This window comes from Myxocyprinus asiaticus, chromosome 37 (assembly GCF_019703515.2).
Source record: "Myxocyprinus asiaticus isolate MX2 ecotype Aquarium Trade chromosome 37, UBuf_Myxa_2, whole genome shotgun sequence".
NCBI classification, from domain to species: Eukaryota; Metazoa; Chordata; class Actinopteri; order Cypriniformes; family Catostomidae; genus Myxocyprinus; species Myxocyprinus asiaticus.
In genome coordinates, this window is record NC_059380.1 from 15,211,197 (window position 1) to 15,778,080 (window position 566,884).

At 40.4% G+C, this 566,884-nt stretch overlaps 1 protein-coding gene across 1 annotated transcript; it reads right to left on the bottom strand.

Annotated features, from left to right (window-relative positions):
- Nucleotides 1–5,987: 5,987 nt before the first annotated feature.
- LOC127428061 (inactive N-acetylated-alpha-linked acidic dipeptidase-like protein 2) lies at nucleotides 5,988–481,748 on the bottom strand. Its single transcript, XM_051676110.1, has 14 exons — nucleotides 481,657–481,748; nucleotides 325,306–325,804; nucleotides 274,468–274,723; nucleotides 266,708–266,827; nucleotides 241,112–241,250; nucleotides 207,758–207,895; nucleotides 194,010–194,102; nucleotides 185,117–185,322; nucleotides 182,309–182,437; nucleotides 149,389–149,532; nucleotides 123,915–124,010; nucleotides 51,508–51,601; nucleotides 31,315–31,513; nucleotides 5,988–8,930 (listed from the first exon to the last, which is right to left on the bottom strand). Exons 1-14 carry the CDS (start codon nucleotides 481,697–481,699, stop codon nucleotides 8,744–8,746), a joined length of 2,343 nt encoding a protein of 780 aa, XP_051532070.1. The 5' UTR covers nucleotides 481,700–481,748; the 3' UTR covers nucleotides 5,988–8,743.
- Nucleotides 481,749–566,884: the final 85,136 nt, after the last annotated feature.

A 566,884-nucleotide genomic window follows, 5' to 3' on the forward strand; every position in this document is an offset into this window, starting at 1 on the left:
GAAGGGCCTTAGTCAGGGAGGTGACCAAGAACCAGATGCTCACTCTGACAGAGCTCCAGCATTTATCTGTGGAGAAAGGAGAACCTTCCAGAATAACAACCATCTCAGCAGCACTCCACCAATCAGGCCTGTATGGTAGAGTGGCCAGACAGAAGCCACTCCTCAGTAAAAGGCACATGACAGCCTGCCTGGAGTTTGCCAAAAGGCACCTGAAGGACTCTCAGACCATGAGAAACAAAGATTGAACTCTTTGGCCTGAATGGCAAGCGTCATGTCTGGAGGAAACCAGGCACCGCTCATTACCTGGCCAATACCATCCCTACAGTGAAGCATGGTGGTGGCAGCATCATGCGGTGGGGATATTTTTCAGCAGCAGGAACTGGGAGACTACTCAGGATCGAGGGAAAGATTAATGCAGCAATGTACAGAGACATCCTTGATGAAAACCTGATACAGAGCGCTCTGGACCTCAGACTGGGGCGAAGGTTCATCTTCCAACAGGACAACGACCCTAAGCACACAGCCAAGATAACAAAAGAGTGGCTCCGGGACAACTCTGTGAATGTCCTTGAGTGGCCCAGCCAGAGCCCAGACTTGAACCCAATTGAACATCTCTGGAGAGATCTGAAAATGGCTGTGCACCAACGCTCCCCATCCAACCTGATGGAGCTTGAGAGGTCCTGCAAAGAAGAATGGGAGAAACTGCCCAAAAATAGGTGTGCCAAGCTTGTAGCATCATACTCAAAAAGACTTGAGGCTGTAATTGGTGCCAAAGGTGCTTCAACAAAGTATTGAGCAAAGGCTGTGAATACTTATGTACATGTGATTTTTTTATGTATTTTTTTTTATTTTTTTATTTTTAATAAATTTGCAAAGATTTCAAACAAACTTCTTTCATGTTGCCATTATGGGGTATTGTTTGTAGAATTTTGAGGAAAATAATGAATTTAATCCATTTTGGAATAAGGCTGTAACATAACAAAATGTGGAAAAAGTGAAGCGCTGTGAATACTTTCCGGATGCACTGTAATGTTTGGGAGTCGAACATTTATATTTCCTATTGACAGACTAAAGCTGAAGATATAAATAACCATCTTAAGACAAATGCTTTTGTGAAACATCTTATGTGCTTAAGACTTTTGCACAGTACTGTGTGTATATATATATATATACATTCCTTCCAACATAATCGGGTGTATACGAGCCTGTGAAATTTTACACTTCCGGCCAGTACTTTTCTAAATATGTGCGAAATTCAGGGGTTACTACAAGAGTCTACTGGTCTGGATATGCAGTGTGTGTGTGTGTGTGTATACAGTATATTATATATAATATATTATAATTCAATATATATTTCAAAACCTTAGGCATCAATTTCCCCCTTTGCTGTAATAACAGCTTCCACTCTTTTGGGAAGGCTTTCCACTATACTGTATGTAGTAACATGGCTGCAGGTATTTGCTCTCATTCAGACACAAGGCTATCAGTGAGGTCAGGAACTGATGTTTGTCGATGGGGCCTGACTTAGAGTTGCTGTTCCAGTTCACCCCGAAAGTGATCAGTGGGGTTCAGGCCTGGGCTTTGTGCAGGCCAGTCAATTTCTTCCATGCCAGACACAGTAAACCATTTCTTTATGGACCTCACTTTGTTCACAGGGGCATTGTCATGCTGGAACAGAAAAGGGCTATCCCCAAACAGCTGCCACAAATTTGGAAGCACACAAAGCCCAAGCCATTACATAAAGAAACATTAAGATTTTTCTTTACTGGATTTAATGGAGTAACCAAATTTGTTAATTAGAAGGGGGTGTCCACAAACTTTTGGCCATATAGTGTGTGTGTGTATATATATATATATATATATATATATATATATATACTATATTGCCAAAAGTATTCACTCATCTGCCTTTAGACGCATATGAACTTAAGTGACATCCCATTCTTAATCCATAGGGTTTAATATGACGTCGCCCACCCTTTGTAGCTATAACAGCTTCAGCTCTTCTGGGAAGGCTTTCCACAAGGTTTAGGAGTGTGTTTATGGGAATTTTTGACCATTCTTCCAGAAGCGCATTTGTGAGGTCAGACACTGATGTTGGACGAGAAGGCCTGGCTCGCAGTCTTCGCTCTAATTTATCCCAAAGGTGCTCTATCGGGTTGAGGTCAGGACTCTGTGCAGGCCAGTCAAGTTCTTCCACACCAAACTCGCTCATTCATGTCTTTATGGACCTTGCTTTGTGCACTGGTGTGCAGTCATGTTGGAACAGGAAGGGGCCATCCCAAACTGTTCCCACAAAGTTGGGAGCATGGAATAGTCCAAAATCTCTTGGTATGCTGAAGCATTCAGAGTTCCTTTCACTGGAAATAAGGGGCCAAGTCCAGCTCCTGAAAAACAACCCCACACCATAATCCCCCCTCCACCAAACTTCACAGTTGGCACAATGCAGTCAGACAAGTACCATTCTCCTGGCAACCGCCAAACCCAGACTCCTCCATCAGATTGCCAGATGGAGAAGCGTGATTTGTCACTCCAGAGAACGCGTCTCCACTGCTCTAGAGTCCAGTGGCGGCGTGCTTTACACCACTACATCCGACGCTTTGCATTGCACTTGGTGATGTATGGCTTGGATGCAGCTGCTCGGCCATGGAAACCCATTCCATGAAGCTCTCTACGCACTGTTCTTGAGCTAATCTGAAGGCCACATGAACTTTGGAGGTCTGTAGCGATTGACTCAGCACTATGTGCCTCAGCATCCGCTGACCCCGCTCTGTCATATTACGTGGCCTACCACTTCGTGGCTGAGTTGCTGTTATTCCCTATCGCTTCCACTTTGTTATAATACCACTGACAGTTGACTGTGGAATATTTAGTAGCGAGGAAATTTCACGACTGGACTTGTTGCACAGGTGGCATCCTACCACAGTACCACGCTGGAATTCACTGAGCTCCTGAGAGCGGAAGTGATTGGAACACCTGAATCCAATTATTTGGATGGGTGAGCGAATACTTTTGGCAATATAGTGTATATATATATATATATAGAGAGAGAGAGAGAGAGAGAGAGAGAGAGATAGAGAATATATATATATATATGAAATAAAACAACAATGACATAAAAATTATTCTCCCATGCACGCATGCATATTTGCGAAGTGCATCTGAACATTAGAACATATTCAGTGGTAGCAGAGGAGAATGACGTCATGGCGTCTCTGATCTCTCGGTCTGACACTGAAGAACGCGAATCAGGAGAGAGATAAAAACATAAAGTGCTCTGCCAATCATTTAATATGGTGTTTAATGTTCAATTCAATATAGTGCGGCGTGAATATGTCAGACTTTGAAATGAAAGCGCTGTGGAATGCTTTTCACATGAACGCATTGCTATCGCAGATTGATCTTTCCCCTGCACTCTCAGCACTGCAGATAAATTAACCTCAGTTTTCAGGGTCTGTCCTGGTTTTTCCTTGCAGTTCTAAAAGATACGGATGTCTCAGTGTTTGAGACGGCATGGCTGGGCAGATCTCTGAAGTTGTCGACATCATTGTATATTTATTTGTTTCTCCTTTCCTCTTATATTCTGTCACCCGCTTGCATTCCAGGTGGAAGCTTGTGATGTCGCGCGTGTGCATTGCATTGAGAGCGTGTCCTGTCACTGCTGCTGCAGTATACTGTTCGTAAAAGGTAAACTATTAATAATTTAGCAGACGAAGCTATCATTAAACAAACATTTTAACTGAGTTGGAACTTTGCTAATGGAATATCGTGTTCACCCACTAAAGGACAAAAGAAAACACATGTTGAGTCATGTTGGTGCAGCTATCATTATGAGGACTCTCCATAGACATAATGATTTTTATACTGTACAAACTATAGATTCTATCCCCTAACCCTACCCCTAAACCTAACCCTCACAAAAAACTTTCTGCATTTTTACATTTTCAATAAAACATTGTTTAGTATGTTTTTTAAGTGATTTGAATTATGTGGACACTAGAAATGTCCTCATAAACCACATTTATAGCATAATACCCTTGTAATTACCAGTTTGTAACCTAAAAAAAAGTCCTCATCAACCACTTAAACCTGCCCCCCCATCCCCCCCCCCCACCCCACACACAACACACACAAAACTTTCTGCATTTTTACATTTTCAAAAAACATCTAGTATGATTTATAAGCTGTTTTCCTCATTAGGACCAAGTAATTGTCCCCACAACGTCAAAAATTTCAGGTTTTACTATACTTGTGGGGACATTTGGTCCCCACAATGTAGGGAATACCTGGACATACACACACACACACATTATATATATATATATATATATATATATATATATATATATATATATATATATATAACTATTATTTATTCAAATGTATATATATATATATACATTTTAATGGACTTTACTGTACATATTATGCATTATACAATGTTTAATTACTGATTTTAGAAAGTTATTGTAACGTTTTTACAGAATATTTGTGAAGACAATGTTTTTATATCCATTTTCTTTATAACAATCTTTGCCTTGATTATCATCTTCCATTTTATTAGAGCAATCAGATATTAAATCAAAGATCTCTACATGTTAGCATTAGCATTTTAATGACCTCCCCATAGAGATTTTTAGAAAAGGCGGTGACCTTTTCCCCTTTTTTTTTTTTTCTTTTTTTTTTTTTGAGTGAGTTAACTGCTATGATTAAAAATATTCATAACAGAAGAGATTAAAAAATATCTCTCCAGAATTGTCAGACAACAAGTGATTATTATATGTGCATGGGAACAAATAAATAAAATGATATGATATGAAAAAGCTGATGCTAAAATGGGGCTAAAGGCTCCCTGGGATAAAAGGCTCCTTTTATTTTATTTTCTTCCAAAACACTAATTACCAACACAAACTACCACAGGTCTTTCCAAAACACCTGTTTGTGATTATGCACTGCAAAATTTTCCTGTTCCATGAGATCATTGCATGTAATATCTAAAGTTTGATTTTGTGGCAATTTTTTTGAATATATATAATAACTGTCCAGTAAGTGAAAGAATGGTATTTGGGGTAAAATGACACCCCCCCCCCCCCCATTAAAGGCCCCTATTAAACACATTGTTTTTCTGAAGTGGGGGAATAGATTGAAGAATGTTCAAAGTGGGCTCGCACTGATCGATTCAATCACAAAGGAGATTAATTTGTTTATAGAATACATGAGATGTAATGAAATGTCAAATGTGATTGAATTGAACAAGAAAATACACAGCCTTTTCTGAAGTGGTTATTTTGAGTAAGCATTACCTAATTTTGTTACTAAAAAAAGCATCTTGGTGTCTTAAAAGTATTTGCCTAAGTTGACAAATTGTGCCTATAACTATTGCCCCAGTATCTACACTATATCAGTATAAACTCCCTGGGGGCCTTTTACCCCAAGTAAGGTGTGGGGTAAAATGCCACCTCACCACCTTTAAAAAAACAAAAAAAAAAAAAACAAATCCAAAACAACCTTCTGTTGTCATGTCTTTTCACATCAATTATGTTGCTCCATCAATATTCAATAAAAATAAATGTATTTTTTTAATCTTGATTGACTTTCTGACCAGAAAAAAAAAAAAAAAAAAAAAAAATAAAATAAATAAAAGCAGATATTCCTTAAGGTGTGCCTTTTGCCCCTTTGTACCCTATGTTTATTAAGCAATCTTGGTTCAGAGACTTCTTCTGAAACAAATTAACTTAAGGATAATGAATGAAATTACTTCAGCCTAAACACTTGTAAAGACAACATACATGTGTGAGTTCATTGAACCTGAGTTCCAGTGGATGGGGTATTGTTATTAAGTTAATACTCCATTCCCAGCTGCTATCAAAATAACTTTTGAAAAAAAAAAAAAAAAAAGAAAAAGGCAATTTACCATATTAAGGAGCTGTTTTATTTACCAGTCCAGAAATGAAAGGAGATTGATGATCAAGCAGATGTTATTCCAGCACTGGTATTTATTGCCTTAGGATTGGTTTGTCTTAAATGGCATACACATTCAACAGAAAAAAAAAAAAAAAAAAAAAAAAACATGCATTTGAATGTGCTCTTCCCTTATACCACTTAAGTGCATTTTGAATTTACATTACACTCCAACACACTGTGGATAAAACCTTCCATCAATTTAAACAGCTACAGTGTGTTCATATTGTCCAGCCATTAGCTGCTTTCTGACCCATGTGGGTCCACAAGACAACATACTAAAGATAAAGCAATTATATTTAATGCCCCACTGGGTTTAAAAGAATGTCTGGATTCAACCTCTGTAGTCCACTGAGGCAAAACAAAGTCATTTACTGAACGACGTTGGACGCACTAAAATGTCATTTAGTGCGTGTCACCAAACACACTGATATGAAGTATGCTCAGGTAGAGGTCTCGTTCTCCACACCAGGAGTTTCACAAGCTTTTGACATGCCATAGAAAAGAATGCTTTTAACATGCACTGCATTTACTATTTCAGTATAAATGGATGACAGTACCACAACAGTTCTGGGATAAACAGTATTTTTGTAATCATATATTTATTTAGAGAGATTTATGAGAATCAAATGTATGAGCAATTTCAGTTTCCAAGCAATTATTCAGACTGTAAGAGAGAATATTATTCTAACTCTAAATAAAACAACCCTCTCTACCCTAACCTAAGTACAAAACATCTCATGCAACTTGCAGCTGCAGTTTGAAGATATTTCACATTATATAAAATTCATACAAATGCTGTAAAATATGAATGTAGGACTGAGCCTGAAAATTATCTAGGGTGAAAAAAGGCAGGTTAATTATCAGTACTGACATATATAGTATTTTGGAAATAAAATATATAAATACAATAGCACTAAGCAAAACACACATACAGGATGACAGTTTAACATTTAATTTTAGTGCAATGCAAAGGAGGACTCTTTTAGGTAAGGCTTAGTGTTGTAAGCTAGCTGTTTAATATAGTTTGTCACAATAAATAAGGAAAGGCGGACTCTGTTAACTACAGCAATAATGCACAATTTTAAATGGTGCTCCAGAAATGCAACATTGTGTCTGAAGTCTTAGACAATTCTCTGGGAAAAATGTGTTAGAGGGGCTTACTAAACAGGTAAAAAACAATACAAAATAATAATTATCATAACAAAACAGATCTAAAATAACTGTCAAACAACCCTTCAACAAAAAGTTTTCAAAACTTTGCAAACCTTTCAAACAGCTCCACAAATGAAATATTAAATAAATACAACAGTACAACATGTTTTGGTAAATGTTTGGTATTTGAATCTTGGAGTGCAAATGGCTGCTCGAAAAGCACGTACAGTATGACTCACTCAAAGGCACGTACATAAATTAAAGCTTAGTCAAGCTAGACTCCCTGAATCTTGTGTTTCTAATTAAGCTGTTTTTTTTTTTTGTTTTTTTTTTTTTTCATATTTAAAGGCAGACATCTAAAAGTATAAAGTATCTAAAGTAAAAGTGAAGTTATTAATTGCAACTCTCAAGATCCTCATTTTCCCCAAAAAAGACATTACCATAGAAACAGCTAGTGGAAACGCTGAGAACAAACACACTGGCTGCCAGAATCAAATTGGAGACATTGTTTTTTGCCTGCATTGTAGCCAATGCCATGTCCCCATACAGTGCATTATGACTTCATAAACCTCCACTGTGATCTGCTTCATCTGTTTGGTCTAAAACCTTCTCCATTCTGACTTCTCATTGGTAGAATGTCACCCAGACAGAACAGCAGACCCATCAGACTCCTCTTCAAGATTTATCTTCGTTCACATTCACACTCACCTTTGATTCATGATCTATAAACTAAAAACATTACCCCGATCTATTACTATTTTATTCACATAGATATTCATACTCTACTGTTTTTCTTTTTAGCAGAACAATGATTACCCTTAAATCTTGTTTTGTTGACTGAAGCTTTCTTAGTATTGTTATTAGTTAAACTTTACCTATTTAAAGACTGAATAAAATGTACAAACATTTTTGGAACACTGAAACAAGCATTTCTTTGCATTTCTATTATTTTACAAATTTCTACAATACAAGCCCCTGAGAGATGCACAGTATCACATGCAGCCGTTGGTGCTTTCTTAAATGATCACTAATTTCCTATATCTTTCTTTTAACTCACAAACAGCTTTCAGTGATATTTGCATTAGGAAGTCAGAATCCAAGTTGATTGCAAGTCCAGGAAGACCAAGAGGCTGAACTTTTTTTGTTTTTACTACCCTCAGTATATAGCAAATCAATTATATTCTAAGGATATTTCAAACTTTTTGCAAAAGACAAGTCCCAAAATCCAATAACGCTCTGGGGTTTATATGACACCGGAAAAGTTAGTGATAAACCTGCTGGTGTTTTCCCCCTGAACAAAATGTCTTGACCCTGGAAGTTATAGAGTGTAGCTCCCTGGCTCTTTTCTCATAAATCTTTCTAGCTTTAGAAGATTTTTTAGCTTAAGTCGCCGTTATAGAAACCACAAAGGCAGAGACATTTTTGGAACACAATTGGAGGGACAAAAACAATGACTTAGCATTTGACTGAAGAAAGGACCTTCAGATACCTCAGGTTAATATTGCACTTAAGTCTAAGATGTCCTATTTTTCTAGTGTCTTCAGATTCTCAACCTCCTATGTTAGCCAGATGATCCCTGAAGATGTGCCATACTGAGACACCTTGAGGTTAGATATTTGTCAAGATGTCATTGTGGGATGTCATTGTCATTCTCAAACAGGTCAAGTCCACTTTGGACAAGTTTCTCAGCTGAACTGATTGCACTGCATATGAGTGTCAGGGACAGGCTGACACTGCTGTGTCGGGGTACCTCCTGGCCGTCCTTTAGGATAGAGAAGCGTGGAGTTTCTCTGCTCAAGCCATAGAGAATATTCCTGTGAGAAATAAAAAAATAAAAGAGAATGGGTCTGCCATAATTAGGTGAAATGTTCTGTGATTTCAGATTTGATTATTGACAATGCTAAGCAACAATGCTTTGTATGTAAATGTCAATGTCAATATATTTATAAAGCACAATTAAAAACAACAGACTGTTGATCAATGTGCTGTACAATAATCAAGTATGAACTACTATATAAAAATAAAGGAAAACAAATAAAATAGAAAGGGAAATACAGTAGGAAAACCATTAATAACACTAATTATCAAAATGATTAGTGCAAGCAACAGTAAGCAAGGTATAGGTACAGGTGCATCTCAATAAATTAGAATGTCGTGGAAAAGTTCATTTATTTCAGTAATTCAACTCAAATTGTGAAACTCGTGTATTAAATAAATTCATTGCACACAGATTGAAGTAGTTTAAGTCTTTGGTTCTTTTAATTGTGATGATTTTAGCTCACATTTAACAAAAACCCACCAATTCACTATCTCAAAAAATTAGAATATGGTGACATGCCAATCAGCTAATCAACTCAAAACACCTGCAAAGGTTTCCTGAGCCTTCAAAATGATCTCTGTTTGGTTCACTAGGCTACACAATCATGGGGAAGACTGCTGATCTGACAGTTGTCCAGAAGACAATCACTGACACCCTTCACAAGGAGGGTAAGCCACAAACATTCATTGCCAAAGAAGCTGGCTGTTCACAGAGTGCTGTATCCAAGCATGTTAACAGAAAGTTGAGTGGAGGGAAAAAGTGTGGAAGAAAAATCGATTCAAGAATTTGGGTGAACTTCACAAGGAATGGACTGAGGCTGGGGTCAAGGCATCAAGAGCCACCACACACAGACATGTCAAGGAATTTGGCTACAGTTGTCGTATTCCTCTTGTTAAGCCACTCCTGAACCACAGACAATGTCAAAGGCGTCTTACCTGGGCTAAGGAGAAGAAGAACTGGACTGCTGCCCAGTGTTCCAAAGTCCTCTTTTCAGATGAGAGCAAGTTTTGTATTTCATTTGGAAACCAAGGTCCTAGAGTCTGGAGGAAGGGTGGAGAAGCTCATAGCCCAAGTTGCTTGAAGTCCAGTGTTAAGTTTCCACAGTCTGTGATGATTTGGGGTGCAATGTCATCTGCTGGTGTAGGTCCATTGTGTTTTTTGAAAACCAAAGTCACTGCACCCGTTTACCAAGAAATTTTGGAGCACTTCATGCTTCCTTCTGCTGACCAGCTTTTTAAAGATGCTGATTTCATTTTCCAGCGGGATTTGGCATCTGCCCACACTGCCAAAAGCACCAAAAGTTGGTTAAATGACCATGGTGTTGGTGTGCTTGACTGGCCAGTAAACTCACCAGACCTGAACCCCATAGAGAATCTATGGGGTATTGTCAAGAGGAAAATGAGAAACAAGAGACCAAAAAATGCAGATGAGCTGAAGGCCACTGTCAAAGAAACCTGGGCTTCCATACCACCTCAGCAGTGCCACAAACTGATCACCTCCATGCCACGCCGAATTGAGGCATTAATTAAAGCAAAAGGAGCCCCTACCAAGTATTGAGTACATATACAGTAAATGAACATACTTTCCAGAAGGCCAACAATTCACTAAAAATGTTTTTGTCTTATGATGTATTCTAATTTTTTGAGATAGTGAATTGGTGGGTTTTTGTTAAATGTGAGCCAAAATCATCACAATTAAAAGAATCAAAGACTTAAACTACTTCAGTCTGTGTGCATTGAATTTATTTAATACACGAGTTTCACAATTTGAGTTGAATTACTGAAATAAATGAACTTTTCCACGACATCCACTCACTGTATTACAGCCTGTACAGCAGAAAACATCTCGCTTCATAACTTGCTATTTGCCCCTCTCCATGCACAATACACTGAGAAAATGGAGCTCTCATGTGTCCATATGCCCAACAACACTTATCACTTTGGCCACTGGGAGCAGTGTTTCACATTTCGGTAAGCACAGACCGATTTTTGTTAAAGAAAAGTCGACCTACTTTTTCCAATTTCACTGTGCGTTTAGTCTGGTAACACACATATTGTTTATGTCTTGTGGCAATACTTTTGAAAGAGTGAGTGTTTTAACATGTAAGGACTGCCCCATTAACTTCCATTGTAAGTACTTCACTTTAACCCAGACTATTTCTTTTTTAAAGAAAAGGTGGGACAAGTCGAAATTAATGTTTGTGGTTATCAAAATTATGCCACAAATGCTGTCAACTGAGCTTACATTTTATTGCGAATATTCCTTTAAGGGTTAATTAGGGTTAACCAGAATATTCCTTAATGGGTTAATATCATGAGGAATAAAATTTTCCTTGATCTTTTGAGATACAAGAGATCATAGTATTATAAAGACATCCTGTAGCTTTCAAAACTCAAAACATCTTCCTGGGTCCAAAAAGCTATTAAACTAAATTAGTTATTATTAAAACTAAACTCAAATGACTTGCTCTGAACTTCTGCAGTTTGCAATTTTTGAGGTCTCACAGATTAATGCATCAGCACGTTGCTGTCCACCAAGTCAGTGATGTCTATTTGATGATCAGTAACTAACCCATCCAGTGACAGTGAGGTAATAAGCAGAAACACGGATAGGCATTGTTATTATTCCTAAACACGAAAAGGACTAATTTTATACTAGTAAAATGTGTGAAAACTTCTCAAACCTTCTGATGTTCCTGGATGTATGTAGCACTTGCACTGCACATCCTTCTTAAGAATCCTAACATTAGAAATCTGAGGTTTTTTAGACTAGAACTCGTTGTCTGCCTTATTACCAAAGCCAATCTGAAATGTCTACAATATGCTTTATGGCTTTCATACATTTATGCTGAAAATAGATTCTGGATACAATACTCGATACAGCACAAGTGCACATGCTTTCAGTTGGCCTGACTTGCCCATAGGATGAGTGGTACTACACTCATTTGAAGGGGAAAATAGAAAAAGCACTTATATTCTGCAGTCTACCCATGTTCTGGATAGTGCACTTACCTGTATATGTTCTGTCATCTACCTGTGAGCACACATGTTCAGAAAGGTCATAGAAAATATATACACCCACAAGAGCACTGAAATCACAAAATCAATACTAATGTGTCTTGGAGCAACCTTGCACAACCTTGTAGCATCCTTACATGCTTTCTAACTTTAATATGCAGAGAAATCACTTGAACTCCTGAAAGACAATATCATCTTTGGGGCATTTTCTTTATGGTTCAGGTCACGCATTGATTCTTTTTTTTTGGGGTGGGGTGGGGGGAAGCACAGTGTTTTAACCAGCTTCAGACAGCTAAGCACAATAAATGAGGCAATTCTTTTTCTGTAAACACATCAGCTGAGGTTTAGAATGAAGACTTTGACCTTCAGAAAGCAGACTTTATATGAAAACCTTATAATGAACTTTCTCCTTGAAACCTTGAAAGGGTTGAGGCAGTGATTCCCAACCCTGTTCCTGGAGGCCCCCCAACACTGCACATTTTGTGTATCTCAACTTTCTGACACACCCAATTCAGGTCTTGGAGTCTCCAAAATGTGTAGTGTTGGGGGGCATCCAGGAACAGGGTTGGGAACCACTGATAACCTGAGAACAGATTGCTCACCAGAGGTGAACAAAATTAATAACCTTTAATACGAAGGAAAAATACAATTTCAGTGCTGTTAAATAGTGCAGACTGGCGTAACTGAGATTAGTTTTTTCTTATTTTGTTCAAGTGGCCTCACAGAGAGCATTTCATCAATGATTTACTTAAATTAAAAGATTTAAATGGCCACACTCTAGAGCAGGGCTCTTCAACTCCAACTTTGTAGGGCTACCATTGTACAGAGTTTAGCTCCAACCCTAATCAAACACACCTGAATAAGCTAATCAAGGCCTTAAGGATTATTTGAAAAGTACAGGCAGGTGTGTGAATTCAGGGCCCTCTAGGAGTGGAGTTGAATAGTCATTTTATGATTCTGTCTTATTTATTTATTTAAGTTTTTTAATTAAATAATTCCTTGTGTTATATTACCCTGGCAATACCACTGCTGTAATGGGGTGTCAAAAACAACTGCTAAGGGATTGTCAGAAAATATGCCATTTTCTCTTTTCTGTTTACTGTATTCTATCTGTCTTTTGAAAAGGAAATGTAATGGTGGATTTTTTCTTTTGCTATTGAAGCATATAGGAAAAAGTTATATACAGTATCAGTATCAATTGGCTCGCATGATTGGTGCTTTGACATGTAACTGGGTAGCTAACTTGGGTTAATTCACTATTAAATTATGAGATGCACCTTCAAGCCGGTTCTCGCCTCCTCCTTTCCCTTTGAACCCCTTTACACTCAGGTGTTTGCTAGGGCTTTTCTTCTTACAGTTTGCATGGTAAGGTCTGCTTTTGGCACATAAAAACGCGTGTTGAACAAGGTAAGACATAATGGGGTCACACACTGGACACATCTGGCGGACGACTTGGCACATTCTAAAATTCGAAACAACTGTTTTCAATGAAGGAACGCACACCGACACTGTCTCTCTGCGCCGCCCAGCTATGACTCAGGAGGCTGCTCAAATTTCTGCCTCACCACGGAGCACAACTCGCTTATTTTCCATTAAATTTGACCGAAATCATTATCAAAGGACATAGATTATTTACTCTACCATTGATCATTCTTGAAGAAGGGAAAACCTTGGTAGCTTTTGTGTGTACTGTCTGCCACCTGGACCACATTGACATGCCCTGTGTTTGATACCTGTGCGGTGTCCTAGCCGCGACACGCTGTGGTGCTTCTCGTCGGGTGTGTGACTGCCTTTTGCCAAATATGGCTGACACACATTGCTATCTTAGGTCATTAGATTAAATAAATCTACACATATAGTCTAAGTCAGTAGTTAAATAAGCTCTGGGCTTTCCTGGTTCAGGTACACATTATAAGTTATTCCATCAAATAAATATGATGTCTTGAAATTGCATTTATTACATTGCATGCACATATATATATATATATATATATATATATATATATATATATATATATATATATATATATACAGTTGTGCTCAAAAGTTTTTAATACCCTTGGAGAATTGGTAATATTTGTACCATTTTTTAAAGAAAACATGAGCAGGCAAAACACATTTCTTTTATTTCTTATGGGATTCATATTCAGCTGTAGGTTATAACAGAATGGCACAATCATAAAACAAAACATGGCAACAAAGAAAAAAATGAAATGACCCTTGTTCAAAAGTCTGCATACCCTTAGTTCTTAATACGGTGTATTGCCCCCTTTAGCATCAATGACAGCGTGCAGTCTTTTGTAATAGTTGTCTATGAGGCCCCAAATTCTTGCAGGTGGTATAGCTGCCCATTCGTCTTGGCAAAATGCCTCCAGGTCATGCAAAGTTTTTGGTCGTCTTGCATGAACCGCACGTTTGAGATCTCCCCAGAGTGGCTCGATGATATTAAGGTCAGGAGACTGTGATGGCCACTCCAGAACCTTCACCTTTTTCTGCTGTAACCACTGGAGGGTCAACTTGGCCTTGTGCTTAGGGTCATTGTCGAGCTGGAAAGTCCAAGGGTGTCCCATGCGCATTCATCTTGCCATCAATTTTCACAAGATTCCCCCATGCCTTTAGAGCTCACACACCCCCAAAACATCAGTGAGCCACCACCATGCTTCACAGTGGGGATGGTATTCTTTTCACTATAGGTCTTGTTGACCCCTCTCCAAACATAGCACTTATGATTGTGACTATAAAGCTCTATTTTGGTCTCGTCACTCCAAATTACAGTGTGCCAGAAGCTGTGAGGCGTGTCAAAGTGTTGTCGGGCATATTGTAACCGGGCTTTTTTGTGGCATTGGCACAGTAAAGGCTTCTTTATGGCAGCTCAACCATGCAGCTCATTTTTGTTCAAGTATCATCGTATTGTGCTCCTTGAAACAACCACACCATCTTTTTTCCAGAGCAGCCTGTATTTCTCCTGAGGTTACCTGTGGGTTTTTCTTTGTATCCCGAACAATTCTTCTGGCAGTTGTGGCTGAAATCTTTCTTGGTCTACCTGACCTTGGCTTGGTATCAAGAGATCCCCGAATTTTCCACTTCTTAATAAGTGATTGAACAGTACTGACTGGCATTTTCAAGGCTTTGGATATCTTTTTATATCCTTTTCCATCTTTATAATGTTCCATCACCTTGTTACGCAGGTCTTTTGACAGTTCTTTTCTGCTCCCCATGGCTCAGTATCTAGCCTGCTCAGTGCATCCACGTGAGAGCTAACAAACTCATTGACTATTTATACAAAGGCACTAATTGCAATTTAAAAAGCCACAGGTGTGGGAAATTAACCTTTAATTGCCATTTAAACCTGTGTGTGTCACCTTGTGTGTCTGTAACAAGGCCAAACATTCAAGGGTATGTAAACTGTTGATCAGGGTCATTTAGGTGATTTCTGTTATCATTATGATTTAAAAAGGATCCAAACAACTATGTGATGATAAATGGCTTCATATGATCACTATCCTTAAATAAAAGAAAGTGTTTTTGCATGATCAGACATATTTTCAAAATCAATGCCAAAATTTCACAATTTCTGCCAGGGTATGCAAACTTTTGAGCACAGCTATTTATATATATATATATATATATATATATATATATATATATATATATATATATATATATATATATATATATATGTTACGTGTTTGTTGTTTACATGTCTAATTTGTACTATTTACAAGTATTTACACTGATATGTCTAACAACTGCTAAAACTATACTATCTCTTTAAGACCAGCTGCAGAGACTTTGACAGTGTTTTGGTCGAATGGCTTTACACCATCCGTGCTATGTGTTATGATTAGAATTATATGTTTCTTTTGTTGTTTTTGACCAGCTACTGACTGTAAAGAACAGAAAGGATATTAAAAGAGACATTATTCTATGACAAATGGATTGCATGGATCTCATCTTTGGACACGGAAAGAGTCAAACCTTTTTTTCTCAACATGCAGAGAAAAGATCTCAGTGCTAAACTTCGCCACTACACTACTGTACACTGATGAAAACTTACCAGCCAGAGGCTAATCATAAACATTTGTTGTTGCATATAAGAGCGATTAACACACATTGTAGAGGTTTGTGCATATAATAAAAGAGCAATCATGGGGTTTTAAGAATCAACATTGGGGTCGTTCAAATGAAGATCTCAATTAAGTGGAAAAAATTATATTTTTTCCCAGCCCTCCTACCGTCTATTTGTGCAGCAGCATGTTCATACAGTACATGTTTGATGCAGCATGTCTTGCATTTTGTTTAATTGAGCAGCAGCAGCAGCAGCAGCAGCAGCAGTGTAGCAGATCTAGTCCACCAAGCCCAAATCCTATCAATATGTCATACCCACATTGACATACTAAATCTTTCGGAGAGTTTTCATGACTGAAATACTGTTTATACATTATATACAGACTAGGCAAAAGTTTTAGGCGCCTGTGAAAAATTTTGCATAGTGAGGATGTCTTCAAAAATAATGCCATAAATATTTTTCATTTATCAATTAACATAATACAAAGTCCAGTAAACATAAAAAAGCTAAATCATTATTTGGTGTGACAACCTTTGACTTCAAATCAGCACCAATTCTTCTAAGTACACCTGGACACAGTTTTTCTTAGTTGTTGGCAGATAGGACGTTCCAAGCCTCTTAGAGAACTTGCCACAGTTCTTCTATCTTTTTAGGCTGTCCCTATTACTTCTGTTTCTTCATGTAATCCCAGACTGACCCAATGATGTTGAGATCAGGGCTCTGTGTGAGACATAATTTATTCAATTCTATTTATATAGGGAATATTGAAATCTAAAATTGATATTTCCTAATGATACACTAAAAGCAGAATATATATTAAAAAAATAATTGTGAGAAATATAATGTCTAAGTCTTAAATAAATAAGTCTTTTGCACAGTACTATTTATATACGGTATATACTGTGGTCTCCTATCACCTCTATAGAAATTTACCCCATTAAAGTTCACTTCTGCGTTCCAAACACAGAAATGTGAAAAGAACCCATAGCCCACCCTGCTCTAGAGTGACCCTGTTCCTGGAGGCCTCCAACACCAAAAACTTATATTTGATGTGTCCCTTATTTAATTTCAGTTGATTTGTGCTTGAAGACTTGTGTCAGATTAGGGAGAATTGTGCTTGAAATGGCTGTGTCAGATTAGGGAGACATCCACATTGTTTGATGTTGGCAGGCCTCTAAGAACTTCAAGAGTTGGGAAACTCCAGAGAATAGTTTGTCCTCAAATAAACATCCTCAAACATCCTCTCTTACTTCCCAAAGGAAATAATTTATCCCTATTTTTTTGGGCCTGTTAATCAAGGTAAAAGTTATTTCACTTGGAAAGTGACTATATCATTCTTAATTCTACTCTATCAAACCAGCTGCCATAAAATCACACATTTGTCAAAAGCACAGCTTCCCACCTATAGACACAAAAAAAGGCCTGTTAAGCTACTAAATCTTTCCAACTCTAAGGTGTGCAGGTTGTTAAATCACATCCACTTTCCCCACAAAGTGCAAGTCTTGTCCCTTTTTATGATTTCAGTCAGATCCTGTTATTAGACTGTTGCTGGAAGTCTTTTTATAGAAAATATCTAAAAAGTCTTTGAGATATTGATCTGTGCTCCCTGGTAACACCACATACTTGTTTTTTTTTTTATTTGAGAAAGAGTTCTCTTGCACAGCAGTTACAAATTGAGTTCCCTATCTGTCACTCACTCAATGTTGTGTCGATGTAGTGACACTAGGGGTCACTTTTGGGAGCCCCAAACACCTCTGTTTTGAGGTCAATGACAATTGGCAAGTGGAATTTGCATGCCGCTCCCCCGGACATACAGGTATAAAAGGAGCTGGTATGCAACCACTCATTCAGATTTTCTCTTCAGAGCCGAGTGGTTGTATTTCAGTGCACTGAATTCAATTCTCTCCAAAGACGCACCTCAAAACTGCTGGATTTATGGCGCATTTCAGCGGCTTCCCCCCTCTGCACCCGTGGAGTGCAGAGAACGCCCTTGGGCGCTTCGGCAGAGCGAAAATAAGAGAGTATATTCTAAAAGAGTATATTTTCATTCACAAAAAGAGCAGCACACATGGAACGTCTTTTTAAAGATGCCTTTCTGTTTGTTTGTTATTCCTGGTTGCGGTCGTTATCTCTCCGCTTCTGATGGCCACGATCGCTGTCTTACGTGTCTGGGCACTGCCCACGCGGAGACATCGTTCATGGATGAGTCATGTCCTCATTGCGAGAACATGACCACGGCAATGTTGCGGTCGTGACCCCAGTGGCTCCCCGCACTGGTCCTTCTACCTACGGGTTTGAGGCCGCGTCGGTTAGCACTGGGGCGATTTGGGGACATCAATGGGACCACCTCTGCTGGGTATCCCCCCACGGACCTCCCATTCCCCGGCACGCTCACTCGCCCCGGTTGGGCTCTAGGACGAGACCACCAGCTTGTCTCAGGGCGAGTTCGACTTCTTGTTCGGAGCTCGGGAAGATGATGAGTTATCGAGCGCAGCATTGGAGAGCAGGCTCTTCCAGTCTGACGCAGAGGCTTCGGCTGGGCTTCCTCCGTTGGGAATAGTCGGCCAGTCTCAGGCCGATGCGGAAATGACGGACATGCTTTCCCGGGCAGCCATGAGCGTTGGGCTAGAGTGGAACCCTCCACTCTCCCCTGAACCCTCGCAGCTCAATGATTGGTTCCTAGGCTCAGGGTGCCACCCACGGCCACGCCCCTCCCCGGTCCCTTTCTTTCCGGAAGTGCATGAGGAGCTGACAAGATCGTGGGAGGTACCTTTTACTGCCCGGTCCCGGTCTTTCAGCTCCCCCGCTCTCACTACCCTCGATGGGGTATTCAGTGATCCCCCAGGTGGATAAGGTGCTCGCGGTGCACTTGTGTCCAACCCGTCGGGCTACGCGATTCAGTTCGCCAGGTGCCCGCCCAGGTTCAGCGGCGTCCGCTTCACCTCGGTGAAGGGCGAGAACGCCGCTACCTTGCGTGCGGAGATCGCTACTCTTCTGCGCAAGGGCGCGATAGAGCCTGTCCCTCCAGCCGAGATGAAGAAAGGGTTCTACAGCCCTTACTTCATCTTACCGAAGAAAGGCGGTGGGTTGCGACCAATCCTGGACCTGCGAGTACTGAACCAGGCTTTGCACAGACTCCCGTTCAAGATGCTGACGCAAAAACACATTCAAGTGAGCGTCCGGCATCAAGATTGGTTCGTGGCGGTCGACCTGAAGGACATGTACTTCCACGTCTCGGTCTTACCTCAACACAGACCCTTCCTGTGGTTTGCTTTCGAAGGCCAGGTGTACCAGTACAAGGTCCTCCCCTTCGGCCTGTCCTTGTCCCCTTGTGTCTTTGCGAAGGTCGCAGAGGCAGCCCTTGCCCCGCTAAGGGAAGTGGGCGCCCACATCCTCATCTATCTCGACGACTTGCTAATCCTAGCTCACTCTCAAGAGTTGCTGTGCGCACACAGGGACCTCGTGCTCCGGCACCTCAGCCGACAGGGGCTTCGGGTCAACTGGGAAAAGAGCAAGCTCTCCCTGGTTCAGAGCATCTCTTTTCTCGGTTTGGAGTTGGACTCAGTCTCGATGACAGCGCGCCTCACGAACGAATGCGCACAGGGCATTCAGACGGAGGACAGCGGTTCCACTGAAACTTTTTCAGAGGCTCCTGGCGCTAAACCTGAATGAGTGGTTGCATACCAGCTCCTTTTATACCCATATGTCCAGGGGAGTGGCATGCAAATTCCAATCGCCAATTCTCATTGGCCTTTTTAAAAAAAGTTTAGGGCTCCCAAGTGTGACCCCTAGTATCACTACATCGACACAACATCTTGTTCCTTCCATCAGAGAATGGAGGTTACGAAAGTAACCATGACGTTTAGCATACACAGTAGAGTCCCCTGCATGGCTCCAGATATCATCTGTTCCATGTCACATTGATGGATGCAAGGGGGTTTTATACACCCCAAAAGAGCTATCCTTTAGCATTCACATTCATCTCAATAGAAGTTGCTTAGCTGGCACATGCAAATCCAGGAGTACGCGTTTTGAAATCTATACATCATGGGAGCTCAATTGCAGAGATTACTTTTTTTAGCCAATCATTTGTAAATGCTACATCATTTCATATTAGAACCCTTTGCAGCAGATAGCGAAAAACTCATATTTGACATCTATTACAAGCTGTTAGGAGACCTGTTACAAGCTGTTAAGTTGAAACATGCTTTTTATCCACCTAACAGTGTAGTTAGAGCATCTACCAGCTGAGGATAACTGTCGAAGTTAACCAGCCGAACCTTGAATCCCTGAAAGATGCTGAATTCACAGGCTTGCAGAACTGACCTTATTTACAGATTTTAGATAGTGACAAACAACTCTGTTTTAAAAAGACAATTTTCATCCACAATGTAGCAATATCATTAATGAACCTTTGTGCACATTTATAGCATAAAAAGCAGAAGACTGTCTTCTATCTTCCAGCAATCTCCTGCTCTTTCTAATCCATTTTCTATTTACATGACACCAATACATTGGCTAAAACTGGTTATTAAACAGAGCAGCAAGTGTATAAAACACAGGGGGTGAAAAAGTGAAGATTAGTGAGAGGCTGTTAATTCTTATGGGCCAGAACCCAAAGAGACATAACGAGAAGGTATCCTGATGAGGCTCTCTGCACTTCATCTGTTCGCTTCCTCTTTGTTAATTTAATAAAAACCACTTCAAGACATGTTGATTGCAGCTGATTACAACTGCATGTCACTTTGATAATAATAGGGCACTCCTTCAGTCCAAATTAACAAAACCAACAGATGCCAAGAGCCCCGTAAAGAGAGGCTTTTTGTCAAAGCAGAAACATAGCACCCAGGGTGTCTTGTGGTCCTTGTGGAAAGATGGAAGATCAAACTGCCATTCACCCAAACACAAAGAGGAGAAATCATCAGTGGTAAAAGAGAGCAGCATCCATTTTAAATGGATGATGTGTTGCTAAAATGTCTGGCCACTACATTATGGATCCTGCTGGAATGCAATTTGCATCAATAACAGATGCACATGTGTAAATCCCTGCAGCTGAGAGGGTGTTTGTGAGGACACTAGCAGAAGAGCAGTGTTTATTCTGCCGAGCTGAGGAGTGAATCACAGTTGAGTGAGGGCTTTAGCCATTTTCCTTTAAAACAGATGTATTTGCGTGTAAGTGTACCTGTAACAGTATTTTAGCTCTTAATTCTGGCCAAAGTCCTATAGTTTTGAGATCAGCATTATCTCTGACTTTTGATCGCAGACTTTGGTATTTTGGCAAATCTGAGCTCAGTTTGAGAGATTTTTGAGATCTCTTCAAAAACTCGAGAGGATTACTTAAGCAAAAGCCTACATTTGCTCTCCATTTAATCTTTATTTCTATCTAGACAAAACAATTGACGAGTTATATAACTTTTATATATTTTATATATTTTTTATTTTTATTTTTTTTCCTATGGGTATTTCTGCAATATTCTCATTCGCTTCTTAATTTTCTCTTTCTCATTTTGATGCATCAGTTAAATGACTTTGAATTAATTTGTTGTTGTTAGATGCTTCGGTGTGCAAACAGACTTGACATTGTTGGCTTCACTATGTATTGACCTGCAACACCAGTGGTGCTCTTCCTCTCAGATGGCAAAAGGTGATGACATAAGCAGAATGACTAAATAATGGTTTCTTCAGTGAATCGACCCATCATGGGAGTATGGACCAATACATTTCTATAGACTCCTATTATCATCTTGTGATAATTATGGTCCTTCACTAAGAACAAAAAATAATGATCGTGCATCTCTTTTGTCCTGGAGGAAAGTTCTTTACAGAGAAAACTGTTGATGTACAGTGGACATATAAAATTAAGAGCCACAACAGGCACATTAAACAAACATTAATATAATCATAAATATTTTTAATGTATACATTGTCTCAAAGAACTTGCAAGAAACTAGTTAGTCATCATTTATTTTAATTTTTTAAATATGTATGTTAAAATGCTCAGTTTTATTTTTTATTTATTTATTTTTTTTTGCATATATAATTAATTAGACACATTTTTACAGGTATAAATTTTACATTCAAGTGTATGTATGCATGACATAAAATAAGTAGACATGCTATAGTTGAAAGCTGTACAAAATCTTCAGCCGTTTTCTAGTGGACATTTTTTTTATAAGGATCAAATTGCCAGATTCAGCGAGTCAGTCGTGTACCTCTAGTTTTATTCACAGGAAGTGGGGAAAAGCTTTAGTGAAGTTTCAGCAAGTGCATATTTTTTTTTTTTTTTTTTTTTTTTAACGTGTTAAACAGTGAACACTTAAAAACCCTTTTAAATTAAATAATATTTCCCAGTCCTAATAATTTTCATACTAAGAAATTTGTATTTTTCCACAATGTACACTATACTTACAAAGAGAGAGGAAGGAGATGATAAAAAATAAAAATAAAATAAAATGAAAAATAAAACAAAGAAACCTCCTTTTGAAAAATAAAAATTCAGGATGAAGCAGTCCTCTTGATGAAACAAAATTCGACGGAGATGTCAAATACCATTTCTCGCAGCAGTACTAAACAATCTACCCAAGTATACCTCAGTATACCATGGGGAAGTGATGCAATCACTTATTCCCAATGTGAAAATGTGTGCATTGTGTGCCACTGCCAAAGCCATAAGGCTTGTTTGAGGAACTGTTCAGCAGTAAACATCTGCCAGGTTCATTCAGGTTATATATGCTGCATGATCTTGTTGATGTTTTACTAATGTGTGGCAAAATACATTTGCTACTGTAAGGCACAATACTGGATGAATCATCATGATGCAATTCAAATGTTCAAACTGCGTATAACAAGGTACATGATGGATTTTGTTGTTGTTGTTTTGTTTTGATTTTTGGTAGGAAGTGAGTGTAAATTACAATGGAAACACATTTACAGGATAAATTAGAAGTGCATCAAAAAGGTTTTGCAACTTTGCCTCAGCAAAGCATGTTCTGAAATGCGGGAGCCAAAGTCAGTGATCTAAATGATTGGCTATTATCTCCCAAAGCTGTCGACATGTTGCCGCTTCCAGACATAAGGCGTCTGTTGCCAATTGCTAGCAAACATTAAGTTCATCTGAGTTTTATCTTTGCACTCTAAACCAGGGCGATTCTAGGATTTCGATCTTAGGGGGGCTCAGCCCCCAATGACACTATTAGATGTACACATTTAATGTATTCCACTCTTTAGCATGGATATATATATATATTTCATTTAATTTATTTTCCATTTATTGTGTTTATTGTAGATAATCAAAAATGTTACAACTTCTATATATTAAAGTTAATTCAAACACCACAAAAAAAAAAAGAAATATATATATATATATATAACTAAGAGACTTTAGCAGTGTTTAAATATCATAAGCGTTTTCCCCGCAAATGACAACAAAGCATATCATTTTGTGAACTGCTGTGCATGACCATCAAGGTATACAAAAAGAACAACATAGCCTGTAAATAATTACAGGTTTTATCACGTCCTGATGTCATTGTAATGTCATTAGTCACTTTTACTCTTAATTAATCCAGGCCCTTTCTCTCCTTGTTAAATGAGATTGCCGAACTAAATGAACGACATGCCTCCTCTCCTTCAATCAGTCAAAAGACGCTGCTGATCCTCCCTCCTTCGTGAATTTAATGAGTAAATTGGTGATTATTCACTCTTTCACAGCCCACACTCCAAAGCTATTGGCTCACACTTTAGTCAGTCTTTACAGGCAAGAAAAGCTACCAAAGCACCTCATGCTTCAAACAAGCGCAGCGTTGTGTCTGCAGCTGTTTAAAACACTTACGTGCTGATTGCAAAGTCACAGATTTTTAGGGGGCTGAGATGAATTTTAGGGGGCTGAAGCCCTCGTAAATAGGGTCTAGTTACGCCTATGCTCTAAACCACAAGTAATTTTTTATATTTAATAAAGACCCACAGTGGCTTCCACAACAACAATTCCATTTCTATTTTGTGCCAAAAGGGATGATTTTGTTCTCTTGAATACATGGGATGGAATTTCCGATATTTTATTTGCAATATTCAAATTTTGTACACAAATTAAATTAAATTCAACTGGGATGGAAACCTGACTACTGCTCAACTACTACTCGTTGCTTTTTAGAACGCTCTAAAAAGCATAACACTCTTGGCTTAGAACTTCAGACAACAACCATGACATTTTGTTCTTAAAGGTACATTCCATGTCCAAAAAAGTCCAGCTTGACTGACAGCATTTGTGGCAAAATGTAGATTACCACAATAAATAAATAAAATACAATTTGACTCATCCCTAGCCACAAAGTATAGCCACAGACATAAACATTACACAAGTAAACATGATTACAGTGTGATAAAATCAGGGATTTGCCAGCGTTACAGAGTTAACAAGATTGCAAGGTTTACTGCTATGGCGTTGTCAAGACAACAAAGTTGTAATATTAGATATAACCTAGATAAATTATATAAAACACAGATAAAGTTAGTAAGCAATTTTATCAAACTCTCTCTTTGTAAGTATAGTGTACATTGTGGAAAAATACAAATTTCTTAGTATGAAAATTGAACATTGAACACAAGATGTAAACAGTATATGTTAAAATGTTTTTAGTTTGATAAAATTGCTTACTAACTTTATCTGTGTTTTATATAATTTATCTAGGTTATATCTAATATTACAACTTTGTTGTCTTGACAACGCCATAGCAGTAAACCTTGCAATCTTGTTAACTCTGTAACGCTGGCAAATCCCTGATTTTATCACACTGTAATCATGTTTACTTGTGTAATGTTTATGTCTGTGGCTATACTTTGTGGCTAGGGATGAGTCAAATTGTATTTTATTTATTTATTGTGGTAATCTACATTTTGCCACAAATGCTGTCAGTCAAGCTGGACTTTTTTGGACATGGAATGTACCTTTAAGAACAAAATGTCATGGTTGTTGTCTGAAGTTCTAAGCCAAGAGTGTTATGCTTTTTAGAGCGTTCTAAAAAGCAACGAGTAGTAGTTGAGCAGTAGTCAGGTTTCCATCCCAGTTGAATTTAATTTAATTTGTGTACAAAATTTGAATATTGCAAATAAAATATCGGAAATTCCATCCCATGTATTCAAGAGAACAAAATCATCCCTTTTGGCACAAAATAGAAATGGAATTGTTGTTGTGGAAGCCACTGTGGGTCTTTATTAAATATAAAAAATTACTTGTGGTTTAGAGCATAGGCGTAACTAGACCCTATTTACGAGGGCTTCAGCCCCCCTAAAATTCATCTCAGCCCCCCTAAAAATCTGTGACTTTGCAATCAGCACGTAAGTGTTTTAAACAGCTGCAGACACAACGCTGCGCTTGTTTGAAGCATGAGGTGCTTTGGTAGCTTTTCTTGCCTGTAAAGACTGACTAAAGTGTGAGCCAATAGCTTTGGAGTGTGGGCTGTGAAAGAGTGAATAATCACCAATTTACTCATTAAATTCACGAAGGAGGGAGGATCAGCAGCGTCTTTTGACTGATTGAAGGAGAGGAGGCATGTCGTTCATTTAGTTCGGCAATCTCATTTAACAAGGAGAGAAAGGGCCTGGATTAATTAAGAGTAAAAGTGACTAATGACATTACAATGACATCAGGACGTGATAAAACCTGTAATTATTTACAGGCTATGTTGTTCTTTTTGTATACCTTGATGGTCATGCACAGCAGTTCACAAAATGATATGCTTTGTTGTCATTTGCGGGGAAAACGCTTATGATATTTAAACACTGCTAAAGTCTCTTAGTTATATATATATATATATATATTTCTTTTTTTGAATCATTTAGATCACTGACTTTGGCTCCCGCATTTCAGAACATGCTTTGCTGAGGCAAAGTTGCAAAACCTTTTTGATGCACTTCTAATTTATCCTGTAAATGTGTTTCCATTGTAATTTACACTCACTTCCTACCAAAAATCAAAACAAAACAACAACAACAAAATCCATCATGTACCTTGTTATACGCAGTTTGAACATTTGAATTGCATCATGATGATTCATCCAGTATTGTGCCTTACAGTAGCAAATGTATTTTGCCACACATTAGTAAAACATCAACAAGATCATGCAGCATATATAACCTGAATGAACCTGGCAGATGTTTACTGCTGAACAGTTCCTCAAACAAGCCTTATGGCTTTGGCAGTGGCACACAATGCACACATTTTCACATTGGGAATAAGTGATTGCATCACTTCCCCATGGTATACTGAGGTATACTTGGGTAGATTGTTTAGTACTGCTGCGAGAAATGGTATTTGACATCTCCGTCGAATTTTGTTTCATCAAGAGGACTGCTTCATCCTGAATTTTTATTTTTCAAAAGGAGGTTTCTTTGTTTTATTTTTCATTTTATTTTATTTTTATTTTTTATCATCTCCTTCCTCTCTCTTTGTAAGTATAGTGTACATTGTGGAAAAATACAAATTTCTTAGTATGAAAATTGAACATTGAACACAAGATGTAAACAGTATATGTTAAAATGTTTTTTGGTGGCCCTATTCTACACTCTCTACTCTGACAGTGCAAACTCTTTAAATGCTATGTGATCAAATGTCTTTATTAAACTAAAAATGGATGCAAAAAAAAAAAAAACATTCTTTGGGGAATTTAATAATTGGAACTAGGGATGTTAATGATTCATCAGTAATTGCTAAATTGTCGTTAATAATTTTATGATTAAACTTATTGATCGAAATTGGCATCTTTTTTTTTTAGACATTTCCGTTGAAGCAAAGAATTGTGGGTTGTGAGTGCCCATGAAGGATACACCTCATGCATCCTCCGAATTCCCATGAAAGGAGGTCACATTCGAAGGCTGCATTTGAAGTGTCCTACTCGCTTTTCTGAAACGAGACAGCCTCGATGACGTATGCGGCCGACAAATGCGACCTCCGGCGGACGCATCCTTCCAAACGAGACACAGCCATCCTTCACTTACTCTCATGTAAAGATGAAGTGGGCTAAATGTAATCAGTGTTACAGCGTTTCTCTATAAATGAACATAATGTTTTCTGCATACACCATGATAGTGTGTGAAAGTACAACATGACAACTAGAACTGTTGATTCGCCGTTCTCCTTGTTTCATCTCAACCTACAATTACATCAGGCACATTCAGCTGACATCTCACCATAACCAGAGAAGCTGTATGTTATGTAGGCTGCTGTGTTTATACAGCTTGTTATGCTATGACTTAATTTCAGATAATGATAATGTACAAAGTAAAGTACAAAGGTCTGAAATATGTTATAGTTTTTATGAACTTATACATTTTATGAAGTTGTATGAATTATATGAAGTTATTATTAATAATAATTCATTAACAGTAATTAAACCATTCACAAATTCGTACTAAACATAGCCTAAATATATTAAAACACACTAAACTAAGAATATTATAAGAGAAAATTGCCAATACTTGCATTTCTTATGTTTATTCATTTAAATTATATTTAAACAGTAGGCTATATGCAAATATTATTTGGAGTCCTCCACGTGTGTTTTGTGGCATTAACATTAATGATCAATCGATTAATTAATCATTAATATTCAACAACAATGGATTATAAAAATGTCTGAACATCCCTAATATGAGCATTACTTGTTCATTGTACCCATCTTCATGTAAAAGTAGTAGTAGTTCAATTTCATCCACTTTATCAGCAACAAAGAATCAAACTCAATATCTCTTTTAGCATACCGCAGATTACTGTTTCTCTATAATTGTCCAACTTAACTTCTCTTTTTTGCTTCCTCCCCTGACTGCAACCACCTACCCTGGTCTGCTTTCAAAGTGAGACACTTACAGTACGCATTTGTATGTGGCTTTTGAACGTGAAGGCAGACCGAGCTATTGTGTACTGTATTCTTAAAAAAAAAAATAAATAAATAAAAAAATGAAAAAATAAAAATCTATAAAGAGAATTCATGTAAGCACAGAAACACGTTTGAGAGAAATATGTTAGAAAATGTCTATATGTCACTCAGAGATTGTAATGTAACAAACAGCTGACTTGTTTTTTGAAAGGTACACTATGTAACTTTTGGCCCTCTAGTGGTTGATGCATAGAACTGCAAGTTACTTGCGGAGGGACATTGTTTTGGTAATTACGTGAGTTGAGCTTCGGTTCTGTGTGGAGTACCGGTATATCCATGGTTACATGTGATCAACTTATCAGAGTGAATGTCACTAACAACAAAACTCGCCACCTCCCCCCCAAAAAATAATAATAATTAAAAAAAAATAAAGGAAGAAAAATATGGATATCCAAAAAATATGTCTTATGAGACATATGAGCAGGTAAGTAGCATAACTTCCGCTGTTGTTTTGACTTATTGAAATCAATTGTTTCAAAATAAATAACGTTACAAAAGTTAGGCAACACTGACAATAGACAACGATTGCTAGTCATTTCAGATAAAGTTAAATGGTGGAAACTATTACAGGTGCATCTCAATAAATTAGAATGTCGTGGAAAAGTTCATTTATTTCAGTAATTCAACTCAAATTGTGAAGCTCGTGTATTAAATAAATTCAATGCACACAGACTGAAGTAGTTTAAGTCTTTGGTTCTTTTAATTGTGATGATTTTGGCTCACATTTAACAAAAACCCACCAATTCACTATCTCAAAAAATTAGAATATGGTGACATGCCAATCAGCTAATCAACTCAAAACACCTGCAAAGGTTTCCTGAGCCTTCAAAATGGTCTCTCAGTTTGGTTCACTAGGCTACACAATCATGGGGAAGACTGCTGATCTGACAGTTGTCCAGAAGACAATCATTGACACCCTTCACAAGGAGGGTAAGCCACAAACATTCATTGCCAAAGAAGCTGGCTGTTCACAGAGTGCTGTATCCAAGAATGTTAACAGAAAGTTGAGTGAAAGGAAAAAGTATGGAAGAAAAAGATGCACAACCAACCACAGCCTTATGAGGATTGTCAAGCAAAATCGATTCAAGAATTTGGGTGAACTTCACAAGGAATGGACTGAGGCTGGGGTCAAGGCATCAAGAGCCACCACACACACACGTGTCAAGGAATTTGGCTACAGTTGTCGTATTCCTCTTGTTAAGCCACTCCTGAACCACAGACAATGTCAGAGGCGTCTTACCTGGGCTAAGGAGAAGAAGAACTGGACTGTTGCCCAGTGGTCCAAAGTCCTCTTTTCAGATGAGAGCAAGTTTTGTATTTCATTTGGAAACCAAGGTCCTAGAGTCTGGAGGAAGGGTGGAGAAGTTCATAGCCCAAGTTGCTTGAAGTCCAGTGTTAAGTTTCCACAGTCTGTGATGATTTGGGGTGCAATGTCATCTGCTGGTGTTGGTCCATTGTGTTTTTTGAAAACCAAAGTCACTGCACCCGTTTACCAAGAAATTTTGGAGCACTTCATGCTTCCTTCTGCTGACCAGCTTTTTAAAGATGCTGATTTCATTTTCCAGCAGGATTTGGCAGCTGCCCACACTGCCAAAAGCAACAAAAGTTGGTTAAATGACCATGGTGTTGGTGTGCTTGACTGGCCAGCAAACTCACCAGACCTGAACCCCATAGAGAATCTATGGGGTATTGTCAAGAGGAAAATGAGAAACAAGAGACCAAAAAATGCAGATGAGCTGAAGGCCACTGTCAAAGAAACCTGGGCTTCCATACCACCTCGGCAGTGCCACAAACTGATCACCTAACAGTAATTTAACAGTAATTAAAGCAAAAGGAGCCCCTACCAAGTATTGAGTACATATACAGTAAATGAACATACTTTCCAGAAGGCCAACAATTCACTAAAAATGTTTTTTTTTTATTGGTCTTATGATGTATTCTAATTTTTTGAGATAGTGAATTGGTGGGTTTTTGTTAAATGTGAGTCAAAATCATCACAATTAAAAGAACCAAAGACTTAAACTACTTCAGTCTGTGTGCATTGAATTTATTTAATACACGAGTTTCACAATTTGAGTTGAATTACTGAAATAAATGAACTTTTCCACGACATTCTAATTTATTGAGATGCACCTGTATAACTTAGCTAGCAGGCAAATAGAACAAGGTAGTAAGTGGTTTAGAGATTGGTGTTGTTACCAACATAAAGTACTTTTATTTTTTTTTATATTTTTCCTCGAAAATGAAATAAAGCACTGCTGTACCACAATCCATAATAAAATGCCCCATTAGAGTGGCTAATGCTATCTAGTGAACTACCGTGCTAAGAGAGCTACCAGGCTAACTCTCAGTCCAATAAAATATCTTACCTGTCGAGCAAGAAAAAGCCATCTCTGGGTTGATTTTAAATCCTTTCAGATCTCAGAGATGTCACCAACTCTGAAAAAGCCAAGCCGTTGTTGTTTCGTGTTTTATTATTACGGGCTCTGTCGCTTTCCCTTTTTGCTTGCAGACCCTTCTCAGTTCGAGGTTTCTTTATTTTGAAAACGGCTGATTTCCCAGAGGGTTGCCTTTTTGAATGATCCATGGTCAATGTTGCTCATGTGTTGTGGCTACAAGCTGTCAGCTTCAAACTACTATCACACCTATCACCACACATACTGTATACACTGTATATAGCTGGACCTTCTTTTCTTTCTTTATGGACTTGACGTAAACACGCATGGATGAATGACGGGAGTATGCAATTTCCCGCCAAATCCATCTCGACAGCTCTAAAATATAAATAATCTTTATAGGCTTACCATAGTGAATTGTAGTGAGGCAAATACATGGTTTGGAAGACGGATTGTTGATGTACCTGCTCATTAATGACATTTTGTTAATTTCTAACAAAAAAATCTTACATAGTGTAGCTTTAAGTATTTGATTAATCTGTGGGGGAAAGTATAGCATCATTATGAAGGAACAATTCTTTGTGCAACATTTGCTGCTTTTTCGAGTTCATTAAAATATATAAAAAAAAAAAAATTATGACAGTTTCCTTAATATTTATTTTTTCTTTTTATCTGTTCTCACAAGAAGCTTTATATTCATACATCCCAGGCACTCTATAATTGATATCTCATTGTTTCTGACTACATCAAAGTTTTCTCCAAATGTTTCTCAACACTTTTTACTTTCTTTGTATTTTAAAGACTGTGCATGAATATACCATGCTTTTCATGAATTACTTCATGATACAAAAAAGGTATGTATTTATAAAACATTAGCAACAACACTTGTCGAGTTCCATGTTTGTGAGTTTTCATAGACTTTCATGTACGAAAATTCAGCCACAGGTGTGAAATAGTTAAACATTACCTGTAAAAGCCAGGTGGTGGGTTTGAGATAAGAAAGCTTTTTTCTAGGTCTCGGAGAACATCGTTGAGCATGCGTACATGGGCAGGATCTCTCTCTTTAGGGTCATTAGCAGGACGCATGAGCTCGGATTGAAAGAAGGCTGAGCTGTCCCTAAAAGACGCAGCAGTGGTTAGTAGGTCTGGTCTGCTCAACGGGTCATCTGAAAAGAACAGGACATATAAGAATGAATTTAATATACTGAATTACACTAACAAACACTATTTAAATTCACTGTATATACAAATACATTGTATATATTTAAATTAATTCATTATATTTGGGTCTTGGCGAGTGTTAATTTAGGACCCTGTAATTACAGCCAAGCATCAAATGCAAAAAAACAAAACAAAACAAAAAAACCTTATACATGGACAGTAAGGATGATGTTATGGCCCTCTGTAATGTAAGAGATGTGAGCAATTTGATGCCATGTACAAAGAAAACATTTCTTTTTAAAAAGTCAGACTTGGGGGCCTGGGTAGCTCAGTGGTAAAGACGCTGGCTACCACCCCTGGAGTTCGCTAGTTCGAATCCCAGGGCGTGCTGAGTGACTCCAGCCAGGTCTCCTAAGCAACCAAATTGGCCCGGTTGCTAGGGAGGGTAGAGTCACATGGGGTAACCTCCTCGTGATCGCTATAATATGGTTCGTTCTCGGTGGGGCGCGTGGTGAGTTGAGCGTGGATGCCACGGTGGGTGGCATGAAGCCTCCACATGCGCTATGTCTCCGTGGCAACGCGCTCAACAAGCCACGTGATAAGATGCGCGGGTTGACGATCTCAGACACTCCTCAGTCCTCCGCCACCCGGACTGAGGCAAATCACTACGTGACCACGAAGACTTAAAAGCACATTGGGAATTGGCCATTCCAAATTGGGAGAATAAAAGGGGAAAAATCCCAAAATAAAAAAATAATAAAAAAATAAAAAAGTCAGACTTGCTCATCTTCAAATTATGTATATTTTTCTCCAGAACTTCATGTGGCAAAACATATGTAAAATATTTCTGGCAATAGGTCACTAAAATGAATATATGCAGAATGTCACAAGGTGTTTGTGACAAGTGCTCTTGATGTCCATGAGAGAATGTTTGTTTAGCAACAATCAACATAATTTCTCACATGAACATGCATGCCTCTGTGAACCAGCTTGTCTCATAGCACTCATGAATGCACAACGAATGTCATGATTTTCACTGAAAAATTACTTCAATTTCAGGCTATTTCTCCCTAATTTATCGTATGTCTTTAGAAGACTTGGAATAAGACACATTTGATACTTTCCTTTTTTAAGCTTTAAATGAAGGCACAATCCACTGCCAATGTATTGAAAAGACGAACAAAGGTATTCATTAAAACATCTCCTTTTGTGGTCCGCATAACAAAGAAAGTCATACGGATTTGGAACGCCATGAAGGTGAGTATTTTTATCACTGAACCTTCATTTTGGGAAGAAATATTCCTTTAACATTATTTATACAAGTTTGTTTGGCAGGAATGTTGTTCTAGGAACAATAAAGGACGTTGATCCAGGGTGCCTTTCCCTTTTTAACCTCAACATTAATTTTTACCCAATTATTCCAGAAACATTGAAAATCATAATTCACAATATTGAAGATTTTTAAGCATTTTGGCACAAAACGGTTGGCTAAATTGAGCTTAATTGATTGTAGTCGCTATTAACCACACCTGCCTGTCACTCAAAGCAGCCTTTTATCCAATTTCACTTCATCCTCATGGACCTAATTGTCTCAGACACGCCCCTCGGCACTGCACTTCACTTCACTTGTTGTTAGTGGCAATTGTTTTGACAGCTTAAGTGCAACCTTCAAAACTCAAGCAAAGCACTGGCCCTCAAAATTAAACAGACTAGTATTTAACTCTGTGGGCTAAATAAAGACAAACTGCTAGCGTACCTCCATCTGCCAGAAACAAAAGCTAACAAATGACTCAAAGACTCAAAAGCTCTACCAAGTTTTGAAAAACGTGCTTCGACTGTGAATTAAAATGAGTATAACTTGAAATCTAACAACATCATTGCATCACTACAGTATATTGTGGGTAGATCTAATCCTCAGTTTTATGGCTTGAATTCAAAAGAACATATTTAAAAACTCCGACACATTTTTGCTCTGCCTCTCAACTTGCTTACTCAAGCAAGCCTCTGTCAGGTCTTTAGGTAGGGCTGTTAAGAACTGTACAACCACTCAAAGGAAATGTCAGGGCTGTGACAGGTGGGTGTGCATTTTAACAGTCCAGTTTGCCATGTCGCTAAGTTCAAGATTGTTTCACACAGCAGACACATTCTTTAAAATCGAAATTTTGTTGGCAGCACAAATGTGAAACACTATTTATGCAGTACAATTCTGATAACTATTAATTCTGTGAAATGACAGTAGTTTCAACATTTCAATAGCATATTCAGGGTTCCCACTCAAATCAAATCAAATCACTTTTATTGTCACACTGCCATATACACAAGTGCAATGGTGTGTGAAATTCTTGGGTGCACTTCCGATCAACAGCAGTCATGACAGTGATGAAACATATACCAATTTACAATAACATCAAATTAACACAACACAATTTAAAGTCTAATATACACATAATTACACACAACACAATATACAAATAATAACATAAACTGTACAATATACAATACACACAATATAGATACACATTATTCAATAAAAAAAAAGTATATATTGTATATATAGAATGTACAGTAGGTTGTATTGTACTGTATTGACATTCAGGCTGTCGGTTGATAGTAAGTTGTTAAGAGAGAATATAATATAATAAAAATATAATTTATGACATAAAACATGATATAAGAGTAATAAAGTGCAGTGCTGATAAATTTGATCGTGGGAGATCAAGAGTTCAAAAGTCTGATTGCTTGGGGGAAGAAGCTATCACGGAGTCAGCTGGTGCGGGTCCTGATGCTGCGATACCGCCTGCCTGATGGTAGCAGTGAGAACAGCCCATGGCTTGGGTGGCTGGAGTCTCTGATGATCCTCCGAGCTTTTTTCACACACCGCCTGGTATATATGTGCTGGAGGGAGGGAAGCTCACCTCCGATGATGTGTCTGGCAGTTCGCACCACCCTTTGCAGTGCTTTGCGGTTATGGGCGGTGCTATTGCCGTACCAGGTGGAGATGCAGCCAGTCAGGATGCTCTCTGCAGTGCAGGTGTAGAACCGTGTGAGGATGTTGCGGTTCATTCCAAACTTCCTCAGCCGTCTCGGGAAGAAGAGGCGCTGATGAGCCTTCTTCACAACGACTTCAGTGTGGATGGACCATGTGAGTTCCTCAGTGATGTGGACACCCAGGAACTTGAAGCTGCTGACTCTCTCCACTGGTGCTCCATTGATGGTGATGGGACTGTGTTCTCTGTCTTTTCTTCTGAAGTCCACCATAAGCTCCTTTGTCTTACTGATGTTGAGGGAGAGGTTGTGCTCCTGACACCAGTGTGTCAGAGTGTGCACCTCCTCTCTGCAGACCTACCACCGTCATGTCATCAGCAAACTTAATGATGTGTTGCCACACAGTCATGTGTGTACGAGGAATACAAGAGTGGGCTGAGAACACAGCCCTGTGGGGCTCCAGTGTTGAGGGTCAGTGATGAGGAGATATTGCTGCCTATTCTAACCACCTGGCGTCTGCTTGACAGGAAGTCCAGGATCCAGCTGCACAGCGAGCTGTTTAAGCCCAGAGCCCGGAGTTTCTCATCTAGCTTGGAGGGCACTATGGTGTTGAATGCTGAGCTGTAGTCTACAAACAACATTCTCATATAAGTGTTCTTTTTTCCAGGTGGGAGAGAGCAGTGTGTATTGTAGATGCAATGGCATCATCAGTGGAGCGGTTGTTGCGGTGAGCAAACTGCCGTCTGGACCCGTGGCTTTGCGGATATTCACCCGTTGGAAGGATCGGGTTACATCCGCTACAGAGACGGAGAGTGAACTAACCTCTGTAGCTTCGGCCGCGAGAGCTCTCTCCGCGAGGGTGGTGTTATTTCCCTCAAAACAAGCATAAAAAGTATTTAGCTCATCCTGGAGTGAGGCAGCGGTGTTCATGGCGGAGTTTTTATTCCCTTTAAAGTCCATGATGATGTTAATTCCCTGCCACATGCTTCTAGAGTTGGTGGTGTTAAGCTGTCCTTCAATCTTGTTCCTGTACTGGCGTTTTGCTGTTCTGATAGTTTTTCGGAGGGCATAACTGGCTTGTTTAAGCTCCTCCGCATTCCCGGAATTAAAATCGGAGGTCCGCACATTAAGTGCCGCGCGAACATCGCTATTAATCCATGGCTTCTGGTTTGGATAGATCCGTGTTGTTCTGGTCGGAACGACGTCCTCTACGCACTTTCTGATGAAACACATTACGCTATCAGCGTAAAGCTCGATGTCATCATCAGAGGCGGACCGGAACATCTCCCAGTCCGTGTGATCAAAACAGTCTTGTAGAGTAGAATCTGATTGGTCTGACCAACACTGGATCGTTCTGTAAGCGGGCAGAAGCAGAATGGAAGAGTGGTTCGATTTGCCAAATGGTGGGCGGGGCAGGGATTTGTAGCCATCCCGGAAGGGAGAGTAGCAATGGTCCAAAACCTGGTCCCCTCATGTGTTGAAACTAATGTGCTGGTGGTATTTTGGTGCGACTGATTTGAAACTGGCTTTATTAAAGTCCCCGGTCACAATGAACGCGGCCTCAGGGTGCGCGGTTTCCTGTTTGCTTATAATCCCATACAGTTCCTTGAGTGCCCAGTCTGTGTCGGCCTGTGGGGGGATGTACACAGCAGTGATAATGACCGCTGTGAATTCCCTCGGTAGCCAGAATGGTCGACACAGAAGCATGAGAAATTCCAGATCAGGAGAGCAGAAAGACTTGATAGAATGTACATTCCTCTGATCACACTCTTTTCAAGGCACAATTTTCCAGGACATTTTATGTGCCCAGCAGGTGAAGTATTTAGAGGTCATGATGTGTATTGTGGTTAGTGGAAGGTTATTGTTTTCTAAATTCCATAGTTGACAGTTAAATTAAAGTTTTATCAAAATGGTGTATAACAAAATGAATTAATTAAACATTTAATCAAATGAAATGCATTATTGCATTATTTTTATAAAATGAAGTGCTTTTATACAAAATCCTACAACGCATTCCAAAATAGCACTGTTTGTTTTTTGTTTTCAATATTTCAAGTGCTGCACAAGAAAACATCACAGATTCTTGAGATAAGGGACAAAACATGTTAAAAATCTGAGATTTTTTAGTACTAAATTAATTTGAAATGGATATATTTGTAGACATAGGTCTCAGCTAACGAACGATGTAGGGGAACAGGTTTTATAAAAACGTAATTTTTTTTTTATTTTTGTATTTTTTTTTTATTTTTTATTGACATTTATTCACTTCATAACATGCATCTTACTGTCATTTGTGTCAACTCCGTCAGACACACCAAAAAGCATGCTATTTTAATTTGATTCATCCAACAAGTGTAGGATGAACTCGCCGCGGGAGTTTTCCTCGTTTATTCTGGTGAGTGTGTATATCGTGCCAAACATGTGTGTGAACACAGTGCTGCAACAGCTGACTGATCAAATCACAGACACAGAACAATAATACCCGGACTCAGTTATTATTATTCTTGGGAATTTTAACAAAGCAAATCTCACACGTGAACTGCCAAAATACAAACAGCACATTACATGCCCCACCAAAGACAGGAACATACTGGATCATTGTTACACAACAATAAAGAATGCATATCGCTCTGTCCCTAGAGCAGCTTTGGGACTCTCTGATCACTGTCTGGTTCATCTTCTTCCAACCTACAGGCAGAAATTAAAATCAACCAAGCCAGTAGTAAGGACTGTAAAGATATGGACCGATGAAGTGGAGCGGGAACTACAAGCCTGCTTTGATTGCATGGATTGGAGTGTTTTTGAGGCTGCAGCCACAGACCTGGATGAGCTCACAGATACTGTTACATCATATATCAGTTTCTGTGAGGATACTGTATGTGCATTCCTACTAGGACTTATTTAAAGTTCAACAACGACAAACCGTGGTTTACAGCAGAGCTCAGGCAGCTTCGTCAGGCCAAAGAGGATGCTTACAGGGGTGGGGATAAAGTCTTGTACAATCAGGCCAGGAACACACTGAACAAGTAAATCAGAATGGCTAAAAGAAGATACTCTGAGAAGCTGAAAAACAAGTTTTCAGCTAACGACCCTGCATCAGTGTGGAGTGGCATGAAACAACTCACAAATTACAGGACTCCTACCCCCAACCCTATGGTGGACCAACAACTGGCTGACGACCTGAATGTGTTCTACTGCAGATTTGAAAGGCCCAATCTCACACCCCACACCCACTCTGACCTTCACTTCACACAAACACCAACACCTCCTGCAAGCCCCCTCCTACACCCTCCTGCTACTCAACCTGCACTTAAGATCTGTGAAGATGATGTGAGCCGGGTCTTTCGGAAACAAAAGACGAGGAAAGCATCAGGCCAGATGGCGTCTCACCAGCGTGTCTTCAATCCTGTGCCAACCAGCTGGCCCCCATCTTCACACAGATCTTCAATAGATCACTGGAGCAGTGTGAACCCATGCTGCTTCAAACGCTCAATCATTATTCCTGTCCCAAAGAAACCAAAAATCACAGGACTTAATGACTACAGACCTGTCGCCCTGACGTCTGTGGTCATGAAATCATTTGAGATAATGGTGTTGGCCCACCTGAAGAACATCACTGGACCCTTTCTAGATCCCCTTCAATTTGCTTATCGAGCAAACAGGTCTGTGGATGATGTAGTCAACATGGGATTGCATCATATCCTGCAACATCTGGACAGACTAGGGACAGGCAAGGATCCTTTTTGTGGACTTCAGTTCAGCTTTCAACACCATCATCCCAGCTATACTCCAGAATAAGTTACACCAACTCTCTGTTCCCATATCTATCTGTCAGTGGATTACCAGCTTTCTGACGGACAGGCAGCAGCTTGTGAGACAGGGGAAACTCACTTCAAGCACCTGTACAATCAGCACTGGTGCCCCCCCAGGGATGTGTGCTCTCCCCACTACTCTTCTCCCTCTACACCAATGACTGCATCGCCAAGGACCCCTCTGTCAAGCTCCTGAAGTTTGCAGAAGACACCACTGTCATTGGCCTCATCCGAGATGACAATGAGTCTGCATACAGAAGGGAGGTTGAACAGCTGGCTGTCTGGTGCAGTCAAAACAACCTTGAGCTGAACATGCTCAAAACGGTGGAGATGAATGTGGACTTTAGGAGGAACACCCCAACACTGACCCCCCTCACCATTCTAAACAGCACTGTGGCAGCAGTGGAGTCAATCAGGTTCCTGGGCACTACTATCTCACAGGACCTGAAGTGGGAGACCCACATTGACTCCATTGTGAAAAAGGCCCAACAGAGGTTGTACTTCCTTCGCCAGCTGAGGAAGTTCAACCTGCCACAGGCGCTGCTGATACAGTTCTACTCAGCAGTCATTGAGTCTGTCCTCTGCACTTCAATAACTGTCTGGTTTGGTTCAGCTACAAAATCAGACATCAGAAGACTACAGAGGACAGTTCGGACTGCTGAGAGGATTATTGGTTGCCCCCTGCCCCCCCTTCAAGAACTATACACTTCCAGATTGAGAAAAAAGGCTGGAAAAATCACTCTGGACCCCACTCACCCTGCCCATTACCTTTTTGAACTGTTGCCTTCTGGCCGACGCTTCAGAGCTCTGAGCACCTGAACCGTCAGGCACAGGAACAGTTTTTTCCCTCAGGCTATCCATCTCATGAACAGTTAAATTGCCCCATTGAGCAATAACTATGTGCAATACACAGTTTAGTCTTTTTATATTTATCCAACACATCCAACCTCTTCTGCCATTTCATTCCTTTAAAAAAAAATAAATAAAAAAAAAAAAAAATAAAAAAAAAACCTGTACATAACAGATAACAGATTTGTATTAGATTTGCACTATGTATGTGTATGTATGTATGTATGTATGTATGTGTGTGTCTTTGAGTGTATGTACGTATGTGTATAATTATTTTTTATTATTATCTATGTCTTGCTGCTGTTTTTGTATTGTTGTACACTGGAAGCTCATGTCACCAAGACAAATGCCTTGTATGTGTAAGCATACTTGGCAATAATGCTGATTCTGATTCAGAAGTGTAAAGTCTTTCATTATCTAATAATATTGTTCAGTAAAGGAGTTAAGTAATAAAATACATTCAGCATTTTTTTTTTTTTTTTCTGTTTTCATACTATTCTAAAAATTCTGTCAGAGTTGACAAAATGTAATATTTTTCCATCTTAACCATGTGTTGTACATTGGAGCCATTTTTTATTTTTTTCCCCTCAGTTGAAGATGCCTCTATAAACTAAACTAAAATGCCAAAATTGATCCCACAATTTTAACAAAAATTATAATAATGAGAATGATGGAGTTGACATGTTGAAGCTGTGACCGCAGAGACTTATACATTGTTTGTTTAAAATATGAAAAATATCAAACATACCAGACCACGTGTCCCACTGTTGAATCCACCATGAGCAGGAAGTGGGAAAGGGGTACTCGGAGTTAAAGCTGATCAGGACATTTTCTGATTTATTCAGGATTTAAAAAAAATCTGACAGAGTTGAGGCAAAGTGAGGACACAAATTTGATAGGCATTTTTTTTAATGGAAAATATAATTTAAAGTTTTCTTAATGTATTGTTTGATATCTTACAGATCCCTACTGTAATGTTGCTGGCTGGCAATGGCGATGACGTGAAGATGAAGAACACAAGTGCAGTTTATTTACAAACATGATAACCAGTAACCCTAACTACAAATGTGAAACATAAAATATAAACATGAACTTGACTATGACTAGACTTAAAACTTGACTTGACATAAACATAACATGGCTTGACTTGACTTGGCTAGAACAAAACACATCCACATACATTCACATTCAATACTTGACAAAGACACAATGGAAAACATGAGGCTTAAATACAAGATATGGGAGAACATAAACCAATGAACAAACAGAACGCATAACAAGCTAATTAAACAATAAACCAATGAAAACAATGGACATGGAGGGATAACAGGAATCTCATGACAAGGGAAACAGGAACTAAACATTTCAAAATAAAAGACATGAATCAACAAAATACACATGACATATCCCCCCCACTAAGGGGTGGCTCCCGACGCCCCAACACATAAACAAAACACGTAAAACATGACATAAATTCAAAGTTCTGTAGGGAGCTGGGGTGGGGGGGGGGGTCTTGAGGCGTGGGACATGGTGAGAAAGGGCGAGGAGCATGGGACCAGGGCAGAGTCCATGGGGGGTGGAGCCATGAGAGGCTCAAGGGGCGGAGCCATGGAAGGTGGAGCCGTGAGAGGCTCGAGGGGTGGAGCCATGGAACTTGGTGCCCGGAGAGTAGCCGAAGACTCGAAGGGCCAGGGTGGAGCCGATGGCACGGAGGAGCAAGGGCCAACTTTTAAAATGCCTCCTTTTCATATCCCATTTGACCAAGGAAACACAATTAAATTTTCCTTGGAGTTGCACACTGCTCACTGTTATTTCAGCATCTCACATAGCAGTGTCATATCTGTTTAGACACTGTGTCAATTTAAAAGAACTTCAACTTTTATAAACACATCTCGAGAAACCTGCATTCTGTATCACTGTCAAATTTTTTGTTTGTTTTTTTGCAATTCTGTTTGGTGATGCTAGTGAAGCTAACTTCACAGAATCTGACTCAATCATTCTGATTTTCCAGTGTTATTTCCACCAGGTATTTGTAAGTGTTTCAGATAAAAAAATAAAAATAAATCACTAGCCAGTACAGACACAGGAGGCATTAAGAGACTTTGTTTTTTAACAAATCACTTAATACAATCTGATATTATGAAAAAACATGTTACATTATGTTACACAATGATGAAATATGATTAACCTAAAGTACAGAGAAATGCAACAGTGTTTGGATTTGGAGCTTTGGGTAGATTTGGAGCATTGGGTATCTTTGGAGAATATGTGTACAGTTCAACTCTTTGGAGGATTCAGAAAACTTTAATAAAAAAAAATAAAAAAAAACTTTTCCATTCCACAAACTTCAATACAAACAAACACACACACACACACACACACACACACACACACACACACACACACACACACACACACACACACACACACTTGCTCTAATTCATCACTCTTTGTGACAGAGACAGGAGAAGGCCCAGTAAGCTGTCATGAACCCAGCAGAGGTTTAGAGTTTCACAAATAAAAAAAACATCTTGGTTACTGTTGTAACCTCCGTTCCCTGATGGAGGGAACGAGACATTGTGTCGATGTAGTGACACTAGGGGTCGTGCTTGGGAGCCCCAAACACCTCTGATATTTGAGAAAAGGCCAATGAGAATTGGAGAGTGGAATTTGCCAGACATACGGGTATAAAAGGAGCCGGCTTGAAACCACTCATTCAGGTTTGTGCTGAGGAGCTGAGACAGAGTCCTGGTCATTTCAGTGGGTAGTTCAGTGTTGTGGCAAAAGGGACACAACGTCTTGTTCCCTCCATCAGGGAACGGAGGTTACAACAGTAACCAAGATGTTCCCTATCTGTCACTCACTCAACATTGTGTTGATGTAGTGACACTAGGGGTCCCTATACAAAACACCACAACCAGCTGAACTGTGTTACGTGGATCGGCGGTGCAGGTGCAGGCAGGCCACTGCGTGCCTAGTAGCAAGTTTACTCGGCCCTTACGTAACCTTCCCAACGCCCCACGAACATCGCATGGTCCCTCGTACCCAAGTGGGGGGGCAAGACGTACTTACAATGGGAACAGGCTGTGCAGCCGCTTCGGCCTTTTCTCTTCTTTTTCTCCCACAAAAAAGAAAAATAATTCAGCTGGAGCCAGATGTATTCGCGTCAGGGAAGGTGTTTTTTTCCCATGGGGAAAAGACACCACTGAGACCACATCCTGCCTGAAGGGGAGGTTAACATGTGGAGAATATGTCACATGGACTTACCAACCAGAAGTACCACATGTGGAAAAAAGCCCCCATGGTAGGTCCTACCGGAGGGGAGGAACTCATCAAACACGGCGACTGGTAGCAGAGCAGGCTCTGCCCAAGGGAAGACAAGGGTTTGCTGTCAGGGAAACTGTACCGTGGAAAATACGTCAAATGGTGTTACCCACAGGCAACCAACACATGTGGAGCACCTATCCCAGCACAGGGCATACTAACACAAGTACTGGGCCTGGCATCAAATTTCTCCATCGTATGGAGGGCTGAGGAGGAAAGACATCCAGGGTTAACCAGTCAGGGGAACACACGTGGGGGAAAAAAGTGTACGTTTTCCCCTTGGGGAGAAGAAAGGCGCTGTGTGCAAGCAGTACACCTGGCCAGCTGCCCGCATACTTACCTGTTCGTACCTGCCAACACACAGGACGAAACTGGCTCAACCCGGAGATTATCAAATTTCGCAAAGGTACTGGGTGTCACCCAGCCCGCTGCTCTACAGATGTCTGCTAGAGAGGCGCCGTTCACCAAGGCCCAGGAGGATGCCACACTCCTAGTGGAGTGTGCTCGAACTCCCAGGGGGGACGGCGTGCCCTGGGCCTGGTATGCCAATGCGATGGCATCCACGATCCAGTGGGCAATCCAGGAACTACTCACAAATGGAAAGGCATCTTTAAAAAGACACTTTCCGTCAGTGCTTACTCTTTTAGAGGAAATACTCTTTCAGTATATACTCTTTTTGTGTAGCTGCCGAAGTGCCCAGGGGTGTTCTCTGCACTTATCCGTGCAAGGGGGGGAGAACCCGCTGCAATGCACTGTATATCCAACAGCGTACAACACATTGTTTCAGAGGTGAATGGAATGGCAGTGGATTTCATCGACGGAGGGAGGTAAGTGCTTTAGCATTTCTCTCTGCACAGCCACGGGTTCAGGACATGAGGCTCCTGGTCATGGCAGTTCCTGCCTAGGGGCGTTCTCTGCACTTATCCGTGCATGAGGGGGAGAACCCACTGCAATGCGCCGTATATCCAACAGAAAAGCATAAACAGCCTGTGAATGTTAGTCTTGCAACATCGTTCAAGCAACCTCTTGCTGCAAGATCAGACAGAGCTAAAGCGATAACAAACACCATAGGAGTATTTATTGCTGCAGATATGTGACCAAACTCAGTCATCGAGAACACAGGATTTAAGCATCTGCTTAATGTGCTTGAGCCCTGTTATAAAGTTCCTACAAGAAAGCATTTCAGCAATTCTGTAATGCCCGTTCTATATAAACAAGCACGCGCTGTAATTGTCCAGCAGGGGACATTGTCAGTGCTAACAGATCTGCCCTCTCCTCTGATTTTCCTGAAAAAAATAAAAGAAAAAATAAAAGAAACGTGAAGATTTAGTGATAAGAACAAGTGGTGAGCTGACAGGCAAATGACACATAAATCTGCACTGCTAATGTCTTAATTTTGTTACCAATATTATAATTGCATTTTCTTTTTACTTTTAATATTAATTATGTTTTAATACAATGTGCATATAAGAGGCTCTTAAGTTTTGTATTGTAATTTCGTTGAAGAAATATGCATAGTGCAGTCATGTATAAATGAGCTTCCACAATAAGAATTGTTGCCCATCAGCCACTGTGTTTTCAAAATAAATCATTTAAAGAAAGATTCTTTGTTTTCCCTGCTGTACCCAAACTGTACCGAACCGTGACCCAAAAACCGAGGTATGTACGAACCGTGAATTTTGTGTACCGTTGCAGCCCTAATAGGAAGCTGTTGCCCAAAAGCTGCAGAGACTAAAACCAATTAAAGACAAATATCTTATTACCATCTTAAAACACTGGATGACTGCATTATACTTTTGCTTTTGCACTGACACAAACTTTGTTTTGTTACAATGTAATCCTTCTTCTTCTTCACATAAAAGCTGTACTAAAATATGCTGACATATGCTTTAGTGTTTTTAGAGCTGATTGTATTTTTTTTTTTTCATCAAAAAACAATGTATTTGAGCTACATATTCCACAACACTCGCATTTGAGGAAGTGAATACGAATCAGACAGGTCCAATACTAAACCCATCACTAGATAGGCCTGATAGAATATTATGAGCAGGGTTGGGAGGGTTACTTTTGAAATGTATTCCACTACAGATTACAGAATACATGCTGTAAAATGTAATTTGTAACGTATTCCATTAGATTACTCAAGGTCAGTAACGTATTCTAAATACCTTGGATTACTTCTTCAGCACTGGTAGATTTTTTTCACTTGTTTTGACTATAAAAACTCTGCCAGTACAGTAAGACAAAATACACATGTTAAAAATATATTCTCTGAAAAACCTAAATATCTTATGCAGTGTTGTTTCTAAAACAAGATAAATCAAATTGATCTTGTTTTAAGGATTTTTAGATATTTTACAGGAAAACAATACAAAAATTATTATCAAGAATATGATTTTTGCCCTAATATCAAAGGTCTTACTAGAAAAAATAAATTATGATCTAACGTGAATTTTCTTGATAAAAAAATATGATCATGCCTGGTAACATGTGCATGTAAAATGGCTAGAAATAACATTTTAGCTTAGCATAAAGCTGACAATTTACACAAGGTTTATTTCTATTTCTTCTGCTCCAAACTTCTCTGTCTGCTCGTATGAATGTAACACATCATAAGAAAGTGTTTCACCGCTGTTCAAATGCACTTTGGATCACATCATTTATATGTATAAATGTTTTCCATCTGAAAGGACTATATATTTAATGAAACAAATGACAATAAAATGGAAAGTAATGTCTTTGTAACCAAAAATACTTTTTGAATGTAACTGTATTCTAATTACCAATGATTTAAATTGTAACTGTAGTGGACTGTAGTACAGTTACTTATATTTTGTATTTTAAATACGTAATCCCGTTACATGTATTCCGTTACTCCCCATCCCTGATTATGAGGTATATTAAATGTTAGCTAACAGATAAAACAACAGAGGAATTCACTACAAGGGATTTTTAATTTTTTTATACCCTTTACACATATTTAAAATATCTGGGGGATTTTGTCACTTTTCGAGCCCTGGTTAATTTCAATACCCTGTGCAATACACTAAACCACAGAACACTTTAGGCAGACTGTCCCTACTTGAAAGTACTTTACATTATTTTGTATAAAATCGATTACCAAATAACCTAAAATCCTCTTGATCACAGCAACAATACTAATTATTATTATTACCTGGACAGCTTCAGTCAAAAATGTATTGACAGACCACTGATCAATCCCCCTAAATATCAACACATCACAACTTGATATAGTAGATCAGTGTTTGCTACAACTGCACGAGCACTGCATTTACCTGACAAAGAGAAAGAGTAGAATGACATCTGGCAGCAAACATTTACATTTATGCATTTGGCAGATGCTTTTATCCAAAGCGTCTTACAGTGCACTTATTACAGAGACAATACCCCCAGAGCAACATGGAGTTAAGTGCCTTGCTCAAGGACACAATGGTGGTGGCTGTGGGGATCAAACCTGATTACCAGTTATGTGTTTTAGCCCACTACACAAATGTCAAATAGGTGACATTTGTGACATTTTGAGTAGACTTCATTCCTTCTGTCAAAATGGTCTCATTAATTCAAACTCCCAATTACACAGAAGAGACATCACATAGGAGGATATCTGTCAGGAAACAGCTGGCCGTGCCAATCGTCAATACATGAAAATTTGAGATCCAACATGCTTGTCAACATGTTTTCCTTTCGAAACAGTAACAGCAAAATAACTTAATGGGCTACATTCAGACAGTCAGTGTTTGGGACTGACAACCATATTTAGTAACAAGTGACTCTCAAATTGTCCTATACATGCAACAGCAGATCGAATCTCTATGAACTGGTAACCAAAGTCCCCTTCTCTAAATTGCAATAGCTTGGGATAATGCCTGCAACCAGAGTGACAGATAATGTTAGTAAATATTAAGACTTTGGATTGTCTTTAAGGATTACATTTTTATTCTAAACTATTTCATGCATCTCCTGCAGCTTCCATCCTCTCAAATATGCAGCTAAAAACTATGCTTCTGTCCAGTTCGTTCTTTTCTGGCTCCTCCAGAATTTTGTCATGTTCTTTGACAGTAATACTGCTATTTTCACCTTTTATAACTTAAGAGTTTGACAGCAGTAATGTTAGCAATTAACAGCTAGGTGTAAGGATTACCCTGGTGACCACTAGGGGTCGCTTTGTATGTTTATTGATCACTTTGTGTCTTTCGGTTGATTATGGGTTTTGTAGTCCTTTTCCTTGTCTTTGTTCATTGGTTCTTGTGCTTATTAGTTCCTGGTGTTCCTTGTTTTCTCATTAGTTCTTTATGTATTTAATCCCTGTGTTCTCCTGTGTTCTTTGTTAGTTCTTGTCCTTTGCTGGATGTATTTTGTGTGAGTTCTAGTTTTTGTCTCGTCTGAGCCTTGCTTTTTCTTTTTTTTTCACCTTTTCTTTAATAAACTGCATTTGGATCCACACCCTCAATCTCAGAGACTCCACTACATTACAAAAGAACTGACCTCCTATGGATCCAGCAGCAAAGCTCCTTTGCTTCCATCAAGGAGCTCGCCCCAATGAGGAATATGTGGCTGACTTTTTTTTTCTTTTTTTTTCCCAATTTGGAATGGCCAATTCCCAATGTGCCTTTAAGTCCTCGTGGTCACGTAGTGATTCGCCTCAGTCTGGGTGGCGGAGGACGAATCCCAGTTGCCTCCGTATCTGAGATCGTCAACCTACGCATCTTATCACGTGGCTTATTGAGCGCGTTTCCACAGAGACATAGCGCGTGTTGAGGCTTCACGCCACCCACCGCGGCATCCACGCTCAACTCACAACATTATAGTGATCACAAGGAGGTTACCCCATGTGACTCTACCCTCCCTAGCAACCGGGCCAATTTGGTTGCTTTGGAGACCTGGCTGGAGTCACTCAGCACACCCTGGGATTCTAACTAGCGAACTCCAGGGGTGGTAGCCAGCGTCTTTATCACTGAGCTACCCAGGCCCCCTGTTGTGGCTGACTTTTGTGAGCTCTCCAATCTTCTGAACTGGGACGAGGTAGCACTAAAGGACATTTTTAGGCATGGTCTGGAAAAGCCCACCAGGTCCGATATGCCAGGTGGCAGAATGGAATGGTCTCTGGCACAATTCATTGATGTTGCTATGTATTTAGAAGGATCGGATCTTACAGTGGGTGAGATGCCTGAGTCCATGCTTGTGTCCATACCTGACTTACCTCAGCCTGCGACCACCAAGAAGAGGAGGACAATAGGTAGAAAAGCTGTAATTGTCCTGGAGCTGCCAGAGGATGCTGCAGCTCCCTATTCTCCAGAAGTGGCCTTTACTCCCTCTGCGGCCACTCACCCAGAGGCGGCTGAGGTCCCAGTTGCAGCGGTGGTCTCAACCTTGGTGGTCAAAGCACCGGAGGTTCCGGTGGTCTCAACCTCAGTTGTTCCAGCTTTGGTGGTCCTGGTGGTCTCAACTTCGGTGGTCCCTACCGTAGTGGTCCAGCTGACCGCACCCTCTACATTGCCAGTTACTCTGACCATGCCTGCCATGGACCCCCGAGTCTCTGCCTCCTTCGGCCTCGACCCCGGAGTCTCCTGTGGCGCCGCCCCCTGAGTCTCCAAGTACTTTGCTCCCTGGTGCCTTGAACTTTGAATTCTTTGAAACTTCTATGTCCCTTAGTGCTTTGAGCTCTAAATACTTTGAGCCCTCTGAGTCCCCTTGTGCCTTAGCCTCTAAATCCCTTAGTGCTTTGACCACCGAGTCCCCAGCTGCCCTGACCACTGAGCCCTTTGAGTCCTCTTTTGCCCTGACTTCTGGATCCCCTGTTACTTTGACCTATGTGCCCCCAGCTGTTCTGACCTCTGAGCCCTCTGAGTCCCCTGTTATCTGGACCCTGCCTACATCTCCTGGCCGTCCGCCTGGTTCGCCCTGGTCTCCTGGCCATCCGCCTGGTTCACCCTGGTCTCCTGGCCATCCTCCCCTGTTCCCCCGTGGTCTCCAGCATTCGACCCTGGTCCCCCGTGGTCTCCAGTGTCCGCTCCTAAACCTCCATGGTCTCCATATCCATCTGGATCCCCTTCTCTGTCTAAGCCCCTTGGTGTCCAGCTGCCCTGACCACCAAGACCCCAGCTGCCCTGACCACTGAGCCCTTCGAGTCCCCTTTTGCCCTGACTTCTGGGTCTCCTGTTGCTTTGACCTCTGAGCCCTCTGAGCTGTAAGGATTTCCCTGGCAACCACTAGGCATCGCTATGTATGTTTATTGTTCACTTTGTCTTTTGTTTGATTATGGGTTTTATGGTTCTTTTCCTTGTCTTTGCTCATTGATTCTTGTGTTTATTAGTTCCAGGTGTTCCTTGTTTTCTCATTAGTTCTTTATGCATTTAATCCCTGTGTTCTCCTGTGATCTTTGTCAGTTCTTGTCCTTTGCTGGATGTATTTTGTGTGAGTTTCTGTTCTAGTTTTTGTCTTGTCTGAGCATTGATTTTTTTTATATTTCACCTTTTCTTTAATAAACTGCATTTTGATCTCAGAGACTCCACTACATTACACTAGGAATACCCAGAGAAGCGCATGCCTCATGCCAAATGTCAATGACATGATAGATAACTAGTTGTCAGCTGTGGTTCCATTCATACAGGGCAAATTCCACCGAACTCACAGAAGGGAGGCCCTTCTGTTATAGAAAGCGATTGTCACTCTTTTATAACCAAACTGTGTGAACAGAACTGTATTAGGCACTCCAAAAAGGACTGACTACAATATTGTGTTGCTGTGTGAACAGTCAGTCTTCAGTCTTTCTGCCCTGCTGCAGTTGAGACAGTAAAACAAAAGATCTTATGTGTGTTTGGTGCATGTCTGAAGAAAAAACAACACTGCACAGCATTAAGGGCTTTGCAGTCTGTCTTCATGTGGCAGGATTATGTGGGAATTACATATCTCTCCTGTCCTGTACTGGGTCTTCATTAATATTTAAACACAAAGGCACACTGCTCCAGGGGCAAGAAAGAACAGCCTCAGAGGAGGAGCCCTGACTCTCTCTGCAGAATATGAGGTGACAATCGGGTATACCTGGGAGCCACCGTATAATAATTTTATGTTATTTGAATCTCTGAAATCCAATTCTGCAAGTCTTTGAAAATGCGATGAACAGTTGGAAATGAAAGCCTGTCAAAAGCTCATTACAACACCTGGGTATCTTCACTCTGAAGTAGGACATATAAATGCTTGCCTCTTACGAGAATATTCTCCCTTATTCTTTCCCCTCTAGGGTTAGCGCTCTTTGTGAAAACTGATGGCCAATCAGTTCTGAAGTTTATAATCCCATTTGATTTGAGCACCGGCTGAGCAGAGAAATGGCTCACACCAATTTGAATTTAACAAATGCAGAAATCAAGGTCATTCTCCAGCGTCTCTGTAAGCTGTGATAGAAGGATCGATACATCCACCCAAACAGATGATCTCTCCATAAATCATTTTTACGGGAGGAGGAGGGGTTGGCACAGAACTGACCTAGGCTGTAATAGTAAATTACATCCTCAAACAAAAAATCAAAAAATCTTGGCAACATACTGCACATTTGTCATAAACTAGTGAACTTTAACCTTTTTCAGGCCAGGGAACAACTGTTGTTTAAGTTTAATATTAACCTAAATACTACATTAAAACAATGGGATGTTGCATTCAAGTGTTTCCTAATTAAGTTACCATTGCTTCAAGCTGTTTATAGTAATTATTCAGGTAAAAAGTCAATCAGAAAGCACGCGGGTACCGAATTGAGTCAGTACTCTGTACTAATGGTACTGTTAAAAGACTGTTATCTTTTTTATGTTAGTATCAATTTGGTGACATCACTTTTGACACACCTTCTTGTACATTTAATTGTAATTTTACTTAATACATTTAATGTTGGAGGAACAATGAAACACAGACTTTGGTTCCGTTTTAAATAAAAAATAATTTCGAATAAAAAAATTATTGGCAGAATCCCTGCAATACCTAAGCTGTTGAAACCCTCTGTTATAAATTGATCAAGTATACAATTTTTAAAAAGTATTATTATTATTATTTATCCATGTGTTTTTCAGTAAATGTGTTTTTCAGTAAAAAATAAATAATAAATAAATAAATAAATAAATAAATTAGTTCCAGTCCAAATATTTGAATGGCCAAGTGATATTCCAGGTGTGCTGATATTTAGAATAACAGCACTGGAACATTTCACTGTTTTTTCATTCCATTTGCCTGTGTTAGTGATATTCCAGACCAGAGAATGTGAGCGGTGCAGAGTGGAGGTGGAACGGGGTGCAGATTTGTGTGTGTGACAGGTAAAGGATGGGCAAGGAGGAGGCAGGAACAGGCTGAACAGTCAACATAAAGTTTCAATATCAAACTCAACTTAAATCCAACATAAACAAAGATGCAGCGAGGCTGCATGCATCTTTCTCTCTCCAACCGGTGCCTCCGGCCACCCCTTATCTCGCTCTCTCGCTGATTATCTGATTCAGTGCCGGCCATGCTCCATCACGGCCCGGCCACACCCTCCTCCTCGTCACAGTATGATTTTGTATTGAATGAAGTTGGAGCATCTGTATTTTCCTTCACATCAGGATTTATTTCACCAGTGAGTGTGGAATGGGAAATGGAGAACCTGGAGTGGAGCTGTAGCATGGTGAATACGGAAGGCTTTGTGCGGGGAGGGAAAATTGCTGTCGCTATATACTGTATTCCAGTCAGGGATTTGCTTAGTGACATGCAAAGCTTGATGGTTTGGCTTCTTTTGGAACTATTTTTGTTGGAGGAAAAATAAAATACAGACTAACAAAACAATGACCAAATTTGGTCTGAAATGTAAGTTACTCAATATTATGGTTTATTCTTGTTTGTAGAACTTTGTATAAAAGCAATATAACACTCGCAATCGTCTTGTTCTACTGAATATGTCTGTGATTACTTCAGCCATGCTAAAATTCAGTACACCACCATTTTTCCTGATGTGATATTGCTTACATTACTTTCAAACAGACAAATATTCTTACCTTTGAGTTTGTTCTGAACTTCTAATGCAATATCCAAAGGGTAAAATGGAAGAACAGGGTCAGTAGCGAGTCGCAGGATGGCCTCAGCTGTTATCTGAATTGACAAAGACAAAAAGCCCCATCAAAATTCTGAAACCAATTCTGAAAATGTCATAAACAAAAAACTTTAACTTCAAAAGTACAAACCCTGAAACAAGGTTACTGTCAACAGCGGGGCGTTTTGGGGAAATAATCATTATATTTTAAGAGTGCAATGAAAAAAAACTGTAGCTAGTCAAGTAAAAAGACAATTTGAAGACCAAGAAAAAGCCAAATGGTCGGCAACACACACGATAGGAAATTCCAACATAGCTGGTATCTATTAACCAACCTTTCAGCAAATCCGGTAGGAATGGACAAACATGGAAATGAGGAATATTTCTCAGTTTTCAGTTTTTTAATGTGTACTCTCCTCATGTACATGCTTTGCAACAATGTACTGTACCATTAAAATAATTGTCTTTCAATTAGCAAAGCTACGTTTTAAGTGTTGAAACTGTGCATGACTGCTCCCTTAGTGCTTCTTTCTTATACTTAGATAATAAGTGCTTTTTCAGGATACAAGGCCTTCAACGCTTCAACAATAATTGTTGGTTGTGTTCAGTCTTATTATCTTTTCAATGCCCTTTCATTGATTTTTCACTCCCTTGTCTGATACCGTTGCTTTCCTCCCCAGTCACTCTGCATTGTTGTCCGTTGAGCGACTGTAATCATGCAGGTGATAGAGATCTGTACCAAGCTATTCCTTTATCCATGCTGCCCACTGAAAAACCACAATCTGTCACATCACACCCAGAGGGACAGTTTTCACCACTTCTCATCTGTATGTTGCCCTTCTTCCTCTAGCATCGCTGATCAAACATTATTGATTTGTCTGGGGTCTCTTCAAGTTCTGCATGAGGTTAACACACAGGCTGGGGAACTGCACAGTATGAACACTTATCGACTGCGGTTCTATCATATGGTAAGTGTCTCTTCTGCCCAACCTCTCCTGACCTCTGAAAAAAAAACCACAGTTTTCTGGCTAGCTGGACAAGGGTTTTGGAGATGGCGATCCCTCTCTCTCGGGATGGGTGAAACCACAAATGGTGATAGGGCACTATTGCACATGCCTCAAAGGAGGATTCCGTGTCTGACCACTGACCCTGACTAAATGAATCAGCCCAAGGGCTGGAGTTTGCTGGCCTCTCAGGAGAGCTCAGGATCAGGGGTGAAGTCTACACTGAACACCAAGGTCAGCTCGCATTTTCTCCTTTTTTATACCACATATATATATATATATATATATATATATATATATATATATATATATACATACACTGTATATATACTGTTACCGTAGACTTTGTCAGTTCGAACCAGTCTGGCAATTCTCTGTTGACCTCTCTCATCAACAAGGCATTTCTGTCCATAGGACTGCCACTCACTGGATGTTTTTTTGGTTTTGGCACCATTCAGAGTAAATTATAGAGACTGTTATGCAGGAAAATCCCAAGAGATCAGCAGTTACAGAAATACTCAAACCAGCCTGTCTGGCACCAACAATCATCCATGTGATTATCTAATCAGCCAATTGTGTGGCAGCAGTGCAGTGCATAATATCATGCAGATATTGGCCAGGTTTTTCAGTTAATGTTCACATCAACCATCAGAATGGGGAAAAAATTTGATCTCAGTGATTTGGACCATGGCATGATTGTTGGTGCCAGATGGGCTGGTTTGAGTATTTCTGTAACTGCTGATCTCCTGGGATTTTCATGCACAACAGTCTCTAGAATTTACTCCGAATGGTGCCAAAAACAAAACAACATCCAGTGATGCCAGTTCTTTGAATGGAAACACCTTGTTGATGAGAGAGGTCAAAAGAGAATGGCCAGACTGGTTAGAACTGACAAAGTCTATGGTAACTCGGATAACCGCTCTGTACAATTGTGATAAGAATAGCATCTCTGAGATGCGGGTTGGTGCTGTTTTGGCGGCACAAGGGGGACCTACACAATATTAGGCAGGTGGTTTTAATGTCGTGGCTGATCGGTGTATATACAGTATATTCTTATTTTACTGTTGGTCTTTTAACATTTTTTTTTTTTTTTTTTTTTTTTAAGATAGTAGATATAGGAAAGGAAATGACTGTAAGAAGAAGATGGAACAGAAAATGTTGTAAGCCAGACTCAAACTCAAATCACCTACATGAGCACCACATCTAAATATGGTATAATGTGGTAATAGCTAGGCCAAAGAACAAAAATTAATATCCTTATATACAAGGAAATGCTAACTGTATGCCACAGCGAAAAAAAAAAAGAAAAAAAAAAAACCTTCTTCACAGGGAAAAGCATATGATAAGAAATAATTGGGAAGAAGAAGGGATTACAGGAAATATTGCAAGCCAGACTTGTATTCAAATAACCTGCATAAGTAAAATGGCTCAACACACATACGCACAAAAAATACAAAAATATCCATCTTTGCAAGAAAAATTCAGGACATAAAGGGCAAAAGAAGGAACTGGAAATGTTGCAGGGCAAGCCCAAACTTATGTCACCCACATGTGCACCACAGCTCAATGCCTGCATATGTGCTAACTGCTAAGCCACAGTACCAACATAAATATCCTTTTTTTGCACGAAAAGGCAAATGAATAATGCATATCAGCATTCAGAATCAGTATAAGTAGTTTGACATTTTCAATAACAATAAGGCATCAAAATCATAGAATGAGCATTTCTTTAGTTCTCATATTTTTTTTTTTCTAAATCTATTTTTTTTTTTTTTTCAGTTTCTTATAAAACAACTGTAAGTTATAGTGATGTGGAATCAATCATAGACTATAGATTCCAACACTGATTTCAGCAGAGATAGAGCATTAATCAACATGTGTATGTGTCTGAACCGAAAAGCTGAATTCTTATTTTTATCTTCATTCCTGGAGTTGCTCTTTAGTTATCTTGCTCTCTCCTTCGATCAGGTGGTAAAAACCAATACTAGACATGAAAGAGGCCACACAGATGAGAAAACTATCACAATCCTAAGAGATGAAAGATATACATATAATGCATATGACATATATATATACTGTACATACTATATTTAGATTTAGTTTTTCAGAATGTTTCGGATGCAACATATTTTACAAATTGTGCAAAGCTGATATGTGCTGGAAATATTTATCATCTACAACATCAGTTGGCTAGCAGTGACTAAAGAGGAAAAAAGAGAGAGAGTTCCACAAAAAACAAACTGAGGTCTTCAAAATGTGGTCTTAGCAAGGTTCGTCTTGGTATCCCTGTTAACGACCAGTATTGCTCCTCACCAGCATACAGTATGTTGTGTTTTAGATGTTTGTCGACAGTTGGGATCCCTCACAACCCCTCACAGGCTTCTTAACTAGCTTAACCAACAAGCTTCCATTGGTCAACCAGCTTAATTATAAAGACCATAATGGTTGGACAGCATTTTTTGGCTGGTGAACAACATGGCTATACAGGACCACCAGCTAGATCAGCACTAAACCAGCAAAAAATATCATGGTTACTTTCATAAACTCTGTTCCCTGATGGAGTGAACAAGACGTTGTGTCGATGTAGTGACACTAGGGTCATTCATGGGAGACCCAAACACCTCTGCTTTTTTGAAAAAAGGCCAATGGGAATTGGCGAGTGGAATTTGCATGCCATTCCCCCAGACATACGGGTATAAAAGGAGCTGGTATGCAACCACTCATTCAGGTTTTGTGCTGAGGAGCCGAGACCAGGTCCCGGCCATTTCAGCGGGTAGTTCAGCGTTGTGGCAAGAGGGACACAATGTCTCGTTCCCTCCATCAGGGAATGGAGGTTACGAAAGTAACCATGATGTTCCCTATCTGTCACTCACTCGATGTTGTGTCGATGTAGTGACACTAGGGGTCCCTATTCAAAACGCCACAACTATCTGAACTGTGTTACGTGAACTGGCGGTGCATGATGGGCAGACCGCTATGTGCCTCGTAGCCAGCACACATGGCCATCACGTAACCTCCCACAATGCTCTTATGAGCGTCGAATGGTCCTACCCGAAGGGGGAGGATTTTCTACAAAGCATGGCGACCGGGGGCAGAGGTTACCGTCAGGGAAATGATTTGGTGGAAAATATCACATGGGGTTGCCTTCGGGGAACCAGCACATGTGGAGCACCTACCTCAGTACAGGGTCTCATTAGTGCATGTACTGGGCTGACAGGTAATTTCTCTGCAAACTAACTGCCATAGGGCTAAGGAGGAAAGTCATCCAGGGCTCACAGTCTGTGAACATGACTGGGAGTCAAGAGCACACGTCTTCACCTCAAGGTAGGGGAAAGGCGCTATACGCAAGCGGTACACCCGGCTAGCTGTTCCAGAACTTACCTGCTCGTGCCTGCCAATACATGGGACGAGACCGGCTCAACCTGGAGATTGTAGAACCTTGCAAAGGTGTTGGGTGCTGCCCAGCCCGCTGCTCTTCAGATGTCTGCCCCCGAAGGCGAACCCATGTGATATTTTCCGCAAAATCATTTCCCTGTCAGTAACCTCTGCCCCCGGTCGCCATGCTTTGGTAGACACACTCCTGGTAGAGTGGGCTCGTAATCCCGCAGGGGGTGGCACATCCTGAGCCTGATATGCCATCGTGATGGCGTCAATGACCCAGTGGGCGATCCTCTGTTTGGAGACAGCGCTTCCTTTCCGCTGTCCACCAAATTAGACAAAGAACTGCTCGGAGCTTCTAAAGCTCTGCGTGCGATCCAAATAGATGCGTAAAGCTCGCACCGGACACAGCAATGTCAAGGCTGGGTCTGCCTCCTCCTGTGGCAGCGCTTGCAGGTTGACCACCTGATCCCTAAAAGGGGTCGTGGGAACCTTGGGCACATAGCCAGGTTGGGGTCTCAGGATCACATGAGAGTAACCCGGACTGAACTCCAGGCAAGATTCGCTGACAAAGAAAGCCTTCATGTCCCCTACCCTTTTGATGGAAGTGAGCGCAGTCAGGACAGCAGTCTTCAAAGAGAGTGCCTTAAGCTCAGCTGACTCCAAGGGCTCAAAGGGACCTCCCCATAGACCCCAAAGAGACTACAGAGAGGACCCACAAGGGGACAAGGTGCAGTCTGGAAGGATTCAACCTCCTAGCACCTCTCAGGAACCTGATGATCAAGTCATGCTTCCCCAAGTACTTACCATCTACTACATTGTGATGAGCCGAAATAGTGGCTATATACACCTTCAAGGTGGAGGGGAACAGCCACCCCTCCAGCCTCTCCTGCATGAAGGAAAGCACCGATCCAACTGCGCATCACTGGGGGTCTTCGCATCGGGAAGAACACCACTTAGCGAACAGACACCACTTCAAGGCATACAGGCACCTCATAGAGGGAGACCTAGCCTGAGTGATTGTGTCTACCACCATGGGTGGTAGGCCACTTAGGTCTTCTGCGTCCCATCCAAGGGCCAGACGTGGAGATTCCAGAGGCCTGTCGCGAGGAGCGTGAGATCCGAGAACCACGTCTGGGTGGGCCAGAAGTGTGCTACTAGGATGATCTGCTCCTCATCCTCTCTGACCTTGCACAGAGTCTGTGCAAGTAGGCTCACTGGGGGAAATGCGTATTTGTGTAGTCCAGGGAGTCAGCTGTGTGCCAGCGCATCTATACCAAGGGGTGCCTCGGTCAGAGCGTACCAAAGCAGGCAGTGGGAGGATTCCCGGGAAGCAAACAGGTCTACCTGTGCTTGACCGAATCGACTTCAAATCAGCTGGACCACCTGAGGGTGGAGTCTCCACTCTCCCCTGAGGGTAACCTGACGTGACAGCGCATCCGCTGCGGTGTTGAGGTCGCTCGGGATGTGAGTGGCTCGTAGCGACTTGAGGCGCTGCTGACTCCAGCGGAGGAGACGGCGGGCGAGTTGTGACATGCAGCGGGAGTATAGACTGCCTTGACGGTTGATGTATGCTACCATCGCTGTGTTGTCCGTCCGGACCAACACCTGCTTGCCCTGGATCAACGGCCGGAACCTCCGTAGGGCGAGCAGTACTGCCAACAACTCTAGGCAGTTGATGTGTCAAAGCAGCCGCAGGCCAGTCCAGGGGCCGGCAGCTGTGTGCCCATTGCATACGACGCCCCGGCCCATCTTGGAGGCATCTGTTGTAACCATGATGTGCCTGGAGACCTGCTCTAGGGGAACCCCTGCCCATAGAAATGCAAGGTCGGTCCAAGGACTGAAGAGGCGGTGACAGATCGGTGTGATGACCACACAATGTGTCCCGCGGCACCATGCCCATCTCGGGACTCTAGTCTGAAGCCAGTGCTGAAGCGGTCTCATATGCATCAACCTAAGCGGTGTGGCCACCGCTGAGGATGCCATATGCCCCAGGAGCCTCTGAAAAACTTTCAGTGGAACCGCTGTCCTCCATCTGAACACCTTCAGACAGTTCAGCACCAACTGTGCACGCTCGTTTGTGAGGCGCGCCATCATCGAGACTGAGTCCAACTCCAAACTGAGAAAAGAGATGCTCTGAACCGGGGAGAGCTTGCTCTTTTCCCAGTTGACCCGAAGCCCTAGTCGGCTGAGGTGCCGGAGCACAAGATCCCTGTGTGCGCACAGCAACTCTTGAGAGTGAGCTAGGATTAGCCAGTTGTCGAGATAGATGAGGATGCGGACGCCCACTTCCCTTAGCAGGGCAAGGGCTGCCTCTGCGAACGAAGATGCGAGGGGACAAGGACAGGCCGAAGGGGAGGACCTTGTACTGGTACGCCTGGCCTTCGAAGGCAAACCGCAGGAAGGGTCTGTGTCGAGGTAAGACTGAGACGTGGAAGTACGTGTCCTTCAGGTCTACCACCGCAAACCAATCTTGATGCCGGACCCTTGCTAGAATGCATTTTTGCTTCAGCATCTTGAACGGGAGTCTGTGCAAAGCCCAGTGCAGTACTCGCAGGTCCAGGATTGGTCGCAACCCACTGCCTTTCTTCGGTACGATGAAGTAAGGGCTGTAGAACCCTTTCTTCATCTCGGCTGGAGGGACAGGCTCTATCGCGCCCTTGCGCAGAAGGGTAGCGGTCTCCGCACGCAAGGTAGCTGAACCTAGGCGGGCGCATGGCGAACTGAATCGCGTAGCCGAGTCGGTCGGTCTGGGTCAGCCATCGTGATGGGTTGGAAAGCACGAGCCATGCTCCCGAACTCCGGGCAAGGGGGACCAAGGGAATAATCACGTCGGACGTACCGGCAGGTGGGGCCTCATGGCGGGGTGGAGCTCGAGGTGCCACATCGAGGGGACTCAAGCCCGTGGCCGTGCTGAGTCCAGGGACATCAAAGCACTTACCTGGCTCCTGCCGCCCACCATAAGATTGGCCGAGGAGGGGGGAGGAGGAATTTCATCCCCATAGTCCACCGGAACCAATCCCGTGTGGGCGTGTTTGCCACAGCTGGGTGCACAGGGGCAGGGGGTCCGCCGCTGGAAGCCATACCTGCAAAAATGGGATGGTAGACGGTGGTCCAGAGAAGCAGATCTCCTCGCCCCTGGGTCGCCCGTCTCAGGGGCACTTCGAAGCCTTCCTCAGGTTCTTAGCGGCCGGCCATGAGATGGTTGACGTCTGTTTCCTGCGTTGGGCTACATGCCGGGGCCGGGCCACGGGGGCGGGCTGCGGCAGAGCAGGAGGATGCCCTTGGCAATGAGCAGACGGCTTGCGGGATCTTGAGCCACGCCGGGGCAGGATGTGTTGTATGGCCTCCATCTGCTTCTTCACCGCGAGAACTGCTGGGCAAAGTCCTCAATGGTGCCACCGAACAGGCCAACCTGGGAGATGGGGGCGTCAAGGAACCGTGCCTTGTCAGCTTCTCGAATCTCAACCAAGTTGAGCCAAAGGTGGTGCTCCTGGACCACCAGGGTGGACATCACCTGCCCTAGAGACCGTGCCGTGACCTTCATCGCCCGGAGAGCGAGGTCGGTCGCCGAGCGCAGTTCCTGCATCAATCCCGGGTCAGAACTACCCTTGTGATGCTCTTTTAGTGCCTTGGCTTGTTGTACTTGCAGGAGAGCCATGGCGTGCAGGACGGAGATGGCTTGTCTAGCGGCACCGCAGGCCCTGGTCGTCAGGGACGACGTAAACCTACAGGCCCTGGACGGGAGCTTCAGACACCCGTGCCAGGTGGCGGCACTCTGCGGACACAAGTGCATGGCGAGTGCCTTATCCACCTGGGGGATCACCGAATACCCCCTGGCCGCTCCACCATCGAGGGTAGTGAGAATGGGGGAGCAGAAAGACCGGGACTGGGCAGTAAAAGGTGCCTCCCACGACCTTGTCAGCTCCTCATGCACTTCTGGAAAGAAAGGAACGGGGGTGGGGCATGGCCGTGGGTGGCGCCCCGAGCCCAGGAACCAATCCTGGAGGGTTCTACTCTAGCCTGATGCTTGCGGCCGCCCGGGAAAGCATGTCCGTCATTTCCGTGTCGGCCTGAGACTGGGCGACCATTCCCGAAGGATGAAGGCCAGTCGAAGCCTCTGCGTCCGACTGGACGAGCCCTCTCTCCGATGCTGCGCTCGATATCTCATCGTCTTCTCGGGCTCCGAACAATAGGTCGAACTCACCCTGAGACAAGCCGGCGGTCTCGTCCGAGCGCCCGTCCGGGGCAAGCGAGCATGCTGGGGAATGGGAGGTCCGTGGGGGGATACCCGGCGGAGGTGGTCCCATTGATGTCCCCAAATTAACCGCAGTGCTAACCGACGCTGCGTCAAACCCGTAGGTAGAAGGACCGGTGTGGGGAGCCGCGACCGCAATGTTGCCATGGTCATGTTCTCGCAATGAGGACATGATCCATCCACGAACGATGTCTCCACGTGGGCAGCACGCAGACACGTAAGACAGCGACTGTGGCCATCAGAAGCGGAGAGATAATGACCGCAACCACGGAAAGGCATCTTTAAAAAGACGTTCCGTGTGTGCTGCTCTTTTTGTGAGTGAAAATATACACTTTTAGAATATATTCTCATTTTTCACTCTGCCGAAGCGTCCAGGGGCGTTCTCTGCACTCCACGGGTGCAGAGGGGGAGAAGCCGCTGAAATGTGCCGTAAATCCATCAGTTTTGAGGTGCGTCTTTGGAGGGAAATTAAATTCAGTGCACTGAATACAACTGCTCAGCTCCGAAGAGAAAATCTGAATGAGTGATTGCATACCAGCTCCTTTTATACCCATATGTCCGGGGGAGTGGCATGCAAATTCCACTCGCCAATTCCCGTTGACCTTTTTTAAAAAAAGCAGAGGTGTTTGGGGCTCCCAAGAGTGACCCTAGTGTCACTACATCGACACAATGTCAAGTGAGTGACAGATAGGGAACTATTGTTAACTAATGTTAATGTTTACAACCTTATTGTAAAGTGTTTCTCCTTTCTTTATCATAATTTCTCAACCACAGACATCACAGCAATAAAGTTACTGTGTTTTTCTAAGTTTTCTGTTTAAATCTTTCTAATATTTTGTAGCTTTACCCACCTCTTTTTGTCCACTGTAAACTCTTTTGACATTTACAAATACGGTCTCAGTGTGTTTGTGTGTGTGAGCAAGTACATGTGTGCATGTTTGTGGACTGTTTTTTTTTTTTTTTTCAATCTTGGCTTGCCTTCTGCTCCAGGACATGTGGGTTCTGCAGGGCTTTGAGGGGAATATATTTGTGTATATTAGAGGCAGGTGGTACAGTGGGTTATTGACAGCAGAGGGCTCCCTATGAGCAGCTCAGCCAGACTAATCACAGACTGTGATACACAGCACTGACAGGGAGATCAGACAGGCCCGTGTCTGATCTCAACACCAGACTGAAGATATATATATATATATATATATATATATATATATATATATTAACTACTGTATAAGGTCAAGCATGTGATTGTGATTTGGAGATGCACATGTACTGTGGGATTTGACAGATTAGAGGCAGAAAAGCTGACTGACGATGAAATACACATGGCAGGACTTGTTACGGGCTCATAAATGTGTGCAAACCTGTATGTAAAGAAGATTGAAGTCTGCGACAACAGAGGAGAGGGAATGACAGAGTTAAAGGGATAAAGGGAAAATTGTGTTATTGTTTACCCAAACCTGTATGACCTGATACATTTTAAGGAAGAATGAAGGTAGTAATAAGGTAGAAACCCCAGTCACTATTCTCTTCCATTGTTTTGGAAAGAGCAGCGTCAACATTCTTCAAAATTCCACGTGTTCCACGCAAGAAAAATTTTTACATACAGGTTTGCAATGACATGAGGGTGAATAAATGACATAATTAAAGGGATAGGTAAAAAAACACACACACAAAAAAAATAAATAAAAATAAAATAAAAATAAAAAAAACATTTAAAGACAACAATGTTCTTAAAGCAATCCTTAAAGGAAAAATAAAATAAAATAAAATTCTGTCATTAGTCTTATGTAATTAATCTAATCTTAATCTTAATGTAATTATAAACCTATATGTTGTTATTTTTGTGTGGAACACAAAATTAGAAAGAATATTTGCACAGTTTTTTCCATACAACAAGAGTAGTGACCACACCTGTCAAGCTCCAAAAAGCATCATAAAATCAGTTCATACAACACATGTTTTATATGACTTGTATTTCAAGTCTTCAGAAGCCATTCAATAAGCTTTGTGTGAGGAACAGACTGAAATATTTATTATTACAAATGTATAAAGAAACTGATTAAAAAATAAATAAATAAATAAATAAATAAATAAATAAATAAATAAATGGTGGGTCTTTCAAAATGGGATTAGCTCTCGTGTGTGTGTAGTAACCAGAAGTTAAACACTATTTTTTTTTTAATTCTGAAGGTGCAGAATGTTAGCTTTGGCAGAAAGGATTAACATTTTTGGAACATAAAAAGGAATATTGGAATATAGGGCACAAATCATATGGGCTATCATATGGGGGTGGGAGAGGGGGGATGTCATTCCTTTAACATGAAAAAAAGTTATAATCTCAGTTAATAATAACCTTAATTCTCAACTCTCTTCAGATAAAATGTACTATGCCTAAAAGAGCTCAAGTGTCCATCAACAATATTTTTGGAACAATTTTAGATCTACATCTCATGAAGGAAATACCTGTGTTTGCAGGGCAGCAAAAGAAAAGTGTTAAAGTTTTAGGTAAGCTTTTTTTTTTTTTTTTTTTTTTTTGGTATTGGTTTTGAGTACATTTAATGCTGCATCAGAGCTGCTTTACTGTTGTCATGTCACATTTAGCACATGTCTTGTAACATTTTGAATGCTAAACATTTTATCAAATGGGAGACTTTCAAACTTTAATCTTGAATTTGTTAATAAATATAAACTTTACTAAAACCAATAGGCAAACAGATATCATACATATGACTGAAATTATCTACAAAACAAAACTGAGCACTCGCAATGCAGTTCAAGCACTGAGGCAAAGGTTACCTGACTCTCAGCCTTTATCACGCATACAACTCGGTATCAAATTCAAATGATCTCTGCCAACCAAAAAAATGAGACATGAGCAACATCTGAGGTCCAACAAGATTATGTATATTAAAAATGATATAAAATATATTGAAATAAAAGAATCCTGATTCTGAATAACAAAAAAGGCTTGACATAGTTGAACTATTATTAAAGAGGTCAGAGGGTCTAAGCAGCAGAGTTAATTGGACATCACTGGAGTGCTGTCTATTTGTTTAAAGACCTATATAATTTGTTAATAGCACCAGACTATACATAAAGATAGGAAATTATATTGATTAGGGATTCACAAAGTATTCCAAATAAGATGGCCCAAGGTTACGAAGTTTAAAAGTCTAAAAACTAAATTACCCTGAAACTCAATGCTGACCACATGGCATTTAATGAATCAATGCCTTAATCACCACTGTCAGTCAAATTTATTCCTGCAATATGTCTGGGAAGACAGATTTCTTGTCAAGCAGCCTTCTGCTTCTGTCATTAAGCTTCCAGATGGTGCTGTGCGTTAAGAGTTAACAGCGAACAAAAAATGACTAAACAAGAAGGTAGAAAAGGTCCCATGTGAGTGTAAGTGATCCAATGTTTAGATCGCTGTGGAATTCCTCGATTATGTTCTTGTGTTATTATTAACATATTTACTTCAGCTGTGGAGCTTATAAAGCAGAGGCTGAATTGAATGAAAGGCTTAGTGCTGCTACGAGTCTTCCTGACAGAACTTCCGCTAATGCTTCCATTTCTAAAACAGATAACTGATTTACTTATGATTTAGCAAGGTCTTTGACTACTGTATGTTTGGAAAAGCATACTACCATACCACTTATACTATTTCTGCATCATGTGTACTGTGGACAAATGCAATATGCATGAACTACCTAGATGATCTACTACTGTATATTTTCCAAAATGTGCAGTATGTGATCATTTGGTCATCTCATAACACAGTCTACTCTGCATTCAAGCTTTAAATGCTAAATGCACCATAAGTAAAAACAAACACAATTTTTAGCATCTACTTCTTGACTCATTATCTCAACTGACTGCCAATTTTATTTTATTTTTTTAATGCAAAATTTCACTTTTGTTTTAATTCTGAGAGGATAACAGGACATCAATCGCTGAATTAGGCATGCACCTTAGTCCAACAATTCAACTGTTTAAAACTGTTTAAAAGAAAGTATAGAGTTTAAGGATAAGCAAGTATTCCATTCCACCCATGGCCTCTGTTACCATTTTACTATTACAGTTTCTTTCTCTTGTGTACTGTGTCTGACTCTACACTGTTAAAGATTTTCTCATCAAAAAACAGTAAAGAACTGGCAGCAGGGTTGCCAGCATGTTACTGTAAAATGAACGGTGTCTTGTTGTTGCTGAAATTAACAGCTTTTACAGCTACAGTATACAACTGTAATTTAGCAGCATATAGCTGTCAAATTACATATTATTTACTGTTGTTGAAATTTACATCTATGTTCCCAGCATGCACTGCGGCATGAAGAATTTACTTTGATTTTTTACTGTTTACTGGTTTATTTTGAAGTTGTTTTTGTTGTAGTCTAAGTTACTTGTATTTTAATGTTCAACTTTTACTTTTTTATATAAAAGTATGTTTGTTAATTGCCAGGGTTGAGGAGTAACAAAATACATGTAACTGGAATACGCATTTAAAATACAAAATATAAGTAACTGTATTCCACTACAGTTACAATTTAAATCGTTGGTAATTAGAATACAGTTACATTCAAAAAGTATTTTGATTACTGAACAGATTACTTTGCATTTTATTGTCATTTGTTTTATTTAATATTTAGTCCTTTCAGATGGAAAACATTTATACATATAAATGATGCGATCCAAAGTGCATTTGAACAGCGGTGAAACACTTTCTTATGATATGTTACATTCATACGAGCAGACAGAGAATAAGTTTAAAGTGAGTTTGGAGCAGAAGAAATAGAAATAAACCTTGTGTAAATTGTCAGCTTTATGCTAAGCTAAAATGCTATTTCTAGCCATTTTACATGCACATGTTACCAGTCATGATCATATTTGTTTATCAAGAAAATTCACGTTGGATCATAATTTCTTTTTTTCTAGTAAGACCTTTGATATTAGGGCAAAAATCATATTCTTTATAATTCTTTTATTGTTTTCCTGTAAAAACATCTAAAAATCCTTAAAACAAGATCAATTTGATGTATCTTGTTTTAGAAACAACACTGCATAAGATATTTAGGTTTTTCAGAGAATGTATTTTTAACATGTGTATTTTGTCTTACTGTACTGGCAGAGTTTTTATAGTCAAAACAAGTGAAAAAAATCTACCAGTGCTGAAGAAGTAATCCAAAGTATTTAGAATACGTTACTGACCTTGAGTAATCCAACAGAATACGTTACAAATGACATTTTAGAGCATATATTCTGTAATCTGTAGTGGAATACATTTCAAAAGTAACCCTCCCAACCCTGATAATTGTCACCATTGTTGCGTTTTGTATGCCGAGAGTTGATTTCTGTGTGTCTTGATAACAACTCGAGTTACGCTGTAAGTTCATCAAAAACATCAAACACTCAATTTGCTGATATAATTATGCTGAAATAACCTTTACTGTTTTGCTTTTATGTTTTTATGTGTAATGCATCACTATTGCCACATATAGTGCCATTTGCAAGGTAGAATCAGATATTCAGTCTGACCTTAGGTTTTGTCTTCCAAATAGCACAGTGCTACAGATTGTGTTTTACTTAAACATAAATTGACTGGCTGGAAAAACATAATATAATAATAAAGAACATCCAAGGTGCCAGCTCAAGAGATCACTAATCACCATAATGGTGACTTCAAAACACAACTATTGATAACAAAACAACAACACTAATTAAATTAAGACTTCTATTAAGTCTGAATAAAAACTTTTGTATGTTTTATTTTTTTATTTTTTATTTTTTACAATTTTTGTAGCCCCAATGCAGCATACATTCTTATTCAAGCGCAAAGGCTTATGGGTATTTCTCCATTATAACCCACAATGCAGTGCTATACTGTTATTTTACTGTGTACAGGTTGTTGATGTTTTTTGTTTTTTCATAAAAAAAATACACTGTTCAATCCTGGCAAAATTGAACATTTCATATGTACAAAGGTTGATTTGTTTTATTTGACTTCTCATTAGACAGACAAGTGAAGGCTGATGTGAGATGATAAAGAACAGAGGTGTTGGTCAGAAACATCATGAACACTAACCATGTGCCACAAACTAAAATGTTCATGGGGTGGGGGTGGGGGTTGGGGCGGGGGGTTAAAATATAAGTTTCAGAATGCCACTATAGCTTTCACCAAGATGATATCATGATTTTAAATGTTCATTTTCCCCTAATGCCTTGCATAGAACAGCTATTTACCGTAAAACTAGTCACTTCACAGCGAGACTGCTCTTGATCTCCCAGAATGCAACATTTTTAACAGCAAAATATTGTATTTAAGGAATTTATTGGCTAAAATTTATTGGAATTTGGCTGTAAATTTAAAGCAATTTTTTACAGTGTACATGTACATGGCTTGAGCAACACATTATGTGACAACAGATTTACATTATCCTAGCTTAAAGAAGAGGCATCTTTGTGCATGACCATCAATCTGTAAACAGCAAAAGCTTTTTTTTTTTTTTTTTTTTTTTGAGCCTGCTGTACTGGCAGGTCATTCATCTGTATTGTTGTGCATGTATTCAGCTGCCAAGCCTTCAATTTGGGTAGGAACTGACAGTGAAAAATGGCAGATAATGAAAATTGTTATCTATGAATGTTTTTCATATGTAAATTGGTAATTGGAGGGCATTGAAAAGAAGCTTAAGCAATGTTTTATGCAGGCAAATACACAATGATGGTCCTTACTAAATTGTTCATGGCAGAATGTGTGACCAGTGTAAAGCAGTATAAAATAAATTATCCACTGAAAATCAGGAAAGTTGAAGCATACGTGTGTTTACTCCATGGTGTTGTGAATGGAGATTAATTCCTGACAAACATCTGCCAGATGTTGTGACCTATTAAGCTTCCTGCGTGCAGTTTCACTTAAATTTACAAGCTCACAATTTTCCCATTCCACAAGCATGTTTTTGAATATTAAACACTAATTAGAGTTGCATATGTTTAGGGGAGTGCTGTTTAAATTCACAGCATAATAATGTACTATTAATATTATTTAATTATCTGTATTTCTGACAAACAGCGCAAATCATTGTATAACTAGCAGCATCATGAGACGACCCAGTCTCCGTCTCATTGAAACTGCACCTGTCACAAAATCAGACACATTGTGGTTGTGTTCCTCCTATCTTCATTTGATGGCTTAACGAGAGGAAAATTCCAATTCCTGGGTTACCTGTTTCATGTTTCACACTTACCTCAATGAGGTAAGTACTGAGGCTTTATATGATTAGTTGTCTGTTGCTAAACAACTGTTGCTGAACAACATTCTAGCCTGCATAGTTTTACACTGCATACCTTTGGTACCGCAACACTGGGTTAACCCCGCAAATGCAGGGCTAACCCTGCTCCGGAGCAGGGTTTTATAACCCCGGGTAAAAAGCAGTGCTAATCCCATTTCAAAATTACAAGTGTGAAATGTTGCTTTACCCAGGGTTAAATGCGGGGTTTAGAATGAAGATAACCCGGGGTTAAGCACAGTGTGAAAAGCCCTATGGAGTACTAGAGTACTACAAAATAAAAAATAAATGAAAAATAGGCATGCTAATGCTAATGTTCACTGGGGTAAATGATAAAAGACATATTTGAATACAAGTTTTCCTTACAGTTTGCTTGTCTTTTATTTAAATCACACACCTCTCTTACCTCATTAAAATTAAACAATGTAATGCTGCAGTTGGAATTAAATTTAACCTCTACTTGCTAAAGACTTTTTTCTTTACATTTGTCATTAGGTGACTATTAATTTTGGACCCTGGATGTGACCGACCCAGTCTCATGACATATCGTAGTAATAGTACAAGATGCCGAAAACATAAAAAAAAAAAATCATAAGAGTTGGTTTGCACAAAAACATGCACCTTTTACTCTTATAGAGAAAAATAAAAGAACCAACAAACTATGTTATTATGATTTTCTGTGCGTTTACCTCTAAGCCTAACCATGAAGTCAATCCCCTTTCACAAAACCAAAACTTTAATCCATGATTCAATAGGAAAATAACTTTTGCGTACCATGGAAGAAAACATCCTGGTTACTTTCGTAACCTCCGTTCCCTGATGGAGGGAATGAGACGTTGTGTCGATGTAGTGACACTAGGGGTCACTCATGGGAGCCCCAAACACCTCTGCTTTTTTTAAAAAAGGCCAATAAGAATTGGAGAGTGGAATTTGCATGCCACTCCCCCAGACATATGGGTATAAAAGGAGCTGGTATGCAACCACTCATTCAGGTTTTGTGCTGAGGAGCCAAGACCAGGTCCCGGCCATTTCAGCGGGTAGTTCAGCATTGTGGCAAGAGGGACACAACATCTCGTTCCCTCCATCAGGGAACAGAGGTTATGAAAGTAACCAGGACGTTCCTTATCTGTCACTCACTCGATGTTGTGTCAATGTAGTGACACCAGGGGTCCCTATACAAAACGCCACAACTATCTGAACTGCGTTACATGAACTGGTGGTGTGTGACGGGTAGACCGCTGTGTGCCTCATAGCCAGCAAACCAGGCCATCACGTAACCTCCCCCAACACTCTTATGAGCGTCGAATGGTCCATCAGGAACAAGTCGACTGCCCAACTATAGGAACAGTCTACCCCAGCAGAGGCCTCTTTCCCTCTCTTTTCTCCCCAAAAAGAGTGGAATTTGTTAACTGACTGGGAGCCATAAGTGTCTGCGTCAGGGGGTGTCCCTCCCAAGAGGAAGACACCACAGAGACCACACCAAAAAGAGGGGGTGGGGGTATTTTGCGTGGAATATTTCACATGGTCTTACCGAGTCTTGTCGGAAGTACGTCATGTGGAGAGGTCCCATGGTAGGTCCTACCCAAAAGGGGAGGAGTTTCTACAGAGCATGGCGACCGGGGGCAGAGGGGCCTCTGCCCAAGGAAGATGCAGTTTGCCGACAGGGAAACGATTTTGCAGAAAATATCACATGGGGTCGCCTTCGGGGAACCAGCACATGTGGAGCACCTACCTCAGTACAGGGGCTCATTAACGCACATACTGGACCGGTCAGCGAGTTTCTCCGGGAACTCAACTGCCAGAGGGCTAAGGAGGAAAGTCATCCAGGGATCACAGTCTGTGAACACGACTGGGAGTCAAGAGTGCATGTCTTCACCTTAAGGGAGGGGAAAGGCGCTATGCGCAAGCGGTACACCCGGCCAGCTGTACCAAAACTTACCTGCTTGTGCCTGCCAATACACGGGACGAGACTGGCTCAACCCAGAGATTGTAGAACCTTGCAAAGGTGTTGGGTGTTGCCCGGCCCACTACTCTGCAGATGTCTGCCAAAGAGGTGCCACTGCCCAGGGCCCAGGAGGCCGCCACACTCCTGGTAGAGTGGGCTCGTAACCCCGCAGGGGGTGGCACGTCCTGTGCCTGATATGCCATCACGATGGCGTCAATGACCCAGTGGGCGATCCTCTGTTTGAAGACAGCACTTCCTTTCCGTTGTCCACCAAAGCAGACAAAGAACTGCTCGGAGCTTCTAAGGCTCTGCGTGCGATCCAAATAAATGCGTAAAGCTCGCACCGGACACAGCAACACCAAGGCTGGGTCTGCATCCTCCTGGGGCAGCACTTGCAGGTTCACCACCTGATCCCTAGAAGGGGTTGTGGGAACCTTGGGCACATAGCCTCACTGGGGGAAACACATATTTACGTAGTCCAGGGGGCCAGCTGTGTGCCAGCGCATCTGTACCGAGGGGTGCCTCGGTCAGGGCTTACCAAAGTGAGCAGTGGGAGGATTCCTGGGAAGCATACAGGTCTACCTGTGCTCGACCGAATCGACTTCAAATCAGCTGGACCACCTGAGGGTGGAGTCTCCACTCTCCCATGAGGGTAACCTGACGTGACAGCGCATCCACTGCAGTGTTGAGGTCGCCCAGGATTTGAGTGGCTCGTAGCGACTTGAGGTGCTGCTGACTCCGGAGGAGGAGACGGTGGGCGAGTTGTGACATGCAACGGGAGCATAGACTGCCTTGACGGTTGATGTACGCTACCGTCGCTGTGTTGTCCGTCCGGACCTACATGTGCTTGCCCTGGATCAACGGCCGGAACCTCCACAGGGCAAGCAGTACTACCAACAACTCTAGGCAGTTGATGTGCCAACGCAGCCATGGGCCAGTCCAGGAGCCGGCGGCTGTGTGCCCGTTGCATCCGGCACCCCAGCTCATCTTGGAGGCATCTGTTGTAACCATGACATGCCTGGAGACCTGCTCTAGGGGAACCCCTGCCAATAGAAATGCAAGGTCAGTTCAAGGGCTGAAGAGGCGGCGACAGATCGGCATGATGGTCACGCGATGTGTCCCATGGTGCCATGCCCATCTCGGGACTCAAGTCTGAAGCCAGTGCTGAAGCGGTCTCAAATGCATCAACCTGAGCGGTGTGGCCGCTGTATACTCTTGTTCGTGAGGCGTGCTGTCATCGAGACTGAGTCCAATTCCAAACCGAGAAAATAGATGCTCTGAACCGGGGAGAGCTTGCTCTTTTCCCAGTTGACCCAAAGCCCCAGTCGGCTGAGGTGCCAGAGCACGAGGTCCCTGTGTGCGCACAGCAACTCTCTAGTGAGCTAGGATTAGCCAGTCATTGAGATAGTTGAGGATGCGGATGCCCACTTCCCTTAGTGGGGCAAAGGCTACCTCTGTGACCTTTGTGAAGACATGAGGGGACAAGGACAGGCCGAAGGGGAGGACCTTGTACTGGTACGCCTGGCCTTCGAAGGCAAACCACAGGAAGGGTCTGTGTCGAGGTAAGACCAAGACGTGGCATTACACGTCCTTCAGGTCTACTGCCGCAAATCAATCTTGATGCATCTTGGACAGGAGTCTGTGCAAAGCCCGGTTCAGTACTCACAGGTCCAGGATTGGTTGCAACCCACCGCCTTTCTTCGGTAAGATGAAGTAAGGGCTGTAGAACCCTTTCTTCATCTCGGCTGGAGGGACAGGCTCTATTGCGCCCTTGCGCAGAAGGGTAGCGATTTCCGCAAGCAAGGTAGCGGCGTTCTCGCCCTTCACCGAGGTGAAGCAGATGCCGCTGAACCTGGGCTGGCACCTGGTGAACTGAATCACATAGCCAAGTCGGACGGTCCGGGTCAGCCATTGCGACGGGTTGGAAAGCGCGAGCCATTCACCCAAACTCCGGGCGAGGGGGACCAAGGGAATGATCATGTCGGACGTACCGGCGGGTGGGGCCTCGTGGCGGGGCAGAGCTCGAGGTGCCACGTCGAGGGGACATGAGCCCCATGGCCATGCTGAGTCCAGGAACATCGAAGCATTTACCTGGCTCCTGCCACCCACCATAAGATTGGCCGAGGAGGGGGAGGAGGAATCTCATCCCTGTAGTCCACTGGAACCAATCCCTTGTGGTTATGTTTGTGCCACAGCTGGGCACACAGGGGCGGGGGGCCTGCCGCTGTTGTGCCATACCTGCCAAAATGGGACAGTGGCGGTGGTCATGACGACGGCCGTGCGCACCGGTTATTTGACCCAGGAGATGAGAGAACCATTCTTTTGTCAGGCTTTTGGGTGCCGCAGCCTCCTGGGTATGCAGCGACAAAAGATTGTCCTCCCGGCCCTCCACCAAGGGATGGAGTGGTCTGTCGACCAGCCCCAGAGAAGTGGGTCTCCTCGCCCCTGGGTTGCCCATCTCGAGGGCGCTTCGAAGCCTTTCTTGGTTTATTAGCGGCCGGTCGCGAGACGGGTGGCGTCTGCTTCCTGCGGAGGGCTCCACGCCGGAGCGGGGGCTTGGTGTACTTTCAGGAGAGCCATGGCGTGCAGGGCAGAGGTGGCTTGTCCAGCGGCACCACAGGCCACAGTCGTCAGGGACGATGTAAATCTACAGGCCCAGGTGGTGGCGCTCTGCAGACACAAGTGCACCGCTAGCACCTTATCCACCTGGGGATCACCGAATACCTCCTGGCCACTCCACCATCGAGGGTAGTGAGAGCGGGGGACCTGAAAGACCGGGACCGGGCAGTAAAAGGTGCCTCCCACGATCTTGTTAGCTCCTCATGCACTTCTGGGAAGAAAGGAACGGGGGCGGGGCGTGGCCGTGGGCGGCGCCCCGAGCCCAAGAACCAATCGTTGAGCCACGAGGGTTCAGGGGAGAGTGGAGGGTTCCACTCTAGCCTGACGCTCGCGGCCACCCGGGAAAGCATGTCTGTCATTTCCATGTCGGCGTGAGACTGGGCAACTGTTCCCAAAGGAGGAAGCCCAGCCGAAGCATCAGACTGGACGAGCCCGCTCTCCGATGCTGTGCTCGATAACTCATCGTCTTCCCAAGCTCCGAATGAGAAGTCAAACTCACGCTGAGACGAGCTGGCGGTCTCCTGCGAGAGCCCGATGGGTCCGTTGGGGGATACCCGGTGGAGGTGGTCCCATTGATGTCCCCAAATCGCCCCCAGTGCTAACCGACGCGGCCTCAAACCTTCTTACGAAAGCGAGCCATGACCGCAACGTTGCCATGGTCATGTTCTCGCAATGAGGACTCATCCACGAACAATGTCTCCACGTGGGCAGTTCCCAGACACATAAGACAGCGATCGTGGCCGTCAGAAGCGTTCCGTGTGTGTGCTGCTCTTTTTGTAAATGAAAATATACTCTTTTAGAATATACTCTCTATTTTTGCTCTGCCGAAGCACCCAGGGACGTTCTCAGCACTCCACGGGTGCAGAGGGGGAGAAGCCGCTTAAATGCGCCGTAAATCCAGCAGTTTTGAGGTGCGTCTTTAGAGGGAATTGAATTCAGTGCACTGAATACAACCGCTCAGCTCCGAAGAGAAAATCTGATTGAGTGGTTGCATACCAGCTCCTTTTATACCTGTATGTCCGGGAGAGCGGCATGCAAATTCCACTCGCCAATTCTCATTGGCCTTTTATCAAAGACCAGAAGTGTCTTGGGCTCCCAAGAGTGACACAATGTCGAGTGACAGATAGGTAACAATGGGATTTGGAATGAAATGAGACATGGTATTACATGTTATTGACATACCTCAGTTATTTGTAAAGCATAAATAAATATGGATTGAATAACCAAATTTGTTCACACACATTGGATAAGAGGCTAGCTAAAATTCAATGCCTGTATTATATTGTTGATCAGTTGTTCTCAATAGGAATAAAAGTCAGTAAAACTGATTTTGTTAAAAAAAAAAAAGATTTTGTCATCTCATATGAATTATTACAAGTTTTCATGAGACTATGTTTGATGCAACATACAACCCAGAGAAATTTCTAAAGTTTTTTCTTTTCATTTTGCTAAAAATTACAATGTATTAATTAATTTAGTAGATCTATTTATTAATAAGTGATATTGATTTATTTACAAAAGACAACAATAAAATCAGTTGAAAAACTGGTTTGAAACCAAAATAATCCTATTACGCCACACACAAGCTGAACAGTCTGCCTTCAAGTTATTTGGTATAAAATTGTACATACAGTAAGTAAAGATACAACTGAAAACAATGTTAAAAGCCTTCTTAGGATTGAAACATCTTCTGAACGCTACGATGGATGCTCTTTACAGCTCAGGGAAAGGCCATTGGTTAAATGTCAGAGTTGCGATTCAACTTCTCTCGTTTGACTGTCTTCTGAAAGAAATTTTAAATGAAAAGGAAAAAATGCACTTTGAGGTTTCTGAGAAACATATGGTTCATTGCCAATCTCAAGGTGCATCTTGGAAGAGAAAGATCATAGCACAGACCTGTGAGAGAGACAACAGAGTGCTGGGTCAGAGCCATGGGCAGGGTTAATGTCTCTAAACGCTGACAGAGGTGAATGAAAGGCACAGCAGGCTTTCAAAGACAAGTCTTCTATGCTAAAGGCCACCAGTAAGATTTGGAGGGAAATGACAGTGAAAACTTACATGTAACTTTGGATGTGGCTCTCCATGTGAGTATTGCAACACTCATCGGCAAGACTAAAATGACAGAACTATTTATTAAATCTAACTAAAAATAAAAATCAATGGCTTTTGCACACTGCACATAAACCTGATTTGTTTTTCAGATCTAATCTTCAGGCTCAGTGTAACGTATGCTGGAACTGCTGACAATGATGGCAATGATGAAGACGTGAAGATGAAGAACCTAAGTGCAGTTTATTATATAAGTGAAATCCAAAAACCCTAACCATAAATGTGATCTAACAAAAACATAAACTAGACTTGACTATGACTATGACTATGACTACAAAACAACATTCATATTCAATACTTGACCACTAGACAATGAAAACATGAGGGCTTAAATACAAGACATGGGAGAACATAAACCAATGAACAAACAGAAATCATAACAAGCTAATTAAACAATAACCCAATGAAAACATGACACAAGAACATGGAGGGAAAACAGAAATCACATGACAAGGGAAACAGGAACACATGACATGAACCAGGAACTAGAATTTCAAAATAAAAGACATGAACCAACACAATACACATGACATATCCCCCCACTAAGGGGTGGCTCCCGACACCCCAACACATAAACAAAACACGTAAAACATTACATAAATTCAAAGTTCTGTAGGGAGCGGGGTTGGGGGGGGGGTCTTGAGGCGTGGGGCGTGGCGTGGTGAGAAAGGGCGAGGGGCATGGGACCAGGGCAAAGTCTGTGGGGGGTGAAGCCATGAGAGGCTCAAGGGGCGGAGCCATGGAAGGTGGAGCCGTGAGAGGCTCGAGGGGCAGAGCCATGGAACGTGGTGCCCGGAGAGTAGCCGAAGACTCGAAGGGCCAGGGTGGAGCCGATGGCAGGGAGGACCAAGGCGGTGCTGGAGGCTCGGAGGAGCAAGGCGGAGCTGAGGGATCGGAAGACTGAGGTGGAGCCGGTGGGACTGAGGACCAAGGTGGAGCCGTAGGGAAGGAGGTCCCCAGTGAAGCTGACAGATCGGAGGGATGAGGCGCAGCCAGAGGATCGGAGAGCCAAAGCGGAGCCAGGTGACCGACAGACCAAGGAGGAGCCGGAGGGACGAGGGACCCCGGCACAGCCGACAGGCTGAAGGACCGTAGTGGAGCCGAGGGACAGCCGAGCTGAGGCAATGTCGAGGGACCGACAGGCCAAGGCAAAGTCCAAGGTTCGGAGGGTCCAGGCGGGATCGGAGGGCCGAAAGTTCCCCTTGCCTGCTCAGGAGAACTAAGGGTGGGTATAAGGGTGGGAACCATCTCCAGGTCCCACTGCTCAGGTGTGGCTGTGACATGGCATGGAGCAGGCTGAGGCGTTGCGGTGATGTGGCATGGAGCAGGCTGAGGCGTTGCTCTGACGTGGCATGGAGCAGGCTGAGGCGTTGCTCTGACGTGGCATGGTGCAGGCTGAGGCGTTGCTGTGACGTGGCATGGAGCAGGCTGAGGCGTTGCTCTGACGTGGCATGGAGCAGGCTGAGGCGTTGCTCTGACGTGGCATGGAGCAGGCTGAGGCGTTGCTGTGACGTGGCATGGAGCAGGCTGAGGCGTTGCTGTGACGTGGCATGGAGCAGGCTGAGGCGTTGCTGTGATGTGGAACTCTGGCTCGGAGGCGGCTATGACGTGGAACTCTGGCTCGGCGGCGGCCATGACGTGGAACTCTGGCTCGGCGGCGGCCATGACGTGGAACTCTGGCTCGGCGGCGGCCATGACGTGGAACTCTGGCTCGGCGGCGGCCATGACGTGGAACTCTGGCTCGGCGGCGGCCATGACGTGGAACTCTGGCTCGGCGGCGGCCATGACGTGGAACTCTGGCTCGGCGGCGGCCATGACGTGGAACTCTGGCTCGGCGGCGGCCATGACGTGGAACTCTGGCTCGGCGGCGGCCATGACGTGGAACTCTGGCTCGGCGGCGGCCATGACGTGGAACTCTGGCTCGGCGGCCATGACGTGGAACTCTGGCTCGGCGGCCATGACGTGGAACTCTGGCTCGGCATCCACCTCCCCCACAGTGAACAGGGAACCAATGAACCGTAGGGCGAGGTCGATATATTGAGCCAGGCTGAGGGAACTGCGACCGCCAGGCATCAAAAAAGAAATGGACTCATTCAGTCCAAATCTAAAACAGTCTTTGAGGGCAACCTCATTAAAGTCCACCTGGCTGGCTAGACCGCAGAAGTCCTCAACATAGTCCACCAGGGGACGATTCCCCTGACGTAGGCGCAGAAGTAAAACTGCTGAGTTCATGGTTGGTCAAGTATTCTGTAACGTATGCTGGAACTGCTGACAATGATAGCAATGACGAAGACGTGAAGATGAAGAACCCAAGTGCAGTTTATTATATAAGTGAAATCCAAAAACCCTAACCATAAATGTGATCTAACAAAAACATAAACTAGACTTGACTATGACTATGACTATGACTATGACTATGACTATGACTATGACTATGACTATGACTATGACTATGACTACAAAACAACATTCACATTCAATACTTGACCACTAGACAATGAAAACATGAGGGCTTAAATACAAGACATGGGAGAACATAAACCAATGAACAAACAGAACTCATAACAAGCTAATTAAACAATAACCCAATGAAAACATGACACAAGAACATGGAGGGAAAACAGAAATCATATGACAAGGGAAACAGGAACACATGACATGAACCAGGAACTAGAATTTCAAAATAAAAGACATGAATCAACACAATACACATGACACTCAGACTTTTCAGACTGTCATTTTGCAAGTAATGAAATCAAACCAGGTAACACTTTACAACAAGGTTCCATTGGTTAACATTAGTAAATGCATTAGGTATCATGAAAATAAAACAATTATTATTATATTTTTTACAGCTTTTACAGTATTAATCTTTTTTAATGTTAGTCAATAAAAACACAATTGTTCAATGTTAGTTTATGTTAGTGCATAGTGCTTTAACTAATGTTAACAAATACATCTTTTGATTTAAAAAATGTAACAGTATGTTTGAATTAACATTAACTAAGATTAACAAATGCTGTAAAAGTATTGTTCATTGTTATTTCATGTTAACAAATGTTGTTAACTAATGTAAACAAATGGAAACTTAATTGTAAAATGTTACATCAAACCGTTCGTTCAAACAGTGTAGTTTAAATCCAGTACATGAATACAGTACATAAATAATATAGTAATAGCTATAGTAATAACTTATTAAGCAATATTGTACACTTTGTATGACATTATATCGCATCCAGAATTAAGAAAAATTACTTCATATATATATATATATATATATATATATATATATATATATATATATATATATATATATATATATACTCTATATTGCCAAAAGTATACGCTCACCCATCCAAATAATTGAATTCAGGTGTTCCAATCACTTCCATGGCCACAGGTGTATAAAATGAAGCACCTAGGCATGCAGACTGCTTCTACAAACATTTGTGAAAGAATGGGCCGCTCTCAGGAGCTCAGTGAATTCCAGCGTGGTACTGTGATAGGATGCCACCTATGCAACAAGTCCAGTCGTGAAATTTCCTTGCTACTAAATATTCCACAGTCAACTGTCAGTGGTATTATAACAAAGTGGAAGCGATTGGGAATGACAGCAACTCAGCCACGAAGTGGTAGGCCACGTAAAATGACAGAGCGGGGTCAGCGGATGCTGAGGCGCATAGTGCGCAGAGGTCGCCAACTTTCTGCAGAGTCAATCGCTACAGATCTCCAAAGTTCATGTGGCCTTCAGATTAGCTCAAGAACAGTGCATAGAGAGCTTCATGGAATGGGTTTCCATGGCCGAGCAGCTGCATCCAAGCCATACATCACCAAGTGCAATGCAAAGCGTCAGATGCAGTGGTGTAAAGCACGCCGCCACTGGATTCTAGAGCAGTGGAGACACGTTCTCTGGAGTGACGAATCACGCTTCTCCATCTGGCAATCTGATGGACGAGTCTGGGTTTGGCGGTTGCCAGGAGAACGGTACTTGTCTGACTGCATTGTGCCAACTGTGAAGTTTGGTGGAGGGGGGATTATGGTGTGGGGTTGTTTTTCAGGAGCTGGGCTTGGCCCCTTAGTTCCAGTGAAAGAAACTCTGAATGCTTCAGCATACTAAGAGATTTTGGACAATTCCATGCTCCCAACTTTGTGGGAACAGTTTGGGGATGGCCCCTTCCTGTTCCAACATGACTGCGCACCAGTGCACAAAGCAAGGTCCATAAAGACATGGATGAGTGAGTTTGGTGTGGAAGAACTTGACTGGCCTGCACAGAGTCCTGACCTCAACCCGATAGAGCACCTTTGGGATGAATTAGAGCGAAGACTGCGAGCCAGGCCTTCTCGTGCAACATCAGTGTCTAACCTCACAAATGCGCTTCTGGAAGAATGGTCAGAAATTCCCATAAACACACTCCTAAACCTTGTGGAAAGCCTTTCCAGAAGAGTTGAAGCTGTTATAGCTGCAAAGGGTGGGCCGACGTCATATTTAACCCTATGGATTAAGAATGGGATGTCACTTAAGTTCATATGCGTCTAAAGGCGGGTGAGCGAATACTTTTGGCAATATAGTGTATATATATATATATATATATATAAAACTAAACAAATTTGACTTAAGATTATATTTTTATAGTGTTTAAACAGAGACCATATGAGATATATATATATATATATATATATATATATATATATATATATATATATATATATATATATATATATATATATATATATTTTTTTTTTTTTTTTTTTTTCATTTATTAAATATAAGATTTTAATCCAATTTCAAACCACAAATGGACTTCTTTCTTTCACAGACTGTTTTTTATCAATGGATTTCACATGTTCTTTTTGCTGCACAAAAAAACTAAACAGATTTAAGTCGGATCCCCCAACAACAATGCCAGTGTTTACTTTGATTCCTAATAAAAAAATCCTGATCCTAAAAAAATTTCCTGAATGCTTCTCTATTTTTCTCTCTGTTTCCACTCTTCATGTTTTGTTGAGATGTAGAGCAATGTCTTAAAAAGTTACATCAAAATGTTGAACAAACAAAAGCAATAGCAGAGGAAATTACATGCATGCTAGTTTACCGAACCAAAGGCCTATAAACCTTGGGATTTTAAGGTGTTCACAAGGGTCAAAAATATAAGCTTCAAATGAAATGGATTTGACTAGGAACATTTATTTCTTAAAAGCAGGGCAATAGGAATAATTACAGTATATAAGTGTTGGGGGCATATTAAAGTATAGATCATTAAAAGTAAAGATAATCTTTGTGAAGAATGTTGAATTTTCTAAAAGTGAAACTTCAACACACCCGCAAGAGTTATGATTGCTATGCCCTCTCTCAAAACATTGCAATTATACTGAAAAGACACTATCCATAGTCCACAGATGGAGCCTGCTCCACAACGGGGAAAATTCTACCAAAAATCACCCAAATTAATGTTATGTTACAAATGCACAGATTAGATGGCTTGGTGTGTTATGATGTGTTAATTTTTAATTACTGAAGTTCTCAAGAATTACGCATGCCTCAGAGCTGCAAAGACAGCGAGAAACCATGTTCCCTAGGGAGTACACAGATAGTGTACACCCATGGCTGCATTTTAGATTTGCAAGTGTTTTCTAACAACTTCAAATTATGTGCCATTTTGCTTCATTATAGATGCATATCATATGCGCTTAATTGGCTTTAGTGGGACTTCAAAAACACAACTGGGTCCATCTTCGCAATGACTAACGCAGGAGTAAAAAAAAAAAAGAAAACAAAAAGGACAGCAGAAAAAAGTTAAAAGATTCTGCATGAAAGAAAAGAGAAGCGATTGCTTGCTTCAAAGGGTTTATGTGCTCAGAAATTATTTATATGGTATGAAAAACTCTATCTTTAAACCTGACAAAATATGCGATTCAATGCTATGTGTTTCCACTCGAAACAAAGCTAAAAGTTGAAGATGACTTTTGAAATAAAAGCTACTCAGTATGAAGGTCAAGTGAGTTCCCTATCTGTCACTCACTAGAAGTTGTGTCGATGTAGTGACACTAGGGGTCACTATTGGGAGCCTGATACACCTCTGGTCTTTGATAAAAGGCCAATGAAAATTGGTGAGTGGTATTTGCATACCACTCCCCGGACATACGGGTATAAAAGTAGCTGGTATGAAAGCGTAAGAAAGCAAGCCACCCCAGCGGCTCCCTGCCTCGGTCCTTCTACCTACGGGTATGAAGGACATGGGAATGAATGGGACCACCTCCGCCGGGTATCCCCCCATGGACCTCCCACTCCCCAGCATGCTCGTCTGCACCGATCGGTCTTCCGGATGAGTCCGCCGGCTTGTCTCACGGCGAGTTCGACCTCTTGTTCAGAGCCCGCGAAGCTGATGAGCTCTCGAGCGCAGAATCGGAGAGCGGGCTCATCCAGTCGGACGCAGAAGCCTCAGCTGGGCTCCCCCCCTCGGGTACGGTTGCCCAGTCACAGGCTGATGCAGAAATGACGGACATGCTTTCCTGGGCAGCCACGAGCGTCGGGCTAGAGTGGAACCCTCCACTCTCCCCTGAACCCTCGCAGCTCGATGATTGGTTCCTGGGCTCACGGCGCCACTCAAAGCAGCCACGCCCCGCTCCAGTCCCTTTCTTCCCGGAAGTGCATGAGGAGCTGACAAGATCGTGGGAGGCACTTTTACTGCACAGTCCTGATCTTTCAGCTCCCCTGCCCTCACTACCCTGATGGCGGGACGGCCAGGGGCTATTCGGCGATTCCCCCAGTGGATAAGGCACTCGCGGTGCACCTATGCCCGCAGAGTGCCACCACCTGGCGCGGGCACCCAAAGCTCCTGTCCAAGGCCTGTAGGTTTACGTCGTCCCTGATGGCCAAAGCCTACAGTGTCGCTGGACAAGCCGCCTCCGCCCTGCGTGCCATGGGTCTCCTGCAAGTCCACCAAGCCAAGGCGCTAAAGGAATTGCATGAGGGTAGTTCCGCCCCAGATTTGATGCAGGAGCTGCGCTCGGCGACCGACCTTGCTCTCCGGGCGGGCGATGTCCACCTTAGTGGTCCAGGAGCACCAGCTTTGGCTCAACCTGGTCGAGATGGGTGAGGCTGACAAGGCACGGATCCTTGCTGCCCCCATTTCCCAGGTTGGCCTATTCGGTGACATTGTGGAGGACTTTGCCCAGCAGTTCTCAACGGTGAAGCAGCAGACGGAGTCTATCTGGCACATCCTGCCCCAGCACGGTTCAAGATCCCGCACCCCAACTGCTCGTTGCCAAGGGCATCCCCCTGCGGTGACTGAACCACAGCCCGCCCCTTCAGCCCGGCCCCAGCATGGAGCCCACCACAGGAAGCAGACGCCACCCGTCAAACGGCCGGCCGCCAAGAACCCACAGAAGGCTTCGAAGCGCCCCTGAGACGGGTGACCCAGGGACGATGAAACCCACCTTGGAGCTGGTAAGCAGACCACTCCATCCCCCGGTGGAGGGCTGGGAGGAGAATCTTTTGTTGCTTTTTCATTTAATTTCGCCGCATACCCAAGTGGCTGCGGTACCCAACAGTTCAGCAAAAGAGTGGTTTCTTCATTCCCTGGGTCACATTCCCGGTGTGCAAGGCTGTCAGCACGACCACCGTCCACCTTTTCATCCTTGCAGGTTTGGTGCTCCAGCGGCGGTCTCCCCGCCCCTGCGTGCCCAGCTGTGGCACAAATCCGCCCCCGATGTGACAGTCTCCACAGGTCACGAGGACAGGCCTCTTCCTCCCCCGTCCCAGGATGTTCCGGGGGTGGTCACAGGAGCCAGGTAAGTGCTTCAATGTCCCTGAACTCAGCACGGCCACAACATGGCATGGCACCTTGGGCTCCGCCCCGCCACGAGGCCCCACTGCTGGTATGTCCGATGAGATTGTCCCCTTGGTCCCCCTCGCCCGAAGCTTAGATGCATGGTTTGCACTTTCCTATCCGTTGCGATGGCTGATCCGGACCGTCCAACTCGGCTACGTGATTCACTTTGCCAGGCATTTGTTCAGCGGCATCCACTTCACCTCGGTGAAGGGCGAGAATGCTACTACCTTGCGCGCGGAGATTGCTACCCTCCTACGGAAGGATGTGATAGAGCCTGTCCCACTGGCCGAGATGAGGAAGGGGTTTTACAGCCCCTACTTCATTGTACCGAAAAAAGGCGATGGGTGGCGGCCAATCTGCGAGTACTGAACCGGTCTTTACACAGACTCCTGTTCAAGATGCTGACGCAAAAACACATTCTGGCGAGCGTCCAGCATCAAGATTGGTTCGCGGCGGTAGACCTGAAGGATGCGTACTTCCACATCTCGATTCTACCTCGACACAGACCCTTCCTGCAGTTTGCATTCGAGGGTCGGGCGTATCAGTACAAGGTCCTCCCTTTCGGTCTGTCCTTGTCCCCTCGTGACCTTGTGCTCTAGCACCTCAGCCGGCTGGGGCTTTGGGTCAACTGGGAAAAGAGCAAGCTCCTCCCGGTTCAGAGCATCTCTTTTCTCGGTTTGGAGTTGGAATAAGTCTCATTGACAGCGCACCTCACGAATGAGCACGCACAGTCGGTGCTGACCTGTTTGAAGGCATTCAAACAGAAAACAGCGGTTCCACTGAAACTCTTTCAGAGGCTCCTGGGGCATATGGCATCCTCAGCGGTGGCCACTCCGCTCGGGTTGATGCATATGAGACAGCTTCAGCACTGGCTTCAGACTCGAGTCCCGAGATGGGCATGGTGCCGCGGGACACATCGCGTGGCCATCATGCCGATCTGTCACCACCTCTTCAGCCCTTGGACCGAACTCACGTTTCTACAGGCAGGCATTCCCCTAGAGCAGCAATTCTGCTCGCCCTGTGGAGGTTCTGGCCGTTGATCCAGGGCAAGCACGTTTTAGTCCAGAAAAGACAACATGGCAACGGTAGCATATGTCAACCGTCGAGGCGGTCTGCGCTTCTGTTGTATGTTACATCTAGCCCCCCGTCTCCTCCTCTGGAGTCAGCAGCACCTCAAGTCGCTGCGAGCCACTCACATCCCAGGTGACCTCAACACTGCGGCAGATGTGCTGTCATGGCAGGCTACCCTCAGGGGAGAGTGGAGAATCCATCCTCAGGTGATCTGGAGTCAATTCAAACAGGCACAGGTAGACCTGTTCGTCTCCCAAGAATCCTCCCACTGCCCGCTCTGGTACACCCTGACTGAGGCACCTCTCGGTATAGACGCGCTGGCACACAGCTGGCCCCCTGGACATCGCAAATATGTTTCCCCCAGTGAGCCTACTTGCACCGACCCTGTACAGGCAGGCGTTCCCCTAGAGCAGGTCTCCAGGCGCATTGTGGTTACGACAGATGCCTCCAAAACGACCTTGCACAGACCCTGTGCAAGGTCAGTGTGGACGAGGAGCAGGTTGTCCTGGTATTACCCTACTGGCCCACCCAGATGTGGTTCTCGGACCTCACACTCCTCACGACAACCCCCCCCAGAAGAACCTTCTTTCTCAGGGACGGGGCACCATCTGGCACCCGCTGGAATCTCCATGTCTGGCCCCTGGACGGGACACAGAAGACTTAAACGGTCTACCACCCATGGTGGTAGACACCATCACTCAGGCTAGGGCCCCCTCTACGAGGCGCCTGTATGCCTTGAAGTGGCGTCTGTTCGCTAAGTGGTGTTTTCCCAATGCGAAGACCCCCAGAGATGCACAATCAGGTCAGTGCTTTCCTTCCTGCAGGACAGGTTGAAAGGGCTGCTGTCCCGTTCGACCTTGAAGGTGTATATAGCTGCTATAGCGGCACACCACGACACAGTGGATGGTAAGTCCTTAGTGAAGCACGACCTGATCATCAGGTTCCTGAGGGGCCCCAGGAGGTTGAATCCCTTCAGACCACACCTCGTTCCCTCATGGGACCTCTCTGTAGTTCTTCAGGGTCTACAAAGAGCCCCCTTTGAGCCCTTGCAGTCAGCTGAGCTTAAGGAACTCTCTTTGAAGACTGCCCTCCTGACTGCGCTCACTTCCATCAAGAGGGTAGGAGACATGCAAGCGTTCTCTGTCAGCGAAACGTGTCTGGAGTACGGTCCGGGCTACTCTCACATGATCCTGAGACCCCGACCGGGCTATGTGACCAAGGTTCCCACGACCCCTTTTAGGGACCAGGTGGTGAACCTGCAAGCGCTGCCCCAGGAGGAGGCAGACCCAGCCCTGACGTTGCTGTGTCCGGTGCGCACTTTACGCATCTATTTGGATCGCACGCAGAGCTTTAGAGTCTCTGAGCTGCTCTTTGTCTGCTTTGGTGGACAGCAGAAAGGAAGCACTGTCTCCAAGCAGAGGATCGCCCACTGGCTCATTGACGCCATAACTATGGCAAATCATGCCCAGGACGTGCCGCCCCCGGTAGGGCTACGGGCCCATTCTACCAGGGGTGTAGCAGCCTCCCGGGCCTTGACCAGGGGCGCCTCTCTAACAGACATTTGCAGAGCAGCGGGCTGGGCGACACCCAACACCTTTGCGAGGTTCTACAATCTCTGGGTGGAACCGGTTTCATCCCGTGTAGTGGCATGCACAAGCAGGTAAGTCCGGGACAGCCAGCCAGGTGTATTGCTTGCGCATAGCACCTTTCACCTCTCCTGAGCTGAAGACATGCGTCGTTAACTCCCAGTAGTGTTCACAAACTGTGTTCCCTGGTTGATTTCCTCCGAGCCCTGTGGCAGACGAGTTTGAGGAGAAACTCGCTGCCAGCTCAGTACATGTGCTAACTAAGCCCTGTACTGGGGTAGGTGCTTCGTGGTGAACCCCATGCTATGTATATCTTCCACTAATTCATTTCCCTGTTGGCAAACTTTGTCTTCCTTGGGTAGAGGCCCCTCTGCCCCAGTCACCATGCTTGTAGTAACTCCTCCCCCGTAGGGTAGGGCCTACCATGGGACTTCCCCACATGGCATACTTCCGATATAGCTCGGCAAGACCATGTGACATATTTCCACTTAAATACCCCCCCTCTCTCTGGGCGGGTTGTGGTCTCCGCGGTGTCTTCCCCTTGGGAGGGACATCCCCCCGACTAGATCTGGTGGCCCCAGTCGGTTAATCCCTCTTTTTTTGGGGGGAGTGGAAAAAAAGGGGATAAGAGGCCACAACTGGGCTACCCCGTCTCTATCTTTTGGGTAGTCGACTTGTCCCCAAAGGGCCTTTCGACACTAATTACAGTGTTGGGGAAGGTTACGTGTTGGCCTGGTGCGCTGGCTACGAGGCACACAGTGGCCTGCCCGTCACACACCACCAGTTCATGTAACACAGTTCAGCCAGTTGCGGCGTTTTGTATAGGGACCCCTAGTGTCACTACATCGACACAACGTCGAGTGAGTGACAGATAGGGAACATCCTGGTTACTTGCGTAACCTCCGTTCCCTGATGGAGGGAACGAGACGTTGTGTCCCTCCTGCCACAACGCTGAACTACCCACTGAAATGGCCGGGACCTTGTCTTGGCTCCTCAGCATAAAACCTGAATGAGTGGTTGCATACCAGCTCCTTTTATACCCATATGTCCGGGGGAGTGGTATGCAAATACCACTCGCCAATTTTCATTGGCCTTTTATCAAAGACCAGAGGTGTCTCGGGCTCCCAAGAGTGACCCCTAGTGTCACTACATCGACACAACGTCTTGTTTCCTCCATCAGGGAACGGAGGTTACACAAGTAACCAGGACGTTTTCCCGAGTTTCTGCTTGTAAACAGCACTGAAACCAAACTTGCCTGTTAACAGCAATATAATTACTATGCTGACAAATGTTGAGGTCCCTCTAGCCAGAACTGTGCACTAACACTGCTGGGTATTGTGTGAATTGTTACTGTACCTTTTCCACTTATTGCATATATTCAGGGTTGGGAGGGTTACTTTTAAAAGTATTATGCTAGAGATTACAGAATACATGCTGTAAAATGTAATTTGTAACATATTCCGTTAGATTACTCAATGTCAGTGACATAATCTAAATACTTTGGATTAATTCTTCAGCACTGGCAGATTTTTTCACTTTTTTTTTTATTTTTTATTTTTTTACTATAAACAAGTAAATAAAGAAAATACACTTCACTGTAAAAACACATTATCTGAAAAACAAAAAACAAAAAACAAAAGCCTAAATATCTTATGCAGTTTTGCTACTCAAGTAAATATATCATGTTTAAGGATTTTTAGATATATTTTTACAGCCAAACAATAATTAAAATTCTCATTAAGAATAACATTTTTGCAGTACATATTTGCTCTATTATCAAAAGTCTTACTAGAGAAAAAATGTTTTGCTCCAACGTGAATTTACGTCATAGAATGCATTCTAAAATATAATCAAGTCTGGTAAGAGATGCATGTAAAAGCAAAGGTTCATATGACAATTTCCACAAGGTTAACTAGTTTTGCTGCTTCAAATTTCAAAGCCTCACAGAGTGAACACCATGACATCCTTTTTCTGATCGTATGTGGATTCTGTTCCTAGAATGTAGAAACATATTATTTGTAACTTTCTATGTGATGTTAAAGGCTACATTAGTTAGCATTTCCTGTAGAAATTCCCTAAATACATAAAAAATGTGGACAAGGCATGTACTCGTGTATTTATTGGATTTATGTTTCATCTGTCAAAGAGTTTCTAACTGTTTTTTGTTAAGCAGTAGAAACATTGTGTAGCTCCTCTATTAAACTATCAAGGGAAAGTTCCTCAGTGACTTTCACTCACAACAGTTTGAACATATATGAATGAAACAAATCATAAGAAAGTGTTTCACTGCTGTTCGTGCACCTCAGATTGCATAATGTACATGTATAATTGTTTTACAACTGAATAGTCTAAATATTAAATGAAACAAATGACAATAAAAAAAAAAAATACTTTTTGAATGTAACTGTCTTCTGACCAACAATTTAAATTGTAACTATAGTGAAATACAGTTACTCATATTTTGTATTTTAAATACGTAATCCAGTTACATGTATTCCGTTACTCCCCAACCCTGCATATATTATGAATTGTTACCTGTTCCACTCATTGCATGTATTAGTGACATTAAACAATGGATGTTCATGAATTTTCTCAAACTAAATACAAATAAACTGAAATACTGTTAATTGGAACTAATGCTCAAGTAAAAAGGCTGGACCTCTGCATCAGCATTGATGGGGTTCATGTCAAGCCCTCCCACACTGTACATTATCTTGGCATCCTATTTGACTCAACTCTTTCTTTTGATTCTCACATTTCCATTGTAGTTAAAAATGCTTTTTTTCCATCTACGGAATATTGCACACCTCCTATCTTCTCTCACCTTGGATGATGCTGAAACCCTAGAACATGCATCGATCACATCACTCCTGAATATTTGCAATGCCATACTTGTTGTCTTAACCAAAAAAAAAAAAAAAAAAAAAAAAAAAACATTGCTCGGCTACAATATGTTCAAAATGCTGTAGCAAGAGTCATCACCTTCACTAAGTGTTCTGATCACATTACACCTCTTCATGATCTCCACTGGCTGCCTGTTGCATCTTGCATTAAATACAAAATACTCCTTCTAACATTTAAGGCTTTAAATGGTCTTGCCCCAACATATTTGTCTGATTTACTTCACCCATATCTCCCACCTCAGTCTCTCAGATCCTCTGAACTTGGTCTTTTGTCAGTTACAAGATTTAAACTGGCCACAGTTGGCAGTAGGTCATTCTGTGTTGTTGCTCCTAAACTGTGGAACTCACTACCTCTTAATCTTCGCAATATCTCCTCTTTAACTGCTTTCAAGTCTCAACTAAAAACACACATTTTTTCTACTCATTTTGACTTAGCATCTCAGATGTAACAGTTACTTGATGTTCATGTCTTGATACTTTGTGTGTGTGTGTGTGTGTGAGTTTGGTTTGGTTTTGCCAACAGCATGGGAACCAAATGTTCCTACAAGGAAAGCAAAACCTGAAATCACTTACAACATAGGGATCAGCCAATGACAATGAAATGGCTTAATAAACACACTGAATGATGTTGTAATGAAAATCTCATTATGCAAAGGATTTCTGTGAGGGTTAGGTTAAGGATTAGGGGATATAAAATATCATTAACTCTGTATAAACACAAAAGAAGTAAATTGAAAGTCCCCACCGTGCCAACATGTGTGTAGTGTGATATGGTCGTCTTTTTTTTTTTTTTCTTTCTTCTTCCTCTTGGAATTAGACATGCACAAAAAGTACAGTTATCAACAGTGGATGTATTAACTTTAGTGCAAATTTCTCCTGTCATATAACCTTCCATTTTTTATCCTTTTTGTGGAATTTGCCTTTAGGTCACATTTATCTTTGCATGTCAAAATTCTGCTGTTGAAAAAGGCGTGGGTGAATGTTAAGTGCGTGTAAAATGCACAAAAATGAATTGCCAAGCAACCTCTTTTTTATGCTGAACTTTATATTTTTTATGATTAACTTTATTCTTTATAGGGTGATTTATACAGAAACTCACCGCTAAAATAATTTCCCCATCAACTGTGAATACTTATTGTAGCTTTGTATGAAGCACCACCCACATAGAGGTCACTGCAAAACCAAGTAACTTCCTACTGGTCAAAGTTCAACAAATTTGAACCCTGCGCGAAATTTGTACAGTGAAATTTGTTCACCACCAGAAGTCCATCAGATGAAATCAAGAGTAGCATCAGGTCAGGCAGACCATGTTAGTCAGCTTGCAATCAGCTGATGCTCAGCTGATCATTATGTCTACCGATACAATTCAGACTCCTATCAAAGCAGTTCTTTATTAGTCCCCCATTCATTCATTCATTTCATTGCATGGATGCAAGCTGTAACTTACTCTGAACTTTGACATTTCTGGACTATGCAGCATAGTGGCCCTCCAGGAGAAGACTGAATAGCTCTATATGCTCTACATATGGCTATTGCTCATATTCAACATAATTTAGCCCTTGGCTCCTTGCTACAAGGATGTATGTCTCCGGATCAAATTCATATTAACAGTGCTCTTTAGCATCGTGCTGTTGCCTACAACACACTGCCTGTACTTATTAATGCCTGGGTTGTATGCTTTCCCAATTAGGCCTCAAAATACTCAAGGGTCACTCTAGTTCGTCATATTCAAGGTCCCACTGCTTGCCAAAGAGGAGTTTGTTGGTCAGTAATCTTATAACCTTAGATTACGTGCATTGAGCACTACACAATTTGAAATTAAATCCTTTGGTTTAATAGCAATATGCTAATTGCTATTCATCTAGGGCTGCACCGCTAATCAGTTGAGTTACAGCTGCCATGGTTGACTTTCTTAAGAATCAATATAGTATTCTGATACAGTAGCTCTAATCTCGTTATATCACAATTTTGGTTACATGCTAGCCCATTCAATCACAGATGTCTGTTGCTTGCTTTTGCGTATAATAAATATAAGTATTGCTGCTAAAGGGCCATCTTTGTATCAGTAGCTATTGAAGACATGCTTAGTACCACAAAATAAGAATTTCTATGTATTTTCATTAATTAGAAATCAGAATCAGTTGCCATGTCATATTAAATGAATCAGAATTATCACTGGTCTTAATAGTGCAGCCATACTGGGTAATAGGACATTACACTTGCTTTTATTATTCAGGTAATAGCAACTTGCTGTTGCTAAGCTAATATATGTCTCTGCTTCTGCGTGGGGTGTATGCTTCCCCCAGTAAATTCCTCAGAATGATAATAGGAATTTGCAGCTCGTTTTCAAAATCAATCCAGGTTATGGCAACATGCTCCTTGCTTAGGCTAGTTAATGTCTCAGTTGCTGCTGCATGGGGTGTATGCTTCCATCAGAAGATTCCTCAGCAGTAGTTATAGGAATATGCTATTTATTTTATTAACCTCCAGGTTATAAGATAATGTATGTCTCTGCTGCAGCATGGAGTGTATGCTTTCCCCATTAGGTTCCTCAGTATTCATAACAGGATCATGCCACTCGTATTGATTCCTTTCCTGGTAATGGCAACATGCTGTTGCTTTAATGTAATGTATGTGTTTGTTTCTGCATGGGGTGTATGCTACCCCCAGTAGGTTCTTCAGCATTTGTAACAGGAACATGCTGCCCAATTCTCACCCATATCCAGGTATAGAAACATGCTTACTGCTTTAAGCTAGTTTATGTTCCTGCTTGCAGCGGGGGATGTATGCTTCCCCCAGTAGGTTCCTCAGCTTTCATAACAAGAACATGCCCCTCGTTTTGATTCTTTTCCAGGTAATGGCAACATACCTATGTTGCTTTAAGCTAGTTCATGTCTCTGGTTGCCATTGTATTGGGCTTATGTTTCCCCCAGTAGGTTATCCAGTATTGTAATAGGAACTTGCTGCCATTTTTCATTCACATCCAGGCATGGCAACACGCATGTTGAATTAAGCTAGTTTATGCTTCTGTTTATGGCACCATGGGGTGAATGCTTCCCCCAGTAAATTAGCATTACTCGATATCTTAACACTTCAGCAGTCGGCTTTCGTAGTTGTGTATTCGGCATGATATCACTTGGATTCAGTAAAACCAGCAACAGCATCATGTTGGTAGGGGGATTTATTCGCTGATCTCCCTGGCACCATTCAAGCATGGCTGGATGGATGGATGGGAAGTTTTCCCAGAACAGAACCATACTGAAAACACCAACAGATGCTTAAATTGTGTACAATCGACGAAATACCATTAAGATGACTGTATTATTACTGAGACTTTTGACTGTCATTAAAAAAATTAAAAAAATAAATAAATAAAAAGACTAAATTATAAATGTGAAATGCGATTATCATTATATGTTGTCAAAAATCTGACTGAAAAAACACTGGTCACCAGCACATGTTGTGTTTTGCTAGTGAAGAGGAGATCCAACAGCTGAACTAGCACAAGACCAGCACTAACTAATATAAATCAGCCCGGACCAGTCTGAAAATACACTCTGGTCTGAGTCTTTTCAGCAGGGTATGCACTCAACCAACTTATCAGATATCAGAAGACAAAGAAAAAGGGTGAAATGAGGGTAGTCAAGGCAATACCATGCTCTGAAAGAATGGGCTAATTTGTCCTCAAAAGTGCCAGGCTGGCTCTCAGATTTAAGTTTTCAACCTTTCACCCAAAAAACCCTCAAAAGTACAGAGGGCTTTTTAATCAGCAGCAGTGATGGATGAGCTATGAGTCTTCTCCACACTTGGGATGATCCAGCAAACATGAAACAGAACACTCGGACAGCCTTCATTCTGTGGACAAATTACACTCCCCCATTACAATGTGTGCCAAACGACACTCGCGTCAGCTCTCATACAATGAGACGCCAATTGTGTTAGCCAGGTGATAAAGGAGTGTCTCTGGGAAAGCAACATCCAAACACTGAGTTAAACCCAGGAGTGTCTGGGAAAATTATTCCTTGATGTCTTGTCATGGTATGTATTAGGTGGCAATAAACTCATCCTGATATTGTACCAGTTATGGCGTAGAGGAGGTGGAGAGAACACATCTGTCATATAAAATAAAAAGATATAAAATGGAAATATCTGCTGTTTGCTGATCCATCAGTGGCTTTAAAATGCCAATTTCTCAAATTGATCGAGTGGTTCTAAATTATTGCTTCATAGTAGAGGACTTCACGGTTCCACCCTAACCCGTACGGGTTCGGATCCACGTTTTATACGGTCAGCTGGGTCCGAGTCGGGTCCCATTCTATTGCTGCGGGTCCCGGGTCTGTTTAACATTATGTGTAATACCTGAGTCAATCCGAGAAGACCCTGCCGTGATCAGACAGCGTTGATGATGATGGTGCTGTGTGTGTGTATTGTAACTTGCAACATTGTAAAATTAGGATGAGAAAGTGCGGGCCGGGAAATAAGGTGAAAAATGGAGCGGAGCCACAACGAGCTGAGTGACGTCAGAGCAGAGTTAAGGCACACAATAGCAAATTAGCAATACTAACTTTAGCAGCTGTGGCAAAGAACGAGCAATCATTATTATAGTTCAAAAGGGCAAACAGTTGAAGTTATCTTATGCAAGATACAAAAAAACTGCAAAGCTGATTCTAAACAAGTCACATTTGTCATCCGTCACCGTGACAGCAAGTGGACTTTAGAAGCTGAAATAATGAGTGGATTAGCTATGCTGTTTCAATCAGCAAGAGAGGAATCACAGAAAACCTGGATGTATTTTACCAACTTTCTTGGCAAGGAGGATGGATTATATGCATCATGGCCAGGCACAGGGGAGAAGGCTACAAATGTTTGCATTAGGTAACACACAAAGTTTTGTTTTCACAACTTGTAAATTAACTTGTTAATAGCAATCTACTTTGAAATCGGTGTCGATCGGGTCTGTGTCTACCGGACGGGTCTGGGTCCCAGCTATCAAATAATAGACGGGTCCGGTTCGGGTCCGGCATTTCTCGGTTCTGCATGGATATGGGTCCAAGCTTTCAAATAATAGATGGGTCCATGCAGTACATTTCCTGGTCTTTTTGGGTTCGGGCACAAATTTCTGGACCCGTGAAGACCTCTACTTCACAGGTCTGTTCTGATAGAGTTGTGGACAGCAGAAAAAAACAAACAAAAAAACAATGTTAAATGCAAATAATTAAATGCAACTAAACATAAAGCATAATGATATATTGTTAAGAGAGCAAAACAAATAAGCAAAAACACATATACTTTGTTGTTGATGTCAATGTCCTTGTGTCCAATTGAACTCTACCAGATTTTGCTGCAAATTTTCCTGCAAATTTTGCTGCAAACATGCTACTAGCGAAATTAGACTGATTCAAGGTTGTATGAAACCCCATCATGCTCAAATACTAATACTAAATAAATAAATATGAAGACACAATGTCATTTAGCCTATGTCTTGTTAATAATTTTGCATATTGTTGGACCAATGCAGTTTGTGCTAATTTTAATAAATTTATGTAAAATATGGGTCTTGAAGAAGTAATTTTCTGTTTTAGAAACCTCAAAAGACATCTGCATTCATAACAGTGTTTTACACTTCCAACTTGTTTGCAGGTCAACAGTTTCTCAGACTGAGTGTACAGAACAGGGGTGAAGCACAGTCAAGTGTGAAATTCACCCTTTGTGTTTGCAACTATTAATAACAACCCTGACAGAGACACTGATAAGTAAAAGTGGTCCATGAGAGCAGCTCTGTTTCTTTTTAGTAGTAGAACAACATATAATGAGATACTGACACATTCCATGCTGCGTCTGTCTAGAAAACAGCATGCAAGAGACAGAGAGAATGTGAATGATGCAAATCAAGCAGTTTATGTATGTTCACTAAGATAGTCTGTCATAGTGATGAGGCGTTTTTAAACAGTCCAAAGGGAATATCAAATTAATCAATTTAAAATTTTTGTAATTCAAGAAACATAAAAGTCTAAAGGACAACCAAGAAGAAACTTTAACTGCCAAGAAGTTGCTCTTTTAAATCTTAGGGGACATAAAAGAGTTCTTAGTTATGCTTAATTTAAAGGAATAGTTCACCCAAAATTATTGGGAAAAAGGGAAGGTTTTCAGTAAATATCTCTTACATTTCAGTCTCTAGCTCTATTTTTCACTCTATACCTAATGTTTTATGTTTTAATATATATATATATATATATATATATATATATATATATATATATATATATATATATATAAAGAGCACTCTGGACATCTCTGCTATGTGTTCCCAAAATAATATAGGTTTAGAATGACAAGATGACAGAATTTAAATTTCTGGGTGAACTAACCCTTTAAGTATAAACTTTGTCTCTGACATTTCTCAAAACATAAGAAATAAGAATAGTCACAATTGAGACAATTGTTGACATATAGTAAAGGGGATCGCACACCGGACGCATCTGGCAGATGACATAGCACATTCTAAAATTCAAAATGACTGTTTTCAATGAAGGTACGCACACCGCCGCCGCTGCTCAGCATCTGTCGGAGGCGCCCAGTTACGTCTCCGAAGGCTGCTCAAATTTCTGCCATTTCTACCCAAGTCATAATCAAAGGTCATAGATTATTTACTATAGCATTGTTCATTCTTGAAGAAGTGAAAAACCTTGGAAACTTTTGTGTCTACTGTCAGCCACCTGAACCGCATTGACGTGCCCTGTGTTTAATACCTGTGCTGTGTCCAAGCCGCAACGCAGTGTGGAACTTCTCGTCCGGTGTGCGACTGCCTTAAGAGTACAGAGACACAAGATGAATGTAGATAGACTAGCTTAGATAATATTATAGAATTGCAGACTTTGTTACCTTTTTCAAATCTGAGCAGTTTGCAATTTTGTTGAGATCTCGTCTTAAACTTTAGATTAGCCCCATGTGAGTGTACTGGAGTCTTTTTCTCAGGAGAAAAAAATCTGAGAGGCAGGAGACTTAAGCAAAAATCGCCATTTGGTCACCATTTAATCTCATTGCTGCCTAGGAAAAAATATTGAGATCTCATTTATGATGTGATTTTTCTTCTCTACAGGAAATAATAAAACCCAGTTCCAAACACAAGACGATGAGAACAGATACTTTATGAAAACCTCAGTAGGCAATGGCTAATTGAGGTGTAAAGCAGTGTTGGGAATCTTTCCATTCCTCCACAGTGTGCAGCTATACAGGGACAGAACCATTGAGGCCTAAGGCAGAGGACTTGAGTTGACATGTTGTCTATTGTGAATAAATCACCTCAATGAGCTTTGACATATTCTGTGCTGGAGCAGGTCTGTAAGGTATTATCGACATGGGTTTTCCAAAAGCAATTTATCAAGATATGTTCTTCTGTTCTAAAGAAAAATCTAAATGAGGAGTATACAGGGAGTGGGAACCTGAAACAGAGTGAGATAGACATCTTTTTTTATTATATAGCATTGCTGTTTAACCTTTATACTCTGTTTGTTATGGGTGCATTTTCATAGTGTTTGGGGTCAAACATTTTTTAACCTTATTTACCTTTAAATTACTGAACTACACCATTAATATTATTTAAAATAATAAAATGTTATGTTACATTCACATGTACACTACCGTTCAAAAGTTCATTTACTCATTTTTTATTTTTTCACCTTTTAGAATAATAGTAAAGTCATCACAACTATGGAATAATAGAAATGGAAATATGGGAATTATATTGTGACTAAAAAAATCCAAAATAAATCAAAACTATGTTATATTTTAGCATCTTCAAAATGTGGCCACCCTTTGACTAGATTTTGCAGAAATGTACTCTTGGCATTTTCTCAACCAACTTCTTGAGGTATCACCCTGGGATACTTTTTAAACAGTATTGAAGGAGTTCCCATCTATATGCTGGGCACTTAGTGGATGCTTTTCTTAATTATTTGGTCCATGTCATCCATTTCAAAAACGTTTATTTATTATTTTTTTATTTATTTTTTTATAAAATTTTAGTTTTGTAATTAAATATATTAATATGTTGGCACAATTATATTTTTGTCTACAAAACTAATTTCATTTACATTACATTTAAGCAGACACCTTCAGATCAAAAGGTTTTTAAGATCATGAGAAACTTTTCAGGCAAGTGACCCCAAACTTTTGAACGGTAGTGTACATTTATCAGTTTCATTCATGGAGAAGATGTGAAAAAAGTGCCATGCATTAGGGGCAGATTGCTGCATCTGCTGTAAAAAAAAAAAAAAAAAAAGCAAACTGATGTATTTTTTAACTTATCAGTTATATAAGTTATGCATTTGGATATATATTTAGACATTATCAAAGTCATTAAAAAAATCACTATTTTTGTCAAAGTTTAGCATTTGTCCGATTTTTGTTAAGCATAAACTTTCTCACAGTGGAAAAGATAAACTGTCTCAAAGTCAGCCTGATCTCTCTCTCTCTCTCTCTCTCTCTCTCTCTGTGTGTGTGTGTGTATTCTCCATTGTGAATGTGTTATGTGTCATGGACCCCTTTGTTTCTGTGTGTGTTCTTCATTGTTACTGATTTTATTTGACAAATTCTATAAACAAATGCTCTCTGTTATAGTTTCACCTATTTATTCCTGTGTGTGATTGTGTGTGTTTGTGTGTGTGTGTGTGTGTGTGTGTGTGTGTGTGTGTGTGTGTGTGTGTGTGTGTGTGTGTGTGTGAGAGAGAGAGAGAGAGAGAGAGAGAGAGAGAGAGAGAGAGAGAGAGTGAGTGTGTGTGTTCTCCATTGTGAATGTGGTATGTGTTATGGACCCCTTAATATCTGTTTATTTTCTGTATAATGGTTCCAGGGCAAGACAGAACAATAATGGGGAAAGAGGGCAACCCTGCTGGGTGCCCCTATCCAGAGTAAAATAATCTGAAATTAGTCCATTTGTTTGTACCGCCGCTACTGGGTGTCTATAAAGTAACTTAATCCATCCAATAAACGTACTCCCGAACCCGTATATTTCCAAAACCTTAAAAAGGTAATCCCATTCTACCATATCAAATGCCTTTTCGGCATCAAGTGAGATGGCAGCAACCGGAGATTGTTCATTCGCTACTGACCACATAATATTGATGAGACGCCTAATGTTATCAGAAGAGCTGCGGCTCCGAATAAACCCCACCTGATCTATATGTATAAGACTTATACTTAATCGATTAGCCAGAATTTTTGACAAAATTTTTACATCTAACTGGATCAGGGAAATTGGACGGTAACTTTTACACACTTGGATCTTTGTCCTTTTTAATAATCAGACTGATCCGGGCTTGTGTCATGGTTGGCGGAAGCTTTCCATTCTTTAATGATTCAGTATAAACTTCTAGCAAAAGTGGAGCCAGTTCTGTTGCATAAGATTTGAAAAACTCAGCAGCAAAGCCGTCAGGCCCCGGAGACTTGCCTGTAGGCATGGCCCCAATAACCTTGCCAAGCTCCTCCAAGGTTATCTCAGAATCTAGAGTATTTTTTTGCTCAGTCGTCAGTTTAGGGAGATCTAATGGTTCCACAAAGTTTCTAATATCTTCATCAGTAGACGAAGACGTGGAACTATAGAGATCAAGATAGAATTCTTTAAAAGCATTATTAATATCAATGGCCGAGGTAAATATTTCACCACCAGCAGATTTCACTGAGGGAATGGTAGAAAAAGACTCTCTCTGCTTTATATATCTAGCCAAAAGTTTTCCTGCTTTGTCCCCCGACTCAAAGTATGACTGTCTTGCCCTGAATAACCAAAACTCCACTTTCCACGACAAAATAGTATTATATCTGTATTTCAATCGAGTCAATTCTCTGAGGCCATCGGATCACAAATGGCGCTTCAGCGCGGACTCAAGATGGCGCCGAGTATGGCTGCTGCGTTGCGAGCTCCGACACAACATAGCAATGGTTTGTTTGTTTTGTTTACAATTCTTATGTTTTTTGTCTTTGATGTTGTCTGCCTTATTGTCTACGACAGACAAACACTTTTGGACATTGGTTCAGCGATCTCACACCGTAAACCGAACTTCACATTCCTCAATGCCGACCCGCTGTTTACAAACACGCAAGCGGAGCCCTTTGTCTGGGCAGCACAGCCGCGGAAACGCAGGAGGAAAAGGGGAAACAGAGCCGGCGTTCTCATCAGAGTAAGACGCCGCGCAAATCGACCCCCGCTACCCACTATTCTACTGGCAAATGTTCAGTCTCTGGATAACAAGCTCTGCGAGCTGAAAGCGCGTATCTCTTTCCAAAGAGAGACGAGGGACTGCTGCATTATCTGCCTTACGGAAACTTGGATGTCTGCGGAGATTCCAGACTCAGCCATTGAACCCGCGGGGTTCTCCATGCTCCGAGCGGACAGAGCGAAAGACCTCTCAGGTAAAACTAGAGGAGGTGGTGTATGTTTTATGATCAACAAATCCTGGTGTGATCAGAGGAACATACATTCCATCAAGTCTTTCTGTTCTCCTGATCTGGAATTTCTTATGCTTCTGTGTCGACCATTCTGGCTACCGAGGGAATTCACAGCGGTCATTATCACTGCTGTGTACATCCCACCACAAGCCGACACAGACCGGGCACTCAAGGAACTGTATGGGAGTATAAGTGAGCAGGAAACCGTGCACCCTGAGGCCGCGTTCATTGTGACCGGGGACTTTAATAAAGCCAGTTTAAAATCAGTCGCACCAAAATATCACCAGCACATTAGTTTCAACACACGAGGGGACCGGGTTTTGGACCATTGCTACTCTCCGTTCCGGGATGGCTACAAATCCCTCCCCCGCCCACCATTTGGCAAATCGGACCACTCTTCCATTCTGCTTCTGCCCGCTTACAGGCAGAAATTGAAACAGGAAGCACCCACCCTCAGAACGATCCAGTGCTGGTCAGACCAATCAGACTCTACGCTACAAGACTGTTTTGATCGCACGGACTGGGAGATGTTCCGGTCCGCCTCTGATGACGACATCGAGCTTTACGCTGATAGCGTAATGTGTTTCATCAGAACGTGCGTAGAGGAAGTGATTCCGACCAGAACTGTGCGAATCTATCTGAGCCGTGGATCAATAGCGATGTTCGCGCGGCACTTAATGTGCGGACCTCCGCTTTTAATTCCGGGAACGCGGAGGAGCATAAACAAGCCAGTTATGCCCTCCGAAAAACTATCAAAACAGCAAAACGGCAGTACAGGAGCAAGATTGAAGGACAGTTTAACACCACCAACTCTAGAAGCATGTGGCAGGGAATTAACATCATCACGGACTTTAAAGGGAATAAAAACTCCGCCATGAACACCGCTGCCTCTCTACCGGATGAGCTAAATACTTTTTATGCTCGTTTCGAGGGAAATAACACCGCCCTCGCGGAGAGAGCTCTCACGGCCGAAGCTACAGAGGTTAGTTCACTCTCCGTCTCTGTAGTGGATGTAACCCGATCCTTCCGACAGGTGAATATCCGCAAAGCCGCGGGTCCAGACGGCATTCCGTGCCGCGTCATCAGAGCGTGCGCGAACCAGCTGGCTGGTGTTTTTACGGACATTTTCAACCTTTCCCTCTCTTTGTCTGTAGTCCCCACATGCTTTAAAACATCCACCATCGTGCCTGTTCCAAAACAATCGAAAATAACTTGTTTAAATGACTGGCGTCCTGTTGCTCTGACCCCCATCATCAGCAAATGTTTTGAGAGACTAATCAGAGATTACATCTGCTCTGTATTACCACTCAATCTTGACCCGCTGCAGTTTGCATACCGCAACAACCGTTCCACTGATGATGCCATTGCATCTACAATACACACTGCTCTCTCCCACCTGGAAAAAAAGAACACTTATGTGAGAATGTTGTTTGTAGACTACAGCTCAGCATTCAACACCATAGTGCCCTCCAAGCTTGATGAGAAACTCCGGGCTCTGGGCTTAAACAGCTCGCTGTGCAGCTGGATCCTGGACTTCCTGTCAAGCAGACGCCAGGTGGTTAGAATAGGCAGCAACATCTCCTCATCACTGACCCTCAACACTGGAGCCCCGCAGGGCTGTGTTCTCAGCCCACTACTGTATTCCCTGTACACACATGACTGTGTGGCAACACATAACTCCAATGCCATCATTAAGTTTGCTGATGACACGACAGTGGTAGGTCTGATCACTGACAATGATGAAACAGCCTACAGAGAGGAGGTGCACACTCTGACACACTGGTGTCAGGAGCACAACCTCTCCCTCAACGTCAGTAAGACAAAGGAGCTTGTGGTGGACTTCAGAAGAAAAGACAGAGAACACAGTCCAATCACCATCAATGGAGCACCAGTGGAGAGAGTCAGCAGCTTCAAGTTCCTGGGTGTCCACATCACTGAGGAACTCACATGGTCCGTCCACACTGAAGTCATTGTGAAGAAGGCTCATCAGCGCCTCTTCTTCCTGAGACGGCTGAGGAAGTTTGGAATGAACCGCCACATCCTCACACGGTTCTACACCTGCACTGTGGAGAGCATCCTGACTGGCTGTATCTCCGCCTGGTATGGTAATAGCACCGCCCACAACCGCAAAGCACTGCAAAGGGTGGTGCGAACTGCCAGACACATCATCGGAGGTGAGCTTCCCTCCCTCCAGGAAATATATACAAGGAGGTGTGTGAAAAAAGCTCGGAGGATCATCAGAGACTCCAGCCACCCGAGCTATGGGCTGTTCTCACTGCTACCATCAGGTAGGCGGTATCGCAGCATCAGGACCCGCACCAGCCGACTCCATGATAGCTTCTTCCCCCAAGCAATCAGACTTCTGAACTCTTGATCTCCCACGATCAAAATACATCAGCCCTGCACTTTATTACTCTTTTATCTCACACCGGACTGTCATAAATTATATTACTGTTATTATATTATGTCTCTCTTAACAACTGACTATCAACCGACAGCCTGAATGTCAATACAGTACAATACTGTACATTCTATATATATATATATATATATATATATATATATATATATATACAGGTGCATCTCAATAAATTAGAATGTTGTGGAAAAGTTCATTTATTTCAGTTATTCAACTCAAATTGTGAAACTTGTGTATTAAATAAATTCAATGCACACAGACTGAAGTAGTTTAAGTCTTTGGTTCTTTTAATTGTGATGATTTTGGCTCACATTTAACAAAAACCCACCAATTCACTATCTCAAAAAATTAGAATACATCATAAGACCAATATAAAAACCTTTTTAGTGAATTGTTGGCCTTCTGGAAAGTATGTTCATTTACTGTATATGTACTCAATACTTGGTAGGGGCTCCTTTTGCTTTAATTACTGCCTCAATTCGGCGTGGCATGGAGGTGATCAGTTTGTGGCACTGCTGAGGTGGTATGGAAGCCCAGGTTTCTTTGACAGTGGCCTTCAGCTCATCTGCATTTTTTGGTCTCTTGTTTCTCATTTTCCTCTTGACAATACCCCATAGATTCTCTATGGGGTTCAGGTCTGGTGAGTTTGCTGGCTAGTCAAGCACACCAACACCATGGTCATTTAACCAACTTTTGGTGCTTTTGGCAGTGTGGGCAGGTGCCAAATCCTGCTGGAAAATGAAATCAGCATCTTTCAACAGAAGGAAGCATGAAGTGCTCCAAAATTTCTTGGTAAACGAGTGCAGTGACTTTGGTTTTCAAAAAACACAATGGACCAACACCAGCAGATGACATTGCACCCCAAATCATCACAGACTGTGGAAACTTAACACTGGACTTCAAGCAACTTGGGCTATGAGCTTCTCCACCCTTCCTCCAGACTCTAGGACCTTGGTTTCCAAATGAAATACAAAACTTGCTCTCATCTGAAAAGAGGACTTTGGACCACTGGGCAACAGTCCAGTTCTTCTTCTCCTTAGCCCAGGTAAGAAGCCTCTGACGTTGTCTGTGGTTCAGGAGTAGCTTAACAAGAGGAATACAACAACTGTAGCCAAATTCCTTGACACGTCTGTGTGTGGTGGCTCTTGATGCCTTGACCCCAGCCTCAGTCCATTCCTTGTGAAGTTCACCCAAATTCTTGAATCGATTTTGCTTGACAATTCTCATAAGGCTGCGGTTCTCTCGGTTGGTTGTGCATCTTTTTCTTCCACACTTTTTCCTTCCACTCAACTTTCTGTTAACATGCTTGGATACAGCACTCTGTGAACAGCCAGCTTCTTTGGCAATGAATGTTTGTGGCTTACCCTCCTTGTGAAGGGTGTCAATGATTGTCTTCTGGACAACTGTCAGATCAGCAGTCTTCCCCATGATTGTGTAGCCTAGTGAACCAAACTGAGAGACCATTTTGAAGGCTCAGGAAACCTTTGCAGGTGTTCTGAGTTGATTAGCTGATTGGCATGTCACCATATTCTAATTTTTTGAGATAGTGAATTGGTGGGTTTTTGTTAAATGTGAGCCAAAATCATCACAATTAAAAGAACCAAAGACTTAAACTACTTCAGTCTGTGTGCACTGAATTTATTTAATACACGAGTTTCACAATTTGAGTTGAATTACTGAAATAAATTAACTTTTCCACGACATTCTAATTTATTGCGATGCACCTGTATATATATATATATACACACACACACATACTTTTTTTTATATATATTTTAATTTTTATTGAATAATGTGTATCTATATAGTATCTATATAGTAAAAAACAAAAAAACAAAAACAGCATATTGTATACTGTACAGTGTATGTTATTATTTGTATATTGTTGAGTGTAATTATGTGTATAACAGATGTTTAAATTGTGTTGTGTTAATTTGATGTTTTAAGTTGTGTAATTATGTATAACAGATGTTTAAATTGTGTTGTGTTAATTTGATGTTTTAAGTTGAGTGTAATTATGTATAACAGATGTTTAAATTGTGTTGTGTTAATTTGATGTTTTAAGTTGAGTTTAATTATGTATAACAGATGTTTAAATTGCGTTGTGTTAATTTAATGTTATTGTAAATTGGTATATGTCTCATCACTGTCACGACTGCTATGTTGATCGGAACTGCACCCAAGAATTTCACACACCATTGCACTTGTGTATATGGCTGTGTGACAATAAAGTGATTTGATTTGATTTGAGCTCTGCTTCGGCATTTTTAATATTTCCTTCCAACTCCACGAGTTCTTGTGCTTTGGATTGTTTGGTGAATGAGGCATACTGTATGATCCGACCACTAAGAACCGCCTTAAGTGCCTCCCAAGCCACGCCCACAGTGGATACTGAGGACCAAATGGTCTCCATATAATCATTGATTTCAGTCTTTAACATTTGTTGGAATTCAGGATTTTGCTAAAGGGACACATTAAGGCACCAACTATATGATTTATTTTTCTCCGTATGTGGCACCACCTCTAAACTCACCAGGGCATGATCTGAGACTAAGATATTTCCAATTGAGCAATCCACAACAGATGAAATGAGGGACTTGGATATATATATAAAAAAATCTATTCTAGAATAAATCTTATGGACTGATGAAAAAAATGTATAGTCCCAACCAGATGGGTTCAAAAGTCTCCAAATATCTGTAAGACCAAGATTTTTACACATCCTGTGAAGCGTCAATATATTATATCATGAGGGGTGCCAGCGGCTTGCAGCATCCCTTCAAGATCTATAAAAAAGCCCTTATCATCAGCGTTAGGCGCATAAATATTAGCCAAAATCAGAATACCTTTGCCCCAGAATTTCAGCTAAAACAATAATGACTCTTCCTAATTTATCTTTAATCTGTTTGAGACATTTGAATTGTAGATGTATATTTACCAATATAATGACTCCCTTGCTCTTACTTGAGCCAACACTAAAGAAAACATGCCCACCCCATATCTTCCCAAATTTTTCCGCTTCCTGCGGAGAAAGGTGTGTTTCTTGAAGAAACACTATATCATATTTCTTACGTTTAAGAAAATAAATAACCTTCCTTCTTTTTATGGGGTGCCCCAACCCATTTACATTCCATATGGAAAGAGATAGTACACTCATATTAACAACTGACATATTGATATAATAAAAAAACAAAATTATACAGACCACATCCCCATTAGTGAAACAGTCAAACCCCGAACTTCCCCCCGAACAAAACAAACAGAAAAAAGAAAAACGTGCGCATTAAACCCGCACACGAGAGCGCCAACCGGCATCAATCCCTCTAAACTCAAAAGGTCCATGAATGCCCACGAGCCCTCATGACAACTTTGTCATCGGATTGCACAATTTTGCCTCACAAATTTGTGAAGCAAAATTACATTACAGAAAATACTTTGTAAAATAACCCCCAGCCAAAAGGAAGAATGAACACAAAGAACATGTAGATTAATTCACAGAACTGTTTTAAAGGTGTGATCCTCCACAAAACAAATTCCAGCTGATATAAAACCGTTCAGTTTCACGGATAGACAAACGAATGTTCATTGAGCCAGCTGTTATGAGTTCAGCGAATGACGTAATCATTCCAGTGTCCCGTAAATGGAACAAGCTCCAGCCGCTAGGTGGAACCAATACAAAAAGAAACAAAACCGACATCCCGGTTCCCCAAATGGTCAAGTCAATTCACTCGGAGGCCGCATAAAAGTATATACCATGACTTACTCAATCCATCAACTTTATAAAAGACATCCTTTGTGTGAGCATGTAGATATTTTGCGGTCATCCATAGTGTCCATTCTCAAACTGGCCGGGAACTTCCATGCAAATGTAATCTTCCATCAGTGCAAAAGCTTCTTTAAGGAAAGTGTTATTCACAAAACAAACTCCAGCCGCTAGGCGGAGTCAACGCAAAAAGAAACCAAAATGATGCCCAGCTTCATCAAAAGCCAGAGTAAGTACAGTGAGTCGACCCACTCACATGAGAAACATCCAATGGTTTAGTCACCCATTGATTCAATAAAAGACATTGCCTGATTGGGACATGTAAATACTTTGCGACTGTCCTTCGTTTCTATTCTCAGTTTGGCCGGAAACATCAGAGCAAAAGTGCTCTTTCGCTGATGCAAGAGTTTCTTGCATTCCCTGAAACGATCGCGTTTCTCTCTTGTCGAACTCGCAAAGTCCGGGAACAAGAAAATATTATGATTCCTCCAAGAAAGCTTCCCTTTGCTCCTCGCCTGGCACAACACGAGATCTTTATTGGATGACCTCAGAAATTTGGCCAGAATCGATCGGGACCTATCTCCCTCAGCAGATCTCCAAGCAGGGACTCTGTGAGCTCACTGGATTTCCAGCTTGTGGCCTGTTATGTCAAGCAGACTCGGGAAGAGCTTGTCTAGGAATTTCACCATATCTCTGCCCTCCTCATACTCAGGAATTCCAACATTTCTGATGTTATTCCTGCGGCTTCTAGTCTCAAGATCTTCAAGCTTTTCAAGAATATGTTCCAGATCAACTTTGGTCGTGGTGGATTAGTGGATAATTCCCTCTCCGAAGACTCCAAATAATCGATTAGTTTCTCAGCATCTGACACTCTTGTAACTAGCTCAGAGAATGTTATTTCCATCGCCGTAATCGATCGACGTATTACAGCGAGATCCTCCAAGTCAGCAAGAACCTTCGTCATCATCACCAATATGTTGGACAACTGACGCTGGATCTCCTCTCCCGCCGCACCATCCAAATCGAGTCCCCGGTCTGTAGGCCTGTCGGTGCTTTCATCCTGAACACGTAAGTGTCTTTTAATGTCTCCAGAGCCTGATGATTTTGACTTCTTTGCCATGTTTTACCTCAAAGAGCAAATGTGTAACTGGGTGTATCGAATTTCACCAGATTATAACATGAGAATAATTAGAAATTTAGCAAAGTGCGCAGAGCTCGTCGCTCACCTGTCTGCTTCTTGCATGGCATCACGTGACCTCCCGGAAACCATGTTTTTAAGAGAAGCTAAGTTCAAAAGGGGTCACTTTTGACCCCACCACCACATAAGGGTTAAGACTTGCTAATTCCATTTCTTTCTTTCCCATCTTTTTCTTTGTACATCTAGTGTTTTAAAATCCCAGCTAAGTCAATTGAAGTTCACTTCAAAATCTTTTACGAGTCTAATTTCATAAGATATGTAAAAGCCAGTAATTTCTGGGAAATTATTCTTATCATTTCAGACTTTATATTAGAAAAATGGAGCGTTCTTAGGCAATTATTTATCTTCTAAATGGTGAATTCATATCAATACACATGCATAGAGCAGATGGTCCATTTAAGCAATTAAAAGGCTAAAATATTTAGAACTGAAATGTGCGTGAATTCCAACAATGGACAGCTGATGCTCCAGAGCCATCACATTAGCACTGATGAACTCAGAACAATGTGATCTGAACATCTCAGAAATGAAATACCCACTGGTTCTTCACACTCATTCATAATGGCCTTGTGCTAGTTTGTCTGAGGGTGTCCAGACGAGGATCTCTGGATACTATTTAATCAACCCAACAGATGAGATGATTCAAGGGAAAGTAATGTATAATTGAGATGCTTCTCAGGTTGACGTTCCCTGCATAGTCTGTCATCGATTCCTGGTCCCTCCAGTACCATGTAAGCAGAGCTGGCAGAATCTTCCATTCACCCTTCTTCCCCTGCCGGATAGTGTCACTCAGACTGTCAGAGTACAATGCAGAGCCTTCACTCTTCTCTGCCACCACTGTTTCCATCTGTCACATAACAATGGCTGTCCTGGGACATTCAATCACCACCACCAGCTGCCCTCAACCTCACAGCCTTCTTGCACTGGCAACTTCTGTTCTCTTAGGCCTTCCGCCTCCACCACTGTTTCTGGCTGGCTGATTCCCAGGGCAAGCGATGCATGACAGGTTAATTTTGAAAGAATCACAAAGTGGGATGCCTCCATCTCTCTTGTAGATTCAAAGAGTTGATGGCTGGCAAAAGCAGGGGTGCTATTTTTTCAAAAAACTAAAAGGATTGCGAAAGTGCTGCTCCATCGCTGCTACAAAACGTTTTTGCTGTGAAATCCATTGACCAACATCAGAGAGGCGAACCCAGTTGTGACTTCGCCAACCCATTAAGTTGTATGCCGCTTGGTTTTAAACTGACCCGGCTCTTTTTGCATCTTACATATTCCTATATCAAATGCTCCATCAGAGCTTAGCTAGTTTGTAGATGCCATATTCAGAGGCTAACTCCTTTCATACAGTACATATGCAATATATTTTTAATCTTTCCATATGTGAACACTCCATTGGTTGTTGTACTCACAAGTTACTTTTACAAAACTTCTCTTGTAGGTGACTCAATTGTTATCCAGGTGAGACGAATAGTAAACTGTCAAATAATAAGCTGTTTTCCATCATGCATCACATACATTGACCTATAAATCACAGTATGGTTTCTGCATTGTGGTCCTCTGAGAAACTAGCTTAAATTCCTCTTCATTCCTCTTCCTCAGTCAGTTTAATTTCACTGAATCATCCAATCATGACAGAGTCTCTTCCATTAAACACTGATTTAGATTCTGATGGTGTCATCTGTCACAGAGATCACAGTAAGAGTATACTCATACATCACCATAGATGTACATAACATGAAGAATTGGGGAAAAGGGGACACTGACAGAAAAACCATAGAGCTACAACTCTGCTGAAAAGAACCGCTTAGACCAGCATGAATTTCCATAGCTTTTCCATGCTTGTTAATGCTGCTTTGGTTCTGATCTAGCAGCAAGGTCTTTATAGTGAAGCTGGTTAACCAAGTGTCCTTGGTTAAGCTAATAACACACCAGCATCTACAACACATTTACTGAAGAATACTAAAAAAAGGAGCTGACATTCTGAAAGGAGGGCAAACTCTCCTGTTAAGGGAAAGAGTCACATCAGATGTAATTTTTAAAGCAGTACTCTAGGCAGGGTGCAGAGAGGCTCTGAACTCTAGAGAGTTGGTATGCTGCATGTGGGCCCAATGAAGGTGATGGAGTGTGCATATACCTGCGGCTCAAATGATCGATGCCAGGCTACCGTGCCAGGCTGAGTGGAACTGACTCAAACACACCCTATACTACTCAAGCCCTCTGTCCTCTCCATCAACCTGCCCCAGCTGTGGTCACAAAGTTGGGGTTGAAAAATGAGCAGGGAATGTGATAAGCCTCAGTGAAAGAACTCCCAAGGCTCCTCAGCCTGAAGAAAAAGAGAGCTCAACCAAGGCTCGAAGTCCTCTGGGACCTGGAGGCATAGGCAAGCGTGACACCTCCAATACAACAGTGCTGGCCTTAGAGAGGGACCTGGGGATTTCAAGTGTGCTTGTATAGCAGTTGGAAACTATCTGACAGCACTGAGACCCAACTCTCACATGCCATAAATTCACGTCTGCCTCCACCGATTTAAGCTGCCATCAGGGGGCTACTTGAGTTTAGTTTCTGTATGAAATCTGGATCACCAAGCTAACAATGTCCATAGTTGTTATTTCTGTAGAATGCCGCACTGGGATGGTGGCCTGCAGGTGACTAACATAAAAGAAAGTCTCAAGAGGCATTAACATACATTAATATTGGCTTTACAGTCACAGAGTGCACAAAGGCAGAAAATGGCAACCCTTATGGCATCATTATGGGGCCAATGTGACTAAGAACTTAAGAAAGTAGGGCATATTTATACCATGCCCTCTAGAGGATTTGGTGACTGCAGGTGTTAAGCTGAGTACTGAATGTAGGAAGAATACATAACAATCTTTACGCTCCATAACATAAATGACAGAGTTATGAATTATGTCCCATATACTCATGTGAATTATGTTTATGAATGCTCCATTACCATGAATGAAGTCATTCTCTAATAATCAGAGAAATTGTATCAACAAATCTCTGCACATGTTTGAGTTAAATTGACAAATCACATTGACTCTATCAGATAGACTTGAACCATGCTTTTTATTGATGGAGCACTATTTTAAAAACAATGAAATGTACTGAAGAAAAGACTGTCTGACTGATGTCCCCACAGCATAGCCCATTCTTTCATCATAAAGGATCTTTCAGCCCATTGTGCTGAAAAATATTATATTTTGATACTTCCAATTCTGCCCGCTGAATTCAAAACCACACTAAAGATTTGGCTCCTCGGATTCTGCAGACTGAGGGCGTATCTAAACTTCTGCATATAATGTTTTGAATTTGTAAATGGGGGAGATCAGACAGTGAAAGGACACTTAAAAAACTTTCATCTTTTGTAGCATTCACTGTTTTTCCACATGTCTTTGTGTCATTGCCAGTCTGTCTTCAAGTTGCCTGAATAATTCATTGTGCAGAACAATATCTCCTTGACTGTGATGAGGAACTTTAATGATGCTCATATTTCTTGCTGTCATAAATGCTGTGGCCATAACTAGCAGGGAAAAAATGTTTATAAAAGCTCCAGCCTGTTTCCTCTTTATTTCATAACATTTTTGTTGGGACTGTTGTTGAGTCTAAGCATGCATGCTGTTCCTCTACAGACTGCTAGGGTGAGGAACAGGCTGTTTGGAGTCAGGTTTTAGGTTAGTTATCATTGCATTGAAAGACTACTGTCTAAAAAGTGACCCAGGAGAGCCTCTACCTACTCTGCACACATACAAACTAGACACTGGTTTTAGGAATTAAAGGGCACTTACAAGCTGTGGGCGCATGCACAGGCAATCTCACAAGTTTAAATTTCATTATGGCTTTGTTCAGACTGGCAGCAAAAATCTGCTTTGCAAGTAATCTGCAAAAAAATCTGCATTGCAAGTAAATGGTGACTGAGGCTGTCATTCTGCCTATACCATGTCCTTTAGTGTTCTATGGAAGAAAGTAAATTATATGGGTTTAGAACAACATAAAGGTGAGTAAATGATGACATAGTTTCAATTTTTTGGGTAAAGTGTCCCTTTAAGTCATTACTATTTGGTCCAAAAGAATGGATTTGAAAAAATAAATAAAATAAAAAATAGGATTTGCATGAGTGACACCAAATAAATGTTATTAGTATCATGATGCTGGCCATGATGCTGACCTAAATCAAAGACACACATATACACGCAACAGTTTGTTCCAGTCCGTGTATCTGATTGGACAAGAGATGTTCCATGGTCTCACACCATCAGCACTCGGACGCTTCACTGTGTGTATCACTCCGCTTGTGTTCGTGCCATTCTAAACTTAAGTGTATGAGCAGTGCAGGTGTGTTAAGAGCCATATGTCTCTTTACATTTAATATTGTGACATTACATATGTTAGCCAGCAGGTGGAGGCAAAAGACCATTTTTGTGTGTAATATGACAAGTTGGTGACGTGAAGTGTGTCAGCGTCACTCAGTGTTTATATTCAACAGCACTCCGTGATCACTCATATTATTACTACACTACTAAAGCTAGGAAATAGCTTTAAATGGCTTTAAACCAACACATGAAATAGGGAGGAATACCCCCCACTTGGACGGCTATTTTTCCACTGAGAAAATAGGATGTATTTCACCAAAATGACATTATCTTCAGAATGCTTACTAACAAACTACAGCATCATCGCGCACACTCAATCTCTCTCTCTCTATCTCTCTCTCTCTCTCTCTCTCTCTCTCTCTCTCACACACACACACACACACACACACACACACACACATCCTTGTTTCTCCAATAAATTTTTAGAAACAGCCTAAGCTGTGATTTTAGTGAAATTTTTGAATTACTAACGAAGGCTTGGGTGCATCATTTAAACCAGCAACGGAAGATTCTGATCCATCGCGTAAGAGAGTAGTTCCATGCACAAATGCGTTTTTTTGTGACCGTACTCAGTTTTTCCTATTTTTTTTTTAACATTTACTTGTTCATTGAACTGTTTTATATAAGCAATATCACACTCGCAACCATGCTATATGGCCTTAAATCAACACTACTGTGATTTGGCCGAATCACAGCAGTGCTGATGTAGGGCCATATCACACTCTTGCTCGTGAGATATTGCTTAAAGTACACTATGTAACTTTTGGCCCTCTAGCGGCCAAATTGCATGCATCTTGCAGAAGGACATTATTTTGGAGCATCGGCTCTGCTCCTCCGCATGGATGAATGTGGTTCGAGGCACCAGTGTACACATGAATATAGTATATCTTATCAGAGCGAATGGACAAATAAATAATGAAAGAAAGGAAAAGACGGATATTCGAAAACATGTCATCTTAACAGATAAGTGTCATATCTTATGCTGTTGTTTTGACTCATTGGAAACATTGATGTTTTTAAATAAATGATGTTACAAAATTTAGGCAATGTTTGTTAACATTAGACATAATGATTGATAGTCTGATAAGGTCAAACGTTGTAAAGTTTTTATAACTGCAAGATATTCTGGCCAAATAGACAACGGCAGTAACGTCTTGGTTACTGGTGTAACCTCTGTTCCCTGATAGAGGGAACGAGGTGTTGTGTCGATGTAGTGACACTAGGGGTTCGATCTTGAGAGCCCAATCACCTTTGCTTAAAATAGAAAAGGCCAATGAAAATTGGCGAGTGGAATTTGCATGCCACACTCCGATCCAGACATACGGGTATAAAAGGAGATGGCGTGCATCACTCATTCAGATTTATGCTGAGGAGCCGATAGAGAGTCCCGGCCATGTCAGCGGCTGGTTCAGTGCCGCGGCAGGAGGGACACAACGTCTTGTTCCCTCCATCAGGGAACAGAGGTTACATCAATAACCTAGACGTTCCCTGTTTCTCACTCGATGTTGTGTTGATGTAGTGACACTAGGGGTTCCTATAGGAAATGCCGCAGGCGCTGAACCGTGTCACGAGGCACGGAAGAGAGGACATGGGCAAGCTGCTGCATGCCTCGCAGTGAGCGCTCAACCATGTCGTGACCTTCCAGTGAGTTAGGTAAGGCGTCTCCCTAGTCCCGTTAAGGGGGGAGAAGGCACTTACCCAAGTAGGCTACCGGTGGTGCCTTTCTTAATTTGCTGTAAAGCAATCTCCCACTGAGCACTTTCTAGAATAGCGCTGGGAAGTGCTCTTCCCTCTCCAGGAAGGAGAGCACTATGGAGACCACATCCTGCTGGAGGGAGGTTAACATGTGGAGCATACCTCAGATGGACTTACCAATGGGGAAGTACACATATGGAATGATACCACAGGAGGACCCTATCTACAGAGAGGGTATGCAGCACAGTGGCAAAGACAGAGAAAGCTCTGACAAGGGGAAACACAGGTTTCACCTAAGGGGAAACCGAACAGTGGAAACTCATCATACGGGATTACCAAAGGGGAATCACCATGCATGGAGCACTGAGCCCAAGCACACAGGCTCACCTGAAAAGGGGAATACCACGAGTACTGGGCCTGGTGGCATTACTCCTCCACCGAATTCATCACCGGACAGTGCTAAAGAATTAAAGAGGTGTCCAGAGTTCACCGGTATGGGGAACTGTTGTGGATAAAAAGCGCACGTTATCACTTTTGAAAAAGGGGAAAGGCGCAATGCAAGTGGTACACCCAACCGGCCGCCCGGTCTACCTGCTGTTACCGTGTAACACTCGGGTCAAAACCGGGTCTATGAGTAGGTTATAAAACCTTGCAAAGCCCAACCCGCAGCTCTGCATATGTCTGCTTGAGAGGCCCCCCTTGCCAGTGCCCAGGAGGACACAACACCTCTAGTGGAGTGCGCCCGGACTCCCAAGGGGCAAGTCCTGTGATTGGTATGCGAGAGAAATGGCATCCACAATCCAATGGACCAACCTCTGTTTGGAGACAGCTTTCTCCTTCTGCTGTCCTCCAAAATAGACGAAGAGCTGCTCTGAGCATCTAAAGCTCTGTGTGCGGTCCAGATAGCTGCGCGAGGCATGAACTGGACACAGCAACGACAAGGCCGGGTATTCCTCCTCTGAAGGGAGTGCTTGCAGGTTCACCACCTGGTCCCGAAAAGGAGTGGTGGGAACTTTGGGCATGTAACCGGGCCGGGGTCTCAAGATCACGTGAGAGTGTGCCGGCCCAAACTCCAGGCATTCGCTGGTAATGGAGAGTGCCTGCAGGTCCCCCACCTTCTTGATTGAAGTGAGTGCCACCAGGAGGGCCGTCTTCAGAGACAGAATGCTGAGCTTGGCCTGCTCCAAGGGCTCAAATGGGGCTCTCTGTAGGGCAGGTAGGACAACAGAGAGATCCCAAGAGGGGATCAGGCGCGGTCTAGGAGGATTCAATCTCCTCGCGCCTTTGAGGAACGTGTTGATCAGGTAGCGCTGTTGTGAGGGACTACCGTCCAGTGTATCATGGTGAGCTGCTATGGCAGCCACGTACACTTTCAGGTTCAGGGTAGAGCCGTCTCTCCAGCCCTTCCTGAAGAAAAGACAGCACAGACCCGACAGCACATCTCTGTGGGTCTTCCCCATGGGAAGAACACCAGTTAGCGAAAAGACGCCACTTCAAGGCATACAGCCACCTCGTAGAGGGGGCCCTGGCCTGAGTGATCATGTCTATCACCGCTGGCGGAAGACCTGCTAGGATGTGTCCCATCCAGGAGCCAGATGTGGAGATACCAGAGGTCTGGCCATGGGTGCTGGAGCATGCCTTGCCCCTGAGTGAGATGGTCCTGCCTCAGGGTAATGCGCCAGGGAGGTGCTACTGTCAGGAGCATCAGATCCGAGAACCAAGTCCGGTTGGGCCAGTACGGTGCAATGAACAGGACTTGCTTCTCATCCTCCCTGACTTTGCACAGAGTCTGTGCAATGAGGCTTACAGGAGGAAACACATACTTGCGTAGCCACCGAGGCCAGCTGTGTGACAAGGCATCCATGCTGATGGGGGCCTCGGACAGGGAGTACTACAGGGGGCAGTGAGAGGAGTCTTGGGAGGCAAACAGGTCTACCTGTGCCTCCCTGTATCTCTCCCAAATCAGCTGGACTATGTGGGGGTGGAGTCTCCACTCCCCGTGGAATGTTACCTGCCATGAGAGTGCATCCGCTGCATGGTTGAGGGTGCCCGGAAGGTGAGTGACTCACAAAGACTTCAAGGTCTGCTTACTCCAAAGGATGAGGTGGTGGGCGAGTTGCGACATGCGACGTGAGCGTACGCTGCCTTGGCGGTTTATGTACGCTATGGTCACTGTGTTTTCGGTTCGGACCAACACATGTTTACCCTGAATCAACGGCCGGAGCCTCCTCAGGGCCAGTGATACTGCCAGCAACTCTCAGCAGTTGATGTGCCATTGGAGTCGGGGCCCCATCCAGAGCCCCGACACTGCCTGCCCATTGCACATGGTGCCCCAGCCCGAGTTCGAGGCGTCCGTCGTGACCATGATGCACCTTGAGACCTGCTCTAGGGGAACACCTGCGCCTAGAAATGGCAGGTCCGACCAAGGGCTGAAAGTCTGACGGCACTGTGGCATGATGGTCACACACCGGGTGCCATGGCACCATGCCCACCTCGGGACCCGAGTCTGTAGCCAGTGCTGAAACAGTCTCATATGCATCAACCCGAGGGGGTGAACCGCCACCGAGGATGCCATATGCCCCAGGAGCCTCTGAAATTGTTTCACTGGTGCCGCTACCTTCTGCCTGAAGGTCTTCAGGCAGGTCAGCACTGACTGAGCACGTTCTGTCATAAGACGTGCCCTGAGAGTGACCGAGTCCAACTCCATACCGAGAAAACTGATGCTTTGCACAGGGGAGAGCTTGCTCTTCTCCCAGATGACCTGAAGCCTGAGTCGGTCGAGGTGCTGAAACACAAGATCCCTGTGTGCACACAATAGATCTTGCGAGTGAGTTAGGATTAGCCAGTCGTCGAGATAATTGAGTGTGTATGCCCTTCTCCCTTAACTGGGCCAGGGCAGCCTCTGCGACCTTGGTAAAGACACGAGGGGACAGGGACAATCCGAAGGGGAGGACCATGTACTGGTATGCTCGTCCCTCGAAAGCAAACCGAAGAAAGGGTCTGTGTCGAGGAAGGATCGATACGTGAAAGTACGCGTCCTTCAGGTTGATGGCCGCGAACCAATCCTGATGTCGTACTGATGCCAGGATGCGCTTCTGCATTAACATCCTGAACGGAAGCCAGTGTAAGGCCTCGTTCAGGGCACGCAGGTCCAAGATTGGGCGCGATCCTCCCCCTCTTTTGGGCACGATAAAATAAGGGCTGTAGAAGCCCTTGCGCAACTCAGCTACGGGGATGGGCTCTATTGCTCCCTTTGCCAGAAGGGTGGCAACTTCCACCCGAAGGACGGGGGCACCCTCGCCCTGCACCGTAGTGGAGAGGAAGCCACTGAACCGGGACGGGTGTCGGCAAACTGGATCATGTAGTCGAGGGGAATCATCCTGATGAGCCACCGTGAGGGGCTGAAGAGCTCTAACCAGGCCTCCAGCCTCCGTGACAGTGGCACCAGGGGGACGAATGGACTTACCGTGCCCGGGCAGGGTGGTTCGCGGCAAGGCAGACCAGGCGCCCCACCTGGAAGACAGCCGAGGGGGGACCTGCTGCTTTGCAAGCCCGCAAAGTTGGCCGGTGACTGGGGCGGGCGAGCGGCCCCAGAGACCAGCACACTTACCTGTTCGCCGGCTGTCTCTCGATGGAGAACGAGGGAATGGGAAGTACTCGCGTTCACCTGATTGACCGGAAAGACTTCCAGCACCTGGCCGTTGCGAGTGCGCTGGCCCAGGGAATGAAGAAACTGAGAGGGCACTCGGCAATGGCATACACACCACACGCTGGCCCAGGGGAGATGGTGGGGCTGGAGAGATGTCCTGGGCCAAACCGGTCAGAAGCGGTACCCTCATCCCTGGGCGGGCCATGTCAGGACTGCCTCGAAGCCCATCTGGGGTTCTTGGGGGCCGACTGACGGGCAGGTGGAGCCGAATTCCCGTGGGAGGATCTTTTTCTCTGAGGCCAGCTTGCGGGTTCCGATGGCCAGCATTGCAGGGGAACAGCTCTGGAGAGAAGCAGATGGGGTGCGGGACCTCGGTGGCCTGAAGGCGGCCAGGTCGTGCCGTGGCAGGATGTGTTTAATCGCCTCGGCCTGCTTTCTCACCGTCGAGAACTGATGGGCGAAATCTTCGATGGTGCCCCCTTGGGAGATGGGCGCATCAAGAAAGCGGACTTTCTCAGCATCACGCATCTCCGCAAGGTTGAGCCACAGGTGCAGCTCTTGGACCACAAGAGTGGACATCATCCACCCCAGGGTGCGTGCCGTGACCTTCGTCGCACGTAAGGCGAGGTCAGTCGCAGTGCGTAGTTCCTGCATCAGTCCTGGGTCAGTCCCTCGTGCAGGTCTTTTAGTGCCTTGGCCTGGTGGACCTGCAGGATGGCCATGGTGTGCAGGGCGGAAGCGGCCTGACCCGTGGCTTTGTAAGCCTTCATCATTAAAGAGGAAGAGAACTTACAGGCCTTGGAAGGGAGCCTTGGTCGGTCATGCCAGGTGGCTGCGTCCTGCGGGCATAAATGCACTGCTACGGCACGCTCTACCTGGGGAAGCTCAACATATCCCTTAGCCGCTCTGCCGTCGAGGGTAGTCAGAGTGGACGAGCCCACGAAGCGTGTATGGGCAGTAAAAGGTGACTTCCACGACTTCGTTAGCTCCTCGTGCACTTCCGGGATGAAAGGCACCGGGGCGGGCACAGCCTTGAGTCACGCTCTGAGCCCAGAAACCAATCATCCAGCCGCAAACGCTCAGGGCGGGGTGGGGGGTTCCACTTCAGCCCGATGTTCGCAGCCGCCCGGGCAAGCACAGCTGCCATCTCAGCGTCTGACTCATGCTGTGGAATTTTCATTGACCTTTTCTATTTTAAGCAAAGGTGATTGGGGCTCTCGAGATCGAACCCCTAGTGTCACTACATCGACACAATGTTGAGTGAGTGACAGACAGGGAACTAATTTATAGATTGTCATTGTTAACAACCAGTGGTCAACATCGTTTCAAGACTCGCATGTCCTTGGCAAGCCTAGGACTAAAGGATTTATTTAAATAAATCATTGCCGATATAAAGAAAAATACACACGTGTGCTAGCAAGTGAAATGTCCTGCACCGATTACAGTATAATTATTGTATTTCACTACACACACAGAGACCTGATTACACAATTATACATAAACCATATCTATAAAATATCTTACCTGTTGAGTAAGAAAAAGCCATCTCTGGGTCGCTTTTAAATCCCTTCAGATCTCGGAGTTGTCGCCACCTCTGAAAAGCCAAGCCGATGTTGATTTGGGTTTTATTATTAACTCTGTGGCTTCCCCTTTTTGCTTGTAGACTCTGCTCTGTTCGGGGTTTCTTTGCTTTTACAAAGTGATTCCCTGGAGGTTTGCCATTTTGAATGATCCATGGTCAATTTTTCTCATTCGTTGTGACAACAAACATTCAGCTTCAGCTATTCCCACACGTGTGCTACAGAAGCCGGATGTTATTTTCTCTGTGTATGTGTATGACACGCAAGGGAATGATGTATGTATGCAATTTCCCGCGAAATCCGTCCCGACAGCTCAAAAATATTTATAATATAATATCATTATTATAGGTTTATCAAAGTGCATTTCGTTAATGTAAATACATGGTTTTGAAGATAGATTTTTGCTGCACTCTCTCATTAATAACATTTTGTTATTTTTTTAACCAAAAAAAAGTTACATAGTGTAGCTTTATATATATATATATATATATATATATATATATACACACACACACATATGTTGGGCCTCATGTATTCAGATAGAAGACAAAGGCAGGCCTAACACAGTCGTAAAAACCTAACTCAAGCCCCACATTCCAAGTCGTAAATCTTACTGATAAAAATCGTGCCAAAATCAAACAAAGGGAGTCCAAAAAAGACTACAAATCCCATGAAGCCTTGCTCACTAAAGGATCGAACTCTCAACTCCTATTGGATGAGGCACACAACAGAATGTCCCTGTAAGGCTGGCACCGGAATGTCTACAACCAAAAGGCACCATTTCTGGTAAAATTCAAAGAACTCTGCAAGAATCAACGTCCTAGAACTCTCTCACAAAAGCTGAAATCTACACCTGAATATCACCACGTGTGATAAATTGCAAATCGCCTTTTGCTGAAATCTACACCTGAATATCACCACAGTGTGATAAATTGCAAATCACCTTGCTGCCCCCCCTTCTCTCTCCCCCTTCGACAGCTCTGGACCAACACAAAGACATAAGATTTGTATGTAAAAATATAACAAATACCATGAAAACAAAGAATGCAACTGTATGTGTTTGATATCATTTAAGAGGTCTCTGTGCGACTGGTATAGTGGTCTCTTTCCCATGTTGATAAAACTAATGGTAACAAAGTTATAAGGTCTTTGCCAAATACTGCATAATTCTGGAGGTGTCTCCCCCTCCTTGACCTACAATTGAAATTATCTCCTGTATATTAACAAGGTTAAACCCCAGGAAGTCAAGAACCCATTCACCCCCAAATCCTCATTGTTCAAAGGATAATACCATTTGGTACACAATGTTTATTCTGTCTAGATATTTAAGGAAAGTTGGCATGAAGCTCTGGGGATCTGTAAGCAGATCTCCCATGCTGTACCGCTGCATGTAGTTTTGCAGGTATGTTTCTTTGACTTTGTCTTTTATTTTTAGTAATGCTTGTTTATTCTGATCATGTGAAATTGGCTTTGATTTGAATTTCTGCAACAATGATTTATATCCTACCTGTCAAATAAATTGTTATTATTTGATTTATTCTGAATTCCTCTGAAATCATTACTGGAGCTTTAATATAGGAGGAAGCCATTTAAAGACTCTCAGTTTGAATTTAAACCACTCAGGACAACCAGGTAGGACAACCACCTAGGACAGCCGGGTAGGATTTGAATTTCAATAGACCAGGGTAGACCACACTGGAGCTTTAATATAGGAGAAACCACTCAGGACAACCGGGTAGGAGAAAGCCATTTAAAGGCTCTGTCACTGCTCACCGCCCGTCTTAGCAAGTTGTATGTACGTGACTAAGCGGCAATATCATCTGGTTATGAGAAAAGCCAAACCAGACGATATTAGTTAACCCTACAACCGCTGACTAAGAACAGAACTGGCTATCCATTTGTGGGAGGTTTACGTAATTTAATAACGGCCGGCGTAAGTCTCCAAAGATCAAAAGGACAATGAATAGAAGAGGATTTAGAGTAATCAATAACCTAAAAATGTTAAATTAAAAGAATGATCAGAAATTAATTAGAGCTTAAATACAAATTAGAGTGTATTTGGAGTCAGATAAAATGAATAACGGAATTAAATGTGTGAATTAACAATAATTGATTTACTTCAGCGCTCAGAAAAGACAGAACAACGCAGAGACCTTCAAGGGCAATTTATTGAAGTTCCACTCCGGAACGGATAGAAAATTATCCTCCTCTTTTTTACATCCCTCAAACATGACATCATCAGGAGTTGAAATACCTCTGAAATGCTTTCGAGATTTGCTTCCAGCAACTTTGTTTGCAGCGTGTGGACGCAGCTCTTCGCTGCTCTCCGGTGCAACCTCGTGGCACAAGGAAGTAACGTCCAACTTGAAACTGTAGCCATACAATCTCCATCTCGCTGGACGAGTTGAGATTACTCTGTGTTCAACCGAACACTCTAACGGATCCAAAGGATACCGCCGCAATTCGCATCTTCATCCGTTTGCCTACAGAAGTGAAGAGATTAAAGATTTCACTTCCATCTTCAATCAAGTCGACATTTCTGAGTTCTCCGCCAGCCCGCCGAGAATCAACAGCCGTACCACCCGCCGACAGAGCGAGGAAACGACCTCCCGTCATCACCCGAGCCTCAAGGAACCGGGTCAGAGTTAAAGGACGGAGGAAAACACATTCTACCTGTGTCCTCATGCGATTCAAGTAAGAGGTTTACGTCTGGGCAGAGATAGAATATTATAGTGTGTTATTCTTGTGTTTCAAGGTTTTTTGCTTGTACAGTTTACGGACCGCCATGTCCGCTCATTATTAATACTCACGGTATTAATTATCACATTTGTTTTGCTGTATTGTGGTCCAACCAAATTGGATTGTTGTGCAATTTCACCAGCAACTGAGTTCATCCATTAAAGAGTCAAATAATGTGGGACTTTTACGAGCCGTCCACCGCGTCTCTGAGTGATAACTGACAGTTTCCCGATCCCACTATCGCGAAATCGGCTTTAGGGCTGTCACTTAATCATCTCTCTCTCTCTCTCTCGTACTAACCACACACCCACACACACAAACACACACACACCTTATGTGTTATAGGATTATATTTATTTCCATATCTAATCATTTCACTGTTTAGTTTGTAGTTATAAGTCGGACGTTTCTTGACTGCATTGTATTAATTATTAATTGATATTACTGCATGAATAAACTTTGTTTATATTACAAAGAGAAGTGTTTTGGTTTGTTTTGCATATGCCTGTGTCATGCTGAAGGGATGTCAGTGCTCGGATTCAAACCTTCATTCATTGTTTTTTTTCCTGAAAATCGATATTCTTCGGATGTCGATTTTCCTAAGAAAACAATCTAATATTGAGACTGTTTTACTATTTGGTTATTAGTCCCTGATTCCAGGGTGGTGCCCCGTCAATGTTAATCCTTATTAATATTCTATTGATTTTTGATAATTGATAATTATCTTTGATGGTTGTTGAATTTGAATGATCAATAAGCTAGTGTTAATTTTAATTAATGTTTCATCGATGTTAACAATTAATGATTATCTTTGATAATTGTTGATTTTAAAGGATTAAAAAAGCTAACATTGATTCTCATCAATGTTCTATTGATTTTAATAATTAGTAATTATCTTTGATAATTATTAATTATTGCTAATAACCAAACTTGCTCCTAAACGTAGCACACTACATTTACTGGAGCCCCATATGAGGTTTTAATGAGTTAGATTCAATTGATTAATTTAAATATTAATTAATAACTAAAGAAAAATTATTGATTATTTCTGATAGTAACACTGATCTAAACAACCAGTAAAGCCCTACATATATATATATATGTATTCTCATGGCCATTGAAAATAATATCACAAATATGTTGACATTTTGTTAGAGTACGGAGCGCAGATCATTAATCTCGCAGATCACGAGATTATTTATCAAAATATACTACAGTCAAATTATCTTTGATTTCAAACAAGACTTTATTGCTAATCTACAACATCAAACTAACTAACACACAGAGACAAACATAAAACAGGTTGGTGAGTGAGCTGTAAGAGAAGGTGAATGGAAATTATCTGTAACAGAGAAAATGTAACTTTATGTGGTCTATAGACCATGCCCTGACCTATCAATACTTAATTTAGTATACCACGATTTGCAATCGTGATACCTGAAGTATTGAAATAATACTTTTTCTTTGCTTTTTCTAGCAAAAGTCTGGTGGTGTACTTGCATTCTTCACTTTGTTTCTTTGGCTGGGTCCCTAGAAAGTTCTGGTTGTTTTCCATCAATGTTTTAGATCTCTGTTAAGATTGTGGATGCTGGATAGTTCGGTGTTTGAAAGGTCAAGCAGGGTGTTAAAGCGAGGCCTCCCACCAGGGAGTCTCGCGACTCCCCATCACGTGTGTAAGTCGCAGCGCATAGAAGAGCACCTCGGAACTTTGCTTTCTGAGCTTTCCTGAACTCTACATTGTGTGAAACCTGGGCAGAGGGGTGCCGAAGCAAAGCCAGACAAAGGAGGGCTAAGAAAATAGCAAGAGCCATGAGAGAAGAGTTCATCCTAAGCAGGGAGGTTTTCTTGAGTTGAGGTTGGCCGCACCCTGAAGGTGTCTTGAGTCAACCAGAAGTCTCTTTTGCTGGGTCACATGGTCATTTCTGCCCTCCCCTCAAGATCATTAATTTATGGCCCATTGTTCTTTTTCCCACTCAAAAAGTGCACATTTCAATCATAAATTTCATAAGAAGACCATAGCTGCAAATAACCCGAATATACTTCACAGCACTTTTCTGGAATTTAAGAGACAATCAATTACATACCAAACACTTGTACTTTCTTATTAAATTACAGTTATAATTCAGTTATAATGCATGACAAAACTTCCTACTAATTAGGTTGTTAGATAATACATTACACGTTATGAAAAACATAATTGTCAGGGTTATCATCTGCATAGGATGCATTTGTCCATATTTTTAGTATAATCCTACACATGGCTGTGTATCTGGATTGTAGTGAATTAAGAAAAGTCCAAAGTCAATGTCAAATGTTCATGAATTAAGCTTCATGTGAGCTGGTGAGCCGGAAACATGCCTCATGATTAGTGTAATCATTTTAAGTATAGAGAGTTGGTTATATTGAAGAACAATGGAATGTCTTTATTCTGCAATTTCATGGGTTTCCATGGCGACCATTGCAACGGTTATTTATCTATCACTTGGAAAGTGTGTGACAGTTGTGGGGGGTTTCCTAGGAGTGTGTTTGGACAAATCTGCCCTTTGTATTTAAGACAGTTAAGATTTGCCAGATGCCAGAAATTCAGACTGGCCGGCACCAGTCCGAATATTTTTATTGCGCAGGAGAATGTCAATGTAGATTCTGTATTTAAGTCATTCTGCATAGAAATTGTTAATTATTCTACCCATAACATACTACATAAGAGCCCATAGTTACAGAATCACCTTGAAAATGACCATCACCACAACACAGACAAGCTCACATTATCACTATCACCAAAACTTGCCACAGCAAGTTTTCTTAAGTTGTCATTGCTTCTAATCTTGAAATATCTGCTTGTCTTGGTGTAAAATGAAGGCATTGCGTGAAGAAAGTGTTTATTTTGAGCGCTTGCTGCTGCTTCTACAGCCATGAACGTGACTCGAGTGACAGAGCGCAACTGAAAAGTTCCGCTGTCATAAAAGTCCCATTAAAAAATCTCTCAATAAATTACACATTTATTAAAACTTATTTAATTAAAACCAGTAATGTAACGAAAGGAACGTCGCCCATTGTAACGAAGTAAAATAAAAATATAAATCAATAGAAATGTACTTGAGTAAAAGTAAAAAGTACCCACTATTAAACCTAATCTAAAAAAAGTAAATTTTCTCAAAAAGTAAATGTAATGGAGTAAATGTAGTGTGTTACTACCCACCTCTGCTAATAATGACAATAATATTAACGTCTTCTTTATATAGTGCTTCCAGACAATGCTCAAACATAAAAGTGCAAATAAACAAAGCAAGCAAACCAAACCATATAACAACAAACACAATAAACTTACTACAAACAACAACAGAGGCCAAGTCAACAGTATAGTCCAGAGTAATGGTATGGTATTGATAAAGTGGAATGTCAACCACCAGACAGTCCGAACAGAATGAGTGGAATTAGAAAGATAAAATGTCAGAAAAAGAGGCCCCTTCTGGAGTCATGAAACAAACTGCTACTACCTGCAGCTCTCACAGCACAGATCACGGGTAAACGGCATGACATCAAACAGAAAGCGCGAGCACAAGACGGAGTTCAGCTGTCGAAGAGCATACGAGTCACGACTGTCCAGTCACAGAAAATTTGTTTGGTTTGATTCCAAGAAGGTCCATAATATGGATGTGTGTAGTATGAGACAGAGAAAAAAACACAGACTAAAAGTAACAAAACAGAAGATAAACAAACATCTTTGGTGTGAAGCAGCAACACTTAGTAAACAAACTTCCAGTATCAAGGGTGATAGGTATAGAATTCAAAATAACAAGTACTACTGGTACCAATGGGATGAGTAAGAGCCAGCTAAAATCCTACTGAGTTCACCTTTAAAGCAGAGATTAAAGGTGCACACAGTATTTTTTTCCCCCATTTAAAAATGTATTTGCTTCTAAAGAAATGAATTTTAATTTTGAAACATATGCATAAAATCAAGACCACACACATGAGATGAGGACTCCAGTCATATCAGTAACCTTACAAAAGCTGTTTTATTCTACATGGGGCAGGGGCACCCTCATGGGGGCTGCCATTTTAAAATCACATGACCATCTGAATACTACTCGCTTAATCTCAGTAACCATCTTGTTATTGGACACTTTCACTCTTGGATTAAATTAATCATTTCTGATTGTGATTAGTGAATATCTAACTGAGTGAACCTTTAAGCTGTCTTTGTTTTTCCACATAAACTTGAAAAAGACAAAATATTCCACAATAAAACAAACAAATTAAAGTTATGTCCTTTCTTTACATACAGCATTTTCCTCTTGAGGAATGCTTTGTGTAGCTGTGCAATTAGTTGTCAAAGTTGATTAAAAAGTACATTTTTCACTTAATATTTTTATTTTTTATAAATCCTGATGACAATTATAGCCATAAAAGATTGCACCACCTGGACAAACCAGCCAACAACAACAAAGAAACAAACATACAAACAAACAAACATAATCACTTTTAATGGACTTTTATTGAGAAAAGAGGAGGATACTCTTACCTTGGCAATAGTCTCATGGAGTTTGAAGGCTGGATCCAAGGTTGCTCTTAATGAAGACGCAGGAGGGAAAAAGGCCTCTGAGAGGAAATACGCTCTCTAGGTTTAACAAAAAAAGATATAAAACATGAACAATCAAAAATGTAAACATTGCTAGCTAGATTTCAACAGTACCAGGTTCTTTCATTTAATGTGCTATTTCAGTGACTTTTTGCTAATGACAATGTTCGAGAGATGGGGAAGTATATTAGTATACAACAGAGCAAAAGGCCGGTACTAGGATACAATCATTGGTGGGGCACATGTATATTTATGGTGGCAACATTGATCATTTCTCCATCTGTCCAGGGGAAGGAAGTGCCCCTTCATCCTTTTGCCATCAGTCAGTTGGGGGCATCAGAGGTTTCTGGGGGGACTCGAGGCAAATCTAGATGGGCAATGCCCCCTTAGGCCCCCTTAGACCCGGCTATGCCCAGGGTAAAATGCACTTTTGATTGTGTTTTCTCACAAAACACTAAATAGCAACAAAAACTACTACAGCACTTTCCTAAACACACATTTGTCCTGCTCACTGCAAAATATTCCTGATCCATGAGACCATTGCGTACAATGTCTAAAATTTTATTTCGAGGTATTTTGATCTAATATTTAATCATTTGTTATATGTTTAAGTTTATGTAGCTAATGACAATCCCTGAAATTATCATATTTATTTTGAGACAGAATACTTATTTGTTATTTTCAGTTTATTATAATTTATATATATATATATATATATATATATATATATATATATATATATATATATATATATATATATATATATATTATTTTTAATAACTTTCCAATAAATGAAAGGATAATATTTGAGGTAAAAAAGCCCCCCTGTTGCAGGGGCTAAAGGCAACCATAAAACACATTGGTTTTCTTAAATGGTGCGATAGATTTGAAATATAAAATGTTCAAAGTGGGCTCACATCGACTGATTCAAACAGAATGGAGATTAATTTGTTTATAGAATACTTGACATGCTATGAAATACCGACTGTGATTAAAATTAACAGAACATGGTTAACCCTTTTCTGAAGTGGTTATTTTGAATAAGCATTATCTTAATTTGTATTATAAAAAAAGCATCTTGCTGTCTCAAAAGTATGAGTTGACAAATTTTTGCATTATAACTATTGTCCCTATATTTACATAATATCACTATATTCCCCTTGGACCTTTTACCCCAAATGTGGGGGGCTTTTACCCCAAGTGTGAGGTAAAATGCTCCCTCTGCCCTTTTTTTTCTTTTTAATTTTTTTTTTTTTTTTTTTTATCAAAACAACCTTCCGTTATTATTTATTTTCACACAAGTAAAATTATGTTTCTTCATAGCCCTGTTGTACCCTAAGCATGGTGTACAAAAACATCTAAGTTGCTGTAGGGCTCTCTCAGATAATTAAATCTACTTTTTTTTTTTTTTTAAATGTTATTCAAGGTCAAAAAAAAAACAAACAAACAAAAAAAAAAAAATACTGTTCAAACATATTCATGTTAGCTGATTCTGACAGTCACTGTGTTCTCGTTACTGGTTTAATTTTTTCTAAACACTTCACTTTAACAAATCTGTATGTCTTTAACTTTTATGATCTTCAAAAAAAAAAAAATAATAATAAAAAAATAATAATAATAATAATAATAATAATCAATCTCTTACCATCCATATAAACACTTTACATGTAATTAAATTAGGCAGCAACTTAAATTATGTGTTGGATTATATTTCCAGCCCAAATCGAATCTTTTCTAAATTTCATCATCATTCACCTTACTGAATCATTGGAAATAACAAACATCTGGAGGTTACAATATCCTTTTGACAAGGAGTATTCTGTCTTTTTGATGTGTCAGATTGTGGCAGTCTTGCAAAGCAAAAATGTTTGTCTGTCTGTCATATATACCTGTATATATATATATATATATATATATATATATATATATATATATATATATATATATATATATATATATATATATATATATATGGGACAAACCAGCTTAATTATTAGCTCATCAACTAAAAGGCTCATATGCCAACAGATTAATTCATAACAGAGAACGAGGAAGGGTCAAGTATAATAAATTCCAAGGATATTAGTGTCTGTCATACAGAATTTTATGAAGGCCTGTATGAATCCAAGGTTTGTATTCACCATGAAGTCATTTCTGACTTCCTTCAATCATTCCCCCTTCCAAAACTGAGCAAAGCTGGACAGGAAGCACTGAATTCTGAAACAACTATTCAGGAGATATCTGATGGCCTGATGACTTTGGAAGTGAATTAAAAATTAAATAAAATACTGTATACATATACAGTATATTCTTGAATTGAGACATTACAGTCGGGTTTCAGAGCAATTTGTAGTATAGAGTCTGCTTTGTTAAAAGTTTGAAATTATATTTTATTAACCGTTGACTCTGGTGATAATGCAATCCTTGTTCTTTTAGATCTCAGTGCAGCATTGCACGTATGTCCGGGGGAGTGGCATGCAAATACCACTCCCCTGGTGGCCTGGTGGCGGCGCTCTGCGAATTTATCCACCGGGGGGATTGCCGAATAGCCCTTGGCCGCCCCACCATCGAGGGTAGTGAGGGCAGAGAAGCTGAAAGATTGGTACCGGGCAGTAAAAAGTGCCTCCCACGACCTTGTCAGCTCTTCATGCACTTCCGGGAAGAAAGGAACAGGTGCGGGGCATGGCTTTGAGCGGCTGCCTGGGAAAGCATGTCGTCATCTCCATGTCAGCCTGTGACTGAGTGACCGCACCCGAAAGGAGGAGCCCAGCTGAGGCTTCCGCGTCCGACTGGACGAGCCCGCTCTCCAATGCTGCGCTCAAGAGCTCATCACCTTCACGGGCTCCGAATAAGAGGTCGAACTCGCCGTGAGACGAGCCGGCGGACTCATCCAGAAGCCTGATCGGGGCAGACGAGCATGCTGGGAAATGGGAGGTCCGTGGGGGGATACCCGGCAGAGGTGGTCCCATTGGGGTCCCCAAATCGCCCCCATTGCTAGCCGCGCTAGCCTCATACCCGTGTGTAGAAGGACCAAGGCGGGGATCCTCTGGGGTGGCTTGCTTTCTTACGAAGGTAAGCCGCGACCGCATCGTTGCCATGGACATGTTCTCGCAATGAGTACATGACCCATCCACGAACGCTGTCTCCGCGTGAGCAGTGCCCAGACACAAAAGACAGTGATCGTGACTGTCAGAAGGCAAGCGATAATGAGCACAACCAGGGATAACACACAAAGGAAAGGCATCTTTAAAAAGACGCGTCTTTAAAAAGACGTTCCGTGTGTGCCGCTCTTTAGAGAAATATACTCTTTTATTTCTGCCGAAGCGCCCAGGGGCATTCTCTGCAGTACACCATTGCAGAGGGGGGAGAAGCCGCTGAAATGCGCCATCAGATCCAGCAGAGGTGAATGAACAGTCGTGCGAATTCAGCTCAGTGAGCATGACCGTTCAGCTCCAAAGAGAAAATCTGAATGAGTGGTTGCATACCAGCTCCTTTTATACCCGTATGTCCGGGGGAGTGGCATGCAAATACCACTCGCCAATTTTCATTGGCCTTTTATCAAAGACCAGAGGTGTCTTGGGCTCCCAAGAGTGACACCTAGTGTCACTACATCGACACAACGTCGAGTGAGTGACAGATAGGGAACGTGTTTTTGCCATAGCCGGACCAAAGCTTTGGAACAGCTTGCCAATACACACAAAATCTGCTCCGACATTGTCGGTTTTTAACTCTTTGCTAAAAACATATTTTTTTTCCTCTGTGGCTTTTAATGTTGTCTAATGTGTGTTTTGTCTTACTGTTTATTTATTTATTTATTTATTTTTAGTCTTATTCTACTGTAGAATTGTGTTTTATAGATTTTGATGTAAAGCACATTGGTCAACATCTGTTGTATAAATTGTGCTCTATAAATACATTTTGACATTAACATTGATATTGAGCATTTATTTGCAGAAAATGATAACTGGTCAAAATAACCAAAAAGATGCAGTGTTTTCAGACCTCAAATAATGCAGAGGTAGAGAGCATGCCATGACGCATGAAAGTTTTGATTGAAAATCAGGGTTATTCCACCAAATATTAATTTCTGAACTCTTCCTAAGTTAAAACATGAGTATTGTGTTGTTTAAAAATGAATATGAATTTGTTTTCTTTGCATTATTTGAGGTCTGAAAACATGGCATCTTCTTTGTTATTTTGACCAGTTGTCATTTTCTGCAAATAAATGCTCTAAATGACAATATATTTATTTGGAATTTGGGAGAAATGTTGTCATACTTTATAGAATAAAACACACCTATAAATAATAAATCCAGAGAAATTGATAATTTTGCAGTGGTCTCTTAATTTTTTCCAGAGCTATATATATATAATGAGTCAACATGCTGCACTCCCAACCAAGTCCATTCAGTACTAATACATGAAGATAATTTCAACATTTTTGCGATAGACTTCAACCTGCACACATGCTATTATTCACCAACATACACGCTGCTGAAGTCTTTGATTACTCTCAATGTGGCTGAAGAACAGAGCCTTAAATGCCATCGGGAAAAAAAAAAAAGTAAAACATTCAGCAGCTGTTGAAAGGCAAACATGTCGTAAGGCATCTTCAAGTTGATGGCCGCTGTTTGCATCTTTCTCTTTGTAGTGGCCACGGAGAGATGCACACAAAAAGTGATCCGCATCGAAGATTAGAGGCATTAGACCCAGCGTCTGTCTTCACACTGGGCTTTTCATCTCACTTGAGAGCCTTGATGTTTTGAAGCATGATAATCTCAACAGGGGTTATTACTACAGTGATTGTGTAGCGACTTGTCTTTAATAAGTTTGTTCAGATAATCTCCCACAAGCAAAAAGCAAACGTGGAACATTTTCATTTGTATCTCACCACTCTTCTCCAGCCTGATAAGCAGTCATTTATGCACAAAGTGGGTCTTCTAATATGGGTTTTTGGTTGCAAGAGGAGGACCTGGGCTCTTCACGGGATCATTTAAATGATACCTGGTGATGCTCTCCAAAGATCTGATGGAGGACGAGTGCTCATCAGATAGACAAACATGAACAAAAATATCCTAACTTCCAGACACTGGCTACATGTGAGTGGTGCTGTGCTGGGGTTACTCTGGAATGATTTCATGGGCTGGTGAATTGGCTTCTCTTGACTGCACAGAAGGAAACCATAAAGCTCACCTCAGGAAGAAGTTACAACAGTCAAATCCTTACTGGCTAAAGCCATGCCAGGGAAACAGTTCCTGTTTATTCTACACATCCAGAACTACCTCGTTATGACTGGAGTGGCCAGTCCACAGGCAATTCTGCAATAAGCAATTAAAATTCAAGCCGCATATTACTGTTTAGAGACCCAATAAAATGAAATTTGCAATACAAAATGCTTCTCTCACAAATAAGACAATAAAACGTCCTGGATATCTTTATTCAGCCATTAAACCTAAGCAGCAATATATACACTACCTGTCAAAAGTTTAGAAACACTTACTCTTTCTTTATTATATTTTTTTTTCACATTTTAGAATAATAGTAAAGTCATTTAAACTATGGAATAACATAAATGGAACTATGGGAATTATGTTGTGACTAAACAAAATCCAAAATAAATCAAAACTTTGTTATATTTTAGCATCTTCAAAGTACTCACCCTTTGTCTAGAATTTTCAGAAATGTACTCTTGACATTTTTTCAACCAACTTCTTGAGGAATCACCCTGGGATACTTTTTAAACAGTATTGAAGGAGTTTCCATCTATATTCTGGGCAATTATTGGCTGCTTTTCTTTATTATTTGGCCCAAGTCATCAATTTCAGATTTATAATGAAATAAATTAATATGGTGGCACAATTATATTTTTGTCTACAAAATTAATTTCAAACATTTAAGCATACGCCTTCAGATCAAAAGATTTTTAAGATCATGAGAAACATTTCGGTCAAGTGTTTCAAAACTTTTTACTGGTAGTGTGTGTGTATATATATATATATATATATATATATATATATATATATATATATATATATATATATATATATATATTAAATACTCAGAGAAATAATGCAACTTGAAGAGTCATTTATTTACTTATTTCCATCCGTCCATCCACTTTTTGCTACTGGTTTAATTTACAGTAACTAGTTTACAAGTTTGCAAGCCCACACCATCCATCCATCCACTTTTTTGCTACTGTTTTAATTTACAGTAGCTAATTTACAAGCTTGCAAGCCCACATCAAGGCAAAAGGATGTAACACACACACACACACACACTGTCTCACTGTCATGGCCAGTGGGACACACACTGTTTATGTAAGCTGGAAAATGAGGCTTTGAATGCTGTAATCGGTGTGTGGCTGATATCTGCCTGCTCATAAAAAATCTGTCTCCGATGTGTGGGAAACTCTCACCGACAGCATTCAGAGCAGAACTAATGGTCTATTGTTGGCAGACAGCAATATGAGTATTCACTGACAATGAAAGAGTGACAGTAAGACACAGTAAAATCCAGTAACAGGCAGAGGCCTAGAGAGGAGGATCTCAGCTGTGTTTTCATGCATCTATCACTGGCTTAATCAGCCGTATACCTCTGAGGAAAAGGTGAGTGAGTGAGCTCAGGCGATGTAAGGGTTTTATTGCAGAAGGACACACTACAAAAGCCAGTTCATTTACAGGAAAGAGTAGAAGAAAACAATGTTTAAAGGAATAGTTCGCCAAAAAATTAAATTATTTTCTCAACATCATGCTCTTCCAAACTTTTAAACCCGTATTCTTTTATTTTTCCATAGAAAACAAAAGGAGACTTTTTAAGAATCTTCAAGCAGCTCTTTTCCTAATTCATAGTGACCTATTTTAAGCTCCAAAAAATGAGCTTGAGGAAAAATAAAAGTAGTCCACATGACTCATGTGTTATAGCCGAAGTCTTCTGAAGCCATACAATAACTCTGTGCAAAGAACAGACTCAAATTAATTCACCGATGATCTTCCCCTTCCAATCATATTTGCATATTCAGAATGAAAAATGGCATATTCACATACTGAGGCAGGTTTGATGTCATTGAAAGCAAATGTCTTTGTTTCTTCTGTGTCTTAACTGAACAAGAATGCACACAATCGAATGTGCCAAATAAAGGTTGAGGCTTGAGAGCTGTAGCAGGGAAGATTTTTAGTGAAAAAACAATTTATATTTTGGTTTGTTTCATACAAAGCTATAATTTGGCTTAAGAAGACTTGCACTGGCTACATAATCATTATTTTTGGAGCTTGCCACACATACACACACTCACTGGCCACTTTATTAGGTACACCTGAACATCTACTTATTCATGCGATTATCTAATCAGCCAATCGTGTGGCAGCAGTGTAATGTATAAAATCATGCAGATATGGGTCAAGAGCTTCAGTTAATGTTCACATCAACCATCAGAATGGGGAAAAAAAAAAATTGATCTCAGTAATTTAGACCGTGGCATGATTGTTGGTGCCAGACGGGCTGGTTTGAGTATTTCTTTAACTGCTGATCTCCTGGGATATTCACACACAACAGTTTCACGCACAATGTAATTATTTTAAATCTAAATAAGTTTTCTATCACAGGATATCTGTTTCTTTGCTTATTACAAGAGCAATTAGTACTATATTCATACAAATAAATACTACATCACGTTGATTTTCTGTGCATCAATGGTGAATTATCATTAATCCATATGCATGTACACATGCGTGTGGCTATGTTCCACTTCACTGCTGTTTATAATGTTGGGGCTGCCTGTTTGAGAAGTTCTTCCTCCATAGCGATTTAAACTAGAAAATTCTCATTAGGATTCATATGGGCATTGATGCCCACGCCAGAGATACAGTAGAAGAAACGCAATATTATCATTAAATTGGCTTCAGAAGTCCTAAATATCACTTGGGTGGCTGGTGAAAATGTTTCAACGGGGTAACCATGGCATGTTCTTTCTCTGCTGTCATGACCCACCAGTTGAGAAACATATGTGTAGCTTAATGTGTGTTTGACATCCAGTTGCATCTCATGAAATTTCAGTGTGAATGTAATGAATCATGTTCTAACTTTGTCCTAATTTGTTGCATCATCTTTTTGATATATGAAAAATAAAACATCCAAATAAATCAGACTATATTGGTTTCTACAATTTTCTAATTGTCTTGAAAATGCTTTGGAAATGTAACACTATTTGGTCATTTTGTAGATCCATTTGTGAAAGATATACATGTCATGTCTATAAAGACCCGAACATGTAAGAGTTTTTGGTGAAAATCTCATGCATTTGAGGATTAAGCCCAAAGTAAACTTCGGTCAGACACAAACGCTGACGTCCGCGTCCAGGGCACATGACGCAAATGTCATCATTAGCAGAGTGCTTGAGCATTGAACGCGCACAGCCCGATTTTTCTAACAAGTAGCATGTGCGTCTTTGAACATGCAGAATGCACATGCGCCTGGAATTATTTGCACAAATTAATGGATCCACAAGGTAGCAATACTCACATTTGAGCCGTTGCTGTCAAAAAGAAACATTAGATGATCTTGTAAATAACAAGAGACAAAAGGTAAAAGCAACAACAGTAGATATGAACATCAAGACTGCATGTGTGAGAAGTCCAGGAGATGTGTCTGTATAACTCGTAAAGACATATTTATGGGTCTAAACTCCTGAAGAGAAGGAGTTGGTGTGTTAGAAGTCGTAGCACGTATTTGCCAACTGCCTGTGTATTCTTCAAATGGAGTATACTTTGACAGACTCACATTCGACTGTACGCAGACGCTGAGCGTTCGCGTCAAAATCGAAGTATACTCTGGGCTTTAACATCACAGCTGCACTACCTCAAATAGAAAAACCTAGCAAAACTGTCTCACAAAACACAGCTTACTCTCACAAGTTCCCCAGTTTACTCAGACAGAAATGATTTTAGCTTCAAACACACTACAAAAGACAAAGAAATAAAAATGAACCAAAGCAATGTGTGAATGAAAGAACCAATCTGTTGTGGCCAAAAATTCAACTACAACCCCAACCAAAACAAATCAAACCATTGCAGGCAAACAGAGCCTTTTGCGGCAGCCAAACGCATCTGATTGTGTGTGCTTTTTACAGCTATACAGGATAAATGGAGGACCTGGCAATGTCGTAAGGTACTCAGAAGGCTAGATGATGAAACTCCCTTATTTGATGTGGAAAAGAGTAAGATCAAACCAACACACTTGTTTTGCTTGTTGCACTGAGATTAGGCTACAGGCTTAGGATATTGAAACTTACAGCAGGATAAATCTGTATGAAATATTTAATAATTTGAAATTATCAAATAAAATAAAAATATAACTTGAAAAATTATTCTCTTAAGAACTTCAAAGCTCGGAACACCACTTAATAGCTTAAAAAACAGCCAATTTTAAAAGCTGATTTATAATACTCTTCAGCTATGTTTAAACTTTCAATAATGTTGTTCAGTCTTTTCATCTAAACACTGCTGCAATCATATAAGCCTCTCATAAATACTAATTAATTTTAATGAATTAAATGCTTGTACACTACACACTATTTTATTTGAACAAGCTGCAACATTGGATAACCTTGCTGAAAGTTGCTGCATCTTCCAGGCTAGTCAGACTTATCTGAACAGGGCACTTGTCAGCTGGTCAGGCTGGGAGACTATCTTAACCCAGCTAAGACCAGCCATTATAAACCATTATAGGCTGGTTTCAGCTGTTTATTTCAGCATGCATATGAGGTGAGAGAGAGAGTGGTGTTAACCATAGATACAGTCGGCAACGCGTCATACCCGGGAGCGTGGTTTAGCGTGGGGGAAATTGAAGCATTTTTACCATAGTTATTCATACATTCCTATGAGGAAAAAGGGGAGAACATCCGACAAATTTGGCTATTTTAACAACGAAAAATATGACGAAAAGCTGTTGTTTTTCGCATTCCAAACAATGCCAAAAAACCCAAAACTGATTTTTTTATTGCCCGCCAAATGACAGAAACAGAAGCCTAAAGAAGAGCACTGTGGCTGCAGTCAACCATATGCTGGATTCATGCTTTAATGTATTTGGAGAAAATCAGAGCAGATTCAAGACTAAATCAATTATCATATCATCACAACAGCGGCTCCAGCAGAGACATAATGCTAAGTTAATGCTAGTTAAGACCAGAATACAAGACAAGAAACATGAGAAAACTTGTCATGATCGGAGTGGAGCACTGCTTATAGTTTTTCATGCTTTAATCAATCAAACTGAGGGGGCATGTATTTCTCGGTAAGTTCAGTTTGACGAAGTGTTTAGTAAATGGGATTTCTGAAGAGATGAGTCACTACGCCACCACAAGCACTTAGAGCGCATTGGGAACTGGGTATTCGAAATTGAGGAGAAAAAGAGAGAAAAAATAAATAAATACAAAAAATACAAAAAAGGTATAAATAGAAATGTTTTAAGATACCAATCAAATGAGAAAATATTAATGAGACAGTCATAAACATAAACTTCTGTCTTGGGGTGGCCTGGCACTGCTAAGAAGCTACTTTATGGCTCAACAGATTGCAGCTGCAGTGCTCTTCTTTGGGCTTATATTTCTGTCAGTTAGCGGGCAATAAAAAAATCGGGGTTTTTGGCATTGTTTGAAGTGCAAAAAACAACACGACAGCTTTACGTCATGATTTTGGTCGTTAAAATAGACAAATGTATTGGATATTTCTCTCCCTTTTCCTCATAGGAATGTATGAGTAACTATGGTAACAGCGCTTTGTTTTCCCCCACGAGTTGGCGGGACTTCCTTGCCGACTGTAACTATTGGGAGATGCACAACCCAGTGAGAGTTCCACTTGGGACACACTGCTGTGGGTCACCCTGCTCCAATAGTATGCCCAGGGGCGGATTGGGAAGAGAAATCAGCCCTGGATTTGAAATATGGATTTGAGAACGGATTTATTGCCAGCACACCAACAGGCTTAAATGTCTTCATATTTAATCTCGTTGCCAATTTTAGATTTGAAGCACTGCTGTTTTAGTTAAGGAGAAATTCAGGTTTAACCCTCATGGTCTGTTTGGGGTCTGATCAGGTCAGGATAAGTTTTCCTAATCTTATCAGACCTGATTAGATAAAAATTTTAAACTTTAAATTTTAAACGTGCGTAAAATACCATCCATGATAAATATTACACAACTTATGTTTATGGTCCAAAAGATATGAGGTATGAAACATGAATAAATAGTGAATTTACATTGTAAACTCTGATTAATGGACACACGGTAGCAGTTCACTACTGTCAATCTTAATCTAAACCAGGGCCATAATCACAATATACACTGAGGAGGACAAATCCCCCCCAGTAATCAGATATGGTCAGATTGTCCCCCCCAATAATTGATATCCTTGTTGCTGTTCTGCTGCAGTTCATTATGCATGTCTGTTTAATTGTCATTAAGTTGTTACAGGAATAATTTAATGGTTTTAAAAAAGTAAAATTTTTAGCGTGCACAGTAGTCTAACACCGCTCGTCAATGTCATTTGAGATCAAATCAAATCGATAAGGCGGGACTCAAATTTAAGAAGCTGAGCGGAACCTCGTGGATTATTCCAGCACCACGCAGCACACACGCATCAGTGTCAGCAGTTCAGGTTAATAGTGTTAGTGTCATGTAAGATGTCAGTATATAACTAAACATGTAATATTTGCCAACTATTTTATGATGGAAATGTTGTACTGAACGACAGTAATTTCCAAGGGTGCAAACTATTCACTATTTGGCAAAATTTGCTATTTTTTATTAAAAATATGTCACGTTCAGTATGTGATTCGTATTTTATTCATAATTTTGAATGTGAAAACACGAATGGAGCCATTTTCAGCATATCAGGCTTAAGACAAAGAGCAAATGTGTGTATATTGTAAAGGAATTGAATGAATGTGGTTATCTGGTAAGTTTCTGAAGTACCTTTTTAGAAAAATCACTTGATATTGTCTTAGAAAATGATCTATAACACAAAGTAGAGCGTTCAAACCTAGAACATGGTAAGACCAGTGACTTGTGGCTTCAATTGAGTTTTTAGGTTGTAGCAAGGACAGTGTCATATATTTTTAATGCAAATATTATTAGGTAATCATTTAAAATCAATTTAAGATTTTCTAAATGATTTCTTTATGTCTTTAAATAATTCAGAATTTTGTACAGCATCTCCTGAGTCTTTGTTTAAAAGAAACCATTTTATTTTGAGGATGAGCCACCGGTTAAAGGAGTAGTTTACCTGAGAATAGAAAATTTACTTTTACTCACTCATTTACTCTCCCTTATGTAGTTCAAAACCCAAATGCTGTTGCTTTTTCTTGGAACATAAATATAGATATTTTAAGCAGCTCTATTCCATAGAATAACAGTTTATAGTGAGCAGGAGTTGTCAAGCTCAACAAATAATATAAAGCACTATAAAAGGTTCAGTATAAAGACATCATAACAGCAGTTCATATGACTCATGCATTATATTTCAAGCTTTCTGGGGCCACACAACAGCTTTGTGTTGTATGGACTACTTTTATGGTATATTAATAATATTTTTTTTTTCCTTTGGACCTTGGCAGTAGTGGTCAATATGAACTGTTTTGTATGGAAAAGAGCAGCGTTTGGGATCTTGAAGAAAATATTGTGTTAAGATTCTACTGGGAGGAAAAAACAATGAGGGACAATTTGAAGGCAGTAAATAATTTTGTGTATTTTCGTTTTGCTAGCCAGCTGACACAGACATGTCATTTTACAGATACATCAGTGATGAAAAGAAATTCAAATTGTACTTGTCTTTTCTTTGATACAGCACAAAAAAGAAAGAAAAGATTACTAAAACAGGCAAATTGTGTTTATGCCATGGTAAAATTTACACCAAACAGAAGCAACATTACTAATACTGGATGAATCACATTTCTGAAAAGTGCATGTCTACATAGTGATACAACTGATACTAAAAGCATTAATAATATGTGTTTTGAGTACATAAAAAAAAATATGAAATTGTGTAATTTTGAAACAAAAAATAACAAAGAACTATTATTTTTACATGTAGATCACTGGGGTCTCTGTGGCCCTCAACATAAAGTGTGTTAAATTCATCTCAGCAGAACATAAGGATTGAAAGGGTTATTCAATCCAGTTGATAGTGTTTAGCTTATACTTTTTTTATTATTATTTAGTTTTCAAGTATCATATCTGACAGAAGATGGTAGAGAACTTTAAGCATTCAATGTGACTTATTACATTGAAATGTATCATTTTTAACTATTATTGTCATAGAGATAGACTTCATTTTGTCTATAATAACAGAATGCAACTAAAGTGCTTTGCCCATCAAACTTCAGTTAAATATGTTGAATTTACCATTAAAGAGTGTACAGTGTCCCCTTTGCATTCATTTGCAGATAGTCCCATCTGTTTACTGCCATCATTTCAGCAAAATAGTCTCAAAATTAATAATAATAATTATAATAATAATAATAATAATAATAATAATAATAATTATTATTATTATTATTATTAGATAAGAATATTCCAGTATTGACGGTACTCTTTCAAACAGACAGGACCTTGGAGGAAAATGAGGACAAGCACTACAAAAGTTTCTCTGTATTTCAGTTTTCATTTCAGACAAGCACACACTACAGTATTTTTATTTCTTTTGTTCACACCAAGAGAACTATATTCATGGTTAAGTTGCAAATTAAGCTAATTGTGACCCTATGTCATGGACCATAAGACTGTTGTAATTCAGCCTTTTGTAATTACAGACAATGGGAAAATTATTTTATATAGTGCCCTTCTTATCTCTTAATTTACAAAAACATATTTATTTTTAGTTCTTAAATTGATTTGCTTCTTTTCCAAAGAAGGCTTTACCACTGTATAAATGATGAACAGAATATTATTCAAAATATTATTAAGTATTTTTCCAAGTATCATCAATCTCCTTGGCAACTGCAATCTCTACAAACCTTGAGACTACCCCCACAAAACAAATGTTTTTCATAGCAACATTCATACATTTAAGGATAACCTTAATATCTTATATTTTATATATATATATATATATATATATATATATATATATATATATATATATATATATATATATATGCATAGTAGGGTGTATACAGGTAAGGAGGGACACTATCTGAAAATGTGTCATTAGCATTATTTTAAAATCTGATGCCGAATGGCTTAGCCCCTCACAGAATAACATTTGGAATGGCTAAAGATCTCAACTACACTATACACGGGAAAACAGAAGAATTATTAAACACAAAACAAAGTGTCCAACATAACCTGTATTCACCCTAAAGTAATTTCAATGAACTTGCATTACACCTTACTCTAGTAAATACGCATACTACACCCAAGACAAAACAGTCACCATCATCCAAATGGTGGCTGTTGCAAGTTAAGACAAGCCTAGCATAGATGTCAGCAGTGAGCTAGCTAGCAAAAGGGAACTGCCATATGATTTTGAAGCGTAGAGACCCCATGGATCCACCACATACATCTGCTGCTGCTTCACACTGCTAATTAGATTAGTTGTGCATATACTAATACAGCACTTCGGGCAAAAAAAACTTGAACATGCTGTCAGTTCACAGCCAATAAACCTCTGACTTTCCAGGACAAGAACCGGGTGGCAACTCTGGGAGGGCTCAGTGAACAACTTGTGACAGATTTTTGCATGGTCAGGCAGATTTCTGTGTTGGCAATCAGTTTTGATCCTCAGCCGCAGGGCTGGAGATGAGAACTGAAATGAAGGCCATCTGGAGAGGGAGTTACATTAGCATGGGTGAAGATAGACTCCCTAGTCTGTCACTCTGTATTAAACTACAGTCTTTAGTGCAACAAACTTGAGGATGTTAATCAAATAGCATTAAATTAAAGTAGTAAAAAAAAGTGTGATATCTGCTTGTGGCTTCAGCTAGAGCAAATTTATTACTTTAAGAAACAAGGTTGGCTTCTATTAAAGACATAACTTTTGAAAGACTAGCCTGGACCAGCTTGGATTTCCAGCATAGTTTAACCAGGTTTATGCTGTCAAGTGTTAATTTTGGTGCTGGTAGTTGGTGAACCAGCAAAGCTATGATGTTTATCTGCAAAAACTATTGGACTTGTTGCTACCAAATGTTTCTGTTTACTCACATTGACCTCTTTTGCCGAGGTCAATTTCGCATCAGTTCGCATCAAATGTGTTTACTTTTTTTTTCTGTGGCGTGTTGCGCAAGCAGTCTCATAGATACGCGTTCTGGTCCAGTGAAAACCAGTAAGAAACTCGAGCTCACATGTGCCCATACATTCAACACTTGGGGCAGTTGTTCGAATTTGGGGAAACACAGACTGATTACAGTTGAAGAACTTTTGACCTACTATTGGACAACCAGAATGCACCAATGCTGGTCTATTTAACAGGGTTGTTCAAGTCCAATGCAATGCATTGTTGCTTCAGGCAAGCCACACATACTTACACACACCCCCATCCAACTACTTCTAACTACCACACGTCCTACGAGAAATAAAGTACATACATGTTAGTACTGTAGCGTATCAAGGCTTGGAGCAAGGGTGTCTGTGACGAGGAGGAGGGCGTGGTCGGGCCGTGATGGTGCACGCCTGGCGCTGAGTTGCCCCAATCAGCGGGAGAGAGAGATAAGGAGGAGCTGGGGATGCCAGAGAGAGAGAGAGAGAGAGAGAGAGAGAGAGAGAGAGAGAGAGAGAGAGAGAGAGAGAGAAAGAGAGGGACGCACGCAGCAGTGTGAGTGCGTGTCAGTGTGTCAGTGTGAAGCAGTGTCTTATTCTGTGTCACTGAAGAGTGCAGCAATAAATGTGTATTATTTAATCCAGTCCCAGCTTCCTCCCTTCCACAAAACAACGAACATTGGTGCCGAAACTCGGGAAGGAGGAAGCTGGGACCGGGTTGAACAATACACGTAGAAATTTATTTACTGCTGCGTGCGTCTCTCTCTCTCTCTCTCTGGCATCCCCGGCTCCACCTTATCTCTCTCTCCCGCTGATTGGGGCAACTCAGCACCAGGTGTGCACCCTCACGGCCCAGCCACGCCCTCCTCCTCATCACAGTGTCATTTTGATTTTGCTAGCTGGGAGAGGGATGGCTCCTGAGGCTAAGGCACACAGCAGAGAGCAGAGGCAGGGAGACTGGGAGCTGGATGTCACTGAACAGACAGTGCTGTTTCCAAACACACCAGCCACCCCCAGTGCTAATACAGCCTGATGGTTTGAATGCCAGGAAAAGGTTACTCTCACAGTTTAAGGCACACCAGTTTTGCACTGTGAATGCTTAGCCAGGAATTTGTGCTGGATGAGACAGATGTACAAACCAGCATCTAGAAAGTGTCAACCACAACAGAGAGAGGGAAAGATAGGAATGCTGAAAAGAGTGACTTGTTTGAGAATTTTTTTTAAACTCCGACAGTCCTTTGCCCTACACACTATTGTGCTACTTTTTTGTACTACAAACAGTTGTGTCACTTTAAGACATCTTATTTGTGAACCACCTACAACCCAGCTTAACCAGATGCTAAATGTGCTGGTTTAGCACTGCTGCAGGAACATTTTAATGAAATCATTGTCATTCTTTTCATTGTAAGCATGCCTCCTTCTTATTCAAATGAGGCTTACTAAAGAATTTGTATTATTCACAAAAGACAGCACTATTTGCCTGCCTCAATTAAGGTTGCGCAAACAGAAGGTAGGCAAACAGATTTTTTTTTTTTTTTTTTTTTTTAAAGATATGTATATGTACATTCTATTAATCATGGCAGCATTACTTCATCAAATGATGATCAAATGATCGTTATAACATTATAACCAGGCATATGTCCAGACATGCCATGCAGTCAAGAACACATTTAAAGTTTTTAAAGAGCTAAATCAGATCACAACCTAAACTTCAGAACCTTTCTGCAAGATAAAGAATATTTAGGGCGTGTTTGCTGCATTACCTGATTTGCGTAATTCCTTTAGTAAATCGGGGTCTTAACAAATAAATGATGCTATCAGCAGGTACAATTCGATTTAGTTATTCCTCAATTCCTACAGTTTTTTTAAAGTCTACAGTATTTTTTCTTTATAAACCAACATGTTCAACATACTGACACCATCCGTAGGCATGCGGTTGATGGTATGTGCTGTAAGACAGCAAAAAAGAGCAACACAAAAAAGATTGTTTATCTAACCAACTCCATTGTGGCAAGGAAGAGCACAGCCTGTGATATAAAGGTACTATATGGGCAAAGCTTTCAGATGAAGTTCGGGAGCGATATAAATGAGAGAAAATATGCTTGCAATTTATGTAGCAAGCTTTCTGGATTAATTTTAAAGAACGTGAGACCTCCCTAATGGTTAGAGTAGAGATGGAGGCAGCTTGGCTCATTGCTCCAGGGATACGCTCACGTGTGTCATCTGAAAGGACACCAAAGATAAAGCACTGTCATCTGGGCTATGACAGATGGAACACAGTGTTGATGCCGCTTGTAAAGGAGTCCTGGGGTTTGACCATGCTGCGTTGTGACTGGGGACTCAGTGCTATATAGATGAATATTTTACTATACAGAAAGCAGTTTCTCATGTTCTTCATGTATCGTAATGAGGCAAAGAGCAGGGGAAGGATGTGACAGTCTGTACTGAGCCAGAGAATTTTTCACAAGGATGTGTATGAATGTGTTTTCCATAGGCAAACATTTGGCTGTTGAGTGGGGCCATGATATGCCAATATATTAAGCATTGACCATTCACCAAAGGGTTAATAATGGACAAGTGAAATTACTAAACAGAGGCTGGATTCATGAAACATTCTTAAGAATAAAATTCTTCTTAACTTCTATTTTCTTATTTTCTTAATTAGGAAAATAGTTACTAAAATGTTGAATTCCTGAAGAAACTTCTTGAATGTTCTTCTTGAATTGCACTCCTTAAAAACTTCTTATAATTTATCCTAAGAACTTTCTTATGTTTTTCATAAGTGAATCCAGCCCCAGACCATAAATGAAATCAATAACGGATTCACTCAAATATTGCCACTGTATAACAGCATGGGAATAAACTGCATGAATATTACCATATGGCCATCAGCTTTGTATATTACAAACACTGTATACATTACAACATGCACACATTACAAACAAATATCAACATTAATTTACCTTTTATTCATACATTCTTTTTTTTTTTTTAAATAAAATACATTCATAATTCAAAGCACTCACTCCAACTCATACAACTCACTATATTAGAACATGACCAGACTTCTCTAATGTAAATGAAACTAAGAATGAGTTTGACACTACAGTATATTCACAAACCAGTCACCTTTGGTTTGGTATTCAAAGTTAGCTAAAACATATACCTCACTTTTTTTCCTCACTGTAGTTTAAAATACCCATCGGGTAAAAATATTAAATAAAAAAAAATAAAAAAAAATCACAAATGAGTTCTTAAATATCTAATTTGTTTTAATTTTAATTTGCATGGCACTTTTCACAACACAAATTGTTTCAAAGCAGCTTTACAGGAAATCATGCTTTAACAGAAAATGAAACTGTAATATCTATAAAGTCTTCGAGTCATCATTGTGAGTTTTGATTAAAACATGATTGCAAATTGTGTATAAAGATAAATAAGTAAATAATAATTGTATTTTGAAATTAAACAGCAATGACAATAAACTAAGAGCAAATGGGGACTTTTGTTTACATCTCTTGGAGATCTCAACAATGTTTTATTTTAGGAGAAAATAAAAAAGATCCTTAAATGAAACATAACTGAGAACTCAATTATGTCTCCTGAGCAATGAAAAAGCAACTAATAATAGTAATTATGTTTCCCTATCTGCCACTCACTCGACGTTGTGTCGAAGTAGTGACACTGGGGTCACTCTTGGGAGCCCCAAACACGTCTGCTTTTTTGAAAAAAGACCAATGAGAATTGGCGAGTGGAATTTGCATGCCACGGGTATAAAAGGAGCTAGTAAGCAACCACTCATTCAGATTTTCACTTCGGAGCCGAGCGGTTCTATTCATTGAAGCTGAATTCATCCGCGAAGTTCACGTGGAGACATCGTTCGTGGATGGGTCTTGTCCTCATTGCGAGAACATGACCATGGCAACGTTGCGGTTGCAGCTTGCATTCGTAAGAAAGCAAGCCACCCCAGCGGCTCCCCGCCGCGGTCCTTCTACCTATGGGTATGAGGCCGTGCCGGTTAGCACTGGGGCTATTTGGGGACCTCAATGGGACCACCTCCGCTGGGTATCCCCCCACGGACCTCCCATTCCCCAGCACGCTCGCTTGCCCCGGTCAGGTGCTCGGACGAGATCGCTGGCTCGTGTCAGGGCGAGTTTGACCTCTCATTCGGAGCCCAGGAAGAAGACGAGTTATCGAGCGCAGCATCGGAGAGCGGGCTCGTCCAGTTGGATGCAGAGGCTTCGACTGGGCTTCCTCCTTCGGGAATGGTCACCCAGTCCCAGGCCGATGCGGAAATGACAGACATGCTTTCCCGGGCGGCCACGAGTGTCGGGCTAGAGTGGAACCCTCCACTCTCCCCTGAACCCTCGCGGCTCGACGATTGGTTCCTGGGCTCAGGGCGCCGCCCACAGCCACGCCCCATCCCCGATCCTTTCTTCCCGGAAGTGCATGAGGAGCTGACAGGATCGTGGGAGGCACCTTTTACTGCCCGGTCCCAGACGAAGGTCACGGCGCGGTCTTTCGGGCAGGCAATGTCCACTCTGGTGGTCCAGGAGCGCCACCTTTGGTTCAACTTGGTTGAGATGTGAGAGGCTGACAAGGCACTTTCCTTGACGCCCCCATCTCCCAGGTTGGCCTATTCGGCCACACCGTCGAGGACTTTGCCAAGCATTTCTCGGCGGTGAAGCAGCAGACGGAGGCCATACAACACATCCTGCCCCAGCGTGGCTCAAGACCACACACCCCTTGCTCGTCGCCAAGGGCATCCTCCTGCTACAACAACATCGGCTCCGCCGCAGCCTGCCCCCGTGGCTTGGCCCCGGCGTGGAGCCGAACGCAGGAAGCAGATGCCACTTATCTCATGGCCGGCTGCTAAGAACCTGAGGAAGTCTTTGAAGAGCCCCTGAGAAGGGCAACCCAGGGGCAAGGAGACCCGCTTCTCTGGAGCTGGTGAGCAAACCACTCCATTCCCAGGTGGAGGGCCGGGAGGAGAATCTTTTGTTTCATTTTCATTTAATTTTGCCGCATGTCCAAGAGGCTGCGGTACCCAAAAATTCAACAAAATAGCGGTTTTCTTGTTCCCTGGGTCACATGTCCGGTGCGCACGGCCATCGTCACGACCACCATCCACCGTCCCATCTTTGCATGTATGGTGCTCCAGCGGCGGTCCCCCCGCCCTTGTGCACCCAGCTGTGGCACAAACATGCCCACATGGGATTGGGTCCCGGATTGGGACGAGAATATTATGGTGGGCGGCAGGAGCCAGGTAAGTGCTTCGATGTCCCTGGACTCAGCACGGTCACAGGGCTCGAACCCCCTTGACGTGGCACCTCAAGCTCTGCCCCACTGTGAGGCCCCACCCGCTGGTACGTCTGACTTGATCATTCCCTTGGTCCCCCTCGCCCGGAGTTTGGCGCATGGCTCATGCTTTCCAAACCATCGCGATGGCTGACACGGACCGTCTGACACGGCTACATGATTCAGTTCACCAGGCGCCCGCCCAGGTTCAGCAGCATCCGCTTCACCTCGGTGAATAGCGAGAATGCCACTACCTTGCATGTGGAGATCGCTACCCTTCTGCGCAAGGGCGCGATAGAGCATGTCCCTCCAGCCGAGATGAAGAAAGGGTTCTACAGCCCTTACTTCATCGTACCGAAGAAAGGCGGTGGGTTGCGACCAATCCTGGAACTGCGAGTGCTGAACCGGGCTTTGCACAGTCTCCCGTTCAAGATGCTGATGCAAAAATGCATTCTAGCGTGCATCCTGCATCAAGATTGGTTCACAGCGGTAGACCCGAAGGACGCGTACTTCCATGTCTTGGCCTTACCTCAACACAGACACTTCCTGCGGTTTGCCTTCGAAGGCAAGGCATACCAGTACAAGGTCCTCCCCTTCGGCCTGTCCTTGTCCCCTTGCGTCTTCATGAAGGTCTCAGAGGCGGTCCTTGCCCCGCTAAGGGAAGTGGGCATCTGCATCCTCAACTATCTCGATGACTGGCTAATCCTAGCTCACTCGAGAGTTGCTGTATGCACACAGGGACCTCGTGCTCCGGCACCTCAGCCAACTGGGGCTTCGGGTCAACTGGGAAAAGAGCAAGCTCTCCCCGGTTCAGAGCATCTCTTTTATCGGTTTGGAGTTGGACTCAGTCTCGATGACAGTGTGCCTCATGAACGAGCATGAACAGTCGGTGCTGAACTGTCTAAATGCGTTCAGATGGAGGACAGCGGTTCTACTGAAACTTTTTCAGAGGCTCCTGGGGCATATGGCATTCTCAGCGGTGGCCACACTGCACGGGTTAATGCATATGAGACCGCTTCAGCACTGGCTTCAGACTCAAGTCCCGAGTTGGGCATGGTGCTGCAGGACACATCGCTTGACCATCACGCCGATCTGTCGCCGCCTCTTCAGCCCTTGGACCAACCTTGCATTTCTATGGGCAGGGGTTCCCCTAGAGCAGGTCTCCAGGTGCGTTGTGGTTACAACAGATGCCTCTAAGACGGGCTGGGGTGCCGTATGCAATGGGTACACAGCCGTCGGCTCCTGGACTGGCCCGCAGTTGCATTGGCACATAAACTGCCTAGAGTTGTTGGCAGTACTGCTCACCCTTCGGAGGTTTTGGCCATTGATCCAGGGCAAGCACGTGTTGGTCCAGATGGACAACACAGTGATGGTAGCATATATCAACCACCAAGGCGGTCTACGCTCCCACTGCATGTCACAACTCGCCCGCCGTCTCCTCCTCTGGAGTCAGCAGCGCCTCAAGTTGCTACAAGCCACTCACATCCCGGGCAACCTCAACACCGCAGCGGATGCGCTGTCACGTCAGGTTACCCTCAGGGGAGAGTGGAGACTCCACCCAGAGGTGGTCCAGCTGATTTGGAGTCAATTCAGTCGAGCACAGGTAGACCTGTTTGCTTCCAGGGAATCCTCCCACTGCCCGCTTTGATACGCCCTAACCGAGGCACCCCTTGGTATAGATGTGCTGGCACACAGCTGACCCCCTGGACTACGCAAATATGCATTTCCCCCAGTGAGCCTACTTGAGGAGCAATGGAATCTCCACGTCTGGCCCCTGGACGGGACGTGGAAGATCTAAGTGGCCTACCACCCGCGGTGGTTGACACAATCACTCAGGCTAGGGCTCCCTCTACGAGGCACCTGTATGCCTTGAAGTGCCATCTGTTCGCTAAGTGGTGTTCTTCCCGATGTGAAAACCCCCAGAGATGCGCAGTCGGATCGGTGCTTTCCTTCCTGCAGGAGAGGCTGGAGGGGCGGCTGTCCCCCTCCACCCCGAAGGTGTATGTAGCCACTATTTTGGCTCATCACAATGCAGTAGATGGTAAGTACTTGGGGAAGCACGACTTGATCACCAGGTTCCTTAGAGGCACTAGGAGGTTGAATCCCCCCAGACCATGCCTCATCCCTTCGTGGGACCTCTCTGTAGTCCTTCACCCCAAAGGACCCTACAGGGAGCTCCCTTTGAGCCCTTGGAGTCAGCTGAGCTTAAGGCACTCTCTTTGAAGACTGCCCTCCTGACTGCGCTCAGTTCCATCAAAAGGGTAGGGTCCTGCAGGCATTCTCTGTCAGCGAATCGTGCCTGGAGTTCGGTCTGGGTTACTCTCATGTTATCCTGAGATCCCGACTGGGCTATGTGCCCAAGGTTCCCACGACCCCTTTTAGGGATCAGGTGGTGAACCTGCAAGCGCTGCCCCAGGAGGAGACAGACCCAGCCTTGGCTTTGCTGTGTCCGGTGCAAGCTTTACGCATCTATTTGGATCACACACAGAGCCTTAGAAGCTCAGAGCAGCTCTTTGTCTGCTTTGGTGGACAGCGGAAAGGAAGTGCTGTCACCAAACAGAGGATCGCCCACTGGGTTATTGACGCCATCGCGATGGCATATCAGGCTCAGGGCGTACCACCCCATGCGGTGTAATGAGCCTACTCCACCAGGAGTGTGGCGACCTCCTGGGCCCTGGCCAGTGGCACCTCTTTGACAGACATCTGCAGAGCAGCGGGCTGGGCAACACCAAATACCTTTGCGAGGTTCTACAATCTCCGGGTTGAGCCGGTCTCGTCCCGTGTATTGGCAGGCACGAGCAGGTAAGTTCCAGGACAACTGGCCGGGTGTATGGCTTGCTCATAGCGCCTTTCCCCTACCTTGAGGTGAAGATGTGCGCTCTTGACTCCCAGTCGTGTTCACAGACTGTGATCCCTGGATGAATTTCCTCCTCTGGCAGTTGAGTTTGCGGAGAAACTCGCTGACTGGCCCAGTACATGCGCTAATGAGCCCCTGTACTGAGGCTCCAGATATCTTCTGCAAAATCATTTCCCTGTCGGCAAACTGCATCTACCTTGGGCAGAGGCCCACTTTTTACTTTTAACATGGAGCTAGCAACACCAAAGGCAAAGGGTTTGATTTCCATGGAAAACACATGCTGATAAATGACATGTGAATGGTGAATGACATACCAACCCTATATTGCCATCAAAATGGATCTCTGACTTTTAACTATTGCAATCTAACCTCTTGCTAATCAGCTTATAATTGTGTGTGTGTGTGTGTGTGTGTGTGTGTGTGTGTGTGTGTGTGTGTAACATGATTATATGGGAAATCAACAGGCTGCTTATGAATGTTCATGTACTCTGAAATCGACCCCCTACATGCCAAAATACTTATAAGCATTATCAGGGACTAAAAACGGCTCAAGGAAAGAAAACTGAAAACAAACTTTTTTTCAGATATTTTGCAGAACTTATCCAAAACAAAGTCATTTTTCAATTGTTCCGGAGTGAAAAGGTTATTTTAAAATGCCAGTAACCAGTTATAACCGGTTAATTTTGTTCCGATAACTTTTTCATGAAACCAAAGGCCAAAGGGTTTAGCACAGTACATTTTTGGAACTGCAATTCACATGTTACCTGAATAAAATGAAGCATGTGCTTTTATCCTTAAGGAAACCGCTGCATCACACATTTCTTTGCCTATAATTTCCTGTTATGGATGTCACATTCTGTGAATGAAGACCTTTTTAACAACTATGTATAATTACTACATATTCATGCACGGCTAATTCAGATACGGGGAAAACATTATTAGAGGTAAAAAGTACATTTCTCGGTTGTTTTCAAGTCTTGTGAATTATTGTTGGATATGATGCATTAATACAGATTTGATGCTGCCAGGTTTTGACTGAGAAGCAGATCTGTAATTATATGTACACAAACTTCTATAACTTATATAAACTGTTAATTAACTGTATGCTTGTTATGATTTCTATGCTGATAAATCCACTACACAGGAAAAAATGTAATTGCTTATTTTCGCTTACTTTGTTGAGGCAAGCGGCTTATTTTGGGCTTGTTTTCCCAGACCAGGTTGCTTGTTTCTCTTGCAAGATCTGGCAACACTACAACTGGTATTTCACCAACTCCTTAGTGCAGAGTACTGTTATTTTAAAAAAGAACATTATTTACCATTCTTTTATTTTGTTCTAACCAGTGACCATTTGGAAAGGAGGCTGCTGCACTTCTGAACTGCAATGAAAAAATACTGTTTTTGCTCAGAATTAACCAAAATGAAAAACATTTTGTTTTTAGGTATGTGTGTGTCATTATATGTTGGAGCGGCGGTATTTTTCGTGGGCAATGCGCTCGCGCGATCTCTGGATGTCGTAGCTCTATCAGGGGTGTTGATCCATCTCTCTTGGGCCCCCCTCAGTGGCTGGGCCCCTGAAAGCTGTCCTCTATCCCCCTGCTGGGATCGCTCAATCTCCGCAATGTGAGTTGTGGTCCCATGGGAACCAGGAAGTAATTTTGTTTACAAACAATGGTAAGCGTAATTCTGAGGTTTCAGTTTGCTCTAAAATGTTATTTGACTCCACTTATGGTTAGGTTTAGAGTTGGGGTTTAGTTTAGGGAGTAGGGTTAATAAAGTATGTGTTCCTGTTGACTTTATTACATTATTTACAAAAAACAAAACAAAAACAAAACAAAAAAAACAACTTGCTTTTTGCACTACCCAGTTGAAATTTCACCTCAACAACACTTCCAGCTTCGGCCACTGGGAACAGTGATTTAAATTCCGGTAAGCATAGACCGATTTCAGCAGCAGAACTTTTGACCTTCTGTCACCAAATTTACAGTGTGAACAAACTGGTGTGTGTGTATGTACCTCTGTCTTAGGAAATTCTGTGTATGTGAACTCCACAACTGGAACAGCAAGCTGGTTGGAGAAGAAGTCAGCATCTCCAGGCATCTGCAGTGAGTTCACATGTGAGCCAGGACAACCACCACCTCTACTGCAACTCAAGTGTCTCTGAAATATAAACATGCACACAGAGATATATGATGACTATTTGACATTTTAAGTTGTATGTGTGTAAACATAGATGTTTGACAAATTCTACAACTGAATATAAAAATGCTCTGGACAATACAAAACCAAAACACAAATGAAAACAAAAGGATATGGGATTAATACTGAATTGGGAAATGCTTAGGGTTGTAACAGGGACTGTAAAAGTGGCCTGGATAATGTTTAGTGGAAAGAGTTCTTCTGGGAATATTCAGAAATTGGAAAACATGTGCCTCATTTCTACAATGTGTTTCTATAGGTCGGCTGATAGAACATGGAGATAGCAACACCAAAGGCACAGGGTTTGACTTCCATGGAAACATATGCTGATAAAATATATAGCTTGAATTCACTGTAAGATGGATAAAGTGCTTCGGATAAACACCTTTGCCAAATGTCACCTCCATAACTAAACAAAAGTTGTTTGCAAATGTTTGTAGTGGTTTAATTTAACTATGTTGTGGCTTATTTCAATTTCACTGTGGCTTTTCAGTTTTGTTGTGATGTGTTTTATTTCCATTGTATTTTCAGCTTTTGTTACACATACATACAGCTTACAAAATTGACAGGCAAACATGCTGTTTAGTATCAAACTTTACGTTTCTAGGTCACACTTGCATCAGATTTATTAGATCTTCAATCTGTGCAGTAGCAACCAAAGATCTTTACCATTCCCTCTCTGAATCACATGTTTAATATAAGAACACTGTCTGTCCTTGAGCATCCAGTGGTGAAATGATTCAGAGTCAGCTATGAAAGGGAAAAATATGTGGGTCAGCCATGCCTGGATTCGAACCTGGAACCTTTGGATTTGCAACCCTTATCCATTTTGATTCAACGTGTGATCTCAATAAGTGATAAATATGTCTAAGGCCCTGTGTCCACCTTTTATTAAGATCTGTCTTGGGAGAACTGATTACAAATGATCAGCAACAGCAGATTAATGTTTATACCTAGTATTAACATGCATCTCAAATGAATCTCCTGTGAACAATTATGATCAGATTTCACTTATTTCACAACTATATGTATTACTTACTGCATCAGGGCCTTACAGAGTTATTCTAGTCAAGAGTCAACTATACCTCTCTGTTGAAAAGAGTGACTCCACTAGACATTTTATGATGTCATGGATAGCTGAGAATCTTCACAGAGATAAATATGGTATTGAAGTATCTAAAAAGGTATGTAAAGGTCTTAGTGTGTGGAATGCATTTAAAGAGCACTTCTTATGGTTTTTCAAATATTACCTTTCATGTAGTGCGTTATATAGCTGTTTGTGAATATAAAAAAGTCTGCAAAGTTTCAAAAAACAAAGTACACGACAAATGGAGTTATTGACTCCCAAAAGAAAGAACCGATTCTGAACACCTGAAACGAGTCGTTAGTAATTCCAGACTTACTTCCTGTACTAACCTATGTAATTTGGTAACAAAAAATCCGCCTCTGGTCTTCATTGGCTGCTCGTGAACAGCTTTGACCCGCCCTCAAACACTACACTAAGCAGTAGACCAATCCCAACAGACTGGGACATCTGACCAATTTCTGAAATGAGGAGTTTAGAATTAATCCTTTAGAACAGATCATTGAACTTTGGTTTTTGACACTGAAAAAAAAGAGAAAAAAAAAAGGTAATGCTGCAATTTAAATTATGAGCAAATTAAAGTGTTTTTTTACCTTGGACGCATGTAAATCTATTGTATGAGACCTTTAAAACAAAATTAGGCACGTTTAAAAACCATAATAGGTGCTCTTTAAGTGAAGAGCTTTCATTGAAATTCTCTCAGATTAAGATGAATGATGGAATATTTTGTGTGGATGATATATGTGGTTTAAAAAAAAAAATTCACTGTGGTATGTGAGGTGAGAGTGTTGAAGTATGCTTAGTGTGTAGTATGTGTGTATTCAAGGGTTTTCAATGCATGAGAAGTGTGTATTTACATGTACTCAGTGTGTGTGTGTGTGTGTGTGTGTGTGTGTGTGTGTGTGTGTGTGTGTGTGTTTGTTATAGTTTTCTTTGGATAGCTCAGCGAGGGACTCTGAGTGATGATGTGTTTGAGAATCCAATTATACTTTCCGTGTTATTATTGCTTACCTTACAGTTTATAACATTTTAAAAACATATTATTTCAACTCTTTTTTTATTTATTTTTTATTCTGTTTTTTAAATAATTTTGCATAATGACATGAAAAACTGTACAAAATGTGAGGGTTTATTTCGCCACAATGATCAGACAACTGATGAAGGTTCAAAAGGGCTAAAGGTGCGCCTGATTTTTTTCTGGTCACAAAATGTATAAAGATTTTTTTTTTTTTTTTGATTTTAAATAAATATGTTGCTCTATCAATTTTCAATAAATATAAATATCATTTGTCTGTAAATAGATTATAAAAAACTGTTGTTTTGATTAAAATTCAGTAAAAAAAATAAAATAAAATAAAGTGGCCTTTTACCCCACTTTAGAGGGGGAAAAGGCCCACACACTTGGGGTAAAAGGCCCAGAGAGGGTCAAAGTGATATAATGTAAATATAGGGGAATTAGTTAGAAAGATGCTTTTTGGGTAACAAATTAAGATAATGCTCATACAAAATAACAACCTTTCCTGTTAATTTCAATCACATGTGGCAATTTATAACATCTGCAGTGTTCTATAAACAAATTAATCTCTATTGAGATTGGATCAGTCAATGTGAGTCCTCTTTAAAAATATAAAATAAAGTGGACTCACCCCAACTTAAGAAAAACAATGTGTTTTATGAATCAATGCTTTTTATGGGGGTCTTTAATCCTTACAACAGGGGGGCTTTTTAACTCAAATTAAATATTTTTACTTTTTGAAGTTATTGAAAAAAAAAAAGAAAAGAAAAATAATAATAATAATCACCTTGAACAAAACTAAAAATAACAAACATGTATTTTGTCTCATTATAAATGTGATGATTTCAGGGATTTTCATTAGCTACATCAATTTTCAACATTTTAAATATTAAATATTTTTAATATATTGCCTCAAAATTAACCTTTACACATTACACACAATGATTTAATGGACCAGGAATATTTTGCAGTGCATAGTAACAAACAGGTGTTTAGGAAAGTGATGTGGTAGTTTTTGTTGCTATTTAGTGTTTTGGGAGAAATTTAAATAAAATGTGCCTTTACCCAAAGTGGTCTTTAGCCCTTTATTTGTTTAGTGAACAGTTTAGGATTATTCTGCGTTTGGGAAAACTGGCCCCTCATTTGTTTAATTAACTGCTGTTTTAACACAATTGACTATAAATCTGCTGCAAAATTAACAGATTCCGTTATGCTGTACAGCTCAACTGACATGGCCTATACTATATATTACACTTAATACATGCAGCTACATAAACCTCAAAGTGTCAATGATACTCAAGGAGATAGAATCAAGATCTACACAAACACTGTTTAAAATCCTAACCAAAGCAAAAATAAATAAATAAATAAATAAATAATAAACGGAAGGACTGAAGAACTACAATCAGCTGTGACCCACAACAGTAATCAGTAGAATTTATATCAGTCTGGCCTTGCAAACAACAAACAATAACAAACTAGAAGCTGCAAATGGACTTACAGTACTGATTTTTTTCCCCACATTTTTGAAAACATATTATATTACACACACACACACACACACACACACACACACACACACACACACAAATAGTTAAAGCTTAAACATGTGTAGATTCATTTATTTAAACATTCCAACGGTAGGTTACTGTGCAATGCACAGGATTTACCAAGCCTCAAATAATATTTATGCATAAGTATCATGCAATTATGCAGGAGTCTGATTGATATTATTCTGATGAAGAGCTTTTCTCATCAGGTTAGCAGGTCTCATTAAAAGTCAACCAACCAAAAACAAACAAACAAACAAACAAACAAACTAAAATATACTAAAAACAAACAAAGGGAATGAAAACACTAAAGAAGTCGAGTAATGTAGCTCTATTGTTCTAGAGAAAAATATTTAAATACCTCTTTGTATTTGAACAAAAGCGATAATATAGTCTATTAAAACCATGTTTTAACACAATGTTTAAAAAATAGATATGGCATTAGTAAAAAATTTGGGCTCCCTTCCATAGAGGATTTTCATAAACCTTTTTTGACTGATTTTACAGTAGTACAACTTCCTATGAAGTCTTTAATGCAGGTGTAAATATTGTCTTATAGTACACCTTATAATCAGTTTTAAGTTCTCGTAAATAATTGTAACCACAGTTATCATATCTAATAATAATTCCTATACAAAGAGAATAAAGCATTAAAATACCTGATCAACACCAAATGTCATAATGCATTATAGTCTTTTAAGGTGTAACCATGAATGGGTATTATAACTTATTATAAATCAGATAAATTGTCTAAATTTGAAGCCATTGTAAAATGACTATAAAAGTACACCTCTGATCACACATTATGTATAATGTAAGTGGAAGGTTGTTGGTTCAATCCCCACAGCCACCACCATTGTGTCCTTGAGCAAGGCACTTAACTCCAGGTTGCTCCAGGGGAATTGTCCCTGTAATAAGGGCACTGTAAGTCACTTTGGATAAAAGCGTCAGCCAAATGCATAAATGTAAAATGTAAATGTAAATGTATTAATGCGACAAATTGCTATGTTGCTTGGCAACCATTAACAGCTTATCGTTAAGTTAATGAACTATATTACCAGGTGGAAGAATTATTTATTAAAAACAGTAAACCACTAAGGGGCAAAATGACTCCACTTCATATTGTGCCTGAGAACACCCTTTACCCATGGTTAAAACTGCCTGTCAGTACTTATTTCTTTATTATTAAAGTGGTTACAGTTATTATAAAAGAATACGTTGCCAAGCAACATGCAGTATTATTCATGTATTTAGAATAGCTCTGAAATGCATCACAAACACCAACAGTATGCATTATATATACAGGCTTCTTAGAAGGTGATTTCATCATGGGTACTAGTAATGTCATAAAATGTTAATACATCAATTATTAATCGACACATTATTTTCTCTATACATTTTTGAGACATCAATATATTAAGATTAGCCAACTTTAGGGGGCCTGGGTAGCTCAGCAAGTATTGACGCTGACTACCACTCTTGGAGTCACGAGTTTGAATCCAGGGTGTGCTGAGTGACTCCAGCCAGGTCTCCTAAGCAACCAAATTGGCCCGGTTGCTAGGGAGGGTAGAGTCACATGGGGTAACCTCCTCGTGGTCGCGATTAGTGGTTCTCGCTCTCAATGGGGCTCGTGGTAAGTTGTGCATGGATTGCGGAGAGTAGCATGAGCCTCCACATGCTGGGAGTCTCTGCGGTGTCATGCACAGCGAGCCACGTGATAAGATGCGCGGATTAACGTCTCAGAAGCAGAGGCAACTGAGACTTGTCCTCCACCACCCGGATTGAGGTGAGTAACCACACCACCACAAGGACCTACTAAGTAGTGGGAATTGGGCATTCCAAATTGGGGAGAAAAAGGGATTAAAAAAAAAAAAAAAAAAAAAATGTAGAAAATTAGAAGCCTAATATGTGTGCTTTCTGATTCACAGTCAGTTAGCCTTCTGTTTAATGTTGTCTGGGGTAACAGCTTTAGGAGACTACAAGGGGGTGATATAACATTTACTGTACTTAATACTGAAGGACAAGTCAATGCAGGTGCAGGTGGCAGTCTGAAGCTGTTAATCTAGTCACTGTATGCAAAAAAGTTACAAAGGTTTTTGTACTTCTTCAAGAGTGAACAAAGTGACGTTGATGAGTTTGCAGGTTAGTGCATAAAAACTGGTGTAACAGCACAAACTGAACGATTACAAATGGCGACGTTTATTATGCAATTTCTCTGTATGTAGCCTGGAATAGGTTTTATTCAAGTTGTCAAACCACAAAAAGATATGCTTGTCACTGAAAATAAATTGTGCAGGCTATATGAAAGATATATATACACAATTTATCATCCAGTGATGGCTAGAGTAAATAATCTATGTCCTTTGATAATGATGTGAGTCAAATTTAATAGAAAATTATGCAAGTTGCGCTCTGTGATGCTGCAGAATTTTGAGCAGTCTCCAGAGTAATAAGGCACCTCCGACAGATGCCGAGCAGCGGCGGTATGCGCATTATTTTATACCTTTATAAAATAATGGTTTCTAAGTTTAGAACGTGCCATGTCATCCGCCAGATGCGACTGGTGTGTGACCCCCTTTAAGTTACCCAGCCGCTCACACTTTAAGTTGTGTTGAGAAATATATATGAAGAGACAAAAAAAAAAAAAAAATTGTAACGATTAGCCTGTAATGATGCAGATATAGATTGATAATTAGAACAATTTTCTGATTATAGATGTGTGAAAAATGTATCAATCCTAAGTAATTAACAATTAATTAAGAACAGAATCAGAGAGCCTGTTAATGCAAAATGTAGATTACCTCATCCTCAATGTGGTTAGTTTGCCTGCTTGAACAAAACATATTTGATCTCCAGTTCAGACACACAAATTCCTTATACCATCAATTTGTCTAAATTTGCCATTGCCAGTCCATCATTTCCTGGTCAATTTGCATTCATAAATGACACAGGATATGACAAATAACCTCCCTTGTTTGTCTGTTTTTTTGTACTGTGCATGCATTTTTATGACATTCTGTGCATCTTTATTCTGAAAATAAAACAGTGGACTATTGCATCTTCATAGACAGCAAAAGCCATTTAAGTCTAAATTAGCCACAAATTCCCAAAGTAAAATGTGACAGCAGAACCAGCTTGGGAGCGGAGAGAACGAGGAAGAAAGGGTAATTTCTGCCCAGCAATTCCTTTTCCCATGAGGAGAATCAATATTTAATTTCTCTGTCTGCAATGATAACGAGATGGCAAAATCATTGTTTATATATTTGAGCTTGAATAGGCCTGTGTGTAGTAAGGGGGCACTGGCAGACAGCCAGACCAAATTAAGCTGGTTATCCGCTCAGCTGATGTGATACAAACAACGTTTTCCTGCTGAAGACCATTAGCAGATGAGCAGGCTTTTCCCATGCCATTGAGATCACCTTGATTCTATGACTGACAACTTCTACATCCTATCAAATATCCCCCAGAGGCTCAGAGGCAGCATATTCGAGAAACTAGATATACCCAGGTCAGAGGCACAAAAATGGCAAGATTCTTTCCTATATGTTTCCTGCTGTACACTGCAAACAGGTATTTCAGTTAGAAGCTTTATGTGTTAAATACATTTGCAAATTAATGTAAAAAAAAAAAAAATAAAAAAAAATAAAAAGACTACATACAGTATGGGGTACCTGAGACAATTTATCAATTCAGAGTTGCAAAATGACTATTTGTGTTTGATGAAAAATGCCAACAAACAGAAAGTACAAAGAGAAAAGGACAGCAGATAGAGAGTGTGTGTGTGTGTGTGTGTGTGTGTGTGTGTGTGTGTGTGTGTGTGTGTGTGTGTGTGTGTGTGAGAGAGAGAGAGAGAGAGAGAGAGAGAGAGATTGTCAAATCGCTGAACAAAATTGTTATCTCGTTCTGAATGCGGTGGAGATGGAAAATGACCTTGTATTGTGGAGATAATTTATTCTCAGAGAAGGTGACCTTTGGAAATTACATTTGCAGAGAAGTGGAATTGGAACTGCTGATACATTTATAAAAAGAAGAGACAAAATGTATGAATAAGGCTGAGATTATTAAAAAAAAAAGAAAAAAAAAAAGAACAACAACAAGAGGGCACTGTGCATAATGCGAGTGGTTTGTTATTGCACAGGTGGTGGCGCACTAGAGCCTTATAAAAAGAGAGGATCAACGGATGGATGAGCTACTTTTGTGCTTAATGCAACCATTTGAATTGAAAGAATAACACTGACATCTTTGGCAGGTGATTTAGTACATTTTTTCATTACAAATTATATCAGCATAACAATTTGAGATGCTGAACTGAAAAATGTGAATTAGAAAATGACTTTTTTGCTTCAATGGCAGCATGCACTTGAGCTGACATGGACTCCACAAGTTTGAGCAAAACCTGATAATCTAGGTTTTCCCAGGATGATTTGAAAACGTTCCATAGAGCATGTGCTTACAATGGAAGCAAGGAAATCTGACCTTTTGTAAAAAAAAAAAAGAGTTAGCATTGTCAATATCAAAAATTTGCTTCCATTTGATTAGTGACCAAGAAATAGCACAGAATCTTAAATATGTAATTATTTCATTTCATATAAATGTTTCAAAATCCTAAAGCTTCCTGTTTATTTCCAGGCTTAAATACGATTAGGAATCCCAGATGTGGTCTCAGACTTTTGGACCTCACTGTATAGAAGTTTTGATGTAAAAAAATAAATAAATAAAAAAATTAAAAAAATCCTGGTGCTACAATGTTCAGTTATTATTATTATTATTATTATTATTATTATTATTATTATTATTAATTGACAAATCAATTATTAGATTTTAGTCTCTGCTCTTTATTTGACATAAAGCATGTTCTCTGACCAGTATCATCATGCCATTCGTCTCTCTAAGTAACCCTCTTTTGAAACAAAGAAGCAATACATTCAAAGGGGCATCTATAGTACAGAAATGGCTCAAATGCTTTCTCGTGAATGTTTTTTTTTTATTATTATTATTATTTTTATTTTTATTTTTTTTATTAAATACTTGGTTACAAATGGCTAAACTTCTATCTTTAAGTGCCAGCAGAGCAGGTTAGATTGCCTAGGCAAAAAATAAATAAATAAATAAATACCAGGATAAACAAGTGTAGTGCAGGCAGAGAGAGGCTGCTAATTTGTTGCCTGTTGGCCAGTTAGAGGCTATTGATTGGGAACTAATTGATTGCCAGCTGAGGTGATAAACCATGTGCTTGTGCAGACAGCATCACTAATACAGGGAGGGAGAGCCTAAAATCTCATTGTGGCCTCCAGTGAGGGAGCACAGCTTGGTTGTTCCACACATGCTATGGTGATGAATGATCTCATCGTCTGTGATCAGTTTCTGCAAGACCCTTTGCTTTGCTCTTTATTCAGTCGATGAGATCTGTGTGTGGTTAAGCACAAGTCTAGGATGAAACTTTAATACGAAGAAATTATTTAATCTAGTGAAAGGCACTGCAGTCTTTTAATGCACTACATTTGGCTGTAAAATGGTCATTGGGTTGCATTCAAATGCAGTACAAAACAGAAACTGAAAATTTATATATATATATACAGGTGCATCTCAATAAATTAGAATGTTGTGGAAAAGTTCATTTATTTCAGTAATTCAACTCAAATTGTGAAACTCGTATATTAAATAAATTCAGTGCACACAGACTGAAGTAGTTTAAGTCTTTGGTTCTTTTAATTGTGATGATTTTGGCTCACATTTAACAAAAACCCACCAATTCACCATCTCAAAAAATTAGAATACATCATAAGACCAATAAAAAAACATTTTTAGTGAATTGTTGGCCTCCTGGAAAGTATGTTCATTTACTGTATATGTACTCAATACTTGGTAGGGGCTCCTTTTGCTTTAATTACTGCCTCAATTCGGCGTGGCATGGAGGTGATCAGTTTGTGGCACTGCTGAGGTGGTATGGAAGCCCAGGTTTCTTTGACAGTGGCCTTCAGCTCATCTGCATTTTTTGGTCTCTTGTTTCTCATTTTCCTCTTGACAATACCCCACAGATTCTCTATGGGGTTCAGGTCTGGTGAGTTTGCTGGCCAGTCAAGCACACCAACACCATGGTCATTTAATCAACTTTTGGTGCTTTTGGCAGTGTGGGCAGGTGCCAAATCCTGCTGGAAAATGAAATCAGCATCTTTAAAAAGCTGGTCAGCAGAAGGAAGCATGAAGTGCTCCAAAATTTCTTGGTAAACGGGTGCAGTGATTTGGTTTTCAAAAAACACAATGGACCAACACCAGCAGATGACATTGCACCCCAAATCATCACAGACTGTGGAAATTTAACACTGGACTTCAAGCAACTTCTTCCTCCAGACTCTAGGACCTTGGTTTCCAAATGAAATACAAAACTTGCTCTCATCTGAAAAGAGGACTTTGGACCACTGGGCAACAGTCCAGTTCTTCTTCTCCTTAGCCCAGGTAAGACGCCTCTGATGTTGTCTGTGATTCAGGAGTGGCATAACAAGAGGAATACGACAACTGTAGCCAAATTTCTTGACATGTCTGTGTGTGGTGGCTCTTGATGCCTTGACCCCAGCCTCAGTCCATTCCTTGTGAAGTTCACCCAAATTCTTGAATCCATTTTGCTTGACAATCCTCATAAGGCTGCGGTTCTCTCAGTTGGTTGTGCATCTTTTTCTTCCACACTTTTTCCTTCCACTCAACTTTCTGTTAACATGCTTGGATACAGCACTCTGTGAACAGCCAGCTTCTTTGGCAATGAATGTTTGTGGCTTACCCTCCTTGTGAAGGGTGTCAATGATTGTCTTCCGGACAACTGTCAGATCAGCAGTCTTCCCCATGATTGTGTAGCCTAGTGAACCAAACTGAGAGACCATTTTGAAGGCTCAGGAAACCTTTGCAGGTGTTTTGAGTTGATTAGCTGATTGGCATGTCACCATATTCTAATTTTTTGAGATGGTGAATTGGTGGGTTTTTGTTAAATGTGAGCCAAAATCATCACAATTAAAAGAACCAAAGACTTAAACTACTTCAGTCTGTGTGCATTGAATTTATTTAATACATGAGTTTCACAATTTGAGTTGAATTACTGAAATAAATGAACTTTTCCATGACATTCTAATTTATTGAGATGCACCTGTATATATATATATATATATATATATATATATATATATATATATATATATATATATATATATTTTAAAAAGATAACGTCAAATCTCAATGAATGCTTGATTGATATAACACAATAGTTATAGCAACATGATTCTATGAGACTATTTCAGTGTTCTATGTAAAAATACATAGGGGTGATAAAAAAATAAAAGATAAATTCAGATGGGAGAAAAACACATAAGGAACTTATTCATCTTTACTTTTGAGATATATATAAGTTAATGTGATTGTGTATAGGCAAAGTTTCTATTTAGGAAGACACAAAATGGCTTCTAAAACTGGAAATTACATTTAACATGATGCCCTGCAGTAATCGGAAGGGTAATCTATGTTCCCTTCATTCAAAATCAAATACAGGAAAGGACAATTGTGGGTAACAGAAAGCCCCATTTGTGTTGAATAGACCTGGGTGACAATGAACTCGCTGTCACAGAAATCTTAGGTTTTATGCATAAGACGCCTTCCAAAAAGTCTGACAAATGCTTTCACTAATGGCTTGCAATTAGTGTGCCACAGCACACACAAAACATGCATTATCTTGATGAAATCCCAGTGAAAAGGGTCTAATCTAGAGAATGACAGATGATATTATCGTGCCGCGGACCCGACCAGGCTTTTATGATGTGTTGAGTGACAGGACCGTGACGCCACAGAATGAAAAGTTATGCCCAACAGACGGCTGGGGGTAGCTGGGCCTTCAGTCCTGCCACATGATGTCCATGGAAGAGTAGAGGACTTGCCTTCTTTTCAAGTGTGTGTGTGTGTGTGTGTGTGTGTGAGATCAGGTAATTAATTCAAGTGTGAACAGCGGCTCTTGGAGCACACTGACAAATTCTGCTAAGGTAACAGATGTGTGACAAAGGAGTGCTGGGTTGCATTATCAGATGTAGGGCTTATTAGATGTGGGTGGAGCTAGCACCTGCCTGAAACATAATCTTTGTCTCTTTCAGTTCATTTTTACAGTATTGATCAATACTCTTCTAAGGTCAGTAATCTATCATTCACAGGGCTTCAAAGAATGTCAGTGACTGCATTTTTTCTTCTTTTGCAGCTACTCATATTTTGTTGTAGTCTATCACTGAGATGTTTTGATCAATACTTAGGAGTCTCTGGAAACGTTGAGCATTTCAGACCTTTTCAAATACTTCAAGCTCACCGTAAATGCACAAAATGTTTTAATCTTGGGATAGTATTTCATCAGTCTTGAAAAGTCATCAAAAGAAAGCAAACAGTGTAAGCCAGTCTGAAATTATAGAATGATATGCATAGGTGGTTTGAATTTCAATTCTGCTGGAGTAAAATGCTTAGATAAACCACTGGTGTAAGAGGCCGTTCACACAGAAAGCATTTTTTTCATCCATCTGCACTTTTTATGAATCACACCTTTGACAGTTGCTCCAAATCTCACTGTCTTTTCAGTGCCTGATGCAGAAATGCCACGTTTTAATACAGGGTACTCAAGATGGCGCTGAATATGGCTGCTGCGTTGCGAGCTCCGACACAACATAACAATGGTTTGTTTGTTTTGTTTACAATTCTTATGTTTTTTGTCTTGGATGTTGTCTGCCTTATTGTCTACGACAGACAAACACTTTTGGACATTGGTTCAGCGATCTCACACCGTAAACCGGACTTCACATTCCTCAATGCCTACCCGCTGTTTACAAACACGCAAGCGGAGCCCTTTGTCTGGGCAGCACGGCCGCGGAAACGCAGGAGGAAAAGGGGAAACAGAGCCGGCGTTCTCATCAGAGTAAGACGCCGCGCAAATCGACCCCCGCTACCCACTATTCTACTGGCAAATGTTCAGTCTCTGGATAACAAGCTCTGCGAGCTGAAAGCGCGTATCTCTTTCCAAAGAGAGACGAGGGACTGCTGCATTATCTGCCTTACGGAAACTTGGATGTCTGCGGAGATTCCAGACTCAGCCATTGAACCCGCGGGGTTCTCCATGCTCCGAGCGGACAGAGCGAAAGACCTCTCAGGTAAAACTAGAGGAGGTGGTGTATGTTTTATGATCAACAAATCCTGGTGTGATCAGAGGAACATACATTCCATCAAGTCTTTCTGTTCTCCTGATCTGGAATTTCTTATGCTTCTGTGTCGACCATTCTGGCTACCGAGGGAATTCACAGCGGTCATTATCACTGCTGTGTACATCCCACCACAAGCCGACACAGACCGGGCACTCAAGGAACTGTATGGGAGTATAAGTGAGCAGGAAACCGCGCACCCTGAGGCTGCGTTCATTGTGACCGGGGACTTTAATAAAGCCAGTTTAAAATCAGTCGCACCAAAATATCACCAGCACATTAGTTTCAACACACGAGGGGACCGGGTTTTGGACCATTGCTACTCTCCGTTCCGGGATGGCTACAAATCCCTCCCCCGCCCACCCTTTGGCAAATCGGACCACTCTTCCATTCTGCTTCTGCCCGCTTACAGGCAGAAATTGAAACAGGAAGCACCCACCCTCAGAACGATCCAGTGCTGGTCGGACCAATCAGACTCTACGCTACAAGACTGTTTTGATCGCACGGACTGGGAGATGTTCCGGTCCGCCTCTGATGACGACATCGAGCTTTACGCTGATAGCGTAATGTGTTTCATCAGAACGTGCGTAGAGGAAGTGATTCCGACCAGAACTGTGCGAATCTATCCGAATCAGAAGCCGTGGATCAATAGCGATGTTCGCGCGGCACTTAATGTGCGGACCTCTGCTTTTAATTCCGGGAACGCGGAGGAGCATAAACAAGCCAGTTATGCCCTCCGAACAAAACAGCAAAACGCCAGTACAGGAGCAAGATTGAAGGACAGTTTAACACCACCAACTCTAGAAGCATGTGGCAGGGAATTAACATCATCACGGACTTTAAAGGGAACAAAAACTCCGCCATGAACACCGCTGCCTCTCTACCGGATGAGCTAAATACTTTTTATGCTCGTTTCGAGGGAAATAACACCGCCCTCGCGGAGAGAGCTCTCACGGCCGAAGCTACAGAGGTTAGTTCACTCTCCGTCTCTGTAGCGGATGTAACCCGATCCTTCCGACGGGTGAATATCCGCAAAGCCGCGGGTCCAGACGGCATTCCGGGCCGCGTCATCAGAGCGTGCGCGAACCAGCTGGCTGGTGTTTTTACGGACATTTTCAACCTTTCCCTCTCTTTGTCTGTAGTCCCCACATGCTTTAAAACATCCACCATTGTGCCTGTTCCAAAACAATCGAAAATAACTTGTTTAAATGACTGGCGTCCTGTTGCTCTGACCCCCATCATATGCAAATGTTTTGAGAGACTAATCAGAGATTACATCTGCTCTGTATTACCACTCAATCTTGACCCGCTGCAGTTTGCATACCGCAACAACCGTTCCACTGATGATGCCATTGCATCTACAATACACACTGCTCTCTCCCACCTGGAAAAAAAGAACACTTATGTGAGAATGTTGTCTGTAGACTACAGCTCAGCATTCAACACCATAGTGCCCTCCAAGCTTGATGAGAAACTCCGGGCTCTGGGCTTAAACAGCTCGCTGTGCAGCTGGATCCTGGACTTCCTGTCAAGCAGACGCCAGGTGGTTAGAATAGGCAGCAACATCTCCTCATCACTGACCCTCAACACTGGAGCCCTGCAGGGCTGTGTTCTCAGCCCACTACTGTATTCCCTGTACACACATGACTGTGTGGCAACACATAACTCCAATGCCATCATTAAGTTTGCTGATGACATGACGGTGGTAGGTCTGATCACTGACAATGATGAAACAGCCTACAGAGAGGAGGTGCACACTCTGACACACTGGTGTCAGGAGCACAACCTCTCCCTCAACGTCAGTAAGACAAAGGAGCTTGTGGTGGACTTCAGAAGAAAAGACAGAGAACACAGTCCAATCACCATCAATGGAGCACCAGTGGAGAGAGTCAGCAGCTTCAAGTTCCTGGGTGTCCACATCACTGAGGAACTCACATGGTCCGTCCACACTGAAGTCGTTGTGAAGAAGGCTCATCAGCGCCTCTTCTTCCTGAGACGGCTGAGGAAGTTTGGAATGAACCGCCACATCCTCACACGGTTCTACACCTGCACTGTGGAGAGCATCCTGACTGGCTGTATCTCCGCCTGGTACGGCAATAGCACCGCCCACTACCGCAAAGCACTGCAAAGGGTGGTGCGAACTGCCAGACACATCATCGGAGGTGAGCTTCCCTCCCTCCAGGAAATATATACAAGGCGATGTGTGAAAAAAGCTCGGAGGATCATCAGAGACTCCAGCCACCCGAGCTATGGGCTGTTCTCACTGCTACCATCAGGTAGGCAGTATCGCAGCATCAGGACCCGCACCAGCCGACTCCATGATAGCTTCTTCCCCCAAGCAATCAGACTTCTGAACTCTTGATCTCCCACGATCAAAATACATCAGCCCTGCACTTTATTACTCTTTTATCTCACACCGGACTGTCATAAATTATATTACTGTTATTATATTATGTATCTCTTAACAACTGACTATCAACCGACAGCCTGAATGTCAATACAGTACAATACTGTACATTCTATATATATATATATATATATATATATATATATATATATATATATATATATATATACACTATATTGCCAAAAGTATTCGCTCACCCATCCAAATAACTGAATTCAGGTGTTCCAATCACTTCCATGGCCACAGGTGTATAAAATGAAGCACCTAGGCATGCAGACTGCTTCTACAAACATTTGTGAAAGAATGGGCCGCTCTCAGGAGCTCAGTGAATTCCAGCGTGGTACTGTGATAGGATGCCACCTGTGCAACAAGTCCAGTCATGAAATTTCCTCGCTACTAAATATTCCACAGTCAACTGTCAGTGGTATTATAACAAAGTGGAAGTGACTGGGAATGACAGCAACTCAGCCACGAAGTGGTAGGCCACATAAAATGACAGAGCGGGGTCAGAGGATGCTGAGGCGCATAGTGCGCAGAGGTCGTCAACTTTCTGCAGAGTCAATCGCTACAGTCATGTGGCCTTCAGATTAGCTCAAGAACAGTGCGTAGAGAGCTTCATGGAATGGGTTTCCATGGCCGAGCAGCTGCATCCAAGCCATACATCACCAAGTGCAATGCAAAGCGTCGGATGCAGTGGTGTAAAGCACGCCGCCACTGGACTCTAGAGCAGTGGAGACGTGTTCTCTGGAGTGACGAATCACGCTTCTCCATCTGGCAATCTGATGGACGAGTCTGGGTTTGGCGGTTGCCAGGAGAACGGTACTTGTCTGACTGCATTGTGCAAACTGTGAAGTTTGGTGGAAGGGGGATTATGGTGTGGGGTTGTTTTTCAGGAGCTGGGCTTGGCCCCTTAGTTCCAGTGAAAGGAACTCTGAATGCTTCAGCATACCAAGAGATTTTGGACAATTCCATGCTCCCAACTTTGTGGGAACAGTTTGGGGATGGCCCCTTCCTGTTCCAACATGACTGCGCACCAGTGCACAAAGCAAGGTCCATAAAGACATGGATGAGCGAGTTTGGTGTGGAAGAACTTGACTGGCCTGCACAGAGTCCTGACCTCAACCCGATAGAGCACCTTTGGGATGAATTAGAGTGAAGACTGCGAGCCAGGCCTTCGCGTCCAACATCAGTGTCTGACCTCACAAATGTGCTTCTGAAAGAATGGTCAAAAATTCCCATAAACACACTCCTTAACCTTGTGGAAAGCCTTCCCAGAAGAGTTGAAGCTGTTATAGCTGCAAAGGGTGGGCCGACGTTATATTAAACCCTATGGATTAAGAATGGGATGTCACTTAAGTTCATATGCGTCTAAAGGCAGATGAGCGAATACTTTTGGCAATATAGTGTATATATATATATATATATATACACATACACATACTTTTTTTTATATATATTTTAATTTTTATTGAATAATGTGTATCTATATAGTATCTATATAGTAAAAAACAAAAAAACAAAAACAGCATATTGTATACTGTACAGTGTATGTTATTATTTGTATATTGTTGAGTGTAATTATGTGTATAACAGATGTTTAAATTGTGTTGTGTTAATTTGATGTTTTAAGTTGTGTAATTATGTATAACAGATGTTTAAATTGTGTTGTGTTAATTTGATTTTTTAAGTTGAGTGTAATTATGTATAACAGATGTTTAAATTGTGTTGTGTTAATTTGATGTTTTAAGTTGAGTGTAATTATGTATAACAGATGTTTAAATTGCGTTGTGTTAATTTGATGTTATTGTAAATTGGTATATGTCTCATCACTGTCACGACTGCTATGTTGATCGGAACTGCACCCAAGAATTTCACACACCATTGCACTTGTGTATATGGCTGTGTGACAATAAAGTTATTTGATTTGATTTGATTGATTAAAAGAACATCAGCTTTAAAAACTGTGTCTTAAAGACACATGCATTCTGTTCCATTCATTGCTCTACGATTTTTTTTTTTTGCTCTGCGATTGTTTATTTTTTTTTTTTACGCAAGAATGTGTTCAGTTTAAAAGCCCCCAATAAGTGCATAGATAATTCTTGAATACAGCAGAAAAGTGAGGCACTCCAATTTACACACATTTGGCTAGATTATGTTTTTATAGTGCCAAAGTCTAAAAAACAAATGAACTTGGTGAACGTATCCACCTACAGATGAGACAATTCTGACAGAGGAATGCATGAGATCCATTTTCAGGGTATGGAAAAAGTGCAACAGTGCCCGTCCACTTTTCCAGTCGTCTTGGTTCTTGAAGTATTTTTCACATTCATTTTTTGTCACGGTGAATAGCGTGAACATCCACATGTGCTGAGTCTCCGCGGTTGTGCACTGATGTGCGGGCTGACTGTCTCAGAAGCAGAGGCAACTGAGATTCATCCTCCGCCATCCAGATTGAGGCGAGTAACTGTGCCACCACAAGGAATTAGACAGCATTTGGGAATTGAGCACGTGAAATTAGGGAGAAAAGGGGATAAAGTAAATAAATAAAAATAAACTTTGAGATCAAAGTAGGTCTGCTTTTAAAGGTTTATAAGTTATCGTTAAAAATAAATTCACCTAGGGAAAAAATGAAGTAGATTGTTACTTCAACAACCCGATTGTTGCGCACTAGGGGTGTGACAATACACTTAGTTCATGAGACGAGACGACACACGATACTGGGTTCACGATAACGAGACGATATTTTAACACTATATACACTACCGGTCAAAAGTTTTGAAACACTTACTCATTCTTTATTGTTATATATATATATATATATATATATATATATATATATATATATATATATATATATATATACATATATTTTTTTTTTTTTTTTTTTTTTTTTTCAAATTTTAGAATAATAGTAAAGTCATCAAAGCTATGGAATAACATAAATGGAACTATGGGAATTATGTTGTGACAATAAAATCCAAAATAAATCAAAACTGTGTTATATTTTAGCATCTTTAAAGTAGTCACCCTTTGCCTAGATTCTGCAGAAATGTACTCTTGACATTTTCTCAGATTCTTGAGGTATCACCCTGGGATGCTTTTTAAACAGGATTGAAGGAGTTCCCATCTATGTTGGGCACTTATTGGCTGCTTTTCTTTATTATTTGGTCCAAGTCATCAATTTCAAAAACTTTTTTTTTTTTTTTTAAATAAATTTTAGTTTTGTAATGAAATAAATTAATATGGTGGCACAATTATATTTTTGTCTACAAAACTAATTTCAAACATTTAAGCATACACCTTCAGATCAAAAGATTTTTAAGACCATGAGAAACATTTCAGGCAAGTGTTTAAAAACTTTTGACCGGTAGTGTATATGACTGGAAAAATAGTATTTTATTCGACTGAAAGTCACAAAATACAAAACAATGCAGGTGCATTTTGAAATGTTTTAACTAATCATCTTGTAATGAATGTCACTTCAGTTCTACTTTCTGAGTATGAATTATCATATGCAGTAAAAGACAGAACAATATGCAAGCACTGTAAAAGGTTTTGCCACAAACTCAACTGACTGGCTTCTCTCCTGTATGATTTCACATGAGTCTCTTCAGACCTGGTTGATTTTAGTTGAGAGCTGTGGTGGATCTGTAAGTGTCTTTGCATACTGCTTGTGTTAGCCGCGGTGTACGACACTTTTTTCTTACAGTGCTTACATATTGGCTGTGTCTCGTTCGGAAGGCGCATTTGTCGGCCGCATACGTCATCGAGGCTGTCTCGAAAAAAAAAAAAAAAATTAAACGAGACAGCCTCAATGACGTATGTGGCCGACAAATGCGACCTCCGGAGGACGCAGCCTTCCAAACGATACACAGCCTTGGTTCGTGTCTTGTCTGTCACTCTGTCGGCGTTTGTTGTTTCCACCGGGTACCTAAAAAGCTGCCACACAAACGATTTAAAATTGGCGGGGGCATCTTCTATGCTAATTTCCCCCTCACACTCCGTCGTGCTGATATCGTGAGACAGCTTTTCACCTCAACGAGAAATATCGTCACGTTTTAATATCGCGAGATCTCGTGGACGAGATTTCCTCACACCACTATTGCGCACTATACAGACGTTTGGATTTCCGAAAGCACAACTACACCCACCTCCCTGAAGTTCTCGTTGGGCAGCGGATGTCTACATCAGATTTGCGTGGCAGCAAAAGTAAAATAAATTCCCAACTTTAGTTGCATGGCTTTTACACACCCTTGCGTTTTTCCTCTATGTCCTTGCCGCACACCATCCCCATTGAAATCAATCGAGCCGTGTTCTCTGTACTCTGGTGTGTACGCAGTAGGCACCCTGACCGCCTAACTGCAAGAATAGTTCCCAAATCAAACGTCAATATCTAAGCTTGGCTTTATAAACATATTCTGATGTCTTGTGTACCACTCTGCATTTCTCTTTAATCAAAATAGACTTTTTCTGAGAGGATTACATGTTATACTGATTTCCTACTGATGCATTTTACATCTGAACACAATCATGCTGTCAGGTTTTATATAAGTCAGATTTACATGGAACAATATGAGGTATAGCATGGGAGGGAATACAAGGTGGGGCAAAGCAAACACCAAGGTTATTACTAAGAGCATTAGATGCAATGTTCTTTATCTGACAGAGATAACTGTGTTGTTGATAAATGATTCTTAGGACACTGATAAATCATGAATAGGGTACATTGCTCATTGTCGTTTAGTGTGGCTTACCTTTAAGATCTAGGTGGAATTTGATTTAATCAGGAAATAATAACATTTGAACATGTGGCCAAAATTGTGAAAAAGTGGATGTGACCTATATTAAAAGCTGTTCAAATTCCTGTGCTGTCTGAATAAATTATTATATGAAAGAGTATTTTGCCTTATATTTAGGTGCAAGAGACATGGATTAGGGAGGATTACCAAAAACTTAACAGGTTTTAAAACACCTAATCTAGAATAAAAAGCTTACATAAGGGAGACAGCTGGTCATGAGAGACCGTTATGTCAGGTTTGGCTGTTCAGGAGACAGATTAAATAAACAATATTGAGATTCTTATTATGTGATAGGGCCATAATGAGAATGATAAACTAAAAATTAGAACATTCAATGAAATTTAGTACTGAACAAAGAAACACAGTTCCCTTTAAAATCAAATTATACCAATCCATGTCATATGACAAAACTCTTAGTGTTTTACACCATAAAATGGACTTCTATTGTATTTTATGTACAGTACAAGTAATTTCAGTTTACAATAGACCAAGACATGTTGCAACAACAATACCCGATTAAACAATGAAAAGTCTCTCAATTTACTTCGCATAGTATAGTTCGTATAGTTCCCTCTGCAATCCCAAAAGCAGTACTGGCTTTATTATAATTGGTTCCAAAGCACCCATTCAAAGCATCACCACAATGCCATCTCTATTCCAAAGACAGCTGCAAAGCAAGATAAGTGGAAAGTTTTACCTGAATAGGTCCAACTTGATTTACAGTGCTGTTAAAATGTCTCAAAATATTGAAAGTGTTGAGGGTAACGTCTTGGTTACTTTTGTAACCTCCGTTCCCTGATGGAGGGAACGAGACTTTGTGTCGATGTAGTGACACTAGGGGTTGCCCTTGGGAGCCCCAAACACCTCTGATCTTTGAGAAAAGGCCAATGGGAATTGGCGAGTGGAATTTGCATGCCACTCCCCCGGACATACGGGTATAAAAGGAGCTGGCTCGCAACCACTCATTCAGGTTTTGTACTGAGGAGCCAAGACAGGGTCCCGGCCATTTCAGCGGGTAGTTCAGAGTTGTGGCAGGAGGGACACAACGTCTCGTTCCCTCCATCAGGGAACGGAGGTTACGAAAGTAACCAGGACGTTCCCTATCTGTCACTCACTTGGGCAAACCATTGCGTGCTTCATAGCCAGCGCACCTGGCCGTCACATAACCTCCCCCAACACTCCTATGAGCGTCATACGGTCCCCCGCACCTCGGGGACAACTCGACGGCCCAAAATGGTGACAGGCCGCCCCAGCCATGGCCTCTTCTCTTCTTTTTTTCTCACCAAAAAAGAATGGAAATCATTCAGCTGGGGGCCATGAATGTCCACGTCAGGGGGGTGTCCATTCCCAAGGGGAAGACACCACGGAGACCACATCCTGCCCAAAGGGGAGGCAATTGTGTGGAAATACATCACATGGTCTTACCGAGTCTTGTCGGCAGTGTCGCCTGTGAAGAAGTCCCCGTGGTAGGTCCTACCCAGAGGGGAGGGAGCTATACAAACACGGCGACCGATGGCAGAGGGAAACTCTGCCCAAGGAAGACGCGGGTTTACCAACAGGGAAACCGTCTCGCGGAGGATACATCACACAGGGTTAAAACAGGCAACCAGTGCATGTGGAGCACCTACCCCAGTACAGGGCCTAATAGCACATGTACTGGGCTGGCATCGAACTTGCCTGCCACAGGGCTAAGGAGGAAGGACATCCAGGGTCCACGACCTCGTGAACATGACTGGGAGGTAACAAGCGCACATCTCCCCCTCCAGGAGGGGAAAGGCACTATATGCAAGTGGTACACCCGGCCAGTTGTCCCGCCAACTTACCTGTTCATACCTGACAACATACGGGACAAACCGGCTCAACCCGGAGATTGAGGAACCTCGCGAAGGTATTGGGTGTTGCCCAGCCCACAGCTCTACCGATCTCTGCCAAAGAGGTGCCATTGGTCGGGGCCCAGGAGGCTGCCACACTCCTGGTGGAGTGTGCCCGAAGCCCCTAGGGGGGTGGCACATCCTGGGTGTGGTATGCCAAAGTGACGGCGTCAACGACCCAGTGGGCGATCCTCTGTTTGGAGGCAGCGCTCCCATTCTGCTGTCCTCCGAAGCAGACAAAGAGCTGCTCAGGGCCTCTAAAGCTCTGCGTGTGATCCAAGTAGATGCGCATAGCACGTACCAGACACAGCAACGAAAAGGCTGGGTCTGCTTCCTCCTGGGGCAGCTTTGCTTGCAGGTTCACCACCTGATCCCTAAACGCGGTCGTGGGAACCTTGGGCATATAGCTCGGTTGGGGCCTCAGGACCACGTAAGAGTATTCCGGACCGAACTCCAGGTACATGTTGTTAACAGAGAACGCCTGCAGGTCCCCTACCCTCTTGATGGATGTGAACTCAGTCAGGAGGGCAGTCTTCAAGAGACTGCCTTTAGCTCAACTGACTCCAGGGCTCAAACAGGGCTCCCCGCAGGACCACGGAGAGATCCCATGAGGGAATGAGGTGCGGTCTGGGAGGATTCAACCTCCTCATGCCTCTAAGGAACCTGATGATCAGGTCTTGCTTCCCTAAATACTTACCATCAATTGCATTGTGGTGCGCCGCCATAGCAGCCATGTACACCCTCAAGGTGGGGCGTACAGCCACCCCACCAGCCTCTCCTGCAGGAAGGAAAGCACCGACCCGACTGCGCATCTCTGGGTGTCTTCGCGTCGGGAAGAACACCACTTAGCGAACAGACGCCACTGCAAGGCATACAGGTGCCTCGTAGAGGGAGCCCTACCCTGATTGATTGTGTCTACCACCGTGAGTTGACCTGAAGCACCAATTGGCTGAGGTGCCTGAGCACCAGGTCCCTGTGCGCACACAACAAGTCTTGAGAGTGAGCTAGATCCAGCCAGTCATCGAGACAGTTGAGGATGTGGATGCCCGCTTCCCTTAGTGGGGCAAGGGCAGCCTCTGCGACTTCTGTGAAGACACAAGGCGACAGGGACCGACCGAAGGAGAGGACCTTGTACTGGTGCGCCCTGCCCTAGAAGGCGAACCGAAGAAAGGGCCTGTGCCGAGGAGAAAACGAGACGTTGAAGTCCGCAAACCAATCCTGATGCCGGACGCTCGCTAAAATGTGTTTCTGCATAGCATCTTGAACGGGAGTCTGTGCAAGGCCTGGTTCGGATTGGCCGCAACCCACCGTCTTTCCTTGGTACGATGAAGTAGGGGCTGTATAACCCCTTCTTCATCTCGGCTGGAGGGACAGGCTCTACCGCGTCCTTCCGCAGAAGGGACGCAATCTCCACAGGGAGGGCAGCACCATTCTTGCCCTGCACTTGAGGTAAAACGGACGCCGCTGAACCCAGGTGGGTGCCTGGCGAACTGAATCGCATAGCCAAGTCAGAGGCGCCACTTTGAGGGGGCTCAGACCCCGAACTCGTGGCCGTGCTGAGTCTGGGGACATCAAAGCACTTACCTGACTCTGGGTACCCACCATAGGAACAGTCAGCGATGGGAGGAGGGAACCGTCCTCGTAATCCGTCACAACCTCCTGGGCGTGTGTGTTGTGCCGCAGCTGGGCGCGCAGGGTCGGGGGGGCCCACCTCCGCAGCGTCGTGCCTGCCATAAATGTGCGGTGTCTGGCGATCACAATAATGATGGCCATAAACAACGGGTGTGTGACCCGAATGAGGAAACCGCTCCTTTTCTGAATGTGTGGATACCGCAGCCTTTCGGGCATGCGGCGAAATCAAAGAAAAGGCAACAAAGGATTCTCCTCCCGGCCCTTCACCGGGGGATGGAGTTGTCTGCTTACCATCTCTAGGCCTGCAGCAGGTCTCCACGTGCCTGGTTCGCCCATCTCAGGGGCAGCTAGAAGCCATCCTTGGGTTCTTGGTGGCGGGCCATGAGACAGGGGTGTCTGCTTCCTGCGGGTGGCTCTACGCCAGGGCTGGGCTGCTGGCCCAGGCTGCAGCGGAGCCAGTGTCGTCGCCGCAGGGGGATGCCCCTGGCGATGAGTAGAAGGGGTGCGGGATCTTGATCCGCGCCGGGGCAGGATATGCTGAATAGCCTCCGTCTGCTTCTTAACCGCCGTGAAATGCTGGGCAAAGTCTTCGAAGGTTTCGCCGAATAGGCTGACCTAGGAGACGGGGGAGTCAAGGAACCGTACCTTGTCAGCCTCCCACATCTCGACCAAGTTGAGCCATAGGTGGTGCTCCTGGACCACCAGGGTGGACATCGCTTGCCCGAGAGTCTGCACCATGACCTTCGTCTCCTGAAGGGTGAGATCGGTCACCGAGCACAGCTCTTGCATCAATCCCAGGTCAGAACAACCCTCGTGCAGTTCTCTTAGCACCTTGGCTTGGTGCACCTGCAGGAGAGCCATGGCATGCAGGGTGGAGGCGGCCTGTCCAGCGGCACTGTAGGCCTTAGTCGCCAGAGACGAGGTAAACCTACAGGAGCTGGACGGGAGTCTCGGTGGTTCCGCCAGGTGACGGTGATTTGTGGGCATAAGTGCACCACAACCGCCTTATCCACTTGGGGAATCGCTGAGTACCCCCTGGCAGCCCCACTGTTGAGGGTAGTGAGAGTGGTGGATCTCAGAGACCAGGTCCGGGCAGTGAAAGGTGCCCGCCACGACCTCGTGAGCTCCTCGTGCACCTCCGGGAAGAAAGGGACCACCAGCTCCGCGTCGGCCTGTGACTGGGCGACCGCACCCGAAGGTCGAGTCCTCAGCGTCAGACTCGACCAGCCTGCTCTCTGATGCTGCAATCGAGAGCTCATCCACTTCGCGAGCGCCGAATGAGATCGCGAACTCACCCTGAGATGAGCCGGCGGTCTCATCCCAGAACTCGACTGGGGCAAACAAGCATACTGGGGAATGAGAGGTCCGTGGGGAATTACCTGACAGAGCGGCTCCCATTGGGGTCCCCAAATCGACCCCAGTGCTAACCGGTGCGGCCTCAAACCCATAGGTAGAAGGACCGATGCGGGGAGCCGCTGGGGTGGCTTTCCCTCTAATGAAGGAAAGCCGTGACTGCAACGTTGCCATGGTCATGTTCTCACAGTGAGAACATGACCCGTCCATGAACGCTGTCTCCACGTGGGCAGCGCCCAAGCATGTAAGACAGCAATCGTGGCCATCGGAAGCTGAGAGGTAACGACCGCAACCAGGAAATAAACACAGACGGAAAGTCATCTTTAAAAAGACGCTCTCCGTCAGTGCCACTCTTTTATTAGGGAAAATATACTCTTTTAGACTGTCGAAGCGCACGGGGCATTCTCTGCACTCCACTAGTGCACACGGGGGAGAAGCCGCTGTAATGTGCCGTAAATCCAACAGTTTTTTAGAGGTGAATGGAACGGCAGAGGATTCAGCTCCCTGAACACAACCGCTCGACTCCGAAGAAAAAATCTGAATGAGTGGTTGCGAGCCAGCTCCTTTTATACCCGTATGTCCGGGGGGGTGGCATGCAAATTCCACTCGCCAATTCCCATTGGCCTTTTCTCAAAGATCAGAGGTGTTTGGGGCTCCCAAGGGCGACCCCTAGTGTCACTACATCGACACAACATCGAGTGAGTGACAGATAGGGAACTGGTGGCTCCCAGAGAGAATATTCAAAAGATAAACTGCACAATTGTGGCAATCCAAAATGACTGCAAAAACTGCATGTGCAATTAGAGACAAGAGGTCGCACATGAAATTAAGTGCAGACGAGATTTTATGGCACATAGGACAAACATTCATGACTGGAATTAAATAATCCCACAAATGCATTTGGTGCCATGTTTGAGCTGTTAATAATATAGCATTGACACACTAGGATAAAAGCCTGTGATATTAATTTAGGTAGAAAAAAAGCAAGTCTTAATTATAACTGTTTAATCGGTCAAAGTTTGACAAAACAGCAAAAAAAAAAAAAAAAAAAAAAAAAAAAGAATCACTTTATAAAAATTTACATTTCTTTCTATTTACTGCACCTGACAATTTGAAGTCATTCATCCAATTCAGCCACAAACACACCCTGTGCATCTTTGATTGGATGGTATTCCATTTAATTAGCATGCTAATGAGGGCATCTTGTGTCTCATTGCATCGAAGTTACTGACAGGACAACAGCAGCTAGTATAAGCCATTATCAATTAACTGAGCGACAGAAAATGATTGGTGGAAGAGAGATGTAGCGGCACAGAGCTGAACATTCAGTCAATGCAAGTGATAGTGCAGACTAGAAGTGGTGACGTTGAAAAGTTTTCTTCATTATTGAACAGGATGGCAGGGTAGAATTAGCAAATATAATATAGTGCATTTTAATTTAAAGTGCTCTGAATATAGTCTAGATTTATCTGTCTAAATTAGAGTCCCACAGTTGGTCACACCATACTGTTTCTACGTGTTGTTTATGGGTGCATTGTTTATGAGACTGTACTGCCCTATTAAGGCAAATGAGAAAATGGCTTCAAAAAGTGTTATTGTCCAGTTAAATATGGATTATGAAATAGTCACACACATTTTTTTTTTAAATAATTGCATTATTAAAACTCATTGCAATTCACTGAAGAATCTTTACAGACATAATTAGAAAACTGTTGTCTAACAACCCATGACTCAGAATGTATGCTAATGAAAAGAAAAAAACAGAAGATTTGAAGGAAGATTCCAGGTTCAATACAAGTTTAGATCAATAAACAGCATTTGTGGCATAATGGTGATTATCACAAAATAATTAATCTAGACTCATCCTTCCATTTCTTAAAAAATAAATAAATAAATAAATAAATAAAATAAAAGCATGAATCTGGGTTACAGCGAACCACTCACAACGGAAGTGAATGTGGCCAATCCGTCAACTTTAAAATACTCACTGTTTCAAAAGTTCAGCCACAAGACTCAAACAATATGCATGTTAACATGATTTTAGTATGATAACATGATTTTAGAGCGATTAAATCACTTACAAACCTCTTCTGTGTAAAGTTGTATCCAATTCTACAACTTCTTTGCCAAGATGACCTTAAAACCCTATTACGACCATAAAAACAACCATTTAAAAAACTTTTATGCTCTAATAATACACACGTTTTAACAGTAGAATTATTTTTATAAAACTATAAGCTTCTCATTTCTGCCTTTAAACTCCCCATTCACTTCTAAGTTCCATTGTAACTGCCTCACTGTAACCTCAAGTTTCGATTTTTTTTTTTTTTTTAAATTTGAAAATTAATTTTTGCCACAAATGCTGTTAATTGAGCTAAACATATATTAAACACAGAATATTAATTTAATATTAAGAAACATTAACAGGAATGGCTGGGGTTACACAATTAAAGGACTCAACCCCTGATCTGTCCTCGGCTAAGAAAAATCTGTTAGACATTAACCTCAAAAAAAGGAAAAGGTATTAACCATTTTAAAATAGCCAAGAAAAATGTCTATTTGTTGGGACTGGTGGGAATTACCTAACATGCACCACCTCTTCTTTTGTTATGCACATTTAAATGTATGATTAAGTATATAAACCTAAAGCCTCATCTCTTCATTGAACACATAAATTCCATTTTAGCTGCTCATTGAGATGTTTTAATAATATTCAAACAGGAACTTAATGTTATGCAGAGCATACCAAAGCCATTTACCAAAACTTTCCTGAGTCTTCTCTGTCTATTCACATCAAATCACATGCTCATCAATTCCCCCCCCCCACCCCCGTGAACTACTTTTCAAACATTATGATCAGAGTGAAGATGATAAGGGAAGTAATTATTCCAGTGAACTTAATTTCTTTCTCAGAAGTTGAGATTTTGCAGGAGAGATTTACATAGTGCCTGTGGTGCAGGTTAGAGCTTATTTTATTAGGCTGAAATGTCACAGGTGGACTGGCATTTAGGTTAATGAATAAAATGATTGTCTGGTTAAAAATAATAGGGCACACTGTCATAAGATCAGGGCCTCTGACCTATAGTGCACTATGCAAAGCTTGTCCCAGTCTGACATTGACAGCAAAACAATACATTGAATTTATGAATGAGTTAACCTTTTCTGTTGCTCCATTCTCATCTGGTAAAATTACCTGATGGTGAAGAGGCTGTCAGTTTGAGTTAAAACCCAAAGAAAGTTGCCCTAAAGTTACACAGAGTTAATAAGCAAGACTCAATGTTTTCAACAGTTTAGGAATGATTTCAGACAAACTTCAATGTATTCACGTAAATCAGAAATGAACCTGTCAGAATGAGTAAAAGATTACGTATATCCAGAAACTATGAGCAATACAAAAAAGCTAAATTAGGGTAAAATAAGTAAGATGAGTTATATCTCATATTATTGAAAATGCCATTTGAACGAATAACTCAGACTCACAGCGGATCTCATTCTCATTTATTTAGAACCAACTCAAACAACACATATGCAAAAATCGCAGATTGCTTGTGGCCTCAGATACATGGAAGGTGTTAAGCTGAAATGTTGTTTTATATTAGGGATGTGTGAGACTAGTCGACTAAATGGTTCTGATGCTGCTAGTTGACACTGGAATTATAAGTCGGTTAATATTTGTCTCCATTAAACTGTTCAACTGTTACACATTTACGAGGCTGCACTTAAATTACTGTCATATTAATGATAAACATTTTAAATATAATTAATAATACAAATATTATTTAAAAAAAAGAGGATATCTGGAGCAGATACAAAGTTTCATTTCACCTCAGGCTGTGCATGCTTCTTCCCTCTCTCACTCACGGCGCGTGCAGGAAAATCATCTCGCTAGACAAGCAAACTCAGTGAATTAGCTATGAAATCACTTCAATGGTGGTGCGGGAAGGGGATTTCCTAAACGTTGGCTTGAAAGTCGCTATAGATCTTTTCACATTTGAGACTTCTTTAAATCTCTGCGTGCCTTGTAAGTTATTTTCCCACGGAGCAGGCTTTTTCAAGAGCAGGATAGCCACCTCAGGAGAGTCAAGTCCCATCATTCACCGGATCATGTCGAGGCGTTAATTTTGCTCATCAAAAAAATATGCTTTTGTGTACGTAGTCTAGAAAAAAATACTGTTTTCGACAAGGAATGACATTTTTTTAATCTGCTAATTAAGAAGGCTATTTTCAAAGAGGTACCGACTGCTTAGCGGGTTAAACTATCTTTTATTCTGTGCACGTCATGTTTAGAATACATTAGGTTTATTGTAGGCTACATCACAGGCCTATTTTTTCTATTCTATAGCCATTTTTTTTTTTTTTTTTTACATCGTAACTGTTATTGGTTAACATTCTTTAACAAACAGCTGTCATAGATCAATGGCTAATGCACGACTGCAAGTTGTGAAATACGCGCAACTTTTCAGCATTTTTTTTTTTTTTTTTTACTCTCGTAGATTTGGCTTAGCCTACCTGTTAATTATTTTAACATGTTTTAATATGTTAAGTAAATTTTGCTTGGTGAATTCAGTTTAGAACAGGCCATTAGAGTTGCGCTATTGGTCCTGCACTTTATTGTTTTCAATAAATAATAGTGAAAGCGTGTCATGTTTTATATTTAATGTACACGTCATAGATAAATGCCCCCTTTTCAGCAGAATTTAGCGTCGGATTTGGAATATATTAAGTATTTTAAATGGGTCGCATCAACACATTTTTTTTGGACTGTTTTCTGAAGATTGTTTTCCTTTTAGACAAGTGGACTCCAAAATATTTTTTAAATGTCAGTGAAACTAGGTCTGACGTTTAAACGAAAATTTTGGAGTCGACTAGTCTATATATATATAAACACACACACTGGCAGCAAAAAGTTTGGAATAATGTACAGATTTTGCTCTTATGGACAGAAATTGGTACTTTTATTCACCAAAGTGGCATTCAACTGATCACAATGTATAGTCAGGACATTAATAACGTGAAAAATTACTATTACAATTTGAAAAAAGTTCTTCAGAACTTCTTAAACTACTTCAAAGAGTTCTCATCAAAAAATCCTCCACATGTAGCAATGACAGCTTTGCAGATCCTTGGCATTCTAGCTGTCAGTTTGTCCAGATACTCAGGTGACATTTCACCCCAAGCTTCCTGTAGCACTTGCCATAGATGTGGCTGTCTTGTCAGGCACTTCTCACGCATCTTACAGTCTAGCTGATCCCACAAAAGCTCAATGGGGTTATGATCCATAACACTCTTTTCCAATTATCTGTTGTCCAATGTCTGTGTTTCTTTGCCCACTCTAACCTTTTCTTTTTGTTTTTCTGTTTCAAAAGTGGCTTCCCATAAGGCCTGCACCCCCGAGTCTTCTCTTTACTGTTATACATGAAACTAGTGTTGATTCAATTAAGTTGTCAGCTGAGAACATGTGAGGCATCTATTTCTCAAACTAGAGACTCTGATGTACTTATCCTCTTGTTTAGTTGTACATCTGGCCTTCCACATCTCTTTCTGTCCTTGTTAGAGCCAGTTGTCCTTTGTCTTTGAAGACTGTAGTGTACACCTTTGTATGAAATGTTCAGTTTTTTGGCAATTACAAGCATTGTATAGCCTTCATTCCTCAAAACAATGATTGACTGACAAGTTTCTAGAGAAAGCTGTTTCTTTTTTGCCATTTTTGACCTAATATTGACCTTAAGACATGCCAGTCTATTGCATACTGTGGCAACTCAAAACAAACACAAAGACAATGTTAAGCTTCATTTAATGAACCAAAACAGCTTTCAACTGTGTTTGATATAATGGCAAGTGAATTTCTAGTACCAAATTAGCAATTTAGCATGATTACTCAAGGATAAGCTGTTGGAGTGATGGCTGCTGGAAATGGGGCCTGTCTAGATTTTATAAAAAATGACTTTTTTGAAATAGTGGTTTTGCTGTTTTTTACATCAGTAATGTCCTGACTATACTTTGTGATCAGTTGAATGCCACTATGGTGAATTAAAGTACCAATTTCCTTCTGAAACAACAAAATCTGTACATTATTCCAAACTTTTGACTGCCAGTGTATATATTATCATTACTGGAAATTAAATGAATGAATGAATGTTGCATTTATATAGTGCTTTTTCGGACATTACACTCAAAGCGCTTTACACAGTGAACAGGGGACTCTCTTCAACCTCCAGTAACTAATAACTAATAATAATTAATAACTAACTAACCCAAAAAAACTTTTTTTTTAGTTTTTTTTTTTTTTTTTTTTAGAAAAACAAAAGTGAAGTGCATTATAGCTTGATCTGAGGTTGGTTCTGAATATAAATGCAGCTATGCAGCTGATCATATATAGTATATGCCTATATAAACAGTGTTAATTGTGTTTCAAGGGGTTTTGAGATTGGCTTTACTCCTGCTGCACATGCTCTTAAGGCGAGAGAACATCTTAAGAGACCATAAGAATACATTCAAATGGTTGTATAGAAGAGGCTGTGTGGAAAGCCTTTATAATGATACGGTTTGGGCGTGTATTATGCTAATTGCTAACTGTGGGCACACACTCCTGGATTCGTCAACATTAGATGGAGGGTAGAAAAACATTTGCGTGAATGGAACCTCAGACATTTTGCGTGAGAACCTTTTCAGTGCACATAGATACACCACATTGTGGCATGGTGGAGGGCGGGGCCTGGTCGTGATTCCGCACACCCGGCCCCTAATAAGGCTGATTAAGCCTGAGAGGGATAAGGCCGACCGGAGACGGCAGTGCGACAGATAGAGAGATTTACGGACAGCTGTCCGACACCTGTGTGTGGTTGTGTCTTTTTGGTTATTAAAATATTATTTATATTGTTAAGCCAGTTCTCACCTCCTCCTTTCCCTTTTACCCCATTACACTGGTGCCAACACCCGGGAAGGAGGAGGGATGCACCGTAGTAGAGTTCTCGCCACTACCATCCACACCAACGGAGCAGCCACGGCCATCTGCTGGGGGCCGGAGGAGCCTTGCCGCCTGAGAGCGGAGGAATGGCCGCCGACCGCGAGGGGAGGAGGGGCTCTTGGCCGACTGCCTAGAGCGGGAGAACTGCAGCCAGGGGCGGGGGAGACCCCTTCCATCCACCGAAAATGTGGCGGGGCGTTCCGTCCGCCAGGGGCCAGAGGACTGCCTCCGATCTGCCCAGGGAGGCACGGCTGTCCTCCACTAGAGGGTGGAGGAGTGGCCGAGGACCAGGCTATGGCATATCGGAGAACCTGCGAGTACGTTTTTTTATTTGTTCTCTCTCTCTCCGGCTGCCACTCTGCGTTGGCCTTTCCCTCTCTTTTTAAATCTTTAGTATTGTTTTAGTTGGGTATAATCACCATTATGGTGTAAGTACCGTGTTTTTTTGTTATTGTTGTTTCCCTCCCCCTGTCCCCTCCCAGATCCAGGAAGGTGGGGATGACCTGCCGGCAGACGGGGCCAGAAGGGCACGCCCCCCCCGGGAAAGGGGCTCCCCGACCTGAAAGAACAAGGGAGGAATGTGGCAGGGCAGAGGGCGAGGCCCCTAATAAGGCTGATTAAGCCCGAGAGGGATAAGGCCGACCGGAGACAGCAGTGCGACAGAGAGAGAGAATTACGGACAGCTGTCCGACACCTGTGTGTGGTTGTGTCTTTTTGGTTATTAAAATATAATTTATATTGCTAAGCTGGTTCTCGCCTCCTCCTTTCCCGTTTACCCCGTTACACACATGTACTCATTTATTAGTGAATGAGACCCAGCATGCGCAATAGGCAAAAAGCTGGTTTGTACCTTTTGGATGTCAGAGGCCAGTTGCAGAAGTGAAGGTGACGCTGTGGACTGCAGGGACCCAGAGGATCTGACTGGACTATGGAGGCTGACATAAGCCACTGCACTGCTTTGAAGTACCACTGCATGCTCCTGTACAAATACACAAAGCACAGACATCTGCTGACACTTGGAGAAGTGAAGAAATGTCAGAGCTTGGTTAGCTATTTTGGCATAAAAGCATGAGTAATGCCCTAGGCAGATACTAAAATTTGTGGAATGAACAATGTGAATAATATGAAACATTATTGTCTTCTTCATCCTCAAAAACATACATTTTATTGTGACATTGTTTGGGGCTTAAGATTAATGATGACGTTTGTATTGCACTTATTGGAATAAACTCTAGTGCCAGGCAGAAAAAAAATCATTAACACTCTACTATCTTCCATAGTTACTATCTTCCATATGTCTGACTGAATCTTCATGGCTTGCTGATTATGTTAGCAAAACGTGTGCACCATTGCTGAGGGGTAGTCTTTACTATGTTTGTTTTATTTTCCCTTTACTTTAGTTATTAAACTGAGAAAACAAAGTAAGAGAGGAAGTACTTTCGACCTCCCATTCCACCTTCTAATGTTCTTTTTTTCAATATTATAATGTCAACACTACAATAAGACTCTATTTGTTAACCTTTATGTATTTATTTATTTATGTATTTTTTATATAATATAATAATATTGGTTAATGTTAATTTATAAATATATTATCCATTGTTCATGTTATTTACTAATGCATTAACTAATGTTAATGTGTTCATTTTTAATGTTAAAAATGTATTAGTACAGTATATGTCAAAATCAAGATAAATACATTGATAAATATGTACATGCATTAAAAGTTTTGTTAATTTTCGTTCATCTTAATCACAGTGTTAACATATGTCAACTTAAACAACCATATTGTAAAGTGTTACCATTTTCAAGACAATACAAAAATACTTTAAGGGCCTTATTTTTAGAGCGCTATGCCTTAAGCGCAGCACTAAGCAATAAGTCAGTGGACATGCCTATGAAGTTTTGATATTTTAATTTAGGTGCAAATGGGTTGATTAAATCGTGCACACATAGTGCTAATGGGCTGGGTTAAGTGCAATTTAATTCTGAGTTTTTCTCGGGTTATTGCACCATCTGCATCCTATTACATGTCCCATTCCCGCCAAGCAACGTCAATATAAATGAAGACAGCCTATTCATAAGAATTTGTTTGTATAAATGGGCTGTATGTAATGCATTAGAAGAATACAAATGTCTCAGGTTCTTTTACGCAACAACTCTCTCACGTTTTGTCTGTCATCATTCCAGTGCTGTGCTTCCGGAGCGTGATATATGCGTTCTCTATCGGTCTGCCACACCTGCGATCTTGACGGTGTTACGGGACGCTTGAAACATGCTTTGCTGCTCTCCCACTGTTCATTGTTTTGTAATATATATTTGTCATATGTTTCTCTGTTTAATGTTATATGTTTCATTTCTGTACAGCATCCCTGAGTTTGAAAATGTGCTATACAAAATAAACGTATTATTACAATTATTGTTATTATTATTACTATTCATAATATTGATCTACTGACACACAAATCATGTTTTTAAAGTTATTAAAAGCTTTTAACTGCAAATGCAAGAACCGAGTTTAGACTTTGTGCAGAGAATAGACATGACTTTAAGACGACTTAGCACAATTAACTATTTCTCAGAAAAATAACAAATTCATTAACATGCATACACCCACCTATAGTGCAAGCACTCCCATGCATGCCCACTTAAGCTGTGTGCTGGCATGAAAATTGTGCTTAGAAATAGCGCTCATACAAAAATTTTATAAGATGTAGCACATAGTCATTCCTTGAAATTAAAAACACTGTGTCTCTGTAGATGGGTTTCCATCCAAGTATTTTTATGCACATTTTGGGATATTGCATAAAAACTGCTGTATGGATTGGCATTAAGATGCAAATAAAATGTGCATAAAAAATAAATACACTTGCCTGAGGTGGATACTTTTTTTATTCGATAAGAAGAAATGAGCATAAAATATGATGGAAACACTTTTACTGAATAAACTCCTATTGAATTTATTAGGAATACAAGATGTGCATCAAAAAAAGTCATGTGACTGCATAATTAATTAATTAATTCATTAATGGACTAACTAGATACAAGTTCTTTAAAGTGTTTTGTCTGTGTGCTCTATATCGCAAGTATTTTGTGGCGGTATAAAAATGACTTGAGTGACCCGTCCAGCCCAACACAACAGCATTAACTCTTGGCTTGACTTTCTGATAGTTTGATAAATGATTTGGAAATGTTTTCAGAAAGCTGTTTGAAAACAATGTTTATTTTTGCAATTCCACTCAGTGGCACAGAAATTACATACTTCAGATTTAAACTTGCTGTTAATTTTGTGTAATTTGAATGTTCTGTTAGTAAAGCCAAGGCAAGCCAATTAGTCATGGATTATTTCATTCTTTCTTTCCAATTAAGTAGCATAGTCTTCTTTGCAATTGTGAAATAAACTAATAAAAATGGTTTGAGGTTGCTGACTTCTGTGATTCTGATTTGTCTCCAAGGACAAGGAAACCTTCTAATGTTAGTTCACACACGAGAACTCACTCCACAATTTGCTACATGAGGAACATATAGGGCATTTACTTGTCTTGTTCATGTTCTTGCATGATTTACTGAGGCGATGCATATGTTAACAGGCTAATGTCCATGTTGATATTTGTTTGAGGACATTCAAGTACCTCAGGGATGAATAGTTTAATATTACCTTCCCCCATTCAATGGAGCCTATGTTGCCCAGTGACGTTCCCCCCCATGAGCAGAAGATGATTGTTCGGTCGGGCTGCCAGCCTGCACGGGTCTGAGCCGTCATGGAGGCGATGATCTGAGTCATGACTGCAGAGCCGTTCCCCCAGTCCGCCAACGCACCTTTGTACCAGCTGCCATGACGACTGCCAACCAGTACATATCGATCTGCAAGGGGATACAGAGCAAGAGCACTTACACACAAAACAAGAAACAAACAAATACAACACACATGCTCACACTTACACCAAAGCGAAGTCAGTCACACACATACACACCACCCCTGACTCTCAGTCAAGGAAAAGAAACAATTGCTCATATAATTAGCCGCAGGCAATAAGCTTCACTTACAGTGAATGTTGAACCGAGCATGGCACTGGGCCACCTTTGACTGACACCTTGTGTGGGTAGAAACAGACAGAGCTGACGAGAGCAAAGAACTGAGGATTATTTGAACCCGCCTGCGCTTAGGTGTGCTGGAGCAGTCTTAGGGGAAGTTATTAAAATTACATCTAATCATACATAAACAAGACCATGAGCTGCCAGATAATATTAAGGTAAACACTTAATAATTAAAGGGATAGTTCACCAAAAAATAAAAATTCTGTCATTATTTGCTAACCCACATTTTGTTTCAAACCTGTATGAATTTCTTTCTGCCCTGGAACACAAAATGAGATGTTAAGTTGAATGTTAGGCACTGACAGCCCCAGTCACCATTCACTTTCACTGTATGAAAAAAAAGCATAATCATTCTTCAAATTTTCTCCTCTTCCATTACAAGTCATACAGGTTTCAAGTGGTTTGGTCAGAAAATTATAGAATTTTCATTTTTGGGTGAACTATCCCTTTAAGCAATATCACAGGAGCAAGAGTGCCATTGCACTGAATATCAACATGGCTTTGATCTGGCCACAAAAAAATCACATAAATCACAAAAATCACAAAATAGCAAAGAAATTAGCTTAACTACATTTCTGAGTAGCTATGTGGTAGCTTTGCAAGTTTTTAAATCAAGTAGCTTAACAGTAGCAAAGCTATTTTTTTTATTATTTTATATTTTTTATTTTTTATTACATCATCATCGTGTTTACTATCGCCAGTTTTAAATCAGAACTAAATATATATGATTCGCAAATCATACACTGAATCGGTTTGCAGTTCAATTTTGATGACTCAGAAAGCTCACTGTCGTGCTGCCGAATCATTTGGTGCACACCTTCACTTGACAACATGCTCACGGGATATTTTAAAACAAGGAAAATAAAGATAATGCTGGTTCCAGTGGATCTACAATCAATGGAAACCAAACCTGCAAATGCATTCTACCGTTTGCCAGTGATGAAGAAGATCTTTATTAAGATCAACACATGTGTAGCTTGTGAACGACTACTGAAGCTAAAGACATTTTACCATCAAAAGAGTGTCAAAACACTTAGTAGCCTACACTAAAACACATAAAATAAGTACAATGGTGTAACAGGTAAAGGACGGGCAATGAGGAGGCAGGAACCGGCTGAACAGTCAACGTAAAGTTCAATGATATAAATGAACTTAAAACAACATAAAGACACACAGACACACTTAACGCGGCCGCGTGCATCTCTCTCTCTCCAACCGCCGTCTCCGGCTGTCCCTTATCTCGCTCTCACTCTGATGAGCTGATTCAGTGCCGGCCGTGCTCCCTCCTCCTCGTCACACTCCTCCCCCGCCCGATTCCGGCCCGGGGTGACACCGGTCTGACTAACCCCCCCCATCTCTGGAGGGGAGACGCAGCCCTTCTGGCCATTCTGTCAGCCAGAGGTCCATCCCACCTCCTGCGAACCTGGGGGAGAGACGAGGGGAGGTGTGGGGAGAGGGAAAGGGCGAGCGGAGACACAGAAAGAGAGAGAGAGAAGAACTTGCATGCTGGCTCCCAGACACGCTGTTGCCCGGTCCTCAACCACTCCTCCACTTTCTGGCGGACACCAGCTCACTCCTCCCCCAGCAGACGGCAGCAAGTCCTCTGGCCCCTGGTGGACAGAACCGCTCCTCCCCTTTTTGGCAGACAGCCATGGTTCCTCCGGCTCTCATCGGCCAGCAGCGACCCCTCCATCCCCAGGCAGATGGCCGCGGCTGCTCCCCTGGCGGATGGCAGTGGCGAGGACTCCGCGGCAGCGCATCCCTCCTCCCTCCCGGGTTTCGGCACCACTGTAACAGGTAAAGGATGGGCAAGGAGGAGGCAGGAACCGGCTGAATAGTCAACATAAAGTTTAATGATATAAATGAACTTAAAACAACATAAAACATAAAGACACACAGACACACACAACGTGGCCGCGTGCATCTCTCTCTCTCTCCAACCGGCATCTCCGGCTGCCCCTTATCTCGCTCTCCTGCTGATCAGCTGATTCAGCGCCAGCCGTGCTCCAACAAGGCCTGGCCACACCTTCCTCCTCGTTACTCATGGGATTACCATGTTTTTTGTATATGTACCATTACCTGGGAGCTCAATGTTAATACAATAGTATATGAATACCATCTAAATACAGAATGGTACATAAATATGGTAAATGTATATCAAAGTACCATGGTATTACCATCTGATACCGTCAGATATCACATGGTTATTGCCCAGATGTGCTCTCACACACAAAGTATCTGGAGCCTGATCAGGTGCTTCCAGTAGGGGAGAGTGGGGTAAGATGAGACAATTTTAACATTTGCTGTCTCCTATAATAGGAAAAATTAGACAGAGGTAAAATTAATAGAGCTATCTTTATTTCAAAGTGTATGCTATCACTTGATATTATAAAAATGAGCCTGTGACAGAAAGCTACAAACATATGGCCTTTAAAAAAGGTGATCCATTGGATCACCTTGCCCCATGTTAGGTAGGGTAAGGTTAGTGGGTAAGATGAGCCATCTGGGGGTAAATTGACCAATTGAATTTTTCCAGTGATACACTAAATAAAATTCCACACATTATTTTGTATCTATAATTTCTAATCTACAATCTCTTTATTTATTAATTATATTCTCCTACTTTACTCTTGTTTCCTTTAACACTAACACTAATAATTGTTACTGCATGTAAATGATGGAACAATTTAGATCAAAGCATAACCTAGTAAATACCTAAAAGTCTTTGCCAGAAAAATAAAACAAAATCTCACTCCTTTTGGTCCTCTTTTAATTGCAAACATTATAAACCGAACATTAAAATAGTAGTTTGTTTTAGTAAAAAACAGTGGTTCCACTTTCCCCAGACACCATAGTGACGCTTTTTGAAAAGAATCACCTGGCTTAGTGCTTCAGGGTTTATATTGTGCTAATTAAATCATGGGTAAATTAATACACTGGATATACACCAAATTTGTACCTAAATATATTTGCTTTTGCACAACAATCAGATAACGTTTTCTATAGATAAAAGCACACTTCTTTTTCCATGTGTTTCTCCTCTTCACAGCCAGATAGAAATAATGGATACTTCCTGATTACAAGGTCACATGACTAAAAATATGTACAGTTGCCTAGATACACGGGGTGGGTCAACTTACCACAGGCTCATCTTAACCCACTCTCCCCTACACACAGAAATACAACAGCTAGACACAGAATTACAGGATAAGATGAATAGTTTACTGTATGTACACAGAGTTTTTATACAGGAATATGCAAAGGTAATTGTGTTCAAATGGTTATGGGTTTGTAGAGGTAGTAGCATAAATCTGAAAGATAAAATGTAAAAATAGTGATTTTTCATATTAAACACGTGGGTTTTTATAGGTGGCATGCATAAATATGCAATTACATGTTTTTACATGAACATACATTTTATATTGCACATATGGTACACTTGTAAACTGTATTGCACTATACTGTATACTGTACCATGGCTTAGATATGCATCATGCGATTAAGTATTTTAGATGCTTTGCCTATGACAGTAAGCTCTGTGCATCTGGTTGAAAAAAAAAATAAAAATAAAAAATAAGTAGCTTAAATGTAGCAAGCTACTTTTAATGTGAAGCTTGTAGTGTAACTTTTTACTTTCTCTGAAGTGTAGCTTTAGCATAGCTTAACTATTATTTCTGTTGATAGTTGATAGTTGGTAGCTTAGCTAGTAAAATTGTTTGAGTAGCTTGCCCTACACTGACATAGAGTAACACTCAATGATCATGCACTACACAGATGGATTTAGCCGTTGCGCACCCTCTCTGTGTTTACATCAGCGTCTTTTCCGAGAACATCGACAGGAAAATACAGTGGCTGAAACTGTCAAAACAGTCATGTTAGAGGGTATTACATTTTGCTGGACAATCAAACCCAAACTGTGTCTTCCCACAACCTTTTCACCCCATGCCTAGCATTTCTACTGAATATACTTTATAATTTATGTTATTACATAAGAACAGCTTTACAAATTATTTACACAAAAATTTATTCTGCATGAATGAGGCCCAAAGAGAAGAACATCTTATGATTTATGCTGTGTAATTAGTGATTGGGCAACCAATTATGACAAGAAAAAAAGAAAAGAAAAAAAAAAGAAAAAAACACTGTAAATCAGGGAGGTAATTCATGGATGGCTAAAATTCATAGACTCTGACTTTTACAGTCTTAGAGGCGGGGGTGAAAGATAAATGCTTTCATTATATCAGATGTACAGTTGGATTAAATCACCCTGAAGGTGAAAATAGTGGTCAGTAATTAAAAGCCTATTTTCAGCAGCCAAGTGACCTGTATTTGGACAGTGGCAGACATTGTTTAAAGAGATTAGTTTGTCATAAAGCAGGCAGTAAAAAAGGGCTGTTTCAGCACCTAGGCTTAGATTTGGCTTTCTTCACTTCCACACTTTCATTATTTTAGGGGATGAAGGAGAGAATGCTTAGATTACACTCCTTTTCCAGAGGACAATCACTTTACTATTACCAATGCAATATAATAAAGCACTGTGACAAAACACTTGTGTCTTTGTTATGTCAGACCACTGCGGTTTAAATGAGGACCACACCTGGGAAATGTTGGCGATGCTAACTGCAGTGTCACGTCTAGATGTGTTTTGTTCATGTTTTGTGTTCATGTCTTTTATTTTAAAGTTTAGTTCCTGTTCCTGTTCAGGTCATGTGGTTTCATGTCATGTTATTTCCTGTTTCCATGCCATGTTTGTTCCTGTTTCCTTGGTCATGTGATTTCATGTTTCCCTCCATGTTCATCTGTCTTGTTTTCATTGGTTTATTGTCTTGTCACCTTGTTATCAGTTCTATCTTGTCATTGGTTATCATTGTCATGTTTCTCCCTTGTCCATGTATTTAAGCCTCATGTTTGCAATCGTCCTTGGTCAAGTATTGTGTTTATGTAACTTTGTTTGGAATTCAAGTCAAGTCAAGTTCATGTTTATGTTTTGTAGTCAAGTTTTTGGTTTTCATGCTTCATGTAAATAAACTGCATCTGGGTTCTTCACTTCATCGTCATCGTCTGCCTGTCATTGCCAACATAGTTACAGAATACCTGACCGCAAAATGAACCCAGCAGTTCAGCTTCTTCATTATGTCAGGGGAATCGTCCCCTGGAGGAATATGTAGAGGACGTTTGTGCTCTGGCCAGCAGGGTTGATTTTAATGAGATTGCCCTCAAGGACTGTTTTCGCTTTGGGCTGAATGAGCCAATCTTCTCCTTGATGCCAGGCGGCCGGAGTACCTACAGCCCTCAATTTATCGACCTTGCCCTACTGATATGTGGTTCATCATTCACTGTAGGGGAGGTGGACGCCAAGCCAGAGTCCCACGTCATGGCCGCTGAGCCAGCATCCCACGTCATGGTCGCCGAGCCGGTGTCCCAAGCCATGGTCGCCGAGCCAGTGTCCCACGTCATGGTCAATGAGCCAGCGTCCCACATCATGGTCGACGAACCAGGATCTCATGTCATGGTCAATGAGCCAGGGTCCCACTTCATGGTCGATGAGCCAGGGTCCCACGTCATGGTCAACGAGCCAGGGTCCCACGTCATGGTCAATGAGCCAGGGTCCCACGTCATGGTTGACGAGACAGGGTCCCATGTCATGGTCGCAGAGCTTGCGCCACTTTCTGCCCCTGATCCTGAGTCAGCTCCATGCCATGTCACAGCCACGCCAGAGTCTGCTCTATGCCATGTCACAGCCACGCCAGAGTCTGCTCCATGCCATGTCACAGCCACACCAGAGTCAGCTCCATGCCATGTCACAGCCACGCCAGAGTCTGCTCCATGCCATGTCACAGCCACGCCAGAGTCTGCTCCATGCCATGTCACAGCCACTCCTGAGTCTGCTCCATGCCATGTCACAGCCACGCCAGAGTCTGCTCCATGCCATGTCACAGCCACACCTCAGCCTGCTCCATGCCATGTCACAGCCAGGACTCAGCCTGCTCCATGCCATGTCACAGCCACGACTCAGCCTGCTCCATGCCATGTCACAGCAATGCCTCAGCCTGCTCCATGCCATGTCACAGCAACGCCTCAGCCTGCTCCATGCCATGTCACAGCAACGCCTCAGCCTGCTCCATGCCATGTCATAGCAATGCCTCAGCCTGCTCCATGCCATGTTACAGCAGTGCCTCAGTCTGCTTCACGCCATATCACAGCAGAACCTCAGTCTACTCCATGCTGTAGGTGCTACTGGCTGTTTAAATCAGTTTTACTATCAGAAATAATCAATAATTAATTGTTATTAATTATGGAATAATTAAATAACAATTAAATAATAATTAAATGGAATTTAACTCATTAAATTCTATTCTCGGGGCACCACTCTTTGAAAAGAGAAAAATGATAGCAAGTTACTGATTGAGTCTCACAAAAACAAAATCTACCCTGTAGGTTGAGTATCTTAATTGTTAATCAAAATAATCAAAAAGGGGAAAAACTAGTTAAATCATTGCTATAAAAATCTAATAGTAATCTAGTTACAGTTAGTTTCTAACACCAATAAAATAACAGTACTCTGAGGTAACTTGGGAGTTCTTGACGTGGCAGAGGTTGGCTTCAATGCAATATTCAAACAAAAACAAACAGGAGTACTTATTATAATATAACAAGATTTATTATAATCAAGCAGTAGTGAACACAGCCAATACTATCTGAATATAATCCAAAAAAACAAAAAATATATAATAATAAGGAAATCCTAACTAACAGTGGAGCTATATGCTAGTGTGTGTGTGTGTGTGTGTGTATGAGTGTGTGTGTGTGTGTGTGTGTGTGTGTGTGTCCAGATGCGGTAACAAAGGAATCAAAATGGAGGATCAGGTTCAAAATGGAGGGTTAGATCCAAAATGGAGCTGATACCACGTGAGGGTGGAAATGAGCGGACACGCAAAGGAACTGACGAAACAGGCGGGAGAATTTGGTTAACCAGCCTGAGTCGAACATAAACCGTGGCACCACTCACTCACTGAATATCAGTGAGAGAGAGAGAGAATGAGAGCAAGAGAGAGAGAGATAAAGTGCATGCAATTTAATTGAGGGTAACCGCTCGTAACAGCGGGACTGAATTACTAGTTCAGATCACTCAACAAAACAAACATAAACCCAAAAGAAAATTAAATTCAAATCTCCCAACTCGAAACAGCAAACAGCGAGCAGAGTTTAACATACAAATATACTTAAAACATCAGCATTTAGAATCAAAAATACAATTTAGTTTCACAAGAAAAATCACAGTTTCTAAACTAAATCTGCCCAGATATCAAGCCTTACTTGGGAAATCCTGTGTGATTTCAGTAGGGTTGTCCATTGGAATTCCTGTTGCATTGAGTGGCAGGAGAAACGGTCTGAATGGTCCCTTGTCTTACGCTCGTCAGCGAAAAGACACGTCTCTGCTTTATTCTTCGGATCCAGCGATGGAGAAGAATGCACAAGGTAGTCAACGTTGAATGAAAAAGAGGGAGAAGGGAAACTGGTCGCCTTTCCGTTTTTCAAAATAAATTCACTGTTGCTTTACAGTGAAACTGAACCGGTTGTTATAAGTAAACTATAAGACTTGAACAAAGCTAAGTTAATCAGTCCAAATTAACGGAGGGAAAACTCCTTCAGTACGTGCACAGTACAGATGTCCCTTAACAGCCAGCTAGAGCTTAGCACAGAGAGGCCGAACAACATCTGTCCGCTGGTTTTATTGACAAGATGATGTCATCAGTCGTAGGCCGCTTTCGACCAATGGCGTTTGAGACTTGGTCCATGGGCGGGACTTCGCATCCAGTTGTGAATTTGTGAAGGATCCTGGGAAACTGAGTTCAATGTCTCTCCTTTGATTATAGAACAAAGGGCCATGCGGTCTCTGCTGCCATTTTGAGTGGGCCAAGGCCCTACAATGCCATGTCACAGCCAAGCTTCAGTCTGCTCCATGCCATGTCTCAGCCAAGCCCCAGACTGCTCCATGCCATGTCACAAGCAAGCCTTTGCTCCACGGTCCAGGCCCACCTCCGCTTTACGAGCCAGCACTCACGCCTGCCACGGCCAATGAGTCAGCATCCGCAAGTCAGGATAATGCCATACCATGTTACCACGTCATGCTATGTAGCCACGTCAAGTCGCCACAAGTATTGTGTTTATTTAACGTTGTTTTCAAGTCAAGTCAAGTCTAGTTAATGTTTATGTTTTATAAACTGCACCTGGGTTCTTCACTTCATTGTCATTGTCTGCCTGTCATTGCCAGCATCGTTACATGCAGCTATAATCAGAGTACTTTGTGTTAATTTAAATAATTCTGTTCAATTATTACACAGATTGAATTATGCATATGCTGAATTCTCAGAAATGTTCAAAAAAGCCCTTTGGGTTTGCAGTGGAACAAAATGAAAATGTTGACAGATATTTGATCCATGAAGACCTACCTGGATTGGTCTTGCCTTTCAGATATCCGATAACGTTGTGCACTGTCTTGAAGATTGCCTGGTTTTCAATTGTGAGATTTATGATTTTTCTTGCTGAGGAACAAGCAGAAATTCCAAAAAGAATTAGTCAGTAACATGTTTGGAGACAATATTTATGTTCTAAAACCAGCTCTAAGAAGATGGCACAAAGTGTTTGTTTAGTCATGTTTGCCAACTAAAAAGTTGAGATTTTTAGCATGCAATTCACATATGACCAACACATACCAAGACATTTGTTTTGCACACTGAGGGGAAAATTTACTAAACGTGCCACTTTTTCATGCTATATATGTAGTCCAGAGCAAAAACCTGCCTCTTATTCACTAACCACCAGCAATCCAGATTAACCAGGCACTACCTGCCCTGATATAATTCTACACTACAAGTATTTTGTCATTGTTAATCTTTTCACACATCTCTTTTTTATAGAAATTGATATAGATTGCGTCTTGTCTACAAAACTCAGCACTATTTGCCTGCCACAATTGATGGTATTACGTCCTAGGAATAGTCGAGCGCACTTTCAGCATTCAGGAGCCTGCATCGCAGAGGTGGATCAGGGCAGTCTCGTGATGAAGACGTCACCATAGCAACTTTTTACCTGCATCATGAAAATGTCCTTGTCATTCTGTTCTCACCTCAGTTTGGACAATTCCGTCATAGACTCTGCAACCTTCTGATTTATTGCATGCTTAATCGCAATGTTTCATTATACTTATAAAGACATATCAATTTTGTTACATTATACTATCATATCAATATTTTAGATCACCTAAACCATCCCCACCCCTTCACTTAACCACTTATAAACAATATAAATAAATGAAACAGGCAGGTAAATGTAGTAACAAAAATTGTATTTACTTTATACTATAATATACTGCAGATATTTTTAACACCTAACCTGACCCCACGCCTAAACCTAACCAATAATATAACAACAATAAACCCAAAAATATATAAAAGACGTAACAAGCAGATACCAATATGGTCACAATTATTAACTTATTTTATTTTTTTACAAAGCACTATAATAGTTTTCCAAAAAAACTCATGCTGCATTCAAAGTCGTTCGAAGCCATACAATAGCTCAGTGTCAGGAACAGAGCGAAAATAAAGGTTTTAATCACTGAAAATCTTCATCTCCAGGAAGGCAGTCACATCTTATAAAAAAAAAGCATCCAAACATCCAAGCAATTGGTCACAAGACATGCAAGAGCCTCTGAAAACTCCCTTTGTGTCCCACGGCAAACAAAACAATTAGCAAATAAGCAATACATATATAAAGCAATGAGTAAATTATGACAGAATTTTCAATTCATTTCATTTTAAAATGTAGCCTTGGGTAAAGTATTGAAATCCTCCTAAATGAGTTGAATTAGGCATCACAGTGACATTTAAAAATATTGACAAAGGGTGATGTTTCAGTGATGTAGGGCATGGACCAAGGGAAACATGTTGGTAGCGCAGGCAAAAAGTCGCATTAGGGACATGTCATTATGACTGTCTGTTAGGTAGAGCAATGCTATACAGTCCCAGCAAAGCATGCCAAAGTTAGGTAGTCTGCTGCACCCTCATAACCATCCTGCAAGATTGGGATTTGTACATTGTAAATTGCATTCAGTAGAATTATTTGGGCTTGTATGCACAATTATCTGATTTTCATAATTCCTTTAGCAAATAAGGCGCTAAAACTACACTAACAGCATATACAAATAAGCGCCGCCATAAGTGGGTGCAGTTTATTCTGAGTGAATTCCCCCCTGAGAAGGACATTTGTTTGCCTTCCTGTAATATCGGCCTCAATGTGATCTCTAATCTGCAGTCAATCAAGAAGAGGCTCTCCATTGATTCGGGGCCCTGAGATAATCCCCTTTCTCCCAATGGCTCTCAGAATGGTGTGTTATTGCAAATTAGAGCATGTTCATAGCACACTTTCCCTTGTTAAAGCTACTACTTTTACAACATACAGTAACTGTAGAATGGAGTCAGTCAGCCCTCATTCTCAGTGACCATTTGTGTGCTACAAAGGAACAGCAGAAAAAGAAAATGTACACTATCAGAGCTCCAGAGTTGCAGCATAAGAAGGTGTCGCCTCTGCTCGCTCATAGTCTTACCAATTACATATAAAGGCTCAGTGTGTTGTAGTGAATATCAATGAAGCTGATATCCCAGCAGATAAAAGAGACACCTGGTCCTGGTAGACATCCCAAGTCAATCTCCCACTCTCTCTTACAATGACATTGCAATGTGAAGATGTAAAAATCCCACAGTGTTCTCTCTCCTGGTTTAAGACGGAGGCGGAATTGAAAATACATTTTCAATATAGCCCCTGGATCGCAGGCACATGTGCTGGCTTTGGGGCATGGTGCAAAGAGTAAGAGTTTTTTTAGTTTCTATTTTTTTTATTAGTTCCTGAAGATGTGATTTTCAGAGGGAAATAAAGATGAAGTTTGAAACTGTAGATGCTCTAAGAAGCAAACACCACTGATGGCAGGGCTATGTGTACACAACTCTCTCTTTTTTTACACTTTGAGAGTAATCAAATTCACTCTAAAAATGCAGTGGGCTTCACACAGCACCCAAATGCCATTTATCACCTCTGACAACAGCACAAATGACTTTGGGTAAGGAGCACAAGATATATGCAGTTCTAAGGGAGTGTTTAAAAGTGCTGGCATGCACACAGGTCATGGTGTGACACATTTGCCCATTAATCATCAATAGGTATGAGAAGTTACTGGGTATCTATCTATCTATCTATCTATATCTATATCTATCTATATCTATATCTATATCTATCTATCTATCTATATATATATATATATATATATAAACTATATACACCGATCAGCCACAACATTAAAACCACCTGCCTAATATTGTGTAGATCCCCCTTGTGCTGCCAAAACAGCGCCATTCCGAGATGCTATTCTTCTCACCACAATTGTACAGAGTGGTTATCTGAGTTACTGTCTGGTCATTCTCCGTTGACCTCTCTCATCAACAAGGCATTTCCGTCCACAGAACTGCTGCTCACTGGATGTTTTTTGTTATTTGGCACCATTCTGAGTAAACTCTAGAGACTGTTGTGTGTGAAAATCCCAGGAGATCAGCAGTTACAGAAATACTCAAACCAGCCAATCAGTCACCAACAATCATGCGACGGTCCAGATCAATTTTTTTCCCTATTTTGATGGTTGATGTGAATATTAACTGAAGCTCCTGACCCATATCTGCATGATTTTATGCACTGCACTGCTGCCACACAATTGGCTGATTAGATAATCGCATGGATGATTGTTGGTGCCAGACAGGCTGGTTTGAGTATTTCTGTAACTGCTGATCTCCTGGGATTTTCACACACAACTGTCTCTAGAATTTACTCAGAATGGTGCCAAAAACAAACAAACAAAAAACATCCAGTGAGGGGCAGTTCTGCAGATGGAAATGCCTTGTTGATGAGAAAGGTTAACAGAGAATGGCCAGACTGGTTTAAACTGACAAAGTCTACGGTAACTAAGATAATCGCTCTGCACAATTGTGGTGAGAAAAATAGGGTTGGCGCTGTTTTGGCGGCACAAGGGGGACCTTCACAATATTAGGCAGGTGGTTTTAATGTTGTGGCTGATCAGTGCATATATATATATATATATATATATATATAATTAACTGCTGAATATTCGGCAGAGCATACCTGATAATTTTTTGCCGGTGTTTGATTATTCAGACATTTTATTAGACATCTTATTTGGAGGCACAGTAGTGTTCTACAAGTTCTCCAAGAGATGCAAGTGAGGGAAGCTTCATCAGCGCGGCTTTAGGTCTCTGCTGCCGAGTATTCATCTAGATTTTAATAAAGTTAACCTCACCTGTGAACTGGCAAAATACAAACAACATATCACATGCCCCACCAGAGAAAGAAATATACTGGACCACTGCTACACCACTGTAAAGATGCATATCGCTCTGTCCCACGTGCAGCTTTAGGACTCTCTGATCACTGTCTGGTTCATTTTCTCCCGACCTACAAGCAGAAACTAAAATCAGCTAAGCCTTTAGTAAGGACTGTAAAGAGATGGACTAATGAATTAGAGCTGGAACTACAAAACTGCTTTGACTGCACTAATTGTAGTGTTTTTGAAGCTGCAGCCACAGACCTGGACAAACTCACAGATACAGTGACATCATATATCAGTGTCTTTGAGGATATGTGCATCCCTACTAGGACATTTTTATCATTCAATAATGATAAACCATGGTTTACAGGAAAACTCAGACAGCTTCGTCTTGCCAAAGAGTATGCTTACAGAAGTGGGGATAAAGTCTTGTACAACCAGGCCAGAAACACACTGACTAAGGAAAACAGAGTGGCTAAAAGAAGCTACTCTGAAAAGCTGAAAAAAATGTTTTTAGCCAACAATCCTGCATCTGTGTGGAAAGGCTTGAAAAGCATTTCCAAGTAAAAGACACTTCTCCCTCACTCTGTAGAGAATCAACAAATGGCTGATTAACTGAATGTGTTTTACTGCAAGTTTGAAAAGCACAGTCTCACGCCCCTCCCCGCTCTGATCTTCACTTCACTCACACACACACCAACAACGCCTGGAACCCCCCTCCCCCCTCCCCCCTCCTGCTACTCAACTTGCACTTATGGTCTGTGAGGAGGATGTGTGCCGGTGTTCTGGAAACAAAAGACTAGGAAAGCTTCAGTCTCACCTGCCTGTCTGACCTGACCAACTGGCCGCCAGAACTTGATGACTACAGACCTGTCACCCTCATGGTCATGAAGCCATTTAAGAGACTGGTTTTGGCCTACATGAAGGACATCACTGGACCCCTGCTAGACCCCCTTCAGTTTGCTCACTGAGCAAACAGATCTGTGGATGATGCTGTCTAAATGGGACTGCATTATATCATGCAACATCTCAACAGACCTGGGACTTATGCAAGATCCTATTTGTGGACTTCAGTTCAGCCTTCAGTACCATCATGCCTGATCTTCTCTCAACTTAACTGACCCAAATCTCTGTGCCAACCACAATCTGTCAGTGGATCAACAGCTTTCTGACAGATAGGCAGCAGCTAGTGAGACTGGGGAAAATCACATCCGGGACCCTTACTATTAACACTGGTGCTCCTCAGGGATGCATTCTCTCTCCACTTCTCTTCTCCCTGTACACAAATGACTGCACTGCAAAGGACCCCTCTGTCAAATCCTGAAGTTTGCAGACAACAGCATGTTCATTGGCCTCATCCGCGACGGTGATGAGTCTGCATACACACGGGAGGTTGAACAGCTGGCTGTCTGGTGCGGTTACAACAACCTTGAGCTGAACATGCTCAAAACAGTGGAGATGATAGTGGATTCAGGAGAAATCCCACCACACATCTAGAGTAGGCAGAGGAGGAGAAAAGAAGCCCAGCACTACAGAGCATAGACGTTCATAGAAAGTCATGTGTTTGGGCCTCTTTCGCTCTCTCAATTAGTTTCTTTGTGGTGAATACATGGATTATGAATATGGCCATCTATACCACTGGCACAACACACACACACACACACACACACACACACACACAGAATTGACTCATTAGGGGGTGCACGGCTTTCAGATGTCACAGAAATGCAAAGACATGTATGTATAAATATTTTTTAAATGTATTCCACATAAATGTAAGTGTAGTTCTAGCAGAAAGATGTCAGGATTCATTCTATCAGGCATTTCATCCAATCACAATATAGCCTCAGCTTTATAAGTCTGCTAGCTGCCTCTCATGATTCGCATGTGAAACACACAACTATGACACATGCTATGCCTTGCTTTTACAAGCAACAGTTGCTCCATGTTGGATTATATTATAATGTTCAAGCTCCTCAGCATATGGTCTCCATCAGGAAAATACAGTAAGTTCCAACGTATTCTTCTTTTGGGGGAACAATTGTCAGTGCATATAGCTGGTGGTTGATGGGGTTCAAGGCTTCCTGCTATCAATGTCTCAATGATCTATTCATCATATCCCTTATACTGCATCAATATCTCTTTTCAGGTGGCAATTTTTCAGTTTATTAGAGCACTTGGGTCTCACCGATCATGTTAGGTGATTGTGCGTCCCACAGCATGGCAGCCATGCACACAAGTATCCAAGCTTAGGTTCACAAATGTTGATCTGTTCACTCAGAGCTTGCATGCCTAAGTGTTCCCTTCATCAGGGAATCAAGATCCAATATTCATGCATGTCATCAGGTATAGTACTCAGCATTCGGGGTCTGATTATATCCATTAAGTTAAGATCATGATCTCGCGTTTCGTTGGTCATTCCGATCACACGTTAAATCACAAAGCATTTTGTTGACTTCATATGTTTACATCTGCATTCTCCTTAAAAGGGAAGCATCATCTGTCACTACATGTCCTCTGACACCTAGCGGCAGGCATTGCTCATTACATTGTTGTATTTCATTAACAGCACAATGCAAATTGTGCTTTAATATAAGAAATTATCAAATCAAACCAAGGTACTAATTCCTATATCCAGCTATGTTACGTTTCATTTTATGAGAGTCATTCTGGCATCATAACAGTGTAGAGATTTGTATTACTATGGGATACTGAAAAAATTAATTATTTTATTATTGATATGACCATGAAGATTTCTAAACAATGGGGCCTTTCTACATGGGGCTTTATCATGTATAATCATATCCAACCTCCTCACTAGGGCCATCCACAATCCCAAGCATGGTTTTACTTTGCATAGGTATTGCAGACCTAGCTCACCCTTATCGAAAGGGCTCATGTGCAAACATTGTTTATCTTTCAGCAAAAGGAATTGGACAACAACTTTGCCCTTATCGTGGGGCCAAAATACAATGTTGTTCATCTTTTGACAAAGATATTGCACAAATAAAGTCCGCCCCCTTCGGTGGGCTCAACAACAACGTTGCAATTATCATAGGACCCTCATGATGCATTGTTATCTGTTGGCAAGGATATTGCACAAATAACGTTTGCCCTTATCGAAGGGCCCTCACAATATGTTGTTATCCTTTCGGAAGGAAATTGCACAAATAATATTTGCCCTTATCGTAGGGTATTGTACAGCAATGTCGCCCTTATAGTAGGGCCCATATGCTACATTGTTAATCCTCTGGCAAAGATATTGCACAATTAATGGCCGCCCTTGTCGGAGGGTTCATTTCAAATGTTAATCATTTTCAGCAAGGGTATTGCACAAAAATGTCGCTCTTATCCTAGGGCTCAAATGCAACGTTGTTCATCCTTTGGCAAATATATTACACAATTAATGTTCATATGCAAGCATGGTTATCCTCCAGCAAGGATATCACATGAACCATGACCCCTTTATCATAAGGGTTCATCAGTAAACACAAACACGGCTTATCCTATTGCAAAGGTACTGCACAAACCATGCCAGGGATCTCGCATAATTCATGCATGATTAACAAATTAAAAGACAATTCCCATAAGAAGCCTACAATTCTGCAGGGTATGGCATAATAGTAGCATGTTGTACAGTCATATACAGGCATATGTTTGCATCATTAATTTATATATTCAGATTTGTCCCTCACCATATGAAGACCTGGTTGTTGTCCTGAGTCTATTATATGGGTTTGCATTTTCTTTTGGGGGCATAGGTTAAATTTAGGGTAAGCTCCACTCCCCTGCCATCATCGCCTCCGGCAGGATCTGACAGTTCAAGCAAGCATCTGCATGCTGAACCATAGGACTGTGCTTGTGCCAAATGATAAGTCCTTTTCGTTCACATTAATTCCAATAATCTCGAGTCTTTCTGATAGAAAGAAAATACCCAATTAACACAAATGTAACAATGAAAGTCAGTAACTTTAATCTGATTGCAAGAGTTTAAAATGTTAATAATTTAATTTTATAATTTTTATTTTTTTATTTTTTAACGTAATTCGATTATAGTAACTAATTACTTTGTTATTGCATTTCACTCAAAACTGGAAATGTGTATGTTGGAAAGTTTGTCTACAAATTTGATAAGCTTGCATACATTTGCGGCTAATGTCTCTTTTCCTTCACAGTGAGATGCTAATGCATTTAGAGCATATTGGAGCGATACAGTGAGCCTTAATTGAAAGGAAATAGAATGAAAGAGGAGAGACAGATGGAAACAAACGATTTGAAACCTCTGGCGTGGTCAAAGCTCGGCCCAATCAATAGAGCACAGATTACTAGCTCCGAAGCATTTGTTCCGGTTAATGGAAGGGAGGTGCAGGCTAGGGACCAGAGTGGGTCACGGCTGGGAGGTTTAAGAGCGTGAAGAGAAAGGGAGGGTGGGAGTGTGTGGAGGGAGGCAGCCCTCCCTCTCTGTGGGATCGATGGCACTCGTGTTGCCATGGCAGGTTTTTGGCGGACATTGATTGCTGGACATTGGGCTGGTGACAGGAGACAGTTTGTAGTAGCCCATGGTCCACTCAGTGGTTTAAAGTTAAAGAGACAGACTTACAGAGTCCAAAAGTCTGAGACCACTAGTGCAAAGTTTTCTCATTTGTTGTATTAGAATTTATATGATCAGCACAGCAACTTAAGTGAAATGTTGAACTGAAAAAATGTTATACATTTTATGTTATTTACATATATATATATATATGTCCCTTTTTTGACAACATGCACCCGAGCTGGCATGGACTCAATACGTTTGTGCTAAACCTTATGATCCATGTTATCCCAATAGAAAATGAATACACAAAAAGTCTGCACACAATTATTGTGAAAAATGTTTAAATACACCACTATATGTGGGCTAGCAAACGTTTCAGTCACAGGTGACCTTCTTCGATGCTTGATTGCAATACCAAACCTAGGAACCATATTAAGCCATGCAAGTCACATGGAACAATAGAATGGCTTAATATGGTTCCTTGGTTTGATATTGTAATGAAACACTGTGGAAGGTCGCCTGTGACCGAAACATTTGCTATCCTGCAGTAAAACTTAAAGGTCATGCTTTTTTATTTCTTGAGGTTAACTTATAATGTCTGCTAAGTTAGTTTTTTTCTTCTCTCAGCTTAAATAAGGAAAAATATGGTATGTTTTTTTTTTTTTTGACCTCTTATATGTAAAAATATCAAGGACAATTGACCCCTATAAACATATCTTACATATAGTAGTTTATGTCATCTTTTTAAGCAATAATATTGTGCAGGCTTTTTGTGTATACATTTTATATTTGGATTGTTGTTGCATTCGCAACTATAAAAAAATGTTTTTGGACTTCTTAAAAGGCACAGTAAGTTCCTTACAACTTTCCATGTTATCCCATCATGATTTGAGAATGTTCTAAAGAGCATCTTGTGTGCTTCAATGAAAGCAAGGAAATCTGTATGGTCAATATAATATATTTGCTTATTGATTAGTGACCTATAGTTCAGAATCTTAACTATTTTGTATTTGTTATACTTGAGAACTTTTCTTTGTTTTCAGTTTTTCAAATTCTAAAACTTGAATATGGTCTCAGACTTTTTGACCTCATTGTTCAAAGAAACTCACGTTTTCACAGAAAGGCAGGCCATAAGCTCTTCTAATAATTTCAGAAAGAGAGTGGTTATTAAATGTATATACTGTTGTGAGGCAGTGACAGAAGTTGGCTTACAAAAGCACTTAAATCTGTTTGTCAGACAAAATCGTACTTTATTGGGTGGTTATCACCTTTGTGCATCCCTTTAGCCATTACCATTACCAGACAGAGTATGAGCATTATAACACAACATACAGACACACAGCTTCCTTGATCTGTGATCTGAAGATTTGCTTTTAAGCCCATTTCCTTTAGTTTTGTCACTGGCACTGTAAATCTTTACTGCCAAGACAACGTCTCTGCCATGGCAATATGGTCTCCAGGGCAACCATGCAAAGATAAGAAGTGATTTTCACTCAATAGCAGGAATTAGAGACTAATAACCCCTCCAAATCTGCAGCTAACATCTCCTTAAACACAAAAATTGTCGAGAGGGAGAGACTGTGAGCTGACTCAGAGCTCAGCGTGTTTATGTGTGTACATGTGTGGGCAGATGTCTGCGTGACTGTGACTAATGTGTGTGCATGCACGTGTGTTTGTATGCATATTCATGCTCCATATGAACAGAATGGCATGTTCTGACTACCATTAGCATGCAATGAAGCTTCTACACATGTGCATGTAGATGAACACAAACATCAGGAATCACACATACATGCTGGCTTAGTGACACTAATTGTCCTGCTAGTATCTTTTTGGCAGTGGTGAGAAACTTTTTTTCTAGACTGCACAGAAAAGAGCAACATCCCCCTTTTTGCATAGAATGGCTTAATATGGTTCCTTGGTTTGGAATTGTAATGAAATACTGTGGAAGGTCGCCTGTGACCGAAACGTTTGCTATCCTGCAGTAAAACTTACTGTGCGATTTTCATAACTGAAACAGCAGAAATTGATGGTGTGTCATTTTCTTTTTCAATTTGTCTTGGGTGACTATTCATCAGGGCTCCAGACTGCAACTAAAATGCGACAATAATTTAAAATCTAGCTGCCATTGGCGACAGTCGGGTTGTGTTTGTTCATATGCGGTTTTGTCAGATATTATCTTGTGAGTCATTGAATACATCTTTATAGCGTCAGTGTGTCTCGTGCCGTTTTTTACCCGTTCTGTTGTGACGAGCTCGCTGCACCGCACGCAACAACAAACCAAGCATGAGTCGTGACCAAATGACTCTTTTGAACCAGATCTTTTTCATGAATCACCCAAAAAGAATTGAGGGTTTGAATTTAGGAGCTCAGGTTAACAGTTTGAATCAGATTCACTTTCTCAGTGAATCAGCCGTCAGTGAGCTCACAACTGGGAGCGCAGACATTTCAAAATAAGAGTCCTTTGTGTATTTCAGGCTTCTTTATAATGAAAAGTCTCGTATTGTGTACCACTTTATTTTCTTCTGGTAATTACTGATTGGGATTGGAGTAACACAAAAAAACTGCAACTGGGATTTCATTCAGTTTGCACTCTTGTAGTCTCTGTGTCTGGGCCATCCGATAACAGTAAAGAAAGACTAAAGGCAATATTTAAAATAATTCAATTTATATAAATTATCAAGCTTTTGACACTTAGGACAATAGACCTATTTAACAGATTGTGATGAAGCATTTTCGCCTTATTTAGCAGCGTAAATCTAGTAAACTTTTTTATGTGATCAATTTGTTTTTAATAATTTTTTTTTCAAATATTGAGTGTAGGTTTATAACATTATGCTGTATGTTATATTACCCTGGAATTAGTAAAAAAAAAAAAAAAAAATCCCACAGCTGCGAGGGGGTTTTGATTACAGCTGCTGAGAGAGTGACAGTAAATTTGGCATCTTCTCCCATCTGCCTGTCTTAATCCACCGCTCTCCACTTTTTTTTTTTTTGCTTCTGGAAAGTCATTTAAATGAAAATGAAAGTCATTTTCTTTTGCTCTTGGAGCAAATTGGTACGTGAAAATAAGATTTGCTGTGGTCTCCCATTCACCGCTGTTGAAGTTTACCCTGCGATCATTTGCTTCCGCGTTCCAAAACATGGAGTGTCAAAAAGGTCTATTGAGGGACTTCTACACAACTATTAAACAAGGTGCAAACATTCACTGATGCTCAAGAAGACAGCACACTACTGTATGCATACTATACTTTATGTAAATATCTGTAATGTAGATTCTGAACAGCAATACTAAATACAAATAATAATAATAATAATAATCTTTTATCTGTTATGAAAGCTAAATTATGAAAGGGGTGTGAACATTTATGAGACAAAATGGAATGTAAACTTATCTTCTCAACTATATATACTGTTTATTAAACCTCTGATTAATGGGTTATCAGCTGTCTTCCTTTTCTTCTGCTTTCTATCTTGTTTTTGAACAGCAACCTATATCGAGCAATTCTGTGATTTGGTGACTAAAAACAGCAATTTGGTGTTTTAATGTTTCAGTTTAGGAGCCAATGGCTCCTAAGTCATTTTTTTAGCCTGGAGCCTTGTTCATTTAGTACATGATCCTAACCAAAAGTGCTTCTGTATAAAGGGGCAATCCATAACTGATTTGCCTGGTAGAATATAGAGACATAATGTGACACATCGGGCTCTATTTTCGTGAGTGCACAAAGCGCAGCACTAGGCACAATGACCATGGCTATGTCTTATACAATTTACATGAGCACGTTAATTCTAAGTGCAATTTTCATGCCAGTGCAAAGCGCAAAATTTGTGTAAGTAAATTTATGTAATTAAACATTTTTTTTTTCTGTGATTAATCGCACTTAAATTATGGTACATGATACATTAAAATAAATGGTACATGATACATTGAAAAAATCATCATAAATATATTTACTTTTCCTTTCTCAAAGAACTTGCAAGAAATTGGTTAGTCATAATTTATTTTAAATATTTAAATATCTTTATGTTAAAATTGATTTGGAGCCTGTAAGGCTGAATAGCCTGCCAGGAACAACTTGGGACACCTTTCTCCTATCATGTGAAGGTTCAAACAAAGGGCGTTAAACAACAAATATTAATCGCCGAAATTAACGTGTTCAATTTCCCAGCCATAATTAAAAAGTGTTGTATTAAAAATCTCTGGTCATCTTCACAACATTAAAATGCACAGCATGCCAAAGACTTTCTATGGAGTACTTTAACTATTAGATGAAGGTTATTGGAAAAAACTACATCTTTAAATTCTCTGCTGGTCTATGAAAAACAATGCCCCACTTGAATGACCTTTTCCTGTAGGTCTGCTTACTTAAATTCAATTATGCATGTCAACTCCTCCATCTGTCATCTTTATTTTGCAACACATCTGTCGTGGCTGCCCTGACCACTTTCAGCATTACATTTGACCTCACTGAAAGTCCTACATAAGAGAGTGCTGTAAGGTGGCTAAACAGCCTTCCTCTCATGGTTTCAATTAGGTCCCATGGACACCCACTGACTGATGTCTGTAATGGCCTTGGATATGGGTAGCCATAACACGGGTGACTTAAAAATGATGTGTAAAGCCTGTGTAATTCACCAGTGTTACGGCACACTAAAGAGCTATGCTACCACAATGCAGCATAAATCAGCGAGCCTGGCTTTCTGAGCACTTGACCCCTCTCATCTGGAATACAGAGGTGTCATACCATCTGCAGCCAGCAGATGAATCACTGATGTAAGAAGCTCAGAGAGCCACTTTTGGTGGTTAAATCCCCAGCAGAAGCATGAGACTGAGATGACTAATGAAGATATCCACATAAAAGATTGAGTTTTAGAGCTTAGTGGAGACATAAGGATTAACACACATAAAAAAGAAAAGGAGGATATCAAAAAACATGTGCACCAGTAACGGAACTGCAGTATAAACGTTTTCTGAAATAATGAAAAAAAGATATTCATTTTTGTTTTAGTTAGTTCACGTCCTTTGGAAAATTCTACAGATAATTTGGTAACAATTTACAATAAGATTCCAAAATTATTAGTATATGTTTTTTTTTACATTTTTTTATTTTATTATTATTATTATTATTATTATTATTATTATAAATAAATAATAAAGTCTTCTCTTTTCATTCAAGGTTAGCAGGATGCAGGTTCATCTGAAATCTGTGATCCGCATTAATGTGTAGCGGCAGACAGTTAAGTGCAGCAGGCATAGTTTCTGGCCTAGGGCTTACCTGAGACATAGGGCATGGCCATAGGGACACAGGGTTTACCCTGCCCCATGGTAGGGGCAGACAGCAGTACTTTCGCTAAGGAGGCAGAGATGGGCTGAACCAGCAATGATGTCAGGTCGTGGCGAATGTCTCTCCCAGCTGTGGAGGAGGGAATAGAAACAAAGAACAAACTATTTATTTTAAAGGATAAAGAATGCAAATATGTGTCCGATTCAGTGTTTCCCAACCTTGTTCCTGGAGCCCCCCTAAAAGGACATATTTTGGATTTCTCCCTTATTTGACACACCCATTTCAGGTCTTGCTGTACTGTACTGAGGAGATGATGAGTTGAATCAGGGAAGCTGAATTGGGTGTTTGATTAGGGAGAAATCCAAAATATGTACTATTGGGGGAACAGGGTAGGGAAACTTGAAGGGCATTTTCAGACATGTAGTTCATTTAATTTGTTCCAAAACAGGGACTAAATTTGTTACAATGTTGCAATTGATCCTTGGTTCAGTTAGTTTTCACAAGGGAACATTTCAGAACTGTCCAAATTTGTTTAATAAAAATCAAACGTAAGCCAACTGTCCAGTAGGTCCAAATGTTTGTGCTCTGTTCTGGGGTTTAGCTCATAGTGGCATGGGGTTGGCGATATACTGGTTAAAACAACATACCACCAGAAATGTATAAAAAAAACGCCACATGGAATGCATTTTTCAATTAGAAGTTGCACTACAAATAAATATTATCAATCGCTTGGACGGATGTGAGTTGTACATTCCCTATCTGTCACTCACTCGACGTTGTGTCGATGTAGACCTCGATTCTACCTCGACACAGACCCTTCCAGCGGTTTGCATTCGAAGGTCGGACGTATCAGTACAAGGTCCTCCCTTTCGGCCTGTCCTTGTTCCCTCGCGTCTTCACGAAGGTCGCAGAGGCAGCCCTTGCCCCGTTAAGGGAAGTGGGCATTCGCATCCTCAACTATCTCGACGATTGGCTAATCCTAGCTCACTCTCGGGATGTGTTGTGTGCACACAGGGAACTGGTGCTCTCGCACCTCAGCCGACTAGCCCTGTGGCAGTCAAGTTTTCAGAGAGACTCGCTGCTGGCCCAGTACATGTGCTAACTAAGAGCCCTGTTCTGAGGTAGGTGCTCCGCATGTGGCTGTTCACTGTAAGGTAACCCCATGCGATGTATATCTTCTGCTAATTCGTTTCCCTGTTGGCAAACTGCATCTTCCTTGGGCAGAGCCCCTCTGCTACAGTCTCCATGTTTGTAGTAACTCCTCCCCCATTGGGTAGGATCTACCATGAGACTTCTCCACATGGTCGGCAAGACCATGTGACGTATTTTCCACTTAAATATCCCCCGTGAGGTGTGGTCTCTGCGGTCTTCTCCCCTTGGGAGGGACACCCCCCGACTAGACCTGGTCGGCCCAGTCAGATAATCCCCCTTTTTTTTAGGGAGTGAAAAAAAGGGGAAAAGAGGCCACGACTGGGCTAGCCTCTCTCTATCTTTTGGGTAGTCGACTTGTCCCCAAAGGGCCATTCGACACTCATAACTATGTTGGGGGAGGTTACGTGTCGGCCTGGTGCGCTGGCTATGAGGCACACAGTTGTCTGCCCTTCACACACCGCCAGTTCACGTAACACAGTTCAGCCAGTTGTGGCGTTTTGTATAGGGACCCCTAGTGTCACTACATCAACACAACGCCATGGTTACTTGCGTAACCTCTGTTCCTGATGGAGGGAACGTGACATTGTGTCCCTCCTGCCACAACGTTGAACTACCCGCTGAAATGTCCGGACCTTGTCTCGGCTCCTCAGCATAAAACCTGAATGAGTGGTTGCATACCAGCTCCTTTTATACCCATATGTCTGGGGGAGTGGCATGCAAATACCACTCGCCAATTTTCATTGGCATTTTATTAAAGACCAGAGGTGTCTTGGGCTCCCAAGAGTGACCCCTAGTGTCACTACATTGACACAACGTCTCGTTCCTTCCATCAGGGAACGGAGGTTACGCAAGTAACCATGACGTTTTACCATCAATACAAAAAACACAAGTGACAACACTCATCTTCAGAATTTCACCCACAGCTGTCATTTGGATTGATCATGATTTTCAGTAAGCATTTAGAGAATGTCAGGGGGCTCTTAACACCACGCATGAGGAAACCAATTATCCAATTAAAGAATTTTCCTATTGGCTAACATCTCTATGGAGTTTTCTCACACATCTCCATCTATGAGGGCAAATAAACGTCATTAGTCCGTTACGTGCTGCATAAATATAGTTGCAGTGGGGCCAGGCAGAGATGTGTTTAGTGATGTGTGGTTAAGCGCGAAGGGGAAGGCGAGGTGGGTGATAATGCACTGTAAATCAAACAGAGAAGAGAAAGGAGGATGCAGAGAGAGACATCCGCACAGCCAGGCAGGGATGTCTGGGCTCGTATCAAAGCCGTTCCTGAGCGCCGATTGTAGCTCACAGGCGGTAGACTAATAGGGCCAGAGATTTTAAGTTTGAAGAAATGGTTTCTAGCAAGCCAATGGGGATTTATATGGAAGAAAATGTCCATTGATTCAGCCTCATTAAAACAGAGAAATGGTGAGCCTATGCCTGCTTTAGGAGCAAATTTATTTAGGAGCTTCAATTTTCCAGCATCGCTCTGGCACCAGTGGGATGGGATACAGTCATCCACGAATAACAATCAGTAGACCTTTCTGTGACACACCACTCTATTACCTTCAATAGATAAATGTATTCACAAGCCACAATTATTTTACAGAAAGTATTCAGAAATGAACGCAAAAAGAGGTCCCCTTGAAATTAGCTTAAAATGTTTCTAGGTCACAGGGGACATAGAAGATATGATTATCGGGTTTCGAGTGGGTCTTTTGAAGAAACACTGTACATGCAATTATCTCCTCAGAAAGGTCACAGGGGTGAAAGTTTGGTTTTGAGAGAGGTGATTATCTACACATTATCTTTAACCTTCTAAATGTTCTTTTCCATTTATGTTAGTGTGTGTGACTCAACTAATGCACAGTGACAAACACACCAAATTGCTTCAAATAAGTGTGTTGTGGGCTATTAACATTGAATTTTAGTCAAAGCAATTGATACTGCAATTTAATACTTCCCTTCAAGGGGTCAAGGTTTAGCTGGTTAGCATGACACATTAGCCTCTGTGGGTAGATGTAGTAACTACACCATCACTAGTATCTTTATATTTTGATGAAATCAGTTTTTTTGTAAGCAACATGTACAGTACATTGCTAATCATTTATTATATAATAGTAGATGTTTTGCCAGTGCTCGATTTTTCAGTGTCTGCTGCCTGTAAAGAATTTAGTTCAAGAAGGGAATTATAATTAATTCTGGGAATATTAAAAGATAAATTATTGTTTATGTCTGATCAAACCCTTCGGCCAGCGAAGAGTTGATGTGAACATACTTGTTAATACTTTAGCAATACTACTCTCATGCCATTGAAAATACTTGTAAGGGGGTTCGAGGGAAAGGAAGAGGCGAGAACCGGCATGAGAACTTAAATAAAAATTTAATGAACAACTTAAACAAAAACACACAACCATAAACACACACAGTACAGCTGCCTGTAATTCTCTCTCTCACGAACTGTCGTCCCCGGCTGCCTTTATCCCTCGCGCACCCCATCAGGCTGATTGGGGACCGGACATGCGTCATTCCAGCCCGGTCCCGCCCTCCTCGGCTCTACATACTTTAATATCACAAATGTATTGAAATGCTGTTTATAAGCACAGGTAACAAGATTTGCAGGTTCTCATTGTTTAATGGTTAGAAATTATACCACAATCAACTTCTCTTTGAATACACCTGAGACTTTATTGACTAATCTACAACATAAAGCTAAACTAATACACATAGACAAACATAAACACAGGTTAGTGAATGAGCTTAACAGAAAATTTATGAAAATGATCTGTAACAGAGGAAAACAAACTTATATGGAGTCTAAAGCAGACAAACTGGTTAATCCAAATGTCTGCTAGCTGCCTTGAGACATCACACAAGTCACATAAACCACAACACATAGAGACTGTATCACCTAGATATCATATAGAGACTGTGTCTGTTCCCCGAACTTCCAAACACAAAACTCTCACTAAATCATTTGGAATCCCAAGACTTTCACCCACTGCCAAGACTTTCACCCACTGTTGCACTTGTGCATATGATTGTGTGACAATAAAAGTGATTTATTTTGAAATGTTTTTATTAAGGTCAAACTTAAAAAAAATAAAAAAATAAAATAAAAAAAAAAAAAAAATCAAGATAAAAATCATATAAAGGTAGGGCTACTAAACATTAGATCTCTTTCAACCAAGCACTAATTGTAAATTAAATTATTACAGATCATAGTTTGGATGTGCTCTGTTTGACTGAAACCTGGCTTAAACCAGATGAATATATTAGTTTAAATGAATCTACTCCCCCAGGGTATTGTTATAAATATGAGCCTCGTCTGAAGGGTCGAGGAGGTGTTGCTACAATTTACAGTGAAGTTTTTGGTGTTACTCAGTGGACAGGATATAAGTTTAAGTCTTTTGAACTAACAATGCTTAATGTGACACTGTCTTTTGCCCTAGCTACTGTATATAGATCACCCGGGCCATACTCATATTTCCTTGGTGAAATTTTCTATCAGATCTTGTTGTTACTGTAGATAGAGCTTTAATTGTTGGTGACTTCAACATTCACATAGATAACGAAAATTACACAATGGGATTAGCACTTACTGATATTCTCAACTCTCTTGGAGTCAGACAATATGTGACAGGACCAACTCATTGCCATAATCATACGCTAGATTTAATATGGAGTTGGTGTTGATACTATAGAAATTCCGCCACAGAGCAATGACATCTCAGATCATTACCTCGTCTCTTGTTTGCTGCGATCAGCTAATGTCACTCAATCTACATCACGCTATTGTTCAGGTAGAACTATTCTTTCGACCACTAAAGATAGCTTCACTAATAATCTTCCAGAATTGTCTCACATACTCAGTAAGCCAAAAAGTTTAGAATAACTTTTCTGATGTAATAACAGAAAATATAAATACAGTCTTCTCAAGCACTCTTGATAATGTAGCCCCCCTTCGATTAAAGAAAATTAAAGAAAAAAGCTCTGCACCATGGTAAAATGATCACACTCATGCTCTCAAGAGAGCAGCTCAGAAAATGGAGGACAAGAGGAAGAATAAAAAAAGAGAGGTATTTCGCTGTGCATGGAAGGATAGTGTCTGTAGCTACAGACAGGCACTAAAAGCTGCCAGGTCAGCATATCATAGCAAACTCATAGAAAATAACCACAACAATCCTAGATGTTTATTCAGCACTGTGGCTAAACTGGTTAGGAATTAAGCATCGACTGAACCAGATATTCCGTTGCAGCACAATAGTAATGACTTCATGAATTTCTTTACTGATAAAATTGAAATAATCAGAAATAAAATTGGAATTAAGCAATTGTGACGAGGAGGAGGGCGAGGCTGGGCCGTGAGGGTGCACGACCAGCGCTGAATCAGATGATCAGCAGAAAAGCGAGATAAAGAGGCACCGGAGACGCCAGTTCGAGGGAGAGGGAGGTGCACACAGCTGCCAAACGTATGCATTCCACCTGCTGGACTGAAAAGTCAGCAGAATGAGAGAACACACGGAGCTGTGTGTGCGTTATGGTTTTGTTATGCTGAAAAGCAGTTTTATGTTGAGTTAAAAGTCTTTTGGTTGTAAACCCACTTCCTGCTTCCTCATTTACAATGAGCAAGAGACTTGTCTGCCACAGCAATCAACTGTCACAGCACCTCAGAAAACAGTGTCTCATAATTTTCCTTATGAGCAACTTCAATGCTTCGCTGTCATAGGTTATGAAGGGCTAACAAAACTTAGAACTAATAACTAAGCTCTTAAAATAGGTATTCAATGCAATCTCAGAACCTCTTCTTAATATTATTAACTCCTCGCTATCCTTAGGACATTTCCCAAGAAACTTTAAAATGGCAGTTATCAAACCTTATTAAGAAATCACAGCTTGATCCTGGAGAATTGGCTAATTACAGACCGATTTCAAATCCACCATTTATGTCGAAAATACTAGAAAATGTAGTGTCCTCCAAACTATGTTAATTTCTACAGAGAAATGGTATATATGAACAATTTCAGTCAGGATTTAGGGCCCATCACAGTACAGAGACAACACTTATCAGTTACAAATGACTTGCTCTTATCATCTGATTGTGGCTGCATTTCTCTTCTAGTGCTTTTAGATCTATGTGCTGCCTTCGACACCGTAGATCACAACATTCTCTTGAATAGACTGGAGAATTATGTTGACATTAGTGGACTTGCATTAGCATGGTTTAGGTCCTATTTATTAGACCGCTACCACATTGTATGCGTAAATGAGGAATTGTCAAATCAAACAAAAGTTAAGTATGGAGTGCCACAGGGATCAGTTCTAGGGCCTCTGTTTTTCTCCTTATACATGCTTCCCCTGGGAGATATTATCAGGAATCATGGAATAAGTTTCCACTGTTATGCTGACAATACCCAATTTATATTTTGTCTAAATCCAACGAAAATTCATAATTCTCCAAATTATCAGAGTGTATCAATTAAATAAAAAAGTGGATGGCCAGAAATGTCCTTCTACTCAATTCTGACAAAACAGAGGTACTAATTATTGGATCAAAAACCTCTAAAAATAAGCTGCTAAAATATAATTTGACTCTCGATGGATGTACTGTAATGTCGTCTTCTACAGCAAAGAACTTAGGTGTTATATTTGATACCAATCTGTCCTTTGAAAATCAAATTTCCAATATTTGTAGAACAGCATTCTTCCACCTCAGAAATATTGCTAAGTTACGACACATCCTCTCTGTTGCTGATGCCGAAAAACTAATTCAAGCGTTCATGACCTCAAGACTAGATTATTGTAAAGCATTTCTGGGAGGACGTCCAGCAAGTTCAATAAATAAACTTCAATTGGTTCAAAATGCAGAAACAAGAGTGCTGACTTGAACAAAGAAACATGATCATATTAGCCCCATTTTATCTTCATTGTATCGAGGCAGGCGAGGATGGAGGATCTAAGTGCAGCTTTTAATGGAAACAAAAGATGAACAAAGTAACTCAGAATAAAAATGAAAACAAAACACAGGGAACCCGGTACAGAACATGACAATACATGTGAAGAATGACAAAGTAAACAGGGAAAAGAAGGGCTTAAATACACATGAGCAAACAAGGGAACGAGGAATACCTGTAGAAACAATCAGGGGAAAACCAATCATAAAATGAAACTGCAAAGGACTACAAACTAACAACCAACAAACGTGGGAACTAAACAAGAATTTCAACATAAAAGTCAATGCAAAAAAAAAAAAAAAAAAAAAAAAAAAAAAAAAACAGGGAATATGTGACAGAGCCCCCCTTTTAAGGAGCAGATTCCAGATGCTCCAAAAAAAATAAAAAAAAATAAAAACAATTGTCCATGGGGTGTGGGGGAAAACAGGTAGTTCAGAGGGGCACAAGGGGTAAACAGGCAGTTCAAGGGGCACAAGGGGTAAGTGGAGCAGAGGAACAAGACAAAGTTAGGGAGGCTTGAGACCAAAGCAGAGCTGGAGGGATGGAGAGCCAGGGCGATGCTGCAGGCTCAGAGGACCAAGCTGGAACCAGAGGTTCAGAGGGCTGGGGTGGAGCTAGGGGCTTGGAAGACCGAGGCAGAGCAGATCAGGCAGATGGCCAGGAGACCAGAGCAGATCAGGCAGATGGCCAGGAGACCAAGGAGACCAGAGCAGATCAGGCGGACAGCCAGGAGACCAAGGAGATGACCTCAAGGTGGGGATTGGGTCAGGAGTCCAGGGAGGTGGCCGCAGGATCGAGACAGGGTCAGGAAGCCTGGGAGGCGGCCGCAGGGCCAAGACAGGGTCAGGACACCTGGAAGGTGGCCGCAGGACCGAGACAGGGTCAGGAGACCTGGGAGGTGGCTGCAGGACCGAGACAGGGTCAGGAGGCCTGGGAGGCAGCCACAGGGCTGAGACAGTGTCAGGAGGCCTGGGAGGTGGCTGCAGGGCTGAGACAGGGTCAGGACACCTGGGAGGCGGCCGCAGGGCCGAGACAGGGTCAGGAGGCCTGGGAGGCAACCACAGAGCCGAGACAGGGTCAGGAGGGCTGAGAGGCGGCCGCAGGGCCAAGACAGGGTCAGGAGGCATGGGAGGCTGCCACAGGACAGGGTCAGGAAGTGGAGCAGCTGTAGGAGGAGTCTCTGGGGAGCAGACGGAGCCTATGGAGGAATAGTCTCTGGGGGAGCGTGCGGAGCCACTGGAGGAATAGTCTCTGGGGGAGCAGGTGGAGCCGCTGGGGGAATAGTCTCTGGGGGAGCAGGTGGAGCCACTCAAGGAATAGTCTCTGGAGGAGTGGGCAGAGCCACTGGAGGAATAGTCTCTGGGGGAGCGGGTGGAGCCGCTGGGGAAATAGTCTCTGGGGGAGCAGGTGGAGCCATGGAAGACTCTGGGGGCAGACCCAGGAGAGGCTCGAGGGGCGAAGCCATGGAAGGTGGAGCTGTGAGAGGCTCAAGGGGTGAAGTCATGGAAGGCGGAGCCATGGCAGGCTCGAGGGGTGAAGCCATGGAAGGCGGAGCCATGGAAGGCTTCGAGACAGGGGCCGTGGAAGGCTTCAAGACAGGGGTCATGGAAGGCTTGGACAAGGGAGCCGAAGATGCAGGTTTTGGCCCGGGATTCCCGTCATAATCCACTGTATAAAGGGACCCACAAAGTTCCAGAGCCTTCTCCACTTATTCGACGAGTGTCCAGTGAGAATCAGCCGGAGGCATCAGTTCCCTCAGTGCACTATTCAGACCAACCCGGAAGAAAACCACCAGAGAGCGGTCTGGATAGTGCACTACATTTGCCAGATCTAAAAACTCACGGACGTGTTCCTCAACTGGACGGTCCCCTTGTTGAAGGAGCAGAATTCTGACGGCCGCTAGATCCATTTTTTGGGTCAGTCTTTCTGTAACGCGGCAGGCGAGGATGGAGGATCTAAGTGCAGCTTTTAATGGAAACAAAATATGAACAAAGTAACTCAGAATAAAAATTAAAACAAAACACAGGGAACCCGGTACAGAACATGACAATACATGTGAAGAATGACAAAGTAAACAGGGAAAACAAGGGCTTAAATACACAGGGGCAATGAGGAACACCTGCAGAAACAATCAGGGGAAAACCAATCATAAAATGAAACTACAAAGGACTACAAAATAACAGGAAACAGGAACATAGGAACTAAACAAGAATTTCAACATAAAAGTCAATGCAAAAAACAGGGAATATGTGACAGTTGTTACATTGGCTACGTATTAAATGTTGTATTCATTTTAAAATTCTGTTAACTACATATAAAGCTTGGAATATAGCATGTCAGAAGCTCACTTAAGTACTGTGGAGCTAGTCCATTCAATCACATTCATTACGATCACAAAATTCTGGCTTGTTAATAGTTCCTAGAATATCAAAATCCACAAAAGGAGGTAGATCCTTTTCCTATTTGGCTCCTAAACTGTGGAATAGTCTCCCTAACACTGTTCGGGATGCAGACACACCCTCTCTAAGTTTAAGCCAAGACTAAAGACTCATCTATTTAGCCAGGCATACACCTAATGTATCTATCAACTCATAATTAGGCTGCTTTAGTTAGGTCTGCCAGAACCAGAAACATATATCAAGATCTATAACTCTGCATAAAACTGAATGGCATCTACGCTAATATTATTCTATTATTCATATCCTGATGTTACCAGATCCAGCCAGATCCAGCTCCGTTCCTGCTTGGTGTCAGACTCCACTGCTACATTTCACTGAGTGATGAAGACAAACTACAGCCGGTGCTAGCCAGACATTACTTCAGTCATTTACGATGGACTTCAGAGAATGAACTGGTACCAACTCCAACTGTAAGACATCGGATAATTCATATGCCACTGCCTGAACCTTGGATTTAGGATGGACCCCACCAAACCTCACTGAAATGACCTGCCGGTTGAACTGCGATGCACCTCATTGATCTCTGCCTGCATCACCTTTGTATATTGATGAACTATACTCTTGAAATGGAATACATAGACTATCAATTAATTGCCAACAAAAGCCTTTATCAGCCATCTAACCAAGGTCAATGCATCTATATGAACTTCTGCAGTTAATCCAGGATGGACTTCAATGACATTAGTCATTAATTTTACAGTTCATAAAAATCTTTTTTTAAACACTGACCTTAGCACTTCCTTAGTTTGCAAATTTTAAACCATGACTTGCACTCCACACAAATAACTAATATTGGCATTATATTCATGTTTTTTAGCCAGAGGGGAACTGGCCCCCACAGTGAGCCTGGTTTCTCCCAAGGTTATTTTTCTTCATTAACCAACATCTTTTGTGTTCAGTTTTGTGTGCCTTGCCACAGTAACCTTCAACTTGCTCACAGGGGTTCTAAATACAATTATTACTTAATGATTTAATTATTACATTTTTATACACAAATTACAATCATAATTAATCAAACTACACAATGATCACTCTAAGACTTTATAGATATTACGGTTTTGTTTTCTGTTAATGCATGATTTTCTGTAAAGCTGCTTTGAAACGATGCTTGTTGTGAAAAGCACTATACAAATAAAAATGACTTGACTTGCCTTGAACGAACGCATCAGAACTTCATTTAATACACCTCAATTTGAGATTGGTTTACCCAAATTACATAATAAAGCACCAGATTAGCGAAAGTCTGGATGTACTACTTGCGTGTTGCTTAGAAGTCCTTTGACTTTGTTCGTTGAAAGTCTTTGTTTGTGGTCAATGGTCTGGATTTCCGATGAAGTTGGAATTGATTTTGTCAGAAGTCGATCGTGTACTGGTGCACAGATGATGGAAAGACCAAGCAGAGCTTCAGAGGCAGCTGCAGAAGAAAGCTCAGACTACATGTTTTAACTCTTCTAGCAACTCGAACATGAGGGCTCCTGCAATTGACAAACACATGGAAGTTCAGAGCATGAGAAGGACTTGGCCGCAATGGATGTTGCAAACCTGAGAACTCCAAAAACGTAGATTTGGGGTTGGCCCCGCCCAAAAAAGGCTTTTTAGCCAATCATCAATGTACATTTTTAATGTCACGTGGTCTCCTCTTTCCCTCCTTAAGGCATGGATCACACACACGTTCTCATGGCAAAATTCTGCGGACGAAGATGACGTGGACGGACGTTGAGCACGTGTGAGACCTCACCACTAAAACTGTATCCTTGACCATTGTGAATATTCAGTGTAGCTGTTTACAAAGCACCGCTAACACAGAGGTCAACACCAAACCAAGCAACTTACTTTTGGTCAGCGCAGCGATTTCGCCTGTCAAAGTTCACCAAACTTGAACTTGAGACAAAATCAGCATGAGGAAATTCTTCGCCACTGGAAGTCCATTGTGCAAAATTCATGATCGCATGTATTCCTATTGGATGGACACATCTTACACGCTCTTTTGATCACGAGTTGTTCAGTGGTGGCTCAGCAGTTAAGGCTCTGGGTTACTGACCAGAAGGTCAGGGGTTCAAGATGCCACTGTTGGGCCCTTGAGCAAGGCCCTTGACCCTATCTGCTCCAGGGGTGCCGTATCATGGCTGACCCTGCACTCTGACCCCAGCTTAGCTGGGATATGTGAAAAAAAGAATTTCACTGTATATATGCAAAATGTTTGACAATAATAAAGGCTTTCTTGTTTGGTTCTGTGCACTTTACATGGAATTTATGAAAATGAGAATTTTTAGGGAGTTAATTCAGTTGTAGAATGTGGTTGTCACTCCCGTGTTTTATTGAACACTATCTGTTAATCAATTAAAGTTTTTTTTTGCTGTAGCATTTTTCATTCTTTTCCAGATAAAATAACGTCTTTTTTTTTTTTTTACAGTGGCCGTAGTAGTAGTAATTATAGAAGTTTTACGAATAGCAAAAGTAGCAAGGCAGTGAAAGTAATTGGTGATTATCAGGGCCAGACAGAATCACCAGACCTTTATTTCTTTCTTTTTTTTATTTGCATTTTCTGAGCTAATTTTGAAGGAAAATATGCTGAATTCTGCAGACGGGATTTAAACATAGTAAAATGTGTTAAATGGAGCTGAGAGTGCTACACCCTTATTGAAAGATGAAAACATCTTGAAATTAGCCAAAACATTCAATAAACAAACTTGCAAGTGGTGGGGAATGTGTAGAATTTTTGTGAATGACAGAGGCTGCAATTCTGCAGTTTTCTGGGGAGTTCTGCATGCACAGGACCTAGATCTTCTGTCTGTGTATTGTGTGTTCAGATGAATTATGTACTTTGCATGTTATGCATTCTGCACATATATTTTCCATATACTGTATTCATAAACATGTATTGAATATACTGTATTAATATAAATATAACCATGCATATGCATATATGGACTTTATGAAACATATATGGACATATTAGACACAGATAGACACTTAGTACTTTTTACACCAACGGGAATAACTTGCTTTAAGCTGTTTATCTTTCGCAGAATGTAATGCCTGTCTCACTGCAATCCTTTGCAATGCAATATTGGTTCTCCCTACTTGCATTACAGTATCTACTTAAGTGTAATATGTAATACATTCCTATATAGCCCATCTAGCTCACTTGCATGAAGGTGATAATTGTAAATTTTCTGTATATATTTCTAAAGTCGTGTGTTAAGTGTTGGTCTTGTAAAGCCCTGTCATATGCTAAATGTTTTAACTGTTGCAGACACTATATTTTCTTGCATTTCAGGAGATTAATTAAAGTAAACAACCTTGACCTGGTAGTGGCAGTAACAGCAGCATTAGTAAAGGTAGTAAAAGTAGTAGCAATACTAGTAGTGGTGGTAGAAATATAATTGATATAGTGGTTGTGGTGCAGCAATAGCATCTTCCACTCATTGATTGTAAAATGCAGGACTCTGTAAAAATTAGATTAAATCTTGATATACTTTCCCTATTGATACAAAGTTTTAAAATATGGATTGCACACCATTAAACAAATCTTTTCTAATATGTTGCATCTCACTTTATCTTTGAATGATGCTCATGATTCTTTTCAGTTAGCGCAAAGTAAGCTCCTTTTGTTTATTTTTTTTCTAACAGAATTACTTACCTGGGTTCCCTGTGAAGTTTGTACAGTACACAGATTCATTTCACACATCAATGGCCATGCCCACTTTTACATAATTCAATGTTTCATTATGTTAAGCAATATTAAACTAGACAAAGATTAGGTAATTTAAGTTGCTACTATGAAAGCAGTAGTTAATGCCATGGGAACATAAACACGCTTGTACTTTACTGTCACTACAATAAAAAACATCAATACGAGCATTGAAGTTGCAAAAAATTGCGAGAACATCATTTTTTTAATGTATTTTTTTTATTTATTTTTTTAAGCAAACAAGCTCCCCAGGAAGAGTTATTTGCTGAAGTGCGATTACCCACAGGGCTTAGACTAATTCCCTGCACACAGAGATGCTCATGATATGTATATTACATGCCTGCAGTGGGGCCATATGTGCACTTTGAAGATTACAAATACTTTGGTAGCTCACATACCAACTTCTCATTCATACAGTCTTGGTGTGTAACAAATCAAATCTATGAGAAAGATTGTAGCCATGTCAAGCTCATGTCAATAAACAGCAGTAGCTATCTCCTGAGAGATGAATCATTCTGTAAGAACTTCATGCACACACACACACACACCTGCTGTGTTTAAAATAGCACATCATACTGCTGGAACTACATTTGAAAGAAACAGTGTGTATGTGCATATGTGTGCATAGTATCCACATCTGAATTAACATGTAACATCTAAATTACCTACAGAAATTTGCAGAATACAAATAGAGCTGACTGGCATGGGAGCTATTTCTCACAACACAAAATGTTGTCTACAAACATATGGATAAGCTTTTAAGAATATATATTTGGTGATGCAGCAGGTTGCATTGCATTTAAATAAATATGCAATGTGCATCATAAATGTTAGTAAGCAGTATGCAGTCCTGCACAATTTATTTATAATACAAATACAGACATTTTATTTGTTCTCCAAGTCATTTGAAGTAAATAAAATTAGATATCTCCTTAATTTTCCTCCTGCTTTACGATGCGACACACAGCCACCACAATTTACATGCAAATTGATTTTCAAAGAGCAGGTTACTGATTTCCATGAGAACAATGGAAGTGGTTTTCATGTAGAGAATTCACTCATCTGTCTTGAGTTCAAGTGTTTGTGCAATCTTGCTTATATCACTTCAAGCATTTCATGTGCTAAAACCGAAGTCACACAACCATACATTTGTTGTTTATTGTTCTAAACAGCTCAATGCAGATTGACATTTTCCTAATACATCATAAAATACAAGCATAAGATCACGGGTACAACTGCATTGTATTGTGAATTTCTTGCAAAAACAAAGAAGAATTTAAGTGTGCTCTAGTGGAGATGCTTCTTAGCAATTCACACCCCCCAGCCCCAACCCTCCTTTTTTTTTTTTTTTTTTTTTTTAGATACAAAGATCTTTTATGATAATTAACTACAGGCTCAAGCTACTTGTGTGCTCTGTGGCATACTATTGATAAGCAAATGTATGCATATATTATCAAAACCACTGCATACAAGAGTCAAAAGGAGAGTGTGATGACAACTATGTAAGATGTCTGAAATGACAGCATGCCAGTGTGTTGGTCAAACGTGTAATCTTCCTGTAGCAGAACTGGTAAAGTATAGCGCTAGCAATGGCAAGGTCATGGGTTTGATTTCCAGGGAACACAAGGACTGATAATTTGTATATTCCAAATGCACTTTCAGTCACTTTTGGATAAAATATCTGCCAAATGTATGAATGTCAATGTAAAAAGATGTTATAGGGGGAGTCACATAGATGTGATGGTAAACCTTTACAATAATGTTCCTTTTGTTATCATTTGTTAACAACGTAAGCTCACATGAACTAACAATGAACAAAACTTTACAGCATTTATTAATATTTTTTAATGTTAATTTCAACATTAACAAATAATTTTTTTTTTTTTATTTTAAAAATGTTTTAATATAAGGGATAGTTCACCCAAAAATGGAAATTCTCTCATCATTTACTCTCCCTCATTCCATCCCAGATGTTTATGACTTTCTTTCTTCTGCAAAACAAAAACAATAATTTTTAGAAGATCTCAGCTCTATAGGTCCATACAATACAAGTGAATGGGTGCCAACATTTTGAAGCTCCAAAATGCACATAAGGTCTGCATAAAATTATTCCATAAGACTCCAGTGGTTAAATCGACAGCTTCTGAAGCAATATGATTGGTGTGGGTGAGAAACAGATCAATATTTAAGTCTATAAATAAGTATAGTAAATAATAAATAATTAAATTCTCCTCACTGCCCAGTAGGGGCAATATGCACAAAGAATGCAAATCACCAAAAACAAAAGAAGAAGGACTTAAAATTTAACTGTTTCTCACCTACACCTATCATATTGCTTCAGAAGATATTAATTTAACCACTGGAATCTTATTGGTTAATTATATGCATTGTTTATGTGCATTTTGGAGCATCACATTTTTGGCACCCATTCACTTGCATTGTATAGACCTACAGAGCTTAAATATTCTTCTAAAAATCTTTGTTTGAGTTCAACAGAAGAAAGAAAGTCATACATAACTGGGATGGCATGAGGGTGAGGAAATGATGAGAGAATTTTAATTTTTGGGTGAACTATACCTTTAACATTAATGCACTGAACTAACATGAACTAACAATGAACAATTGTGTTTTTGTTAACTAGCATTAATAAAGATTAATTAATGCTGTAAAAATATATATTGTTCATTGTTCGATCATGATACCTAATTCATTCACTACTGCCTGTATTAAATGAGAGTAGCAAAGGTCAACTCTTGAATTGTGTGGCACATATGCTTCATCCTTGACTCTCTTTTTTAATGAAAAAAGCAAAGAAAATCCATCTGATCTTTGAAAAAAAATGTCAAGGTGCAAAGGCACTGGAAAATCAGCAAGACCAAAGAGGCAGAGGAGGCATAATTTATTACTTTGTCCAGTAGTTTTGAATTCCAGGGTGTTGATCTGAGAATGAGATATTTATGAAATAAAACTAAGAGAGAGTTCCAAAGTACAGCAGAACATCATTTCTGAAGGCATCTATAAAGTAGGGGTGATGAAGAGATCAGCTCAATAATCAAAGCTTAAAGTTGCTTTGAAATACAGTAAGACAGAAGGTATTGAAAAGGTCATTATAAGAAGCTCATAATAGCCTTAATGTATATAAGATTTGTGTCTCTAGTGAATAACTTCATAGAACTAACTCATATCTGTGAAGATTTATTTATTTTTTATTTTTGTATTTTTTCTGTACAATTTTTATGTCTGTAATTTAATGCACAAATAAATGTTGAGCTTCTTTGCATTGGCCTGCAATGGTTAAAGAAGAGGCTGAATGAATCTAAACTAAAGATAATAAAATCAAAGTGAAGCAAAAGATGTTGCATTAAAATGCACCACTACATTGTTTTGATTATCTTATGTTTCTCAACAATGAAAAGACTTTTAAAGACACCAGCCCATTTATTTCAATATGACTTATCTCTCTCCCAAAACTATATAAAAAAAAAAAATAAAAAATTGTCTAAAATGTTAAGTTATATTAACTGTACATTATTTATCCATCCATTTATAATGAAAATAACCTTCTGTTGTGTGTTTGTTGTACCCTTGGGTTTGTGTGTGCTGTTTGGAATAACACAGAACTCAAAAAGGTCCTTGACATTCAGTTGTATGACTGGTAAAGACGCCTGAAAACAGCAAATACCATGGCCTTCTTCACCAAAAGAAACCTGTTACAAGGTGACATTGTTCCAGTCTCCCCAGACCTGTAAGTCACTTTCCCAAAGGAAACAGCTAATCTCGCACAACAATACGTTATGGAATAGTGCAGTGTTTCAGAATAACCAAACACTCTGTGACTGAAACTAACATTTTATCTGTTAGATGAATGTGTGTGTGTGAGTGTATTTGTTCAGACCATCCTTTAGATCGTACCACTCCAGATATGACCAAACCAATACATCATCTGTTATCCATTAGGCACTATTCAGTGAACGCGGGTAGCTCCATTGCTCTGCGTCAGATGAAAAAAACCAAAAACAAAAAAAAACAACAAAAAAAAACATACTGACATCAATGCAGAGAGAAATTACACAAAGACTCAACACTAACCCTCTGCAGATGTCTAGGCTGTAAAATTGACGAGGGCCTTGGTCCTCAGTGTGGCATCCAAGGTGTTTAAAATGACATTGTTTTTTAATTGACTTTTATTATGTTTTTATGATTAGTTGCTGGAGTATCAGCAGACCTAGGGGATGGCAAATTCTCATTTAATGATGATCATGTTTTAATGATAGCTTAATGGCCTCTCTCTTGCGTTCTCACCTGCAGAAGCCATGCACAACTCACAGATCATTACATGCTCTCAGTCACATATTTCCACATACACAGAGAAAAAGTAAATATTCAAGTTTATCAGAATATTACACATTCAAAAGCAACTTTTAAGAACATTATTTTCTCAGTAGGGTATGGTTGCTAGCTGCTTAACCTCATAACCCTTTATCAAATGAACACAAACATATCTTATAAATAAAATCTAGTTTACCGCCTGCTTTCCTTGGCCGGTAACAGTGTGATGTTTTGTGAATAAAGCACAGTTTACAATGAGCCTAATTTACTTTCTAACAAGGCATGTTTGCACAGAAAAGAACGCAATGGTGTCAGATTGCATGTGGTTAGTGAATAAAGCCAGTTTCAAACTGTACATTTTTGCCAAAGATTTTGCTGTCCGAGACTAATTTTGACGATTGCAATAGATGTCTCTTGTCGTAGAGCAAAATCATCAAGTCTTTCATTGCTTTGTGTGACATTTTCACCAGCAGCACATTAATTGCTTTTGTGATGAATCTAAGCCTTTGACAAAGTTCTGGCAGTGTCAGAAATTTTGCATCGCAGTCGAGTGGTGTGACTGCTCCTATGGCAGCCAGATGAGATAATTGGTACCAAATTGGGATTGGGACCAAAATCTTGAATAAAATTTGTATCGTATAGTCTTGCATGATGTTGCAGAGTGTATCATGGCTTTAAGCCAAGATCTCACAGGGGTCATATCATACAATCTGACAAGCAGCATTTATAAGGACCGTAAAATTTGTTCAGTGTAGTTTTTTTACTGCGTGCAAAAAGCATTGCAACTGTTTTGCAATTTCACGTCACTAAATTCTACAGATGTTTGGTAAAACAACCACCTGCAGTTCTTTTAACTGAAAGGGTGTTTTAAGACCACACCTGAGGGCTTCAACAGGAAGGATCTAGTCATAAGCACATTCTGCACCTTGCTTTTTTATCTTCCATTGTTGTTAAAACACAAGCACACACTTGCACACATTCCAACTCAGAGCAAGCACCCTGCCTTTCTAATTACTGCCCATTTATAAGGTGGAGGTATGTGTACTTTCTGCTGCTAGCTAAGGCCACAATGTCCACATGCTCAGCATGCTAAGAAAAGAATGGGCTCAGGGCCAGAGGGCTTGCAGAGAGGCACAATTGTAAATTCTAGCTGTGTAAAATTATTCCCTATTTGCAGAGGTTAAACTGTGGCCATGTCTCTCAGGATTTATGGCAAGGGCCAGGCTCTGCAGGGTGAGGACCAGCTCAACAGCAGAAGGGCTACACTAAAGTAAATAACATTAGGAATGTGTGGTTCTGTAAATACTGGGCTGCTCTCTGCTGTACACTAAAACCAGAGAGAGTGTGATCAAAAGAAAGAAGTGGGTCTGTCTCACAGATGTACAGCAATAGAGCTCTGTTAACAAAAACTGTAAACCCTGCACACATTTCTTCTCTTTGACAATTGTTAAGCACCCCCATACCCTATCCTAAACATGAATAATACAATTTTTAACAAAACTAGCCAAATGCAACTTGCACATTACAATTTGTCTCTGAATGTGTGTATACTGCATTTATTGTTTGCTGCTGTTTATATAAGCTTCCGCAGGCAAATAAATTGTCAACTAGCACCAATTATGAGGTGAAAATATTTGAAAAGGCAAACACACACACACACACACACACACACACACACACACACACACACACATATATATATATATATATATATATATATATATATATATATATATATATATATACACACACACACACACACACACACACATACACACTAGCGGCCAGAAGTTTGGAATAATGTACAGATTTTGCTCTTATGGAAAGATATTGGTACTTTTATTCACCAAAGTGGCATTCAACTGATCACAATGTATAGTCAGGACATTAATAACGTGAAAAATTACTATTACAATTTGAAAAAAATTCAGAATTTCTTATACTACTTCAAAGAGTTCTCATCCAAAAATGCTCCACGTGCAGCAGTGACAGCTTTGCACATCCTTGGCATTCTAGCTGTCACTTTGTCCAGATACTCGGGTGACATTTCACCCCATGCTTCCTGTAGCACTTGCCATAGATGTGGCTGTCTTGTCTGGCATTTCTCACGCACCTTACAGTCTAGCTGATCCCACAAAAGCTCAATGGGGTTAAGATCCATAACACTCTTTTCCAATTATCTGTTGTCCAATGTCTGTGTTTCTTTGCCCACTCTAACCTTTTCTTTTTGTTTTTCTGTTTCAAAAGTGGCTTTTTCTTTGCAATTCTTCCTATAAGGCCAGCAACCTGAGCCTTCTCTTTACTGTTGTACATGAAACTGGTGTTGAGCAGGCAGAATATAATGAAGCTGTCAGCTGAGGACATGTGAGGTTCCGAGATTCTAGAGATTCTGATGTACTTGTTTAGTTGTGTCTGGGCATTCCACATCTCTTTCTGTCCTTGTTAGAGCCAGTTGTCCTTTGTCTTTGAAGACTCTACTGTACACCTTTGTATGAAATCTTCAGTTTTTTTGGCAGTTTCAAGCCTTGTATAGCCAGGGTTGGGAGGGTTACTTTTGATGTATTCCACTACAGATTACAGAATACATGCTGTAAAATGTAATTTGTAATGTATTCTATTAGATTACTCAATGTCAGCAACGTATTCTAAATACTTTGAAATTCTTCTTAAGCACTGCTAGATTTTTTCACTTGTTTTGACTATAAATTTTTTTAACACATGATAAAAATACATTCTCTGAAAAACCTACAAATCGTATGCAGTGTTGTAAAGATAAATCTAAATTAGATTTTTACAGGAAAACAAAACAAAAATGATTATCAAGAATATGATTTTGCCCTAATATCAAAGGTCTTACTAGAAAAAAAGAAATTATGATCCAACGTGAATTTTCTTAATAAAAAATTTGATCGTACACAAGGTTTATTTCTATTTCTTCTGCTCCAAACTTACTTCAAACTTACTTCTCTGTCTGCTCGTATGAATATAATACATCATAAGAAAGTATTTCACCGCTGTTCAAATGCACTTTGGATCACATCATTTATATGTTTAAATTTTTTCATCTGAAAGGACTAAATATTAAATGAAACAAATGACAATAAAATGCAAAGTAATCTCTTCAGTAATCAAAATACTTTTTGAATGTAACTTTATGCTAAATACCAATGATTTAAATTGTAACTGTAGTGGAATACAGTTACTTATATTTTGTATTTTAAATAAGTTTTCCCGTTACATGTATTTCGTTACTCCCCAACCCTGTGTATAGCCTTCAATCCTCAAAACAATGATTGACTGACGAGTTTCTAGAGAAAGCTGTTTCTTTTTTTGCCATTTTTGACCTAATATTGACCTTAAGACATGCCAGTCTACTGCATACTGTGGCAACTCAAAAAACAAAAAAAAAAACAAAAAACAAACACAAACTCAAAGACAATGTTAAAGGAATAGTTCACACAAAAATGAAGATTTGCTGAATTTACTCACCCTCAGGCCATCCAAGATGTATCTGAGTTTCTTTCTTCATCAAAACAGAATTTAAGACTTTTAGAATTTCATTTCAGGCCTCCTCCTCTAAACAATGCAAGTGAATGTCCTCCATTTTTTGATGTTCCAAAATGCATATTTAGGGTGCATCAAAATAATCCACACGACTCCAGTCGACAAATATAGTTCTTCTGAATGTAAACGATTGATTATTTTGAAAAACAAAACAATATTTATATACTTTTTAACTGCAAATGTTCGCTTACGTACATCTCTGACTGCGCTCATAAGAGGGATGACGTAAGCTCGTTGGTAAGGTCACGCAAGCGTGTCATTGTTTACATAGTTTTTTTTTTATTATTATTATTTGGAAATGATTTTTTTATTTTATTTTATATTGTTTTGAAATTGTTTTGGACTGTTTTGGTTTGTGAATGGCGCTTGGTCTGTGCTCTGTGCAAGTTTCTCTTGTAAACAATGACGCGCTTTCTGACTCCTCCTCCACATGACGCGTGACCTTACCAACGAGCTTACGTCATCCCTCTCATGAGCGTGCATCACAGAGATGTACGGAAGTGAACATTTGTAGTTAAAAAGTATATAAGTATTGTTTTGTTTCTCAAAATAATCAATCGTTTGGGTTCAGAAGAACTTTATTTGTCGACTGGATTATTTTGATGCACACTAAATATGCATTTTGGACCATCAAAAAATGGAGTACATTCACTTGCATTGTTTAGAGGAGGAGGCCTGAAATGAAATCCTAAAAGTCTTAAATTCTATTTTGATGAAGAAAAAAACTCATCAATAAGGGTGAGTAAATTATCAGCACATTTTCATTTTTGGGTGAACTATTCCTTTAAGCTTAATTTAACAAACTAAATAGCTTTCAACTGTGTTTGATATAATGGCAAGTGATTTTCTAGTACCAAAGTAGCAATTTAGCATGGTAAACTCAAGGATAAGGTGTTGGAGTGATAGTTGCTGGAAATAGGGCCTGTCTAGATTTGATCAAAAATTACTTTTTTCAAATATTGATGGTGCTGTTTTTTACATCAGTAATATCCTGACTATACTTTGTGATCAGCTGAATGCCACTTTGGTGATGTAAAGTACCAATTTCCTTCCGAAACAGCAAAATCTGTACATTGTTCCAAACTTTTGGCCACCAGTGTATATACATATATTTTTGTATATGCAAATATACACATTTGTTTTTTTTTATACCCCCAGAGCACCACTGTTTAGGGAGATTTAAGATGCACTGGAAGATCCAGCATCATATGAGGCCCTGTGTGTGTGTGCATATACTGTATAGGCTCAACTTTAAATGTGTGTATGTTTTCTGTGTTAAATCAATCTCTATTTACTTTAATGTCAAGCATTTTATCAGGTCCCTTTCTCAGTGCAATAATGCCAAATGTTCAGCCATCTGACAGGAGCCAAATCTTTGGTATGTTGATAAACAGCAGGGGTCTGAACCACAGAATGAACTAAGCAGGACAAACAGGGCAGCCCTCCCTCCCTCTCTCTGTAAGTTCCTCCCTCTGCAGAAGAGATAAGACAAGAGTCCTAGCCAGGCCAAGCACGGAGCAGCCCAACCTTCTGAAAAGAGATTGTGGAAAGCTTATGGCCAGCAGAGCTGCTGTACTTCCCACACTTCCCTTCATCAACAGCACATCTAGACCACAAAATGTCATTCTCATGTTTCCATGTGCTGTGAGTGACAGCTCTTTTCTTAGTAGAATCTGTGATTTGGGGCCTGATGAAAACTTATTCAATAACCCTTTATGGTAAGCTGTTGCCATATGGCAACACAATATATTTCACTTTCTTTCAAAAAAAAAAAAAAAAAAAGAAAGAAAATGCAAGAATTGCATTGTTGGAATAAAAAGGCCAGTCTTTAAAGAAACCAACAACATGCTGTTTTTAAGCCACATTTGATTTTCAGTCCAATTACAGGAAGACACGCTGAAGTGCTCTTCAAATTGCATTATAAAGTACATTTCTATATATTATTATTTTTTTTTTTTTTTGTGTTTTTTTTTTTTGCTGAATCTTTGATCAGTTAAATAAATGTTTTTGTTCACAAATCATTTTTGTTCACAAACCAAACAGTTGTTTAAAATAACTGTTTGAGTAAATTGAAAAAGTATAACTGTTGCCATATTGCAACTCTATCATGGTGGGAATTTTATAAATAGTGGCATCAATTACATTACTGCAGTTATTTATTTATTTATCTGGACATGTTTATACAGTAGTAATACAATAGTATTTATGCATAAATTATACGATTAATATTTAAGTTACATGTTTTCAGATTTCAACAGTTGTATTCTACAGAACAGCCAAAAAAAAAAAAAAAAAAAAAAAAAAGAAAATGACTAAGTGCACAACTGACTAACAGTGAGGATGTGCTAGGATTTTAAGAGCAATATTAAAAGTTAAATGATAATTATTTACTCAGTTGGAGATTTTTAGGGGTTACAAATGTATAAATAGGTCTATATTAATAAAATAAACAGTTAAATTTGAGGGGAAAAATGTATAAAACGGTTCTACTTTGGCCATTTTCTATTGCGTTACTCATCTCAATGTCCTGTTTCATGTATTTATTTATTTATTCATTATTTTTGTTATAATTGGACCTATAAAAAAGTTTAAAAAAAAACTAAAAAAAAAAAAACTAAAAAATTAAATAAATACAAAATCGAATGAAAAAAAATAGAACATTCAAGCATTTGAACAATGTGCACCATAGAAGGATAGTGAATAGACTGTGGATTGTTGTTAAGATAATATCCTTATTGTATAAGAACTTTTTATCCATTACAAGTTGAAATTTACATAACAGCACCTCTTAAGAGTTCATCATGAAATATACACAATAAAAAGACTTTTAACAAATGCATTACATCCGCAATGACAGGAAATGTGCAGTTTAACGTGAGACTGACATATTAACCACGGTAAATGGAAAGAAGTGCCGCTATAGAGAAACGTTTGAAAGTGACAGCAGCCGATAGTCTGAGTAATTTCCTCAACTTAAGGCCCTTGTGCACTTTGGCAGCAGCGCTATCACACTAAAACAAAGAGATGAAGAAGTAGAAGCAACATTTCCATAATGTTATTGATCAAGTGCCACGTTTCTGTCTGGAGTGCAATGCACCCTCTGTTTTATTTGCATGTCTGTTAGCTGGAATACCAATCAAAAGATAGCGATGGCAGAAAAGGCAATTTTCAGCCTGAGTGCATTCCAAATGCTCATTGGTTTAAGGGCAGAAAGTAAAGAGAACACATGAGGATCAACTCAAAGATGCAGGAATGTGCTGGCAAGTCCGTCGCTGCAGTAAAGCATTCCTTTAATGAACAGAGCCTTAAAAAGCACCTCAAGCCCAAGTAATCAAGATACTCATCAGGCAAACAAACCACTGTTTAAAGTGTAATCACGATACGTAAAGCTTCTTCAAATGCATAAGTTGTAGCCTTTTATTCTCATTCAAATGTGATGCTCTGTTATTTTTTTATTTTTATTTTTTTGCATGGATGCATAAAAGTCCCTAATATGAACATACTAATCATTGTAAATGATAAAATGCTCAATGAGAGAGCGATATGAGCTGTTACACAGAGAATGTGCAAAGTGAATTTCAGAAAAAAATTAGGAGAGCAAAATATTCTAGCTTGTTTCTAAGAGGGAGAATTACAAAATGCTAAAAAATATATGTAATCAATATGATCACAACTTTGAACATCCAAGCCTAAGCCAATGAGTTATTGTGCTTACTCATTGTGCATTCCACAAACCACTGCTAAGCAGTATTAGTTGCCTACAAGGCTATCTTGCAAGTTAGCCTTAAAGCTGACGTGTGTAATGTTTTCTATGTCAAAATATTTTCTTCTTTCCAGCTTTATATGCAGAGATAAGTATAAGGAAGCCATTATTGCAGTAGATTGATTTCCAAGAAAAGTGTAAACACTGTGGGTCTGTGGCACATTGTTTGCTTGAGCATCCCATCCATCTCAAATGGCAACACTGGCTGAATAATGGTGTGAATTTGGGGTGGGAGCATATTTTTGATTGACCAGTGGTAGACAGTAAAAGTGAACAGGAAATCTGCTTAAAAACAATAGCAATTTTTGGCGTGCTACAATGGCTTAAGCCACGAATGTTTTCAGTAAAGCCCTGAATGTTTTTATCATCATGTAGTGATGTAAAAAGTACTAGTGCTTTGTAACAAGTTGATAATAAATATAAATATATTTTAATATTAAGTAATATATGTATATATGAATGAGACCGGTCTTTCTGCAGTATCAATAACACCAAATACTAACTCAATTCAGGTCCCCGTGCTGTCTTGTTGGCAGCCGCTGTGTACTGTATGTGCACGCATGCAAGAACAGTGCTCCCGACTCACGTGTGAGCGGTCGAAATGCCTTGTCTTGGTGAGTTGAGACATGGGAAACTGTATTGACCTCCTCAATCCAGATTCAGTACGTACCAAATATTTAAATATATAACCCTGAAAACAAAGAGTAATATAAACCAATATAAAAAGATGTGTTCGAGGAATTCACAAACTTTAAGTCACGAGCCAGGATGTTTGCTTTTTTGCCAAACTTTTTTCATGATACCATGAACCTAGCAACTATTTATTTTTCCTCATAAGCACCTATTTTAGCCTATTTACAGATCGCTATCTTCTAAACTAACTTGACAAATCAATAAAATGCAATAAAACTGTCAATTGTACTGTACACAAGGTGCGTTGAACTATGGAAATGCAAAAGGGACAATTTACAGTATATACAGTATTTTATATAATATATATGTGTACATATATACAGTGTATATATATATATATATTTATTTATTTATTTTTTATTATTATTATTATTTTTTTTTTTATCGTGTTACATAGTGTTAAAAGCATGCAATTTCTGACCTTTGAGCATATCTGTGGCTGATGAAAAAGTTAGAAGGACCTTTTAGTTTTATTTTCAATAATTTTTAAAGATTTATAAATTACACCACACAGATGTAACATTAAAACTTTTATTATAAAGTATATTATATTCTGATATTTCATCAAAAGATGGCCCCATATATATCCACAAAGGTCTTGGGTAAGCTTCAAATATTCACTGACCCTAGAACCACCCCTGCTCATACCCATGGTAAAATTATTGTAATGCACATCCTCATTTGACTTATTACTTTATTAGACATGATGAAGTCAAGTCATCTGTTTTAACAGGGTGGTTTATGAGTGAATGAAGAAATGGTCAGCTGAAAGAATGAAGCAGCATTATACAAATTATAAAAATTAAATAGTGCATGAATGGACAAAAATAATAAATAAATAAACAACTGAGCAAACAACTGAAACAACCTTGCCTCTGATCTGATGTACTCCAGGTAGGTCAGTGTGCATTGTTTATATCTCTCATTTTTTAGGTGTGACTCCTGCATGAACAGAAGCAAAAAGAAATTATATTAAAAAAAGAAACAGGGCCGAAAAGAAAAAGATCCAGAGGAGAAGTCAGACCAAGGGAAGAGACAGGACACAATGTGATGTTTTTGAGTGACATTGCACAGAGGATGTCTCTCTTCCTGACAGCAGTATTTGTTAATTAAAGGTTCCTACATGGGTCCCATAGCTGTGGCGCATTTAAATAAATATGCAAATGACTACATTTCTATTCAAAGGCTTCTTTTCACTTCAACAAGGTTTCTAAATAACCCAGGGGACACAGTTCTTTCCATGTGAATAAAACCACCTGTCAGCAACTTGAAATGAACATGTAAAAATTGTTTGAAGTTGCCCACAAATTTTCTGTTATCTAACCCTCAGATATGTGCCGGCTAAAAAGGTTAACAAAATTATGCAATCAAAAAGAAAAGAAAAAAGTCAGCAGAGCAGAAGGCTAATTAAGAAAGCTATGTTTTTATATGCCATGATTCTGTTTATGTCCTCCAGCACCTCATTGACTCATTTCCCAACCAGGGGAATTTAGCCAAAATAAACAAAATAAATAAAATAGAGTCATGGCTCAATAAAACTGCACAACGCGTGTTCTCCAGAGGCTACAATTCAGGTACACAAACTATTCCCCCAGATTTAATCAATCTGGCTGTCCTGCTCTGCTGGTATTAGACATAGAAGAAATGTTTCTGTGAGCCTTAAAAGCATCAAATTAGTTGTTGTGTCTCATTCAGAATCATAGCAAACAAGATCCTGGAATGAATTTCCATATCTGAAACTAACCAGATTAGAATGAGGGAACAGACAGAACAGGAGAGAGACAATTAAAAAAAAAAAAAGTGTTGATTTGTCATGAATGCAATCAAAACAATCAAATGTATATCAATTAAAATGGCTGGCAATTTGTTATTTTATTTATATTTTATATATACTATTTTGTAGATATATCTGATGCTGTCCTCTGTAAAAATACATCTCAAAGGCCTCAGCTTTGATTTAACTTCATCTGTCCCAGCAGGTAGCATGCCAGTACAACAAAAAGAGAGGATTTTCAAATTACAACACAGACACAACAGCTGAAATTGTACAGCCTATAATAAGCACATTTTCTGCACACTTTTAATCACCTAGTTGTGGTTGATATGTTTTACCAGCAGGGTATTTGAATCACCATTATTCATAAATCATTTATATTGGGTGAAGATGATGAAAATAAAAATAAAAATTCAGAACCAGTGTTTCAGAATATTTGTCCAGTGGTCTAAATCAATACCACAAATCTCTGAATGATGAAATATTTTCTTTTCTTTACATAAATGAAAAGAAATAGACATAGATTTGCACATTTGCAGCTGTTGATCATAGTGGCACAAGTGGCACAAATATCTGCAGCATGCGATAAATGTATACAACAGATATTTCCAGTCTTCTAATCTTATTGGACAAGCAGTTATCCAAGAGTGCTTATATTTTATATAGCAGCATTGAGATGTTTTGCTGTTTATTTCACTCTGCTTGTATGTGTTTAACGTTCCAGACAGACTATCAGTCTTTGAGACTTTGTTCCAGACTTTGTTTGGAACCATTTTAAAAAAAGACAAAAAAACTGGCTGTATTGTGTCTAAAATTTTAGTTACTCGATATTAACTTCTTGTTTATAGCGCAATTGTTTAAAAGCAATATAAATAAAGTTGCTTAAAGTAGAAGTGCATAATTCCTGTGCCACTAGCACTACCGAATGTTATTGCAAATATATATATATATATATATATATATATATATATATATATATATATATATATATATATATACATATATACACTGTATATTTATTTATTTATTTATTTTTCAAATAGCCTTCTGAATATGTCCCCTGACTGTTGTTGTCTGAATAGAAATTCCCATCCATAACTCAAGCCATTGGTTGAGTCAATGTTGTTGCGTCGTGCTGGACGGGTAACTCAAAACAAAAAGAGGATTTTTTTTTTTTATTATTATTCCACAGATATACACATTGTTTACAGTTTGAGAAAATTATCATACTTATGGCTCACTTATAGTTGTCTCTGCATATTAAGCTGGGATAGGAGAAAATCTTTAAACACCAAAAAAGTAGCACACCTCAGCTTTAATAAAGAGTCTCTGACCTCTGCTGTTCAGTGCATTGGTTTACCAGAACACACTGCATACATTCTCACACTGCCCAACAAAACAAACACAAGGACAATATTGCAGCTGAATAATTTATGCGCCTCTGAACCACCACACAGCATCCAAGAACTTCACTGGGCTCTTGTTCCCTGCCGAGTGGTCTGACATAGGGCTATACTGAAGAGGGAACAGGCACAAAACATCTGCTAAGACATCTGTTTGCAGGCTCCGTTGGCCCTGACTCGACAGCCTGCTGTAAGCCCATGCTATCACTCAAGTAAAGAGATGTCCCAGTGATCATACGCTGCAGCAAGCCAGGGTCAGCCAGGGTTGCGCTAAGGTCTTCTGGCTTGGGCAGCACTCTTAAATACAGTAGTCTCAATTCAGAACCATGGACAGCAGCAATGCTGTACACAATGTACTGGGCTGGCTTTCAGCACCATGGACAGCACTTACTGTAGATTGTAGACTTGCTCGATTGCATGTTGACATCAGTGGATTCCTAACCCACATTTTTTGTTGAGAATGACTGTATGTTTGGACCCCAATGTATAACAATAGTACTTTTAATAATATGACTAAATTAAATAGTATTAGTAATAATTAACAATAGTTAGGTATTTTTAAAATAAACTTTTATTTTCCCTTTAAATTCTGTATTATGTTCCTCTGACTTAATCAAAACCCAGTCAGATATTTTCGAAGATTTAACACAACTGTTAAATGTATGTCAATATGTATCATATTGTAGTTTTCAAGGCTTGTGATGTTGTTTCTGTTTGAGGTCAGTAAAAATAAAAATACAATTAAGCAAATGTAATGGAAATAACTGGCCAGAGTGCACTGCTTTACTGTGTACATCAAACAGAGAATGTTAGCAAGTGAAAATTCTTTAGATTTTTTTTTATTTTTATGTTTCATTCCTGTGGTCTTGGAGCCCAGACGTAAGTAATGTCATGTTTTTCATGAAGGCCACTTGAAACATGTTATCAATTTTTATATTTATTTGTTTATTCATTTTTCTTTTTTTTATGTAATCAATGTTTTCTAAAGATTAGGGAAAGGTTTTTTTTTTATTATTTTATGTATCAACCTGATGCATCAATGTTTCTTGAACTATTAAAATTGCCCCCCCAAAAAATAAAAATTAAATAAAAAAAAATATATATATATATATATATACACATATATCTTAATTGTAGGACAATTCATTTCAGGACCAAGGACAGTGATTTTAACAGACTAACTTTGAGATGCACAGAATTAAATTAGTCTAGGTGTCATAACGTCTTGGTTACTGTTGTAACCTCCGTTCCCTGATGGAGGGAACAAGATGTTGTGTCAATGTAGTGACACTAGGGGTCGTACTTGGGAGCCACAAACACCTCTGATATTTGAGAAAAGGCCAATGAGAACTGGTGAGTGGAATTTGCATGCTACTCCCCTGGACATTCGGGTATAAAAGGAGCCGGCTTGCAACCACTCATTCAGGTTTGTGCTGAGGAGCCGAGACAGAGTCCCGGCCATTTCAGCGGGTAGTTCAGTGTTCTGGCAGGAGGGACACAACGTCTCGTTCCCTCCATCAGGGAACGGAGGTTACAACAGTAACCAAGACTTTCCCTGTCTGTCACTCATTCAACGTTGTGTCGATGTAGTGACACTAGGGGTCCCTATACAAAACGCCACAACCAGCTGAACTGTGTTACGTGGATCAGCGGTGCAGGTGCAGGCAGACCACAGCGTACCTAGTAACAAGTGCACCCTGCCCCATCGTAACCTTCCCAATGCCCCACATAAGTCACATAGTCCCTCATACCCCGAAGGGGGACAAGACATACTTACAATGGGAACAAGCCGCACCAGCTGCTTAGTCTTTTGTCTTCTTTTTCTCCCAAAAAATGGAAGTACCACACATGGAAAGAAGCCACCGCAGTAGGTCCTACCTAGAAGGGAGGAGCTCTACAAGCACAGCAACTGGTGGCAGAGCAGGGCTCTGTCCAAGGGAAGACACGGGTTTACCATCAGGGAAACCGTACCATGGAAAAATACATCATATGGGGTTACCGACAGGGAACCACCACATATGGAGCACCTATCCCAGTACAGGGGCTGACCTGACATGGCATACTTACATGAGTACTGGGCCTGGCATCGAATTCCTCAACCGAATTTGCCTGCCACAGGGTGCTGGGGGAGGAAAGACATCCAGGGTTCACCGATCCCGGGAACTCACGTGGATGAAAAAAGCGCACGTTATCCCCTCAGGGAGGGGAAAGGCGCTGTGTGCAAGTGGTACACCCGGCTGGCTGCCCGCATACTTACCTGTTCGTACCTGCTAACACACGGGACGAAACTGGCTCAATCCAGAGATTGCAAAATCTCACAAAGGTATTGGGTGTCACCCAGCCCACTACTCTACAGATGTCTGTTAGAGAGGTGCCGTTCGCCAGGGCCCAGGAGGATGCCACACTTCTAGTGGTGTGTACTCGTACTCCCAGCGGGGACGGTGCCCCTGGGCCTGGTATGCCAAAGTGATGGCATCCACGATCCAGTGGGCAATCCTCTGTTTGGAGACAACCTTCCCCTTCTGCTGTCCCCCAAAACAGACAAAGAGCTGCTCATAGCATCTAAAGCTCTCCGTGCGGTCCAAGTAAACACGCAAAGCACGTACCGGACACAGCAATGACAAGGCTGGGTCTGCCTCCTCCCGGGGCAGCGCTTGCAGGTTCACCACCTGATCCCAAAAAGGGGTAGTGGGAACCTCGGCACATAGCCCGGCTGGGGTCTCAGGATCACGTGAGAGTATGCCGGACCGAACTCTAGGCACGTATCGCTGACAGAGAAAGCCTGCAGGTCCCCAACCCTCTTGATGGAAGTGAGCGCAGTCAGGAGGGCAGTCTTCAAGGAGAGGGCCTTTAGCTCGACTGACTCCAGGGGCTCAAATGGGGCTCTCTGTAGGCCCAGCAGGACCACAGAGAGATCCCACGAGGGAACGAGGCATGGCCTAGGAGGGTTCAACCTCCTGGCACCTCTGAGGAACCTGACGATCAGGTCATGCTTCCCCAAGGACTAACCGTCCACTGCATCATGGTGTGCCACTATAGTGGCCACATACATCTTCAAGGTGGAGGGGGACATCCACCTCTCCAACCTCTCCTGCAGGAAGGAAAGCACCGACCTGACTGCGCATCTCTGTGGGTCTTCACCTTGGGAAGAACACCAATTCGCAAACAGATGCCACTTCAAGGCATACAGCTGCCTCGTAGATGGAGCCCTGGCCTGAGTGATAGTGTCTACCACCGCCGATGGTAGCCCACTTAGGTCTTCTGTGTCCTGTCCAGGGGCCAGACAAGGAGGTTCCAAAGGTCTGGGCGCGGGTGCCAAATCGTGCCCCGTCCCTGAGAAAGGAGGTCCTTCTTCAGAGAAATTCGTCAGGGAGGGGCTGTCGCAAGGAGCGTGAGCTCCGAGAACCAAGTCTGTGTGGGCCTGTACGGCGCTACCAACACGACTTGTTCTTCGTCCTCCCTGACCTTGCACAAAGTCTGTGCAAGCAGGCTCACTGGGGGAAACACATACTTGTGCAAACCCCGGGGCCAGCTGTGTGCCAACGCATCCGTGCTGAGTGGGGCAATGGGAGGATTCCTGAGAAGCAAACAGGTCTATACCATGAAATCGCCTGCCCGAGAGCCTGCGCTGTGACCTTCATCACCCGTGGGGCGAGGTCGATCGCCAAGCGCTCCCAGGTCAGGACTACCCTCGTGCAGCTTTTTTAGTGCCTTGGCCTGGTGGACTTGCCCAGAGGCACTGTAAGCGTTGGCCGTCAGGGACAACGTGAACTTACAGGCCTTGGATGGGAGCCTAGGACGGTTCCGCCAGGTACTGGCGTTTTGCGGGCACAGGTGCACCGCAATCGCCTGCTCCACCTGAGGAACCTCCGTGTACCCCGCATGCAAATTCCACTTGCCAATTCTCATTGGCCTTTTCTCAAATATCAGAGGTGTTTGGGGCTCCCAAGTATGACACCTAGTGTCACTACATCGACACAACGTCGAGAGAGTGACAGATAGGGAAACCTAGTTATGGCAATTCATTTCATAATTTCAAAAACATATTCTAAAATGGAATGTTGTTAATAAGCGAAGAAGTAATCCAAGTTCATTATGTCATAAGCATCCAACAATGGTAGTAATTTTTCTTTCTTTCACTATTCCTTGATGTGATTTCTCCCTTGTTGTGAAAATTAATGGCATAATCAAAAGTATTTGCCATGAAAGTAAAGCTAGACCACCTGAAATCTAAAGATAAAAGACATTCTTTAATAAGTTTATGTTTGAGTGGATTCTTCTGAAAGATTAATCTATGGAAGACTTCACTGTGAAAAGGAAAATATTTTATTAATTTTTGAGTTTGACTTCATAACTACTCCGGAAATAAGTTTACGACCTCACCTGTCAAGCAAACTGATGAAAAACTAAGATCTCTTTCTCTCTACATTTCTAATCGAGCTTACCTGGTCTCAGAGCACCTCCATTAGACTCCCAGATTACATACTAAATGCCAGTCTAATTAAAGAGAGTTTCGGTAAGAAGTGTCAAGGTACAAAGAAAGTTGCAGAAACTTACCGCTCCTGGGGTGTCCTTGAGAAGACGGGTTCCCACCTGGGTTCAGAGTCACCCCAAAAGTCTTATTCCCAAATGGACCATCACAGGGATCCACATACAAAAGAGAGCCACCAAACCCCATCTCTGCCAGAAGAGAGAGCTGTGGAGATAAATGAGCAAATTCTTTAGACACAAAGCACACAAACATACACACTCTTAACTAATCACAATGTAGACCTGTGAAATAGACATAACAGTGGCCCTAGAAAATATTCCAACACTTTTGAGCACTTACGTTGCACTAAATAAATGTTTCCCCTCTCTCTCTCTCTCTCTCTCTCTCTCACTCTCTGTTGCATGCTGGGAGTTGGTGAGAGCTGCTGTGAGAGTTTGTAAATCTTGCTTTTTCCTATTTACTTTTTCTTTTCTTTCCAGAAAATACATGGTTTAGAAAGCAAATTGTAAAACAGTTATATATTGGTGATTGTGTGGTAGAATGGCGTCTCTTGATGAGACGCCGCCATTATCACTCCGTAATGGTTTCAGGTGTGTTCCTGAGGATAATGCCACGGTGGAGGATGTGTTAATTGCAGTTGAGGATCAGATTGGTCATGAGAACATTGTATCTGCATCACGCATGAATCAGGCTGTCGTTGTTTTGTTTTTTTTGAAGGAACAAAATGTAGTTAATCGTTTAATAATAACTGGCCTTACTGTTAAAGATGCTTTTGTGCAACATTCTCCGCTGTATACATCGACAACGAAGGAAACAATTTCAAATATCCCGCCTTTCGTATTCAATGACGTTTTGCAATGTGAGTTAGCGTGTTTTGGAAAAGTTGTTAGTCCCTTTAAAACTGTTACGCTTGGATATAAACATCCGGCTCTGAAGCATGTTGCGTCTTTTAGACGGTATGTTACATGGTGCTAGAATCGCCTGAGAATACACTGGATATTAATTTTAGTGTGAAACATGAGGGAAGATTATATATGGTGTATGCAACTACTGGCAGCATAAGATGTTTCGAGTGTGAAGACATTGGACGTGTCCACATAAGAAAACAGATGCAGAAAACACGGTACGATCAGAGGATGAGGTCGCAAATAAAAGCGTTGATCTGGTTGATGCGGCCCAAGATGAGGTTGTTCCACTTGTTGAGGTGAGTGATGATAATTAAGATGCTGTGTTACTTGCTGTTGACACTGCAAATGATGATGCTGTAGCTAATGTGGCCCCAAAGATTAGCGTAACTGATTAATTTCTGATGTTAATAATGATGAAGAAGTAGCAAGTACTAGTGGTACTAAACAGTTGTAAAGTGCAAATGATGGAATTGAAGAAAAATCGTATTCAGGCGTCTTGAATAATGAGGAAATGGATGTGGAGGAGGAGCAGTCTGATGATACTGAGTCACAAGTTTCTGTGTGAGAAAATGATGGTAATTCACAGGGAGTTGTATTTAACACATCTCAGGCAGTTTTTTCAGGAGGTTTCAACAAAGATTTTTTGTATAGTCTGGAACAAATCAATAGTTTTCTGGATGAAACGTATGGTAAACAAATTAACATAAATGACTTCTCTGATGTAGACAAATTTGTTCAATCTGTTATTTTTTATCAGAGGACTGTTGGAGTTGAGGAACTTAGTGAGAAGAAGCGTTTTCGGCTGAAAAAACATCTTATCACTATGAGAAAAAGTAAAGTAATGAATAGGAGAAAGTCAAAAGATCAAATCAAATCAAAAGATCGCAAATAATCATGCATTTCACAGTGTCTTTTCTTCACTTTCCTATCATGCTTTATTCTTTATTTCCCATCTTTATTTTGTGTATGGATGTTTTGAGGATCGGCTCTTTAAATATTTATGGTGGGAGGGATAGTGTAAAGCGTGCTATAGTCTATAAATCAGTTGAACAAAAAAAGCTTGATATTGTCTTTCTCCAAGAAACTCATAGTGATTTAATGAATGAAGCTGAGTGGAATTTGTGGTGGAAAGGACATAAAATACTTAGTCATGGTACAAATTTAAGTAGAGGGGTGGGCATCTTTTTCTCTTCAACCATAAGGGTGGATATTATAAGTACAGAGGAACCAGTGAAGGGTCATTTGTTTGGTAGTTAAAGCTCAAATTCAAGAAATGCTTTTTTTCCTGATAAATATTTATGCACCAACAGTGGGACAGGAATGCCTAAATGTTTTAAATATACTTAATGAGAGTCTTAAAAAGTGTTTTAGTGAAGGATGTGTTGTCATTGGTGGAGACTGGAACTGCACTATAAATTTTACTATAGACCGTAATACTGAGGAACCTCATATACAGTCCTCAAGTGCATTGTCAAAACTCATAAAAGAATTCCAGCTCTTGGATATGTGGAGAATTAAACACCCTAATGATAGACAGTATACATGGATTAAGGCTTTTAATAATAGAGTTAGTGCTGCCCGATTAGATTTTGTCAAAATATTTTAATAGTAGAGTAATTGAATGTTGCACTTGTCCTGTAGGTTTTTCTGATCATCATTTAATTATTATGACAATGACCATGTCAAATGTACCAAGAAAATCGGTTTACTGGCATTTTAATGTTAAATTGCTGCAGGATGCTGCTTTTTGTGATAATTTTGTTTTCTTTTGGGAAAATTGGAAAAAGAAAAAAAGTACTTTTGAAAACTTGAAACAGTGGTGGGATGTAGGCAAGACTCAAATAAAAAAAAATTTGTCAGCAGTATACAGCCAACTGTAGTAGTAGAATAAAGAATGTGATTGAATCACTTAAAGCAAATTAATTCAATGGAATTGCAGTTGGTTGATGCACATAATTCTGTATTGTACAATGATTTACAAAAGAAAAAGAGAGAGCTAAGTATGGTCCTAAATGAGAAAGTAAAGGGAGTTTGATAAGGTCCCGTTTCATGTCTTTAGCAGAAATGGATGCCCCAACTTCTTCTTTTTTTTTTTTTTTTACCTGGAATATAAGGTGGCTCAACAAAAACAAATGCGTTGTTTTAAACTCCCTGATGGGAGGATAACGTCTAAGACTATAGAAATGAGAAACCATGCTGTGATTCCCTATCTGTCACTCACTCGACGTTGTGTCGATGTAGTGACACTAGGGGTCACTCTTGGGAACCCGAGACACCTCTGGTCTTTGATAAAAGGCCAATGAAAATTGGCGAGTGGTATTTGCATGCCACTCCCCCGGACATATGGGTATAAAAGGAGCTGGTATGCAACCACTCATTCTGATTTTCTCTTCGGAGCCGAACGGTCATGCTCATTGAGCTGAATACTACTGTTCATTCACCTCTGCTGGATCTGACGGTGCATTTCAGCAGCTTCTCCCTCCTTACCCCGCCAGGTAAGTGCTTCGATGTCGGCTATGTGATTCAGTTCGCCAGGTGCCCGCCCAGGTTCAGTGGTATTCACTTCACCTTGGTCAAGAGCGAAAACGCTGCTACCTTGTGAGCGGAGATAGAACCTGTCCCTCCAGCCGAGATGAATAAAGGGTTTTACAGCCCCTATGTCATCGTACCGAATAAAGGCGGTGGGTTGTGGACAATCTTGGACCCGCGAGTACTGAACCGGGCCTTACACAGACTCCCGTTCAAGATGCTGATGCAAAAACGCATTCTGGCGAGCATCCGGCATCAAGATTGGTTTGCGGTGGTAGACCTGAAGGATGCGTACTTCCATGTCTCAATCCTTCCTCGACACAGACCCTTCCTGCAGTTTGCATTCGAGGGTCAGGCGTATCAGTACAAAGTCCTCCCTTTCGGCCTGTCCCTGTCTTCTCACATATTTACGAAGGTGGCAGAGGCTGCCCTTGCCCTGTTAAGGGAGGTGGGCATTCGCATCCTCAACTATCTCGACAACTGGCTAATCCTAGCTCACTCTTGGGACATGTTGTGCGCACACAGGGACCTGGTGCTCTCACACCTCAGCCGACTAGGGCTTCGGGTCAACTGGGAAAAGAGCAAGCTCCTCCCGGTTCAGAGCATCTCTTTTCTCGGTTTGGAGTTGGACTCTGTCTCCTTGACGGCGTGCCTTATGAATGAGCGCACCCAGTCGGTGCTGGCCTGTTTGAAGGCATTCAGACAGAAAACAGTAGTTCCACTGAAACTTTTTCAGAGGCTCCTGGGGCATATGGCATCCATGGCGGTGGCCACCCCGCTCAGGTTGATGCATATGAAGCCGCTTCAGCACTGGCTCCAGTCTCGAGTCCCGAGATGGGCATGGCGCCATGGGAAACATCGCGTGGTCATCACGCCGGTCTGTCACCATCTTGTCAGCCCTTGGACCGACCTCTCGTTTCTACGGGCAGGTGTTTCTCTAGAACTGGTCTCCAGGTGCATCGTGGTCTTGACAGACGCCTCCAAACCGGGCTGGGGTGCTGTTTGCAACATGCACGCAGCCGCCGGCCTCTGGACGGGTCCGCGACTGCATTGGCACATTAACTGCCTCTAGTTTTTGGCAATTCTGCTCGCCCTGCGGAGGTTCTGGCCGTTGATCCAGGGCAAGTATGTGCTAGTTCGGACAGACAACACGGCAACGGTAGCATATGTCAACTGCCAAGGCAGTCTGCGTTCTCGTTGTATGTCACAACTCGCCCGCCGTCTCCTCCTCTGGAGTCAGCAGCACTTTAAGTCGCTGCGAGCCACTCACATCCCGGGCAACCTCAACACTACAGCGGACGTGATGTCATGGCAGGTTACCGTCAGGGGAGAGTGGAGACTCCACCCTCAGGTGGTCCAGCTAATTTGGAGTCGATTCGGACGGGCACAGGTGGACCTGTTCGCCTCCCAAGAATCCGCTCGCTGCCCGCTCTGGTACGTCTTCACCAAGGCTCCCCTTGGCATAGACGTGCTGGCACACAGCTGGCCCCCTGGCCTACACATATGCATTTCCCCCAGTGAGCCTGCTTGCACAGACCCTGTGCAAGGTCAAGGAGGACGAGGAGCAGGTCATCCTGGTAGCTGCCTACTGGCCCACCCAGACGTGGTTCTTGGACCTCACGCTCCTCGTGACAGCTCCCCCCTGGCGAATTCCCCTGAGGAAGGACCTTCTTTCTCAGGGACGGGGCACTCTCTGGCACCCGCGACCAGACCTCTGGAATCTCTATGTCTGGCCCCTGGACAGGATGTGGAAGACCTAAGCAGTGGTAGACACGATCTCTTAGGCTAGGGCCCCCTCTACAAGGCAGCTGTATGCCTTTAAGTGGTGTCTGTTCGTTAAGTGGTGTTCTTCCTGATGGGAAGACCCCAGAGATGCGCAGTCGGATCAGTGCTTTCCTTCCTGCAGGAGAGGTTGGAAGGGAGGCTGTCCCCTTCCATCTTGAAGGTGTATGTTGCCGCCATAGCAGCACACCACGACGCAGTCAACGGTAAATCCTTAGGGAAGCACGACCTGATCATCAGGTTCCTAAGAGGCGCCAGGAGGCTGAATCCCTCCAGACTGCGCCTCGTTCCCTCATGGGACCTCTCTGTAGTTCTTCAGGGTCCACAGAGAGCCCCCTTTGAGCCTTTGCAGTCTGCTGAGCTTAAGTGCACTCTCCTTGAAGACTGCCCTCCTGACTGCGCTCACTTCCATCAAGAGGGTAGGTGACCTGCAAGCGTTATCTGTCAGTGAAACGTGCCTGGAGTTCGGTCCGGGTTACTCTCACGTGATCCTGAGACCTCGACCGGGCTATGTGCCCAAGGTTCCCACCACCCTTTTTAGGGACCAGGTGGTGAACCTGCAAGCACTTCCCCAGGAGGAGGCAGACCCAGCCCTGTCGTTGCTGTGCCCGATGTGCACTTTACGCATTTATTTGGATCACACAGAGAGCTTTAGAATCTCTGAGCAGCTCTTTGTCTGCTTTGGTACACAGCGGAAAGGAAGCGCTGTCTCCAAGCAGAGGATTGCTCACTGGCTCATTGATGCCATAACTATGGCATATCTCACCCAGGACATGCCGCCCCCGGTAGGGCTACGAGCCCATTCTACCAGGGGTGTAGCGGCTTCCTGGGCCCTGGCCAGAGGTGCCTCTCTAACAGACATTTGCAGAGCAGTGGGCTGGGCAACACCCAACACTTTTGCAAGGTTCTACAACCTCCGGGTGGAACCGGTTTTGTCCCAGGTAGTGGCACGCAACACAAGCGGATAAGCCTGGGATAGCCGGCCAGGTGTATCGCTTGCATATAGCACCTTCCACCTCCTTTTGAGCTGAAGACATGCGCCATTTAATTCCCAGTAGTGTTCACAAGTTTGTTCCCTGGTTGACTTCCTCCGAGCCCTGTGGCAGTCAAGTTTTCGGAGAGATCCGCTGCCGGCCCAGTACACGTGCTAACTAAGAGTCCTATTCTGGGGTAGGTGCTCCGCATGTGGCGGTTCCCTGTAAGGCTAACCCCATGCGATTTATATATATCTTCTGCTAATTCATTTCCCTGTCGGCAAACTGCGTCTTCCTTGGGAAGAGCTCCTCTGCCCCAGTCTCCATGTTTGTAATAACTCCTCCCCCATTGGGCAGGATCTACCTTGAAGACTCTCCACATGGTTGGAAAGACCATGTGACGGATACTTCCACTTAAATATCCCCCCTCACTTTGGGCGAGGTGTGGTCTCCTCTGTGTCTTCCCCTTGGGAAGGACACCCCCCTACTAGACATGGCGGCCCAGTCGGATAATCAACCTTCTTTTTTAGGGAGTGGAAAAAAGAGAAGGGGAAAAGAGGCCACGTCTGGGTTAAGCCTGTCTCTATCTCTTGGGCAGTCGACTTGTCCCCAAAAAGGGCTGTTCGAAACTCATAACTATGTTGGGGGAGGTTACGTGTCTGAGCTGCTTTTAACCAGAAAGCCATAATTCTGGATCTGATGTCTATCAATCCTTGACCTCCCTCTTTAACAGGAAGGTATAAAGCAGCAGCATGAATCCAGTGCTGTCCAGACCAAAAAAAGTTCACAAGTTTCATTTGAATTTCCTCAATAAGTCCAGCAGGTGGCTGTAACACAGTTATTTTATGCCACAGAGTAGAAGCAACCAAATTATTGGTAACTGAAAATCCTTCCCCTATAGGACAACTGAGGTAGCAACCATTTCCATTTAGACAACTTGCTGCACACTTTCTCCACTTTGTCCACCCAAAGGAGCAGCTGCGGCCATCTGCCGGGGGACGGAGGAGTCGCTGCCGGCTCCCTGGACGTGTTGGAACGGCCGCCATCTGCAAGGGGAGAAGGGGCTCGCTGCCGGCCGCCTGGAGCAGTGGAGATGCTGCCAGGGACGGAGGGGCTCCCTACCGGCTGCCAGAACGTGAAGGGGCATTCCATCCGCTAGGGGTCGGAGGACCCGCTCCTGTCCGCTCTGGGAAGAATGGTCGAGGACCAGGCGATGGCATATATTGGAACCAGGATGGTGTATATTTCTTTCTCTCTCTCTCTCTCTCTAAACTAACTTTACTTTTCTAAGCCATGTCCGCAATGACTTTGAACCAACTGGTCCTGAGGTCAGTTCCCACAGTTGGCCTACCAGAAAAGCCACAGGTGTGGTTCATCACACCATTTTTTATGACCAAAAAGTGTCCAAATACTTCTTAATTTTAAACAATATATCAACTGTTTTATAATATGAAACCTAACAAACTTATTTTTGTGAAATGCTTTGCTCAAAAAGCTTGCTACTTCTTAATTAAATGCCACTTGGTTTGATATTTTGGTAAATAATGCACTGACATTCATACATCATACACAAGTGTGGCTTAAATATATATTGTATATGAGTGCCATTTTGGCATTGTGCTTCTCTAAGAAATAAAGTGCAATCAAAATAATTTGTGTCACATAGCATATAATGGGTCTCCCCATGCCATCTCAGTTTGTGTTTGTATCTGAGTGTGTGTTTTGGTACTGAGCAATTCTGCTCTTGAGAGCTTCTAGCAACACTACCAAATTGTCCAATCCACAGTATCACACATTAAAGATCAATAAAATGAAATATAAAAGAAGCACAGTCGATGTTACTGTATAAAATTAATGTCTTTCACTTGTTTTCTGATGTGTATGTGCTGTTTTGAGTATTGGGGGGTTACCTCCCCCCATCCCCCCTGGAATCTACGCCCCTGATATGCTGTCATGATTGTTCCAAAACTTCTGATTCTTTAGAACCCCAAAGTTATCCATACGTAAAAGGGTTTACATTTCATATTTTGTCAATATGTTATTGTATGTTTTATTGTCTATGCAGTTGTATGTAATATTTTATATACGCATACCTAAGAATACTAACAAGATCATGAGATCAATGTAGAACAGAACTTAAACTGCATACTCACTTCTTCATCCCTGTTTGCCTTGAACATCTAGTCTACAATCCCACTGTGACTGCTAATGGTGCCTTATACCATATGCACAGCGGCAAGTCATTTACGCTGATCGTGCCAGCCATGCCAGTGGTTAGACTATGTGTCAAACAGATGGGCACATTTGGTGTGAAGGCAGATGCACCATTGGGTGTTGTGCAAATGAAACTCCCCAGCACCTGATATCCATATGAAAAGCCAGCCAGAACCATCTCCCCGGGATAAAGATAAACAAGCTTGTAATAAGCTGAAAATTAGGCTTGGAAGCCTTTTTAATTTCAATATGAGATTCTTCACAGATAGCGATCAACACCTTGTAGGTGTTTTTGTTGCTTGGGAGCTGATGATAAAGCCATGGATCATCCCTCTAGCTAAATGCCAACAAGAGCCAACACCTTGTCCTTCATAGTGGAGCACATTTAAACATACAGCAATTGACATTTACTTACAGTCACCAATACACACAGCCTCTAAGACAGGATAAGATGAAATGCTTTGGGTAGCCAATAATTTTCAAGCTACACACATGTAGAGTACCAGTTCTTTGAAAGATTTTTAAAGATGTTTATGTTTTTAGTAGGAATGTTGTGTTTTGATTTATTACAATTAAATCATTTTATGTTGATTTGTTGCATTATTGTTTTTGTCAAACCTTATCTGATAGAGAAAACTACAGAATTCATTGTAAAAAAATAAATAAAATAAATATGAGGTAACATCAATATTAAGTAGTTTTATTTGTCAGAAATAATCTTTAATATGACTGAATCAACGGCTAAACCAGCCAAATTAATTTGTAAGGGTTAGATCAGGTAGAAACAGATATCTTAAGGGATAGTTTACACCAAAATAAAAATTCAGTCATTCTGGCTAACATGTAATTTTGTGTTCCACACAAAATAAGTAAATCAGTCATACTGGGGTACATTTCCCATACAATGACATAACGCACTGCTTAACCACCATAGTACGATGCATCGTTAGAGAAACTAACTAGCAAGTCACGACTGTTTCCCGAAAGAGTAGTAACTATGTTGCACATCCATCGTTCGAACCATGTTGGTTCAACAATGTAGAGCTGTCATTAATGATGTTACTCAGGAGGTGTAGTAATAACTTCTGCAGAGATCGAATGGATATCAAATTATAACAGCACAATTAAATGGACAAAGTGTTTATTGTGAAAAAAACTGCTTAAGACACGAAATAGACATTTACGTTTATATGCACTTTGTAAGTGGCGTACTCTTTACTACAGTATAAAAGCAGTTCGGTCAGTAGGCCTAAGCAGCTCCACAGCAACGTTATTTCCCCACGAAACGGCTGTAAATAACGAACATGGCATCTGAGGACTACTTCTGTTATTTTCTGTTCTCCGTTGTTTCGCTTTATTTTTACATGCCCCTCTGTTGCTGGTGTGTTTTTCAACGCGACTTCTCGCAGCAGTGAGCTGCAATAGTGGGGTTTCCCTCTTATCTCCGGGGTACTTGAGCACATACAAATGAACATTTTTCAAAAACCAATAAGAACGGCAGTTTTATTCTTGACACAATTAAAGATATAGAATTAAATATATATGGAGTGAAAGATACAGACTGGGTCTGGCAAATGGGGCTCTGGTGAAGCTTTGTGGTGCTACATGGCAACAAACATATGATTTTCAAGTTGCTTTTCAGTGACCGAGAAGTTAAAACCCTTCACAATCTGAATTTAAATATAAAATATAATATCCCATTTGAAGACCAAAAATACTTTTTAACAGTTTTGAGTTAGTGCTTTTCTAATACACTGGGAATTCATCCAGTAGTTAAACATGCAGAAATGAGCACATAATAGGTGATACTTGTGACTTGGTGCATCAAAGTAGCATTGGAATGCCAGATCAAATGTAAGCAATTATAGTGTGAATCATATCATGCAATATCATTACTTCAGTATCAACTACCAGAATAAAGTCATCAATAAATTATATACTGTAAGTGTGATTTAAGAATCCTATGTATGGAATGAAATACAAACCTTTATTGTTTTGCAGTGGTGATGACCCACTATCACATACACTACAACAGTTAAGTAACTAAAGCTGGCTATTGTGGCGGAATGATCCGCCCCTCTGTCTCCTCATCGTCGCCCCGCCTCTTAGGGCCACCCTTCAGCCAGGCTCACGACGGGAGCTGGGCGGGAGAGCGAGAAGAGGTGCATAATTAATAAGACTCGTTTGGTCAGCGGTGAATGAAGTACACCTGATGGGGATAATGCTTCATCACCGCTGTCTTTAAAACGCAGTGCGCACCTCTTCTCGGGGAGCCAGCTTCAAATCTCCATGTGTGCACACACTGGCATCCTCAAACACCCAGGACCAGAGCTGGGAGGGATTGGACGAGTGGACTCGTTCTCCGGACCCCCGGACTTTGTAATGAGTTGCCGGGGGTGAACTGCTCACGTTGCCGCCGACGGGCTAGATGCCGGGCAGCCTTCCCCTCACGCTTGCCGCGGGCCTGGAAAAACGGGCCGCCAGTGACGCCGCCGCCCCACGTGCCGTGGACTTTGCAGAGGAGCGTGAGCAGCTGACTGACCCAGCCCGTGCCTGGGCTTTCCTATGAACACTACCTCGCCCCTTTCACGGAGCTCCGTTCACCGCGAGGATGCCAGATTCCCCCTTTTATTATGAACACTATTCCGCCTTGGACAATTACGTTTATTGTTTCCAATAAATGCCTCTCCGAGGCTTGACGCCACACCCGCTGTGTCTGTCTCCTGCTCACCCTGCCACACTGTGTAAAGATTTTCTCAGTACACAAGATAATAGACATGATAATATTAGCCAAACATGACACATCCTTTATTTAAATCCTCAGACAATTCTAAAGAGAGGCCTTACTTCTCATGTTTCCCAAACCACAGCATGAAAACTATGAGAGAAAAAAAAAAAAAAACGGCATGAAAGCAGCCTATTTTAAAACCAAAAACACATTTACAGATGAATAAAATAATCTGATAATCAAATTAAGCAGTGCGCTATTACTGTCACAAATCATTGATGAAACACTCCCATTTAGCTAGTTAATTTAGATGATTATTAGCCACCAAGGTGTTTCTATCCATTCCCCAGGTGCATCAGTAGCAGGTGTATTAATGACTCTCCTAATAAATATAGTGTGTGTGTGTGTGTGTGTGTGTGTGTGTGTGTGTGTGTGTGTGTGTGTGTGTGTGTGTGTATGTATGTATGCTCAACGCTCAGTGCATCAAATGCTCAACAATGGTGACTTTACAAAGAATCCTACAGCTTAAGCACAGAAGGCGACGCAGAAGTCAGGTAGTGTTTATAAATGCCTACACATCTGATGACAACATCAAAGGACAATTCTGGATTTGTGAAACCACACCTTCAGAGGGCCACAAGAAGAAACAACGCCTTAAGTCCAGCAGTGCAGTTCTTAGCTGCACTGCATTATTGTGCTGTGGGAAGTTGTATGGATGTGGTTGGTGATGGCCTGTGGCTCAGGAAGTCTTAGGTCAGCAAGGCTGTGAAAGCAGTAACATCTTTGCTGTTACAGCTTATGAACACCACGCTGACTTTCCCCAAAACTCCTCAAAAAATCCAGTCACAACATTGCAGTCATGGAAATGTTTTCAACTTCCTGAGGAGGAAGAGTGGGTCATGCTGGTGCTGCTGATGATGAAGATGCTGCTGCTACTGATGATGATGATCCTGCAGGAGCAGAAGTCAGAGAACATTTAATGCAGAAAATGTTTGGTTACTTTTTCATTTTTAAGTACAGTTTGGTTACTGTAAATTCTATTATTTCATCTGACTGACATAACTTGTCTTAAATATTGTGTAATTTCGTACCTTTTTTTTCACTGCAAACATTAATTGAAAGACTACTGCAAACAAGAAGTATACATTTGTTTTCTATAACATAGCCAAATGAAAATATTCCATTTTCTATTATATTCTGCTTCTGTGAACACCTCACAATAAATACAAAACCACTTACACAGACATGTTATCCCATACAAAAACCAGATATATGGCCATACATGTATATATTTCTATAATTATTGTTCATTTATTTGGGCATATTGGCTATACAAAATTGCACTGTGATTTGGAAAATTATGTTTTACATATATGAAAGTGTAATATTTTGAAATAGGTAAATGAATCAATTTTACACTAACAATACTTTTCCGACACTATACTCAAAGTACTGCAGATCCTGTATGCTGCATATATTGTATGTATAATTACAGATACATTTTTATATCAGTGAAAACCATTAACATGCAATTTGTGTTTTACATGTATAGCTATGTGTGAAATTTATCTTTGTAAAATGTTGTAACAAAGATATTTGCTTAAAGATATTAATAACTCACCTTTTCTATGCAAAAATGAAGCCAATCCTGCGTTCCAAATGGCAAAAATAATGCCTTAGGAGGGCACTTCGAAGGGAGAACAATTGTGACAGTCACGCTGGAAGATTGTTACGAACTGAATTTCCAATAAAAATAACTCTGAGCACCACAACTTCAAGCCTTTCAAAGCTCTCAGAGTGGATGATGAAGTCTTTGAAAGGAATAGGGCATAGGGGTGATAAGTCTGAATAGAACACATCCCAGCTGCGGCAAAATCAATGACGTCGACACCACAAACTAACAAGGAACTATGCTTCTAACCACAGGTGGAGAGCTATAGTTCCAACTACACAACTTTGTGATGCTGTTTGTGAATGTTTGTTGGAACTACGGTTTCGGAAAACGGCAAATCATTTAAATATGTTGGTAACGATAAAACTTGCGACCATAGTTCGCTTACGATGCTTTTGGGAAACGCACCCCTGGTTTGGAACAACATGACTGTAAGTAAAAGATGAGAGAACTTGTGAATATTGCTTAGACCCAAACTAATTCCTTCAATAGGTATTGAAATATTGCATACAAGGATACAACCATAATGTAGGTCTTAAATGAATGCTTATCTGCCCCATATATCTAGAGATTCAGCCAGTACATCTATATATCCTTACAAGTCTTGCTTCAAGATGTCATTTTGAGGAGTGACGTTTCAGTAGACAGAAAAAAGGAGATAAAAGAAGGTTCCATTCTTATCTGTAGTTGTTTTACTCAGGGGAGGCATTTGCAAAATATACAGTAAATGTTTGAACTAGTGACTTGCCTCAATCCAGATGGTGGAGGATGAATCTCATTTGCCTCTGCATCTGAGACTGTCAGTCTGTGCATCTTATTGCGTTACTGTGGAGACATAGCACATGTGGAGGCTCATGCTATTCTCTGTGGCATCCACGCACAGCTCACCACATGCCCCACCGAGAGTGAAAACCCACATTATAGCAACCACAAGGAGGTAAACCCAACATGACTCTACCCACCCTTGCAACTGGGCCAATTGGTTGCTTAGGAAGCCTGACTGGAGTCACTCAGCACACCCTGGATTTGAACTTGCGACTCCAGGTGTGGCAGTCAGCATCTTTACTTGCTGAGCTACCCAGGCCCCATGAAATGTTTGAACTCTTAAAATATTTACATTTCTCCTTTTTCAGGGCAGGACAGAAACTTGCCAGCACCCTGGGGAAATATGCTGGGGAAAGTAGGGAGAACAGAAAAGCAAACAGAACAACTAAAACAAAAAGACAGCAGTGTTGGAAAAAGCTGTGTTCTCTGCTATGCACTTGTTGATCATTTTACCTAAGCTTTACCTTTAATTTGACAGCCTCTCAAGTATGAAAAATCAAAAACCTGCACTGCACACACACACACACACACACACACACACACACACACACACACACACACACAAACTACAGCAAATATTTAATTACAGAGTATTTTAAAGTTATGCTTAGTTTTATTATTGTTTCATGCTGAAAAGCATACAAGCATGAGTTATAATTCTTGCTTTAAGGCCCGTTCACACCAAGAAAGATAACTATAAGGATAACTGTAATGATAACTACAGTATATTAGCGTCCACACTAATGGACAATAATGTTCTGCCTATTCTAAGCACATGCTTCAGTTATGTACACAGTCAAGAAAACAGATGTGGATTAACTGCTACTGCTCCACGTTTTGCAAAGAAACCAAAAGAAAAACTGACGCATACAACTTCAAAGGAGACAAGACAGTGTTGTCCACATTAGTGCTGGATGCCTGAGGTAATTTTATGCCTTAATGCCTTTTATTCATCTCTGTTAATACTGAAGAAAAATTCAGAAAAAAACAAAACAAAAACATTGCCAGATCTTGAGCAGGAGTTTCCATTTCGTTCGTGTGTGTAATAAGTGGCGATTCGGTGCTGGAATGTGTTATTTTGATGATGAGTGCACGTTGTGGCTTGAGCCCAGTAGGATGGATTTTGATTGGCTGTCAACGTTTTTATCGTTCATCAGCTGGAAAAAAAAATTGCTCTGAAAGTAATCCCAACGATATGTTTCCTCTGTGTCGTTAACGTTATAGTTGCGGTGTGGACTCCGCTATTCTCTTACAGTTAGAATGATTTTTAAAACTTTGTGGTTATAGTTATCATTAAAGTTATCATTCTTGGTGTGAACGGGCCTTTATTGTGAAAGGGGATTTAAACAAGTACCCTATAAAAAATATATATAAAATTGTTTATTCCGAAACAGCAAAATGCATGTGTGTGTTTGCTTTATTATCTACATTTAGAGCATGTTGAGAGTGAACTTTGCCAGTGCAGGAGCATGTATTGTAACAGAGATGGTAGATTAGGTATCAGATCAAAAGTGTCATCATTCTCTGGACTAATTGTCTGAGGAGGAGCAGTCAAAAGGCTTGATCCTCGCAGACTGAGCGTAAGCACTCACTTTAAAGAAAATCAATAAGTCTTCCCAAACAAATGACAGCTAAGAGTGCCTGGCACAGGACTAGAATTCAAATCAAGAGTGTAGCAGTTGCAAAGATCAGTATTACCTTTATCAACACAGTCAGAGCAACTGAAACTGCCAATCAAATGTGCTAGCTAAGAGTCTTCCTCAGAGGAGGTTTGGTGAACATTAAATTAGTATTGATGAAAAAGTAAAAATGACAAAATCATTAATTTCTGTGCAAATAATAATAACATATATATATATATATATATATATATATATATATAGGGATTTTACTGATGTTCTTCTGTTTTGAACTCATGAGGTAGAGATAAATTATCTCTTTAAGGCAGGTGTACCACTAGGTGATTATTCAGCCAAATTTGAGTCGTAAGCTTCATTTACGTAGTCGCTGGAGAGCTTTGTGTTGATTTGCTGATATGTTGCCATCTGTGATAGGGAATCAGAGAAAAATGTGAGGCAGTTGTTTAGTCTGTCACCTCGTTTCTTTTCTTAATCAGTGAGTGTGACAGACCTCTGACAGAAGAAGGTGTGATTTCAGCAGAACAGTCGAAGGGTGTGATACCATGACCAAAATCAAGATTTTCGAGTCGGATAGTGGGATGCTGCCTCAACAGTGTGTTTGTGCTTGTTATAACATCTATGTTAGAACTTTGCCATTGTCTCATATCTTTCATGAAGTTAGTCTGTTAATTATACAGTTTGAATGATATTGTCACACAACCATCGGTGGCAAGCATCTATACAGACCTCACTGATGATGTACTTAAATTAATTCTATGAGACATTTACTGTTGCACTGTAAGTCATGGACACTTTCTGTTTTGCATTGCTATGTTTGTTAAGACATGCAAACGTGAACCGTAAAATCTTAAAAAATAAATAAATAAAATGTAATGTAATGTCAAAAAGCCCTTCTTTGTGTTCAGTTTCTAAAAACTATTATCCCTGCATCCTTGAAGATGGAAGGCACACTGAGTACTTTACAGCAGAAATCCGGAGCCCCAGTTATTTGGAACTGTCCTTATGAGGCATTTGAATTCATCACAAATCAAATAAATAGCTGAAATGAATGAGCTATTAAGTATGCTTTAAATAACATTAATTTCTTTTGGCTTAACAAGAATAAATGCATTTTGAAAATGTCACTATAATGATATATTAACAGTAAAACTAGAAAAAAAAAATCTCTCTAATTCAAAGTAATAACAGATCAGGTTTGCACGTTACTCAAAAGAAAACAACCTATGAGTAAAGACAACAAAGACAACAGGTGTCTTTCCCCAAGTCACCAGTTCATAATGCATCACCCATCACCTGTGTTTTACCCACTAATAAATAGCAATTGAAGAGATCCCCATTACGCTAATGACAGAAGAAAGCTAAAGTCAATTACACACCTCTGTTTAAAGTAAACAGTCTTGGTGGAGGTTTCCAGAGAGTTTACATTGTAGGTAATTGTAAAAGATATGATTTGAGCTGTAACACATTTGTTTACTCGTTAATCACATATAACGATTCCCCAAAGAGCTTGCACAGCAGTTTAATTCCAAATTATAACCTGATTAAATTTCTGTCATGATTAAAAGAAACTTTAATAATCATGGTTATTTACTGGTCTAATGAGACTAAAGTCAATTTAATTTATCTAATCATTAATGAGCAACTAGCATTTATATGAAGTGATTAAATTCATACTCTTACAATGACAGATAATGGCAGACAATTGCTGATGATTCGTTTGTAGTGGACAAAGTACTGCAATTCTTTTATGATGTCTATAATGCACATATTAAGGCAAAACTCAGTTACAGTGTCTACAAGACAGCACTGTATTGATATTCCCCAAACTTACTAGGGGTTGTTCTAAACCACAAATCCCCAACGTTAAACTTCTGCAAATAATTTGGACTGAATGTACAGACTCTATTTAAACTTTGTTTTGTAGGTCATTTCAGATATGCTAGTTTTTAGATATTTTATCTATTTTATCATTTAGATGTTTAGATGTTTACAGCTGATTTTGAATTTTGTAATCTTTATACAGATCAGTAACTATATATAATAGTAACTTTAAATAATCTCCAATTGAGCTAAAGTAATTGAATATTCAGTATTTAAAATCACAAATAATAATAATAATAAATATAGCTGCAAGAAGCGATGATGGGTCCAAGCACCATGGGTCCATTTCCACCAGTTGGCTTTTGGAAAACAATGCATGATGGACACCGCAACAACTCCACATTTGAGTAAACTTTGACTCTAATCAAACAATGCTTAATAGATATATGCCACCATTCCAGTTTGACTACAACACCATGTAATTTAATCTGTTGCCATGACAACTATTAAAGATATCAAGTATCCCTTCACAGTTTTCCATCAGCAGTATCTTGACATTATTCTAAACTATTTTGAAGCAAATTGGGTAAATATAAGAGGACTATTTCAAAGTCTGTTTTAAGTGCCACACTTTCTATTGCCAGTTGGTGGCGCTATGGCCGTGACCCACAATAGCCACATCCTTGTGATCATCTCTCATTACCAAACATGCAGCTCAATTTTTATCGAAATCACACAATGCATGCATACGATACGCTAATGTTAATTTCCAAATGAATGTGTCCACTGTCAAGTTGGTTTATTTTTGTGTGCATAGCTTCCCCGCTTGAAAGGGATTAACACATCAACAAGGAGATTTCAGACTGGATTTCACTCTTCATTTATTCCGATTAAAGATGGTTAAAATTTACAAGATGATGAAATAGAAAGGGTGATGAAAGGTGATGAAAGGTGAAAAACCTTTAACAGAAACAAAGGTACATTCCTTTAAATGAAATGATTAACAAACAGAATAACTGTTCTCAATACTGGCATGAATTTAGGCTTAATATAAGGCAATCTCTGAAATTTGTAATTTAACTGTAAATGTTTTAAGCCACATCAACACATTTATACTTTAGAACCAGAATAAATTACATTCAGACTTTTTAACATTCAACAATAACTTCTCATCATTGACATTTACTATACTGTTCACCAATAAACAATTATTATTATTTATTTTTTAAATGCAACAAACAATCAGCGCTTGAAACAATAAGCCATTAAATAGTTAACAACGCAAACATAAACATCTACACCATGTCTCGTGAATGGTAGGTCACACTCTGAAGCTAGCTTAGCAACTATTGTCATTTCGATGTCTGTAAGCAGCCTTTAGAAGTCCTCACCGGTTGCCACTCCGGAATCTGATGATGTATTCGGTTTAGCACACTTTGTTTGTGACGAATGTCAAATTTTCTTGGAAAGGCTTTTGTCGGATGGATTTCTCTTCTCATGCTTTTTCCGGTGCTGCTTCGCGGAGCACGCTGATTGGTTGAGAACTCAGCTTTGCTTTGTATCAGTTCTTTAATAGTTCCGCTTTGCTTGAATTTGGCTTCTTAATATCTATTAATTATTTATTTTAGATTTTGATTAATTAATTGACCAGTTTTGTTCCAGTTTGGATTGACATCCACCTTGCATTGTTTTCCGAAAGCCACCGGGTGGAAATGGACCCATGCATTTGGCATTTAACATTATTCTAAACAATTTTGAAGCAATCTGGGTAAATACAAGAGTACTATTTTAAAGTCTCTATGGCCGTGTCCCAAAATAGTCACATTCATGTATTTAGCCCCCAAGACTAAACATACATCTCAATTTTGACAAATCACACTTTGCATACAGAAGATATGAGACACTTCTTGTTTCCCATTTTCGCCATTAATTTAATGCCTCACCATGACAACACCGTTCGATATATCAAAAAACTGTTCACAATTTAGCATCTTCAGTGTCTTAGCATTATGTTGTCTAAATGTGGTGACAGTCTCATGAATCCCCTAGGAGGAGTATTTAAAAGTTCAGTGATTGCAGTATTTAAAAAAAATCCAAAGTAGCTGACTTCCTATTGGGCTGACCTAATGACTATAATTATGAAAGTTCTCTGGCTTGATGAGAACTATATACGTACCAATTTTGGTGACTGTAGGTGAAAATGGGGGTGCTACAGAAGCCGTCTTGCATGCCCCATTTTAAACCTGTTAACTGTCACTGGCCAGCAGGTGGGCCATTTGAACATGGCTAAAAAACAAAGTATTTGTTTTTTATCAAAATGTTCATTAGTGTTCACATACTTGGTATCAAATTATTTAAAAAACTCAACTTTCATCTTCTGCAGTCTATTTTGCAATTAGAACATTACAGTGAAAACATTTTAAATTGTTAAAAGAGTGCATTTTTAAAACATGTGACATGTGAACAACAGTAGGCTACTTATGTTTCACATTCTCTGCTTATGATCCAATCCAATGATTGAAGAAAAAACAGCATGCATTTCATTAGTCTCGTTTGAGATGAGCAAGTTCTGTGCAGAACCGATCACCGGTGATCACTGACAGGTGCATGCTGATTAGAAATCTGTCTGACTTGCTGTGATATCATGACCACGTATGTCAAAAATACTCCCGCGAGAGCAAGGCAGCCACAGCTGTAGCAGGCTGGTGGCGCAGTTGCTTTTTCAGAGCTGTGCGAACTGCAAGCATGATGGGAAATGACTTGCTGATGACACAGCTTAATGCTCGTTGGCTTAAACAACCGTGATGTTTTGTTCTCTTATAAAATGTTTGATTTTTTTTTATCTCTAATATCATGTTTTTAACATTCTGGCTGATTATGCATGGGATATGTGATTGGTATCATATTTCTGAAATATCTAAAATACATGTCTTTATTAAACAAAAAAAATATGGAAAGAAATGTCTTTTGGGGGGAATTAAATAACAGGTACATTGAGTGTTTTGTTTGTCATATTTATTTTCATTTAAAGCAACAGAATTTAAATTGCATCCACTTTATTAACAACAAAGCACTTGAACGTGAATCACGCAATATCTGCCTTTGATCTTGTAGCGGCTGATCCACTATGAAAAGTCATAACTGTCTGACTTGACAGCTCTTATTTCACTCTTACCCAGACTGCATCAGCCTGCTCTCGTCTACTTTCAAGACGAGGCGTTTGACATCTTAAACGAGCCTAACGATTCCCAAAAGACCACATTTGCACAATTATCTAAGTAAACTAGGCAGGAATTGGCATAAAAACACAATATGAATTTGAGAACAATAATACAAAAAGATCAGTTATATGAAAGCTTTTTCTAAGGACAGGATAAGTCTTTTTTGTTTTTCATACAATGCCATAAAGTTGGGACAGTAAGATATAAAGTTTGGGATCTTAACAAAACTAATGTTAGAAACACCTCTCAAACCACATGTGAAGTGACAACATTTTATTGCACAACATATTATAAGACGTTTACAAGATTAGAAATATTATAATAACTTTTGAAATAACTGGTTACAATGCAAGTGATGTTAGCAGTTGGAGCCAGCAACTATTTTCATTTTCAACAAACATATTATATTTTTTTTCTGCCATAAATTATACAAGATAATTCCTCTGGATCGCTCAAAAAGTTCACGTGGTTAATGTCGATTTCTAAACTCAGAAAGGCCAGCCCATGTAACCATGGAAACCTCACACTATTGATCAAATTACTCTGATGTCACACCGCAGGAAACCATGCTTCCAGGTTCTTTCGAGCAGCAGATTTCAATGGTGGAAATAGGCAGCGCTGTAGTTTTAATAATCTTTTACGCTTTATAGAATGTAATAATGTATTTTAATGTTAATAAAAAAGTTATTATAAAGGAATATCTGTGGTTTACAGTGAAGACAGCATGTGGGTTCTTTTCTGAAATATTGGCAAAACAAGTTTAAACTTGGTTCAATGAGCCTGTATGATTATGTCGGACATGTAACAGGTTGATGATTACACATCCTCACATGTTTAACACACTTCTAAAGCCTAAGAATTTAGGTATTTAGAAATGAAAACTACCATCAGACAAACAATATGCATCTTAACTGCTTAAATTATTAACCCACATACAACAAATAATAATATTTAACTTCAATATGATCATATTCCATATCAAATCTTAATAATATTATTAATATTATTTACTGCATTCAAAATAAATGCAAAGACATTATTTTCGCCATATGCCATTATTTTTATTCACTTATCCTTTCTGAAACAGTAGTCCATGCACGGCGGTGGTGAAGATGGGTCCCATTCCTCCCGTTATATCATATATGGTGGTCTTGATCATCGTTAGATCATATTTGACCTCATATCTGTCACAGTATCGATACTTCCGATACTGATGTTGTATCAAGAATATCGATCCTCACACACACACACACACACACACACACACACACATATATATATATATATATATATATATATATTATTATTATTTTTTTATTTGTTTTTTATTTTTTTTAACTAGTGATCTTATTATTTAGATAACATGAATATTAATGCATCTCATAAGCTTCGAGGTGGAAAATTGTTGCATGGCACCGGAACAATTTTTTCTTCTGCTCATCTTGACCTGCAGAAATGCTAAAATACACTAGCAGTCTATGTGTTGCCACACAGTCATGTGTGTACAAGGAATACTGTGGGGCTCCAGTGTTGAGGGTCAGTGATAAGGAGATGTTGCTGCCTATTCTAACCACCTAATTAACCATGGTTTTGCTATAGCATTACTGTAGTATCCATACTGTAACTTGGTTTTAGTAATAGTAGCCATTTAATAATATCTATGGTTAATTTTGTGGTTTATATGTTGCTTATACTTACTAATTTTTAAAACGTAAACAAAGCAGCCTAATAATTTTCTGCTTAGGCCTTTAATTATATAAAAAATGTAATTAATAATTTAAGTTACTTATTTTATACAAGGAATTTGTACAAATTAAATTTATTAGAGGTATCAGTATTGGTATCGATATCGGCAATACTGGCCTAAAAGTACTCGGTATCGCCCATCCCTATGTCACAGCGACAGCACTTTGGAAATTAAAAAGAGCCGTTTGCGATCAGACTTTGCGAGATTTCTTCCTAAAAAACACAACAGCTGCTGCGGGTCAGTTGTGTCTAATAGAGCATACGCGATAAACGTCAGTTTTTGGACAGGATTTTTTTTTTTTTTTTTTTTCAATTTGGAATGCCCAATTCCCAATGTGCTTTTAAATCCTCGTGGTGGCGTAGTGATTCACCTCAGTCCGGGTGGCGGAGGACGAATCCCAGTCGCCTCCACTGCGGCAACCACGCTCAACTCACCATGCGCCCCACCGAGAACGAACCACATTATTGCGATCACAAGGAGGTTACCCCATGTGACTCTACCCTCCCTAGCAACTGGGCCAATGTGGTTGCTTAGGAGACCTGGCTGGAGTCACTCAGCACGCCCTGGGTTTCAAACTAGCAAACTAGCGAACCCCAGGGGTGGTAGCCAGTGTCTTTACCACTGAGCTACCCAGGCCCCCACTTTTTGGACAGTTTCAGCGCAATTCGAGTGAAGCACCTATAGACAACAGTTATTTTCTGGGCAACCAAAAGAACCTGGAAGGGGTGGGGCGTAGCGTTTGTTTGTAAACAGTAACTACATCTATTGCCTACATGACCTGCCAGTCAAACCATTACTAGGGAACTACTGGCCGGATTGATCTAGGCAAATAGTCAATGCGCATTTTGTAATAGGCTCGTTTGAGATGTCAAACACCTTGCCTTGAAAGTAGACGAGAGTAGATGGCTGCAGTCAGGGGTGGAGTGAAATATGAGTTGTCAAGTTGGACAGTTCTCACTTCTCGTAGTGGATCAGCTGCTACGAGATCAAAGGTAGATATCACGTGATTCAAATTTTTGTGCTTTGTTGTTAATAAAGTGGATACAATTTCAATTCTGTTGCTTTAAATGAAAATAAATATGATGAACAAGACAGTCAATGTACCTGTTATTTAATTCCCCCTTAAGACGTGTCTTCCTGTCCATTTTTAGTTTAATAAAGACACATATTTTAGATATTTCAGAAATATGATACCTGTCACATATCCCATACAGATATTGTCATAGTGTTGGGAATATTCACATATAATTTATAATTTACACAAAAACATGATATTAGATAAAATCTAACTTTTTAGAAGATAACCAAACATCACAGTTGTTTAAGCCAATGAGCATTAAGCTGTGTCGTCAGCAAGTCATTTCCCATCGTGCTTGCAGTTCGCACAGCTCGGAAAAAGCAACTGCGCTGCCTTGTTCTTACGGGACATTTTTTTACATAAATTATGTCTTCATGACATCACAGCAAGTCAGACAGGTTTCTAACCGGCATGCACCTGCCAGTGATCGCTGGTGATAGGTTCTGCACAGAACTTGCTCTTCTCAAATGAGCCTAATGAAATGCATGCTGTTTTTTCTTCAATCATTCGACTGGATCATAAGCAGAGAATGTGAAGCGTAAGTAGCCTACTGTCACTCAAATGTCGCATGTTTTAAAAATGCACTCTTTTAACAATTTAAAATATGTTTTCACTGTAATGTTCTAATTGCAAAATAGACTGCAAAAGATGAAAGTTGAGTTGTCCTTGCTGCAGCCTGTAGCACGATGATGTACTGGATTAAATCCACTACATACTGGATGTTGTAACATGCATGCCCCTAAGTGGATTTTGATAACATCATGAACGTGAATGAAAACACAAATAGTTGATTCATTTTTGCTTCTTCTCAACAGTAAATAAATATGACTCAAATAAAAAAAATAAAATAAAAAAAATGGTTTTATTTTATAACGTGTTAACATTGAATGCATATAAAATGGTAACATCCCTTGGCTTGTTAAAAGATGATTGTTTCATACTGGCTATTTATACACCACTAAGTGCATTAAAAAATGACAAAGCATTTTACACACATTAAATCTACTAATTGCTTATGAATTTATACTAATCACAATATACATTTAGCTTTTAAACCTAAGATCACGTGATACTATATTATATATAATATATATATATATATATATATATATATATATATATATATATATATATATATATATATATATATATATTTTTTTTTTTTTTCATTAATCCAGACAATGACAATTTTACCAAACAAAGACAACATGAGTGTTAAAAACATATACAATAACAGTTCATCGGTGCCACTGAGTTTGCACATGCATGTTCAAACAATCATTACGTCACCAAAATCCACTCCAGCGCATGTGTGTTACAACATCCAGTACATATTGGATCTAATCCAGCACATCATCATGCTACAGGCTGCAGTGAGGACCTCTTGGGAGTCATTCACCAATGGACATTGGCTGTCCTCTATTGGACATTTCTGGTACTGCGTCTGATCTAGTTCCACTCAGAACTGGGTTAGACATAGACATGGCTTTGATTTTCTAGTATTTTTACATTTTAGTTGATATTTTTATTATATTTTCTTTGATTATTTATCCCTTCAGAATTTTAATTCTGCACTGTCTTGACATTATTCTAATAAGAATTGAAGCAATTTAGGTAAAGTTAAGATGGATATTTCAAAGTCTGTTAAACATGCCACACTTCCTTCTGCCAGTTGGTGGCGCTACGACCGTAACCCACAATAGCCATATCAATGTGATCAGCCCACAAGGCTATACATTTGGCAAAAATTTTTATGTAAATCACAAGATGCACGCAGAACATATCAGACACTTCCTTTTTCCCATTTTTTTGACATTACGTTATCGTGTTGCCATGGCAACACCGTTATATATTTATCAAAAATCCGTTCACAATTTAGCATCATCAATGTATTGGCATGATGTCGCCCACATTTGGTACCTGTAACATGAAATCCCTAGGAGGAGTATTTCAAATTTGTGAGCATGCGTTTTTCAAACACTGACTTCCTTTTGGGCGGAGCTTATGACTGTCAGCATGAAACTTATCAGGCTTGATGTGATCTATATTTGTACAAAGTTTGGTGACTGTATCTCAAAAGGGATGTGCTACAATGCACTACAGAGCGCCCCCCTGCACTTTCAGTGCTAATAATCCTTAGAAGAACAATAGTGTCTTCACACTTTCAGTACTTAAGCCCTAATAATAATAATAATAATAATAATAATCCTTAGAAGAACAATATGGTCTCTGCACTTTCAGTGCTTGGGCCCTAATAATAATAATCCTTAGAAGAACAAAAGGGTCTCCACACTTTCAGTGCTTGGGCCCTAATAATAATTACAATAATTTTCTTACTCAGTTTGTATATCTAAATTGTCATTAGAAAAGTAGTTTCCTTTTTTTACCCGATAGTCATAGGACTAAAAATAAACCTTTTATATATATATATATATATATATATATATATATATATATATATATATATATATATATATATATACATACATACACACACACACACACACACACACATATTATACCTTGTATAGTAAAGGTGCTTGTCCAAGCTTCAGTAGTGCTATTTTGCTGGTGACATTTGTACTAGTTTGGACACGTCTCAAATCCTCTTGGCTTCCATACTGAACATCCACCACTTCTGCCTTGAAAAAAAACCAAAAAAAAAATAAAACAGAGATTATACAACATTACATTTGAAAATTGTACAGTGTAGTGACAGACTGACCCCTCTCTCAGCCTGGTGTGAAGAATAACAAACCTCTGATTTGTAACTATTTGTAACTTGTTGTGACATTCATTACAGATAGCATTGCAAGACTGAAACAAAGTAAACATCTCAGGATGTGTATAACGGGAGACAAGTACATAGAGTATGATAGTCAGCATACAATAAATCATGCACAAATGCAGCATTGGTGTCAGTGCACTGAAAGAATTCAAGGCAGATGGCAGCTGAGGGCCGAGATATCCCTTTGGCATTGAGTTTATACTTTTAAACCAGAATTCAATTCAAGTTAGAGTTCAAGTAAAGCAGATACGTCCATATGGTGAGGGCTGATGAGGTGGAGTCAAATGAAATACTATTTAAGTCCTGGAGACACAACGTAGGAATGCATTACAGTACCTGAGCTCAATTCATTTTTCATTGGGCATGGGGGATACAAAACATGATTCTGAGCAGGGGTGTACATCTCGTTGGTATTGAGAAACTACGAGACCATTGAAAGTGAGATTTATCAATAATGTCTGCATTTGCATTATAAAAGTGTTATGTCTAACCCAAAAGAACAGACAGAAAATAGGGAATGAATGAGATTTGTACAGAGACTGTCATTAAGGTAATGATATTAATGAGGGCATGCATTTCGGAGCACACATCGCTGCTCTAGACGAATGTTGGCTCCTTTCACGAGTCATCTCACCCCCTGAGGCTTGGACCAGCTAGAGGAAAATAACAATTGTTTTCACATCAACGAGATAGAGGAGCGGAAAGAAATATCCACCCTTTAATTAAACATTGTTTTGAGGAGAATGTTAAATACCACCCCAATCATACAGTGTCATTAGAGGCCAGCCAGAGAGAGTGGCGGCATGCCCTCTATGAATAAAAACTATGCTCTTCAATCCTCAATACATTTTTAATTTTACATTCCAAAACTAAGAGGCAGTAAAGCATTATTACAGTGAGGAACTATTGAAATTTCAAAGGAATATTAAATGTCCTTCTGTCCATCTAATCACACTTTTTGTAAATATCCATGTAAGATTACATTTCTAAATATTAACACACTAGATTTGATCTTTGTCAGGGTGTTGCAGAAACATTTCATCACTGTTTCAGTTTACACTTTTATATAACACAATCAATGTTAAATGAATACAAATCACCCCTCTGAACTGCAGAAAGTATAAAATGAAACAGTGCTCACAACCACAGCATTTAATGAAGTGTATAAAACCAAAGCAGAGAGGAGGCCCTGTTTCTCTCCAAACTCCATCACACAGCGGCTATGGGATCAAATCCCCCAAAAGTCCCATGTAGGGGAGAGCAGGGATAATTGAAACACTTTCTCTCTCTCTCTCTCTCTCTCTCTCTCTCTCTCTCTCTCTCTCTCTCTCTCTCTCTGAGAATGTTGAGCATAGCATTTGTCACCTTTGATAGAGAGATAACAATTTAAAATGATGTATGATTTGATTAATTGTAAATATTTAAAATAAAACAAATCAAAAATTAAATTTTTTTTAATTTTTATTTTAAAAATAACTGTGTTGACTGTTACTGACACTGTCTGTTGTTCGAGTAGGTATGAGAATTGAATTATGCGATCACAAATCTAATAAGGCCATGATGAGTGCATTGTGCATTATGTTATTACCAATGTTATATTAATTACATTTATATGCGATACATTTTCCGTGCTCTCTACTGCTCTAAAACAATTGCCAAATGAGTTTGAATGAATAATATAAAATGTTGTTAAGCAAAAAATGCTTAGTGTTTCTCTAAAATAAACGAAGAGCAGAGACAAACATTCTTAAACCAAAATAAAAAGTAATGAAACTTTAAGTCTCACTACCTGATCTCTCTTTCTTCTATAAGAGAAATTAAAGGCAGTAATTGCTCAGTGCCTGCACCTGATCATCATATAGTGTGGAGAGAAGAGCTAGGATGCACAGAGGATTTAACTCATCAAAACTAATTACCCTTGAGAACCCCTCAAACTCATTACTGACCAGAGAGGTAATGCCTCCACAGAAATACCACAAGCTATCAAATTACTTACAGTTTTCAGTGTTTGTCATGATCGTTAATTGTTTATTCTTTAAATGATTAGGCCATTTCAGTCAGAGAAAAATGATGAGGACAAAGTGACACTGAAGAATTCTGTGGAGAACTCCTGCAGCAATGATTAGAAATTGCTTGACTAAACCAACATTGGATTTCCTTTTTTTTTTCCTGAACTTTAGTAATAACACAGGGCAGTTTGTTCAGTTCTATTTGTCATACTAATGACAATTTTTAGGATCTTTGATTTACAATTATCCATTTACACTTGGTTGAGGCTGCACTTGATTTTACACTATGTGTACTTTCAGTATACTTAGTGTACGTACCCAAGAAAGTACTGAGTAACATTAGGTAACTACATGTACTTAAGGTAGGGTTGGGGTTTAGGGTTAGTACCTAGTAATGACTATAGTTTATATTCATATTAGCTATACAATGCTTAAAAGTTTATGTATTGTGTATGTATTAGTTTTTAATAAGTGTAATTATGAAGTATGAACTAGTTCCATAGTAGCTTAATGAAAGGAACATTAATGACACCTATTAATTTAAATACATTTTAAAGTTACTAGTTCTTAGTTGTGTACACCATGCCAGCAAGAAACTTATCCTGATATACATTTTGTAAGTTTATGTGGGAGACTATAATTACAACAGCTTTTTTTTTATTTTATTTGTTTTTTTAAATTTTTTTTTTTTATATGGAATATTCATTACACATTTTACGTATGTACTGTATTTAAATAAATCCTTCATAAATTCACAGTATGCCCACCACTGGGCCTTCGGTATGTGGAGCAACACGGGACCATACCTTAACAGAACAGAGTGCCACATGGTACACTAGAAACTGCGGATCAGATAAATGCATGTGAAGTTTTTGCTAGCTAGCTTGCTATTTTTCCCAACTGTGATGGAGCTAAACAAAATATAAAAATGTTGGATTTAAATAAGCCAGAGATTAAAGACCCACCACCATCTCTAAAATCTGATGTTTGGGAGCATTATGGTTTTGCAGTAAACTACAGTAATACTGGGCAATGAGTAGTGAACAGGATGAAGATTGTGTGTCGGCTCTGTTTCACTGAAGTCGGTATGTCTCAGGAAGCACACCTAACACAGGACCGCCCCCCCCAACTGCATAGTTGTATCTTTTAAGCCCAGAGGTAGTAGTGCACTCATGTGCTCACTGAATGATGCTCAATTGTCTGAAGTGTATACAGAATGATTGGACCATTCTGTGATTGTTTTGCTACTACTTTTCTATCTATGTGGTAGTAAAACTGAATAAAGTCTGAATAAAATAAATCGTTTATTTTATGATACTTCAATGCAGTGGTAATTTAGTATTCAATTTAACATCACATCAGGAGTCTAATATTTGGACATTTGGTTTAATAGTAAAATAAAATATTCAGAAATTATAGATTCTAATAGCTTATTTTAATGTTGGCCGCAAAGTGGACCCTGTAACACAGTTCAATGGAAAGGAGGAGGCGAGAACCGGCTTAATAATATAAATGATAATTTAATGATAAACTTAACCAAAAAGACAAACACACACACACACACAGGTGTCGGACAGCTGTCCGTAACTCTCTGTCGCACTGCTGTCTCCGGTCGGCCTTATCCCTCTCGGGCTTAATCAGCCTAATTAGGAGCCGGGTGTGCGGAATCACGACCCGGCCCCGCCCTCCGGCCTGCCACGACCCGTTTACTTGTTGTATTCTGAAAACATTATTAACCCGTTTACACGCTCATGGGTCATGATGTGAGCCTTGTCAATGGTTTGTTTGGCATCCCATTCAGCACACAACAGAATAAAACAGGCTGCATGACACTGATAAATGATTACTGCCAGAGTAACATTTGCATACAGGTGTTAGGGACTTCAGCATTTTACAAATAACACAAAGAACAAACATATTCCTCTCTCACTTGGTTTTGCTCACGTGTCCCCTCCATGTGCGAATGATGTGAAGATCTATTGGGATTTTACTAAAGTTCATCACTGAAAAGGTTTTCTTGCAGACTTGGCACTAACCAGCACACTCAGCCTCAGGAATAGACATGGAGTGGCTGCATCACACTTTTCTTTTAGCATAATATTGCTCTATTGAGCGCTAAGTATTTTATTTTATTTTTTCGAAGAGGAGAGAGAAAATGCGCACACTCGCATACATGGTTGTCAGATTGCATAAATTAAGTATGACATAAGGCAAAATATTTCCTATTTGTGCATGTATAAATCTCTGATTGGGGTGTTGCATCTATTATCTGGCAACCCTGAGCATATTAAAAGCTTGCGGATGCACGATAGGTCCCAAAGCCAGATAAATGAAAGATCTAATAAAAAACGTTCATGATAAATCGACCCGTGGGCAGTAGTTTGCCCTGGTCTGCAATTGAGGGTGCTCTAAGTTTCGTTTGAGGGTGCTTAGCATGAAAGCGTCCTAATCATAGTCTCTTTTAAAAGAAGACACTTTTTGGTGAAGTGAAAACAAGCAGCAATATAACTTAAATTAAAACTAAACTAAAAAATTTATTGAAGCGTAAGTTTATTTTAAAGAAAATATACTGCACTTAACTTGCAATAAACTTAAATAAAACAAGCAAAAACATCCCACAGTGTCCGTGCCAGTTAATAGGTTCTAAATAAGCTATTTCAAAGTAATAAATAAACATCAGTGGCTGACATAAACAGTCATTAACTTGTGATTCTTACCATAATATTGCTCTTTTTTTCTGCTCCTCTTCTTTGTGCCGCTTCCTGGCTTGTGCACCTGATAATTTGGTTCTTTTTTTCACTCATTTTGTCCACATATGCTAAGGATCCGATTATAATATAATCGCGTAGAGCTAGTGCTCAATATGTGGGTAGAGGGGCGCACAGTCCTCACGAGAGGGTGCACTTCTGAAAATAAATAAATAAACTCATGCGGCACCTCTCTGTTATTTTGCGCCCTAGGCAACCGCCTATGTCGACTATGCCACGGGCCGGCCCTGATCTAACATGATGACTCATTTGCGGCGACTTGATCAACATGTCTCTTGAGCTTACGGAAGCAAAGCATAAACAGCCTGTGCAAGTTAGTCTCGCCATGGCATTCAAGCAGCCTCTTGCTGCAAGCTCAGACAGAGCTAAAGCGATAACGAACGCCATAGGAGTATTTACTGCTGCAGATATGCAACCATACTCAGTTGTCGAGAACACAGGATTTAAGCATCTGCTTAACCTGCCCCATTATAGAGTTCCTACAAGAACGCATTTCAGCAATTCTGTAATGCCCACTCTATATAAACAAGCATGCACTTGTCCAGCAGGGGACATTGTCAATGCTAACAGATCCACTCTCTCCTCTAATAATGTGGATATTCTGATTTTAATGAAAAAAAAGAAAAAAACATTTGAAAATTGAGTGATAAGAACAAGTGGTGAGCTGAAAGGCAAAAGACACAGAAATCGTACGTACCGAACCGTGAATTTTGTGTACCGTTGCAGCCCTAAATGATATAGTACATACATATAGAACAGTACTGTAAAATAAAGTGCTATTATGTTTTCGGATAAGTATACTGAACATGAAGAAGGCACATATTAGGAGATCAAAGTTTTTAATGTCCAAGTGATTTTGTAAAGTCAACAGCAAGTCTGCTCCCTAAATGCAGATTACACAGTCTGCTAAGGGCACCAATTCCCTAGTGGGGCACATTTTACCCTAGAGTGGCACCAAAATGTCCACTAGTTGCACTTTCTCGCACATTATACAGTATACAAGGACCAGACAGCAATTGCAGAACACTCTCCCTGTCGACGGTCACCTCGCAGACCCCACTCGAGTTCACACGTGCCCATACGTTCAACAATACATTTGTCAGATTACAGAAGCAAAATTTATATATATCTATATATATCTATATATCTATATATATATATATATATATATATATATATATATATATATATATATATATTATGTTGACTTTAAGGCTGCAAAGCTTTATATAAATTATTGCAGTAACATAATATATAAGTATTATTAATAACTGAATGTGACTCCAAATAACCTTTTCATCATTGAATGTTATTCAGAACTTAAAAAAATAAACCTTTAATTTGCTGCTTCTTTCATAATATTCAATTTACTGTCTCATTGTGGTAAATGTTGGGTTATATAACTATACGAATGAGACAAATTATAAAAATGAATCTATTCAATGGCACAGTTTGTTAAATTGTTCTGACCACAGAAAATCTTCCTTTAACATTTATGGACTATACGGTCTATGAATATGTGTCAGCTGTAACTTACAGTAAGTTAATTTATGAATTCAGTGGGAGAGATGGTAAATTTTAAAGCCAAGCTGTGGAACTGGGAGTTGGTATAATTACAAAATGTGAAAAGCCCAATGACCCCTGAGCTGCTCAGAATAGTTGGAGGACTCAGGAACGATTCAGCATGAGATCCCTGGTCATTTTATCCATCAAGCCAGTCCTATTTGTTTTTCCATGCTGATTTCTAGACATTGCAAATTCTGTTTAATTTACATCAGAGCCTTGAGTGTGCAGCATTATGATGGATGACTTTGACCCCCCTTGTGGATGACAACATCAAAGACCGACTGTTACTAACTCCAAGTGCAACTTTTTTTACTGCAGCTTATCCCTGTTAGATACTGTGAGACTGTCTTGAAAGGGATAATGGTAATGCATCTTCCTTTGACATTTCCTTCTCCTTTCAGAGATAGAAAGCATAACCTCTAAAATTAGCTGGTTAATATATCTCACATGTGTGTGAAATGGGTTCAGTCTTGCATAATGGATTTGTTTTAACCTTCTGATGGGAGGAAGTGTTTAGGGCTGTTGAAGTGAGTTGTGTGAGTGTGGGTTTAAATGAAATTTCCAACATAAATTTAGCTACAGCTGCCAACAACGGTTGTTGTTGGGTTTATTGTGCAGTACAGTTAACAATAAACAACCATTAAAGTATACTGAATTATAAATTATACAATAGTTGAACATTTTATTTGATTGGACAAGTGGCATTCCAAGACTGCTGATATTTCCTATAACAGCACAGGAATGTTTCACTGTTTATGTCACTCTTCTGTTCTGTGTATATGTATACAATGCCATATACATATACACAGACCAGCAGAGTGACACAAACAGTGAAACATTCCTATGCTGTTATAAGAAATATCAGCACTATTGCAACGCCATACTGGCTGATAGTCCGTGCATTGCTTAGTGACATGCAAAAGTTCATCCCAAAAGCTTTGGCCTTTTTTGGAACATTTTTTATTAGCGGAACAACAATAAATAAATAACTGTTCATATTGTGTCTTAAATGGAAGTTACTCTTCCATTATTAACTTCTTGTTTAAATGTAGAACTGTATAGAAGCAATATCACACACACAGTCATTCTTGTTTTCATTACAACAGCACTGTTGCTTGTGTAGCATTGGTAAAAATTACAATTTAACTTACCTCTAGATTTCCCATAGCTGAGTAGGCTGCAAAGGCAAATGGTTCAGTTGTGGATGGTTGGTCACACCTTGCTCCGCTGGGCAGATAACACTGGTTACTGATCTTATCAACGATTGTGCTGTGGGTGGGTCCTGGATAGCTCAGAAGAGCCGTGTGATTGGTCACCTGGACATCTTTTAATCCAAGCTCCTCCCACCGCTGAGCAATGTACCTCACCTTGGATTCCTCACCAAGATCAGACAAGCTGTCAAAGTCCCTGTGTTGAGGCAAAGACATAACAGTAAGGAAACATCAATAAATGTGTCCAGTATTTTGAAAAGCCTCCCAACACAATATGCTGACGAGACAGCACTTAAAGCCTTGATGAATATGTGCAAGTATAATTATCATTAGCGTAATTAGTACATTGTTGACTTTAGGTTAACATTTGTTTTCCTCAAAGGTATTTACATGGTCTATTGATGTGAAGCTGCAGCAAAAATCTTGGGACGGAAATGAAGAGAAGGCCTCCATAATTCTTATTCTGGACAAGCGTCAGTTAATGTAACTGATGAATATGGCAGTGCAGGGAATCAATTGTCTCTTAAACAAACGGATGCACTATTAAAAAATGATTGCCGGGAGAGAAAGTAAATTAGCAACAGACGGTTGAACATGAGAGAGAAATTAAACGCTGCTAAGGTGCTCTGGCAGCTTGGCTTCGCACATTTCTTACCCATCACGGCACATGGAAGGCACAAAGAGAAACACATTGTTATCTTGTAACTTTCAAACTTTGAGAACTTTCAAACCCATCAGCATGCTGAAGCAGTGATTTTATAAGCGAAGAACAGCAGGCCTGCCCATTCTTTCAATCTTCAAAACAAAATTAATTAAAGTGTAAAAGAAAGCTAAGACCATCCAGAGATTATAAATCTTTTAACTGTATCCTCTACCCACAGTTTTAGTTTTGGTAGAACAACAATAATAACTAGAAAAAAGGAATGTTGGCTAGACAAAGCCTTGTATGAAAATGTAAAACAGTTTTGTGAGTTACATTTAAAAATGTTGGTCTTGGGTTTAGGATTTTTGAAAAATTTGTACAATACCATTATGCTGGCTTTGTCAAGAACAATAATGAAATCCTGCCATTTTTGTACTGCCTCGTTAAAAAAAAAAATATAATAAATATATATATATATATATATATATATATATATATATATATATATATATATATATATATGAAATTAAATGAAATTAAGTGAAGATCAATGTCTGGGGCTGCTTTAAACTGATCACACTCTGCAACAGTGGGTTAAAAGTTAATCTACTAAAATCAGTGTGCTTCCCAATATACTATCACTGGCCCCCCATTGGCTAAAGCTGGAAGTGTTGTTGAAAGTATGGGGACATGTGAGCTCCAGTTTGCTGGTGAATGTCCACAAAGTGGCGCCAAAGGCGAGTTGTATTTTTAGTTGTATATAATGTACCCTACCCTCTAACCCAAACCCCAACCCTAAACCTAAGCATCACTGGAGTAGAACTTTTATTTCAGAGGAAAATGCACCCTTTGAATCACATTTACCACTGTTTATGTGAACACAATCACTTCCTGGTTCCCACAGAAATAGAACCTGTTTCACGGAGGTTGCAAGTAGGAATTTATCAGTAGCACAAGTGGGAAATATGCTCATGCTTGAATTGATGCAAAAATGTCTGCTGGGGGATGGTGCTTATCAGTAGTTTGGCTGAATGGGGTTGATTTCTGGGTAAATTAACTTTTGAAAGCAACATGTCGATTTCCAGTGCAATCATGTTGTCCACTTTAAGCTAACAGCCATTTTTAACATACTACAAATCTTCTATATAAGTTTCTGAGGATGTCAAAGGTGTATTATATCTAATAGTCATTTAAGCAGTATGTAACATTTCAATTTTGTATTGCTTGGAATTTATTTTATTACTGAGCGTTATTTGTCTTGTATAATTGCTTTAAACAATGTTTATTTAGTTAAATTAGTATTACTTTTGGTGTGGTATGCAATTAGTATCGAAGTTTCACTGGTTTTGGTATCGACTACTGAAATTCTGGTATTGTAAAAAAAGCCTAATAAATTCTAGTTTTGTATTGTGCTGCTTTCTTGCATAGTACTGAATTTAACCTGGGTATGAGCATACACGAGAACAATGAATAGTTCTCACTATCAAATACTTGATGAATGGGCAAATTTCATCTGCACAAGGAAAACAAAAGATTTTAAAGATTCTAGCTTCTCAAGCACAAGACCCATTCAGTAATTCATGAGAGCGAACAAGTGGTGCAGCCCCACATTCAATGACCTGACAGAGTGTGTCCAATCCCTCATGGCTGTGCATGGGTGCATGGGTAATCTAATTAAAAGCGTGCTCTGCATGAGTGGAGAGGATGATTCCTAACCTCTCTCAGGTAATGCTTCTCCAACTTCCACCTCCACTGCTGCTGACACAAAACTTGAATAGTAACCCCAGATCTTATTTATGGAGGAACCATTTCCTGAAACTATTGTGTGACCGATTTAAGAGCAATCTATTCATAAATTAATTACAAAGAAATATCACTTTTTGGTGAATTAGAGGGTGTCTAGACATCTCCTCTGTTGGCACATCTAGGATTTGGAATGAAAGAATAACTTCTTAGACCATTAACACATATTTATAACACTTTATAATCACTTTCATCAGCTAGTCACAAACAATTAACAGTTGCATTAAATTCAAACTGTCAAATTGCTTTAAGGTTTAAGAATTTCAAGGAATTAATTATGAATATGAAGAATTAGGGATATATGGAATAAAAAAGAAAAGAAAAATACAAATACAAATAAAAGAAAATTGAAAGTATAATACTTCAGCAGACTGGTAAAATATACAAATTAAGCCAAATTAAAGATTAACAATAAAACAATTATAATTAAATACCAGTACTTTTTATTACAACCAATGCTTCAACTCAAATAACACCAATTATCATAGCAATGCCAGATATATCTATATAGAAAGTCCAAACAACTGAGCAGAATAACCATGCACTGGCACATGGTAGAAATGTGCACATTCAGCACCACATACATGGACAGTGCATACATGTCTTGATTAAAATGAACATCACTAATATTAAGCTCACGCAAAACCTTAAAGTTTTTAAAGTGTAGTAAATTCAGTAGGGTTCATGTATGGATTTCCAGCTTTTTTTAGAGTAATCTGTGCCACCATGTGGAATTTATTGAGCTCTTTATGTTGCTGCAATAGAAAGTTAACAGAAATTGGTACAGTTGACAATGGACAAACTGTAAGGTGTAGTATGACTTTAAGTGGGTGCTTAGTAATGTGAATGCTGTTTTGGAGCAATCTTTGCCACCATTTAAAAATCTATTGAAATTTGGAGGTGAGAGTGATGTGACTAGAGATGTTACATGTCCTGTAAATTTCACATAAGGCTTGTCAAGTCATTACAAATAAATTTAATCTACATTCAAAAACTACTGACACTAAATGTTGTTACATTAAAAGTCAAAATACTTTAATTATTACAACATGCAGGCGTGCGACAGAATCATCCACTTCCAGCACCCCGCACAATGACAGCGACTGTGTTGTAAAGACACAGACATGTTTTTATAAAAAATTTACATCTCTAACATTTAGCTATGGTGAAACTTTTAGCATACTATATGCCGTTGGGTATAAGTAATAAATTCCAGCATTTTTTTAAACTATCTGTTCCACCATGTAAAATCTATTGAGCTCAGTATGTTACCACATTACAAAGTCAAGTGAATTCAGTAGATATGACAATGCCCAAAATATGATATCTAATGTGTCCCTAAGCGTGTTTTTGATAGTGTTAATGCTGTTGTGGGGCAATGTGTGCAACCAATGAAATAGTATTGAAACTTAGATGTGCTGGATCTGCACAGACATCTCTTTATAAATAGGCACAGCACCAAAATTCAGCTGAGATGGAAGCAAGTAGTGTGTTCAGTAATGTTCACATACTGTAAGTGAATCCAACTTATTCTGGAACCATCTGTTCCACCATGTAAAATCTATGGAGCTCTATATGTTGCTACATTACAAAGTCAACACAACTCAGTAGATATGACAATACCCAAACTATGAGGTTTAGTATATCTTTTAGAGGGTGCTTTATATTGTCAAAGTTGTTTAAGGACAATCTGTGCAACCACTAAAAAGGTATTGAAATTGTAAGATGAGACTGTAGCACATCCTTTAGTTTGCATAAAAGTTTTTACAAATTGTTTTTAAGCAGTTAATTTATCCACTCAAAACCTATTGAAACTGGTGTGTTATTTCATCCAGAAGTAAAAATAATCAATAAAAAAAATGAGCAAATTTATCATGCACTGGCACATGGCAGAAATGTGTACATTCAGCACCATGTACGTGGACAGTAAATATTCACACTGATCAGCAACACATTAAAACCACCTGTCTAATATCGTGTAGGCCAAAACAGCACCAACCCGCATCTCAGAATAGCATTCTGAGATGCTATTCTTCTCACCAAAATTGTACAGAGTTATCTGAGTTACTGTAGACTTTGTCAGTTCGAACCAGTCTGGCTATTCTCTGCTGACCTCTCTCAGCAACAAGGTCCACAGAACTGCCCCTCACTGGATGTTTTTTTTTCTTTAGCACCATTCGGTGTAAATCCTAGAGACTGTTGTGTGTGAAAATCCCAGGAGATCAGCAGTTACAGAAATACTCAAACCAGCCCATCTGGCACCAACAATCATGCCATGGTCCAAATCACTGAGCAGTGGCGGATATAGGCATGGGCGACATGGGCAGTTGCACGAGGGGGCGGTAAACAATGTCCTGAATGTTTTCTAGTGTGCATCACATGAATTTGGACAATCATTCAGATGTGGTTTTCATTTGCTCAATAATGACTGACAAGGACAAACATACGCAGAGCAAAAGTAAAATGTACATCAAGAGATTTGTTTTTTAAATGTATCTATTTTATTTATTTTTTGTTTAAAGATGTTCTATGACTTGTTTTGGAACCTTAACAGACCAAGTCAAGCAGAGATGTTCAGCTCAGAAGCCAGGGCAGGTTGACGTAAAATATAATCTGTAATATGTAGACGGTCCCTTAGAGATTGTTGCACACCAATTGGTCGATTATAAGAGGCTTGCAGCAACTATTGGCCAAATTCCTGCCTGTCAATCTCTCGGCGAACGCGCAAAGTGCTGTTGTGTTCGGCATCAAACAGTTGCTTGACAGCAGCAGCAAATGACAGCTGAGTGGAAACAATGCCCAAACGAAAGTGCAAATTTACAGAAGATTTGTACAAAAAATTCCCATTCTTTCATCCAGGTCAAGATCCATGGGAAGCAGAATGTATGACATGTAAAGCTGGCACTTATGTGTCAGTTGCTAATAAAAGTGCAAGTGATTTAGAAGCACACATTAGCTCTGCGAAGCATAAAGGGTCAGCAAAAGGTGAAAGTTCATCAGGTAAATTAATGGACTACTTTTGCGTCCAGGTAAAATTGTTATCACATTGCTTCATTTTCCATGGCCATTCAAAATAATAGTAATAGTAAATGAAGGTACACTCATGGCATCAAATATTTTATTTAGTACATGGACATTCAAAAGAATGTTGGAAATTGTTTTTTATTTATATATATTTATGTTATGCTAATAGAGTGTCTTTTTCACTGTATTAAAGTTTGCATTCATAGTAACACTGTTTTGAACCCTGTTATTCCACCCCACCCAGCGACAAAAAAGGTGTCCTCTTTTTGGAAAACCAGAATATGGTCACCCTATGTTAACCTGTCTACACTTTTATATGTAGACTTGACAGTTTACTTGGTACACCTAGATAAAAAAAAAATAATAAAAGAAAAACAACTTAACCTCAGCAAGGTTATAATGTTAACATTTATTGCAGGGCTGTTGTATTAGACTACATTAGATTTATAATAAACTGGCAAGTACAGGTTTGACAGTTAATAATATTGAAACGGATTAGCCTACATTCCACATACATACCTGCCGTTTGTCTTCTTGATACTCAGACATCAACAGGTTGATACTAAGTCTGACAGGTTTTGTACAGTTAGGTGCACAAACATCACTATACATTAATGCAAGAAGTACCTGTACCTCATCTGTGTCACGTACATCATTAGTCATTAACCAGGACAGACTTCAACACAAACAGGACATTTCATGTCTATGATACAGTAATGATATAGGCTACTGTAACTTTTTGACTCAGAATCTGGGAAGACAGGTGTGCTCTTATACTGCCTATCAAGCAATGAAAGAAATAGAAACCTTCTCAAGCATAAGCAAGTACCTGACCAAACAGGTCAGAAGTTAGAGGGAAATTTAATCCTGGTAGACTTCAACCATTCATATCAAACAATATATTTAGAATACAGTTGAATAAATATTAAAAAGTAAAAACGTGGGGGCCTGGGTAGCTCAGTGAGTGAAGACGCTGACTACCACCACTGGGGTGACGAGTTCAAATTCCAGGGCGTGCTGAGTGACTCCAGCCAGGTCTCCCAAGCAACCAAATTGGCCTGGTTGCTAGGGAGTGTAGAGTCACATGGGATAACCTCCTCGTGGTTGGCATAATGTGGTTTGCTCTTGGTGGGGCACGTAGTGAGTTGTGCATGGATGCTACAGAGAATAACGTGAAGCCTCCACACGTGCTATGTCTCCACGGTAATGTGCTCAATTGATAATCTCAGACGTGGAGGCAACTGAGATTCGTCCTCTGCCACCCAGATTGAGGCAAGTCACTATGCCACCATGAGGACTTAGACAGTGCATTGGTAATTGGGCATTCCAAATTGGGGAGAAAAAAAGGGGCGAAAAAAAAAAGTAACAATGCATAAATAAGCAATAAATACACAATAAATATAACAAAAATTAATACACAATGTTGAAAAATTCTAAAAAAAGAGGTTTCTTTTTCTTTTTTTCTTTTTTAACAGGACCAAAGTCCCTTATAAAAGTATGCAAAAATGAATGAGCATGTGGCTATCCTCGCCATGATCTTTTCTGGAGAATTTCGCCTGCCGGTGAAAAGGCTCTCATTAGCCTCCCCAGTCAATGAGGGCCCGGGTTTCCGCAATTATCCCTTGATAAAAATATTGCTTAAATGGTAGTTTTAATGCACAATAATAGCCATTATACCAAGTTTGTACAATAGGGAATAAAGACAAGCAAACAATTTAATCAAAAGCACAAAGGCAGTGCTCTAGTACAATGTTAAATTTAAATAAAAATATAAAGTTATGAACCTTAACTTTGTCCTCAGCCAAACCGATTTGCCCGGGAACAAATAATAGATTTAGACTCTGAGATCAAAGATTGCCCATTAGATATACCCAAAACGAATTATATCACATGCTTAACCATGACATATTTCAAAAAGACTTGCCGAAATAAGGCTCTTCTCGGCGGGGTACATGAGCGCTGACCGCCTGGTCATCTTGATAGATTTGCTGTTTAAGTCAAAGGTCTGGCTACGCGAGACTAATGTGATTCTAACTTCTGACTCTTTGCAATTCCGACAGTAGAAAAACTATTTATGATTTATTTTGTTAATAGTAAATGGCTGAATAAATGTACTGGAAAGAAAATAACTACTTATATGTAACATCACTTTGTCCTGAACAATAATGAGTAATAAGAATAACTCAGTGCACTCATGATTGTTAAAGAGTGGTGTGCTGTTATAGCAACCATGGCAAATTCTGTTTCCCTTTGTCCTACAAAGGCCATCTCATTTAAATTAGGATTGTTTAAAGGAGGATGCTTGGCATACTACAGCCTTCAAAAGACACATCCTAGCTAGCATAAAGCCAGTTGAAATGAACCTTGTGGGCCTCATTATTTGACATACAAATCACAATAATGGTGACAACCAAAAACAACATTAATTATAAGATGAGCTCTGAATAATAACTAAATGACAAATAACTGCAAGTTACAACAAATACAATAACAGTAGCGTAAATAAAATCAGAAAACAGTAAAGCTATGAGCAGTACATAATCATTTGCATAATTTATTCATACCACAAAGCATTTCTGGGAGATGAAGCGCAGCTTGCCTGAATAATGCTCACGCTTGATAAATAAGTCAAGTCAAAAATATTAATTCGTGGCTATTCGAGTCTTTGAGGCTTACTTTGTTTAAAGGATAGCACAAACAGCACTTGTCAAAGCATAGGGCTTTTCACTTTTTCTTTTCCAAGAATAATCTGGGGAAGGAATTAAAACACTGCAGATATAAAGATGCAACAAACTCACAGAGAGTGAAAATATGAGTAATTAATCTGCAAAATATCTGCAAAGATCTACACTTTAAAAGGTATGTTTATTTATTTTTACATATATTTATATTTGTATATTTATATGTATACATATTCTGGCCAAATTTGTTTTCACTGATTTTTTAAAATAAACATTTATACATAGATATGTGAGTAATTAACATGACATTTTAAGCATTGTCATCAGTGGCCTGCTGTGTGATACTTTCTTCATCTAACTATTGTAAACTATTTTAAATACATACATATATATATATATATTATATTATTATTATACTTGTTTCCACAACCTCATATTAATCAAGACAATAGTTTATTTGGACTTCTAGAAAAAAGTTGAAAGGTAATTAAGATCTTTATGATGACTTGTCACAACACCTAAAATACACATTTGTACTTTCATGTACATTTTAACCTAACATCTGTATGTTTGGAAAAATGTTTTCTGACATGTTATTTGTCTGATCTATAAAGTACTTATTTTTAGTGCTTTCTCTAAAAAATCCACTCATTACATTTACAATGGTTTTATTTGTTTTAAAGTTATGACAATTTTTGCAATGGTGGGGCCCATTGTCATGACTAGCAGTCAATAGAAATGTATTTTTTTCAACACAAAAATTTGAAATTGAGCTGGAAAATCTAATCTATGAGCATCTGTGATTTTAATCTGTGTTATGGTGTGTTGTGGGCCGGGTTTGATGGGCCGCTCTGGGCCAGAAAGGGAGTCAAAGCGCACGTCTTCACCTCAGGGGAGGGGAAAGGCGCTAAGCGCATGCGGTACACCCGGCCAGCTGTCCCGGAACTTACCTGCTCATACCTGACAATACACGGGACGAGACCAATCTTGATGCCGGACGCTCGCTAGAATGCGTTTTTGCATCAGCATCTTGAACGCGAGTCTGTGCAAAGCCCGGTTCAGTACTCGCAGGTCCAATATTGGCCGTAATATTGGCCGCAACCCACCGCCTTTCTTCGGTACGATGAAGTAGGGGCTGTAAAACCCTTTCTTCATCTCGGCCGGAGGGACAGGCTCTATCGCACCCTTCCGCAGAAGGGTAGCGATCTCCGCACGCAGGGTAGCGGCGTTCTTATCCTTCTCCGAAGCGGACACCATTGAACCTGGGCGGGCGCCTGGTGAACTGAATCACTTAGCCGAGTCGGACAGTCCTGATCAACCACTGCGACGGGTTGGGGAGCGCGAGCCACGCCCCCAAGCTCCAAGCGAGGGGGACCAAGGGGACAATCGTATCGGACGAACCAGCGAGTGGGGCCTCGCAATGGGCGGAGCCTGAGGTGCCACGTCATGGGGGATGGAGCCCCAACTTCGTGGCCGTGCTGAGTCTAGGAACGTCGAAGCACTTACCTGGCTCCGGATACCCACCATAGGCCCGGTCAGGGAGGGGGGAGGAGGAAAGTCGTCCCCGCAGTCCGTCAGACCTGGCCTGGTGTGGGCGTGTTTGTGCCACAGCGGGGGGGCCGCCCCTGGAACGCCATACCTGCCATAAAGGAACGGTGGCCAGTGGTCGTTATAATGACGGCCGTGAGCACCGGATATCTGGGCAGTGAAAAGGTGCCCACCACGACCTCGTGAGCTCCACATGCACCTCCGGGAAGAAAAGGACCAGGGCGGAGAGTGGCCGTGAGCAGTGCTCCAGGACCGGGGCGGAGCGCGGCTTTGAGTGCCGCTCCGGGCCCAGGAACCAATCGTCAGGCTGCGAGGGTTCGGGGGGGTGGAGGGTTCCACTCCAGCCCGACACACACAGCAGCCCGGGAAAGCATGGCTGCCAGCTGCATGTCAGGCTGCGACTGGGCGACCGCACCCGAAGGTGGGAGCCCAGTAGAGTCCTCAGCATCAGACTGGATAGCCCGCTCTCCCATGCTGCAATCGAGAGCTCATCCACTTCGCGAGCGCCAAAACGAGATTGCGAACTCACCCTGAGAGGAGCCAGCAGTCTCATCTCAGCAGGGCAAACGAGCATACTGGGGAATTGGAGGTCCGTGGGGAGTTACCCGGTGGAGTGGCTCCCATTGGGGTCCCCAAATCGCCCCAGTGCTAACCGACATGGCCTCAAACTTGTAGGTAGAAGGACGGAGACAGGGAGCCACTGGAGTGGTCTTTCCTTCTAACGAAGGAGAAACCGCGACCGCAACGTTGCCATGGTCACGCTCTCGCAGTGAGAACATGACCTGTCCACGAACGCTGTCTCTGCGTGGGCAGCGCCCAAGCACGTAAGACCGCGATTGTGGCCATCGGAAGCAGAGAGGTAACGACCGCAACCGGGAAATACACACAAATGGAGAGGCATCTTTAAAAAGACGCTCTCCATTAATGCCACTCTTTTAGAAGGGAAAATATACTCTTTCAGTAGGAAGAATATACTCTTTTAGCTGCTGAAGCACCCAGGGGCGTTCTCTTCACTTAACCAGTGCAAGAGGGGGAAAAGCTGCTGTAATGTGCCGTAAATCCAACAGCTTTTCGAGATAAATGGATTGGTAGAGTAATTCTGCTCTCTGAACACAACTGCTCGGCTCCGAAGAGAAAATCTGAATGAGTGGTTTCGAGCCAGCTCCTTTTATACCCGTATGTTCGGGAGAGTGGCATGCAAATTCCACTCGCCAATTCCCATTAGCCTTTTTTCAAAATCAGAGGTGTTTGGGGCTCCCAAGAGTGACCCCTAGTGTCACTACATCGACACAACGTCAAGTGAGTGACAGATAGGGAAATTATAATAATAACACTAGTCAGCCTTGTACAATACAACAAAACTTTTTAACACTTTATGGTCTGTAACTTAGATTTTATAATTTAAAAACGGTATACAAAATTATTTAAATTTCAGTCTGGGCTACAGTCATGTCTTACAACCCTAATTAAGCAACCCAAAATAATAATAATTATAACAATAATAATAATACACTTCCTAAGATGTGTAAGTAGAAAGGGTATAATCAGTTGAGTTTAATTGATGTATATTCATTTGAATTTATTTATTAATGTATAAATTCCTCCCCCTGACCGATGGTGAAATGATCAGGGTCATGGTCATGTAAACATCTTAAACGGTTTAAATTTATTGTAGTAAAGTTATAAATGGTTTAAGCAAAAAAACATACAACACATGCCATGCATTTCCTCAGTTTTGTGTTGCATGTAAACACTATTGCATTCTTACCGACTTAAGCAAAGTGTGCAAGTGTTTTACGCATGTTTGTTCACATTTTGACATTACAAGCAGAGAATAATCTGATGATTTTAAGTATAATGTAAAAGCAGTTTTCTTGCATTGCCAAATTTTTTGAATAAGCTGATTATTGGTAGTGTTCAGCATATTGGTGTGCATGTAAATACGCTTTGTGATTTTTAATGCTATTAATGAGCTATTATAAAGTGTAATTCTGCATCTTAAATATATTCACAAATGACTTCACATTCAACATCTTTGAAATGTAACAAAACTCTGAATTTTGATCAACACTTAAAGAAATCTTTATTAAAGATAGGAAAATATTTGACATAGTATGAAAATGTGTTCAGAAATACCAAACTTTAATCAGTGTTAACACAAAACTAACCAATTTTACCATAAATCTATATTTACAGCTTCCATTTCTCCCATCAAACCAAATCAAATTGTGAAATATATAAATTAAGTTTTGTGTCAACTCTATTGACAGATCTTAAAATGAGGAAAATAAAGAAAAATGAATTACACGATACTCTTTAAATTGAGCCCTGTTAAATCTGGCTATTTGTAACTAAAATAGCAATGGAAAGTTGCCTGGATTCATTATGGGATGGGTTTCATTTTGAACATTCAGTTGTGTAGCATGCACTCACAGTGCAACTTGCTTGGCTTTAGAAGTACAGGTGAAACAAATCAGTCCAGAGAATGCATAATGTGTGGTGACCTACATTAGCTCATTACTCAGTTCCTCAATTGTGTCAATACTGTGCCACTAAGGTCAAACCAGTGTACTCTGGGCCCATTTATATTCAAGATGTATCATCCACATCTACTGTCTTTCCATTGACCAATCACAGCAGAGATCAGAGTGTTGAAGTAAATCACTGTGTGGAAGCTACTGGATACAGCTTGACCACATTCAACCCCTTGTCAAGCAATGCTCGTGGAGTGTGTTGCTCTCAGCAGCATGACCTGATGATTAATGCTTCTTCTTGCATCTGGAGAAAAGATCAGCTACTCTCTTGCACAAGCTCAGCTCACTTGCTAGAAACAAGAGGAGCCTGCAAACCCTCCCAATAGCAGAACCTTAACTCAGCACCATCTGTTACTGGGACTAATATAGACATCAGGAGAGGAGCCCAGCACTGCTGTCAAGCAGTAAAAATCCACTATTTTCACACAGGAAGCCTGTCAACAAAGCAACCAGATGAAGCTTTATCTTTCCAAGGTTCAAAGCAATTATCCTATCATGCTGAACTTACTGATGTCAAACTTCTGCATGCACTGTAATTCCCATTGTTAGAAATATGCCTCTGAATAGTGCTTTTGTGGAAGCAATTCTACATCTTTATGTTGAGCAAATATTGAAAGGACGAAGCCCTAGTCTCCTTCTTTGACATTTGAGGCCTTTAATTAAATACGGTTGAGTGCAGATGATTGACAGCTGATGTATCTTGTCTAAGAGTGCAAGTGGCCACCTGGTTTTCCTGCTGTGCTTCACAGAGGCTGCCTGGGTGGCTATTGAACTCTGGTGATGCTATTATAGGTGATAATACTGGCGGTAGTGTGTTCCACACCACATAAAAGCGCTTGGCTTTTTTGTCCCCCGGGGCCCTTGAAAGGGCCATAGTGTGTTTGAGCAGACAAAGAAAAAGATAGGAAGCCTTCATTCCATAGAAAAATGTCTGACCCTTCTGTCCTTCTTAGCCACATTTCCAAAGCAGTGATCTTCTTCAGTATGTTCAGAAAAATATCCAGATCAATATGATTAGCTTTTTATTTCCCAGAGCAACTCCTCTATTCGCTCCTCTATTTAATTTGCATATAAATTACCAAGTCATCAATGAAGCTTTAAAGTATTTCTGTTTCATATGTACAGGTACAAATCCTAAATATCAGCCTGACATCAATACAGCCCATGATTATTGTAAAAATGTGTTTGCATATTCTGCAATGTTAATGTAAAAATGTGAATTATCAGTTTCCGGCTACATTCCAAAAGAGAAACAGTTCCAAAAAACAAATACAAAATACAAAAAATAATGTACTAAAGAAATTGCCACTGTTTTCGATGCTGTCTGATGCCAATTATTTTGCATGGCTGGGGATATTCAGTATGTGTAGAATGAAAACAGAACAGATAATAATGAAAAGAAAGATGCAGAAATATGGTTTGAATGTTTCATAAAGCAGATGGAAAGCACAAAATTACAATACTATAGATATGCTTATATTTCATCTATAAAGTCGTTCACAAATGTATTCTCATCAATGACTCTTAAAGGGGTCAGGACACGTCTCTTTTTATTATTTTTATATTGTGATGAGGAGAAGGGTGGGGCCGGGCCGTGACTATGCATGCCCTGCCCCCAATCAGGCTAATCAGCCGAGGAGAGGGATAAAGGCAGCCGGGTGCGACAGTTCGAGAGAGAGAGAGAGCAACATGCAGCTGCCGTGTGTGCATTTGTGTTTGTGTCTTATTGTTTAAATTAAATATTTCTTTGACTGTTCAGCTGGTTCCCGCCTCCTCCTTGCCCATCCTTTATATTGTTAAATTGGTTCCCAAACCTGGGAAGGAGGAGGGATGTGCTGTCGTGTAGTCCTCGCCACTGCTGTCCGCCCAAAGGAGCAGCTGCGGCCATCCGCCGGGGGATGGAGGAGTCGCTGCCGACTGCCTGGATGTGTTGGAACAGCCGCCATCCGCAAGGGGAGAAGGGGCTCGCTGCCGGCCGCCTGGAGCGGTGGAGACGCTGCCAGGGGCGGAGGGGCTCCCTACCAGCTGCCAGAACGTGGAGGGGCGTTCCATCTGCCAGGGGTCAGAGGACCCGCTCCTGTCCGCTCGGGGAGGAGTGGTCGAGGTCCAGGCGATGGCGTATATTGGAACCAGGATGGTGTATATTTCTCTCTCTCTCTCTCTCTCTCTCTCTCTCTCTCTCTCTCTCTCTCTCTCTCTCTCTCTCTCTCTCTCTCTCACTGTCGCTCCGCCTCACCCTTTCCCTTTCCTCTATTTTTTTCTCTACTTTCTTCCCACCCCTTGTCCCCCTCCCCAGTTCTAGAGACGCGGTTTGTGTCTTTTTGTTTAAATTAAATATTACTTTGACTGTTCAGTCAGTTCACACCTCCTCCTTGCCCATTCTTTATATTGTTACATATATGTTCTTTGATGTTCACTTAAAATATTAGTAAAGTAAAAACAAAACAAAAAACAGTCATCTATTTGTAAAACAGGATCATTTTCCATCCTCATTCTGACCCTATGTCAGAAACGCTCGGTTTTGATGCTGTTTCTCCTTTAAGACTTGACAGTAAACGTCAACTGTTATGATTGGCTCCCTGCTCTTCACTGACCTGCTCTTTCCTTGCCATCTCACTGCTCACCAAAACTGGGCGGGGCTACGGAAGTGATAAGGTAAAGTAAGCATTAATGTGTTGTTATGGAGGTAGTCAGATGCCACAGTCTGGAGTGAGTAGACAACGGGTGCTTCTCAAACGGAAGGCCGCAGCCTAGTTAGGCTGTGTCCTTCCTAGTCCAGTCCTTCTGAGGCTGTATGCTAGACTCCTTCTCAGCACTCAGTACTAGAATGAGACGGTCTAGTGAGTGCACATGTCAAACCATATGCTTAAAACCATGTGATATTTTACTTTGTTTAGAAAACCCATATACTTCAGAAAATGAGAACTATGTCCTCAATCTCTAAATTTGTTTTAGCAAAATTTGTTCTTCACAAAGCTAGAGTCACTCAACAAAGCCTTTATATAATACATTTTGCAACACTGATCTTAGAATTTATATTTGAATCCTTTCAATAATGAAAAAATGGAACCCTAGACTTGTAAAATCTATAAAACTTTTAAAGCTTTTCAAATTCATGTAATTGCCCTTTTATTAATTTTATTTATTTATTTTTGTGGTGCTTTGTATCTTCAAATTTGTTTTATTGCCTAAACTACTTGATTTTTTTTTCTACATATTGTCATTGCTGCAAATGTAAACAAAAAAACTTGATGAGAGAAAAAAGTAAGCTGTTTCAGAAAGATTTAAATAATTTGGGACATGTGCAAAGGATTGTGGGTGATTGAAGGCCATATAGGATATACCCGATGCATCCTCCAAAATATGGCAAACGAACGCTGTGAAATGAGGCTGCCTTCCAAGGGTCCTCAGAATTGAGAAGGTCTTCGACAATGTTTGTTGACGTGGCAGCCGAGATATCCAACCTAACTAGGCTGCAGCCTTCCGAATGGGAAGCACCCTTCAAGTCATTTTGGCAGCTTGGTTTCAACACATCAAACATAGTTCTGAAACTAACAGTAAGTTTTTATAGTACAATGAACTCAATTGAATTCCTCATGTCATGACCCCTTTAAAGACAACATGAATCAGTTGACAAAATATAGTTTTCTATCCAGTGCTGATGTATTTCCTATTAAAACTGTAAAATAAGGCAGGGCATATCGAAGGACTCATTCCTTGCTATTGCTAGTCAGAAGTAAGTGGTATTAGGAGAAAGGAGACTTACTCATTCTACAAAACATTTTATTTGATGAAAAGTTTGTAAGTTAGATGTGTTATAAATTTGTGTTCCATTTTCACTAAAGAAAAAGACTGTAAATATGTGTATATGTGCTAAAAGAAAATTGTCAACTAGCATTTAGATGACCTCAAAGCTAACAGGCATGGACTAAAAGCCACAAAACTCCAAATATGATTTCATGGGATCTTCACACATGAAGTGTGTTTTCATCTAAAATATCAAAAACAACATGTGATGCCTAAACAACCCCAATGGCAAGCAGAAGACTTCAAAAATAAACAGTAGCTGACTTATACACAGTCAGGAAAGAAACAAAAGGAGAAGAACTTTCCTTGAACTACGCAGAAAGAAGATAAAAGAAGGCATTTGTCAGGCAAGGTGGAGGCCCAGAACAGATACTTTGACAGAGAGAAGACATTCCTCTCTGAGTGGATCCATCTATAAGAAAGTGGTGATATATAACCAGATTTTGCAACTATAAAGCTGGCAGCCCCAGGAGGGAGGGAGTCTGGATGGCATGTTTAACAAAATACAACCAAAACAGAATCATGGTATAAGGCATTGGACACCAGTGACATTTTGAGCTGCAAGTACTATTCAAGAACAGAGGAACAAAAGCTAAAGCAATTGCATTGCCCACTCCTACCTTTACTGGCACTTACTACATTGGAAGCCAACAAATGCATGGAGGGAAGCACTTATGGTCTGCCTTTACTACAGATAGTACACAGGGTAAAGTGCAAGTAAGTGAAATGGCTCAAAGCTCATTCACTTCGGTTACACTGAGTGCTGTGGTTAATTGGTAATCTTTTATGGTGATGCTTTTGTACAGATACAAATTTAGCTGGATTTCTACAGAACTCTGTAGCATGTGTTCTATCACCTCTGCCTTTTAAGAATGAAGAAAATGAAAAGCAGCCTACAGTCTCAATTTATCTTCTGAGGGGTATTCCAGAAAGCAGGTTAAGCGACTTACCCGAGTAAGCGGATAACCTGAGTTTTCTGTTCCAAAAACTGAGGTAACGTTTAGGGTATGTTAGTAGTCATAGCAACGTACTCTCTGAACATTACCTGCTGAAATCAGTTGACAAAATATAGTTTTCTTTTCAGTGCTGATGTATTTCCTATTAAAATTGTAAAATAAGGCAGGACATATCGAAGGACTCATTCCTTGCTATTGCTAGTCAGAAGTAAGTGGTATTAGGAGAAAGGGGACTTACTCATTCTACAAAACATTTTATTAGATGATAAGTTTATAAGTTAGATGTGTTATAAATTTGTTCCATTTTCACTAAAGAAAAAGACTGTAAATACTGTATGTGTATATGTGCTAAAAGAAAATTGTCAACTAGCATTTAGATGACCTCCAAGCTAACAGTCTATTACCAGAACTCAGGTTATATTCCAGAGTTCGTTTATTTCAGATAGATATCAGTATGTTTCAGAGGCTGTCAGCGCATGAGTGCCCTTTTAATAGCGACACAGTGGGCGTGGAAGTTCAGATTATGCACAATATTATACTTTTAAAGCAATATTACAGTAAACTGCAATTTTACCTCACAAATCTTCTTTACTCTGTCATTTCCAGTCTCACACACACCGCATATTTGCATTCAAAAGTGAACAAATTGTGTACATTGTGCTTTAACTTTTAATGGGAAGTTTAATATTGTATTTAATATTGACATAATTTAATATTTTTTTAAACAGAACACATTGGAAAGGCCTCCACACTCTTCACTGCAAAGACAGGGCTTTATGTATTTATATTTTGCCCTTCTAATAAATACTTTTTATTCTATAAATTTCATAGAATAAAATTATTATAGCACCCACATTCTATTTACAGTTCCTTCAGTCAATGAATATTAATGTTATTTATAAAATGACATTTCATAGTATGTAGGTAATGTCTGACAATGAAAAGCTTTAGCAACTAATCACTTTTTATTCTTCTTCACTAACTAGATAATATGTGATCATTTCACAGACCAGAGATATAACATAGAGGTCAGAGATTTTATTTCATATCACTTTAATTCATGTACTTTACATATAAATGCACACATTTCCAGACTTGTTCATTGTACTCTCTTTATTATCTGAAAATCTAAATGAGACATGCTGTCATATAGAGTCACCCACAGTGCCCTCATTCAATGAAAAGATGTATCTTTCTGATGCTCAGCCTCCTCTACTCCATCAGAAGCTGTACATGGTCCATCTCTAAATTACATGTTTGTTCTGCCTTTCAATAGGGACCTTTTATAGCTTCCTATTAAGAAGGAAGAGATGAGTTACTTTTCCCTAATGCTGAGATCATGAACATCTATAATGTATAATCAGACACATGATTTTCAATTAAAACAACACCATTTCATTCAGTACCAAGTTGCTGGAGGCAGATGGACCCTCCTCTACATGAGAATGCCCAGCCATGGCCTTTTAGGGGACAAGACAACAAGCCAGTTTTAATGCCACATCAAATAAGAAAAGAACACAATGGACATGTAACTCCTAACCTTGTCTACCTCAGTTACGGTAGATCTTCATCTTATAATGCATATTAATAATCATGTGTGGCCTACCGAAAAACATTTAATTAAATCTATGGAAAATGATGACAACTGTGGGAGATCCTACAACTGAAAGAGGTTCTATTAATAAAATGACACCATCAGCAAATGTGGGAAATTAAAGGTGATATGATTCTAAGTTTTTAGAAAGCCAAACTGTGTACATCAAATGGTATTAAAAATAAAGGAAATTCGAGGTCACGTGACACCATGCAAGAAGCAGACGTGTGAGCGACGAGCTCTGCGCACTTTGCTAATTTGTAATTATTCTCATGTTATAATCTGGTGAAATTCGATACACCCAGTTACACATTTGCTCTCTGAGGTAAAGTATGGCAAAGAAGTCAAAATCCTCGGGCTCTGGAGACATTAAAAGACACTTACGTGTTCAGGATGAAAGCCCCGACAGGCCTAAAGACCGGGGACTCGATTTAGATGGCGCGGCGGGAGAGGAGATCCAGCGTCAGTTGTCCAACATGTCGGTGATGTTGACGAAGGTTCTTGCTGACTTGGAGGATCTCGCTGTAATACGTAGATCGATTACGGCGATGGAAATACAATTCTCTGAGTTAGTTACAGGAGTGACTGATGTTGAGAGACGAATCGATTATTTGGAGTCTTTGGGGAGGGAATCATCCGCTAATCCGCCCACGACCAAAGATGATTTGGAATGGGTTCTTGAAAAGCTTGAAGATCTTAAGAATAGAAGCCACAGGAATAACGTTCGAATAGTTGGAATTCCTGAGCATGAGGAGGGCAGAGATATGGTGAAATTCCTGGACGAGCTCTTCCCGAGTCCCGAGTCTGCTCGACATAACAGGCCACAAGCTGGAAATCGAGCGAGCTCACAGAGTCCCTGCTCGCAGATCTGCTGAGGGAGACAGGTCCCGATCAATCCTGGCCAGATTTCTGAGATCATCCGATAAAGATCTTGTGTTGCGCCAGGCGAGGAGCAAAGGAAAGCTTTCTCAGAGGAATTATAATATTTTCTTGTTCCCGGACTTTGTGAGTTCGACAAGAGAGAAACGCGATCGGTTCAGGGAATGCAGGAAACTCTTGCATCAACGTGAGATCACTTAGGCATTGATGTTTCTGGCCAAGCTGAGAATAGAAGCGAAGGACGGTTGCAAAGTATTTACATGTCCCAATCAGGCAATGTCTTTTATAGAAACAATGGGTGAGTAAACCATCAGATGTTTCTCATGTGAGTGGGTCGACTCGCTGTACTTACTCTGGCTTTTGAGGAAGCTGGGCGTCATTTTGGTTTCTTTCTGCGTTGGCTCCGCCTAGTGGCTGGAGTTTGTTTTGTGACTAACACTTTTCCTTAAAGAAACTTTTGCATTGACGGAAGATCACTTTTACATTGAAGTTCCCGGCCAGTTTGAGAGTGGACACTATGGATGACCGCAAACTATCTACATGTTCACACAAAGGATGTCTTTTATAAAGTTGATGGATTGAGTAAGTAATGGTATATACTTTTATATATATGTTCTGTTCGATGAGGTACATTTATGTGAATCAATAAAAATTGTTAATCAGTAAAAATAAAGGAAATTCATTCAGTTCACATGACATACAGTAAAATAAATTTAGCATGCACAGAACATGGTAAATACCAGTAAAATTAATCTTAAAATAAAATACATAGTAAACCTATAGCCTATTATCATAATATTAATACAATATGAATGTTAATACTTATAATTAATTTCATTGCAAACAATTAACATAACGGTTGACATATTAAACATTAATGTAGGCGAGAGAGGTCTAATATTAATGTTGAATTAAGCTTTTACATGTACGGTAAATTTTATAGTTTTATTCATTTAAAAATTCACACAACGATTCAATATACTTTATGTCAAGCAAACTCTCAGTCCTAAAACAATGTAGCTCCTATCATTATTAGGAGTGAAGATGAAATAATGCTCATTTGCAGTCATTAAAACTTGCATCCCTGAAATATGGTGCGCCTTTCTTTATAGCGTCTGTTTCAATGGTGACTTGAGAATTCGCAGATCTACTGAGAATGCCTTTCTGAGTTCACCGAGAACGCGCACAAACTCTGAGTTTCAAACTCACGGTTAAGAGAACTAACCCTGCGCAGGTACCCACATTCCACGAGTAAGCAAGTTTTGGGTTAATCAACCGAGAGTTCAGGGTTTATGTCACGGTAAGTTAACCTTGCTTTCTGGAATACCCTTCCGGAAAGTCTTGGTAAGCAGACGCCGCAAGTAAAAAATAAAACCATTAAACTGATAGAAAAAGTTGGAGATAAACTCACATAAAGAAACTGACACAAGGACAAACAAGAGTTCAAAGGAATGAGACATTTAAAGTGAAGAGAAACAATTAGATGTTGAAATAGACTGAGCAAAATACTTTCTCTTTTAAAGAGAGAGAGGAGAGAAGTGAGAAAACAAAGCATGTATGTGACCGGTAAAATGTCCTCTAAAGACTCTCTTGGCAGTTGACGGTTAATAGTTTTATATCGACCTTCCTCCACCTAATACCATCATTACACAGCTGTTGAACAACAGGGGTCTGTAAATTAAATCTAATGCACTGAACATGAGAGCAAGGCAACTATTAAAACACAACAAAGCAATAGTGTTAGAGCCTACCAGACCATGGCCTCTTCACCTTGCAGTGTCTTACACTACCTGGCCTTCTTAACAAACTCCTTGTGACACAGCTACCAGGTTTTCAGTGAGACGATGCTGCCCTTTGACACACATCTCACTACTGCTCAAAGAACAGCCTGTACTAGCATCCAGACAAGCCAGTGTGGGAAAAGAAGAGGTGTTTCAGTGCCTGATCTAAGGATTACTGTAGCTTCTACCCTTTGGCCAAGCTTTGGCTCTCAGCTTTTCTCTCTCAATATCTTTCCATCTCTTTTCTCTTACCTTTTTTTTTTTTTTTTTTTTTTTCAGTTTTGCCATTTGCCATTTTGTATAAAGACCAGGATTTCATTTATTTCATTATTATTATAAGAGTTTTACACCAAGAAACTTTTACGGACACTTTTGAATCTAGTGTCCTCTGATACAGTGTCCTTCATTGGCAATTTATTGGCCTAACTGTAAAATTTTGTGTCCATCCATCCACAATACCAACAGCAGAAGTGGGTTGTAGAAAGGTATAAATCATCAAATTATATTTATCACATTGTTTTATTACCTGTTCAAGTAAAAACAAGGAACTACTTTATGGCTAGAAATACCTGACAATCAACACTCAAAAAAGAGATTTTTGCAGGTTGTTTACTTTATAAAATTTACTTTATAAAAATGAACTAAAGCAACACAGTTCTAGAACATTTTGTCTAAAATGTTCATTGTGTTCTATCCAATTATATTTGTAAAATTTAAGTGTACATAATCAATTTGAGTTGGGACTACATGAATACTTTTTGTAGCATTAATGAAACTGGGCAGGGGATTTCCATTTCCCAGCATGCTTTGCAAGGGACTGGATGGGGTGAATAAATGTTGAAACTAAGTGTTATTTATCTATTTTTGTGTAAGATAAGAATACGAGGAGATTTGTTCATGTTTAATGTTGTGTTGTATTGGCATTTAAAAGGAGTGCTTGTTAGGCTGGAGTTTTTGGAGTTACCATTGTGGTGAATATTGGCGCTTGTACTTAGGTTGAGGATGGACTCTCACTTTTAAACAACATTTTATTTGAATGCTGCTTAGCTCTAAAAACAGTTGCTATCATACTGACAGTGTAGCAGTTTCACTGTTGTTACACTTACTCACCTGGCATATACTAATGAATAGTAGTTAGTTGGATCAACTTTAAAAAAATAATTAGATCTTATCCAGTTGGTCTGACAAAATGAATTTAAATTTGTACAACTACAACTAGAATAAGTCAGTTCAAAACAATTCTTTTTTGTTGGAAAAAAATAATAATAATTGCGTGGGAAAAGTTTTCCTCAATTTAATTAAATTCAGTGAACTTTTTTGTTTTTTGTTGAGTGAATCAACCAATCAATCAATCAATCAATCAAACAATCAAACAAACAAACGATGGATAATTTGATCAAAGGTTGCAGATGAAGAGGGACCATTTCTAGTGGTTGCATTTGCTGTCATCTGTGTAATTGTGTGCAGAACGTGTTTGTCCACAAACTGTTCATGACTGCATTGCTATTCTTATAAAAGTTTATTTTTAGGAATAGTTAACTCAAAAATGTTTTTTTTTATTTTTTTCAATTTGCTCATTCACACATTGTCCTAAACCTGTAAAACTTTATTTATTTTTAATTAAAAAAAATAATAATTATTATTTTCATTTCTCCCAATTTGGAATTCCCAATTCCCACTACTTAGTAGGTCCTTGTGGTGGTGCAGTTACTCACCTCAATCTGGGTGACGGAGGACAAGTCTCAGTTGCCTCCGCTTCTGAGACCGTCAATCCATGCATCTTATCATGTGACTCGTTGTGCATGACACCGCGGAGACTCCGCATGTGGAGGCTCATGCTACTCTCCACGATCCACGCACAAATTACCATGTGCCCCATTGAGAGCGAGAATCACTAATCACAACCACGAGGAGGTTACCCCATGTGACTATACTGTCCCTAGCAACCGGGCCAATTTGGTTGCTTAGAAGACCTGGCTGGAGTCACTCAGCACACCCTGGATTCGAACTCGCGTCTCCAGGGGTGGTAGTCAGCGTCAACACTCGATGAGCTACTCAGGCCCCCCTATAACTTTACTTCTTATGTGGAACTCAAACGGATATGTTTGAATGAATATCGAGGACGATAACTGACTTTTCAATGAAATGTCAGTGGATAAAGCATCACTTTAAAGATTAGGAAAGGACCCAAAAAGTGTCCTAAAATTTATCCATGCGTATTGTGCGATAGGGATGTGTAAGCTGTATACCTTATTCCGAAAGGAATTTTTTAATGACTTAAAAAAGAATAACGGATTCATCCAAATAATATATTAAAAAAAAAAAATTTGTTTGACTGATTATCCAAAAAGCACTAGGATAAAGCGACGTTTTAAATAAAAATATCCGAAATTACGACGAATTTATGAATCTGTGCAGCCAATATTTAGAAAGTGTAAACCTTATGAATGAAAATGCGCACATTGTGATTTCAGATCGGATGGCTGTGGTCTCGACTCCGTTTGCGGTCTCTGTAAACTGTGCACGTCTGGAGCTTATCAAGTGTAACATTAACTAAGATACGGCATCATATACACTTTCCACCTCTTGAAATGTCTATGTTAATATATCACATGATTCACACGTGATACTCATGTATTTATTTATAGCTTAAACCTGAGCGCGATGTTAAATTCCTGACCTGAAGTGATGATTTCACATCGGAGCCTGTCTATCCGTCTCTTAAAGTTGACCACATTTATATTCACATCAGCGATTAAGGTAACTGACTGGTTAAGACTTTATTCCTAAAAAAGTTAAACTGCTCCATAAAGGTTTAAATGCTCCATAGAGTATTCATCAATTTGGAATATTCCTCCTTATGTAAAATGAAGAATCTGAAACATGTTTTTCTTCTTCTTCTGCTTTAAACTGTGCTAAATTTGAAAATTGTATGTGTTCTTGAAATCTGGTAGGGCGCTATATACATTTATTATTATTATTATTATTATTATTATTATTATTATTATTTAACTAAATAATGGTGTCCTATCGTAAAAAAATCCTGATAGATTTATGGGACTTTCACCTGTTTGTAGGCTATATTGATTTTATTTTAATTTCTTTTAATGTTTGAATTTGTATTTATTATTCACTGCAAAAATGTGTGCTTGACATTTCACATTTTGCTTGACACCTCTTGCCTCCAAAATAATGTTGTTATATATGCACAGACAAACAAAAATTCTGTTTCATACTGATATTAATATCTGAAATACCAGGAGAAACCACAACATATTCCACAGTTAAAGTAACCAACAAATTCAGCTTCAACTCATAAAAAAAAAAAAAAAAAAATATTTTTTAAATAATAATTGTATAATAATAATAATAATAATATTAATAGGCTATTATTATGAAAAGGCATATACAAGGCATATTGTATTAATAGAAACTATAAATGTAACAGTAATACTTCAAAATGGGTGTTTCATTTAGTTTTGACGCACTTCCGGTTTAAGCTCCGCCCACACCCGGTTCTGTCCGAATACAGAGACAGATGCAGATAATTTTGTCATATGAACAGATACAGATATAAATACAGATAATGGCTCTGCTGCACAACCCTATTGTGTGTGATATTCCAAGTCTTCTGAAGGCATTAGTAGGTTTTGGTGAAAAACAACCCAAAATGTATTTATATCTCATTTTGTGCTCTGCATAAGAAATGTCATACAGGTTTGGAACAACATGAGGGTGAATAAATTAATTAGGTGATGTGTGTAATGTGTGAGTTTGGGGCGGGACTACCTGGGGGAGTGTTTCAGAAACCTGTTTGAAAACAGTCATTATTGATTATATACTAAAATCTGTTTAGAAATGCCAGTGATGCAGATATTACACATTTTACCTTTAAATATAGCTAAAGAGTAACCTTATCTCTGAAAAATTGCAATAATGCAATATTTCAATTGATGATATGAACTGCAAACATTTTCTTCTAACATGAAATATGGAATCTCTAAAGACAAAATTATTTATCTTTTATGCCATCCAGGAAAACATTCAGTTTCCAAACATTCAAATCTTTTCCTAGAACAGTCACCTGGCACACCTTCAGCCACCATGACCAGATCCAGCAAATCCCCAAAGTCCCAGCAGCAGTTCTTGCCAGGAGCACATGGGCTACAGATCAATAAAACAACAGTCAATGCAGTAGAATTTTCGGCGGCTTTAATTACCATTATAAATCAATTGTTCATACACTTAAACCATCTCCACGTGGGTCCACTTGGCCGTTACCAGATTTCAATTAATCTTTATGAGAATGGTATAATTGGTTTAGTTCTTGAGTAACTTTTCAGTTGTTTTAGCCACTAAATAAATAGAACTGTGATGGAGAAGAATTGCAGGTGCATGTGCAGTGTTACTGTAGATCATATTGCTCCCAGTTTAAAGTTTTAACCCTCAAGTGTCATGATTTTGCAGAGATAACAGAGAGGCTCAGGACCCAATCGAGAGTAAAATTAAGGAATTTATTTCATACAAAAACAAACAAAAACTCCCACAAGGGGGAAAAACAATAAACATAAACTAACCGAAGGGAAAAAACATAAAGTAAATAATCCATGCTGGGGCAGATGAAACTGGAGACAGGACCGACTGGACCGGGTAGGGATAGGGAATAAACCGACTTACAAACTAGACCAACCAACACACACGACCGACTGGAACATACACAAGACGAACTAGCACTGGACAGCACACACGAGGAGACTAAAATAGGGAAGGAAATCAAACAGGTTAATGTAGGGCAGGTGTAACAAATGAACTAATAATGGGCAAACAAGGAGGTGGGGTATGACATAAGACAGAGAGACATGCGGCGATACAGAAACAAAACAAAGTCACGTGCTCTCACAAGACAACAAAACACCTGAATGGCATGAGCGCACATCACCAAGACAATAAGGCAATATACGCTCATGCCAACCAACAAACAAGACAGCAATGCCAAACAAAACGACGCCATGCATTCTCACACTAAACAAAACCTGAGCGTACATCGCGAGGCAAACGGCACGCGATGCATGCAACAGGCAACAAAAACGAGACAGGACACCTGTGCGAGAGTTCAGCCACACACAAACCCAAAACCTCAGACAGAAGTGACCGAACCTCAGCACAACATGCAGACAGCTCATGACCCGGGCGCAGCGCAACGTGAGGTGCACCCATGTTCGCGAGAGACAGACATAAACTACTGACAGGAGTGCATGCCGCCAAGATGACTAATATATATATATATATATATATATATATATATATATATATATATATATATATATAATTATTTATTTTAATTTTTTATTTTTTTTTCAGATATTTTCCATGGCCGTGGGAACCCTGCATGTGTGAACATCCCTTGAGAGAGCTGACATGGTAATAAAAACCTAATTTACAGACTCACAAACAATGTTATATACTGATATATATAGAGAACCGGATTGCTCATGACGTCATAACAGTGAAGACACTGCGCCGCCATATTGCTATGAAAAAACATTCCAATGTCCCTATTGACTTAATAGGAAATCATCTCATTTCAGCGAGTAAACATTAGTCATTTAACACCGATTTTATATCTAAAATCAAAAGTGTTTGTTCAGAGTTACTTGTTTTATGTTTTCATCAAAAAGTGCCTTGTTCTCGCAGTCACTTGAATAAGAGCATGCATGCTCTCTCCCTCTATCACACGCACAGCAGACACGCAGAGAGGGAGACACACATAGCAAAGTTGGTTAAAATTAAACTAATACGCTAGGTTTAAATGTCAAACGAACACGTATTTATGACATGTATCCATGTTTGACTACAGAGAACACTTCAATATGAAAACAAGCAAATCCCAGGCATTTAAGGTGATATAGTATAGTCTGACTTTTTTTAAAGTGTCTTTCTGGGGTAAGGACGTATTGTCACCCTAAACAAGCAGATATTTTAGCTTTTCCTACTTTAGGGTGACCATACATCCTCTTTTTCCCAGATATGTCCTCTTTTTCGGACCTTAAAAATTTGCGAAAATGTCCAGGATTCGGCTTTAGTTGCATTATGATGTGTATCTGGTCTAATACTTCATTGTGTGTGCGCACATATTTGCATTGCTTTAACCCCTCTTTGTAAATCCCGCCTTCTCACACACCAATTGGTCGATTATAAGAGGCTTGCAGCAACTATTGGCCAAATTCCTGCCTGTCAATCTCTCCGCGAACGCATGAAGCGCTGTTGTGTTCAGCATCAAACAGTTGCTTAACAGTAGCAGCAAATGACAGCTGAGTGGAAACAATGCCCAAACAAAAGTGCAAATTTACAGAAGATTTGCACAAAAAATTCCCATGCTTTCGTCCAGGTCGAGATCCGTGGGAAGCAGAATGTATGACATGTAAAGCTGGCACTTATGTGTCAGTTGCTAATAAAGGTGCAAGTGATTTAGAAGCACACGTTAGCTCTGCGAAGCATAAAGAGTTAGCAAAAGGTGAAAGTTCATCAGGTAAATTAACGGACTACTTTTTGCGACCAGGTAAAATTATCACATTGCTTCATTTTCCATGGCCATTCAAAATAATAGTAATAGTAAATGAAGGTACACTCATGGCATCAAATATTTTATTTGAGTACATGGACATTCAAAAGAATGCTGGAATTGTATATATATATATATATATATATATATATATATATATATATATATATATATATATATATGTTATGCTAATAGACTGTCTTTTTCACTGTATTAAATTTTGCATTCATAGTAACGCCATTTTGAACCCTATTATTCCACCCCACCTGGCAACAAAAAAAGGTGTCCTCTTTTTGGGAAACAAGAATATGGTCACCCTAACTACTTACAACTTGTGGACAGTTTACCACTTCCTTTGGTGATCGTTGTGCTGCACTGATAGACTGCACACTGGGGCAGGTGAATGCTCTGACATCGCGATCCGCATATATTTTCTCCCTCGTAAAAAATATTATACATAACAAGCAATTTAAACATTAAACATGATAGTCACTAGAGGGCGAAATGCAACTTTCATATCCACAGGTCAGAGACAGTGAAACGGGGGTGTTTTCAATCAATGATGATCTATGAGAGTTTGGGCTACCAAGATGGCCGGTCGAACACTTCAGGTGGCTTCACCTCCTGCAGGCAGTTTACCTTTGCATCAGCGATCCAGTTCTATACATATATCAGTGGTTATTTATCATTTTCTTAATCATAAGTGTTTTCTTGGGAATAAGCAGTGTGTGATCGTTTGTGGAGATAATGAGAAAAAAAAAAATCTTATTAAAGTTATGATTTTGTCTTAATTGCCCAAACAAAATTTGAGGAAACACTGAAAATGTACTCTGTTAAGAGGAACCACGACTGGTGCATGTTGATTGGTGCATGTTGATGCTTCCACAAGCTCTGACTGCATGTTAATGTGGCTAGAGGAAGCAGGAGTTGTGTGTCCGTGTAAGGGTATGTGTATGAGGACTTGTTTGTGTGTGTGCGTGGGTGATTGATGGTCTGAAAACCATAGCCCTGTGTGCAATGCCCTAGGGACCTGGCCATAAACACTCAGCCACAGCTCAGCAATGTATCTGAGCCTCTAACAACCCTCCTCTCTCTCCTTCTGTTTTCCAATACTCTTTTAATCCCTCCATCTCTTTGCCTCAATCTTTTTTTTAAAGCTTAAGTACAGGTCTCTCCCACACATACACAGTAATCTTCTTCACTTTCCTGTTTTCTACCACATAAGCACCAAGGGCCACATTAAACCCCCCTGTGTGTGTGTGTAATAGAGAATGCATTAGGGCTTTCATGAGACTATCAGCACTTCAAATGGTCAAACAGAGGTGCCACGACGTAGCACAGACTAAATACAAAATGGCGGCAGAGATTAGGCAGGCAGGTGAGGGAGAGGTGAGGAGCTTCCTGTGTGACTGTTTTCACTCCCTGACACTCATTGACAGTCTGTGCGATCAGTGTAAGGTCTATTATAACAAACTGACTTAGCATAGATTAGTTTTTTGTTTTTGTTTTTTCACTGAAGGAGAAAAACGATGGTCTGAGGGTGTGAACACAGCTAAAAAAAGACCAGCATATCTGTTCACCAACATGTGTTGAAAATTGGATGCGATAGTTCGGTTTCCCTGTGGCTCAACTGGTAAAACATGGCACGAGAAATGCAAAAGTCGTGGGTATGATTGGGTTCTTGGGTCCCCCGCAAGGCTTTTTAATCTAGATTAATCAGCAAGACTACCTTGGTCAACCAATTGAAGATCACTGAAAGACCATGTTGACCAGTGTATCTGGCTTACATTCTGGTGAACAGTATGGCTATGCTAGTCCACCAGGCTATATGAAAATGTATTCTGGTCAAAGCTGGTAGTTACAGTTAGGAAGGCATTTGGTTGACTAAAAAGAGGAGAGACAGAGAAAGAGGTCCGACAGGGGCTTTAGCAGAGAGATATCTTTTTCTCTACTCCTAACCCTAACCTGAGCCAAGTCCTAACCTTGGTGGCAGCAAATGCAAATCTCACATGCATCACAGAACAAGGCAGGGTCAGACTGGGACATAATTTCAGGCTGGGAGTCTCACACTCCACAACAAATTTTAAAACCACTGCTGATGTTGGGGATTATGATTTAATAATACACTTTATGCTTAGGTTGTATACGCTGATGCATGAACATAACATTCCAAATTAGGTTTCAATAAATAACAATGAATATTTTTTTCATGCATTAGTTCATGTTAATTTATACATATAATATTGTTAATTGTTAATTCATGTTAGTTCTTAATGATGTAACATTACTAATTTTTTTTATATTAAACTGTATTAGTATGTGTAGAGATTACCATATTACTGTAATATATTTGGGACATTTTCCCTAGCGGCCACTAGAGGTCACTGGGAGGTTTAAGACTTTTAGTTTGAAGTTTTGTTTTTGTTGTGCCTCTGTGTTCCCTTTGATTCATCCCAACTGTGACTTGTTACCCTAATTAGTACTGTGTATATATTAGGGATGTGCGAGAATAGACGACTAGTTGACTAAATGGTTCTGATGCTGCTAGTTGACACTGGAATTACTAGTCGGTTAATATTTTCCTCCATTAAACTGTTCAACGTTTTTACACATTTACGTTTGGCTTTATATTTTTACAGAGGCAACACTTAAATTACTGTCATATTAATGTTACATATTTTAAATAGAATTAAAAATACAAATATTAATTTAAAAAGAGAATATCTGGAGCAGATACAAAGTTTCATTTCACCTCAGGCTGCGCATGGTGCTTCCCTCTCTCACTCACGGCACGTGCAGGAAAATCCTCTCGCTAGCCAAGCAAACTTAGTAAAGTAGTTATGAAATCTCTTCGGTGGTGCGGGAATCGGATTTCCAAACGTTTGAAAGTCCCTATGGATGTTTTCACATTTGAGTCTTCTTTACATCTGTGCATGCTTTTACATTATTTTTCCGCTGTGCAGGCTTTTTCAAGTGCAGGATAGCTGTGTCGGGTGAGTCAAGTCCCGCCTTTCACCAGACCATGTTGACGTGTTAATTTTGATCATCAAAAAATGTATGCTTTTGAGTAAGTAGCCTAGAAAATGACTGTTTATTTTCAACGAGGTGCTGACTGCTTAACGGGTTAAACTATCTTTTATTCTGTGTGCACGTCATGTTTAGAATACATTAGGTTTATTGTAGGCAACATCACAGGCCTATTTTTGTTTTCTATCCTATGGCTATTTTTTTTTACATCGTAACTGTTATTGGTTAACGTTCTTTAACAAACAGCTGTCATATTAGATCAACAGCTAATGCACGACTGCACGTCGTGAAATACGCGCAACTTTTCAGTGCAGATTTGGCTTAGTGTACCTGTTAATTATTTTCAACAATGTCCTGACTGTTTTAATATGTTACATAACTTTTACTTTGTGAATTCCGTTTAGAACAGGCTGACCAATCACAACAGACTGGGACATCTGACCAATCAGAGCAGAGTAGGCTCTCTGAAAGGAGGAGTTTAGAATGAATCCTTTAGAACGGATCATTGAACCAGTTGTTTTTGACACTGGGGAAAAAAAGATAATGCTGCAGTTTAAATTATGAGCAAATTAAAGTGTTTTTGACCTTGGATGCATGTTAATCTATTGTATGAGACCTTTAAAACAAAATTAGGCACGTTTAAAAACCATAATAGGTGCTCTTTAAAAGAAACACCCTTTCCAGTTAAATGTGCATTTTAATTCAGAATTTGTTTCTTCTTTTTCTTTTTTTTTATGCTCAAACACCTCTATTAGTTTCAGAAAGTGTGTGCTAATCTCTTCATCATTTAAAGGAACTCATTTGGCTGGGTCTAGCTGCACTACAATTGCTCAGAACCCTCTGGGAACCTGTTCCAGCATTGCAGAGGATTAATCAATGCCATCATCAGGTGGAAGCAATTAAATCCCAGGGCTAGGAAAGGTAACTGCATAGTCTAGTTGCACAGTGATATAGGGGATAAGAGAGAGCGATTGCCAAAGGTTCACTATGGTTAGTTATGGACACAATAAAGCTGTAAGACCTCTCGAAGATCACAAAAATATTCGCCAACTTTAATGACAACCAGGAGTGACCATTCCAACTGGGAAGGGGGCTTTAAATTATACATAAATAATACATAATTATACATATTATGTTAAAACTTCTAGCCAGTTTGCAAAGAAATTGCAGCAGGCTGCATAAAATAACAGCTTTAAGACATAGCAGAAGCCTCTGGTAACAGGTTGCTTTGTATGAGCACTAAACAACTGAATGAACGCACAAGTGGTATGCAGTAATATACCATAGCCAGCACCAACTGCTTTTCATCAATAACTACTTGGCAAACAAAGTCAGGTTTATTGTCATTTTTACACATTTCAGAGCAATAAACAAAACTAAATGAGTTTCCTTTAGGAAACTGCAGTGCAACATTTAACATACGACCAAGCAGACATAAGACAGATAGTGAGCTACTGTATATCTGCATGGCAGTAAATGACAACAGCTACAACAGAACATTACAAATAAAAAAACTGGACAGTAATTACACAATAACACATTATTATATGACAATGGATACATAATAATATTATAGAATGTGATAAATGTGCTATCTTAACATTGTCACCTAATCAATATTTATTACTCAAGCTAAGAAGATTTCTAATGTTACCCGCCCTCCCCTGCCCTCCTCCCATGCTAGTTATGCTGTAGCTTCTCCCAGCCAATGAAATTGTACCTACGAGTTAATGAGGTCAGTTCGGGAGCTCTAGAGCACATTAGCGATGTTCCCCTTGACACACTCTTTCATCTTCAGCCTCTCTCACATCCATGGACATAAGCATTTCTGCCCTAGACCTGCTTGTGCACTCCATCATAAATATGTTTTTTTTTTTTTTTCCTAATGAAATAAAGGTCATGTGGTTTCGAAAAAGAAATACTCATGCAATGTTTTAAAGGGATAAAGAGCAGCTAAGGAACACACTGTGTACTCTAACATGCACATGGCACCAACATACGAAACAACGTGCAAAATGTCTACCTAGTAATGTACCAGGCAAAAGTCTTGTTAAAATGGCACTGAGAGGAACAGTCTCAACCTCATTATGCTTTTTGGACAAGAACACTCTCACCCTGATTCTTACAAGGCAGGATGAAAGCATGCCTTTTGGGGTAATTATAACAGGAAGAACACTAGAGTTTGGAGGCCTACCGAAAGTATGACTTTGATCAAAGGAGTTTTTGAAGAACCAGCTTGTCTGAAGTTTTGAATAAGCAAATGAAACTTTCAATAATATCAAAGTTATTTGTTCTACAAGCAGGGCATCAATTCAAAATCATTTCGATCCATTATTTAGGTCTAAATTAGAAGCCATATCTCTAGCAAACAGGATTCTAAGCATGCTTGCACTCTCTATCTTACTCAAATGAGCAACATTGCCCTTTACTTGACAAGATAAGGCACAGAAGACTTCCTGCCTTGATGGCCTAGATAGATATTTTTGTGTGTGGCAATCGCTATCAATCTCCACAGCCCCTAAGCCATGCTCACTTCAAAAGAAAACGTTACATGAGGTTTGTCATTGTAGAAGCATAGAGGATATTCAGGCCCTGGGGTGAAGGTTGCTTCTCTAGAAGTAGGAGAACAAGCAAGATGCTCATTCACTTCAGGCACACCCCTTTATGCAAATCCAGAGACCCACCTATCCACAACCGGATGTGGGTGGGTTTTTTCATCTCTAGCTCAACTATTAAATTAAGTGTCTATAGTAATGGAGACTTTTGCCAGGTTCAAGTTTAAAAGATCTGCACTCTGGTTTTTAAATCAGTAAATGCTTTGTTGTGGGAAGCTGCACCAAGACTGTGGTTAATATGTGTAAAATAATTCCTGTAATCAGCTCATGTAGTCTTCCTCAAAATTTACCAAAAGTCAGTTCGTTCACAATAAAAACTTAGGCTTTGTGATGCCTCAAAATACAACCCTAGGAACACAGTAAATTAAAATTACAGCTGTTTAATGCCCAGGAGAAAATCTTGCCACTGCTGTTTAAAGGAATAGCTTACCCCACCCTCTGCTTGTTGGAGCTGGACAGCGCTGGTCACCTTTCACTTTAATTGTATGAAAAAGAACAGTGTGAACATCTTTGTGGTCTATGGTGGAAATTAAGTGAAATTGGTTTGGAACAACATTAGGGTAAGCAAATGATGACAGAATTGATTTTTTTTATTATTGATTTTTGTATTAACTATTACTTAAAATGGGCAGGTACTGAACCCTTTTTTAATTGACTAGAGTTTGTGTGTGTGTGTGTATGTGTGTGTGTGTGTGTGTTTGTGTGTGTGTGTGTCTGTGTGTGGGCGGGTTTGTGTGGTTTACAAGGACATTTTTTTCTAGGTTACAAACTGGTAATTACAAGGGTATTATGCTATAAATGTGGTTTGTGAGGATATTTCTAGCGTCCCCATAATTCAAATTGCTTAAAAATCATACCAGCCGATGTTGTTTTTTTTTTTGAAAATGTAAAAATGCAGAACGTTTTTTGTGAGGGTTAGGTTAGGAGTAGGGTTAGGGTATAAAATCTATAGTTCGTACAATATAAAAATCATGTTTATGGAGAGTCCTCATAAGGATAGCCGCACCAACATGTGTGTGTGTGTGTGTGTGTGTGTGTGTGTGTGTGTGTGTGTGTAGGGGAGAAAGACAGAGTGCACCATCTTGTGTTTCATTCAGCATCCTCGAGACTTTGATATTAGACTGCACCTACTCAATGTCTATACTTTCCCTCATGTCAGACTCTGTCCTGATGTAGCTCACAGCAGTGACTCTGGGCAGGAACCTCAGAGAATCTCCAAATCTCTCTCTAAATCTCCATTTCAACAGCTCGTGGCAGAGAATATGATCCACACTTAGTAAATCCTCTTTCCAATTACCAGTGCTGAAGTTAACCTCAAACCTGAAAATATGGAATACATATGTATTAAAAGAATATATGTGGGTAGCACAAGTCTACAATTTAAAAAAGGGACATCTGCGGCGGAAATAATATACTGTTTATCCTCCAGTCCCTTCCTGGATTCACCACAGTGCCCTCTAGTGAGATTACTACAGTACATACTGCTGTGAAAATAATGGGAATTACAGTTTAGATTTATAATTATCAACCTAATGTGGGACAGAAGCGACGCTGCATACATAAGCAAAACACATATAAACAACACATTTTGTGAGAAAGTGTGTATTTAAATATGTCACCTTTTGCTGATAACACATGTTTAATGAGATCTCTGATTTCTGTGCTGGAAAACTATCAAAATGAAATATCTGGTGATAATTCTAAGTGATGTAGAACTTATTTGATAAATAACCAATAATTAGTTGCACAGAATGTGCCCTTGAGACTCCCTTATAAAAACCCTTAACATGTGGCTTTTTTCCACATGTTGAAATTGTGAAAAAAATGAACAACAAAGTGAAAAGCTTTCTGCATACCAGCAGAGAAAGAGAGTGAGACTGTTGTCATGTGAACATCCTAAATGCATGTTGGTCCAAAGCATGTTGGCTGGGTGCAGTGGCCTACTCATGTTAATATGACAGTGATTCAGCCGACATAGAGTAGCAATGAAATATGGATACACAATCCGTTTGTCGCTGTCGGAGCTCTACCAGTCTCCTTCGTTTCCTTCATCTCTATGTGGACACCTACATTCTACTCTCTAGCACAGCAGGAACAGGGACTTGGGTTTACAAAATAAAAGGGAGTGGAAGTCTGTTTTACCGTAAAACATCCTGAATTTTTTGGGGGGTGTAGAAGAGAGACTGACCACTTCTTCTTTTCTTTTTCGATTTTTTTTCTTTTCTTTTTTCTCGAAAAAGTTTCATTCTATTAATTTTAGTCAATGGTTTTAAGTATTAAAACAACACATTTTGGTTATTGCAAAATATTCAAATATATCCAAAAATATATAAAGTAATTTGAGAGTGTAGGGAGACCGAGCCGTTTCTGTCATTCGCAATTCTTCATGAGAGTAGAAGTTCACTGCTGAGTTTCAGGATTATGGGTTCTTCACTGGGAATTTGGCTATTAAACATTTTTATTTTATTTTATTTTATATTATTTACTTTTTTATTAAAGGAACATTCTGGCTTCAGTTCAAGTTAAGCTCAATCCACAGCATTTGTGGCATAGTGTTGATTACCACATAAATTAACTTCGACATATCCATCCTTTTCTTAAAAAAAAAAAAAAAAAAAATGGAAGTGAATGGGACCAATTTTTTGAGGATTTAAAGGCAGCAATGTGAAGCTTACAATTTTATAAAAGCACTTACATTAATTCTTCTTTTAAAACGTGCATTATTTTAGCTGTAAAGTTATTTAAATGGATGTTTTTTAGTCATTTTAGGGTTTTAGGGTTTACAGTGTTACATTGTTTATATGGCAACAAAGTTGTGAAACTGCATAGAACTTTACACAAAAAAGGTTAGTAAGCGATTTTATCACGCTAAAATCACGTTAACACGCATATTGTTTATGTATTGTGGCTATACTTTAGAAATAGTGAGTATTTTAACGTTTACAGATTGGCCCCATTCACTTCCATTCTTAGTGCCTCACTGTAACGCAGATTTTTTTTTTTTTTTTTTTTTAAGAAACGGAAGAATAATTCGAAATAAATTTTTGTAGTAATCAACATTATGCCTCATTCTGCTGATTGACCATAACCAGTATTGAACACGGAATATTCATTTCAGTTCAAATCACACAGACTTGTGGATTGTACAGAAGCATATTCTGTCTCTTTATCTCGGTGCTCATGGTAGGTCTGTGTTGAAATTTTATACTTCATAGCTAAAAATAAATTTCTCTTTGGAGAAAATGAATTAAACTATTTCCTGAACCTGACGGTTGCACTCTGTTAGGACTACCAGCCAATTCTTGTAGCAAACTTGGTGGAGATAGGGAGTGATGATTCTATTAGGCTGACCTTTGACCTTTGTTTTCCCAGCCAGCTATAATCCCAGAGAGGGTAATCAGCAGACAGCAGTGGATCCAATATGTCTCTCCCCTGAACCAGGCATCTCTTAGTCAACCAGTTAGTCATTAATGGAGTGATGGGTGTCATCTAAAATGCTTCCTATCAGCTTTTCTATCCCAGACACAAGAATCTGATACTACCATTTGATGACTTTGTGGTGAGACATGAGATGCTTTCATCTGCTATAAATGTCTCATTATGACAGCTGTGAGTATTTAGCCTCCTGAGACCCAAGCGTGACTGCTGTGTACATTTTCCATTTCCCTTTTCGGTTTGTCAATGGCACCTAATAAACAAGCAAAATAAATAAAATAAATACATTCTAATTTGATGTCCACATATGTTGACAGTAAGACTAAATTGTGAAATTTTAAACAACTTCATGCTATAGAAAGTCACATTTTTCAGCTTTTGGATGAATCACTATTGCTATTGTTTATACTTAGAAGTTAGGGGTTTGCAAATAAACCACATATATTAAACTTTGGTGCATAACTTGAGCTACAGATTTTAAAATTTTTCAGAAGCTACGTTTTTACCTGGTGGATGATAAAAAAGATGAAACAACCCCATAGACTTATACAGGGTTGCAGCTAGGAACATTTTATATTTCTGAGTATTTCTGTCATCATAGTTCTTTTATTTCTATTCTGTCATCTTTTAAATCTTAATTGACAGTATGTGTTCTGTGAATGGATCCTTTATTTCTATTTTTTAGTGTTATTACTGTTCCTTCATCTTTAATCTTTGTTCACTTATATATTATCTCATTTCTTATGACCTAAGTTTGACGAATTTGTAAATGAGCTGCTTATACAGCGTATAATAAATTGCTCTCTTTTTTTACAGCACGGTGCATTTGTCCATTTAAGCAAAAAAGCTAGTTCCCTATCTGTCACTCACTCGACATTGTGTCGATGTAGTGACACTTGGGGTCGCCCTTGGGAGCCCCAATCACCTCTGATCTTTGAGAAAAGGCCAATGGGAATTGGCGAGTGGAATTTGCATGCCACTCCCCGGGACATACGGGTATAAAAGGAGCTGGCTTGCAACCACTCATTCAGATTTTTTCTTCGGAGCGAGCGGTTGTGTTTCAGCGAGCTGAATTCCTCCGCCGATCCATTCACCTCGAAAGCTGTTGGATTTACGGAGCATTACAGCGGTTTCTCCCCCTCTTGCACCGGTGGTGTGCAGAGAACGCCCCTGGGTGCTTCAGCAGCTAAAAGAGTATATTCTTCCTAATAATAGAGTATATTTTCCTACTAAAAGAGTGGCACAGACGGAGCGTCTTTTTAAAGATGCCTTTCCGTCTGTGTATAATTCCTGGTTGCGGTCGCTATCTCTCCACTTCTGACGGCCATGATCGCTGTCTCACATGCTTGGGCACTGCCCATGTGGAGACATTGTTCGTGGATGGGTCATGTCCTCATTGCGTGAACGTGACCATGGCAACGTTGCGGTCGCGGCTTTCCTTCATCAGAGGGAAAGCCACCCCAGCGGCTCCCCGCCTCGGTCCTTCTACCTATGGGTATGAGGCCGCAGCAGTTAGCACTGGGGGAGATTTGGGGACCTCAATGGGAGCTTCTCTGCCAGGAAACCCCCCCATGGACCTCCCATTCCCCAGTATGCTCGTGTGCCCCGGTCGAGTTCTGGGATGAGACCGCCGGCTCCTCTCGGGGCGAGTTCGCGATCTCATTCGGGGCTCGCGAAGAGGATGAGCTCTCGATCACAGCATCGGAGAGTGGGCACATCCAGTCTGACACCGAGGACTCGACTGGGCTTCCACCCTCGGGTGCGGTTGCCCAGTCACAGGCTGATGTGGAGCTGGCGGCCATGCTTACCCGGGCGGCTGCGAGCGTCGGGCTGGAGTAGAACCCTCCACTCCCCCTTGAACCCTCGTGGCTCGATGATTGGTTCCTGGGCTCAGAATGCTGCTCACGGCCGTGCCCCACCCCGGTTCCTTTCTTCCCGGTGGTGCATGATGAGCTCACAAGATCATGGCGGGCACCTTTCACTGCCCGGACCCGATTTATGGGCTCCTCCGCTCTCACTACCCTCGAAGGTGGGGCTGCCAGGGGGTACTCGATTCCCCAGGTGGATAAGGCGGTTGCAGTGCACTTGTGCCCGCAAAACACCGGCACCTGGAGGAACCGTCCGAGACTCCCGTCCAGGGCCTGTAGGTTTACATTGTCACTGGCGACTAAGGCCTAGGGTGCCGCTGGACAGGCCACCTCTGCCCTGCATGCCAAGGCTCTCCTGCAAGTGCACCAAGCCAAGGCACTGAGAGAACTGCACAAGGGTAGTTCTGACCCGGGATTGATGCAGGAGCTGCTCTCAGTGACCGATCTTAGTTGCCAGCCCAGAACGTGTGCTAACTTGGCCCTGTACTGGGATAGGTGCTCCACATGCGCTGGTTTCCCATATGTAACCCCGTTTGATATACGGTTCCCCCGTTGGTGAACCTGCATCTTCCTTGGGCAGAGGCCCTTCTGCCCCTGGTCGCCGTGTTTGTAGAGCTCCTCCCCCCCGGGTAGGACCTACCACGGGGACTTCTCCAAATAAGACACTGCCAACAAGACCATGTGATGTATTTCGACACAATTTCCTCCCCCTTGGGCAGGGTGAGGTCTGTGGTGTCTTCCCCTTGGGAGTGACACCCCCCCAACGCGGATGCTATATGGCCCCCAGCTGAACGATTTTTCCTTTTGGGGAGAAGAAAGAGCAGAGGCCGCGGCTGGGGCAGCCGGTCCCCATTTTTTGGGCAGTCGACTTGTCCCCAAGGTGCTGGGGACCGTACGAGGCACACAGTGGTCTGCCCGTCTTGCACCGCCAGTTCACGTAACACAGTTCAGCTAGTTGTGGCATTTTGTATAGGGACCCCTAGTGTCAATACATTGACACAATGTCGAGTAAGTGACAGATAGGGAATGTCCTGGTTATTTTCGTAACCTCCGTTCCCTGATGGAGGGAACGAGACATTGTGTCCCTCCTGCCAAAACACTGAACAACCCGCTGAAATGGCCGGGACCTTGTCTCGGCTCCTCAGCACAAAACCTGAATGAGTGGTTGCAAGCCAGCTCCTTTTATACCCGTATGTCCGGTGGAGTGGCATGCAAATTCCACTCGCCAATTCCCACTGGCCTTTTCTCAAAGATCAGAGGTGTTTGGGGCTCCCAAGGGCGACCCCTAGTGTCACTACATCGACACAACGTCTCGTTCCCTCCATCAGGGAACGGAGGTTACGAGAGTAACCAGGACGTTTTTAAGGGTTTGTAATCATAAACTAGTGTTTTCCCATCTAATTTCCGCAGTGACACATCATTACATCACATTTGCATTGCATCACTTTTTTTTTTTTAATAATTTTATTTTTTTTAATTTTTTTTTTGTGACGTAAAATACATTGACTTAATGTATAGACCTGGACCTGTAGGCCCCTAGAATTGTTCCCACCTTTCAACCCATTAGCAACGACCCTGGACAACAAAGAAGGTACCAGAGTCTTATCTCTGCAAAATATTATCGTAGGCTCTTTTGACTTAGACCAGTGAGAAATGACCTAGCAACCATCCAGAACACCCAAGCAACCACATAGTTACACCACTCAAAATTGTCATGTGCAATTACTAAAAATTTCTTTAAAAAAAAAAAAAAAAATCTAGTTTAAAAGTACAAAGCTGAAGTGCCAGACTTCACAGTAGTTTGGTAGAGTTGAAGTTGTTGTGGACTGGTCTGTCTCTGTACTGGTGTGAGCAGCTGGTATTTGGCTTTTTCAGAGATCCTGTGTGGGGGTTTCTTTCTAAACCACCTGCGGGACACATCACTTCCACTCAGCTGTCAACTGCCTCTCAGCTCTGACCTTTGTCTGATTCTTGTCTGTCTTGACCTGACAGAAACACAGGCATGTGTATATGTATGTGTGTACTTTTGTGTCTTTGTGTGTGTGTGTGTGTGTGTGTGTGAGAGAGAGAGAGAGAGAGAGAGAGAGAGAGAGAGAGAGAGAGAGAGAGAGAGAGAGAGAGAGAGAGAGAGAGAGAGATAGAGAGATAGACACACAAAAAATCAACAGATATATATATATATATTTTTTACACCCAGACTGAATCAGCAGAACAGATTGACTTTCTTGCACAAGATAGAGAGCGAATGGCTTCTTATAGTAGCATATATGTTACACATATATGTATATGGCCTCAAAATGTATTTGCACACCCAAAATAATCACACACAAAAAAACAAAAAAAAAGATGAAAAGTTTTTTTTTACAGTTTGTTATTCCTGTTTCCCCCTCTTCTCCACATCTTTTCCTGTCCTTCCATTACTCTACAGTAAAAAAAGAAAGGCAGAAATAGCTAGATGTTCACATTTCCACACACACGCACACACACACGTTGTTGGGGCTATCCTTATGAGGACTCTCCATAGACATAATGATTTTTATACTGTACGAACTATAGATTCTATCCCCTAACCCTACCCCTAAACTTAACCCTCACAAAAAAACTTTTACATTTTCAAAAAAACATTGTTTAGTATGTTTTTTAAGCGATTTGAATTATGGGGACACTAGAAATCTCCTAATAAACCACTTTTATAGCATAATACCCTTGTAATTACCAGTTTGTAACCTAAAAAAATTTCCTCGTAAACCACCCAAACCCACCCACACACACAAATCTCATTTTTATTTTATTTTTTCTGGAGAAAGTGGTTGCTAGGAGGTTTCTTACAGGCCTAAGTCAGAAGAACCCACCCTCCAATCTTTATAACATTCTAGTCCCTAAGCTTGGGTTCCTTCTTTAATACAAGTCCATGTGATTCCCCCCCCCCACCCCAATCATAAGTAAGATCACTTAGTTAAAGCACATCCCTTCATAACAAGCCACACAATTTGACCACTAGCACCCTGCATCGACAGGTGTTAAAGTTTGGGGATTGTTGAAATCCCTTACTCTAAGTATGTATGAGCATTAGTAATGATAATGCTTGACTTGGCAAACACCACCAATAAAACAAACAACAACAAAAAATCCCATCAAAAACACTGGAGTACCACAGAGGTACATTCAGTATGTTTTATCCAACAATCTATATGGCATTGATTAAGATTTGTTCTGATCAAAACTAAACCTGTGGTTTCCATATGGCTGATCTACTGGGGGCCAGCAACATGTGTGAGATGAGTTTGTCTACATACATATTGCATATTTGATTCAAACAGTGACACAGAACCAAGCAGCCACTGCAGAATATCTCTCTGATATAGATGAATGGTCTGTCATTACATACTCTGGCAAATGCTACACTCAACTGAGAATTATACCTCTAATTCACATTACACAGACACACACATCCACACACACAAGCGAACACCTGTGTAAACAGATGTTACACAAAAGAGAACTGGTGCAATTCCAAAAAGTTTATTTATTTATTTATTTTTTTTAACTCCATTCACAAACATCAACATTTAGTCAAGGACAATTGAATCTCACTAAGGAAACTACAATTACCACAAAAAGAATGTTATCACACTAAGATAAAAAAATAAAAATAATAGATATTTCAGTGAGTGAATTGCGATTTGAGGTTTTTACGCAGGCTTGGGGTCAAGGGTACAAGAGCAAATCTGTTTAATATCTACAAATAATTAATATAGCATCTACTGAGTAATGAAATGTCAAGGACTTATCTTCAAAACATGCCAACCAGCACACCGTTGTCTGCCATAACCATTTGGAACAGACAGAAAACATGTTGCATGATTCAAGCATCACATTGACGCTAATTCAATATGAAAGTCGTAAAAGGGGAGGAGAAAACTTCATGATGTTGAAAACATTATACTGTAATCTGGGTGTTGTATCCTGTGACCTTCTCTTTATCTGAGATCAGTGACCACGGCTAAATAAAGAGATATGTATTCTGATGACAGTGCTTCTGGGATTATCTTGGGAGGCTCTACTTATCAGCACACTGCATATCTGATCTCTTTTTCTGGCTGCTGGAAAATCACACAAATGACATGATAAAACAGATAATTCAAGAAATTATGTTTCCTGGATTTTCTTGTGGGTGGACAAGGAGCCCAACAAGAAATACATTTAGTTAGGATGATCCTTAATATATTCTATTTCAGTTTTAATTTGAATCAATAATTTTGAGGATAGCCTACCATCCACCACTATTCAACTCACTATTCAAGTGTCGTACACTGTCCTATCCAGAGTCAATGCAATTAATTGACAAGCAATAAAAGCTACACTGCCCTACAAAAGCCAAAATGCAGTAATTAGACCAACAAAAAATTGCTTCAAAAAATGGCTTAAAGTTTGACACAGGTCTGTTCATATAAGAGACTCGATTTAGTTTTTGTATCCTAACAGTCTGAGTTTTTGTCATAACCACCACAAACACAAGCAACAGGACATTTCATCAATCACTTGGTTTCTAATTTGTTAGCGTTGCACTGGGTAGCCCCACCAAAATCTCACTGGTCCACAATCATGCTCAACATAACTGTACATCTAACTAAACATCAAATACAATCTGATTGGCTGTAATTGTTACATTGCACAGGAATTTCTTGTCACTGGAAACCAAGCCAGGACATTGTGTTATCAAGCCTGACAGTCACACTTTACTAGTTTAGAGTCATGTACTGAAGCATAATATTGGAGCATTTGCACTTTGTCAGGGTCATGGTGGGTACAGCACTGGTGGTGGCCAGCATGAATTATAGGACTTTTGCCTGCATGTGACAACCATTTGGAGCCTGGGTGTCACCCTCCAACTTAATAACTCTCACAACCTGGAGAGAGTCACTTTGGTAATCCACTGATAAATCAGTGTTGTGTTAAATGTCACAGGCCTTACAAGGAGAGCTGAAAGGATCCAGGACTTTCGATGCCCCACAATCCACAGGTACCTCCTAACACACTGCACAAAGTCGGAAAAATTAAAGGGATAGTTTACCGGAAAATTAAACTTCTGGGTGGGGGGGGGAGCTGGCTTGCAACCACTCATTCAGGTTTGCCATCCTTACGATGGTGTTTTCCGTGTATGAGCCAAGTAGCTCTAAAAGTTATGAGTACTTTGTGTCTTTATGTCCGCACAACATCGGCACAACACATTCACAAGACACTGTAAATTAATACTTGTGCAAAACTACAACTTGACTCACTTATATTTTGGAATCCAGATGAATATTATTTAAGTTGAATAATTATAATATGACACTGAATTATTATTATTTTGAGGATTTGTTTTATACAATAGTAATATATTTTTGTTGTATGTACTTCACCTTCACATGGAGCTTTAATTTTGACGGAAAAATTATAGTGCACTCCAGTGTCAAATTTTATTTGACAGTTTCCTTATTACAAATCTGGTGAAATGCTGTACACTCCTACATTTATGCTATACTGTGTCACATTTTTAGATTTGTAATATAACATTAGGCAGCTTCAAATGTTTGGAATTGCACGAATGGGTGAACCTGCAGTACTTTGCCTTCACAATGCACATGAACCACTCCGAAACAGCTGAAAACAGCACATCCATGTGTGAACACAGAACAGCATGTCACCCCTTGAGCATTTTGGCAAGCTTTCTGACAGGGGCCCCTTGATGTCCGGGGCCACACGCAATTGTGTGTTTTGCAAGGTGGTTAACACCGCTACTGTCCATGCTTAACCACAAACCTACAGTATTTCTAAAACCACAGGGAAATGGTTGATATGAATGTAGTTCAGTTCTAAACCCAAGCTCAAGCAGGAAACTCTTTATGAGGCCATTCACAGTACGTTTTAGCATTCCATCATCTGCGCTATTAATTGTACAAGTAGTTAAACTTTTCACGCACAGCAAAACAATGTCAGTTTTAAAACAATGGACCAACAGTATTGAGCTGGGGGCGGGACAGCATCTCAAGTGTATTGTGTTCATTAGCAACAGTGTATGGGAGTTAATGCACCTACAGTATAAACACCTTATCTTCAATTCCAACCTTGTGTGAATGTCCCTTAACTCAAACCCTTAACCAAACCCTACAACCTAAATTGTTCATCAGAATGTTGTTCCTACTTTGGCGAATCGTGTTAATCCTCAAGCACTTTCTGATGGAAACCAAGTATCCTAGAGCCTTAGTCACTTCATGTGTCTTGATTGATCAAATTGCTATCCAATTAGACTGTTCTCACTTTGAATTTGGCAACAGTTGGTTGAACGTTTTGCTACTGAAATCTGTCTGGGCCAAAGCTGAAAGTGTTGTTGATCGTATGGCATGCGTGAGCTCCAGTTTCTAGGTGAAATGTCCACAGAGTCATGCTAAAAGCAATATTTTAATTGTAATAATTGTACTTATTTTTTAAATTATGTTAAAGTCAACAGGAATGCACATTTTATTAACTCTACCCCCTAACTCAAACCCCAACCCTTAACCTAAATGTTAATGAAGATGTAATTTTAGAGAGAAAATGCATTCTCCAAATCATGCTCATTATTGATTATGTGAATGTAATCATTTCCTGGTTTCCATGGGACCAATACCCATGTCTTTGAGACTGCTCGCACAATACACTATCAGTAGCACTAGAGGGAAAGATGATCACATCTGAATTGATGCAAACATGTCTGATAGGGATATCACTTGTCAGTAATTTGGCAGAATGGGGTTGATACCAGGGTACATGAACTTTCGAAAGGAACATGTCGATTTCCCTTGTGATCATGTTGATTACTGGACAGTCATCAAGACAAGTTCGAAATTTGTTTGCTATCATGAGAATCATAGAAGAGGCAGCGAGCACCCAGGAGGTTGTGCTCACTGCGAAAACAGAGAACATTGTAGACCATTGCTATTTCACAGCCGACTACAAATCTGCCATGTGAAAAAGAGCAAAAGTCACAACTATGAAGCATAATTCAGCTGTCTGTTTGAGTTTATCTCCACCTTAAGCATGGAGAGACCAGCATCTTATTTCCTGGAACTGACAATAGGAAGAGGTTACTGTGCTACTTATTAGATGGCTGTTGGACTGCACAGTTATTAATATTGATTTCCTCCTTAGGGAATATAAATTCTGCTATACTGCTGCATCCATATACTAATGATGGGATTTAGCCTTCAGAGAAAAGCCCATTGCAGACTCTGCAAACTGCAAGGGAGACCTGAGAGACCACGTACCCTTATATAAACAAGATAATGTTGCAGCAAAATCGCCAAGCCTTATTACCCATACACATTTGTTCTGGCAAATACTAGTCGGCCATATCTGTGTGTTCTCTTATTGCATTTCCTCTTTACACACAATAATTCACAGCAGCAAACATGCAATTATTGATACTTCTGTCACACAATAATAGCATTGTTCTGTCTCGAGAATGGAATATGTTGACACCCAATTGTATCATTATTCAATTCCCATGGTGTTTTCTGACAGAAGTAATGCAGGCTGCTGCAATTCTTAAAGTTGGGCACAATATTCCTAGGAAGATATGCAGTTCTATTTATTCAAAAGCATTCGATCATAATGTCATGGGTGTTATAGAATACGTTATTTCTCAAGGTTTCCAGTCTACGTGAAAATGAGAGGTATTCCATATTTTCCTTACAGATGAGGGCAGTTTATCTCACTTTATGAAAGTCATTCTGTGGGGAGAATTTTATCATATTGAGGAAAGGTGATAACTCCTCCGGGGAGGCTGGATGTTATGATTAGTTCTGGTATTTTTTTTACACTTATGGCTATACATGTGTGTATATATATATATATATATATATATATATATATATATACACACACACAGTGTTTAACATTTCTGGGAGACAAAACCTACAAATTCGTTTTACTCTCAGAAAAAAAGATACTGTTTAAGGTGCAATGGCCTTCACCGGGGACCTTTTTTGTACCTCTAGTTAAAATGTAGAACTAATTTTTGGTACATAATTGTACCCTAAGAACCTAGTGTGTACTTTTAAAGGAGCATTTAAATAGTTTGTTCCTTTGGGAACAAAGAACATTCCTTTTTGTCTCCTTAAGGGGACTAATATGTACCCACAATATGGGTATCATCCCAGTGACGGCTTTGTACAGTACCTTTTTATTTTCAGAGAGTGCACATTTTGGTAACACTTTATAATAATGGTCCATCATTAATAGGTAATTATGCAGGAATTAATGCAGGACAGATGTGTAGTACTACATTAACATTTTAGTTACTACTATTAAGTAATAGTGAACTGATGACTGAGGTAGTTCACTGTTAGGTAATCATTTATTACTGAAATTGATTTGCCTCATTGAGAACTATTAACTAACTATGGCTATTTTAAAATAACTACTAATGAATTACTAATCAAAACATTAACATGTGTCTAAAATGTGACTGATTATGTTTTTATTGTGAACAAGATCATGAAATGTGCCTTAAGAGAAACATGCACCCCACGTGAGTTTTTTGTGGAAATTAATTTATACACGTAATGGCTACAGTGTCTGGTAGAGTATTATAGTCAGCTTACCTTACAGAAATATAGGGATGAATGTGCCCAACCTGTGTATTCCTTGAGATATCTCTTCTGTTCATTGCAAATTATTAACTTCTGCATGTTAGATATTGCTGGAGGTCTTTTTTAATAACTTTGGTAACCCATAAGTAATGAATTAAGTTTTACCACATAAACATGAAGGAATTACTAATGATCTGGACCATTATTTTAAAGTGAGGGTCATGGTAACGCATTATTAATTAATGAAAAAAAACTTGAATATACAATTTATTTATTTTTTTTATTTTTTTTTTTTTTTACAAAATATGTTTACAATTATTTTTTTTTTTTTTTTTGTCATATATACTATAGGTTAATCTTACAAGAAGTGTTTAATTTTAATGTCATTTAATTGATCCATTGAAAAAAAAAAAAAGAATGAGTGTCACGCCCATCAAGCTTCTAATTCAATCAGGGTTTGCCATATTTGATGCTCGCACTGAAACTGAAAGAAGATTGAGTGCTATTTTGTTCCTCCTTGTCACAGCATGCATTCATTTATTCCACCATAGTTCAGTTTGTGTGAACTATTGTGCTAACTGAACCGCTGCAATTTACATAAACAGTTCTGTGAACAAACATGGAGTGGATGTGTTGCAGTTGGTGTCCATGTTAGCAGTAAAAGTTTGTGTGTAAAGATTTGTCTTTGTGCTTTCTTTGTTTCAGCTTTGTTTGCCACATGGTAAGTTAATGCTGCTTCGAGAGGTCCCAAGTAATTTGTATGGTCCTTCTCACCTCTGGTCTTAGGGCAAACCTTAGGATGGGGGGTTTGAGAGGTTGATAAGAAACCACTCACAGACCATTGAGAAGTCTTTTCCAATGTGTTGGAAGGTCTGGGGCATTACTTTCTGAAGTATCTGGTAGTTGTCTGAGCAGCTGATCTGATGGCTGTGCTTGGCATTTGTTTGTTTTGGTCCTGCCACAATCCAATTAAAATGGAGCCACTCTTCTTTGCCTTGACAATTAGGGAGGGCCTCTGCCATAAACTGACTCCTGGAATGTCATCTGTTCCGATTGTTCACCACAGCAGTATTAGAGAGCAAACAGTAGTAAACACACTTCTTCATGGAATAGTAGACTAATCTCATTTTACTGGAACTGTTATTCCCCCGCACTTACCTTTGATGTGTAAATTAGGACAGAATTTAAGAAATAAACACTACTGTGAGCCAAGAGAAAATGGAGGCTTTGGCAGAGCAGATCTTTTATTTATTTATTTATTTATTTTGAAAAACTGCATCATCGTGATTGAATGTTACTATTTGTCAGCTGTAATGGATGGTTTTTAAAGGGAAATACGCATACTATCCCTAAGGACAACTATCCTTTTTATATGGTCCTAAATGAAGTCATTATAGGCCAGGCTTATATAGTGCAACACTCAGTTTTATACACTATATAACAGGGTGTGCCTGTTCAGTCTCTCTATTCACCAAGGAGTCCTTAGCCTGAAAAAGGTTTAAGACCCTGTCATAAACTAATATGGAAAAACAAAAACACTTGCTTTGTCTTGTAGTTTGCACTTCAGACATGGTTCTGAGAATCTATGCTAATGCTGGTTAAAGTGTCCTGATTTTTTTTTTCTTCTAGTGAGATTATTAGCATGTGATTTGAACCAGTTAGGATAGGTCTTCAAAGGATTTTCTAGGCTCCATCTAAGCATCTCATACAGACTGAGGAGAGACCTTAGCTTAACATGAGAGAAAAAGAGATTTACGGTGAGATTTGGAGTTTAATTCAAGCATTGGTCTCATATTCTTTAATCTAGGCATACCACAGAGCTTCCTGCCACTGGGCAGCCATTTTCCACAGTAGATTGTAACGATGTCTGCTCTGTCTAAAACTATTTAGTAAATTATTACTAATTACCCCCCACAAGCTGCAGTGAATATTAGGAGGCACATCTTCTTATTTCCTCAAACTGCTGAGTACATTTTAAGATGCTACATGAATGTGAGTAAATAAAGCCATCAAAATGTTTTGACTTTTTGCCTTTGCAGCTTCGCTGCATTGTAAGATTGCCTGCTTTTCCTCGCTCTAAAAGGGATCTAAAATGAGCTGTTAGTGCTGCAGCCTATAATATAAATGTGACAAAATAAATTATAAATTGACAAGACTGCAAAGCCTGTTTCAGTAGTCAGGCGGTTTTGGTTAAGAGGGAACCAAGTTATCTTTTTGACATGAATATACATGCCTGCCATGATCCTTGGCTCCAAAAACAATGTGTTATCACTTGAGGTTTGTCTGCATTTAATTTTAACATCAGTACCTGCTTGCGACTTTAGTCTGCTTGTCAGAGACTGCACAGCTGGGCTCTGAGTGAGCATGACAGCCTTGTCACTAGTGGGAATAAGCTGTGCAGAACTTTGGCTTTAGGACTGTTTTTGTCAGAGGCATGAAGGTCCCAAAGAGTCTGTCCCAGGAAAGACTGTCCATGCATCTGTTTCCTCTGTATAGCTCACTTCCCCTCACAGGCTGGAATGCTCTTGAAGCACTGTTTTTTCGATTCACTCCATTAATGTTTGTTAGAAGTATCTTGGTCTTCAAGCAGAAGATTCCGGTGCATTCCGAGGACTATTATTTCTCTAATCCACCTTATTCTTATTCTCTTGTACCTGTTCTACGGACCAGCTAATAATGAACATGTCTTATAAAAACATCAAATATTCACATGTTCACATGAGCATCCATATGGCAAACTTGTACATACTTATAGTATAAACTTGTCCTTACTAGAGGTCTGCACGGGCCTTAAAATGAAACCCAATCCTGACCCATACCTGAAACCATGTGGCCCGACCCTACCCGGCTTGAACAATATGTTGTAACACGTTGTAACACGTCATATCAGACGTGACAACAAATTTCCAATGACAAGAAATTTGTCTACTCACACTGAATGCGAAACTGCTGAAGGACATGACATAATGAGAGCCAATCAGAAGATTTAAAGATTTAATCGCAGAAGTTTAATATTCTGCGATGTGGAACAGGATTTTGGACGAATGAGATTTCACAGTGGGTGGGGCTACACAGTTCGTCGCCACGGAAATAGAAGTGATCAACAAAATGTCCTGACACATGCCACTTGTGGTTGGGAAAAAACGTAGATTTACATGGAAGATATAGCTTTAATCGATTATTGTCACACCGGTTTGTTACACAGTGTTAATTTTCTTTGCTGAAATTCATTGAGACAGACATGATGCTTTTTTTTTTTTTTACAAATAGGGACACCCACTATTTGAAGTAAGGTGCAAAACCTAATTTCTGTATTTTGACTATAAATGATACAACCAATTTTTTCAGCATTATTCAAAAGAATAGCTAAATAAGACAATGATGGACAAAAGGGGGACACATTTACCTCTCCAGTGCTTGGATCTTTTCTGCTGTGATTCCCTGAACTATCTTCTCCAGCACGTCTGTGTCTGCGATTGGCTCTACCGTCCCTTGCTCCCTGCTGAAGGAGTATCGTCCAATGAGCAGCCCCAGAACAAACACGGCCACCCCTGATAGCAGATATTTGGCCAGGCAGGTCCCACTCCGCCTCTGGCCCTTGGGTACCGATCGGCTAAAACGAGAGATGTAATTAGGCTCCTCCTGAAGACGCTCAAAACGTCCATGGGGGGAGACGGAGGGTTGAATGGGTTCGAGATCTGGGTCCATGCCCCCGCCAGAAGAGCTGCTCTCAGGCTGATGCTCCACACACTCCAGCTGGAAGCGGTCCAAACCTGGTTCCTCCAGTTCCTTCTCCATGTCCCATTCCAATTCCATAGAAGCTGCATGCAGATCCTCACTTTCCAGATCTCGCACATGGAGAGGACCGTGGCCAGCACGTACCTTCCTGTACGCCATGTCTGTAACTGTACACACACATAGAAACACAAATAAAGTATAAAGTATTAATTTATTACATTTATGATAATATATCAAAATGATATCAATACATTTTGATCATCTTTAATTATAATTGTAACAATAATAATGTGTAATTACCGGATGTTCAATAATATTTATTAAATTAATTACAATGTAATTACAAACGCTATGCTGTAAAGTGATACTAAGCACACTTTAAACAAAAGCAAGCACTGGTATAAGTTATGAAAACACAATGTAATAACTTTAATGTTGTTATAAATAAATTAAGATAAAAGCTAATCAAAATATATTCCCTTTCTAAACTGTTATATATACTGGGGCATGCTGTCACAGAAGATCGACATGTGTTTACTACAGTGGCGGGCCATACATTTAAAGTCTAGGCCTTCAGTGTGATTCATTCCATTAAGAAAACACAGTTTCACAATGAATAAGACACCCTATGCCTTTGGGCAACATACATTATGTTGCAGCTAACTAGTAATACCAATTGACATTTTAAAACACATCCACAAACAAAAGCCAGAAATGTAAGCGCAGCATAGTTCTAGCGGGAAGACTAGCAGCTATACATCATCGCACCATTAGCTAGGTAACTCCTAGCCAATCACGTGTAAGCCATTGCTTTATAAGTCTGCTCACAATCTATCACATTGCTGTTTCAGTGTGCTAACAGGGCAACCTCCACCACCCCACCATCACCAGTCGAGTCCCGTCCTGCACGGGGGTAGGCTCCTCGCCCCTGCCCCCTATCTCCGGCAGGATATGACAGTTCCAAATACAACTTCTTCGGACCGCCAGACGGGGCTTACGCCAAAGAGAGACATTACATTTCTTTTTATATTCATAAAATAAATGTCATCTTAAATTTCACTCAAGTCTGAAAGTCTTCCTGATAGAACTTGAAACGACACTTAATGCTCAAGCAAGCCTAATTTTAACTGCAGAAATGAACGTCTCCCGAACAGACATTCAAAAATCATAATTTTTCATATGAATCTACCAAGGAGGTCTATAATACATGGAAAAATCTATCTAATAATATTTGCGATTTAAATGTTGTTTGCAATAAATTTCGTTTCGTCAGGGTACACGGTTATACTGCGTTCCATTCAAGTTGGATGTGGGATATTCCTACTTGATATCTCCGACCATAAATGCTTTCCATTCCCCGATATTCGCAAGATGATTTTTAAGGAAACAAAACTGCAATGCTCTCGTTAGCTTAGCAAGGGTTTGACTCTCATTAGAGATGTCTCCTAGCAACCCAACTGATAAACAATGCTGCAGCGCTAGCATTTGTGCTTCAGGTGTACGATTATCAAAAGAGATTATAATTTACCATGTTTTATACACCTGTTTCTGCAGGCGTTTGTTAAACAAGCTTTAATATCATGTAATGTGTAAACAAACTCATTTATTGATTTTACTTAATAAAGTGAATGTTTATCACTTACTTTGTCTATCTCGCTGAGTGTCGACATGTTTGTGTGACATCATGCCCCTGTATCTCGGTGAAATCGGAGTTGAGAATTTCTGCACAAGCCTACAAGTTGTAATTCTGACTTAAAGATGCATTCCATTGCACTTTTCCTAGAAGGAAGTTGGAAAATCCGGCTTTCCAAGTTGAATGGAATGCAGCACTACTTTTCAAAACTTGATCCGACACTGAATGCTCCGGCAGCCTAATTTACACTTAGAAGACTCCTGATGTTGCTATAACAATGCAAAAAGCACTTACCAATTTACTTGAAGTGAAAATCAGTCCTCCTTTCCTGTTTAATAAATTAAGCAATCACACAGTCATGCAGAACATCTCGTGTTTGTAAATCCATAAGGATCTCTTTCTCAACGGCGATAGTGGCAGTGATGACAGCCGACTTACAGCAAGATCTCGCGCTCTTCGCTTTCAAATTACGTACATCACTTAAAGCATGATTGCGTCAATCAAGGCCAGCTAGAATGCCTCGACCGGGACATATCCTAAAGATCACACCCACCAAGAACAAATAAATCAATCTGATTGGCTGATGAATCTGACAATCTGACTTTAGATGCCTATTCACTGCAGTTTTGAGGGATTCTGTAGAAATTCTGAAGGCCTGAGGGGGTGGAGCTCAGACTCATGAGCAGCTTCGGACATGCGATTTGTGAAACAGTTGTCACATTTTGCTTGTACGCATCAAGGAATAAATTCTGACTGGATAAATGTTTTTCTCTATTTGTTTGTAGATTAATTAAGAGTGGAGAATGGTTACAAATACATAGGCAAAAAGGTGATTGAGGATGAAAGGATGAAAAATATTTATTTGGCCATAACGGTGGAAATTGATAATTCGTTTTTGTTTTTATAAACAAGACTTTAAGATATGTGTATGTATACAAAAACTGACTTTCAAAAATAAGTGCGACAACTAGCCCCTTATATCCCCAAAATATATCGGTGTAAGCAGGGTTGCTTTGTCTTCATTTTAGTATTTATGTGGCGAGTATTCCATGACAACCTATTCTCTGTACAAACCAGGAATGTTTTTGGAAGGGTTATACAAGCTCACAATTTGACTTTTACTACTAAAAAGATCATTAAGGGTAATGACTTGGTTGGTTCAAATTCATAAAAGAGAACCCAGTGTCTCAGTGAACCATCAAATTTAACTATCCCTTTAACAGATACCACCATCAAACTCAAAACAGCTCAATCGATAATAACAAAACTCCAGACTGCCCAGAAATACCAAACTGCATACAGGGCCATTATCCAGACCTTAAATAGATTCCTTTAAAATATTACATAAATAAATAAATAAATACAGAGTGAAAAATCAGCTGTTGACACTAGGCAGTAATTTAGAGGCAGAGAGAAGTCTCTGATAAGATGGCCACCGGGTGCAGGGGTGGTCTGTTAGGCTCCACACTTGCCCCTTTGCTTAACCTTTTTCTACAGTCATTTTATATCTTATTTGGTATTTTTCAACAATTGCTCATCAACATTAAAGGAATCTTCAGCCAAAGATGGATTTTAAATGTTGGAATGAGGGATAAGGGGTTTTGTTGCATATGGCTGCTTTGTTTGTGGTTCCTGATAAGTCCATGTGGTTTTGGTGTCAGTGCTACTGGAAATGAAACACAGAGTATATCTGTTGAACTCATGCCCATGGTTGATAGACCAAAACTGAACTTTTTCAGCCAAGGATACCACATTATTTATTCTACCTGCTGACAAAACAATCATCATCAAGGAAAAGAAAGTCATCAGCATGTCAAGAGAAGCAAATGGTATGGTCCAAAGGTTCTACTGATTATTCTCGTGCTCAGCGGTGACATATAGATGAATCTAGGACCATCAACAAACCAACATATAACTGAACCAGTAAGTGGATCGACTGAGTGTAATCCAGGCTGGAGTGTGAACTGTGGTGCAGAGATCAGTGGACCATCAGGGTGTAAGCTGGGAGCTGTTGGGTGTTTGGTCAAACTCCCCTTGTATATTTTACAGGATGTGCCCATGCTTGAAACATCAGAGCTCTGTATTAGTCCTGTCCTTGATTCAGAGAGTTTTGGTGAGTCTAAACCATCCCTTATCTGTGAACAATATAATGTTTTGTCTGGAGTAAAGCAAACAAACAAACAACAGGTACTTTATGGAAACTCAAAGACAAAAGGAGCCATCAACCATGCTGCACAGAAACAGAAACAGTTTAAATTATTTCAGACTGTAAACCATGCCAGAGTGATTTGGGAATCAAGAATCAAACCACAAGGTATTTTAGGGGGTACCTGAAAATCCGAAGTATTATATCAAAGAGGGATCAAGTTGAGCATCTGCTTATGAACTCAAACCTGGACTTTTTAAACACTGAGTGAAACTTGGTTGTCTACCAGTACACCAACATGCATGATTGATGTTCCTGGTAACAGTTGTTACAGAAAAGATAGACCATCATGAAGAGGAGGGGGAGTCACGATTTATATTAAGGATACTTTTAAATGTGCTGAAGTGAAACTAGATATTGCTGGATTAGAATGTTTGGCGTTAAATGTTATAATGTCCCCTAAAATGAATTTTAATGTTGTGATTTTGTATAATCCACCCTCACATTATTCTTCTTTTGATTATAATTTAGAGGAATTGTTGAAGTTTTTAAACTGTCGTACTGAAACAATTTTATTTGGAGATTTTAACATAAATTGGGTAGACAAACGTAGTAAGCAAAAATTAAAATCAATTACAGCCAAACATAAATTCAACCAGTTAATAAAAGGTCCAACAAGGATAACAAAAACAAGTAAAACTCTTACTGATCTTGCATTTACAAATAAACCTGAAAGGGTAATAAAAATATATGATCTGCTGACAGGTTTGTCCGATCATAAAATGATCCTGGTTGTTAGAAAATTGACAAAGAAACGTTTGCAGAGTAATTTTCGTCAAACTTTTAAACCAGGAGTAGTAGGCATCCCCAAGAGTAAAATAAAAAAAAAAAATTGAAAATGATATAAAAAATATTAATTGGAATGATGCATTACAAATTGGTGACCTGGACAAAAACTGTGAAATTGTGATGAGAACCATTGAAAAAATTATTCAAAAGTATACACAACCATTAAAATGTAGACAAAATAGTGCATCCTTACTATGGCTAAATTCAGATATCCATCAACTAATGAAAAAGAGAGATCTTGCTTTGAAAAAGTCTTTGCTTACAAAAACACAGACAGATATTCTAAGCTTTAAATCATTAAGAAATAAAGTAGTTAGTGAAATGAGAGAGGTGTAAATCGCATATTTTGAGCAATTGATTGCAGAATCAGGAGGAAATAGCTCATCTCTTTGGAAGTACATTAACAAACTTTCTAAACGAGAAGGTATACAAAGAAAACCATTGTTGGAGCTGCACATAAATGGAAGACTTAGTACTGATAGCACTGAAATTGCTAATGAATTTAATAGATATTTTATCAAGTCTGTGGAAGAACTTGCTATATGTTTTGAACCTGTACAATTACCTCAGTATGCAATAAAAGACATACTCTCATCCTTTTATATCTCTGAGGTGGATGAAGATACTCCAAATTATTAATCAATTGAATAAATCAAGGGTTAAGGATATATTTGGAATGGATACCGCATTTGTTAAAAAACTGTAGTGCTTGTTTGATATAGCCCTTGGTAAATTTGATAAATGTATCTATTAAAGTAAATTCCCCTCAAATTGGAAATCTTCTATTATAACCCCAATTTTTAAGGCAGGATCAATTGATGAGGTTCAGAATTATAGACCAATTTCTATACTCCCTGCAATTTCTAAAATTCTGGAAAAGTTGGTAGCTCAACAACTTATCAACTATCTAGAAAAAAATGATCTACTTCACTTTAAACAGTTTGGTTTTAGGCCTAAGTATTCAACAAAAATGGCAAACTGCTTTCTCACAGAATTTATTAAGGGAGCTTTAGATAATGGTAATGTGGCAGGCACAGTATTTTTAGACCTCAAAAAGGCATTTGATACTGTGAATCATGAAATACTCCTGCATAAATTAAATCTGTTTAGTTTCTCACAGCAGGCAATAAATTGGTTTAGATCATATTTAGAATCTTGAGATCAGTGTGTTAAAATAAATAACTCAAGATCATCTTTACGAAACAATGAGATGGGTCTCCCTCAAGGGTCAATTTTAGGTCCACTGTTGTTTTGCTTATATGTCAATAATTTACCAAATTGTTGTACGGAAACTAAATGTCAGTTATATGCAGATGACACAGTCATTTATGTATCAGCACAGACTCCACGCTTAGCTGAAGATATATTAGCAAATTAAATGACTAGAGTGTCACAGTGGCTGCAAAACAACTGTTTGACCTTGAATTGATCAAAAACTGTCTCAGTGTGTTTTTCAATTAGAAGGAAGGAAATGAATGGTTTTATAATTAAGATCAATCAAAAGGCAATAGAGACAGTTAATGATTTTAAATATTTAGGTGTTATTTTAGATTCTCAATTGAAATTGTATGTGCATGTAAAGAGGCTGTGTAGAACAATCAGAACAAACCTTAACTGTTTTTATATGATTAGACCGTATCTATCCCTAAAAGCAGCTAAGTTATACATACATACAATGGTCTTCTCACATTTATCTTATTGTGTGACTGTCTGGAGTCAGTTTTCTCAACTGACCATCAAACATGTTAGATCTCTATATAAACAAACACTAACAATTTTGGACAAGAAACCAATTAGATGGCATCATTGTAATATTTTACAAAAAAATAGTTTTCTTAGTTTTGAAAATGTTATAAATTTGTCTCTCATTAAAATGTTTTTTTTTTTTTTAAATGTGTAAATAATCTTGCTCCAGATATCATATGCCAATTAATATCAAAACAGAGTAGTAAGGGGATCACTACAGGAGGTGCAACTAATCAGAATTGCACAGTACCGAGGAGAAAAACTAAATTTGCACAATCCACATTTTCAGTTCAAGGTACACTGCTTTGGAACAGCCTACCAGCTGAACTGAAAATGCAAACAGAGTTGAACATTTTTCAAAGAAATCTAAAAAAGTGGTACAAACAAAAGCAGGTTTGTGAACACTGATGATCGTGCACAGTCTCAGCTTTCTTTTATTATTGTTATATTTTTTTTTAAACTTTTGCTTAGTTTTTTAAGTGATTATTGTTTTATTGTTGTTAAAAAAAAAAAAGCCTAACCAGGGACTGGGGCTGCAAATTAGCCTTTCGCTAGAAGCCTGTATGTGGAGCATCAGCTACTTGAAATTGTAGCAATGTTTCTGCATTGTCCCTGTTAAATAGACTAATAAATAAATAAATAGAAGGAAATAACTTTGAAATGACCAGAGGTGGATAGTAATGCGCTTCATTTACTCCATTACATTTACTTGAGTAACCTTTTGGTTTTATGGTGGATACTTTGGGTAATTATTATTATTATTTTTATTATTATATTTATTTATCACACATTATACATTTGCACATATACAGTGAAATTATTTTTTTCCACATATCCCAGCTAAGCTGGGGTCAGAGTGGGGTCAAGTACATTTACTTGAGTAACTTTTTGGTTTTATGGTGGGTACTTTGGGTAATTGTACTTTTACTTGAGTAAAGTTTTTGGCTACTCTACCCACCGCTGGCAATGACTAAACTTTAATATTCAACACACGTTTCAACGAAAATGGCGATTTTCTTTTCTGTTCTGTTTCAGTTTCTCGCTCTTTTATGGGAATAAAAGGATATAATTTATTTATTTTGTATTTTTTCACTTTTAAATAGGCATTGCAGAATATGAGAAGAGAAACCTGAGAGGAAAATGCTATGCTTTTTCTTTCAATATCAATCTTCAGTGCCCAACAAAGCTTCCATTATTTTAGGCTGCTGTTCCATGAGATCTGCTCCAGAGCTTCATTTACAATTTGACCCCTGCAATGGTATGGGTTTTCAAACTCTCAGGACAGTGCTAACCCTCTTCTCCTCATCTCCTTTCCATTCCTCCTACATCCACGTGTTCATCACTTTGCTCACAGACTGAAAGCTGACGTTCAGTCACCAGAAACATCAATATTTTAATGCTTTCGACTACCCAACAGAGCCATCAATTAAAGTAGAGAGGAATACACCATCTTTGACTTTTTCTTAGTGATAGATGAGACGGAAAATATGCTTTTTCGCATGCTGTGTTTACAGCCTGATAGAGCCATCCCACACTTAATATTGATAAAACAGTGGGTATTATTCACTAATACACATGTTCTCATGTGTTTTCATGCAAAATGTCCACAGGATTTACAACATGTGCACATGCACATAAATGTGTTCGCACAGTACCCTCATTCAAATATATTGTAGTTCTAAACTATACATGATCAGCTGCATTATACTGTAAAACCTATCCCAGATTGAGCTATAATGCAGATAATTTTTGTTACTCTGAAAATTTTAAGAATTATTGTAGGGTCACTAAGTTATTCAGTTTTTAATAAAATGTAGGGGAGACCAGGGCTAGTTGTCACACTCTTTACTTCAGTGAATATTTCTTAGGGTAAGTTTAGTTTTAAGAGTCAGTTTCTTCATAGCCTTAAATACCTTAAAGTATTGGCTACAAAAAAAAGCTATTGAATATTTCCTCCATTATTGCCTAGGTTAAAAGACACAGTTCATTGTTTAAACACACGTTGACGTTTTGTGACAACTTTCCCCAACATTGGGGCATGATATCACACTATATAGATTAAGTTGTCACAATGAAACCTGCCATTAAGTGGTGCAGGTTTCTTGTGAACTTTGGCAGACACATGTTCCCCCTCTCACCCTCTTCCCATCACAACATTTTAAAAGTAAAACAATTATGAAGCAAAATATGATTCATAAAATACTAAAAATGGAAAAGGTAACAAACAAAAATATCAAAATATTGTTTTGGCCAACATACGTATATTGTAATGACATATATTGCAATGACCTGATTTTCATGAAAAATACCCATGTCCTAAGGACACATTTAAACATTTCAGTGGAAATCTGCCTTCATACTATAGTTGACCTTTGCCATAATGTATAAGATGTGGTTTGATTGTATACCCAAGACCTATAACAAAAATATAATGATAGGGATTTCTAACTCCAAATCATATTGTTACTATGCAACTAGCAAGGACTTAACTAAAATATCCAAACCCAATAATTAGAAGGGGACGCACACATACTTTTGGCTCTAGTGTGTTTGTCAAAGTTTGATTTAAGCTAGGAACTACACTGTTACTCTGTGAACAATGGACCCAGGATAGCAAATGCCTTGTGTTTCTGGATTTATCCTATTAAATATTTATGAAACCTGTCAAGACAGCATTTATTTTTCCCAGTAATAGGTATAGACAGGCTGAGTAGATCATGTCACCCCCCAGCGGAGGAAGGCCCAGGTACTGCTTGGGGCAGGCAAGACAGCATGTTGGGAAAAGCAAGAGTAATGGCATCTATCAGAAGATACCAGAAGATTATTGGCCTTACTGCCACAAAAATCATCCAGCATGGACTGTGTCTATAACACCCCCAATATACTACAGACACCTCATGGATGTGACAAGCTGTTACACAAACAAATTGCCTACATAGAGTACACTGAGGTGCTAACTTAAAATGATCTGGCTGCACTGAGAGAAGTTGATCAATATCTCTATTGAACAAGGTTTATCTTAGAAACCATTCACCTAATTTAACTATTCATTCAAAATAGATTGCATTGAAATAATAGGGTTCCATGAAATCTACAATAATAGCAACAATGCACCAGTTTCTATGTGCACTCAGAGGCTAGGGTGGGTAATTAACAAGACATCTGTAATTAAACACAACAAAACCAAACTTCTGGTACAAGAAAGCATTAGAGTCTTTACTCAAAGTGCCTATATTTTCCTATTCTTTTGTCTTTGCAGGGGGTGAGCAGGACAAGAAAAAAATAGGAATAGGAAAAGAGCAGAGAAACATCTCACAGTGTTGTCCCACTTACCTGTCATCACTTCTGACACAACCTTGTCAGTTACCTTAGTTAGAAAGAATGGACCTAGCTGTCAATCATGCCAGTTGCTGCTCATGTCACATAGGACCAGCAAATACAAGTCCAAAATAATAAGCAAAGTCTGCAACTAATAAGGAAAGATTTTATCCACCCTCATACAGCAACTAATAATAATAAAAAAAAAAAAAAAAAAAAAAAAAAAAACAGTTCTATTACAAAGAGTTTGATAATAGGAATATGTTGGAAATAAAGTGAATTACCAGAGTATTTCTGAATTGTGTTAAGGAAAGTACATCCACTTAAATACCCACAACAATTTGATTCCAAATTCTGACAGTTCTAATAAGGATGAGGGTTTTACAATGTCAGAGTTGATGGATTTCAATTCTGAAGTTTCTCAGCATGGGCTCACAGAACTAGACATCCACTAAATTTACAGAGACGTGTCGTCATTACCCTACAAGACAATTCTGAACTCATAGTAGCTGAACCACAACATAAAGTCATGGCAGAAATAGGCCAGGCCACAAAAAGCATATACAAGCCCAAGACACCATAGAAAAGCACTATTTTCATATCACATCTGAATAAAATATGCCTCCTCAGGGGTACATGGTATATGTCTCGCAGGCCTTCCCCTCATTAAATTCTAAAATATACAGGCATTTACCAGAAGGTTGAACAAGACCACAGATGTGTTTTTCCCTAAACCGCAAGGTGAATATACTGTAAGGGTTTAAATATTGCTTTGCTGATGACTCCTATAGCAATTTATGTTAAAACAGCACTTATACATCTTTTATGTTTATCCCGTGAGGGGGAATTAAAAAAAAAAAAAACATTGAGAGAAATTTGAATTTATTGGTAGCAGTTAGGTCCATATGCAAATAGTACTTACTGTATACTTTTAAAATGTAAAGAACACTTAATTCCGAAAATGTCCACTCGCTAGACAAGAAAATTCAGCAAAGTAACTATGAACTTCGAGCAGGAAGTGGATTTCTGAAATGTTGACTTGAAGTCAGATTTTTTCACATATGAGTCCTCTTTAAATCTGTGTGTGCTTGTAAGTTATTTTCCCGCTGATTGGGCTTTTTCAAGCGCAGTATAGCCGACTCAGGTGAGTCAAGTCCCGTCTTTCACCAGACCATGTTGATATGTTAATTTTGCTCATCAAAAATGTAGCTTCTGAGTAAGCGGCCTTGAAAATGACTGTTTTAGGCAAGGAATGCCATTTTTTTAAATATTGGTTAACGTTCTCTACCGGACAGCTGTCATATTAGATCAATGGCTAATGCATGACTGCACGTAGTGAAATTAGCAAAAATGTTCAGCACATTTTTTCTCTCTAGTATATTTGGCTTACCTGTTAATTATTTTCAACAATGTCCTTACTGTTTTAATATGTTAACTAAATTTTACTTGGTGAATTCTGTTTAGAACAGGCTATTAGGGTTGCACTATTGGTCCTGCACTATTCATTCAATTGTTTTCAATAAATAAACCTGTATTTGCTAAAGGTGAATGAGTGTCATGTTCTATATTTAATGTACAATGATACTAATGCAAGGCGAGCACGTCGATGATAAATGTCCCTTTTCAGTGGAATTAAGCATTGGATTTGGAATCAAGTATTTTAAATGGGTCACATAAACAATTTTTTTTTTTTTTCGTTTTGACTGTTTTCTGAAGGTTGGCTTCTTTTTAGACTAGTCGACTCCAAAATTTTCGTTTAAACGTCAGTGAAATTAGTCGTTCAGCACATCCCTAATATAAACAGATTTAAAATGGGAACTTGAGAAGACACACTTATGGACTTTTGCATAGACTTATGGATTTTTATAGAATAGCCATCGCCAAGTGTTCCTGGAAAAACAAACAGTAAAAAGCAATTGTTTATCTAATTAGCATCACAGGGGCACAAAAGGATAAGAGCTGGTTTTAAGCATCTCGTCCAGCTAGTACAAAAGATCACCCCTTAGAAATGAAGACATGCATACAACTTCAAAGAAACGATTAAATGTGTTTAGTCTATGTTTATCTGGTGCTGTGCAATTGCTACATGGAATAATGTATGAAGCCTAAGAAATGCACAATGCAAACTAAGAAATTTTCCAAAAGCCTTCCGCTGCTTCATTTGAAGTGCCCAAAGCTTGTGCCTCAACAGAGATCAAGTCCAAGTGTGTATACGTCTTTTTGTTAGCCCAGTTTCCAGGAAGCTATGAATTCCTCCAGGACAGATCGTGTTTATACTGTGATGCACTGTGCTTTTAAAAGAGTGAATTGTTGATTCTATGCTGTTATGCATAGACATGGAAAACACCTAAACACAATATTTCAGTGAACCAGTGAATACAGCCATTTATTCTGCATTTATTGCTGCATCCTTAATTAAGAGAGAAATATATATATATATATATATATATATATATATATATATATATATATATATATATATAAATCCAGTAAAATTCACATAAAATCCAGTTTTCCATAAAAAGCAGAGCTTTTTAACGGCAAATCAGCATAGACCTGTCGTACCAAGTAGCTACCTAATAGCTTTATGTATATTAAAAACGATTACATACAGTATGTTTCAGTGTATAAAAGTATATTTATTTAAATGTATGACACATCTGAAAAGTCTATAGAAAGCTGACAAAATAGAATAAAAGGGTTGTAACTTGTAATGCAACATGATCACACAGGAAATAAACATATTGCTTCCGAAAGTTAAAGGGAATGTTCACCCAAAAATGAAAATTATCACATCATTTACTCACCCATGCCATCCCAGTTGTGTATGAATTTCTTTCTTCTGCTATACACAAACAAAAGGTGTCACAAACCGCACACTTCTGCACTATTCAATGCCATTTTGTAGTGTAAGTAGTGCGAGTAGTATGTTTACACTGAAAATGCAGCAAAAAGAAGTGTACTTTAAGTACCTGGATGATGCAATTTTTCAACCATCAAAACGGAGTGTGGAATCCATCAAAACGGAGTGTGGAATGTTGGACACTTCATGCACTCAGCACATGTAGCTTGCTGTACATTGCGGAAGGGGCAGAGTTACCTGGCTGCGCTGCTAGTCTAATAACACAGTTGTAAATAATGAAGAATGTAGCAGCTAGTAAAATTTCAGAGGATACATCACCTTACAAATGTGAGTTGAATTCTTTACCATCACCCCAAGCTGTGTGAATATGTACAGTGTTTAAGATATAAGTGTTGAACTGAGGTCGGCTAACGTGCTAAAGCTAGCGGCAACACAACACGTGGGCTTGAAACGTCACTTCTGTCAGCTGTTAAATGGTGAAAACTTCTGTGTAGTAAAAAAAAAACAACAACAAAAAAAAAAAAAACATTAAGTGTTCCATTTGGGACGATACTACACTTTGAAAATTCATACACTACATGGCTGAGTGCATAGTATATTTTATAAGTGCATAGTGTACAGTGTGTCGTTTGGGACACAGCTAAAGATTTTTAGGAGAACATCTCAGCTCTGTTAGTCCATTCACTTCAAGTCAATGGTGGCCAGAACCTTGAAGCTCCAAAAAGGACATAAAGACACCATAAAAGTAATCCATATGACTTAAATCCAGTTAAATCCATGTCTTTTGAAGCTATATGATAAGTGTGGGTGAGAAACAGATCAATATACTTTTTTTATTATAAATTATCCTCCCTTCCCAGAAGGTGGCGATATGTGCGAAGAATGGAAGAAAAATGACTTGATCTGTTTCTCACGCAGACCAATCATATTGCTTCTGAAAACACGTTCACACCGAAGCTGAATGTGGCCCAGATCTGATTTTTTTGCACAAATCTGATTTTTTTGTTAGGTTGTTCACATGATATTTTAAATATAGCCCATATCAGACACTGGTCTGAACAGCCGACACTCTTTAACTGACCCGCATATATGTAGCACTCCTTGAGCATGTGCATAACAAACTTCGGCATGTTCATCATTATAGTATGAATAATGAATTAAATTATAATTAAAAATATAATTACCAGTTTTTAACGCAGATAGGACACATGCCTCTCTGATAATATGTCCACAAGTGATAGAGAAAAACCGTTGATAAATAAATTATTTTTATGTAGTCATTTGCCTTTGTGGTGGAATTTAAATAATCATCGAAGTTCAAGTGTAATACTACCTATAAGTGAAACATAAAATGGAAACTTAAAATGGAAAGACTGCAGGAAAAATTACATTAAATATTTTATAAGGTAAGAAGAGTTATCTTTATTTCATATTTCCATTGACTGGCTTGAATTCGTATTTTGAACAGTTTGAGAAATATAGAAACTGTGTTTTCTGAATGAGTGACACAAGCAAAGAGCGCCGTTATTTAAATCTACATCTGTATCTTTTCATACGCATATTTAACGTGCAATCCAAATGAATCGCTGAATGCTGAACTGCTGAAGCCTATACTTTTATTTTCTTTCCTTAAAAAGAAACTGAATGCATTAACTAGATAGATATGACACTTGGAGGCATATATATGTTGGAAATCAAGTGTGTAAATGACAAATGTTGAGGTAGATTCAAGTAAAAATCACATTGAATCTGACCTGGCTGTTTACACCGAAGTATCCAATTTATTTCCATATATGAAAGTGGCGCAGATTGGATTTGAAAAAGTCAGATTCAAAGCACTTTTGGCTGTTCACACGATCATCCAATTAACAGATCTGTGTCACATGTGAGTGAAAAAATCTGATTTGGCCACATTTAGCTGCGGTGTGAATGTAGCCAGTGTGTATCCGAAAACAGAACTTCTACGAAGATCTCCTACGAATACTAATGAGACCTTTGTGCATGATATAGCCTATTAAAGGAATAGTTCACCCAAAAATGAAAATGTGCTGATAATTTCTCACCCTCAGGCCATCCAAGATGTACTTCACAGCGCACATCACAGCAATGTAGGGAAGTGAACATTTGTAGTTAAAAAGTATATAAGTATTGTTTTGTTTCTCAAAATAATAAATTGTTTGGGTTCAGAAGAAATTTATTTGTCGACTGGAGTCATGAGGATTATTTTGATGCACCCTAAATATTAATTTTGGAGTACATTCACTTGCATTGTTTAGAGGAGGAGGCCTGAAATAAAATCCTAAAAGTCTTAAATTCTGTTTTGATGAAGAAAGAAACACATTTTCATTTATGGGTGAACTATTCCTTTAACTACATAAATCAAGCCAAAGTTTGCCATGCACTGAAATAAATTAGAGCTTTATAATCAAGGGTAGTGAGCTTTGGATGTGGGCAGTATGCTTAGCCATCAGAGAGTTCAAACCACCATCCCCTCCAATTTGCAGTGAAAACCTCAAACATGTTTGTCTAAACAATGAAACCATGACCTTGAGTCCCATTTAATCTAAAGGTTGTATTCCTAGCACAGTCATCCACCAATGAACAAACTGTGGTCCCCATCTCACCATGATTTAGAAAGTGTTTGATCTTTGCCATTCATGATAAATTGACAGTGCCACATTAAATGCCAATACAGAACATGACATTGGGCTTCATTTGTCCAGGCTGAGTAATGTGTGTGGATCCCTATGATGAGGCTAGTCCACATATACTTAGTATTCTCAATAGCTTCATTAAATAACATCAAGCTATAATCAGATATCACTGGTTGGTTTGGGGCCCAATAATGAAGGTTTTTCTGTCTAATTCTGCAACCAGCCCTTGTTCATCACACAGTTTAGGCCCAAGTGTTGATTTCTATAACCAAAGCTTTGATGTGAGGGCAATTCCAAAGACAAGCACAAAAGAGGCCTCCATTTCTTTAGCCTGATCAAGTCCAATTTGGTAACTGATATGATTTCTGAATATTTATTAATGATCATAGAAAGAGCAATGATCAAAGAGGACAGTACTTGCACAGCCTACATTCCCAAAAGCCATACGTCTTATCAAGTTTCTCTTTGTTTAAAGTCACCAAGTGCCAAGGAGAGAATATCTATACACAGAGCCACACTGCTGCTCCGTGTACACTGATCGGGCTTTATCTTCCAACAATGTCACAAATAGAATGTCACCTTCTGGTGTAAATGAGGACTTTCCCATCTGTAACACACTGATAGATGGACACAGTGCCTGTCAAACATCACTGGCAAACATACAGAAATAATGAAGTAGCACAGGTGTCTTCAACCATTTTCAGGCCAAGGACCCCTATGTGGGTAGAGAGACGGAGCAGGGACCCCTGTTACATATTGTATAAAATCGAGTGTTGTGTTTTATGCCTATAAAAACGTGTATGGTTGTCACATCTAGATGTGTTTTTGTTCATGTTTTGTGTTAATGTCTTTTATTTTGAAAAGTAGTTCCATGTCATGTTATTTCCTGTTTCCCTGCCATGTCATGTGATTCCCTGTTTCCATTTCAAGTCATGTGATCATCCTGTTTCCCTCATGTTCATTGTGTCTGTTTCCCATTGGTTCACAGTCTTGTTATTGGTTCTATCATGTCATTGGTTTATGCTCATTGTCTTGTTATCTTGTTCAGAGTTCTGTTTGTTCATTGGTTTATGTTTCCCATGTCCATGTATTTAAGTCTCATGTTTCCATTGTATCAGTGTCAGGTATTGTGTTTAAGTAACGTTGTTAAAGCCAAGCCAAGCCAAGCCAAGCCAAGCCAAGCCAAGTCCATGTTTATGTTTATGTTTATGTTTATGTTTATGTTTATGGTTTGGTTTCACATTTGGATGTATCACTCTTCATGTAAATCAACTGCACCTGGGTTCTTCACTTCATCGTCATCGTCTGTCTGTCATTGCCAGCCCAACGTTACAGAATACCTGACCGACTATGAACCCAGCAGTTCAGCTCCTACGCTTTCATCAGGGAAATCGGCCCCTGGAGGAATATGTAGAGGAATTCTGTGCTCTGGCCTGCAGGGTGGATTTTAATGAGGTGGCCCTCAAAGACTTTTTCAGTTTTGGGCTAAATGAGCCGGTCTGCTCCATGATGCCAGGAGGCAAATCCAGTGGACTCTGGCTCAGTCCATGGACTATCCCCTGGTGCTGAGTGGTTCTCCTTTCACTGTGGGAGTGGCTGATGAGGGATTCAGCACTCCCACAAAGCCTGCCATGTTCCACGAGCTGGGTCACACACCTGCCACGTTCCACAAGCCAGCGTCCCACATCATGGTCGACGAGCCAGCGTCCCACATCATGGTCGACGAGCCAGGGTCCCACGTCATGGTCGACGAGCCAGGGTCCCACGTCATGGTCGCTGAACTTGCACCACCTTCTCCCCCAGATCCTGAGTCTACTCCATGCAATGTCATGCCTCGGCCTGCTCCATGCCATGTCACAAGCAAGCCTCTGCTCCACGGTCCAGGCCCGCCTCTGCTCCGCGGTCCAGGCCCGCCTCTGCTCCGCGGTCCAGACCCGCCTCCGCTCCACGGTCCAGACTAGATCTGGTGCAGATCAATGCAAAGCAGAGGGTGCATCCGCATCTGTAACTGTTGTCACCTTGTACTTTTCACTGACAGCAATTTTTCTCAGTGTGCGCTTGTCTTTCAAGAGTTTATCATTAAATGCAGAGCAGTCCAGTCCAAAATGAAGATGTACGAAAAGCATTGCCTTCATGACCTTTACACTGGCCATGTTTACATGCAAACAAATAATCTGTTTAGAATCTGACTGATAGCTTAATTGGATAAAAAACCTTAATGTAAAACCAAAAAAGATCTGATTGAGCTGGATCCAAATGAAATTTCCATCCAATTGAAGGGGGTGGTGTAGACCTAAAATAATCAGATTAAAATGAAATATTAACCATGCAAATGTTTGTATCCAACTACTTTCTCAATCGTATTCAAAACACCTTGCGCTCATGTGCAGAGATGTGGTGTGTATGTATGTTTATACATAATACTCTTCGCGTGAACCTACAAAGCAATGACAAAATGCATTATTAAGGGTATGCAGGCTCACACTGAATATTCTGCAGGGCACATGTTCTTTCATGACATAAAGTAAAAAAGAATGTTGTTTCATTAACTTTAAGCAGCAGGTGCGGTTCTGGTTTGGCGGTTAGCAGGTTCCATTGCGTGAACGTGACCACTCGACTTCCTGACGTCAAAACCATAATTTCTAAAGCATTTCTTCTTTGCCATAGTGACAGTCGATCGTACACAATAGATTAGGAAAGTAAATGTTAGATTATGTTTTACAAGATATGATGCAATGTGAACACAGTAAATAGCCTAAACATCCTCCTCAAAACTTATGTTAAATTACACACGGTTATAGGCTTTGAATTAAAAACCTCAAATATATCGGTAGACTATTAATAATAATATCTAGGTTTTAGACGTAGGCTATTTATATCGTACAAGAGTAAAACTCTTCTTCTAACAGTCATTTAACACTACAAGCATCCCTTCTCTTGTTGTTTTAGATAGCCTTCCTTTTTTTCCCTTGAATGATTAAAAGCTCTGTTCCACCATCATTATTGCTTAGTGGTTTTTGCCTAGCGTCCCTTCCGCAGATGTTGCTTAAAGTCCCTATTATTTTGTTTCCATTCCACATCTGTAAACTCCTTTAATGACAACTCTTAGCCACATGTCTTTGTACTCGCATCCATAGATGCCTGCGGTTAGATTGGAGGAGGAATGGGCATGAGGCAAATACATGGTAAAGTCAGATAGGGTATTATAAGCTGCTTCTAATTCTTAATTTGCCAAGTAGAGTGAGTTACTTAAGAAGAAAGCTTTTCTGGCATATTTTTTAGATATCTCAACAAAGCAAAAACACCAATTACAGACTTTGGAGCCATTCTCACTTTCTCAGCCTTTATCCTCTTCTTCAGAACACAACGACTGACGCTCTTCGCATGCGCAGAAGTTTGGTTCGGAAAACATGTAATGCACATGTAAATGAATATTCAAACCCCCTCTGAAACCAGCTAACTCACCAGCCTGTCTAGAATGGGCAATCAGCTAAATACAGCCAACCAGCTTAGGATGGTTTTAGCAGGTCTTTTCAACGGGGACAGCAGGTCTCTGCAACATTTTTGACATGAAGTGACTAATTAATTTTCCTTGTTAATCCCTGTGCCAAACCTCCTCCAAAAAGAAAAAGACAGACAGACAGACAAACAGAAAGAAAAACAGACAGACCCTGTCCATGCAGAATAAAACAACTTTTATAAGGGTACTAAAATGGGGTCTTCATCTCATATGGGTGATCGATTTTATACATATATTTCAAAATTAATGTTCATTTCATTGAGTAAAAATGTGTAATGAGGAAAACAATGACTTAATGTATGACTTAAATTATGTTGATTTCAGAGTCACCTTCTTGTGTGTGTGGAACGTTAAGGACCGTGTATGCCAGTTTGATAATCTCAGCGGTAACTATTTATTTACACTAGGCAAGTAAGCTATTGTTTGAAAGCAAAAAGCAACTAATAATAAAAAAATAAAAACTGTGGGCTGTCATCTGCTCAATCGCACAGCACGACCAATGCAAAGCAGACGCGTTTAGTCACGTGACCCTCCACTGCAGCGCTGATAAACCTGATGTGTGTCACGCTTTGAGCGGCGGTCGTGTGAAGGGTTTGTCCAGGCTGCGCTCTTCTACTGACTATTGCTGTTTAGTCACACTTTAAGATTTGGCATGCAGCTGCAAAGGACTTCTCTCTCTCTCACTGTTGCTCTTGTGTGAGTGAGTGAGCGAGTGAGTGAGAGATTATTACAAATGTCATTGGTGGATCAAACAATAATTTGCGGACCTCCTGTGGTACCACCGCAGACCCCCTGTTGAAGACCCTTGAAGTAGCATTTTGATCCAGCAAGTCCAACCTCGGGGGCTTTTTTTACAAAAAAAACAAAACAGTCCATACTTCTGTCTTAGTGCATGATTGCCCGGGTGTATTATATATAAATATAATACACCCGGGCAATCATGCACAAAGACAGAAGTACGCACTGACATACAATGCACATGACACACTGGCTGTTGACTCAACTGTGATGTGTCAGGCAGGTGTAATTGGCTGTCATCTCACAGAGCTCACTGGTGACTGGTGTTTCAGGGGTCTGATGAAGAGATCAGGCAAGCTCATGTGTCTTCCCCATCAAAACATACAGCTCGTGTCTCAGAATTCACTGACACTAACTAGAACAGCAGAGACAGCTTAGCCTACCACATCAATGTCAACGTATCATATTGCAAAACTTCAGATTTAATTTTATGCTAATTTAATGCACATCCTAAATTTGTTCTGTCTTTTTCATTGTTTAATCTATGTGATCTCATTAATATTTGTAGGTATTCAGACTTAAAGTGTGGTTCTAGCATGTTTACTATTATACTTTTGGATAGACACTGAAACATGCAATATCAACATATTGCCAGCATTTAAAACAAACCCTCATGCTGTGGGGTTCACAAAATATTGATTTCATTTAATAGGTAGAATGATCTATACATGTGTATAATTAGGACTGTCAATTTAACAATTTAAACAACATATATATATATATATATATATATATATATATATATATATATATATATATATATATATATAAATTGCAGTCATTAATTCCCCTGGACAGTAATAAGGAAAATACCTTCCATCGAAACAATTCAGGCTTAAAGAACCAAGCTTCATGATTTTGCACATCCCAGGGGACAGTGAGCACAACTCCAGCTGTATAGGCAATGCACAGCTATACAGGCAACAAACCACACTTACTGAGAGCAAACAGCACAAGATGCTGATGCATTCTAGCATTCAAACACAGCTTGATGGAGTTAACTACAAATGCATGGGTCTCGAGATTTGTTTCTCGAGTTTATGACGCAATGCAACCAAAGTACACGCATGTTTACATAGATGCGTCCATATAAAAGCCCTTGTACTATGTTTACCTTGGACAGATTTACTGTAGGTCAATGACAGGCTTATGTTCGTTTACGTGGAAATAAACAATATTTTGTCTTCTAAAGCCTCTTTTGTATTGTCTATTCATTGATTTACTTGTCTACCACAATAATGTAATGTATTTTAATTATATATATGAGATTAAATAATTGTTTAACAGCCTCACATCTATTTAACACAGTTAATGTGTTCACTTAATTTGACATTTCCTTTTATTAAAATTTCAGAACCTTCCATTCTGTTCTGTGTGGTTTCTTAAGATTGGACGGTAACATTGAGAGAGCACACACATAGACGCAAGTCAGAAAAAGGCCTAGGACTTCACAATTCATCAAGATTGCAATTACTGCTGCTGCAATTAAGTAATTGTGAAAAGTGGCAATTACAGCATTCCTTTTAGATATACTCCTGTTGCATCAAAAGCTTGTAATTATTATTTTTTTTTTTTTTTTCTCAGAGGTTCAGCATTGTAACCAATCACAGACATGTCCGTTGAGTATAAGTCTATCAGTAATGTGGCAAGAAAAGTAGAACTCTCCAATTATACTATAACATAAATTAGTTCTCAGCCTGTTTTGGATGTGTAGCCTTGTTGTAGAATATGGCTTGCATTTGCCTCAGACAAATAGATATTTCAATGTAAATTTTATTCAACAAAATGAACAATCATGATTTAAAATATCAAGAGAATTAATTGGCTTTTTTTTCTTTCTTTTTTTTTTTACAGTCGTGCAGCCCTAAAATGAATGAAACACACGTTAATGTTACAACATCATCAGTGTTTCACTTACAGTATATTTCACACCTGTTGAGCTTTGATGATAATAAAATTCAGCCATACAAAGAGAGTAAAAAGCTTAACTTTGAATAGTCTTATCTGGATTTAATTTAAAAATAAATATGCCATTTAAAAGGTCTTTCTCTAAAAAAGTTTCCCCATCATTTACTGATAAATGAGAGCCCCAAGACTGTGTCTGATTACAGAACTCGGTCACCTATGGCGGTACTCTCGCAAAGGCAGTACTCTCCAGCAATGTCAGTTCTAACCTGTGTTCAGAGGATTTGTAAAGATGTATGTTTTTAAACGTTGTAAATACGTAAAAGGTTTATGGTTTGGAATCAGATGCTGTCAATACATTAATATTTCACATATCTGTACATTTCAGTCTCTATCGTAACATATATTGTATGTGTATACTTTGTGTACTATTACCTACAAATGCGAATGAGATCACCCTGGTATAACCTATGGAAGCTGAATGGTTAGTCCGAAGTCAAATTTTTAAGTGCTCAAACAGTAGTCCATTACACATAAATTTCTTCAGAGCTCCTCTTTAAATAGACTGAACAGTTTATTTATATTTCAAGGGGCTACTCTTTAAATGTGTCCAGGGCCATTTGTCAATGTGAGGAGGCAGATCTTCCTGGCCATCTGGTTGGTGGGACTCTTCCCCCACCCCCTTTTATTTCATTCCCATGTTACAGACCCATGCATTTCAATCCACTTCAGTGCTCCAGCTACCTGGCAGCCATCTCCCTCAGATCTTGCCAACAGATGGCTCTGCAGCAGGTAATAATGACCCAAGACAAACTCTTAATTGATTATGCCATCGTTAGGGCATAAATACAAAGTATCTGCCCTGCAGAGTGGAAAGATGGCTCTGAGTCAACAGGCACTCACACCAGAAGCACTGACTCTGAAGTGTACAATATGGAGATAATAATAAAAAAAAAAATAAAAAAAAAAGGAATAGGAATACAGACTTATTGACCTAGCACACAAGGTCCACTGAGTGACCCAGTTAGGGAATAATTAGTAATCCTAATCAAAACTCACACACAGTCTTAAATTAAACTTCCAAATGAAAAATACCTTCAAATGGGATGTGGTGTTAATGGAAGAGCCCTCTCAGGATTCATGTGGGCATACCACAGAGTCCCTCCTGTGAGACCAATAAGTACTTCCAGCCACTTAAATGCAAAACATTAGTGGACTTTATAAATAAAGCTGCAAGAACGTGGTGCAGGGGGATAAAGATCAAACATGATCACATGTGAAGTCGGCATGATGTTTCCGATAGTTTCGGTACCCTAGGATCGGCGACTGTATGCCGACACACTGACATGCAACAATCTTATCAGAAATATTTGCAGTGGTTTCAATATATTTACCTTTCCACCTGCCATGATTGGCAGCGCGTTGCATCAGCTGCGTGGGAGACTAGGGTTCAAAGCCAGAGAGTAACCATGTTTGAATAATCAATGACGAGCATGATTTCGAGGTTTCACTTTTCCCTCTAACATTACTTTTTTACACCACTAATGGTTAAGGTAAGGTTTGGGTTTGGGTTGGGGGATAGAATCTATAAATATATGTTTTTCTCTTCATTGTATAACATCCTTTAAAGCTGAAACAACTTGCTTCACTACTAGCTTTTGGCACCTCTCCTGGACATAAATGGAGCTCACATGTTCCCATATGCCCTACAATACTTACCGCTTTGGTCACTGGGGGCAGTGTTTCGAAATTTCGGTCTACGTATAACAATTTTTACGAAAGAATAGTCGGTCTACTCTTTCCGATTTCACTGTGAGATCAGGCTGAAAGATCTGGGCCAGAAACCAAGAGACTGTTCTGCACATCTGCACATACCTGTGGTTACCATGCATTTATTACCTGTTAGACCATGGCATGGTTGAATGCTTAATTCTTATTGCTTGACAAATTTTCCTAGTTGTTGATTAATTTGCTATAACTGCAGAGCTAAGAAGCTAAGAAGGTTCACTTGAATGGAACTTCAGTATAGTCTACCTTAACAAAAGAAACTGAAAGACAAAGACACTGATCAAGCAAATCGGTTAAAAATAACAAACTCATAATTTGAATCTTTTTCTGAAATTACTTTTATTATCTATGGGAAAACCACAGCAATTTCAGCAGCTATAGTAGAAGGCTAAAACAGACTGAAAAAGACTGTCTAGATGCAATCACTCTCTTTCATATTAGACAAATATCAAAAGCAACCAAAACATTGCTAGATATGACTCTAGCTAGGTTCAATCCATAAGCTATCACCATTGTGCCCTTAAGCAAATAGCTCAAGTGTTAGCAAGTATTAATGAACTTCTCTTTTGAACTTTCATGAATGTGCCAAGGAGAGTAAGACTAGATGTCAAGATTTTTGGTGAATAATTACTAAAATTTTGGTCTGATTCTCACACAAAACCATTGCATATATTATAAAAAACATGAAATATGGCACACGAGTTGTATGGACTACTTTTATGGGACTTTCATTTTATTGCCATTAAGTTGAAATCAGCAACCAGGACATTCTTCAGAATATCTAATATATATAAAAGTAATATGTATTTTCACTTAAAAATTAGGGCTACAGCTCTCTACATGTAAGAATCATCAATAAGCCTCAGTATTTGCATAACTACCCTGTATTACCAAAAAGTGACAAATATGTGTGGTATGAGAGGGCTCAATAGGGAGTCATTCCTGTAAAGCATCCCGTATCACAGTTCTCTCACCATTCATACTCTTAGATTCAGAATGATACAGGGCACAGCCATATTTTAGAGCACTAAACATGTCTTTAATCATGGGAAAGTCCTTCTGCTTGGAAAGCCATGATTTGAAGCTCCAGTGTCAGGTGCTGTGAGAGCTGATAGCCTCTCTCTGGAAGAGTGCTGGATCATTTAGAGAAATCTATATTCTCTGGCCATTCATTTTGCTGCAGGAATGAAGCATTTCCCCAGAGGGACTTGGAGAGAGCTCTCTCAGCAAATAATCCCCTCTACTTGCATAAGAACTACCTTCAGGTATTTATCTTCTTGTGAAGGAAATGTTTGCATGTGTGTCATAGGCAGACAGCATAACCTTATACAATTTTAGCACATCTTTTTTTTTTTTTTTTTTCATCTTTTAAAGATTTGCTAATCTAATAATAATAATAATAATAATAATAATAATAAAAATAATAAATAAATAAATAAATAAATAAATAAAACATACTGAAGATCAGTGTCGGGGAAGCTGCTTGATGCCAGCATCAAGGCTCTGATGCTGGCATACAGAACAGTCACTGGGTCTGCTCCAGCATACCTAAAATCATTTATGCAGAGCTACACGCCCACTAGAAGCCTGCGGTCGGCTAAGGAACGTCGCCTTGTTGTACCAACACAAAGAGGCACCAAAACACTTTCCCGGACTTTCAGCTTCATCATACCACGTTGGTGGAACGACCTTCCCAACTCCATCGTGAAGCTGACTCACTCTCTGTCTTCAAAAAACGACCAAAAACACATCTTTTCCATGAGCACTTAACCATTCATTAAAAAAAAAAAAAAAGAAAAAAAAATTCCTGTTGCACGTTATTTCTGTTTTGAATACTATTCTGATGCTGGTGAAACTTTGTAATATGACACTTTTCATATCACTGTCTCCTCTTTTGTAAGTCGCTTTGGATAAAAGCGTCTGCCAAATGAATAAATGTAAAACTCAAAGTAAAAGCATAATTTATTTTTGTTCAGCTACAGTCAAGCTTCAAATTTAAAACAATGCAAACTATAGGCATATTATTTATATTATTTAATATATATATATATATATATATATATATATATATATATATATATATATATATATATTTACACACACACACACACAATATTTACGATAGATAGATAGATAGATAGATAGATAGATAGATAGATAGATAGATAGATAGATGGAAAACAACTTGTTTCACAACTACAGAATAATGTAGTTAAGTTAGTAGATATAAGAAGAAGATATAAAAATAACCCTGGAACACAGCGTTTTGTATGGGAGACAACTTAAGGGAGAAAATCTACTCATTTTGGCTTCAAACCTAGGTAAAGAGATGCTTTTCTATCTGTTCAGTGTTTTCCCCAATCTTCTTTTTGAAATGCAGCTACAGGGGTCACCTCAAGTGGCCTATTCCACTACAAGCTATGTGTCTGTAAAATATTGTAATTTTTTAATATATGTAAAAAAAACCAAAATTGTTCTATTTCACTGACTACAGAACTATGAGCCACCTTGGTGAGATTGTAATTTTCACAGTAAATAGGGGAAACCAGGGCTAGTTAGCACAATTTTTACTCCAGTGAATATTTCTCAAGGTAAGTTTATTTTCGAAAGTCAATTTATGTATAGCCAAGCCACATACCTTGAAGTCTTGGCTACAAAAAAGTTTTAACCTTTATTGCTCAGGAATCAAGATACAATTCATTGAACACACTGACGTTCTGTCAAGCGGGACATGTTGTCACACTATATGGGGTAAGCTGTCACAACGGAATGTACCATAAAACCAGTGGCGTAGGTTTTATGTGACCACCAACCACCAAAACGAAATCTATGCCTATCATTCAATCTATGCCTGTATTAAACTGAGTTTTATAGGATTTTCACAGTAGCCTAATGTAAAAAGTAATACAACTGTAAAGCACAAAATGATTTATGTAAAAGCATAAATAGAAAAGGTAATGCCAAAAAATATCAAACCATTGTCTTGGCCAACAACTATTGTAAGTTATAAATTGTATACATTCATAACATTAAAAATAGGTGACAAGCTGCCCCAATAAAAATATTTTCTTAATTCCTCCAAGGTCTAAACTCGATGCTGAGGTGGCAACGAACCCATTTTGTGCAAATGAAAGACGACAGTGGGAATAAAGAGCTGCCATAGGGCTCCACTGACCTTGCATTTATTCAGAAGTACATAATGCAATAATCACCTTCTCATGTGTGATAGATTTAAGCCACCTCGCACCATTAATCATCAGCAGTGGATGGGAATAAATTGAATAAGCATGATGAAAAGCTCACTTTGCTCTCAACTGATAGCAATAAAAAACAATTAGTGTGTCAGAAAACAAGCTTGAATCTAATGCAATTGATTAACAGATTAGTAAATATTTGATCTCAGCTACCAACAATGATTTTGTTCAACGTAACAACACTACAGTTCTATAATTAACCTCGACATACTTTCACTAATGTGAATGTGATAAATACCTGGGCTTTTTCATTGTTTTTTTGTCCAGCTAAAGTGTGACTAGAGCTTACAGTGAGATTGGTGACTGGGTCATTCCTACTTTGCAGTAAAATTTCACCATCTTTCAGTAGCTAAGCATCTTAATGTATACATAAAATTTTAAACTCACAGTTTTTAAAGTTGGAAATCATTAGTTAGTTTTCTTTTATCACAACTGCAGCTGTGAATTTCCCAGCTTGATTTCATGAAAATCAAAAACCAACCTCCCTACCCTAAACTTTAAACCTGAACCTAGCCGATAGTTCCATAAAAGCAAATGTGAGCCGGAAAACGTTATTGCTGAAACAACCATGTCATTTTGTGGTGCTTCTTTGATACTACATTTCGACTTACATTCTCCACAGGACTCATACCCCAGTGCATTGCAATGCAAGGACAACACTCTGTCAAATGTGCCACTGTGCAATTTAAATGCACTCGAACAAGCTTGTTAATGTAGTTGGTTATGTAATGCAAACTTTAAAATAGAGTATGCCTATAGTATGCGCTACAGTAAAAGTGTTGTGATTTCACAAGATAGCATTGTGTGAGGAACAGGGCGAAAAGTAAGTGTTATGACATGTTAATAAGCCGTTCTACTCGTGATTTATGTGAAAAGGAATAAAAGTCGTTGTTGTAGAGCCTCTAGTGTTAGAAACTCAAGGAAACTGTCATGATGCGTACAACAAGCTACGTAAAAACCATTTTGCAAAGATTTAGGTATAGTAATGTGATTATTTGAGACCAGGCTGCAATTTTTTTACTTTGGTTTGAATGGATGTTGTTATTTTTGCCATGTCCCTGGGTGCTATGCACTTCTATATTGAAAGACTGGCAATTTATTAGGAAATATATCTTTCATATATACAGGTGCATCTCAATAAATTAGAATGTCATGGAAAAGTTCATTTATTTCAGTAATTCAACTCAAATTGTGAAACTCGTGTATTAAATAAATTCAATGCACACAGACTGAAGTAGTTTAAGTCTTTGGTTCTTTTAATTGTGATGATATTGGCTCACATTTAACAAAAACCCACCAATTCACTATCTCAAAAAATTAGAATATGGTGACATGCCAATCAGCTAATCAACTCAAAACACCTGCAAAGGTTTCCTGAGCCTTCAAAATGGTCTCTCAGTTTGGTTCACTAGGCTACACAATCATGGGGAAGACTGCTGATCTGACAGTTGTCCAGAAGACAATCATTGACACCCTTCACAAGGAGGGTAAGCCACAAACATTCATTGCCAAATAAGCTGGCTGTTCACAGAGTGCTGTATCCAAGCATGTTAACAGAAAGTTGAGTGGAAGGAAAAAGTGTGGAAGAAAAAGATGCACAACCAACTGAGAGAACCGCAGCCTTATGATTGTCAAGCAAAATCGATTCAAGAATTTGGGTGAACTTCACAAGGAATGGGCTGAGGCTGGGGTCAAGGCATCAAGAGCCACCACACACAGACGTGTCAAGGAATTTGGCTACAGTTGTCGTATTCCTCTTGTTAAGCCACTCCTGAACCACAGACAACGTCAGAGGCGTCTTACCCGGGCTAAGGAGAAGAAGAACTGGACTGTTGCCCAGTGGTCCAAAGTCCTCTTTTCAGATGAGAGCAAGTTTTGTATTTCATTTGGAAACCAAGGTCCTAGAGTCTGGAGGAAGGGTGGAGAAGCTCATAGCCCAAGTTGCTTGAAGTCCAGTGTTAGGTTTCCACAGTCTGTGATGATTTGGGGTGCAATGTCATCTGCTGGTGTTGGTCCATTGTGTTTTTTGAAAACCAAAGTCACTGCACCTGTTTACCAAGAAATTTTGGAGCACTTCATGCTTCCTTCTGCTGACCAGCTTTTTAAAGATGCTGATTTCATTTTCCAGCAGGATTTGGCACTTGCCCACACTGCCAAAAGCACCAAAAGTTGGTTAAATGACCATGGTGTTGGTGTGCTTGACTGGCCAGCAAACTCACCAGACCTGAACCCCATAGAGTTATATATGTTATACATATGGGGTATTGTCAAGAGGAAAATGAGAAACAAGAGACCAAAAAATGCAGATGAGCTGAAGGCCACTGTCAAAGAAACCTGGGCTTCCATACCACCTCAGCAGTGCCACAAACTGATCACCTCCATGCCACGCCGAATTGAGGCAGTAATTAAAGCAAAAGGAGCCCCTACCAAGTATTGAGTACATATAGAGTAAATTAACATACTTTCCAGAAGGCCAACAATTCACTAAAAATGTTTTTTTTATTGGTCTTATGATGTATTCTAATTTTTTGAGATGGTGAATTGGTGGGTTTTTGTTAAATGTGAGCCAAAATCATCACAATTAAAAGAACCAAAGACTTAAACTACTTCAGTCTGTGTGCATTGAATTTATTTAATACACAAGTTTCACAATTTGAGTTGAATTACTGAAATAAATGAACTTTTCCACGACATTCTAATTTATTGAGATGCACCTGTATATATATATATATATATATATACATCAGAAAAAAATGTTTTTTTTTTTTTTTTTCACTTTCTTCTCTGTTTAAAAAATAAAATAAAAATCAGTGAGAATTTTGTTTAAATTGGTAATCTTTTTTTAAGGTTTTTACATTGTCCCCAATATCCCTTTCCATCCTTTCAGTCTTTTGTAATATCCATTTAACTAAGTCAGTTTCTTATAATGACATCATCCTCCAGGAAGAGACGTTACTTTTGGTAGGAAGTCCTCTGATGTTTTGCTGTTGTGTCTAGAAGGTAACCTGCCGGTTACCTAAAGTCTTGCGAGAGCCGCACACTGTGTTTATTGTGTTTATTTGGAGTCCTACAAAAACCCTACACCTACCCCTAACCTTAAAGGGATAGTTCACCCAAAAATGAAAATTCTCTTATCATTTACTCACCCTCATGCCATCCCAGATGTGTATGACTTTCTTACTTCTGCAGAACACAAATTATGATTTTTAGAAGAATATTTCAGCTCTATTGGCCCATACAATGCAAGTGAATGGGTACCAAAAAGCACATAAAGGCATCATAAAAATAATCCATACGACTCCAGTGTTTTAATACATATCTTCAGAAGTGATAAGACAGGTGTGGGTGAGAAACAGATCAATATTTAAGTCCTTTTTTTTTTTTTTTTTGTACTTTTTTTTTTTTTTTGTACTTTTATGCTGAGTTTTGTGATGTTTGGAGCTACAAAATTCTGCCACCCATTCACTTGCACAGTATGGACCAAAAGAGCTAAGAAATTTTCTAAAAATCTTCATTTGAGTTCTGATGATGAAAAACATAATACACATCTGGGATGGCATAAAGGTGAGTAAATAATGATAATTTTTCATTTTTGGGTGAACTATTCCTTTAATCTTACCACTAAATCTAACCCTAAACTTAACCCATTAACAGCGAATGAGACTCTCACAAGACATAGGCTTCCGGGGTGTTACCTACTAGACACAGCCATGTTTTGTGGTAATAGTTGGTTTGTCTTGCTCTAAAACATTCCATCCTGTTTGGTAAAATTACAGAAAACTTATGATGATACTCAAATTTCAAAACACAGATTTCAAAATATCAGTATTAACACCCACAAGCTAAATTGCAATCCCTCACTTAGCAATGGCAAACTTTACATTTTTATTTCCATCCTGTTGCCAATGTGTACATAATCAAGTTATAATTAATAAAGTTTACCTTCCTGGGCTTGACCAGTACATATTTCAAGAACCATAACATGGTGATCATTGATGATAAAAAAAAAGTTAAATTAAAAAAATTAAATCTTGTAAAGTCATTTTGCATTAACCTGGTGCATGACCATAAACAGAATTTGAAACTCACCCAAGAATGTTTATTGTTAAAACTACTTTATATCATCCTTTCAGGCTCAACTCTTTTGCAGAGCATCTGTCTCAATGAGCAGTGAACCTAGAAAAGAGACCATTGTCTTTAATTTCATGGCTCTTTAACTTTCATACAGTTAATTTCTCCAGCATCTTGCCATATTCCTATCCTTAGTGGGACAATTCACAAGAAATTATGAGAAATACAAGGCTCAACAAGTTCATCTACTGTAGTGGATAAGGACAGTGGGAACTGATTCCAAAAGTATAAATATACATTACAATAGAGTCACGTAAATTCTAAAATAATAATAATAATAATAATAATAATAATAATAATAATAATAATAATAAATAAAATAAAAATAAAATAAAAAACTTTTACCTGGACAAAGTCCTCATATTACAATACAAAATGAGTGCAAAACACAGAAATCTACAGTGGAATATACAGTGGAAATCTACAGTGGAAAGAAAGGGGACAAAAGCTTTATTGCTCTATTTTTGTAGTGAGTTTACCTTAGTGTTTAGGCCATAAAACGTCTCGGTTATGTGCGTAACCTTGGTTCCCTGAGGGGAACAAGATGCTGCATATGATCGCTGTGGGGACACCGTCCAAGTGTCACGTGGTCTGAAGCCATTATACAATCATGGCAATGTATTGGCTGATGGCGCTTAAGCCATAAAGGCGCTCGCTTTCGCACCATCGAGTCAAATTTTCTGCAAGCCTTTGCAGCTGCTAGAGAGTATGGCCAGCTACGCAGCATCTCATTCCCCTCAGGGAACCAAGGTTACGAACGTAACCGAGATGTTCCCTTTCAGAGAACTCGAGCTGCGTATGATCGCTGTGGGAACAAATTCATTCATGCCATGCAAACAGTAGCTGCCAACTGTCTAAGCCTGTGTGGCAAGCGTATAGCAGCACACAAGTGAGCTAAAGCATCTGAAAAGGAATTATGAATTTACTCCTGTTCCAACAGAGAGAACCTGGGAAGCAGGAGTCAATCCCTCGTCCAGATTATAAAATACAACAAATGTATGTGGAGAGGAACACCCTGCTGCCATACAAATGTCCTGCAATTTCGAGTGCTTTCGAAGCGCGTGGTTTACCTTCACCTTCGGGTATTTGAGCCCATTCTACGAGGAGCGCCTCTAGTCAAAGCCCATGAGGATGCCATGCTCCTCATAGAATGGGCTCAAATACCCGAAGGCGAAGGCAAACCGCGCACTTTGTAAGCACTCGAAATTGCATCAATAAGCCAATGAGACAGTCTTTGCTTGGAGACCGAAACAACTCTTTTGCAGCCACCAAAGCACACAAACAACTGTTCTGACTTATGCCACTGGCTAGTACAGTCAACATAAACTCACAGTGCCCAAACTAGGCAAAGCATATGTAACCTTTCATGCTCCTCTGACTCAAATGGGGGAGGAGAGAAAGCCTTAAAATTAATGGTCTGCGAGCAAAATGACATAGAAATAACCTTGGGCAAATCAACCTTTGAATACCCTGACGCAAAATCCATACACAAAGGATTGACTGACAGCGCATGCAAATTAAGACTCTCCTAAACTATGCCAATGCCACTAGCAGTCAATAGAGTCGAAAACCATACTTGAGATGGCCAATATGGCGCCACTAACAGAGGCTGAACCCGATCCTCACAAACCCTCTGCAGAACTGTGTGCAGCAGGCTGATTGGTGTAAACGCGTAAAGACATGCTCTCGGCCACTGATGCGCCAGCGCATCAATGCCCAGTGGTGCCAGGGGCTGGAGAGAAAACCAGAGGGGACAGTGTGACGTCTTGCTCGAAGCGAACAGATCCGCTTCTGCTCTACCGAATCTCCTCCAGATTTGTTCCATAATCTGAGGATATAATGTCAATCTCAGGGTGTCAGACCCTGTTTGGACAGGAGATTCGCCCCCCAAGTTCAACCGGCCCGGAACATGTACAGCTTGCAGAGACCGTACATTGTCCCATGTCCACAGAAGAATGTGACATGCCAGCCACAGCATGGCATGAAAGCGCACCCCTCCCTGGCAATTGACGTAGGACACCACAGTTCTGTTGTCCAACCGGATGAGGACATGGCTGTCCTGAATCTCCGGAAGGAAAAACCTTAACGCCAGCAGCACCGTGAGCATCTCCAGCCAGTTTATGTGCCAATATTGCTGCTGGCCGGTCCAACCTCCATAGGCTGGACGACCTTCATGTACAGCGTCCCAACCCATGGAGGAGGCGTCTGTTGTTATCACCTTGCGGCGACACACCTGTCCCAACGGAACGCCCGACATCAGAAGGTGGGTCAGTTTCCATGGCAACAGAGTTTGGTAGCACCCACACATCACTCTGAAGGGACAAAGCTCATGTGTCAGTGGTTGAAGTCCCTTTGTGGAGTTCATCCAGCACTGAAAAAGTCTTGCATGCAAAATGCCCAGGGGAATGGCAGTGGACGCCACCATGATGAGCCCCAAAAACCTGTGAAATTTTCTTGAAGGGAGAACACGTCCCACTATGAACATTGCTAGACACTGGCATAATGACAGAACGCATGCTGGAGACAGGCGCACTTACACCGCCTCCGAGACCAGCTCCTATCCTTGAAACAGGAGTTTCCTTCTCAACAAGACGCTCTTGTCTAGGTTTACACCCAGCCCTAGATTGCTCAAATGGCTGAGAATGATATCTCGATGTTGGGCAGCCAAAGGCTCTGATTGAGCTAACACCAACCAATCATCGAGATAATTCAAAATGTAGATGCCTTGAAGCCTCAAGGGCGTCAGAGCTGCATCCATTAATTTTGTGAAAGTGCACAGTGCTAAAGTCCAAATGGAAGGGCACAAAAATGGTACGCTTTGCCACCAAAAGCAAATCTGAGAAAACTGTTGTGCTTCGGTGCAATCTGAATATGGAAATATGCGTCCTTCAAATCTATTGTCACAAACCAGTCCCCCAGCTGTACTTCTGACATTATTTGTTTCTATGTCAGCATTCTGAATGCATATTTCATTAGGGTGAAATTCAAACTTCTAAAATCCAGAATGGGACGCAAGCCGACGTCTTTTATCGGGACCAGAAAATAACGGCTGTAAAAGCAGTATTCTCTCTGAGAAGCGGGAATCTCATCTACTGCCCCTTTTTCTAAGAGTGAGTGAATTTCCCGAATCAAAAATGGGGCTTCCCGAACAGAGACGTCTGTCAGAACAACCCCATTGAATACTGGAGCCCGCCTTAATTGAATGACAAAACCATGCTCTATCTATCGAAGTACCCAGTTTGAAACACCCTGAAACTGCTGCCAGGCCACTAGATGGACAGGCATAGGAATTAATGCATGGCTCTTGTCTGTAGCGTGACATGTAACCACTAGATGGCATGCCTGGCTTACTTTTGGCAACTGCCCCACAATCAGCGGCACAACGAGGGGGGCCTTCGCGCCTCTACTGCTGTGGCTGGTTGAATGGGATTTAATCATGTTTCTGCCTTTATTGTATTCAGGCATAAATGATGAGCACCCAGAAATATTTTTTTTTTGAATGGGGAAGTGTGTGTGAACATTGGGGGTGAATGTTTATTTGATAAAACTGGTTTGCCACAATGGCCCCAGCATTCTTTATGGGGGGACAATGTGTGGTGCTTATGTTCATGTATGTTTTGTGTACACTTGTGCTTGATGAACATTGAATTCTGTTATGCATGTCTCGAGGCCTTTGGTCATGTAGACAGAGGCTGAATTTGGGATGCAGTGTTTTAATGTTCGCTCCCCAGCGCAAGCTGCGGGGGGAAACTGAACCACATTTTGGCTGTCGGGCGTTCGAATCGTGTACAATGGCAAACTCATCCCAGTATTGTCCGAAGGGCAAAGAGGTGAGAAACGGATACGTTTTTACATTCCAGTTTCGTTCACTGAATGGGGGCTCACCCTTCGTTTCACCACAGGTCCATCAGGCTTGCTTTTGGTGTCCTGCCGGCCATTTAAAATGGGCCGGGCCAACATCCAAATGCCTACGTGGATGTACCCATGATGGCGGGATCATACGATGACCCCAATCCCTCTGAGGGGGTGCAAAACTCGTGTCCAGTGCCTTATGCAGCTCTCTGGTGGAAAGTTGCGAAGATGCCAAATATGAATGCACCGGAGCTTCAGTGGGCTTTGAACTTGGCAGTCTGCTGTTTTGCAGCACGGAATGTTTCCACCACCGACTGCACTGCATCACCAAACAGTCCAGATTGTGACACAGGGGGCGTTCATTAGGAAGGCCTTGCCCTAGTCACGAATATCTGTGAGCGTAAGGCACAGATAGCATTCTGCCACCACGAAGCCCGCAATATTCCGACCAACAGCATGAGCAATGTGTTTGATAGCTCTCAGCGCCAAATCAGAAGCCCAGCATAATTCCATGATGGCCTCAGCATCCATCCCAGCTCCCTCATCTACATCCCTCATAAAATGAGCTTGGTAGGCTTGCAAAACTGCCAGCATGTGCAAGGCCAAAACCGCTTGACTTGAATCCAGGTAGGCCTTGTTCAACAAGGATGAAGTCATCCTGCACAGCTTCGAGGGAAGAGTAGGCCTTGACTTCCATGTGGCCACCGAGGAAGGAGAGAGATGGGCTGCCAGCATCTCCTCCATCACTGGGACCGAAGTATATCCGTTGTCAGAAGCTTGACACACATTAGAAAACTCAGAGGCCGATTGGTTTGTAATCCTGGCTGAGTAAGGTTGACTTCAGAAATCCAGGACTTCAAAATCTCCCGATGGAGGTCCGAGGAAAAAGGGAGTGGCCTACGAGGCATAGTTGTGCGTTGGCCCGCCAAGAAATAGTCGTCCAAGATGGATTTACGATCCCCTGACTGCGTTTCATCCGGCCAGTACAGGTGCAGTTTTCCACTGCATATATAATAACTTCAAGCAACTCCGTATTAAATACAGAGGGCCTGGAAATCCAACCACTAGGAGGCAAGGCCTCAGCCTGGCCACCGGTGAAATCCTCAGAATCCAGTGCCACCATAGACATGGCATCTTCATCCTCAGCGCCGAAGGAAACCACTGTGCGGTCCTCCGGGCTAGGACGCAAATGCCTGTGTGTAAACTCCATGGGAGAACGTTGAGTCGAATCTGGGGAGAATGACAGAAAGGCCTCCGTGTTGCAAACCCGAGACAGAAATCACACATGTCGTGGGAATCCTCACAGACAATGAACCATGTACACGGAGGTAAGCACTTCTTAAAATCCATTCTGTGTTGCCACTCAAAATGAAGAAATAATAATCCTCGCTTTGATGTGAGTTGCTAGTACAACACGGGCCAGACGAGATCATACATTGACGAACAGAAAATCGGACTCGATGGTGCGAAAGCGAGCGCCTTTATGGAGCCCGTGACGTAGCTCCCTAGAGGGCATCGCTTAAGCACCATAAAATTGGTGTGACTGAATAAGGGCTTTAGACCACGTGACACTCGGACGGTGTCCCCACAGTGATCATACACAGCTCGAGTTCTCTGAAAGGGAACTATTCTCTGTGCCTGGTGCCATTCTGATTAAATTCCCTGCTGATTGCTTAATCTATTTGTGATATCACTACAAGTGGAACAAAGGTGGACCTGCAAGCTGTACATTTTCAGAGGCGATAATGATATCCCAAAGACCCACAACTTTTTAAAGGGGAAAAAATAAAAGAAAATGGCCATACTCTAAAGACTTTCAGAGAGCGAATGAAAGAAAAAGGAATCTATAAAGACAGTGCAAATTATATTTAAACCAATAAATGCCACAGTCATGCACACTATATCTTCCAGCCACATACCACATGCATTATTGGATTCAACCTTTCAACCATATTAAAACGATTTGCTGATGGTCAGTTGAGCTAGTGCAGTCTTCTGACAGCCAAATCAATCCAATCATGACAATTTCTCCATCAAGAAATTCAGACAGATAAGAAAGACCTCTGGAGATGACAGTTATGCTTAGTGCCTTGCTTATTTATTTATTTAACTAATTGAGAGCTTCTTATTTAAGAAGCATTTTTAAATTTAAGTAAAGAAAGGCTAAGAAAATACTTCATCTTTAGGATACAACAGATGATACACAGTATTTGAACACGTTTGGGCTCTTAAAATGCCAGAATGTGATTACATTAACAAAATATCAAAACTAGTTATCTGCAAACAAATATACATCTGGAAAATATAGAATAGAATTTTTCTCAGAACTATTTTCAATTTTCTGAGCCATTTTTTAAATGACCTTTAAACAACTGCTGTAAAAGTCTTTTTTTGGTGGATTTATTAAGTCAGTTCCTCTAAAGATTACATAGGTCAGACTGATCTTACAAAAAATAAGCCATAGGAGGGCAATTGTTTTGTCTGCTACTAAACTGCCCCCACTGGCCGAGGCTGGAACTACAGGCATGTGAATGCGCTACTGTATTGAAACCTTAGACTATGTTCTTACACTTACTTCTTTGAATGAAAATGTATTATCTCACTAGCCGGAGATAAAAAGGGATATGACATCAAAGGTACAGCGCAGGCGATTTACAGGGAATGGACAACTGGCCCATGGTGGCACTTGTCTGGACCATCGGCTGGCGAAATGGCTGGAAGGGTAGCGTCTCCCCTCCAGAGATGGGGGGAGTAGGCCAGTCCAGATGGTTCCCTGGCCTGAATTGGGCGGAAGAGGAGTGTGACGAGGAGGAGGGCATGGCCGGCGCGGAGTCAACTAATCAGCAGGAGAGAGAGAGATAAAGGGGAGCCAGAGACGCCAGTTTGTGAGAAAGAGAGACACACGTGGCTGCTGTATGTGTGTGTGCGTCTGTGTATTTTATGTTGTTTTAAGTTAATTTATATAATTAAAGTTCTGTTGACTGTTCTGCCAGTTCCCGCCTCTTCCTTGCCCATCCTGAACTGATATTTATAATACCTGACTGAAGCAGCCGTGGCTAAGAGACTTTCACAGTTGTATGCCTACAGCTGAGACCTCACCTCTGATATTCAACCATGGCATATTGTTGAAGAAAGTTGAAGAGTAAAAAATAAAACAGCCATATGTGGTAAGAAAACTAGCCAAGCTTACTTAAAGGAATGGTTCTCCCAATCATGAAAATTATGTCATCACTTACACTCGCATCATTCCAAACCCTTATAACTCTTATATTTTTTCATAAAATACACAAGGGGAAATTTTAAAGAATGTACCTGTTGCTCTTTTCAGCGCAGTGCATGGGGAATGGAGCTTTCGAGCTTTAAAAGCACCATAAAAGTATCTTAAAATAGTTTTTGTAGTAATTGTGTGCTATACATTTCAAGACTTCTGAAGTCATATGGTAACTTTGTGTGAAGAACAGACAAAATTTAGGTTGTTATTTAATGAAAATCTTAACATCCGCCCTTAGCTCTCTTTGCCGCTTTAATGAGAGTTCATGAAGGAAGTAGTAATGTCCGAACCTTGAATAAACTGTTCTTCTGAGTCTTTTCAATTAATTAGTCGATCCAGTTCACAAAAACTCAATGCAAAGAAAGGGAAGATTATCAGTGAATAACAACAAAAATTTCTGTTTATGTCTCACTCATAGCTATCATCTGACTTTGAAGAACTGGAATATAACACATAATAGTCATTTGGACTACTTTTTCATATTTTTATGGTGCTTTTAAATCTTTTTTTTAAGCATGAAAGCTCCAGTCCCCATTCATTGTAACTGCACAGAAAACAAACAAACAAACAGTTAATTCTTCCTACAGGTTTGAACCACACTAGGGTGAGCAAATGATGATTTTTTTTGGGGGGGGGGGGGGGGGATTATTCCTTTAAAATTACAGTTATTGTACAATTTATTGTTCAGGCAAGTCTTTGTTATTGTTGTTAAGATGACAATTTTGGTGCATACTTATATTATGAAGACTTACTCAGAAAACATGCATCTAGCAATATCTACAGTTCTGTGTGAACAGTTAAACATCTTTAAGCCCTATATACCTCATTCATCAGCTGAAATTAACCAATAAAAAGTCAAGCGCAGCATTTATGGAAGCTAAAAAATATGGATCTAACCACCGTAGTGGTTCATGTCTCATAATACGACCACCATTAAATACAAGTTGTTAATCACGGATCAACACTGGACCCTGTTTATTACCAATCAAGTACAAATATCCAGGCACTTCTGCAGTTATGATTTAAATATTCCCTTTATTAACTTTATAGACAAAAGTAATTGCTCACTCCATAGCATTTTGCTGACTCATGCAGAAGGCATGGACCACTGGTTCACACAAGGGAACTCCTATAACTGCAAACAATCAATTAACGGGCCGGTAGGGAACCGAAGAGAACTGGGGGGAAAGATGGGCTATTCGAGAATTATGTTTTTTTCTTTCAATATTTGTTACCCTCTGCTAATTTACCTTGTATTCACACTGCTTATATAAGAGTAAGACATGAAATCACAAGTAGGGAAATTCAATTCAAAAAGATATTGGATGTGGTAGCTGGTAACTAGGAGCACACAGTTTGTGTAATACACTGTAAATATATTCTGAAGATTGAGCATGCTCTACGGTTGGTCAGGAAAAGAATGTGTGTGGCATGTAAAGCATGTTCATGAGGTGATCAAGGAGAACTATGGCTCGTGGTCCAGCATAGCCACTGCCCATTAAAAGCACGTGTGGTTAAGGTCAGACAGTTAATTAGTCTGGGGTGTAAGTATACTCTTCAAAACCTGAGTAGTTCTGACTTGAGTATTTTATCTAATTTACTTATGTCTTCTCTGTAAGTTTCCAGCCATAAATTATTTAATGAATGTCTTGTATGATACATGTTTATATTTCTGTGTATATTTTCAATAGAAATAACTCAAGACCATAAATGTGTTTGATTAATATTGATGTTCATTAGAAGAAAAACACAAGTAAATTCAATTTTAATCAGTATTTTTCAAACTTGGCAGGCCTAGTGGCACATTGGACAAATCAGGACATCCAAGTACCACCAAGTTACAAAAATGTTCCTTCTAATGTTTTCAGCATTGAGAAAATAGACATCTCTGACTACTGAGCAACATAATTAAATTTTCATTAATATCAGTATTCCTGTAGTTAAGAAAAACCATGGTGCTACAAATACCTTGAACAGCCTTGTTTCAGATCTATGGAAGGACCATACCAGAGCCGAATTAAATTTTTTACAGCGATCATTAATCTAACACCACTCGTCAATGTCATATGAGACAGCCAATCAAATCGATGAAGGCGGGACTCAAGTTTAAGATGCTAAGCGGGAACCTCGTGGATTATTCCAGTGCTGCGCATCAGCAAGCAGTTCAGGTTAAGAGTGTTTGTGTCATGTGAGATGTAAGTATCTAACTAAACATGCCACATTAACCTCTGTTTTATGATTGAAATTTTGTTCCGACCGACATTAATTTCCAAGGGTGCAAACTATTCACCATTTGGCAAAATTCACCATTTTTAATTTAAAATATGTCATGTACAGCACGTGATTTGTATGTCATTCATAACTGTGAATGTGAAAACATTTACGGAGCAGTTTTCAGCGAATCAGGCTTAAGACAAATAGCAAATGTGTGTATATTGTAATGGAATTGAATGAATGTGGTAATCTGGCAGGCTTTTGAAGTAGCTGTTTAGACAATTCTCTTGACATTGTCAAAGAAAATTATCTATGAAAAATCACAAAGTAGAGCATTATCACCCTCAGATTAGAACTAGAACATGGTAAGACCTGTGACTTGTGATTTCTATTGTGGTTTTACGTTTTGGCAAGGACAGTGTCATATATTCTTAATGCAGATATTATTAGTTAATAATTTTAAATCAATTTAAGATTTTCTAAATAATTTTCTTTAAAGAATTCTGAATTTTGTACAGCATCTTCTAAGAGTCTTCTTTTAAAAGAGACCATTTTATTTTGAGTATGTCTTGTCAGGTCTGTGCTCAAAAAATGAGCCACAATTTAAAGTAGTTCATGGAATAACAATATATAGTGAGCAGGAGCTGTCAAGCTCAAAAAGGACAAATACTATAAAGCACTATTTATAAAGACATCATAACAGTCCATATGACAAGTACACTATATTCCAAGCTTTCTGGGGCTATACAACAGCTTTGTGTTGTATTGACTACTTTTATGGTATTTTTATAATGATTTTTTCCCCCTCTTTGTTCCTTGAGAGCAGTGGTCAATATGAACTGTTTTTGTATGGAAAAGAGCAGCATTAGGATTCTTGAAGAAAATATTGTGTTAAGATTCTACTGGGAGGAAAAGAAACAATGAGGGACAACTTGAAGGCAGTAAATAATTTTGTGTATTTTGTTTCTGCTAGCCAGCTGACACAGTCATTTCATTTGACTATACATCAATGATGAAAAGAAATTCAAATTACACTACCGGTCAAAAGTTTTGAAACACTTGACTGAAATGTTTCTCATTATCTTAAAAATCTTTTGATCTGAAGGCATATGCTTAAATGTTTGAAATGAGTTTTGTAGACAAAAATAGAATTGTGCCACCATATTAATTTATTTCATTATAAAACTAAAATTTAATTAAAAAAAAAAAAAGTTTTTGAAATTGATGACTTGGACCAAATAATAAAGAAAAGCAGCCAATAAGTGCCCAACATAGATGGGAACTCCTTCAATACTGTTTAAAAAGCATCCCAGGGTGATACCTCAAGAAGTTGGTTGAGAAAATGTCAAGAGTACATGTCTGCAAATTCTAGGCGAGGGGTGACTACTTTGAAGATGCTAAAATATAACACAGTTTTGATTTATTTTGGATTTTGTTTAGTCACAACATAATTCCCATTGTTCCATTTATGTTATTCCATAGTTTTGATGACTTTATTATTATTCTAAAATGTGAAGAAAAAAAAAAATATATAAAAATATATATATATATATATATATATATATATATATATATATATATATATATATATATATATATATATATATATATATAATAAAGAATAAGTGTTTCAAAACTTTTGACCGGTAGTGTATATGAATCTTTTCTTTGAGATAGCTCAAAAAAGAAAGAAAAGATGACTGAAACAGGCAAATTGTACAGTGTGAACTTTAAAAATACATGTATCTTTTAAAACCAAAAATTATACTTTTTTTTTTTTTTAATGCATGCAGTTAAAGACATGGTTATATGTGGCCTTGGACATAAAGGCATCATAAAGGTAATTAATCTAACTTGAGTGGTTTAATCCATGTCTTCTGAAGCGATTTGATCGGTTTTGGATAAGAAACAGACCAAAATGTAACTCCTATTTCACTATAAATCTTGAAATCTGCAATCTCCTTGTCATGTTCATGAGAGAAGCTCGATTACACTTCCTTGCACTTGACACATGCTCAAAGTGCCGGATGTGTAAAATGTTTATATTTCTTACTGTAAAATTTAAAACTTCCAGAGTACCACAATGAAATGCTCTCTACAATGAAAATGTCCCTCTTCCTAATACCACCTACCTCTGACTAGCAAGTAGCATATCATGGTTTATTGCTGTGATGTAAACTGATCTATACTTTAACACACAAAAACTGTGCTTGCCAGGTGTAGTCCATTGGGTCTTTAAATTGAATGGCAGAGAAGACAAGTATGCATATTCTTTTTACTTGCTTCAAGGACAGACTTTATCCCATTTCAGAAATGCACTGTGTCCAGGATAGACAGGCTAAATCATTGTAGACCTGTATCATTGTGCCTTTCATTAAGTGTCTGTCCCAAAACTTTTTTCCCCAACTTCACTAAAATTAGAGATGGGAGGACCACAGTGCATCATGGGAGTCCACCTTTGTTTACCGTCCCTTTAGACAGACCATTCACCTGGCAACCATCAGTCACTGTTAAACTCCACTGACTTTATTCACAGCAGACTATCTGCACTATAAGACAAACAAAAAGCTAGATTGAGACCTCTCTTCTGCAAATGAGACTGCTCCAAAAGTTCAAGGGAAAATTATTAGTGGTGTGTGATGTGGCATTTGGTGGTTGTGAAAAACCTTGTGAGAAACATAACAAGGCTGGAACTGTTGATAGATGGTATGTGTGAAGGAAAATGTTGTGACTGCTAAACACAAACACTGCCACTAAGTTCTGTTAAAGTAACACTTTGTTTTGGTGTCTGATGGAGCATTTTGATAGAAGTATTTTGAAGTATTCGTAATGTCTTTCTGAATGTTTCTGTGACAAAGCATCCTATCTGAATTTAGATCTACACATAATGTATACGTGATAAGCGTAGTCCAGTTAGCCCCTGCTGGTTTGTGCTTCAAAGGAGGGGCGGGTGGTTGCATGTGGATAGCTTTCTCCATATGTCTATATATAAACATATTGTATGCACACTCCGATTAGTACGAAATGTATCCATATATATACAGTTAGTATCGATGAGTATTCTATAAATCTCTGCATGTTACACATTCAGTCATATTTCTCTTCTTAATTATCTCCACAAATCTGTCCAGATTTTTCACAAAAATCCACCTTTTGAGCTTTTGCTGATCAGACAATGCACGAGTGCTTAGGGAAGGTAAACGATGTTGACTGGAAACAAAAATGTTATCAGGAGCTGAGTTTATCCATCATGATGGGCAGATGTTAGACATTACTTAGACAACAAAATTATGCCAAAGAAAAAAAAAAACTACCAAACAGAGAAAGAGACAGACAGAGGACAAACACAATCTAGCTTTAAATCAATGTAAGACGTCAGTGAAGTGAAGAGCAGAGAAAGTAGAAAGTGTTTATAAAATCGCTCAGGAAGAAAGTGTTTTAGGGGAATTGGAGAGGGGGGGTGGTTGGATGAGATCTTTGCTAGCTTTAATATTTCACTGTGGTGATAAGGAAACTGTCATATCTCTTTTCCTGCCTTTCAGCAGCTGTTGCCATGACAATGGGTAGATGGCTGAGCTGAGTGTGTGTGCCTATTTCTGAAGTATTAGACAAATAGTGACTGGCAAAGACATCTGTGCAATATGGAGGAATAAGATACCAATTAATGCTTAATGAAAATGGATACAGCAGGGGGAAAAGCTTAAATCAAATAACACATTCCAGTAACTCCAGTAACATCCTAGACAAATGCTCATTGCATGTCTGGGTATAAAATAATTCTTTAATTTGTTATTTTGCAATTGCATGCGATAGTATTCAATGTCAAATTTCCAAAATCACATTAGCTTGATTAGCTCGATTAACAGTCATTCAGGAGATACCTGAGGGAAGATTTCCTGGGATCTCTCAAACCCTGGGCCTAATTCTGAATTTCAGAGGTTGCATCTACCAACCACTGCCTGGCTTTTGACTCTTGGTTATCTGTATCTTGCTCTAATGAGCTCCATCCAGTTACGAGTTCTCCACCTCTTTGAAGTGTCATGGTAACCAAGGGGCCAAAAATCAGGTGAGCATCTCTGGAGGCCAAAACTGGAATTATCACCTAATACCTCCTGTGGACACGGCAGCAGGTAATGCATTCTATACTGTACTGCTTTGTATGGGAAATCTTTAGCACGTAAATCGTTATTACCATGCTTTGGCTGACTGCATGACAGACTTGACCTTGATTGAGATGCTTAAATCGCATGCAGTTATTTTCTCTCCTACCTGCTGGAATCTATTCACTAATTTCGTGAGCAATGTAATTATTGCCAAATCTTACAAAGAACTGATTCTCTTCACCAATGAGGATTCCCTCAGTCCTTTTGGTTTGATTTTTCATTTTAATTTATATGCACCAATATAAAATTACACAGTCAATATTTCCTCTGTATATTTTTACTGAAACATTTTAATATAAGAAAAATGCCACAGAGAATATTAAAAAAAAAAAAAAAAAAAAAAAAACATTTTTGAGTGGTAATGCAAATCAATTGTTTGGGTTGGGACAGGTTTGGAGGGTTTACAAAACTAGTAATAATGACATGCTCTTTTGGAAACTTAATAGTTTTTAAAAAACTGCTGTAAAATCATCTCAATATTCATGATTTTGCTTAATTTTATGTTACCAGCAAAATCTTTGTGAATATATTGTTCTTTTTTTATCTGTATCACCCAGCCCTACTGTGTAGTTCACTTTTGTTCTCGTTTAGGCCTTTAATCAGTGGTTCTCAAAGTGTATTGTAAGGGGGGCGCGGAGGGGAAGACTTGCCCTTCCTCAAATCTCGTTCACTTTCACACATTAAAAAAAAAAAGAAAAAAAAAATACTGACAATAAACACAAGAACCAATGTACACAATTTATTTTCCTCTGCCTTTTCTCCTGCCTTGTTTAAAATTTCACCAGATACCGCAGCGCGTCCTGCCACAAACACGATCCTCTTATCCCTCAATCTTCTGTTTCATGGATTAAAAAAATGTCATACTGGTTTTGAATGACGAGGGTTAGTAAATGATGGCAGAAAGGTCAGTTTTTATTTCAGTGGTTGTTAAAGATTGTCACTATCATTAATCACGTGTAAATTATTGTCCAGGGGTCCGGACCCCTACCGAAACAGCGCATAGACGGCACTGTAACATGATACGTGTTACTTTTTTTAGTGCTAGCCAGGATGGGCCAATCAAAGTCGTTTGATATTACTGGATGAGGATTTTAAAAATACTTTTATAGAGACTGCTGATGCCTATTTCCATTCACAGGTACAAGTCCTTGCAATTATCAGTTTTTATTAAAAATAACTATCTAGTGTAAAATGTCTCCAATGAGATATAAAACATTCTGATTGTTAAATGTGGATGAATGGAGGATTCGGTTATCTGAGCGGCCAAGCACCCCCTGGAGGAAGTCAAATTTGTGTCTCACGTAATAACAGTCTTTGGCTGACAACATGTGCAATTTGCAGTGTGTTCATGCCCAGGTGTTGCTCCTGCAGCAGTATCACTTTTTGTTATTATTATAATTCATATTTGTATGTATTTATGTAACACAGAAAGTATTCACAAAATAACAACAACCTGTTCACAAAAGTTCATAATTTAGATCCTTTTTCTTTGTTTGTTTGTTTTTTGTTTTTTGTGTGAAGAGTGTGACTTTTCTTTCATTTTACATTGGGCGCGAAAGTTTTTCTTGTTTCCAAGGGGTGAACCGAACAAATTGAGAAAAGGGATAGTTCACCCAAAAATGAAAATTCTCTCATCATTTAGTAACCCTCCAGGCACCCCAGATGCTTATGACTTTCTTTCTTTGACAGAACACAAATGAAGATTTTTTGAGAAATATTTCAGGTCTTTTGGTCCATACAATGCAAGTGAATCGAATGCCAAAATTCTGAAGCTCCAAAATCCACATAAAGAAAACATAAAAGTAATCCATACGACTCCAGTGGTTAAATCCATGTGTCCAGACACAATATGATGGGTGCGGGTGAGAAAAAGATAAATATTTAAGTCATTTTTTATCATAAATTGTCCTCCCTGTCCAGTAGATGGGCGATATGCACGAATAATGTAAATCACCAAAAACAGAAAGATGACTTAAATATTGATTTGTTTCTCACCCAAACCTATTATATCCCTTCAGAAGTTATGGATTTAACCACCAGAGCCATCTTGAGTACTTTTATTTTGCCCTTATGTGGATTTTGGAGCTTCAAAATTGTGGCACCCATTCACTTGACCTACAGAGCTGGAATTTCTTTTAAAAATCTTCATTTGTGTTATGCTGAAGAAAGAAAGTCTTACACATCTGGGATGGCATGAGAGTGAGTAAATTATGAGAGAATTTCCATTTTGGGGTGAACTAACCCTTTAAGCTTAACATGATTTTACCAGCCTGGTCTCATAAAATCATTACTATGTTACTATACATACATTTTTTGCAAAATATTTGTTTTTACTTGCCTCATTGTACATATCAGGGCAGTTTCCTGGTGGAATAAATAAATAAATAAAATAAAATAAAAACACTAGATGCACTATAAAAACAATTATTTTTATTTACTTTCACACAAATCACAAGTACTGTACAAGGCAGATTATCAGTTAATAAACACATACTTTTTGCCCTGTTCATCACACAATGCTATCTTATGATATCAAAACACTTTTAGCGTATAACTTGTAAGGCAACACATTTTATGCATTTCATACCCAACTATGATTATATAGTATATGCTCTCTGTTCAAACATGATCAAATTGCGCTGTAGGTCAACTGATAAAGGATTGAATTTGCAATTCAAAGGAGTAGGATACGAGTCCTGAAGAGCAGGCAAGTCAACTCTTCAGCCAAACGTGTCATGGAAGCACGACAAATTGACATGGTTGCTTCAGCTATAGTGTTTTTTATCTCACATTTGCTTTATGACACTAATGGTTAGGTTTAAGGTTTAGGGTAGGGAAGTCATTTTAGTTGATTTAAAACTCCAGAGTAATATCATTTTACACAAGCGTCGCCATAATCCTGTCATTTTCATAAGATCAGGCTGGATTTTACACAAATGGAATATGTTCCGCGATCAGCATCCTTCATAGTTGATCATTGCTATCAACCAATATTAACCCTAATACTAACCCTACACTAAAATTAGAAAGCAATGACTGGTTAATAGGAATGCTGTCCCAGGAACTACAAAGGAAGCTGATATAGGAACATGTACTTTTTTCTGCATGTTAGTGAGGTTGTGCTGATCTGCATTCAAGGCTACATCACACCAGTTCCATTTGGGTTAGACCTCTCAACCAATAACTCAAACCAGGTTCTATATGGTAGTGTATTATTTCCTCCAGAGACAAATAGACTAAGGTGCCAACTTCTTCACACGAGTGGCAAACGCTTTATCTATGATAACAACAATACAGCTACACAACCACTCAGTTGCTTTTCAGCAATCTGAATTGGTTGAATTACAGCTCATGTTTCATTACTCACCATAATTATTGTCTGTTAGAAACAGAGTTTGACATGTTTATTCTGTGCATATGTGTTTGTGTGATTCAAAGTGTGTATGTGAAATTTGTTATTACAAGCCAGAGAGTACAGTAACAGTAGAGGGAGGTCTACTCATGTGTTCCCCCAGTGGTCTATAAAGGAGCTCATTTAACAGAATGATGGTGCAGAATTAAGGCAATCGTCAGGTTTGCATGACTTTACTAATATTTCCCAGTCCATCCTCTAATGATGCAGACCTAATGAGTCCATTAGTCTCCTCTGAGGGACATGAAGGGTTTGCCAGATGTTCTTTGACATGAATAAGCTGCATCTGCTCTGCCTTTAAGCTTTCTGATCTTTTGGCTAGAATTGGACTGTATTATTATAAAGATCTCAGTATGAAAACTGCTCATTCATTTCAAACTAAATGCAGAGATGAACTTATATTTTGCCTTAAAATATTAACCATAATTTTTAATTAAAACAGTATTACCTAAAACATGGAAGTTAGTGAGGTAACACTTTACATAATTATGAGTAACTCCAATAAACTACATTTGCGTAGTTGACATGTCCTGTATTAAGCTATACTCCATCTAAAACAATTGTAAAAAGCATTTTGCTCATTCTTTTACAATTATTATGCATGCAGCTTTTATGACCTATAACCTTAATTGAGAGACTACTTAGGACATTTGTACTTTCAAAAATTTATTTGTCACAACACCATTTAGAATGAACTTGAGTAAAGCAAAAATGTCATTAAAAACACTTCAAAGAAATAGTGACCAGTTACATAACATAAAATAAGCATCCATTCCCTTATACATTCACATAAATTAAACTTAAAATCTAGATAAAAAATGTATAATAATAATACATTAAAAAAAATCCATGAACATGTTATGTGTAAACTACACAATATTTTGTGTAGCTGCATATAATTGATATAAATAAGACATAACTCCAATTATTTATTTTGAATGTTAGGCTCATTTGATTTTTTTTTTTCTTTCTTTTTTAAGTAGTATGGAGAGAAATGTAGCCAGGAAATATTAGTAGTTTTGGTAGTTTTTATTAGCCTATATATTTATATGTAGTTTTTCGTGACCTCCCACAAAGATAAACAATAAGAATAAGGAAAACATGCAAAGGTATTTCTTTTTTATTTTAATTCTCATAAAACAAATTTTTGAACTTCATCCCATGTTTCATATAAACAAAAAAGTTCTCAACACTTAAGTTCAAAGCGACCACATTAACTCTCTCTCTAAACACAAATGTGCAATGTGTAACACTAACGTACAATTCACATTTAAATCCCTCTAGACCAGCTGCTTAATAACGAATAACTTTGTGTCCTCTTCATGTAGATGCAAATGGAGGACTGACATTCTTGTGCAGAGAAAATAGATGTGACCATGAACAAAAGAAAGTAGTTAGTTATATTTAAATGCCACGGAGCAAGGTATTACAAAACACCTGGCACCAATTCTTCAGTGCAGAACACGGAATTAGATAAGAGATGAAAGAAAAAGTACAGCTCAACAGTTCAAAGACTGGTTGCAACATAGCTGTGTATTATCATACTTGTAAAGCATCAGTGTTCTGTGTTTATACAAGCATATGTTTTTGAAGCAGCAGGATCATTTTCAACAAGTATATAAATAAACAAATGCCCATACTGATTCTTCAGCACTCAGACAAAATTGCTTATTGCCATATTAGTCTTGCTGGCTGTGTCCGAAACCTGAGGTAGCTGCCTTGCTGCCTTGCTACCCAGTTGGTCAATTACTAACAGGCAGCGTTTTGTGTAGGTTTCAAACATTTTTCCAAGGCACCATAACATCTATTGATCTAAAACACATCCAAAATTTTTTACAGTAAACTTAAGACAAAACTAAGCACATTTTACCATTAGATGTGCTGGTAATCTGTAATATTAATATGCAAGTGTACCCAATAATTAGCATGCACGTGGACACTTTAAAATACAGTAAAAAAAAAAATAATAATAATAATAATAATAATTCTGAATGCACCATAGCTTCCATCCACCAGTCAAGATTCACAACCAAGGAGCACAATACACTCACCAAAGCACCAAATGTGAGTAATCCTTTGCTTTGGCAAGTAAATAAAAAAGAAAGTTACATGCCAGTGAACAGCAATTTTACATTGCAACATAATACATAAATCAAATTGTAAGTGACAGTCAGACCCAGTGTTTGTGAGCTATTCAAATCAAAGACGTACAAACCTTATATAGTAATTAGGGAATTTTTAAGGGACTGCAACATACTAAAGACATTCAAACCATCTATTAAAGAAAGTCGTCCATCCTCTAGCAGCTAATCTCAGTGGAAAATGTATAATCTGAAGTTTATCTAGGCTGCCTACAATTTTTCTCCAGAACTTGTGGAATTCCTCTCATTAAGTCACCAATGTGAAAATATAAGGTACAAAATCATGATGTGTCTTCATGTGTTCTTGGTAAAAAAGACCCTTTTTTAAAATATAAATAAAATATCCCTCCTAAGAGTTCTTCTTCTTTTGTTTTCGGCGATTCCCATTCTTCATGCATGTTGCCACCTACTGGGCAGGGAGGAGAATTTATAGTAAAAAAAGGACTTCAATTTTGGTCTGTTTCTCACCCACATCTATCATATTGCTACTTAATACATGGATTTAACCACTGGAGTTGTATGGATTACTTTTATACTGCCTTTATGTGCTATTTTTGAGCTTCAAAGTTTTTTACCCTGTTGACTTGTATGGATCTACAGAGCTGAGATTTTCATTTGTGTTCTGCAGAAAAAAGAAAGTCATTTACATCTGGGATGACATGAGGGTGATAACATGATGAGATATTTTTGAGTGAACTATTCCTTTAATTGTAATGCTTATTCCTCAGTAAAAATGGTTCATGAGTTGAAACATTAAAAAGTGGACATTTACAGGCTAAATAAATTATTTCTTTCAACTGCTCCATCAGGTGCCATTTTTATTCTTTCAACCAACCATCAGTCTGCACACACAGGACAGTGGGGTATCATAGGTAGCTGGATACATCGATGGTGCCTTCAAAAACAACCATATATCTTGGAAAACAGGATGTTACATAAACATTGGTTTCAGGCAAGCCTTGTTGCCTTCCTCCCCCATATACTGCCTGCGAAGGCAGCATTTTTCATCATTCGGACATAAGTTACTATGTCTGTCACACTTGTGTTTCTCTGTTTATAGATCCATTCTCCTCTTTGTGGTGATGGTGCACTGATGACTGGAAATCTTCACCCATTACTCAAAGCCATCCAACACTCAATTAGCAGGCCATTTGCATTCTGGCAGCACTCTGCGTCTAGCTCTTGATAAATAACTCTTTTCCTCTCATGCTAGTCAATCATGAATCATCTCCTCATCTACGCCGTGGCAGCCAGAACCCCACAGGGAGCTACTGACAACTTTTTCTTAGCATCGGCTCCTCCTATAAAATTTCACTTTCATGATCTCAAATCAAACCTGTTCAGAACTGTACTTGAGAGAGCCAAATGAGGGTTTGATGTGGAGAAAGGAGTGAATGGTGGTTGAACACTCATCAAAAAGTATTTTTGCTGATTGATACCTAAAAAGAGATAATGTAACACAAATATTCAGCCTAGTATTTGTAAAATTATGTGACTGTAGTAAATATTTAGCAAAATGAAATTATGTGGTTCATTACATGTATCACTGCAGTTTTGAGGTGAAATGTCCACTGAGAGGCACTAAAAGCAAGTTAAATGTTCTCACAAAAAGACATTTCTTTTAAGGTTAATGCTCTATGGAGTTTCAAATTGTCAAAACCTACCTACCTCCCTTACCTAAACCATTAACCTAAACCTAATTAATAATTTAATAAAAAGCAAATGTGCGATGATAAATCATTAATCTTTAAAAATATATGTTTTCTAGTTTTAAATGAACACCAATGATGTCCCTACTCTAAATCATACACCAAACCCTAATTGATAGTATCATTGAAAGAAGTGTAAAGTGAGCAAAACGTACATCTCTGTTCATTGATCGCTGTCCACAATACATTAATTTCAGCCAAATAATATTTTTTTCGAGTGAAGAACAAGATTGATGTTATACAGTGCATAACAAATGCAGCTAATTTAAAAAAAAAAAAAAAAAAAACAGGAGAATGCAAAGCTCCCTAGGCTTACATTTTATTTTACATACCAATGTGCATCACAGGCCATATGTCTGAATTAAATTATTCCAGCAATACATTAAAGATGATGATAGAAATGTGTTCAGCTATAACATATGCTGCTGTTCCCAATATGTCTGCAAAAAAACATATTAGCTGAAACAAGTGGTGAAGAAATGTTGTTGAACATATAAATATTGTTACAAACTCTCCTTACCAGGTCCCTGGCCATTCAATCCTGTCCATTTCCTATATTTGCCATCTTGTAAATATTTCATTAGTCCATCTATAGCTATAGCCTCAGCACATCCAAGTGGAAACCCCCACGGGACTCCACAACAAATTGCCTTAGACACTTGAGTGTTAACTCATTCTGGTTTTTCCACTCAAAACTTGGTGCAGGGCCATATTCATCGAATGGGAGGGTCTGTTCAAAATATCCAGCAGACTGGATCTCTAAAAGACTTTAAAAGCCTCTTCCAAAAAACTCTAACATGGATAATGGACTATTAAATACAGTATGGATGGATATTGCACATGAAAAAATAAAATAAAAAATAAACTGGAAACCAAACACTGCTAACTAAAAACAGCCCAGCTAGTTGAGTTGTATTAAATATATTTGGCAGTATCTATTAATTGCTTTGAGCATTTGGCCTTACATCTATTCTACTTGTTAGGAATTTCCAATCTAGGCTTTTTTTTTTTTGTTGTTTTTTTTTTTTTTTTTTTTTGTGGCAAAGTGCTGAAGTAGACTTTTTGTGACACAAAGTAAATTACAAACATTAATCATGCAGAGTCATTATCAGGTTTTGTCGGGGCAAAATCAACAAAAACTGTTTATTTCAGCCCATCACCAGACCAGCTTCCATGATTGTCAAAATCACGGTAACTGACAAGTTATTTATCTACATAAATATTAGTCAAAAACTGTCTGCTTACACAGTTCGAATGTTGACATTATCTAACTAAAAAGATTCAAATCTTCTTCCACACCACCGGCACAGAGAGAGACTGGCTATCCGCTTGTCATTGCATTCACAATTTACACATACCTTTGATGAGGCAGCTGTCTTTGGTTTCAGATACTACTGGAACACTGAATGGGTTCAACTGTGTGTTCTTGTGTATTGGTTCCTCATTTTTATGTGTCTATTAAATCGTTTGATAGTCTTTTATTGTTTGTGCCAGCATTCAACAACGTTACGCAAGCACAATATGCCCTGTGTTTTATTCCATTTTTAAAGCAGCATAATGAATTCGACATTGTGGGACTTGACAAGGAAAGGGTTCAAGTTAATTCATCATCCCCAATGATAGGATACAAAGCAATATTTGACTTTATTACTGATCTTCAATATCAATCTTGTCTTACTGTGAATTAAGACAAATTTCCCTCTTGAAAGAAGAATAACACAAAACCCACATAGAATGTAAAACATAATTATTTTACTTGATAAGCTTGATAATTCTATGCAAAGAGTTTAACTTGATAACATTGTGCAAATAGTATATGGTCATTGTATGACTATAATGTAAGTCATATCATGTAATTTATAAGTACTTGCATAAACATCTGGACTTGTGTATAACGCAACATCTTATGGTTCTACATGCATCTACAAACAACATAGAATTGCAGTGACAGCTAGCCAGCGTCCTATCATCAACTTTCATTCATGGTCAGGGGCTTTTTTTCACTCATGGTCCATGGTTAGATGGACTGATCAGATGTCTGCATTTTTTTACTTTCTTAGTGCAAAGGGCAAAATGGCACGTTCACCTATTTAAATGAATGTCAGGTGTTAAAACAACATTGAATTATAGTCCTTACCAGGAATTTACTGTAACGTCTGTTGTTGTTTATACTTGGGTACTTGCTATTGGTTGTTATCATTGCATCATTAATGAGATACTGTAAGTCTGTGTAGGTTTTGGGGACTGTTTGGGGGTGTTATTAATTAAAATTTAAAAAGTAATTGGGTGTTATAGTTGTGTTTCAAGTTCCCCTTCTGTCACTCACTCGACGTTGTGTCGATGTAGTGACAATAGGGGTCGCTCTTGAGAGCCCCGATCACCTCAGATCTTTGAGAAAAGGCCAATGAGAATTGGCGAGTGGAATTTGCATGCCACTCCCCCGGACATACAGGTATAAAAGGGAGCTGGAATGCAGGATTCATTCAAATTGTTTCTTTGGAGCCGAGCGGTTGTTGTATCAGCGAGCTGAATACTACTGCTGTTCCATTCACCTCTTAAGAAGCGTATGCTGTTTGATATATGGCGTATTTCCAGCGGCTTTCTCTCCTTCTGCACGACGAGGCTCCTAAGCGTCCCTGAGACGGACGACCCAGGGACCGAGATGTCTGCTACGGAGCTGGTATCCAGACCACTCCATCCCCCGCTGGAGGGCCGGGAGGTAAATCCTTTGTTTCATTTTCTTTTTTGTTCGCCTCCAAATTGTCAAAAAAAGAGCAGTTTCCTCATTCCTTGGGTCACACCTTCTATGCAAGGGCACGATAGAGCCTGTCCCTCCAGCCGAGATGGCGAAAGGGTTCTACAGCCCTTTCTTCATCGTACCAAAGAAAGGCGGTGGGATGTGGCCAATCTTGGACCTGCGAGTTCTGAACCGGACCTTACACAAACTCCCGTTCAAGATGCTAAAGCAGAAACACATTCTGGCGTGTGTCCGGCATCAAGATTGGTTCGCGGCGGTAGACCTGAAGGATGCGTACTTTCACATCTCAGTTCTACCACGACACAGACCCTTCCTATGGTTTGCTTTCGACGGCCAGGCGTATCAGTACAAGGTCCTCCCCTTCGGCCTGTCCCTGTCCCCTCGCGTCTTCACGAAAGTCGCAGAGACAGCTCTTGCCCCGTTAAGGGAAGTGGGCATCCGCATACTCAACTACCTCGACGGCTGGCTGATTCTGGCACACTCTCGAGAGTTGCTGTGTGCGCACAGGGATTTGGTGCTCAGGCACCTCAGCCGTCTAGGGCTTCGGGTCAACTGGGAAAAGAGCAAGCGCTCCCCGGTTCAGAGCATCTCTTTTCTTGGTCTGGAGTTAGACTTGGTCTCAATGATAGCGCACCTCATAAGCGAGCACACGCAGTCGGTGCTGAACTGCCTGAAGTCATTCAGGCGGAGGACAGCGGTTCCACTGAAACACTTTCAGAGGCTCCTGGGGCATATGGCTTCCTCAGTGGCAGTCACACCGATCAGGTTGATGCAAATGAGACCGCTTCAGCACTGGCTTCAGACTCGAGTCCCGAGATGGGCATGGCGCCGCGGCATACATCGTGTAGCTATCACGCCACTCTGCCACCACTTATTCAGCCCTTGCGTTTCTACGGGCAGGAGTTCCCCTACAGCAAGTGTCCAGATGTGTCATGGTCACCACAGACACCTACAAACTGGGCTGGGGCACCGTGTGCAACGGGCACGCAGTCGCCAGTTCCTGGTCAGGACCACGACTGGGTTGGCACATCAACTGCCTAGAGTTGCTGGCTGTACTACTCACCCTGCGGAGGCTATTGCTGTTGATCCAGGGCAAGCATGTGTTGGTCCGTTCTGACAACACAGCGACAGTAGCATGTATAAATCACCAAGGCGGCGTACACTCTCGTCGCATGTCGCAACTCACCTGCCATCTCCTCCTCTGGAGTCAGCAGCGGCTGAGGTCGCTGCAGGCCACTCATATCCTGGGCAGCCTCAACACCACAACGGACGCGCTGTCACAGCAGGCAATGCTCAGCGGAGAGTGGAGACTCCACCCCCTGGTGGTCCAGCTGATTTGGAGTCGATCCGGCAAAGTACAGGTAGACCTGTTCGCTTCCTGGGAATCCTCCCACTGCCCGCTCTGGTATTCCCTGACGGGAGCCCCCCTTGGGACAGACGCGCTTGCACACAGCTGGCCCCGGGAGCTGTGCAAATACACATTCCCCCCAGTGAGCCTTCTTGCACAGACCCTGTGCAAGGTCAGGGAGGACGTGGAACAAGTCACCCTCCTGGCCCCATACTGGCCCACTCAGACTTGGTTCTCGGACCTCATGCTCCTCGCAACAGCACCTCCCTGGTGGATTCCCAGGTACTTTCTCAGGGACGGGGCACCCTCTGGCATCCGTGCCCAGACCTCTGGAATCTCCATGTCTGGGCCCTGGACGGGACATGGAAGGTCTAAGCGGTCTACCACCAGCAGTTGTAGACACGATCACTCAAGCCAGAGCTCCCTCTACAAGGCAGCTTTATGCCCTAAAGTGGCGCTTATTCATGAATTGGTGTTCTTCCCAAGCCAAAGACACCCAGAGATGTGCAGTCGGGTCAGTGCTCTCATTTCTGCAGGAGAGGCTGGAGGGGCGGCTGTCCCCCTCCACCTTGAAGGTTTATGTAGCCGCTATAGCGGCTCACCATGACACAGTTGACAGTAAGTCCCTTGGACAGCACGACCTGATCATCAGGTTCCTCAAAGGCACCCGGAGGCTTAATCCTCCCAGGCCATGCCTCTTCCATTCATGGGATCTCACCGTGGTCCTCCTGGGCCTTCGGAGAGCCACATTTGAGCCGCTAGAGTCAGTCGAGCTGAAAGCCGTCTCCTTAAAGACGGCCCTCCTGAGGGTGGGGGACCTGCACGCATTCTCTGTCAGTGACACTAGCCTGGAGTTCGGTCCGGCAGATTTTCATGTGATCCTGAGACCCCGACCGGGCTCTGTGCACAAGGTTCCCACAACCCCCTTCAGGGATCAGGTGGTGAACCTGCAAGCGCTGCCCCGGGAGGAGGCAGACCTAGCCCTGTCGTTGCTGTGTCCGGTGTGTGCTTTCCGCACCTACTTGGATTGCATGCAGAGCTCTGAGCAGCTCTTTGTCTGCTTTGGTGGACAGTGGAAAGGGAATGGCGTCTCCAAACAGAGGCTTGCCCACTGGATCGTGGATGCCATTGCATTGGCCTACCAGACCCAGGCCGTGCCCACCCCCTTGCAGGTTCGAGCACACTCTACAAGGAGTGTGGCGTCCTCGTGGGCACTGGCCAATGGCACCTCTCTAGCAGACATCTGCAGAGCAGCATGCTGGGCAACACCCAATACTTTCACGAGATTTTACAATCTCCGGTTTGATCTGGTTTCGTCCCATGTTCTTTCAGGTACGAACAGGTAGAGTTCGGTAATACGGAACAGCTGGCCAGATGTATCACTTGCGTATAGCACCTTTCCCCTCCCCTGAGGTGAAAACGTGCGCATTTACCCCCAGTCGAGTTCACGAAGTTGTGGACCCTGGATGTCCTTCCTCCCTAGCCCCATGGTTCAGGATCTCGGTGGAGGAGTTCGCAGCCAGCTCCACTACAGGGTCTAATATGCCCTGTACTGGGATAGGTGCTCCACAGGTGCCGATTACTCCGGTAACCCCAGTGATGTATATTCCGTGGTACGGTCTCCCTGTCAGGCAGACCCGCGTCTCCCTTGGGCAGAGCTTTCTCTGCCCCCGGTCGCTGTGTTTGTAGAGTCCTACCACAGCGCCTCTTCCATGTGCGGTTGCTGAGCCCATGTGTCGTATTGTCACATGTTGACCTCCCCTTTTGGGCAGGATGTGGTCTCCGTGGGGTCCTTTCCCCCTGAAAGAATAGGAAAGGAAGAACACCTTCCCTGATGTGTATGATAGCGTTAGATGGCCCCAGCTGAATCTAATACTCTGTGGAGAGGAAATATAGAGAGAAAAGGCTGGCACGGCCTGCTCCCATGCTAGTTACGTCGCTTCCCCCCCTCTGGGATGTGGGGAACTACATGACGTCTTTTGGGGCGTTGGGGGAGGTTACGTGCAGTCTGATGCACCTGCTATTACGCACGCAGCTGCTTGCACGCACCTGCATCGGCAGTTCACGTAACATGGTTCAGCTGTTGTGGCGTTTTTCCATAGGGACCCCTAGTGTCACTACATCGACACAACGTCGAGTGAGTGACAGAAGGGGAATGTCTCGGTTACTGTCATAACCTCCGTTCCCTGATGGAGGGAACGAGACATTGTGTCCCTCTTGCCACAATGCTGTACTAGCCGCTGAAATGGCCGGGACCGTGTCTCGGCTCCTCAGCACAAAACCTGAATGAATCCTGCATTCCAGCTCCCTTTTATACCCATATGTCCAGGGGAGTGGCATGTAAATTCCACGCGCCAATTCTCATTGGCCTTTTCTCAAAGATCTGAGGTGATTGGGGCTCTCAAGAGCGACCCCTAGTGTCTCTACATTGACACAATGTCTCGTTCCCTCCATCAGGGAACGGAGGTTATGACAGTAACCGAGACGTTCTCTTTAATGCTAATTATGTAGTTTTGTGCAATGACATGTGTTTATTTTATAGTAACCCTGGGTGAGATTAGTGTTCCTTTGAATTACATGTGATCCTGTTTAATATAGCTGAAGATAGATCTATGTATTGCTAGTGCTACAGTAGTCATTAGTGGGATCAATATTGCCTAGTAATGACAGGAAATTAATGAACAATTAGCTGCATTTATATGGACACTTTTTTATTTAAATAAAATATTAAATAAATCTGATCGACGATTCTGAACGTACTGTTAACATGAACACTAAATAAAGTGATCGGGTTGGTATTGGTGTTTATATGTCAAAAGCATCAAATTGGAATTGATCTTGTGACATGCATACACTGCACAATTATACAGCATTCCATCGCCATTTGAAGGGGCAGACACACTAGACTTTGAACCTGTCAGATTATTTCGGACAACACAACGAACGAGGACATGATGTCGCACGAGTGCTTCTGGTTTTAATAAACAATACATCACAAATAATAATAATATAAAAAAATTATTAATAATAATTTAATAATTTACAAAATTTCAAAATTACCATTCAGCAACAATAAAAGCATCAACCCTTGAAATATCCACCTTTTTCCTGAACGCAGAAGTGTTCCATGATTCAACTGTTTTCAGTTTCCGGTCTCTAGTATTTTCACTCGCATCAATGTATATTCTTAGCAGGTAATGTGATGTCTAAGGTATTACATTTGTACAAATTGTCAAAACAACATGCTGATACTTCACAGAGCCGAGATCACCGTTTTTTTATAGATGACATGAAGCTATGGTCCGAGGTTAGTTATATCATTAATTATTCGGAGTAGTTATAACAGCCAACAACTGTACAAGTTGAGAATGAAATTCATTTTTACTCCAAGTATCACTTAAATGGTTCTCCTCTGGATCACTTGTTTTGGCAGTTTTTCTTGGAGTCTCGAGACCAGAAATAGAAAACAGGTAATTAGAATCTTCATGGCATCGCCCTGTGGTTGGTCAAGAAAACTGTGGATAAGAGGTCAGTACTGTGTGACGTTTCGATCTCTTATTGGTCACGTCTTCTCAGAGTTCAGCATTCCCTCGTCGTCATGATGCCATTACTGTCTGTTATGAACATGCGCATAACGTCCCAGTTTCAGGAAGCAATCCAATCAAGCTTTACATGGCAAATATTTTCTTCTCGAACGGATAATAAAGGTTTACACCACCCTTTACAATCCGAATTAAGTTTACATTGGATTTCGCTATTTCATTCTGAAATGATGTGGTTACATGAGACTTTTTTATTTGGACTGTGCTACTAGTCTGATCACAAACGGTTTACTCTGGTCCATGTAAATGCACCTATTGGTGCAAGTAATTTCTATCTAGTCAAATTCCACTCTATACTACTTGTAATGCATGTGTCAGAAGAGCGTGTTTTCATGTCAGCCGAAATTCAGTTGAGGTGTGGGAAAAAGGTGGGGCAAAAATAATGGATTTAATCAAATATTTCTTTGGACATCGTATCTTATTTAATAGATAAACCAATAAACTCAACTTTCTCCTATCCCTGATTAATATTCAGTGACAACTACTGTATACATTTTGAAAACAGACTATAAACCTAGATGAAAACTCTTTATTTTTGCAATTCAATTTGGTGACGTTCGGGGTGCAGAGATTACACACTTCACCTTTAAGACCCAGGGTTTCAGTAGTACAGAGGCCAACATGCTTTAGGTCTATAGTCACCATCACTCCAAGCCATGCTCACTAATGAAGACAAACCAGTTAGAGGAAGAAATTAGAATTTTAATTGCTGTCCTCGAGATCCCAATGTGTTGCCTCTCACCCAGGGGTCTACAATTAAGTGGGTAAACTGCATTCTGTATTGATGGCTTTGTGCTCTAGTGGATATTAATCCTTGCCATGTGCAAATCACCCTCATATTGTCATTTTGATGGCTCCACAAGGTGGATTATAATGTGTCTCCATATGGCTGGGCTTTGCCGCATAACTGAGAATGTGAGTGTGCAAATTATACATATTCTGGGAGAAATCTGTGTGATTCAGTGCACCCTCGACAAAGATACATTTGGGGTGCTAATTACTGCACTTAACGGGCATGAATGTGTCGGGTGGGATGGAGCACCATGTGAAAGTCATGGTTCTTGCTAATGATTATCTTGACATTGGGGACAATCAGACCATCATTACACAGATTTATGGCCTCAGATTACAGTTTATGTCACACACTTACAGGACTTTTTGAGTAATGTAAAATCTGTGACTTTTATAAAGACATCATGGCCTTGAATACATTATGAGCAGTCCCCGGACAGAAGCCTGGCCACCCCATTGGCTATCCACGCGTCTCCGACAATGATGCGCCCAGTCTGACCTTTGACCTTCCTATGTCAGACAGACAGATAGATGGACTTTCAGACTTTAAATCGACCCTTGGTTTCAGCCTGTGCTTTTTTTAATTGTTGGTCTATATGTTCTCCTGCATCTTATTTCATTTAATTGCTCTCTGTCCTGTTGTTTCTAAACTCAAAACACGGCCTGTGTGAACATCTCCTTAGAATCATATCTGATTGATGTCTGGTGGACCCATTAATTGGATTCCTTAAGGAACAGTTTATCCAAAAATGAAAATTCCTTCACAATCACCCTAATGTTGTACCAAGCTAGTATGAATTTCTATCTTATGCGGAACACAAAAGGAAATGTTTGAATGAATATTTAGTGAATTCTTCTCAATACAACGGCATTGAATAGAGTCAGTAAATTTTGACAGAATTTTCATTTTTGGGTAAACTATTCCTTTAAGACAGACTAGTCTATCAAAAACACCACCAACTAGTTGATTTTGAAATGATGTAGTTTTCCACATCCCTAATACATACTGTAATCTGGAGGAGGTGGTGAGAAGACAACCACAAGGTTAAATGCTGTATGCATCACGCACTTGGCTGGTGTCAACAGCCCAGGCCTCACTTCAGTAACATGACAGGCTTAAGGATAATGCCCACAGAAGGTGTAAGACTGATGTAGGTTTATGTTGGGCTGTCAAAAAGTGGCTTCCTGCCAAGGAGAGGACACACTGTGGTTGAGGCTTAGCAGAAGGGCGCAAGAAAAATAAATCAATTCACCAAAAGTGAACAGAGAGAATTTCTCCCCATTCTAGTGACCCACACACAATTAAAATAAATAAATAAATAAATAAATAAAAAATAAAAAAATAACACTGCAATCACAAAAGAGGCAGCGCCCAAGTTCCAGAACACGATCTGTCATCCCGAGCAAGTGCATAATTCCAGATCAACACACAGCACGACAAAAAAACATGCTGGAGTGCATCCTTCCAAATAAAAACAGCAGCTTCCACTTTGGAAGGAAACCAAGTAGATCTTTTACTGATCCCTTGCTGTGCACTGTGTTAAATTTGCCCACCACTGAAGGGCATCTTGAATAATTTCTGGTTTTTAGATGGACTATGCGTACTCTTCATGCTTTGCTGCCTGTATGCTCTTGCTTGCAATCTCGACACAAGCTTCCTGAGTTGCATTTAAACAGAGAGAGGCTCTCCCATTTTTAAACCCCAGAGCATCTGCACACACTTGTGAGTTTTTGTGTGATAGACAGTATGAATAAGTAAGCAGGGTGGATGGGCAACCCCAGAAATCCGGATGACTCTCCAGACACAATCTGATCATAATACTTGACTGAGCTGAGAGTGAGTCTGAAATACACAGCAGCATGGATTTTGTCTTGGCAAAAGGTCAGTGTGACAAATAAATAAAAGGGCTACAATTACTGCCATCCATGTGGAAAACACTAAAGAAAAAAGTTGTGTTTCACAAAAAAACAACAACAACCAAATAAATACAAAAAATATATACAAAATAAACACAAGACTCCAGTGCAAAGTGTCCTCATTTTTACATATAAACACGCAGCACTATGGGGGGTGGGCATATGGGCCTTAAGCCCCAAATGTTTTTAGTAATACAGCTAAAGTTGTATTTATCACTAAATATAAATATAACCTTGTATTTATCACTAAATATCCATACCTGGTCATTTTTGTCAATTATAAAACCATTTAGAGCTGCAATTCTGCTCTATACTTCATTTGTAGTGACTACTGAATTTTCCAGAAATAAAGTCGCACCTGAGTTTAAGTCTCACTTGGTTAAAATGACATTGTTGAGCGGAAAAAAACACACACAAATAAGTCGCAATTGTATATAAGTTGCACTGATAGCCTTGTGTTGCAGCTGAGGTTGCTTACGGCAGGCATTAGGACTACTGACGGTCATCAAGTCTGGTGCGTCTTGGAAGCAGATATCCACTGGCCCTAGAAACGCCCCTGCATATAACTATAATTTTAATCTACAACTTAGTCCACACTGTAAAACATTTCCTCTTAGATTTACAATAAAATACTGCCAGCTTTTTTTTTTTTTTACTGTATTCATCAAAAACTGGCAGGTACTGTTGGCAGCAGCATTGTACAGTATGTTACTGGTAGTAGTTTCACCAGTAATTAACTGTTTTATTTATTTATTTATTTTATAGCCCTAGCTCTTACTGTTATAGTACATTTCAGTATAACATTGTACTAATACAGCTGCACACTGTATTTGCTAATACAACTCATAACTGTATTTCAGTACAGTAATCATTTGTATATTTGCAGATTAACTGTAGTGTGATGTTCACAGTACTATTGTATGTTGTCCCTTAAGTTTCCATCATACACTGTGGCATGAAAAATTACATGGATTTTTTTACTATTTACTGGTTTATTTTGCTTTTGTTTTCTCTGCAGTCTTAGTTACTTGTATTTTAATGTAAAGCTTTGACTTTTTTATGTAAAAGTACTGTATGTTTGTTGATTGTCACCATTGTTGAGTTGTATATGCCGAGTTTTTATATCTGTGTGTTAGAGTTGGGGTACTCGAGTTCAGACACGAGTTCGAGTCCCGAGTCCAATTTTAATGGACTTGGACTTGTCACGGACTCGGATGCATTTTAACTCAGACTTGACTTGGACTCGAGCCTTTGGGACTCTGGATTTTTTTCCGAGTCCAACCAAGTCCATGGTAATTGATTTGTGATGCAATGAACAAAATAAATAAATAAAAATAATGAAACAGAAATAAATGGACACTCTGTCTGCAAGCAGTTGTAGCACCCCCTGATGTGGTAGATGTAGCCAGAGTTTGTTTCACCGTTTTGAGCAAACACACCTGCAGAGCGGCATACTCAGTCAACCAATACGCTTGAATGTTACTACGGAGACTGCTGTATAACATCGATTACCAAGGTGGCTGGCACATGGAACACATAAAGACAGGTATGTAGCCAATGCACTAGAAACTACAAGGCAGTTTTGCATGGCACGGGACCTGACAACTGGTAAAATTGCACGCGGCTTTGTGCAGCCAAGATGGTGCTCGCATCACGGTTTCATTGTGGTTAAAAACTTCATTAAGTCAAGTCACCCACATTATGTCTCTCACAGTTTACTAAAACAACATATAAAATAAAAATTCAGAAAAAATATTATTTATATTGGATATTAAGTCTTTTTAGGCATAATGTATCCACACATGTAGGCATCTGTAATCTATTGTGGTCCACGCAGTGTTGTCAACTTAAACTGGTCCATAATAGCTTGATGAATTAACTGTAACTTTTTAAATAGTCGGGGGAAAAAAAAAATATTTTTGCTAAAGCAGACTGCAACTCTGAAAAACAGATAAACAGCACCTATTTATTGTTTATCTATTTTAAAAGCATTGACAAGCTGCTTAAATATGTTCTTTTAAAGATTTTTCCAAAATAAAATGCACAAGGAAATATGAATTTATTTTGGGCAGTGAAAATGTTTTGTTTATAATTGAATTATAGATTGGGTGACCAGATGTCCTGGTTTATTACACAGGACAGTCCCGGTTTTTGGTAGGGTCAGGGATTTTTTTCTTCTTCTTAAATTAAATATTCCAGGTTCAATACAAGTTAAGCTCAATCAACAACATTTGTGGCATAACGTTGATTACCACAAAAATTAATTTAGACTCGTCCCTCCTTTTCTTTAAAAAAAGCAAAAATCCAGGTTACAGTGAGACACTAACAATGGAAGTGAATGGGGGCCAATTTCAAAAGTATAGACACATAACATAAAGGATATGCGTGTAAACATGATTTTAGTGTGATAAAATCACTTACTAACCTTTTCTGTGTAAAGTTATAGCCGATTTTACAACTTCATTGCCATGATGATATAATGTCAACAAACCCTAAAACCCTAAAACAATCATAAAAATGACTATTTAAACAAATTTACAGCTCAAATAAAACATGAATTTTAACAGAAGAATTAATGCAAGTGCTTTTATAAAATTTATTTTGTAATAAATTTTGTTTAAACCCTCCAAAAATGCTGTTGATTGAGCTTAACTTGTATTGAACATTCCTTTAAATGTTGAGATGTGGGGATTGTATTTTGAATTTTTGGTTCCAATGTTGTGAATTTTGTGTTAAAATGTGTACATGACATGACAAGTCTTGCTAGATTCACTTCAATAATTATCAATAGGCATAGTGTAGACGCGATCAAATATGAAAATAATTAATTTGGACCGTTGATTTTAAGTGGAACGTACAGTATGGTAGGTGAAATTACTTTTTTATGGAATATATGGTGAAAATGTAAAAATGGCAACTCGACAGTATTGACCTCAACGGATTATATAGCAGTGGGTTTAATTAAGATATTTTGGTGTGGTTATTATTGCTTTGAAAAATGTTACTAGCTTTTCTGTATGTTAATAGTGTGTCCTATTCCATATGTTCTGGTGATAGACCTGTAAAGATTGCAGTCTTTAATCACACACTAAATTTAGTTTTTATTTTCTATAAAAACATTTTTACAATGTGTGGACATATACCCCTGCTATTATAACAGCACATTTTTAGTACTGTTCAAATTGTGTAACTTTACCTCAAAATGACCGGTAACAAAATCATTCCCTTGTTGCTGCTCATATCCAATTTTAAAGAGGACATATTATGCAAAAAACATTTGAACATAATTATGTGTCCCCAGTGTGTGTAGACAACCACAAAATATGGTAAAAGGCCATCCCCTCGTTTCTTTCCTTTCCCCATCAATAAAAAGCAGTGTCTCCGAACGAGCTGTTAAGGTTTGCAGCCCCTTATGACGTCAAAAGGGGAAAGGTACCACCCATGACTGGTGAAGAGATCTGCCCGAGTAGCTTAGATCTGCCCTCATTAAAACCTGGGCGAGCAGCGCACAGTCCGCCATATTTATCTCCTCGCTTGTGCTAACTCGGACTGCTTCATCAACAATGGTCAACACGAGGCTGGATTTGAAAATCCAGGTCAGTAAGACAAAGGAACTTGTGGTGGACTTCAGAAGAAAAGACAGAGAACACAGTCCCATCACCATCAATGGAGCACCAGTGGAGAGAGTCAGCAGTTTCAAGTTCCTGGGTGTCCACATCACTGAGGAACTCACATGGTCCACCCACACTGAAGTCGTTGTGAAGAAGGCTCATCAGCGCCTCTTCTTCCTGAGACGGCTAAGGAAGTTTGGAATGAACTGCCACATCCTCACACGGTTCTACACCTGCACTGTGGAGAGCATCCTGACTGGCTGCATCTCCGCCTGGTACGGCAATAGCACTGCCCACAACCGCAAAGCACTGCAAAGGGTGGTGCGAACTGCCAGACACATCATCGGAGGTGAGCTTCCCTCCCTCCAGGAAATATATACAAGGCGGTGTGTGAAAAAAGCTCGGAGGATCATCAGAGACTCCAGCCACCCGAGCCATGGGCTGTTCTTTATTACCCTTACTCTTATATCTCACACCGGACTGTCATAAATTATTATTATATTATATTCTCTCTTAACAACTGACTATCAACCGACAGCCTGAATGTCAATACAGTACAATACTGTACATTCTATATATATATATACTTTCTTATATATTTTTATTTGTTATTTTCATTGATTAATGTGTATCTATATAGTGCGTATTGTATACTGTACAGTGTATGTTATTATTTGTATATTGTGTTGTGTGTAATTATGTGTATATCAGATGTTTAAATTGTGCTGTGTTAATTTGATGTTATTGTAAATTGGTACTGTCTCATCACTGTTACGACTGCTATGTTAATCGGAACTGCACCCAAGAATTTCACACACCATTGCACTTGTGTATATGGCTGTGTGACAATAAAGTGATTTGATTTGATTTTGATTGATTTGCTTCAAAGATAAGGATCAATGACGCATCGATACCAACTCTCCATGACCCAACTTCAGATTTGCAAGTCGTAAGTTTCGCACTTTATACTTTTTTAATGTTTGCAATTTGGCTTTCTGAATTTGCTTGTTTGCACGTTGCACGAAAAACATTGTGCTTTGTGTAACATAGCAACTAGTCCCTAACTACCTTATTCCATAACAATGAAGCTGTAGCTCTGTTTCGGTTACGATATAAACTGATTGGGGTCCTCCACAGTCCCGCTTGAGTGGTTATGCAATGAAGATTTTCAATATAATAAAACCGGTCATTATTTCAAAAACGATTAAGAAACAATAGTGGTATTTTCGACAGCTATAGCTGTTTTTCATGTTTCATAATTCAGAGCCCACTCTCCGATAGGGGTGTGGGAGCAGCAGCTCCTTTGCATTTAAAACTACAGACACTAAAACAGCCCGTTTGGAACAGGGCTACAAAACAAGGGTATAAAGGCATGGTAGAATAAATTATCTGTGAGGTATTTTGAGCTGAAACTTGACAGACATATTCTGGGGACACCCAAGACTTATATTACATTGTGTAAAAATGTCCCCTTCAAGAGGGAAAATAATAAGAAACAGGATGGGTCGGAAATAATTTAATTGTCAAATAAAAGCTAGACAAATTTGAGGAATCCACTTCTCTAACCCTGCGCCGTGAATATATGTAATACTACACAAACTTCAGAAAGTTTTAAAATCTGTCACACACCCTCTCTCTCTTTTGCATGCACACATATTATCTCTCACTCAAAATACATGATGAATGTCCGACCAACCAAAGGTATTTGTAGAGGATGTGATAGGTTCTTTAGAACGCCAATTCATTGATTTGAGCCAATCACAACGTCCTGTTCATAAAGTTACGGAGTCCTTTATCGACAAAAGAATCGATTCCTGTATTAGAGTCGACTCCAATTCTAGGACGAGTCAGAGTCGAGGAATCGACTCTTTTGGAGTCGACTCCCCGTCACTACCCAAGGCATTGCCCAAGCATACTTATTCAAGTGCAAAGGCTTATGGGTAATTCACCATTTTATCCCACAATGCAGTGCTATACTGTTATTTTACAATGTACAGTCTTTATTTTTTATTTTATTTATTTATTTTTTCATAAAAATTATGTTAAATCTTTGCAACATTCTTTGCTCCAAAGGTTGTTTTGTACTTTTTATTTTTTTATTTTTTTTATTTTGCTTTTCATTAAACAGAAATGTGAAGGCTGATGTGAGATGATCAGGAACAGAGGTGGGGGAAAGGAACACCATGATCACTAACCACGTGCCACAGCTTTAGTATACCTTGGGGAGTTTTAAGATTTGTCGTTCAAAATGTCACTAGCTTTCACCAAGATGGTTTCATGATCTTTTTATGTTTTTAGTGTGTCTATAAACAGTGCCTCGCTTGTTTTAGAGTATTATTTATTGTTAAAGTTCAGCATTGCTTGTTTGCTTGTTCCCGCGCTTGTCACCTCACAAAACCCTTAGTTTCGGTTGCCCATGTGACTAGCTTTGTTATGCTAAGCAGTATTAAGGCGTGTCCAGCGCCTGGTAAGATATTTAAACCGCTTTTTTCACTTAACGGCTCGTTAGCAGTGTGTATATATTTGATGTGAATGCTGACGCAGAAGCGGCAGCTGAAGTGGTAGCCCTCGTGTAAAGCCCTCCTCATGTAAAGAACAGCGAGTCTACCTGTGCGAGTCCACCGAGCAAGAACACCGACAAGGCACCACTCACCATAGCACTTAAGTATCTTCTAATTGTATTTTTTCTCCTATATTTTCCTTTTACATTCTAATATGTCTACTTCACGAATAACATACTGTATGCCTTCAATCACATCCCTGTTATCTGATGCAGACAGTTTACACAATATAGTTACAACGTAACCCACACAACGTACGGCCATTTGTTCTCTTTCTCAGTGGGACTCTGGAACTGCCAGTCAGCTGTGAACAAAGCTGACTTCATTCCAGCCTTCACCACACAGTCCACCCTCAGCATACATGCACTGACATGGATATGTCCAGAGGATACAGAAACACCTGCTGCTCTCTCCAACAAATTTTCCTTCTCTCACACCCCTCGACTCACCGGTAGGTGTGGGGGAACATGTTTGCTCATTCAAAATAACTGGACATTTTCACCACACTCCTCTCTATGTAACAATACTTCTTTTGAATTCCATGCTATTACTACAATGCAACCCAAAAAAATCAATGTTGTTGTCATCTATCGCCCTCCAGGTCAGCTGGCAAACTTTCTCGAGGAGTTGGATGTCCTGCTGTCCTCCTTCCCAGAAGATGGTAGGCCACTTGTGGTTCTTGGAGATTTCAACATACACCAAGCCCCAGGCCACTGAACTTCATGCTCTTCTGGCCTCGTTTGACTTGGAAAGACTAAACACTACAGCAACTCACAGATCGGGCAATGAGTTGGACCTCATTTTTACATGTAACTGTACCAACTCAAATATTCTTGTTACTCCTTTACCTGTCTCTGATCAATGCTTTGTTCAATTCAACATGACTCTCCCATTTATATTAAAACAGACTCCGCCTTTGGTTTCCTTTTGCCGTAACCTCCGTTCTCTTTCACCCTCGCGCCTTGCCACTGCTGCCTTTACCTCTCTTCCCACACAAAACTTATTTTCCACCCTGGATGTAAACACTGCCACAGACACACTAAGCTCAGTGTTTGGGCCACTTCTCTTCTCTATATACACAACATCACTGGGACACCGTCATTCAAGCACATGGTTTCTCTTACCACTGCTATGCCGATGACACACAGCTCTACTTGTCTTTCCAGCCCAATGACACCACGGTGACTGCTCAAATCTCTGTCTGTTTGGTAGACATCTCGGCCTGGATGAAGGAACACCACCTGCAACTTAACCCAGCCAAGAATGAGCTCCTTGTCTTTCCAGCCAACCCTGCTGTTGAACACATCACCGTGCAGCTGGGTTCAACTACAGTAACGTCTTCCAAAACGGTCAGAAATCTAGGGGTAACCATCGATAACCAACTAAATTTCACAGACCACATCTCAAAGACAGCACGATCATATAGATTTACACTCTACAATATCAGGAAGATATCTCTGAACATGCCACACAACTTCTTGTTCAGTCACTTGTCATAACTAGACTGGACTACTGTAATGCTTTCATTGCAGGCCTCCCTGTATGCGCAATTAGACCCCTGCAATTGTTCCAGAATGCAGCAGCACATCTGATCTTTAATGAACCAAAGAGCGTGCATGTTACACCACTCCTTGTCTCTCTTCACTGGCTGCCAGTTGATGCACGTATCAAATTCAAGGCTCTGATGCTGGTATACAGAACAGTTACTGGGTCTGCTCCAGCATACCTAAAATCATTTCTGCAGTGCTACGTTCCCACCAGAAGCCTGTGGTCGGCTAAGGAATGGCGCCTTGTTGTACCAACACAAAAAGGCACCAAAACACTTTCCCGGACTTTCGGTTTCATCATACCCCGTTGGTAGAATGACCTTCCCAACTCCATCCATGAAGCTGACTCACTTTCTGCCTTCAAAAAACGGCTAAAAACACATCTTTTCCATGAGCACTTAACCAGTCACTAAATAAAATAATAATAATAATAATAAAATAAAAATATCTTGTTGCACATTAATCTGTCTTGAATACTACTATTCTGATGCTAGTGAAACTTTGTAATACAGCACTTTTCGTACCACTGTCTCCTTAAGATGATTCGCTTATAATGTATTCCTCTTTTGTAAGTCGCTTTGGATAAAGCGTCTGCCAAATAAATAAATGTAAATGTAAAATTTTAATTTTCCCATAATACCTTGCAAATAACAGCTATTTACTGTAAAACTAGTCACTTCACAGTGAGCCTTCTCTTGATCTCCCAGAATGCAAATTTATTTACTTCAAACTATTGTATTTAAGAATCACAGTAGACTGCTTTTGGAATTTGGCTGTAAATTTATTTATTTATTTATTTATTTTTTTGCAGTGCAGTTCTGAGAATATACCCTCCTACTCTCAACAAAAGGTCCTGAACTAACCTCATCAGTGGAAGCTAGTACTGGTGGGCATATAATTGTACTTGGCATAACTGAAATAGCACTTAAACTTCTGCCTCTGAGCTGAAAAAATCAGTTCATTACTACCTTTCTTTCTCCCTCTATCTTTCTCTCTACCTCTCTTCCCCCTCCTCCCCCACCTGACAGACAGATCAGGGTAATGAATTCCCAAAAACAGACAGGGGGATGTTGAGAGCTGGGTTTCAGGTTTGGGTTCATGATAACATACACTGACAGCATTGGAGGCTGAGGGGAACTATAAATGAACTGGAACTATAAACGACGAATGGGTTCAAAAGTATGTAATGTACAGTAATAAATAACAGCAGTGCACAACATTTAGCAACCAACTCTATTGCAATAAGGTAAAGGAAGGAAGAAAGAAAGAAAGAAAGAAAGAAAGAAAGATAGAAAGAAAGAAAGAAAGAAAGAAAGAAAGAAAGGAAGGAAGGAAGGAAGGAAGGAAAGGAGGAAGGAAGAGAAAAGAAGATAAAGAAGAATACATTTAATGCAAGGCTTTTTTCCCCCCTTTTTCATTCTAGGCAGAATATAAAGCAGGAGCAGATATGGTTTGGGCAGTCTTTAACCACATTATCACTATAACATTACACAGTTTCATGAAAAAAAGAAACAAAGTCTGTTGTGTTTTAAATCACACTTAGTAACAACATCCTACTGTGAGAGCAAAAACTAAAAAAAAAAAAAAATATTCAGAGCCCAGATTCACAGCCAAAAACACGACTATGAAATTTGAAATTCAATAAACATGCCATTACCACAACATAATAAATTATTCCCTGACAGCAGCCTGACAGTCACAGGAAATGGATTAAAAAACTTGTTGCTAATAACACACAAACTTTCTAGTGTTTTACACAAAGTATAGGTAATAAATGCAATAACCAGGCTATGGTAGCAATTATCAACCTCTCGCATTTGTTCTGTAAGTGTAATGCCAGCAGCCAGAGCTGAACCCTACCCTACTCAGTTTTACTATACTGAATAAAGGTTTAATAGCCCTTACAGAACTACTACATCAATGAGTGGTATATTATTCAGACACGCACAACTGCTACAAAAAAGTAAGAATGACATGTCCACTGTAAAAATGTGCTTCGATTTTAATTGCTGAATTAAATCTGAATCGGCTACTTACAATGCCGAAAGTGCACTTGTTTGCCATGATTGCTAGAAGATATAATTCACGTCTTTTTTAAACAAAATTTGCCAAAACATGCCATTCACAAATTTTGTTAAATGAGGCAGGCAAGTTGTGCTGACAGATTACGTGAATAATGTGCAAACTATAATAAATCTAATTTAAGGCTGGATTACACTACATCAATTTTAAAATCTGAACAGATTCTAAAAATACTAGGTATCACAAAATTACTGACTTATGTAAATGACTACTGATAAAGACTAGGCATAACACGACTAAGGATCACACACTTCGACTGTCAAGTTGATCCGATCTGATCACACACTCGTGTGGAAAAACAAGCACTGCTTTTGTAGCTTTTGCTAATCTGTGTTCTGATTTACGAAAGAAACGGGCCAAGCACATTTGAGTGTGGCCTTGGGTGGGAAGACGTGGCCAGTATGGCCTCCAGAAACTGCAACAAGTGTTGGAGGTGAGTGGCATTAAAGTCAGCTAGTTTTAGTGCTTGATCGGCATCTCATTTCTTGAGCTTTGTGGCCTCAAATGCTCAAATTCCATTGGCTGCTTACTGTATGAATTTAGATTTGAGTTGTACAACTTCATTTACTTCAATATTTCCTATGTAACTGGCTCTAAAATATCAAACATGTCACACATCCTTCGGCTTGATGGAATTATAGTCTGAGGATTATAAATCGGAGTCTGGACCCATCATATACTATGCAATATTCTGTGAAATCTATCAAACCAGACGGACGCAAAATCAGCAGACTGCAGCTGACTAGCAACGATGAGCGCCAACTTGGCCCGACTGCAAATCGGGGCTAAAACCTATGTTGAATTTGTGTAGTATAATCAAGCATTTAAAAGGTAAAAGAAGGTGTGCTTGTGCTAAAAATATTGACAGTGACTGACGGTAACAGAATTCGCCCCTCTGTGTCAGTCTCTCAAGGAAGAAAACAATCTCCCATGTTAGAGAATCGCAAATGTTCCTGAGAATGCACTCCAGTATACTACAGTCCCTACAGACAACAGTTCACTGACTCTTGCACCTGATCCACTGAAGCTATTAACTGCAAAGTTTTAAGCACGTAAATGCAAGCACACAGCGTAGAGTCCAAGGTGCTGACACCTCTTAATGCATAACCCTACATGCAGGCCACATCAGAGCAATCTAATCTCAGGGAGCTTGGCATCTCTGGCCAGGCCATTATTGACTGTATTGGGGGCCATAAATCATGGGAGAGACACGTAGTGTATGGCCCGGTAACTCAGCCAATGTGAGCCTTCACAAACTGCTTTCAGGCCACTGACGCAATGGAGCGTGTCAAGATCAGATGCAAAAGTCACCATCATAGACTCAACACACACATATGCAGATGCTGTACAGCTATACTCACACTGACCAATCTTTCCAAAGCACTCTAATTCCACCTCTCCATCAATCATTTGAGATGAGGTGGAGAGGAAGGAGAGCAATAGAGCTGTTTACTGGAAACCATTGACTTTTATTTGCATTACAAACAAATGAAGAACCTCATGCAAGTCCCTCAGTCAGCCAATACAAGGTGTGTTCCAATCACCCAGTAGCACCCTATGAAGTGGACTTAAAGGAATATTTTACCCACAAATGAAAAATCTGTAATTATCTATTAACCCTCATGTTGTTCCAAATACATATGGCTTTCTTTCTTCCGTAGAACACAAAAGCAGAGGTTAGGCAGAATGCTAGCCTTAGTCACCATTCACTTTAATTGTATGAAAAAAAAAATGCAACGGGAGTGAAAGGAGTGTATATGCTCAGTCTGAATGGGCACTGCAAATGGCACAGGGAACAAGTGTACATCGATAAATCACTTCACAGTGTACAGAGAAGTGTAGCTATCGGTCAGTGCACACCACTTCAGTATTATACAAACTTTAGTTGAAATAAACATGGTGAAAAGGAGTTGAGGCTCTGGCATTTTTAGTCAGCTTAATTCACCTCAGCAACTAGTAGGCAATTGTGCAATAATAAAGCGCACCAGATATGTGACCATTGCACGCATGTTATACATAATGTAAATTAATCAAAAATTATTTTTAAGTTAAATATCGCAACAGTCATTTATAATTTAAATGTATGAAAATATGGTTGTTTATAATAGACTTATTTACACGAGTAGCCTATATTTTGTCATAATTCTTGAAACCCTAAACATGAATGAAATGCATATAAAATGAAACATTCATTCATTCATTTTAACAGAGTCCTCACACTGTTTGTATAACTTTGTGTTCACCAGTTGACAGCTGGGCAACACGGTTCCTGAGGCTTCTTTTGGAACTCTTTTGTAGGCAGAGCAAACATAGACAAAATAGCCAGCCAGATTGTGAAATTGTTAAAAGTGTTAAAAAAGTTAATCTGTTGTATAAAAGCAATACCACATTTTGCTTAAAGGAAGGTTCAACATGAATGTAGTAGAGAACGGTAACATGTCTGTGTTCCCTATCTGTCACTCACTCGACGTTGTGTCGATGTAGTGACACTAGGGGTCACTCTTGGGAGCCCGAGACACCTCTGGTCTTTGATAAAAGGCCAATGAAAATTGGCGAGTGGTATTTGCATGCCACTCCCCCGGACATACGGGTATAAAAGGAGCTGGTATGCAACCACTCATTCAGGTTTTCTCTTCGGATCCGAACGGTCATGCTCACTGAGCTGAATTCCCACGACTGTTCATTCACCTCTGCTGGATCTGACGGTGCATTTCAGCAGCTTCTCCCTCCTCTGCACTGGTGCACTGCAGAGAATGCCCCTGGGCGCTTCGGCAGAAATAAGAGTATATTTCTCTAAAAAAGTATATTTCTCTAAAAGAGCGGCACACACGGAACGTCTTTTTAAAGATGCGTCTTTTTAAAGATGCCTTTCCGATTGTGTGTTATTCCTGGTTGCGCTCGTTATCTCTCGCCTTCTGACGGTCATGATCACTGTCTTTCGTGTCTGGGCACTGCTCAAGTGGAGACAGCGTTCGTGGATGGTCATGTACTCATTGCGAGGACATGTCCATGACAACGATGCGGTCGCGGCTCGCCTTCGTAAGAAAGCAAGCCACCCCAGAGGCTCCCCGCCTCGGTCCTTTTACCCACGGGTTTGAGGCCAGTGCGGCTAGCACAAGGGTGATTTGGGGACCCCAATGGGACCGCCTCCGCCAGGTATCCCCCAGCGGACCTCCCATTCCCCATCACGCTCGTCTGCCCCGATCGGGCTTCCGGATGAGTCCGCCGGCTCGTCTCACGGTGAGTTCGACCTCTTATTCGGAGCCCACGAAAGAGATGAGCTCTCAAGCGCAGCATCAGAGAGTGGGCTTGTCCAGTCGGATGCGGAAGCCTCAGCTGGGCTCCTCCCTTTGGGGACGATTGCCCAGTCACAGGCTGATGTGGAGATGACGACATGCTTTCCCAGGCAGCCACGAGCGTCGGGCTAGAGTGCAATCCTCCGCTCTTCCCTGAACCCTCGCGGCTCGATGATTGGTTCCTGGGCTCGTGGCGCCGCTAAAAGCCACACCCCGCCCCCGTTCCTTTCTTCCCGGAAGTGCATGAAGAGCTGACAAGGTCGTGGGAGGCACTTTTTTACTGCCCGGTCCCGATCTTTTCAGCTTCCCCGCCCTCACTACCCCCGATGGTGGGGCGGCCAAGGGCTATTCGGCAGTCCCCCGGTGGATAAAGGCGCTCACGGTGTACCAATGCCTGCAGAGCACCACCACCTAGTGTGGGTGCCCAAAGCCCCCATCTAAGGCCTGTAGGTTTACGTCGTCTCTGACGGCCAAGGCCTATGGTGCCGCTGGACAAGCCACCTCCGCCTTGCATGCCATGGATCTCCTGAAAGTCCATCAAGGCACTAAAGGAACTGCACGAGGGTAGTTCCGCCCCAGGATTGATGCAAGAACTGCGCTCGGTGACCGACCTCGCTCTCACGGCGCGGTCTCTCGGGCAGAAGATGTCCACATTAGTGGTCAAGGAGTGCCACCTTTGGCTCAACCTGGTCAAGATGGGTGAGGCCGACAGGACACAGTTCCTTGCTGCCCCCATCTCGCAGGTTGGCCTATTCGGCGACATCGTCAAGGACTTTGCCCAGCAGATCTCAATGGTGGAGCTGTAGACGCAGGCTATCCGGCATATCCTGCCCCGGCACGGCTCAAGATCCCGCACCCCGTATGCTCGTCACCAAGGGCGTCCCCCTGTGGTGACTGCACCGGCTCCGCCGCAGCCCGCCCCTTCGGCCCGGCCCTGGCGTGAAGCCCACCGCAGGAAGCAGACGCCACCCGTTTTGCAGCTGCCAAGAACCCGTGAAGGGCTTCAAAGTGCCCTTGAGACGGGCGACCCAGGGACGACAAAACCCGCTGCTCTGGAGGGAAGCACGACCTGGTCCTTAGGGAAGCACGACCTGATCATCAGGTTCCTAAGAGGCGCCAGGAGGCTGAATCCCTCCAGACTGCGCCTCGTTCCCTCATGGGACCTCTCTGTAGTTCTTCAGGGTCTACAAAGAGCCCCCTTTGAGCCTTTGCAGTCAGCTGAGCTTAAGGCACTCTCCTTGAAGACTGCCTTCCTGACTGCGCTCACTTCTATCAAGAGGGTAGGAGCCCTGCAAGCGTTCTCTGTCAGCGAAACGTGCCTGGAGTTCGGTCCGGGCTACTCTCACGTGATCCTGAGACCCCGACCGGGCTATGTGCCCAAGGTTCCCACGACCCCTTTTAGGAACCAGGTGGTGAACCTGCAAACGCTGCTCCAGGAGGAGGCAGACCCAGTCCTGTCGTTGCTGTGTCCAGTGTGCGCTTTACGCATCTATTTTGATTGCACGCAGAGCTTTAGGATCTCTGAGCAGCTCTTTGTCTGCTTTGGTGCACAGCGGAAAGGAAGCGCTGTCTCCAAGCAGAGGATCGGCCACTGACTCATTGACGCCATAACTATGGCATATCACGCCCAGGACATGCTGCTCCCGGTAGAGCTACAAGCCCATTCTACCAGTGGTGTAGTAGCCTCCTGGGCCCTGGCCAGGGGTGCCTCTCTAACAGACATTTGCAGAGCAGCAGGCTGGGCAACACCCAACACCTTTGCAAGGTTCTACAACCTCCGAGTGGAACCGGTTTCGTCCCAGGTAGTGGCACGCAATACAAGCGGATAAGCCCGGGATAACCGGCCGGGTGTATCACTTGCACATAGACCTTCCACCTCCTTTTGAGATGAAAACGTGCACCATTAGTTCCCAGCAGTATTCACGAACTTTGTTCCCTGGTTGACTTCCTCTGAGCCCTGTGGCAGTCGAGTTTTCGGAGAGACTTGCTGCCGGCCCAGTACACGTGCTAACTAAGAGTCCTGTTCTGGGGTAGGTGCTCTGCATGTGGCGGTTCCCTGTAAGGCTAACCCCATGATATATATATCTTCCGCTAATTCGTTTCCCTGTTGGCAAACTGCGTCTTCCTTGGGCAGAGACCCTCTGCCCCAGTCTCCATGTTTGTAGTAACTCCTCCCCCATTGGGTAGGATCTACCTTGAAGGCTCTCCACGTGGTCGGAAAGACCATGTGACGTATTTTTCCACTTGAATATCCCTCCCTCTCTTTGGGCGAGGTGTGGTCTCTGCGGTGTCTTCCCCTTGGGAGGGACACCCCCCGACTAGACCTGGCGGCCCAGTTGGATAATCCCCCTTCTTTTTTAGGGAGTGGAAAAAAAGAAGGGGAAAAGAGGCCACGACTGGGTTAGCCTGTCTCTATCTTTTGGGTAGTCGACTTGTCCCCAAAGGGCTATTTGACACTCATAACTATGTTGGGGGAGGTTATGTGTCGACCTGGTGTGCTGGCTATGAGGCACACAGTGGTCTGCCCACCACACACCGCCAGTTCACGTAACAGTTCAGCCAGTTGTGGCATTTCGTATAGGGACCCCTAGTGTCACTATATTAACACAACGTCGAGTGAGTGACAGGGAACGTCATGGTTACTTGTGTAACCTCCGTTCCCTGATGGAGGGAACGAGACGTTGTGTCCCTCCTGCCACAACTCTGAACTACCCGCTGAAATGGCCGGACCTTGTCTCGACTTTTATACCCGTATGTCCGGGGGAGTGGCATGCAAATATCACTCGCCAATTTTCATTGGCCTTTTATCAAAGACCAGAGGTGTCTCGGGCTCCCAAGAGTGACCCCTAGTGCCACTACATCGACACAACGTCTCGTTCCCTCCATCAGGGAACGGAGGTTACACAAGTAACCATGACATTTTTTTTTGGTTACTTCATAATCACATTATGAACTGATGACCTACGAGCAGGGTTGGGAGGGTTACTTTTTGATTTTTAAGATTACAAAATACATGCTGTAAAATGTAATTTGTAACATATTCTGTTAGATTACTCAAGATCAGTAAGGTATTCTAAATACTTTGGATTACTTCTTCAGCACTGGTCGATTTTTTCACTTGTTTTGACTATAAAAACTCTGCCAGTACAGTAAGACAAAATACACATGTTAAAAATACATTCTCTGAAAAAACCTAAATATCTTATGCAGTGTTGTTTCTAGAATAAGATAAATCTAATTGATCTTGTTTTAAGGATTTATTTATATTTTTACAGGAAAACAATACAAAAATTATTATCAAGAATGCGATTTTTGCCCTAATATCAAAGGTCTTACTAGAAAAAAAGAAATTATGATCCATCATGAATTTTCTTGATAAAAAAATATGATCGTGCCTGGTAACACGTGCATGTAAAATGGCCAGAAATAGCATTTTAGCTTACCATAAAGCTGACAATTTACAAAAGGATTATTTATTTTTCTTCTGCTCCAAGCTTACTTCAAACTTACTTCTCTGTCTGCTCGTATGAATGTAACACATCATACAACTATTGGGCTCAATTTAGAGTTAGCTAGTGTGCAGGCTTAATGACCATATTTGTGTTCTTAATTTGTATCCTAGGCACACTGGCTGTTTGCAACATCGTTAAGCAAGCATCGTTAAATCATCTCATCGTTATGTGACTATCGTTTTTATTTTTATTTTAAATTTTTTGTTTTGTTTTGGCAAGTTGCATAACTTGCTTTTAAATGGTAGTATCGTTGGTTTGTTTTGAGCAGGTTCGATTGCACATCCGGCTGTGTGCTCATTGCCAGGGCAACGAAGCTTAATGTCAGCACTCTCCTGCCCTTAATTTTTTATATTTAATTTTTTTCTGAAAAAAAAAAAAAAAAAAATGTATGTGCCACCCAGTTGTCCTTTGCATTTTGGTGAATTGGTTGTTTGTTTTGTTATTTGCAGGTGCTGAGGGCCAAGAACAAGTGGGCTAGCTTCTTTGTGCTGTTTTGGTGGTGTCTCTCTTACGCAGAGTGCCGTGTTTTGTCACCTACATTCAACTTTATGGTGTGTAGAGTGTGTGTGAACTGCGTGCACATTAGAGTGGTGTGAGTTTATTTCGTTTGAGCCCATTCTCATCCCAGGGTGGTGTAGTCGACTTATATCCCCATCCAGCTCTTTAATTCTGGTAGTTTGCTATAACGTCCTGGTTTCTTTCGTAACCTCCGTTCCCTGATGGAGGGAATGAGACGTTGTGTCAATGTAGTGACACCAGGGGTCACTCTTGGGAGCCCCAAACACCTCTGCTTTTTTGAAAAAAGGCCAATGAGAATTGGCGAGTGGAATTTGCATACCACTCAACCGGACATACGGGTATAAAAGGAGCTGGTATGGAACCACTCATTCAGGTTTTGGGCTGAGGAGCCGAGACCAGGTCCCGGCCATTTCAACGGGTAGTTCAGTGTTATGGAAAGAGGGACACAACGTCTCGTTCCCTCCATCAGGGAACGGAGATTACGAAAGTAACCAGGACGTTCCCTATCTGTCACTCACTCGACGTTGTGTTGATGTAGTGACACTAGGGGTCCCTATACAAAACTCCACAACTATCTGAACTGTGTTACGTGAACCACACTCCTGGTAGAGTGGGCTCGTAACCCCGCAGGGGGTGGCACGTCTTGAGCCTGATATGCCATTGCAATGGCGTCAATGACCCAGTGTTTGGAGACAGTGCTTCCTTTCTGCTGTCCACCAAAGCAGACAAAGAGCTGCTTTGAGCTTCTAAGGCTCTGCGTGTGATCCAAATAGATGCGTAAAGCTGGCACCGGACACAGCAACGCCAAAGCTGGGTCTGCCTCGCTTGCAGGTTCACCACCTGATCCCTAAAAGGGGTCATGGGAACCTTGGGCACATAGCCCGTTCAGAGTCTCAGGATCACGTGAGAGTAACCCGGACCAAACTTCAGGCACGATTTGCTAACAGAGAACACCTGCAGTCCCCTACCCTTTTGATGGAAGTGAGCGCAGTCAGGAGGGCAGTCTTCAAAGAGAGTGCCTTAAGCTCAGCTGACTCCAAGGGCTCAAAGGGAGCTCCCTGTAGACCCTGAAGGTCTACAGAGTGGTCCCACAAGGGGACGAGGCACGGTCTGGAGGGTTTCAACCTCTTAGCGCCTCTCAGGAACCCTAATGATCAAGTCGTGCTTCCCCAAGTACGCACCATCTACTGCATCGTGTTCCAGGAAGGAAAGCACCGATCCGACTGCGCATCTCTGGGGGTCTTCGCGTCGGGAAGAACACCACTTAGCGAACAGATGCCAATTCAAGGCATGCAGGCGCCTCGTAGAGGGCGCCCTAGCCTGAATGATCGTGTCTACCACCGCGGGTGGAAGGCCACTTAGGTCTTCTGTGTCCCATCCAAGGGCCAGATGTGGAGATTCCAGAGGCCCTTCCTCAGGGGAATTCACCAGGAGGGGGGCTGTCGCGAGGAATGTGAGATCCGAGAACCACATCTGAGTGGGCCAGTAGGGTGCTACTAGGATGACCTGCTCCTCGTCCTCCCTGACCATGCACAGGCTCACTGAAGGAAATGCATATTTTCATAGCCCAGGGGGCCAGCTGTGTGCCAGCGCATCTATACCGAGGGGTGCCTCGGTCAGGGCATACCGAAGTGGGCAGTGGGAGGATTCCCGGGAAGCAAACAGGTCTACCTGTGCTCGACCGAATCGACTCCAAATCAGCTGGACCACCTGAGGGTGGAGTCTCCACTCTCCTCTGAGGGTAACCTGATGTGACAGCATGTCCCCTACGGTGTCGAAGTTGTCTGGGATGTGAGTGGCTCGTAGCAACTTGAGGTACTGCTGACTCCAGAGGAGGAGACGGCGGGCGAGTTGTGACATGCAACGGGAGTGTAGACTGCCTTGCTGGTTGATGTACACTACCGTCACTGTGTTGTCCGACCGGACTAACATGTGCTTGCCCTGGATCAACAGCCGGAACCTCCGCAGGGTGAGCAGTACTGCCATCAACTCTAGGCAGTTGATGTGCCAACGCAGCTGCGGGCCAGTCCAGGAGCCGGTGGCTGTGTGCCCGTTGCATCTGGCACCCCAGCCCGTCTTGGAGGTGTCTGTTGTATCCATGACGCACCTGAAGACCAGCTCTAGGGGAACCCCTGCCCGTAGAAATGCAAGGTCGGTCCAAGGACTTAAGAGGTGGCAATAGATCGGCATGAAGGCCACGCGATGTGTCCCATGGCCCCATGCCCATCTCGGGACTTGAGTCTGAAGCCAGTGCTGAAGTGGTCTCATAGGCATCAACCCGAGCGGTGTGGCAGCCACTGAGGATGCCACATGCCCTAGGAGCCTCTGAAAAGATTTCAGTGGAACCGTTGTCCTCCATCTGAATGCCTTCAGACAGTTCAGCACCGACTGTGTGCACTTGTTCATGAGGCGGGCTGTCATCGAGACTAAGTCCAACTCCAAACCGAGAAAAGAGATGCTCTGAACCGGGGAGAGCTTGCTCTTTTCCCAGTTGACCCGAAGCCCCAGTCGGCTGAGGTGCCAGAGCACGAGGTCCCTGTGCGCTCACAGCAACTCTCAAGAGTAAGCTAGGATTAGCCAGTCATCGAGATAGTTGAGGATGCGGACGCCCACTTCCCTTGGCAGGGCAAGGGCTGCCTCTGTGACCTTTGTGAAGACACAAGGGGACAAGGACAGGTCGAAGGGGAGGACCTTGTACTGGTACGCCTGGCCTTCGAAGGCAAACCTCAGGAAGGGTCTCTGTTGAGGTAAGACCAAGATGTGGAGGTACGTGTTCTTCAGGTCTACCACTGCGAAACAATCTTGATGCCGGACGCTCGTTAGAATGCGTTTTTGCATCAGCATCTTGGACGGGAGTCTGTGCAAAGCCCGGTTCATTACCTGCAGGTCAGAATTGGTCGCAACCCACCGCCTTTCTTCGGTACGATGAAGTAAGGGCTGTAGAACCCTTTCTTCATCTCGGCTGGAGGGACAGGCTCTATCGCACCCTTGCGCAGAAGAGTAGCGATCTCCGCATGCAAGGTAGCGGTGTTCTCGCCCTTCACCGAGGTGAAGAGGACGCCACTGAACCTGGGCGGGAGCCTGGCAAGCTGAATTGAGTAGTTGAGTCGGACGGTCTGGGTCAGCCATCGCGACGGGTTGGAAAGCGCGAGCCATGTGCCCAAACTCTGGGCCAGGGGGACCAAGGGAATGATCAAGTCTAATGTACCGGCGGGTGGGGCCTCGCGGCGGGGCGGAGCTCGAGCTGACACGTCGAGGGGACTCGAGCCCTGTGGCCATGCTGAGTCCAGGGACATCAAAGCACTTACCTGGCTCCTGCCGCCCACCATAATATTGGCCAGGGAGGGGGGAGGAGAGATCTTATCCCCGTAGTCCACCGGAACCAATCCCGTGTGGGCATGTTTGTGCCACAGCTGGGCGCACAGGGGCGAGGGGTCCACCGCTGGAGCGCCATACCTGCCAAAATGGGACGGTGGATGGTGGTCGTGACGACGGTCGTGTGCACCGGACATGTGACCCAGGAGATGAGTAAACCATTCTTTTGTCAGGTTTTTGGGTGCCGCAGCCTCCTGGGTATGCGGCGACAAAAGATTCTCCTCCTGGCCCTCCACCAGGGGAGGGAGTGGTCTGTCGACCAGCTCCAGAGAAGCGGGTCTCCTTGCCCCTGGGTTGTCCATCTCGGGGGGGCTTTGAAGCCTTCCGTGTGTTCTTAGCGGCCAGCCGCGAGATGGGTGGCGTCTGCTTCCTCAGGAGGGCTCACACCAGAGCCGATCCACAGGGGTGGGCTGCGGCAGAGCCGGTGTTGTTGCTGCAGGATGACGCCCTTGGTGACGAGCAGACAGGGTGTGGGGTCTTAAGCCGCGCCAGGGCAGGATATGTTGTAAGGCCTCCGTTTGCTTCTTCACCACCGAGAACTGCTGGGCAAAGTCCTCGACTGCGTCACCAAACTGGCCAACCTGGGAAATGGGGGCATCAAGGAACAGTGCCTTGTCCGCCTCTCCCATCTCAACCAAGTTGAGCCAAAGGTGGCGCTCCTGGGCCACCAGGGTGGACATCGCCTGCCCGTGACCTTCGTCGCCTGGAGAGTGAGGTCGGTTGCCGAGCGCAGTTCCTGCATCAATCCCATGTCAGAACTACCCTCGTGCAGTTCTTTTAGCGCCTTGGCTTGATGTACTTGCAGGAGAGCCATGGCGTGCAGGGCGGAGGCAGCTTGTCCAGCGGAACTGCAGCCCACAGTCGTCAGGGATGATGTAACCTACAGGCCCTGGACGGGAGCTTCGGGCTCCCATGCCAGGTGGCGGCGTTCTGCGGACACAAGTGCACCGCGAGTGCCTTATCCACCTAGGGGATCACTGAATACCCCTTGGCTGCTCCACCATTGAAGGTAGTGAGAGCGGGGGAGCTGAAAGACCGGGACCGGGCAGTAAAAGGTGCCTCCCACGATCTTGTTAGCTCCTCATGCACTTCCGGGAAGAAAGGAACGGGTGCGGGGCGTGGCCGTGGGTGGCACCCCGAGCCCAGGAACCAATCGTCGAGCCACGAGGGTTTATGGGAGAGTGGAGGGTTCCACTCTAGCTCAATGCTCACGGCCGCCCGGGAAAGCATGTCTGTCATTTCCGCATCGGCGTGAGACTGGGCGACCGTTCCCAAAGGAGGAAGCCCAGCCGAAGCCTTTGCGTCAGACTGGACGAGCCTGCTCTCCGATGCTGCGCTCAATAACTCATTGTCTTCCCGAGTTCCGAACGAGAAGTCGAACTCGCGCTGAGACGAGCCGGTGGTCTTGAGCGAGAGCCCGATCGGGGCAAGTGAGCGTGCTGGGTAATGGGAGGTCCGTGGGGGGATTCCCGGCGGAGGTGGTCCCATTGATGTCCCCAAATTGCCCCCAGTGCTAACCGACGTGGCCTCAAACCCGTAGGTAGAAAGACCGGTGCGGGGAGCCGCACCGCAACGTTGCCATGGTCATGTTCTTGCAATGAGGACATGACTCATCCATGAATGATGTCTCCCCGTGGGCAGTGCCCAGACATGTAAGACAGCGATCGTGGCCGTCAGAAGCGGAGAGATAACTACCGCAACCAGGAATAACACACAAACGGAAAGGCATCTTTAAAAAGACATTCCGTGTGTGCCGCTCTTTTTTGTGAATGAAAATATACTGTTTTAGAATATACGCTCTTATTTTCGCTCTGCCAAAGCGCCCAGGGGCGTTCTCTGCACTCCACGGGTGCAGAGGGGGAGAAGCCGCTGAAATGCTCCATAAATCCAGCAGTTTTGAGGTGCGTCTTTGGAGGGAATTGAATTCAGTGCACTGAATACAACCGCTCGGCTTGAGAAGAGAAAATCTGAATGAGTGGTTGCATACCAGCTCCTTTTATACGCGTATGTTCGGGGGAGTGGCATGCAAATTCCACTCACCAATTCTCATTGGCCTTTTTTCAAAAAAGCAAAGGTGTTTGGGGCTCCCAAGAGTGACCCCTAGTGTCACTACATCGACATAACGTCGAGTGAGTGACAGATAGGGAAACCCCCCATCTCTAGCTCCACCACACATGTTAAGCTCAATTGACAGCATTTTTGGCATAATGTTGATTAACACGAAATGAAAGGGGCCAATTTGTGTAGTGTTTAAAGGCAGAAATGTGAAGCTTATAATTTTATAAAAGCACTTACATAATTTTTTCTGTTAAAGCTTGTGTATTATTTGAGTTGTAAAGTTGTTTAAATGTAATTTTTTGGATTGTTCTGGGGTTTACACCATTACGTCGTCATAGCAACGGAGATGTAATATTGGATATAACTTTACACAGAAAAGGTTAGAAAACAATTTTATCACACTACATGTGGCCTGTTGCTATACTTTGTATACTTCTGTATTTTTAACCATTTACGGATTGTCCCCTTTCACTTTTCCTTTTTTTTTTTTTTTTTTTTTTTTTTTAAAGAAAAGGAAGGACAATTCAAAATACATTTTTGTGGTCATCAACATTAAGCCACAAAAGCTGTTGACTGAGCTTAACTTGTATTAAACCTGGAATATTCCTTTAATTGCATCATGTACTATCAGGTTGAAAGCAGAAAGTTAGGCCAGCTGTTCTCAAATTGCATCCATTGCAAAAGACCGGAGAAAAATTTTATCTATAGTTTTCCCCATTACTGACTTTGAAATATTAATAAAATGCATTTATTGGAATTAATTAAATATTTCGAAAAATGAATCTTCTTGGTACAAAAAAATATATAATAATAATAATAATAATAATAATAATAATAATAAAAATGGATTTTGTAAAACTGAATAAGAGGGTTTTGAAGATAAAGGTGCTCTGTAAGAATGTCACAGAACGTAGGCATGCATGTGCACTGTACATACACAGACACACTCTAATGGGCAAGTGGGGCAGATCATTTAGGGAAGGAGGACAGACCGGTTTTAAAGGAATAGTTCACTCAAAAATGAAAATTTGCTGATAATTTACTCACCCTCAGGCCATCCAAGATGTGTCTGAGTTTCTTTCTTCATCAAAACAGAATTTAAGACTTTTAGGATTTCATTTCAGGCCTCCTCCTCTAAGCAATGCAAGTGAATGTCCTCCATTTTTTGATGGTCCAAAATGCATATTTAGGGTGCATTAAAATAATCCACACACCTCCAGTCGACAAATAAAGTTCTTCTGAACCCAAACAATTGATTATACTTATATACTTTTTCAACTACAAATGTTCGCTTCCATACATCTCTGTGATGTGCGTTCATAAGAGGGATGATGTAAACTCGTTGGTAAGGTCACACGTCACGTGGAGGAGGAGTCAGGAAACGCGTCATTGTTTACATTGTTTTTTTTAATTATTATTATTTGGAAATTATTTTTTATTTATTTTATATTGTTTTAAAATTGTTTTGGACTGTTTTGGTTTGTGAACAGCACAAGTTTCTCTTGTAAACAATGACGTGCTTCCTGACTCCTCCACGTGATGCGTGACCTTACCAACGAGCTTATGTCATCCCTCTCTTGAGCACACGTAACAGAGATGTACAGAAGTGAACATTTGTAGTTAAAAAGTATATAAGTATTGTTTTGTTTCTAAAAATAATCAATCGTTTGCATTCAGAAGAACTTTATTTGTCGACTGGAGTCGTGTGGATTATTTTGATGCACCCTAAATATGCATTTTGGACTGTCAAAAAATGGAGGACATTCACTTGCATTGTTTAGAGGAGGAGGCCTGATCAGCAAATTTTCATTTCTGTGTGAACTATTCCTTTAACATTCACTCACAGCCAAGATCTAGTCACTCATTTTAGTCTCAGGAAGGACAATTTGCTCTAATAATATTAATGAAACCAAACAAATTGTATTCCCTTTCACACAAATCATGAGTAAAGTGGCAGATTATTAGTTCACAAACACTTTTCACTCTGTTTCTCATACAGTGCTATTTTATGGCATCAAAACACTTCCGCTGTAGGGCATGACTTCAACGTTTGCATTACATAATCAACTACATTTGATAGCTTGATTTTATTTACTTTATTTTAATTATTTATTTATGTTTCAGTGGTTGTATTCATACACTGTTGGATCTGTTGGAACTTTGAACCTTCTGTTCTTCAATAAAATAAATAAACAAATAAAAATCCACAGTTTTAGCACAATGTGTGGACTTTTCAGATGGTCCCTTAACACATCCTCCACACAGTACTAGCACTTTTCAGAACAATGTGTGGACTTTTCAGACGACCCCTTACTCACCGGATGAAACTTGTCCAACTTGTATCAGTGTTAAATTAACGATCTGGAACCACTTCGTTGTGACACCATCTGACCAGCTTACAGGAAAAATCGCATCCCGTAGGCTATTGATTTGATTTGGGACACGGGACAATCCCATATTTTATGGGACAGGTGGCAACACTACCTGAAGATCTAATACATTCCCATAAGCAAAGTGTGGATGCGGAAAATCGTGAGTTTATCGGGAGAATTTGTAAATCGGGAGTATAGCAGGAGTAGGGGTGGAAAAACGCAAGAAACCCGGTAAAATCGGTAGTGAGTGCACGTATGCAAATGTGTTTTTCAACAGACATTTGCTTTTATGATACTATCGGTTAGATTTAAAACTTCATAGAGCATTATTTTGAAAACCTGTTTGGGAGAACATTTAACTCGCTTTTAGCACCACACAGCAGATATTTCACCTCGGAACTGCTGTGATCCGTGTAATGAACCACGTAATAACACAATAAAATGTGTGGTAGCTCAACTAATAGAATGTTGCAACACGAAAGATCGAGGTATAAGTCCAGAAAAGCATGCGAGTCGACACGTGATCCAAAAGTGTCTTGGAAGCACCACAAAATTATAAGATTGCTGTAGCAATTGTGTTTTTCATCTCACATTTGCTTTTATGACACTCGGTTACAGTGGATATAAAAAGTCTACACACCCCTGTTAAAACAGCAGGTTTTTGTGCTGTAAAAATGTAAACAAAGATAAATCATATCAGCATTTTTGCACCTTTAATGTAAAAATTACAGCCTATGCAATGCCACTGAAAACCAAAGTGACACATTTCAGAGAAAAAAATTAAAATAAAAAACGTTTCGGTTACTATCGTAACCTCCGTTCCCTGATGGAGGGAACGAGACGTTGTGTTGATGAAGTGACACCAGCCCTTGTGTTGTCTTAAGGGTCAAAAATGACCCGCCACTATGTTTACCAGCAGAGAAAACCAGCTAAATGATTTTTTTTTTTTCAACTTGAAATTTGATGACTTTTCCTAGAATGACCCCAACATTAGAAAAAGTGAAACATTGCCTTTGTTCATATTTCCATGAAAGCTGTACACCACCAGGGTACAAAGATTGTCTTAGGGTAATTTTTGACCCAACAGTTATAAAATCATTTACACACCACAAAAACCACAAAGACACACACATACACACACACACACACACACACACACACACAATGAGAAATTGAGATCATGTGTGCTACTGATTGAACTCAGACAAAACTAAAACATTCTTGTGCATGTGCAGCATCTCCCCTCCACGACCCCACACATGACTCAAGTTCACAGACAAAATAAACTCAATTTCAGACAAAATAAACTCAATTTCAGACAAAATAAACATTTCTTGAAAGCATTGTTTACTAATGAGGAATGCAGTCAGAGGCTATAAAGGTGCTGCAAATGACAGTACCCCCAGTGCACTTATGCTGAAGCCATGAGTGCACATTTCAGTGCCCAACAGGTCATAGATCAGATTTTTTCAGATGTCCAGGAGGAACAAGAGAACAATGATTTAGAAGAGGAGGTATCTGAAGATGAAGATGGGGAAGAATACAACCCAGAGCACGATGCATCATCTTCAGATGAAGAAGAAATCCCCCAAGCTGAAAGAGAGACATTTTTGTCAAAGAACAGCAACATAACATGGTCCTTGTCACCATATGACAAACTGGGCAGGATGGCAGCACAAAATGTCATAAGGTTGACCCCAGGGCCCACAAGACATGCAGTTGCCCATGCCCAGGACATCGCCTCAACATTCTACATGTTCATCACATCAGCCATCGAAAAAATAATCCTAGAGATGACAAATTTGGAGGGTTTCCGTAAATCTGGAGACAACTGGAAAAGGATGGATGAGATTGCTAATCTTAGCGGGTGTGTATAGGTCCCGAGGCGAGGCTACATATAGTCTCTGGGATGCAGAGAGTGGAAGGGCGATTTTCCATGCCACGATGCCACTGAAAGTCTTTCACACTTTCTCAAGAATGCTATGATTTGATAACCGTGAGTCAAGACCTGCAAGACGTGTGAGTGACAAACTGGTGGCCATAAGAGAGGTCTGGGAGAAGTGGGTGGAGCGTCTGCCATACCTCTACAACCCTGGGCCTGAAGTAACAGTGGATGAGCAACTGGTTCCATTCAGAGGTACATTTTTATTTTAATATCTGTAATGTAAGTGATTTTCACTGTAAATTTTATTATGTATTGCTGTAATATCACTGATTTATGTGATTGTTTTCTGTGACACTGATACTAATTACTGATAGTAATCTGTTTTGTCAAAAGGTCGCTGTCCTTTCCGGCAGTATATGCCCAGCAAGCCAGCAAAGTATGGCATCAAGATATGGGTGGCCTGTGATGCACAATCCAGCTATGCTTGGAAGATGCAAGTCTACACAGGGAAGCCGACCAGTGGAGGCCCGGAGAAGAACCAGGGGATGCGGGTTCTGCTTGATGTGACAGATGGACTGAGGGGGCACAATGTCACGTGTGACAATTTCTTCACATCTTATGTACTCAGCCAGAAGCTCCTGAAGAGGAAGATCACCATGGTTGGCACAGTTAGAAAGAACAAGCCTGAGCTCCCCCCTGCACTCTTCGCAACAAGGGGGAGAGAGGCCTTCTCATCAAAGTTTGCCTTCACCCCCACCACCACTCTAGTTTCTTACCTTCCAAAGAGGAACAAGAATGTGGTCCTCCTGAGCACACTGCACAAAACGGCTGAGATCAGTGATCGTGAGGACAGGAAGCCAGCCATCATCCTGGACTACAACCACAACAAAGGAGGCGTGGACAACCTGGACAAGGTGATTGGAACTTACAGCTGCAGGAGGATGACTGCCTGCTGGCCCCTGGTCATCTTCCATAACATCACTGATGTGTCCTCATACAATGCCTTCATGATATGGAACAAGATCAACCCTATGTAGGGCTTTACTGGTTGTTTAGATCAGTGTTACTATCAGAAATAATTAATAAATATTTCTGTAGATATTAATTAATATTTAAATTAATTAATTGAATCTAACTCATTAAAACCTCATATGGGGCTCCAGTAAATGTAGTGTGCTATGTTTAGGAGCAAGTTTGGTTATTAGCAATAATTAATAATTATCAAAGATAATTACTAATTATTAAAATTAATAGAACATTGATGAGAATCAATGTTAGCTTTTTAATCCTTTAAATCAACAATTATCAAAGATAATCGTTAACTGTTAACATCGATGAAACATTAATTAAAATTAACACTAGCTTACTGATCCTTCAAATTCAACAATCATCAAAGATAATTATCAATTATCAAAAATCAATAGAATATTAATAAGGATTAACATTGATGGGGCACCACCCTGGAATTAGGGACTAATAACCAGATAGTAAAACAGTCTCAATATTAGATTGTTTTCTTAGGAAAATCGACATCCGAAGAATATCGATTTTCGGGAAAAAAAAAAACAATGAATGAAGGTTTGAATCTGAGCACTGACATCCCGTCAGCATGACACAGGCATATGCAAAACAAACCAAAACACTTCTCTTTGTAATATAAACAAAGTTTATTTATGCAGTAATATCAATTAATAATTAATACAATGCAGTCAATAAACTTACAACTTACAACTACAAACTAAACAGTGATATGATTAGATATGGAAATAAAATAATCCTATAACACATAAGGTGTGTGTGTGTGACAGTGTGTGTGTGTGTCAGTGTGTGTGTGTGTGTAAGGAGGGACGCGCACAAAATGGCGGACGTGACTTTCATGGAGAGTATGTCACGCAAGACTTCCGGCCAGGGAATATGACCGCGAATGGGGGCGGAGATGGCGTCTGCCAGTTACCGCATCTATCCGCTTGTACGATAGCTTAGGGACAAAGCTGGACTTTAGCATTTAAGCTATCTACGAGCCAAAAATGTGTGCCAGAATGTTTGTGAGGGGTCGTGTGCGTGTATGTGTGCGTGTGTGGTTAGTATGAGAGAGAGAAGTGACGTGACAGCCCTTAAGCTGATTTCGCGATCATGGGAGAGAAAACAGCTGTTAGTTCATCGCTCAGAGTCATGGTAAACAGTCCCACGTTATTTGACTCTTTAATGGATGAACTCAGTTGCTGTCTCACCCGCGATGGCGAAATTGCACAACAGTCCAATTTGGTTGGACCACAATACAGCAAAACAAATTCGTGATAATTAATACCCTGAGTATTAATAATGAGCGGACATGGCGGTCCGTAAACTGTACAAGCAAAAAAAACCTTGAAACACAAGAATAACACACTATAATATTCTATCTCTGCCCAGACGTAAACCTCTTACTTGAATCGCAGGAGGACACAGGTAGAATGTGTTTTCCTCCATCCTTTAACTCTGACCCGGTTCTTTGAGGCTCAGGTGATGACGGGAGGCTGTTTCCTCGCTCTGTCGGCGGGCGATACGGCTGTTGATTCTCGGCGGGCTGGCGGAGAACTCAGAAATGTCGACTTGATTGAAGATGGAAGAGAAATCTTTAATCTCTTCACTTCTGTAGGCAAACGGATGAAGATGCGAATTGCTCGGCGGTCTCCTTCGGATCTGTTAGAGTGTTCGGTTGAACACAGAGTAATCTCAACTCGTCCAGCGAGATGGAGATTGTATGGCCACAGTTTCAAGTCGGACGTTACTTCCTTGTGCCACGAGGTTGCACCTGAGAGCAGCGAATAAACTACGTCTATACTCGGTGAACAAAGTCGCTGGAAGCAAATCCCGAAAGCATTTCAGAGGTATTTCAACTCCTGATGATGTCATGTTTGAGGGACGTTCTGTTGTGTGCCTCATCCAATAGGAGTTGAGAGTTCGATCCTTTAGTGAGCAAGGCTTCATGGGATTTGCAGTCTTTTTTGGACTCCCTTTGTTTGATTTTGGCGCGATTTTTATCAGTATAATTTACGACTTGGAATGTGGGGGCTTGAGTTAGGTTTTTACGACTGTGTTAGGCCTGCCTTTGTCTTCTATCTGAATACATGAGGCCCAACACCTACCTGGATGCCTGATAAGCGGAACAAGAGGAGGATGTTCCTGGAGCAGCTGGGAAAGGCACTTGTAACCCCACACATTCAAAGAAGGGAGCACCTCCCCTGCACAGCAGCCTCTGCAGCGCTTGTGGAACCTGTTCGGGGGCTGAATCTTGTCCTGATCCACCTGGGGCTACAGCTGGGGCAGGCAAGAGGAGGAGATGCCAATTCTGCCCCTCAAAGTAAGACTGTAAAACAAATACTATGTGCTGCACATGTGAGAAATACATCTGCAAAGTCCATGCGCACATACTTGCATACTGTCCTACATGTGCTAATTAGAGTTGATTGATTTATGTTCTTCACGTTCTTGTTTTGTATCTATTATCTTATTTTATTCTTATTTATTGTTGTTGTTTATACACCTTGTGGGTGGGGTCAATGGTTCGAAAAATGGGAGAAGACTAGTATTTTGTAGTTGAATTCCTCATTGTACAGTATATAAGAATATATCACTATGTTGCCAAAAAAGTTCAAGACTGTTATTGTTTACCTTCAATAAAATGCATTCAAAACTACTTTCTGCACATTTCTGCTACTTTCTTAGGCTATACAAGTGCAATCTCTTGCTAAACAATTAATGTTTACACCTATGCAGTACCTTTAGCAATAATAATAATAATAATAATAATAATAATAATAATAAACTTCTACTTTAGTAAAGAAAACAATTATGACAGATGTGTTGTAATAAAAACGAGTGGTGTCCACTGATTAAATGGAGTCTTTCTGCACTGTGAAGAGGTAAAACCCACATATTCACAAAGTTTGTGATGAATGACAGGTTGTTTCTTCATGCAAAATAGATTTGGGGTTTAAAATAAAATTAAGCTGCTTTATTTTAGGGGTTTGGTGAAGGTGGGTCATTTTTGACGCTTAGGACAAGGGGAGTATACAGAATACTGTTAAGACTACACAAGGGCTAGGGGTCACTCCTGGGAGCCCCAGACATCTCTGATCTTTGAGAAAAGGCCATTGAGAATTGGCGAGTGGAATTTGCATGCCACTCCCCTGGACATGCGGGTATAAAAGGAGCTGGAATGCAACCACTCATTCAGGTTTTGCACTGAGGAGCCGAGACAAGGTCCCGGCCCATTCAGCGGGTAGTTTGGTGTTGTGGCAGGAGAGACACAACGTCTCGTTCCCTCCCTCAGGGAACAGAGGTTACGACAGTAACCCAGACATTCCCCTTCTGTCACTCACTCGACGCTGTGTCGATGAAGTGACACTAGGGGTCCCTATACAAAATGCCATGAATACTGAACTGTGTTACGTGGTCTAGCAGGATGAGACGGGCAGACCTCTGTGTGCCTCGTATCCAGCACACCCGGCCGTCACGTAACCTCCCCCAATGCCCCAATTTTCTCCCCAAAAGGAACAAAATCGTTCAGCTGTGGGCCATAAAAGGTCCATGTCAGGGGGTGTCCCTCCAAAGAGGAGGACACCGCGGAGACCACACCCCACCCAGATATGGGGTGGGCTTTCAAGTGGAAATACGTCACATGGTCTTACTGAGTCTAGTCGGAAGCATGTCATGTGGAAGGGTCCCGTGGTAGGTCCTACCCGAGGGGGAGGAGTTTCTACAGACATGGTGACCCGGGGCAGAGGGGCATCTACCCAAGGAAGACGCGGTTTACCAACGGGGAAACCACTTTGCGGAAAATACATCACATGGGGTTACCAATGGGGTAACCAGCGCATGTGGAGCACCTACCCCAGTACAGGGCCTAATTAGCACATGTACTGGGCCGGCGGTGAGTTTCTCCAAAAACTCGCCAGCCACAGGGCTAAGGAGGAAGGACATCCAGGGTCCACACTTTTGTGAACGCGACTGGGAGAAAGAGCGCACGTCTTCACCTCAAGGGAGGGGAAAGGCACTATGCGCAAGCGGTACACCCGGCCAGCTGTCCCGAGACCTACCTGTTTGAACCTGACAACACACGGGACAAAACCGGCTCAAACCGGAGGTTGTAGAACCTCGCAAAGGTGTTAGGTGTTGCCCAGCCCGCTGCTCTACAAATGTCTGCTAGAGAGGCACCATTGGTCAGAGCCCAGGAGGCCGCTACACCCCTGCCAACTCGTCTGTGCCGAGGGGAGCCTCGGTCAGAGAATACCAGAGTGGGCAGTGGGAGGATTCCCGGGAAGTGAACAGGTCCACCTGCGCTTGACTGAATCGACTCCAGATCAGCTGGACCACCTGAGGGTGGAGTCTCCACTCTCCCCTGAGCGTAACCTGCTGCGACAGCGCGTCCGCTGTGCTGTTGAGGTTCCTGGGATATGAGTGGCTCACAACGACTTGAGCCGCTGCTGACTCCAGAGGAGGAGACGGCGGGCAAGTTGCGACATTCAACGAGAGCGTAGACCGCCTTGGCGGTTGATGTACGCAACCGTTGCCGTGTTGGACATTGTTTTGTAGCCCTCACCTAAGCGATACCTTTCAACAATGAGATCCCGTTGATGCTTTGTAAGCTCTTTGTGGCCCATGGCTCTTGTAGTAGCATGCAACCAAGAATATGTCCTACAAATTTGAAAATCCTACAAAGCTGAGATTTATTTGGAGTTAATCAGAGTCACTTCAGGTGAAGACAGGTGTGTACTATTTCACATTAGCTTGATGACTGGTTGATTCTGAACATAGCCACATACCCAGTTATAAAAGGGTGTGCACACTTATGCAGTAAAGTTATTCTAAGTTTTTTTTTTTTTTTTATTCTCTGAAATGTGTCACTGGTTTTCAGTGGCATTGCATAGGTTGTAATTTTTACATTAAAGGTGCAAAAAGTCTGATATGATTTATCTTTGTTTCATTTTTTACATCACAAAAACCTGCTGTTTTAACAGGGGTGTGTAGATTTTTATATCCACTGTAGGTTCAAGGTTTAGGGTAGTGAGGTAAGTTTTGTTGATTTAAAACTCGATAGGCCATTACCTTAAAAGACTGTTTGGAAGAACATTTAACTGGCTTTTTGCACCACACAGCAGACATTTCACCTCATGTAATGAACCACGCAATGTTATTTTGCAAAACTATTGCAACAGTCACATAATTTTCATGAGATCAGGTTTGACTATAATTTATTTTGTAAGAAAACCACCTGCCAGAGGACCTGGGTAGCTCAGTGGTAAAAGACACTGGCTACCACCCCTGGAGTTCGCTAGTTCGAATCCCAGGGTGTGCTGAGTGACTCCAGCAACCAAATTGGCCCAGTTGCTAGGGAGGGTAAAGTCACATGGGGTAACCTCCTCGTGGTCGCTATAATGTCTTTCGTTCTCAGTGGGGCGCCTGGTGAGTTGAGCGTGGATGCCGCGGTGGATGGCATGAAGCCTCCACATGCACTATGTCTCCGTGGCAACCCGCTCAACAAGCCACGTGATAAGTTGCGTGGGTTGGCGGTCTCAGATGCCACCCGGATTGAGGCGAATCACTACGTGACCACGAGGACTTAAAAGCGCATAGGGAATTGGGCATTCCAAATTGGGTGAAAAAGGGGAAAAATCCAAAAAGAAAAAAAAAAAGAAAAAAGAAAACCACCTGCCAAAAACATAATATCATTCTGCAATAAATATACAGTATAAATAAAAAAATTAAAAATTAAAAAAAAAAACAATACTGGAAGACTACTGCATAAAGTAGGGCTGTCAATCGATACATCAAACATACAGTTCACAGCAATCTATTTTGCAAGTGAATTTGTCAATCAATCAGAGATTTATTATGAGGGCTTGTCTAAGGACCCGTCAATGTAAACCTCCGTCAGACGGATGCTTTTGGAGCGTCTCACTTTGTTTGCATCATGTCATAAACATACCATTTTTAGGTCGCTGTGTCAAGTTAAACGTAGTTTAATACTTAAAAGAACACACCTTGAGATCCCTTAGTTCGGATTTGCGCTCCATCAAGCTGTGTTTTGAACTAAAGAACGTATTTTCGTGTTGTGCTGTCTGCTGAAGGGTTGTATTGTTCTCTGTATAAGCAGCGCATTGCTTATACAGCTAAAGTTTTGCTTACTGCCCCCTGGAGAAAACAGTTGGTACTTCAAGCTTGAATTTCTCAGGAATCTTCCTTATTGTGGTCTGGGGGACATGATTAATTGTGTAAATTTTTTAACATGTTATTTTTTATCAAATGTATTGCACTGAATTAACGCTTTAAAACATCAGCCCTAGTAAAAAGCAAACCTTTTCCTCAAGAAAGGTCCAATGAGAATCTTTCAATGGACTATCAGAATCTGAGAAAGATTGCAGGAAATGAAGACTACCTGCATTATTCAGTTCTTGCTGTCCACAACATTAAGTTTCTAAAACAGGGTCAAGTTTCTTGAGCTCATCAGGTAAGTATTTGTGTGAAAGTGAAACCTAATCACCTTCTTTGAAAGCCAGAAGACTTTCTTATGGTCTTGCAAACTATATACAACAACACTCTTGCTCTCTGTTTCTCTTTGTTCCTCTCTGTCTAATGGTCTCTTGGTCTCTCTCGTAGCCACTCTCCAACACATATCCATCTATGAGTGTGTCTATACTCCAGAGACACAAAATGGAGAGCCATTAAATATCGATATCAAATATTGTGAGGATGACTCTTACGCTGGGTACACCCACTCTCCAATCACTTATTTTTCACAAGATGGCACAGTTTCTACATGTGAGAGTGCAAGAGAGAGAAAGAGAGAGGGAGAAAGGTACATGTGCAGTATCTAAAAATAAAGTAGTTATCTTTGTAATGGTGACAAATGATCTTTGAAATTGGAGGATCATTAGCTATGGAATTCTGTTCTAAAACTCATTAAGACACATTCATGAAAGTCTCAGTAAAATTTTCACAAGATCTCCAAAGTGGGACCACTGTCCTGGTGTTTTGTCATATAGCCTAAGAGAAAAATCGGTAACATTTTACAATAAGGGTACATTAATAATTATGAATTAATACCTGAACTAATACTTACTTCAGCATGAATTAATGATAAATTAAGGCATGTACTAATCAATAACTAATGAAGAGCTAACTTTAACTACGACTGGAGTCATATGGATTCATGCATGAATAACGTCCACCTTAATTACATGTTATTACATGGTTGATAGTAAATGCATTAGGCTACTTAACATTTGAATTCCCAAAATGTTACATCAAATATTTGTTACATTACATGTTAAATCAAACAGGCTTTGTCAGAAAGAACACGCAGTACTTCAACCTTGAATTAAACATGCATTATTTAATATTTTATAAATTTACTAACTTTTGCTTTCTGCTGTTTCGCCACAAACATCATACGATGATATACTCAGATTGTCCTTATCAAACATGGAAAAATATATGAATAATTGCAGATAATTTGACCTCAACCTGTTTTGCGTGATTGCCCCTTTTCCTTCATATTTACCTTATTTCAGATTTACTATATTTACCACTTAGTTCACTTGTCATCCAGACCATATAGTGCCCTTGTTACTGGATCAATATTTGGTTTTTATTATGTGTCATTATTTTTCATTATTACTTGGTAAGTTTCATTCAAAAATAAAATGATGTTTTTGATGATGATGATGTGGACATTTATGAATGTAAATCAACACATAATTTGTTGAACTGCATCCAAAGCGAGTGCAGTTAGCTAACTTTCTTCCCAGAACTACAATATCTGGAGAGTTTGTTTCTGGTGGGGCACTTATAAGCGGCGCGCTCTGCTGTTGGTGTTAGCTGTTTGCCACACTTCTCTGTAATGGCATTTTTAATCTGAAAATATGAGTTGTTTTGTTAGACCGAATTACTGACTAAAGTAAGGGTCACACACATCATGTTATGTGCAATGTTTAAATTAATTTTGTTATTTGAACGTTTTATGTACTAACATTAGCCTATTAGCATTGACATCCAGTGTCTTGTGTCAAATCATCTAAAAGTGTCTTGTATATCTTTACAGCTAAGTTTCAGGTTTCCTTTGAGTCTGTATATGTGTCATGCCCTTGTCAACCTCTGCTCCTCCAAACACCTCTCACTCTCCTGATTGTTAATTACTTCCACCTGCTCCCCATCAAACCATCAACCAGGACACTATGATGTCTCACCACTTTCCCTCAGTCTTTGTCTAGTCTCGTTTGGACCCGCTTCTAGTGTGTTCAGCTCTTCCTTGAATCCTAGTTTCATGAGTTATTTACCAGTTGGTCATCATTTATCTTTGTTACCTAGAATCCTGATTTAATCTGTGGTTTTTCCTTGTTTTTCTCTTTCTTCCAGAGCTGTGCAATAAACTGCATCTGGGTTCAACTCCTCGTCTCTGCTTTGTAACAGAAGACTAGACTGTTAAACATGAACCCAGCAGGATCGGCGTCAGCCATGGAGCGTTTTCTTGAACATGAACAACAGCTAATACAACACAAAGAGGCGCTTCATGATATTCAACACTGACTGGAGAAACTATCACTCACCTCAACTGCCGCAGCATGTCCTCCTGCACCAGACTTCGCTTCAGCCCCAGTAGCGCCAGTCTCTGACTCTCCTCCTCCGTTCACTCTGTTTCCCGGTAACTTCTGCCCTCTGGCCCCACCAAAGTGTTTCTCTGGCAATGCTGAGATGTGCAGCGGCTTTCTCCTTCAATGTTTGCTGGCCTTTGAATTGCAACCCCAACACTTCTCCACGGATCGCTCCAAGATAGCGTACATTATTTCTCTCATCTCCGGGAAGGCTCTACAATGGGGACACGCCATCTGGAAACAGGGAGGTCCCATGACGCAGTCCATCGATGCCTTCACAACCCATTTCCGTGAGGTTTTGAGTCCGCTACTGGAGCCTCCTTTGCCAGTGAACAACTAAGCCATTTCCATCAAGGCAAGCTATCTGTTGCTGATTACGCCCTGTGCTTCCGCACGCTCGCCTCCGCCAGTCATTGGAATGAGCCAGCGCTTATTACTCGTTACCGCCAGGGTTTAAACAAGTCTCTTCAAATGCACCTAGCTGGTGTGGATGACTCTTGTGGATTGGAATCCCTCATTCAATTCTCTCTTCGTGTGGATCGCCATCTAAAACAGTGCTCGACAGACCGCAACTATTCAGCCCCACCACTTCCCATAAAAAAGACTGAGGAGGAGGAGCCAGTGCAACTAGGCACAACCCACCTGACACACCGACTGAGAGAAGGAGGCGGATTATCAACAACCTTTGCCTCAATTGTGGAGCGGCCGATCACCACATACCCACCTGTCCTCCCAGGCTGCTGGTAAGCTCTGTTTCCTGTGAACCTGTATGTGGGAAACCCTTTTGTATAGATGTCACGGTTTTGACTTCCACTTCCTCAATCCTTGTACATGCCCTTCTAGACTCTGGTTTGGCAGGCAACTTCATCGCTCCCTCACTCCTCAAACAGCTCCACCTCCGGACAGAACCAGTAACTAAGCATTTACCCATTCTTTCAGTAGTTGGCAAACCTATCAGCTCAGGCTTGATCACACACCAGACTACACCACTCACCATCCAAGTAGGAGTCCTTCATACTGAGTCATTGTCATTACTCATTCTCCCCGATTCCACAACAGACCTCATACTCGGTCTACCATGGCTTCTCCACCCCAATCCAGTCATTTCCTGGTCCACCAAAGAGGTAGCTGCCTGGGGCGAGCGCTGCTTTGCCACTGCCTTGCATTACCCACTCACCCTTCACCCTCTAGATCCGTCTATTGCTTGGCCACTTCTGTAGAGAGCCCTCACATCATGCTAAACACCTCCATCCCATCGGCTTACCAAGACTATCTACAAGTTTTCAGCGCTCAAAAGGCCTCCCAACTTCCTCCACACCATCCCTGGGATTGCACCATAGATCTTCTCCTGGGCTCATCACTCCCTAGAGGCAAGATATATCCCCTGTCAGTACCCGAGCAGAGAGCTATGGAGGAATATGTGGAGGAAGCCCTAAAACAGTGCTATATTCACCCATCTACTTCTCCAGCTGCCTCAAATTTCTTTTTTGTGGCCAAAAAGGATGGGGGTCTTCGCCCATACATTGACTACTGTGCCCTAAACAGTATCACCATGAAGTTCTCTTACCCCTTGCCTTTGGTGCCAGCTGCTTTGGAACTTCTCCGAGGGGCCAACATTTTCACTAAACTCGACCTCCGCAGTGCCTATAATCTTATCCGTATCCATAAGGGGGACGAGTGGAAGACTGCTTTCATCACCTCTAGTGGCCACTTTGAATATCGGGCAATGTGATAATGTGAGCAGACTTATAAAGCAATGGCTTACATGTGATTGGCTAGGAGTTACCTAGCTAATGGTGCGATGATGTACAGCTGCTAGTCTTCCCGCTAGAACTACGCTGTGCTTACATTTCTAGCCGAGTTCAGATGGACACTTCCAAGGTGCAGGCCGTAACTACCTGGCCACAACCTACCACCGTTAAGGAGTTACAGAGGTTCCTTGGTTTTGCCAACTTCTATCGGAGATTTATCCGGAACTTCAGCACTGTGGTTGCCCCTCTCACCAGCCTACTAAGAGGTAAACCCAAAACCCTCTCTTGGTCTCCACAAGCTTATAAAGCCTTCCAGCTGTTAAAGACTTCCTTTACGTCAGTGCCCATTCTCAGACATCCCAACCCTGACCTTCCCTTTGACATCGAGGTAGATGCTTCAGCCTCTGGGGTGGGGGCCATACTCTCCCAGCATCAAGGTAATCCTCTCAAACTGTTCACTTGCGTTTTCTATTCCAAGAAACTTTCTCCAGCCGAGACTAACTATGACATTGGGAACAGAGAACTACTGGCCATCAAGCTGGCATTCGAAGAGTGGCACCACTGGCTGGAGGGCGCTCATCACCCCTTTACTGTTATAACCGACCATAGCAACCTCGAAAATGTGCAATCCGCTAAATGCCTAAACCCGCGTCAAACAAGATGGGCACTGTTCTTCACAAACTGTCATGCCCTCATCAGCCTATGCTCCTCCAAACTCCTCTCACTCTCCTGATTATTAATTACTTCCACCTGCTCCCCATCAAACCATCAACCAGGACACTACAAAGTCTCACCACTTTCCCTCAGTCTTTGTCTAGTCTCGTTTGGACCCGCTTCTAGTGTGTTCAGCTCTTCCTTGAATCCTAGTTTCGTGAGTTATTAACCAGTTGGTCATCGTTTATCTTTGTTACCTAGAATCTTGATTTAATCTGTGGCTTTTCCTTGTTTTTCTCTTTCTTCCAGAGTTGTGCAATAAACTGCATCTGGGTTCAACTCCTCGTCTCGGCTTCGTAACAATGTTTAAAATGAGATTTAATTCAATATAGTTTACGTGCAGTTAATATTTAAAAAGAGATTTGATTTAATTCATGTAGTTTACACACAATATTTAATTTTTGCCTTTTTTGTTTAATATAACATTATAATTTACTAATAAGAAATTGGTGATTAAAAAGAAAATTCAACTTATTTTTTTTTTTTTATTTTTTTTTTTTTTTTTGAGATGGGAAAATATGTGTAGGCCTATTTATTTTCTTTAACCTATATTCTGTCTGCATAATTTAAATTATGTATATATTATTATTATTATTATTATTATTATAATATATATATATATATATATATATATATATATATATATATATATATATATATATATATATATATATATAAATTTTTTTAATCATACAAAAGCATGGCTGATGCATTCATTGAAAATGCCTTCATGTCTTCACGGAATTGATCCTGGGAAATATAAAAGAACAGATCTCAATCCCTGGTGTCTGTCATTCATCATTAAAGTTCCATCAAAAACATCTGGAGTGTAACTGCAACACTTCCTGGCCCCATTCTTGCATGGAAACAATGACAAGTACATTCTTCAGTAAATTTCTCCTTTTGTGTTCCACAGAAGCAAGAAAATATGAATACATGTTTGGAATGATATAACAAGATTAACTTGTGAAGCATTTCAAAACACATCTTGATGAAAGATGAACTCTTGTCTTTCAGTATTATTTTGTCACATTAAAGGTGTTTTTTTCCTCCTTTAAAAAACTGTTAAAAAATACAAAATTAAATCACATTTTAACACTTTTTTAATGCATGTGTTTTAAATGATTTGTTAATGTAACATAATGTCATTACTTTACATAGAGGGGCACATCATTATTAACTAATTACTAACTACTCATTATAATGAACGTATGACTGGTTAATGCAGCATCATGTCATGACTTTACTTGAAGGGGCATATCATTATTAACTACTCATATACTTATCATGAACTCGTGATTTGTTAATGCAGCATTATGTCATGACTTGAAGGGGCACATCATTATTGACTCATTATTAACTACACAAGTACTACACTTAGTATTCATGTCAGTTAAATCACATCTTTTATAATCGTTTGGTGGTTTGTCATGAAGATATAGTCATAGCATGCATGTGTATGGTGAGTAAAATGAGTTGTGGGACCAACAGGTGAGGGAATGGGTTGGAAAATCATGCAAAATGGGTTAAGATAAAATTATTTATGGCAATTATTAATATATTTATAAGTTTGATAAGGATGATCCATGTAAATAATGGCAGAGTAATCCTGTCATCCGATGGTGTTTGTGGAGAAACTGCAGACAGCAAAAGTTAGTATAAAATGAAATATTACATAATACATGTTTGAAGATTTAAGTAATGCATATTCTTTCTGATAAAGCCTGTTTGCTTTAACATGTAATGTAACAAATATTTGATGTAACATTGTGGGAGTTTACAATCAAATGTTAATTAATTCATTAACTATCAAACATGTACTAACATGTAATTAAGGTAGATGTTATCATGCATGACACCATCTGACTCCAGTCATAGTTAAGGTTAGCTTTCCATTAATTCTTGATTAGTCCATGCCTTAACTCATCAATAATTCATGCTTAAGTATTAATTCAGGTATTAATTCATAATTATTCATGTACCCTTGTTGTAAAGTGTTACCGAAAAATCATGTTTTTACTACTTTTGTGTGGAACAGAAAAGGAGAAATTATGATGAATGTTCACGCTCCCCATTTCCATATAATTGAAGTCATGTGACAAAACATGGAGCTGATCTCAGTGAAGTTTGTCTTCGGGTGAAACGCCAACAAAACTGCTAAGAAACCTAAGAAATTTTCTGGTAAGAAAACCTAATAAAGTTTTTATTCTCCTTTGAGTTCTACTGAAAAAAAAAATAAAAATAAATAAATAAATAAACTGTCACAAGGGTGAGTAAATGATGAATTTTCCTTTTTGGGTGAACTATTCCTTTAATAGAAACATCACAAATGTTTCTTTCTCAGATACATGTATCCTGAGGCAATTTATTTACATAGTGTATGTTGCTTTCATTAAAAAAAAAAAGTCAATAAGATGTTAGTCGGTAAGTGGGTGGTGTGAAATCAAATGTTCTTTTTTAGTTTAGTAGACAAGTTTTTGCTAGTTTTAGGGCTTGCTGTGAAGAGAATATAATACAATTCCCATAAAGTCACTTCACTTCAGAAATGCAAATATGAATTCTAGACAAAATAATCTGTACATTAGTTATTAAGTAGTTTTTTTTTTTTTTTTTTTTTTTTTTGATAAATTATACATATGATACACTTTGTGACAAATTGAAAATGAAAACTTTGTCAAAATAGTACAGTCTCACTAGTCAGGTAGTGACTCACTGGTGTAATAATGCAGTGGTGCTGTATGAAACATAGCAACAGTTCTCATGGGTTGCCTAGCATTTGGCCTCCTTGAATTGCATTCTCGGCTTGTCTCTGAGCAAGTTGCTTGGTGATTCTTGCAGCCGTGTGCCTGCAGTTTTAACGATGCCACTAATGTCTGATTCATGAAGGTCATTATGCATGTTGACTTCTTCAAACGTACACAAGGGCAGTGCACCTGCTGTGCATGAAACATGCTTTTGGCAGATACAAAGTCACTGAAAGTAATTAATGAGCGGGAATACATTTAATGCTAATGAGTAAGTTACATGTGAATACATTATATGGTTTACTTGCTTATCTGTAACTGAATGTTAAAACTGGGTATCCAAAATATGGTGAAAACTATGTGAGCACCCCCTTCTAATTAACATGTTTGGCAATTTCTGCTGCAACCATTACTAACAAGTAAATAGGAGTGGTAGACCATAATGGGGGACCATGGTAAATATTATTTTTGTGTTCCCTTTTGCTTCAACAGCAAAATAAAAAATAAAAATTTACTCTCAAATAGTCATGTTAAGATTTATGCATATCAAATAAAAATGAATTGACTAATCATTAATAAAACTAAATATTTATCTTTTTTTTTTCATTATTATTTAATTTTGTTAAACATTACACACTTCATTACAAAACAAAAGGATAAATGTTTTTTTTTTTTTTTATTTATTTTTTTTTTTAGTATATGTTTTCACAACTTTCCAAAAAAAAAATAAAAAAGATAGATTATGGAGGCCAGAAGAGATATTCTTTTGATTCAAATCACAAGTAAAAGGCAGATTAAGAGTTCATAAAGACTTATGTTTTGCCCTGTTCCTCACACAATGCTATCTTATGATATCAGATAGTGCATGACTTGTAAGGCGCTACATTTTAACATCTACATTACATTACAAATTGTGCATTATACCCAGTAGCTCAAATGATAGAGCATTGAACTTGTGATGCAAAGGACTGGGAGTATTGAAGTCAACTCATGAGTTGAAATTGTCATAGAAGCATAACAAAATAATGTGGTTGCTTAAAAAATTACAATTTTCACACCATCGGTTAGGTTTAGGATAGGGAGGTAGGATTTGTTGATTTAAAACTCAGTAGAGCATTACCTTTAAAACCTCATCTGTGTGAGAGAAAATGTAACTAGTTTTTATCTTCACTCAGAGGACATATTTTACCACGTAACTGCAGACCTACATAATTTTGCCAGTCGCATGTTCTTTTTTTTTTTTTTTCATGGCATCAGGATCATGAAACGAGTCCAATGAACACCTTTGAGATGAACTGGAACGCCAACCCTGAGTCAGGCCGCATAAAAAAAAAAAAGCCCATGGAAAGTCTTCCCTTTTTGGAAGCTGGTAAAGCAGCAAAAGGAAGACCAAATTGCTTTTAATGCTGATGATTTTTAAATTAACATGTTCAACAATGTGTGCATTGTTCAGGGGTCCATATAGTTTTGGCCATTTAGTGTGTTTATATATACGTATAGTAATTGTGGAATATGGATGTGGCAACATGGTGACAGGAGTGATGCACTGAAGTAATGAAGGGGACAGAAGGTAGATAAATGTGGCTTCCCCAATTTCAATAAACTGTGGACCATCCCAATAAACAGCAGAGGAAAGTGAGAATATTTCATCTTTTACAAGCACCCACCACCTCCTCTGAATGTTAAATCAAACCCACAACCTCTGTGTCTAATTCAAAACCATAAATCACACACTATGATCTCCTTCTTAATCAACCTAAGCACAAGTTTCTAATAAAAAATGATAGTGCCACAGTTTTGCAAAGTCAAGGTAAAATATTTTGCCTGTGAAGCAAGTGGGCAGGACACTTTGCATGTCATATAAAAATTTGTTCCGTGGTGAAATAAATATTGCACGAACAATAAAGCCATTCACACAGTCACAAAGGTACACCATGTTCTCTTTCACCCTATGCAACAGTAAATTACCCTGATGAGGTATACAGGTATATGGCAGAATAAACAGAAGAAAAGACTGGAACATATTGTACCTACAGGAAAAGAGCCAATTTCCTTGGTTGGCATGTATGCAGGTAAAGAGCATAAAAGAAAAATACTGACACGTAATTGTGTATGAATGAATGAATGAATGAATGAATGAATGAATGAATGAATGAATGTTACATTTATGTAGTGCTTTTCTGACACTACTCTCAAAGCACTTTACACAGTGAACAAGGGGACTCTCCTCAACCACCACCAAATCAAATCAAATCACTTTTATTGTCACACAGCCATATACACAAGTGCAATGGTGTGTGAAATTCTTGGGTGCAGTTCCGATCAACATAGCAGTCGTGACAGTGATGAGACATATACCAATTTACAATAACATCAAATTAACACAACACAATTTAAAGTCTAATATACGCACAAAACAATATACAAATAATAACATACACTGTACAGTATACAATATACACAATATAGATACACATTATTCAATAAAAAAGTATATATAGTATATATAGAATGTACAGTAGGTTGAATGTACAGTATGCAGCATCCACCTGGATGATTCGACAGCAGCCATAGTGCGCCAGTACGCTCACTACACACCAGCTATTGGTGGAGAGGAGAGAGTAGAGTGATACAGCCAATTAATGAAGTTACAGCAGACACACACAGTCTGTTTATAAGTCAGTGTGAGGCAAGTCTCACCTATTCCTCTTGTAACCTGCTGTCCTGGGGCCAATTTAATGTTTCTGTAGGAGAGCCTTTGCCAGTCCTTCAGCCCAACCTAACACCCTAAACAGGAAGTCACCTATGCCAAGCTTCAGTAATTACCTCCACAGTTCACAAGAAAGGTATAATATCCGTTGCCTCTTGACTATTTCTGGAGTGGCGGCCGCACATGATTGATGGTTTATAAAACTTTTTTTCCAATTTTGGCATTTCAGTGAAACAGAGGGTCTGAACTTTCCATCTGGTGCTACCTGCCTGGTCCCCACCCTCCCTCAAAGTCCTCCTCCGTCCTTGAGCTCCACCTTCATGCTTTGATCAGAGCTCATTAAGGAAAGGGCAGGAACTCACAAGATTAATGCTTTCCCAGGGCATATTACAGGCCAATGCCTGCTAGCCTAATCACTATCAGCAGCTTATTGTTGATGCAGAGAGTGTGGGGCTGCTTACCAACACAACTGTCACTAATGTCATATCTGCAGTGCACCCCGCAGGGCACTTAGCAGCACGGTTTCTCTGTGCATTAATGCTCATGAGCCTGATGAAAAAGGAATGAAAGCTGAGAGGAAGAGAAGTTCATTCCACCCCATCGTATCGCTCCTCTGTAATTGAAGCAGTGCTACGTGTACATAATGCCTGAAATTAAGTGAATGATAAAACAGTGTTAGGTTCTCTGACGTGTACTTTAGATCGTCTTCTCAGTAATTTAGTAATTACACTCTTTGTTGTTTGTTTATAAAGCTAATAACCGATTTACATGGAAATTATACTGATTTACAGAGACCAGACAAAAGACTAAGTAACTCAGAAAATCTGTGTTGACTGTTTCTTTGATAATAACAATAACATTAGTTTATTATTATGGCTTTTGTTTTCATATTTCAGTTTGGAGCATGGCCACAGGAGGAAGCATTTTATAGACAATGCACATAGGCTGGTTAACTATGAGTTGCAAGTAGTGTTGGGGAGTAACTAACTTAACTTTGCAACACTAATAACTTTACTACTTTTTTTTTAGAAGCACTTCAGTAAGTAGTGTGGCAGGGTGAGCAAGAGACAGACATAGTGTGTGTGGCGTAAGGCCTCAGAGAGGCATTTATTTGAAATAATAAACAGAAAAGGGGGAATAAAAGTGTCCATAGGGAAAGTGTCCAAAACAAAGGGGAATCTGGCATCCTTGTGGTGAATGGAGCTATGTGAAGGTCGGGTAGTGCAGAGAGGGTAAGGTCCAAGTATAATGGGTGGGGTATGGCGGCCGCGACGTGCTTCCCCTATGTCATGAGTGTTGATTGGTAAAAAAAAGTTGGACATGTGCAGAGCATAGCATGTAAAAGAGTTGGCGCTTCACATTTTCATTATTAAACTGTTCCCATGTCGAAGCACACGTGTTGTTCACTCCATTCATGACACCCTACTTTGTCCGGGGCTTGGGCTTCTCCAGCGGCTTGGCTTTCCTGGGCCGAGTGAGGGGAATGGCGGCCTGGCTTTCTAGCCCATCGGCTGTGATACATGCTCCAATCCCCCCATGTTGCATCTAATTTGCGCCAGGGATCCGGGGTGCGGGTCTGTCAACGCATCTAATTCACACCTTCCTGCTCTGTTCCTGGACCTACAAAGATTCCAGTGGGTAGAGACCTGTTTCCCGAGGATAGGTGAGCTCAGTTCTTCAAGGCAGTGGTGATGAGGCTCTTCATTGACTTCAAGTGTGCCTCATCACACGCTGTCAAACAGGTAATTGTCACTGCACCCCTCTTCTCTCTCCTACTTACTAGGGAGCCTAGGAAAGGCAGCTGATCCAACGGACGGGGCGTCACTGACATCAGTGGAGGAAGTCGTCATGTCACAGTAGCTTTAATCTAGTTAAAGGTGCTGAAGGCGATTTTAGCGTTCTGAAGCTTTCACGTGACTGATCCGTTGAATTAGTCATGCCCCCTCATTCCAAAACCCCACCCTCCAAAGATAAATTTTGAGACCAAAACCAAGCAAAAGAGCAGCGTAGTTTGTTCCTGTGGCTGTCAAATTCAACAGTGGCACAATAGCGCCTTTAAGTGACAAACATTATGAATCACAGCCTCAATGATCCGCTTCAAATAAGAAAGAGCAAAATGATTGACAGGTGAAAAGCGTAAATGTCCGTGGTCCACGGACACATATTTGTTTGCCATTTACAAAGTCTACAGCTGTCACAGAGACTGGTGAGGTATCTCAGGACACTTATTTCATTAATATCTTTAAGGTGACTTACAGCACCTTTAACTACTTTTCATTAGTAGCTTGTAATGTAGCTCATTTTTATTTATTTATTTATTTATTTATTTATTTTTTACTACTAAATTAGCTTAAGAATCTACAATTTACAACACTGTTAGCAAGTAACATAGGGCAGAAATATTTCTTTAGATTACATCTCTGACAGCTTTCCTCCCCCTCCCCTTCAAGGTTACCACTGTTAATTTGCACCTGCGCAGGAGTTATAAACCAATTAAATGGCTGAGTGGTAGGCAGTGGTGGAAAGGGTACTGATTTTTTTTTTTTTTTTTTTTTACTTAAGTAAAAGTACTGCTACTGAAGAAATAATTAACTTGAGTACAAGTTGAAGTACTGACGAATATTATGACTCAAGTAAGTGTAAATAAGCAGTTCGCCGAAAAACTACTCAGGTAATTACGTTACACGTTACTTTATGAAAATTATATTATATATAGTATATACACTTCCATTTTTAGAACACAAAGCCATTTTTGTTCTTGAAAGAAATTGATGCTTCCTTTCACCAAGGATGCATTAAATTGATTAAAAAAAAATAAAAATAAAAATACTGCCAAAATCATTAATTGCAAATTACTATTACGGTTTGAAATAATTATTTTAAGTGGTATTTATTCCATTTTTTTGTTTACCCGTGATGGCAAACCTATACTGTGTCACCTATTCCTTACAAAAGCATTCTAAAGTGCTAATTTGCTACTCAAGAATATTTTCTTATTATTAGAACAATTGAAAATGGTTGCACTACCATGCAGAAATCACAATGCAGTTGTTTTTTTTTCCCCATTTGCTGAGGTATTGAGTTCTTACAAGTTGCTTTGCACTTTCAAGTCAAATTTTGGTTTTAAAAATAGGCAAAAAGAAACACATTTCTCCTGAAATTCGATTTTCTATTGTTTTAGAGAGATGAAGGCTATTCCATGCATTACTGTTTTGAAAAAAAGAATCTCTAACTAGGATAGAGAGGGAAGTGGACGGCTAGATGCACAACCAAAAGACAAGTAAATTACAGTCTCTAGTTTGAGAAACAGACTCCTCACAGGTCCTAAACTACCAGCTTCTAAATGCCAAAGACCTGCATTGCTGTAAGAGGACTCTTGGACAAACAGAACATTTTAAGAATACAACGTTTACTTAAATAGAAATAGCCATTTGTAACATTCGAAATGTCTCTAAATCATCTTTAAACTACATAATGTGCATTGTGACTGAAATACATTCCTATTTCAGGTTTATTCTCATTCACGTATGTCCAAGTATTTTGGCTATTAAGTAACATACTGTACAAAACTAATATAATGCAATATCATAGAGTATATTTATTCTCGATGATATTGCAGCAATTATCCAGATCTTGCGGATTGATAGAAGCGGAGATGAGCCCGTCTGTGCAATAAGTTCAGTTAAAAGTCAAAAGAAGATCGCAATGTATGTAACTGTAACTATATCAGATATTATTAATAAAACACAGGAACTCGTTGCGTGGGCATTTTTTGCCCCGATATTTTGAATTTCGGGGATATTTTTGTCAATTTTGGTGGTGTTTTTGCCCCGAGTCCTCATTAATTTCAGACAATATTGGCATTGCATCTTTCAAAGGTATTTAAACGTTTATTTTAGACATATAGTAGCAAGTAAACAAGATATCACCACATATATGTCAAACTACACTGTGTTAATGTATGACAGTTAAAACATTGCCTACCTTAAAAACAAGTGAAGTTTGATCAGTGGTTAAACATGTTCAAGACTGTGTCTTTTAGCCAACTGTATGAGATATTAGACTGAGAGATATTAGGCTAGTATTGGGAGCATAAATAATTACTCCAACTAGAGCTAGCAACTAGAGTGGCTAATCGGGAGAGTCAGGAGAATTTCCTGTGGGCTATGCATTATTTTGGCCATTTGAAGTCTGGCAAATCACCAAATAAAAAATAATTTTAAAATAAATCAAAGACGATACAAAAAATAAATAAATAAATAAAATAAAATAGTTTTTCCAATTTTAAAAAGTTTAAAGCTATGATATTTTTCTATTTTTCTTCAAATGTGTTGTGGTGAAGAAAGAAAGTCATACACACCTGGGATATCATGAGGGTTTGTAAATAATGAGAGCATTTTCATTTTGGGTCAACTATCCCTTTAAGCACACAATCTTGCAATTGTTTTTTTCTTCTTCAGATTTTTAAATATTTTTGTGTTGAATTAATTAATGTTATCCATATTTAGCTTATTGATTGGTTCAGACAAAGCAATAAGAAATTCTTAATGATTTCTTCGACAATTTAATCTCAAATGCAGCGCACCAGCAATTTTTACATTGCTGTTTCTCTAAGCTGGATATTTATAATTAACAAAAACTACTTTTATTTCCAGTAGATACTGTATGTGTTACACACATAAAAGAGCCTTAACTTCCACATGTTCCCATTTTCAAATATCAAATGCAGAGCCTGCAAGATGATGAAATGTTTCCTACCAACCAAAAATGATCAAAAATAAGAAAACAGTTTGTCAACACTGTACATATATTTGGACTTTGCAACATCTGCAATATACTAGAATCAGGTATGTCACATACAGTGTATATATATATATATATATATATATATATATATATAGCTGTCAGTTTGTTCAGATACACAGGTGACATTTCGCTCCATGCTTCCTGTAACACTTGCCATAGATGTGGCTGCCTTGTCAGGCACTTCTCACACACCTTACAGTCTAGCTGATCCCACAAAACTCAATGGGGTTAAGATCCATAACACTCTTTTCCAATTATCTGTTGTCCAATGTCTGTGTTTCTTTGCCCACTCTAACCTTTTATTTTTGTTTTTCTGTTTCAAAAGTGGCTTTTCTTTGCAATTCTTTCCATAAGGCCTGCATCCCTGAGTCTTCTCTTTACTGTTGTTGAGTGGGTATAATTCAATGAAGCTGTCAGCTGAGGACATGTGAGGCATCTATTTCACAAACTAGAGACTCTGATGTACTTATCCTCTTGTTTAGTTGTATCTGGGCCTTCCACGTCTCTTTCTGTCCTTGTTAGAGCCAGTTGTCCTTTGTCTTTGAAGACTGTAGTGTACACCTTTGTATGAAATCTTGAGTTTTTTGTCAATTTCAAGCATTGTATAGCTATCATTCCTCAAAACAATGATTGACTGACAAGTTTCTAGAGAAAGCTGTTTCTTTTTTGCCATTTTTGACCTAATATTGACCTTAAGATATGCCAGTCTGTTGCATACTGTGGCAACTCAAAAACAAACACAAAGACAATGTTAATCTTTATTTAATAAACCAAATAGCTTTCAGCAGTGTTTGATATAATGGCAAGTGATTTTCTAGTACCAAATTAGCAATTTAGCATGATTACTCAAGGATAAGGTGTTGGAGTGATGGCTGCTGGAAATGGGGCCTGTCTAGATTTGATCAAAAATTACTTTTTTCAAATTGTGATGGTGCTGTTTTTTACATCAGTAATGACTTGACTATACTTTGTGATCAGTTAAATGCCACTTTGGTGAATTAAAGCACCAATTTCCTTCCGAAACAGCTAAATCTGTACATTATTCCAAACTTTTGGCTGCCAGTGTATATATAGAGTACTGTACAAAAGTCTTAGGCACATAAGATGTTTCACAAAAACATTTGTCTTAAGATGGTTATTTATATTGTCAGATTTAGTGTGTCAATAGGAAATATACATTTTATACTCCCAAACATTCCTTTTGCAAACAGAATGAATAGAATAGAAGAACAGGGAGCCCTGCAACAGATGGCATGACCTCCACAAAGCAAAATATATATAGATTTTTTTAAATTTATGACTTGGACCAAATAATAACGAAAAGCAGCCAATAAGTGCCCAACATAGATGGGAACTCCTTCAATACTGTTTAAAAAGCATCCCAGGGTGATACCTCAAGAAGTTGGTTGAGAAAATGTCAAGAGTACATGTCTGCAAATTCTAGGCAAAGGGTGACTATTTTGAAGATGCTAAAATATAACACAGTTTTATTTATTTTGGATTTTGTTTAGTCACAACATAATTCCCATAGTTCCATTTATGTTATTCCATAGTTTTGATGACTTTACTATTATTCTAAAATGTGAAAAAAAAAATAAAAAAAAAATAAAAAAATAAATAAAAATAAAATAAAAAAATATATATATTGTATATATTTACACACGCTTCTGGTCAAAAGTTTTGAAACACTTATTCTTTATTATATATATATATATATATATATATATATATATATATATATATATATATATATATATATATATCAAAAATAATGCCATAAATAGTTTTCATTTATCAATTAACATCATACAAAGTCCAGTAAACATTAAAAAGCTAAATCAATATTTGGTGTGACCACTTTTGCCTTCAAAACAGCACCAGTTTTACAGTTTTCCTTGGTTGTTGGCAGATAGGATGTTCCAGGCTTCTTGGAGAATTTGCCACAATTCTTCTATCTATTCCGGCTGTCTCAATTTGCTTCTGTCTCTTCTTGTAATCCCAGACTGACTCAATATTCAGTGGGGGGCTCTGTGGGGACCATGCCATCTGTTACGGGGCTCCCTGTTCTTCTATTCTATTCTATTCTATTTGCAAAAGAAATGTCTGGGAGTCTTAAATGTATATTTCCTGTTGACACACTAAAGCTGAAAATATAAATAACCATCTTAAGACAAATGTTTTTGTGAAGCATCTTATGTGCCTAAGACTTTTGCACAGTACTGTGATATATATATATATATATATATATATATATATATATATATATATATATATATATCCCCATGTAGAGAATGTCCTACCAGATCAATTCAACTAGAGAGGAAAAAATATATATAGCTTTTATGCTGTCCTGTTGTACACATCAATGCTTGGATTATCCCCAGACAACATATAATGTCAGATATCCAAGTCAAACTCATAAAACCATGTTTTAACATGACATGTTTTAAAAGTTAAAGGCCCATGTAACAGCTTTCCACAAGGAGCTACCAAGCCTGAGCAGAGAGCTTTAACCCATTTTATTTTATTTCTTTATTTCTTTGCCAAAGAGCAAGTCACCGAGCAAAAGATCATGGAACAGCCATGAACAGATAGTGCAAATGCAGCACTAGTGGCTGTGCATGCCATTTTAGACAGAGCCAGGCTTTGATACAAATCCTAGACAGAAAGAAAAGCAGAGTGTGAGAGCGGCCAAGGATGAGAGGCCTGTATTCCACTCTCCTCCCCCCTACTATAATCTCCCATGGTGATGGAGTGAATTAAATTTAGATTAGACCCCATGCTTGACCTGTTTGCTTTCAAAGCCTTAAAAAGAGATTGTGGCGAGCAGATAAGGGATGAAGAAAGAGAGATGGAGAGAGTGGGTGGAGTGATGTGGACAGCAGAGGAAGAGAGAAAAGAGGGCCTTGAAAAAGAGCAGAATGGTGCTGTGTCTCAACAGAATCACCCCAGAGACAGACCTCCTGCCAGGGCTTTGGAGGAAGACAGGATGTGGCATGCAGAAAGCACACAAAGCATGGCCAATGTGCTCTGTTCCATACAATGAAATAGAATTGAGGCTGCCAAACTCCAAATATGACAAAAAAGCACCAATAAAATTACCCAGTTTATACAACTTGTGTGCTATATTGCAAGTCTTCTTAAGCCGTATGATAGCTTTGTGTGAGGAACAGACCACCAAAATCACTAAAAGTCACTAAGGTCATTATTAACTGAAAATCCTTCTCTCCATAGTAGCTCTCAAATCTCATTTGTGTTTGTCTAGTAAAATATGGCGTGTCAAGTTGCATTACGTCAGGTTTGACATGTATGGCATAACATTTTATTGGTTCTCATGTTTCTTTTGACAAACTGACCTCAAACCTGAGGCAACTTGTGTCTTGATACGGCATATTTGACTGTCATGAATGCGAATTAGATTCCTAACATAAAGCTACCATATGGCTTCAGAGCACTTGGGGTGTAGCAAGTCGTATAGCTAACTTTTATGGTATTTTTATAATGCTTTTTTAAAATTATTTTTTAAGATTTATAGCCCCAGTACCCAATCAAATTCATTGAATGGAATAGAGCAGTGTGAACATTCTGCTAAACTTCTCCTTATGTGTTCAAAATAGGAAAGAATGTTTCAGGGGTATTGACCAACATGAAATACATGGTGAAAGAACTTCCTTTTTTGGTGAACTATTCCTTTAAGAATTCATGGATCCTGCAAATGTTAAACAAACAAACAAACAAACAAACAAACACTTCACTCATGGTATTGATAACCTGCACAAATTGCTGCAAACTAGCAATAACTCAATAAAACTACAATAATAGTGCTTACCCAAAGAGTGGACTAAAGATTGAAAGATGATATCACTTTCATCCTGCATGTTCTCAGCACCAAAGAGAGCTAAATTCAAAATGTTTTTGGTGAATAATTATGGATCAGAAGGCTTGAAGTAGGTTTGAATGTGCTGCCTTTACATTAAGGACATACTCCGTAAGCGCTGTGACCCTCAACCCAACCTGCACAGCATTTAAAACCCTGCATGCCAAAATGCAGGAGGTGATGCATAATGTACATAAAAAAGCCAGCGGGTTAGATAAGCAGTCTTTCAGTAGAGGAAAATGGTTACAAATAAAATAGTATAACAAATAAAAAGTCAGACACAATGCCAAAAGCTGTTTGTATCTGACCTCTTTAGCAAGCTCTTAAAGCACAACAAATAGCATTGTCAAATTTTTAGGTATGAACCCCTGAATGCTAAAGTAGGCCACGTACAGGTGTTAGGGGAAGATAAGTGCCATCCTTTTCCTGCATTTTAAGGGATCCTGAAAAATTATAAGGGGACACATATTTCCCCGTACAGACACTGTCAATCATCATGGTTTCCCCGTGCAAACGGAAAGTTTGTGAGGGGCTGTCGTTTCAAAACTGCTCAAGACTTAAGAGTAAAGACATCTGACAGCCACCTGCACATTAGTTTCAAAGGTCACCTGTGATTTATCTGGAACCTGCAATTTTTATTTCCTCTTCAAAAGGATATGATTATTTGTGGAATGTATTACAAAGACGGAACAATCTGGAAATAAATGATGCTCTTGCCAATAAGAACAGTCTAAACGCCCTTTGGGAAATCACATAACTTCTTCATTACGCGGCGTCTTTATTGGGTTTGAGTACTGGTGGCTTCATTTGAATTCTTTCCCCATGTGACAAAAGGATTTGCCTGAGAATGACATCTAGACATGAGCCAAATAGCACATTTTCAAAGGGGTTAGATGCCGTTACTGGCAACTGTTGCAGTGCATTGTCATGAGGGCATGCGTAAATATTGGAAGCTGTCACAAATAATTGATGTTTTGTAATTCACGGTAAATGAATTAGACTTTATGGTCTGTCAGTTGAATGCACACATCCAGAGGCATCATTCACAATTGCTCTGAAGCACTAAGACTAGGGAGCACTGAAAAACTGTGTATGCTGTGCAGCAGAGGACTAGGGATCATCGGCAAATTATGAATCCCCACAGCTGGAATGAGAAAATGGTGCTTGAAATATATGTCACATTTAATTATAAGCTGATGCCTATTCTTAAGCCAGGCAAAACAACCATCCAGCTTTTACCTAAATGTGCAGGAGTGATAGTGGCATAGTGGGCTAAACCACAGAACTGTTAAGCAGAAGGTTCGATCCCCCCAGCCACCACCACTGTGTCCTTGATCAAGGCACTTACCAGGTTGCTCCAGTGGGATTGACCCTGCAATAAGTGCACTGTAAATAGATTTGGGTAAACACATCTGCCAAATGCATAAATGTAGTAGTTCAAAAAATTACTGTAAATAAATCATCCACGCAGGAGCTGGACAATTTGTTTGTGTTCAGAATCTACATGATATTCATGCCAAACTAAGCAATCAATTATGGATCCAGAAATAAATTTCTGCAAGGACAGAAAACTAGGTTAGATATTATAATACTAAAGAGAATTAAGACAGCTAGTGTCAAATTTTTAATTATCCTTATATATATATATATATATATATATATATATATATATATATATATATATATATATATCGTCACAGCTGAGATACACAACAGACTGATTGATTACAGAACTCAAGGCGCTTACCTCTTACCGGAGTTTCCACATTGGATACACACTGTTTAAAATGGCGGAGGACATTGTGGTTTCTATAGTGATCGACTCTTGCATTTCAAATTATTTCCCGTTCGGTTTGAAAAGTAATATATTTTTTCCCAATGTCCTTTAAGACGGGGTGTGAAAATGCATTTCAGCGTGAGGGTGAGATGTTTATTTTATATTTTTTTTAAAATGGAAAATTGAGTGAGATGACCCATATTTCCATTAAACAGGCTGATATGAGAAAAGACTGTGGCTATAATGGTCACCTTCATTTATTTGTGCCAAGTCCAGAGCCTTTGACATATCAGCTACATTTCTTGGACATTTCTTTAGTCAAAAGTATGACAAATTGCACTAGTTAAAACGAACACAATGCATCCATCTGTCTCTTTCAATTTAAACAGATTTATCATGCTAAGTTGTATTATATACATTTATATTACGTACATTGCATTTATGTTCTTAGAAGACGCTTATCAAAGCAGCTTAGAAAAAAAGAACAAACAACATCACGTTATCCATGTGTATTCTATAAAGCTTTCCATAAAAGCTTAAATGCAATCAGTTGAGCTATTCATTCTGGATAGAGGATAATCACTTCTGCGAATGTCAGACTGTGAACAAAGGCCTGCTGAAAGCAAAAGGTAAAGCCACAGAGGAATTAGTGAACATTTAAAGTCATTTCCACCACATTAATATAGTCTGTCTTGTTTGCTCTACGATTTACAGAATGTCATATTCAGCCTAAAGACATCTGGAAAATCTGGATAGGATTTATTTCTATACAAAGGCCAAAGTAAAACATTTGATTTTAAAATCTACTCAAGGACTTATAAAACTGACATCAAAATAGCATATAATATTGTAAGATATCCAGTGCTGTAATACAGTAATTATAAAATTGATAGTTCCACCTCTAATCTCTGATTGAAGAAGCCATTGTAAAATGACTATAAAGGCACACCTGTGCCTTGCATACATTACTACACTGCTTGGCAACCGCAAATGGTCTACAATAAAGCTAATAAACATAATTATAATAATGAATTTAACTTTGTATTGAACATTAGTGTATATAATCATAGAGCTGTCACTGCCATTTTATAAAATCAGTAAACCGCTTGAATCTGTGTGTTACAGTAATTTTCCCATGGGTAAGTGGTTTTAGGCACTCTGGTTTGTTCCATACCTAAAATACCCCTTACCCATAGTAAAAATCACTGTAACATGCTGTCTCTTGTGATGAATTGTTTAAAAATAGCACATCCAAAAAAGTGGCACATCCAAGCAATCCACTGCTAATTCCCCCTCATTGATTCTGAGATTCATATTGAACTACTGTTTCACCATTTACAAGAAGACAGCTGAAAGAAGGCAGGTCAGACATCTCAGCTGCTGAACTGAAATATAAGGTAGTCCAAATAGCAGAGAGAGAGAGAGAGAGAGAGAGAGAGAGAGAGAGAGAGAGAGAGAGAGAGAGAGAAATGAATAAGAGCTGCCCTGGATAAAAAGTATAGGCTGAAGGAGAGTTTCTGGAAAGGAGGCTGTGAAGTTCACCAAACAAGAGCACATCCACTACAAAAGTGAAGATAAGTAAGACAGTCTGGTTGGTGCTCTCACCTCACAATAGAGCTGAAAGAAATAAGGTCACTTAAAACCAGACCATTAGGTCGAGTGTGTGACTGGTATTTGCAGGAAAACGTCATGGTTACTTTCGTAACCTCCGTTCCCTGATGGAGAGAACGAGACGTTGTGTTGATGTAGTGAAACTAGGGGTCGCTCTTGGGAGCCCCAAACACCTCTGCTTTTGAAAAAAGGCCAGTGGGAATTGGCGAGTGGAATTTGCATGCCATTCCCCCGGACATACGGGTATAAAAGGAGCTGATATGCAACCACTCATTCAAGTTTTGTGCTGAGGAGCCGAGACAAGGTCCCGGCCATTTCAGCGGGTAGTTCAGTGTTGTGGCAAGAGGGACACAACGTCTCGTTCCCTCCATCAGGGAACAGAGATTACGAAAGTAACCAGGATGTTCCCTATCTGTCACTCACTTGAGGTTGTGTCAATGTAGTGACACTAGGGGTCCCCATACAAATCGCCACAACTAGCTGAACTGTGTTACGTGGACTGGCGGTGCGAGATGGACAGACCGCTGTGTGCCTCGTAGCCAGCGCACCAGGCCGTCACGTAACCTCCCCCAATGCTCTTATGAGCATTGAACAGTCCTTTGGGAACAAGTCGACTGCCCAACAATAGGGAAAGGCTAGCCCAGCCGTGGCCTCTTTTCCTCTTTTTTCTCCCCAAAAAGAGCGTAATTTGTTAACTGACTGGGGGCCATAAATGTCTAAGTCGGGGGGGTGTCACTCCCAAGGGGAAGACACCGCGGAGACCACACCCCTCCCAGAGAAGGGGGGGGGGTATTTTGAGTGGATTACAGAACAGGGGGGTATTTTGAGAGGAAGTATGTCATGTGGAGAAGTCGCAAGGTAGGTCCTACCCGAGGGGGTAGGAGTTTCTACAAACATGGTGACTGGGGGCAGAGGGGCCTCTGCCCAAGGAAGATGCACTTTACCGACAGGGAAACAATTTAATAGAAGATATCACATTGGGTCACCTACGGGGAACCAGCACATGTGGAGCACCTACCCCAGTACAGGGCCTATTTAGCACACATACTGTGCTGGCAGTGAGTTTCTCCGCAAACTCATCTGCCAAGGGCTAAGGAGGAAAGTCATCCAGGGATCACAGTTTGTGAACGTGGCTGGGGGTCAAAAGTGCATGTCTTCATCTCAAGGGAGGGGAAAGGCGCTATGCGCAAGTGGTACACCCGGCCAGCTGTCCCGGAACTTACCTCCTCGTACCTGACAATACACGGGACGAAACCGGCTCAACCAAGAGATTGTAGAACCTCGCAAAGGTGTTGGGTGTTGCCCAGCCTGCTGCTCTGCAGATGTCTGCCAAAGAGGCGCCACTGGTCAGGGCCCAGGAGGCCGCTACACTCCTGGTGGAGTGGGCTCGTAACCCCATGGGGGGCGGCATGTCCTGAGCGTGATATGCCATCACGATGGCGTCAGTGACCCTGTGGGCGATCCTCTGTTTGGAGACAGTGCTTCCTTTCCATTGTCCACCAAAGCAGACAAAGAGCTGCTCGGAGCTTCTAAAGCTTTGCATGCGATCCAAATAGATGTGTAAAGCACTCACCGGACACAGAAACGCCAAAGCTGGGTCTGCCTCCTCCTGAGGCAGCGCTTGCAGGTTCTCCACCTGATCCCTAAAAGGGGTCGTGGGAACCTTGGGCACATAGCCCGGTCGGGGTCTCAGGATCACATGAGAGTAACCTGGACTGAAATCCAGGCACGATTCACTGACAGAGGACACCTGCAAGTCCCCTACCCTCTTGATGGAAGCGAGCGCAGTCAGGAGGGCAGTCTTCAAAGAGAGTGCCTTAAGCTCAGCTGACTCCAAGGGCTCAAAGGGAGCTCCCTGTAGACCCCAAAGGACTACAGAGTGGTCCCACGGCACGGTCTGGAGGGATTCAACCTCTTAGCGCATCTCAGGAACTTGATGATCAAGTCGTGCTTCCCCAAATACTTACCATCCACTGCATCATGATGTGCCAAAATGGTGGCTACATACACCTTCAAGGTGGAGGGGGAGAGCCGCCCCTCCAGCCTCTCCTGCTGGAAGGAAAGCACCGATCCGACTGCGCATCTCTGGGGGTCTTCGTGTCGGGAAGAACACCACATAGCGAACAGACGCCACTTCAAGGCAAACGGGTGCCTCGTAGAGGGAGTCCTAGCCTGAGTGATCATGTCTACCACCGCATGTGGTAGGCCACTTAGGTCTTCCACGTCCGTGAGGAGCGTGAGATCTGAGAACCACGTCTGGGTTGGCCAGTAGGGTGCTACTAGGATGACCTACTCCTCGTCCTCCCTGACCTTGCACAGGGTCTGTGCAAATAGGCTCACTGGGGGAAACGTGCATTTGCGTAATCCCGGGGGCCAGCTGTGTGCCAGCGCATCTATACTGAGGGGTGCCTCGGTCAGGTTGTACCAAAGCGGGCAGTGGGAGGATTCTCGGGAAGCAAACAGGTCTACCTGTGCTCGACCGAATCAACTCCAAATCAGCTGGACAACCTGGGGGTGGAGTCTCCACTCTCCCCTGAGCGTAACCTGTCATGACAGTGCATCCGCTGTGGTGTTGAGGTCGCCTGGGATGGTGAATGGCTCGTAGCAACTTGAGGCGCTGCTGACTCCAGAGGAGATGGCGGGCGAGTTGTGACATGCAACGGAAGCGTAGACCGCCTTGACGGTTGATGTATGCTAACGTCGCCGTGTTGTCCGTCCGGACCAACACGTGCTTGCCCTGGATCAATGGCCAGAACCTCCGCAGTGTGAGCAGTACTGTAAGCAACTCGAGGCAGTTGATGTGCCAACGCAGCCATGGGCCAGTCCAGGAGCCGGCGGCTGTATGCCCATTGCATACGGCACCCCAGCCCGTCTTGGAGGTGTCTGTCATAACCATGACACGTCTAGAGACCTGCTGTAGGGGAACGTAGAAATGCAAGGTCAGTCCAAGGGCTGAAGAGGCAGCGACAGATCGGCGTGACGACCACGTGATGTGTCCCGCGTCGCCATACCCATCTCGGGACTCGAGTCTGAAGCCAGTGCTGAAGCGGTCTCATATGCATCAACCCGAGCGGTGTGGCCACCGCTGAGGATGCCATATGCCCCAGGAGCCTCTGAAAAAGTTTCAGTGGAACCGCTGTCTTCTGTCTGAATGCCTTCAGACAGTTTAGCACCGACTGTGCGTGCTTGTTCGTGAGGCGCGCGCCATCATCGAGACTGAGTCCAACTCCAAGCCGAGAAAAGAGATGCTCTGAACTGGGGAGAGCTTGCTCTTTTCCCAGTTGACCCAAAGCCCCAGTCGGCTGAGGTGCGTGAGTACCAGGTCCCTGTGTGTACACAACACATCCCGAAAGTGAGCTAGGATTAACCAGCCATGGAAGTACGCGTCCTTCAGGTCTACCATCATGACCCAATCTTGATGCCGGATGCTTGCTAAAATGTGTTTTTGCGTCAGCATCTTGAACGGGAGTCTGTGCAAGGCCCAGTTCAGTACTTGCAGGTCCAAGATTGGCCGCAACCCATCACTTTCTTCGGTACGATGAAGTAGGGGCATGTTTGTGCCACAGCTGGGCACGCAGGGGCAGGGGGTCCACCGCTGGAGCGCCAAACCTGCCGAAATGGGACAGTGGATGGCGGTCGTGATGACGTAAACCTACAGGCCCTGGATGGGAGCTTCGGGCGCCCACACCAGGTAGCATCACTCTGCAGGCACAAGTGCACCGTGAGCACCTTATCCACCTGGGGGATCACCGAATACCCCTTTGCCGCCTCACCATGGAGGGTAGTGAGAGCGGGGGAACTGAAAGATCGGGATCGAGTAGTAAAAGGTGCCCCCCACTATCTTGTCAGCTCCTCATTCACTTCTGGGAAGAAAGGGACCGGAGCGGGGCATGGCCGTGAGTGGCAATCTGGACCCAGGAACAAATCAACGAGACGCAAGTGTTCAGGGGTGAGTGGGGGGTTCCACCCTAGCCCGACGCTCATGGCTTCCCGGGAAAGCATGTCTGTCATCTCCGTGTCAGCCTGAGACCGGGAGATCATACCCGAAGGAGGAAGCCAAGCCGAAGCCTCCACGTCAGACTGGACGAGCCCGCTCTCCAATGCTGCGCTCGATAACTCATTGTCTTCCTGGGCCCCAAATAAGAGGTCGAACTCGCCCTGAGATGAGCTGGCGTTCTCATCCGAGAGCCCGACTGGGGCAAGCGAGCGTGCTGAGGAATGGGAGGTCTGTGGGGGGTTACCTGGCGGAGGTGCTCCCATTGAAGTCCCCAAATCGCCCCCAGTGCTAACCGACACGGCCTCATACCCGTAGGTAGAAGGCAAGCCCCGACCGCAACGTTACCATGGTCATGTTCTCGCAATGAGGACAAGACCCATCCATGAACGATGTCTCCATGTGGGCAGTGCCCAGACATGTAAGACAGCGATCGTGGCCATCAGAAGCGGAGAGATAATGACCGCAACCAGGAATAACACACAAGCGGAAAGGCATCTTTAAAAAGACGTTCTGTGTGTGCCACTCTTTTATGATAATATACTCTTTTAGAATATACTCTTTGTTTTGCTTTGCCGAAGCGCCCAGGGGCGTTCTCTGCACTCCATGGGTGCAGAGGGGGAGAAGCCGCTGAAATGCGCCGTAAATCCAGCAGTTTGAGGTGAACGGAAGGGAGAATTGAATTCAGTGCACTGAATGCAACCGCTCGGCTCCGAAGAGAAAATATGAATGAGTGGTTGCATACCAGCTCTTTTTATACCATATGTCCGGGGGAGTGACATACAAATTACACTCACCAATTCCCATTGGCTTTTTTCAAAAGCAGAGGTGTTTGGTGCTCCCAAGTGTGACCCCTAGTGTCACTACTACATCGACACAACTTTGAGTGAGTGACAGATAGGGAACAGAAACTTTCTGCATCATACATTAGTGCACAGAAAAAAAAAAGAAAAAAAGAAAAAAAAAGATGCAATGTTGGACTCAAAAGCATTTTTGTACCCTTATGAAAAGAATGCAATAATTTTCTCTTTATAAATGTGATTGTATTGGCAAGCTGCTAGCTCTACAGATGGCCCATGTACAGGGATGGACTGGGACTTAAAAACCTCCCTGGACCGCACTCTATTAGCTTTCAAATACATATAATAGTAGCTTGCCTGCTGCATTATCTAGTCCATGGGTTATCAACCCCTTCTCTTGGAGGGGCAATATCCAGCAGTTTTTAGTTTCAACTTGAAGCAGCTAATCAAGGGTGACAGGATTACTTGAAAATTACAAGCAAGTGTGAAAGAGCAGGGTTGGAAGTTGGAACTAAAATCTGCAGGACAGCAGCCCTCCAGGAGCAGGGTTAAGAATCTGTGAATCTAGTTGATACTGAATTAAATTCACTGTATTTTAATATGTCTTAAATAGCCATTTACATTGCAAAGGCACAATTTAGAAAAATAATAATAATAAAAAATAAAAAATAAAAAAAAATCCATTATATTGTGTGATGTGAAACCTGGACTGATATCAAAGTTTCATGCTCCCTAATGAACATGTTAATTTTTCTCAGTTAAAAATAAATAAATATAAACAGGGAGCATTTTATTATTTTTACTGTATTTTGTCATTTTTAGTGACTAGATTGCATTGATTGCATGACTTAAATGGATAGTTCAACCTAAAATGAAAATTCAGTCATCATTTACTCACTGTTCTTCTGCTGAACACATACCAAGGTTTTTAGAAGAATATTTCAGCTCTATAGGTCCACACAATGCAAGTGAATGGGTACCAAAATTTCCACAATGCACAAAGGCAGCATGAAAGTAATCCATAAGACTCCAGTAGTTAAATCTATAACATCAAAAGCAGTATGATAGGTATCAGATCAATATTTATGTCCTTTATTACTAAAAAATTATCCCCTGTGCCCAGTAGGTGGCAATATGCATGAAGAATGTGAATCGCAAAAAACAAAAGAAGAAAAAAAAATGTGAAAGTGAAAGTGGAGATTGATAGTAAAAAAGGACTTAAATATTGATCCATTTCTGACCCACAGAAGATATTTCAGACCCGCTTCTGAAGATATGGATTTAACCACTGAAGAGGAATGGATTACTTTTATGCTGCATTTATATGCTATTGGAGCTTCAAAATTTTGGTACCCACACACTTGCATTGTGAGGACCTTGTAAAGAGGTTTGTGTTCAGCAGAAGAAAGTCATACACATCTGGGATGGCATGAGGGTGAGTAAATGATGAGAGAATTTTCATTTTTGGGTGACAATCCTTTTAACCTCTACTGTGTGCTGCTCACCTATTTGCTGGGACAAGCCAAACATAATTCAAGAACATTGCATTACATTATTTTGGAAGATGAGTAAAGCATTAACCCTTTCCAGCCGGAGCGTTCAAATTTGGGAACAATTATTTCCATGGTTCCTGTCTCAATATCTTCGCCGTCCAATCACCGATTTTATTTCTGAAAACTGCCAGATACTCATGACAATATAAGCTAAAAGCACATATGATTGGTTAAGGGGTTACTGGGCGTGAATAATAAATGTATCGTCATCCGCGTCATCCTCCATTTGCCTGAGCGGAGCCAGAGAGGATACGCCGGGAGATTACCTCCAGTGTTGGACTTACTGCTTCAAATTGAAAACTAAGGCGATCTTTCTAGGTAAGACAAGTTATTTAACATGTTGTCAATATTGTCTATTGAAAGTCAAAACGTTTTAGTTACGAAGCATTTATTGGTAGGAGTAGCTAGTTTTTTTCTGGAAAAAAACGTGACCGTCATCAGCGAGCCTCTTTTTATATAAACTTTTTTTTTTGGCAGTTTCTGTGAAACTTGCTAACTAAACATTAACTAGCAATACTATGTACATTTTTAGCTAAATATCAATCACTTTTTTTGCCAATTTTGTCACTTGTGAAAAAGTAATGTGAAGTAATGTGAGGCAGAGAGCAGACGCTGTTCAGACTTTTTTTTTTTTTTACGCTGTTCAGACCTGCCTGGAAACTGGCCTGCTAGTTAGATAAGTTATCTAGCTTGCTGATTTTCCCATGTAATAATAATTAAAAAAAAAATGTTAGATATCTTTCTATAATTTAGCAGATAGCCTTACCAATCCATCACACAGACATGATTTTAGATTGTGTGTAGCTTCCTGGACATTCTGGTTAATCTGCAAGCCTTTGGTGACTATTCAGTGTATGTATTTGTGAAGAACACACTGCTGGCTACCAATTGTTGTACTTTTTTCTGTTGTAGAGATGTATAGAGACTATGGCTCCCTGCTTTTGAGGGCATGAGCACACAGGAGAAAGAACTGCTGGACCAGGAAATACTGCAGGAAGACCCGGACCACGAGGAGATGGAGGATGAGATGGAACCTTATCCCCAGCCAAGACTATCAACTGGCTATATATGAATGTGTATGTATTGTTTGTTTCATATGACTGATACTCACAGTAACACTAACACTGTTACTCTTATTATTTGGGGTATGGCTAGCCATTCTTGCACAGGTCCTAAGTCAGCTAAAAAGCGTAAACACTTCTCTGACTCTGTTTCTTATCCCTTGTACTCTGACATCGATTCACAGGCACCAAAACCTCTCCCATTTAAGCCTAGACGTCCATTCGGTATTGACTTGGGTAGCGTGCATCAGGCTGTGCGGTCAACCTCCAATATGATGTTGTGAGAAATTGACTTTTTCATGCTGTTTTTTACTAAGGCTGTTGTTACTGAGATATGCAGCTTTACAAACTGTTGGGGTGGGAGCTCGTCCTAAACTGTCCATCATATTCCAGCTACCAAGGAGCTTGGATGGAGTTGACCCCTGATTAATTTGACAAATTTCTTGGGTTGCTCATTTACATGGGATTTTCAATTCTCCCTGATTCCCATCGTCACTGGGGAACCAAGTCACTTCAGGGCTCGTGGGTGAGGGGATTTATGTCACGTGACCGCTACAAGGCTCTTTTGGCAGCTCTAAATGTTGTAGACCCTACCACAGAAGATAATCAGGATCGCCTTAGGAAGTTGCATTATCTTATGGACCACCTCAAACAAAAATGCCAGCAGCTCTTTCAGCCTAACCAAAATCTCGCAATAGATGAACCTATGGTCAAGTCTAAAGCTCGGTCAGGATTTAAACAATACATGAAGGGCAAGCCTACTCCGTGGGGTTTTAAATTATGGGTAATTGCAACATCTGATTCGGGGTATACTCTCGACTTTAATGTTTACACAGATAGTCATGATGGGCCTGTCACTGACTTGGCCACCAAAGTAGCTGAATCGTTACTGCAGTCATTCAAAGACCAGGGCCACAATGTTTGGTTTGACAACTTTTACACGTCCCCAGCTCTTATGGTTAAGTTGTTAGAACTGGGAACTAATGCCTGTGGGACATGCAGGGTGAATCGTAAACTGTTTCCTGCAGAATTTAAAGACATCAAAAGATGGGAACGCATGACAGCTCGTGGGGATATGAGGTGGTGTAGGATTGAGGAGAACATACTTGTAATTCAGTGGAAGGACACACGTGCAGTTACATGGCTCTCCAATTTCCACAATGCGAATGGCTCAACTGAAATTACTAGGTTTGTAAAAAATGATGGTGACTGGACAAAAGAAGTAGCCCTCCACCCCACTGTCTTCAGTAATTATAACAAAAACATGGGCGGTGTTGATAGGTCAGACCAAATGATAAAATCTTACGACGTCCTACAAAAAACTCAAGTGGTAGAAGACTATTTTTTCCACTTCATAGACATTGCCGTCATCAATAGTTTCATATTGTTTAAGGAATGGCAACACATTTATGCGGCACCAGGGGATGAGCGTAGACCGGTGAACTTAACCCAGATAGATTTCAGAGAAAACCTGGCTCGTCAGCTGGGAGGTATCGATATTCACACAAGTTTCCCTTTGCATACACTAAAGCCTGTAATCCCTCCTTTGTCATCACTCCACACAGCCCATGTCCCTAAATTTGAAGAGTCCTCTAAGAGATGTTGGCTATGCTATCGGAAAAGTAGGACTGAAAATAAAACTAAAGTAGCTTGTTGCGCGCCGGAATGTAATAGCAAAAGACTTTGCTTGGTTCGCGATAGGAACTGTTTTCAGTCTTGGCACTCAGCTGAGTGTGACCAGTTTCGTGAAGAGGCCAAGGTTGGGCTTTGTTTACTGGTGTTGTCCCCCTCCCCTCTCTTCTCTCCACAGGTATTGCAGTTGTTGAGTATTTATGAATTTATATATATTCTGTTCCTGTTCTCTTTATTAAAAATGTATTTACTGTAGATAGTTCGAAAGTTTGATTTTGTATGTTTTGCTGTGTAATTCGTGTGTAATTCTAATGTTCAAATTAAATAAATTGTGTGTTTTATTGAACTATAAATTGTATATTTCAGTGTTTGTGTCCTTCAATTTCAGATGCAATCTCAATTTATTAATACAGGTGCTCAAAAGGAGTATTTGAGGAGTGGTCATGTGAAATGTATCTTAACATTCTAAATGTTTGTTTTATTCCGTTTTCCCACTAGTCACTAGAATGGTCATAACTTTTAAACAATAAATCTGTCTGCTATTCTGCATTGCCCACAAAATTATGTATATTTCATACGCTCTAAGTTTCTCTCTAGCTTGTAATTAAAGTGGTTGAAAATGCAATTGTCTGATGAAGTATGGTGGCCGGAGAAGATTTTTGTAAAAATTGTTGTGTGAAATCTTATTGATAAAGGATGATTAAATAATTAAAATACATAATCAATAATCATAAAAATAATCATACATATAAATATATCATTTGAAAGCCCTAGTTATTCTCTTCAATATGGTATATACAGTTCAGGTGTATGATGTTTTATGAATATGAATATATGAATCTGGATATGAATATCATATTCTGGCACAGAATGGAATTTTGGGCTCAGGCTTTAAAGGGTTAAATAGACAAAACAAAATGTGGATTTAGAAGTCAATAGGGATTGCACGACTACTGAATTTTAATAGTCGACTAGTCTAGGCCACCATTAGTCATCACATAACTCCACCACTGCAGAAGTCCTACTCCCCAATCCCGTACAGTCATACAGTACACAACTGATAGATCTACGTTCGCTAGAATGTAATTTAACTAGTTATATGTACTTAAAAAAAAAAATCAATGTAGCTAGACTTTTTCAGGCATTAGAGAGCCAGCAAGACAGCATAGCTTGTCATGGAAATGTGTGTAGTCATCATTAAACAACTGAGGGGAAATTATTATTGATGGCCTGAGCGTTGTTTTGTACGTGAATGGATCGGAATACATAAACCTGTAACTGCAGGTAGTTCCCCCTCATCTTGCCGCAGCTTGTTTAGATGGTTACAGGTGTCCCCTCTTATGCTATTATTGAAAATAAGCCTGGCCTACAGTGGCCAGCCTACAGTCACTGGCCTACAGTCCAAAACAATCCATTGATTTTGCAATTTGCCTGAGGTAAACTTAGGGTCTGTTCATAAAGAAAATGTTCTTGTATTCCACTGGTGCAATTTTTCTTCATTTGTGATCTATGTGCACAGATACTATTACTTCATATATAATGTTCTGACAGCCCCAGACTGCAAATTGCATCTGTACATCAGTGGATAGATTTTACACTTTAAAAAATAAATTGCAATAAAAGATGCAGAGAGACGAGAGTAGCGGAAACACAGACACATTTATTGACAGTTCTGTATATGAAAGAACAGCGAACTCCAAAATTCAGACAGCAACAACCACAAACTCTCCGCTCCGGCAGCGGGAACCCAGAATACACCTGAGCACCCATGAACGAGATGCCACAGTTCACGAACAACTGTCTCCCATCACACAACCCAGCCATGAAACACTCAGTTTATATAGGGAGGAAACACACTGCACACCGGTGCGCCCCATCAGCAATCAGCTCACCTGCTTACCGCACACCTGAGAGCGATTAAGAGAGAGCGAGAGAAAGAGAAAAAGACAACACACACACACACTACATACACACAAACAATACGGTCGAGAAGGCCATCACAATGGGGGACATGGAAAAGGGCGCAAGCTGCAGCAAAACTACTGACACTAAACTACACTGATAACAGCCGCAACAAACACTTATCATAACATTCAAAATAACACATTCCAGCGCTGGATCGTCAGTCAAAACACACACAGATTAAATAGAAATTCCAACTCAGAAACTGGAGATGGTTCATCTGGATACATATATGCACCTGACGAAAGTTATTTCAAAAAATGGCAAAGACACATCTCACCCATCTCAACTAATAACTGACAGTGATGTATCTAATAATCATTCAGTGAAAACTTGGAAACAACTGAGAAATTCATCTTTTACCTCATTTATTTTTTCCAAGTATTTGTCCATGTGGTCATTGTTGTTGAGGAAATAAACTCATCAACCCACGAGAGCCCAAACACTGTACACACACTGCAATAGTAGGTAGGCAATTGGTTGATGCAGTGGCTGCTGCTGTAAACAATCAGGGGAATGGTTGCTGCTGTAATAAATCAATGGGTCTGCAGTCATTTCTGCGTTTGGTGATAATTTAGGCAGTTTGACATGAATAAACCCATACACAATGTCAAAATCAATGATAATATACTTACATTTATATTTAATACATTTGGATACTTATGCTGGGGTGGCAATGCTTTTTCTTAGGGTGGCATTTGCCATCCCATGCCACCCTGGTAGATCCACCCCTGCTCTTGACACATTCATAAATCTGCTAGTGGGAAGCCAAGAGTGTCTGCCATCTCTAGCATTTTACCATCCAAGCAGAAGTGCATCCACAAATATATGTGTGCAATGAATTTGAGAATCTGTAGGTGTAACAGTAGTGGGCCGCCAAAGTGTGTGTGTGTGTGTGCACGCACATGTGAATGTGTGTTTGTGCTCATTCATATAAATGTGTGTGAAAAAGACTGTGTCGGTCACATAAGGTCAGGTGAACAACGAACCCCAAAAACAAAAATTAAAGACTCTTGAAAACGTTTGAAGGGTGCAATTAATGCACACTGAAATATTTGTGAGTCAATCGTGCTCTCACACTCCAGTTCTCAACCTGTTTGAGGGCTAAGGATTAACTGGGTCACACAAATCACGCAAATCAAATAAAGAAGAAGTGATGAACAAATTGAATCTGCCAGAGGGAAAATGGTTATGCTCCATTCAGCTGCCAGAGAGTTAGAGCAGGGGACATGAAGTGTACATACATTCAAAACATTGAGAGATTTTATTTATTTATTTATTTTTATATTTATTTTTTTGTGAAATACCCTTCCGTTACACGTTTATTTAGCTGACAAATTGAGCAGGGCCAAATCGCTCTTTGCCTTACACAATGGGTGAGTTTAAGCACTTAAATTACTATTCATTGAAACATCTTTGTGCTCTTCACTGACATCCATAAGCAGAAAATGGCCTCTGTGCTTTAGGCATTAAAACAGCGATGGTAGGATCAGAAACAGAATAAGTAGGAGATGGACCGCTCATTAAAAACAAATGAGAGGAGGCCTGGGTAGCTCAGTGAGTATTGACGCTGACTACCACCCCTGGAGTTATGAGTTCGAATCCAGGTGGTGCTGAGTGACTCCAGCCAGGTCTCCTAAGCAACCAAATTGGCCTGTTTGCTAGGGAGGGTAGAGTCACATGGGTTAACCTCCTCGTGGTCGCTATAATGTGTGGTTCTCCCTCTCGGTGGGGTGCATGGTGAGTTGTACGTGGATGCCACAGAGAATAGCGTGGGCCTCCACATGTCTCCGCGGTAATGCGTTCAACAAGCCACGTGATAAGATGTGCGGATTAACGGTCTCAGACATGGAGGCAACTGAGACTCGTCCTCTGCCACCTGGATTGAGGCGAGTCACTACACTACTACGCCACTACGCCAATGAGAAACATTGTGACACTCAGTATCATGGCAAATGCAGGAAGAGAAGCCCCACCTTTCAGTTATAGGTGCACTCAGTAATTTTTTGCTTATTAAAAAGTTTTACTCCCAAAGAAATGAACAGTAATTTTGAAACACATGTACAAAATCATGACCACCCAGATGAGACTCTTGTCGTATTAGTAACCTTATAAAAGCTGTTTAATAAAACGGTTTCCTCATGGGGGCAGCCATGTCAGGATCACATGACCAGTTACCGCCCTGCTATTGGACATTTTCACTCATATATTAAATTAATCGTGGCTAATTGTAAATAGTGGATTTCTAAAATAGCATCGTAACTGAAAACTATAAAGCGTCAATAGTGCTGCATCCAGGCCCCTAGGGGCCAGTGTAAGTCCAAGACATCATATAAAAATAAAATAAAAACAAATGCACCTTTAAAAGATCTAATCGCCTTGTTGACAGAGACGTCATCTGTTTTCTGTACTCTAGAATGTGTCTGTGCATTAACTGGACCAGCCTGAAAAATACATTTTAACATGATTTGGAAATAAAGATAAATAAGCAAAATTTATGACACCACTGCTGTCAGATTTTACTGAGGATTTGACATGTTATTAAAATGTAGCCTTGACAAATAGTTTCTAAAATTAACTTACCTTAAAGACTCCGTTAAATCGACAAGTTGTTTTTTTGTATTTTTTTTCCCCCCTGTGTTGACATATTTTCTATTTACAACAGGATGTTTGGCTGGGACATAATGGAAGACTTTTATTTTATTTATTTATTTTTTTCTATTTTTTTGTTTTTTTTTTTTATAGCCAATAGGCTTTAGATACATCACATCCGTGAACCATGATTTGATACTTGCTTGTCAGTTGCAGATAGTATTAGAAGGAAACATTTTATTGGACAAAAATTTGAGATGTGCAACGTGCCTATTTTCCTGGAAAAAGAAAGACTGTACATTTTAAATGCATTTATCTTCTGAAGAGTAATTTTGTTCACATTTAACTTTTAGGGGTACACTAGTATGGCTTCAAAGCTAATAGAGATAATAAGACTAATAAGTCACAAAACTCCAATTTAAATTTTACAGGCTTTTAGCCCTTGTACACTTATCAATAGAGAACCCTGTTCCATCTGTTCGGGTCAAATTTGACACAAAACATCAAATGTGGAACCCCGAATTTAAATTTTTATTTATTTATTTATTTTTGTTTGTTTGTTTTAAGACTTTTATTGATACTATCTTCACTAAAGTAAAAGCAGTAAATACCCTGCAAGCATTTATTTTAGGATTTTATATTTTTGATCTTATTTATTTCTAAATAACTCAATTGCTCCATTCATGTTCATTTAAAGCACATTTATGTTTTCTTAATTTTAATAAAAACCTTCATTTCAGTAAATCTGAAAGATTGTCAAAACATACAAAATGCAATGCATTGGGGCTAGCTAATGCTGTGACAAACTTTAAACATTATAAAAGTCAATTATTTGTACAATTGTAGCATTTCTTAAACTGTTAAAGTGTGAGATTTTGCATGATGCCACAATATGCTTACAATCAAACCTGACCATGGTGTGTAGCTCCCACACCCAAGTCTAAACTTTCTAACAGTGGGGTCAGACTAAGACATTGATGTGACCTTGAAGTGTGTGTGCGTGTGCGTGCGTGTGTGTGTGTGCATGACCTGCATTGAGGATGTGTTATAATCTCACCCCTTCATTTCTGTGTGCATTCTGCATTATGGCTGATTAATTTTTATTTGACAAAATAAAATAAAAAAATAAAAAAATTCTGTTATAGTCTCTCCCATTCAATTCTTTGTGTGGGTGCGCCATGTTTGTTTGTGTGTGTGTGTGTGTGTGTGTGTGTGTGTGTGTGTGTGTTCTGCATTGTGGATATCTCACCCCTTCATTTACAGGATGTGTGATTGTTAGGGGTGTGCAGCGAAGCCATTATCTGTACCTGTATTTGTATTTGTTACTATGACAAAATGATAAGCATCTGTTTCTGTATTAGGATAGAACCAGGTGTGGGCGTGGCTTAAACCGGAAGTGCCTCAAAGCTAATTTAAAAATGTAACTCTTTTACATATATAGTTTATGTATATAAAATATGCCTCGGATAGGACTATTTATATTATTATTATTATTATTGTTACTGTAGCCTAATAATAATTATTACTATTTAATTATATTATTGATATATTCTTTATTTTTTCTCACCAGATGAAGCTGAATATGTAGGCTACATTAACTGTGGAATTTGTTTTTAACTTTGATTTCTCCTGGTATTTCTGACATTACTGCTGAAACAGAATTTTCATTTAGACTAGTCTGTGCAATGCGCAAGTATTAATGGTTGACCGATATATAGCAGAGGCCGATAAATCAGCTGATATTCAGAATTTTTTTAATTATCGCATCAGCCGATAAAATTTCCCCTTTGGCCAGTTTGTTTCTTGAGGGTGCTGAGAATCGCCTGCTTGCATGTGAAGTGACTGAGACATGTAAACGACCAGTCATGGTTCGTTTTGTTGTTACGTGCCATCATTTTACTACAATAATAGACCAGTGTGCAACACAGTGTCATTTAAATGGTCTGCATGAGCTCATAATGTTAAAGTGCTTGTCGGTTTCATTCTCCTGTTCTCCTCAACAGTTCCCTGTAACTTTTAACTGTCTTGTCTAATGATAAAAAGGCAAATATCAATAAAGCTAATATCATATACTGTCGCAAATATGCGCATATCTCATTTAAACAGATGTAATAAACCAACCTCACACAATTTCAGCAGATCCAGCATCCTGTGGAACGCTCATAAATCTTCCTCTGAAGCATGTATTCTAACAGTCTCTCCTCAACAGTTCCCTGTAACTTTTCTAAACAGATTTAAAAACCTCACGAAAATCCAGCGGTTTCTTCCCGTCGAGCGCTCACCTAATATCTTCCTCTGAAGAACGTATTCCATCAGCCAGAATCAAAAACTTCAGGATCAAAAGTTCCTCTGATTCACAAATCACGATGGTCAGTCCGTGACAATCCAAGCAGGCATACCAAGCCATTTAAACTGTCAGGAGATTGCTGCTTGCACTGGATCCGCATGAGCGCATTAATTCAACTTCAAAGTAAAAGCACTTCATGTGTGCTATAAGTAAATGTCTTATTCACTATGCACTGTATGTGCAATTGGTTTGATTCTGTATTTTTGGAGAAAATGCGATTGATAACGTGGACATGCCATCCATGGTTAGTGGACTGCTGTGTGTACTGTTATTTCCTTCTTCCTAATATACTGTATTAACAATTTCTTTATGTGCAAATTAATAAAAATAAAATAATTGATGATTAAACAGAAATCAGAAGAAAATGCTATCTACCATTTAAAATACAATATAATTTTTTTTAGATTATTTTTTAAAAAGGTAAAGTTTAGTGTGAAATTGAGTAAATATAGGGCTAAATAAGTTTATTCATTTTTTAGCAATTTTATGTTTATGTTATTTACTATATTAAATTGTGTGATATATCAGCATTATATCGGCCTATCGGCCAACCTGCTCTCTGGATATCGGCATCGGCCAATAAAAAACCCATATTGGTTGATCACTACCAAGTATAGCAATATTATTCTGGAGGCACGAGGTGTCAAGCAATTGTGAAAAGGTCAAGCACACATTTTGGCAGTGAATATTAAATAGCCTACAAATACAAACATTAAAAGAAATTAAAAAAAATAATTAAGCCTATAAACAGGTGAAAGCACCGTAAATCTATATCAGAAAGTTTTATGGTAGGCTACACCTGAGGCTTATTTTGTGTGCACATATTTTAATTATTATTATTATTATTATTATTATAATTATTTAGTTAAATTCCATGTTCAGAATTAGCAAAATGCAGTGGAATGAATAGCAAGAGCGAGACTCTATACATTTCTAGAAGAAATAAGTGGGAAAAAAGCACATGTTTTGGTATCCTCCGTGTGCAGGAATATTCTGAATAGATTTACAAGTATTTAAACCTCTTTGGGACATTTAAACTGTTTGGGGATAAAGGCTAAACCATGCAATTACCTTCACTGGCGATATGGATGTAAATGTGGTCAACTTTAATAGACAGGCAGATGAGCTCCGCTATTAAATCTTCACTTCTCTGGTCAGGAATTCAACATCGCGCTTAGGTTGGTTTACGCATCCTTACGTCTGAATTGTGTGAAACATTTGGTGTTTATATATTAACAGGCATTTTAAAAAGTGGAAAATTTGTATAATATAGTATCTTATTTAACGTTACTCATGACAAGTTGAGACTTCGAGTCATCTGATGAACTTGAATCACACCGTGTGCATTTTCATTCATAAGGTTTACACTGTAGTAATATTGCCGTCACAGACTCATCATTGTTTTGTCATTTTCGAGATGTTTATTTAAAATATCGCTTAATACCTGTGCTCATTGTATGATCGGTCTTCCGAATATTTTTTCTATTATTCGGATGAATTCGTTATTCGTTTTGAAGTCATTATTCGTGCCTTTCCGAATAAGGTATTCGGCTTCGGGCACATCCCTAGTAATTGTGTTCAGCATTGTGTCTGATTAATTGATTGATTAAAAAACAAAAACAAAAATCCTCTGTGTTATAGTCTCACCCATTAATTTGCTATGGTGGGTCACATTTGAATAGTAGGAATGGGGCACTGTTTGAATCTCATCAACATATTCTGAAGTGTTCAGGTGGCAAGTTCAGGAAAAATTACACGAACAGTGATTAAGACTTAAACAGACTTTGAACAGTGATTATGTTAGAGAAAAAAGTGTAGGTGGTCATAGAGGCTGACTCCCATTAAATAGCCAGCAAAACCCAGCATTGCAGAAACATTCACAACTGTATGTAGCCAGTGCATACAGCACTAGAAAAATTAGAAGCGCTCAGGTAAAAGCAGTTTAACATTTATTTTTTATGGATGGGGGAAGACACTTCTCACACTCACACTGCTCAAAGATCTGTTTCCTTTCTGACTTCACTTCCCTGGTAACATTTTCAGCCTTCAAAATCCATTACAGACCTGACAAATCCTTTACAAACCCATGGAGAGTTTTTAATCTGCAAAAAAATTTGGGGCGAGGTACATTATTTTTTATTCCGACTGTCGAAGGAATATCATGAATTATTCAGGTGCTCAAAATGACAGTTGCAAAGTGTCATGAAGAAGATTCATGCAAAGGAAATAGATTAACTGTGATGCAACAACCAACCATTTACAGCTGCTCTATTGAACTAGTAGACACCATCTCATTTGTTCTGCCAGGCATGTTCCAGCTACAGCCAGCCTGAATGGGATGTTTCCTCCCTGTATGATCCTCTGTAGCAGAGCGGACCGGGAAATGTGAGGTGACACGGTGTTAATTGAGTCAGGTTGTTTTGGGTTCTTGTGGTGACTAGTGATTATGCAGAACGAGACAGGAGAAAAATTTAGCTTTGACAGATCTAAATCTAAAACAAAGAAAAACTAAATAACGTACTGTAGGGCTGCACGATTATGACAAAAATCATAATTATTGCCCTTGATATTGTAATCGCGATTATTAATGATGATTCATAGATGAAATAACTGTGATGTCACTAAGCAGGCAACCGTGCTTGCAGGTTCTTCAGAACATCAGGTGGTTATGGGCTGCAGTTTATTTCAAGCATTAAATAATGTAATAATGTTTGTTAATGTTATTAAAGGTTATTATAAAGGTATATCTATGGTTTACAGTGAAGAACTGTATGTAGGTTCTTTTTGAACTATTGACAAAACAGTTTTAACTTCAGTCAATATGCCTGTGTGTCAGGTAACAGGTTGATGTATACACATCATCACACATTTAACACACTTCCAAAGCCTGAAAAATGTAGCATAAAAATCAAAAACTACCATCAGACATGCAATATGTGACTTTACTGCTTAAATTATTGGTCCACATACAGCAAATAATAATACTTGACATATTCAATAGTCAAACTTAACAGCCGATTTAGATTGAACTTCCTTACTGCATTTAAAATCCTGTATTGTGATCTTGTTCGCATAAGATCATAGTTAAATCATGTTTGGCCTCAAATCTGTCACAACGGTTGCACTTTGGAAAATAAGATCAGCCTGTTTGTGATTTTGTGTGATTCGTTAAAATTTAAATCTACCAATAGCTGTTGTGGGTCAAATAGTGACGATGGTCTGTGAAATTTGAAGTTTAAGACTTTTTCAATGTCCAAAACATCCAAAACAAGCTGACTTCAAAACAAGCTATTTGTAGCTTGTTTAATACATCAATACAACTGTTATTCTTTTTTTTTAAATTTTTTTTTTAGGTTGTACACAAAAATTGAGGAACCCAACAAAATTCAAACTCTCCTGTTCTGCACTCATAAATGCTCTCATAATAAATATAGCTGTTTAAACAACACAATAAATCACTTATTTAGACCCTGTCTGTACCTTGATTATAACGGTCAAGGGTCATTTTAGTTTTGTCGTTTTGCTCGTTTGCAGGTTGTTTACCTATGATAAATAAAATGGGGTGACATTTAATGAAAATAATAATAATAATTTTGAAAATAATTCAAAATTGCTCACCTTTGTTCTACAGAGTGTCAGGTGATGTTTCTTTAGCACTAATTTTCGTGTGCCATCGCAAACCAAGATGAAATATACTGTAAAGCAAGTACAGTGGCATGCAAAAGTTTGGGCACCCCTGATCAAAATTTCTGTTGCTGTGAATAGCTAAGCAAGCAAAAGATGGCCTGATTTCCAAAAGGCATGAAGTTAAAGATGACACATTTTTTTAATATTTTAAGCAATTTTACTTTTTTTATTCCCATCTTTTACAGTTTAAAAAAAAAAAAAAAAAAAAAAAAAAGGAAAAGGGCCCGAAACAAAAGTTTGGGCACCCTGCATGGTCAGTATTTATTAACACCCCCTTTGGCAGTTATCACAGCTTGTAAATGCTTTTCGTGGCCAGCTAAGGGTCTTTCAATTCTTGTTTGGGGGATTTTCACCCATTCTTCCTTGCAAAAGGCTTCCAGTTCTGTGATTCTTGAGCCGTCTTGCATGCACTGCTCTTTTGAGGTCTATCCACAGATTTTCGATGTTTAGGTCGGGGGACTGTGAGGGCCATGGCAAGACCTTCAGCTTGCGCCTCTTGAGGTCATCCATTGTGGTTTTTGAGGTGTGTTTAGGATTGTTATACTGTAGTAGAAGCCATCCTCTTTTCATCTTCAGCTTTTTACAGATGGTGTGATGTTTGCTTCCAGAATTTGTCGGTATTTAATTTAATCCATTCTTCCTTCTACCAGTGAAATGTTCCGCATGCCGCTAGCTGCAACACAAGCCCAAAGCATGATCAATCCAACCCTGTGCTTAACAGTTGGTGAGGTGTTCTTTTCATGAAATTCTGCACCCTTTTTTCTCCAAGCATACCTTTGCTCATTGTGGCCAAAAAGTTAGATTTTAACTTCATCAGTTCATAGGACTTGTTTCCAGAATGCATCAGGCTTGTTTAGATGTTCATTTGCAAACTTCTGACGCTGAATTTTGTGGCGAGGACGCAGGAAAGGTTTTCTTCTCATGAGTCTTCCATGAAGGCCATATTTGTGCAGGTGTCGCTGCACAGTAGAACAGTGTACCACTACTGCAGAGTCTGCTAAATCTGCAGTCAAATTGCAGTCAAACAGGGGTTTTGATTTGCCTTTCTAGCAATCCTACGAACAGTTCTCTCTGAAAGCTTTCTTGGTCTTCCAGACCTCAACTTGACCTCCACCGTTCCTGTTAACTACCATTTCTTAATTACATTACAAACTGAGAAAAAGGCTACCTGAAAACGCTTTGCTATCTTCTTATAGGATTCTCCTGCTTTGTGGGCATCAATTATTTACATTTTCAGAGTGCTAGGCAGCTGCTTAGAGGAGCCCATGGCTGCTGATTGTTGGGACAAGGTTTGAGGAGTAAGAGTATTTGTAAAGCTTTGAAATTTGCATCACCTGGCTTTTCCAAACGATGATTGTGAACAAGCCATAGCCCTAACAAGCTAATTAAGGTCTGAGACCTTGGTAAAAGTTATCTGAGAGCTAAAATCTCTTGGGGTGCCCAAACTTTTGCATGGTGCTCCTTTCCTTTTTTTTCACTCTAAAATTGTGCAAAACAAAAATAATACACTTATCTTGCTTAAAATGTTGAAAAGAATGTTTCATCTTTAACTTCATGCCTTTTGGAGATCAATTCATCTTCTACTCACTTAACTATTCACAGCAACAGAAATTTTGGTCAGGGGTGCCCAAACTTTTGCATGCCACTGTATCTGGATGTCAGACTATTCAAAACTTGTGCATAAGGATTGGTTGTCATTACTGATAGGACTCACTACGTCTCTGATTGGCCATTGCCATTTCATTGCTCAACGTACACGTCTGGGATTGGTTAGAAACTCATCCGCTGCAAAAACACATTCTAAATAGAAACCATTAATGCAACAGGAGTAGACTTAATCTGAATGCTGTAATCGTCAGTTTCCATGATTGCATAATCGTGAGTGCTGTAACTGTAATTGCGATTAGTTTTTCAGTTAATTGTGCAGCCTTAACATACTGCATAAATAAAGTGAAAAATTTAAAACTGAAGTCCCTCTAAACCTCATTACATTTACATATACGTACATTTTACATTTATTCATTTAGCAGACGCTTTTATCCAAAGCAACTTACCAATGAGAACAATAGAAGTGATTCATCATAAGGGAGACAGTAGGAAGCAACGTGCTGTAATACAAGTTTCAAAATTGCTTAGAGAAGTACACATAGCAAGGAAGGTGAGAGACAGGTGTAGAAGAATGGATAGGATTTTTTTATTTATTTTTTTATTTTATTTTTATGAAGCAGACAGTGCATTAGTAGGGTCGGGTAAAGTGCTCACGAAAGAGCTGTGTCTTTATGTATTTTTTGAAAGAGGCTAGAGAAACAGCTGCTCGGGTGGAATTCGGCAGGTCATTCCACCAGCAGGGAACAGTCAAAGTTAAATTCCAGGAAAGTGAATTTTTGTTTCTATGAGATGGCACCACGAGGTGCCATTCACCCACAGAACATAAGCTTCTGGAGAGCACATAGACCTGAAGTAGTGAGTGTAGATAAGGGGGTGCAGAACCAGTTCTTGTTTTGTAAGCAGGGGCGGAGCTAGGGGGTGGCCAAGGGTGGACCGAAGCCTGGCCACCCCATTGGCAATTGCCATTTTGGTCATTTTTTGTCTTGGGCACAGTTTAGTTAGTCTTTCTACACCAACAACCATCATCTTTTGACCAGTCCGATGACACGAACAAGCCCCCCTCCCCTCCGACGATGTGCCACCACAGACTGATCGCTGGACCCTGCCCGGCCACCCCTGTGAAAAACTCAATATGCCTGTGTGTCAGGTAACAGGTTGATGTATACACATCATCACACATTTAACACACTTCCAAAGCCTGAAAAATGTAGCATAAAAATCAAAAACTACCATCAGACATGCAATATGTGACTTTACTGCTTAAATTATTGGTCCACATACAGCAAATAATAATACTTGACATATTCAATAGTCAAACTTAACAGCCGATTTAGATTGAACTTCCCTACTGCATTTAAAATCCTGTATTGTGATCTTGTTCGCATAAGATCATAGTTAAATCATGTTTGGCCTCAAATCTGTCACAACGGTTGCACTTTGGAAAATAAGATCAGCCTGTTTGTGATTTTGTGTGATTCGTTAAAATTTAAATCTACCAATAGCTGTTGTGGGTCAAATAGTGACGATGGTCTGTGAAATTTGAAGTTTAAGACTTTTTCAATGTCCAAAACATCCAAAACAAGCTGACTTCAAAACAAGCTATTTGTAGCTTGTTTAATACATCAATACAACTGTTATTCTTTTTTTTTTGTTTGTTTTGTTTTTTAGGTTGTACACAAAAATTGAGGAGCCCAACAAAATTCAAACTCTCCTGTTCTGCACTCACAAATGCTCTCATAATAAATATAGCTGTTTAAACAACACAATAAATCACTTATTTAGACCCTGTCTGTACCTTGATTATAACGGTCAAGGGTCATTTTAGTTTTGTCGTTTTGCTCGTTTGCAGGTTGTTTACCTATGATAAATAAAACGGGGTGACATTTAATGAATTGAAAATAATTCAAAATTGCTCACCTTTGTTCTACAGAGTGTCAGGTGATGTTTCTTTAGCACTAATTTTCGTGTGCCATCGCAAACCAAGATGAAATATACTGTAAAGCAAGTACAGTGGCATGCAAAAGTTTGGGCACCCCTGATCAAAATTTCTGTTGCTGTGAATAGCTAAGCAAGCAAAAGATGGCCTGATTTCCAAAAGGCATGAAGTTAAAGATGACACATTTTTTTAATATTTTAAGCAATTTTACTTTTTTTATTCCCATCTTTTACAGTTTAAAAAAAATAAAAATAAAAAGGAAAAGTTCCCGAAGCAAAAGTTTGGGCACCCTGCATGGTCAGTATTTATTAACACCCCCTTTGGCAGTTATCACAGCTTGTAAATGCTTTTCGTGGCCAGCTAAGGGTCTTTCAATTCTTGTTTGGGGGATTTTCACCCATTCTTCCTTGCAAAAGGCTTCCAGTTCTGTGATTCTTGGGCCGTCTTGCATGCACTGCTCTTTTGAGGTCTATCCACAGATTTTCGATGTTTAGGTCGGGGGACTGTGAGGGCCATGGCAAGACCTTCAGCTTGCGCCTCTTGAGGTCGTCCATTGTGGATTTTGAGGTGTGTTTAGGATTGTTATACTGTAGTAGAAGCCATCCTTTTTTCATCTTCAGCTTTTTACAGATGGTGTGATGTTTGCTTCCAGAATTTGCCGGTATTTAATTTAATCCATTCTTCCTTCTACCAGTGAAATGTTCCGCATGCCGCTAGCTGCAACACAAGCCCAAAGCATGATCGATCCAACCCTGTGCTTAACAGTTGGTGAGGTGTTCTTTTCATGAAATTCTGCACCCTTTTTTCTCCAAGCATACCTTTGCTCATTGTGGCCAAAAAGTTAGATTTTAACTTCATCAGTTCATAGGACTTGTTTCCAGAATGCATCAGGCTTGTTTAGATGTTCATTTGCAAACTTCTGACGCTGAATTTTGTGGCGAGGACGCAGGAAAGGTTTTCTTCTCATGAGTCTTCCATGAAGGTCATATTTGTGCAGGTGTCGCTGCACAGTAGAACAGTGTACCACTACTGCAGAGTCTGCTAAATCTGCAGTCAAATTGCAGTCAAACAGGGGTTTTGATTTGCCTTTCTAGCAATCCTACGAACAGTTCTCTCTGAAAGTTTTCTTGGTCTTCCAGACCTTAACTTGACCGCCACCGTTCCTGTTAACTACCATTTCTTAATTACATTACAAACTGAGGAAACGGCTACCTGAAAACGCTTTGCTATCTTCTTATAGGATTCTCCTGCTTTGTGGGCATCAATTATTTACATTTTCAGAGTGCTAGGCAGCTGCTTAGAGGAGCCCATGGCTGCTGATTGTTGGGACAAGGTTTGAGGAGTAAGAGTATTTGTAAAGCTTTGAAATTTGCATCACCTGGCTTTTCCAAACGATGATTGTGAACAAGCCATAGCCCTAACAAGCTAATTAAGGTCTGAGACCTTGGTAAAAGTTATCTGAGAGCTAAAATCTCTTGGGGTGCCCAAACTTTTGCATGGTGCTCCTTTCCTTTTTTTTTCACTCTAAAATTGTGCAAAACAAAAATAATACACTTATCTTGCTTAAAATGTTGAAAAGAATGTTTCATCTTTAACTTCATGCCTTTTGGAGATCAATTCATCTTCTACTCACTTAACTATTCACAGCAACAGAAATTTTGGTCAGGGGTGCCCAAACTTTTGCATGCCACTGTATCTGGATGTCAGACTATTCAAAACTTGTGCATAAGGATTGGTTGTCATTACTGATAGGACTCACTACGTCTCTGATTGGCCATTGCCATTTCATTGCTCAACGTACACGTCTGGGATTGGTTAGAAACTCATCCGCTGCAAAAACACATTCTAAATAGAAACCATTAATGCAACAGGAGTAGACTTAATCTGAATGCTGTAATCGTCAGTTTCCATGATTGCATAATCGTGAGTGCTGTAACTGTAATTGCGATTCGTTTTTCAGTTAATTGTGCAGCCTTAACATACTGCATAAATAAAGTGAAAAATTTAAAACTGAAGTCCCTCTAAACCTCATTACATTTACATATACATACATTTTACATTTATTCATTTAGCAGACGCTTTTATCCAAAGCAACTTACCAATGAGAACAATAGAAGTGATTCATCATAAGGGAGACAGTAGGAAGCAACGTGCTGTAATACAAGTTTCAAAATTGCTTAGAGAAGTACACATAGCAAGGAAGGTGAGAGACAGGTGTAGAAGAATGGATAGGATTTTTTTATTTATTTTTTTATTTTATTTTTATGAAGCAGACAGTGCATTAGTAGGGTCGGGTAAAGTGCTCACGAAAGAGCTGTGTCTTTATGTATTTTTTGAAAGAGGCTAGAGAAACAGCTGCTCGGGTGGAATTCGGCAGGTCATTCCACCAGCAGGGAACAGTCAAAGTTAAATTCCAGGAAAGTGAATTTTTGTTTCTATGAGATGGCACCACGAGGTGCCATTCACCCACAGAACATAAGCTTCTGGAGAGCACATAGACCTGAAGTAGTGAGTGTAGATAAGGGGGTGCAGAACCAGTTCTTGTTTTGTAAGCAGGGGCGGAGCTAGGGGGTGGCCAAGGGTGGACCGAAGCCTGGCCACCCCATTGGCAATTGCCATTTTGGTCATTTTTTGTCTTGGGCACAGTTTAGTTAGTCTTTCTACACCAACAACCATCATCTTTTGACCAGTCCGATGACACGAACAAGCCCCCTCCCCTCCGACGATGTGCCACCACAGACTGATCGCTGGACCCTGCCCGGCCACCCCTGTGAAAAACTCAATATGCCTGTGTGTCGGGTAACAGGTTGATGTATACACATCATCACACATTTAACACACTTCCAAAGCCTGAAAAATGTAGCATAAAAATCAAAAACTACCATCAGACATGCAATATGTGACTTTACTGCTTAAATTATTGGTCCACATACAGCAAATAATAATACTTGACATATTCAATAGTCAAACTTAACAGCCGATTTAGATTGAACTTCCTTACTGCATTTAAAATCCTGTATTGTGATCTTGTTCGCATAAGATCATAGTTAAATCATGTTTGGCCTCAAATCTGTCACAACGGTTGCACTTTGGAAAATAAGATCAGCCTGTTTGTGATTTTGTGTGATTCGTTAAAATTTAAATCTACCAATAGCTGTTGTGGGTCAAATAGTGACGATGGTCTGTGAAATTTGAAGTTTAAGACTTTTTCAATGTCCAAAACATCCAAAACAAGCTGACTTCAAAACAAGCTATTTGTAGCTTGTTTAATACATCAATACAACTGTTATTCTTTTTTTTTTTGTTTGTTTTGTTTTTTAGGTTGTACACAAAAATTGAGGAGCCCAACAAAATTCAAACTCTCCTGTTCTGCACTCACAAATGCTCTCATAATAAATATAGCTGTTTAAACAACACAATAAATCACTTATTTAGACCCTGTCTGTACCTTGATTATAACGGTCAAGGGTCATTTTAGTTTTGTCGTTTTGCTCGTTTGCAGGTTGTTTACCTATGATAAATAAAACGGGGTGACATTTAATGAATTGAAAATAATTCAAAATTGCTCACCTTTGTTCTACAGAGTGTCAGGTGATGTTTCTTTAGCACTAATTTTCGTGTGCCATCGCAAACCAAGATGAAATATACTGTAAAGCAAGTACAGTGGCATGCAAAAGTTTGGGCACCCCTGATCAAAATTTCTGTTGCTGTGAATAGCTAAGCAAGCAAAAGATGGCCTGATTTCCAAAAGGCATGAAGTTAAAGATGACACATTTTTTTAATATTTTAAGCAATTTTACTTTTTTTATTCCCATCTTTTACAGTTTAAAAAAAAATAAAAATAAAAAGGAAAAGTTCCCGAAGCAAAAGTTTGGGCACCCTGCATGGTCAGTATTTATTAACACCCCCTTTGGCAGTTATCACAGCTTGTAAATGCTTTTCGTGGCCAGCTAAGGGTCTTTCAATTCTTGTTTGGGGGATTTTCACCCATTCTTCCTTGCAAAAGGCTTCCAGTTCTGTGATTCTTGGGCCGTCTTGCATGCACTGCTCTTTTGAGGTCTATCCACAGATTTTCGATGTTTAGGTCGGGGGACTGTGAGGGCCATGGCAAGACCTTCAGCTTGCGCCTCTTGAGGTCGTCCATTGTGGATTTTGAGGTGTGTTTAGGATTGTTATACTGTAGTAGAAGCCATCCTTTTTTCATCTTCAGCTTTTTACAGATGGTGTGATGTTTGCTTCCAGAATTTGCCGGTATTTAATTTAATCCATTCTTCCTTCTACCAGTGAAATGTTCCGCATGCCGCTAGCTGCAACACAAGCCCAAAGCATGATCGATCCAACCCTGTGCTTAACAGTTGGTGAGGTGTTCTTTTCATGAAATTCTGCACCCTTTTTTCTCCAAGCATACCTTTGCTCATTGTGGCCAAAAAGTTAGATTTTAACTTCATCAGTTCATAGGACTTGTTTCCAGAATGCATCAGGCTTGTTTAGATGTTCATTTGCAAACTTCTGACGCTGAATTTTGTGGCGAGGACGCAGGAAAGGTTTTCTTCTCATGAGTCTTCCATGAAGGTCATATTTGTGCAGGTGTCGCTGCACAGTAGAACAGTGTACCACTACTGCAGAGTCTGCTAAATCTGCAGTCAAATTGCAGTCAAACAGGGGTTTTGATTTGCCTTTCTAGCAATCCTACGAACAGTTCTCTCTGAAAGTTTTCTTGGTCTTCCAGACCTTAACTTGACCGCCACCGTTCCTGTTAACTACCATTTCTTAATTACATTACAAACTGAGGAAACGGCTACCTGAAAACGCTTTGCTATCTTCTTATAGGATTCTCCTGCTTTGTGGGCATCAATTATTTACATTTTCAGAGTGCTAGGCAGCTGCTTAGAGGAGCCCATGGCTGCTGATTGTTGGGACAAGGTTTGAGGAGTAAGAGTATTTGTAAAGCTTTGAAATTTGCATCACCTGGCTTTTCCAAACGATGATTGTGAACAAGCCATAGCCCTAACAAGCTAATTAAGGTCTGAGACCTTGGTAAAAGTTATCTGAGAGCTAAAATCTCTTGGGGTGCCCAAACTTTTGCATGGTGCTCCTTTCCTTTTTTTTTCACTCTAAAATTGTGCAAAACAAAAATAATACACTTATCTTGCTTAAAATGTTGAAAAGAATGTTTCATCTTTAACTTCATGCCTTTTGGAGATCAATTCATCTTCTACTCACTTAACTATTCACAGCAACAGAAATTTTGGTCAGGGGTGCCCAAACTTTTGCATGCCACTGTATCTGGATGTCAGACTATTCAAAACTTGTGCATAAGGATTGGTTGTCATTACTGATAGGACTCACTACGTCTCTGATTGGCCATTGCCATTTCATTGCTCAACGTACACGTCTGGGATTGGTTAGAAACTCATCCGCTGCAAAAACACATTCTAAATAGAAACCATTAATGCAACAGGAGTAGACTTAATCTGAATGCTGTAATCGTCAGTTTCCATGATTGCATAATCGTGAGTGCTGTAACTGTAATTGCGATTAGTTTTTCAGTTAATTGTGCAGCCTTAACATACTGCATAAATAAAGTGAAAAATTTAAAACTGAAGTCCCTCTAAACCTCATTACATTTACATATACGTACATTTTACATTTATTCATTTAGCAGACGCTTTTATCCAAAGCAACTTACCAATGAGAACAATAGAAGTGATTCATCATAAGGGAGACAGTAGGAAGCAACGTGCTGTAATACAAGTTTCAAAATTGCTTAGAGAAGTACACATAGCAAGGAAGGTGAGAGACAGGTGTAGAAGAATGGATAGGATTTTTTTATTTATTTTTTTATTTTATTTTTATGAAGCAGACAGTGCATTAGTAGGGTCGGGTAAAGTGCTCACGAAAGAGCTGTGTCTTTATGTATTTTTTGAAAGAGGCTAGAGAAACAGCTGCTCGGGTGGAATTCGGCAGGTCATTCCACCAGCAGGGAACAGTCAAAGTTAAATTCCAGGAAAGTGAATTTTTGTTTCTATGAGATGGCACCACGAGGTGCCATTCACCCACAGAACATAAGCTTCTGGAGAGCACATAGACCTGAAGTAGTGAGTGTAGATAAGGGGGTGCAGAACCAGTTCTTGTTTTGTAAGCAGGGGCGGAGCTAGGGGGTGGCCAAGGGTGGACCGAAGCCTGGCCACCCCATTGGCAATTGCCATTTTGGTCATTTTTTGTCTTGGGCACAGTTTAGTTAGTCTTTCTACACCAACAACCATCATCTTTTGACCAGTCCGATGACACGAACAAGCCCCCTCCCCTCCGACGATGTGCCACCACAGACTGATCGCTGGACCCTGCCCGGCCACCCCTGTGAAAAACTCAATATGCCTGTGTGTCGGGTAACAGGTTGATGTATACACATCATCACACATTTAACACACTTCCAAAGCCTGAAAAATGTAGCATAAAAATCAAAAACTACCATCAGACATGCAATATGTGACTTTACTGCTTAAATTATTGGTCCACATACAGCAAATAATAATACTTGACATATTCAATAGTCAAACTTAACAGCCGATTTAGATTGAACTTCCTTACTGCATTTAAAATCCTGTATTGTGATCTTGTTCGCATAAGATCATAGTTAAATCATGTTTGGCCTCAAATCTGTCACAACGGTTGCACTTTGGAAAATAAGATCAGCCTGTTTGTGATTTTGTGTGATTCGTTAAAATTTAAATCTACCAATAGCTGTTGTGGGTCAAATAGTGACGATGGTCTGTGAAATTTGAAGTTTAAGACTTTTTCAATGTCCAAAACATCCAAAACAAGCTGACTTCAAAACAAGCTATTTGTAGCTTGTTTAATACATCAATACAACTGTTATTCTTTTTTTTTTTGTTTGTTTTGTTTTTTAGGTTGTACACAAAAATTGAGGAGCCCAACAAAATTCAAACTCTCCTGTTCTGCACTCACAAATGCTCTCATAATAAATATAGCTGTTTAAACAACACAATAAATCACTTATTTAGACCCTGTCTGTACCTTGATTATAACGGTCAAGGGTCATTTTAGTTTTGTCGTTTTGCTCGTTTGCAGGTTGTTTACCTATGATAAATAAAACGGGGTGACATTTAATGAATTGAAAATAATTCAAAATTGCTCACCTTTGTTCTACAGAGTGTCAGGTGATGTTTCTTTAGCACTAATTTTCGTGTGCCATCGCAAACCAAGATGAAATATACTGTAAAGCAAGTACAGTGGCATGCAAAAGTTTGGGCACCCCTGATCAAAATTTCTGTTGCTGTGAATAGCTAAGCAAGCAAAAGATGGCCTGATTTCCAAAAGGCATGAAGTTAAAGATGACACATTTTTTTAATATTTTAAGCAATTTTACTTTTTTTATTCCCATCTTTTACAGTTTAAAAAAAAATAAAAATAAAAAGGAAAAGTTCCCGAAGCAAAAGTTTGGGCACCCTGCATGGTCAGTATTTATTAACACCCCCTTTGGCAGTTATCACAGCTTGTAAATGCTTTTCGTGGCCAGCTAAGGGTCTTTCAATTCTTGTTTGGGGGATTTTCACCCATTCTTCCTTGCAAAAGGCTTCCAGTTCTGTGATTCTTGGGCCGTCTTGCATGCACTGCTCTTTTGAGGTCTATCCACAGATTTTCGATGTTTAGGTCGGGGGACTGTGAGGGCCATGGCAAGACCTTCAGCTTGCGCCTCTTGAGGTCGTCCATTGTGGATTTTGAGGTGTGTTTAGGATTGTTATACTGTAGTAGAAGCCATCCTTTTTTCATCTTCAGCTTTTTACAGATGGTGTGATGTTTGCTTCCAGAATTTGCCGGTATTTAATTTAATCCATTCTTCCTTCTACCAGTGAAATGTTCCGCATGCCGCTAGCTGCAACACAAGCCCAAAGCATGATCGATCCAACCCTGTGCTTAACAGTTGGTGAGGTGTTCTTTTCATGAAATTCTGCACCCTTTTTTCTCCAAGCATACCTTTGCTCATTGTGGCCAAAAAGTTAGATTTTAACTTCATCAGTTCATAGGACTTGTTTCCAGAATGCATCAGGCTTGTTTAGATGTTCATTTGCAAACTTCTGACGCTGAATTTTGTGGCGAGGACGCAGGAAAGGTTTTCTTCTCATGAGTCTTCCATGAAGGTCATATTTGTGCAGGTGTCGCTGCACAGTAGAACAGTGTACCACTACTGCAGAGTCTGCTAAATTTGCAGTCAAATTGCAGTCAAACAGGGGTTTTGATTTGCCTTTCTAGCAATCCTACGAACAGTTCTCTCTGAAAGTTTTCTTGGTCTTCCAGACCTTAACTTGACCGCCACCGTTCCTGTTAACTACCATTTCTTAATTACATTACAAACTGAGGAAACGGCTACCTGAAAACGCTTTGCTATCTTCTTATAGGATTCTCCTGCTTTGTGGGCATCAATTATTTACATTTTCAGAGTGCTAGGCAGCTGCTTAGAGGAGCCCATGGCTGCTGATTGTTGGGACAAGGTTTGAGGAGTAAGAGTATTTGTAAAGCTTTGAAATTTGCATCACCTGGCTTTTCCAAACGATGATTGTGAACAAGCCATAGCCCTAACAAGCTAATTAAGGTCTGAGACCTTGGTAAAAGTTATCTGAGAGCTAAAATCTCTTGGGGTGCCCAAACTTTTGCATGGTGCTCCTTTCCTTTTTTTTTCACTCTAAAATTGTGCAAAACAAAAATAATACACTTATCTTGCTTAAAATGTTGAAAAGAATGTTTCATCTTTAACTTCATGCCTTTTGGAGATCAATTCATCTTCTACTCACTTAACTATTCACAGCAACAGAAATTTTGGTCAGGGGTGCCCAAACTTTTGCATGCCACTGTATCTGGATGTCAGACTATTCAAAACTTGTGCATAAGGATTGGTTGTCATTACTGATAGGACTCACTACGTCTCTGATTGGCCATTGCCATTTCATTGCTCAACGTACACGTCTGGGATTGGTTAGAAACTCATCCGCTGCAAAAACACATTCTAAATAGAAACCATTAATGCAACAGGAGTAGACTTAATCTGAATGCTGTAATCGTCAGTTTCCATGATTGCATAATCGTGAGTGCTGTAACTGTAATTGCGATTAGTTTTTCAGTTAATTGTGCAGCCTTAACATACTGCATAAATAAAGTGAAAAATTTAAAACTGAAGTCCCTCTAAACCTCATTACATTTACATATACGTACATTTTACATTTATTCATTTAGCAGACGCTTTTATCCAAAGCAACTTACCAATGAGAACAATAGAAGTGATTCATCATAAGGGAGACAGTAGGAAGCAACGTGCTGTAATACAAGTTTCAAAATTGCTTAGAGAAGTACACATAGCAAGGAAGGTGAGAGACAGGTGTAGAAGAATGGATAGGATTTTTTTATTTATTTTTTTATTTTATTTTTATGAAGCAGACAGTGCATTAGTAGGGTTGGGTAAAGTGCTCACGAAAGAGCTGTGTCTTTATGTATTTTTTGAAAGAGGCTAGAGAAACAGCTGCTCGGGTGGAATTCGGCAGGTCATTCCACCAGCAGGGAACAGTCAAAGTTAAATTCCAGGAAAGTGAATTTTTGTTTCTATGAGATGGCACCACGAGGTGCCATTCACCCACAGAACATAAGCTTCTGGAGAGCACATAGACCTGAAGTAGTGAGTGTAGATAAGGGGGTGCAGAACCAGTTCTTGTTTTGTAAGCAGGGGCGGAGCTAGGGGGTGGCCAAGGGTGGACCGAAGCCTGGCCACCCCATTGGCAATTGCCATTTTGGTCATTTTTTGTCTTGGGCACAGTTTAGTTAGTCTTTCTACACCAACAACCATCATCTTTTGACCAGTCCGATGACACGAACAAGCCCCCCTCCCCTCCGACGATGTGCCACCACAGACTGATCGCTGGACCCTGCCCGGCCACCCCTGTGAAAAACTCCTGGCTCTGCCCCTGTCTGTAAGCAAGCATCAACACCTTGAAATTAATGTGAGCAACCACTGGCAGCCAGTGCAGTTTGATGAAGAGAGGCGTGACATGCACTCTCTTGGGCTCGTTGAACACCAATCGCGCTGCCACATTCTGGATCAATTGCAGAGGTTTGATTGTACATGAAGGAAAACCCACCAGAAGAGCATTGCAGTAGTCCAGTCTGGATAAAACAAGACCCTAGACAAGGAGTTATGTATCATGTTCAGATAGGAAGGGTCTGATCTTCCTAATGTTGTACAAAGCAAATCTGCATGATCAGGCAGTCCTTCCAATGTGGTCAGTGAAGTTCAACTGATCTTCGAACACAACACCAAGGTCATGAAATCCTGATGTCTTTCAAAAAGTAATTCATACAACTTGAGCACTACATTCCAAATCTTCTGAAGCCAAAGTCATTATTCACTAAAAATTTTTGATCTTTGCCACAAATATGGTGCCATTAGACACATCAGTTTGGACATCAAATGTCATTGGTTCTAGTGTGACTCCTGACCAAACATTATCTTAAAGAAATAGTTCACCCAAAAATGAAAATTTGCTGATAATTTACTCACCCTCAGGCCATCCAAGATATATCTGAGTTTCTTTCTTCATCAAAACATAATTTAAGACTTATAGGATTTCATTTCAGGCCTCTTTCTCTAAACAATGCAAGTGAATGTACTCCATTTTTTGACGGTCCAAAATGCATATTTAGGGTGTATCAAAATAATCCACACGACTCCAGTCAACAAATAAAGTTCTGCTGAATGCAAACGATTGATTATTTTGAGAAACAAAACAATACTTATATGCTTTTTAACTACAAATGCTCGCTTCTGTACATCTCTGTGATGTGCGCTTATGAGAGGGATGACGTAAGCTCGTTGGTAAGGTCACATGGAGGAGGAGTCATGAAGCGCGTCATTGTTTACATAGTTTTTTTTTAGTTTGTTTTATTTGGAAATTATTTTTTATTTTATTTCATATTGTTTTGAAATTGTTTTGGACTGTTTTGGTTTGTGAACGGCGCTTGGTCTGTGTTCTGTGCAAGTTCTTATTGTAAACAATGACGAGCTTCCTGCCTCCTCCTCCATGTGACGCGTGACCTTACCAACGAGCTTACGTCATCCCTCTCATGAGCGCACATCACAGAGATGTACGGAAGTGAACATTTGTAGCTAAAAAGTATATAAGTATTGTTTTGTTTCTCAAACTAATCAATCATTTGGGTTCAGAAGAACTTTATTTGTCGACTGGAGGTGAGTGGATTATTTTAATGCACCCTAAATATGCATTTTGGACTGTCAAAAAAATGGAGGACATTCACTTGCATTGTTTAGAGGAGGAGGCCTGAAATGAAATCCTAAAAGTCTTAAATTCTGTTTTGATGAAGAAAGAAACTCAGACACATCTTGGATGGCCTGAGGGTGAGTAAATTATCAACAAATCTTCATTTTTGTGTGAACTATTCCTTTAATATTTGGCCTGTACATCACACAAATCTATTGTATGGATTTAGAGGACATGGTCCCCATTATTGTTTTTTTTTTTTTTTTTTTTTTATTATATGGAAGAGAGTGGCCAATACATTCTTCTTTTGTGTTCAGCGGAAGCAAGAGAGTCATACAGGTTTGGAATGACACAAGGCTTATTAAATGATGCCATAATTTAAGGTGAAATACTGTATACCTTTAAAACAGAAAAGTCTTCCTCTCATTTGATTTCCCTCATTGTCTATTTCTTTTTTGATGCAGAAATAAATAGGTCACCATCTTCCACCTGGCCCACATAGTACAACCATCCTTTCTGTTCCATGTGCTGACCGAGAGGTGTAACAGGTGCAAGAGGAAATTAGGTAAATTTAGGTATCTGCTAGCCTTTGTAAACCTAAGGTGCTCAGAGCTTTGCTAATCAATGGCCAAGGAACAACCGATCTAAGGACAGATAACAAAGGACGTCCCACCAGGTTTTAGATACCAGGATGAAGCATTGCTTTTCTCTTTGCCTTTGAAATTCAAAAGATCATGTTTCAAAAGGAAGCGGTGAACAAAAGGGATGTGATATGTGTGGTAAATGAAGGATGATGTGCTTTTTGAGCAGTGTGTCAGATAGCATTGCAGCAGAAGGCAAGGGCAAGGCTGGGTCATTACATCCCCACACCCGGCTGTACTTCAGAAGTCTGTCCTTTATCATTCAGACTACAAATACAAAAAAGATATGGCTGGATAACCCCAAATACTGTATACGTTTTCTCCTGGAAGGCAAGGGGGCAGTGTGTCCTCAATAATTTTTGGATAAGAAAGTACAAAAATATGAGCAAAAATAGTGTGTAAAGTAGACATTTTTCTTAAGTATGCTGTCCAACACTACAAGCACATAAAGGCATCCTTGTGTCCTCATTGAGATTTCAAAGATGTGGCATGAATCTGAGGGGTAATAGTAAAAAACAGACGAAAAGTGAGAGGAATCAGCGCTGTGATTGGCTGATTTCCCTGTCAATGTAATAATGAGGTGGGTAGGAACACACTACATTTACTCCATTACATTTACAGTAACGTTTTGGAGAAAAAATAAATACTTTTAGAGTAGGTTTAAAAGTGGGTGATTTTTACTCTCACTCAAATAAATTGTGAATGAAAAAAAAATTACTTTTACTTCGTTACAATGGACGGCATTCCTGTCGTTACATTACTGGGTTTAATTTTAATTAATTCATAATTTATTGAGAGATTTCTGAATGAGACTTTTACGACAGCAGAATTTCACATAGCTGCACGTGCTGTCACAGACTGTCACTCAAGCCGAGTCATCACTGCAGCAGCATTAAGCTATATAAACAAAGTGAAACACTTTCTTCACTCTGCACAGTGAAAAAAATAATAGTTTCGTCATGCAACACCATTTTACACCAAGTCAAGCAGATATTTCAAGATTAAAATTGCAGCTCCAACTGCAGCACACCAAGGTAAGTTGTGGCTCTAATGATAACGCAGGCTTTTCTGTGACATGGTGATGGTGATTTTCAGGGTGATTCTGTAAATATGGGCTCTTATGACATCAGTTTTTAAGTGTAAATATTTAAATCTGCAGCAATATATCAGTGTACTTTGTCCCGAGTCCCGCAAGCAGTATTTACGCATTTACCTCGCGCCCTCACGGGGGTACTGGAAACTATTGCAGCTACTTCGGGCTGATTAAGTGTATAAATCCATGTAAACATCCACGTTAAGTGTAAATGCCTTTTGCTCTGCCGAATGTGTAATTGACAACTGGAGCGCGAACAGACAGCATTTCTGCGCATGGTGCCCTACACAGGCTACATACTCTGCGTTTAGGGAGCGGCGGTACTGCTGTACAGAACTAGTGATCTAAATTCTTGTCGCTGTTCTTTTCTGCATATTGTGGCCTGCATGTGTGCAGGTTTAATGATTCTTCACGTTATTACTTTTAACGAGCAATTTTATCAAAATCCGTCAGACAGATATCCGTCAGATAAAGTGGCGGACCGCATCAAATCATCCACTGTATTACATTAAATAAAGAAATTACATCGTACCGGGAGACTCTGAGAAGTGGTAGTACGCGAGAAAAACTGCCAGTACTCTGTTGACTAAATTAGAGAAGTGCAGGTACTGTGTACTAATGACCCGCCCACTTCAAGCACTGCACACTATTGTCCACCTTTGAGATTAAGAGGGCTGAATTAATGAGCTACCTGAATAGAATGCAAGTGTGAGTGAGAGAGGTGATAAAGAATAGCTTATTGTACAACACAATCCCACCCACACATTTGCATGCCAACACATGTTGGAGTAATCACACACATATCCACACTGGGACACACATACACATGAAATCAAGTACTCACAAGCACAAACTGTAAAATTATACATACTTCAACACACACACAAACACACTTTCACATGCTGGAATGTTCCTTTTTTTATTCCATTTAATTACAGCAGCAGAAAGTTTATTTGACCCTGCTTGATATATTTCAAAATATGGCCGATAGATAAATATAGAAACAAAAAAAAAACTATTTAAACTAAACCAGTAGCATTTAAATTGTCCATAATAATGTAATGCTTTAAAGAGTACAGTAATCCAGGCCACAAAGATGGCAGTAGCTTTTTTTTAAAAGACCACATGCAGTTATTACTATTCTGAACTATGCTGTATATATATATATATATATATATATATATATATATATATATATATATATATATATATAAACATTAACTGACCACATTAAAATGCAAAGTGACAAGCCTAAAACCTAGACCTCCCCTTCCTTTTAAGTAACCAATGTGTTAAACTATGCGTGAATACAACTTTCTCCAACACCATCAGCCTCCGATCCTTCAGCAGCAGCAAAAGAGTTACTGAAATACAGCTGGTCTCCAGATTCTTGTGCTGTACCATCTCACCTAGTGAACATTACCTAAGAAAACCCAAGAGCCTCCTTTGCCAAAGCCATTGGAAACAGACGGTTCTCTGCGTGAGTCTAACAGACCAGAAGCCTGTTGCACCTGCACAACTCCCCATTCAAACAGTGAAGTGAGCTAACCAAGCTCTGCGCTCATTACAAAGATAAAAGGGGTGGCAATATAAACATTTACCTTGCAGGGCTGGGTTTGAATGGAATCCCTGTGTGTCCACCATTGCAAGAACACTCTCTCTCTTCCCCTCTCTCTCTCGCTCGCTTACTCTCTCCCCCTGTGAGGCGGTTGACAGGAGAATTGGTTATCTAATAGGTTCCCATGTAGCTCTGTCTCCCTCTCTCAAGTGTGGCTCTAAGGAGGATTTCCACTCATGTTGACAAATCAGCATAAGCTGCTTCCTGGCTCACCTGTACTCATCCGACCTGTTCTGCACCTCCTCCACCCAGCTGTGCCGCAAGCACCTGCTGAAACTGGACACACCAGCTCGATAACTTACTCCGTTGCATTGTAAAACAGTTACTTAATGCAAAATATTATTCAGGACACACCTGGGAAATACTTGCTGGGACACTAAAAGATCCAGCCTCTTTATTGTTACAGTTTTTAGACTGTTTGTGTAGTAATTGCAACTTCTTAAATGGTGATATTAAGGGGAGAAGACAAGAAAACAGCAATAAACCTAGAGCTTCTTTTCCCCTAAGGGGAATATAAACCTTATTCAGACTTTATCTTTGCCTTGTAAGCAGATATGACAATGAAGCCAATGAGGAGTGGAACTTCCACAGAATGGCCCAATGGCATGAATCATCGATGTTCTTCTTTGTTTAGTCCTCAAATGTACTTTCATAAATGCAAGGATAAAACAGCACAGATGATGACAAATGGTTTGGAGAGAACAATTATAATCAGATATTAGAAAACAATCTTTTTTGTTTTTTCAATGCGAACTTGTAAATGTATAACACTGTGTCCTGACCAGACTCGACGCCGCAAAACATGTTAAAGGCTATCTTTTCCAAGTTATTCAGAGTTTTTGCCCAAACCAGCTAGGCTACTGATGTTTTGTTTGAAATAATAAGACTGCTTAATTAATGTGGTGCACTTTCTTTCACTGAAAAAGACAAACAACACGCAGCTGTTTATCAAGCCTGTAATTTGAATATATCTGTAGCCAAAAACAGATACAAACAACGTGAAGGCCCAAATACTGTAGCTCAACTACACAACATGTTATTTCCTGGGAAGCAAGAGCATTTTTAACAAATTAAGTCAGTATACACCATATACAGTGTGTTACACATTAATGTATATGCTGTTATTTTTTCGTGGAACACAATTTTTTATTTATTTTTTTAAATCTTGCCATACAATGACATTTCATAATGACCATGTCTGTCAAGTACAAAGGAGGACAAAAACATGAAAAAGCACCAATAAAGAATCATAAAAGCAGTTAATATGATTCATTAGCAATACTCCAAGTCTTCTAAAGCCATATGAATGCTTTGAGTGAGGAATAGACCAAATTTAAGTAATTACTCACTGATAATATTGCCCTCTACCAAAGCTCACATGAAGCCTGTGATTGCTTCCAAATTTAAGAAATGGTGCAGCATGTTAATAGTCTCATTTTAATAACGCCAATGCAGCATTTTTTAATCTGGATGCTTAAACAGGACTTGGCATAGATGAAGATTATAAACTAAATGATTATAAAACTTAAAGGATTAGTTCACCCAAAAATGAAAATTATTTCATCATTTACTCACCCTCATGCCATCCCAGATGTGTGACTTTCTTCTGCTGAAAACAAACTGAAAATTGTAGAAGAATATTTCAGCTCTGTAGGTCCACACAATGTAAGTGAATGGGTGCCAAAAATGTGAAGCTTCAAAATGCACATAAACACAGCATAAAAGTAATCTATAAAACTCCAGTGGTTTAATCCATCTTCTGAGGCGATATGATAGGTGTGGGTGAGAAACAGTTCGAATTTTAAGTCCTTTTTTACTATAACGCTCCGCTTTCACTTTTACCTCTTTTAACCTTTTTTCACTTTTACATTCTTCTTCTTTTGTTTTTGATGATTTGCATTCTTTATGCATATCACCACCTACTGGGTAGGGAGGAGAATTTATGTTAAGAAAGGACTTAAATATTGGTCTGTTTCTCACCCACACCATATAGCTTCAGAAGATATGGATTTAACCACTGGAGTCTTCTGGATTACTTTTATGCTGACTTTGTGCTTTTTGGAGCTTAAAAATTTTGGCACACATTCACTTGTATTGTTAGGACCTACAAAGTTGAAATATTCTTCTAAAAATCTTTGTTTCTGTTCTGCTGAAGAAAGAAAGTCATACACATCTGGGGTGGCAAGAGGGTGAGTAAATGATGAGAGAATTCTCTTTTTTGAGTGAACTGTTCCTTTAAATTTGTGTCTGTTTCTCACATAAAGCTGTCATATGGCTTCAAAACTCTTGGAAAATAGCACACAAATCATAGGGATTTCTTTGAATGCCTTTTGGAGCTTGACAGCCCCAAAACATTATCAACTGTTGTATGGCAAGAGCTACATAACGATTCTTCATTTCTGACAAAAGAACAGCATACAGGTTTAGAACAATGTGAAGGTGGAATAATGACAGAATTTGGGGGGTGAACTGTTCCTTTAAATATATTTTCAGGGTTAAGAGTGTGCTCATAAAAGTCATGAGACAAAACTCTTTGGATCGTTTTCAGTGGGCAGCAACAATTATGAATTGCAGTGTTTACTTTGTGGTCAGCACACAGCGTGGTTGATGAGAGAGAGAGAGAGAGAGAGAGAGAGAGAGAGAGAGAGAGAGATTGATTAATATGAGGCATTTCACCTCAAGTTTCTGGGTCTAGGCTGTATTTGGAAGTAATATGTAAATCTTTTGATCTGCAGAATGCAAATCTACTTGACACCCAAATAAACAGGCTAGGCATGAAGGGCTTTAACAAGAGGGTCCAAAAAGTGGACCCTGTGTTTAATGAGTGAACATTGGCACCCGCCCCTCTCCTCTCCTCTTTCAGTCCATCTAAAGACAGTGCTCTATGCTGCTTAGCCTATGCAACATACATTAGACTGATACATGATTTAATAACGTGGAGGTTTCAGTTTACGGAGCTGCCTATTATCAATATTCATCAGATTCCAGGGAAAACTACATCACTTCTGTGCATACATACAAAATATGCTCTCAATATGAATAACATAACTGAATTACCACAGCAAACATCCCACCATTCTGTAATGTAATGACAATATACATGTATGCCCATATTATGTTACACATTCACAGAGCACTGTTGTAGCCCCATTGTTCAAATTATGATGGGAATCATGGGGCTGGCTGAATAGGGATGCTACTATGGTCTCCTGTTACTGTCCATGGTTTATAACTGTTTGGATCTTGGCTCATGTTCACCGGCTGCTTCTTAATGCTGAGATGCACCTGATAATAATTCACCTGGGCCTCCTCCTTGTCCTCAAAATCCAGGTATTTGTATGACACTAACTCATTTAAAAAAAGTCAATAGAATCTCAAAGGCTGGGACTGCTTCATTTCAGGCAGTGTCTGTTCTCCACTGAACACAAACAAGTGAATTCACCAAAGCTCAGTAATTATGATTAAGATCTTACCACACAAAATAGAGCAGAGGGGAGAATATTTTCTGCTGTCTCATATATGCAACCATGGATAAAAAATGGACAGTGGAAACAAGCATTTGCATATATAATTTGTCTTGATTTTATCCATCCTTCTCTTTCATACGACTGTATATCATGGTCTCCTATGGCAGAATGCAGACTCTAGCTTTGATTAAAACAGTGCCAAAGGTGCTTTGGTTGTTAAAACATAGGATTTAATACAGAATCATTTACATTGGATGTATTTTGAGATTAAAGAGCTGGCTAGAGCTACTATTGCCTTATTTCATACTGTATGCAACTATGCATTATTCAGAATCAGCACAACTGGCATAATCTGTTTGACTGTTGTATATATATATATATATATATATATATATATATATATATATATATATATATATATATATATATATACTGTATATAATTATGTACAAAAGCAATAAATATGCCACAAAGTATTTACATTGTATGAACATGTTTTAACAGTACTTATAAATGTAATGGGAATTATGCTATGATCATGATCTGATCATCATTTGAATTATACTTTCAAAAGAAATAATTATTTCAAATAAATGATTCACTTATTCACTTATTCATTATTTTTTTTTTTATTAATTTATTTATTTTTTGATGAAGCAAAATATTTATTGTAGAAAATTGCTGCTGTTTATGACTATGCTTTCATCATTATGTTTTATATTTAGGTCTTATTTAGGTTACAAATCACATATGCAAAACTAGATGCAGCCCCTAAATCAATGATACGTACAAGCAATGCAATGCAGGCGTACCATGTTCACTGTAGTTTCACAAAGGTCTGTTATCATGCAATATATATATATATATATATATATATATATATATATATATATATATATATATATATATATATATATATATATTTTTTTTTTTTTTTTTTTTTTTTTTTTTCAGCAATATTCTCGAGTAGTCTATAGTTGTAAACTAATATTTCTATCTTTAGCATGTTTGTGTTTAGGCCTTTTACCTGCTATAAGCAAGTACAAGCCAAGTTAGCTGAATCAGTTTTAAAATGTAAAAACCATAAACTATTCTACCCATTGACACATTTCTACCATCACACAGAAAATCATTCAGCTTTCAACCACTGTAATGTAAAGTGTGGCCAAGTTTGGAACTACAAATTGACTTTGGCATCATCAACATAAACATTTTAAAGGCAACAATTCACATTTCTTCTCTTCATGGTGGTAAACAAGCTGTTTAATTGTTTAATTTCACCAGCACTGACACCTACATTCGCATCCAGTGTTTGGGCAGTGTATCCTGGTTTTCTCTAGAGTTAATGTCAAACTGCTACCGTTAGTATTTTTGTACAGTATCACAGCTAATGCTCACTACAAGAAGATATAGGCAGCACGTTACTCCGATAATCCGATTGTTTGATCGCAGTCCCAATCGATGTTTCAAGATACTTACACTTATAGAAATGTAGACAAGCAGTATAGCAAGACTAGCATCTGGCACCACACTCACTTCACACATGAAGAGCCACATACACAAGAAACTGACAAGTGGCTGGCCGGCATGTTATGTATTATGAACAAGGCCAGTGATGTTATTTATTTATTTAACGTGAAACTATTTAAAGCAACCATTATCTAGAATGTAGTTTGGTTCAGCTTGTGACATTTGGTTACCATCCAATCATCTTCATTCCAGTCTTCCATTCGTTGCCCCATGCCTAGGCAACCAACTTTTTATTATGGTGCAATATTTGCCCCCTTGAATTGATTTTCATGGGTATTCTTTCCTTCATGAGGACATATTTATTCTCTAATCATAAAAAACTTGCTAACTTTATGTCACAAAAAAGGGAATTTGTGTTTTTTGCAGCCTGATCTTATGAACATTACATGAAAGTGGCATAATTTTTGCAAAACAAAATTACTTCATGACATGTTTGCTGCAGTTTCCTATTGAAATGTCCAGCAGGGGTGTACCAAAAGTGAGTGAAATGTATTCAGACAAGGTTTTTAAGGTGAATATTAGATGGAGGGTTTAACAAGTAAAACATATCTCCCTAAACTCCCTGGCAAAACATTGAACACAGCACGTAAAAGTCAGTTTGCAAACATGTAGTAATAATAACAGTCATTCTATGTTTTTATTAAGACATAATGCTGTAAACCTTGCAAATTTTGGCAAATCTAGCAACAATTATTTCCTCATTTAGCCTTTTTACAGACTGCTATATTTTAAACTAACTAAAACCACCTGACGAATCAATAATAGGCTAAAACTGTCAATTGTACTCAATGTGTGTCGATTTACAGGAAAGCGGAATGGGACAATATAGTGTGTTTTTTAAGTCACGTTTTAAACGAGGAACCTAGTTTCAGTAATATTTAGAGATTTACTATTTAAATTACATCTCACAGATTTAACATTTAAACTTTTAAAATAAAGTGTATTATATTCTGATATTTCATCAAAGGATTGCCCCATATGTATCCACAGAGGTCTGGGTTGACCCCCAAATATCCACTGACCCTACAACCGCCCCTGTTCAGTTATCTAAGGATAGATATTCCAGAGATTTTTAAAAGTATCCTTGATGTCTGCTAACTGTGAAAGTTATGTTGCATATTATATTTTGAACATGAGTTTCTCAGTAACCTGAGTTATTCTGAGCATCTCAAATTGAAGTTTCCTCTTCAATAATAAAGACCCCATCTAAAGTTGAGTTAGTGCCTTTAAGTCTATGTCTGTTAATTTTGATGCTATATGCCAGTGTACTCCTGAAACAAAATTAACTTTAAGCAGATACTGTATTTAAAATGCATAGTCTTTTCCTTCCAGGGAGAGGAGACCAAAAATTCATCATATTGCACACACAGGCTTATACAACTTTTTGTCCATTAAAATGCTCTATAGAATTAGAATGTCCCCTCCCACCTGCCACAGACTAACAATAGCAAGTAGTGAATCATACTTCATATCTGTGACATGAATCAAGGCCGGATCTACAACCGGGCCAACTGACCGGTGCCCAGGGGCCTCTGATGTCTAATGGCCTCCGGCTGACGAGAGGAAATAATTAACGCAGCATTCTGAAATAGCTGAATCCCGCTTGTAGAGATTCAGTATGAGACGTGTCTGCTTTCTCTTAGCCAATGGATGGCATTTTATGAACATTTTATAAATAAATAGCTTCTTATTGGCTTTCGTTTCCCAGAAATAGTACGGACCAATCAGAGACCAGTATTTAGCACTGCACCCATTTTTCACATTAGCGTTTCGGCGGTCCTGTAGTGGAGCAAAAAAAAAAAAAAAAAAGAAAAGTAAAGAAAGATAGAGAAGCAAGAGAGGCTGTAGTGTTGGCAGCAGTGCCAAGCAAAAGGAAAATATCATAAATGTTGACTCCAGCCCCATCGACTCAGGAGGTGGATAAGCTATCTATCTTTCTATCTATCATATTTTAGCTCCCCTTAGTTAGACAAGCTAGCTGTCTTTGCCTTGCTAATTTGTTTTTACTTAAAAAAACTAAATAAAAAAACAAAACTGCTGGTGTGACAGGTACAGCTGGCAATGTCAGGATGAGATCAGAGTGTGATGAGGAGGGCATAGGGAGTGATGACACAGGTACAGAGGAGAACGAGATTAAGGACGACGAGCATGTACAAGATGAGAATAAGCTAGCTATCTGTGCAATTAGAACAAAAAAGCTAGATATTGCGATTGTGATTTTAATTGCAATTTTGGAAACTGTTTTCATTACGTTCAAAAATGCATGTCATTGTTCAGAAACACATTTCAGGAGGGAAAATGGTCTTTGCATAAATTATAGATAATAGCATCGTTTACAGTTTTTTCTTTTTATTTTTTTTATTTTTTTTTTCTTTCTTTAGGCTATTCCTTAATCCAGTGTTTCCCAACCATTTTTCTGCCATGGCACACTTTTATTTTATTTTATTATGAATAAAAAATCCCACTGCACACCACTATTCCACTAAAACCATCGTCGATAGTTTTCCTTTTCAAGAATTTGTCCATGTTTTCTGTCCATCTTAGTAGCGTGTTTACTCGTAATGATTGAAATTGCTGTATAATGAGGTCACAGCTAACAAGAGTGCTAATTGGGTAGTGAAAAACCAACAAATTTGTGTCTTTTCTAATTTGAAGATTTGTTCATGCAAATTAATTCTTGCAATGCCACAGGAATTTTTATTTTTTTAATTTTTTAAAAAAAAATTTTTAATTTTATTTATGCATTTATTTACAGGGCTCCAGACTAAAAAAAAATTGATGTTGAATGAATGAGCACTAGAAAAAGATTTAACACAGAAAGAAAGTTCCATTGTATCCATAGTTTTTACTGTGGTATTTGCAATAAGATAATAGTAACCAAAGGTAAAACCACGATTAGCAGCAACCACAAAACAAATTGTAATTTTTCATAAGAAAAACACATCCAGAGATTAAATTGTATTCCTTCACTACTCCGATATATTGATATATTGATATTGATATATTGATATTGATAGAAGTTCATGGTAAAAAAAAATTTTATATCTGTGATGTTTGTGGACTGAAAGCCTTGCCATTTCTGCCTGTTCATGGTGCAGAATGCAGATTTCTCCTTTATTTCTTTCAATGCTGTTTAGAATGTTGGGGCCATTTAATACGATTTTAAATAGTTTATTCATTGACACATTATGGGTTTTCATAGAGGTTTTATACAAATAATCAATGCTGAATCCACAACCCAGCCCGTGCTTCTCGCAGCGCTGATTATGATGATCTGCACGGCTGAGCGCTCGAGACCAGTCCACGTGTAAATGCACGTCTATGCACTGATCTGTCCATTGAGCCTTGAGCCATGCTGACTGATCCGGGTAGAGCCATTTCCTTTTGTGTTTGGAACGTTTGCCATTTAATATTACTCATCCACATCAAAAAACAACAGAGCACAGAGTCAGCCAACTTTGTAGTCACACCAGTGCAACCTCTTGCAAAGTTTAATCACACCGTTTGGGAAAATATTTAGTCACAGTCTGGAGCCCTGATTTATTTTGTGGAATTTGATAATTTTTCACAGCACACCTGACTGTCACGTCTAGATATGTTCATGTTTTGTGTTTATGTCTTTTATTTTGAAAAGTAGTTCCGTGTCAAGTCATGTGATCATCCTGTTTCCTTCATGCTCTTTGTGTCTGTTTCCCATTGGTTCCTAGTCTTGTTATTGGTTCTGTCATGTCACTGGTTTATGCTCATTTTCTTGTTATCTTGTTTAGAGTTCTGTTTGTTCATTGGTTTATGTTTTCCATGTCCATGTATTTAAGCCTCATGTTTCCATTGTGTCTTGGTCAGGTATTGAATGTCAATATACTGAAAGTGAATGTGTTACGTTGTTCATAGTCAAGTCAAGCCTACGTTACACTGAAAATCTTTCATGGCACACTAATGTGCCGCGGCACAGTAGTTGGGATCACCTTCAACATTTCAGTTCTGTTTTCTCACTGCTACCTTGCGCAGCCCTTCATCTATCATATTTTAGTAAATCTTTGACTTGCTGATTTTGGTTGTTATTATTTTCCTTCAAAAATATTTTAGTCTATTAGCCTATTTTTAAGATTAAGGAGGGTGAAGAAAAAGCATTTCTAGAAAGCCAGAATGTGAGTATTGTATGTACTGAAGCTGATTTGTATGTTGCCTTTCATGGCGCAAATGAACTCGAAATCGATGGAAAGACAAAGGATGTAAAGATGCAAAGAAAAGGAATCATAGATGTCACCTGCAGTATGTTGTTTTTATTTGTGTTAAAGTTAGTAGATATGTTTACAGAAGAACAGTTTGTGTTATTAACAAACGTTCTATCTGTAGTTTCAAATTTGAAATAATTCATGAGTTGATATGACTCAAGACATTAAATAGACTATGTTGGGGCTATGTTGTGTTGGCCCATGGGCCTCTCAGGTGTTAATCCGGCCTTTACATGAATTAAAGGCTACTGGCTATTTAAAAAAAAAAAAAAAGTGATGAGCCCTTTGATATGTCCTCACCAACTGTCAACACAGGAAATGAAAACTGCACTTATCACATCATTTCATGGGGTCTTTAACAGCAGCCAAGTTTAGCCAGTCTCTCTCCATCTCACTCTATCTCTAACCCACTGTCATTCAGCATCTTCATCTGAGGTTCTGCATTTGCATGACTGGGGTTATTGCATTTGACTCACCCCATTGATGAATATGTCTATCATTCTAATCGCATTTCCACACTGTTTTCAGAAAGTGAAATATAATACGAAATCCAGGGTTACTACAATGCATCACTCTGTCTGCACATGCTAAAATCATAGACACTTCTGGCAACATACTCCACCAAAATAGAGCATATAGTATGTGAACATACCCAATTGCATGATTATATTTATGTAGTGCATCAAAGTCCGAAAGCAGCACCAGCTAAATGTAAGCACAATGTGTTTTTGAGATTAACAGATTCTGCAGGGCTCAATGTGTAATTGTGTATATTAAATGACCAGAGACACTGAAAATGGTACCATAATGTTCCAGAATATGATACAGTGAGAGCACTGCTCATCAAAAACTTAAAACCGAGACATCAGTCTTATCTTCAGTTGCATTTCAAACACAAAATAACAAATATTATTTTTTGTGGACTACAACAACCAGTATTCCCTTCCTACCCAGAACCCCTTAGATTAAACCTTGTTTTGGGACCAACTTTCTAACTATCATGAGCCCCATGTTTGACAGCACATTAAAAAGATATTTTTACAAGTTAACTTAACAGCACAATAAAAAGACTGTATCTTTGTTCACACTGCACCCAATTCAAATTAGTTTTTTTTTTCAAATATGATCTTTAGGACTGATTGTTTGCACAGTCATTTTGCTAGTAATGGAATTGCATCCATTTCTTCAGATAGTGTAGTCTTTAGTACATCACCAGCGGTTGCCATAATAATGACTAAAGCATCAGCACATTGTCACAAGACATTCAAGGGTAGCTGTTATTGTGAAAAGAAAGGATGGGAAACATTTTTGCACATGCTTACACTGATCATGACATCTCACCATAGTAGTGCTGAACTTATGTGACACATACAGTAATAACATAGTAATTGTCAGAGGCATTACTGTAGATTGCTCAATTGATAATTTATTCAGCATTCTACACAGAATAATGAAACATGTGAGTGCAAATGAGTGAATTCAGACAGACACTACCATGCACTGTGTATGATGTTACAGTTACGTCTCATCCCGAGTGACGAAAATATACTTGAAAGATGTTGTGATCCGATCTGATCCGACTTAAACACATTTTCATAAATCTGATTTTATTCGGATTTCAAACCATGTATGGATGTGGTTTGGACTAGTTTATTTATTTATTTATTTTTTTTGCTGTTCACACTACAAACAATAGATGGATATAAGTCAAATACGCTTATAAAAATACAAAAATACACTTCTGCTGTTTGTCTGAAAAAAATCTTAAAATAAAGAACATATGTGTTTGAAAAAAATAAATAAGTTGGAACTACTGTGATAATACCACATATTACTCTTAAATATCTCTAAAATTCAAGTGAGGAAAAAAAAGCCAAAGTATTCTTTTCTGAAGCAGCCTCCTGTTTCAGAGATGGCTTGAAGATAAGAAGGTTGGTATGAATTCAGAGCAGTATGGATTCACTTTGTAGTTCAGTGGTGACTGTAGACGTAACTTAAAACAATGGCCTGCCCTGTCACTTCTGCCCCTTTTCCCTTCCATCCTCAGCTAACAGATCTTTCTTTCACGCTCCAATAGACCGCCTGCTCCATCAAAACTAATATCAAAACCCTCTGAATTAATCACTTCCCTGAGTGTTGGCTTTATAATGAGTCTCTTAGGGAATTACAGACTGAGTTGGTATTAGGTCTCGGGAATGTTCTTCATGTCTATTGTATTCCTCTACAAGAGAGGGAAACAGTTGACAGCAACACTCAAATAAAAACACAAAACAATTCAGCACTCTTGTAAATATCAGTTACAATGGAAATATATTCAAGACACCTGACATTTCATAAGAACAGTGTAATGCATTTTAAATATTTGACAGGTATGACCAAACATTTGAAGTACTATTGATCAACATGATCACAAAGGAAATTGACATGCTGCTTCCGAATGTCCATGTACTCTGAACTCGACCCCATTCCACCGCATTATTGACAAGCGCCATCCAGGGCCGCCGATAAGGAGGGACAACTGGACCTTTTGTCCCGGTCCCAGGCTTGAGGGAGGCCTGGCCAGACTGGAAGGGGGGCCCAGAGAAAGGCTTTTCCATATTGTAGAGCGCTTCTAAATGTGTTCAGCAGGAGGCGCAGTTATTATCACGGAGACAGTGTGCAACAGCCAAAGCCGTCAGGGTAGGATGGAATAACTGTATCTGTATCTGTTACTATGACAAAATCATGTCCTATCCGTATTCGGATAGGACATGATGTGGGCGTGGCTTAAACCGGAAGTGTGTCAAAATTAATTTAAAAATATATCTCTCTTATATTTAGGCTATAGCTTCTGTATATAAAGTATGCCTCTGATAGGCCTATTTAATTATTATTATTATTATTATTATAATTATAATTATTATTAACAATAATAATAATAATAATAATTATTATTATTATTATTATTATTTAATTATATTATTGATATATTTTTTATTTTTTCTCACCAGATGAAGATGAATATATAGGCTATATAAACTGTGGAATATGTGGTTAACTGTGTTTTCTCCTGGTATTTCGGACATTATTGTCTGCTGAAACAGAATTTTCGTTTATGTCTGTGCAGTATACAAGTATAAAAACATTATACTGGAGACAAAAGGTAAGAAGCAATTGTAAAATGTAAAGTACACAGTTTGCAGCAAATATTAAATACAAATATGAATATTAAAATAAATTAAAACAAATTAATATAGCTTACAAACTGAAAGCACCGTAAATCTCTATCAGAAAGTTTTATGATACACTCGAGGCTTATTTTGTGTTCACATTTTTTTGTGGAGGACATAATTAATTAGTTAAATTACATGTGCAGAATTAGTGAAACGCAGTGGAATACTGTAGATGTTCTATGTTCGTGGGCAATGGAGGAGTCTGGAGACAGCGAACAGTCAAGGTCACACTTTATTTTCTCTCTGAACAGTTATGGCTCAAAATCAGGGCTCTTTGTGTTGCCGGTCTTTCTCTCGGCTCATCTCTGGTACTCTCTCCCCACTCTGATGCTCTGGTGTGCCTTTTCAGGTCTCTCTTCGCCATCACTATAATTAGAGACAGGTTTTAGAGTAATCATAACCCAGGTGACGATACTTACCACTCTCCCGCAGACCGACACATGACCACACCCCCCCATGCCACATACCCCCAGTGCCGATTCAGGCCAGGGCAACATCCGGCCTGCCCACTCCCCCCCCGCCCCATTTCTGGAGAGAAAGTCAGCCACAACCATCTGCGCCCCCGGTCTGTGGGCCACCTCGAATTTAAAGGACTGAAGAGCCAGTTACCAATGGGTGATCCGCATGTTAGTATCCTTCATGCAGTGGATCCACTGCAGAGGAGCGTGATCGGAACAGAAGGTGAAGGACCACCCCAGCAGGTAGTAGTGGGAAGTAAGAACAGCCCACTTAATCGCAAGACACTCCTTCTCGATGGTACTGTACTTTGTCTCCCTGAAGGAGAGCTTGCGACTAATAAACAGCACTGGCCGTTCCTCCCCTCCCATCTCCTGCGAAAGCACCGCCCCCAGCCCCCTGTCAGATGCATCAGTCTTCAAAATAAAGGGGAGAGAGAAGTCAGGTGCATGTAAAAGCGGCCCCCCATTGTCAGTGGGCTGGTGACATCAGAATAACTAGGCACAAACTTCCGGTAGTAGCCAGCCAACCCCAAAAACTACCTTACCTCCTTTTTGGTCTTGGGTGTCGGGCAGGCTGCGATCGCTGCGGTTTTGTTAACCTGTGGATGCACCTGCCCGTGACCTAAGTGGAACCCCAGATACCGAACTTCCGCCCGCCCAATTGCTCACTTTTTCGGGTTGGCCGTGAGTCCCGCCTGTCGCAGCGCTCTCAGGACAGCCCTCAGATGTTGCATATGCCGCCGCCAGTCATTACTATAAATTATAATATCGTCTAGATATGCGGCAGCATATGCTGCGTGCGGTCTGAGGATCTTGTTCCAGAGGTGCTGAAATGTGGCCGGGGCCCCAAACATACTGAACGGAAGCATCACGAATTGTAAAAAGTGTAATCCGAACGGTGTGGAAAAGCAGTTTTTTCTCGGGATATTGGAGTTAAAGGGATCTGCCAATAACCCTTTGTTAAGTCCAGCGTTGAGTAAAATTGAGCTGCGCCCAACCAATCGAGTAACTTGTCAGTCCGCGGCATTGGATAAATGTCAAATTTGGACACCGCATTCACTTTCCGGTAGTCAACACAGAACCGGACCGAGCCGTCGCTCTTTGGTACCAGAACTACCGGGCTGGCCCAATCGCTGTGCGACTCCTTTATTATGCCCATTTCAAGCATTGCCTCTAATTCTTCCTGAACAATCTTTTTCTTGTGTTCAGGAAGACAATAGGGGCGGCTACAAACCACCACCCCCGGGGTGGTCTCAATATGGTGCTCTATAAGTTTGTGCGACCGGGAAAGGGTGAAAGCACATCCGTGAATTCTGCTTGAAACTGGGCAATGTCTGTAAGCTGTGACAGTGTGAGGTGGTCTCTGCAAGGGACCGGGGTGAATGGATTTGGTTTGGGAGTCACTTCCGGCCCGAGCTCCGCCCTCTCTGGAACTACCATGGCCAAGGCTACAGGCACTGCCTCCCTCCATGGTTTGAGGAGGTTGAAGTGGTAGATTTGATGTGCCCCTCCCCTATCCATTCACCTAACCTCATAATCGAGATCTCTGACTGGCGAGTAATTTGGAGCTCAAAGTGGGCAGCAATACAAGTACTTTATCTCCCTATGCAAATTTGCATAGTCGAGTGCCCATGTCGTACAGTCGACGTTGACGTTCTTACGCTTGGAGCAAATTCTCCTGTGTTTCCTGCCCCAAAGTATGGAGTTTTGCTCTAAGGTCAAGAATGTATTGAATTTGGTTTTTGCTATTCAAAGTTCCTTCCTCCCAAGCTTCCTGTATGACATCGAGCACGCTGTGAAGCCGCTGCCCATAGAATAGCTCAAATGGGGAAAACCCTGTGGATGCTTGTGGGACCTCTCATACTGCAAACAGCAGGAGTTCGAGCCACTTATCCCAATTTTTAGCGTCTTCATGTACAAACTTATGAATCATGTTTTTCATGGTCTTATTAAATCATTCGACCAACCCGTCAGTTTGTGGGTGATAAACGCTGGTTTGAATCGATTTAATGCCTAATAATTCAAACAGTTTGCTTTGTGTACGTGACATGAATGTTGTGCCTTGATCAGTGAGGATTTCCTTTAGAATCCCCACTCGGCAGATAATTTTGAAGAGTGCCTCCGCAACACTATGTGCTGAGGTGTTGCGTAGAGGCACTGCTTCCGAATATCGCATTGCATAGTCCAAAGCGATGCCCACGTGCAGTCCGCTCTAATGGCCCGATGAGGTCCATGCCAGTTCTCTCGAAGGGGACCTCAATCAACGGCAGAGGGCGCAATGGCGCTTTTGGGGTGGCAGGTGGATTCACCAACTGACTTTCACGGCACGCCGCACACCATTTGCGTACATCGCTGGCGAGGGTCTTGAAGACTTTGCCCAGCGGTACGGACTCCATAATGGCGTTCTCCTCCAAAGCCGGGCTTTCGGCACCACTGTAGACGTCTATGTTCGTGGGCAATGGAGGAGTCAGGAGACAGCAAACAGTCAGGGTCAGTCTTTATTTTCTCTCTGAACAGTTGCGGCTTCTAGCCAACTCAAAATCAGGGTTCTTTGTGTTGCCGGTCTTTCTCTCGGCTCATCCCTGGTGCTCTCTTCCCACTCTGACGCTCTGGCATGCCTTTTCAGGTCTCCCTCTGCTATCACTTTGATGAGCAATTAGAGACAGGTGTTAGAGTAATCATAACCCAGGTGACGATCCTTACCACTCTCCCTCTCCCACAAACTGACACATGACCACGACCCCCCCCCCCCCATGCGACAAATACATTGCAAGATCGAGCCTCTAAATATTTCTAGAAAAACAAGTTCCATGTTTTATTTTATTTTTTTCAATCCTCCATGAGCAGGAATTTTCTGAATAGATTTACACTCTATTAAGTATTTAAACCTCTATGGAGCATTTAAACATTTTTGGAATAAAGGATTAACCAGAATTAATCGTTAATGTGTATATAAATGTGGTCAACTTACAGTCAAGCTCCGCTATAAAATAACTTCTTTGGTCAGGAATTAAACATCGCGCTCAGATTGGTTTATAAATCCTTACATGTGAATTGTGTAAAACATTTGGAGATAATCTGTTACAGATCAGACATTTCAAGAAGTGGAAAATGTGTAAGATATAATTAAATACTCTTTATTCTTGAGAAGCTTTGATTTCTAAGGCACACACAATTAACGTACACTGTGCACGTACGATCTGAACATGAAATAACATCTTGCGCATTTCACCTCGACAACACTTCTAGCTTTGGCCACTGGGGGCAGTCTTCAAATTTTGCCATACACAGCAACAAAACCTTCGAGCTCCTGTCACTGATCAGTCTATGCTTATTAATCAATTACAAAATCATAGTTGAAGTAATTGGCTGATGAACAGGATGGACCAAAAACAGTGGAGATAGACTGTTTTGGAGTAGTTCACAGGAAATCAGTAGTGTAGTTTAAGGTATACACTGGAATACACCATATGCCCACCTACAATCTTTCTTGGGATTTTGTGTATGCCCACCTAAAATAAGTGATGTACAATGAGTAGGCTTTTGACCTGGGATTTTTTCAATCTACTAACGCGATGCTGCAGCACCGATGAGTGAATTGTGATTTAATTTTTATTTTAAAATGTGTACAGAGATTCTCTCTAAACGTGCATGGAGCTGCGGGAGGTGGGAGCACAACTGATCGGATGGGCAAGACAGACAGTCGACTAAAATGATCCACCAATCAGAACATTCATTTCAGATGTGACTGGAAATTTGCTAATCAATCATATTTTCCATTTCAGTAAGGGGCGGGACATTTCCAGCATGTAATGCTGATGCACAAACATCCCTGGAGTAACCATAATTTGCACTGTAAATTTATTTCCCTGCTAAAGATTATATATATATACATATATATATATATATATATATATATATATATATATATATAAATACATGTGGTGATGTGTGTGTGGCCGAGCGATGTCTGTGGAGAGCGAGACCGGGAGAGGAAGAACGGTAAAGATTGACACCTGTGGGAAATTATCCCTAACAGATGTTCTGTGTTACAGTGAGAGCTGGAAAGGGATGAGAGGGCAGTCCAGACTGCCGGAGGAGAGAGAGAGAGAGCCACACACGAACCTGACTGTGTGTGTGATCAGCTGTGCTGAAAAGCCATCTGTGTGTGTATATATACTGAAAAGTATCAAGAATAAAAGACTCATGGTGAATTGTTTGTCCGGCTCCCGCTTCCTCCTTGAAAGAAAGTTTCTCTAACTGTCACAAATACAGTGTGTATATATATATATATATATATATATATATATATATATATATATATATATATATATATATATTAAATATAGCCCATATTTAAATTTAACTTATGCAATTAAACTTTGAGGAAATATTGCATATTATTGACCCGTGATAGTTTTTGATGCTCTTCACAGATGCTGGGCAACTGTGTCCTGTAATTATATCCATTTTTTAATTCTTGATTTGATTAGGTCAGAGAAATTTGGGGTCTTTGGGATCCCAAACATAAAGACAATAATGTCAATCTCAACAGTAAATGTTAATTTAAGATTAAGTTTGTAACTGAGTACAAGTGGTTGTAACTCCAGAGCTTCTTTCAGTAATTGATCATTGCATGTAGTCACAGTACATGCATTTATCTTGGGCAACTTTCATTAACTAAAATCATTGCTTTTAGTTAATTTAGTAATCTTTTCATTGTCTCCACAAGATAACATGCCTGTGACGTGGAGGAGGGCATGGCCGGGCCGTGAGGGTGCACGGTCGGCGGTGAATCAACTGATCAGCGGGAGAGTGAGATAAAGGGGAGCTGGAGACGCCAGTTCAAGAGAGAGAGAGATGCACGTGGTCGTGCTGCATGTGTGTCTGTGTCCCTATGTTTTAAGCTGCCGTCCGCCAGGGGATGAGTGAGTTGCCGTCTACCAGAGGGCAGAGGAGCGGTTGAGGGCTGGGCGACAGCATGTCTGGGAGCCGGCGAGCAAGTTCTTCTCTCTCTCTCGAACTGCCATCTCCGGCTCCCCTTTATCTTGCTCTCCCGCTGATCAGCTGATTCAGCACCAGCCGTGTAACCTCATGGCCTGGCCACGCCCTCCTCCTCATCACACTCCTCCCCTGTGTGATTCAAGCCAGGATGCCACCGAGCCCTCCGACCCCTGGTGGATGGAACCGCTCCTCCCCTTCTCAGCGGGCAGCAGCGACCCCTCCGTCCCCATGCAGACAGCCGCAGCTGCTCCTTTGGGTGGACTGCAGCGACAAGGACTCCGCGACAGCGCATCCCTCCTCCTTCCCGGGTTTCAGTACCACTGTAACAGTTAAATGAAGGGCAAGGAGGAGGCGGGAACCGGCTGAACAGTCAACATAAACTTTAATGACATAAATTAACATAAAACAACATAAAACATAAGGACATGCATTGCAGCCATGTGCGTCTCTCTCTCTCTCTCTCCTCCTCACACTGCCATTTCTACTGCATGTTTGGCAGTATTTTTACACAATTTTCCTGTTAGGGAGACAAACTTTGGAAGTATTGTTCTGCAGAAGAAAGTCATTTGGAGTTTGAGATGGTATGAGGGTGTGTAAATGATGAGAGAATTGTCATTTCATGTGTTATCATGGGTCAACTATTCCTTTAAAATGATCAAACTGTGTTATCTGTTCCCACAATATACAAGAAAATCGGCCTCAAGTCCATTTGATAAAAGATTTCAGCAATTGTCTTGATGAAAAAATAACAAACCTTTATCTACACAAAAAACAACATGCCATCCCATCATTCCATGCTCTCTAGATGCCCCCTTAACCTGTTGACTATAATAACACACACATATATACCCTTGTTTTCTATTCAGAGAAGAAATGATGTGCAATACTTCCTTAATCCTGGGTGCTATCTGGGGAGAGTGACTTGTAAATGGTAAGCAACATTATCAATCATGAAAGGGAAGCTTATGATTAATCACAATGCATTTCCATTAAAAAGCCCCAGGAGAACATCTCTTCTGTCCTGCATCCACCTTGATCGATACCTGCTGAATGCAGAGCCTGCATAGCTCTGCAAAGATGCATTAAGGCGTGTTTAGATGTAAAATGAAAGAGTAAAAAATAACTCACTCAGGAAGAGCTTCTTTGAAAACTCTCCTCAACAAAGAAAGGCAGATCAATAAGAGAGCATTTCGTATCATTACACCAACAAAAAGCACTGAATGAAATATCAACAACAGCCAGCCTTACACTGAATCTGTTTAGAGCAAAAATAGTGTGGGGTATTTGTGCAAGTTGCTTTAGTAAGAAATAGCCTAAGATCTACTTAAATGTGCACTCAGTAACTTTTTGTTAGTGTAATCTTGGACTTACAGTGACATCTAGTGATGTGGATGAAGCATAATTCAAAATCAATTGTTTCAGTTACAGATGCCATTGTAGAAATTTACTATTCACAACCAGCCATGAATAATTTAATCTAAGAGTGAAAGTGTACAATAACAAGATGGTTATTGAGATTAAGCAAGTAGCATTTAGCTGGTCATGTAACTCTAAAATGGCAGCCTCCATGAGGGCGCCCCTGCCACATGTAGAATAAAACTGTTTTTATACAGGTTACTGATATGACTCATCTCAAGTGAGTGGTTATGCTTTTATACATATGTTTCAAAATTACAATTCATTTCTTTAGGAGTAAAACTTTTTTTTAATGTGGAAAAAAATATTGAGTACACCTTTAAATGCAACTGTAAATCGACAAAACAGTACATCAGCTATCAGTATTGCCTAATAATGTGTGTGAAATTTACTGGTAAAAGAAAAAGTAAACAAAAGATAAAAAACAATTTCTCAAAGTCCAAGTAATTTTCTTTTAGTTCTAATGTTAGTATTTTAGGTGGAAATACTGTTGCTGGAAAAAAGGCTTGCTCTGACCTATAACTATATTATAAATGCATTTTAAACAATAAAATTCCTGATGACCTCTATAAAATAATTTCCATCTATTAAAGAGCATTCCCTAGCAATACTGAAAACAATTACTGGAAAGCAAATTTTGCATTAGATTGTCTGAGGAAGCTTAAAAAACGCAGGCATAAAATAACAAGCACTATAAGACCAGGGAGTTGTGCTTTGGGGATTGCTGATTTATCTTAAAATGTATGAATGATGGAAGGGATGCTTTGAAAGTGCAAGGTTTGGGGTGACTTAATCACATTATAAAAAAGTGCTAGAAGATAATCTCTTTAATCATAATCTAAACAGTCACAACATCTTGCAGTTTCCCTGCTTTATCTTTCACTTGTTTCCACCTGAAACAAGTGTAGTCCTCAGCCTACATAATGGTGCATTTGCAGGACAATACATTTCATGTTGCTGATGTAATAGTAGCCAGCTGGTATGTGCTGTTCAGTGTGTGTAAACCTCACTCCCCTGGCCTCAACAGGCGCACTAGCGACTGATGCAGGGGGCTGTAGCCTTTAGCCTCCTTGTTAGCGCGTCCACCTCCCATACTGGAGACCCCGGTTCAAATCCCGCTTGGAGTGGGTTGAGCAGGTCCAGTTACACTGAGACACTAGTGTCAAGAGTTATTACCAGCACAAAAAAATTACACAAAGGTTTAAAAAGGCTGACACAAAGAGAGAGAGAGAAAAAAAAATAGGTGCAAGACAGCACAATTCTACATACAATAAATATAAAAATCTGCATAAAAAATGAAGTTATAGTTTGTTTGGGTTTGTATAGTTTGGGAAAATTAAGGGTGGTGTCACATACAGTGTGTTTTAAAATAACCAAACCCAGTTCACACTGGGTTTTCACACTGGGCATGTTTGCTGTGGTTCGAATCAGAGCGCGTTTGTTCCCGGTGCCCCCCAGAGAGTTGGCCTGTTTCAGACTCACATACGATTCTGTTGAACCCCAGTGCTTTTCCGTCATCAACTTGCACCATCACAAATGTGCACATGATGGAAAACAACATTAATTTGGTGTCATTATGCACACCAGAGTAAACTAAATGTCTTGGTTACGTACGTAAACTTGGTTCCATGAGGGGAACGAGACGTTGTGTATGATCTTTATGGGACACTGTCCGAGTGTCACGTGGTCTGAAGCCCTTATTCAATCACGCCAATTTGTTGGCTGATGGTGCTTCGGCGACGCTCCCTATGGAGCTACGTCACGGGCTCCATTAAGGCGCTCGCTTTCACGCCATTGAGTCAGATTTTCTGCAAAAGGTACGAGCCTTTGCAGCTGTTAGAGACTATGGCCAACTACACAGCGTTTCGTTCCCCTAAGGGAACCAAGGTTACATACGTAACCTAGATGTTCCCTTTCGGAGAACTCAAGCTGCGTATGATCTCTATGGGAATGAATACATTCACACCATGCGAACAATAGCTGACAACTGTCTAAGCCCGTGTGGCAAGCATATAGCAGCGCACAAGCGAGCTAAAGTGTCTGAATAAAAAAAAAGGAATTATGAATTTTCTCCTGTTCCAACAGAGAGAACCTGGGATGCAGGAGTCAGTCCCTCTTCCAGATTATAAAATACATTGTCCCATGCCCACAGAAGAATGCGACATACCAGCCTTAGCATGGCATGAGAGTGCACCCCTCCCTGGCGATTGATGTAGGACACTACCATCCTGTTGTCTGATCGGATGAGGACATGACTGTGCTGAATCTCCGGAAGGAAAAAACCTAACGCCAGCAGCACCATGAGCATCTCCAGCCAGTTTATGTGCCAATATTGCTGCTGGCCCATCAAGGCTGGACAACCTTCATGTACAGCACCCCAACACGTGGAGCCACAGCGCATGCATCAGTGGTTGAAGTCCCTTTGTGGAGTTCATCCAACACTGAAAAGGTCTCGCATGTAAAATGCCCAGGGGAATGACAGCAGACGGCATGATTATGAGCCCCAAAAACCTGTGAAATGTTCTCGCAGAGAGAACACGTCCCACTCTGAACATCGCTAGACACTGGCATGTTAACAGAATGTGAGCACGAGACATGCGCACCTGCATTGCCTGCGAGTCCAACTCCACATGTAGAAACATAGTCTGTTGCCCTGACAACAGGACGTTCTTGTCTAGGTTTACATGCAGCCCTAGATTGCTCATATTGCTGAGAACAACATCTCCATGTTGGGCAGCCAAAGTCTCTGAGTGAGCTAACATTAGCCAATCATCGAGATAATTCCAAACGCGGATGCCTTGAAGCCTCAAGGGCATCAAAGCTGCATCATGCATTTTGTGAAAGTGCGTAGAGCCAGTGAAAGTCCTAACGGAAGGATGCAATGTTGGTACGCTTTGCCTCCAAAATCAAATCTGAGAAAATAGCAGTTTTGTTTTGCCGCAATCTGAATATGGAAATAAGCATCCTTCAAATCTGTTGTCACAAACCAGTCCCCCGGCTGTACATGTGACATTATTTGTTTCTGCATCAGCATTCTGAATTGACATTTCATTAGGGTGAAATTCAAACATCTCAAATCCAGAATGAGATGCAAGCCACCATATATTTTGGGACCAGAAAATAACATCTGTAAAAGCCACATTATTTCTGAGAAGTGGGAATCTCCTCTATATCCCCTTTTCTAAGAGAGAGTTAATTTCCCGAATCAAAAACAGGGCTTCCCAAACAGAGACGTCTGTCGGAACAACCCCATTGAATACTGGAGGAGCCCGCCTGAATTGAATGAAATAACCATGCTCTATCATTCAAAGTACCCAGTTCGAAATGCCCTACAACTGCTGCCAAGCCGCTAGACAGGCAGACAGATAAATTAATGCATGGCTTTCATCTGTAGCATGACATGTAACCACTAGATGGTGCTCTTGGCTTACTTTTTTTATCCCCTTTTCTCCCAATTTGTAATGCCCAATTCCCACTATTTAGTAGGTCCTCATGGTGGCACGGTTACTCACCTCAATCCGGGTGGTGGAGGACAAGTCTCAGTTGCCTCCGCTTCTGAGACCATCAATCCGTGCATCTTATCACATGGCTCGCTGTGCATGACACCATGGAGACTCACAGCACGTGGATGCTCATGCTACGCTCCGTGATCAACGCACAACTTACCACGCACCCCAATGAGAGCAAGAACCCCTAATCATGACCACAAGGAGGTTAAACCATGTGACTCTACCCTCCCTAGCAACCGGGTCAATTTGGTTGCTTAGAGACCTGGCTGGAGTCACTCAGCAAGCCCTGGATTCAAACTAGCGACTCCAGGGGTGGTAGTCATCATCAGTACTCGCTGAGCTACCCAGGCCCCACTTGGCTTACTTTTGACGACTGCCCCACAACCAGCGGCACAGCAGAGGTGCTAACCTATTCGTAGAAGGAGACACAAAGTCCATTGTCTATCACCCTTGCAAACAAAAGCATCACCCTGACCAACTCGTTCCCCAGCGCGAGGCGTGGGGGGAAATCGAGGGAAAGTCCAAACGGAGCTGGTGAACTCAAAAGCATTCCTTAACGCAATGTGCTTATATAAAATGCCTCCATAGAAAAATCGAGTAGAGATAGCAGCGCGTGTCTCTTCTCTCATCAGAACGCCCGCGTGATCCATGAAATGGGCGAAAGAAGAAAAGAGTTAAAATACCTTGCATTTCCTGATAAAATCCAGAGAGAATAATGGCACCGACGAAGCACTCCACGTGTTGGTTCGCCATCACTCAGTTGGGGAATATTATCTTATTCCAGCCCCCTCGTTCTGTGGCCGGGCTCACTGGTCCATGCATGATCCCCTCCGCCGCGAGCAGTGCTTCGAATGGGGAGGGGAGAGAGAGAGATGCAGAGGCTGCTCCTTCATTGCCTTATTCATGTGCATTCTCCCAGAATGACACAGAAAAAGACAATAGGGACAAAGGGGCCCATTTGTTTCCTTACCTTCCAATGACAAATTCTCTCATACAGCATTTTTTAATGGCGATGGCTCATGACGTGCATGTTCTTTCATACACGTTGTTCGTCAGAAAATGGCTGCCGAGATAGGCCTCAGAGCATGTCTGACGAGACTCACACTTTCACTCAAGGGAAGGGTGACAAACACAAGGAGGATTCCAGTGTCCATTCGCCTTCCTATCTTCACTGACACAAAGCAGAATCCCAAACGGCTCCAGCACACGGAGCTCCAAATCTGGAGGCCATAGAACTGGAACAAGTGGGGATAACGCCTCGTGGTGAGAAATTGCGAGCCTCGACGAAGCGCCATTGACCTCGTCGGTCCCCTGTAATGTTTGGGAAAAAACACATTGAAATTGCTCTGAAATTTATGCTGTGTCAAAAGGGAGAAAAATAATCCTCGCTTTGACGTGAGTCGCTAGAAACAAACACAGGCTTAGACAATTAGTGCACTGAAGACCCAATGGTGCAAAAGCGGGCACCTTTATGGAGCCCGTGACGTAGCTCCCTAGGGGGTGTTGCTTAAGCATCATCAGCCAATAAATTAGTATGATTGTATAAGGGCTTCAGACCATGTGACACACGGACGGTGTCCCATAGCGATCATATGCAGCTTGAGCTCTCCGAAAGGGAACTTGTGACTCTGTGCATCACATGCCGTAATTCAGCAGTTGTACACATCCAAGAGAAGACAGCTATATCAGAAACAATCAGAATATGCTCACAAACAATCTTTTTGAGGTCACAGCCAGTTGCAAGTTCACTCACGCACATATATAAAAATCACCTCACCTCTTGCAAGTAATTTTGCATCCTGAACAAGTGCGGACCCGAGTACATGTGTCGTGACAAATAGGACCCAGATGCAAGAGTAAAAAATATAACAATGTTTAATAAACGAGAAGTAGCACAAACAATGGATCAGTCCAGAGATGAGGTGGGAGAAGATGATAGTGAAGGACTCTGATGGCGACAGCTGCAGTGGGGAGAGAGTAGAAGTAATATTCCAATGTGTGTAATGGCAGTGACTGGAGCAGAGAGAAACACAGGTGAGTGATCCGGTGAATGGAGGAGATGTAAATGGCTGGAGCACAGGAAAAAGGTAAAAATATCCAAACCAGAGAAAACAAGAGAAAGGCGTGAGAAACACGAGTAAACATGGCACATAACATGAGAACGATCCGATACTGAACTCACACAAAAGGGCTGCTTATAAGGGAAAGAGAAGTAGTGTGCAGGTTCTGAGCTAATTAAGCATCAGCTGGTAATGAGCGTTGCTGGGCAACGCTGCCACATGATTAACCCCATACCTACAACAACACGAGGGAGACACACAGAAACAAACTGAGAGAATTAATCCTCCCATGACAGTACCTCCCCCCTAAGTGCGCTTCTCGTCGTGCTCAGGACGGGTGACCTGCTGCTGATGGAACCCGTCAATGCGAGAATGGTCAAGTATGTCCTGGGCCGGGACCCAACTCCTCTCCTCTGGACTGTAACCTTCCCAGTCCACCAGGTACTGGAAACCGTGCCCCCTCCGTCTGGAATCCAGAATACACTTGACTGAATAAGTGAGTTCCCCATCTATGAAACGCGCCGGTGGGGGAACAGGGGCAGGCGGATGAATGAATGACCAGTTTAATTTTGGAAACGTGGAAAGTGGGGTGAACCCTCCTGTATGCTGGGGGTAATTTGAGACGAACTGCTACCGGACTAATGATCTTGGTAACAGTAAAAGGGCCAATAAATTTGGAAGCGAGTTTATTGGAAACAGAACACATAGGAATATCCTTAGAAGAAAGCCACACTTTTTGACCTACAATGTACACGGGAGGCTTAGACTGGTGGCGATCGGCTTGGGCCTTAGTGTGTCGTCCCACCTGGATGAGAGTCCGTCTGGTTCTGATCCAAGTGCGATGACACCTCTGGATGAACGCATGTGCGGAGGGGACCATGACTTCGGGTTCCAGTGTTGAAAACAAAGGTGGTTGGTAGCCTAAACTAACCTGAAATGGAGAAAGGCTCGTGGATGATACTGGCAAAGAGTTGTGTGCGTACTCTAAGCTGCTGGCTCCAAGACATAGGGTTGCGAGAGGATACACACCGTAAAACTCTCTCTAGATCCTGGTTAGCCCGCTCGGCCTGTCCGTTGCTCTTGGGATGAAAAACAGAAGTAAGACTAACTGTAGCCCCCAGCAGTACAAAACTATTTCCAAAATTTGGAAACAAATTGGGGCCCCCTGTCGGAGACCACATCAGTCGAGAGGCCATGGATTCGAAAGACGTGATCAACGACAGCAACTGCTGTCTCTCAAGCTGAGGGTAATTTGGGTTGAGGGATGAAATGCGCTGCCTTCGAGAATCTGTCCACCACGGTCAAGATGACCATGAACCCCTGCGAGAGGGGGAGGGCGGTAACAAAATCAAGGGCTATGTGGGACAAGGGTCTCGAAGGCACTGACAGTGGTTGGAGGAGTCCAGCTGGAGGGGTACAGGAAGACTTTGAAACAGCACAGACAGAGCAGAAACCAACAAATATGGGAACATCACTCCAGGATGGTGGGCTAACTTGGATGAATGGCCCCAATGGATAACATCTGAGCGAACTGATTCCGACACGTACAACCGACTTGGTGGGGTTTTAGACGGGGGCGTTACCCCTTGTAAGGCTGTGCGGACCTTCAACTTGATCTCCAAGAAACCGCCGCTGCACCATTTCGGAAGGAACGATGGAATCTAGGGAGGTCGGTCGCTCGGAATGATCAAAAATATGAGACAGGGTGTCCGGTTTGATATTCTTGGAACCCGGACGGTAAGAGATAGTAAAGTCCAAATGACCGAAAAAAGAGCCCACCGAGCCTGCCTGGAATTCAGACATTTAGCAGAACGGAAGTATTCAAAGTTTTTATGATCGGTCCAGACGACGATAGGTACCCCAGACTCCTCTAACCAATGGCACCATTCCTCCAAGGCCAGCAGCTCACGATTGCCATTATCATAATTTCGTTCAGTGGGAGAAAGATGATGGGAGTAAAAAGTGCATTGATGCATCTTGTCATCAAAGGGACTTCGTTGGGAGAGTACCACACCTACCCTCACATCTGACACGTCCACCTCTACCACAAACTGAAGAGAAGGATTGGGGTTGATGAGAATAGGGGCCAAAACAAAGCAAACTTTGAGTTTGGTGAAGGCTAATTCAGCCTCCTGAGACCACTGAAACTCAGTCTTGACAGAGGTAAGACAAGTCAGAGGCGTGGCTAGTTGGCTGTAATTGCGAATAAAACGTGGTAGAAATTGGCGAAACCCAGGAATCTCTGCAGGGCCTTGGGAGAATCCGGGGTTGGCCAATTCATCACAGCCTTAACCTTGGCTGGATCTACCTGAATTCCCTCCACTGACACAATGAATCCCAGAAAATATCCGATCGGGAGTGGAACTCGCACTTCTCAGCCTTGACATACAGCCCATTCTCTAGCAGCCACTGGAGCACTCACCTGATGTGCTGAACATGTTTCTGGAGAGAATGGGAAAAAATCTAAATGTCATCCAGGTAGACAAAAATAAACTGATCAACCATATCTCTCAGCACGTCATTAACGAGAGCCTGGAAGACTGCGGGGGCGTTGGCTAGACCAAAAGGCATCACCAAGTATTCAAAGTGCCCCCTAGGGGTGTTAAAAGCAGTCTTCCACTCATTGCTCTCCCTTATGCGGACCAAATGATAGGCGTTGCGGAGATCCAATTTCGTGAAAAAGTTAGCTCACTGCAGACGCTCGAACGCCGAGGACATCAACACCAAAGGATAAGTATTCTTCACCGTGATGTTGTTCAGCTTACGATAGTCAATACAGGGACAAAGGGAACCATCCTTCTTTTCCAAGAAAAAGAACCCGCGCCAGCAGGGGAAGAAGAGGGCCTAATGATCTTAGCTGCCAGAGAATCAGAAATTTATTTCTTCATGGCCTCCCTCTCAGGAGCTGAGAGAGAGTATAAACCACACTTAGGGGGACACGTACCTGACTTAAGCTCAATAACGCAATCGTAGGGACGATGCAGAGGAAGAGAAGCAGTATGGGACTCACTGAACACCTCTCTCAGGTCATGGTACCTCACAGGAACACGGGAAACATCCAACGGCTCATTCTGCAACACAGAACAAGACACAAGGGAAGGAGCAGACAAAATACAAGCAGAATGACAGTAAGTGCTCCAAGCCAATAGCTTGTGCTTGGACCAGTTGATGTGGGGATTGTGTAAGGATAACCAGGAGTGACCTAAGACGACTGGAGCCAGGGGAGAGTCTATAACTTAGAATGAGGTGAGTTCAGTGTGATTACATGATGAGTCTGATGGTGGTGGTGACCTGGACGATTTCAGTGAGTTGGGTGTTACAGAGGGAATTGACCGGAATCTTGTGCTTGAGTGTGGAAATAGGAATATTGAAAGATTTGACCAGGGATGCATCGATGAGATTGGATTCTGCTCCGGAGTCCACCAGGGCATGACAGGAATGATGAAGGGAATCCCACTTCAGCTATACCAGATAAGAAGAGGGTTTGCATAGAGAAGATCCACCCACCAGTAACCTCTGGACTACTGGTAGGCTCTGTCTTTTAATGGGCAGAAATGTAACATATGACTAGCAGCTCCACAATACAGACAGAGACCATGAGTGTGTCATCAATGCTTCTCCTCCCGGGTCAACCAAGCTCTGCCCACCTGCATGGGTTCTCCTTCTGATGACCTTGGAGACTGGTACTCCTCCAGTCTCCAAGAGATGCATCCGGAGAGATGCTGGGAGTGTGCTCTGGACAAAAAGCTGGTGCCAAGCATGAGCAATGTTGAAGATGTGAATGGCAAGGTCGACCAACTCATCGAAGGTCTTGGGTAAGTCCAGAGCTTAAACTTAGTCCTTGATGCGATCAGCCAACCAAGTCCCACTGTGCCTCCTCATTCCAGTTACAGCTGGCTGCCAATGTCTGAAACTCTATGGAGTAATCAGAGACAGACAGAGTACCTTGTCGTAGTTCCGCTAATACTCGGGCAGCCTCTCTGCCGTGCACCGAACGGTCGAAGACCTTCAGTAGCTCACTGGAAAATGACTGGAACAAGGAGCAACAAGGATGTCTCTGATCCCACACCGACATTCCCCACAGGCATGCTCAGCCCGACAGTAATGAGATAACATAAGCCACCTTGGAACCTTCAGTAGGAAAAGCAGATGGCTGCAAAGCAAAAGCTAGAGAACAGTGAGACAGAAATGCTCTGCAGTAGTTCGGCTCACCCGAATAGCTCGCTGGTGGGTTGATGCATGGTTCAGATCGAAGAGTGGGTGGCATCGCTGGTTCTGAAGACATTGGAGGTGGTGGTGTGGGTGCAGGGGACTCACTGGGTGCTGGAATCTGTTGGAAGAGGGATGAGAGCTCAGTGAATCGCGCTGCCAGAGTCTCGATGGCCGTCCTGGTGGTTTTAGCCAGTTCCTCCTGTTGGATGATATGTGATTCCTGGTTGGAAAGAAACTGTTGAATCTGAGCGAGTCCTGCTGGTCCATTTTGATCGGATCGTTATGTCGTGATAAATAGGATGCAGGATGCAGGAGAAAAATTATAACGTTTAATAAATGAGAAGTAGCACAAACAACGGATCAGTCCAGAGATGAGTTGGGAGAAGATGATAGTGAAGGACTCTGATGGCGACAGCTGCAGCGGGGAGAGAGTAGAGGTAATATTCCAATGTGTGTAATGGCAGTGACTGGAGCAGAGAGAAACACAGGTGAGTGATCCGGTGAATGGAGGAGATGGAAATGGCTGGAGCACAGGAAAAAGGCAAAAATATCCAAACCAGAGAAAACAAGAGAAAGGTGTGAGAAACACGAGTAAACATGGCACATAACACGAGAATGATCCGATACTGAACTCACACAAAAGGGCTGCATATAAGGGAAAGAGAAGATAGTGTGCAGGTTCTGAGCTAATCAAGCATCGGCTGATAATGAGCGTTGCTGGGCAACGCTGCCGCGTGATTAACCCCGCACCTGCAACAACACGATGGAGACACACAGAAACAAACCGACAGAATGAATCCTCCCCATAACAACCGGTTGCTTTCTCACTAATCTGAACCACGCCACAGTTTTAATGCAAGCTCAGACCACCTCCTACAGGTAGTCTTGGGTTCTGTACCACGGTCCACAAAACAGCTTTTTACATTATCTTCTTTTCATGCGAACCGTGCTCTGTTTCAGACTAAAATGCCAGTGTGAAATCCCCTGAACCAGAAAGAGAACCAGCTGCAAACATCCTCAGTGCGTTTGGTGTTCACAGTGTAAGTGGACTTAAAAGAGGGCCCAGTTTCTTTTTTGGTCCTCTTAGCATTGGTGTGGTCTCAGACACTTTGTTGTGCTCACCACAACTCCTTAAGAACTCAGTCCCCATGGCAGTCATGATTAAGAAATTTGGCTAACAATAAATTGTCATACATATAATTATGATTATGATGATATACAGTGCATCCGGAAAGTATTCACAGCGCTTCACTTTTTCCACATTTTGTTATGTTACAGCCTTATTCCAAAATGGATTAAATTCATTATTTTCCTCAAAATTCTACAAACAATACCCCATAATGACAACGTGAAAGAAGTTTGTTTGAAATCTTTGCAAATTTATTAAAAATAAAAAACGAAAAAAAATCACATGTACGTAAGTATTCACAGCCTTTGCTCAATACTTTGTTGAAGCACCTTTGGCACCAATTACAGCCTCAAGTCTTTTTGAGTATGATGCTACAAGCTTGGCACACCTATTTTTAGGCAGTTTCTCCCATTCTTCTTTGCAGGACCTCTCAAGCTCCATCAGGTTGGATGGGGAGTGTCGGTGCACAGCCATTTTCAGATCTCTCCAGAGATGTTCAATCGGGTTCAAGTCTGGGCTCTGGCTGGGCCACTCAAGGACATTCACAGAGTTGTCCCGTAGCCACTCCTTTGTTATCTTGGCTGTGTGCTTAGGGTCGTTGTCCTGTTGGAAGATGAACCTTCACCCCAGTCTGAGGTCCAGAGCGCTCTGGAGCAGGTTTTCATCAAGGATGTCTCTGTACATTGCTGCATTCATCTTTCCCTCAATCTTGACTAGTCTCCCAGTTCCTGCCGCTGAAAAAACATTCCCACAGCATGAAACTGCCACCACCATGCTTCACTGTAGGGATGGCATTGGCCAGGTGATGAGCGGTGCCTGGTTTCCTCCAGACATGACGCTTGCCATTCAGGCCAAAGAGTTTAATCTTTGTTTCTCATGGTCTGAGAGTCCTTCAGGTGCCTTTTGCCAAACTCCAGGCAGGCTGTCATGTGCCTTTTACTGAGGAGTGGCTTCTGTCTGGCCACTCTACCATACAGGCCTGATTGGTGGAGTGCTGCAGAGATGGTTGTTCTTCTGGAAGGTTCTCCTCTCTCCATAGAGAAACGCTGGAGCTCTGTCAGAGTGACCAACGGGTTCTTGGTCACCTCCCTGACTAAGACCCTTCTCCCCCAATCGCTCAGTTTGGCCGGGCGGCCAGCTCAAGGAAGAGTCTCGGTGGTTCCAAACTTCTTCCGTTTACGGATGATGGAGGCCACTGTGCTCACTGGACCTTCAATGCTGCAGAAATTTTTCTGTACCTTTCCCCAGATCTGTGCCTCGATACAATCCTGTCTCGGAGGTCTACAGACAATTCCTTGGACGTCATGGCTTGGTTTGTGCTCTGACATGCACTGTTAAGTGTGGGACCTTATATAGACAGGTGTGTGCCTTTCCAAATCATGTCCAATCAACTGAATTTACCACAGGTGGGCTCCAATCAAGTTGTAGAAACATCTCAAGGATGATCAGTGGAAACAGAATGCACCTGAGCTCAATTTTGAGTGTCATGGCAAAGGCTGTGAATACTTATGTACATGTGATTACTTTTTTTTTTTTTTCAATTTTTTTTTTTAAATAAATTTGCAAAGATTTCAGACAAACTTCTTTCATGTTGTCATTATGGGGTATTGATTGTAGAATTTTGAGGAAAATAATGAATTTAATCCATTTTGGAATAAGGCTGTAACATAACAAAATGTGGAAAAAGTGAAGCACTGTGAATACTTTCCGGATGCACTGTATTGTCATACTTTTTAAGGTGTATGTGAGCTTAATACACATTCACTTCAAGTAGTAATTTATTACTGTTTAACATGGTATCATATTATAAAATAGGGCTTTATGATTTCCTTTATGGCTTTAAAAATGTAAAACATTGCACAGGGATAGACTGACATATATATATATATATATATATATATATATATATATATATATATATATATATATATATATATATATATATATTTCAAAATTATTTAAATAAGTCTCTTTTTGGTCAACTTTAAATTTACAAAATTTTTAGTATAACCAGACATCCCTATTCTATTCTATTCTAATCTATTTTATTATATTACGCAATACATATTTCTGTTCTAAATTCTTAACTTTGACACATTATGTTAAGGTTCTCCGATTAAACCCACAAACCCTTATTTCACATAAAGGAAAATATTTGAGATTCTATGTGTATTTGAAAATATGTTCTTTTGTCATTTTCGTCTTTTTATCATCACCGGGCATCTCATTCTGTGTGTCATTAAAACTGCCTGTATGAATGAATCCAAAACATTTGCCATTTTGCGAGCATTAAATTAAAGTGAAACAGAGTGCTTTGCACTCACAATCAAAGCCTTGCTTGTAGTGTTTTCACGGGTGTTTGGTGCAAACATATGCATCACAGCACTTCAAAGTGGTTCATCTTCAAGCGCTCTTCAGAAGCTGCAGTCCGCTGTTCATTTGGAGTGCTCAGATAATACGACAAAACCGGAAAATAGCACAGCGCAGTCATAATCATGGTATTTCTAAATTTACTTAAAATTCTATAATTTGGGCATTAAAATGTGACTGCAATTTTAAGTTCACAATAATCAAGGTTAGATAAAATTATCGTGATCAGGCGATTATGTGATACAGCTATGTATGGCAAGCCTTGAGGTACTTATGTCATAAAGAAATGCAAAGTGGACTGGTACCTCTTCGCTTTAATAGCAGGAATCAAACCACAAAAGGACCCACAAATGAACCATACGCAGACCACCTCCTTTGTTTGTGGGACCTTTTAGGGGGGTCTGAGATCATTTGGGTTGTTCACATATACAGAACACGTTATATTGCTCTGAGACTGTTTGGAGTGCTCAAATGAACTAGGTGTGAAAATGCCCTAAAATTCTGTAATCATATTACTCCCCCTAATTTTGTTTAAAACACAAACAAAGATATTTTGCAGACTGTTCATGCTGCTCTTTTCCATACTATGAAAGTAAACGATGACCAGGGTCTGTCTGATGAGAGAATTTTCATTTTTGGGTGAACTAACCCTTTAAATAGCTTCAATAAGCATGCTTACTGGTACACCAATACGCTGATAACTGTCAAAAATCAGCTTATTAAAAAAATCTGACAACACAAGAAACGTCTCAGGTTACACATGTAACAACCCCTGCTGGGCTTGTGGTTTTTCTTCTCCATGGTGTTTGTGGGCTGGTGCTTCGTTTTGAGTTGATGAGCCCTGCTCATTAAGCCTACCCAGATTCACTTTTGCAGAGGGCGGCGAGGGCTTTTAAAAACTGTCTCTCGTCATTCCTGAAGTGCCTCTCCCCGATCCAGTCTTGTGTTGTTTGGCTTTATTCTTGTTTTGTTATTATTTCAATTCCTGTACATATTCTTTCCCTTTATTAAATTATATTCTTTGAGCCTGTATCCAAAGATTAGTCTCCCTTATTGTTGGGGCTTATGAGCCGGCTGTCACCTTGGTTCCCTGAGATGAAGGGAACAAGACATTGCGAGAATCGCTTTTGGGGAATTCCTTCTCCGACGACCTAGTTGAAACCCTTGTACAATAACACCAATCCTCTGATTGGCAATGGTGTTTGAGCCCCGCCCCTTTAGGCGTGCAGACAGAAAGGACTTTCGAAGAGATAGATGCTATGTCTAGCATTGATCTTTGTAACCAAGACCAACCTGCTGCTAAACATATGCCTTGCAAGGACACACCGTTTGTCCACGCCCATGAAGAGGCCATGACTCTAGTTGAATGCACTTTCACACCAATAGGGCAGCTCAAGCTCTGTGATTAATAAGCGAGGTGATCGCATCAACAATCCAGTGAGAGAGCCTTTGCTTGGAGACAGACATGACTTTTGTGCATCCACCAAAACAAACAAAGAGCTGATCCGAAAGGCTAAACTGGCGGGTGCGCTCAAAATACATGTGTAATGCCTGCACAGGGCATAACAAATGCATAGACTGCTCTTCATCTAAACTAAATGGTGGGGGTGGGGGGGGGGGCTTGTAGGTGGACCACCTGAGTCCTGAATGGCATTGATAGAACCTTAGGCACGTAGCCTTTTCTAGGTTTAATGGTGGTTTCAAGGTTAAGAGACAGCAAATATTTCCAGGCGACTGGAGTGCCAGGTGCCGAAGGCCAGGTGCCTGCTGCACAGTGCACCTCAGCCTGCGCTGGATGCATCTGTGATTACCACCTTTCGCCAGAAGACCTGACCCAGCATGATGCTGTTAAAAGGTTAGAGCTGTCCATGGTACTAGAGCAGCTAGACAGCAGCGAGTTACGCCAATGCACATACACCCCTAGTACCAGGTGTGCCATGGTACATGATGTTTGATCCAGTGCTGGAGAGGTCTCATGTGTAAAAGGTGAGATGGCGGATGCTGCCGCCATGAAACCCAGCATTTTTGAATGACTTCAGTCGAAGTGATTTCCCCAGTTTGAACTGAGACAGAAACTGAAGAATGGTCTGGACGTGCTAATTTGTGAGATGTGCATACATGCTCACAGAGTTGAGATGGACCCCTAAAAAGGAGATCTAATGGTTGGGAAATGGTTTTGCCCAGTTTGACATTGAGGCCCAGGCTGTACAAATGGCAGAGTAGTAAATTCCCGTGCTTGCACAACAGAGCCTCTGATCGGGCTAATAATAGCCCATCATAGAGATAGTTCAAAATGCGTACAGAGCTCAGCTTTAATGGAGTGAGCACTGCATTGGTATACTATGAGTGTGCGGGGAGTGTGAGAACTCTGAATTGATAAGCTGTTTCCTCGAATGCAAATCTCAAAACAGCCTGAGATGAGGTGCAACTTGTACATGAAAGTACGCATGCATCCCTTAGATCTGTTGATGCAAACCAGTCCAAGGGTGGATGCACAATAACATCTGTTTCTGAGATACTGTTTGAATAGGCACTTTGCGAGCACACGATTCAGGCATCTCGGATCTAAAATGGGCTGAATCCAGTTGTCTTACTCCGGAATGAAAGACAGCGGCTGTAGAACCCTTGTGGGCACCGCAGTTCGGAGCAGTCTCTATTGCGTTATTGAGAGGAGATTGTGAGTTCCTGCATGCAACATCGGCACATTCTGTGATGGGCCATAGATGACAGAATGCTGCAAATGGGATAATGGACGCGTCGGCTCGCTTGCTAAAGGAGATAGATCGCCGCTCACCACTGGGAAGCAGTTGTGCACAGAGTGTTTGTGTAAGAGAAGCATGAAGGGCTTCTTCAGTTTGTTCGCCTCATAAAGTGCAACAAGCGCTTTTCTGTTTATGAGAATGTCCTTTATTTAAACACAACATACAGAAACAACATTCTGTGTAATATCCCAGTCCCAACAGACTCCGACGGGGAGGGGGATTGAATGTTTGTGTGTCTCGTGCAATGAGCGCTTTCTCTTTTATGTGAGAACATTCTTTATGTGGACACAACACACATTTTTGTACCATCCCGGCGAACTCCGGTGAGGAAAGAGCAGCGTGCGAATGTGTGTGCATCTAGCGCAGCGAGCGGTTTCTCTTTTGAGTGAGAACATTGTTTATGTGAACACAAAACACAGAAACACATTTGTGCACCATCCCGGTGACCTGCAGTGGGGAGTGAGCAGCATGTGTATGTGTGCTTCTCGAACAAGTGCGACAAGCACATTTCTGGTTTTATGAGAACATTGTTTATATGAACACAATCACACAGAGACAACACATATGAGACCTCCAGACGAACACTGACGGGGAGGGGGAGACAATTATTTAAGAGACAATACAAAATTATAAGGTTTATTATAAGGCATTATGCATACATTATAATGTGTTAAGAATACCCGTATAATGCATTATAAATACAGGCTTCATTGAAAGTGTTACCATGATTTTATTGAGAACATAGTTTATGTGAACTCAATACACAGAAACAGCATGTGTGAGACCTCTCGGCAGACACGGAGGGGAGGGAAAGCAAACAGCGCACGAGCGCTTTCTGCTTTTGTGAGAACATTGTTTATGTGAAAACCATCACAAAGAAATATATGCATATATGCAATCTCCCTCTGGCGGGGAGGGGAAGAGAACAGCGTACAATTATGTGTGTGTTTCAAGCAACAAGCGCTTTCTCTGTTGTGTGACATTTTTGTGACCTGCGGTGCCATCCGGAGGCAACCACAAAATTTTGTGTCACATCCCGGATTTCCGGGAAGAATGACACTGCCCTTTGAGATGCAGTATTTTGACACCGGCTGGACTGCAGGACCACTCATCCAGACGAGATCTTTCCGGCTTGCCTGGAGGGGACCACTGTAAACCGAGCTCTTCAACCTCCCATGAGAGAACGCAAATCAGCTCTTTATCAGTGCCATGCACACGCTTCTCGCCCTCACTGTGGGAATGAATGGCAACATCCTCTATGGACCACTCGCCCATATTTGATGCTGCGAGGGACACAACATCATCCTAATCGTCAGAACCATCAAACGTGAGAAGGTGCTCCGATAGAGGGCTCGCAGGGTCCTCCTCGACTTCATCCATCTCAACTTCGTGGCCCCGCCGTGCCTCCTCATGTGGTGCCTCAGTATCCAACAAAGAGGAGGCGGGTGGGAGGGTACGGGAAGCAGGATCGTCCCTCAGAATGAGTCCAGAGACTCATGCCCTTGCAGTGAGGGCAGTTTGTCTCCATGAGAGCCGCTTCGGCATGGGTGCGGCCCAGGCAGCAAATGCAGCTCTCATGTTCATCTGACAGCAGATTGTGCCACTCGCATACGGAGCACTTGTGGAATGACATCTTGAAAAAGACATGTTGCACACAAGAGGCTCTTTTGTGATATATCAACATATTAATACATACACTATATTGCCAAAAGTATTCGCTCACCCATCCAAATAATTGAATTCAGGTGTTCCAATCACTTCCATGGCCACAGGTGTATAAAATGAAGCACCTAGGCATGCAGACTGCTTCTACAAACATTTGTGAAAGAATAGGCCGCTCTCAGGAGCTCAGTGAATTCCAGCATGGTACTGTGATAGGATGCCACCTGTGCAACAAGTCCAGTCGTGACATTTCCTCGCTACTAAATATTTCACAGTCAACTGTCAGTGCTATTATAACAAAGTGGAAGCGATTGGGAATGACAGCAACTCAGCCATGAAGTGGTAGGCCACGTAAAATAACAGAGTATGCTGAGGCGCATAGTGCGCAGAGGTCACCAACTTTCTGCAGAGTCAATCGCTACAGACCTCCAAAGTTCATGTGGCCTTCAGATTATCTCAAGAACAGTGCGTAGAGAGCTTCATGGAATGGGTTTCCATGGCCAAGCAGCTGCATCCAAGCCATACATCACCAAGTGCAATGCAAAGCGTTGGATGCAGTGGTGTAAAGCACGCCGCCACTGGACTCTAGAGCAATGGAGACGCATTCTCTGGAGTGACAAATCACGCTTCTCCATCTGGCAATCTGATGGACGAGTCTGGGTTTGGCGGTTGCCAGGAGAACGGTACTTGTCTGACTGCATTGTGCCAACTGTGAAGTTTGGTGGAGGGGGGATTATGGTGTGGGGTTGTTTTTCAGGAGCTGGGCTTGGCCCCTTAGTTCCAGTGAAAGGAACTCTGAATGCTTCAGCATACCAAGAGATTTTGGACAATTCCATGCTCCCAACTTTGTGGGAACAGTTTGGGGATGGCCCCTTCCTTTTCCAACATGACTGCGCACCAGTGCACAAAGCAAGGTCCATAAAGACATGGATGAGCAAGTTTGGCGTGGAAAAACTTGACTGGCCTGCACAGAGTCCTGACCTCAACCCGATAGAGCACCTTTGGGATGAATTAGAGTGAAGACTGCGAGCCAGGCCTTCTCGTCCAAAATCAGTGTCTGACCTCTCAAATGCGCTTCTGGAAGAATGGTCAAAAATTCCCATAAACACACTCCTAAACCTTGTGGAAAGCCTTCCCAGAAGAGTTGAAGCTGTTATAGCTGCAAAGGGTGGGCCGACGTCATATTAAACCCTATGGATTAAGAATGGGATGTCACTTAAGTTCATATGCGTCTAAAGGCAGATGAGCGAATACTTTTGGCAATATAGTGTATATATGAAAAGGATACAATATCTCCTGCCAGAACGCTGTGGGAAGCAGGTTGGTCTCTCTGTGAAGTGCCATGTTGTTCAAAGATGAGCGTCAGAAGCGAGGAACCCATTCCTCTCGCTATGGGCACTTATTAGCACAGGCGACGACTAGTCCTGTCCACGTCTACCAGAGAAGATCCTGTCCACTGAGATGTGTATGTCGACGGCGAAGCAGAGAGGGTTTCCAAAATGAGAAGATGTTCGCAGGTTTGAAGGAAGAAAATTCTTAAGAAATGGAGATTTTGCACCCACTTATATAGGCCAACTATGTGCCTAAAGAGGCAGGGCTCAAACACCATTACCAATCAGAGGATTGGCGTTACTGTACAAAGGTTTTATCTAGATTGTCAGAGAAGGAATTCCCCAAAAGCAATTCTCACAACGTAGACTGGACTGAATCAATAGGGAACCGCATTTACATGAGATTTAAAATAATCTGGTTATTCTCCAGTTTTGACGTCCAAACGTAATAGGCATGCACACAACATATGCCCACACTGAATATGCCACCAGAATGTCAGTAAAAGTGTTAATATTTAATGCAGAATCTTGGTAATAGGCAAACATCTGTGTGTGCCAATCAGTTTTTGTTTAAACTGTTTATGCCCTTACCCCAATAAACAACCACAGTTTAAGGCATGTACAGGACCTTACACATTGTCTGCTTATTAAGCATACAAACAGTGTAAGATAATGCATTGTATTGTAACTAGCTACTTTTTCAAAACGGTAGCTTGACTGCAGTTTAACTACTTTAAATTAAGAGTAGCTTGTAGCTTTTGAGCAACACTTCCAAAATAGCCTCCCCAACACTGTAGAAGGTATCTAAGTAAAAAGTGTCCTTTGTCAGCCAGGACAGAAGTGGCTGTTTATTTATTGTGCTAGTCTTGATAAGGGCCCGCAGGAGTGGTGTCTGGCAATTCCACCTGTAGACTGACTCTCTCTGTTCATCAGTTGAAATGTCATGTGAATTATAATGCAAAGCTAACATTTGTTACAAAGATTATTGTGCAGATATCTCAGATTGTCAGACAGAGAGAGAAAAAGGTAGATTTGTGGCAATATCTCCCAATGGTGCCCTAAAGTGCTCAAACAATTGCTGCTAAGAGATACCTGGAGAATAAATTCTGAAATCATTCATTGTCCATGTCAGTTTTTTTATGAGAGGGGCAATTAGGACACCTAATGCCTTGACCGAGACTCAAACACTGCTGTTGGAAGTGATTCTTCTGCAAGACAGTATTCCAATCAAACAACCATTCTGATGAGACTTAAAGGTGAATATAAAGAGACACTCTTGTATAGAAATACACTATATGGCAAAAATTATATGGACACCTCATAAACACAACACTGATAGGTACTTATTGAGCATTATAGCCAAAGAGTGAAATTTCTGCGCCAGAACAGCAAAAATAATAACTGTGTTCAAACAGATTCCCAAAACTTTTTTCATTGGTTGTATAAGCACATTCCGCCCAAATTCACACCACTGGTTGAGCCAGTGTTGTGGTGTCAGGTGTGTCGGGTTAAACTTATAACTTGCGCAAACAGATTTGAGAAAAAACACTGTATCTGCCAGCTTTGCTGACATACAGTGGCCTATCAAAGATTTTTAACTTTATCTAGGAGGTGATTCTAACTTTCTAACTTAATCAAGGACCTTAAAAGCAGAATTTAGAGTCCAATATATATATTTGGGACCCTCAGTAGTTTATTTTGTGTTCTTGTAAATTAACAATAAATGCACTCTATCAGCAGAACAAAATTAAAGATTCATAGCCAACAATCTGCACTCAGAGGAACTCAATAATGCTTAGGTAAAAGTAATTGAATTTAGTGCTGTTAGCACTTTAAAAATTAGACTGCACTAGCCAATATCTCTGTTGGTGCAGACTGATCTCACAGTACAATCAGAAACATTAGGTTGACTTTAACTAAAATCATTCTATGCTTACTGAAATTTCAGCAAGTTTGCGGCAAATTTGTCAGAACTCTAGATTTTTTATAAGGGACACCTTAGGCTCACGTGTCGACTCTATTTTCAGGACAAGTACCAGGTTCTTTGCATCTGAAGTGCAACACTCTATCAGTTAATCTACTACACAATTGGATTGTGCCTGACCAAGGTGGTAAATGTAGTTGGTTATGTAATGTAAATGTTAAAATGTATCACCTTACAAGTCATGCATTATAGTAAAAGTGTTGAGACATCATAAAATAGCATTGTGTGAGGAACGGGGCAAAAAGCACTGTATGTTCAGCCATGACAACTCAGAAAGATTTGGAATGTTAATATGGGTATGACATATTGATAGGATATTGGTCTTGGCGGACTAGATCTGCTAAGCTGCTGCTGCGGCAGAGCAAGTACTGAGACTTGCTACTGCTAGAAAATACACAGACATACTGAGTTAAGCATGTGGACATGCTGCTGCTGCTACACAAACAGACAAAATGCAAGACATTAACATAAAGCATGTAGGAGCTGGGGTGGTGGGTTTAAAAACAATCTCTTGCAGCATGCTGCAGTGAAACCAGCTTATCTGCAAAATTTAAATGTTAGACAAAGAGAGACGCAAGCTGATTGGTGATTGCATGTCAAAAGACCAATCATTTTACACCATGTGAGCCAAATGGTTAACATGTCACATGACAGTGAGCCAATTAGCTTACAGATAACAAGTTATTAGCTAACAGATAACAAGTCAGCTTGGGCTACAAAGTTGCATTGCTGAACATGGCCATTTCAGCAAGAGATCCTCGGGAGACAGGTTTCTACCCACTGGCATCTTCGTGGGTCCAAGAACGGAGTGGGGAGGGTCCGGCATGAATTAGATGCATCTCTGAACCCACACCCCGGACCTCTGGCAGGAATTAGATGCAATGCCATGGACTGGAGCACGCATCGTGGCCGACAGGCCAGGATCCGGGCCAAATGACTTAAACGACAAGTGACCTGACTCATAATGTGAACCTGGACCAAGAAAAGCTCTAAGCTAATTTAAATAGTGGCAAAGACTAGCTATGTGTGGATTTCTTTAATCTAATGATCTAAGATAGCGATGCTGACCAGGCTAGATTTGGCTACTGCTTACTTTTTTAAAGATGCACTTCTATGTGTCATGGCCAAAAGATGACCTTACAGTGTAAGTTGACAGAAGAAAAACCAGCTTGTGGCCCATAGAGTTTCATGGCTGAACTTTGAATCTGAAGTTTACTCATGATTTGTGTAAAAATAAAACAATAATGATCATTGTTGTTGTAGCACCTCTAGTGCTCATTTCACCAGGAAAGTCAAGTCAAGTCAAATCGTTTTTATTTGTATAGCGCCTTTCACAACACACATAGTTTCAAAGCAGCTTTACAGAAGATCAGGCATTAACAGAATATAGAACTGTATAATGTCTTAGAGTCATCATTGTGTAGTTTGATAAAATACGATTGTGAATTGTTTAAAAATAAGTCATTAAATAATAATTGTATTTATAACCCAGTGAGCAAGCCGAAGGCGACTGTGGCAAGGAACACAAAATGTCTCGGTTACTTTTGTAACCTCCATTCCCTGATGGAGGGAACGAGACATTGTGTCAATGTAGTGACATTGGGGTCGCCCTTGGGAGCCCCAAACACCTCTAATCTTTGAGAAAAAATTAGAATTGGCGAGCGGAATTTGCATGCCACTCCTCTGGACATACAGGTATAAAAGGAGCTGGCTCGCAACCACTCGTTCAGGTTTTGTGCTGAGGAGCCGAGACAAGGTCCCGGCCATTTCAGCGGATAGTACAGTGTTGTGGCAAGAGGGACACAACGTCTCGTTGCCAGCAGTGGCCTTTTCTCTCTATGTTTCTCTCCACAGAGTATTAGATTCAGCTGGGGCCATCTAACGTTATTATACGCATCGGGGAAGGTGTTCTTTCCCTTTCCTATTCTTTCAGGGGGAAAAGACCCCACGGAGACCACATCCTGCCCGAAGGGGAGGTAACATGTGGCAATACGTTACGTGGGCTCACCAGCCACACATGGAAGAGCCGCGGTGGTAGGTCCTGCCTTGAAGGGGAGGAGCTCTACAACACAGCAACCGGGGGTAGAGAGGGCTCTGCCCAAGGGAGACATGGGTCTGCCAACAGGGAGACCATACCGTGGGAAATACATCACAGGGGGTTACCGGATTAACCGGCACCTGTGGAGCACCTACTCCAATACAGGGCATATTAGCACACGTACTGGTTCCGGCTGCGAATTCCTCCTCCTAATTCGCAAGCCACAGAGCTAGGGAGGAAGGACATCCAGGGTTCACAGGTTCGTGAACTCGCATGGGAGAAGAAGCGCACAATTTCGCCTCACAGAGGGGAAAGGTGCTATACGCAAGCAATACACCCTGCCAGCTGTTCCATATTACCAAACTTACCTGTTCGTAGCTGACAAAACACGGGACAAAACCAGCTCAACCCGGAGATTATAAAATCTCACAAAGGTATTGGTTGTTGCCCAGCCTGCTACTCTGCAGATGTCTGCTAGAGAGGCGCCATTGGCCGGTGCCCACGAGGATGCCAGACTCCTTGTAGAGTGTGCTCGTATTCCCAAAGGGGTGGGCACGGCCTGGGCTTGGTATGCCAGAGTGATGGCATCCACGATCCAGTGGGCAAGCCTCTGTTTGGAGACAGTGTTCCCTTTCCTCTGTCCGCCGAAGCAGACAAAGAGCTGCTCTGCGTGCGATCCAAGTAGATGCGCAAAGCACGCATCGTACACAGCAATGACAGGGCTGGGTCTGCCTCCTCCCGAGGCAGTGCTTGCAGGCTCACCACCTGATCCCTGAAGGGGGTTGTGGGAACCTTGGGCACATAGCCCGGCCGGGGTCTCAGGACCACGTGAGAGTCTACCGGACTGAACTCCAGGCAGGTATCACTGACAGAGGATGCCTGCAGGTCCCCAACCCTCTTAATGGAGGTGAGCACAATCAGGAGGGTCGTCTTCAAAGAGAGGCCTTTCAGCTCTACTGACTCTAGCGGCTCAAACAGGGCTCTTCGAAAGCCCAGGAGGACCACGGAGAGATCCCATGAGGGAAAGAGGCGTGGCCTATGAGGATTCAGCCTCCAGGTGCCTCTCTGGAACCTGATGATCAGGTCATGCTTCCCTAAGGACTTAACATCCACTGCGTCGTGGTGTGCCGCTATGGTGGCCACATACACATACACATACACCAGCCTCTTCTGCAGGAAGGAAAGCACTGACCCCACTGCACATCTCTGGGGGTCTTCACCTCGGGAAGAACACCAACTCGTGAACAAACGCCACTTCAGGGCATAAAGCTGCCTCGTAGAGGGAGCCCTGGTCTAAGTGATCATTGCACACATCGCCCCAGCCCAACTTGGAGGCATCTGTGGTGACCACGACTCATCTGGACACCTGCTGTAGGGGTACTCCTGCCTGGCAAAATGCAAGGTCTGTCCAAGGGCTGAATAAGTGGCAGCAGAGTGGCATGATAGTCACGCGATGTGTGCCACGGCGCCATGCCCATCTCGGGACTCGAGTCTGAAGCCAGTGCTGAAGCGGCCTCATATGCATCAACCCGATTGGTGTGACTGCTGCTGAGGATGCCATATGCCCCAGGAGCTTCTGAAAGTGTTTCAGTGGAACCACTGTCTTCCACCTGAATAACTTCAGGCAGTTCAGCACCAACTGCATGCGCTCGCTTATGAGGCGCACTATCATCGAGATCGAGTCTAACTCCATGCCGAGAAAAGAGATGCTCTGAACCGGGGAGAGCTTGCTCTTTTCCCAGTTGACCCGAAGCCCTAGACGGCTGAGGTGCCTGAGCACCAGGTCCCTGTGTGTGCACAGCAACTCTTGAGAGTGTGCTAGAATCAGCCAGTCATCGAGGTAGTTGAGTATGCGGATGCCCACTTCCCTTAACGGGGCAAGAGCTGCCTCTGCAACCTTCGTGAAGATGTGAGGGGACAGGGACAGGCCGAAAGGGAGGACCTTGTACGATACGCCCGGCCGTCGAAAGCAAACCATAGGAAGGGTATGTGACGTGGTAAAACCGAGACGTGAAAGTACGCATCCTTCAGGTCTACCGCCGTGAACCAATCTTGATGCTGGACGCATGCCAAAATGTGCTTCTGCATTAGCATCTTGAACAGGAGTCTGTGTATGGCCCGGTTCAAAACTCGCAGGTCCAAGATTGGCCGAGGTCTCAGGGGAGGGTGGAGGGTTCCAGTCCAACCCGACACTCGTGGCGGCCCAGGCAAGCATGGCGGTCAGCTCTGCGTCAGACTCAGACTGGGTGGGCACACCCGAAGGAGGCAGCCCAGTCGAGTCCTCGGCATCCGACATCACCAGCACGCTCTCCGATGCAGCAATCGAGGACTCATCCTGGTCACCAGCCCCGAAGAAGACGTTAAGCTGGCCGTGAGGCGAGCTGGTCTCACCTCGGAACTTGACGGGGGAAAATGAGCATGCTGGGGAACGGGAGGTCCGCGGGGATTTACCCGGCGAGGCCCCACCCACTGGAGTCCCCAAATCGCCTCCAGCGCCAGCCAGGCCATCCTCATACCTGTAGGTATGAGCGTGGGGGGCGGCTGGAGTGGCTTTCCCTCCGAGGAAGGAAAGCCGTGACCGCAACATTGCCATGGTCATGTTTTCGCAATGAGAACACGAACCATCCACAAACTCTGCCTCAGTGTGAGCGCGGTCCAGACACGTGAGGCAGCGCCCGTGGCCATCAGAGGCGGAGAGATAATGACCGCATCCAGGAATTACACAAAGATGGAATGGCATCTTTAAAAAATACGCGTCTTTAAAAAGACGTTCATGTCAATTTGCTGCTCTAATAGAGGAAGATATACTCTTTGCAGAGATACATACTCTCTTAGTAGCACTGTTGAAGCGCCCAGGGGCATAGTCTGCACTAAGCGTGCAGAAGGAGAGAAAGCCGTTGGAATGCAGCGTATATCCAACAGCATACGCTTCTTTCAAGGTGAATGGGCAGGCAGTGGAATTCAGCTCGCTGACACACAACCGCTCGGCTCCGAAGAAAAAATCTGAATGAGTGTTTGAGAGTCAGCTCCTTTAATACCCGTATGTCCGGGGGAGTGGCATGCAAATTCCACTCGCCAATTCTCATTGGCCTTTTCTCAAAGATTAGAGGTGTTTGTAGCTCCCAAGGGTGACCACTAGTGTCACTACATCAACACAATGTCTTGTAAGTGACAGAAGGGGAACTCCATAAGATGTTGGTTAATGGAGAAAAATAACCTTGGGAGAAACCAGACTCACTGTGGGGGCCAGTTCCCCTCTGGCTAACATCATGAATATAATGCCAATATTACTTATGTATAGTGCAACTCATGGTTTAAAATTATTAAACTAACTAAGTGTTAAGGGCCAGTGTTTAAACAAAGATTTTGTATGAACTGAAAGAGTAATCACTACTGTCTTTGAAATTCATCCTGGATTAACTGCAGAAGTTCACATAGATGCAATTGTCCTTGTTAGTTGGCTGATGAAGGTTTTGTTGGCAATTAATTGATAGTCTATATTCCATTTCAAGAGTGTAGTCCATCGTTAGACCGAGGTGATGTAGGCAGAGATCAGTTAAGTGCATCGCAGTTCAACCTGGTCGTAATTTTGGTGAGGTCTATCTTAAGTCTAAGGTTCAGGCTATGGCATATGAAGTATCCCATGTCTTATGGTTGGAGTTGGCATCAGTTCATCCTCTGAAGTCCATCATAATAGACTGAAGTGATGTTTGGCTGGCACCGGCTGCTATTAGTCATCATCACACAGCGACATGTAGCAGTGGAGTCCAACGCCAAGCAGGAATGGAGCTGGATCTGGCCGGTTCTGGTGACCTCAGGATAGGAGTCCGAGGTTGAGACAGGTAAACAAATAAAATAATTTTAGCATAGATGCCATTCAATTTATTGCAGAGGTATAGATCATGATCACTGTTTCTGGTTCCAGCAGACCTAACTAAAGCAGCCTAATTGTGAGTTGAAGGATAAATTAGGTGTATGCCTGGCTAAATAGATGTGTCTTTAGTCTAGACTTAAACTGAGTGAGTGTGACTGCTTCTTGAACAGTGTTAGGGAGACTATTCCATAGTTTAGGAGCCAAATATGAAAAGGATCTACCTCTTTTGTGGATTTTGATATTCTAGGAACTATTAACAGGCTAGAATTTTGCGATCGTAGTGAACGTGATGGAATATAGCACGGTAGAAGGTCTCTAAAGTACTGTGGAGCTAGACCATTCAAATCTTTGTACGTAGTTAACAGAATTTAAAAATTAATATGAAATTTAACAGGTAGCCAATGTAATGATGATAAAATGGGGCTAATATGATCATATTTCTTGGTTCTCGTCAGCACTCTGGCTGCTGCATTTTGAACCAATTGAATTTTATTTATTGATCTTGCTGGATATCCTCCCAGTATTGCATTACAATAATCTAATCTTAAAGTTATGAATGCATGAATTAGTTTTTCGGCATCAGCAACAGAGAGCATGTGTCATAATTTAGCAATATTTTTAGGTGGAAGAATGCTGTTCTACAAACATTGGTAATTTGTTTTCAAAGGACAGATTGATATAAAATATAACACCTAAGTTCTTTGTTGTTGAAGACAATGTAACAGTGCATCCATCGAGAGTCAATTTATATTTTAGCGGGTTATTTTTAGAGGTTTTTGTCCAATAATTAGTACCTCTGTTTTGTCGGAATTGAGTAGAAGGAAATTTCTGGCCATCCAATCTTTTATTTCATTGATACACTCTGCTAATTTGGAGAATTGTGAAATCTCATCAGGTTTTGAAGAAATATAATGTTGGGTATTGTCGGCATAACAGTGGAAACTTATTCCACGATTCCAGATAATATCTCCCAGGGGAAGCATATACAAGGAGAAAAGCAAAGGCCCTAAAACTGATCCCTGTGGTACTCCATACTTTACTTTTGTTTGGTTTGACAATTCCTCATTTACATAGACAAGTGGTAGCGGTCTGCTAAATAGGACCTAAACCATGCTAATGCAACTCCACAAATGCCAACATAATTCTCCAGCCTAAAATAGAGAATGTTGTGATCTATCGTGTCGAATGTAGCACTAAGATCTAAAAGCACTAGAAGTGAAATGCAGCCGTGATCAGAAGTCATTAGTAACTCTAATAAGTGCAGTCTCTGTACTGTGATGAGGCCTAAATCCTAACTGAAATTGTTCATATATACTATTTCTCTGTAGAAATGAACATATTTGTGAGGATACTACCTTTTGTAGTATTTTCAACATAAACGGGAGATTTGAAATCGGTCTATAATTAGCCAGTTCTCCAGGATCAAGTTGTGGCTTCTTAATAAGCGATTTGATAACTGCCATTTTAAAGTTTCTTGGGACATGTCCTAAGGATAGCGAGGAGTAAATAATATTAAGAAGAGGTTCTGAGATTACTGGGAATACTTCTTTTAAGAGCTTGGTTGGTATTGGATCTAACAAACATGTTGTGGCTTTTGATGTTTCGATAAGTTTTGTTAGCTCTTCATGACCTATGACAGCGAAGGATTGAAGTTGCACGTGAGGAAAATTATGAGACACTGTTTTCTGAGGTACTGTGACAGATGATTGCATAATTCCAATTCTATTTCTGATTATTTCAATTTTATCAGTAAAGAATAGAGTCATTACTATTGTGCTGTGACGGAATATCTGGTTCAGTCGATGCTTTATTCCTAACCAATTTAGCCACAGTACTGAATAAACACCTAGGATTGTTGTGGTTATTTTCTATGAGTTTGCTAAAATATGCTGACCTTTGATGTAGCTACAGACACTATCCTTCCATGCACTGTGAAATACCTCTAATTTTGTATTCTTCCACTTGCGCTCCATTTTCCGAGCTGCTCTCTTGAGAGCATGAGTGTGATCATTGTACCATGGTGCAGGGCTTTTTTCTTTAATTTTCTTTAATCAAAGGGGGGCGACACTATCAAGAGTGCTAGAGATGACTGTATTTGTATTTTCTGTTATTTCATCAAGTTCTTCTAGGCTTTGGGGTTTACTGAGTGTATGAGATATATCTGGAAGGTTATTAGTGAAGCTATCTTTAGTGGTCGAAAGAATAGTTCTACCTGAACGATAGTGTGGTGTAGACTGAGTAACATTAGCTGATCGCAGCATACAAGAGACGAGGTAATGATCCGAGATGTCATCGCTCTGCGGCAGAATTTCTATATTATCAACATCAAATCCATAGAACAGAATTAGATCTAGCGTATGATTATGGCGATGAGTTGGTCCTGTTACATTTTGTCTGACTCCAAGAGAGTTGAGAATATCGATAAATGCTAATCCCAATGTGTCATTTTCATTATATATGTGAATGTTGAAGTCACCAACAATTAAAGCTCTATCTACAGTAACTACAAGATCTGATAAAAAATTTGCAAATTCACCAAGGAAATCAGAATAAGGCCCAGGTAATCTATATACTGTAGCAAGGGTAAAAGATGACAGAGTTTTTTTTATTTATATCTATATCTGACGGTGTCACATTAAGCATTATTAGTTCAAAAGACTTAAACCTATATCCTGTCCTCTGAGTAACACCAAAAACTTCACTATAAATTGTAGCAACACCTCCTACTTGACCCTTCAGACGAGGCTCATGTTTATAACAATAACCTGGGGGAGAAGATTCATATATTCAACTAATATATTCATCCGGTTTAAGCCAGGTTTCAGTCAAACAGAGCACATCCAAACAATGATCTGTAATAATTTCATTTACAATTAGTGCTTTGGTTGAAAGAGATCTAATTTCTAGTAGCCCTACCTTTATATGGTGTTTACCTTTAATTTGTTTGTTTTGTTCAAGTTTTACCTTAATACATTTTTTTGTCAAAGGGTTTTGTCAAAGGGTTTTGTGTTTGGTAGTTAGGGGAACAGACACAGTCTCTATATGATATCTAGGTGATACAGTCTCTATGTTTTGTAGTTTATGTGACCTGTGTGACGTCTCAAGGCAGCTAGCAGACGTTCGGATTAACAGGTTTGTCTGCTTCCTGACCTGGGCTCCAGTTAGTCAAATACTATCATTATTAAGACTATGAGCCAAATTACTAGAGAGGAGAGTGGCACCTTCCCTGGAGAGATGGAGGCCGTCTCTCTTTAGCAGGTCAGGTCTACCCCAAAAACTCTTCCAACTGTCTAAAAATCCTATTCTATTCTCCAGACACCACTCAGACATCCAGCCATTCAGTGACACTAATCTACTATAAACCTCATAACCACAATGAGCAGGGAGGGAGCTAGACAGGGTCTTACATCGTTTTTGCAAATTTACACACCTCTATAAAATTATCTCTAGTGATTTCCGACTGGCGAAGCCGGACATCATTAGTGCCGACATGAATAACAATTTTAGAAAATCTACGTTTAGCATTAGCCAGCACTTGTAAATTTGATTTGATGTCAGACACTCTGGCACCCGAAATGCATTTAACAATAATGGCTGGAGTCTCTATTTCCATGTTCCTTACAATAGGATCACCAATAACAAGGGTTCTTTCAACATGATTCTCAGTGGGTGCATCACTGAGTGGGAAGAATCGATTGGAAACCCTAACAAGAACGGGAGAGTGGTGTCGCTTTACTGAGCGAGTATGCTGCCGAGATGTCACCCAAACGCCCTGCTGCAGAGGCTCTACAGCCGGAACTAAAGTGAGTGTTGCTCTCTGTACTGCCCGCATCCGAAACAGTATCTACCGTCTTCTCTTTCTCACTGACCTCCACTAGCGTTCGGATGCGTGCCTCTAACTCATGAACCTTCTCCGTCAGCCTGACTAATTCCTTACATTTATCACATGTGAATCCCTCACTGCTGACGGAAGAGGCTATTGTAAACATGTGACATGCAATGCAGAAAGAAATAACATGAGCGGATACCATGACTTACCGCAGTTGTTTGTTGTTGTTTGTTGTTCCTGAGCGGTGAGGTTTTGAGATCGATGTGAATCCCTCACGCAATTGTTTGTTGTTATGGTTGTTCTTGATAAGCGGTGCTTTGAGATGGATGCAATAATCCGTGTAACACAGAGGAGAAAAATGAGTGCGCGCTGTAAAATGCACGCAGTTTAATCGTGATAAAAATAGAAAGCGGATTCACGTGGAAAATGCACGCAGTTGAATCGCGATAAGAGAATAATGCGGGGAATACCCGATGCGTGCTGAAAAATGGCAGATGTTAAGGATTAAAGGCTGAAAACAGATAGATAAGCGATGCTAAAAAAAAAAGTGATGAGAAACATACAGCAAGCCACATAAAAAAAAAATAATAATAATTTTGCAAAAATGCAGGTATACTAAAGTGATTCTATTAGACAATTTTGTACAAGTGGCTTGCTTATAGTTGTTTAAGCATAATAAACTGAGAAAGGAGAATGTACTATGGAAGAAAAAAAATGGAAAATGGATTTGCAATGTTTTTGAGTATTACAATATATTACAATATGTGCTTATTTCTCATGTTTGGTCAAGACAGTTTGGTGAATCTCACAAAACCTGTCAAGGTGAAGGCCATAGGCTTTATTAACTTTCATTTATTTGGGGGTGAAATATGACCTGGACATGTTTTTGAGAGATTCACCCAATTAGACTATCATAGTTCTCCATAACTCCAGATTAAGAGACTCTTACGATCTTTTAATGCGCTGCCTTTTTGAAGATGTTATTTGCCTCATCATTTAACGTGAACACATACTTATTGTCTGCATGAACTTAAAAACTTAAAACAAAGTCAGATTGTAGGATATCTGATGTAACACTGAAAATGTTTTGCATCCTGATGCTGAGGCTTTAAAGTATCCCTAAATTGACCTTTATATAGTGTCTGAAACAGAACAGAAAATGTTGAGTTCAAAGAAACTCAGATTAAGGGCATTATTACCTCTAGGGCTGCAGCTGTCAAATATCAATCAAGGCTTTCAGAACGGTTTGTACATGCAAGTTAAAATCTGTCAGAAAATCCTGAAATGTAACCTTGACAAAGGAACTTTCAGACTAATCAAATTTTATATGGATCCTCTATGGATTGTGCAAACCCTCTGTTGTAAAACTCTTTATTATGGGGCTAATTTTGTTCAAAAGTCACTGTCTCTGCTGTCAAACTTCCAAAAACCCAGGCTTTGAAATGCTTTAGCTCTGTGATCTATGGAACAGAGCATTCCAAGGCAGCCCTGGTGAGAGTTGATTCAGCTCCCATGTTTGAACAATGTCCAGAGAAGACAGAATTAGCATTTAATTCACTCTGCCCCATTCAGCCATGACATGTCAGGCGGGGAAAGGTCACAACAGGTGTCCAGTGCTATCACCTTTTAAGAGTGTTTAGCTCTCTTCCATTGTTACAGCTGTGAATGCCATGCACCATTTCCACTCTCTGAATGCAAAAATACTGCAGGTCTTTTTCTTCACAGTGCTTCTCCCTTTCTCCGGTATGACCAGGGTCAGAGCAGGAGAGTAAGTGTGCAGTGGGGTTGTTATTTCTTGACTCAAGTGCTAGCTGACCCTTGTTTGAACACTTAGGTATGTAGAGATGTATCTACTTTTATCTCTGGTGCTGTGTTGGGCATTGTGTATAAATATGTTTCTCTGAGTATTGTTGTTTTTTAGTTTGCTTATGTCTTTCTTTTTCTTCTCCCTGTTAGTGTTTTGATTGCTATGATGATTCTGAACTCTTATGATGATGATGAATATGTTTGGATTATGGTTTAGTTTTCACAGAGGACACAAATATTTAATAATAATACTAAAACAAATAATAATAAAAGATTGTCACAAAAATGATTGCAAACACATTTGACACGTGACAATTTTGAGACATGGCATTTACAGTTTGAATATCTACAATTTAGCATTGGTTTATTTGGTGGTCTTGTGAATTCCATACATTAGAGATTTAGCTTTGAAGGGAAGGTTTGAACCTGTTTGGGTCAGTTTGAAGGGATGGTGTAGATTGCACATGATATGATACTTCTGTTCTGATTTCATGTGACAAGTGTTGAAATTACTATTAAGCCCTGACAACAATGATGTGTCAGATTTAAATATTTTCAAGTCAAGCTGTTTTATTGACTGTCTTCTCATTAAGAACATGAATGAAATACAGTTTCTCTGGTGCCATAGCATGATATGTAACAATGGCAGCTGGTCGTACGATGCCACTATAAAAGATATACAATAATAAACACAATAGTGTAGGAAATGCTCTGCGTATGACAAAATTAGATAGTCCAGTGTTGTTGCTGTACAGCTGCATGTGTATTGTGTGATGTAGAATGTTTAGTGCTATGAACATGTGCTGTGAAATGTGTAATGAATATTTATTTTGGTTACAGTTTAGTGGAATACAGAAAACTGTTATGTGGCAGAATATTTTAAAATGCCGACAGGATGCTGTATGCAAGAAAATATTTATTATAGCCCATAATCGAGAGTTTATTATGTTTATGCAGTTACGAAAGTGGACATAAACATTAGTAAAAAAAAAAAAAATGGGGGCTAATTTTAAATGTTCGCTTATTTCGATGTTGTGTGGAAAAATAAACTGAAGAAAACATGTTGCGGTGAATCGATAAATTCACCCAAAATTGTAGACCTCTTAATTTTGTAAATATTTTATTGGGGACAAGACATCGATAGCATATTAACAGTAACCGGCACTTATACGATCAAATTGTTTAAAAATGTGTCGCACTTAAATGGTTACTGATAAAATTGCCTAACAACAGCTTTTAAAGATTGGTCGATAGCAGAGACAAAGATATATGAGGGTTTATAAGCTTGGATTGACAAAAAGGCTTAGCAATTGAACAGCATGTTGGCACAAAGAAAAAATTCCACCACTCACTAAAGCTGTGTGGTCTTCTGCACCCAGCAAGTACCGATACAGCCATTCAAGAATTCTGTCATCCAAAGGAAGATCGCATAGCATTTTTTCGCATTTTAGGGTTAAAGCCGTAACTCTCGAAATTGTGCTAAAAGCCCCTCACAGTAAGCAACGTTGCTTCAACATTTCCCTAGAAGCCAGTAAAGCTTTTCAGATACGTTTCACTGCAAGGGTTAAAAAAACCATCCTACGCTCACTCTCCTTTCAGCATGCCACGCCATTTTCCTGCTATATTTCCTCCCGCTTCCATCTTCCTGCTCTAGTTTCCTCTCCTCACCACATTTCAGCGAGGTATTTTCAACCAAAAGACGAGACACAAAACACATAAAAGCAACAGAAATAAAAGGTCATTGTCTGTGGGCTTACCAGAGCCAAGGCGGAAAAGGGCCCGAACCAGTCAGTAACTATCGACCACGTTCAGGTGCTGGATCTGGAAGACAGAGAACAACAAAGACAGTTTGTGACAAAGCTGACACGCTGTAGTCTTGGGAGAGTAAAATCAATTGTGACATTTTTCATTTATTTGTAAATGCCTCTTTGGCGGCAGACTCACTCGAAACGGCAATCTAGCTCTTACGGAATAGGAGAGGTGAGACTAAAATAGAAGAATCCTGACAGTTGCCTTAATGAGATTCCGCATTAGGGCCGCGCTCACACACTTTTCCCTCAGCCAGGAGCACGCCCTTCACTTTCAATCTTACACACAAGTAATTTGGGGAACGTTAACCCTATACATAAAAAAAAGAAAAACTAAATCCAGACAGCATCAATGGCACTTTTCACAACGTCCCAGGATTTAAAGCAAGATAAGAGCTTAATGCTGTAAATAGTTTGTCCCAACCCAATGTGTATGCAGAATATCAAATCAGATATTTAGAAAATACACTTGATTTAAAAACTTGATGTTGACAAGATTTCTGATTTATAGCCCCCACATACTATGTGAATGGTAATATAATATATTATACAGTATATTACATGTACTGTTCACTAATGACCTGTGTGTGACAAAAATGCTGTGCATAAACAATGTATCAAAACAATTTCAGGTGCATTTAACAGTACAAACTTGCTCTTTAAAGTGTAAACTATGTAGTGATAGTGATATGTTTCTCTTAGTAGTTATATGTGTATGCAGTTACTGTAGGCTGAATACAGGTGCAGTACATAATTTTTTTTTTTAATAAATGGTCATTGGTATTGTTTTTTAAAATATGATCCAAATGGTTACTTCAGTGTCATTACATAATAGTTTAGGATAAACTTAATGCTGATTTCAAGTTCTGAAATAATATACACATATTGATGGAAAATTAAGATGAAGTGTCCCATTACCAGTTGTTCCACATTCTGTATCTGTGATATAACCTTTGTAATGCAATAATAATAATAATAATAATAATAATAATAATGAATTATATAATCATTAAGTAATGGTATTGTCCTCAATGGTGGATTTTTTTAATTAGTAAAAAAAAAAAAAAAAAAAAAAAACATTTGAAAATTATAAATCATATCATAAAAAATGATAAAATAATTGTCTTTATTACATGGCTCTCTGGAATGTTCAATTCTGATTGGTCAATGGCGTTATCTAGCAGTCTGATATTTCTTAGTAACAACCGCACATCCAAGTATCAGACTTTATTCGGGTATTTGGGAGCCATCTTTCCTGCTTCTCCAAAAGACCTCTGACGCAAACCGGAGGTGGATTTTAGCTGTTCAGCGATTTCTTTCTTCTCACATAAATACATAATTTTAATGCAAATCAATATAAAATGTTCATTTATTTATTTATTTGGTTAGTAGCTGTGTAATAAGCAGGATAATGTACAGTCAGCCGGTTGTTATCCCAAAATAAACCCCTTTAGAGTGATACAAGATCTTGATCACCTGATCACAGTGATGATCACCTTGCTTTAAAAAATGTAAATGCTTCACATTTTACTAAATAAACACCTCAATTTTTTTTATTTTTTTTAGATTTAGACCTCAAACATCATAACCAGTAAATGAAATATTTAATTTCTGAATCTCAGTCTCTTTTTTTCTCTCTCTCTCTACCTATTCATTTTCTCCCTGCAATGAAAATAGATTCAGTATGTAGAGTTGACAAGGAATTCAGTTTAATATGAGGTTCAATGGGTTAATTGCTCCGTGGGCTTATTAGGAACAATAGGGCTCAGTACAAAATAAACCTAAATAATTTAAAGCAGAGTCAAGGTAAACACATATTTTTTTTTTTTTTTTTTTTCATGAATAAAAAACACTATATTTTACAATGTAGAGCATGTTTGATATTGTTGCTTAAACAAATAAAATAATTATCCAGCTTTTGAGCTATAAGCAAACAGGCTTTCCAAAGGCACTGTTACTTATAAGCCCACTTGAAAATAAAGTAATATTTCTGGATTATAATTACAGATTGAGCACTAAATCTTGTTTGAGCTCAAGAAGCTTCTTAAATATTTTAATTTATGTTGTTATCAGCAGTTTTTATTCATTTATTTTCTTATTATTTTACATTATTTGTGAGCATCACTCAGGCAGTGTCCTGCACTAGCTCCAAATCCTCTTCAAATCCATCTTTTCAAATACAAAGTGTTGCTGTTAAATACAAAGAAAATACATAATATCAAGTATCATTTGATTTAGTAATCTTGTAATTTGACATTTTTTTTTTATTTATTTTTTTTTTATCATTCCTCACCCAGTTTGTTAATCTGACTCCCAAAAAACAAAAACAAATTGCTTCTTTTTTATTTGAGGTCATCAAAAACAAAAATGGCTGCCATAGAGTGGTAGCACATATTCCCAAATAACTCAAGAACGAAAAATTTGATTGGCTCGAAATAAAAAATAAAATTATAAGATAACTACAAATCTGTGCATATCCTCTGCAACAATTTTATTGTATTTTATTTATTTTTTATTTTTTTCTTGCTTTCTGTTTCTGTTATATTTCAAAATTAAACAGTAAGTGGGCTTATATGGTATGTGGTCTTAATTGGGTCACTTCCCCTAATTGCATCAACTTCAGCACAGTTAACATTTGCCAACTATGTCTGATCTCTGTGTAACAGTCAATCACTTTTTTTACAGTCTAATATAGATTATATTATCGTAGCTATTCATTTACTTTGGTGCTGAAATGCATTTGACAGATTTTGCAGCGTCTTTACACTCGCTTTTCTTCATGTTTAAAGAAAGCAGTGGCTTATTATCTTATTTCATTGTGAATCCTCTCCTTTCCAGTTATTATAAAAACTTTAAGTATTGAAAGCATGTTTTACATGGTTCCTTTGGTAGCCCGTAGCCATGGATTCTGTATTTCAGTGGGAGAAATCTTGCGGTGGCTGACCTTAGTAACCCTAAAAAAAATTAAATAATTTATTGTAACCCAAACCACAGCTAACCTAAGCAATTACTATTTAAACTACATGTTAATTAAAACAGTATCATTTATATGTAATACTGAAAAATAACTAGTTACACCCATCTGAAGACAGTGTTGAGTCCATCAATCGATCCATCCATCCATCTGCCTGAAAGTAAAACAAGCATGCTCATCAGTGTTGTGAACAAAACAACTCCTGCTCAAGATGACGTTGAGTAAATCACAGGGGGATTGGGTTCACTCTGACTACTCACCCATGTATCCCAAGGGTTTTCTGTAATCTGTAAGCACAGCAAGGTATATCACATGATCATAAATTTAATGACTGTAAGAGGATTTGATATTAAGGTATTAGATATAAATTATTTAATTCAACAACAACAACAACAACAACAACAAAAAAAAAAAAAAAAAAAAAAAAAAAAAAAATTAAAATAAAATAAAATAAAAAGAAACACATATCACTTTTAACTTTTTGAACTTCTATGGGGCCCACTCAAAAAAGGAATAAAGAGACAGCAGTCTGGATCCTTTTTGAAACATCTCCCTTATTTTCTTAAGTTTTTGTAATGTGCTGGCATAAATAAAAACAGATGGATATTATAAGAGAGCACAGTAGCATTATGCCAAAGACCCAGTCAAATGTACTATCCGTCTCTATCTGATAAAACTTTCAACTCACTTGTCAGGTTTACTCAGGTAATCTGATTTGTGGGTCAGTAGTATCTCTCGTATAATGGAAGACCTGTTCTACTTTCTCTTTCTTGGTCCATTAAAAAGTCAATGGCACATAAAAAGAAAAAGAAACAATAAAGATAAAAAAGTAGTTTTTGCTGTTAAAAAAACTTGATGGAAAAACCTAATCGACCTAATGGAAAACCTAATGGAGAGATTATGAGGTTATTTACTTTGCTTTGTGTACTTAATTGTCCAGAATAAAAATGGATTGACATTAGTTTAATATTTTTTTTAGAGAATAAATGATTGCATTAATGCATATCCAAAGCGAATTAAAGTGCATTCAAGGTATACAGTATACTGTATACAGAATGCTAGTGCCATCCATAAAGCTACAGGAAGTTAAATACTGGAGTTATATATTATATGATGTCTCTGTGAACTTTACTCAACTGGAAGAGTTAAATACTCAATGGTCATTGTTTTACAGGTATACTGTAGGGAAGAGTATCAGTTTTTGTTCAACATTGTCAAGATACTCTCTGGAAAATACTAAACACTTCCCTCCTTTCTTTACCTCTGCAGTCCTGGCTGAACGTGAAGTGGATTAACTTGCAAACAGCATGTTTCGGAGGTCAGTTCTCTCTCGCTACCCATCTGGCAAAGTCATGGCAGCCAGACTCCCATACTGATGTGCCTGACCCGTCCCTTGGAGCAGCCATCCATAATCTACAGAAGTTGGGGAGGAGGCCAAAAACCAGAGATGGAAAGTAACGAATAACAACTACTCTTGTTACAGTATTTGAGTAATTCTTTCAAATTTTTCAACTTTTGTAAGTATAAATAAATTAGGCTACTTTTACTTGAGTTGATTAAAAATGAAGTATTCAACTTCGCTACAGTTATTTTTCACCACAATTACAAAGTACAAAAAAATACATAATATTTCAGAATTTTTAGGAAGAAGAAAGTTATAAGCGCTAAATCTGTTTATAAACTAAAACGCACTGTGCATGGCATGACGGAAGCCCGCAGGGCACAGCAGCTCTCATAAACTGCCGCCGGTGTCCTCTCTTCTCTAGCTTGTCCAAGACTGTTTGACCTGTCACTATACAAGAACTGTGATACTGTGATTTTCTGCATATTTCATTTTATTCTGGAAAGGAGCCATTCATTCAGGTACGAGGGAACCGTCTGAACAGGTTTAACCACTGATCAAACTTCACTTGTTTTTAAGGCAGGCTATGTTTTAACTGTGTCAAACATTAACACAATGTAGTTTGACATATATGTGGGGATATCTTGTTTACTTGCTACAATATTTCTAAACAAACTTTTAAATACCTTAGAAAGATACAATGCCAATAGCAAAAATGCCACAGAAATTGACAAAAATATCCACGAAGTTCAAAATATGGGGGCAAAAAATGCCCACACAACAAGTTCCCGTGTTTTATTAATAATATCTGATATACTGTAGTTACATACATTGTGATCTTCTTTTGACTTTTTATGGAACATAATTGTTTTTTTGTCCGCTGTACGGTTCCTCGAACCATCGCATGCACAGACGGGCTCTCTGCTTTTATCAATCCACATCAGATCGTTATTGTACTCCCGCGTTAAATTCCGTAACCGTTCGCCCCTCTTGTTCAAAATAAACCAACCTGGTGGGTAACACTCTCGCTCACAGTGCTGTACTGTACTTACCTGCCCTGTGCTGCTGTTTATCTGTCTGAAAAGCCTCACCCGCTAGAGGCCAAAAGTGCGCAAGTGATGGATGATATATAAAGAAGGTATGAGAAATCACAAAACATTATGTAATCAAATGCTACAATTTACTTAATAATAATATCTCAATATGTGAAATAACAATTATATTAATTAATACTTTATTATTAAAACTGTAATACAATAGTACATATACAGAACAACCACGAATGTTTGAATCAATCATATCTCCCACTAAACACTGTGTGAAATGTTAATGTTTGCCTTATTTTATTCAGTTGGAATGTAGGAGTGGATAACAGTTTGATTAATAATCTCATTCCATATCTGGATAATTGCTGCAATATCATATATGATAAATTTCCTCTATGATATTGCATTATATTAGTTTTGTACAGTATGTTGAAATAGGAATGTGTTTCAGTCACAATGCACATTATGTAGTTTAGAGATGATTTAGAGACATTTAGAATGTTACAAATGGCTATTTCTATTTAAATACATGTTGAATTCTTTTATTATTATTATTATTATTATTATTATTATTATTATTTTATCCACTTTTCTCCCAATTTTGAATGCCCGATTCCCACTATTTAGTAGGTCCTCGTGGTGGCGCGGTTACTCACCTCAATCCGGGTGACAGAGGACAAGTCTCAGTTGCCTCCGCTTCTGAGACAGTCAATCCATGCATCTTATCATGTGGCTCGTTGTACATGACACCTTGGAGACTCACAGCACGTGGAGGCTCATGCTACTATCCGCAATCCACGCACAACTTACCACGCACCCCATTGAGAGCAAGGACCACTAATTGCGACCACAAGGAGGTTACCCCATGTGACTCTACCCTCCCTAGCAACCGGTCCAATTTGGTTGCTTAGGAGACCTGGCTGGAGTCACTCAGCACACCCTGGATTCGAACTCGCGACTCAAGGGTTGGTAGTCATCGTCAATACTCGCTGAGCTATCCAGGCCCAATAAATGTTGAATTCTTAAAATTTTCCATTTGTCCAAGAATCATTTGCAGCAATGCAGGTCTTTGGCATTTAGAAGCTGCTAGTTTTGGGATCTGTGAGGAGTCTGTTTCTCAAAATAGAGACTGTGATTTACTTGTCTTTTTGTTGTGCATCTGGCCATCCACTTCCCTCTCTATCCTGGTTAGAAATTATTTTTTTCAAGAGAAAAATTTATTACCTCAATAACCTCATTTTTCAAATAAGGGAGCACAACAAATCAAACATTATATCTGAACTTTGAACTAAAAAAAAAAACAAAAAAAAAACAAAATGGTTTTACCTTGCATCTTTGAATCTGGGCTTTGTCCAAAACTTAATAAATGATCTCTGAATGTAATGGCATTCATTCATTGGCTCATTGGATCACCATGAAATTAAAATACACTGAGAAATGAAAATGAAAGGACACTGGATTGTCTCCCAGACACATGTGTAAAGCATGATAGGCAGGTCCAGACACCTCTAGAATGAGTTCTCTCTGGAGACTGGTGCTCTGATCTCTCTCTCTCTCTCTCTCTCTACCTACCTAACTGTCACAACTGACAGGCTTCACCTCTCTCCAACCAGCAAAAAAGTGACACTGACTCCATCCTGTCAATTATTTATGTTTAAGTGCCCATTGCCCAGTCATGAGTTGTATGGCCGTCTCCTCACACTGCTCTCTGTCCGGGCTTCAGCTTCGGAGAGACCCCTATATTCTATTCAAGCTTCTTTACTTTAGGGGATTAAAATTACATTATTATACTGTTATTTGTAATGTTTATACATTTTATTCTAATCTACCTGCTTGTGTGGCCCATGTCTTTGCTTAGGGTCAACCACTGGTATCCTCATGTCAATACTTAGCAGCATACTGTTTTTGTTTAGATTTTCACATTTTACTATTAATGTAAATGTATAAAAATTGTGAAGCATAACAATTGGAATGAAAATTTTAATTGAAAAACTTATATGAATGCAAAAGTTTCTTTGTATTTGCTATGTTTACCTCTGCTAATAGCTTGCACTCAAGTTGGCATGGACCTGCTGATCCATGTTATGCTGCATTATTATTATTTTTTTAAGCTCATACGTCTACGTCAGGGGAAACGTCCACTGGAGGATTACGTAGAGGAATTCTGCGATTTGGCCAGCCAGGTGAACTTTAATAAGGTCGCCCTCAAAGACATATTTTGCTTTGGTCTGAGTGAGCCGATCTCTTCCTTGATGCCTGGCGATTGCATTTCCCTCAGCCTGGCTCAATATATTGACCTCGCCCTACAGGTCATTTGTTCCACGTTCACTGTGGGGGAGGCAGATGCCAAGCCAGAGTTCCACGACATGGCCGCTGCCGAGCCAGAGTTCCACGACATGGCCGCCAAGCCAGAGTTCCTCATCATGGTCACTGAGCTAGCGCTATCTTTTAGCTCCATGCCACATCACCACAATGCCTCAGCCTGCTCCATGCCATGTCACAGCAACGCCTCAGCCTGCTCCAGGCCACGTCACAGCAACGCCTCAGCCTGCTCCAGGCCATGTCACAGCAACGCCTCAGCCTGCTCCATGCCACGTCACAGCAACGCCTCAGCCTGCTCCATGCCACGTCACAGCCACACCTGAGCAGTTGGACCTGGAGATGGTTCCCACCCTTATACCCACCCTTAGTTCTCCTGAGCAGGCAAGGGGAACTTTCAGCCCTCCGACCCCGCCTGGACCCTCCAAGCCCTGGACTTTGCCTTGGCCTGTCGGTCCCTCGACATTGCCTCAGCTCGGCGTTCCCTCGGCTTCTCTGCGGTCCTTCAGCCTGTCGGCTTTGCCAGGGTCCCTCGTCCCTCCGGCTCCTCCTTGGTCTGTCGGTCACCTGGCTCCGGTTTGGCTCTCTGATCCTCTGGCTGCGCCTCGTCCCTCTGATCTGTCAGCTCCTCCGGAGACCTCCTTCCCTACGGCTCCGCCTTAGTTCTCAGTCCCATCGGCTCCACCTCAGTCTTCCGATCCCCCAGCTCCACCTTGCTCCACCGAGCCTCTGGTGCCGCCTTGTTCCTCCCTGCCATCGGCTCCACCCTGGGCCTTCGAGTCTTCAGCTACTCTCCGGGCACCAAGTTCCATGGCTCTGCCCCTCGAGCCTCTCACGGCTCCACCCCCCACGGACTCTGCGCTGGTCCCATGCCCCTCGCCCTCTCGCCATGCCATGCCCCACGACACCCCCCCCTTCCAGCTCCCTACAGAAATTTCATGTTTTACATGTTTTGTTTATGTGTTGGGGCGTCAGGAGCCGCCCCTTAGTGGAGGGGATATGTCATGTGTATTTTGTTGATTCTTGTCTTTTATTTTGAAATGTTTAGTTCCTGTTTCATTTGTCATGTGATTCCTGTTTTCCCTCCATGTTCATATGTCATGTTTTCATTGGTTTATTGTTTAATTAGCTTGTTATGACTTCTGTTTGTTCACCGGTTTATGTTCCCCCATGTCCATGTATTTAAGCCTTATGTTTAACATTGTGTCTTTGTCAAGTATTGAATGTGAATGTAGATGTTTATGTCAAGACATGTTTTTGTCAAGTTTTTAGCCATAGTCAAGTTCATGTTTATGTTTTATGTTTCACGTTTGTAGTTAAGGTTATTGTAAATAAACTGCACTTTGGTTCTTCATCTTCACGTCATCGTCTTCATCATTGCCATTGCCAGCAGCCAACTATATATATATATATATATATATATATAGAATGACAGATTAGTTCATTAATTAGATTATTTTGTATGTTTTCAAAGCTTACAGTTCTTTACTACATAGTTGGTCTGTGTTAAGACTTGGTGCTAGATGACCTTTTTTTTCACACCTATAAGTGCAGCAATGGCGTTGTCATAATATTGTAAAGGCAGAAGCATTTACTGTATAAGAATGGAGGACAGTGTTCTGGCTTGTAATCAAGCTTCTGACTCAGCATCTACAGTTTGATGCTTTAAGTTAGGCTTCCATTATCATTATTTTTTAACAAAGTGTATACATTTTGAACCTAAAAATTATAATTTTCCCCCTCAGAACATCATCAATTCGCTGATTGGGTCAACAGATGAGTGACTTAGAAAAGTGATAGACATTGATAGAGGAAAAATATTTGTGCCAAATATCGGATTAATTTTGGCACATGGTAAATCTTCCCCTTAAAAGCCATTTTTCTGAAATATTTCCATCAGGGGTAGCTGTGGCCCATTACCTCCTGCCCTTTTTCAGACAAAGTACATTCATTTGAGTATAACGGCTCTCAGCCTCATAAAATCACCATAGGCTTGCATTAGAGATATAAATGTAGCCTGCTAGCCACCATCCATCAATCAAAGAAGCCTATATTTACATAGAATACCTTAATATTAATTTTGCACATGTATTGTTTTGCACTTACCTACGATTGCATTACTTTTGAAGAGTATTCAAATCAAATAACTGTGTCATGAATCACTTGTTTACACATGCATAATGCATCCTTTTTTAAAGCTCAAAGTAAAATAAACTAAGCACAACTTTTGTTTGGTAAGATACAGTAACACTTTAAAATAATGTTTTATCATTTATGTTAGTTAATGCATTAGGTATAATCAACCAACAATGTCTGATAATTATTTACAGCATCTATTAATCTTGGTTTAAATCTCAATTTATAAATATGCTATTGTTCATTGTCAGTTCGTGTTATATGAACATAATGCATTAACCAATGTTAAGATATAAAACATTTAATGTGAATATGTATATGTAAATTGTTACAGATACCCAACCTAAAGCATTCATTCTGGCACACACAGTGGTTCACAAATTGTTTATAACTACAAATTGCCTTAAAACTTAAATATTGTGCTCCTCTGTTATGGATTTCATGTTAAACCCACTAATTTTCATAATCCTTATCTAACAAAAATTGACAAAAGACTCCTCAGCTCATACAGAGAAAGAAAATTGTGATTTTTTTTTTTTTTAATATATAGCACAACCTTCTCAATTTCATCAAACCCAAGCATACCATAGTTATAAATGCTCTCATTAAAGCATTTATTTCATCTCTTGATAGGATTCACAATATGTTAGACTTGATGATCTGTCAAAGGTTAGAGAACACTGGGAGCTGAGAGGTGGCTAGACCTGAACATGCCACCTTTTCTCGTTCAGTTCAACCTTAACAAGGTGAGCAGAGAGCCTCCACACCACTGCTTTACAGCCCCTGTGTCATTTCATCTGTCAGGCCACACAAGATCACAACACAATAAACTTGTCAACTTTCAAGAAATTACTGCAACCAAACTCAATCCCTCTCACTCAGTGAAAGAGCGGATGGCATTGGGTCTTTTATAAGACCATGTGGAGGTCAGAGAATCTACTGCTTGTACGTGTGGAATTAAGGTTCCAGGTTGTCCCTAATTTATGACCTAAGATTCTGTTTAAACTGCTGATTAAGGTGGCTTGAGGAAGACTGATTGAGATTGGTTATGATTACACTAGCTACGCTACAAGCAGGGTTGGGAGGGTTACTTTTGAAATGTATTCCACTACAGATTACAGAATACATGCTGTAAAATGTAATTTGTAATCTATTCCGTTAGATTACTCAAGGTCAGTAACGTTTTCTAAATACTTTGGATTACTTCTTCAGCACTGGTAGATTTTTTTCACTTGTTTTGACAATAAAAACTCTGCCAGTACAGTAAGACAAAATACACATGTTAAAAATACATTCTCTGAAAAACCTAAATATCTTATGCAGTGTTGTTTCTAAAACAAGATAAATCAAATTGATCTTGTTTGTAAGGATTTTTAGATATTTTTACAGGAAAATAATAATTATTATTATCATCAAGAATAAGATTTTTGCCCTAATATCAAAGGTCTTACTAGAAAAAAAGAAATTATGATCCAACATGAATTTTCTTGATAAAAAAATATGATCGTGCCTGGTAACATGTGCATGTACAATGGCTAGAAATAACATTTTAGCTTAGCGTAAAGCTGACAATTTACACAAGGTTTATTTCTATTTCTAAACTTACTTCTCTGTCTGCTCGTATGAATGTAACACATCATAAGAAAGTGTCTCACTGCTGTTCAAATGCACTTTGGATCACATCATTTATATGTATAAATGTTTTTCATCTGAAAGGACTAAATATTAAATGAAACAAATTACAATAAATGCAAAGTAATCTCTTCATTAATCAAAATACTTTTTGAATGTAACTGTATTCTAATTACCAATTATTTAAATTGTAACTGTAGTGGAATACAGTTACTTATATTTTGTATTTTAAAAACATAATCCCTTTACATGTATTCCGTTACTCCCCAACCCTGGTTACAAGTCATAATTTTAACACTGAAGAGTTGCACTGACACCTGGAACAATTATTTATTGATTGCAATTAAGAACAAGGTAATGGTGTTAAAATTATCTGCATTTAGTGATAGTAAATATCAGCACATATCGGTAAATTGGTGTGAATGCAAATAGTATGTTGTAGATTTGTTGAGGAACTAGTATGTTCAGATTTATTCAGAATTGTAGGTGCATTATAATGCTTTTGTATTACCATTAGACAAATAGAGAAATAAATTGTGGATGCTAAAAAGGCTACTGATCCTCTCCACCATTATAGTTTATTTAATAAGGATTGACCATCTGTACCATTGTGACACAATGCCCCATTATTGGATTGACACAATTTATGGGGTAAGTTGTCAAAATGGGAACCTTCCATTAAATAGCCTATTTTAGGCTATTAAAAATAAGAATTTTTAGCTATATATGGATTTCACATAAGAAGTACAAAAAAATAAAAAAAAATAAAAAAAATAAAACAGTTTAAAAAATAATTAAAATTATATTATTTTTTTATAAAAAAATCTTGAAAAAGCAATAAATAAATAAATAAACAAATAATTTTAAGTAGTTCAACTTTTAAACTTTTAAAAAAGTTATTAAACCAGTAGCAAACCACAAGCTATTTTAGAAGTTATTTTTTTTAATATATATCTAATAGATGATCAGATAATAATAATCACCTGTTTATATATTTAAAAATGATTGTCTTCCTAGATATATATTTAAAAATATTTTTTTTCTATGCCACATAAATACTGTTCAATTCAGAAAAATTAAGATCTAATTTAGAGTGAATTTAAACAATTAGTGTGACAACGTTGAATTGAATTCTTACATTTACACTAAATATAAACAGAAAACACACTGTTTTATATAACAAAAGCTGTGTGTCAAAAGCTGTGATAAACAACAGCAATTTACTAAATATTAATAGTAATGTAAATATATTAATATAGTATTGATAAAAAATAACATCTGCGCAGAGACTCAAGTGATTCAATCTAAACAAAGCGATTCACTAAAATGAATGCTTAATGAAAGAAAATCAGTGGATCATTTATTTTAATTACTGTAGTTAATTTAAATGAACTGTCCGAATTACCTGATTATCTTATTATTATTATTATTTTAATTATTATCTTAATTATTATAATATTATATATTATTTTAATTTCCCAACACTACATACAGTATGAGCACTGATTATTATCTTGAACACATTTGATTACTAGTAACATATAAAACACGTGACAACCTGCCACAGGTTCTTTCTTGTGTTTACAGACATGACGTCATGACGCAAAGAGGAACGACATAAACCAGCGATTTCACGCCAAATCCGACCCAACAGCTCAAAATACGAATTATTTTTATAGGCTCACCAAAATGAATCGGGGTAAGGTAAGGGACATTGTTTTGAACACTAATTGTTTATGTACTTTATCAATAATGGCAATTTGTTCATTTTTAACCAAATAATCTTACATAGTGTAGCTTAAAGTAATGTTAACAAATGGAACCTTATTGTAAAATTTTATCAAAAATTCCCTTGTCCTTTTGAGAACAGTTCAACCTTTCATTTAAAATCTACCTTTGTCATACAGTTGACCCTTGCCCTAATGTATGCCAGTGATTTTGCTGTGTTCACTTGTTAACCCAACATTATTACAATAATATGATTATACTGGAATTTTAGTTTAGAGTTTATAATTCACATTAGTTATTCTAATTTAAGACAGTTTTGGTCTAGGTATAAAACTTTATTTATTTATTTACTTTTAATGTACTGTTGACTCAAAACCTACCTGAGATTGCCTTTGTGACAACTTCCTTGTGATAGTGTACAGTGCATACAGTGCCAATATTAAAGGGGTAGTTCACCCAAGGGATAGATCTCTCATCATTTACTAACTCTCATGCCATCCCAGATGTGTTTGACTTTCTTTCTTCTGCAGAATACAAACAAAGATTTATAGAGAATATCTCAGCTCTGTAGACAATGCAAGTGAATGGTGGCCAGAACTTTTATCACCAAAAATCACATAAATTCAGCATAAATGTAATCCATATGACTCCAGTGGTTGAATCCATGTCTTCTGAAGTGATATGATAGGTTTGGGTGAGAAACCCAAACAGGTGGTTGTGGTGTAGCAGATTAAAGCAGGTGGTGGTGGTGTAGTGGACTAAAGCACTGAACTGGTAAGTGGAAGGTTGTTGGTTCAATCCCCACAGCCACCACCATTGTGTCCTTGAGCAAGGTACTTAACTCCAGGTTGCTCCAGGGGGATTGTCCCTGTAATCAGGGCACTGTAAGTCGCTTTGGATAAAAGTGTCAGCCAAATGCATAAATGTAGAAACAGATTGATATTTAATTCATTTTTAATATAATCTTGAAACGATGCTGGAAACAGGCAGTGAAGAAGAGATGATGAAGTAGTGCGATGAACCCAAGTGCAGTTTATTTCCAAACGTGATAACCAGTAACCCTAACTATAAATGTGAACAAAACAAAACATAAGCATGGACTTAACTAAACATAACATGACATGACTTGACTATGGACTACCTTACATTAACACAATACCTGACACTAAACAATGGCAAACATGAGGGCTTAAATACATGGACATGGGTATCAGGTAAACAAGACAATCAATCACAAGACTAAACTATAAACAAGATAACAAGACTAAATTTAACTTAAACCAATGAAAAGACAAGACTAATAACAAAGTAATCAAACAATGAACCAATGAAAACAAGACACATGAACAGGGGAAACACATGAAAAGATCACATGAGGGAACAGGAAATCACATGACATGACAGGAACAGGAACTAAACTTGAAAATAAAAGACATGAAAACAAGAACAAAACACATAAACATGACATATCAACTCGGGCTTGGAGGCCATGGCGTGGAACTCGGGCTTGGCGGCCATGCCGTGGAACTCGGGCTTGGCGGCCATGATGTGGAGCAAAGTGGTGGAAGGTAGAGCCGTGGGAGGCTCAAGAGACGAAGCCGTGGCAGGCAGAGCTGTGGTAGGCTCGAGACTAAGAGTCCTGGATGACTGGGAAAAGACCTCAGTGGTCGTGAACATGAGCAGAGTCTTTGGAGTGACCTCCGTCATCGTGGGCATGGACTGAGACTCGGGAACGACCTCTGTGGTTGTGGGCATAGACAGAGATTCAGAAACGACCTCCGTGGTTGTGTACATGGGCAGAGACTCGGAGACGACCTCTGTGGTCGTAAACATGGGCAGAGACTCGGAAACGACCTCCGTGGTCGTGTACATGGGCAGAGACTTTGAAACAACCTCTGTGGTCGTGTACACGGGCAGAGACTCGGAGACGACCTCTGTGGTCGTGAACATGGGCAGAGACTTGGAAACGACCTCTGTGGTCGTGTATATGAGCAGAGACTCGGAGATGACCTCTGTGGTCGTGTACATGGGCAGAGACTTGGAAACGACCTCTGTGGTCGTGTACATGGGCAGAGACTCGGAGATGACCTATATGGTCGTGAACATGGGCTGAGACTTGAAAATGACCTCCGTGGTCGTGTACATGGGCAGAGACTTGGAAACGACCTCTGTGGTCATGTGCATGGGCAGAGACTCGGAGACGACCTCTGTGGTCGTGAACATGGGCTGAGACTTGGAAACGGAAGCCTTTCTCCTCCTCCTCCTCCGGGAGGCCGAAGTTGGCAACACAGGCTCTGGGATGGACGAGGCTGACAACGCTGGCTCTGGGACAGATGAGGCTGGCTACGCTGGCTCTGGGACGGACAAAGCTTCCAGCTCGCTGGCCGTGGGCGTTGACTCGTTGGCCATGGTGGCTGTGGGCGTTGGCTCATTGACCGTGGCAGGCATGGGCGTTGGCTAGTTGGCCGTCTCCCCTAAGGTGAATGGTGAACCACCCATCAGTAGGGCAAGGTCGATATACCAAGCAAGGCCATTGGCACACCGACCATCAGGCATCAATGAGGAAATCGGCTCATTGAGCCCAAAACTGAAAAAGTCCTTGAGGGCCACCTCATTAAAATCCACCCTGCAGGCCAGAGCGCAGAATTCATCCATATACTCCTCCAGGGAACTACTCCCCTGGCGTAGACGAAGGAGCTGAACTACTGGGTTCATTATGGGCGGTCAGGTATTCTGTAACGATGCTGGAAACAGGCAGTGATGAAGAGACGATGAAGTAGTGTGATGAACCCAAGTGCAGTTTATTTCCAAATGTGATAACCAGTAACCCTAACTATAAATGTGAACAAAACAAAACATAAACATGGACTTGACTTAAATATGACTTGACTTGACTTGACTTAACTTGACTTGACTTCTTCACTTCACTTCACTTCACTTCACTTCACTTCACTTCACTTCACTATGGACTACGTTACATTAACACAATACCTGACACTAGACAATGGCAAACATGAGGACTTAAATACATGGACATGGGTAACAGGTAAACAAGACAACCAATCACAAGACTAAACTATAAACAAGATAACAAGACTAAATTAACTTAAACCAATGAAAAGACAAGACTAATAACAAAGTAATCAAACAATGAACCAATGAAAACAAGACACATGAACAGGGGAAACACATGACAAGATCACATGAGGGAACAGGAAATCACATGACATCACAGGAACAGGAACTAAACTTGAAAATAAAAGACATGAAAACAAGAACAAAACACATAAACATGACAAATCTCCACTTTCACTTCTTTTTTTAGTTTTTTTGGCAATTTGCATTAGTGCAAATCGCCACCTACTGGTCGGGGCTGGTCAAAGGTGGAGATATATAGTTAAAAGGACTTAAATATTGAACTGTTTCTCACCCACACTTATCATATCGCTTCAGAAGATGAGGATTTAACCACTGGAGTTATATATATTACTTTTATGCTGCCTTTATGTGACTTATGGAACTTCAAAGGTCTGGCCACCATTCACTTGCATTGGATGGACCTACAGAGCTGTGATAGTCTTCTAAAAATCATTATTTGTGTTTTGCAGAAGAAAGAAAGTCATACACACATCTTGGATGGCATGAGGGTGAGTAAGTGATGAGAGAATTTTCATTTTTGGGTGAACTATCCCTTTAAAGATCAAGGTCAGTTTATTTATAGAGCACAATTAAAAACAACATCAGTTGACCAATGTGCTGTACAACAATTTCAAGTAAAATATATAAAAACATACACAAAATAGCAAACTTACAACATAAAACTAGGGCTGTCAAATGATTAAAAATTTTAATCACAATTAACAGCATGTTTTCTTGTAGTTAATCACGATTAATCGCAATATCTCATGAGTGGACTAAATATCCTTCATTCAGGTGTATTTATTGTTTTTCAGTCATTTAAACACAACCTACCCTACCAACAGAGTTGGTACAACAGAAAATGAACACAGCACAATTCAAAATATGAAAAATAAAAATACAGTATTATGACACCACGTCAGGGTTCGGGTGTGGAAATGAGGAGACGGGGAGCAATGACATGCTTCAGGTCAGGCTTTTTATTCTCTTGTTTTTCTTTTGTAAAAAGCGTAGGTACTTTTTGTTGCTTTTCACTCAGTCAGTAATTCATGCTCAACATAAACATACATTTCTTCAAAACACTCGTTAGATCATAAACAATCTGTAGATCACACGCCAATGCTGTACACTCATTCTCTCTCTCCCTTCTCTGGCATGTTCAACTGTTTATAAGGGCTCTCTCTGCTATCACTGTAATGAGAAACAGCTATTAGAAATCATGTCAACCAGCTTGACGAGCCACACCACTCCTCCTCTGCCGCAAACAGACACACAACCACGCCCCCATCACCACATACCCCAACCGCCCGACTCAGGCCAGAGCAGCATCCGGCCTGCCGGATGGGCCCCATTTCTGGAGAGAAAGTCAGCCACAGCCATCTGCGCCCCTGGTCTGTGGATTACCTCAAATTTGAATGGCTGAAGTGCCAGGTACCAACGGGTGATCTGAGCATTGGTATCCTTCATGTGGTGGAGCCACTGGATTGGGGCGTGATCTGAACAGAGGGTGAAGGCCCTCCCCAGCAGGTAGTAGCGGAGAGTGAGTATGGCCCACTTGATCACTAGACACTTCTTCTCCACGGTGCTGTACTTAGTTTCCCTCAGCGAGAGTTTATGGCTAACAGCACCGGTCGCTCCTCCACCTCCACCTTCTGAGAAAGCACTTCCCCCAGCCCCCTGTCAGATGCATCCATCTGTAAAATAAATGGGAGAGAAAAGTTTGGAGCATGTAAGAGTGGTCCCCCACAAATTGCAGATTTTATGTTGGCACGGCTCCGTCCAGTGGACCGGATCGGGAGCCCCCTTTCTAGTAAGATCAGTCAGGGGGCAGGTGATGACAGAGTAACTAGGCATAAACCTTCGGTAGTAGCCCGCCAGCCCCAGAAACTGTCTCACCTCATTTTTGGTCTTGGGCCTTGGGCAGGCTGTGATCGCTGTGGTTTTGTTAACTTGGGAACGCACCTGCCCATGACCCAAGTGGAACCCCAGATACAGAACTTGCCTCACCTGCCCAATTGCAGACTTTTTCGGGTTGGCCATGAGCCCCACCCATCTCAATGACCCGCAGCGACCTGGAACTTAGTGGGTGCCCTGAACAAACCGAACAGAAAAGGCACAAATTGGTGTAAGCTGAACGGTGTGGAAAAGTTTTCTCTTCGTTAATTCTAGTGTCGAATAAAATTGAGCTGCGCCCAACTGATCGAGCAATTCGTCAGTCTGGGGCATTGGATACGCATAATATTTTTATGTGTTCAGGAAGGTGATAGGGGCGGCTACGAACCACCACCCCCGGGTTGGTCTCAATGTGGTGCTGTACAGTCGGCTTTGATGTTCCTAAGCTTGGAGCAAATTCCCCTGTGTTAGTTGACCCAAAGTGTGGAGTTTTGCTCTAAGATCAAGAACGTACTGAATTAATTTTTTGCTGTTTGAAGGCCCCTCCTTCCAAGTTTCTCATATGACGTCGAGCATGCCACACGGCCGACACCCATACATCAGCTCAAATGGGGAAAAACCTGTGGGGGCTTGTGGGACCTCTCAAACTGCAAATAATAGGGGTTTGAGCCATTTATTCCAATTTCTAGCATCCTCGTGTACGAACTTACGAATCATAATTTTCAATAATTTTTAATAAATTGTTCCACCAACCCATCTGTTTGTGGGTGGTAAACACTTGTACGAATCAAATGAATACCTGATCATTTGTATAATTTGACATAAATGTAGTGCCTTGATCAGTAAGGATTTCTTTTGGAATCCCCACTTGGGAGAATATTCTGAAGAGTGCCTCCACAACACTACATGGTGAGATGTTGCGCAGGGGCACTGCTTCTGGATATTGCGTTGCATAGTCCACCATATCTAATGCAAAGCGATGTCAGTGTACGGTCCATTCTAATGGCCCAATGAGGTCCATACCATTTCTTTCAAAGGGTACCTAGATTAGCAGTAGAGGGCGCAATGGTGCTTTTGGGGTGGCGGTGGATTCACCAACTGACATTCACAGCACAGCGCACAGCACCTTTGCCATTATCCGGTTAAGTGTTCTTTCCTGTCCTAAATGGCCAGCCATTGGATTACAGTGAGCCACCTGGAAGAGAGCTTCCCGACGGCTCTGTGGGACTAATGACTGGGTTGTATTTTCTTTTGTTTGAGTGTCCTGCATCACTCGATACAACCTATCTTTGATAATTGAAAAATAAAGGTATGCGAGCACGACGTTAGGCTGGAGTTGTTGACCATCGATTACTCTCACTTGGTCAAATGCGTGTTAGAGGGACTCGTCATTTGATTGCTCTAGAGGGAAATCCCCTTCAGGGAACTCCCTGAGCGTGGGGACTCCCTCCTATGTGTCATTTTGACGCAGAGCAGATGTAGACGGCCCTGACACCGCCTCCCCAGCCATAGCATTGCATGTCGCACACCAAGGCATTATTTCACCAGACCCATTCGAACATATTTCCCCTAACAAACATATTTCCCCTAACAAATTTTTGAAATCATGCCAATTCATCCCCAAATTAGTGGATAGGTGAGGCGGGAATTAACCACAGCCTCCACTCTATGTTTTCTCCCCCTGAATAGTACCTCAATGGTAACCATCGGATATGTGTGAATATCCCCATCCACAAACCACACCTTCACTTGACTATTTGTTCTCAATGCCGTGTCTTGTACCAAATGTTGGTGGATGGATATTTGAGAACAGCCAGAATCCACCAAAGCTTGATATGTATCCCCCTGGGTACTCAGCGGTATCCAATACACCCCAGCTTGATCGGGGGCGGTCTGTGGAGCGTCGGGAATCTGGACCAGCATACCCACCTCCACTATGGGGCAACAGTCCTGGAAATGCCCTGGATCCCCGCAGCTCCAACAGATCTATTCAGGCCCCCCTCCTACACCCGTGGGACCAGACTTGCCAACCTAGGAGGGATAGCAGAGAGAGGCAGAGTTAGCGGGGGGGGGGGGAGATGGGGGAGACCCCCTTAAGTGGGGAGGAAACCTGGGCACAGGACTGCCCAGCCTCCTGGGGGTAGGAACGGGACAGAAACAGAAGGGGCAGAAGTGGGGTTTGGGGTTAGAGAAGAAGACAGTGAAAGAGACTCCGGTTCACTGGTTCCTGGAAACGATTTCATGTAGTGCTTGGCCAGATGGATCGCTTCCTCGGTGACGCCAGACGGCGGCATTGGACACACTCGGCCATACCACAGGGCAGCTGGATGATGAACTGATCCGGTACCACCTTGTCCATGATGTCTTGGGCGCCACGGGGTTCCCCCGCCAGCAACCATTTCAGGCAGGCATCCCGGAGCTGTGCAAAGGCGAATGGGTGGCTGTGTTTGCCCAGCTTCAGGGTGCGGAAGCGCTGTCGGCTCTGTTTGGGGGTCCGGCCAACCCACTGCAGAATGGCTTTCTTCAAGTCAGCGTAGACGAGGAGGTTGGCTGCAGGGAGCTGTTGGGCCACAAGCTAAAACAGAACTCAGTGCGTCAAAGTAAACTACAGTCTGTCGGAATTAAAAAATTGCAGTACGGGTGTACCGCAGGGCTGTGTTAGCTCTCCAGTCCTCTTTACACTTTACACGAATGAGTGCTCAAACAGGCACTCCCAAAATTATATTCTTAAATATTCAGATGATAATGCAATATTAAGTTTATTAAACAAACATGATAGCACTTCTGTTTATCATTCTGAAATTGAGGCATTTGTTGGTTGATGTGATACCAATTATTTACATTTAAATACAAACAAAATGAAGGAGATTATCTTTGATCTTAGAAGCATTGGTGACCATAGCCCTGTATTCATACATAGCCAGGAAATTTTTCAAGTGCAGTCCTTCAAGTATCTCTGAGTCTATATACAGTTGCAATCAAAATTATTCACCCCCCTGACCAGCAATACATTCTGGTGATGTGAATTAAAACACATCAACTAAAACCTCAGTAAACAAAGTAAGATTTTAATACACATTTGAGTGATTCTGAGAACAAAGGGTTCAGTTTACCCAAATTTTAAAATAAAAAATATCTAATTCTCTCCACAAATGTCATGTCAAAAATATTCAACCCCCAAAGTCAATAATTTGTGGAGCATCCTTTATCCTCAATAACAGCAAATAAATGTTTCAGGTAAGTGTTCTCAGGCTTCGGACACCTCTCTATTAGAATTTTTACACATTTCTCATAAGCAAAAGCTTCCAGCTCATTGACATTCTTTGGTTTCTGTGCTGCCACTGCTTCCTTGAAATCCCAACAAAGGTTTGCAATGGGATTTTAATGATGGACTGACTGAAAGGGCAATTTAAGGACATTCCATGACCTATCCCTGAACCAGATTTTGGACAACTTGTATGTAACCTTGGTGTTATTATCTTGCTGGAAAATCCAGTGATCACCGAGCTTCAATTTACACACTGAAGGCATCACATTTTTCATGCCAAAATGGCCTGATACCTGAAAGAATCCATGGTGTCAGTCACATAGTCAGGATAGCCATTTGCTGCAGCCGCAAAACAACCCCATAACAGGACTGACCCACCTCCATGCTGTGGGGGTGGTGTCGTTCTTGTCATCACCTTGTCATCTTACTCCGACGTACTGCTGACCCATGGGTCTAAAACTCATTTTCAGTTTAGTGTCATACATCTATAAAACCTTCTTCCAGGACTCCACAGGTCTTTCCTAATTACTTCTTGAATATTCAAGTCAACATTTTCCTTGGTGAAGTTTTGCTTTTTTCCACACCCCAAGAAGGTTGCTGTTGTATCATATTTAAAAAATGTATGAATGGTGCTGTCAACTTTGTCTATTGGAAATTGAAGTGCCTTGGAAATGTACTTTTAGCCATGACCTTTCCTGTGTAATGAAATAATCTCCTCTATTAGCTTTTGAGACAGATTATTTTTAATTGCATTTTTTGCATAGAAATACATTTTTGCTTACAACGCTAAACTTAAATTTTAAAACTTAAATAAGTGCCATTGCAGATTGATGACTTAATTTTGTTTTAAAACAATTACTTGTGTAGCCTTACATATTTAAGAAACAGCTACATGCAGTAGGGGTTGAATAATTATGACATGGTTGTATTTTTAAAAAATCCTGCTATTTAGAAATATTAGGTCATTTATTCACACTATGACTTTGAATGTGTCACTCAACTGATATAGATGTAAAGTTTTAAAATTCTAGGTCATCAGAAAAGCTTACGTTTGTAAATCCTTACCGTCTTGGGGGGGTTGAATAATTTCGATTGGAACTGTAGATAGTTCGCTCACTTGGGATGTAGTCGACTTTATCAAAGACTGTATTTTTTTGCGTCGACTACGATATTATGGGGTGAACAACAAAATCCTTCTGCTTTTTTACCAAGCTATATTAGAGAGTGTTATCAGTTATGGTTTAACCACATGGTATGGAAACCTTACTGTGAAATCAAAATCAAGACTGACGCACCTGTCGCATATTGCAATGAAACTGACAGGACAGAAGGACTATTATAGTATCCAGTTTCTGTATGAACAGTGTATGTCAAGGGAAGCTAGGAGAATTTTAAATGATCCATCTCACATTCTTTTTGTTAATTATGAATTGTTACCTTCGGGCAGGAATTTTAGAACCCTTCGGTGTAAACTGAACAGATTTAAAAATTAATTTGTACCTTTTTCTATTTGTTAAATGATGCCAAATGATTTAGATTTAGATGATTTAGTGGTTGAATTTGTATGTATTTATTGATAGATATATTTTTTATGATTGATGGATATGTATGTTGTGTTGAACTGTTGTGTATTTGATGTACCCATTGTATTGTTATTTTATTATCTTTTTCGGGTGATGCTGAAATGTAGAAATGTTGCCTATTGAGTCCACCCCAAGTTTCCCCCAATGGGGACAATAAAGTATATAAAAAGTACATTCCATTCAATTTCAAGCTGCACTTCCCCAGAGAGTAACGGCAACAGTCGGGCTGCCCACTGGTCAGTCGGCAATTCCCACATCTCGGCCATCTTCTCGAAGAGATCGAGATAGACTTCGAGACCATCGGCCGGCCCCATTTTCACAAGGGTGACCGGCTGGAAGGTTCGAGGTGAGCTCTGGGGCCACCACAGCAACCCCCTCGTGTCTGATCAGGCTACGGAACGCCTGTCGTTCCTCCAACCGCAGCTCGACGAGGGCCTGATGCTGGTTCTGCTGGATGCTGGCAGGGGTCATAATCACCTTGCCCAGTGGTGAGGACTCCATGACAACGTATCTCCTCGAATTTCTCCTGGGTTTCGGCACCAGTGTGACACCACATCAGGGTTTGGGTGTGGAAATGAGAAGACAGGGAGCAGTGACACGCTTCAGATCAGGCTTTTTATTCTCTTGTTTTTCTTTTGTGTACAGCGTAGGTACTTTTTGTTGCTTTTCACTCTCAACATAATTATAAATTTCTTCAAAACACTCGTTAGATCATAAACACTCTGTAGATCACACGCCAGCGCTGTACACTCATTCTCTCTCTCTCTACAAGTAGAATTCAAAGTAATTTAGTGTAATACCTGAATTAACAGAGCTTCAAATGTGCATTCTTAGAGATGAGATGAGTGGATTTTTTCTAATTTATCCGGCAAACTTTTTTCCATTACTGGACATGTTGGCCAACACTAAAACTCTGGTGCACAGTGTAAGGGAGGTGTTCAAATGGCCACTGCAGTCATGTTACGAGCACTATCTAACCATGTTTTTTGTGTGCTTACTTCATTCTAAATGTTCCCCTACTACATTGATAAAATGCATGGCACAAGTCTCAGCATAATGTCTCCCACCATCTGCTTTCACGATGGTCAATGCATGGTTTATTAAAGGGGTTGTATAAGGACGTGCGTTAATGGCATTAAAAAAATAGTGGTGTTAAAGGAATATTGCATTAATGCAATATTAATGTGTTTACTATGACAGCTCTACATAAAACATGAGACAACACAGTGTATCAGCGTTGATTATAAGCTAAGGAAAAGAGATATGTTTTTAACTTAAATTTAAAATTGTGTACTGTTGGGGCAGTTCTAATAAGAGCAGGCAGAGTATTCCAGAGCTTGGGTGCAGCTACAGCAAAAGCACGGTCACCTCTTAGTTTCAATCTAGATTTTGGGACAGTAAGTAATCTCTGGTTGGAGGACCTAAGAGATCTCACTGTTCATACAATAAATCAGAGAGGTAAGATGATGCTAATCCATTTACGGATTTAAAAACAAGGAGTAACACTTTAAAATCAATTCTGTAATAGATCGACAACCAGTGCAGAGAAACTAAAATAAGGGTGATGTGTTCACATTTCCGAACACCAGTCAAAAGCCTTGCAGCAGCATTCTGAACCGTTTGCAACTGAGCAAGAGATGATTGGCTAATTCCCACATAAAGAGAATTACAGTAGTCAAGCCTTGAAGAAATGAAAGCATGAATCACCCTTTCAAAATTCTTAAAAGAAAGAAATGACTTCACTTTGGCAGAAACTAGATTTGACAACAGAGTTAATCTGTTTGTCAAATTTAAGAGCACTGTCAAATAAAACACCCAGATTTTTCACACATGGTTTAACATAAGGAGACAGGTCACCAAAGTTAAGATTAGGTGTTTTAAGGGATTCAGAAGGCCCAACACAGTAATTTCAGTTTTACTGAAATTTACTTTTACACGGATTCTAGAATGTTAGTGCAGATAGAATTAAACAAACTAAGGTGCCCTTTGGCACTCAAGTCAAGTGTTGAGAGATCAAGAGATTGAGAATCTCATTGAATGCTGCCGAAAAATCACCACTGGTAGTTGATGTAATCATACGAGACCAGCGAACAGGCATATAAGGTTTGGCAGTACGAGATAAAAGGGGCACAGTAAAAATAATGAGCTTATGATCAGAGATACCATAGTCACATATTTCAATGTCACAGACAGATAAGCCATGTGAAAACACTAGATCAGGTGTGTGTCCTTGTATATGGGTTGGAGCTTTCACCAGTTGAACTAAATCAAATGAGTCAATAAGGCTAAAAAATTATTTGGCCAAAGAATTTGATGGACAGCAAACATGGACATTAAAATCCCCAAGAATTAACAATCTATCAAAATTAGGAATGATTCCCCCTAGAAAGTCAGAGAACTCATTGATAGAATGTTTTTGAAATTTCGGTGGTTGATAAATCACTGCGATCACCAATGGGTTGCCCAGTTCCAGTACAAACAGTTGAAGTTCAAAGCTACAGTAGACATCAGTCATTAGAATCCGGCAATAGAAGCTGTGTTTAAAAATAGAAGCCAGCCCTCCACCCCAACCCAAGGAGAATTGAAAAATTTACAATCAGAGGGTACAAGTTTAGAAAACGGGCTTAAATCCCCTGCGGTAAACCAAGTTTCAGTGATAAATAAAAAATCCATGCCATGAGAGGTAAAAAGTTAATTAAGAATAAACGTCTTGTTTACCACTGATATGGCGCTGATCAAAGCCATCCTTATCTGCAATGAGTCCTCGGTCGGCTGTGATGCCCGGCACAGCAAGCGGTGATGGTGCGTACACACTCCACCTCAGCGGAGACGAGGTGAACGATGCAAAGGTAGCTGATCTGAAGAGTCTGGAACAATAGGTATATTCCACTGGTGTGCTGGTTCTAGTTAATGCCTTAAGATAAGGTGGTTGCAGTCTGTTTCCTGTGCAAGGGAGCCTAAGCGGGGTTGACACTCCCGTTGAGACGCTAGGAGAGACATAAGCTTGACGGCAAAACCTCCCTGTCTTCCTCGTCTTTTGTGGCACTTCCTCCCAGGTATGCAACATGACAAGTGGCACAGACATGCAGGTATGGATGACAGGAGGGGAGGGGGAGCGTACTGTGAACCTCTCTGAACCCGATAAAACAACTCATCAGTAGTGATTTGAATGTTCAGAACCATTTGACGATCATATACCACAAGCGGCTAAACATTTTGAGTTATAAAAAACTTAAAAATATTAAAACAAACAAACTGGGGAACACGCTGGACAGTAGATGGTAGACACACCGGCACCATCTTAATGCATCATTCAATGCACAGAAGACTTGTCAAGAAGGCTTGTCAAGAATTGAAAATAAAACATGGACTTTCGTGCAGAGAAAATTGCTAATCTATCGGCATGCTGGCTTACATTCAAGTATTAGGGCTAGATGTATCACAATGTTTTGTTCTCAACTTAGCCTCAAATACCCATTTCCCAGTATCAGCCCAGATGAATGCACTCTAATCCCTGAACAGCTCAATGGTATTCTGGAATTAACAAAGACAAACAGGTGTGGATCCGTAAATATATATATACAGTGCATCCGGAAAGTATTCACAGCACTTCACTTTTTCCACATTTTGTTATGTTACAGCCTTTTTCCAAAATGGATTAAAGTCATTATTTTCCTCAAAATTCTACAAACAATACCCCATAATGACAACGTGAAAGAAGTTTGTTTGAAATCTTTGCAAATTTATTTAAAAACCACACACACACACACACACACACACACACACACACACACACACACACACACACACGTACATAAGTATTCACAGCCTTTGCTCAATACTTTGTTGAAGCACCTTTGGCACCAATTACAGCCTCAAGTCTTTTTGAGTATGATGCTACAAGCTTGGCACACCTATTTTTGGCCAGTTTCTCCCATTCTTCTTTGCAGGACCTCTCAAGCTCCATCAGGTTGGATGGGGAGCGTCGGTGCACAGCCATTTTCAGATCTCTCTAGAGATGTTCAATCGGGTTCAAGTCTGGGCTCTGGCTGGGCCACTCAAGTACATTCACAGAGTTGTCCCGTAGCCACTCCTTTGTTATCTTGGCTGTGTGCTTAGGGTCGTTGTCCTGTTGGAAGATGAACCTTCGCCCCAGTCTGAGGTCCAGAGCGCTCTGTAGCAGGTTTTCATCAAGGATGTCTCTGTACATTGCTGCATTCATCTTTCCCTCGATCCTGACTAATCTCCCAGTTCCTGCCGCTGAAAAACATCCCCACAGCATGATGCTGCCACCACCATGCTTCACTCTAGGGATGGTATTGGCCAGGTAATGAGCGGTGCCTGGTTTCCTCCAGACATGGCGCTTGCCATTCAGGCCAAAAAGACCAGAGAATTTTGTTTCTCATGGTCTGAGAGTCCTTCAGGTGCCTTTTGGCAAACACCAGGCAGGCTGTCATGTGCCTTTTACTGAGGAGTGGCTTCCGTCTGGCCACTCTACCATACAGGCCTGATTGGTGGAGTGCTGCAGAGATGGTTGTTCTTCTGGAAGGTTCTCCTCTCTCCACAGAGAAACACTGGAGCTCTGTCAGAGTGACCATCGGGTTCTTGGTCACCTCCCTGACTAAGGCCCTTCTCCCCCGATCGCTCAGTTTGGCCGGGCGGCCAACTCTAGGAAGAGTCCTGGTGGTTCCAAACTTCTTCCATTTAAGGTTGATGGAGGCCACTGTGCTCATTGGGACCTTCAATGCTGCAGAAATTTTTCTGTACCCTTCCCCATATCTGTGCCTTAATACAATCCTGTCTCGGAGGTCTACAGACAATTCCTTGGACTTCATGGCTTGGTTTGTCCTCTGACATGCACTGTTAACAGTTGGACCTTATATAGACAGGTGTGTGCCTTTCCAAATCATGTCCAATCAACTGAATTTATCACAGGTGGACTCCAATCAAGTTGTAGAAACATCTCAAGGATGATCAGCGGAAACAAGATGCACCTGAGCTCAATTTTGAGTGCCATGGCAAAGGCTGTGAATACTTATGTACATATGATTTTTTTTTTTTTTTTCATTTTTTATTTGTAATAAATTTGCAAAGATTTCAAACAAACTTCTTTCATGTTGTCATTATGGGGTATTGTTTGTAGAATTTTGAGGAAAATAATGAATTTAATCCATTTTGGAATTTACATTTACATTTACATTTATTCATTTGGCAAATGCTTTTATCCAAAGCGACTTACAAGAGAGGAAAACATAAGCGAATCATCTTAGGAGACAGCGGTATGAAAAGTGCTGTATTACAAAGTATCACTAGCATCATAATAGTATTCAAAGTAGAATAAAGTGCAACAGAATTTATTTATTTATTTATTTATTTTTTTTAATGACTGGTTAAGTGCTCATAAATAAGTCTGTAACAAGTGCTCATCAATAAGGCTGTAACATAACAAAATGTGGAAAAAGTGAAGCGCTGTGAATACTTTCTGGATGCACTGTATATATATATATATATATATATATATATATATATATATATATATATATATATATATATATATATATATATATGACCACTGCAATTCAAGACCTCCTCTTTCCATATGACAAAATGACAATCTTTACCTGAACATCTGATGGACTCTCCAATCATCTCCTCATCTCATAACAGAGCAGAAATGACTGGAAGTGTAATGAAGTAGACACATTGAGCTGGCCTGAAATCTCAGCTGATTAATTGTAGTTCATCCATGTAAAACAGTTCCTGTTTGAAGTGGGTAAATTCATATATTAATAATAAATATGTGAAATATGCTGCAGTCAGATTTCCAGGCAGTTTGACAGGTTTTGGAGCAGTATTAAAACTTGGCATGTGGAACCTGGCTGCTAGATTTGATACTGGAACTAACTGGAGAGCAAGGCCATAACCACAATATACACTGAGGGGGAAATGTAATCCCTCCAATAATCAGATATGGCCATATTGAATTGAAAGAATGTGGTTATTTGGCTAGCTTTTGAAGTAGCCTTTTAGAAAATGGACATGATGATGTCTTAGAAAATGATCTATAAACACAAAGTAAGAGTGTTATCACCCTCAGATTAAAACTAGATCAAGGTAAGAAAAAGTGGCTTTTCTGTTTTTAGGTTTTGGTAAGGACAATGTGGTGTGTTAATTTGATGTTATTGTAAACTGGTATATGTCTCATCACTGTCACAACTGCTATGCTGAACGGAACTGCACCCAATAATTTCACACACCATTGCATTTGTGTATATGGCTGTGTGACAATAAAGTGATTTGATTTGATTTGATTTGAATGTCATATATTTTTAATGCAAATACTGCATTTTTTGTAAATAATTTACAATCAATTTGAGCTTTTCTAACTTATTTGTTTTTGAATAATTAATGCTGATGTTTGGACGGCATCTCCTAAGTGTCTTCTTTCAAAAGAGACCAGGGTTCCTGAACTGCAACTATTGTATTTTGAGCATGTCAGAACTGTGCTAAAAAATAAATAAAAATGAGCCACCAGTTAAAGGAGTTGTTCACCTAAAAATGGAAATTTCTGTAATTTACTCACCCTTATGTTATTCCAAACCCATGTGCTTTCACTTTTTTTTTTTAACAAAAAAAAAAAAAAACAACAAAAAAAAACTTTATATTGAGCAGGAGCTGTCAAGTTTCAGAAAGGACAAATACTATAAGCAGTAGTAAAGGTGCAGTATAAAGACACCATAAAAGTAGTTCATTTGACTTGTGCACGATATTATACATTTTCTGGGGCCATAAAGCAGCTTTAAGTTGTTTGGACTACTTTTGTGGTATTTTTTGTTCTCTTTGGACTAGACAGGAATGTTTTTTATTTTTTATTTTTTTATTTTTTTATTTTTTTATGGAAAAGAGCATCGTTAGGATTCTTGAAGAAACAGTTGTGTTAATATTCCACTGAAACACGCACGCACGCAAGCACATGCACACACACACACATTAAGAGTGAACAACTTCAATAATTTTGTGTATTTTTTTGCTAGCCAGCTAACACAATCATGTCATTTTACAGATGAAAAGAAATTCAAATTATATTCGTCTATTTTTAAGACAAGAAAGGTAAGCTGAATGAAAAAGGCAAATTACTAGGAGACACAGTGGTTAAAAAAAAAAAAAAAAAAAAAAAACCGTACATTTTAAAACCAAAAATTATCAAATGTTGGGCCATTATCACATTTAAACCCTTTATTCAGAAAAGTAACGGGACCAAAAGAGATCAATTATTATTATTTAAAGGACCAAAGAGGACCCTGTTGTACATTAAACTGGTGTTGAGCATGTAGAATTCAATGAAGCTGTCAGCTGAGGACATGTGAGGCATCTATTTCTCTAACAAGAGACTCTGATGTACTTATCTTCTTGTTAGTTGTACATCTGGCCTTCCACATCTCTTTCTGTTCTCGTTAGAGCCAGTTGTCCTTTGTCTTTGAAGACTGTAGTGTATACCATTGTATGAAATCTTCAGTTTTTTGGCAATTTCAAGCATTGTATAGCCTTCCTTCCTTAAAACAATGATTGACTGACAAGTTTCTAGAGAAAGCTGTTTCTTTTTTGCCATTTTTGACCTAATATTGACCTTAAGACATGCCAGTCTATTGCATACTGTGGCAACTCAAAAACAAATACAAAGACGTTGTTAAGCTACAAACAAACCAAATAGATTTCAACTGTGTTTGGTATAATGGCAAGTGATTTTCTAGTTCCAAATTAGCAAATTTGCATGATTACTCAAGGATAAAGTGTTGGAGTGATGGCTGCTGGAAATGGGGCCTGTCTAGATTTGATCAAAAATGACTTTTTTCAAATAGCGATGGTGCTGTTTTTTTACATCAGTAATGTCCCGACTATACTTTGTGATTAGTTGAATGCCACTTTGGTGAATTAAAGTTCCAATTTTTTTTCCGAAACAGCAAAATCTGTACATTATTCCAAACTTTTGGCTGGCAGTGTGTGTGTGTGTGTGTGTGTGTGTGTGTGTGTGTGTGTGTGTGTATATATATATATATATATATATATATAATTTTTTATTTATTTATTTATTTTTTTTCATGAAACCAACGACCAAAGGGTTTATCACAGTAAGTTTTTGAAATGGCACTTCCTGTTGCCTGAAAAAAATTAGGCTTCTCTCTTTTTAGTAGAACACTTTGATTCTGAAGTAGTTGTAGTAGTAAAGTGAATGGGGAAACAATGTCAACTCAAGCAGATGAAACAAAGAGATCTTAGTGCAAATCCATGCACAATGTGAATACTTCTTGGTTCTTTTTCACTCAAGTCACTTTTGGGTCAAATGACAGAGATGTTCTATTGAAGAGAACTCGCGTTAACACCCACTCTTTCCATTGGGTGCTGACTCAGGGCAAAATTACTTAGTTTGGAATACAATATGCATTTCTTGCAAGATC

What these genes read in the sequence shown, in the direction of transcription:
- LOC127428061 (XM_051676110.1), bottom strand. Translation starts at nt 481,699, where the DNA reads ATGGTGGACACACAGGGATTCCATTCAAACCCAGCCCTGCAAG. An exon ending in TCCATGAGACTATTGCCAAG is followed by an intron (nt 51,602 to 123,914) that starts GTAAGAGTATCC and finishes TTGTCAATTCAG; the next exon opens with ATAACAGCTGAGGCCATCCT. An exon ending in CCACCACCTGGCTTTTACAG is followed by an intron (nt 8,931 to 31,314) that starts GTAATGTTTAAC and finishes TATTTCTCACAG; the next exon opens with GAATATTCTCTATGGCTTGA.